General features: G+C 42.2%; 8 protein-coding genes and 1 long non-coding RNA gene across 12 annotated transcripts; 4 read left to right on the top strand and 5 right to left on the bottom strand.

Annotated features, from left to right (window-relative positions):
- The first annotated feature begins 83,025 nt into the window (after window positions 1-83,025).
- LOC146524288 (uncharacterized) lies at window positions 83,026-88,847 on the top strand. The gene is made up of 3 exons (XR_014869630.1): window positions 83,026-83,854; window positions 85,897-85,979; window positions 86,481-88,847. It is a non-coding gene; the product is annotated as an uncharacterized LOC146524288 (long non-coding RNA).
- Window positions 88,848-118,085: 29,238 nt separating this feature from the next.
- Window positions 118,086-329,072, top strand: tenm1 (teneurin transmembrane protein 1). 2 transcript variants are annotated; one of them, XM_085134297.1, is made up of 38 exons: window positions 118,086-118,672; window positions 134,134-134,406; window positions 138,054-138,386; window positions 186,798-187,041; window positions 194,249-194,487; window positions 215,880-216,053; window positions 227,497-227,699; window positions 229,456-229,663; window positions 233,740-233,841; window positions 236,461-236,655; window positions 239,016-239,216; window positions 241,053-241,238; window positions 241,414-241,443; window positions 241,555-241,701; window positions 247,245-247,479; window positions 248,748-248,867; window positions 248,957-249,218; window positions 251,401-251,686; window positions 260,987-261,130; window positions 261,843-262,095; window positions 262,871-262,891; window positions 271,875-272,107; window positions 292,501-292,748; window positions 295,571-295,654; window positions 296,140-296,334; window positions 301,292-301,379; window positions 302,945-303,141; window positions 304,112-304,425; window positions 305,072-305,244; window positions 306,865-307,109; window positions 307,804-308,097; window positions 309,320-309,564; window positions 310,131-310,273; window positions 311,965-312,176; window positions 312,521-312,822; window positions 313,767-314,473; window positions 315,153-315,295; window positions 320,824-329,072. In XM_085134297.1, the coding sequence occupies exons 2-38, from the start codon at window positions 134,190-134,192 to the stop codon at window positions 321,577-321,579; spliced, it is 8,379 nt and encodes a 2,792-aa protein (XP_084990423.1). In that variant the 5' UTR covers window positions 118,086-118,672; window positions 134,134-134,189; the 3' UTR covers window positions 321,580-329,072. The 2 variants fall into 2 exon arrangements, with proteins under 2 accessions (XP_084990423.1, XP_084990431.1); XM_085134305.1 differs by having other exon boundaries at window positions 118,088-118,672; window positions 292,594-292,748.
- On the bottom strand, window positions 320,455-326,371 carry LOC146524287 (SH2 domain-containing protein 1A-like). The gene is made up of 3 exons (XM_085134382.1): window positions 326,235-326,371; window positions 325,869-325,932; window positions 320,455-324,189 (listed from the first exon to the last, which is right to left on the bottom strand). Exons 1-3 carry the CDS (start codon window positions 326,369-326,371, stop codon window positions 323,926-323,928), a joined length of 465 nt encoding a protein of 154 aa, XP_084990508.1. The 3' UTR covers window positions 320,455-323,925.
- A 574-nt stretch (window positions 329,073-329,646) lies between the features above and the next one.
- On the bottom strand, window positions 329,647-332,912 carry LOC146524285 (type-2 angiotensin II receptor-like). The gene is made up of 2 exons (XM_085134333.1): window positions 332,536-332,912; window positions 329,647-332,038 (listed from the first exon to the last, which is right to left on the bottom strand). Exon 2 carries the CDS (start codon window positions 331,973-331,975, stop codon window positions 330,638-330,640), a length of 1,338 nt encoding a protein of 445 aa, XP_084990459.1. The 5' UTR covers window positions 331,976-332,038; window positions 332,536-332,912; the 3' UTR covers window positions 329,647-330,637.
- Window positions 332,913-340,006: 7,094 nt separating this feature from the next.
- On the bottom strand, window positions 340,007-349,265 carry apool (apolipoprotein O-like). 3 transcript variants are annotated; one of them, XM_085134338.1, is made up of 10 exons: window positions 347,631-349,265; window positions 346,878-346,976; window positions 346,673-346,798; window positions 346,051-346,105; window positions 344,953-345,051; window positions 343,475-343,566; window positions 343,265-343,375; window positions 342,672-342,894; window positions 342,317-342,532; window positions 340,007-340,669 (listed from the first exon to the last, which is right to left on the bottom strand). In XM_085134338.1, exons 1-10 carry the CDS (start codon window positions 347,640-347,642, stop codon window positions 340,581-340,583), a joined length of 1,122 nt encoding a protein of 373 aa, XP_084990464.1. In that variant the 5' UTR covers window positions 347,643-349,265; the 3' UTR covers window positions 340,007-340,580. The 3 variants fall into 3 exon arrangements, with proteins under 3 accessions (XP_084990464.1, XP_084990474.1, XP_084990484.1); XM_085134348.1 differs by having other exon boundaries at window positions 342,317-342,529; XM_085134358.1 differs by having other exon boundaries at window positions 342,317-342,523.
- Window positions 349,266-349,387: 122 nt separating this feature from the next.
- LOC146524283 (connector enhancer of kinase suppressor of ras 2) lies at window positions 349,388-425,503 on the bottom strand. Its single transcript, XM_085134393.1, is given in 27 exon segments — window positions 349,388-351,945; window positions 353,361-353,623; window positions 356,555-357,308; window positions 357,844-357,944; window positions 358,054-358,124; window positions 360,133-360,204; window positions 360,341-360,414; window positions 365,750-365,922; window positions 366,239-366,287; window positions 369,302-369,344; window positions 369,453-369,490; window positions 374,535-374,614; window positions 374,617-374,662; window positions 374,664-374,746; window positions 375,553-375,609; window positions 375,612-375,639; window positions 377,614-377,839; window positions 377,957-378,084; window positions 389,225-389,371; window positions 395,204-395,272; window positions 395,406-395,465; window positions 397,531-397,650; window positions 402,181-402,222; window positions 403,307-403,394; window positions 403,613-403,815; window positions 410,839-411,002; window positions 425,024-425,503. Coding segments are annotated over 27 exon segments (3,453 nt in total). The 5' UTR covers window positions 425,088-425,503; the 3' UTR covers window positions 349,388-351,735.
- Window positions 425,504-426,801: 1,298 nt separating this feature from the next.
- Window positions 426,802-434,857, top strand: hdx (highly divergent homeobox). Its single transcript, XM_085134316.1, has 11 exons — window positions 426,802-427,264; window positions 429,741-429,902; window positions 430,028-430,174; window positions 430,442-431,599; window positions 431,678-431,734; window positions 431,842-431,988; window positions 432,637-432,835; window positions 432,925-433,004; window positions 433,921-434,013; window positions 434,178-434,300; window positions 434,383-434,857. Exons 2-11 carry the CDS (start codon window positions 429,837-429,839, stop codon window positions 434,635-434,637), a joined length of 2,325 nt encoding a protein of 774 aa, XP_084990442.1. The 5' UTR covers window positions 426,802-427,264; window positions 429,741-429,836; the 3' UTR covers window positions 434,638-434,857.
- Window positions 434,858-436,133: 1,276 nt separating this feature from the next.
- LOC146524281 (ribosomal protein S6 kinase alpha-6) lies at window positions 436,134-458,390 on the top strand. The gene is made up of 22 exons (XM_085134326.1): window positions 436,134-436,420; window positions 439,261-439,320; window positions 439,424-439,540; window positions 439,627-439,708; window positions 439,819-439,899; window positions 442,297-442,376; window positions 443,100-443,206; window positions 444,325-444,362; window positions 445,104-445,246; window positions 445,375-445,445; window positions 445,563-445,651; window positions 445,820-445,884; window positions 446,318-446,420; window positions 446,581-446,705; window positions 447,504-447,626; window positions 448,369-448,458; window positions 448,543-448,701; window positions 448,780-448,941; window positions 449,029-449,105; window positions 449,217-449,334; window positions 449,595-449,735; window positions 458,127-458,390. Exons 1-22 carry the CDS (start codon window positions 436,394-436,396, stop codon window positions 458,250-458,252), a joined length of 2,184 nt encoding a protein of 727 aa, XP_084990452.1. The 5' UTR covers window positions 436,134-436,393; the 3' UTR covers window positions 458,253-458,390.
- Window positions 454,352-468,362, bottom strand: LOC146524280 (POU domain, class 3, transcription factor 4-like). Its single transcript, XM_085134371.1, has one exon. It carries the CDS (start codon window positions 468,181-468,183, stop codon window positions 467,098-467,100), a length of 1,086 nt encoding a protein of 361 aa, XP_084990497.1. The 5' UTR covers window positions 468,184-468,362; the 3' UTR covers window positions 454,352-467,097.
- Between the last annotated feature and the right edge of the window lie 35,738 nt (window positions 468,363-504,100).

The following is a 504,100-nucleotide window of genomic DNA, read 5'->3' as shown; positions in this document are numbered from 1 at the left end:
GCTCTATAATGAGGCCTATCATTTATCTCCCTTTCTTCTCCCTGTGTCCTCTCAGCTTTCTGTGAACTGTCTCCTGGCAAAGGGAAATACATGGAAGTGATCTTCCAATCATCAAATACTCTGTTTAAAGGAAGGTGGTAAAAGGATGGCTCTATAAGTAGCATAACAAAATTATTCTTTTGTAATCCCACAAAACTCATTCAAAAACAAATGCTGCTTATCTGGTAGTCACTTACTAAGTATTGTCTGGAATTCTAACACCCGCCCTACTTCTTTAAACTAAAAATTGTATTTTTATTCACTTAGTTGCAGTTTTTATGTCTATGGGCCAACCCAGCTCTGTGTGCTATTTCTATAACCACAGCAGACCCTTAGATTGCAATAGCAGAACATGGTTCAGCTCTTGGCGCTGAGAAGAGTGCATAAATGTGCAAATGCCAACATACCAGTATTTACAATATATAGAAAATGGACAGACATTGTATATTCTGGACTTTGCATGTACTTGTGTACACTCAGTGCCATCTGAACAACTGTCCCCCCCTAGATCCTCACTGTTTGGGATTGTGTGATTTCCCAAATATGCAAATACACTTGGGTAAAGAGAGACATCTGGAGGAACCAACTGAAACTGTCCTCTTTTTACACCAGGGGCATGAGGGATGTTTTTTTCTTCTTCTACTAAATCAAGTCTCTAAACAGAAAAAACACAGTTTCAAAAAACAATAACTTAGGTCACTGAAATATGCTGTCACTCCTGTAAATACTTGTAATAGTGTAACAGTTTTATATAATGCAGTCCACACAGCACCCTGCAGTTAAATATGTCCTCCACATGATGGCACTCTGGTTCTTTTAAAGCATGGCGCTTCATCTTGTGAGTTGCTTTGGATTACAAGACAATCCTTTATTATTAAAAATCAGATATACAATGCATTTGAGAATATTGTCTATTTCAGGAGTAATACCACACAGGCAAATCCAGTTTTCAGGGGAATCAGAATGATAAAGTGAAACTGGAGGAATGGATCTAAAATGATGAAATGAAATGAACCAAATTTCCAATGAGGATTTTAATTAACTACCAGAGTTCCAAGGTTTATTTCACTCTCTCATCGGATTATTGGCAATTGTTGGAGGTTCAATAAGAAACTGCTACCAAACCTGATAAAGGGGTTGTGATTGTGTTCAGCACTAGTCTGCACCTGAATCTAGGCTCGCTATAAATGAAAAAAAGTTGTCGTAAGGCTTTGGGCACCGTACTCTGTAATAAATATCTCGTTACATGTGCAGTAATTCCACAGAAACAGACACACTGTTTCACACATACTGTATGTGCTTTACAAGGAATCCTCTCCAGTGGGATTCAGCCTTTAGCCGTGTGTCAATCAATGGATCATGGCCGTACTGTTCAAGCTGTGACCACAGATACATTTTTTTTTCAGAAAATGTGCCCTGGGCTAAAAAGTAATTTGGTGTGAAAGTAAAGCATTAGACCTCGGAGATGTGGCTAGCATTAAACTTAGATGTGATTAAAGCCACAGGCATCGATTGGATCTCTGTTACAAGGTACCGAGCCTCGGGATGTTCTTCAAAACAGTGGAATCCGTCCATTCAATATCATGATTTTCCCATGTAACACTGTGAAATCATTTTATTTGCTTTGCACGTTTGCAAAAATGTTGAGAAAAATAACAGTAACATGATCTGCCACTTTTTTCCTGGCCAGTTTCATAGAATCCAAGGATGCCTAATTGATGCAAGTTAGGTAATGGCTTGGTTTAAATTAAAAACTACAAGTCAAGTGGAACTTTCTCGTTTATAATTCAGTGAAGCACATCGTCCTTGCTTAAAGGCTTTAAGAAGCAAGATAAGAGGCTTTTTAATCTGTATATGGGGAGACATACCTCTGTTTCAGCTCTCAGTTCCAATCAGCCAAGACGGAGCAAAACCAGTAGAGATGGTTCTCACATGTGTGTTTGTGTGTCCTGTATGTATTACCTGGGTTCCACATTCATCTTTTCATGCATTCTTATTGAGGTTATGTGAGAGGAAAGAGATATCCTGGTTATTAGGGGGGAAACTGTTGAAGAGGTTATAGAGCCCAGCACTCCAAGCTGAAGCCACTTTTGCTTTCATGTTAGCAGCTGTCCAAGTCCAAAATGGCCAATTACCATCATTTTTTGCTGCTGGTGGTAATGTTAGTGAGATTCAGAGAGAGAGAGAGAGAAAGAGGCAGAGACGGGTGTGAGATGCTGAGAGAACAGGGAGCAGATGAGGTAGAGGCAGTCGAGATAAGCCGGGAAATAAAACCATATTTCCACCAGCATGGAAATGTGACAACATCCACCATGACAGAAGGTGAATCCATCATCTGCAAAGGAAATAGATTCGATTAGATAGGTCCCTCTGGTGTGTGAATATACACAGAGATTGTTTTTATGGTAATAATGAATGTAATTGCAATGTTTATATATATATATATATATATATATATATATATATATATATATATATATATATATATATATAAAAATATATCTCGATATACACGTGCATGCGTGTGTGTGTGTGTGTGTGTGTGTGTGTGTGTGTGTGTGTAAGAGACCCTAAAAGAAGAAAGAAAGTGATATCTTTGCATTCTCGACTCTGTAACCATGGATGTTATTATCATTGGGAGCAGGAGGAAGACTTACTTTTCCCCAGAGACTCCTCCACTGATCTGTGTCTCAGGCTCTCAGCCTGATCTTTGCTTGAAGGTAAATGCTGCTAAAGCTCGCGTGTGCATTATTTCATATGGGAAATATATGATATTCACTTAGAAAAGGCATTATGTTTTATGTCACAGTGTGCTCAGCCCAAGCCAATCAAAGGTATGTAGCATGAATTTAAAAAAAAAAGAAGAAGCAAATACCACTTGATCATTTTCAACTCTGTTAATTTGAATAATCCCTCAAGGAAACACATATCTTTTCAGCGGACGATCAGTAAACAGAAATAACAAACAAACTTCAGCACAGGCAAGGTCCCGCTGAAAGAGATGACATTTCCCAGGTGAGATGAAAGATTGCCTCGTGTCTTTTCATCAGGATTGATAATGCAGCGCACAGTATTACATGTGGGTGGCTTTGGTTGCTACTGAAAAGGAATACAGAGTCTGTCTTCTGACCTTTCATTCGACTGGCTAGACCTTACCAATGGATTGACATCAATATGAGACGGACTTGTCTGACAGAAATAAAAGAGCGAGAGAAAAAAACAACTCGCACCCTTTTTGTGACACAGTAGGATTGTGGAATTAAAGCAAACAGTGGTAGAGCTCTAAAAAAAACAGGAGAAAGGAGAAAAGAGCCAATTAGTCATTAGTAATTTAATTTATAACAATACTTGCATTAAATAATCTGGGGTGATTTATATAATCTATAGGGTTGAATGGTTTTACACACACCTGTTTAAATCTTGGGAATGTTTAATGTTACCATTACAGGCGTCTCTGCTTTGACAAACAGGTAGCAGTCTTCTAGCTTTCATCTAGGCTCACTGAATGAACTGAAATGGACCTCTTCACCATGTTTGTGTTGCTAGTGATGATGCATCATTTTTAAGGCGATAATCAAGCAAGTAATATGGCTCGTTTGGTTAATTAACACCCCGTCTAATAAGCCTGCTCCACCGTTTATGAGTCAAATTCTAGTATTTCAATAATATATTATTTAGCGGTAATTAGAAGATCTCTTGCTGTGTGATACATCCTTGCAGCCTGTGAATGTGTCATGCTAGCTTAACTGCAACTTTGTATCCACCCTCTCATCCAAATCTCCTTTTTCTTTCGGCTCTTTCGGCATCTCACCCTATCTCTGGCATCCTCTTCTGTCACACCAACCGTATGCATGTCCTCCTTCATCACATCCATGTGTCTGCCCTGGGGTCATCCTGGCAGCTCTATCATCAACATCCGTTGGCCACCATGTCACAGCCATCCCCACCTTGCCTCTCTAAGGGTCTCCAAAACGCTCAACGTGATGTCTCCCTTTGATATTCTCATCCACAATCAACCATCACCTGCCCGTCTGCATTTTTCTCCTTAACTCCACACCTACCCAACACCTCATCATCTCTGGTCCCTTTACCTACACATCCATTGACGTCCACTCCAATCACCACTCCTGGCCTTGCTTCCCTTCCACAAGGTCTCCTGAGCAGGCAATATATCTATCTTCCTTCTTTCTCTCTGTCTTATCAGGCAGCTCTCTCCCTTTACTAGTCAAAGCACTTCTTCCTTTCCTTCTTTCTTGCTGCCTCTGGACATGCCTTCCCCCTGTCCTCCTCCTTTGTCTTCAGCCAACAGTCTCCACTGCCACCCTGTTGGCCAACAGCACTGGAGGCAGTCGTTGTTAACCCAGGCCCTAACCGACCTGGTATGGAAATCTCATTCTTGATGATCCGCATGTTTGATTTGGCAAAGGTTTTATGCTGGATGCGCTTTTTGAACACAACCCTGCCCATTTATCTGGTGGTTTGGGCACTAGAAGGACTGGCTTGTGGCCCCTCCATGGCTGGGTTCTCCCTCTCATCCAAATACATCCCTTATTCTGACTCCAAAATACCGAGGTGGTGACAGCTGTACAGGCTATCTTGTATTGACACATACGGTCAAATATACAGCAGTAGCAAAAAAAACTATTATTTGTGAATACTCTACTCTCTCTGCATCTTAACTGTAATAACTTTGATCTTTTAATTCTCATTTTAGGTCCTTGCATGATAAGTAATGAAGCCCTCCTCATGCTGAGTTTATTTTTGTTTAATTAATTCTAATGCAGCTTTGCCCAGTCTGTGATAACAATGAGGGTTGTATGTCTCACTGCCTCCATCTGTCCTACTAGAACATGTCTGGGAACATAACATCACCAGAACAACAGAACGGTTAATCTGCCTTATTTACTTCGCCCAATATGGCTGCTTTGTCGCACACATCATTTGTCCTCCAGGATAAATATTTCTCCAGCGTTGCTGCACACTAAATGTTGATTTATCCTCAGCCTGTTAAACTGGCCAATCTGCATATGGTGTGTTTGTGTTTTGTCAGGATGCATCCACTGTGACAATATATACTATAATTATCATCTAAGTGTGGCAGCAGAGCTGGAGTCCATTCCCTGGTCTGCAGAGACCTGCGTTCGTGTGAACTTGGTTTTCATTTTGTGAATTATGTACTGAAAATATCTCGTCTGATAAAGGGCTGATTTAATAGGCGAACAATTTAATGTTGTCTGATTTGATTGTAACGAACAAGATTTTGACTCATTTTGTTCTCCTCAAAGGGAGCGAAAGTGGGGAGTGGGAGAGAGAGAATGAGAAAAAGATGAAGATCTGATTTGTCGTCGAGCTATTTATGTTGCTGAGACAAAGAGAATTTGGAGCAGGCCATTTAACTTAATGCTCTCTCGTCTTTGCTAACGGTCTGATGATAATTAGTATTACTAATCAAGACACTTGTGTCTCCTCTCCCCTGTTGTGTCACCATCCCCCTGGGCCATTGTAAACTGTCTATTGTTATGAAGGGCACTCAGTTGTTCCTTTTATGTTTCCATTGGATATACAGGAGCACAATCTAATGTATTTCCCATCTGCACTGTCTGTTGACGCGGCATTAATGGTCTTGGTTTTTTTTTTTTCGTGTCAGCCGACAAATAGCAACTGAAACACCTAAATCATCACTTCATTTTCCTTGTTTGAACACTGCAAACAAACTTAATTTGCTGGATGTGAGTTGGATAGAATCGAGTGTTTCATGAAAACCAGGTGTTCTTGTGAGTGATGAGCTGCCACTAGTTCAGTAACTCGCTGAATAAATAATGGGTGAATAAATAAGTTAAATCAGACGATTGTTCAGAATTTAAATACTTAAGTGAAATACAGAAGATTCATTGACTGTCTGTATGCTGTTTTCTCTTGAGTAGCTAGTGAAAAACGAATAACTATTTTCAATTGATGGGTGAAACGCCTGTTAATTGACTGATTATTTAGAGAATTTCTGCCTGTGGCGGAGGTGTGGTCCCGGGCGCGGCTGCAGGGGAGGAGTGGTGCGGTGAGCTCAACGGGGCGGTGCTGGAGACGCAGGTGAGAACAGCTGATGGCGTTTTGGACTGATGATGGTTTCCTTCCCCTTTATAGTGAGTCGGGAGAGGAGCGGAGGAGGGCTGGAGATCAGCTGAGACCGACAGCTGTCAGACTGTGGTTGGTCATAACAAACAACAATAAATAAACTTGGCATCGGAAGACAAAGACCTAGGCGTGTGTGTGCCTGTGTGTAGTGCATTTCACACTGCCAGTCCACAATGAAGCTGCTTCATGTCTTGTTTGGTCCACAAAACACTGTCCCTGAGGAGAGTCTCACAATTTTAGAAGCTTGGACCAAACACTGTGTGACATTTTTCAGAAATTTCCAATAAAGCTAAAAGTTTGAGGCTTGGTAAGCTTGCCTGAAAATGAGAGACTGAGCCCTCTCCTGGAGCAGGTAAGCATTTGGTGGCCGAGCCTGAGTTCATGGGGCTGTGGCAGATGCATTAGCGCATTAGCGCCCTGTGGAGCCACTAACCACAGGGAACGGTTGGAGGTGTTGGGAGGGAGCCACAGAATAATTATGACTAATGGAGACAAACTTCAAGCAAATAGATGGAAGTGACTACGAGTGCATGATTGATGCAGGATACTGTTGATTGAGTCTGGAACTAGCTTTAGCTTAGCATGCTAGCATGCTAATTTTGCTAATTTATCTGTAGCAGATTTCACAGCAATCCATCAAATAGAAGTCTGAACTCAGAGAAAACTACAACAACAAATCACCATGTGAATCAGAACAGGGGTGTTGTTATTGAGAGGCAACACTGATATCCCCTGAGCCACTGAAGAAAAAGCAAAAATACACAACGCAGCAAAGCTATATACATAAAAGATGAGCAACATTCAACAAGATGAATTACCAAGCACATTTAACTGAAGAGGGCAGGAAGCCGACTGTATATTTGCTGGTTTCTCCAGAATCTGCATCTTTGTTGTAGCACGGTTTCCTTGCAGATTATACTTTACTCAAGGTGTGGATATTGGCAGAGTGGAGAAGAATCACTGTGTGTGACTTCATCTCAATAAAATACAGCCTGTCATGGATTACAGATTAATTAGTTTGTCTTTACCTGAGAGCAGTGAGTGGAATCCAGTGAAGAAAAGACCAATTTTACACATCTCTGATTAAATAGTGTAAAATTACTTTTTAGAAATATGAGCCAATAGGAAATTGTGGATTTTTACTTACTGGGGTGCATCATTAAGTCTGACTTGGAAAGCAGTTCTGCGTAATGTGAATTAATAACATGAATTAGACTTAAAATGAAAGGAAAATACCATTTGTGCTGACAAACTTTTCTTCCAAGATATGTCACTGGTGGGAGAAACTTGTCTTCAAGGCTTCCTGCCAGAAAGCCTTCAGGAAGTCAGGTGAGCTAGTAGAAAAAGTGTACCAGAGGCAGAAGGGCCGCAGAGGCAGCAGGCTGCACAGGATGACTGGGTTAAACACAGGATTTACACCCAGGATATGGATTCTAGTTCAGAAGTGATTATGAAGTTATTATTATTATGAACATATGAAGTTTCTTTTAATTATGGTTAATTTAGACAACAAAACAAAATGGTTCGATTCTGACTGGGGGGAAAATGCTTTTGATTAAAACACACCCTACAGTAACTTTTAATGTGCTCTAGACCCCTCTCGGCAGAAAGCCCTCGTGACCAAATACATGAATGCGGGAGAATGTGTACCATACATAACAAGAATCCTTTCAATATGTTTGGATGCAGTCTTGCTCCTGCCTGATTGTGACTGATGTGCCAAGAATGAAGCCATATAAAGGTTTCTTTTACTGAGAAACTGCAGTAGAAGTAGTGCACGTACCTCTGCCACAATACAAGTCATTGACAAATCAATGGCTTTATAGGAAGAGATATGCCATTTAAAAAACACCCAGGACAAGCCATGAGCGTTTGTCTCTTTCGACATCACAAATCCCATACACTATACTTTCTGAACTCTTAGTCAGCACATAAAACCAGCAGGCAAAATGCCCCCTGCCAGAACAACCCCTGGGGATGCTACAATGTAGCTGAAGTTTGTTTCAATATTTCTGACAAATGCATATTATAAATATTGCTTATGTTGGGGAATGGAACATCCTGAGAGCTTTTATTATATTTATATAGTTATTTAAAAAGGATGAACTCGGAGATTCAATTTGGATGTGATGAGTGGATTTGATACTGAATTTGGAATTTATGAAATGCCATCAAACCCCAACCCACAGTGCATTCATCCAATTTTCAGCCAGTGGTTTTTAGCCTCTATATTGTTATTGTTGTGGTATGAACACACATTACCATATTCTTTAGTGTCTCCCGCAAGCCTTGTGTCAGGCGGTATTTCATCAACTCTTATATATCTTTTCTGATTTGCAGTTCTCTGTTGTTTTTCAGTAAGATGTAGCTGCTAGCTAGGACAATCATTTTACACTCAAGAGCTAAAAACTAATCAGGGTCACAGAACTCAGTCATTCGCTGATAATGACAACAAAAACACCACAAGACAATTCAATGCTGTGCAAAAGTTTCGAGTCAGTCAGGAAAAGGTGCAATGATTTACTGAAATGTGTGCAAACATACATGGAAATACAGAATATGAGGTAAAAACAGAGTTTACACAATTCTAATGAGCTTGAAAGTCAATATTTGTCCACCTTTATTCTTCAACACTGTCTAAACTCTCTTATACAAGCTTTCTTGTCATTTCTTTAAGTAGTCTTCAGGAATAGATCTCTTGGCTTCGTGAAGGACGTTCGAAGCTCTTCTCTTTGTTCTGTTCTCTATCAAGATGATCCCACACCGCTTCTCTATCACTGTGGCCCAGGGTTTGTGAAACCAATCCATAAATTATTGTGTGTGCATTGTGTGTTTTTCTATCTAGGTATGCTTTTACTGCATTGGCAGTGTGTTTGGGACCATTGTCATGCTTAAAAGTTAAGTCATTACCAGACAGTTTTTAGATTGCATGGTGGATCAAAATCTGATGATAAATTTCTGCATTCACAATTCCATCAAGGTTTGACAAGATCTCCAACACAGGTTTTTGCCCCAGCAAAAGACGTCAGGTCTTTGCTGGATTTTTTCTTAAGAACAAGACTTTCGGATACTCTTCACGTGCTAAAGGTAATTTTTCACACCTGCCACTTGTTCTTTTGTCCTCCACTTGTCCAGTTTCCTCAGCTCTTTTAAGAACACGTTGCACACATACCAAGCTTTATGCCAAGCTTTCAGCTAATAGCTCGCTGGGAATCACCTTGTTGGTGAACAAACATTGTACTTTTACTTTACTGTTTTTACTGTGTTATCTCAGCTCATTCTCACTCTCGAGGTGTAATATAGTGATGATTTGTCAAGTCTCGAGGGTTTCCTGAGGAACGCGAAAGGTGACCTTCCGCGTTCTTATGCTACGCGGCGGGTTATGGATGAAATCCAGTAGAATGACGCTCCTGCGGTAATACACCTTCCACCCATTTATTCCATCCCAAACCATAACCTTATCCCTAACCTTAACCAGCACTTTAATGACGTTAGAGTTACTGTTTTCCAAAAGAATTTAAGTAAATGAATGTACAGTGGGGCAAAAAAGCATTTAGTCAGCCACCGATTGTGCAAGTTCCCCCACTTAAAATAATGACAGAGGTCAGTAATTTGCACCAGAGGTACACTTCAACTGTGAGAGACAGAATGTGAAAAAAAAAATCCATGAATTCACATGGTAGGATTTGTAAAGAATTTATTCGTAAATCAGGGTGGAAAATAAGTATTTGGTCAATAACAAAAATACAACTCAATACTTTGTAACATAACCTTTGTTGGCAATAACAGAGGTCAAACGTTTACTATAGGTCTTTACCAGGTTTGCACACACAGTAGCTGGTATTTTGGCCCATTCCTCCATGCAGATCTTCTCAAGAGCAGTGATGTTTTGGGGCTGTCGCCGAGCAACAATTTTCTATGGGGTTGAGGTCTGGAGACTGGCTAGGCCACTCCAGGACTTTCAAATGCTTCTTACGGAGCCACTCCTTTGTTGCCCGGGCGGTGTGTTTTGGATCATTGTCATGTTGGAAGACCCAGCCTCGTTTCATCTTCAAAGTTCTCACTGATGGAAGGAGGTTTTGGCTCAAAATCTCACGATACTTGGCCCCATTCATTCTGTCCTTAACACGGATCAGTCGTCCTGTCCCCTTGGCAGAAAAACAGCCCCATAGCATGATGTTTCCACCCCCATGCTTCACAGTAGGTATGGTGTTCTTGGGATGCAACTCAGTATTCTTCTTCCTCCAAACACGACGAGTTGAGTTTATACCAAAAAGTTATACTTTGGTTTCATCTGACCACATGACATTCTCCCAATCCTCTACTGTATCATCCATGTGCTCTCTGGCAAACTTCAGACGGGCCTGGACATGCACTGGCTTCAGCAGCGGAACACGTCTGGCACTGCGGGATTTGATTCCCTGCCGTTGTAGTGTGTTACTGATGGTGACCTTTGTTACTTTGGTCCCAGCTCTCTGCAGGTCATTCACCAGGTCCCCCCGTGTGGTTCTGGGATCTTTGCTCACCGTTCTCATGATCATTTTGACCCCACGGGATGAGATCTTGCGTGGAGCCCCAGATCGAGGGAGATTATCAGTGGTCTTGTATGTCTTCCATTTTCTGATGATTGCTCCCACAGTTGATTTTTTCACACCAAGCTGCTTGCCTATTGTAGATTCACTCTTCCCAGTCTGGTGCAGGTCTACAATTCTTTTCCTGGTGTCCTTCGAAAGCTCTTTGGTCTTGGCCATGGCGGAGTTTGGAGTCTGACTGGTTGAGGCTGTGGACAGGTGTCTTTTATACAGATGATGAGGTCAAACAGGTACCATTCATACAGGTAACGAGTGGGGGACAGAAAAGCTTCTTACAGAAGACGTTACAGGTCTGTGAGAGCCAGGGATTTTCCTTGTTTGAGGTGACCAAATACTTATTTTCCACCCTGATTTACAAATAAATTCTTTACAAATCCTACCATGTGAATTCATGGATTTTTTTTTCACATTCTGTCTCTCACAGTTGAAGTGTACCTCTGGTGCAAATTACTGACCTCTGTCATCATTTTAAGTGGGGGAACTTGCACAATCGGTGGCTGACTAAATACTTTTTTGCCCCACTGTACATGTGTAGATTCATTCCAAATGGTTCTCATGTTTCCTCATTTTTTTCAATCTTGTAATACAGGGACGTGTTGGGTGCCCGGAAGCGTAATATACAGATGATTTGTCACCTAGCATAAAATGTTACGCTTTGGGAGTGAGAACGTGTTGGTTATCTTGGCACTTCTCGTAGATCCCTTGAGCTAGGCTACATCCACACAAGCCCGGATAGATTTGAAAACAGCATTTTCGTCTGAAAACGCTCCACCTCCACACTATCGTTTTCAGTCGTTTTCACAGAGTTGTGCGTCCACATTGAAACGGCCAAAAATGCTTACATTCCAGTCCTGCGCATGCATGAAACGTAAGACGATTCAACCTGCCTCATTTCTATCTGCAGTTTATTTACTTTCCAGCTCTTTGAAATGTCGCAACAAAATGTGGAGGAAAAGCACCGAGTTTTTTAAATGGACTATTAATGAGGTGGAGTTGTTGCTGCGAGTAACACAAAAGTACAAAGTTGCAAAAGCAAGTGAGAATTAAAGAATTTGAAGAACAGCTGTTTGGAGCATGTACAGACTGATATTAATCTTTAATCTCACAATTGAGAGCAAACAAAACAACTGCTGTATAACGCCCTCCGCTATCTTAGTTTAATTGGTCACTTGACTGTATCACATGACTAAAATGTGTCATCGTTTTTAAAAAGTCTCAGTTTTCGCTGTTCACATTGCGACGCGAAAGCACCATTTTCAAATGTATGCGTTTTCAAGAGCGTTTTCCTCGAGAGGAAACGCCATCTCAGTGTGGACTGGAGGCCAAAACGGAGAGAAAACGATCCATAAGTCATAGCAAAAAATAAAAATGTTCGTCAGAAAATGGTCAAGCGCAAGAACTGGAATTAAACTGAGTGGAAAAACAGCCAGTGGCCAAAGACAAACTTTGAAATATGTTCAGAAATTCTTGGCAACTATTGCTCAAGAAGTCTGGCTCCTTGGAAGCAAAACACAAAGAAATGAGAGGTGGCTAAAGACTTTTGCACTGCACTTTATTATGGCTCTGTCTACTTTCTTTTCTACTATTCTGCTCTCCAATGGCTAATAATATATGACTCCACATGCTGTCATCTTACACCGTGTGAATACTTTCTGTGCTTACAATTTGTTGTGTGCATTCCAGAGTGGCTGGAAATCATTTTAAAAGCAACAGCTGTTTCCTTTCTGGCAATTTGCTGAAAAAATTGGAGATGTGTCAATGCTGTATTTATTCAGAGTGTTGTTATTGACATCATGCCAAAGAATTAATTTACCCCACTTGAAAACATATTATTATTCATGAGTCACCTTTAACAGCAAAAATCAGCGATCGTCCAAAAAGCTAAGCCTGGATCAAAACACAACAAGACAGTGAGAATGAGTGCGATTTACCATCCCTGGAGAGAACACAACCTTGATGGGCTTCAGAAACTGCTTGTGTCTGACAGGGTTGTTTGGTCTCTCCCTAGTGACCTTATTTATGAAACTGTCCTTAAAAAAAACAAAAAAGCAAGTAAAATCAGTGCTCTGTGTGCTTGATAATAGAACATTTAAAAAGAAAACAAGTTTGCTGTTTATTGTCAGATACATGCACAGTACGTGACAGCTGAAGAGCCAGCATGGATGTTATTTGAAATGGAGAAGGGGGGGGGGGGGGGGTGGGGGGTGCTAATTTGAAATCTCATGCATATTCACATGTTAAGGTAGGGCAGCCTGACTCTTGAAGATGTTTCAAAGTGTTCCAGCTTTACTCATCTGTCACACACTTTGTACTGTGCAAAGCTCTACTGGGAGAAGGTTCGTATGTTTTGCAAAAGACTCCTTTCAACATGTGCTTTTGGCAAGCCATCAGCCCCCTAGCCAGCTCGGCTGTGATATGCGTGTTCGAACTAGTGCATAATAAGAAAGTAGTGTTAAGCCTGAAAAAAAAATACCATTATTTCTCATTTAGCTGTTCTAAACTCATCAGTGCAAGCTCTACCACTGAGGATGGGGTGCTCGTGCAGCTGCAGCTGTGATAATGTGCAATATGCACTCATTGTGTGTGACTGTGTATGAATTATTCAGCTGCACATGTGTTTCTGTGCTTACATTTGTATGGGCACCGTGTGGGTGTGTGTCCCTCTGAGACAGGATTAAGTGTAGATAGAGTTTTCAGAGTAGAACCGATCTCTCTGAGACACGGGGGTCTCTGGGCTCTCAGTGCTGAGCCCCAGTTCTCCTCCTCGGCATTTCCCTCCCACTCCTTTCAGCACCATGCTTAAACACTGTTGGGCCTTGGGATGAAACCTGGATACAGTACTGTAGGCTCAAGGTTATGGTTTCCATTTGAAATCAGCCTGAATCTTTGTCTTTATATATATTTTTTTTTCTAAGAGCAGTGAAGGGGAGAGGAATCTGCTAATGGATAGCTAGAAGCATAGATAATATGTGCTCCCCACTCTTTCTGATCACGAGCTTTGTGGGTGTCAGGCTTTGGAAAAAGGAAAAGAAAAAAGCTAAGTAAAACTCAAGTTTTGTGAACTGCAACCTCTGAGTATGCGAAGGATGAACAGAAAGAAGGTCGCTGTCATATTTGAGGCCAAGAAGCAACAGTGAATACCCACGGTGTTTGTGTTTTTCATCTCCTGATGTCTGTGGGAGAGTGAAGGAACATTTTTTTTTTACCTTTTGCGCACAGAGCAAAATTGAAGAGACAAGCGGACATTACCTTGCAAAGTCAAGACCCAACATTTGCAATGTGTATTGACATATTGATTTTCCTTGGCAGCTATTGGCAGAAGGAGTGAGGAGGATGGGGCCGTGTGTGCAGGTCCACAGGACCTCGGTGAGATCCAGGCAGCATTATGCACACCAAGAGAATGAGGCTTAGCATATATTGAGTGTTTATGCTGCAGAATAGAAAGTGTGGAGCACCTTTGCTTAAACTCACTGACTGTTAAATTGGGCTTAACTAAAAATCCCTCTTACACAAACAGAAAGTGAGCCAGGCCCTTTCTCCTCCTTCTTCACCCTTTTTAAAAAAATAAAATCTTTTTCATGTGAGCATGCTCTTTTTGGGTTCTGCTGTACATGCAGATATACAGATGCAGGTGTACATGAAAAGGATCAAGAATGAGTAGATGAAGGATAATGTGTTGAAAGAGGTGATTTGGAGAAGAGTGAAAGATATCCATTGTTTGTCTTCTTAAGGGCAGGGCACACATGGGGGACAGAGCAGGAGTGTATCTGGATTAGAGCGAGGCTCCTTCCTGAATATATAACCAGCCCAAGGTCTCCTCTGCTCTCCTCTCCTCTCCTTCTGCACAATTGCCATTACAGAGTTGTGTGACTGTAAAATATTAACATCTTTTTTCTTTTTTTTTTGAAATTCTTACTGGACACCTTTTTGATGTCAACTAGATAATGAGAATAGCACATGACAAGCACGCAAGCTTGTGCAGTTCACTCACGTCGCTTTCCTGATGTAAAATGGGTCAAAAGTAGAAATCATGGTTAGGGATGCATTTTTTATGACTTGCTTATAAGCATGGATGGGAAAGAGCAGTGTATGTTAAGACACATTTTGATACAAGATATAAAATGCTCCAAATAAAAAGGCAGAAAATGAGGTAAATGTGCACCATAACGTGAAAACAAAATCCTTTATTTTATTTATTTATTTATTTTCTTCTGTATGAAACTACGATAAAGTACATTTCCCCCCGGAACACTGCAACACTGTTTCACTAAACTGAACTTTATACGAGTGAAATATCAAACGGACTGACTGATCAAACAGCAACAAATATTAAATGCGTAAGCGATCATTCATGTAGCTGCCTCACATTGCTCCCCAAGCTGAGGTTAGGTTCTATTGTTATCCGTCATAGTGTGAAATTCATTTCATAAAATGTATACCATCTCCCTGTGGCAGCATCAGTCTCTTAAACACCTGAAGTATTTCTGTGGCATGCATTTCAATCTGCATGGTCCTCCTATCTGACAGCAATTAGGGGCTAAATACAGTAAATGTATGTGTTGCCTGTGTAGAGCACGCAGATACATGAGTAATAAGGAACATGGCCAGTCATGTCAGATTCTTCTCTTGTAAATTGGCCTAATGTCCAGCAGCTATAACGAAAGCATTGTTTGTGCAATATAAAAAGAGTCAGCATGTTCCCTCCTGCTAACCTCTCGCTGATATGTGTGAGGAAATGATTGTGTTCAATTTGCAGCATGCTGGCTTCAAAAATATTTAGGCTTGATGACAAAAGTTACTGGACACAGATAAAATGTGTTTCTAGCAGGGTTATTCTCGGTTTCTTATCGGGTGAGTCAGACTGCTAATCAAAGGCACACAAACAAGAGAGATAAAATTCAACATTATGTGGATTTCACATGTATATCTTTTTGTTTTGTTTGTTCTTTTTGTTTTACCTTAGCTTAGTATGAAGACTGAAGATGTGGTAAAGAACTAGCTTAACTCAATTCAGACACTGCTAGGGCTTTTTATACAACAAGATTTAGCTGGGTTGCTTTTTACTGATCTTTTTTCACCTTTGGATAGAGACAAGCAGGCTGGGTGTTTCCCTCTGTTTCCAGTGTTTATCCTGAGTTAGTTGACTTTTGGCTGTAGCTTCGTATTTACCACCAAGTATATCTGAGCGGTATTGACCTTTTCAAGGGAACACGTGCATTTTCCAGAATGTCGAAATATTGCCGGAATCACAATTTACCATTGCCTCTTCACTCACACTTCCCCACAGTGAAAAAGGATGCTTGTCTTAGCATGCAAGACTAATACAGTACAGCACTGAGGCTATTTTGGAACACCCCCCCCCCCCCCCCCCCCCCCTCTCCGGCTTGGCTCCTGTCAGATGAGATGCCATGAATTTAAGCAGAGATGTGGCAAGTGAAACTGCATGAATCTATAACTATAACCTCAGTGCCTTTCACATGTGATATCTGGAAACACGTACGTATATATTTGGACACAAGCTGAGACGCCGACTCCCACACATGCACATGTAACGCAATTATGTTTCAGCTGATGCTGGAAGGCTGACGGTAAGACACAGCTTACCCCCAGCTGAGCAGGCATGACTTAGCCCGAGTTTTACAACTAGCCTTATTGATTTCCTCATTATCTTCTTCACAGGCGATCCCCCTGTAGGGGATCAACGGCCAGCACTCTACTCGCTTCTATTCAGCTCTATTGTGCTGCAAATGGGATGTGATATCACGACACTCCCTGAACAGATAAAGCTTAAAGCGTCAGTTCACCAACAGTATGAATATTCCAAGCGTCGGTGGGATGCAGGCTATTTTGGTTTTACTCAAAAAAAAAAAAAAAGGGGGGGGGGGGGGGAGAGAGAGAGAGAAATTCAACAATGAGAACCACTTTGCACCAGTGAAATATTCTCAATAGAAAAAGCTGACGCCAAGCTTTGTCGATTACTCAGATGAACCTGAAAGACCAAGCTTCCTAATGACATTTTTCAGATCTTTGAGAACGCACAGGAAAGGCAGCTAATGGACCATGAGGTGACATTGACTTGGCTGGAAATTGTTCACTAATCCTTTTGAGTGTCCAGACTCTGAGTATGTGCAGTTATCCACTGAAAAGTTCACTCAAAAAATTCGACAATGGCTAGAAAAATGCCGTGTCCACAGTATGTACTTTTTGTCAACAATCCTACATCGTGATGTGCTACATTTACTGATGCCAAACTGGCTTTTTAGGACCGGACAGCTGGTGGCGTTGACGTAAAATGACAATAATTAACCGTCTGAAATCTCTATCCTGTTCTCACTGTTGACTGAATTGCTGCTAGTGTTACAAAAGGCACAGTTACGAGTGACAGATTTCTATTCTTTCTTTAAAGCAGATAACCTCTGGCTATCTTTTCACGTTCTACATTATATGACTGTTGATGCATACACTGACAGACAAAGCTTCAGAATCAACATAATATTCTTTTGTTTAGGCTGATGGTATTAACAGTCAGCACAAATCACATCAGGAAGGAACTGTGTCATTGTGCTGTAATTGGAATTATGCAAATAGTTGCAAGGCAGGACTCTGTAATAACCACACTTATTCAGAAATTTCCTTTTTTATTATTAGTTCACTCTGAGGCATGGACTTTTTATCATTTATGTGGCATTCATTATTTCCTGTCGCCACCTTATGTTGCTTTTCTTGTATCAACTTGTAAACAGAAGGACATGAAAAAAACAAGTGCATCCTATTGAACGACGAGCAGGCAAACAAAGTTAACAGTCAAAGAAGCTTTTCATGCATAAGTGTTGATTTCTCTGGGGAGGATCAGCAGGCACTTTTTCTCTCTTTCCCAATTCGATCCGCTCCTGTGCTGCTGTAAAGTTAGGCTCTGAGGAGACGAAAGAGAAATCCATACGTGTCTCCGTCTGGCCATTGATATTCTCCTTACTCCCTTCTTTTTCTCCACATCTCCATCACCCCATCTTTCTCTCTCTCTCTCTTCATGCTTTCTCAGATGGTCCGTGGTGGCCAATCCATCCTCACGCCCTCCACTGGCCAGGTCAGGACATCCAATATCCCATGGATTCACACTTTCGCTCCCTCCCCAGTCGCCTGCACTCGAGAAACTTACCCAGCAACCCACCCACTCCTCCACTCAGTCTTTCCTCTCCTTCAGCCTCACATCAGTCTTAGAATACTCAGTCTATCCTTTCACCTTTTTTACCCTTTCTCTCAATCTGCTGTGAAATGTTTGTCGTGCATTTCGTTTTGTGCCCTTTTGCATTTCTACATCGCTGTTCCCTTTTCTCCTCTAAACGCATGAGGAATACTTACCTGCTGGCAGAGGATCACATAATGAATCTCCCACCCACTTCCATTTGTGACCTCCACTTCGTCTGAATAATCAGAAGAGCTTTGTTTTCCATCATTTTCTGTCACATATATAGCTTTTGCTTCAAAAAAGATTTTTTTAAAAAAAACTATACTTATCTGAAGCATAGATGCAGTTTTGCAGCTTTTAGCACTCACACAATACATCTGTGTTACAGCAATGTGACTCTTTTTAGTTATTATTATTGTTATTATTATGCATGGATTCGTTCATTCAGTCATTCTTTATAACCACAATATAAAACAACAGGGTTAGTTCAGGATATTCGATGTAGGGATAGTATCAGTTTGTCGGTCCACTACATGTTAACTTGGCACCGACACTTGACTAGTTAAGGTAGAGTAATCCACCAACTTATATCTTGCTACATTTTTATGTTTCTGGCAATAATTTTGAGTAAAATGTAACTAAAATATATAGAATGACATTTTTATTTATTCAAATACTTAACCATTAAGAAAACTAAGCATGGGATAAACAGAATCTATATCAGCGTCAATTTCATTTAACCAGATTCCATTAAATGTAACATTTTCCATTGTACTAAATAAAATTTACATGTATTCAAATAATTTAAAGTCAGCATCTTGTACATAATTTTTGTTTTATGTCTATGACGTTGGCAATAACACCCTGGCCTTTGTCTCATAGCAGCATAAGGGTACATGGTAAAATTTATAAACTAAAAGTGGCAAAGTGTGAATTAACTGCTGGAGATGCAGAATGGGTGAGTCCCACGTTAAACTTTTCTCAATTTCTAAGAGGAAAATTAAAGCAACTACTGATGAGAGCAAAGATTAACACTGATTGACTTACTCTACAATAAGGTAGTGTGACGGTCCTGGGTCGGTGACCTAGTGTTTTGAGTTTGTACTTTTGTTCTCTTAGGATGGTTGTGTTTTGAGTTTCAGTTTGTACTTCTAGCTCTCATGTTCTTCTTGGTTTGAGATTTCTGGTACTTCGGTTTTGGTCCCTGTGCCCCATGTTCACTGTAGGTTTACTTCTGTCCTCATTCCCCAGTCAGTGGTGTCTCATGTCGCTCCTGTCTCCGTACTCAGTGTTCCTTCTGTTCAGCGTCTAGTCTGGGGCTGTGTCCCAATTCAGAGACCGCACGCTTTTTTTTTTTTAATATTAAACTTTATTAAGAAATAGTATACAGAACATGTATACAACCAGAACAAAATTAACATATGCCAGGGGGTGTAATACAAAGAATTACAAACATTCAAATAATTTGTAATTACTACAAATAGTAATAGTTTTCATAGCCTTTTTGTTAAGTGATCCACTAATCAATTTTATGTAATGTAAAACATCATTAAGTAATGTTTAAAATTAGGCTTTTTGTTACTGTATTTGCATTTGTGAAAATAAAATTTAGCTAAGATAACTAACAAGTTTATTACAAAGTAAACAACATTTTTTTGCCTTCAAAAGAAACAAAATACAACATTTTCCATTTCACAGTAAACAGAGACCGCACGCTTGAAGTACGCATTTTGAGTGTGATTACGTCACCGCCGCACGACGACGGCTGTCCCAATTCGAAGTGTACTTCAAATGCATACTCCAAATGCGCCGTCGATTTCCCCAAATATCAAGCGCGGTCCGTGTCGCTACCCGATCCGTACCGGAAACCCAATCGGTACCCCGCATGCGCGAATCTTACGTCACTTCCTCTCTTTGCCAACATTGCGACATTCAACCCGGTTGTTAAGTGATGACGTCACGAATCCTACTTCCGGGCCTAAAGTAGTCTGCGTTTAACATGGCTTTTGTGTTGTTAACATGTATAATGTTTTGTATTTTCTTCTATTTAATCTCAAAAAGCTCCTAAAACAGTCAGTGATCACTGTTGACCTCCCTCGGCTTTTATTACCGCTAATCATTTATTTAAGCTCAGTTTTTAAAACCTTAGGATGTAACTACAGCCCAGCCCATGCAGCAGTATATGAATGACTAACCTCATATTGTGGATGGATTATCTCAGTTGTTCTCCTGGCTGAAGTTTGGTCCTTTTACAGTATCCTGCCATGCGATTACGTTTGTTCCTGACCACCGAGAACACTCACGTTAACTTTTATCGAGTGGAAAAAAAGTTAGCTTGTTTATATTATGCTAACATAACTGTGTCGCTAGCCGTCACGTAGCACATCATTATATACCAGCTAGCCAAACTTCAGTAACCCTACAATCACTGCTGTTTAGTTTTCTGTCTTCATTTATGCTGGAAGTGATAACAGAGCTGTACATTTTAATTTGTTTCCAAAACCCCGCAGTCAGGACATGCTATATTGTATTTAGTTAGAAGCTAGCGAGCTAACTTCCTGCTAACTTCTAACTCATTAAATGTCATAAATTCCGTTTTCATGGATGCCTGGATGTTAAACTCAATTGTTACACCTGGTAGAGCAGAACACTGATTATTTTATTAAAGATGAAAGACTTTAGACAGTTTTTCAACTCTCAGTAATACCATTGTGATCGTTTGATATATGGACCTGCAGCGGCGTTTAGGCCCAGACACGGCTAGTGACGTCAGACTGAACGACCGGATACATTTGAATGATACGGTTAGCCCCAGTTAGCTCCTAGCATTTCTCAACAGCTCTGCCTCCTTTTCGACTGCCCGGGACATTTAAACAATGGATAATCCGTATACAAACAAATTCATGCTTTTCTCCTCAACAGAGAGCGTTCCCCGTATTGAACAACAGCGCCGTAAAATAAGAAGAATGGCGCCTAATTACAGACTTAATAATATTGACTTAGCAATGTGTCACGTGAAGATTCATCAGCCAGATTAATGTTTACTGACAATTTACAGTGATAGCGGACATCATCATCACTATACTAATCAATCCTCTCCACACAGAAAAGCGTAAACACACTCGACTATCACTAAATCAAATTTAACACATGTTTGTAATGACGCCAATTCAGTTTACAATAGGGTTCATTCGCTCGGTCAGCAGGTGGCAGTATGCTCGTACACTGGGGAGTAAACTGCCATTAAACGAACAGAAGAAGAAGAAAACCCCTGCACATGCTCGGTACGGATCGGGTAGACCCGATTTGTACGGTCCGACTTTGCACATGCGCAGTAAGGATCGGGGAGTCCCGATTCGTAACTATCTTTTTATTTTTCGTTTTTGTCTACATTGTATTGAAATGCTTCATTATTGCAAACATTTTAAGATTTACTCATTATTCTTAACATTTTAACAGATACTCTGACCCATAACTATCGTAAAACGCTACGACCGGAAGTAGACACCTTTCGCACATGCGGGGTACCGATCGGGTTTCCGGTACGGATCGGGTAGTGACACCCCGCATGCGCAAAGTCTGTATTATTAACTCTGTAATTAGGCGCCATTCTTCTTATTTTACGGCGCTGTTGTTCAATCGGGGGGCGCTCTCTGTTGAGGAGAAAAGCATGAATTTGTTTGTATACGGATTATGTCCCGTATACAAACCCGATCGGTACCCCGCATGCGCAAAACTACTGAAAAGGAGGCAGAGCTGTTGAGAAATGCTAGGAGCTAACTGGGCGCTAACCGTATCATTCAAATATATTGAATGTCGCAATGTTGGCAAAGAGAGGAAGTGACGTAAGATTTGCGCATGCAGGGTACCGATCGGGTTTCCGGTACGGATCGGGTAGTGACAGCGCATGCAGGGTACGGATCGGGTTTCCGGTACGGATCGTTTTTTAAAAAAAAAAAAACTTTTACAAACAACAGTATAACATACAAGGCACCATCATATATGTAACATATATGTAACATATATGTAACATCCTCGGTTGAGCATTATAGCAAAATAAATAAATAAATAAACACAAAGCTAAAAGAGTTAGTACAAAAAGAAGGAACAGTCATTGAAGGATTTGAACCAAAGGCAAAAAATACCATGAGCAAAAAAGGGCAGTCATGATTATAAAATAGGGAGGTTTCTTTTTTTTTTTTTTTAACATAGATTAAACTCGTTAAATAAAACAACAAGTTTATGATCTTTCTTGTTATTCACAAGTTTCAGCGATTGAGCCCAGAGTTTAGCTTTAAAGTATCTGCATTTGTGAATAAAAAATTTTACCATTAAGAAAAATGTCCTAATCAACAGGTCAAAATCTGCATTCTCAGCAAGTATTCCAAATTTTATTACTGTTACCGTCAAATGTGGTAACTGAATTCTCCTGGACTGTAGCCAGCTCCACATGTCAGTCCAGAAGGAGTGCACTGATTCACAGTAGAAAAACAAGTGATCCAGACTTTCAATATCATTTTCACAAAATGTGCAGGCGTTCACATCCAAGTTAAATTTCCAAATTTTTTTGGCTGGATAAACCTCTTTTACTTTAGGGGAAAGAGAAAGTGAAATATACTTTTTTCTTATCGCCTTAACCTCCATGGTCTCAAATTCTTTAAGGATATAATTTCTTTTAACCGGAGTAGGGCAAATTTCATTTATCAAAATATTCCTGATCACTTTGTTTGTAAACCTGCTGTCACCAAATTCAACTCCAGCTATGCAGAGCTTCCTCAGTCCAGGAGAAATTTTAGAGTGCACAATATCTTCTTTTATCATTGATCTCAAAGGGACTGGGATGGCTTTCACTAGGGATTTATACCTCTTAGCAGTACATCTTACATCAAATTTCTCACAAAATGTCTCATGTTTTAATAAGACCCCATTCTCATCCATAAAATGAGCTACAGCCCAAATCCCTTTAGATCTCCATTCATCCATGTACACAGATTTCCTACACAAACGGATATACCTGTTGTTCCATATAGGGGTACTGTGAGGAGTAAAGTTATGTTTATAGATTAATTTCCAGTAGAGAAGGACCTGCTGATGGAAAGCAGAGAGTTTAACAGGTAACGAACTGCTATCAAAGTCACAACGTAACAAAAAGTCTATTCCACCCATTTTGCCAAAAATCACATTGGGAATAATGTTCCAAAAGGAATTTTTGTTCCTAATGAAAGATCTTAACCATTTCAATTTTAGTACACCATTCATAACATCAAAGTCAATGGCATTAGCCCCACCCTCTCCATAATTCTTAATCATAACATTTTTCTTTATATAATGACATTTGTTCCTCCATATGAACCTAAAATTAAGATTAATTAATTAATTATAGATTTAATTAGTTTTTGGAGATATGGGCAGAGAAAAGGGCATGGATAGATTAGTCTGGACAGACTGTCCATTTTGGTTAGCAAGATTCTCCCAAACAGAGTTATGTCCCTTTGTAGCCACCTGTTTAAAATTGACTTACACTTTTCTATATTGGTACAGATATTCTTTTTTTCTGTTGATGTCTTATCCTTGCAAATTACAATGCCCAGATACTTCACCTCTTTTTTTTTTTATCTGTATATTATTTATTGCTTGCAGGGGACACTCATGCAGAGCTAGAATTTCGCATTTATTAATATTCAGCTGTAGGCCAGAAGCTTTGGAGAAGTGGTTGATCACTTGTAAGGCTAAAGGAATCTGGTCCTCATTTTTTAAAAACAGGGTGGTATCATCTGCCAGCTGACTGATTATTATCTGTTCACCCATCACAGTTAAACCTTCAATGTGACTGTTTTTAATCAAAATAGACAACAGCTCAGCAACCATGATGAACAGAAGTGGTGAGCTGCTACATCCCTGCCTTATCCCTCTATTAACCTCAAACCTTGAACATGTACCATGTTCTAGCAAAACAGAGCTGTTAATGTCATTATATAGCATCTCTATAACATTGATAAATTCCTCTCCAAAACCAAAAGACTGCAGAGTTTTAATATGAAACTGTATGTTCAACTGAGTCAAATGCTTTGTAAAAATCCAAGAACAGGATGTACCCTCTCTTGGATTATTTCAATGTACTCAAGGAGGTCCAAAACCAGCCTAATATTATTATGAATTAGTCTTCCTTTCAAAAAACCTGATTGTCTTTCACTGATAATGTTTGAGATGCCTTTCTTTAGCCTCTCAGCTACAGCTCCAGACAGGATCTTATAGTCAGTGTTTAGTAAGGTGATGGGTCTTAAATTGTCTAAAATTCTTTTATCCTTACCCGATTTAGGGATCAGAGTTATCAACCCTTGTTTCATGTTCGGCATCAGTTCTTTTTTCTCTATCGATTCCTTTAATGCATCAAACAATAAAGTTCTTAGGTCCTTCCAGAAGAATTGATAAAAATTAGTAGTGAGTCCATCTGTCCCTGGGGACTTGTTTAATGCCATTTTCATAACCACCAAATCCAGTTCCTCAATTTTAAACTCTGAATCACACATATCTTTGAACGGCTTGTCAATACATGGGATGAGATTATGAATCTTATCAAAGAAACTATCAGAATCAGCGGCTGAATATTCTGAGGAGTACAATTTGGAATAAAAAGTGAAGACTTCCTTTTCAATCTTTCTGAAATCTTTACATTCAGTCCCATTTATCAACAAGCTTGAGATTAGATTTCTCTGCTGTCTACACTTTTCCAGCTTACTAAAATATGATGAGTTCTTTTCACCTTTTTGCCTCAATCCATTTGGCTCTCGATCTTATAAAGGCACCCTGGGCTTTCTCTAGGTAAAGATCGTCTAATTTAGTTTGTAACTCCATCAATTTATTCTTCTCTTGCACGTTTCGTTTTTCTTTACTACAGCACTGAGTTATTTCACGAAGTAAATTACTTTCATATTCCCGTTTTTCCCTGTTCAGTTCTTTGCAGAATTTTATAGTGAATTCTCTGATTTTGAATTTAACAAATTCCCATTTCTGTATATTACCCACTACTGAGTCATCATTATTTATATCTGTAATTATATGTCTAATTTTATCACAATACTTGTCCTTATTTAAAAGGCTGGCATTAAATTTCCAATATCCCCTGCTATTACGTTTCATCCTTGTTGGTTCTAAGACAAGATCAATGAAACAGTGATCAGTTAGGGGTGCTTTGGAGATTTTAGATTGTGAAGTACACCTCATAATGTCATCGCTCACTAACCAATAATCAATTCTTGACCTGCTTTCTCCATTAGGTTTAAACCATGAATAATTCTTAACTCCAGGATTCAAACTTCTCCAAATGTCTGTGAAATTATTATCACTAGAAAAGTTCTCAATAATGTTATTCTGTTGCCTCCTTCCTAAGCGAGGAGGCCATCTGTCCAGCCATTCATCTGGTGTCATGTTCCAGTCTCCTCCTAATAGGATGTAATCTGTGGGGTACATAACTTTAAACTCTGAAATAACATTTGTTAGATTTTCCAATAGACTTTTTTGACCCTCATTATTATGTCCATAAAGATTTGTAACAATTAGAAATATACCTTCGCTCTTCAAAACTGCAGTTAACCAATGACCCTCACTATCAGCTTTATATGTTATAATCTCCCTGGGAACTTATTAAAACAAATCGCCACACCTCCAGATCTGTTAGATCCATGACTGAAAAGAATCTTGTCTCCCCACCGATTAGCCCAAAAGGTAACATCGCCATCCACAGAGTGAGTTTCTTGTAAAAACAGACAGTGACATTTTTGCCCCTTGCAAAATAAAAAAAGTGCCTTTCTCTTAACAATTTCCTTCAAACCCAGAACGTTTAATGAACCAAAATAAATTTTTGAGTGAACCATGACAAGAATATGCTAAGAAAATAACTAATAATATTTTTTTAGGGTTAGGGTTAGAAAAAAAAGAAAAGAAAATATATAAATATGAGTTTAAATTGTGTCACCAACTCAGTGACTAATAATCTTTAACTTTAAGTAGAACTCTTTTGTCCCATTGATAATATTCCACTGTACAGTCTTACATCAAGTCTTTCATTCAACGTCACCGATCCTCCATCCTTCATGTATCCATGAGGACCCCGGAAAAAGGCCCGTTTCCCAGCCCGTCTGGCTTGTTCAATTTGCGGCCACAGCCGCCTCCTCTCTTCCCAGTCCTCCCGCGGCAGTACCTCAGCGAAGTGGAAACCCCCGTTCTTACAGACAGCCGAATCTTTGGTGCGACGCCAAATCTCCTCTTTCACATGTCTCAGAGCAAACAGAATGATGATATGTCGGACCTTATTCTCAATCTTCTTCCCAACTCTATGCACCACATCCACAGATTCTTCAAGCTTTGATATCATATCAGGTGCGATCTTGCCAAGAATTCCAATAACCAGCGATCTGACATCTTCATCTTTTTTCTCTTCTAATCCTTTAATCCGGAGGCACCACCTCATTTTGTACCTTTCTTGCTCTCTCACTCTCTCCTTGAGATCGTAGTTATCTTTGGTCAACTGCTCGTTTCGTCTCTCCAACTCTTTAACCTTTTGTTTACATTCTTTCACCTCCTCCGAGTTGAACTGAACCGCTTTGGCTAGACTGGCTAGCACCATACTAGCTTGCTTGCATTGCACACTCAGGTCAGCTAGCTGCTCGTCCACTCTTTTTTCAAGGTTTAGAATCGCTTTCAATATAGTAGCATTGGAGACTTCGTCACTTTCGCTTATCTCTGCTGACTTAGCTTTCTTTTCTGCAGGCTTCTTACTAGGTGTAGATGGAACCAAATCGTTGCCCGTTCCCTTTTGCTCATCACTGCTACATCCATTGCTACGTAGTCATGATCCGTTCCTTCTCTGCTGTCTTCCTTTTCATCACATGGCGATGTTGTTTCTTGTTTTTTGAGATCGAGTTTGAATTTAGCAGGTTTAACTATACTTGGGGCAGTCATTTTACTACTTTTGAGTGGAAACGATAACGAACACAAAGTAAATTCTGGGACAAGTTTAACGAGCTCCTAATTCGTGCGACTGCTCAACACGCCATCTTGCGCCACCCCTCTGTCCCAATTCGAAGTGTACTTCAAATGCATACTCCAAATGCGCTGTCGATTTCCCCAAATATCAAGCGTGGTCCGGTGCACGCTTCGTGGTCCCATATATCCCACAATCCATAGCGCGGCGGTGGGTGTGGATAATTTTGCCGCAAAATACGGCAGAAGGGAGCGGCCGAAGAGTGAACTGTCAAAAGTAAGTACTGAATATGATGTCACTTATTTATGTGCGAACGTTTAATAATGAAGAACATTAAAACATTACTGTTGGCCACATGTCGGCAAAGTTGTGTGACATTAGTGATGTTTGTACTTTCAGCGTTAACTTGGTTTTAAAGCCTCTACTTCAATATATATATATAGTCGACCTTAATCATGGTTGCTAGACAACCTGAACAGCGCGACGAAGGCTAGACCGTCCCATTTCACAAGCCTCTCACTTCCGCACTTCTCATACTTATAGTACACACGTACGTAGTACGCGTAGTGCACGTACTTCAAGCGTGCAGTTTCTTAATTGGGACACCGCATGGGTCTCTGTGTCTGTTGTGTACTTCCTGTTTTATTTTGACAGTCCTGCTCTATGTTCAGCCTCTCTTCCCCATCTCCTCTGTGTAATTAGTACCAGCTGTGTTTCCCTTCTGTCTCCTGTTTCCTGATTACTCCGTCATGTATTTTAGTCCCCTGTCGTCCCTTGTCCAGTGTTGTGTCGTACCATCATACCACTCTCTGTGTGCGGGCCTGCCTGCCTGTTTAGTTTATTTGTATTTGTATTTTCAGTTTTGTTATATGTTGCAGTACAAACTGCTTTACTGCACTTCAAACTGCAGTAAAGCAGTTTGAAGTGCACTTTTTGCCTCCAAGTCCTGCTTTTGGCTCCATCCCTGCCTGCACACAGCCATGACAGGTAGTAAATATATTAAACTGAGATTATATACCAGTCCCAGGAAGTGACTTGTACAAAAAGACAAGGAGAGACAATTAGTGATGGGCAGATGAAGCTTCATGAAACACTGAAGCTTTTCATCCAATTGGTTCACCCCAGCACAAAGCGTCTTGAAGCTTCATTTGCTCTAGTAGGACACCTACTGGACGTAAAAATATTAGTTGGCATGAATTTGAAGAGTGTGGCCTTTTGCACAAAGCCCGTAAATGTCAACAACAAAAGGAGTGTGTAAAACATCTATATTGTAGTGATGGCAGTATAGTGTGTATATTTATACTGGCAGTATGGAAAATGATCATTTGGAAATGCTTAAAATGGAAATGATCATTTACTGTGAGGTGTGGTTGGGGTGTGGACAGTGGTTGTGCTTTTGTAACGTTGAGGTATGGACAGCTACACACTGAGGCTTTGAGCCTCAGTCCTGCCCACATTTTATTCTGTAAAAACTAAATTTTCACTGCTTTTATGACCTTTTTAGTGGGAAGAACATAGCTAGGATTTAATGATTTAACAAATCTTTTAAATTCTTTGTCCTCCACAATGCTAAATGGCTGGGAGTCCTCAATCACCATGCTAACCAGGTCTTCATCAATTTGAGATTGTTCTCCTCAGGAAAGACAACAAAAACAAAGCACAAATATAAATATCACACACGTAACTTATAACAGCTGTATAACATTGTTATATCTTTTAGTTACATTACTGCATGCTATATTATCATGGCATTTGATGGCTCACCTGGTCTTGCTCCACAATCGGTGTTCCCCTTATTCTCATGCAAAGCTCTGTAGTGCCTAAGCATGGATGAAGTGTTGTTGTTATATCCCAGCTCCCTGGCACATACCAAACACTTCACCTTGTACAAAAGTAAAGACAGCTTAACATAAATTGCATTGCACCATCAGTATTATGAAAATACATCTTCTGTAGAAATTTACATATCTTTTTGGGAGGAATAAAATCAAAATGTTCCCATACAGGGGAGGACATCCTCCTCTTAGCTGGCTCCATTCTCTCCTGACTTTCTCTCCTCACTCTCATAAACCTCCAAACTGTCTCCAAACTCTCACTAACCGCAACTCTCCATCAAACACCCACATTTTTGAATGAAGTCTGAGGGGTATATATCTCTGTCATAGCTCGCGGCAAAGTTCGAACCGCGTCATGAACCAGTCACGTGGTACAGCCGGGCAGCGAGGCTTCGGACGTCATCATTTTCAGCTCCTCCCATAAATGAAACAAGCCTCGATACGCGCATCGCGGAAACGCCCCCTCAATTACTCGACACAAGCTTCGAAGCCTCGATACAGAACGTCACATCACTAGAGACAATGATCACAGGTTTACAATCAGATAATGGTGCTGGCCTCAGCAGCTGGACAAGCTTTTATCAATGAGACACACACACATCTCCAAATTGGACAGACAGAAGTAGACTGCATTGGATTTTAGTCAAGCAGAGTTATGCCTGCTTCCAGAGACAACAGCCAACTGTGGCCTCAAGATGGCAGTAATTTAAAGGAACTTTAAACAAAAAAACCCCCAAATACTTTTAAAATTATTTTAACGCCTAAACTTGTAAATTTATTAAGGCTGTGGCCACTTTTGGTGAAAGGTGTATGTTGTTTTGTCTTGTTCAGGTTGTATGAAAAGGTAGCCACCAAATTTCCAATTTTAAAATCATAGTGAATTACAAGCACCTGTTTAAGCTAGCTAACCAGTGCTAGCTGATAAAGCTCTGAATAAACCTTTGTGTCCAAATACAGTCACACCCAGTTTTAAAATGCCAATCTGAGAACAATATATGTTTCAAAATGAGTGCCTTTGAGTATCTTTTATGTTCAGTTAGCAGCTTGGTGCTGTGTAAAACATATTGTCTCATTGTCTCTGCGTGTTATAAAACATGTCAAATTACTACTATAAATATAATGAGCAACTGATTTACTCATGCACTACTCATCAGACACATGCCGCTGGATAGGAAGTTAGTGGTGTACAAAGGAAATCGAAACAGAGAGTAATCACGATGGGGTGTGTAGTATAGTACTGCATATACAATTTTAGGCTGGCTGATAATCACAGCTTATTATGGAAGATGGAAACAGCATGTCTTTGAGGTCGAAGAAGAGAAGCTAGCGCTGGACTGTGTTAAAAGCACTTGAAAAATCAAATCAACACCCTGACAGAGCTATCTGCATTTTTTAAGTGTTCATACTTGAAGCATGAAAAGAATGGCATCCTCAACGCTAATTCTGCCCTTGTAAGCAAATTGCACTCAGTTTACATTTCTGCCTGCCAAAAAACTCCAAAATACTCTAAATTGAAACAGTCCTCTCCAAAGTTTTCATTACGTGTGAAGTGAGGAAAACTTTGTAGAGTTTTTTTTTTGTGCAAAAAGAATTGCCTGTCAGATGTAAGCAACTAATACTCTTCTGTGACAGCATCTGGTTCTTGGCTTTTCAGTCGCTGGTGTTTTACTGTAGTCACCCTTTTAGTCATGTTTCGCCTAACCTCATTCTGTCACAACAGCACCCTAGTGGAAGCATAGGAAGGTGATAAAAATCAGAATTAATATCCAATTTATTGTATACATAAACTCACACCTGGACTAGCTGGTAGGGATACTGTAGCTGGAAGGCTGCTACTATAACTGTGGACTAAGTGTGTGAAGGATTAAAGGAAACACCTGGATACTTGGACCATACAGGGTGAGGGGTGCTGTGGGGAAAATTTTGCAGCCTTGATTTGTGTTTACTTGCCCTTCCAGATGTAAGAGTCACTGCAAATCAATCAACTGTTCTCACAAATCGCCATTACCTAATGATCAAATATCATCTTGTTGTGTGTGTTTCCTTCAAGATAGTGTGAGTAGTCAATGAATTGTTTAATTACTATAAAAGTTGTGAATCATGTGTTATGGCATATCTGCGGTCACACCAAATAAGACATTGGAGATTATGGGACTGAATGCCAAATTGCATTGAAGCTGTTCAGGCGGCACATAGTGGATCTAAAACGTGACTGGGAGACTTTATGTTGGTTTTGCTTTTTTGTCCCCCCAACTGCAGGTTGCTTTAATGCAGCCACTTTCTCTTTTCCTGACATGGAGAGGAAATTAGACTGTTACACACTGTCACACAAAATTTTGGCCAAGTTCCAGTGAAAGAATTAGGAAATTAGAAAAAAAAGAACTTCTGTAAGTAAAATTATAGAACTCAGAACTGACTTGGACACTACATTTATTGTGTCGGTTGGCCACTTAGATTAGAAATATTCAAATTAGCCGCACTTTTTTTCTTCCTCTTGCTTTTTCTTACATGTAATTAGCCATTCTGAAAGGTGATAACATTCAAATGCAGAACCTTTTGAGAGAATGGGTCAAATTATCCCCCATAGAGTGGATATTAAAATTCTGCACAGCATTACTGAAGCTTTTTATTTTAAAAGCACTGTGAAAACTTCACTCACCTCCCTCAAAAAAGGGGTGCATCACTTAATTACTGACATAGAGCCAATTTGCGTCGAGCATGTCTCTCAGCAGATAATGATAATCATTATAATTGCTTGAAGCGTTTGTTTCATGCAGCAAAAGCAATAATGTTCACTCAGATCTTGTATAATAAAGGCTTTGGCTCAGCACTTGGCTTCCTCCAAGCTGTTATACAGTGACTGGACGTGCATAATCATTAGTGAAATTGAAATGCAGGGGTAAATACATGGCTGTGTCTGTCCTCTCCTCTGTACTGGCTGTCTCTTTTTCTTGGTCCCCGGGTACAGCGCCAGAGACTGATCAAAGACTGGGTCTGATTCACTCTGAATGATCAAGGAGTAGAGACAGGGAGCTCTGTGATTACTGAACATTGACATTGCATCAATTTCAATCATTCTACAATACGTGGCTGTCACACACAGGGTGTATTATGCACTGTGTCTGATCACCTGGGATCCAGTGGTACAGGCTTTTATTGATCATAAGGGACATTCTTGCATTTTTCATGAGGGAGAAGAAATTTTGTGATCAAAAGTGCCACTGGCTCAAATCCACTGATTGCCTGGAAGATTAGGGTTTGAAAAGTGAAAAAGGCATGCTCGTTTGCTCACTCACAACAGCTTCAGCCACAGTGGTTTGTTGGAGTTTTTTTGCTCAAAGTTTTGTGATACCACAATAAGACTGACATTTACAGTGTGTATGAGGCTACATTTAGCTTTTCTGAAACTCATTAGGTAGAGCTTTAGACACTTGTTCCGAAAGATACAAGTATAAGATAGCACACCAGGAGATAAACATCTTGCATGTCTAACAAAAAGAAACCGAAAGTAAACAGTTATTTTTGAAAGAGCTGTGTAATTGTAAACAGACAGACCCTCTGAATAACTCTTTCAAGCCAACAACAACATAGTAGAGTAGTTTAGGGTTAAGGTTAGGATTGTTTGTCTTGTATACTTACTTACATTTGGATTAGATAAAAATATGGAAGGTTTTGGGTTTTTCCTTTTTTGCCATTCTGTAGTTTCACAAATGCAAAGAAAAGAAAAAAAGAAGTACATTAAAATGCTTGGTTACTAGTGTAACCCTGGTTCTCTGTTATCAACATGCTATGAATGGCAGTTTTTTTTCTTTAAGTGGTTTATTTATTCTATTTATTTATTTATTTATGAAAGCGTAAATAAACCTACAGAAAAATTAACTGGTGGACTATAGAAAACATGTCCTCCACCCCCTGGAAACATGGGATTACAGAGCCTGTAGAAAAAGTATAAAATGAGTCTAAGTTTGACATTGAAAATATGTCCATTACGACCACACTTGAACTACAAATACATTGTACACTGAGGTCCTACAAACGTCAACAGTAGAGGTTCAGTAGATGTCGAAAAAAAGATGTTGCTTGGCATTACAAAACAACCCCTTGAGTGGACTAAAACTGAAAATCCAAAAATGACACATAAAAGACATCAATCCAACGTCACTTTGAGTTACTTTGTGCAGTATGAATAGCCATATGGGAGGTTTTTATCAGCAGGAAAAGCTGTAAAACTTATGAAATTACATTTAAAAGTCCAAAATTTCTGCTTGTACTTGTTTGTGGTGAGCTGCAGATCAAACAAGTTAAGAATTATAAATTGCCTCAAGTGCACATTCAGGCCTGTGAGGCTCATTTAGACACTCAGACATTGAGCCATGGGTTTGTGGTTCATGCAGATATTTCTGCATCTCTGCCATTCAAAGACACTTTGTATACAGTTTATGTAATATTCATTACTGAACTGTAAATTTAGTCTTTTTCAAGGAAGCAAGTTTTCATAAAAGTCTTATTTTTATGCATTTACTACTACTATGGAGAACACACATGAGTTTTAAGACCTTGACAAGTTTGAAACCTTTTGTCCTCCACAACGGAAAATACCTGAGAATATAAATGGGTATCACTTTAGCCAGCTGCTAATTTTATACATTCTGCACTCAGCTTTGCAGTTTCCAATATCATTCAGATGCAGCCATACTGTTTATTTTACGTTGTCACTCATTTCTTTACTTTTCCTGACACTTTTGCATTTAAATGCAAAGCTCCCTGTCTCTCTGTGTATTTGGCTTGTACCGCTGCACTTGCTTTCTTAGGAACATCTGCGTAGCATCCTTCGGTATGATCCCAGTCTGTCTTTGCATGTGATTGGCTGCATAGTGTGCCCATCAAAATAAAGTCCCACCCCTGCCTGCAAGGATTCTCAGCAGGGCTGAAGATCTGGCTACCACATACCAACAGGCCATTAATAATTGATCTATGAAATTATCTCACGGGCCAGATACAATTGCATTGCAGGCTGGATGTGGCCCTTGGGCCATAAGTTTGACACCCCTGGAGTACACTTATTGAAATAAGTAAAAAAGCATCAAATTTATAGTGCAATGGAGAACAAAACAAACAAACAAAAAACTTTATGGACTGAAGGGATCCAGAGGACATGTTTATGGATTTTGTTTTTTCTTAGCATTTGTCCACTAGCAATATCACCCTTGACTCCACCTCAGTGTCTCCACATGCCTCTAATTGCATGTCTGGCCGAGGCCTGCTTCTCCATTCTTATCCCAATCCATCTATTACTCTGTTTCTTCCTCTGTGCATATAAAGCTCTCATAAAAGAGGTTAACCTATCAGAGGTCTATTTGTAGTAAAGCAAATGACTGGAGTTCAGTTACTGTCGCTTTTGTGAGTGTGGATGGCAACATGTTTCAAGTGTGGGGTGCTGTGAGGATGACCCTATATGAGTTGGATAGCATGCTTAGCACTCATATAGACAAAGAATGTATAAATGATATGTGCTATAAAGTGAATGCTTGTTATGCATGATTTCCTGTATTATTGTGACTTTTAAGAAAATCTGCAAATAATGTTGGTTTCTAAAAGAGCAGGCATATATAAAAATATACAAAAAATACAACCTAGCTACAACTCCAGTAATTCACCAGTCAAAGAAAAGTCTGCTGTAAATAATACGATGATAATAACATCACAACTGACTCTAATTTACTATCAAAGCTAACCACAATAACAAAGACCGATAGGATTATACAAAAATCATTTTATAAGCATTCTGAAAAAAATGCACTGATCAATTAAAAATGTTCAGTGTTTCATGCTTAGAGTAGACAAAATTTATTCAAAGAGACCCTGCTCCATATTCATAGCTTTACATGATTTCAAGTTCAGCATAATGCTTATTTTTCATATACTGGGCCTTGATCTATTTTAGCTTCCTTGTTCCTCACTTTAAGCCATCTTTCTTCTGATTGGCTGCCTGTTGCAAACAAAACACTTGAACAAAAGGTGCTTGGGATTCTGTGCTCACAGCCAGACCTGTGTACCTTGAATCAGCATATACATCTCTACCAAAAGTGGAAAAAGTGTCTGAAATAACATGTTTAAAACAAGTGTTGGTCAAGTTACTTGAAAAAAGTTATCAGTAACTAATTACTGATTACTTCCACCAAAAGGTAATCCCGTTACTTTACTGATCACTTATTTTCCAAAGTAATTAATTACTTAATTACTTAGTTACTTAGTTACTTTTTAAAAACACGATTTACAACCTGAATAGGTAATAAAGCAATAGATCTTTCAGCCCAATTCTACTTTTTCTGCATAATCCATCATAAAAGATGTAATCAAATGGAAAGGTCTCTTTTTAAAACTTGTTTTATTAGTTTTAATCTTTTAACTTTATACATCAAGCAAAAATTAAATTATATGCAACAACCACACATTTACATGGTAATGGCCCTTTTCTGCAGTGTGCATGAAGCGTTTAATTGGTCTCTGGCCCTTTAAACTCAGAGGGGCTGTAACTTTGGTTTCTTTTGGTCAATTTGCATGATTGACACCGCTTTTTAATCGTTTTAGCCAATAGAATCAAAGTAATGATGCCACGTTCATGGCACTTTAACCAATCAGACGTTGCAATGCCACAATCCACGTGGGCCCAAATTTTCTGCATGTGCCGTCTGTCCAGTCACGTGTCTGTAGGTGGGTCTAAAATGGAGGTTGTTGACGGAAAATGGCTCTGATGCGGCTAGGTAGGCATGGTAACTTCTGATAATCATGTGGCTACCAGCTACTGGCTACCGGTGAAAATATCAGAGGAAATCAGGACGGTAAGCCAATTTCTGTCTTAGCGCATTTGCGCTGCTATGTGTTTTTGTGATCTTCTTTTGCAGCGCATTCAGTGAATTTTGGTCTGATCGTGGTGAAACTTGGTGTGTGGAGTCAGTGTTCTGGTAATCCATCCTACCTGACCAATCTACCTGTTGTTTCTATGGTTTTCTGGTTTGGTTTTGTTTGTTTAGTGGTCTTTGGCGCATTTACATAACTGCTCGTTTAATCACGGCTTGTTTTCGGTGAGTTTGGTGCTTGTAGAAATGGTTTATATGACATTTTAGCTGAGATTCAGAGGTTTCTGTGGATACCACACATGTCTGGACTTATATTTCTCACCCCGTGTTATAACCCATTAAACGTTATCTCATCCTTAAGTGGTTAAAAAAAGAAGAAGAAGAAAGCATATTAGGCCCTCTTTTTAAACCCAAAGTGGAAAAAAAGCTAAGAAAAAACATCGAGGTTGTGTAATGTTCTACAAGCCTCTGTTTTCGTATGCTGTATGTTTGATATGCTAAGTTAAGCTAACCAATCTCTATGCTAGCAGCTAGCTGAAAAACAGTACGTTTGTTGGGGGGAGATGTAAAAATAGCCTAAAAACTCCTAGCCTAGCTGCCACCCTCTGAAGAGAACCATGCTTGATATTTTATGTTATGCCACATTTACATAATTCATACAAAAACCCTTGTAAAAACAAAAAGTGGTTTTGTAGCAGACAATTTCTTGGCTGGTAGTCTCTTGTTTTTAATTTTATGCTAAGCTGAGCTAAATGGTACTGGGTGGGTGCAGCTATATGAGTGCTGTGATTATTTATATCTATTCTCGGTGAGACAGCAAATGAACAAAAAAAAAAGAGAAATAGATTTAAATACAATGAGTTGCTTAGAAACAACAGACTAGCATGGCTATTTTTGGGGACGTGTCAGTGGTGTAATTATCCTTGCTTGACATCTTCCAAGAAATAAGAATATATTTTTAGTCAAACAGAGGGGTTGATGTGCATAAGCATATCTTTTTGCAACCAGAGAAATGGATTCAGTTGTCCCAGTGTGGTTGTTTCATAGTATGAACATCTAAACACCCCTGCAACAGAGACATGAAGTGTCTTATTTCAACAGGGAAAGTGGTTCTCCTGAGGTAACTGAGGCGTTTTGTTTTGGTTGCGGTTTAGCGGTTTACTGTGTTCTACAGGTGTCATGAATAAAACATTCAGACGTGTTCGAAGAGGCGCCTTGGATAGAGGGTCAGCCGTCCAACAGCCGCAGGAGAATAGAGGAGCACCCCATCAGGAGAAGTGCGCCAAATCGCTGCCGTTTGATGGAAAAAGCTGCAGGGGCAAGATAGGGAGAGATTGGGTGCAGATTAAAGTCCCCCGATGCATATCTGCTAGAGGGTAATACCCATTGTGGATTACATCAATATTGGAGCTAAACATGTAATCGTACACTAAGGCCACACTCCGGATCCACGTGGATGACCTACAGTCCCATCAGAACAAATTGCTTTAGCGGGAAAGGAGCTTCTTGGAATAATTCATAGGGTAAGCTGATGAGCATCAGAAAACATTTGAATTTAATCTCAACACACATGACGCAGGGTGACATTTTTCAAACACAGCACTCATTGTGCTTCTAAAAGCTTTCCCTGGGACGGCATAAAGACACACAGGATCAAGACAATGCGGTGTAAAAACAGCACTCTGTGGAACTCTTATATGCCATGACAAGCTTAATCACTAAACCTGAGAATCAACAGAGTCTATTTAGAGCTCTCATCGTAGGCATGAAGTAAGCCAAATGGATTCAAGATACAATCCTGTAACTTTCGCTGTCACTTAATTGGAAAACTACTCCTTTGATTAACTCTGTCTCTCCCCCCCCCCCCCCCCCCCCCCCCCCTTCTCTGTGTCCCTCAGGGATGTAAAGGGGGGGCATAAGACATGATTGACACCTTATAGTTTATCAACAGCTGCCCAAGGCTTTTTTGTACCATAGCAGATGTTCTCCTAAGGATTAGATCTGCCTTTAGAACTAAGTGTAATATTAGATCTTGGCTGCTCTCAATCAGTGCACTTTTCTGTGTAAAAGAACACTGTTAGCTAAAAGTACATTTCTTTCAGTTGCTTTTGCTTGGAATATTTGCTAAGTTAGATGGCTGGAAGATAGGAACTATTCAACATAGTGTATAGGTGCTGTTCACCTCTAACCGTGTCACCTTCTAGTAGGGGCAGTCAGACAGCTTTTGCAGAATCTCTGCAGGAGGTATGGATACCTTGACATGCACACCCCACATTCTCTGCCTTGCATTCTCTACCCATTCTCTAAAAATATTTATGGTGTTCCTTAACCAGAAGGTGATGCTGCCACTACTGTCAAAATAATTATATTCAAGGGAGAGTCCATTCTAAGACTAGATATGCTTATGGTTAAAAATAAATCTAAATGCCCAAATCTAACCCTCAGGGCTTAGCAGAAAAACAGCAGCAGCTTTGGTGCTCTATGTGGGTCTACACAAGAGGCGCTCAGGCAGTGCATTGAGTTTTAGGTCACCTGTGTTTTGGAAGCACTCAGAGCCCAGCACACAATTACTGTGCACTGTGTAAAATGCAGGAAAATAGACTTGAAATTCAAAGGCTACGCTTCCACTCACACATATATCACAGGTAAAAAGCAAGCCTTTGCGACAGCTGGATTGAATATCTGAGACGGACTACTTAAAAAACATGCCTGAAACACTTCTGTGTAGCAAGTCCAGCATGTCAGCGAAGCAGCAGTAGTCCAACATCAAGACAAAGACAGGTACGAGTTTTGCCTACAAAGGTGCTGCAATGACTGAGGCAATTTTGCCAGTGCAATTTAAATGCATAATGGTAAACCATATCAAATTGCAATGGCATATATGAATGTTTCAGAGGGGTAAGCTGTATTACTGGATTAATATTATTTATTCAGTGTACCACAAATAATTTGAAGGGACCTTTCAGTGGTTTATTATTCCAATTTCAAGCTGGAAGCAAAGGTGGTTAACTTTTAATGTAACCAGGATTAATAGGATTAACTAACACATAATCAGCGTATAGCTGCAGGAAAAAGTTTGTGAACCTGTTGGAAATTTTTCTGCATTGGCTCAGATTTATACAGAGGCCCTATAGAGAAAGAGAACCAAATGTAACTTACAAAGCAAAGAAACTATTAGATTTACTTATCGAGGGACATGACACATTTTTCCATACAGTATCTGAGGAAGTCTGAGGAATACCAGTATGCCCTGTCCATGTAGATATATAGAAACATTTCAGAGTATAGAAATGTTCCTGGCAACAACCCTCTTTGATGTTTGCATTTTGATAGTTTACAATAAATTCTATTTATTTGAGTTACCTTCTCATGTGGACTTCCACCTTTGAGCTAGCTTGTGACAAATAGGGGCTCATCCGGGATATTAAAAAAAAAATAAAATCAAGGAATTAAATTTTGGAATTCACCATTGTGACAAAGATGCTTGAGAGCTCTGCAAAAGATGTTGTTTTGTTTGTACTGGGTATTTTAATAACTTTAGTTGAGTTAATTTTGGTTAGTGTTGGAGGAAGGCAGCACCAGTCGCTATTTTGTTTGGCTTTCAAACCAAAGAATTTAATTTTAAGATTTTACATGTTATTTTGGGTTAAATATAGCCATATTTCAACTTCCATGAGCCATGCATCTCTTTAGTGGTTGATCATATATGGGCAAGTTTGTGGCTGAAGATAATGTCTTGGGAGCATTTCCCTGGTTTACAGATGGTTCCCAGTTTTTGGTGCCAGTGGAATCAGTGCGTAAGTACCCAGCACACGTATCTGTCCAAAGACTAGGGTTGAGATTAATTTTGAATGCATTGGCAAGAACTAGGGAGCTTGGGATTTCTGGCTGTTACTGCAACACTGCATTTGTTCTGGTACATGTGTTTCTGGGTTTGCCGTATAATTTAAAGACAAAATATATGGCCAATAAAGTGGTCCCTTGTTTATCATGGGAGTTACGTTCTACAAATAACCCACAATAAGGGAAACTTTATTTTTTAGATAGATGTTTTAAGGCTGTAAAACCCCTCACTACACACTTTATACACTGTTCTCAGACAGGCATGAACGTTTTCAAAGTTCAAACCTTCGTAGAAAAATAAGTCCAGTATTAAAGAATGAAACCCTGTTTTCAGAGTATAATATAATATAAGGGTATAATCCAAAAAATACGGTAACTTCTACCTTCCTTTAGCATGTCCAGATGTCCAACTTTTTGTGCGATGGTTAGCATCTTCCTCTGCCTTTTGGGTGCTTTTGGCGGTGCAAAACGTTTCGTCGACATTGTTGTGTTTATTGGGGAGAAACTTACAAATATACAGTACAGCACTTCAGCATCAAACTGCTAGCGATCGAAGATTTATGTGTATTTGACAAGCTGAACACATTCTGTACTGTACAGGAGACATGGCACGGAGGAGATTGATTGACAGTGGTTTACAGGCAATCAGGATGCAGATCACAATCTGCTGTAAAAACCCCCCACAAAAAAGCATGCAAAAATGCACAAAAAATTTGCAAAAGGTGAACCGTGTTATAGCGAGGGACCACTGTGTATCCAAAATGCTTATGATATTTGGCTAACATGGCTCAGTATGGTATAACTAATAAGTCTATGAAGATTAAGTGACCTTAATGTTAAATGGTGTTGTGATATCTGTAACTTAGAAGCTTGGCCTGGTAGCTTTGGTGTACACAACTAATTGTGCTTTGAGTTGGTTTAAGCTTTGTCGTTGCTTGGTTAACTGTTGGTGTCTTGGGAAGTTTGGGCTTGTCAGAGAGCCTTTGTTTGGAGGAGCCTTTGGCTATGCTAATTTTGCTCGTGCTCACACTTCAATTCCAGTTTTTTGTTTAGTTGCTGGAACTTTAGCAGCTTCAATTAATTTAGCTCCACTCCACCTGGCATCAGCCCTCTTTGATGTTTGCATTTTGTTAGTTTATTTGCAGTAAATTATTTCTAGTGGATCAAAGTAAGTGACTCCCTTCTTCTTACAAACCTTGAGCCAATTTTCGGCACAGGGTAGCAATATAACACAATATTAGTTACTAGTCAATAAATCCTGCTGAGATAACTTGTTTGATATAGAAAAGCTATAGGGAAAACACTATTCTTCATCTAACCAGAATGTATTCAGCATTGTACAGCTGGTGATGATGAGTCACAAGCAGAGACTTTGAGTTTCAGTCTCACTGTCTTAAACTGATAATATCCCAGAGATAAAACCAAGAAGGTGGACCATGTGGAGAAAATGTAAATGTATTGTCTTGGTATTCTGTAGCAGTTTTAAGGTAGGCGGAAGTCAAGTCAACTTCAGATAATTTCACATTATGATTAATTTTATGTTAATATTACAGTCATTTAAATGCCAAAATGTAAAATACTCACAGGAGAAAAACTGAATACATTTTTGCCCCGGGTACTATGCTGTATTTTGCAGCAACAGCAGAAAATCACACCTCTAACTTTTTAATCACCCCCTTGAGAAGCACAGTTGACCTGTGCAGTGATGTCTGCCTCTCTGAGCATGACTTCCCCAGGCCAACCTCGGGTCATCCTCTCTGCCCTGCACCCCAGAGATCTTCTTCTCAATGAGGCCCGGAGTGCTGATGGAGTCTAGAGGTGTGACCCATGAAGTGGTCTAGCCTTCCTCTCTTCAGAAACAGAGCACCTACTCTTTCTCTAATTTAGTCCTCAGAGCTTTCAGATTCAGGTGTATACAGACACACACGAACACATGCACGCACAACACACATATACACACGCATGTGTGCATGCAGTAGGAACTTTCTTCAAATCTTTTTGTGGCATTAAATGAACTATTTTCTTGCAATTTAGATTCAAGATGAATTTGGCAGCTTTTTAAATGTTCCTTTTATTTCCAAAAACTCAAATATCTCCATAACTGAAAAGGTTCCCTGTAGTTAGTTGTATAATCATGTCTCATGAATGTAATAGCTGTGTGAACGTGGAGGATGTGCTGCAGAAGAAGAAAAACAGGCTGTTTTCTCTTAGCATCTTGCTCTTGTCAGTATTCATCTCCTGCAGATGATAATGGGGTTGACTGATGTACAATATGCAGACTCACACTGGTGTTTGTGTGAGTGAACGCGCGCATCTGCGGCTGTGCTCATGCATCGCCATTACGTTTGTATCTGTAGATAAAACCAGACACACGGCTTTGTTTATTCGTATCATTTCATGCATGTGGCTGTATGTTTACTTACCAGACCGAGCCCATTTGCATCCGCCTTTTACTGCCATTCAAATAATTTATTCACCTCCCGGCCTACAGCGTGGCTTCTGGCCTGCAGCTTTGTTGGTTGCACAGCCTTCCCCAGGCTTCCCCCCGCCATCACTGGCTTTTTAACATGCACGGCACACCGCTGGACTACTGCAGGCACAAAGCACTTCATCACCACAGCCTGCAGAGAGAAGCAGAGACAGACTAGAAGATAGGCTTAGGGTTCAAGAAGTCCCCTATTTGGATGGGATATCCCATAGATTACAAGCTGCATATTTCTTGTCTCGGTTTTAAACATAATTCAAGGGGTTACGGGGTAAAAAAAGATGTCCTCGTGTTTTTAGATTGCTTGCAAATTATTCGGCGATGAGGTTAGGAATCCACATTATTTTAATTCAGTTGAACCAGCAGGCGTTTCTGCCCTTAAACTCCAGCCTGAGGGGATATCTTCAGCTAACAGCCTTGTGTAGTGGTTACAGTGCTGAATTCTGTCAGAGGACATCTCCACTGAGAGAAAATGTTGAGTTGAAACAGAGGGGAGCGCAGGAGGGAGACTGTTTCCTGGTGTCAGCTCTAACTGGGCTGGGAGTATTCTAGCTTCTCTCAGGTACAATGATATCATCCCTGACTGCATGCTGTGGAAAGAAACAGTTGCACCGAGGTGTCAGCTTTAAGTGGGTAGGGGAGTTTTGTCACCCATCAGCTATCAGCATTTCACAGTGACTCCTCACTGAGGTGTTTGTCTGAGCCCTCTGAATGTGGATCCTTTCCTTTCCTTCCTTCCTTTCCTTTCCTTTTGATTTCTCTTCCTTTAATCTTTATCTACTCTGCTCAGTATTTCCTTTTCTCTCCTCTCTCAGGAGAGTGAATAATCTCTTTCACTATCATGGATAATGGCTGTTCTCTATAACAGTGCTGTCTCTCCAATTCATCAGGTCTGACCTTCAGGATGCATCGTGATCAGAGCCGAAGGTAATGACACCACTCTACTCCCCGGCTCCCGTAGAGGAAAAATACCCACAGTGGTGAAAAGACCATAACCAAATCAAGTTTGCATCTGATGTGATTGTTTGATCTGATCTGATTCTTACTGCGATGATACAGACTGACAAAGTATTGGCTTTTTATTATCATTATTATTAAGAGTTATGCTTCAGTGCTACATACTCTTGAGTCTCTCATTTCATTTTCCCAAAATAATCTTTTCTGAATCTGATGCTAGTCCTTGGGAGAGGTTTGATATTCAACAAAGCGAAGGAAATTGATTTGTCCGGGTTTTGAAACTGTATTTTAAAGGGTTATACAGTGTCCCTGCAGGCACCGGGACTTGGGGAGGGAAAAAAAAGAAGTGGTGGCCGTGTAGCGGTGCAGGCTGATCTCCATTGAGACTTCTCTATTGTCTGTCTGCACGTCTGTTCTGCTCCCTGCCAAATCGCCGCCAAGACATAGAAGCCCGAGCAGAGTCGCTGCTTCATAAAGGACATTTTCTATCCGCTCCTGGCTCTGGGCTGCTGTTCAACCGTAGGCAGACTGCATCCTGCATGTGTGGGTAGAACAACTCTATATCATCTGTTGGTTTGAATAGACAGCTCTTTGTGGAGCAGCTTAGTGTGTGTTTGTCACAGCCCCAGCCAACACATGTTTGACAGTGATCAAATGTTTGTGGTATGTGTGGAACCTCCTACTCAAAGCAGTGAAGGGCAGCTCCGACAAATCAATAGATATCAGTTTAAAGGGATGAAAATGATGATAAATGGGTTAGGGGGGGATCAATGAGCAATGGCCTCTCGTCTCCTGGCTGCGTGCAACTTTCCTCTCGGACTGCGCACACAGGTACATTTTAGCATCTCAACTAAATCCTGATTAGCAGGAGTGCTAATTACACAGACAGGATTATCTGGATCTGTAAGCAGCTGGGATTAACTGTGAGTAACTGAGTAGTTTGTCACTATGTTAGTGCACATGTCCATCTCCAGCCGTGAAGAATAATTTCTTCCCCTAGAATGATCGCTGATGCCACAGACAGGAGTCTTCTATCTCTGAGTTAATGAAACCATCCTGACACATCATTCTCCCAACACTAACTTTTATCTCCCGTCCTCCTGCAGACTGCAGTAAAATGACCATTATTCTTTCTATGAGCGCGTCTGCGTGCGTGTGTTTGTGTGTGTTTATGCCTATTGCCTATGTATGCGTGAACAGCCTTCTCTATTCATCAAAATGTCACCTGTAATGGCTGCTAAATTAACCATGTGTTTCGGGAGCAAAGCTGGCTTGATAAATCTCTCCGTGGCAGGAGGTGTGTGTGGTCCACTCCCATCCACCTCTAGACTGACCTTCCTCTAGTGGGGGGGTGGGGGGAATCCTCCACTGAGGTTAGTCACAGTTAATCCAACATGTCCATAGAAGATTGGACATAAAGTCACCCAACTTTCCAGCATCTAAAATCTGTTTCTATCTATTCAGGCACCGAGAGTTCAACTTTTTTTATTAAATTAAATTAATGTCTTTGAAGTACACAAATGAATTCAGCTTTTGACTGTCCAGTTTTTGGAAAAGGGTCCTATTCATAGTGATGATTATGAATAACTTAGTTAATGGTTTAGTTCTATGTCGCATAACTTTAATGTTTGCTCTAGTCCACCCCGAGCAACCTCATTTAAGGCAAAACGTTCAGATAAAAAACCTCAAACAGCAGGTACACAAAGCAACTTAGTCTGACAGTGTTGTGGATTTCACTTTTAGCTCCTAAAGAGCTGGATATTTCTCTCAGGAGGTGGTGAAGACCATAGCAAAGAAGATCAAGGAAACAAAACATAAGTAGGCTGTGAGCTTTAATTAACTTCAGTAAACTTATTCTTGCAACTCTTGGCAAGCGTAGATTGCTTTTTTGTATGTACTTTGGCATTTACTATTTCAAACTTTGTCCTTCTGACTGATTTCGCTTTTGTGCTTGCAATCCAATTAGATCCAAGAACACTAATCTAAGATTAGATCTAAGAGATCTGTATGAAAAGATGCATAAAAACTACATTAATCTAACTGTTTTTTATTTTGGAAAAAAAAATTAGATGGTCCAATCAACTGACTTTCAGATTCTGAAAAATGAAACTAAATATCGTTGAAATGCCAATCAAAACATAATTATGCTGTGTTAATAAATATAGGAAAATGTTACATCAGAAAGTCCTTGCTGGTAGTCAGGCCTTATATGCGTCCCTTGTACTGCTGAAATCCTCCACATTAGTCTGATTTGCAAATTGAAATAACACAAGCGTTTCTTCTAATTGTGTCCACAGCTTTAAATCCGTAGAGTCTCTAGTTGCAAAGTAGTACACGCTGCAAGACAGTACAAAAACTGAGCGAGCATCCATTGATTGCTGTACACTTGGGCCATGCTATGCCTTGAATTTGGGGCCATGTCATGATAGCACCATTGTCAAATTTTCTATGATTCTCTCTGATGGAGAACTCGTTAAATTATCAGAAAATATATTCCTCAAACTGAGATATTACGCTATAACAATTTTGTCTCCTCGCATGATGTGTCCCTAAATGTCCCTCCTGTTACGAGACAATATCTAATAAGTGTTTTGAATGTACAGTCACTTACACATTCGCATTTTCTAAGAGCTAAAATGTCCCTGTCTTTACTTTGCAAATATATTTTAAGAGGGTGTTAATAAACAAGTATCACACCAACCTCTTTGGTATCTTTTTGAAGTAGAATTTGTTGAATTCTTTTATTGAATTTATTTATTATGAAATTTTGTCAGTTTTTTAAATTATTAAATTTTGTTAATTTATTACCTTTAATTAACCACTAAAACTACATATAATTACTGATTTCTTTAATTTAGTTAATTTTTGGAAAGCAAAACAAAGAAAAAACAACAACAACAGTTAACAGGATGGGGCTGGCCTCACACCAGTGAAAGCTTGCCTCACGCTATAATAAACCAGTGGGAACATGCAATTTTGACTTGATTTCACAGCTAGGGCTTAGCAAAAAAAGTTTAATTTACATTCATTAGATGAAACGCCCCTTCTTCAACCTCATTCCCAATCATCCTTATTTCACCCTGTTAAGAAAATCATAATCCTACGAAGGTTTAAAACTCTCTAACACCTATTAAATGAAAACAATAACCATAATAATAAGTCACATTAAGTAGTAATAACGATTTTAGGGATTTAATTTATAATCCTTGCTTTTAATAAGACGTTTAATAATTTCTTGCAACAGGACCACCTTACTTGTACTATTATTTTCAATTTAAGCAGACTTTTACATTTTTAAGCCATAAGGACTCCATGATGTGGTCCTTATGCCTGGATGATGAAATATGAAATAGGAGGAAACATCTTTTTCACTATTATTACTTTTTAAATTAATCATAACAAGTCTCAAAATGATTTCTATAAGAGTAATGGGGGACATGTAATTCAGGGGAATTATTTCAAAAATATGTAAATAGAAAAAAAAAAATTGGTGCCAAATATTATAAGTAAGGCTGTGCAGCAGTAATAAAACATGTCAAATCGGTTGAATTATTATAACTTCTATAAGTAAATGAATGTTTGGAGGCATTTTAAACCACTTGTGCTAAAGAAAAAATCTGTGATTGTTTTAAAAATAAAAACTTTTGGATACATGCAATTGTTTTCTATGGTTGGGGGAGGGGTGTTAATTAATAGTGTAAATAAGTAATGGCCCATTTTTATACATATGGACCTGGTTCTCTCACGTGGACTCAAATAGCACTAGATAGTTATTACAGTGTAATAAAGCTGTGGTGTGCAGAAATTAAACAAAAGTGGAGAAATACTAATTTAACCATAAAACATTAAGAATTGAATTAAAAATTGGCAATTTTCTTTAGTTTATCCATAATAATCCAAAATCCCAAGCTATTACCAAAATATACATCTTACGGTTCGATCGTGGCTCAAGAGGTTGGCAGTTCGGTCTTGTAATCGGAAGGTTGCTGGTTCGAGCCCCGGCTCCGACAGTCTCGGTCGTTGTGTCCTTGGGCAAGACACTTCACCCGTTGCCTACTGGTGGTGGTCAGAGGGCCCGGTGGCACCAGTGTCTGGCAGCCTCGCCTCTATCAGTGTGCCCCAGGGTGGCTGTGGCTACAATGTAGCTTGCCATCACCAGTGTGTGAATGTGTGTGTGAATGGGTGGATGACTGAATGTAGTGTAAAGCGCTTTGGGTCCATATGGACTAAGTAAAGTGCTATACAAATACAGTCCATTTACGAATAATATGGGTGAACAATAAGAAACTTACCAAACTACTTTTTGCTCCACGTTGTTATAGATTTTCCAGCACATAACAGCTGAAATTCAAGGTGTTTTGCTCAGTAATTCCCAGCTGAGGAACAGAAATGAAATGCTGAAATGGGAGTCATTAAGCCTTACATTTTTAAGGCTTAATGACTCTTTATCTTTGTAATTGCTGTTTATTTCAGGATAATTGCGAATTTCAGATTTTGCACTGCATGCTTCCCTTTCTAGTAAAACTTAATTTGAACTAAATAAGCAAAAAATAAACTCAAATTCTAACTGTTTGAAAACAACTGCTGAAAGTATGACTTACCTTCTGCCAATCTTACTCTGGCCCATGCACTGCCGGGGCTTTTTAGGCTGATGTTGATAGCACTTATTCCGGACGGGATAACCCTGTTCCGACTTTGCCTATTCAGTTCCAAGCTGATGCAAACTCTTTCGGTCTCCTCTGTGTGTTACATCTGTGGCTAATAGCAAGTATTAGCTTTATTAGACTTCCATCCTGACCCCTCAATCTACCAAACTAAAGAACCTATAGTCATTTATCTTGTACAATAAACCACAGGAATACCTCTGAAGTGGCAGATGAAAGAGAACCCTAAAATGACAGAATTGCACCGCATTACAGACCGCTATGTGGCAACATCCACCGGTATAAACTAGAATCAAAAATCAGAACAAAAATACAATTCAAATTCTGTAAATGACAGTGAGGAGGAAGAAAGGATTGAAGGTATCGCACTTTAATGATTTTTTGGCACCGCTTCAGAAAAAATGGGAGGATTAAAAGGAGAAAGAGACATAAAAGTACAGGGGCCTGTAACAGAGAGGAGAAACACAACAAAAGGAGTAGTATCCCGGCGGTGCAGATTGATTCCTATCAGCTGGTACATAGACAGTGACCTGCAGGGAGAGCTTATCTTGGCTCATGCCTCTGTCTCTCTACATTTTGAGCTGACTGCTGCAGGGTGTGGGACTGGTTAGGAGGAACAGAAGAAGAATGTAGTTAGCTGTCTGAATGGACGGACGGATCTGAATGATGAAGAAATGTTTTATGAATATACTGATCGGGAAAGAAGGCGATGAATAAAGTCGGGAAGTAAGGTTGAGGAATGGAAAGAATATTCCGAGGGGGGGCTGACAGATGGAGCGAGATGTGTGTAGAGAAAGTCTTGATGGATAGGGGACAGAGTGTGGGGAACATCCGGGAGAAGGCGGTTTGACGGGGAAGAGCCTACCTCTGCAGAATAATCAGGGCATGATCAGCAGATGGGAGGGCAGGGGGAGAGGGAACTGAAAGGGACAGCTGGAGAGATGGAGAAGATAATAATGCAGAGAAAGGAAAGAGGAGGGAGAGATGTAGAACAGAAGCATGGAGACTGGCCAGCATTTAAAAAAAAAAAAAAGGAGAAGAAGATGAAAAAGGCAAAGCACAGAAGCAGAGAAACAAAGCGAGTGGAAGAGCAGACCCTGACAGAGAAGAGGATGATAAAGTGTTCACTTAAACAGGCTAACACGCTCACCGCAGGGTGGAGGGACAGGCAGTCACATATATGCACACGATCAGTCAAATGGACAGAAGATGAGAGGATAAAAGGAAGACACAGAGCTGGTGCTACTACCAACTCACTGAAACTCCTGTTTTCCCCTTTGTACGATTGTATGATTACAGCGTGGACTAATACAGCGCAATAAACTTGGAGACGAGCACGTTATGAGGCTATTTTTTCTCATTCTTTATAGTCGACTTGGATTTTCCTTTATATTAATTAGTGAAATCAGTGCTGATTCACTGAACCTGACCTTCCCTCCTAGCTCATTACTCCTTCACAAGTAGATAGAGTTCACCGTCAATTAACCAACTTTTAATGAAGAGAAGGGCTGTTGAGCAAGACCTACAACTGTTCCAGTGCTAATGTAACACGCCACTACCTTTACTGCTTTTAATGACAACCTGTGAAGCTATCATCACACAGGAATATAGTTTGGAGAAGCGAGGAATATTAGTGATGAAGGGCGGTCTTGTCACAGTTTCAGGAAAGTATCATGAGAGAAAAAGCTCCGCCTTACAAGCGATAACAAATGTGCGCCCTTATATCTCAAATAGCCACATACTTGCGTAATGTTAAATGGCTGCTAAATATAGCTTACACTCTGCATTACAAATGCAATGCTATGATTTTTAAGCACTTTGTGGCCCCATAAAATAGTCTGCTAAAATGCTCATTAATTGATTCCTTGATTCATTCACATATGCACTCATAGATGGTTGCATTTGTCCTCTAATGCCAGAAGACCTTCATCCTTAAGCAATAATACACACTCACCTGACATGTTATTACCGGATTGGGCAGTCTTTTGCTGTCAGAACTGCCTTAATTCTTCATGGCACAGATTCAAAAAGAGATTTTGTCGAGATTTTGGCCCATAATGACATGATAGCATCAGACAGTTGCTGCAGATTTGTCAGATCCTGTTCCACCGCATCCCAAAGGCTCTCTATTGGATTGAGATCTGGTGACTGCGAAGGCCGTTTGACTACACTGGCAGTGTTCTGACTGGCATGTTGAAGAAATCAGTTTGAGATGATTTGAGCTTTGTGACATGGCGTGTTATCCTGCTGTAAGCATCTATCAGGTAATGATTATACTGGTCATAACAAGATGGACATGGTGGGCAATAATCCCCAGACTGTGGCATTTCCCTGCCATCCAAATGTCATAGCAGATATTGAGACTCATTAGACCAGGCAAGAATTTTCCAGTCTTTGTTCGATTTTGGGGAGCCCTTTCAAACTCTGTCTCAGTTTCATGTTCTTAGCTGACACCCGGCGTGATCGTCTGGTGCTGGAACCCATCTGTGTGTTGTGCATTCAGCTTTTTTGGATACTTTGCTTGTAATGAGTGACCATTTGAATTACTGTTGCTTCCTATCAGCTCAAAGCAATCTGGGCATTCTTCTCTAACCTCTTGTATTAAAATTGTATTTTTGCCCAGAGAACTGCCGCTTATTGGATATTTTCCGTTTCACTGACCATTCTCTGTAAACCACAGAGATGGTTGTAAGTGAAAACCCCTGTAGATCAGCAATTTCTGAAATATTCAGACCAGCCTGTCTAACACCAACAACCACGTCATGTTCAAAGTCACTTAAATCTCAGTTTTTCCTTTTCTGATGCTCAGTTTGAGCTTCAGCACACAGTCTTAATCTTGTCTACATGCCTAAATACACTGAGATGCTGTCATGTGATTGGATGATTGGATATTTGCATGAGCAGATGAACCAGTGTACATACTAATGTGGCTGGTGAGTTGACATGTTACAGTAGACTTCAGGTAGATTTTAAATATAGTTCTGTCATTACTTGAAATCTATAAAACTTGTAATCTATAGTGCAAAAAGATACATATTTACCTGATATTTATATATGTGACATTTGATATGCTTTTTTTTATATGCTTTTAAATGCAAATTATGGAATTATTGGTGCTCAAATTTTATTAAAAGGTGATGATAGTTCTAAAACTTGTGGTTCCGTAAATCGTGATTTACATTTGACAACGGAAATAAACAAGAACGATTCAAATACCATAACATGACAAAAATATACCCTGCTCGGTGCAAACTCCACTTTTAATGAGAAAAACACTAGTAGGCTACTTTATTTGCACAGTACTTAGCACAGATGAGCAGCTATCGGTATCTGTATATTGCACATACATTCTGTGGGTCGACTTTGCTAACCAAGCTTGCTAGTCTAAACTGATGACTTCACCCTCATTTCAGATTTCAACACTTCTGGCTCCAAGAAACAATCCTGGCGAGAACAATAACACTAAAGCTCGGGCTTCCAAATGGAAGCTGCAAACAAATGGGTGATGTCACTGTGGCTACCCCCATCTTTCTTTTTACTCTCTATGCATGAGCATGTTGACATTAGCATTTGGCTCAAAGCACTGCTGCATCTGCAGCTGCACTCAGCAGCTAGTATGGCTTTCAGATTCATTTTTAGAAGATTTGTCCAAGTTTTAAAACTTGGATAAAAACTGAGCAGCAGTCTCTAAGTAGAAAATTAAAGTTTTCTGCACTTCTGCACCTTTAGCAGTTACTCTTACCTTTTGTGCACAATAGCTGGTTTGACCTTACTTGTCATGAAGCTTCTGCTAGAAAGTCTCAGTTCTTTAGGTGGCGTGATTTCCACAGAGTCAATTCATATGTGACCTTGTGGGTTCCTTTCATCAGTGCATCATAGCAGAAGTACTGACATGTGCCCTTCCCATGATAGCAAATAAAAGGATATCTGTGATGTGCTGACAAAAATATAAGCCTCTGTCCATGCTGGGGAGAAAGTAAAGGCCATCACCTCTTCACCCTGGAATAATAAAATCGAATAAAAGCTATGGTAATGTAAAGATTTCTGTTGTGCGATTACAAAGCACGTCTCATGGCTGTTATTTGTGCACTGCTCTCCAAAGACCCCGCACCGCCTTTATGAGCACTCACCTTCTCATCAAGGGCAGACTGTTTCTTTCAGTTTTGTGCAACACAGTCGAAAGCTTGTCTGGAAATTTTCAAGGTGGCTGTGTGGGAACAGTGTTATATATTAGGAGCATTTTAAAATCTACAGACTATGCTCTGATGGCAGTGAAGTGGATAGAACCGTGGCCTTACAGAAGGAACTATCTTGGTTTTAAACATGCACTGTCCTGTGGCTATTTTGTCCAAAGTTCGCATTTTCCTTTCTCTACCTGTGTGGGTGTTTAGTCATTGGTGTGCATTTATATATTTTTGATGTAATGTTTTTAATGCAGGTGTTATGCTCCTTTCTGCATGCTGGACATGCTGCTTATACCGTACAGATCAATGGAGCCTCTCACGCTGACATAAACACCAAATCCATTGCTGGTTTATTCAAATAAAGGTTAATCTAACAAGACAGGAGTGTCCACAAAATTGCAAAAAGAGATAAAGATATATTTCCTTGCGGCTTTTCAGTGGAATTCTACTATGAATGTAAACTAAGTGAGGGGAAAAGCAATTGGGTTTAAAATAAAAATGTGCAGCCCCAGATGGCTTGAAGATGGAGGCAATGGTAATTCTGTCCTTCAGTGAAGTTCACCTTTATATGCCAACACAATCAAGACTTCAGTTATAGCTGTAGTAGTTTTTAATATTATCTAAGTAATCTTTTACAAGATCACTACATTTCTTTTGACAGCAGCCATGTCCAAAAATTAAACCACAGAGATACCAACCTAGAAATCTGATCATCTAAAAACCTGATTGGTTAACCCTCTCGAACTGAACCTCAAGTAACACACTGGCTGCTTATGTAAAAAATAAATCAATAAACACAGCTAGGCTAGTAGTTTCAGTAAGATATTTACACTTGTAGAAAAAGCATTCCCACTGTTTTTCTCACAGCAATTATGTGCAACAATGACATTTAGTATTTTCACTACTTATTGTTGTTACTTATTGTACTTACATGTTCTACATGAAATCGCTCAAGCTGAGAGCTTGGTGGAGAATTTTCAGTGCTCTTTGTTTGTTTATCTGCCTGTTTTCAAGGTTATCTAAAAGCTACCAAGCCCATTTAATTACAGATCAGTGTCCTACATCCTACTTCTAGTTTTGGCAAAAAGTTTGTAAGAAATATTGATAGATTTAGACAGAAATAGTGCTTCCATCCATTTTCTTCTTCAGGTCCAGGTTGGCAAGTTAACTAAGAGACATAATCTCTGTAGTGTCTTGTGTCTGCCTCAGTCAGAGACACGTTTCCAAACAAGCTAATTTCCACCATTTGCAGAGATCTGACTTTTTCGGTCACTGCTCACAGTATGTGGCCACTGGTGACGGTAGAAACATAGGTCAACCGTTAAATCTACAGCTTGGCTTTCACAGTCAGCCCCCATATCAGACGAGTACAGCCTCTATATTACTGCTGTTTCAATCCACCTGTCAGGCTCTTCCTACCTTCTTCTTTAACTCATGAACAAAATCCTTGAACTGGGGGCCCAACTTCTCAACCCATAGTGGGCACGCCACACTTTTCACTTGGCAGAAAACCAACCCAGTGCTAGCTGGAGGGTAGAACTGACAGAATCATATCATCTGCAAAAAGCAGAGACGAGATCCCAAGACCAACAAAGCCTCCAGCACCTTTCCATAAAACGTAGGACTTGTTATTAGGAAGGGACAAGGTGTCTAAAATGTTCCTGTCTACTGAAAGATCTTTGGTCAAGTATTTGGATTTTACCTTTATTTTAGAAAATAAGATTTTGGAGCATCACTGCATTTAACCTTTACATATCAACAAAGCATGACCATGTGTTGGCACATTGCTAGCTAAACTTACCAGAAACGCACTGCACTTTCACAACAATCAAGAACCAAAAATAACATGAGTAAGACTGAACAAGAACACTAATAATCCATTGAGTGTTTGCTTTCTCAAGTGCAAAACTGTCCATAGTGTGAGAGACCACCCTTGAACTCCTCAGTTTGTTTCGTTATTGCTGTCTTATGAAAGAGGATGGTTGAAATGCTGTTTCATGATTTTTGGCCGACAGTTATTTCTGTAACAATAACTGACACAAAACTGGATTTTTAAACCACAATACAGTGACAGTTTGAGCTTTAGCCTTAAGCTTCTGGCTTCAGTGGTTTAGGCTGTAATGCATTTTCATTTTCCAAAGGTTGGGAGTTTGAGACACTTTCTTGGCCTCACCACACAACTGGCTTGCTCAGTAGACTTTATATAAAACATGGGCATAGCCTCAAACCAATGTAGAAGTGCTTCAAACTTATATTCTTTCTAATCTGGTTTAAATAAACCAAGATGGTAATGAACAAAAAGCTGAATTTGAGGCTCCACAATATAAGAAAACAACACCACAGCAGTAAAGCTCATCTTTTGAAGACAATCTATTGGAGTACTAAAAAAAGATTATTACAGTTTATCAGTTGAATTCAATTTATTTATATAGAACCAAATAACAACAACGGTCACATCAATGCACTTTATATTGTAAGGCAAAGACTATACAATAATGAATGAAAACCCCAACAATCAGATGACCCAAACACTTGGTGACAACGGGATGGAAAAACTCCCTTTTAAGAGGGAGTTTTTTCTTTCTTTTATCCTGTCTTCCTTGCATGTCTTTTATCCTGTCCTTCTTCTCTCACCCCAACCGGTCGCAGCAGATGGCCCCGCCCCTCCCTGAGCCTGGTTCTGGCGGAGGTTTCTTCCTGTTAAAAGGGAGTTTTTCCTTCCCACTGTCACCAAAGTGCTTGCTCATAGGGGGTTATATGATAGTTGGGTTTTTCTCTGTATGCATTATTGCAGGGTCTACATTACAATATAAAGCGTCTTGAGGCTATTGTTGTGATTTGGTCCTAAAGAAATAAAATTGAATTGAATTGAATGGAAAAAGGAGGAAACCTCAGGAGGGGCTGCAACCAGTTGGGGCCGAGGTGAAGTAGGCAGGACAAATGAAACATCTTGAAAGTGAGCTGGAAATTAATAATATAAATTATAAACAGAAACCTAGTAGGAGAAAAGCATTTGGTCCAGACTTCTTTATCACTGACTTCAGGTTTTTTGAGTACTTTTGTCCAAACAGTGTAATGTCCTAGTAAATTTGTATGTATGGTTACAAATTATATATTTATTTGTATGAACATTACAGATAGGTTAAACAAGGAAAAGTACACTTTTGTTTAGGTTAAAATCCCTAAGTATTTTTAGTGACTTATTTCCAACATATATAAGTTAAGTTATGTTATCCAGCTTGATCTTTTCATACTTCACTCACCGCTTCAGCTGTTGTCATGGAGATGGTGGATGTACTCAAATTTTGACTGGTTGACTGGTTTTGGCAAGTATTTTGTTCAAAATCCAGAGTGGAGTGGTGGAGGCAGACAAGTAGAACAAGAGCAGGAGGGAAGGATGAGTGAGTCACTCAAGTACCCAAGGCATTTGCCTAGTTAAAATGTGCTCAGCTGTTTGTGGCAAAACGCATAATCTGACAGAAGTGCTAACACACATTTCATTTAATGGACACTTATCCCAAAATTCAATATGAATGCAAGCATTTATAGCATGTCGGTCCCACTGGGACACAAACCCTTGCCTTCTCACTGAACTATACAACACCAAAAGCTATGTACTTAGTGAGTGCAAGTTGACCTCCCAGCTTTGAGAAGAAGCTCTTAAGGGTTTGTTGATTTGTTTTTGCTTTTTACACCAGAACTGAAGATGCTGTCAGAACATTTTAGAGAAAAAAAATTGCTCTAAAAGTGACACACGCTTTTCACTCGTAAATTACAAGGTTCATTAGAGGCTCGGCAGTACCATGTGTTTGTTTGTTTCAAAACATCAAGAATATACTTACAACAACCATCTGTTGGTGGTTAAAGATGAAATTTATACTGGTATTCTTTTTAATCTCATTGAAAAGTGTGAAGCACAGTTTCTTAGAGCTTAATCCCCCCCCCCCCCCCGATAATGTTTTTATGTGATGCAATTCATTCTTTTGGCAAAATAGCACACAATACATAAATGATCTAAGTTATCCCCATGCAGAGCAGATGGCAGCCAGGAGGCTGTTTCTAGGTTGCGTCAGGAAACTTATCAATTTAGGTTAATTTTTAATAGGCTGCTATATATGTGTGTGTGTGTGTGTGTGTGCTTATTCCGTTTCTAGAATAAATACTTTATCGAATAAGATTTGGGGTATGATGGCGTTCTCTGCCCTGCACCTGTTACACATGCGTTTTGTGTGCTCACGAAACAGAGAGCCTTACACAATCAGCTCTGCTTGAAGGGTTAGTGGAGGGCAAACTTCATCAGCATGCACGGTGGAAAAATCCGGGCGCCAAAAATTCGCTTTCTGCCTTCATTACACTCCTAACCTTGACCTTAACTCTCCATATTTGTTTTAACAATTTCCAAACTTTTGAAGCTTTGACCTTTGTAAATATTCATATGAAGAAAAAAATATATATATCTGAAAGCTAGTGAGAGTTACCGCAGAGGTTGGGTTGGTGGCAAGTTTGGGGGCAGAGCGCTGAAAGGCAAGGTTGTGCTGCTCCACGTTTGTTAAACTCTCCGCCTTGGTTTAAGTGTGCGCCTCCATGTGAAGACTTTTTGCCTTGAGTTTGTGTTGCTGCTGTATTATCTCTGCATGTTGGGTGGGAGAGGTCACAGCTGGAGGCTAAGCTCTGCTATTCCATGTGAAGAGGCTGCTTGTTGTGGACCCCAGCTTGCTGCTCTAATGAACTCTCTCACCTGCTACAGCCTTCGCTCCGTTGTCAGAAGCTGAGGGCCAAGCTAGACCAGAACAGCATGATGTAGTGTGAAACTGCATTAAGCGAGTAATCAGCTACAGAGGCGGCAGAAGGAGGACTGTTTTTCTCTGAAGTATTTTTTGTTGCATGTTGTAAACCGCTGAAAAGAGATGTGCTATTTTTTTTTCATCCACAGCCACTGTCCTCACCAGAAAAACAATGAAATTTCTTGTTCAAACCTTTGAAAAAAAGTCTGTTTATGTTTCCCACAGACAAGCGGCCCCTTGCTGTTTCGTGAATAAGATTGTCCTCTCGTAGCAAAGGCGGACATTGTGTGATATTGTTTTAAAACTACAAAAGCTTTTCAGGAGGAGGTCACGCTTTTTGGGGGGGCACAAAGTGTGCGGCTTCACCCCATAGGAAAATGTGATTCTTTTTATCTTCGGTAACTTTAACTGTCACCATGACCTTTCTCTAACAAAGCCATTTTACTTTCCTAAACTTCTGTTCTGTTCCATTCTTCTCATATATAAAAAAATAATCCTCTGTGTTTTCTTTCTTACTTTTCTCTAAGGCACAATGTTTCTATCCACCCAGGTCTGGACCAGGAGTGAAAGCGCAGATATTCAGACATCCAGTACAGACAAAACAGTGTGAGGTCAGATAATGTGTGAAACTTAAAATGCGTTGTGATCACTGAACTGTAGGGGGGTATTAGGTGGTCAGCGGTTTTGTCTCATTAAGAAGAGAAAGAGGAAGAAAGAAAAAGATTCAGCTAACATCCTGTAGTGACCAGAGGACGGTGCTTTGGCCATGGGCAGAGCAAAGACTCATGGGACTGTTAAAACTCTTTCTCCACATCATAAGTTAGCATTACTGCTATTGCTTCTGCTGCTATGTTGTATTTAATGTTATTTCTGTCCTTTTTGAGGTTTAGAAAATAGTTAAGCTTAGAAGCTTACTTAGCAGGAGGCCACTGTGGCTGAGGCTGAACACGTGATTTACCGACAGTATATTTAAAACAGTAATCCTATAGCTGCACGGTGTATGAAACACTGTAGATTTGTAACTGTGAGTCAAGATTTTTTTTCTTCTTGTTATTTCTGTTGCACACTTAGATTAAAAGGATATGAAATCAGTGTGGCTTTGTGAGTCTGCCTTTACTGTATATTCTGCAATCATTACATATTTGTGTCACTCAGCTCATTAGGCGCACTGCGTTACCCTGAGTGGTCTGGGCTGACTCAAACTCAAAACACCAATACTTCTTACAGTACAATAAATGAAATAAACATAAACAGCCAGGTACAGGTGTAAATCCACCACAGCGCCACAAGGTTTCCACACCTAGCGAATTAGCTCAAGCTACTAATCGTTAGCTTCATGGCTAATCTATATTCCTACCAATAAACGTACACTAAACACAAGTAAAGGTAATTGACGGCCAGCTTTCTCACATTCTCTGCAACCCTGTGGACTTATTCTTATTCTCAAGTTATTTACTATTTTGTGTCTGCTTTCCTACAAATATATATATATAGACTTTACTCCCACTCGAGCTGCTCATTTTAGGAGATACTCCCTCTTGTGGTGTAACGGAGGAATAGCTACTCTTCCTGTACTGTCTCATCGGTGACTCGGGCACACATTATTTTAAAACAACTGAAGAAAATAACATATTTGAACAAACATATCATTTTAACCAAATACACTATTGTAAATAAAAAATGCGGCATTTCTTGTCTTTACATTTTCCCATGTTGTGTCAGTTTACAATAAAATTATTTTAGATGAAAATGACCAAACTTGTGATTAATAGAATAGGCTACCCTATTTTATGATTACTTGTTTTTTTTAACCTTATGCCTTTTACTGGATTATGATGGATGAACCAGGGACAGTGGTGATGCCTGACCTAGAAATAATGTGGGACAAGGGGCTTTAAGTGGGAAGGCCAATGGCCCTTTTGCCCCTACTTACAGATAGCCACAGTGTAGTGTAGAATATTTATAGCACTGCATATTGTACTAGTATGCGTAATTAACTAAACTTAATTCAAGAGACTCTGTATCATCTAAATAATAAACTAGGCATGCAGTGCAATCGTCTAACTCATTTATGTGTTTTTAGTGGTTTTGGACGATATTGTTCCATGTTCCATGGCCCTGAGGAATGAGTCTTTAGTATACACATAGAAAATTGTTGGCAGAACTCAGAGTTACTTACATTTTCGTTTTTTTTTATTATTTCATTTTGAAAAATGTTTCCTTTTAGTTTGGTTTTTATTAGTTTCAGTCTTAGTTCAGTGTTGTAGGGACAAAATATTTGAAATTTCAGAACAGGTAGACATCCAGAGTCAAACTAAGATGCCTCCTTTTCTTAACTGTATTGTCAGATTTGACAGAATTCAGATGAAAGTCTTTTAGTTGGTATATTGATTTATTTTATTTAGTTTTGTGAGTAAACACAGTTTTTTTCAGTTAGTTTAAAAATATATTTTTTTTTATTTAATATAGCAAATATGCAGTTAGTCGGGTTAGGTTACTTATTCTGCCCATAGGTATGAATGTGAGTGCAAATGGTTCAGTCAGTCTCTATGTGTTAGCCCTGCGACAGATTGACGACCTGTCCGGGGTGTATCCCACCCTGAAACAAATGTGGGCTTGACACTGAGACAAAAAGGTAAACAAACAGAGACGGGGACAAGAGTGAGCCACACAGGGAACCACAGAGAGCCTGAAAATACACAACCTAACAACTAAAATAGCTAAGGCACAGATAACTGACTAAAAAGGGTCAGGAAAAGCAAAACAACCACTATAAACAGAACGGCAAACAATTACACAGAATATCAAGATTGACCAAAACTGCAAAACTAGAGAAACCTAAGAATCCCAAAACTAAAGAAAAATTAAATACTCGCACTATTAACATCACTGTTTGATGAACACTTATTTACAGACCCCAAAGTGCCACTGCACTGAAAATTGTTAACATACATATAAACAATGTACACAGACACATATACATATATAGTGTGTTTCCTTCCAATTGATCAATATCCATATGATAATAATTATTATTATATTATTATGATATATATATGTGTGTGTGTGTGTATATATATATTAGGGGTGCAACGATACTCGTATCGATATTGAACCGTTCGATACAGTGCTTTCGGTTCGGTACATATATGTATCGAACAATACAAAAGTTTTTATTTATTTTATCAACTTTTCTTCTGATGATGCTGTCTGTGTTGAGCGCTCAGTGGATCTGCATTCGACTACTCTGCCTAGGCTGCACTGTCGAGTGCAGATCCACTGAGTACAGCGCAAGCTAGCAAGACAGAAGCTAAGCTCGTTGCAACATGGCAACTACCTCAGCGCTACCCGAAAATGAACCTCCCCCACCCTCATTCAGATCTGGTGTTTGGAACTATCTTGGTTTTCATGTGAAGCATGACCCTGATGGTAAGTGTGTCATGGACACCCCCAAATTACTATCCAAAATATACAGAATGCTTTCTAAAACAGATGAATCAATATCACTTCCTATTGCAAAATGGGAAGCGGATTTATCAGTTAACTTAGACCAAAACTTCTGGTCTCAGATTTGCTTAAAAACCTTTCATCTAATTAGAAATCCCAGTCTTCAATTAATTCAATACAAAATACTACATAGAGTGCACTATACAGGTCATCGGATGTTCAAGATGGGCTTTACGTCTACCAACAACTGCTCACACTGTCAAACCAATACACTGGACAATTATAACCACGCTCTTTGGTTCTGTCCACCAGTTCAGAAGTTTTGGCGCGAGATATGTGAAGACTTATCAAAGTGTCTGAAATGTAACATTCCAACTTCCCCTTTAGTGTGTTTGTTGGGCAGCTTAGATAATGTCACTACAGATAAGAATATAGCCCATATGGTTTTCACTGCCCTATGCATAGCCAAGAAAACAGTCCTCATGAACTGGAAAAATAAAAATAATCTTAATTCTAACCAATATAGAAATTATCTATTAGATTGCATTAGTCTCGATACAGCCTCTGCCACCACATCAGATCAATTGCTCTGGGCTCCTTTGATTAGCTCGATCACCTAGTGGTGGTGGCGGGTCATAGTTTGGTCCCACCTTCGCTGTTGTGATTGGTGTGGGGGTAGGGACAGGCTTAGGGCGTCGGGGGGTTCCCCAGGAGCATCTTCCTTGGGGGGCTCAACCCGGGGTAGTGGTCATGGCCTATTAGGGGCTCTGTTGGCTCTTAGGTGATGGTTTCTTTGTGGCTGCGTGCAGCGGGGCTAGGGGAGGGTCTGTGCTGACAGACGTGGGTTACTGACCTGGTAGCCTGGCTGCCCCTGGGTGGGTCCGGGACAGGCGTGAGGTTCTGGGGGCGCTCCGTCTCTGGGCTGGGGCCCTGGCTGGGCCTCGGGGGCTTGGGTCCTGGTTGGTATGTTGCTGGGGTTGTGGGCGGGTGGGTGTATGGGGGCCCAGCCCTGGCGCAGGGTGCCGCCAGTGCATCGAGCCACCTGGGGGGGCTCTTCAACTGGTGGGGGAGGTTGTTACACCTTGCAGGAGCTCTCCTTTCTTCAGGAACTCACTCTGCAGGAGGGGGAGATACAGGAGAGGTGGAGGAAGATCTCAGCCTGGGTGTCTATTGTCTTGTGTAGTCTGGAAGATGAGTGGATGACCGGGTGGGTGCAGTTTTCTCTGTGGTGGGGTCAGGTGGGCTGTCCCGGGCTCTGTGGGGCCGGGCGGCGCTGCTGTTCTGGGCCCCGGTCTGGATGGGCCTGGGCCCCCTTTCCCTGGCAGGTTGCGGAGTATGGGGTGCCTACTGGGTCAGCGGGGGAGCTGGCCCCAGGGAGGAGTCACTTGCCCCTCCCTTCCTTCCCTCCCCATCTCCAGCTGCCTCCCTCTTCCCGCTCCACCACAATCACCCACACATGCAGGGCCCTGGGGTAAAGGTGTCACCAGGGTGCAGGGGAGGCATCCCCCCCTCTGTCCCCTTCTGGCTTCTTGTGCCTCAATTTTATCTCACAACTTAGACATTCACATTACTCACACTCTCATAACACATACATATAGGATCTTGGGGGTGGGCACGCTACACGGACCTCCAAAAGACCATCAGGGTGTACACCTCACCCCTGGCGTCATTGCCCACCTCTCAATTTTAAATACACGTAGACATTGAGGGCTATCAGGAGGGGCTATGTGCTTACCTGCTGCTCTCTGGCAGGTAGCTCCATGCCCTCCTGGGTTTTAAATGCACCTTAGAACACACATGCATTAACACTACATATGAGCGGGCGGAGGGAGGTTTTGGAGTCTTCTCACACCCCCGTTCTCTGTGTCCTGCTGGAGCGGGGGGCCAGGAGGAGGAGTTGGCCGTCCAACTGGGGTCTGGAGTGTGGGGCCTCCCTGCTGCTGCGGAGTCGGGGCGGTCTGCTTCTCCCCACCGCAGGGAAAAGGGTAACACCACCTGGGTCTTGGTGCAGTTTCCCCCTCCAGGGGCAAAGGTACCTAGACCCGGTTCTTAGAGTACGCTTGGGGAGTGTGATTGTGTGTACAGTGTCTCTCTATGTCTGTCTCCACGTTGGTTGAGTGTTGAGTAATTGCATATGAGAGCATGAGGGTGGGAATGGATGTTTGTATCTGTGTGTGCCTGTATGTCTGTGTCTATATGTCAGGTTGGGTATCAGACGCCACCTCTCTGGGGACATCTCAGGCCCTCTAAGGTATGGAGGCCTATCTCCCCCCACCACTTCCCCTGCCAGTGGCAGACGCCCTTAGACATTGGTGCGTTGGTTGTTCTTTGTGTCCGGGGATGGGCGCCCAGGTACACACCGGCTCACTCCTTGGTGGCTGCTTATCAGGGCCTGGAGCCTGGGGCTCGCTCGGGCCACTTCGGGGGTGGGGTGTCCTCGGCCTGGGGCTCGGTCACTCTGGCGCAGCTGGCTGCCGGCGGAGCTCACGGGCACGTCACTGCAACTCCCCCTGGCTTCTGCTCCGCGGCTGCTGAGTGACCCCTCATCTGGGACTCTCCTCAGCTCTTTCTGGGATAGTGGCGCAGCTGCCCCTCTGTTGGTCTTCCTTGGTCTCTTGTGTTCTGAGGGCCTCTGGATGTCTGGAGTTTTGATCTCCTCCATACCTGCTTCATGCCCTGGTGGACGGGGCTGTGGCTCCCCACACCCTCTAGCAGATCATTACATGAAGGAACCTTTTAAAAACAAGCGCGTCCATGCTCACAGGTGTACACACGGGTGCTCACACACACAAACTACACCCCTTTTGGCTCCTACCTCAAAGCACAGTGTGCGCTGTCGATATTACATGCTGCACAATAATGTTTAATATTTAGTATTTACTGTTATATTCCCATATATCATCGTGATGTTGTTTATTATATTGCTCTCGTTTTCTTCTGCTTGTTTTCTTTTTTCTTTCTCAACAGGTGATCCAGGTGATTGATATATGTATTTTTTTGTCTGCTTATTTAGTTGGTTTTTGTTTTTTTGCCCTTTATCCCCGTCCCTCTTCTCTGCTGTTTTTCCCCCTCTTCTTTTCTCCCTTTTCTTTTCCTCATTCAAGTCTGTCCCGTATCTAGCAAGTGAAAATAAAAAAATGAATAAAATAAACAATAAAAGGTGAATCAAATAGACCATTACGGCAAGGCTGGGATGGTCAATTTGGTAAAGTAAATCCGTTGGGCATTTTTCCTCGCCTTTAGACAATAATTCTGTTGGCAAAAGAACCAAACGGGACAGGCAAAAAAAAAAAAAAAAAAGTGTGTCATGGACAAAAGTAAAACAGTATGTCGGATGTGCCACGCAATGCTCAATTTGTGGGAACTAGTGCATTAGCGCAGTTAGCTTGTTAACGTGTTGACGCCGTCCAGCCCCACGCTCGGGGTGATCCGTGGTAACTGGCGTTAATGTCATTTTAACGAGAATCGTGCTGAAAGCACTAGTGGGAACACAATGAATTTGACTGCACATTTACGCCGACATCATCCTAGTGCAAAGACAAGTGGAAGCAGACAAAAACAACAAGCACGCATGCTACAAACTTTACCCGAGTCATTTAGACAGCACATGATCCTCCTTATGGGGACCGGATATGTTTAATATGCTGCCGAGAATATAGCCCAGAAGAAGCGTATAGTGTATATATATACACTATATATGTATGTATATATATGTGTGTGTGTGTCCGCGTCAGGTGTTGAGGAACCAGGGCACCCTGACGAGAAGTGGGCTACTGGAACAAGAAGGCATCGGTGGGCAAGAGACGAAAACAGGGCGTTGTTGGAATACTACTACGCAAGTAACCCCGGCGGAAGGGGCTACATGAATAGGATGAGGGACCTATGGATTCTTCGATACCCAACATCCACAATGACGGCGAAACAACTAGTAGCTCAGTGTTCCAACATTCGAAAGAAGGGACTGCTCTCACAGCTAGAGATTGACGAGGTACAACATAAATGCTACGGCAAGGAGGAGTCAGGACGCCAGGTCAGGGGGGAGATTTCATCACCCCCACCCGAGATTGGGTACATAGCCCCAAGTGTGACAGGAGAAGGATCGTTGAGTGCGAGAGGAACTGACCTGAAAGATAGGATCATGGCCAAGCTTGAAACCTGGACCCCCCATTGCCGGTTACCAAGATTAGGTGAAGTACCCTCAGAAGGTCTGCTAGATGATGTTAATGCAGCACTACGGACGATACCTACAGCCACGATTACCGACACTAACAAGCTGATCTACAATACGGCAGCAGTGATCAGTGAGATGCTTGGCTACAAGTTGAACAGCCACAAGGGGCAGTACCCTCCATGGAGAAGGAGGCTAGAGGGCAAGATCAAAGTAGCACGGAGGGAGGTTAGCCAACTAACGGAGTTGCAGAAAGGCGCGACAAAGAAGGTGCATAAGAAATACAGCAAGCTGTCCATACCTGAGGCCTTGGAAACTGCCAAGCAAAGACTCACAGCCTTGGCCAGCCGCTAGAGGAGGTACACCAGAGAAATAGAAGGCAGGAGAATAAACCAGCTGTTCTCCACAGAACCAGCAAAGGTGTACTCTCAGTGGCAAGGGAACAATAATAAGAGAACAGCACCACCAAGGCTGGAGACGGAGCAATACTGGAAGAGCATATGGGAGAAGGACGCAACCCATAACGGCAATGCTCAGTGGCTAGTGGATCTGAGGGCAGACCATAGCGACCTCCCTGAACAGGGTCCAGTAACCATCACAGCGACAGATATCCAAGAAAGGGTCTCCAGTATGAAGAGTTGGACAGCACCAGGGCCCGACATGGTTCACGCCTACTGGCTAAAGAAGCTGACTGCACTCCACGAGCGTCTGGCAGCACAAATGAACCAGCTGCTAGTTAACGAGGGACACCCGGAATGGCTAACCGAAGGTCGGACGGTCCTGATCCCCAAGGAGCGGGGCACAGAAAGGAATTGGCAAGAATACCAGAGGTGCAAAACACCAGCTACTGGTAGACAGAACAGTCAGCCGAGACTGCAAGACCAGACTAACCAACCTGTGCACTGCCTGGATTGATTACAAGAAGGCCTATGACTCAATGCCCCACAGCTGGATACTGGAATGCCTAGAATTGTACAAGATCAATGGGACCCTAAGAGCCTTCATCAGGAACTCAATGGGGATGTGGCGTACAACACTAGAGGCCAACTCCAAGCCCATAGCACAAGTCACCATCAAGTGTGGGATCTACCAAGGAGATGCTCTGTCCCCACTGCTGTTCTGCATAGGCCTGAACCCCCTCAGTGAGATCATTAACAAGACTGGCTACGGATACCGACTACGGAACGGAGCAGTTGTCAGCCACCTCCTGTACATGGATGACATCAAGCTGTATGCCAAGAGTGAACGAGACATCGATTCACTGATCCACACTACCAGGCTATACAGCAATGACATTGGAATGTCGTTCGGGCTGGAGAAGTGTAGTCGTATGGTAACAAAGAGAGGGAAGGTAGTCAGAACTGAGGGGATTGAACTACCAGAGGGCAACATTGCAGACGTAGAGGACAGTTACAAGTACCTGGGGATCCCGCAGGCGAATGGGAACCATGAAGAGGCCGCTAGGAAAGCTGCAACCACCAAGTACCTGCAGAGGGTCAGGCAAGTCCTGAGGAGTCAGTTGAACGGTAAGAACAAGATCCGGGCCATCAACACGTACGCCCTGCCCGTGATCAGGTACCCTGCTGGGGTAATAGGCTGGCCAAAGGAGGAGATAGAAGCCACTGACATAAAGACAAGAAAGCTCCTTACCATGCATGGAGGGTTTCACCCCAAGTCCAGCACCCTGAGGCTGTACGCTAAGCGGAAGGAAGGGGGTCGGGGACTGGTGAGTGTCAGCACCACAGTCCAGGATGAGACAACAAACATCCAAGAATACATCACGAAGATGGCCCCAACTGACAGCGTGCTCAGTGAATACCTCAGGCAGCAGAAACCCAAGAAAGAGGAGGGAGACGAGGAACCATCATGGAAGGACAGGCCCCTGCACGGTATGTACCACCGGCAGATAGAGGAGGTGGCTGATATCCAGAAATCCTACCAGTGGCTGGACAAAGCTGGACTGAAAGATAGCACAGAGGCACTAATCATGGCAGCACAAGAACAAGCTCTGAGTACAAGATCCATAGAGGCTGGGGTCTATCACACCAGGCAAGACCCCAGGTGCAGGCTGTGTAAAGATGCCCCAGAGACAATCCAGCACATAACAGCAGGGTGCAAGATGCTAGCAGGCAAGGCATACATGGAACGCCATAACCAAGTGGCCGGCATAGTGTACAGGAACATCTGTGCCGAGTATAACCTGGAAGTCCCGAGGTCAAAATGGGAAATGCCCCCAAGGGTGGTGGAGAATGACCGAGCTAAGATCCTGTGGGACTTCCAGATACAGACGGACAAAATGGTGGTGGCAAACCAACCGGACATAGTGGTAGTAGACAAACAGAAGAAGACGGCCGTAGTGATCGATGTAGCGGTTCCGAATGAAAGCAATATCAGGAAGAAGGAACACGAGAAGCTGGAGAAATACCAAGGGCTCAGAGAAGAGCTCGAGAGGATGTGGAGGGTGACGGTATTGGTGGTCCCCATGGTAATCGGAGCACTAGGTGCGGTGACTCCCAAGCTAGGCGAGTGGCTCCAGCAGATCCCAGGAATAACATCGGAGATCTCTGTCCAGAAGAGCGCAGTCCTGGAAACAGTTAAGATACTGCACAGGACCCTCAAGCTCCCAGGACCCGAGCTTGAAGGATAAACCGCCCGCAGGGGCGTGCTGGGTGTTTTATATATGTGTATATATATATATATATATATATATATATGTGTGTGTATATATGTATATATATATATATATGTATATGTATATATATGTGTATATATATATATATATGTATATGTGTATATGTGTGTATATATATATATATATATGTATATGTGTATATATATACAGTGGGGCAAAAAAGTATTTAGTCAGCCACCGATTGTGCAAGTTCCCCCACTTAAAATGATGACAGAGGTCAGTAATTTGCACCAGAGGTACACTTCAACTGTGAGAGACAGAATGTGAAAAAAAAATCCATGAATTCACATGGTAGGATTTGTAAAGAATTTATTCGTAAATCAGGGTGGAAAATAAGTATTTGGTCACCTCAAACAAGGAAAATCCCTGGCTCTCACAGACCTGTAACGTCTTCTGTAAGAAGCTTTTCTGTCCCCCACTCGTTACCTGTATGAATGGCACCTGTTTGACCTCATCATCTGTATAAAAGACACCTGTCCACAGCCTCAACCAGTCAGACTCCAAACTCCGCCATGGCCAAGACCAAAGAGCTTTCGAAGGACACCAGGAAAAGAATTGTAGACCTGCACCAGACTGGGAAGAGTGAATCTACAATAAGCAAGCAGCTTGGTGTGAAAAAATCAACCGTGGGAGCAATCATCAGAAAATGGAAGACATACAAGACCACTGATAATCTCCCTCGATCTGGGGCTCCACGCAAGATCTCATCCCGTGGGGTCAAAATGATCATGAGAACGGTGAGCAAAGATCCCAGAACCACACGGGGGGACCTGGTGAATGACCTGCAGAGAGCTGGGACCAAAGTAACAAAGGTCACCATCAGTAACACACTACAACGGCAGGGAATCAAATCCCGCAGTGCCAGACGTGTTCCGCTGCTGAAGCCAGTGCATGTCCAGGCCCGTCTGAAGTTTGCCAGAGAGCACATGGATGATACAGCAGAGGATTGGGAGAATGTCATGTGGTCAGATGAAACCAAAGTAGAACTTTTTGGTATAAACTCAACTCGTCGTGTTTGGAGGAAGAAGAATACTGAGTTGCATCCCAAGAACACCATACCTACTGTGAAGCATGGGGGTGGAAACATCATGCTATGGGGCTGTTTTTCTGCCAAGGGGACAGGACGACTAATCCGTGTTAAGGACAGAATGAATGGGGCCAAGTATCGTGAGATTTTGACCCAAAACCTCCTTCCATCAGTGAGAACATTGAAGATGAAACGAGGCTGGGTCTTCCAACATGACAATGATCCAAAACACACCGCCCGGGCAACAAAGGAGTGGCTCCGTAAGAAGCATTTGAAAGTCCTGGAGTGGCCTAGCCAGTCTCCAGACCTCAACCCCATAGAAAATCTGTGGCGGGAGTTGAAAGTCCGTGTTGCTCGGCGACAGCCCCAAAACATCACTGCTCTTGAGAAGATCTGCATGGAGGAATGGGCCAAAATACCAGCTACTGTGTGTGCAAACCTGGTAAAGACCTATAGTAAACGTTTGACCTCTGTTATTGCCAACAAAGGTTATGTTACAAAGTATTGAGTTGTATTTTTGTTATTGACCAAATACTTATTTTCCACCCTGATTTACGAATAAATTCTTTACAAATCCTACCATGTGAATTCATGGATTTTTTTTTCACATTCTGTCTCTCACAGTTGAAGTGTACCTCTGGTGCAAATTACTGACCTCTGTCATCATTTTAAGTGGGGGAACTTGCACAATCGGTGGCTGACTAAATACTTTTTTGCCCCACTGTGTATATATATATATATATATATATATATATATATATATATATATATATATATATATATGTATATGTATGTGTGTGTATATATATATATATATGTGTATATGTATATGTATATACAGTGTTGGGGAGTAAAGGAATACATGTACCGCCGTTATGTATTTAAAATACAAAATATGAGTAACTGTATTCCGTTACAGTTACCATTTAAAAAGGTGGTATTTAGAATACAGTTACTTTGTTGAAATAAATGGATTACACGGTGGTACTTCCCTGTTTCATATTGTGGCGGGTCAGGACTGTTTGGGTTTTGTTTGAATTCAATTCAATTTTATTTATATAGCGCCAAATCACAACAAAAGTCGCCTCAAGGCGCTTCATAGATACAGAGAAAAACCCAACAATCATATGACCCCCTATGAGCAAGCACTTTGGCGACAGTGGGAAGGAAAAACTCCCTTTTAACAGGAAGAAACCTCCGGCAGAACCAAGCTCAGGGAGGGGCGGCCATCTGCTGCGACCGGTTGGGGTGAGAGAAGGAAGACAGGATAAAAGACATGCTGTGGAAGAGAGACAGAGGTTAATAACAGACATGATTCAATACAGAGAGGTCTGTTAATACATAGTGAGCGAGAAAGGTGACTGGAAAGGAAAAACTCAATGCATCATGGGAATCCCCCGACAGCTACGTTCTGTTGTTCCAGGTGGCAGCGTTACGGTTGCCATGGTTATGGTTACAGGGTGACGCTCTCTCTCTCTGCGTGTTTCCTGGGTGAGAGAGGCCTTTTTGTTGTTGTTGTGCTAAGCTAATAGGCAGAATGCTACCGGAATCTAAAGAATGTAGCATCATAGGCAGTGTCGTCCGTGCTGCAGGGAGAATGGACTGCCATACACGTTATGTGTCTGTGAGCGAGGGAGGAAGAAAAGTACGAGCTGTCATCGAGCAAAAACGGGAGCTGGAAGCATGTAAATATAATAATAACCACTGCAGTCAAGAAGAGAGCCTGACGAGCCCAGTTGTAAGTAAGCTATTAAGACTCGACTGTACACCGTGTTCGTGTTTTCCTCCAAAAACAATAAGTTCCGTTGGAGCAGCCTTTCAATGCTTCTCTCTGTCTCTCGCTAGCAAAGTTGACCCAGACAACAAAGTAAAGCTAGTTTTCGGCTACGAGCCCGACACAGAACCCACCGTATTAGCCAGAGGTCCCTTTACTACGGCTCGGAGCCGCGGACCTTCAGTAACAGTAATAAATCACAGCAATAGCACATTCATGTAGTTGTAAACAGCATGATAATATATTAAGTAATCCAAAGTATTCAGAATACGTTACTCTCATTGAGTAACGTAACGGAATACGTTACGTTACTCAATACATATACATATACATATATATGTATATGTATATGTATATATACACTAGCGTGTATACATATATATGTATACATATATATATAAAAGTGGTGGTAGACAAACATGAGAAGACGGCCGTAATGATCGATGTAGCGGTTCCGAATGACAGCAACATCAGGAAGAAGGAACACGAGAAGCTCGAGAAATACCGAAGGCTCAGAGAAGAGCTCGAGAAGATGTGGAGGGTGAAGGTGACGGTGGTCCTAGTGGTAATCGGAGCACTAGGGGCAGTGACTCCCAAGCTAGGCGAGTGGCTCCAGCAGATCCCGGGAACAACAGCGGAGATCTCTGTCCAGAAGAGTGCAGTCCTAGGAACAGCTAAGATACTGCGCAGGACCCTCAAGCTCCCAGGCCTCTGGTAGAGGACCCAAGCTTGGAAGGATTGACCGCCCACAGGGGCGAGTGGGGAATTATTATAAAATATAATCTTCCCCACATAGTTTCCAATGAACAACGACATTAGTAGAATTAAATTGGGTGCTCTATTATTGTAATGTGCCAGCGGCTAAAAAACTGAATATGTTGTGCAAACAGGTGAGAGATAACACTGATGATTCTAACAGTAATGTTTTGTCACTGAATTCATTTTTGTGATCTTGTGTAATTGATTTTTACATAGTTTTTATTATATATTTTATTTGTGTTATTACGCTTTAGAATAAAAGTCTGTTTTTACTCAGGCTACAAGACAAGCGTCTGTTAGGAACTAGATATCATTGGTGGAAGAAATTGGAAACAAATACTTTTAAGGACCTGTTGAGCAATGCATAAAAATCAGAAATGGCTGACCTATTGTGGCTGATCACCCCTACAAAGTCATCTCCTTCTGTATCTTTAGACAGGAGGTGGGCTGATTAATCCAAATATCAATAGTATTGACACCAATGCTGGTATTGGTCCTGTCTTTATAGGTTATAGGTCATTATTGGTATCATCAATACTCGCCCTGTATTTTCTTGGTATTGGATCATGGCATTGTACAGCACTACTTCAGACCTCTGTCTGCTAAATTAAGAGGCCTCCTTGAAAATCTCATTCTTCCCGAATACCTGATTTCAACATGGACCTTAAACTTGGGCACAGAGCAACTTCTGTGTCAAAGTGACCCAGCTTTACTTGTAGAGGATCTTCACTGGTAATGAGAACTGGCTCTCTGGCTATGACCCAGGGACCAAAAAGCATGTCAATGTGCCATTCAGATTTTTGGCCACGCGTAGACAATCTTAGCTTACCGCCAGCCCTGCTCGCCACAGTTGGCTCCCTGTGACTTAGTCCTCTTTCATAAAAATGAAATTGAAGTTAAACCGGTGCTGTTTTGACATGCTGGATTAGATCAGATCCACTGCTCATTGCAGATAAAAACACAAGCGGTCATACAGGGACTTCTAGGAAGCATTTAAGAACTAGCAGCAGTAGTAGAGGTATGTTTTTGTTTTTTTAATAGGCATAAACTTATAATGGTAAATGGCCTGTATTTGTATAGCGCTTTACTAGTCCCTAAGGACCCCAAAGCGCTCTACACATCCAGTCATCCACCCATTCACACACTGGTGATGGCAAGCTACATTGTAGCCACAGCCACCCTGGGGTGCACTGACAGAGGTACATCCAGATAATCTGGATCCTGGATGTAGTTGCACTTGTTCTTACTCATTGTATAATCTCAATTATAGTAGAAGAGTAATGCCATCTTCACCATTACCACGTATCACCAACATTTTCCATTATTTGAAAATGGGTGTTGGTGAAGCGAAGACCTTCATCAGTACACTACACATGAGAAGTCAGTCCCAGTCAATAGGTGTCAATGAGGGGGCCAAAACTCAACCGAACCTCTCGACTATCGCGCTTGTCTTTCACATATCAATAGGTGTTTGCAGCTCTGCATCAACTTTAATGAAGTCTGTCCCATTCTCTGCTCACACCTTTTAATCTTGTATTGACGTTTCTTGCCAGCCTTGTGATAATAGCTTATAAGTCACCTTTATGGAGGCAGCAAATAAAGTGGTAACTACAGCTATTGAAAGGGCGTCAGAGGCAACAGAGCCAGTAAAAGTAAGAAATATGTAATAGGATTCTCTTTATTTCTGATAGAGGAGAACTGCTTTGCAGACAACGATTGAGAGAAAATTGAGGTGAGATTGAAAGTGTTTTTGATGTCTTACTTTCCCTTCTTTGATGGGGGAGGTTTTTTGTTTTTTTTTACTTGGATCATTGTGAGTACATTCAGTCTGGCTGCTTTTTGATGGTTGGCAAGCAGGAGCTGGGGTGGAAATGCAGGTGCAGCACAATGTAGAACATCTGCATCTACGTCTCGGTGGAGAGAGAGAGAAAAATAGGAAACAGGCATTAAAATCGAAAAGCCAAAGCAAAATGGAACGGCATCTGTCCTCTGTGTTTAATGCGGGCCGACCCCTCCATTGTGATGCAGATATGCGTCACCCCAGCAGCACCTCAGGTGATTAGCTGCACTGTATTTGTGAAAGATTGTATAAACAAACAGGTGTCCTCCACTCCCTCTGCAGCTCATTATGCCTCCGCTCATTTTGTTTTGCTTTATTTTATTGCATCTTTATCAACCGAACAGTGACTATTTTGAAGGAACAGCAGGCTTCCTGAGTGAATAACTGTGTAAATGTGTGTGTGGATGTGAGGCAAGAGAGCGAGGGTGCATATGTTCTGCACAGAGTGTCCTAGACATATTGGGGGCTATTTCCTAGTCTCTAATGGGGTGTGTAGAGAACAGTCTCCCTTGTGTAAAATGTGACTCAGGCAGACAGATCATGTTGCCTAATGGCAGGTGAGAGATGGAAATGCTTCACAAAAGAGGACAAAAGCAGGACATTCTGGTATGCTAATGTTAGCTTTTAACATACACGGAACAAAAAAAAAACATAAAAAGAGGGCTGAGACTGAGGGAAATGATGCAGAAGACCAAACAAGGTGATGTCTAATGCAACCCAGAGTGAGCGAAGGTAGAATAGTATTGTTAGGCGAGCAGAGCGGGGTGTTAACGGGAGATGTGGCAGATGCATTTATGAGTTTGTGTGCATTGTGTGCGCGCAAGCTCGCCTCTGAGCTTTTGTGCGAGTCATAGAGTGGGTGGCTTTGCAGCATGCCTCGAAACCTCTGCATCAGCATCTTCTCTCTAGCGACCAATTAGCTTAGACATTCAGAAAAAAAAATGCAAAATAACTTTTCTCCATTTGCATCTTTTTCATTTGCTTATCTCTCATTCAACCGGCAGCGCTCTCTCTGCCTCCTAGACTTTCTTCAGCTTCAGTGATGTCACACCTGCAAGATAATTGGATAAACTCAATTCAAAGCGAAAGCTCACGGAAACCAAGACAGTGAGGCACCATTTAACAGCTGCAGAAATGGGGCATTGCTGAATATATTCAGGAAGGAAACGCAAACACTTACCTGATACCCGATACCTCTGTGGCGTTTCACCCATCCTCGTTATTTTATTTAATAATGCAAGTCATCCTGACGTTAACGTATGGGGACATGTACATCTTGTTACAACGCCCGTATAGTTCCGCTTTTTGTGCGTGTTTCTTTTTGGGTTGGCGCGTACACATGTAGATGTAAAGAAAAGGGTATAGTTGCACGTCTACAGCACGTGCGTTAAGGAGAAAATCTCCAACCCTGCTGTCTGCGAAGACTCTGCCAGCTTTATGGATCAATTCCCTCTGATTCTGGATGAATTATTAATGCTCACATTCTGGTTTTTACTGATGGGCAAATCATTTGGGATGGATTTTTCTTGAGCTCCGAATGAATTCATCAGTTGTTTAAGGTGTCAATATTATTTCCTGATTTTGATTCTGCAGAAAGAAGCGCTGATCCCGATCCCTACCACGGGGACGTTGATGCTCTGACCTTGAGCAGAATGCTTACAGGGATCACACCTGCCACGCGCCACCAAGAAGCCGCGTGTACACAGCACGCTCATCTGTGGTCTGTTACATTGCTTAGCATAAATTAGCAGCTGCCAGTGTATCATCATGCATTTTTTTTTTACATGCAGGCAGTGTTGCTTCAATATGATAATTCAGGTCTGAATCCTTTAAACGGCTGTTGTGAGCACAAGTAGAGCTTAACAAGGGTTATGCAGACGGCAGTTCAAGTTTCATTACTGCTTAATTAAACTTTAAATTTAATTCTGCATCTTTAGAAGCAAAATGCGAGTGCGTTCTTCCACAATTGCCCCCAAATAAGTATGCGGCAGAGTAACTTAAGAGACAAATGATATTGTTAGCTTTATGTCAAGGGTGGTGCCAATGCTGCTTTGAGACGGTGACTGACGGCTCTGTTTGTGCGAGAGCTCAGCCAGAACAGGATGAATAGAGCACAGTTAGCGTTGCCAGCTGAGATCAATAGGCTACAGTCTCAGGTAAGCACCGCGGCTCACCCTATGGGTATTTCCTGAAACAATGATAAATGCGAGATGTTACCTGCTTTGAAATGTGATATTTTTCATTTGTCGTGTTATATCACGTCATATCAGTGATTATACAGGGAAAGAAATGAGGAGCGGAGGCTAGCGTGAGACATTATTCCATTATCTCATAGAGTAATGTTTTGCACAGCCTCAGTGGACCTCGATAACAGCGAGGCAATAACAACACCAGGATATTAGAAATCCATGTTTAAAGTTTTTGCACTTCAGTTCTTGTGATGAAATATCAAAGGGAACCAGCGCTCGGGCAGTGCTAGCAGCAGCTTCAAAATTGTCCCAAATGATTTAATGTGTTCTTTGCAGACTTTATAAGATGCCACTGTCAGACACGCAGATGTGAGAAAGAGGGAAAACAGGAGAAATCTCCCTGCAACATGACCGCCTGTGGTAGCAGTAAGACAACCACGCCGGATCCCAAGGGACCTATCAGCGTCTGCGGCAAGAACAAATGGCTTCGCTGGCTGGTACTGTACAGCGACCGCAGAGTGAGAGGGGCTCTGGGAATGACCTGTAAACCAAACACATCACCACATTTAGTCTGTTGCCTTATTAATCTAATCAACAGCTCATTCAGTGCTCCTCAGAGACGGCCATCAAAGCTAGGCCAAGAAACCAAAAGAGACAATGACAGTCTGGTCTGTGAAACCTGCTCGGCAGATGAGTTTATTTTCTGATTCCAGTCTGAAACGGTCAACTTTGTTTCAGTGGAACCATGAAGGTGAATGCTGAAGTTATCCTTTGTTTGCCAATATCCCATCATGCTTGCATTTACAGTATGTTGACAGAAGCAATTCAGCGCTAAGACCTTGGAAAACCTCTCTCTGTTTAGTCCAAAAGGGAAGCTGATAAATACCCCCTCACACTGCAGTGCTTCTCTTACAGGGTGCTGCCCTAAGGATGAAAGCTACAGTCAGAATACTCAGTAAGCGGTAAAGGATCCTAGACCCTTATATAATAATAATTGTTATTTCATCAGATTCACTCTGTCAAGTGTGTCGTTACAGTATGAGGTAGTTAATAGCAGGTTTCACAATCTCCACAAAAAATAATGTAAAAAATTAAGAAAAATTTGATTGTATATCCTTATTACATTATCATAAAATCATTTTTTATGAATATCTGCTCGATTTTCTGCATTACTTAATATTAAGAACCGGGATTATAACTGAGAAACAGTTATTATTACAACATTGACTAATCTGATCAACTACTTCCTTTCAATGTATTTGTTTTTGTGTATGACTCATAACATTTGGACCACCAGTCTAATATTGCCAAAACAGCTCTGACCCATTGAGGCACGGACTCCTCTAGACCTCTGAAGGTGTGCCGTGGTATCTGGCACCAAGATGTTAGCAACAGATCCTTTCAGTCGAGTAAGTTGTGAGGTGTGATCTCCATGGATCAGATGTGTTTGTCCCACAGATGCTCGACTGGATTGAAATCTGGGGAATTTGGAGGCCAAGTCAACACCTCAAGCTTGTTGTTGTGCTCCTCAACCCATTCCTGAAACTTTTTACTTTGTGGCCGGCTGTTTTATCCTGCTGAAAGAGGCCACAGCCTTTAGGGAATAGTTTCCACGAAAGGGTGTTTATTATCTGCAATAATGCTCAGGTAGGTGGTACGTGTTAAAGTAACATCCACATAGATGGCAGGACCCAAGGTTTCCCAGGAGAACTTTACTCAAACCATCACACTGCCTCCACTGGGTTGCCTTTTTGCCATAGTGCACCTATCCCCAGGGTAAGCCATGCACGCACACCTGGCCACAGTTCTGAGGCTCACATGCTCATTGCTGGTGCTTTTGATGGACAGAGGTCAGCATGGGCACCTTGACTGGTCTGCAGCCCCATACTCAACAAACTGTGATACTCTCTGTATTCTGACACCTTTCTCTCATAACCTGCTGGGCAGACGAGGTTTGAGCTTGTCTGTTTGATCGAATTACAGGAACTGCTTCCAACCTTCACTCACCACATGCATCTGTTTCTTCCTTGGACCACTTTTTATAGATACTGACCACTGCAGACCAGGAACACCCCCCAAGAGCTGGAGTTTTGGAAAGCTTTAGTTTACCTATTTTTCCTGCTTCTAACAGAAACTTTGAAGAAGAAATGTTCACTTGCTCCCTAATATAACGCACCCACTAGCAGATGCCATGACGAAGAGATAAAAGTGTTATGTGCTACACCTGCCAGTGGTCATAAAGTTGTGCTTGATTGGTGTATACACACAAAAAATGTTAATAAATATATACACGAGTCACTGAAGTCCAAATAAACAGTTTATAAGCATTACATTTACCCTGTTAAGCCAACAATTTAGTCTTCAAAATGATAGTGAACAAAACATGAATCTCAAATTGCTTTTTGGTTTTCAACCAACAGTCCAAAGGCCAAAGAAATTCAACCTAGTGACAGACAAATAGATTGTTCTCATCTTAGAATTAAAAAGAAAGGATGTTTTTAACAACATTAATGTCTCCAGTATAGGTGCAAGTGTGAGAAAATCAAATCTCTGAGCATTCGAATGCAGTTCCATCAGTTGAGCCTCCAACTTGTGTTTAAACTCAAATAAGATCGAACACTCACTGATCAGATTTGCAGACAGAATATTTCTAAAATTTTCGTACGGATGAACTGATTTATCATCTCTATCTGCGACTGGAGCAGAGCAAACAGTAATGGCATTTCCAAAAAGTCTCACCTCAAATGCACCATTAAGCAGAGGCAGAATAACAAAATTATCAGCTATGAATAAATAGACAATGAAGCGAGGGAGCTTGAATTCTTGAAAAATACATGATTTTAACTGATTCTTCTTTAACTGAGTCTGATTCTTATTTGGGATGCATTTTTATTTCTCCTCACTATTTGTGATTAGTTGGACCTGTTATAAGTATGGTAAATGGTCTGCATTTGTATAGCGCTTTACTTAGTCCCCAAGGACCCCAAAGCGCTTTACGCTACATTCAGTCATCCACCCATTCACACACACATTCACACACTGGTGATGGCAAGCTACATTGTAGCCACAGCTGCCCTGGGCCGCACTGACAGAGGCGAGGCTGCCGGACACTGGTGCCACCGGGCCCTCTGACCACCACCAGTAGGCAAACATGGGGTTAGTATCCTGACCAAGGATATTTGGCATGCAGCCAGGAGACAGCCTGGGAATCGAAACACAGACCTTCTGATTAGTGGCTGACCTGCCCTGCCACCTGAGCTACAGCCACCCCACTTATATACCCCAAGTATATAAGTTTACCAAGTTTGCAGCAGAACACGATAAAGCCTGTGGCCATCAGAAGTCTGTGTGAGCTGCTGTGTTTCTGTCTAGGGGCAAAACACTAAACAAAGTAAAAAAAACACTGCTGAGCAGAATGACAAAAAAGCAGCAGAAAAGCCAAAATCATTTCCACATATGAGGATGTGAACTCTCAGAAGAATTATTTTAAATCAGTCCTCATATTCAGAGGTTCAAAACCAGTCGGACAGTTGACTGACAGATAGTTTCATGGTGAAGTGAGGCCTGTTCCCTTGATATTCCATGACAAATCAAGCCGATTAATTATTTGGATTTCATCACAATTTTTAAAATTGTATTTGGTAGCATTTCACTGGAACCTTCAGTATGAGGTTCGGAGCAAGTGAGAGCAACTATCATTACACTAAGAAACCAAAACAATCCTATCAGAGAGAACAAGAACTCAAAAGTTTGGTATATTCTTAAAAACAATAAACACACTGACTAGTTCAGTAGCACTAAAAGGCCTGAAAGACCACAGAAGAAAACTAAAGTGGATAATTGCAGTGTTATTTCCTTGGATAGGCAGAAAAAACTTCTTCACAGTAACTAACCAAGTCAAACACATTCTTGAGTAGGTCAACGCCAAGATCTACAGTCAAGTGATGGCTGTTTATGACAAGGTGCAAACCACCAGTTACACTCAAGAGTAAGAAGGCTTTGCCTCAAAAGTTGGGAAAACATCTTTGGACAGATTGAATGGAAGAGAAAAGTACAGCGAGGGAGAGAAACGGCTCGGGAAGATAGCACATCATCCGTGAAACATGGCCGAGGTAATGTTATGGCCTGGTCATGTATGGCTGCCAGTGATAGCAGCTCACTAATGTTTATTGACTGGTGATAGAAGCAGCTATGAACTATGTAATCTGTACTCTCTGCTCAGATTCAGCCAGATGCTGTAAAACTGGTCATACAGGGCTTCTTAGTGCAAATACATAATAACCCAAAGCATACTGCAAAAGATATCCTTCAACGGCCAAATCAGTCACCTGATCTCAACCCAATACAGCATGTTTTTTTATTTTGGGGCTATGTCAGGAAGGGCATCCGGTATAAAAACTGCCAAATCAAACATGCTGAGCTACCCGCTGTGGTGACCCCTTGTGACAAGGGAACAGCCAAAAGTAGCTAAATACAAAACTGAAGGCAGAAAGACCAACAAATAAGCAGCAGCTGAAGGCAGCTGCTGTGAAGGCCTGGCAGGGTATCTCCAGGGAGGAAACACAACATTTGTTCACGTCCATGGGTTCTAGACTTCAGACAGTTATTGACTGCAAAGGATTTTCATCCAATGAATAAGAAACAATTCTTGTATTTAAGAATATGTTTGTTTGTCTAGTTACTTTTGTGCCTCTTAATATAGGGACTGTGTACAAAAATGACTGTAATTCCTGAACAGTTAAGCAACACTTTGGTTTAAAGTCTTGACTCAAAGCTGAAAGTCTGCACTTCAATCAACATGTGATAAATTTAAAATCCACTGGGTTAGTGTACAGAGAGATCATGCGGGAGGGAGCACGGTAAGATGTAAAACATATGCAAAAACTAAAACTGAAAATCAGGTTTCTTGAGGAGAGTTTGCAACATACACATTTACCCTGAAAATGCATTTGTTCTTTCAATCACAAGGCAATGTTATATTTACTGACAATGCTGTGCCATTGCTTTTGCCATTTCAATCGGTACACTTTATAATCACATATTAAAAAGAGGACACTACCTTTCTGTCGACTTGCTCTAGTGTTTGGTAAATCCTCAAATTCACCAGCTGCTTTCACGGTTTTATCCCACAACTAAATAATAGCTCTGGCTCAGGCTGTATTTACAGGGTAATGAATGGGTGCAGCTTTCGCATGCTCATACACCAAAACAGCCAGCAGTCACTTCCAGGCCATGCTCAGACACACATACTCGCACACACATACTTGCAATCATAAACACACACCTGTGAAAGCAATGATGGGAGTTTGTCTGTTTGCGCTCGCAGGGTCATGTTTGCCTCATTTAGGCACTATTGTTGCGATGATAGAAACTGTATGCAAACTCATTTGAGAGCGGGACATACAGTCAGTTTGGATTAGGTATCTGAGCTCTCAGCGTTTGAAATTAAATTACAAAGTGACAACAGATTAAATGTTAATTTGTTGCTGAGAGACACTGCTGGAATTTGGTTGCTCCAACGTTGTAACTGTGCTTAGCTTTAAGTAATGAACTAGTTTGTTTACTGAAAAGTGAAGCAAAATTTCCATCGTTCAACTGGAACGGAAGTGCATATCTGAAATTAGGCTAGACAGAAGGACAGACAGATAGACAGATTTTGCAAGCAGGGATTGTTCAGTAAATGAGCTAAAAGACAATGAAGGGAAACTGAGGTGGACTTTATCTACTTTGAACAGCAAGTGGCTGATAGCATAGAGTCATAAGCGACTGCAGCTCACCTGGGCCTTCCTCTATAAAAGCTGCTCCATGCCTTCATTTGCTCTCTCTCTCTCCTCCATCCACCTGACACCATCCCTCTTTGGTGTCTGTGGTTTTCTTTTTATTAAATTCTATTTTTATTTAAGTAATTATCTTGTGTGGACTCCCCACTCGGCACTTACATAGAGCCATTGTGTGACCGTAAAGATATAGAAGTACTGATGTCGGAAACATTATAGGTACTACAGAAGTTCATATAACCTGTAAACATAATAAATGCATTAAAAAAAGAACTAAGCATGAACTTATTACACAGTAAGGCAAAACAGAATGTGAGCAAAGACGTGTAATAAATGACTCAGCGATTTCTTACTCATACATACAGTATTGCACAAACGTCTTGAGCCAACCCACATTTCTTTATATTTTAAGAAATACGTGCAAAGATTTATTTAAATATGCAACCATACGTACGGCATATGAGGAACCAATATGCTAAGAATTGCGCTGGGAGACACTTACAAGAAGTGGAGATTCTATCGGTTTTATGAGGAAAGAAAAGATGAGAGGTAAGTGTGTTAGCCTAACTATTAGCCTAAAATCCATCATCAGTATTATATGAATCATGAGATTAAAACACACTTACCTAGCATGTTTTGGTTCCTGCAACTGGTCCGTCGGGTTATTTTCTCCCCAGAAACATTTCCCTTGTGCTTTTTGGAAATCTGTTTTTTCCTATTTCCGTTGTGTTTTGTGTGCTTTTGCAGTGTTTTTCTTATTGCTGTTGTTTTTTTAAGTTGCAGCCCGTTTGGCCTCTCAGGGCCGCTGTAAAAAACGGAGTTTGTGCATAACAAGCTTGAAAGTCAATGTTACAGCTCAAACTTACGCAAGCTTTCTTTTAATTTCTTTCAGTAGACTCCAGGCTTCATGAAGGACATTTTCTGCTTGTTTCATTGCTCTGTCTCATTGTGTGTTTTTCTATTCAGGTATGATTTTACTACATGGGATCATTGTCATCCTGAAAAATGGAGCCGACTCCCTCCAGATGATATTATACTGTGGATCAAAATCTAAATGTGGTTTTGACATAGGCTGTGTCGTGTTTTACAGAAGGCTGCAGACATTTACTGTTGTACTGCTGCCCTGACTTCCTCTGCACATATTGATAAATGTCAAATTTGGTCTCATCACTTCATACAACCTGTGGCCACTGATTTTCAGTTCAGTTCTTGTGATATTTGGCATACTTCAGCCTTTTCGTCCTGTTTCCGTTCATTAAAAATGGCTTCTTGGCAGCCGTTTTTCTGATGAGGCTTCGCCGAGCAGTAGATCGATCAATTGAAGCACCAGCTGCATCTCTCACTTCCTGTGTCAGGTCTTTGCGTGGATTTTTTCCTGTTACTTCAGAATAAGACTTTCAGATATTGTTCATCTGCTGAAGAAGTTTTTTTAGTCCTGCCACTTCTTTTGTCCTTTTTGTTTCTTCACATTCTGTAAGGACACTGTGCGCACCATGCTGAGATATGCGAAGGTTTCAGGTAATAGTCATTTTTGGACTCACTTTGTTGGTGCCAAAAGACTATTTTGTGTCTGCATACTGTGTTATGTTTGGCATTTTCATAGGCTCATCTAAAGAAATGGGAACAAATAATGTGTTTTTATTACAAGCTGCTAGTAACAAAGTGACTGAATTTAAAATTGGTCCTTTGCTGTCTGTAATGTGTAGACACAGCATTGGTTCATCCCATACCTTGTTTATGCATAAATGATTCATAGGTCAGTGTTAAGTGGCTTAACCAACAAAAGCATTCCTGTGAAAATGGTCAGGTAAAATCACTGGACTGAAAATCAGTGAAAAAGCAGCCAATTTCCAAAGAAAAACTTTAAAAGACCTTCAGAAATTTTAGACAAGTATTGCTCAAGAACAAAAAAAAATTGAAAAATAACTAGAAAGCATGGCTCCTTCAAAACAAAAATATAAAAAATTAGGGTTGCAGTGTTGCGGACTTTATACTGGTCCGTCATGGTGAAAAGAGAGCTGAGTGGAAAAGCGAAGCTCTCAACTTACCAGTCGAGCTACGTCCCTACCCTGACCTGTGGCTACGAGTTCTGGGTAATGACCGAAACATCAATGAGCTTTCTCTGAAGCGTTGTTGGCCTCTCCCTTAGAGTTAGGGTGAGGAGCTCAGCCGTTCAAGAGGGGTTTAGAGTACAGCTGCTATTCCTCCACATCGAAAGGAGCCGGTTGAGGTGGTTTCGGGCATCAAACAAGGATGAGAAAGGCATGTCCCTCTGGGAGGAGGCCCTGGGGCAGACCCAAGACATGCTGGAGAGATTATATCTCTTTGCTGGTCTGGGAACACATTGGTGCACGCCTGGATAACCCTGCGACCCCGGATGAGTGGAAGAAAATGGATGGATGGGTGGATGGATGGATGGGTGACACAGTACTGTACATTATTTCTACTTTACAGTAAACAAATCACATTTAAAGACCAAAGCAACTATTTTTCTAACAACTATTGCTGCTAGAGCCTAAAGTCTAATATCATCTAAACTATATTAAATGACAATACACAGCCACATGTTGCTCGATCAATCCACACACTAGTGTTGTGCTGTAAATATTTACTGCTGGTTTGTGCATTTATCCCCAGCTGCACAAAATGCACTATTTACTCTGAAGTAAATATAATTTCCTAAAGAAACTGCAGAGCCTACCCATACGAAACCAAGCTGAGGATAAGTTTCTCTGATGGTATTATTTCTGACTGAGGAAAACAACTGCAATTGCATATTTCTCGATACTAAAAGGAAGGGGGGGGGGGAATTATGGGGGCAAGTTATTACGCAGCCATTTTACTGGTCACACTGGGCTGTATGTGGCAAAATGGAGTTGTGTCCTACTTTAGGAGGAACAACTGAGCTTGGGGCTGCGAGAATAGCGAGCTCTGAGTGAGAAGTGAGATAGGCTAACAGATTGCTTAGGTCTTGCCGTGGGATTTATGGAAATTCTATAAAACATAAAACATGGAAGAACACCTAGAGGAAACATTTGTTTCTATGACAGTCTGCACTTTGTGTGGCTTCTGCACATTTCCGATGACAGAGATGAACAAAGGGTCAGCGATGTGACCCAGGGTCATAGTGCTGTCCAAAAGGCCAATAATGTCTGTGACAAATGTCAGAGAATCTGGTGTTACTGTGAACCTGCATGGATTTATTGATTCCCTCTCTTTTTGTTTCTGTTCACAAAAGCTCTGTTTTATGCCCACTGCAAGCCATAAACATTTCCCAGAGTCAACAACATCCCTCCATTTTTTACACAGTCTCCCACCTCTTCCCTTTGTGTGATCGGCCTCTTCATTTGAGTGGATTTGTTTTGTTCCTCTTGTTTAGGCCTGGGCTAATCTCCCTCATCGGCACAGCTTTGGCCTGCTCTTTCACCCGCTCTCCCTCGGAAAGACTGTTTGTAGTAAAGATTGTAATCTAACGGCTAATCTTTACGGCTTTCTCCAGGGCAGGGGCACCGAGCCTGGCCGAATGATTTGCCAGAGATGCAGAAACTTCTTTGTGAGCTGGGATTGAAGGAAAGAGATTCTACACATATTCAGATGTGCCAGCTGTCACTGCTGGAGTTGTCAAATAGTGAGCCAGAAGGTGTGTCAGGTTGTATTTGTTTTATGATAACGCTCATTACTTATAGATTCTCATACAGTTCAGTTTTCCTTACCGTATACAGAGCCAATTATTCAAAAAAAGAAGATATGTGTCTGAAGTGTTCCCTACTACTCTTCCTCTCTTTGCTAGTAAAGCCACATATGTCTGTCATAGTGAGGCACAAGCAGTATCACCAAGCTGCCTCTCGTCACTAACACAACACAAAGAGATTTACTAATGCAGACTGTTAACACAGCCAGTTTTAAACACAGCCTGGGTTTTATACAGCACTACAGCAAGCAGTCCCTGGACGGCATGCATTATACACATCTAATTAAGTCTTCACATGTCTATAATAAACCACATTATGCCTTTGGGGGCTAGAGGGCAGGTCAGTAGCTGGCGTCGAGCTTGTGTGAGACAGCCAGTTGTCAGCATGCATGTGTGCATGCACGTGCATGTCCGAGTTTGTGTTTTTTCAGAATCATGCCTATGATAGCTATTTAACTTTCACTAATTAACCCAGAATAAATCAGGACAGCACAGTAAATATTTGTAGCCAGGGGAGTAGAGCGACGGAGATGCTCCTCTGTGGCGCTATCACGCCACTGGATGATGAGAAAGGACTGTGGCGGGGGTTGAGTGAAAGATGCACAGAGAAAGGGACAAACTGAGACAGAGAGACAGAGATGGAAAGAGAGCATGGCTGAGGAGGGCAGCTGGCCAGCTGTTAGCATAGTTTGATTGGCCTGTGGAGAGCTGCCTCTGTCTTTTCATGGCACCAGTAAAGTGCAGTGCTCCCAGTAGCAGGTGGCCGCTGCCCATCGCCTACCTCCCCCTGGGACAGCAGGGACAAAGATCATCAGTTGCTCCCTTGTTTTTTATTAAACATCTTCATGGTCTGCGGCTCCATAGCTACTGAGAAGGAAACAGAAAGGCTCTTTTTTCACACAGAATAATTAATCAGCACATTAAAGTCAGGAAAACTATTTTTAATGGCACAGCTACACTGCACTCGCTACACCCCCCCCCCCCCCCTTTCTCTGACATCAAAGTCTCGGAAGACCTGATGCTACAAATCAGAGGCGCTTCAAACAGCCCACACAGATTTACACAGGTTGCTTCAAACATGGCATAAAAGTGTGGAGTAGTCGTCCTTTCCTTCACGAAGCCGGGTTTGGCAGTTGGAGGGATAAGGCTACGGTAAACCGAGGGAAAAGAACAGCCTCTGTAAGTGCTGAGTGCTTTCACCCCCCTCTTCCTCCCCACCCAAGCAGCTTGACAGCCAGGTCTCGGTGACCGTGTTTGTGACAATCAGGCTACCTCACATCATCACTTGGTTTAGCTGTTGCCATAGCAACGCATGGTACAGTAACACCGCCAGCCTCGGCTCGATTGTGAGTTGATACTCCTGGTGTTTGCTCTTTTCAGTGCCAGAAAACTGTATTTCTACATTGTTAGCCACACAACGCAAAGCAAACTCCAATTTCGCTCAGTGTCTCCATTTTTTTCCGTCTCTGTCTCTTGCCCCCCCCCCCACGCTCTCCTCTCTCCACTCCGTCTCTCCAGAGGGGTGTAATTCAATTCTCTGAATACACTTCAGAGAGGAGTGTGAAGACTCATTTAAGCCTCTCTAACACTTGTGAGTTTTTGTACCAAATGTTACTTATTTTCACTGGCTTTGGATCCTGGAAGGCCGCGCGTTTGTTTTTTCTGGCTTCGTCCAGTAATTCAACTATTCTAAGGATTATTTTTCCTGGAATCTGAGATGAAATTCAACCAAACTGCAAAATCAGTTTGGTTTCAAACTTTGCAAAATTACTCCTATTTTTTGCTGAAACAATTTTGTCTAATTTCTCATATTTTTCGGGGGTGATAAACGGTCCTTTTTTTTAAAATAGCAGCACCGACCAGGATTCACTAGCGTTTATTGTAGAAAAAAGCCTAACAAATGAATGATACCACATATTAGGCTGCGCGGCTATTATCCGAGGAAAATGAATGTGAGGTTCATTCGTTAACTGCTCCTCTTTGTTATTCAGATTCACTCCATTGTACAACCTCAGCACCGTGAAGGCAGAGCAAAGAATCAGAAGTTGTCTGGCGACAAAGGTGTTACTCAAAGGTGAGACAGACTGATGGGACAAAAGCTTTGAGAGGCATATTGTAACACTGCTCCTCCTTGGAGTGGTTATCTTCCTCCACTGTCCTTGAGCTTTTTTGAGCAAGTCAGCAGACATTCTGCCAAGCAAAGTCCATTTCTTTGGAGGTACACGTTTATATAAAAGCAAGGAAGCAATCTCTTACCGAACGGTTGTCTGTGTGTAATTAGGATTACAGTCACATTTAAATGGAGTGCTTACTTGGCTCTGTGTCGTGAGCTGTGGCAGCGAGAGCTTTTCTGCTTTTGGATATGAGCTGGCAAGAAGGTCAGGTTGTGGGCTGGCAAGAAGGGCACCGTGTCACTCCCGACCTCTCGGAGGGGCTTTGCTGCGAGGGGTGGGGTGCGAAGGGGGACGATGACATGTGTCTCGCTCTGCCAAGTCCTGCTCCAGCACTGTAATAATACCCAATTATAACCTGGACTAATTGGAATGGCGTTTTGTTTTTCTTTCTGTTATTTCAGAAAGCTGACAGCAACAACTCACGGAAGGATCGATGGCGGATTACGAGGCTCATGGAGCTGCATAGAGAGGAGGGCTCAGACTGAGGCAGCAGCTCTCATTAAAGCCCGGCCTGATCTCAGCCAAGCCCTGGGAAAGGAGGGTGAAAAAGGCAGGAAAAAACAGAGGAGGGAGGAAGAAAAGGGAAAGCTGCAGGAAGAAAAAAACACAGAGAAAAGTTTACTGTCCCCTTTGGACATGGCCTCTGTTGGACTCTTATAAATGGGTATTGTTCCCCATGAAGCGCACAGCGACTGTTTACAGTTTCCCATAAAGGAGGGCTTTATTCCTGCTCAGGGATGCATTGTGACAAGATAATTTGAATAGCTGAGGTCTTACCACAAAGCTATAAACATTTACGGGCAGTTGACACTGAGAATAAAGAATGAGCCACGTAACCTCTGCAAGATGCCGGCCTGACTCCTGATGACACAGCCAAAGCTCAGTCGACTACTTCCAAACTCTGCCGCCGTCCTCAACACACTGGCAGACGGGGCGAGGAGGAGACAAACGCAGAGAGGAAAATGCAAACAAGCACATAAACAGGAGCAAAAGAAAGACAGATAACTAAAGAGAGGCGATGCAGGTCTCCGACGTCCCCTTTGACTCGTTCCACAATGAAATGGCGGTGTCTTGTTTTTATGTTTTATCACAGAAGTCGACCGCGAGAGCAGACCCACGGGAGCAGCCAGACATGAGGCTGAATTCGATTAGACGGTAATCGGAGATGGACAGGCAGTGGTGCAGTCAGCGCCCGCGAGCCGAGGGGACTCCATAAGCAAACTATCCCCATGACTTTCTAGTTTAGCGATCCGTCGCCGTGGCCTTTATGAGTGTTTATAATCCACGACTTAGCTTGGTTTCGAGCTTTGTTTTAACTCTCAAAACCATCCTCTGGAGTGCGTGCAGTAATAATATCAGGAGTCAGATCCATTAATGAATTGCCAACCTCATCTCACTGCTGCTGCCATCTCCACGGGCTTAAGTAGGGAAACTGAGGTCTTGGGGAATTAGTCACATTGGATTACATTTTCTTTGAGACTTTCCCATCTACACACAATCTTCCACCTCTCTGTCTATCTTTCCCACTCTCACTGCTACAAAGTTGTGTTTCCTTTTTCCCTTTTTTCTCCTTGTGCCTTACTTGGCATTCTGTTCATTCTCCAAGATGTTTCCAGCGTAACCAATGATTAACAATTATGCCAGTGCATCTAATTAATGCCGGCTAATTACGAGGTTGAGATGCTGACGGGGAATGGGGGGTAGGACTAGGAGATTGCAGCATCAGAAATAATCAGGAGAGAAGAAGAGGCTGTAGCAAAAAGCCAAAAAAAAAACAAAAACAGAAGAAGATGAAGAGAGGGAGAAGATGGGAAACTAGTGTCTTAATTGGCGTGCTCAGTTTTTGTCTCAGGACCCTGAGCTTATTACATTAAAAAAAATGGAAAAGTTGTGCATAAAATTGTTATACTCACTCATCTAATTTATTAGCCATGTGCATCACATTAAAGAAAAAATAAAAGGGATACACAGGATGTCTATTTTCCCACTTCTGAACTGAATGGGAATTAAGTTTAAACCACGTGAGGTCCCTGGAGTGGCGGGGAAACTCAAGCCATAATTACGTCCATAAAATGCCCACAGACAACTAATTTGCTGTTCATTTGTCAAGAGCTGGTAAACCGAAATAGCCAACGCATGCACGAAACACGCACACACACTTCGACCTTTAATATATATATAAATCAAACCAACTAACGATCGCTCTCTCTTCATTTACCCTATTTCTTTTTTTTCCCTTCTTTTACAATCCACACACCATAGACCTCTGCCCATTTCCCCACCTCAAGCAATACTTCATTGGGAAAATAGCCAAGAAAAACGAGCTCTCTCCACGGCTCATAATGAGGCTGCACGGAGCGTTCATTAGCATAGTCAGTGTCTACGGTCCTACAGTATATCGGGGCGTTATGTTCAGTGACGTTTTTATTCCTACAACTATTGTGTAAGGGCTCCATAATACTGTCCAAGAAAGAAAACACATCATATATTAAAGGGACATGATTCCTGCTTCCTATTCAAATGAGCACATCTGAAGAGAGCAAAGATGGAAGAGGGGGGGAAAAGGAAAGGGGGGGCGTGGTTGGGGATTTACCCGGAGAATAGTAATTATATTCAGAGGAACCAATTTAGAGTGCATGTTTGTTGTTTTTTATCTTTCGGCTCAGAGAAGAAGTAGGAGGCTGCGAAGCTCGGAGCGGTGACACGGGTCCTTCTCAGTCTTCCGAAGTGCATTAAACTAAATGATTGACAGTGATTGAAACCACATGGAGCCCGAGGCAAATTACCGGGGGGAGACTTCATTGTGCAGATCTGCTGCCGAGCTGCTTTCACAATTCATGTTTAGAGTGGGGTGGGGAGCTTTCTGCAAAAATGGATATTTGTTAGTCATACAAATGTAACATAAAGTTCAAGAGGAGGATAAAGAAACGTTTCCGCATCCTGTAAGACAGGATGTAGCTCTCAGTGGGTTGTGAGAGGCTGAGCTAACACTGCGGCCTGCTCAAACACAATCAGAACAACAGCAGGTGAAGTCAGGGCCAACAAGCTCGACTCCAGGGATGTTTGTCATTGGGTGTTGAACAGGGCGGGTGGCGGTGGTGGGGGAGTGGAGGGTTATGTTTAGCGCTGTCAAAGCGAGCTATTTGTGTTTGAGATGCTGCATTGAATAGCGCTTCCACCTGGCAGAACTCAGCCTGAGTGGATTTCCATCTATTTTCCAAGTCCTCACCCTTTTAGTGTCAAGGTAGGAAGCGTTAAGTTCGATGGGAATCTTAAATAGTAAATCAATAGTGCGGCATTTATTTATTTATTTTCATTCAGGAAGTTGCATCTTAGTCAATATCCTGCATCATTCATCCTCACCTCCATCTTCCTCGCAGCATCGTCGAGCCTCGCGTGCACATCTGACCTCGTTAAGTTCAAATGAAAATGTGCAAAATAATCAGCGGCTCCCATCAAAAGCAAACAAAAAAGAGCAAGAGAGAGAAATGGGAAATTTTAGGAGTGTTTCAAGACCACCCGTGAAAAATAAACATTAAAATTCAAGGATTGCGTGCAGTCTTTTTTTGTGTAAAGCCTTCTCTTTACTTAAAAGTCCATTAAGTTGTAGCAAGCTGTGAATGGTGCGCATTTAAATGTGAGCAGAGACGCATATTAAACCCTTGCTTTTCATAAGTGACATTTTTGTTAACGGCAGCTTAAGACTGATTTCTTTTTGAGTTCGGAGAAGCTGAACTTTGGGCATTTAGTCGCTGGCTCTCGACAGAAGTAAATGTCCAGTTAATTAGTTTCCAGGGTCTATGGGGCATTTGCAAGCAGGAAGAAGAAAAGGGGAAAAAAGCAACCGTCAGCTGAGTGTGCTTTTCAAATTCGTGTAGCAAATGCCTTGGGGTAGGGTGGCAGGAGCCAGATGTAGTTGTCTGAGGACAATAGATGAAAAATTCGTCTAATATCATTCCTTTTTGGAACCATTACATTACAGCGGCATAGGCATGGGGGCTCTGGCAGTTCTGCTTCCAGTGAGACAAACATTTTTATCTTGCAATATCTCCTATCATGTAGGTACAGTGCCGTCTAATTTATTGTCTATGATGTAATAGCCAGATCCAGTGTAGTAAACATTAGAAGGGAATAGCTCACTGAATACTGTTGTGAAAGTCAATAGGGCTACAATAACATAAATCAATGGCAGACAACAGCCCAAAGCTTATGCAATGTTCTACTAAATTAGGCATGTAACAATTAGAGCGGTGCATTTCTTTCCCCTCCCTCTCTCTGGTGTGACCTTTGATTAAGGTTCTGTCAGTACGGGGGTGTGAGGCCAAAGGGGTGTTGGGGGGAGTGTGTCATGCATTGCCCCGTGTGATTACTTTAGATGGTGCAAGGTGAGAAATTTAAGAGGCAACTTGTGTGTGACGTTCCTGTGTGCGCGTGCACGCATTTTGAGAGAGGTGGTGAGAAGAGGGTGGATTAGTGATGTGTCGCCCGGTGTCATTAAGACGGGGGGCGGGGGCTATACAAATAATTTCATGGGTGTTTGCTGTTTACAATCCTCTGCTCTGGACGCACTTAAACTGCAGTGCCAGCTGCAGACACAGCTCCTAGTCTCTCTCAAATGTTGCTTGAGGGGGAAGCTGCTATTCTTCTCCGAAGCCTTAAATAACATGGTCTATAACATTTTTCATGTAGTGACCCTTTGTTCAAGTCACACGCTAAGATGTTAAACCTTTTTACAGCACTCTCCCTGCTTATTTTTATTCCCCAGCTCTGGCCAAAAATAATAAAAATAAATAAATAAAAATCACAAAACAGTAGTATCAAAACAAGCGATGAGCTCTTTGATCCCTCCGCCTGGCGTTTACAGGGGTCGTTATGGTCACTTTTTGAAGACTGTATGAAAAATGATGAGGCGGGTAAAGCACCTTCTGAGGGGAACCCTTGGTAATTGACCTTGCTGTCTTGAGCCTAGTCAGCAAGCAATAAAGAACGGTTAAATGTTAAGGCAGAAACTAAAGTGCTTGAAGGGCTACACGTTCTCTGCATTAATGAAATAATAGCCCGGCTTATTTCATATTCTATGCGAAACCAAGGTCACCATTACGTGTTGTTTAATAGGCCATGTGAGGGTGAAAAGCTCTGATTTGAGTGAGCGCATCTCTGTGTATGTTTGTGTTAGCGAGAGAGGAAAAGCGAGCGCGTGCGTGTGCGCGCGCGTGTGCTCATGTGTACATATCTAAGTATCTGGGAGGCTTTTTTCATGCCAGGGAGAAAATGAATATTGGAATGATTACCACTTGATTAACGATCCGGCTTAACAGGTATATGAAGTTTCTGATTTAACAATGCAGATATATCAGCTCGCTGATTAAAACTAAAATTAGAAATGCAATGACAGGGCACCTGAATGATTTAAATGAAAGTCTCTCTTGCCGGTTGGTGTCACATGCAGAGATTAATTTTTTCTTCCTCCCTCTCTTGGCCTACACTAGTTTTTTTAAACATGTTTAAATACATGCACTTAGAGTTTCAGTTTATTTGCAATCGCCTCATTTTAAAGCCTCCCTCCAGACGTAAATAAACGGGACCACCTATAGACGGGATGAATGGGAGCGTGCTGCAGCCAGCCACTTACAAAGCCGGTATATTTAACCTGTGACATCAGGGATCACTTTTATATTTATATAGGCTTCAAATCAAAATGTTTCTAATGGAGCAATTTGAGCTCTTAGCATCCAGCTGTCAAAACTCCTCAGAGCGTTCCTTGGGCCAGCCGTGACAGAAACAGAGCATGTGATTGGCCTAATTGAGATGACATTTCCCTGTCTCTATGGAGAAGGTCACCTCAGAGTCAGAGTGAGTAGGTGCTTATGTCGCTGTCTCTTTTCCTCGTCCTGCTGTACAGACAGACACATCCATCTGAAGCTATTAAAATCGTGTTGATGTGCCCTCCTACGTCCTGCTGTGATTATCATCTATTAAAGCCCAGCACCACTGAGACAGCATTCACCGTGGTGGCAGCTGGCTGACGGGCTTAACTGGGGCTCGCCATAGGTTACACCTGCGAGTGTTAATGTGGTCAGCGGCCGCGGAGCAGAGATGAGAAAGGCAGGCAGGATCCCTGAAGGAGAACACGCAGAAGCCTGCACTGACTCTGCGACGTGTTGTGCTTTATGTTTGCAGCAGTCTCACTGGACTCCCAACAAGGAAAGCACAGATTATGAGGCTGGAATGAGTAAACACAGATTTAAATACACCTATCAAGGAGGAAGAAACACGCGGTGCATGCAAATAGTTTGGGTTTTGGCTTATTAAAGTTGAAGATAAAATCAGCAAAACATCTGACATGCCTCTGCCATGACCCTAATTACAAGGAGGTGAATAAATTAAATTTGATAAAATCACGACATGTTTAAGACTACAAATTAGCAACAGTAATAACAAATGCACAGTTATTGGGGAGCTGGAAGGAAACCTTGTTTTTAGGAACATTTTCACACTGTATTTCGTTTACTCTGTTCCAAATCAGTTTATGAATTTTGAGTGAGGGTGCTGTGTTCTGGACTAGTGGAAACATGGAGAATTTGCAGTTACATGTTATGCATAGTAGCTCTGGTGTCTCATCCCAGAATTCAAAGCCGAACAAGCAAAGTCCTCAGTCACACAGTCGATGATGATATCTTCGATGTAAATTATGGGACACTCCAGCAACCCACTAGCTAAGAAAGCAATCACAAGAAGATTTTCCGTGTAACCTGTTTGCAACCAACTTCATGCTAGCAAGTGGACAGGGAATACACATTTTTTCCACTTTCTTTGCAATCTGGTCTTTAAGTCCGAGTCATTAGTCGTTTCCGGATCCACAGTCCGCTTCAGGTCCCAAAGTCAAACGAACACTGCAGCATCACTGAAAGCTACAAACTTTCTTTCTTTCATCTTTAATAAAATGATCAGCATTCCTGCTCTTCCAGGTGTAACAATTAAGTTTAACATCCAGGCATCAATGAAAACAGAATTTATGAGTTAGAAGTTAGCAGGGAGTTAGCTTGGTAGTTTCCAGCTAAACATGATATAGCATGTTCTGACAGAGGGATTTCTGAAAAAATTAAAACGTACAGCTCTGCCACCACTTCCAACATAAATGAAGACAGAAAACTAAACAGCAGTGACGTTTGTAGGGTTACTGAAGTTGGACTAGCTGGTATATAATTATGTGCTACATGGTGGCAAGCTACATGGCTATGGTTAGCATAATATAAACACAGTGAAGCAAGAAGATGAACGCTAACTTTTTTCCATTTGATAAAAGTTAACGTGAGGGTTCCCAATGGTTAGGGACAAATGTTATTGCATGGCAGGATGTTGTAAACGGACAAACTTCAGTCAGGAGAACAACTGAGATAATCCATCCACAATACGAGGTTAGTCATTAATATACTGCTAATAACTAATATACTTATCCCTGTATATACTGTTGTCTACCCCAACCGTAAACCCTCAATGACTACAGACCCATCGCAGTGGACTGCATTACCAGCTCTAGATGTCTTTCCAGAGCCAGGGCAATTATAAAAGACCACCTCCATCCTAACCACCATCAATTCAACATCCTGCCATCTGGAAAAAGGCTCAGATCCATCAGGTACAAAACCAACAGACTAAAGAACAGCTCCATCCTGTGGACTGTCAGAGCTTTTAATGCAAATTCAGAGTTTGAGCAGTTGTCTTCCATACAATCATATTAGTATTCTGTTGCTGCTATTTGGTATTTATTATGTTGATGTCTTTTTTTGTGCAATATTTTGGCAGATGTGCAATTTCCATAGCCCTTCCACCCTTATTTATGATTTAATATATTCTAGTGTACATGGTGTTCTTGGTATACATAGTGTTCTGTATATTGTCTTTTACTTTCACACCTTGTGGTCTTGTTACACAATTTCATTGTGCAAGCAACTGTAAAATAACAAAAAGTTCTAAGTCTAAGTCTGTAGTTACATTGTAAGGTTTTAAAAACCGAGCTTTAAAATAAACAGTGGTAATAAAAACAGAGAGAGGCCGACAGTGATCACTGACTGCTTTTAGGGGCTTGTTCAGATTAAATACAACAAGATACAAAGCATTAAAACGTGTTAAAAACACAACAGCCTTAATAAACGCAGAGTAGTTTGGACCCGGAAACAGGGTTCACATGTCATCATTTAAAGACCGGATTGATGAGACAGGGACTGTCAGTAGCCTCCATCAAGCTCCAACATTACAGTATAAACCACCGTGAGGCAACTGTTGTTGTGATTTGGTGCTATATAAATAAAAGTGAATTGAACCACTCACCAACGAGCCAGGAATACACACTTTTCCTTAGTGACTGGTAAGTGCCAGATGGTTGCAACTAGTATGAGGCCTTAACCCTAACCCCGGGGAAGGTGTCTACCTCAGACTTGCAGCATATTACCTAGTAGCCAGGTTTATCCTAAGACTTAAAAAGAACATTTTTTAAGGTTCCTTGTTTTAAATCTAAGTGGCCAGCTTAAGTGGTCACAGGGGGGACTTGTAGACCTCCGGAAACCATGAGGCCTTACACAAATAAAACTTTTTTAATGCAAAGAAAGTACGATTGGGATTTCTTTGTCACACCTTGAGATTTTTTTATTTGCAGTAGTGCAAATAGTGCAGCCATGCTGCAAGGTGAACATCGCCACTGAAAAGGTAAAGCAACATGTTGCTCTTGTTAATATAGCTTTTGTCAGTCATAATGTTATTTTTATTGCTTTGATCACATAGCTATAAAAGTGTCAGCTGCGAGTGTCAGACCTAAAAGACCTTGAAATCCCATTTGGATGGGCTACGCTATTGAGCAGTTTTGCAGTGTTTTACATACAAATGGTTGTCTTTCTGGTTTTGTCTTTGCCTTTCTGCACATGTACAAGTAGCGCAACACTGAAATAAATGAAAGAGTACTGCTAAACTTTCAATAACAGTTAATGTTGCGTCAACACTTGATAGGAACACCCCATCACACCGATGAGGCTAGGAGATCAATTTCAGCAGCTAAAATCTAAATAAATAACAAACAAGGTTCTCGTAATCTAACTTGGATTCACAGATATCCTCAGGATTTACTTTAGTTTTCAGAGGGTTTAAAAGCCAAGCACAACAAAAACTATTTCCTGACAACATCTCTAGCTCTTTTCTTTTTAACACGCGTGACAAAACAAAAATCTTCCACTCTCCACTTGTAATTTTCCAGAGCTCACAGTCAACATTTCTTCGGCTGCTTTGGGTCAAGCGAATTTGAAAACAAAGTTAATTTGAGCACAAAGTGAAATATTGACTTCAAAGGCCAGATATGGCATTTACTACCCACGAGGAGTTCACAAAAGTTTCGGAAGAAAATTCGTACTGCCTTTTTCCTCAGGCGGTATCTTTTCATCTAGACTGTTTATTGAGGGGAAATTAGTTTCAGTGAAAACTGCTCATTGCCAGGATTGTGGATTGTCTGCAGTGAAATGGAAAATTGTTCTAGAAGCAGATGTTGCAGCTCTTTTTTTTCATAAAAAACAAAACAAAAAACTAATTTTTCTAATTTCAGTGCCATGATTGCACACAAATTTGTTTTGGAGTGATGACAAAATCAAAATTTACAAAGCTGAAATGTTCCCCAGGATTGAAACCCCTGTGATTTCGTTTTGTTTTGATTTTTGGGGGGGAATGAGGTGTTCCTCTGATCCCAGCTCTGCTTTTTCAGAGTTCCAACAATGCCCCTTCTGGTGTCCATCTTACCAGTGAAAAAGAAACATGTGAATGACTTGACAAATAATACGTTTCTAGGATGTCTTGTCACCTCGTGAGAGCCCTAATTGTTTTGTTTTTTCCCCGCCTGTCAGACGCACCCCATGTTTGACACAGCGCTTGTCTCGGTAGTTTTCCGTCGCCTTTGTTCCATGCCTCATTGATATGTTGTGATCAATAGAAGACAGTTCAATTTTCAAGTCTGTCACTTGGAAAAATCATTTTAAAAAAACATAATTAATTTTAAAAATATATTGCGTCAAAGTGATTGTTTAGTTTGTCCAATTATACGTGACTCCCTACCTGTAGCAGCGTCTGCTCGTTCCCTTTTATTTAACGAACACGCATCAACACACCCAAACACACTGGTTCCACTACAATATGGCACTTGATTCATTATTTCACAAGCAAGGCAGCCAGTGAGACCATCAGCCAGTGTCATGTTAGAGGGATATCAGTGCGAAAGAGAAAATTACAGCGACGTGTTCAGGTGTCCCCTCAGCCATGCGTTCAAAGCACTTCTGGGGGCTGAGGGAGAGGCAAAGTGGATGTGACAGGCTTAGATTAAATGCCAGAGATAGGGCGTTTCTCATACACGCTGTAGCCTCCTGGACAGCAGCCTAATTAGGCACTTCCATGCTCTGCCATCAGATCTTCCAAAAGAAGAAGAAGAAGGGGAAAAAAAGCCCTCTCCAGAAACACATTTGTTAATGTAACGAATATAATTTTGCAATGAAGTGCTACTCTGATGAGGAGAGATTTGTGAAAATGAATCGCTGATTCATTTTAATCCACAGCTGTGGAACTGAACAACTTACTGAAGTTCATATTTGACCATCACTTTGGGGAAGAAAGGTGATTTTAAGTGACTTTGAACATAGTGTGTGCGTTTTTGTTTTTTTTTTTAGCCCAGCGGGCTGCTCTGAGTATTCCAGAATCTGCTGGGATTTATCCACACAACCATCTCTAGCATTTACAGGGAATGCCAAAAAATATCCAGCGAGCGGCAGTTCTACTGGCAAAAGTGTTGATGTCAGAGGTCCCAGGATGGCCAGACTGCTGTGATACGAAGCCACTCCGTACAACCAAGGTATGCAGAAGAGCATCTCATGCACAACACATCAAAATTTGAAGCAGATGAGTTACAGCAGCAGAAGGCACAATTTACAAAGGATCACCAAACATTGCTTTTTATGAGTCTTGATTGCTGCTGTAACGTTTGGAGTCAGAATTTGTCATAAACAACATGAAAGCAGGATCCATCCTGCCTTGGATCGACAGTTCAGGCTGTTGAGACTGAAAATGGCGAGTTTTCCTGGAATGGGAGACTCACAGCCAAATGATCTGCAGCAGCTGTCTGATGCTATCATGTCAATATGAACCAGAATCTCTGAGGAATGTTTCCAGCACCTTCTTGGATTTATGCCATGATGAATTAAGGCAGCTCTGAAGGTCCAACTGGTGCTAGAAGATGCACCAAATGAAGCGTCCAGAGAGTAGTTACCTCTGCCAAGGAAGTGTGTGAGTGTCTGTCTGTAAACACAGTAACTCAAAATGTTTTGCATGGATTCTGGTAAGACTTAAAAAAACGTAAAAGACTTATAAACTTGGTGTAAAGTGAGGTCATGTTCATGATCAATTAAAATTTTGTTTTTGTCTACCAAAGTGTTCAAGGTCAACTGAATGATTTATTGTTGAAAATTAAAATTAAAAAAGTCTTAGAAACTATTGTGTGTGGTGTGTTGTCAAGATATAGAAAGTTTCATGGTCCTGGGTCATTTTTACCCATCGGTTTGAGTTTCCTGTGTTTTTTGTCATTTTTTGCATTATGCTAAGGATTATAATAGGTTTCCTACGTTATTCTGTTCAGTATTATTTATTAGATTTCCCTGTGTTGTTGCTCTCTGTGTCTCCCCCTGGGTGTCTGTGTTTATATTGTTGTGTGAGTTCTTGTGCCTTGTTTTCCCTTTCTGTTTTTTCCCCATCTTGTTTTCCCAGCCTGTCATGTCTGCCCTCTTTCCCTCGTGCCCCTGCGTGTTCTCTCTCTCCCTCTCCAGTCCACGTCTGTGTACTTCCTGTTTTACTTTGATAGTCTCCGTCGGTGTCTGTCAAGTTGTGTTTGGTCTTCCCCTGTTATGGTTATCTGTGTCATTTGTGCTCCTCATGTGACCTCACGTCCCTCTTATCCCTATGTAGGTCAGCGTCTCTCTCAGTTCGGTGTTGCATCGTCCCTTACTGTTGTGTGCGTTTCCCCGTGTTTTCCTTGTGTGTTTAGAGCTTCCTAGTTTAGTTTTGTACCATTTCCTTTGTGTCAGGAAATAAAGCTGCATTTTGAGTTCATCCACATGTGTAGTGAGTCCTGCATTTTGGGTCCAATCTCCCGCCTGCCACACAGCGATTCATGACAGAAAGTACCATATAAAGATTTCAAATACCACGTCACATTTGACCTCTGACCTCTCTTTCAAGGTGAAAAAAGATTTATCTCAAGGTCAAAGTGCTAATAATTTTATTCAGTGCTATTTAAAACTAATTTTTCTTACTGCATTTGTTTGAATTGACAATATATAGGAATATAGGGAATGATATTCTAAATATCACGTAACCTTGGACCTCTGACCTCTGACCTCTTCTTCAAACAAATTCAAAATCAAATTTTCAGAAAATATCTTTTATATTTAAAACTGCTTCAAATCTCACTGCCTTTGTTTGCATTGGCATCATTAGGAAATGATACTGGTCTATCAGGATTCTAAAAAACGCTTATCATTTGCATCCAAATACTATGTCTCATTTGACCTCTGACCTCAAATTTTTATTTCCCACCTGCCTCTCTTTCAAGTTGACCCCAAAATGTATCTTCAAAGAAAGCTTTGTCGAGATAAAGAATGAATCCACATAAATACAAAAATTAATTATACTTATATTATATATTCTGTTACGTAACAGTAGTATTAAAAAGCCTGCACTTTGCACCCATTTTTACTGCAGTATAAACTTCTCAAAGCAAGTTTCAAGAGGGCAAAGAAAATAAAATGAATATATACAAAATACCTTACTATTCCCTTTAAAGGAAATGATGAGTAGAGAGGGAGCTGGCCCTGAGTGAGCGCTCTCGGAGGGCTTCTTCTTTATTTCTGATTGTTTTCAGGTATTTCTCACTGATTTTGCAGATGAAGTTGCTGCAAGTGTTTCAAGGCTTCAAGTACTGGTTGATCCTCATTTCTTTGCTCCCACTCCAGTCAAGAGATGCTTAGAGAACTGAGGTGCTTACCTAATCAAGATGAAAATAATAGTTAGTCAGACATTAAGGTTTTATACATTTACTCAAGTCCACCTTTATTTTATCAGTATTTTTCATGTGTCAGAATAAGTTATTATTTCACTGGGTCGTTTTCTTTTTATTTAATAACATAGCAGTTTTGATCATCCATGTCATTACTAAAAGTATTCACTTGACCGCCCTTACATATTAACTTGTGTGACATTCCAGTCTTAATCCGTTGAATTTAACATGATGTCAGACCTCCCTGTGCAGCTCTAACAGCTTCTGGGAAGGCTTTCCACAAAGGTTGGAGTGTTTATGGAATTTTTGACCAGTCTTACCAGACAATGATGTTGGACGAGAAGACCTGTTTTGAAATTGTTATGAAATTGTCCAAAATATTTTGGTATGCTGAAGCTTTAAGAGTTCCTTTCACTAGAACTAAGGGGCAGAGCCCAACTCCTCAAAAGGAGCCCCACACCATCCCCCGTCCATCAAACTTTCCACTTGGTACAATGTAGTCAGACAAGTATCGTTCTCATGGCAACCGCCAAACCCAGACTCATCCATCAGATTGCCAGACAGAGATGTGTGATTCATCACTCCAGAGAATACAGCTCCACCGTCCAGTGGCGGTGTTGTTTACACCATTGAATGCAACGCTTTCCAGCACAATTGCGCTTGGTGACACAAGGCTTGGATGCAGCTGCTCAGCGATGGAAACTCAGAAATACTTGAACAATGTGTTTTCTGCACACTGTTCTTGAGCTAATCTGAAAGCCACATGAAGTTTGGGAGTCTGCAGAAAGTTGGTGACCTCTGTGCACTCCGCACCTCAGGATCTGCTGACCTCGCTCTGTGATTTTATGTGGGCTACTACCTCGTAGCTGCGTTGCTCATGTTATAATACCACTATCAGTTGACTGCGGAATATTTAGTAGTTAGAAAATTTCATGACTGAACTTGTTGAGCAGGTGGCATCTTATCACAGTGCCACGCTGGAATTCACTGAGCTCCTGAGAGCTCCCTTTCTTTCACAAGTGTTTGTCGCAGCAGTCTGCATGCCTAGGTGCAGCATTCTGTACACCTGTGACCATGAAAGTGAATGGAACACCTGAATTTAGTGATCTGAATAAAGCATAGGTCTCTAAGTAAGCAGATGAACAGGTGGTCTGTGACACTCCACAAGATCAAATGGCCTCCTTTGCTATCAGTTCCTATATTTCTATGAGAACTTGTCCGTCCATATCAGAGGTCAGGTGTTTTTCCTCAGACACAACAAACACAGATACCGTCTCCTTCTCCGATAGAGTGTTCTTCATGGATATTATCCCGTCAAGTATAGGGCAGAATTCTCTCGTTTATATCTGCTCTCATATCTGTTCATAGGCCTCTGCGCAGACATGCTGGACAGGAAATAAATCTGATTATGGAGTGCGTGGGGTAATGTTCAATAATAAAAAGTATTATTTGCCAAGATCAATGTGTGTCGCCACAGCGATAAAGTACAATGAATGGAAAGTGCTGGAAGCCTGCAGTAAATTTTGATGCGTTGTGATATTGAACACATTGTGACAACATACTGCTCGCCTGGGCTGTAAAACATCTTCCAACAGGCTGTTGAACATCCGCCCGCTACAATCTTACACACCACAACTGCCATACATCAAGCCCCGGCCACAGCATGCAAAAGGCTAAGTATGTGAGGGATTACGTGGCAGCAGAAAGGAAAACAGGACAGCTATACGTATTCATTAGGAGAGAGTGGATCACATTGTGTGTGAAAATTAATGGTATGCCGCCTCCACGTGTACAAGTGTTTGTGCAGGATGGAGGGAAAGTTCAATCAATCAATCAAGTGAAGCTGGACGTGACAGTGACAGGAATCGTCTCACGTCCCGAGGCTTTGAGCTCACACTGGCTTGGTGACATTCACACCAATGATCAACAAACCGCAATCACATCGAGTGCGACCGACATGCGCTCAAAAACTTTTAGCAGCACCTCCGTCTGCCTCCCGTGGCCCTGGACTATGCAAGCCACGCTTCCCTCAAAGCTTTCACTGTTGGGCGGCTCGGGGTATTTAAGAATGTTATCTCTAATGCACAGATGTCTTAAAGGTCCCAGTGGAATAGGCCAGCAATTTTCCCTCCTAATTAAAAATTAATTAAATCGGCTGTGGCTCTAGCCAGGCATAAAGCTGAAGGCCGCAGCAACCGCCACTGGAAACGCAATCATTTATTTAACTCAATTACAGGGAACCACAGCAGGCTCCGCCGCCGCTCCTATCACCTGGAGATTCGGGGCAGCTTTACTGACCCGACTGTCCTCTCGCACGCTCTGCGGCGGTCCAGTGCTATTTTCCCTGCTCGCCTGAGAATTCAGTGAGGCATCTGCAGCCAGATGCTGCTTGCGATTGCACCCGCATCTCTTTCCCCCCTCCACCCCACACCCCTGCTGTGATTAATATGTACATAGTCATAGAGATATCCTTTGTCACCTGTTTTACCTCCCTCATCCCCAGGGGCTGATTTGGGGTGATTGATCAGAGATTCAGACATGGGATCAATAAGGCTTTCACCTCTCTCTTGGCAAGAGCAAGGGGGCTCAGCGATGGCCCACTACGCTGTCCAATTATTCAGTAATGGAATACTGGAACCTGCCCAAGACTATTAACACAGTGGACACAGGGGATAGCAAGTAGGACTGCTAATTGTTGGGTTACATTGTAAACTGTGACAACAATGCAGTGTCCTAATTCCCCTCTTTTGTTTTTCAGCACTAACACAGAAGTGCTGGAAAAAGCACTTCTGTGTTACACCTAAATAATCCTTGGACTGCAGATATAGTTATTGCATTGTAACAGCAGCTGCTGTGACCCTTGCACTCCTTACATACTTTGTCATCTGCAGTATTGACAGTCAGTCATTTAAGCTCACAATGGGCTTACACTAACTGTCATCTGTTCCTGACGTGAACGTGCCTAAAATGTGAATTGATCCTGGTTTAAACTGTTCATTAATTAAAGTCAACACGCCTCGTCCATGGGTAGATTCGGTTTAAGCTTCGTCCCTTTATCGAGACCTCTGAATAAAATCAACACAGATGGGAAATGTCTGGCGTTTGACCTGGCAAAGCCAAATTTGCAAATGTCATTACCAAAGGAAACAGAAGGAGTTGAAAGCATTTTTTTTTTTTTGATGGGCCCCGTTTGAACAGGGATAAAGATCCTGCTCCTTAGCGTAATCTTTTCCTCGCCTTTCTTTCTCACAAATGTTTGCATCCCTGCAGATAAAAGACTTTGAGTCTGCCACAGCCTGGTGTGAATATGAAAGGGGGGAGAAAAAAGCATCACATTTCTACAGATGAAGACATGTACGGCACAGCTTCTGGGTATATTGACGGCGCTTTATTGTGATCTTAAGACACCTAGCATAGTCGGACGCATCTTCTAGGTATTTCTCTGCTCGTTGGTTTGTTTGATTATTAATTAGCCTGAAGCAAATTCATGTTTTTTTTAGACATACATTTGTATGTATGAATTAGTTCTGCTACATCGGTACTCAGTGAGACGTCAGTAATCACAGCTCTAAGTGTGATGTGCTACACCCCTCCTCATTATGAGCAAATCACATTATTCTGTTCTGGTGATTAACACTGTTTACAGATTCACCTCCCCCCCCCCCCCCCCCCCCCCCCCCCGCATTCTCAATCAGGGTGCATTGCATGAAGACGACCTCGGAGCCCAAAAACAACTAAACACCACCTTCTACTACATTTGGCAGATTTCAACTTATCCAACTTACCTTTGAGGTTCAACACAAAACCTCCAGCAGATACAGTACTGTTTCAAATTCTCACTACTGTAATGCAATATGTTCGGGCTTTGTAGACGAGAAAGCGATGCTCCGCTGGGAATGTCGACATTTGGATGTTTCAGTACCCGGTGTTACAGAGCTCATGATGATGTACACCAGCTCCAGACAGATAGGAGCGTGTGATGTAGCTGCCTGCAGATATGCCTTTGGTTCCCTGCAAAGCAGTCTCTGGGGTTCAGGGACCTCTGGTGCACTGTGCTCCATGAGCTTTCAGCTACATATCATCATATCATCAGGGCAGCCCTTCCAAACTGAATAGACTGCTACAATGAATCTCATATGCAAACACTGGGGACATGTGTTTGTGCTATTCTGTGTGTATTTCTTCAAAAACAGGCATTCACAGTTTTAGATTTACTGTATTTATGCTATGTACTATTTGTATATATCAATGTGTGTGTTCATCTTGTAAACACGGTTCCAACAAATCAGTGAACACAAGCAAAAATAACTCAGTTTGTCACAAAATATGCATTACAACACGGCTGAAGCTGCCATGAATCAGTTCAATTCATTCTCTTACTTTTATCCTGTTATTTTTTTCCCCTCCTCTCATGCCTACAGAAACAACAGGGGAAAAAATAGTCATGCCACACAGCTGGGATGTGCTATTTTCGTGGCTTTGCCAAATGATTCAGTGTGTTTCATAACCTGTTATTTTGAATGTAGCTACACACACAGATAATGCGCAGTGTTGTGGCATTGTTAATAACCAGCAACACAGAATCACTTCTAGCTTTGAATCAGCGATGCCGCCACGAGCCTCAGACACTCAGACTAGTGTGTTGTCCAGGTCTTATTTTTGGATGTCCTCAAGTTACATCTCAATTGTTAACTGGAAGTGCATGAATATGATCAGTGCTTCTCTTTTTATTGGGACTGTTGTCTCAGTCTTCAATGAGGCAATGCAAACAGGTGACAGTTAAAAAAATAGCCACGTTATTGTGAAGTGTCTCAGTCTTCAATGAGGCAATGCAAACAGGTGACAGTTAAAAAAATAGCCACGTTATTGTGAAGTGTCTCAGTCTGGTGTTTGGTCATAAACCAGTGGTGTTGCTTTGGATCACTGGTGTCTAATAATCACAATTTGTCTCCAGTTACTTTTGCAGAAGTGGAAACCGTTGCTTACGTTTGCTTAGCACAATGGTTGGCTTATAATGAGCAATGTACTTACAGGTGAAACTACCACATAAAGTCCATCTTTAGCGACAATGTAAAAACACTGCCTATTTGTTAAAGCAGCGCTCTAAACCCAGCGAGTCGTTTGGTGCCGGGCCGCGAGAGTTGAGGCTCGAGTGTGAAATTTATGGTTTTAGGTTTTTTAGCGTTAACTCTGTTTCCCTGGGTCTTTTCCTGTGTTGTAGTTGTGTGTCTTATTTTGAAAGAAATATTTATGCGTTACCATAGGAACCAGAGAACATTAAGGGGCAGAAAGGGGGATGTTACTCTCAGTGTTGTTGGCACATTTCAGGAGGACGCTGCTAATAAAGTTACACAATTACACAGTGAATTGGCGTTTATTATTATATTTACAAAATACCACAGTTTTTGTCTCGGTCATATCATTTGATTTTCTTGTATTTATCCGCGACACCTTAAAGGCTGGTCCCTGAAAATATTGTCTGACACTAAACCGGTCCGTGGCGCAAAAAAGGTTGGGGACCGCTGGTTAAAGTATCAGTCGGTAATCTTTTAGCTCTATGAGTCTGACGTGACAGCCCTGCACAGAAGTCCATTTTATTTCCAGTGAGGGCTGTTACTTTTTCATTTGCATTTAAACCTTTACTTGTGGAAATAATTAAATGTTTGAACTGGACTAACCTGTTTGCATTAAGTGTGGCATTTAAAAGAACAAAAGAGCTTTTGAAGTTGTTTTTCCTTGTTTTCTCAAAGTTGAAGGTTTGCTGTTTGACCTGTTGCTTGCCTTGCCTTGCTATCATTAGCCTAAGCTAGTGGATAAAAGAAAAACACGAAAGCATCTGAGAACCAGCGAGGACTTTGAAATGTACAGAGGGAGGAACTGGCAGTTAAACTCACAGCAAATTGGTGGACTCAGCTGTGAGATTGCCACCTAAGTGGGCTGTGGAGGCGCCAGAAACACATGAAGTAACATTAGCTGCGCAAACTAACATAATTATATCTTCCTGTCATATTCATCCCCCAGGAGGAGAGATAGTAAAAGTCCCATCATCTCATCATATGGAAGGATATGCAAAAGGTAAATTGTAAATAATTCAAATCTGCAACACTTAAAAAAAGCAGAATGTAGCTTAAAAAAACATATCCAAACAGTATAAAAGTTAAGGAAATTTGCGTTTGGGTGATTATGTCTTTATTGCATCAGTGCTTCTTGGGAATAAATTTTATACCACTGGAAAGCCTGTTTATTCTCTTTAAATATTGCCAAATTTCTTAGAAAAAGGCATTTATAGGTTGAGCAGCAGAGTTTAGTGTGTGGGTTGTGCTCATAAAAAACTTGCCAAATCTTTTCTTGCAAAGCCAAACAGCTTATTCTGCTACTGACTCTTATTTGGTGTCATTTATTGGATTGGATGAGGTCTGAAGAAACAAGACATATTAGCAATTTGTAATTAATAAAATGTGATGTAATTCAGTTGCTTTCAACAGTACAAGATTTATTGCCAAGAAACATTGCTACAACAAAAGAATAATCAACCAAACACAAATGTTCTTACTTTTTGTGCTAAGACGAGCAAAGATAAACCTCTGTGACAGGGCTGTGCAAGTAGAAAATCTGTGGTTGGAAAACCAAAGCAAATAGCTGAAAGGGTTCTCACCCCATCAGCTCTATCCTGAAAGACAAGATGCCAAAGAAGTGGATAACTCTACAGTGTTACTTTTAATTATAAGAAAAGCACAGGTGTTACTAATTACATTAATGATAGCTGTGTTGTGTTTAAGTGCCACAGTAAGACATGGCTGTGAGCCAGCGTACACATTAATAGCCTTCAGAACTCTGAAACGGAAGCAGCTGAAAGGAATTAGGCTATCATCATCACTATTATTATTATTATTTTTTAAATTTAATTCGCATGTGTGCTTTTCTTAGACTGACATACCACTTTGAGAGCCTTATAACTGAAGCACCTCTGCTTAGCGATTTGGCAAAGTAAAAATATGTAATGCTGAATCTTTCTCTAGCTTTTGGTTAAATGCAAAAACCAAAAAAAAAATCAGATTTTAATGCTTAATTATGGGGATCGTATTACCAGAAATCACAGCTCTAAGGCTTTCAAATTCAGCTTTAAAACACACCAATTTTAAGTTTTTACCTGCAGTCAAAGATGACTAATTTTATGGATTTAAACAAATAGAGCGTCAGATAAAAATAGTAATGTTTCTGCTCGTGGGATAAGCTGTGCAAATGTTGGCTCAACTGCACCTGATAACAAACTGTCATTTCATGACTTTTTGCCGAAGGGAAAGTCACACGATTAACTAGAGAGTGGGATCCCAGCAGCATTGTTTGTCATCATTGCCCTTTGAGTTTCATTGGTTCATAACTTTATTGCTGAAAGCCCTATATTGTGTAACGCGGTGGCTTTTTTAGACAAAATCAATGAATAATTTTGTTGGCTTAATATTACAGGCTGTGAGTTCTTCGAGCTGAGCTGTACAAGTGGGAAATTGGTTTTGGAAATTACTCTTTTTTTTTTTTGTATTTATGTAAATGTCAGATTTCTCCTATTTAAAGTTTCGACCTTTTCTGAGAAGTAATATTCAAACAAAATGCTGTTTTTATATCTCGCACAATAGCTTTGTTACAGACCTCCTTCATACCATATACAGAAAATGTCTGCCTTGTATGTGTGACTTGCCTTGATATGTCACTCCACGCAGTCACCAGTCACTCCACTGGGATTTAGTGTCATGGAAGGACACAGAAACAAAACGGAAAACTCCACACGCTGAGAGTGGAGATGTTAACAGCCGAATTCAAAGCGCTCTCCATTTTCTCCGAAAGCTTTGGGGTGTGATACCGTAATTGCGAAGGTATCAGGTGTTAGCTTGAATCCAGAGGAAAGGTCAGATAGTGAATTAATAAAAAACACGCCACAGTCACTCTTGGCTTTAATAATGTCACTGTCTTAATTAACTCGCCTATCAGATGTCAGGCGGAAAATCCATCTCCACTCAGAAAAATATCTGTGAAACAGCTTAACAAGGTTAAATCAAAGTGGAGGGAAGAGTTTAAAGTATTTGCGCATGTCTGCCTGTAGGCTTTTATTACACTGACAAGCTGCGTGTGAAAGTGTTAACGGAGGAGCGTTTAACGCCTTGCCAACTGATGCTCCATCACAGATCAACAACACTGTACTCTCTCACGCCTGCAGAATCATCGATGCCTTTTGGATCAGCCCCACGGTGCCTGTACAACTTTCAAATCCGGTCCTCAACATTACCTATCGATGTCTTCAAGTTCCCATCCACTGCCACACACACACACACACACACACACACACACACACACACTACTTAAATGCAACCCAATACCCCAGACTTGCAGGTCTGACTTACCCCTTCACTTCTCCTTCCCATCAAACTTGGCATGAGGCCGCAGGGTATCCTGCACTGTACCTCACATCTTTTGGTAGCTAGAATACAGAATGTTCCATAAATATAACGGTGCTCCTTGTTTAATATGACACCCACAAACCTTAGTGACACGCAGAAAGTGGAGTGAGACTGTCTTCAGTTTTCATGTGAAAGTTCACATTCAGATTGGTATCCATCACAGAGCCATCAGGGAGTCATCTAAGTCGTGCCAAATTCCTTGTTCAGCATGAGACAATGAAGCATGCAGTCAGAGACATGAAGAACTGTCATCTGTGGCAGGAAGGAACAGTGAGGACCTCGATATGAAGCTTTAATATTTCATATTTATGTAAACAGCAATTACAGAGGAAGTCCAGGAAAGGGGGATTCTTTTTGAAAAGATGTCAGGGCTATGCAGGTGTGTTTTCATATGACTTGAATGACACACAATAGGCAGCATTAGAGACTGCATGTAGTTTGTGAAGTTGTGTTTTGAAGCCTCAGTTTAGCATTTTGTGTCTTTGTGGAGGGAGAAATATTTGAATGAAAGTGTGTAATGCTAAGTTGGCAGTTAATAGTAGCTTTGCCTGCAGCGACAGTTGCCTCAGTGGGATTTATATTGTGAGGTAAAGACCCTACAATAATACAGACAAAACCCCAACAATCAGACAACCACTTTGAGCAATGGGAAGTGAGAGTGGGGGAGCAGTGGGAATGAAAACCTCCCTTTTAACGGGAAAAACCAGGCTCGGGGAGGAGAAGCCATCTGCCACAACTGGTTGGATGTGAGGGGAAGGAGACAGGACAAAAGAGAGACATGTATTAATAACAATGATTAAATGCAGAGTTGTGTGTAAACATGTGGAGAGTGAAGAAGAAACATTCATGAGACGCTCCCAGTAGCCTAGACCTACTAACTAAGGGAGGGTTTGAGGTCACCTGATACAGCCCTAACTAAATAATTACATTTCTAAATCAGCTAAATTGGAGCACAGTTCTTTGTCATATAACTGCATTAAAAATATTTCAAAAAGCACCAACACTACGACAAGTTTAAGAGGTCAGATTAGCTCAGCTAAAGCCTAACAAGCTGCTAAACTCATTTTTGACAGGCACTACCTCTGTCTCACCCTTAAGCACAAGATGTCTTCGTGGACCTTTTTTTCAACAGCATTTGGACCCTTGTGTTTGCATTATTTTCTCCTTTTTTCCCCACTGACTCATGTGTTTAATTGTCAGTTTTTGCTTGGACTGGGTTAGGTTCCCTCACTGAAAACTGATTAGTCATTGGTCAAAAAAAAAGTAGAGTTATTTAAAATGTGCCACTTAAAAATAGCAACCCCGCACGCTGTAAAATGATGAGGTGGGGATGACTGATGCCATAACCCTGTGTGTCATGTAACGCTGCCAAATGACACCTTATGTGTAACTGAGACATGTCGGCAGCTTTGACAAAACGGTATAATTTGATGCCCGGGGAATGAGATGTGGCTGGACAGCTTTTGAGTGCAGCCACGTGCCTGAGTAATCACCAAGGGCCAACCTGTGGAGCTGTAAAATGAAGCCAGTGTGGAAGTGGCAAAAATTGCAGTTCCTCTAGGAGTCGATCCCCACAGACGCAAAAACATTACTGCGTTTAACAGCATGCTTAAAGCCTGGTGCAAAAGAAGATTGTTTTTGCCATTATGAATAGTTTTATCTTTATAACAACTCAAAGCTCATCTACTTGGACGATTGAGTTAGGGGGTACGACTCACCCTGGCCCTCCAGCCAGTCATGGTAGATGACCGCCCCATCCTGAGAGGGTTCTGCTGGAGGTTTCTTCCTGTTAAAAGGGAGTTTTTCTTTCCCACCCTCCACCTGCTTAATCACTTTGCATTTAATCATCATTATTAATCTCTGGATCTCTTTTATTATTATATTAATCTCTGGATCTCTTTTATCTTGTCTCCCTCCTCTTACACCCAAACAGTTGTGACAAATGCCGAATGTAATGTCCCCTTACCCCCAAACAGTTGTGACAAATGCCTAATCCTGGTTCTGCCTGCTTCTTCCTGTTAAAAGGGAGTTTTTCCTTCCCACTGTTGCCAAGTGCTTCCTCATAGGGGATTTTCTCTGTATTATTGAAAGGTCTTTACCTTACAATATAAAGTATCTTAGAGTGACTGTTCTTGTACTTTGTTGCTATATAAACACAACTGAGCTGGATCCCTGCACTGTATTTGTGCTGTTGGTGCCTTTTGGAGCATTTACAGTGGATTACAAATCACAACAACAGTCACCTCAAGGCACTTTATATTGTAAGGTAGACCCTACAATAATACATACAGAGAAAAAAAACCCAACAATCATATGACCCCCTATGAGCAAGCACTTTGGCGACAGTGGGAAGGAAAAACTCCCTTTTAACAGGAAGAAACCTCCGGCAGAACCAGGCTCAGGGAGCCCCCCTATCTTCCTTCTCTTGGGGTGAGAGAAGGAAGACAGGCTAAAGACATGCTGTGGACGAGAGACAGAGATTAATAACAAGTATGATTCAGTGCAGAGAGGTCTATTAATACATATTGAGTGAGAAAAGTGACTGAAGAAGAAAAACTCAATGCATCATGGGAGTCCCTTAGCAGCCTACGTCTATTGCAGCATAACTAAGGGAGGATTCAGGGTCACCTGAAAACTGAAGGCTCTCCCTCCCATTTTACTTTTAAATATTCTAGGAGCAACAAGTAAGCCTGCAGCGTGAGAGCAAAGTGCTCTAATGGGGTGATATGGTACTATAAGGTCATTAAGATAAGATGGAGCCTGATTATTTAAGACCTTGTATGTGAGGAGCAGGATTCTAGTATTTTACTAACTCACTCCTTAGCACTAATTAGCCAATATATGTGTTTACCAAAAATGTATGGTTTATGAACAGAGCTTGATAAGATAGCTGATAAAAGAAGGTTCCACCCTTTCATCCATATAAGGCTTAATAAAAGCAAACAACATGCAAAGCACGAGTCCACTGTTTATGATATCCACCTGTCAGAAAAAGAAGCCACACCCCGAGTCATGCAAACTTTCTCCTTACCGTGTTTCTATAGCTGTAAAACCATTTTTTTTTTGTACCAGGCTGTGAACAGACATGTTTACGTTGTAAAGGTGGACGTCTCAACATGAGCGTCCATTAATGTGGGTTGATTCAGCAAACAACAGTAACCTAAACCCTACCTCAGAGCTTCCTGCACAGCGTCTCACACCTTTTCAAGGACACATTTATTTCTGTCCGAAAACTGCAGCGCAGCGATGCAGTCTGTTTTCCGTCTGAGCACAGGCTTGTTATCAAAGTCTGATTCAAACCAGAGATCAGAGCACAAACAACAACAACAACAAAACAAACACTGAAATCTCCCAATTTAAAATAGTTGTTCAGACTGTCAGAAAATAATATGCTTACAGACTCCATCACTAAAAAGTTGCCAGAGAAAGCATGCTTTGAGGGCATTTCGGTTCTGTAAACTGTTTTGTCTCATAGCTACCTTTGTGAGGAGGGATGAAAACATTTAAATACACCCAAGCTATTTTTGTTGTTTATCTTTAATATAACAGCGCAAGAGAAAAAGAGAAAGCAACCATCCTTGGTCGTGATGAGCGTCGTGATGAGTGTCGTGATGAGCGTCGTAAGGAGCGGAAACATGATCATTCAAAGCTGGATTGATAAGTCACTCTATTGTTGTTCACTAACCCATCCACGTACCACAGTCTGCCTGAGAGTAATTTGGAGCCAAGGGCAGTCACAGCTGAATTCTCATTGTGATCCACTGAAATACAAAAAGGGTGCAAAACAAGTTATTGGGAGTCTGGTGATATTTGTGAGTTTAAAGCTTAAAGAACACAGGCGTAAAATGCTGAGTTTTTGGTCAATATGTTATTAATCTGTCTGCAAAATGTTGATCCGTGAGCAAATTTTGTTTCTTAACTCATGCTACTCTGATAGCAATCACAATTACAGAGCTTTTTTTTTTTTCAAGGCTTCTCCTTTAATTCTGCTCTAATCACATATAGCACAGAGCAGAAATTATTAGGCATTTTTAATTATTCATTTTAATATTCTGAATGTGCTATGCCTCACCCAGATAACATTTGCTGTTTCAGAGCTGGCCCTCTCCAGAGCACCACACATGTAAGCGTGTGGGTCTGTCCTCGGTAAACGTAAAGATGATTTACTGTGTTGTTAGAGTTTTGCCGCGATGAGATTAGATTCTCTACCACCTCTATTATCTGTAGTAACTGAATGTATGCTCATAGCAATTGTTTTATCTCCTAGCAGAAATGCATTGACACTGGGACACTGTGTACTATATATATATATATATATATATATATATATATATATATATATATATATATATATATATATATATTCCTTTTGCTTCAGTGAGTACACAACTAATTAATCTAACTTTTGACGGCTCTGTCTTCTAAAATAGAAGGAAATAATACAGGATTTGTGCTGACATGTGAAGTCAGAAGGCTATTTTTCTCTGTTGTTCACAGCTGGGTGTTAGAAGCTGAGGAAATGCTATCAATCTTCCCCTCTAAATCTCTGCAAGAAAGTGTGTTTTCTTTGAATATCAAATTATTCTCTTCCACAAAGAGAAATCTAAATGTTTGTTTTCCGAGATATTCCTTAAGCAGTCTCACTGCCGTACACAATTTGCTTTATTTTATTTTTTTCGTCCCCAGCTGCGAAGAGCTCTTCTGCAGCATTGTGGGATAATAACCTCCATCAACAGCGCACTTGAATACAAGTGAATTTAGTATGCATACTGTTATCTTTGAGTATGCTTAATTTCAGCACTTTTCCAGAATGAACGCTATGCATACTGAGTATTGCTTACAATTAGCATGTCACTTATAAAGTTGGATACAGCATATGTCTTGATTTTAGCTGCTGTATTTCAGCACCATGGACAGAGCCGCTTCTGTGGGATGCTGTGTGGCCTGTAGGGTAAAATTCTGCTCTACAAGCCTCTGCAGGGAGCACAGGTTAACAACAGAACAGCGCCCCTAGAGCAGGTGGGGATTAAGTCAAAAAAAAAAAAAAAAAATGCTCAAGGACACTTAAGCAAAGTAAATGCTTCCTGTCACCGGGGTTTGAGCATAAGCCCACTGGTTGAAAGATGGGAAAGACATGCTGACGACTTCATTGGCTCGAGCAGAAACAGGAAGAAACCGGAGAGGGAAATTACAGTGTTTTCTGCAGATTTAAATCAACAGCATTGTCAGAACATGCTTAAAATGTTTCTCCAGGAAACCCCAAGGACAGCACCCCTCTGACCAGTATTACCATTAATATGTTTTATCTTCGGCACCCTCTTGTGTAATTACCACTCCCCCTGAAGGCAAAAACCTCCCTCCTTGGCACTACCCTTCCTTGTTTCTCTTGCCTTAATTCAGACGCACACAGCCACGCACACGCACAAATAAAGACCCCTTTTAACAGCTGGGATGCTGCCAGCCTGTGTTTGTGTTGCTGCTGATAATGTGCCACCACTATATTTGTCACCACCACCCCACTCACTCAAACACACCCAAATAGCTATGCCAGCATATGCACAATCTACCCATGGGTACCACGCGCACACATGTGCAGTATGCAAGCACTGGCAACCTTGTGGTGCAACAATTCACACCATGTGAATGCTTAAATATAAATCATGAGAAATACACACAATCCATTGTGTGCACACTCTGGGGCCAACCGGTGTGAAGCAATAAAACAGAGAAAAGAGTAAATATATCGCGTGCAGCTGGAATACACTGGTCACGCTCTATCTCCTGCTCCCACATACCGGGCCTAATTTCACATTCAGACTTTACATTCATGTCTAATTAGGAATAGCTCTTTCTCTCTACTCATTATCGCTGTTTGACCTTTTGCTTGGGCTGTTTGAGAAACTGAGCAGTAGTCAATGGGTGGTCAGTGATAATGGCTTGTCATTTAGCTCAACACATGCTGATTAAATAAGATAGGCCCATGCGTATATACCAGCCTGTTGTTCCCAAATGGGCTCGGCTAATACGGGGCACCTCCTGTAGTCATAAAGATGCTTGGACAACAATATAGCTTCAACAAGCTGCACAAGAACAAGAAGACGCAGCGAGATCAAACAGTCCATTTGCTTACTGGGACTTTCCCCCCGTTCAGATTATGCCCAGTCTCCCTTATGCAGTGTCTCATTGGCATGAATTAATAATACCACTTCAAACAGATGCAAATTCATTGTACTGTGTCCTCTCCTGTTTTGACAAATGCTAAGGTATGTAGGCAGACTCCATCTGAATCCGCTGCTGTGATGAATTCTCCCGAGAATGTGGTGCCTATGCCAAAACTAGACTCCCGTGGCCTTTTGGACCTCTAAGTTTTATAGACACAGCATCCGCACAATGTATATTGATCCCTGAGACACTGCAAAGAGAGTGCTGCGCAATGTGTTCTTGCATTTAAATACAAGAACATCATTTAAGTGCATCTTAATTTAGCATATAAAAACAAGCAGCACACAAATATACGTGAGCGCAGACGGAGACACGCACGACACTCACACAAATGTTGGCAGCGAAGTAGGCTCGGTATGTCTTTCATAAGCTGTGTCTGTGTGTGGGCTGCTGTGGCATGCATAAAATATTATTTTCTCAACAACTCGAGGTTGTGGAGGAGTTAGTTCAGGAAGGGGTGGGAGGGAAGGCCAGGGGATATACAGTATTTGGGCAGCTGACAGCTGCGTGCGCGTACGTCTGCGTGGGAGTCTTGGAAATGGGAGTGGGAGTCACTGGCGTTTGAAATGCAATGAGGTGCTTTTGAAAGGAGCGCCTGTCACAGGTAAGCAGGGTAGCGAGTGCAAGAAGTGTACAGTGATAAAAGGAGGAGAGGAGAAGTGGCCGTGCTTTAGGGTGGCGTTCGGTATCTGAGGGCTTTTTGCACAGTCTGAGGAAAGCACTCAACGCCACACACACTTAAATACAAAAGCTGCTGAAATATACATATACACTTTGATCCTTTTGGGAACAATCCTCAGATTTTAGGGGACCAAAGTAAAAAGCTTTTTTTTTTTAGCCTTGGTTTTGGGACCAAAGAGTGTGTGTGTTGAAGCTTTGTTAAGCCCAGAACAAAGACTTGATTCCATTGCTCAAGGTGATTGAGAGATGCTCTTGATGTTCTCTTCACTTTCATGCATACTGTAAGGATAAAGATATGCCTTATAAATCAATAATTCCTGCATCACGTGCTCGGAGCCCGTCTTTGGTGCAGTGATGTCCTCCCCCCTGTATCATTCTGCGTCCTCTGTAGTGCAATCTCCTCCTCGCTCTTCACTAGCTATTGAATGTCAGAGCAGTGCTGCTTAAAAATATAGCTTTCTTTTAAATCCTGCTCAGTTTATACATGTGGATTTTGAAGTGGAATTTATTAATGTCATGCCCTTTCAGGGATATGACTAATTATGAGAGAAAGGTTTGAAGGAGAATGTGTCGCCTGGGTGAGGTTATATAGCTGTTTCATCTGTCAACACTTTGAAACTGGTTCACCGTGCTCACACATTAGGGCTCTTACTGTTGTTGGTTAATCAATAGCTACCTCTCCATGCTCACTTCTTTTCTTCCCCTTTCCTTTTCTCGATGGGAAGCAGATGACAGGCTTAGGAAAGGACAGGCTTTGAAGATGCTGTCAAAATGTGTGTGTTTTTCAGGACAGATTATACCACCCCCTTTTTTTCAAGAGTGCTGAAGTGCTATCGAAAAGTTTTTTTTTTTTGTCTTTAGAAGAAAAAAAAAAGAAGTAATAATTGAAGATGAAAATACTGGATTCTTGCCTGTAGGTTGAAGGCTGTGGAGGTGTTAATTTGGTTGTGAATGCTTGGAGGAAATGTAAAATGAAATCTGCGAGAATTTATGGTCGTGAAGCGTATGCATCGGGAAAGGTCACAGCTCTGTCATTTAAAAGAGGAGAAAAAAAAGATTTCAATAAATGGTTGGCTCTGTCTCCGGTGAGATACTCGAGCTGCGTATGGCTGACTGGGTGATGCTGGAGCACTGGTGGAGAACAGAGGGGAGAGAGAGTGATGGAGCACATCCCTAACACCCTTCCGGAGAAAGAATACCCGAGTTAACTCTTAACGTCCCCCGAGATCAGGCCATCCACTGCAAGGGCAGAATAATACTGTATCTCTACTGCAGCTGGTGAGCATTGTTGACAGCACTGATCCAAGATCCCTTATTAGAGAATGAGAGAAACCCCTTCAGCAACATCACCCTGGAGAGAGGATGGTGCTAGGCAGGGGGATTGAGAGAGGGAGAGATGGGGGTGAAATAAAGCAGAAAAATAAGAGAAATTGTAGAAAATGGAAGGAATATTTTTAGAAGACTGCACAGGAAGAGGCAACCACACTGAGGGGGAAATAAAGGAGATAATCAACAGAGAGAATTACAAACTATTGAGAGAATAATTGTTAGTTTCTAGTTGCAACGTGCAACGGCTGCCTTTTTTGGTTTCCGTGGTGGAAAGATTGATCACCGGCCAATCGAACGCAGCCCACAAGGAGCAAAGAGTTCCGAGAAGTAGAAGCTGTGTTGGCTTTGCAGTTTGCATGTATGAGACTAAGTAATGCTCAAGGAAACTGCCTCCAGCTGTGAAGTAAAGTAGTGCAGGGATACTTGGAATCCAATATCAGTGCTAAGGCTTGAAGTAGCTTTAAGGCAAGGCTGCATTATAGATCTAGCCCTTGTTTCATGACAGCATGTGAAGTGCAACGTACCCCGAGCGCGCAGGTTTTAATAGATGTGTCATAGGGGATGAGCATGCTCGTAATCAAGGGGAGAGGACGGGTGGCAGGACTGCGGACAACTTCCCATTAAAGTGATTCCTGCCAGACTACCATCTTAGCATTCACACCAGTAGCGGTTGCTTTCTCTTTAGACTCTCACATCGTCTTTTATGAACCTCTAAATCCACCTCTGTGCTCGCTGTTCCTCCCTGTACACCCCAGCTGAGCTTCCATGTTTTCCAAATAGGGCAGGAATAATTAGATGAGCAAACATGGTCTTATGGAGAACAAGCTCATCTTTTTTGTTTCGACCAACTGCATTTATTTATTTATTTATAGCCTGATGAGATACTGTTTAATTAGGTTGTGTCACTTTAACTATAATGCGGTGACACCAGATTCAATGCAACTGACATTAAGTCTGAAATGCACTCTAACCAGCACCATACAGCTTCTGCGGCTCTAATGAGGCTTATTATCAAATAAAATGTTGTCTGACTTTGCTCCATAAACTTTCCCCAGCATGAAGTGTATTAGATACACTGTATCATAGCTGTACGCCAGGGCTAGTTATAAAACATTACTTTCATTTTCTTTGTGTTTCTTTCTTTGTGTCATCGTGTCCTTAATAAGTCTCTCCTGTATAGCAAGGCCAGTCCCCCCCACCCAACCACCCCCTCTCCACATCTATTATCTCTCTCCTCCACAGACAATAATGTTCAAAAAGAATCACAGTAAAACACTGTGACATTTCAAATCTCTGCAATGAGCTGGTTGTCAAGGAGATGTCTCAGTGAGATGTGTCAGGCAAAAAGAGGAAGTGCTCTTTTAAAAGAGCGTTTACCCAGCCACTGGAGGTGTAATGTGCCTGCCATTAGGACTCTGCTGGCAAATAAGGGAGTCAGAGAGACGCACTGTTCTCCACGGTGTAAGAAAGCACCTTTAGAGATCCGGGGGGAGTCCTTCTGAATCCTGATCAAAATCCATTAGAGTCTTGTGCAATTAAAGGGAGCATGGTTCTGTAGTGACCAGGCAGCTGCATATTGACACTGACACACACTGGTCATTTCTGCATCAGCCAGGCACAGCTAACATCAAACGGACAAGGACCTGGAGATCTTTTCCCCTCACTGAGGTCTCCTCTTGGATAACCTCATCCCCTGCCGGGGGGGGACTGTTTAGAGCGGACTAGCCGATGAAACTGACGAAAAGTGCCAAAACCTATTGTTGATAAAAGATGCATACTGCTGTGTTGTGTTGGGGGATATAGCAAGACAGGCTGAAAGGCGGGTAGACTGAAGCAGCTGTCAAAATGGTTGTTTGTAGCCCCGCGCGTACAGCGCTTTGGGGAAATAATAAACTGCATCATTAGAACCCCTGTCATTCACAAGTTGTTTGTAGCAGGCTGGCTGTAAATACCCACTCCAATGCATCGCACATAGAGCACAGGTCAGAATCATTAGGTGGCTAATTTAGCAAAGAAAAACACATCTTATGAGTTGGTGTGCAGGTGTAAACACACCAGGCCCACTGCAGCCATAAATTAATGCCATATTCTATCTTCTGCTTAAAAGTAATTGAAGTGAATGCTGTTGTTTTTTTAAGATTTTCTTTGGGTCCTATATATTTCCTCGCAACAACATGGAGTTTATTTATTTTGTATAATTTTTATATTGGGGGGGGGGGGGGGTGAAATTGCACCTCTGCAGCTCTCGGGCCTGTTGCACCGTGGGACCGGATGAAAAAGCGAAACTTTTCCTCGTCTTAATGAGTCAGCATTCCAGCGCAGGACCACGGTGTGCAGCCATATGGCACCACCTGAACGAGTCTGACTAGTGATCCAGACGACCTCCTGACGCCTGCAAGTGTTTGTGTCTGTGGCCGGTCTGTGCCACACCCCCTTCTCCTCGGTGCGGTGGTATGATCCAGGGATACTGTTATAGCAGCACCGAGCCTCACCAGCAACAGCATCATCGGGTTCAACTGCGGCTAAACGCACCGCGCCGGGATCCCTGTCACACCGCACAGCGGAGCTGGCCCCGTGCGAGGAGATCCCTTCCTCCCCGCGCAAAATCGTCTCGTCGTCCTCCATCGGCATTTCAGAGCGAGCATCATCAGCATCATCAGCACCGCCGCCTCGAAACCAGACCGCGGAGAGAGGGTGTCTCGTCCACATTTTTTAACCGGAGCTCAAGTCACATTTCTGCCGGTGGTGGAGAGGGGGTATAGCACACACTTCGGCTTTTGCAGGCTGCTTATAGCACGGAATCGGACTAAAGGGATGGCTTTACGTCGGGAAGGTAAGCGGCACGTTCAGTTCTGGCCTTTTTAGTGGGCTCATTAAGCGGGGGAGGGAGATCGGGCTACGGTGCTGCTTGGCTAAACGAGGCTCGGGTGCCGAGACAACGTGAGTTTCACGGGAATGGTGATTATCAGCTGTTCTGATGCGCCGTGCAGTGCTATGACCTGTGCGTGTCTGTGCGCGCGTGTGTGTGCAGTGTATGACAGAGTGAGGCAGACACGCAGAGAGGGGGAGAGTATATAAACGTGCGTGTGTGTGTGTATGTGTGTGCGTGTGTATGTGAGTGTGTTTGTGTACGTGTGTGTGGTTGGGCTTTTATGAAAACCAGTGCACCTCGTTTGAAGTGTGGGGATGCAGACTTTGTGCCTGTGTGTGACAACCTGTCTAAATGATGACGATCCGAGTACAGTGCGCGGAGCAGCAGGCTGCCAGCTTTGTATGTGTCGTAGCCGTTTTGCTTCGGAACACTCACAGCCTTGAGTTGTTGGGGTTTTTTGTTGTTGTGTTTTGCTCCACTTCTGACTCGTCCGCTTCATCTCCATCAGCAATCAGATCCAGGGGGTGTACGCGCCTGACGCGCCTACCCGGGCCCGGGCTAGACATTACCACCAGTATAGGTCCAACAGGCACCGTGACCCACTGTGTTTCTCTGTTATTTTTACATCTCTCATGTCAACTCCTAGCCCTTCTGGATGGCTGGTGAGGCAATTTCTGGCCTAAATTATTGAGCTGCGTGATATCTATTTTCCACGTTGGCGCAGTTTAAAAATGTGTGAGGGTAAATAATTAACAGGCGGCAAATGCATTTTGATAAATCATAATTATTGTGAAGGCAGCGCAAATTGCACCGAGATGGATAGGCTCTGAGAGACTTAAATTAGACCTCCTCACTTCTCCCCTTCACAGCAGATTAGAAATAATTGCTTGGAGTAAACCACTCAAGGCACATTTTCAATAAATAAATAAGTCATAGATACGACAACAACAAATAAGGAAAACAAATATATGAATAATGCAGATTTCTGAGGAATTCTCCAGATATATTATTCCATTAGCTTTGAACTCTCAGAAGCATTCCACATCTTTTCCGATGGTATTAAATCTGGCTTTGTTTGATTGAGGGGAGGCAAAAGCATTTTAATCATAAGCTATAATTCATCAGCATCTCTAATACATGCATCTAATGCACCACCCGCTACAGCCACTGTACACATCTCTCAGAGAGCTGCATTAGTGTTTGGACTGTTTCACCCATCTGGCATACCTGATTCCTGCATTATTATTTTGGAGTGTTCAAAAAAAAGAAAACAACAAAAGCAAACCAACCCGGTGTGGCTTCTGCTGCAAGCTTTGAACTGTGGGGATTTTTGTCACAAGGTGTAACCCTCCCGTCTCACTGCCCTACCTGGCTTTGCTCACAACGAAGCTGTAGCTGTGCTTTATTCTTCTTCGGGCTTGCACGTTATTGATAGTCATGATAAAAATCAGGCACTTTGTCTCAGCTCCATGTGATTAATAGAGTGCATCTTGTACAGGAGGCTTGATAACACACATACACACATGTTCTCTTCTTCACCATATGGATGCACACTCTTTTAGTCACATGTGCACTGAGTAGGGAGATGATGTGCATGCACTGGACCAGCAGAGGTTGATGGTTGGTGCTCTGGTGTAGATTGGCTTCGCCTCATGGTGGCGGCCTTCTTGTCATCCGCATACATGCAGATGACTTTCAGTCCTTCCGCGATGATCAACAGTGATTAAGTGCATAGTTTTTTTAAATCGCACACCCATAATGGCAACACCTTAACACCTACAGGACAGGCCTTTGAATTGAAATGTCACTTCAGCAATTAAATGCTGCACACACACCACTGATAAGGCCTTCTTGTCAGTCAACCAACTCACCACACCACCCTTCAATCACTTGGATATTCCAGATTGTACATTTAAACTCGAGCTAGCACACACACACGTACACACACGTACACACACTCACACACTCTCCGGCTTCACTCTCAGCAGCAGTTAGCAGTTGTCGCTGTGCTAATTATCTCCCTCAGTTGTTGCACTTTTTAATTTTCACAATTGTTGTTCTTAAGCGGGCGGTGCATTTGGTGTTTTGGAAATCCAAAATAGCTGCTTAGCTTCTTGGCTTGGAGTCACATCATTATTTCAGTGCAACTTCCTGACAATTTGGGCCCCGAGTGCCGATTGTTAGGATGCTGGCATTTTGCTTCGGCTGTCAGCAGATCCCATTGTCCTGTGTCAAGAAACCAGTAACAAAAAAGAAACAAAAAAACTGTTCGCTTACTTCCAATAATTTGTGTTTTTCTGAGATTTGAGTGATATTGCATGGCCTTTGGATAGTGCAGTGCTGTGCGAGACAGCGGGGGAGTTCTTTTTGTTATCCAGCTCTGCATTATTTATGAATTTTCATTCCAGGAATGCAGTAGCCCCTGGCACTGTAATGCTCCCCTCTCCCATGGAATCGCTCACACTCTTCCCTTCTGACCCACAAGTTTGTCCACAAAACTAATTTTCCTTAATAAAATTGGGGTCATGAATTAGAGAGAGGACAATGTGAAATGCATCAGAGGTTGTTTATTATATAGAGTACAACACTCAGTACTGCAGCCAGGCAAAATGTGGCCCGGTGGGAGTTTTTATCCCTCTCTCTCCTCTTCTTACTCTCTCTCTCTCTGCATGTCCATCATATAGTAAGAATGTAATTGCTGGAAAAGCATAAAATGCGTTTGCGTTCGCCACCTGGCTGATAATTTCAAAGTAAAAGCGCTCACGCCAGCCAGCTAATCAGAGTGCTAGACCCCTAGACTTGCAGACACAAACACACATATACACACACACACATACGCAGCGTAGAGATGTAACCACTGTACAACTTCAAATATTTACCTTCTTGCTGCAATGCTGCTCCATCCTCAAGAGGAATTGTTTAACAAATCCTGCAGTGCTAATTAGCGTTTCCTCTATTCATTCGCCTGTGGTTGGCCTCTGCAGCAAGGAAATTGCCAGCCTGTGATTTTTTTTTCTTTTTTTTGAAAAAAGGAAATACAAAAGCAATACAGTGCTACAAAATTACCCTATAAAAACCTCACATAGTGAGCCCATCATTTAGACTTGACAATTCAGGCACTTGGAATAAGAAAGCAGGGTTGGTACCAAAGTGATTACTGCTAAAAAAAAGCAGTGAATATGAAAATGGTTCAGTTGATGGCTTTGCAGACTCATTAACAGCTAATTATAAAAACAAGATTCATCAAAACAGTTGAACTCTTAGATATTTGGTTGCCATTTATTGATAAATATCACAAAATGTTACTTCAGTAAGTATCATGTATTGTATTTTTCTAGTAACTGACCATTATTAAGAATTCAGTAGTTACATATTAAGCTTTGAAGATTTTTTTTACTAGTGAGTGAGTGTGTGTCTAAACCAAAACCTGGACCGACAGCAACAGAAAAGCAGATAGAAATAGTAACCAAAATCACCTTCTTTGCTAATGCTACACACATACACACACACTTACAGACGCATAGATACAGTATATGCCCGAGGCACTCTTCTTTAAAGTACTCTGCTAAGTCTCAACTGGCATCTCCAGCCCTCTGTTCTCTCTTGTCGTCTTCCATTGGGCTATGGGCAACAGTCAGGAACTATGTACAGTTCAATAACTACTCAGGTGTTATGTGAGATTTGTATGGCAAATATGCAATCACAGTCCCCCTTCACACTCCTGCACTTTCATCCTGGTCCCCCTCCTTTCAGATTTCTAGTCTGCACACAGAAGGATCAGAACCACGAGAGGTTGGCTGGTCAAGCCCACTCTACCTCTCTTTAAAATATGAGATTAATTTGTCAAGAGGTGTGTGTGTGAAGACCAGCGCTGATGACACACACCTAGACAGAAATTTGAGATAGAGAAGCTGTCAGAATATTTTTAATTTGAGGACCTAATTTGCGTATTTATGTTGAATTATATTACACACAGGGATACAGCAGACAATCTTTTTCATTGCTGATTAATACATTTTCTTGCTTTTTTTTAAAAAAAAATTATGGTTCTTAGAATTTGTAGTGATGCCTTTAAATGTCAGCCCAAGAGCCCCAAGCGCAAATATACAAAAACAACAAGTTAATGTTAGAAGGAGCCATAACCTCGCAATATGGAATATTTTTGCTTGAGTAAATACTTGTAACCCTAGCAGATAAATGTTATTTCAGTCAATCGCTGAGCTATTTCGGTGTAATTCTTTCTTTCATGACAGTATTTTATTTTCTGATATTGCTGTACTGCAACTATCATAAAAAATGACAATGCAGTATCTAATGACACACATAGAAAGCACTTCTACATGGACACGCATCCCACTGTAAAATCTTTTATTAATCCAGTCAGCAGACAACTTTAGCAGAAGAAAAATCAATTTTTGTTTCTTTCCCAATTTATTACCACATAAATTGTCCTTCACCTCCAGGTCCACGTCTTGGAATTAGTGTCAAAATAATTAAGTTTAAACCAATTATATCATATCCTGCATTTGTTCACACAGAGGACAAAGGGGCAGCTGGCACTGGCTAGCTTATCGCCTGCAGACACGGGAGCCATCAGGAGAGGGTACCGACTGAAATTGGATGCGTCAGATATGCCGAAAAACTGCGCACGATCCACCTTGAGGGTGAACCAAACAGCCATGGTTTTAGCCAAGTTACTAACTGGACACTAAGTCGCCTTCACATCTGCTCCATATTAGCGCACAATGAAGCTCAACAGCACATCACACACCTACAGTTGCACCTCAAGACCGTGATTAATAACTCAATATGAATGAGTTGCATCAGTAGCTTTGTTGCATGCCCATGAAATGATTTATTTAGCACTATAAAACACAGTGATATTACACTGTAGATCTCTCCGCTAAACGAGTTCATCTATTTCCTGCTGACTGGTAAATAGCCTCATGTGTATCATCAGTAATATTCATAGCTCTACTTTCTAGATGATCATGAATTATTAACTCATAGAAAAGATGAATAGCGCCAAAATGGTGCTTGATGCATCTCTGCTGGAAGCCACATTTTGCACAATGCAATGTACAGTAGGGTACAGTACGGTTGGGTTGGGTGTGTTTTTCACTGCCTTGCGAGGAGGTGAGTTGTTTTCATTGTTCAGGTTTAATTTCAGGGAGGAGACTTGATCCACCGTGAACTCAGAGATGTATTTCAAGCGCGTGCATCATCGCACCAAATTGACTTCTGTCTGTAGAGACACATATTGTTCGCTGATTGCAAGCCAGGATGTCAAGCCAAACTGCACTTAGCAAAGTGATGTGAAAAAAAGGAAGACCAAAAAAAACAAGGCAATATGTACTCCAAGAAAACTAGAGAACAGCAGAGCTGCACAGCCATTTTTCATGCGAACCAGACTTTGTACATCGCGTTTCTGGACGTAACAATCCCGAAATCTGAAATTTTACCAGATGCGCTTGCGTGTCATCCCCACCTTGGTCTCAAAAAGGAATTGTTTGGGGAAAAAAATCCTTATTTTGTTCTCGTTGATGTGCTCGGATGACACAGTGATTCATTTGACAGGAACCAAAATGAGAAATGCAAATTGGTGAGGAATGTGCCCACTGCAGATTTTGCCTAACAAATTTTGAGGAAGGAGGGAAAAAAAAGGACTGCAGTGGAAAATAAGATGCAGGATAAATGAAAAAGCAAGGCGGAGGTTTGAGATATCGAAGGAAAAAGTGCTTCAAATGTCTCTCTGCCACTTCCTAACTGTAAATACATTTTACAGTATGTGTGCTATTGATTTCAAATTTATGTGATTTGTTTATCTGGAAATCTGCAACTCTTCTCTTTCGCTGTTACATCTCACCATGGCCTGTCTGTGCGTCTCACATATATATTATAGCCTTTAGGGCTGAATACACATTTCTAAAAATCCTGCATTCATTCTTGGTGAAAGCTCAAAATTTTTATGTCTGTCTCAGAGCATGGTTAAACAGACTGTCTGCCATAACCTTGAGGCAGATTTATATGTTTATATAAATTGAACAGACGTATAGGTGGGATGTATTCAGCCCATCGCTTCTGTCTCGTCAGCTCACAAAAGAACATTGCGAGAACGTCGGCTTGTTCCCGACTGAGTCCCGTGGTCTTTGAATAGCTGCTCCTCTCTTTGTTGAGAAGTATTTTCCTGTGTGAGGCTGCTGAATGCCATCCGTGGCCTCAGTCTCTGAGCCGCCAGGAGAATCAGAGTGAAGGTGAGGGCTGAGAAGAGATCTGAGGAGCTGCAGGAGCCCTCTGGACTTTTGCATTGGGAGTGCCGCAAAAAAAAGAAAGAAAGAAAGAAAAAGATCTCCTCTTACACGCTCCTTGGTTTTCAGAGGCTGAGAAGCATCAAATTGTAACAGCGCAGACGGAAGATTAGCCCACTTAGCATTCAGAAATCAATCTGCTGGGCTGCTCAACAGCTACTAGTACATCGTTTCGGCTGCTCCTCTGGAGGACTAATGCTCTTTACTCACTCATTTCTCCGTAATCAACAACTTCATGAGTGAGGACGCACAGGAAATACTGTCTAAATCGCAAGTCACCGAATCCAATTTCAGGAATCAATGGCATTGATTTATCAATTAATTTTGCATCCCTAATGCTGCCACTTTGCTTGGCTTTGGGTGTTGGGAGGGTTTTAGCGGTCAAATGCATTATTGAAAGAGGCTTTTTTCCAAGCAGTGGCTGATGCAGAGAGCTTAGGAGGTTGTCACTCATGATGTAAAGCTTTATTTGCAAAGCGAGTTAGTGCGAACAGCCTTTTAGTCCGCCGAGGAGGACAGTGACATGTATTTATCTTGCGAGAGAGGAGGAATATCAAATGTGTTGAATAAGGCTTTGCCTTGTCAGGAATATTGATTAAGTGGTTTTGGGTGGTGTCTCTTGCTCCGTGTGTGTGCGTATTTGCGGTCAAATCCCCGTGTGCCCCCTCAAGTGGATGTGAATACAGTACATGTGTGCTGTTGCATACTTGCATCATATTTTGTGTTTTCTTGTTTGCTCTCCGGCCTTCTAGGGAATCAGCAGAGGGCTTTAGATCAGAGAGGAGCAGGAGCGGAGCGTGAATAGAAAGAAGCAGTGGGGGAGACAAAAAAGACTATGGGCTACCTTAGTCGAGATCTGAAAGGAAGAAAAAAGTCATAACTGTAGTCAAGATATAAAAGAAAGCTTTGAAAAGCTAAAGCTTAGCTACTCCCTCGCTCTAGGCCACATTCAGAGAGCATGAATAGTGTAGGACCTTATGGATTTCTCCACACTGCTCAGGCATGAAGCACTGATGTGGGATTTGAGCCATGTCCACTATAAATAGTCAAATGGCCCAGGTTGGTCCTGACAGCTCCTGACAGCTCCTGACAAGGGCCGATCTGCTCCGTGAGCGGACGCACGCAGACTTTATTTCCTGCTTCTTGGTCATGCTCTCATTCTAACACGGGTGGGAAATACAACAAGGATTTGCAGGGCTACACGTGTCACCTATACGACTTGCTTTGCACATGCAGCAGATGCATTAACCTTGGGTTATACGGTGTGCAGAATAATGAGGGCGTACGGTGAACCGGAGGCTGAATGGTGAAAGACACTGCGACGACAACACAGGAACAGCAAGCGGGGTTTGCACAATGCTGCCTTTGCTGAGAAGGCCAGTGAAGACTGTTGAGCCTCTGTGGCATGTGGGTGTTCAAGTGTGCTGTTTGTCAGCTAGCGTGAAATGCTATAAGAACTTGTGGGCACAAGGGCACTGAGTGTGTGTGTGTGTGTGTGTGTCCGTCTGTGGATGATTGTCAGTGTGTGTTTCATCTTCAAACCCAGGAGCTAATAAAGTCTGTATGCTAAGGTTTATGTGTCCGAGCATGCGTATGTATATATATATATATATTTATATGTGTGTGTGTGTACTTGTGTGCTACAGTATGTGTTCTGCTGGTAAATTCGGCATTAGCAGCAAGAGATTTCAGGCTTGGTCAGCTATGAAAGCACAACTACGTGACAAGAGTGCTGCTGCCGCCCACAGATAGCTAGCCCTTATCCACTAATTAAAACCCTCTATCACTCCATGTCTCACTTGGCAATCTCTCTATCCTTCAATGCTCCCCATTTTCATAGTGAAATCTCTCCATCTCTTATTATCTACCCATCACTCCCCTTACCCTTGTTCGCCGTTCATCCCTCCCTCCCTCTTCTCAGCGGGAGCCGAGGGCTCCCAGTGGGTGGTGCACTCTTTTGTTGTGTTGTGGGTGGTTTAGGTATAACAGGGTCCTGTGGGTCCTTCAGGGCCGCTCGTCATCGTCATCCCTGTCATATGCCTGAGGAACCGTGGTGGTGCTAACAAATGGAGAAGATAGCTTTTTAAGCCCTATCCCCCCCACACGCACACACACGCACACACCTCCTCCTCCCATCTCTCCATGCAAACAGCCACAAACACACACAGGAGGCACACACATAGAGACACATACACCCTCGCTTTAGGAGAAGCGCTCTCTCTCTGACAGCTCACTGTTTACTCCCGTAGGACCTGTAGCCTGGATCTGCATTTGCAGCTACAGATTGTGCCTCGATTGCTTCTGATGATTAAGCCATTGTAATGGTAGACAAAATGAAAACCTGCAAACAGCGACAGGATTGTCATAACTTCACTTTGGAGCATCTGGGGCGATAAGTCTATGCTGTGGCATGAATATATTTTCTCAAGGTTCCTCATCGTCATTCCTGCGACTCGCCGGGCCTGTTTAGCGAGCAGAATTAGCTTGTCTCTGTGCAAACAAGCTTCAAGGAAACGTATAAAGGCGAGAGCTAACAAAGAAACTAGCTTCCTACTCACATGGGGTCTCCGGCCTGTTATGAAAATAAGAGCCTTCTCTGCATGTAATCCTGGAACGATACTGTATCAATAATATGAGGACTAATATGGTTGGATGCCACTCTGCTCTCCCCGTCCTCCTTGTTTATTTACCAGTTTGAAACTCAATTTCACTGCCTCTGCCTGGCCCCAATCCTCTTGCTGCCTCATTCTCTTTTTCCATTTTGCATGCTCTCTCTTCTTTTTGCTTCATGACTTCAGCACATTCATTTGAGATTGGGAAGCGTAAATCGGTTTTGACTTGTCCTCATGGTCCTTGCCTTTTCACATGACAATCTCAGCCGTGCTGTTTGTGTTATCGTCACTGCTGTTGGACATCTGAGGGACTCCGCCCCTCCAGAGGAGACTCGGAGCGTAAATCCTGTTTAAAAGCAAGTTGTGTATGTGAGCCTCGATCACTTCTCTAAGCAGATTTTGTCCATGGCTGCACTGTTTGAATGAATAGATAGATAGGACGGAGGATCAAGTGGGTGAAGGGTCCCATTAGATATTATTGCATTTGTGTAGCCATGGATTATCACTCCCGTGTGTGTGTGTGTGTGTGTGTGTGTGTGTGTGTGTGTGTGTGTGTGTGTGTGTGTGTGTGTGTGTGTGAAAGAGGGATTGATAAGAAATAGAAAAAATGGCTAGTGGCAGTGGATAAGCACTGGAAGGGGATAACAAAGCAACATGATGCTTGTGTTGTACTCAGTGTTTTCACTTTGTATTAGTTTGGTAAATAAGGAGGATGTAGTCCCCACATACTGAATCAACACTGATGCTACCTATGAATTCTCTGATTTGTACCACGCTGCTCAAATAAAAATGATAGGTGCACTTTGAAAACGTCAAATTTCAATAGGAAAAAGTCGTGCTGGACATCTATACTGATATGGATGAGTAATGTGTTAGGAATGAAAGGATGACACGTTGTTTGATGGAAATTAAAATTATCCACCTATAGAGGGCTGAATTCAGAGAAACCCCCAAAATCAAAGTGAAAGGCTAGTCCATTTTCTTAAAATTTCATTGTAACAACTCAAAATGGTCCTCGGCAGTTTGTATGGCTCTCACATGCATCCTTGATAATGTGAGAACTCCTAATGAAATGATGGATGTTGTCCTGGGGGATCTCCTCCCAGATCTGGACCAGAGCCTCACTGAGCTTCTGGACAGTTTGAAGTGCAACCTGGCAGCATCCGTGGACCAAAACAAAATTTCCCAGAAGGGTTCTACTGGATTTGCTCAGGTGAGCATGGGGGCTAGATCATTTTGATCATTTCCTTCATCCTTCAGGAATTATCTCCAGACTTTCACCACATGAGGCAGAGCACTGTCATCCACCAGGGTGAACCCAGGACCCATTGGACTGATGTAGGGTGTGATAATGAATCCAAGGATTTCATCATGATACTTAATGGCACTCATGGTGTCATTGACTAGCCTGTCTGCGTGCCCCACCATGGATATGCCTCTCCAGACCTTCACCGACCACCAAACCAGTTATCCTGAATGATGTTACAGGCAGTATAAAATTCTCCAAGGCTTCTCCAGACCCTTTCATATCTGTCACATGTCCTCAGGGTGAACCTGTTCTCATCTGTGAATGGCACAGGGTGCCAGTGGTGGACCTGCCAATTTTGGTATTCTATGGCTAATGCCAGTCAGGCTCCACAGCACTAGAGAGTGAGCACAGGGCCCACAAGAGGACAAGTTCCTCAGGCCACTCTCATGAAGTCTGTGTCAGATTGCCTGGTCAGAGACATTCACACCAGTGATCTGCTGGAGGTTATTTTGTAGTCGGCAGCGCTCATCCTACTCCTCGTTGCACAAAGGAGCAGATACCAGTCCTGCTGATGGGTAAAGGACCCTCTACGGCCCAGTCCAGCTCTCCTATAGTAACTGTCTGTTTCCTGGAATCTCCTCCAGGCTCATGAGACTGTGCCACCCTGGAGGAATTGGACTATCTTTGCAACCTTTGTAGGGTCCAGATATCACCTCATGCTACCAGTAGTGACACTGACACTAACACTATCAAAACTAGTGAAAAAACAGAAAAGATTAGGATAAAAAAATGTCAGTGTCCTCCACCTTTAAAACCATTCCTGTATAAAACAGGGGTCGGCAACCTGCGGCTCCAGAGCCGCATGCGGCTCTTTAGTCCTTTTAGTGCGGCTCCGTGTGGTTTGGGAAAATAAATTATTATTTTTAAGCAATTAGCTGAAGTGTATTTTATTTATGTTAGTTCTTTTGTAACTTGTAGTTCTAAACTAGAAGATTATTGTAATATTAAAATATAAAAATAAAATTATATTCTATTATTTTTTTGATCGCTCAAAATAAGCGTCACACTTACGGAAGCCGGTATACCCGCCGAAACGCCGTGCATTTATCGAGACTTTCAACCCCAGGTAAGACAATTCTGGATCTTTGGATCCACATTATGTCAGCAGCTCCAGCGTGAACTATGTTAAAAACAAACACTGCTCACGCCTCACAGATGACAGCTTACAGTCCTGCGTAAAGATGAAAGTGACTTCGTACAGCCCCGATTTGCAGACGCTGTGCGCAGAGGTTCAGGAGCAGAAGTCCCATTGTAAACATATCACGGCAGGCCCCACGATGTTTCCATGAACATGCTTTTCAGCATCTCTTTATTGACCACTTTTCACACATGGTTGCTGTACGCATACAGCCGGTGTTAAAGCGCACAGCCCGACACATATTAACACAACAGCATAGAGAGCCTCCCCTGCAGCAGCGCTGCAGACCACGCCACGCCACACACATTAACTAGGTAAAATACATATTTTGGCAGAATATTGCAAATATCTATTTTTCAGCAGCATAGTGCTTTTGTTTTCCCAATTATTTTTTTAAAAGACAGGTCAATGCTCCAAAAGCCCAAAGGCGATATAAGGCTGGTGGCTCTCAACAGTTTTTGTTTGCTACATGGATGATTTTAGTTCAGCTGGGTGTCTTTCCTTTTGTTATATTTCTTTAAGAGTTCAAAATGTGTTAATTACATAAATAAAATGTAATTTTCTCTGTAGCACTTCATGGATTTAAGCAACACACCTTAGTTGTTTACACAAAGCATAAAGGTAAAAAACAATATATACAGTGTTATCTTCATTTTAGATGTCAAAAAGTATTTGCGGCTCCCAGTGTTTTCTTTTGCGTGGAAATCGCATCCAAATGGCTCTTTGGGTGTTAAAGGTTGCAGACCCCTGGTATAAAAGATGGTAGTAGTCAACAACATACCTAACGTGAAGTCTCCAACATAGCTGGTGCAATCTTGATTGACCATAATTATACAAATTATACCATCAGTGCTAAGTAAAACACATATAAAATACTTGTACCTATCAAAACTGGAACACAAAGTTTGTGGATGAGCTGTACTACATGAAACATCCAGATGTCTGTCAAAGAGGCCACGCCCCTAACTTTAAAACCTAATAAAAAAAAGAAAACATAATCCTTGATAGCTGTAGAGATGCAAAAAAATTATCTATGGGAACAAAAAAATGATTTTTGTTCCAGACTGTAATCCTAATAATTTCCTCTTTAAAGTTCAGCATTTTTAACATTGAAGACTACGGAGATTGACTCACTTTTGGAGCCTGCTTCAAGTGAACTGTGAATTTTGGCATCTCTGCTTTGGCTTCCTTTTTCAGCCTCCAGGGTTGCTGTTTGTAAAATAAAGACAGTGATTGTGGCTGCTTTTGACACACTGAAGAAGCTCAGTGTTCATTTCAAACAGATATTGATAATGTACCTCCAGGGTCAAGGCCTATAATCTCCTTACCGATGAAAACATTAACAACCATGAAGAATGCAAAAATGAGATATTTCTGGCTGCCAGAACAGCTAAAACTAAATTCAAAGTTATACTAAATACATAGCTCCTCCTCCTAAGATGCAGGCTGCTTGATCACCTTAGCAACAGCCCATATGTTTCCCATATTGTTTGTGTCTATCTAACAAGTGAGAATAGATTTTCTATTTCTATTTTATCACTGCTTTCCATTCATAGCAGAAACACGTTTATTATGCTATTCACAGACAAATAAGAGATTCGAGCGATATGCACATTGTCAGTGCATAAAAATATTCACCCATAATCGATTTGCGACACATATCTTATAGCTTATACGTTTTTTTACGGTCTACCAGTCAGTCTGTCTTTGCATTTGCAATCAGACTATGATCATTTTTAGTAACTGGCAGTATGGTGATACAATGAAGCACTTAGCTTAACAAATGCACCGTGTAGTCCCGTGTTCTACAAGTGTATAAATAAATGATGAGAGATGATACAAACCTTGTAAGGAAGGTCTGAAAGAATCCTATATTAAAAATTTACTCTAGCATGGAGCTAATTATAACAACATCTTTGGACCTTTTCAGAGCAATTGTGCTTGTTCTCTTGGAAGAGTTGCCAGTAGCTGAGCCAATGTGCCCACTCTGCCCCAAGGTGGTTATTCCTCAGCTGTGAATCTAGCCTGGTGTTGAGCTCAGGTGGCACATGCTGACTTGTCCTAGAGAACGCCCCTGTGTCTTGTTTGAAGCGAGCTTGGCTCTAGGAAACAATCTCCAGGTTTCAACATCAAAACCGAGAATCAACCCCCCTAATGGGCACCCTACTGTGGGCTAGAATTAGCAGGAATAACCCCTGCTAGCAGGCTTACTTCTCTAAACGCAAGAGCCTCGAAGGACGAGGTGGAGGGCGGAGAGCGCGCGAGGCAGGGGAAGAGTGGGGAGGAGGGAAAGCAGAGGTGGAACGGTACAAGAAGAGGGAATTATACATGTCACATACAAGCACAACTACATTTATTAAGAGCAATGTTCGCTGCACCGTCTGTGCGAGTTCAAACGCGCGGCGGAGGAACAAGATGATGCCCCTTTGTGCCGCGTTGCAGTCTTTCATTTTTCTGTGTAAATGTAAGACAGACATAAAACGGGACAGAGAGCCTCTGTAGAGACAGACAGCAGTCAGTGCCTGAAGCGAGCTCGGAGCTCACAGGGTAATGTATACTCGCTCCTCACCGTACCAGAGAGAAGGTGACACCAGTCAATCCCGTTCTGACAGGGCAGCTGAGATAATAGCGGGCTTTGATTCCTTGCAATAACTTCTGCCAATCAAAATGAAAGGCATCGTGATTGCAGAGAGAACCACAAGCATGCGTGCGTGCGAGTGAGTCCGGAGAAGCTTACTGTACGCTACTGTACGGACTGAGAAGTGAGATAATTGCACAGAAAATGCTCTTGTGCACTTTAAAAGGCCCTGTTGTGCTTAAAGGGGGAAAGATGGATGCAAGCAAAGGCTAGTTGTGAGCTTTTAGGGTGGGGGTGTGTGCAAGATGAATGCGCGAGTGACTTGGCCCATTTTTTGACTGTTTGCTGTCAGAGGTCAGTGGGTGGTCTGCATGTGTGTGTGTGTGTGTGTGCATGCGTGGAGGGGATGAGGAGGGTGAGTGCAAGGCCAGGCTAGGGAGGCTTTCAGGTGGAATAAAAGCGTTATTGCAGTGGTAGAAAGGTCAGCTGTAAACCTGTATCAGGCGGGTGGTGATCACCCTATGCCGCAGATCTCTGAGGTATTGAGCAGGCACGCTCTAATGGCTTTGATATATGGACTACAGGACTCCCTGAAGAGGTCAATACCATAGCACTTTGTCTCTATGAGCAATGACCCTCTCAAGCTCCATTTAGAAGCTTTATAACTGCAGGAAATAGGCTGGAAAGGCCTCGAGCAGGGCACGATGAAAGAGAACTAATATGAATGAAGTATTTTCTAATCACTTCTTCTGTGCTCTAATCGTCGTCCCAATCAATCATTAGTTTGGCGGTATAAGTATATAGCGATGGACGTTATCGGAAGCAGATTTTGATGTGGTTGAAAGAAGAACAAGAGAATTGGAGCTGAATAGAGCCAAAAGAGCTGATTTATCATTACTCCATTCGGGAGGGCAATGACACTGTAAAGACTGGCTTCTAATAGCATTTCATCATTACTTCAGAATCTGGTGAGTCACAACGTTTAATGAGAGTGAGAGACACGGCTCTCAGCGACAAATTTGTAGATTTATTCGTAGTTTGTCAATGCTCGTCTGTAAAAGAGAGATAAAGCTTAAAGTAGCGAGAGGAAAAATAGAAACCGCAACTGACAGAACACTAAGCTTTGCTTTATTTGGGCCAATTTTTTTTTTAAACACGTGCGGACATAATGGCTACCATCGCGGTCCCTTCTGAGCGTATTGATTTGGAGCTAACCTTTGGTGTGAAATATGAAAGAAGCCAAATGCTGTTTATGAATGTCTGCTGTAATTGGAATGAACAGATGTTGCAATACTGTTCCACTGTGTTCAATAATAGACTTTTGCGCTATTTTTCTCCTCTGCCCCTGTCCGTTTTATCCCCTGTTTCTTTTCATTTTCCACCGCTGGCCCATTCTTCTTTCTCCCTGCTGCCCTTTTCCCTTCCTCACTGTTTCTACCCCATTGCCCTGCGTCTCACCCGCCTCGTCTTCTTCCAGACTCTGTGCTCTGTGCTGTGGCTGTGCTGAGTGACTAAAGTGGAGCCCTGCGAGCCATGGAGGATATGGACAGCAAACCCTACCAGCCGTTGTCTAAGGGGCGCCATGAAATGGAGATGTCCTACACCAGCTCATCCGACGAGAGTGAGGATGGGCGCACCCATCACCGCTCCTACACATCACGCGAGACCCTGCCTGACTACACACACGAGCTTCGCCTCACCCTCGGTTCACATCGGGAAAGGCAGAGCAACTACAGCCAACCCCAACAAGGTACAAGGTCACGCTTATCATGCTATCAGGGCATGCTTAGGCTGGATATAGTTACCTTGAAATATACGTCTGCGGTTGCAAAGATACTGTATGTGTACTCAAATGGATACTGGCACCAACAGATAGGCAGACACACACACACACACACACACACACACACACACACACACAGAGGTCTTTAAAAAGACCTCTGTGAATTACCTATTACAGTCCACAATGAGCCAGAAGGACAGTCGGAGGCAGCCAATTACCTCTTCTCCACGGAGGTGATATTTCTCTCCCACAGCTAAACTAGGTCAACCCCAAACCTCTCTGGCCTCACCTGGGGTGGAACACCACCCTTCATTACACACACACACACACACACAGATACTGACACGGGCAGACAGAGGCACGCATACATGCACACACGCTTGCATATACGCGCGTGCACACACCCCGACACGTACACACCGAAAAATGTCTTCCCTGTTGGTGACAGGAGGAGAAATGGGCCAGCATGCGCTGTGATGGATGGCCTTTATGCAGGTCATGTGTGGTGTTAAAAGAGAAGCAGCGCCTCATCGGGAGCACGCCACTGTGCAGGGTTCATGGTGATCAATAGATACTCTTTCCACTACCTCAACCTTGTGCTCCTCTGCAAGACCTACCCACCATGCTAACAAGCAACATTAGCCATTCATAACGGTTACAACTCCTGACAAGCGGCCCGCTCCAGGGATTTCATGGTTTGAATGCCACCTGCTATGGATTTCGTCGTCCTGTTCGTCCATACGGCAACCTGTCAATGGCCATTAGTCATAATGATGCTGCCTCAATATATTCCACGACACTGCGGTGTCAAAAGAGCACTTGCACTTGCCTTTTTCAGCAGTTACTCGCCTTTCTGTTTCCATAACAAACAACATCCCCTGCCATCAGTGTCATATGGTAAGGTGCACGAGACCCCCCCAAAGCAGCCTTTCAAATGTCAATGGCAGCCGGTTCTGCAAAGCACATCTGTTCATCTTTGGGCCACAGAGTTATATATAGTATACCCTACCAAAGTAACCAACTGTTAAGGGGGGACATTGCCTCCAGTGACATTTTTAATGGATTACGGTGTTCGTGACAAAGATCAGCCAGTTCGTTTCTCATTTAATTCCCCACCCATGTTCTTCATTTTTTCCTTCATCTTTTAAGCCTCCCCATCTTGCCCTCTCCTTCCGTTCCTTCCGGTTCCTATCCTTCCTTTTCTTTTTCCCACATGTTTCACTATCCACTAATATTACAAATTCCTCTCTCTTTCCATTTAATCCCACATCACCTCCTTTCTGCGCTGCACCTGTCTGTGCTAAGCCTGTTTACTTTGGACCGATACTGTTGATAGATGGCCGGATAGACAGCCAGGTCCCCAGCGACGTGACCATTTTACAGAGCTGAAAAACGAATGACCAAAATAATTACATTTTTTTCCCCTACTAATGGATGCTAATTAATTCGTGCTTTTTCAGCATGCTGTTTAGAAAGCCAGAAATGCATCACAGTTTAAATATTTGAATTAAGTAAGAATCTGATTATTTATGAACCTTTTTCCAACTAATTCATTTCACATTCTTGCAAAATACCTTCTGATGACACCAAACACCAGAGGTTCTCTGTAAACTGCTCTGTTATTAACATACATATACATAAACATACAAGGCTCCTGCCAACTCTTATACTAAAAAGAGCAAAAAAATAAACAAATAAATAAAAGCGCTGCGCATGATCCCAGCCGATCACACAGAGGGGCAGTGTACGTGCCCCGAGTTCATTAGGTTTACAAAGATTATTGCTAAGCGTGCACAATAACAATTAAAAGTGTCTCAGAGGGGTTCTCGGAGTTTCTCTCCTTTTAGAGAGACTTCAGTTAGTTAATCAAACCTAATCTGTAATTAAGAATAGATTTTAAAAAGCGAGTGGCCGTTTAGAATCCTCAATTAACCTAACCCCAATAAATGCACGTCTTTGGACTGTGGGAGGAAGCCGGAGAACCCAGAGAGAACCCACGCAAACACGGGGAGAAAATGCAAAGTCCACACAGAAAGACTCCGGCCACACGGCGGAGTCAAACTCAGGACCTTCTTTCTGTGAGGCAACAGTGCTACAGTCCCAACGTGGACTCTATATATGACCCCAAGTTTAATTACATATTTGATTGAAAGCGTTAGAAATACTTAAATACTTAATACTATAAATGTGTAAGCTCTTAACTCAAACAGAGAAAGAAACACAAAGCTAAGATTTGGGATCCAATTCAGGGATTTTTTACATTATATTCAGACTACTTTCTTGTGATTGTTTTTACCCAGACTGCTTGGCAAATAATGATTTTTGCTCATGACAGGTACTTACGAGATTGGAAGAAAGCACAGTAATATAAAACAGTCACATAAATAGTCCGGAGGCCTGAGCGGGTGACTGTAATGGCAGGAAATGGGAAGTTCTTCAAAGAAAAATATTGTCGCTCTAATCACTTCCACCCCCAGCCTCTTGTTTTATCATAAATACGTTTCAAAACAAAGCGGTTAGACAACTTTTCAGTTTGCAGTCAATCCGTGTTTGTTGCTACTGGGAAAAGGCCAATTTGCTTCCAAATTGCCCTCTTGCAGCCAATTTGAGCTAAACAGTAGTGTGTAGTGGTGACCAATCTTTGGCTGCTTTAATTCCAGCAGAACAGTATGTGAGCCAGACTTGGTCTTGACCCCATCAAACAGGCACAGCAGGACACATCGCTGGTCAATGGAGTGGTCAACAGGACTGCGGCTTTTATTGAAACGCTGCGGTTCATGTTCAGAGGACCTGACCTAACACGCGTATTAGCTGCGCTAAGTGAGAAGGAAGGGAAGTGTTTCTTTCCTGTGTTCTCAGAGGGGCCTGTGGTACCAGGCTGCTATCTGTATGGATTTCAATTGATGCCCTCATTTCTTCACAATTACATCAGTTCCTTCACTTCCACTTATACATTCTAAACAGAAAACTCATGTGGTGAGAAAGGAAATTTACTCAACTGCCTCTACAGGAAAAAAAAAAGTAGCACTCAATTGAATTGAATTGAATTGCAGTGTAACCAGAGGACTAACACAGTATATCTGATGTTCTCAGATAACAGGTTGATGCTTGGGATTGGAGGGCGTTCTAATACCTGAAAGCATATGAGGCTCAATTTTTCCCTCAGTCTGAGTCAATATTAATAAGGTTTGATCTTTATCTGATCTCTTCACCCCACCAAGGAGAATATAGATGAGATCAGTGCTCTGTTTGAGCAGCAGTTCAATACATCTCGAGCTCAATAACACACATCAGGCAGCCCGAACAGGATATAGCCTCACTGCAAATTGTTAAGAAAAATTGAGGCTGGCATTTTGATTTGGACCTCTGCTAAAAAAGAAGAAGAAAAAAAACGAAAGAAAAAAAAACTTTTAATAAATGCTTGCTCAAATAACAGCCTGCCTGTTGGAATAATTTGGGAGGTGTGCGCTGTTTGGCTTGTAAATGCCTGTCTCTAGCAAACACCTGGTCAGCTTAGTCGCTGAAGCAAATAAAAAACACACGCCAGTATTAGAGGCTTTGCAGTTCTTTGGCTGTGCGAGCTCATTTTGCATGTCTCCCCTCCCTCCCTCTAGATTTAGACTTCTGTAAGGCCGGGCAGTTGAGAAGCCCAGACTTTCACATCCACCAACAGCAGCAGCAGCAGCAGCATCAGCAGCATCAGGAGGAGGAAGAGGAAGTGTTGTGCTCTGGACCGACCGGGCACGTTCACAGCCACGGCTACTCCCTCGGCGTGGGTTCGGACGTGGACACGGAGCCGGAGGTGGACCCGTCTCCTGCTCACGGCCTGCAGCACATGTGGATGCGCGGCCTCAAGTCTGAGCAGAGCTCCTGCCTCACGAGCCGCGCCAACTCCGCCCTCTCTCTCACTGACACCGAGCACGACAGGAAGTCTGAGCCTGACAATGGTGAGTGGAGAAAAAAATCCTCTCTTCTTACTCGTTAATGGGATTGTCCATCAGCAGTGGAGATCGGCTTGGCAGATAATTTAGTAGCACACCTTCGATGATTTTCTTTTCTACAAGCAAGGAGAATGCAGCATGTGGTGAAGTGAGATGGTGTTTCACATCCTACACTTATAGCCTCATTATAGAAAAGAGTAGAAAAAAACCTGTCTCATCAATAAACACAAAAGAAAAACAACACCTAACATTCTTCTTTTTTTTTTTTGAGATTTAAGTTACACCCCTGGGCAATTGCGTGATTGAAACTCTCAGTGTTTGAACTAAAGCTAATGCCTAAGTTCCTCTTTCTTTGAAGGCTATTTGATCTGACTAAATAGAGTAAATGTACTATTGGTTATTTAGTCTCTGAAGTGAGCTCTCATTGAAGGTGAAGCTGGGGTTGACTCTGAGCTCAAGGAAAGTCCAGTGATGAACATCCACAGAATATGAGTTGGAGAAAGGATTGGAGATTTTGGATTAAAGGAATTGTAGCGGTCCCATGTCTACAGTGCCTGACTGGCTGCCTGAGGGCAGCTGACAACCGCCTCTGTGGGAAGACTCTAGCCTAGAAGGAAGGAGAAGTTGAGAGGCAGGCGAGGTGGGGAGGGGGTGAAGATATTGGGCCAACTAGAGAAGAGCCTGGGATGGTGCCAGCTATCTGTCTTGCGCTGCTGGGCTTGGCTGGGCTCCCTGCAGATGGAGAGTTAGTTAGAGGTGCACGCAAACAAAGACAGAGCTCTCCAACCCGTCCCCAAGGGCACTGTCTGTTTATGTGCCGCAAAAAAGGTGGAACGTATTCAGTGGCTGAGAAAAGGAAGGGCGATGGAGAAAAAGAGAGAGGGGAGAAGGAGAAGGGGCAAGCAAAAAATGCAAATGAGAGAATAGAAATGGTAATGTAATGGTATAATTAGAATGAGAATAAAAGGGAATGAGTGGTTGAGGGTAAAACAGGTGAAGGAGACGCTAGTTTCAAGTGAGTGCTAGACAAAGATGGTGAAAGACTGGGAAGACAGAGGATAGAGCGAAAAAGGAGCTAGAAAGGTTTTGGGATGCTTGGGAATAGCTGGTGCACTGGACAGGAAGTCAGCGTCACTGAAAATGAGGGTGAGAGAGAGTGGGAATGCTTGCAGCAGTACACAGTAATCAATTTGTGATGGCTACATGCATATGGTCCAAAGATATTACCATTTCAGATGAGGGACTCTGTCTTTATCCGGGGTCAGAATTAAAACTGCAAAAAAAAAAAAAGAAAAAAAAAAAGGTGGAGGCAGCTTTGAATGCAGCAGACAGCAGGGAATAAGGATGGATGAAGTCACAGACGTAAGAGGGGAGGATTAAAATGTTCAAAGTGTTGGGCTTTGCTGCTACAGTGCGCCAGGAAAGCCGGTTTATGTGTGGATTTCATGTGTCACATGATGATGTAATGCATGTCCTGTGGCTCTCTCTCCAAACTTTTCTCAAGAACACGCTCTCCCCCCTTTTCACTCACACCTATGCTCCTCTGCTGCGTCCGTATCCTTTTTACTCGGCAACCTTATTCCCTCTCCACCACCGGCAGCAGCCCATTTATTCTTATCCTCTTCCTGTCCATCTCTCTCTGAGACATGGCCAGGTGTGTCCATGCGTGGCATCCTCTAATAGGAAATGTATTATGGATGTCACATTTCTCTCCATCAGCACAACAAAGTCTCACACGCCCCTCTGTTCCCGGCGATAATGAAAGTTAGAGGCACTCGCAAAAAGATGTTGGCGTGAAGGGGCTGAAATCAAAAAGCTAACGTCCCTGCCAAAATGAAAGTGCATTTTAAGTCGGCCCGACCTTGCACTCCCTTTGTCTTCAGAGCTCACCCCCCCCCCCCCCAAACCTATTAATGATGTCAGCTTCAAACTGGCAGGAATCCTTTTGTTCCTGGTCTGATTGAAGCTGACAAGTCAATTTAGTCCCCGTGTGTGTGTGTGTGTGTGTGTGTGTGTGTGTGTGTGTGTGTGTGTGTGTGTGTGTAGGTGTGAGAAAATAGAGAGAGGGCTCGACAGATTAAGAAAGAGTAAAAGAAAAGGAGATTCAGCTTGTGTGTGAAGCCACATTTGTACAGACGTCTGTCTTTATTCTCTTTCATGTTTGTGTGTGTGTGTGGGAGGCTGTGTGGTGGGGTGTGTGTGTCCACCTGTGACACCTCCCTTGAGGAAGGCTGCAGGCATTTTCGAGTGCCAGTCAGACCTGCTGACAAACTCAGGGAAACATCAACACCCCGAATTGACGACAGTTCATCGCAAGAACAGAGGAGATTGGCAGTAGAAAGAAAGTGTAGTTCAGCTGGAGTTTACTGCTGGGAGATGCACACACACGTACACGACATGGACAAAAGAATGTGGACAACCAGGTGTCAGTCTAAAATGCAGTATACCTTTATCTGGGAAAGCATTACATAAGACTTGGAAACCTGGAGTGGTAGTGAACACTGATTCTAAAGTAGTTCATCCCAAAAGAAGTTGGCTGGGAATGCTCCGGAGTGAGTGACCTGAAGGTGTACCAACTACAGGTTAGTGAGAAAACATATGTGTTATGATAACAAATCATCAGAAAGACGATAGTTGTATTGCAGAATAAATGGATTGGACAGTAAAACTGACTGAAGGAGTTCAGGCCTCGGGTGGCCAGCATGCAATAAATCTTTTGACTTGAGCTTGTAAACTGTGTAAGTCTGAGTGTGACAGCTCGTGTAAGTGTAACAAAGCTAAGAAATCCATTTGATTGTTTATGTTTTTAGGTGTATATATGAATAATTTAAAATGCCATCCTTGTTGTGCTGCATGCATAAATGTGCACAAAACAAATCTGGCTTTGGTGATGCACGTATCAGTCCTCCCTCTGTAGCTGCAGGGATTTATAATATTAATAAACCTAGAGGGAAGACTCCCACATTCAGCTGTAAGCAACAGACTAAGTCCAGTCATGCTCACTAGTTCTATTTTGTGGACTTGAAATCAAAGTGAATCAGGCAGAACTGTGGTCAAATGAAACACACACACACCTCCTTAGTCTCAGGGGCTCTGTAATTTTTATAGACTAGATTCTGCAGCTTTAGTCCCGTGTGCGGGAGAAATCCTGTTTAACCTATTACAAATATATTTTTCCCCAAAAAGCAGAGGCTTGAGACAGATATTACGTATCGGTATCGGTCCAATACTGATGTAAATTACGGGATTGGATATCGGAGAGAAATAAAAAATGTAATCTGATCCATTAAATATCAAAAAAAGCACCTCACAAAACTTGCAACACTGCGTAACTCTGCTCATAACCGTAGCACATCGGAGCTGTATGCGTCACGTGATAGAGCGGCTATGTGTATTTGTAGCCTGGCTACCAAACTCAGAGGAAGTTATCCCAGAGAGAAGTAAAGCAAGTGTGTAAGTTCATCTCTGATTGTTTGTAAAGCATTCCCACGGTAAGCTTAACAACCGATATATGGAGCGACTGCCTCTTCTCTCTCCCTCTCCTGGTGGTACTTCAATCATGAAACTGATTAATGATCAGCTGATCGGCTTTTCTGTCGCGAGTCTGTCTCTCTTGTTTGTTTTTGGCCCACTTCGCGCCAGAAAAAGGAAACCAGCGGCTGAATAACAGCAGCACGTTTAACCTTGATAAGTTGTTGTTAGAATTTATTTAATATTACTTTCTACTCCAGGATCTTTTTCCGTCCAGCTGACGGCTGGTAACTGTGCAGGGGCGGATCTAGCAAAGTTTAGGGCATGAACAGGGAAAAGGGGGCACAAAGACATACTTTTCTTTCTTATTCTCATTTAAAATGTCTAGCTTTTAATAAATAATTATCTGAATCTTACACCCAAAGTTTTAATCTTATGTAAAATATATAGAAGTCCATTACTGTATATAGTAACTGTTAAGTCTAATATACCCTAGTAAGCTATAGTACTTTTTCCTTTGGGAAGATACCATATCTGCAGTCTGCAATTCTGTTGAAGAAAGATGTTGAATCTATTTAATTATTCTTGAAATTTTTTTTTATTTCTGTGCATTTTTTTTCCACACTGCATCAAATTAAAGTTGATTATGTCGATTAAGCATCATGAGGTGGAGGGTGGGGGGTGGTTCCCTATTTTTTTTTTGCTGGGAGTTTGCAACCCTATTAGTTAGGTTGCTTAATATTTCTGCTAAGTACTCTTTAAAATACCAGAATAGGGAGGATGGAGTAGGTTTAAGTTTATTAGATTGATCAGTATTGCTGAACTATGGAATATTTTGGGTGCAGTGTATTTTTTACATACAGGTATAAAAGAATAGCTTTAGTGTTGTTGTTTATTTAAACTTGAGTATGAACTTATACAAAATGCAGCAATATATTAAAAAAACAGTTTTATTGATTAAAAAACACATTATATCGGATTCATATCGGTATCGGCAGATATCCAAATTTATGATATCGGTATCGGACATAAAAAAGTGGTATCGTGCCATCTCTAGTTCAAACCTGCCATTAACTATGAACCTTAAGCTGGAAACCCATTAGTTGATTTCTTTGAAGAGTAGAGAAACACAGAAAGAAGCTAGTCTCACCACCCAGTTGCGCTTTTGTGTTTAATCCATATAAAAACAGGGATGTAAAAATATCAGTTTATTGAGAAAGATACATAGTATTTGTTTAACTGTTATTTTATGTGTAATACTACAGTCACAAAACTGTGTTGGAGACGGCAGCGCAAACTAAATTATTGCAACCGTGTTCAATGACCTCTTGATCTTGTTGGCTTTTGAAATGGTTATTTTGTGCACATAGATGACAATAAAAGGGCAAACACAGTCAGTCTGCCATCTGTCTGCAACTGAATGGGGTTAAGGTAGCAAGTACATGCAATCTGTTTGTGGTAATACGTGATTATCTGTGGTAAACTGTCAAACAATTGCAGGTTTGTTGCTGTCTGCAAACACATAAATTCACATAAAGTATTCAGATTCAGAGTCCTGGCAGAACCTCAAAGATTTGAAATAGAAATTCCTCCAAACACAGTGAAATTGTCGCTGCAGGACAGTGATTTAATGTGAAAATGATACAAGGTGCTCAGCAACTTTGCTGTTTTACAGGATTATAACCAAATAAAACCAGTTAGCAAACAGTTAACAGTTCACTGCAATTGTTTGGAGACAGGTTGCCTCCCGCCAGGCAACGTTGCAATTTTTTTTTTACAAATCACCAGCAGGTTACCGCCCTTTTTTTCTTCTATTGAGACTGAACCATGAAAGGTTGCTCCTCTATTCTGTACATATGAGTAACATCTCTACTTTTTGGCAACCCTGCTGTGCTGAAACTACTTCAGAAAGTCACTGTTGCCTTTTACACTGCTGCTTGCATATAAATTAAGTAAAAAAGACCGGGTTAATAAATAGGTTTATGATGGCGAGGGTCATTGACTCTGGTGTTCAGTTACTTTGTGACGGTCAGAGGCCTATAGTAAATGCTGAGACACAGACGAGAGAGGGCTGATGAGAGAGAGGTGTCAGTCTTCTGAATTACTGCAGCGTGGAATAATAATCATAAAAACAAACATTAGCTATATAATCTGAGTTACAGCGCTGTCATATAATGAGATGCTAATTACTTGACTTGTTTTTCATCAGTTGAACAGTTTTACTGGTCACCCTCTTCTTTAGGCTTATCTTTCTCCCCGCTACTTTTGAGATTGACACATTGACGTGTATCAGACAGCCTCCTGTTTTTATATCACTGCGCGTTTCATCCATCGTCCATGAGCAGAACGGGTTCCAAGGCGTCCGCAAACAGGAGTCCAGCGAAAGGCCCTATCGCTCTTTATACTAGATAACTTTCTGTGCTAAATGCAAATATCTGTGTAATTACCCGGACCTGAGTAAGCACTTGATCCCGATTGGCCGCAGGATGTCCATTACTTTTTAAAAACTTGACAACTCCCTTAAAACTGTCTGATCGCAGCGCTAAATTAATACTCTAGAAAGGTCTGAATGTTCCCTTTCCGCCATACTCTGCAGATAATGGTTTGAAGAAAATGGGTTTTCAAATTGCCTCAAACATTTACAGTCTCCGAGTTACCAATCAGGCTTAATGAAAGCAGTGCTCTGAAAACACGGCTCAGTGTGGATGTCGTTCCCACGGGTCGAGGTAGGTTGTCCCAGATTTGCCGATCTGACCCGTCGCCGACGTTGTAAACACATTAAGACAAAAAGCCAAGCGATCACAAGATGACTTTAATGTGTAATTGATTGTTAATTAATTGAACATTTGTATTCAGTGTTGGGTGTTATCTTTTGTCACTGCTTAGCAGCCTGGTATTAGATGAAATTTTCAAAGGAATCGTGTCAATAAATGAATATTAAAAGCCTTTGATCATGTGATCTAACGCCCAAACATAATCTGAACAGAAAAATGCAAGGCCCCTCCTCGTTCAGTCTCACCAGACATGAATTTATTTACACTTGACAGCTTGCGGGTCTTGGATTCAATTTGCCCACACTCATTTCTCAGACAAATTTTCCCTCAAGTACTAATTTCTTTGTTGATGTGTTTAAAATACGTTTCAATTTTTTTTTTTCAAACAAGGAACTGTCCAAGATGGATTGCAGAATGCCATCAATTTAATCATTTTTCCATCTCAAAAATTAGAATTTGATCCCTTTTTTAAAACAAAAAAAAATCTTTGTAAATGGAAAACATTTGGGACGTGTGTCGTCGGTTAGACTAACCAATCTTTTTGGAGACTTTACAAACAGGCGTTGAAAGTCAGTTTTTTGTGACTATGAAAAGATTAATTGCTTAAGTTTGAGGCTTTTTCACGAGTGGAAAAATATTTGGCAATTGTAGCAGTAAAGCAGTTAAAAAAAACAAACCACGAGACGACAGCAGTTTCACTCACACGTCTATGTGAGAATTCAGGCATGATTTCAATGCGGTGCTTTCCATCTGCATTACAAACTTACCGCTAATTCAAAGTGCACTATAATTACTGGAGAAAGGCTCTAGAAGGCAATCCTCACTAATTGTCATTATGCTCTTTTTTTCAGTAAATGAACGATAAGCAGTATTAATGTTCTCTGCCTTGAATTAGAGTGTGGAAGTTACCCTGTAACAGAGTAGATGCTGCAGGTTTTATACTTACCAACACTAAATGAGGCATATTGCCCCAAAATAGATTGCTCCTTTTTAGACCTTCAAATAAAGTCATTTAAAATATATATTTTTTTCATAGTGTGGCTGTTGTCCTTGCCTTGAAATAAGACAAGCATGAATGTTACCTTAAACATAAATGTTACAAGCCGACTATAAACTAGGTTGCTCGAGGGCCTAGGGGACTGCGCAATGTCATAGAGGAGCCTCATATCCTTTGTAAACACGGTCCATTATTTTTATAATGATGTGCCAAAGTTTTTTCAGTCAAGTTTGACCAAGCTGTGTTCAAGTAAGAAATTGCGGAAGGTTAGCGAGGGCATGGAAGGCGTCTGGTGAGAGAGCGGAGTACAAAAACTGACCACACGGTTTAATGAGAGTGTGAACGGCTCGGGGAAAGACAAAGCAGGGGAGCAGAGAGTGGAGAGAGAGCCGGAGAGGCTCGCTAAGATCCATCATTAAAAAAGGCACTGGTGAGTTTTTTTTTTCTTTGACAGTAGTCATTTGATGCGCGTTAAAGCTATGTTTGAAATACCATTCCTTACCATTTCTATGCGCTGATGGAACTCAGTGAAACAGCAACAGGTGTTAGATTTCAGATGGGATTCTGATCCGTGTGATGCAATTCTGACAATTATTAGGCAATCTGGACTTTTAATTAGATAGTGAGGGAATTACACATGGCTCGTGTAAGCTCTCTTATCCAGGGGTATCAGATAGGAGCGTTTAAGCAATGTGAACGAAATGGATTTTGTGTGTTTTCCCCCCTTCTGATGTTGCAAGACACAAATCTCCTCTTGGCAGCTCCGCGACCTCGATAACCTCCTGGGAATCCAGAAATGACAATGCCCTCGGAAATTGAGATGTCTGCAGATGTGCCGGTGAAACCGCACATGTGGACACGCACGAGACACACAAGCCCCATCCCGCTCTCTCCTCCGACCTCTTTGGTGTGTTTTGTGTGCGAGTGCAAGCGCAGGTTTAAGTGGACACATCAGGCAAACAGCCACGTACTTTAACACCCTTCTTGCCTTCCAGAGGCCCAAGGGGTTTTGCAGGAATGGATTTGTCTATTAGCTCGTAAAGAACATTGCTCAGTGCCATATCGATCATCGGAGCTGTAACGTTTAGGGTCTTTAAGTTGTAGAGTTGATCTAGAGGTACATAGGCTCCCCTGGCTATTTTACCAGAGTGAGAGATGATCAACTTAACCCTGATGTTGCGCTTGGCCAGAGGAAACGCTATAAACACATCCGCTGGAGCCAGAAAGCGTTTTTATTGAACTGCTCGTTCAGCCATCCGGGAGAGGCTGAAGAGTTACCATGAATCCGCCAGGTGCCTTGTTGTAGCAGCAGTGCAGTTGTATGGTTTTCCTCTTCTTTAATGGTGGTCTCATCACGCAGTTAGCCATGCAGGCCTCTGTTCTTGACAAGCTGTCAGGATGTCGGACCCCACCCTGTTGTCCTAATGATGGACTCGTACAGCTCACTGATCCAGTGAAGGACCTGCTGGACTGTAGAGCTGGTTGATGCGGGGTTAGGGATGTGTGTTTGTGAGTGAGAGAAAATGAGACGAAGAGAAAGAAAAAGTGAGATGCGGTGGGAGAGAGAGAGAGATAATTTTCTGTTCTTTCTCCCTCACCCCCTCCTCCATCATCATCCCGCTGCCATGGCAACAGTCATCAAATCAGAACATCAGCCGTAGCTTTCATCTCAAGCTGTCCACTGGTTGCCTACAGGCTGTATACATAAAAACACTGCAATGGAAAAATCAGAGTCCAGCCATTTTAATAGGCGGCTAAATTGTACAGAATCCTGCAGTCACCTACAGAGCAGAGGAGGTGAGAGGCAGACATATTTTATTTCTCTTTTTTTTTTAACATAAACAGTCAAATAAGCAGTCTTAAAGCCTGTTTTTAGCTCGCAGCGCTGTTGGTATTAAAATGAGAGGCGAGCACAGTGAGTGGCACATGAATAAGCTCGCAGCAGAAAGGAACAATAGCCCCGAGAGTGTACCGAGAGATTAGTGCAAATCAGAGTGTTCTGCACTAGGGAAGAGAGGCTGAGAGGGGGTGGAGGACACAAAGGTGCCTGTACGGACACGCACACATGCACACTCGGATGCCCACACACGCTCCTGCTGTTTTTTGCACTCTGTGTGTGTGAGGGGGTCAGTCGGCTATGTATTTTGGAGGTGTGGTAGAAAGCATGAACTGTAGTGACAAGGCAGTGGTTGGATGGGAGGATGAAACAGAAAAAAAATGAAAAGAAAAAACAGAAATCAAATAGGATTCGCTTATGTCTCAAACGCTTGTATGAGCACAGACGCCCGTGTGAATGGTTAGCTCGAAAGCCTAAATGAACAATGACTGAGAAAGAGGGAGAACAAGTGAACGGGGACTTTTACGTCCTGCACAATGCCATCCTCGGTGTTGATGGTGTCTCCTGTAATAAAAAGAAAAAAGCTTGTCTGAATAATGAACGCACAGATTCATTGTTAGTCTGACGATCAGAATCGCTATCTGAGCCTGCACGGGGATTCAAATGCCAGTCACAGCAATAACGGCGTGCCGGTTTTCCCACCATTACCAGTTGCTGCCATTTTAGTTTAACCACTTGTAGTAATGGCTGCTCCTCTGTCGCATCAGTCCTCAAACTGCCAGGGATTCTTCTGCCATAGCTGCGTCAGCGCCAGCGTTAAAGGCTGCCATCCCAGTCATGGTGCCAGTAGTGAAGGCTGTTGTTACGTGGCACGATGCCCTGAGCCTGTCAGACCTCCAGGGTTTGTGCACCACCTGTCATTATCAGCGCTCGGCCCTGGCAGCTTTGGACAACTAATGGTCCGCTGGGTCTTACCCAACAATCTGCTGACCAATAGGAGTGTTGAATGGTCGGACATGCACACGCATGCCAGGGAACACAGTGACATGAAAACACAACCTGTCTACATCTGAGGAAAAATTACTTTTATTTGTTTTCTTTCTTTCTTTTTTTTTTTAAAGTAAGGTGCGAGTTGAAGCTTAAGCCACACTGAGAAAAGTAGTGATGTATGAGTCTATTTCACTCATTCACTTCAGCCCTGGGATGGAGGAGAATTGTCTGTATGATTTATAGGATTGGATTGCAACCTTTTTCACAGACAGCTTTTAATTGAAAAAAGCCACAATAGGACTTTGGAAAGCCATTAATTGTTACGGTTAATTAAGGTAAACATTAAATGAAGAGATTTTTAATTGGTTTGCTCTTGATGAGGGAAGGGATCTAGGGTGACCAGAATCTGCATATGTAAATAACTGAAAACTCCTCCAGGCCTTGGCTTATTACTCGCTCCCTCGCCTTTTTTTTCTGTTGCTGTTTGTTTTCCCGTCTGTTTCTGACACTGTACCTCTTTCTGTCTGTGCACACAGTGTATGTGTGCAAACACACACACACACACACACCTTGAGGCCCGACAAAGCTGTCAGAAACACAAATGGGGCGCTTTCGTCTCGTGGCATTGATGTGATGTATGTACATGCTTAATGCTAAACTGGCGGTCCCTGAAGAGATACATTTGCTATGATGAGACATGACAGATTGGCAGAAGACGTCACCTTCATATTTACGACACATGGGATTACCCCCAGGCTTTCAACATGCAAAGGAGGCTGTTTTATTTATATATATATATCTGTGTTTTTAAAAAGTAACTCCTTTAGAGATGTGCGTGCCACCACAGAATGCTAGATTGACCACCAAATCAAATTTGCCACACTGTGGCAAAGATTGTACGTTTGAAAACTTTCACATATACGTCAAGAATTCGTCTGTTTTTTTGGTGGGGCGAGGCTTCTCATTTGCTTCTCCTCTAAACAGCTGCCACCTGTGCTGGGGGAGCGGGCGGTAATAGCACACCCAGTCGCCTAGCTTGATAGATCGCTCTAACACCAGATAGATAATCATGCTGTTAAATAAATCGCTTCTTAAAATGTTTTGGAATGCTTCTAAAAGCTAAAAGCATGAGCATTTTATGGGTGAAAAAGAGACTGTTGGTGTCAGGGGAGGAGATGGGACTGAATTTGCATTGCGTAGTCTGCAGGTGACGGTGTGTGCGCATGTGTGTGTGTGTGGAATGAAGCAGGCAGACAATTGGATGGCTGCTTGGTCACCCGGTCACCCTGCTGCAGTAGGAAAAGCTTCTCGTGGCCAATGCAGAGCTCTTGCCAGTGTTTTGCAAAACCTGAATGTGCTAGCGCTGTCCAAACAGATGCACAATGTCATTTCCAGATAGGGTTTGTATGAGTGTATATGTGTGCGTATGTGGCGGGGTGAGCATGTGCTTGTCTGCGCGTGCTTCCAAGGGAGTGTTCACTTTGTATTCGTGTCTGTGTGTAAGTGTATTTTGCTCCAAACAGATGTTTTTTGTTTTTTTGTTGTTTTTCAATGTGTGTGTACGAGCAGAATCAGATCAACACCAGCCGGTGCAGTGAGTCTGGCCAATGTGGATAATATTCAGTAATTGCTATGGCCAGTATTACACACGTACACACAACACTGAAGAGACGAGGTAAAATGAGATATGGAAAGAGCACATGCAAGCAAGCTTTTACATGAAATGTACTGTGAGATTTTATGCTTTGGCTGACTCTGTGCAAACAGCACATTAACTCAACATGAATCATCATCATTATAAGTAGCTTTGCTATTGCAGGAAATAGCACACAATCAATTGTATACCCCCCACCCCCCACCCCCAACTGAGTACTCAAGTGTGAATGACCACTTTTAGACTTGTGTGCTTCACAACATACATACAATAGGCTTATTGTTTTTACAGCCTATGACTTTACTAGACCTAAAAGATCTCCATCTCCATTACATTTATGTATCTATTTCCAAATCATAATAACAATTAACCTTATAGTATAAGATAAAGACCCTACAATAATATGAGAAATATGGACAACCCCCTATGTGCAAGCACAATGGCAACAGTTGAAAGGAAAAACTCCCCTTTAACAGGAAGAAACCTCTGGCAGAACCAGGCTTAGGGAGCATCAGCCATTTGCTGGTGACCGATTGGGCATCAGAGGAGGAAGACGTGACAAAATACATGCTGTGGAAGAGAGCCAGAGATTAATAATAACTACCGATCAAATGCAGAGTGGTGTATAAACACATTATGAGTGAAGAGGAAACACTCATTGAAAGGCCCCACCAACCTTGACCTATTGCAGTGGAACTAAGGGAGGCTTCAGGGTCACCTAAACCAAACCTAACTCTAAGCTTTATGAAAAAAGAAATGTTTTAAGCCAAATCCAAGCTGGGAGCTGATTCCACAGAAAAGGGGCCTGAAAGCTGAAAACTCAGCAACCCATTGTACTTTTAGAAACCTTAGGAACCACAAGTAAACCTGCAATACATCCATCCATACACCTTTCCCTATACATCCGCTTTTTGTGTTGGTATAATGCTGTTGCTTAACATTATATTTGTTGCATCATTTCCTTCTGGAGATCTCCTGCTAGGTTTGTAGCAGTGATCGTTGTAATTGGGGCAGATGGAGACAGGTGGTTCATTGATCTTATGTATTTATGTCAGCTGAAGTACTTGACATTTGTTCCCTGGGTTTGTTCTGCTCCACAAATGGTGCACTTTTACCTGGTTGGTGATGTTTCCATTACTTGTAGCCAGCACCTACGTCATGACTGTGTTAGGCATGACAGTTCATGCTCACATTATAACAGTGGAGAGCGTCCGAAACGCTCCACTTTTTTGTCTGATGTTCTCACAAAAAAAGGAAAACAAATACTGAATACATCCAAGAAATTAACAAACAACCATCTGTAAACACTGATGTCTAAAGAAACACATTCTATACCTTGTTGGATCCTAACGGGATGCCTCCAGGTGGAAAAATGCATACTTTCGCTACAAAAAATGGATATTATAACACTGAATAATTGCACATATGCAACCATAGATCGCACACATCTCTCCTTTTATAGGATTTCTGTTCACATTTATCTCCCAACGAGAAACATTTGTCAATCAGAACACAAGAACATAACAAATCCCTAACTCCCTAATTCTAGAAATAAAGTACACCCAGTGAATTAATGAAAAACTGTGGGCACTGTTTGGAACTTGTGCTCAGTTTTGTCATGGCGACACTTGGTCTCCATGTGGTCTCCCTTGGCTTCACATTTTAAAACACAATGTTCCCTTTAGCGTAATTTTCCAACATCAAACACAACTGCTGTCATTTCCTAAGCCCAGTTTTTGTCCCTGAATTGAAGATGGAACGAAAAAGATAATGGCACTGATAAAGCTCCCACACAGGACACACGCTCAGTGGTCACGATATTTATATCACCTCTACACCTCCGGCTTCCTTAAAGCAAGAAAAAAAGAAAGATGCATGTGTTTGGTGTCCAACGTTCTTTGGGCACCATGTCAAGGCACAAACATGAATTAAATTAAACTCAATGTTGTCTGTTGCCCAAAGGGTGGCGTTGTACTTATAGTCTTTGAGACACCCAGAAGCAGCCATGCCAAATGGTAAACAGACTAGTGCTTTTCTAAGATACTTGGCAGGCGGATTGGAGAAGCCAGGACCACGGCACTTCCAACAGGTAGACTTGCTCGACCTCCAGAGCTACACCCACCGCACAAGTGGTTCCAAGGATTTGAACGTAATCCCCATCTTTATGTTGCCCAGTAAGAGACTCTTCATAAAAGACTAAAAGCAAAAAAATCTGTACATTTAAAAAAAAGAAAAGAAAAGGGAGCAACATGATTGACAGCAGCATTAATCTGCGAGGTATATGCAAGGATACATGCTGTGACTATTTTTAGTAAAGGCAGCTTTAAATGCCGAGGTACATGGTGCACACCTGTGCAAGCAATCATTAGGAAAATGAAGGCAGAAAACAAAGTAGCAATCAAATTCAAGAAAATGAGGAGGAGGAAGTGGCTGTATAGGCATATCATGAATGAGTGGACTTCATGCTAGGCTTCTGTTTGTGTACTGCAACTCTTTTTCTATGCACTTTATAATCCTGCGCTAGCAAGAGGGGTTCGTTTACTTTTTCCCTGCCAGCACTACCCGTGTTTGGATACAGTATCCCGCATTTACACGAACAACTCAAGTTACAGCAGTAGATTGTATTTGTTCATAATTGCAAACGAGACGAGGATCTGACAGTATTTCAGAGGTAATCCTTGTTGTAGATTGTAAGCCATCTGGATATGTTAATGCAGTGGTTCCTAAACTTTTTTCGCTGGGCCCCCCTTTGTTTTACAGAAAAATGTTCGCGCCCCCCCACCCCCACCCCTTGCACGCGCGCACACACGCACGCACTAACACATCCTCCAACCACACACACCCACATTTTGCTCAATTGCGGTTTATTTCACACCTCAAACATTTAGTAAACAATTAAGCAAAAACAAGTAATCTAAGAAAATAAACTGCTAACTAATTTACACTACGTCCACACCTACATGGGTATTTTTGAAAACGCAGCTGTTTCGTCCACACATAAACGGCGAAAATGGAGATTTTTTAAAACTAATTTTTTGCGTTTACGTGTGGACGAGGAATAGAGTTCATGTGCCTTTTTTCACGTCAGCTGTGCGCCACGTTATTGTTTACATGAGAGGAATTGCAGAATGGCAGTTAGTCAGATTAACAGTATTTTGTCTCTATCTTCAGGTTTTACACGCTTACATATAAACACGCAGTTACTGTCTATTTAGAAAGGCAGAGGCGTCACGGTGTGATTATTTTACATGTAGTTGTTTTTTTCCTGTGTAATAATATTCAACATTGCTATCAATACATTTTTCAAAAAAAAAAATGCCTCTCTGTGCAAAATGGGTTTAAAAACATGAACAACTGTGGGATACTGTTTGTCCGTGATTTAGACAGGCGGAACAAATCGTGGCAGGATCAGCCTGATGTTATTTGTATCCCACAGTAACTTTACTGTATAAAGAGCAAACATCTCCAACATGTCAGGAGTAGTTAGTCATTACAACAAGTGTTTGTGAACTAAAAATCAAGAATGTGGGATACTGTTTGTCCGTGATTTGAACACCCCAGCGCTGCTCCCGACAAAGGGAAAACCAATTCTGCAGGGAGACCTACCTCGGCACTTGTGCAGGTGAAACCAAAGGGAAGATATGCTTCGCTATATTTTCTAGTCTTTGGCTTAGAATGAAGTTGGTTTGGAAACATATTCAGCGATGCTTCATCTCCTGCTTTGCGTTTGTGTAGGCGCCCCATGCTAGCAGCATTGTTTTTTTGGGTTTTTTTCCCTTATCATGCCGCGCCCCCCCCCCTTGCAATGGCTCTGCGCCCCCCCCTAGGGGGCGGGCCCCACACTTTGGGAACGTCTGTGTTAATGTTTGAGGCACATTTGAGGACAGATAACAATGTATAATTCATTCACTAAAGACGTTTGCACTTGTATTTTGGTTTTAGGAGATTAAAAGACATTGCATCAAGTCTCTTTGAATATCAGTCCTAATAAAGACTTGCTACTCCAAAAGCTTCAAAGTGCCTAAATTATGATTGGACGGCTGCTGTTTGGGGGAGGGGTTTGATTTAATTTGTTAATTGGAGGAAAATGATGAGAAGGATATAAAATGAAGCATGCAGGTGAGTATCATAAGCCACTTTCCTTTTTGTACATCTCTGTCTTTTTTGGGTGTTTTTTTTAAGACAGAGTAGATATTCTCCTCTTAAGGTCTCTTTCCGTCCCTCGAGGGTCTGGTGTTACATCCGAGGTACATTCATCTATTGTTTTTCTGTCTGTGGTGGAGTAAAAAAGGGAAAGACTGCAGCCCGGCTGGGCTGGATGCACGTACAGTTTGAGAACGAGCAAAAAATGAGTCCGGTCTGTGAGATGTGTTGAGAGATGATCACCTCGGGGGAAGCGTGAGCTGAGCCCCCTCGTAGTGAGAAAGAGAGTGAGAGAGAGAGATAATGGGCTGTGCAGCCGACAATAGGTGGACACAGGCTTTTCTTCTTTTTCCTTTTTGGGTCAGCACCAGAGACAGGTCGGCACATAGGCAGAGTGAGGGAAATAGATGGGAGCAGGAATGAACGAGTGCTAAATCTCGCCCCCTGGTTGCCCTCAGTCAAATCCTCGCCATTATGCTCTCTTGGCTGATTTATGTGATGCGGGTGGTGCCGCGGTATCTTTTCTTCCTCCTTTGCGAAACAGGAAACAGAGATGGCAACCATCATAAAACCAGATTTGGAACCGTATGCTTGACCTGTGCCACACAAAGGCTCCAACCCCCCCCCAAAAAAAGCAACTAAATATAAATCTTAGTTTAGTCTGAATGCAATTTCTCGTTCTCAAAGCCCTCTTTTTTGTTCCTGGTGTGATCTCGATTAGGAAGGACTTACGCAAGAGCTGTTTACATGTGGACCATCTCGGCTGAATGGATCTCCCCTGACAGCTCAGCCGAGGGGATGTAAAGAAAAAGGTGAGGGAGGAAAGTGGGTGAGACGCGCAGTTGTGTGCTACATTAACGGAATGAATGTAGGATGGTACACAATCACTTCTAATGTTTGGCTAGAGGCGTAGAAGGAAGATGTGAGAGAGAAAAATCTACGGATTAATGTTCTCATGACCACTGCACGGCGAATGAGAGGCAGCTCAGTATGGTTTTGTTTTTTTTCACAGATGAAGGTCGTGATTGCGTGGATGTAACACAGGCTATAATTGCCGCTGGAATAAATATGGCTGGTTGGTGGTGCTGCAATCATCGGTTAATACGTTAATGAAGACACGATGGCTCAGAGATCAAAACGTCTCCAGCTGAGATAGCTGCTCCCGCTAATTTTACTTAAACAAGCACAGAGTAGCTCTACACTCCGGCATGTTGAGCTAAAGTATTTCTTTTGTAAAGTGGGTTCTTTCATGCCACAGTATACACTTTGTAGTTTTGGAGCAACATAAAATAAAAGCCAGGGAGTCGCAGTTGAAGTTAGACTAGATGTGTTTTGTTTTGCCAACAGATGACATCCGGGGATCAACCTGCACATGGTGTTCGTTCATTTGTCAAGCCTCTTTCTCTGTCTCTTCCTCCTCTCTCCCTCCGTTTCTCAACACCTCTCAGTATCATCAGCCACAGACTCTAACCACCCGCGGCGAATTTGAATTAACAGACGGCATGCTGCTAGCAGCACCTTGCTTGCCACTGAAACAGATTCATCACACAGACCTAGATTCTGCCTCCCCCCACTAATACACACATACAAGCATAAACACACTTTCACCCTAGAATAGCGCCTCGCATATCATGCATCCATGGTGTAACACTCTTCGCACTTCCACACTGTACTTTGTGGTCAGGAGAACAAAAATATCGGTAACAGATTCTTCTCTGTGGCTTCCTTCAGGATGATGCAAAGCCTTTTAGCTCGCTGTGGTTGCAGGTTAGCAGCAGATGAAATGCTCCCCTGTATTTTCTGATCTGCTCAAAGCCTGGTCTACACTTTAAATACATCCCCTCTCATTTCTCCTCAATTGACACATTTATATGAGTGGGAGTTGCTTGAAAATCAATCTCCATCGGAAGTTGAAAGGGAGAGCGAGGCAGGTTTGCCCACAGGTCAGAGGTGCATTGTGGGATATTGACTAGTCCTTGGTGCTGCAGTAGGCGCAGTGAGAAAACACATCTACACGGATATTATTGACAAAGGCAGCACAACCCTGCACCTCTGTAAAGATGACAGGAACTTTATTATCCTCTGAGAGGAAATTCGCTTTCGCAGTCGATACATGAAAACACGAAACGCACTCAAATGGAGGCGTACAGGAGGGGTTCGTCTTTGCACTGAAAAGCATATTTCTTTACCACAAAAAGCACTCACGACACTCATCCGCCATAAACAAGTTTCTGATGGTTAAAGATCGAAATGTGGTTCCAGGTTGGTTTAAAGTAAGAGCAGCATTTTCCAATATATATATCGCATGATGTATACGAGTCATACAATTATTAATGAGTACTCTGTAGTTTGACAGCGGTTTAAAAGCACTGTCTGTGCTTTGTCGGTGTCTGTCAGCTGTGGACCTTGAAAGCACTTGCCCAAAGACATCCCAGCATTGCTTCTGGCTTGGCTGAACATGCCATCAAGCATAACTGACAGTGTTTGTGGGTGGGAAGCCAGTGCGGGATCATGTTCTTGTCAGCAACAACAACCGCCCCGTGGGGTCACCTGTATGATGGCAATGGGTTCTAAAGCAAGAAAAACTCCTTACAAAAGAGAAGCAAATAGTTTGTCTACTCCCTCCCAAGGTCAGCAGTTGCAGGGACTGTAACGTAGGGGGGGGTAAGTGTCCGTTGAAAAGGGCTATCATGTAGATTTTTTACATTTTTAGCTAGCGTGATGTTTATGGTGGCCCTGAGGGGTCAAATGCACCGTGACTAAAAAATGCTGCCAAAGGAGACACAACAGAATCAAAGCTGAATAAGGCACAACGGAAGTACAATAAAATGAAACCTCACAACAACATAAAGGAAGTGTCTTTGGGGAGATATTAATGTGACAGAACAGCTGCGGAAGTCAAACCAAACCATACAAAGGACTGAAACACACTTAAAGGAAGTGGGGGAGTCATTGGTGCAGGGCAATGTGTTGTAGTCACATGATTCACATAATACTGTAGATAAAGGTTAGCTGTTTACGGTTAGCTTGTCACTTTGCGGTTAGCTTGTCACCTAAAAACACTTCTGTTGTGTTTTGTGAGTTTTATCGGTCTTTCGTTGTGTTTTGTGTGCTTTTACAATATTTTTCTATTTCCTGGTGTTTTCTTATGTTCCAGTGCGTTTGACCTTTCAGGGCAAACGTAGATATTTTTTTCTTAAAGGTCTTTGCAATCACCTGGCTCCACAATTGTACCTTTGAAGTTAAAAATGGTTCTGTCCAAGGTAGCTTCTCTTGGACTCAACTTTTCTGATTGTGGAGAACAGGCACTAGAAAATGTGACAAAAAACAACAAGGTATGTGTGAATGTTGGCCAAAATCCACTCAAGGAAAAAAATACTGGCGCATTATTAAACCAGAAGACATAAACTTTCTTCTTTTGCTTGGTAAAGAATGATTTGTTCTGCTTAGCTTATCTTGAGGTATTAATTATATTCCAGTGAGAACAAAAGTGAATAGAATAGAGACCATGACATAAAGGGCATCTAAAGTTCAGCCAAATCAAGCATTAATAAAAAGCTTCATTGGCTTAATTATTTATTTGTTAGTACTGCTATAAATCCTGAAAATTTAATGTAGGTTCTTTTTTGCTCGTGCATATCAGAAACAGAGTACAGCTACAGCCTCAGAAGCATTATCTATTTCTTTGCAAGTACTAGATGATATTGAGACAATCATCAAGTCTTTGTGAATATCAAATTCGTTATTTCTTCTTATTTTGACATCAAATGATCATTTAAAAAGTTGATGGTGTTCAAGAAAACTCGATTTTGCGCAGCTGAGCAAAGTCGAGGTGGACATTAAAAAAAACAGAGCATTTTATTTCTTCTTTGTAATTTTCTCTTGTGTAGGATCTGAAACTAAGATTGATAGAACTACGTAGCTTACATAGGCAGGATTAATAGAATGATTAATCCTATCAGGACTTCAAGGCCACAATGCACAGATATGTAATTGCTTGTGAAAGGGCACAAAGCTTCTGATAGCTTCTGCATATGTGCAGTCTATCAGGAGGTGGGTGAAACACTGGTTGAGGGGGTGTTCGAGTTCTTTGGAATAATATAAATTACAGTAGAGCTAGTCCGCTAGTTCTACATCCCCCTGGAAATACTGACGTTTTAGGTTTGTTAGGCTTCTGAAAGAAGCTTGTCATTTCACATTAAAGTAGCCCAACATTGCTGCTTTTATGGATCTCCTCCTCACCGAGGAGAAATAATATATTTATGTAAAGATTTAAGATGGAAGGAAGACAAGGTTGTCTACTCTTACCACATTACCTTCCGTGTGTGTGTCTATTTAAATACTTGTGTGCTCTTGTGAGTGTGTGTTTCCATTATAAGGCATATGCCATCCTGCGTTATGGTGGGAAGAGATGCTGGCTCTTACTGTGACTGTCACATCTATAGAGGAGAAGGGAAGGGGATATTTCCTGTTTAGATGCCACCAATTTCCTCTTCATGCATGGCGCGCACGCACATGCAACGCACACACGCACACAACTGATAGATTTATTATAGCGTGTCAGGAAAGTGCAGGCTTCACATTTCAGCAAAATGGACCCATTTGGCGGGCGAACTGCTGCATACACCCCTCTCCCCCCCGAACCCTCCGTTACCTCCCCCCCCCCCCCCCCCAGCTCCTCTCAACTCCCCACTTTCTCCAACCTCACCCCCACCCAGCCGGCGTGCCAGCCCGCTCAGCCGAATCCATAACGGCACCGAATACATGTTTCTGTCACAAGCTTCGCATCAGCTTTTTCTTTTTTCTTTTTAACACGAGCAGGAGAAATGGGGGAAGAACGGGTCATTCTGACAGTAGGAATCACTCTGTGTGGATCTTAAATGTTTTACCGCCTTAATGGGACTCCAGAAATAGATGCAGCGCTAATGTCCTCTGACGCTAGGAAAAAAGAAGGGGAAGAATGTGTCTATGCTAACTGTGTGTGCTGGGAAGTTTGTGTGCATGTCCATGTGTGTCTGCAGAGGCCGGTCTGCACAATTCAAATGGGCTCAAGTGAGGGATTCACGCATGCAAATGAAGCCACTTAAATCTGGGTCCTTTCCCCTCTATCTCAAAGGACACCCTTTTCTCTATTTAGAGCACCACTTTGACATCAGCCCTACGGAGGCAAGGCCCTTATGGGGCTTTGGTCTTAAGTGGTGCACTATAGAATATAAGGAATCATCCAGATTTGCCTTATATAATCTCTCATCCTTGGAGATATCCACAGCAAATCTTCAACAAGCACCTTGCTTGATGCAGACACTCAGCGTAACTTATCGCCCAGCTTGAGCATTAAGCATTACCTTTTGAAGACGTGTTCAATATCGTGGGATTCCTGGCATTCGTTGCTTCCAGACAGCAGTTGCTGCTTTAGAACAGTTAACCATCTCCCAGCATGGTTCCTCCTCTCCAGACAGACTCTGACTTAGAATATTGATCTCTCTCCTAGCTGTATCCTTACCCCCTCAGACGATCCATACTAAATGTATTAGCTGTGGAGAGAGCTACAATGTCCTCTGCAGCTAATCATATTTAGAGAGCGGTATCTTTAAAGAAGCAGCCCGTTTTTGTGGGGCCAGAGTGAAATGTTCAAACCAGAGGATTCTGCTGCAATGTGCAACATCAAAAGATGGGCTTCAAGGCTGGTGTATTAGAAGACCACTTAGATTCATCACGAGCGATTAAGGCGTGGGCTGACACATGCTAATGCACATATGTTCGTGCATTATGGGGGGGGGGGCATTTTGACTTGTTCGCGATTTATCGTAATTTCTCGCCTCTCTCACCAGTCGCACGCGCCCTCTCGCACACGCACACACTGTTCATTTCGCACCACGGCAGGCATCATACGGGAGAGCAGCGCTGATTGTTGAGTGGGGCAATCAAAGGCTTTGATGCTAATCAGAGCTCTCTGTCCTGCCAGTTTGGAATGACGCTGGAAATATACAATAAAGAAAGGCTTTTATAGCAGATGCCCGACGCCTAGCTGATGTGATTGCTCTCTACCTCATTCACTGGGTAGCAGGAGATAGAAATCAGACTTGAGCTGAGGGATAGAGCTGTATACTGGCTCGTGTGAGCTCCTAATGCAGTGCCACATGTAATGAGCTTTGGATTTGGGCCCCCATCATGCATAGAGTTTTTCCACCTAATCTGCTAAATACTTTGTGAACCGTTCATTACATTTGTTTGGGTTGATTTCCATGCTGCTACTTGTGCAGAGATGACAGTAGTACTTTGTTTGGCGGGATCTCCTGTAAAGCGCTCTGATAACACCTGTGCTGCTTGATGCAGCGACTGTATTCCTGGCACTCATCTCCTCTCTCGGTGGGGGGGCTGCCGGTGATGTGTGTTTTTCTAACTGCCGATTTCTCTGTACGTGCTCGGAGCGCTTCCGTGTTCATCTCTTGCCTGTCTCAGCTCTTGCCAGAACCTTTTTGGACATATGTGCTTTAGCTTTTCAATTTTTTCTTCTTTTTCCCTGTGTGCCTGCGTGTGCGACTGCTTGTGTGCATGTGTTTAAGAGAGAAAGAGAGACAGAGAGAGCAAGTAAAAGAGGGAGTTTTGACAGTCCGTCTCCATTATGGGGTTTGGGGGTTTTTTTTTTGTTTTTTTGTTTGTTTTTTTTGCTTTGTTTTTTTCTTTTTTGGGAGTCTCTGTATGTACTTGCGAGTGTGCGTGTAACCTCTCCTTGTTGGTTGACAGACTGTTGTTCAGCCTTCTGACAGACAGTTCCATTAAATCATGCTGCAGTAGTAACCTGCAGTGACAGGACACCATTGCCTCCCTGGAATTCCTCCATCAGGGTCCCTCATGCGCTTAACGAGGAAGTAAACATGCTAAATTGTCTGCTGGAAGATGAAGTGGAGAGGCTGTCTCAATCCCGGATGTCACATGCGACACCCACGCACGTTACTTACCTTCCTTAAATCACACAAGGTTTCTGATCACTCCTGCCTTAACATTAGCTTATGCGAACACAGGTAACTAATGTTAAATTCTGTATGCTGCCACAACAGTAGGAGTCTGTGTGGGCCTGCAGAGTGATGGACCTGCAAACACTTGTGAAAGACGTAATTGTGGTCACAATGGTTAAAAAGAATAATAATGAAAAAAAAAAGCATGGTGAGGCATAATGCTGCAAAATACTGTCCGCCTACAGTTTTGCAATAAAAATAGACGAGCAGTAATATTTTGCATTGGTCTAGCAAACAGACAAATGTCTGTTTGTTAAACCACAGCTGCTCTGACAGCATTAAAGAAACAGTGTTGTGGTTTTTGTGGCCAATGGTTGTGCAGTCAATTATTTTCAAGTGCACAGTAGGAGTAGCTGTGCCGTAGTTCCTGGAAGGTCATGCAATAATAAATGCAGCTGCCTTTGATGACTTGTCTAATAAACGAGCGCAGTATTTGGAGATGCTGTTTGTTGTTGCGACTCTTCCTGCAGATTGAGGCAGAGGCTGCCCGCGAGCTGCCTGGTGAGAAAACGCTGAGTGGATTTTGAAGAGGTGTTGAGTGCAGGGGATGATGGCTCCGCTTGTTCCTTTTAAGGTTATTTTAAGCTGCAGACCTGCAGGGTGTGTGTGTGTGTGTGGATGCAATGTGTGTCAGGGTTGTGTTTTAATTAGAGAGACAGGAGTGTGTCCTTGGGCTGCCGCAGAGGGTCAGGAGAACCTGGTAGTCTGGGAGAGCGGTGGCTGGGACAAGTCTGGCAGGCCTGCTAAACACCCATTACCCGGCCGTGTAGACGTGCTCGAGAGTGCACGCTCGCGCCCACACCTGTATACACGGGTGCACAGGCAGACACGCATCTTGGCGCCATTCCTCTTGGCCAGCGATACCATGGTAACTGAGCAGCCCGTGCCTCCATGTGTTCCGCGGCCTTCTCGTGTCTCTGAAAGCAAAATTACCGCTGGCACTGCTCTCAGGAGATGGAGGGAGGCGGGCGGATCGAGAAGGGCCACAGGAGGTGGAGTGGAAGGAGCAGGGGGAAGGTTGAAAAGGTGCTGAGGGTATTTGAAATAGGAAAAGGTTGAGAGGGGAGTGGAAGGATGCATCTGACATTTATGTTCCCGACCGACAAAAAATGCCACTTGAGGCTGGCATCTCTCTTTCATTCTCTGTTGCTCTCTATAGCCTCCCTCTGACTCTTGCCTATACCTTGGCTATTCCTCCCACCTCCCATCGGTCACCTCTCCTCTCAGTTCCCTGCATCAACCTCTTCTCACTTTAATATCTGTACTATATGACCCCTGGCTTTTATCCAGGCATTTCTTCATCTCCCTCCAGTCATTTCCATATTACAGGCCCCCACCTACGCCACATCACGCCCATCTTTCGTCAGCCTCCCTTTTTTGCTTTTGAATCTTTAGCCTGCCCTCTTTCCCCTCCCATACCTTTATTTGCATCTCCTCCTTTTCTCTCTTTTTCTCCATAGCTAATCCCCCCACATCCTTCCCCACACACCTCCGGTGTTCGTAGCCTGGGTTCCAGGCGATGATGGGGCTCATACAGCCTCCCAGATGAGGCAATAGCTAATGGCTGTTGAATAATGCATGGCAGGCAGGATTTAGAGAGCCCAGTCTATTAGCCTGACCAAATACTCTGGGCTTTTATTAAAGACCAACACTTACAATTACAAACTACATTAAGGCCCAGGTCCTGTCTGAGCTCAGCCTCTCCCATTCGTCGCTGTCTTCGGAGTCACAGCTAAGGCAGAATATTATCTTTGCTTTTTAAGATTTTTATTGCCTCGGAGCACCTGACCCTTTTAGAAGGGATCACAGACTGTTCTTTTCTGGATGCTGTCTTTTTGTGCATTATTGTGTCATAGGTTAGTGGCCCTTTTAGTCACAGCTGTGGACAGGAAAAGAGATGGGCGAGACGAAGGGTACAAGTGTCGCATTTTCACTGCTTGTGCCTGGTACAATCACGGCAGGCTGAATCATACATGTACGTTTTTTTTATGTTTCTCCCACTGTTTGATTTTATGGCTGTGTTGTTTCCCGGAGTTGGTGATAGTTGTTGTGGGTTTGTGTATGTATACATGCGTGAAATATGTTGCCATTTATGCGTTTTGTAAACCTGCATTGTGCCCCTGTGCTCCACCGCTGGCTGCACAAGTGTCGCCAGAATTTAGTTTTCCCTGTGTTTTCTGTGGTGACTGCAGATGAGGCTCCCTTGCATATCATTCCACATGATTATACATGAATGATAATGGCTGCTAATAGCGCTAAGTGTCTGGAAGTGTGTGTCCTGTAAGTGGTTTCTGAATAGTCATAAAGTGCAGTTAGCTAATGGCTATGTAAACATCCTTCTAACTGGAGAAGTGTAAGTGCATACGTAGCTGTCTCGCCGTAATAGTGTATTGACTTATCTTTTAATTTTCAGACTGCTATGCATGGTTTCATCTTGCATTTGCATTCTACGCACTGACACGTCTGCATATTTTTGACGGGTTTGCAGAGCCAGGTGCTTGGGTGTCATAGTTTGTTGAGATATTTTCACCATGTGACCGTAGTCAGAGGACCAGTGGTCACTGGGCTACTGCCGTCTTTTATGCTCGAGGGCTTGTGTTTTTTTAATACACTGACAGGTCTTTAATCATTTTATTCTGGAAACCAGGGACTATTCAGGCTATGACAGATACCAGAGTAGATAACATGAGGGATGATGGATTGATGTCAATCAGTTCATCCCTGAAAGTCAGCCGCAAACCCTTGATCCGTCCACACATCTTCCTCCGCTGTCCCTCGTCTGTCACATGTCTGGAGAGCTAAGTGATTACATGTGTGACCAAGGATCACATAAAAAGCTTGTATTTAATTGGTGTTCAACAAAAAAAATCGACCACTTGAGCTACCTCTTCTCTTCTGTGTGTGTTTGTCTCTCTCTCTCACTTGCTGATGTTTATTTAATCTGATCTCCTGGCTGACCCTGCAACCAGCGAGTGCACTATATAATAGATGCCCTAAATGTCACCGGCTTTAAAGCATGCTCCTCGAGTAAAAAGCACAAGCTCATGAGGGTTTTTTTTCACATGTGCATTTTCGATTCATTCGTACATTTATGTATGAATATGTGATAATGAACTAATTAATTCAATATTGAGCCATAATATATATCCATCCATTTTATATTCCTCTTTTACACTTCAGGGTTGTGGGGGCTGCAGCCTATCCCAGCTGTCATAGGGCGAGAGGCTTATTAAACCCTGGACAGGTAGCCAGTCTATCGCAGGGCTAACATGAGAGAAAATGTATAATTTTTGCAGTAGGCATCAACTCATCTCAAAAAGGTTGGGTTGGGGTGCCATATTTCAGAAATGCTGCTGTTTTCTGTGGGCAAAAGATCCTTCAAAATACATTGAGGCAAACTGGAAAACTGTTCTGTGGTGAGCTGAACTGACATTTTACATGATATTTCTGAAAATATTCAAAAGCCTGCATCTTTGTTGTCATCAGTGAGGGTACATCAATGCCTATGGAACTAGCAGCTTGTGCATCTGGAAAGGCACCATCAGGCACCATCATCACCCATCCAGATGATTTATTTTACAGGGAAGGCCTTGCATATGTCTCCCAGACAGTGCATCTATTACAGCAACATGGCTTTTTAGTAAAAAGGTCTGGGTCCTGAGCTGACCTGCCTCTAGTCAGGACCTTTTTCCAACTGAAATTATTTGATGAAATAAAAGATAAAATAAAGAGCCACAACTGTTGATCAGGCAGAATGCTATACCTGACAGAAATGGGACAACATTTCTCTCAAAAGTCCAGCGGGTGGTCTCTTCAGTTCCCAGATGTTTACAGACTGCAGTTAAAAAGAGAAGGGATGCACAGATGTGTTGCTGCCATCAAATTTAAAATAACCTTATTTTGTTTTCTGGACACGGTAGATTTAAACATTTTCTGTCTGCTGTTACGTTCTATTGTGACTGCATATTGTTTACACACTCAACTTTTTGGGGTTGGGCATATAAAGTATATCAGCAACAGTTAGCTCTAGCGCCATCTCCACTAGAGTATATTTGATTAGATTAGCCTTTACAGTGGTCCCTCGCTATAATGCGGTTCACCTTTTGCGGCCTTGCTGTTTTGCAGATTTTTTTAGGTGCAGTTTTGCATGCTTTTTTTCCCCTTGCAGCTCATTGTGTTCTGCGTCCTGATTGGCTGTAGACCATTGTCAATCGATCTCGTGCAGTGTCCTGTCCTGTAGAGTACAGAATTTGTTCAGCTTGTCAAATTTACATAAATCTTTGATTGCTAGCAGTGTGACTCTAAAGTGCTGTACTGTATGTTTGTAAGTTTTTCCCCAACAAACACAACAATGCTGACGAAACGTCGTCACCTGCAGGTGCCTTTGGTTTCATTATGTAATACTGGGCTTATTTTTCTACGAAGGTTTGAACTGTAAGCATTTAAACAAGCGAGACAAGCGTGAAAATGTCCATGCTTGTGTGAGAAAAGTCTATAAAGTGTGTTTTGAGAGGTTTTACAGGCTTAAAACATAATAATTGTAAAAAATAAAGTTGGCTACTTTGCGGATTTCACCTATCGCGGATTATTTTTAGAACGTAACTCCCGCGATAAACAAGGGACCGCTGTATTGTCTCTCTTATGAAAAATTTATCTTGGAAAAATGAGAGAACACATCATCACATCATGCTTTACTACTGCCATATATGAGCTACTGTTTAGAGGTCTGGGGAAACACATACAAAAGTAACACACAAACAATAACTGTAATACAGAAAAGGGCCATTAGATTAATAAATAATGTGGGGTACAGGGACCATACAAATGCACTCTTTGTCAAAATGCAAGCTATTAAATTCCAAGACTTGGTGAAGCTTAAAACAGCGCAAATAATGTGTAAAGTACGAAATAAATTGCTTCCAAAAGAAATCTGTAAATTGTTCATAGAAAGAGAAGGTGGGTATAACTTAAGAGGGAAATGGAATTTAAAAATACAAAGTGCTAGAACAACTTTAAGAACGATGTCTATCTCAATTGCAGGAGTTAAATTATGGAACAGTCTAACAGAAGAAATAAAAGAAAGTAAAAACATAAAACAGTTTAAAGTAAAATATAAAAACCTGATTTTAAATAAGTATAACAATGAAGAAAACGGGGTTAACCCAGGACGGTAATGTTGCTGGTAATGGTGTTGTGGTTCTTTTTTTTTTTTTTTTTTTTTTTTTTTTTTTTTGTTTTGGTTGTGTGTTTTTCCATAATTTGTGTATCTGCAAATATACACCTTCTGTATTTTTCATATGCTGTGGTGGGGCTTGCTAATTTCTTGTTTTTGATTTATGTATGTTTTGTTTTGTTTTGCTTTACTTTTGTTTCATATGTTGTTTGTTTAATTTAAGACTAAAAAAAAAAATTTAAATGAATGAGAGGTAAAACTTGAGGGGGTAGGGACAAATAAGTAAATACTTCTACCTACTCCTTTTCAAACAAATAATGGAATAATATATTGTAATGATTGTGAAGGCTCATGTTTGAAATGTTTGAAATAAAAATGAACTGAACTGAACAGTCCATCCATCATATTCCTCTTATACCTATCTGAGTTACAGTCTGGTATAAACTGTACCTTCTTCCTGAGGGCATCAACTCATTCTCTAATCTGAGTCATGTCTTTGTGCCTTTTGGAGTATTTTCAATTAAACAGTCTGACCTGCTGTGAGGTACAGCCTGTCCAAGAAGTTTGGGCTCCAGTTTTGTCAAATGAAAATCTAGTAGTTATATATAAGTTACAAGCCTGAATTAATATTTATCTGTGTCTTTACATTGCACTCATGAGGTTTATGTATGCACTTGTTAAATAAGCTTTCTGACATTATCTGGTAATTGATGCACTTTGCTGCCCTTAAAACTGGTCACTTCTTGGTCCAAAAGACCAATATGGCAGCAGCCCAAACACTATGACTGAGATTCACTTTAAAAAGCACGGCGGTAAAGCCTGTATGTTCATCTTTTATATACAGTCCTTGCTCAGTATACAGCTAAATGGCGTGCATTTGTATAGCGCTTTTCTAGTCCTTAAGGACCCCAAAGCGCTTTACACTACATTCAGTCATTCACCCATTCACACTCACATTCACACACTGGCGATGGCAAGCTACATTGTAGCCACAGCTGCCCTGGGGCGCACTGACAGAGGCGAGGCTGCCGGACACAGGCGCCACCGGGCCCTCTGACCACCACCAGTAGGCAAACATGGGGTTAGTATCTTGCCCAAGGATATTTGGCATGCAGCCAGGAGGCAGCCTGGGATCGAACCACCGACCTTCTGATTAGTGGCTGACCTGCTCTGCCACCTGAGCTACAGCCACCCAAAAGACCCTAAAGATGCAGCAATAGATATACTCCTAGCATAACAACAACAAAAACAGGCTACATAGTTAAACTGAACTGCAGCCTGTATTATCATAAATATATCACGATCATTTTGTAACTGAGAGAGATGCACAGCCCTTTACCTTAAAGAGAAAAATTGAAGCTTTCAACAAAGAAGTGTTTTTATTTTCCGCCTCGGTTGAATGTCTGGGTACAAGAGGGTCACTAAATATCTTGTTTTCCTCTTCACCTATCAAAGAAGCTCCTTGAGTTCAACCAGTGAGTAGGGGGCGACAGCAGCCAGAATAAAAAGGAGTCACGTCCCCAGAAGAAAGAAAGCATAAGGGAGGATCGCTTAGAAGTGTTTACAGCAAAAGAGCGAGATGTGATTGGGAGGTGGGCATGAAGAAGGTATTACAAATATTCTGGTTGTATCTCTTAAGCTTTATATTAATATAGACATTAACAAACGACTCAGAAGTGTGTGCGTGTGTGCGTGTGTTCTCCGTGGGCATCTGTTAAGACAGCAGAGGACTGCGGGGTCTTATCTTCGTTAACGGTATCCCTCTGTCTCTCTGGAGGCATACAGGGAGCAGAGGGCAACTGCAGTCTGATGTGGGGCATCTGTTCCCACATTTGTTAAGTTTCTCCTGGTGTGTGCGTGTGTGTGTGTGCGTGCGTGCACAAGTGTGTGTGAGAGAACGATTTCAAAAGAGAGGTAGACAGATAGAAAGTGGTGGAAGAACGTGAAAGCGTATGCATGTGCATGCGCTGTGATTGGTGTGATAGGTGCGGTCGGTGGAGCGGAACGGTAAGATGTTGCTGCAATAGAGGGCAAGTGCTGACTTGTCATTGGTCTGTGTTAATCCTGACCCGGGGCGTCGGCCGCTCTCACCTCATTGACCGCAAGATGGCCACCAGTCGAGTCTGCAGGTGGTGCTGAAGACACGTCTCTTTCCTCTTATTCTGTCTGTCTCTCATCTGCTCTCCCGTTGTATCTGTATCTCACTCCACCATCTATTACACCGTCTAGTCGGAATACCAAGCAGCCCCTGGTTCCATCTGCTCCTGTTCCTCTTCCTATATTCAAACAGACCTGTCCTCTTGTGCAGAGTGCACATATGCGTGGACCTCTCTCTGTGCTTTCCATACTTTAATCTCAGTGGGGACATTACATGCATAATCTACTCTATAATAAGACTCTAGTTGGCCCTGGATGTCTGGTTAAGATAGAAAGGGAGATGTGTTAATTAGGCTCATTTACTGCACTGGTTAGTAAAGAGCAGGACCCCTTCACAGACGACCTGCTTCTCCTTGAGAGAAGCTGCAGAGTTACTGATCAAAGTTTCACATGGCAAACCGCTGGGAATCTGCAGGTGAGCTACGCTGGTACTGGTGGGCATCTCTAAGTCAAGAGCAACGCTGGTGGATGTTTTGGGAATAGGAATTATTGACTGGAGCAGCATGGCATGGAAATAGTGTCTCTGGTGTGCCATCATAGAGATGGAAAGCTTATAGTGCCCTGATTTATGACTGCTGTGGAGAATTGAGTGCTTCATAAAGATTTGCCGCTGGCTGAGATGGAGTAATCAGTGAAGTGATCTGACTTTGGTGCATTACAATCCCAACGAGTTGTAAAGTCGGTGACAATGCCCGACTTTGTCTGTCGCACAATGCATGTGGAAGGAGTTACGGTCTAGCTGTGGCCCTCTGTCAAGGTCATATGGATTAGAAATGATTGGGTTTCCAATACTCTACTGGGGAGTTCTGCATGATGAATCATCACTCTGTTCCAAATCGACACCAATTAAGAAGGGTTTGTTTATTCCGCTGTGGGACATGCAGGGGATGTTCGCTTGGAACGCACAATTTCACTTTCTCTTTTCATAAGCAACACTGTGCTGTTTGTAGGGATTAGTATAATGTGTGCGCTTGCCTGTGTTGCGTATGTGGATTCGTATCTGTGTGTGCTTCCCCACGCACTGTGGGGTTCATATTTGTTTCATGCCTGCGGATTCGCATTTTATTTACACACCCGTGCACGTCTGTTTCTGCGTGCGGACACGTTGGCACGTGCATGTCCACAGTCGTGTCACTCAGTGTTTACCATGCAGCCTGCCTCTGTTTGTGCCAGTAACTTCATGTCTGTAAGGCGTGCTATATGAAAAGTGAGGTTGTGGAGCCCATTGCTGGAGCCAGTGAATTCATTTGCATTCATTCCACTGCCTGTCTCTCCTCAGAGCCCATTCTAATTACCAGCAGCTCAGGTCTACTACAACACTGCACATACTCTCTCACTCTCTCAGTAAAAAAATGGATTGCTGGTGGTGCATTCCTGTAGCTTTGATACCACTCTCTCTTTCGCCTGCCAGGAATCTCTTAATGTTGGTGTGTTTGCTGTTAAGCCCAGGCACCTTCTCCTGTTTTACTGTCAGAGGAAATACAGTGTATGCATGTGTGTGCAGGTGAAACTCCTCCTCTATGTACACGCTGTGTGCATGCTGTGATTGTTTTGGGGTTGAGGGAGATGCTGTGCGTGTCGATGTATAGAAGAGAGGGTGAGGGGGATGGAGCGAGACAATGGTAAGGCTTGTAAAAGATTAATGAACTCACTAATCACCGTAATGGCCGCTGTGAGTCTCAAACACCTTTGCCACACCCTTTTCTTGCTGGTGCAAATTTCTACCAAGACTTAGAACTCACATGACATCATGCAGCCGAGCACGCTCCAAATCTCTGTCAGACTCTAATGTGCATGCTTGCGACGGATTTAGACATAACGTAGAAGGCCAACGCTGTTACCAACAGTCATGCTTTTGCATGCTGTTTAATGTGTTAATTACCATTTGTCGTGTCCTAATGTGTTATATGCAGTACCATCCACGATAGAAACAAATAAATGCTGGAACATTTTTCTGTCGTCTTTTTTTTTTGTTCATAGGTTAATTTTTTTCAAATAGTTGGAAATGCATGGTTACGGCATAGTTTTTGGTGTACGTTACGGTGTAGGTTTTGGTATAGTCTCTGTGTAGGTTAGCGTATATGCTATGGCATAGTTTGTGGGGCAGGTTACTGTGTACGTAGGCTATGGTGTAGTTTACAGTGTAGGTTATGATTAGGTTGTGGCTTTGTTTGCTGTGTAGTTATTTGTGGCTGAGTGGTTATGGTATAGTTTATGTTATGATAGATATTATGGCATAGGTTACAATGTAGGCTACATTGTAGGTTACGGTGCAGATTATGGCGCAGTTTATGGTGTAGGTTATGGTATAGTTTACAGTGCACAGTAGCCTATAGTGTAGCTTATGCTACAGTTTTCGGTGTAGGTTTTATGGGGTTTATAATGATGACATGGTTATGTTATGGTGTAAGCTATGGTATATGTTATGGCATAGTTTACTATGTAGATTTTGGCAGAGTTATGGAATCGTTTTGGCCCATAACACAGGTTACTTTGTAAGTTACCATGTAGGTTATGGTATATGTCACTGGGGTATTTTATGGTATAGGTCAGGGGTCAGCGACCTTTAACACCCAAAGAGCCATTTGGATGCAATTTCCACGCAAAAGAAAACACTGGAAGCCGCAAATACTTTTTGACATCTAAAATGAAGATAACACTGTATATTGTATATATATATATATATATATATATATATATATATATATATATATATATATATATATATATACATATATATATATACAGTGTTATCTGTATACAGTGTTATCATAAAGGTAAAAAGGTTTTTTTTACCTTTATGCTTTGTGTAAACAACTAAGGCGTGTTGCTTAAATCCATGAAGTGCTACAGAGAAAATTACATTTTATTTATGTAATTAACACATTTTGAACTCTTAAAGAAATATAACAAAAGGAAAGACACCCAGCTGAACTAAAATCATCCATGTAGCAAACAAAAACTGTTGAGAGCTGCCAGCCTTATATTGCCTTTGGACTTTTGGAGCATTGACCTGACTTTTAAAAAGATAATTGGGGGAAAAAAAGCACTATGCTGCTGAAAAATGAAAAATAGATATTTGCAATATTCTGCCCAAATATGTATTTTACCTAGTTAATGTGTGCGGCGGGGTGTGGTCTGCAGGGGAGGCGGACGCACCTGAGCGGCACCCGCAATCGCGCCTCGCCGCCTTAACGTCTGTGCTCTCTATGGTGTTGTGTTAATATGTGTCGGGCTGTGCGCTTTAACACCGGCTGTATGCGTACAGCAACCGTGTGTGAAAAGTGGTCAATAGAGAGATGCTGAAAAGCATGTTCATGGAAACATCGTCGGTTCTATGTTATATGTTTACAATGGGACTTCTGTTCCTGAACCTCTGCGCACAGCGTCTGCAAATCGGGGCTGTACGAAGTCACTTTCATCTTTACGCAGGACTGTAAGCTGTCATCTGTGAGGCGTGAGCGGTGTTTGTTTTTAACATAGTTCACGCTGGAGCTGCTGACATAATGTGGATCCGAAGATCCAGAATTGTCTTACCTGGGGTTGAAAGTCTTGATAAATGCATGGCGTTTCGGCGGGTATACCGGCTTCTGTAAGTGTGATGCTTATATTGAGCGATGAAAGAAATAATAGAATATAATTTTATTTTTATATTTTCATATCACATTAATCTTCCAATTTAAAACTACAAGTTAAAAAAGAAATAACATAAATAAAATACACTTCAGCTAATTACTTAAAAATAATAATTTATTTTCCCAAACCACGCGGAGCCGCACTAAAAGGAGCCGCAGGTTGCCGACCCCTGGTATAGGTTATGGTATAATTTACTGTGTAGTTTACTGTGTAGGTGTAGGTGTAGGCTATGGCATGGTTATGGTGTAGGTTATGGTATATTCTACAGTTTAGGTTATGATATATGTTATGGCATAGGTTACACTGTAGGTTGTGGCATAGTTTATGGTGTAGGGTGCAGCTTTATGGGGTTTATAGTGATGATATGGTTATGTTATGGAGTCATTTATGGTGTAAGCTATGGTATATGTTATGGCATAGTTTTGGTGCAGATTACTGTGTACGTAGGTTTTGGCATAGTTTACATTGCAGGTCACTTTGTAAGTTATCATGTAGGTTATGGTATATGTTACTGGGGTAGTTTATGGTATAGGTTATGGTGTAATTTACTGTGTGGGTTTCGGTGTAGGTTATTGCATACAGTATGTTATGGTGTAGTTTATGGTTTTAAGAGGTTTCAGAGGGGTATAAAGTGACAACATACACATGGTGCAGATTTAACACAGAAGAATGAATCCCCTATCATGAGTGTATAGATGGATGAATGGCATGACACACACACACACACACACACACACACACACAGAAATACCTGTACTGCTTAATGGCAGTGGTGATACTGACTGGGCACCCTGCAGCAGTCACAAGGTCAGGAAGGATCAGGACACTGCTGTGCTCTCTGGACAGATGAGCTGAGCTCAGCTAGCTTTTTCTTTTTCTTGTTTTTTTTTTCACTATAAGCCACTTTCAGAGAAACCTGCTCTGGCCTCTTTTGCCTCTTCTGGCAAAACAGCCAACATTGATTAAGATCAAAAAAAGTTTGGTCGGGCAACTCCTGTCTGCAAAACATCAGCTGATTAATTAGGACTTTTAAGCAAATCATTTAAATTGGAGCTCAGTCTACTGAAACTGTAATTTGAGCGCAGGCCCCTGCAGTGAAGTGTTTGAGTGATGGTAAGCCTCTTGCTGTAGCACCGAGGAGCTCGACTCAGGAGGTTTCATGCCTTCTCTTGGGAAACGCTACTTTCAGAATCACCTGCAGCCTAAACACGAGTTTGTGCCGGAGTTGTTTTTGGAGATGGGGGTACAAATAAGCAATTACACAGCTATGCATATCCACTTCTGCATGCATGCATCCACGCACCTCCCAGCTCCTACGCACACAGAGTTCTCTGATATGAAAAAGTCAGATGATGCATTGCTGCTAATTATCAGCCTCTGTATGAGAATCGACTGGGTTCCATAAGAAAGGGGAAAGCTCTTAGAGCACTCTGCTTCTTCATTTGTATTTTCTTGCTTTAATTGGACAACATGATTGTGTCACTTTGTTAAATGGAAATCCCACCGTTTATCCCTGCGTCTGCAGAGATGAATCAATGGCTGTTTTTATTCTAATTGCTGTCTCCGAGCCCACTGTCATCAATGTAATTATCAGTGTTTCTGCTGCCATCGCTGCTGTTTTCATCATCATTGTTATCACTGTTATTACTGATGCTATCAGCATTATCTTTGTTATTTCCATCGCCACCAGCGCCGCTATCGGTAACATCATTTTCTTCAACATCATCATCGTCCTCATGATCATTAGCAATATTAGTCCCCGTTGTCAAACGTTCGCTATCATTGTTATTGATATTGTGATCCCTCTTGCCAACTTTGTCAGCATCTGGCTGATGAAAGGAGTTATTGGAACTTATAATGTCTGATGAGATAATGCGTTATCTGCGGTCAGAAGACAGAGACAAGTTATTGCAGCGAGTCCGATGGTCAGTTAGGGCAAGATCCTTTCTCATTATTGCAAAAAAAGAAGAACAAGAACCAGTTAGTTCTAATTTCAGTTGTCTGACCTTTTTATAGGGTTAATTATTTATTTCATTGAAGCACAGCAGCGGAATAAACTTTGTGGCAATTTAATGCAAGTCAATTAAGAAGGAAGATAGATGAAAAGCTATCCTGGGGGAAATTATTAATCTGTTATTTTTAGAGTGGGGTGGGTGATGTGTGTTTTTTTTGTTTTTTTGCTGGGCCTGGTGTTAAATGTTCTCTAAAAACAGTCACATTCCTCTGTTTGTCAGGCAGGCTAGGTATTGTTGAGGTCAGGCTCTATGGATTTTATATTGCTTCCCTGGAATAAGTGAAATTAAGTCTATGCTAGAGGGCTAGACACAATAATGAAGAGAAGGGGGAGTGAGAGCAAACATGGGGAATGAAGAAGAGGAGAAAACCTCCTGAAATTTAGGCTTCAATATTTTTGCGGCTCCTGTTTTTCTGGTCTGCTTCACATCAAATGTGGTGTGGTCTCTTTTTATTAAAGGAGCTATATGTTTTGGATTTTCTGCTTCCACACTTGACTGTATGGAAATTAGTGGAGTGGGGAAGGTCTGAAAACCTATATTCAATTTTGTAAAAAGTAAACAAGGTGATTAATTATTTTTTGTTTGAACCTCTACTCTGACTTTGAAAGAAATTGCAGCCCACCCCTAATACACCAAACACTGAGCTACACAATTTTAATAAGTACTGCTAGAAAACGGAGCATAATTACAGTGACTGAATGACTGAATGGAAGAGCGTGCGTACTCGTACTGTGGCGAGGCGTTCCTCATCCATCTACAAGTGCTACACTGTTGGGTTTTTTATGGACACTTTTCCATTTTCCTCTTAGATTAGTGAAACCTGCACACAGTACAATAACATGAGTCAGATGAGCCACATTCACATTCCTTCATCAGATTATCACACAAGCCCTAAAACTAGAAAAAGAGAAGCTAGTTTGAGACATTTGAGAAAATACCATTAAAATTTGTCACTTTCAGATATTGCACATCTGTTAGGGCTGTTATGGGCACCTTTGCTTTTGTAATAACGGCAGCTAAATGTTTCCAGCACCTGTTGATCAGTCCTGTGGAAAATTTATCTTATTCCTCTGTAGAGAAGAGCTTCAACTGTGGGATTTTATTGGTTTTCCTCACATGCATTATTTGCTTCAGGCCATTCCACGATATATCTGATGGATCAGGATCAGGAGTGAGTTGCGGATTTTTGGTTTTTTTTATTCTTTTGTAACCGTTCTTTTGCAAAACAACTTGCGTGTTTTGGTTATTTGCCCACTGTCCTCCGAGGTTCAGGTCACAGGCAGACATCGGTACATGTTGCTGGTATGACTGGAGCTTAATTGCTCCATTAACGATGACTGTCTTGGCTCAGATGGGATAAGATCCGTCCAATATGCTTATAGGGTTGTTCAAATAAATCAATACTAAGATCCTGCAGATTACTATTGGATTAGTAATTTCCAACAGTATTAGGGTCTTCTAATATGTTGAACATCACATCACATGGACACAGGCTTCACCTTAGCAGCAGAAGTAGCTAAAGTTCACAAAACGTAACAGTTTCCTGTCAGTAACACTAAACGGTTACCATAAATGTTAACCTGCCCTGCTCACAAGTTAACGTTAGCTGATGACTGCATTAGCCATCTGCTAAATCATCATTAAGGTAGTGGCTAGCTGCTAATGATAAAACGCTAATGTTAATGTGGAAGCTATAGTAAACATTAGCGGTGCCCATCTGTAACATTAATAGGCAATATTCATTTAACGGGACAAAACACAATTATGTGTCTAAACTGTGTCATGTTTCTCTTAAAGGTCCACAGTGAAGCTGGGGACAGTGTAACAGTAGCAGCCTACCTCACTATGTTTGATCTGCAAATACATAAATAAAATAAAATACTTACTGTAAGATCTACATGTAAGATCGACATTTTAAGATTCTTTTAGGTAGCAGTACTCGTACTGGTTACTGCTATAGATCTTACAGTTACTGTATTTCAACAACCTTGAAAACAGAGTCGTTATTGTTTGTATTTTTCTATTCTTTATTTTTAAAAAAGCCTTTTGTCTTTTTTTCCCCAGCAGTACTGAAAATGGTATTGAGTATTTTCCTGGGTATCAGTATCACGTTTGAAATTCTAGTGTCGTGACAGCCCTGCGTGCTTATGCTTTGTCCATGTAATCCTTAGCAAACTGCAGATGGGCAGCAGTGTTATTTTTGGAGAGCAGCGCTTTCTCCCTGCAGTGCTGCCATCCACACTATTGTACTCCAGCGTTCTCCTGAAGGGGGACTCATGAACATTAACATTAACCAGTGAGAGAACGGCCTTGAGTTTCTATCTGGGCTCCTTTGTGACTTCTCAGACCGTTGCATGCCTCCCGTTTTTGGTTAACCGCTGCTGCGAAGGGTAACATTGGTCACGAATTGCCTTCATTTGCAAACAATCTGTCTCTTTAGAGATGGCTCGCTAACCTTTTCCAACCCATTATAAATAGCAGTGATGCTTTTTCAGATCTCCTCAGAAATCGCCAATTTTTATCCAATGATTCATTTTCTCAAAAGTGTTGTGAAGATCAGTCTTTCATAGATAAAAACGTCATGTCATTGACTGAAATTACCTGACTCCAATTTCACCTTGAGATCAGTCCCTAATGGCAAATTACAGACTTTGCCACAGAAGTGAGTAAAACTCTAAAAGGATTCACAAACACTCGAGCAGTGCTGCAAAGCCCTGATACGTAATCTTGAACTGTTGCTCACTCCACGCAGCCAAAGAAACCCCCTTTTCATGCCGCGTCTTTTTATTGTTTAGCTTTTCCTCTGCCCATTACGACGACAGTTCCATGTACTGTTAGCGCTGAACATCTTTCAGGCTAATCAAGAAAGAACGTAGATAATCTTAATGAGCATAACAAGCCTTCATTTACAAGATTATTTTGCTCAAGTTATTCATTTCTGCACTCAGTTAAACAGTTTTATGCCCACTTGTTAATATCCCTTCAAGAGAGAATTGTGCCATCATGACAGCTAGCTCATTACGCACCGGTGCTATTACTCAGTGTATACATGCTTGAGTCATGTTTTACTATGTTCTCCTCTCATTTCCTTAGTAGGACTTGGCTTTAAATGCCCAAATTATCATAAATACTTAATTACCGTGCTATTTTGGGTTCATCTCACCTCCAGTAATGCATTTTTAATACCTGGCCCCAATACCTGTTACATATCCCAGTAAATCCCCCCAGATCTGCCTTCTACTTGCTATAAAACGCTTTTTCCTCATATCTCGCTTATGTAACCAAAAGCTTATGATTCCAGGAAAATATCTCATAAGCGACTTTCTAAAAGTATCTTTTCTGGAGGCCTAAGTCCCAGAGGAACCCCGGGGCAGAGGATGTTCTACACTGTCATGAATGTCATCGAGAGCCTCGGTCTGCTCCCCGCAGACTTGATTTGATGTTTCTGAACTCCTGGCCAAATATTACACGGCCTCTGCCCTACATTTCCAGACCTATTTGGGTTGCTTTTACTTCTTAACAAAATATCACAGCTTGCGTGTTTGATGTGACTTTGTTTGAATGAAGGAGAGAGGAGGACTCTTTTCCTGCCATTTGCTTGATTGTGTGAGGAAAAGTTTTCGGATCTTTGGAAGCGCAGACCCAAAGCTGCCTTTACTAAGCCTTCTAAAGCACCATCTGGCAGCCAGGGCCCCTGTGTCACCCTACTCACCAAGATTACATTCTCCTCTGGCCCTCTATCCCTGTCCTCTCTCCTCCTCTCCTGTCCACTTTATATTCTTTTCCTCTTTCCTTTGACAGAAAACACAAATGTAGCGGATGAGGGTTTTTTGTGTGTGACTGCAAAGCCTGCGCTGTTGTAGCCTAGGTTTTCTAAAATGAATAATGCACTGGCAATCAGTTGAGACTTAACAAGCAGAAATAATTTGCATGCATTATTTTAGTTTCAATATAATTGTGACCCATTTGGGCTGAAAAGAATTTCTCATTAAATTTCTTCCTAATATAAAAAACACTTGCCTGCTTGAATCCAAAGATTGTTGGCAGCCCACTGTGGTACAAATATATTAATGGCTTCACCTGTTTGAATTTATATGCATTGTTTAATTTGTGGTGTCATATTTGCAGAAAATCACTGCAACGCAGATTCTGATATTCAATTCAATTCAATTCAATTCAATTTTATTTATATAGCGCCAAATCACAACAAATGTCGCCTCAAGGCGCTTCATAGATACAGAGAAAAGCCCAACAATCATATGACCCCCTATGAGCAAGCACTTTGGCAACAGTGGGAAGGAAAAACTCCCTTTTAACAGGAAGAAACCTCCGGCAGAACCAGGCTCAGGGAGGGGCGGCCATCTGCTGCGACCGGTTGGGGTGAGAGAAGGAAGACAGGATAAAGACATGCTGTGGAAGAGAGACAGAGATTAATAACAGATACGATTCAATACAGAGAGGTCTGTTAATACATAGTGAGTGAGAAAGGTGACTGGAAAGGAAAAACTCAATGCATCATGGGAATCCCCCGGCAGCCTACATCTATTGCAGCATAACTAAGGGAGGATTCAGGGTCACCTGGTCCAGCCCTAACTATATGCTTTAGCAAAAAGGAAGGTTTTAAGCCTAATCTTAAAAGTAGAGATAGTGTCTGTCTCCTGAATCCAAACTGGAAGCTGGTTCCACAGAAGAGGGGCCTGAAAACTGAAGGCTCTCCCTCCCATTCTACTTTTAAATACTCTAGGAACAACAAGTAGGCCTGCAGAGCGGGAGCGAAGTGCTCTAATAGGGTGATATGGTACTACAAGGTCATTAAGATAAGATGGGGCCTGATTATTTAAGACCTTGTATGTGAGGAGCAGGATTTTGAATTCAATTCTGGATTTAACAGGAAGCCAATGAAGGGAAGCCAAAACAGGAGAAATATGCTCTCTCCTTCTAGTCCCTGTCAGTACTCTTGCTGCAGCATTTTGGATTAACTGAAGGCTTTTCAGTGAGTTTTTTGGACATCCTGATAATAATGAATTGCAGTAGTCCAGCCTGGAAGTAATAAATGCATGAACTAGTTTTTCAGCGTCACTCTGAGACAGGATATTTCTAATTTTAGAGATGTTGCGCAAATGGAAGAACGCAGTCTTACATATTTGTTTAATATGTGCGTTGAAGGACATATCCTGGTCAAAAATGACTCCAAGGTTCCTCACAGTGTTACTGGAGGCCAAGGTAATGCCATCCAGAGTAAGAATCTGGTTAGATACCATATTTCTAAGCTTTTCAGCGCCGAGTACAATGACCTCAGTTTTATCTGAGTTAAGAAGCAGAAAGTTAGTGGCCATCCAAGTCTTTATGTCTTTAAGACATTCCTGCAGTTTAACTAATTGGTGTGTGTTATCTGGCTTCATGGACAGATAGAGCTGGGTGTCATCTGCATAGCAGTGAAAATGTATGCTATGTCTTCTAATGATGCTGCCTAGGGGAAGCATGTATAATGTAAACAGAATTGGTCCTAGCACCGAACCCTGTGGAACTCCATAATTAACCTCAGTGTGTGAAGAGGACTCTCCATTTACATGCACAAATTGGAGTCTATTAGATAGATATGATACAAACCACTGCAGTGCAATACCTGTAATACCTACAGCATGTTCTAATCGCTCTAATAGAATATTATGGTCAACAGTATCGAATGCTGCACTAAGGTCAAGAAGGACAAGCACAGAGATGAGTCCACTGTCAGAGGCCATAAGAAGATCATTTGTAACCTTCAATAAAGCTGTTTCTGTGCTGTGATGAACTCTGAAACCTGACTGAAACTCTTCAAATAAACCATTCCTCTGCAGATGATCTGTTAGCTGTTTGACAACTACTCTTTCAAGGATTTTTGATATGAAAGGAAGGTTGGAGATTGGCCTATAATTAGCTAAGACTGCTGGGTCTAGAGATGGCTTTTTGAGTAAAGGTTTAACTGCAGCCACCTTGAAGGCCTGTGGTACATAGCCGATTATTAGAGATAGGTTGATCATATATAAGATCGAAGAATTAATCAATGGCAGGACTTCTTTGAGCAGTTTTGTAGGAATGGGGTCTAAAAGACACGTTGATGGTTTGGAGGAAGTAATTATTGAAGTTAACTCAGAAAGATCGATTGGAAAAAAAGAGTCTAACTTAACATCAATGGAACTAAGAGTAGCTGTAGATAATATTACATCTGTGGGATGATTATTGGTAATTTTTTCTCTAATGATAAAAATTTTATTTGTGAAGAAGTTCATGAAGTCATCACTAGTTAACGTTAAAGGGATGGTTGGCTCAACAGAGCTCTGACTTTTTGTCAGCCTGGCTACAGTGCTGAAGAGAAACCTGGGGTTGTTCTTATTTTCTTCAATCAGTGATGAGTAGTAAGCTGTTCTGGCTTTGCGGAGGGCTTTCTTATAAAGCAACAAACTATTTCTCCAGGCTAAATGATGATCCTCTAAATTTGTGACACGCCATTTCCTCTCCAGATTACGAGTCATCTGCTTTAGGGTACGTGTTTGAGAATTATACCACGGGGTCAGGTACTTCTGATTAGAGACCTTAGTTTTCACTGGAGCTACAGTATCCAGAGTCGTACGTAGTGAGGAGGTGAAATTATTAACAAGATAATCGACCTCTGTTGGGGTAGCGTTCAGATAGCTGCTCTGCTCTGTGTTGGTACAGGGCATTGACGATGATAACAGTGGCTGGATTATATTCTTAAACTTAGTTACAGCGCTTTCAGAAAGACATCTACTTTGATAAAGTCCACTCTCCACTGCTGCGTAATCAATTATTGTAAATGTAAATGTTATCAAGAAATGATCAGACAGGAGAGGGTTTTCAGGAAACACTGTTAAATGTTCAGTTTCTATGCCATATGTTAAAACAAGATCTAGAGTGTGATTAAAGTGGTGGGTGGGTTCTTTTACATTTTGAGAGAAACCAATTGAGTCTAACAACAGATTAAATGCCATGTTGAGGCTGTCATTTTTAGCATCTACATGGATGTTAAAATCACCCACAATAATTATTTTATCTGAGCTCAGAACTAAATTAGATATAAAGTCTGAGAAATCAGACAGAAACTCTGTGTAAGGCCCAGGTGGACGATAGATGATAACAAGTAAGACTGGTTTCTGAGTTTCACAGCTGGGGTGGACAATGCTAAGCATCAGGCTTTCAAATGAATTAAAAGTCTGTCTTGGTCTATCATTAATTAATAGACTGGTGTGAAAAATTGCTGCCACACCGCCCCCTCGACCTGTGCTTCGAGATTTCTGGTAGTTAGAATGACTCGGGGGTGTTGATTCATTTAAACTAACATAATCATCCTGCTGCAACCAGGTTTCTGTAAGGCAGAGTAAATCAATTTGTTGATCAATTATTAAGTCATGTACTAACAGAGACTTGGAGGAGAGAGACCTAATATTTAATAATCCACATTTCACTGTTTTACTCTTTGGTTCAGATGTGGATACTGTATTGTTCTTTCTTTGTGATTGTTTAAGTTGTTTGTTTTTTGTCTTTTTGGAAGCAGACACAGTCTCTATGGAGATGGGTTTTTGGGGGGGTAGCAGGAGGAGAGAAGCTGCAGAGAGGCGTGTAAGACTGCAACTCTGCTTCCTGGTCCCAACTCTGGATAGTCATGTTTTGAGGGGTTTAATAAATTTATCGATATTTCTAGAAATGAGAGCTGCTCCATCCAAAGTGGGATGGATGCCATCTCTCCTAACAAGACCAGGTTTCCTCCAGAAGGTTTGCCAATTATCTATGAAGCCCACATCGTTTCTGGGACACCACTCAGACAGCCAGCAATTTAAGGAGAACATGCGGCTAAACATGTCACTCCTGGTCTGATTGGGGAGGGGACCAGAGAAAACTACAGAGTCCGACATTGTTTTGGCAAAGTTACACACCGATTCAATATTGATTTTAGTGACCTCCGATTGGCGTAACCGGGTGTCATTACTGCCGACGTGAATTATGATTTTATTGAATTTACGTTTACCCTTAGCCAGCAGTTTTAAATTTCCTTCAATGTCGCCTGCTCTGGCCCCTGGAAGACAATTGACTATGGTTGCCGGTGTCTCTAGCTTCACATGTCTGAGAACAGAGTCACCAATTACCAGAGTTTGACCCCCGGCGGGTGTGTCACCGAGTGGGGAAAAACGGTTAGACACATGAACGGGTTGGTGGTGTACCTGGGGCTTCTGTTTAGGACTACGCTTCCTTCTCACCGTTACCCAGCCTTTCCCCAGCTGCTTGGGGTCTGCCGGGGAACAGCTAGCGGGGCCTACGCTATCTTCGGCTGCACCAGCTACAGGGGCCTGGCTAGCTAAGGGTGAGAGCAGGGTGCAAAGCCGAGTCTCCAATTCAGTAATCCTGGCCTCCAGAGCTGCAAATATGCTACATTTGTTACAGATATCATTACTGCTAAAGGAGGCCAAGGAGTAACTAAACATCTGACACAATGAGCAAGAAAGTGCAGAAGGGACAGGTGAAGTAGCCATGGTGCTAACGGGTCGGCTACGAGCTAAGCTAGCGAAACAGTACAGAGACAGTGAGTGAATACTATAAATTAGGTAGTGAGTACACAGAAAGTGTGCTTCGGATGAAGCACGTGAAGATTATACTGTGAAAAAAGAATGTATTTAAAAGTTGTTAATTAAACTGCTAAGCAAATAAGCTACTCAGAAACACCACTGTGTTTGAGCAGGAACAGGAAGCGATACTATACCACAGAGCGAGCGAGCGAACACCAAGTGACAGCGCCCTCATAATGATGTCGCACATAGAAATGAGTACATGGCATCATCACATTGTGATGAAGAACTAAAGCTGTTAACATCCAGCATAAATGTGATGTGATGTGCGAAAATCTTGAGCCACCCCTTATTTCTTTATATTAGGAGAAGACTTTCTCATTAATATTTAAAAAAATGATCTTGAGCAGTAGTTCGCCAGGCTTTCTGGAGATCTTTCTCCAGCTGCTTTTGTTTGCTCATTTTCAGTCCAGTCCTTGTATGAAATTAAAAATTATTATAATTAAGGCACTGTTGCAAAAACAAGCACATCATTTGTTCCCAAATCTTAAGCTGACTCTATGAAAAATGCCAAAGATAACAAAGTTTGGCAGGCATAAAATACTGTTTTTCATCAACAAGGTAATTCCCAGAGAGCTATCAGCTGAAAACGTGGACTATGTTGGACAACTGGAAGCTAAAAAAAGTGTTAGGTCTGAAAAAATCTACAGCAAATGAACAACTTTCTTAAGAAACTGGAGGGGGGGAAATCCATGAAAGACCTGACGCAGAACCCGTGAGATGCATCTGACCCTTCAGTTTGCCACATCCTTATCAGAAGTTGTCTCAGTGGAGGGGTGGCTGTTAAGAAGCCATTCTTAAGGAAGAGAAACAGGGAGAAAAGGCCGAGGCATGGCAAATTACACAAGAGCTGGGCTGAAAATCAGTGGCCCAGACTTGAGCATTGTTGAAGCAGTGTGGGATCATCTTGACAGAGAACCAGTCAATATCCAAAATATTGAATGGAATGTCCTTCAAAAAGTCTGGAAAACTATTCCTGAAGAGTACCTGAAACTTGAACACATCACAAGAAAGTGATGTGTTGAAGAATAAAGGTGTCCATTCCAACTACTGACTTTCATACTTGTTAGAATTACACAAACTCTGTTGTTGCCTTATATACATGTGTGTTTGCACGTTTCAATACATTTCCTGGCATAAGACTTTTTCACAGTATTGTATAGTGTGTTCTTAGACATCTAACTGACCAGCAGTTAGTTATTATTGTGTATTATTTAATAAATAACATTTGCTTTAGTCAACTGAATTAAAAAAGAACTGCATCTTTTGTAATTCAGTATCACTTTTATCTGGCATTTGTCATGTGAAGCAGAATGAGTCACCTTTGAAGAGAAGTGTTCAAATTTTCTTCACAATTTCTCAATGCCTCGTCGTGTCCTTGGGTGCCACATTCTCAATGAAGTTGACAAAGTCCCACTTAAGTTTGAAGTCTTAAGCTAATTCACAACCCTAAGTGCGATTTGAGTACATGTTGCCAACTCAAGTGCCCAGTGCTGGCTGGGAATGCACTTCATGTGGGGTTTTTTTTCCTCTTTTTTCCTTTAAACATTTAAAAATATCACAACTGCTAAAAACATCTACCTTCAGTATTTAGAGCTGTGAAAGCAGGGGAATCTGGCAGGACTCAAAGGAATCTAACTTACTGATGAATCAGATCCTGCTAAAAACCGAAGCGCCACTTTAAAAATCCTGCAGCATTACAGCGGCGCACTACAGTGGAGCCCTCACTTTTCCCTAAGCGTGTAATTTTTAATACTCAGGGGTGGTACAGTCAAAAATAACTTCCATTTTCCACATGCATTAGTTTAGACTAAACAGCACCTTCAGGTGATGGCACAAATGCATTTCCTGTCATTTTACTGGGCCCTACATTGTCAGATTGAGCACAGCCTGGCTGTCTGATGAGATCATCGAGTGATGTATTATAGTAATACCAAGCAGATGTATATGCTACAATGTCCTATTGTCTCAGGAGGCAAATTAATTCTCTGGCTTCGCACAAAAACAGTTTGAAATGTGGAAGAAGTCTAAATCTCTCGCATCCAGTTAATGCACATTTTCAGCTGCTGCCATGAACTGCATAAGATGTGAAAAAAATCACATCTTTTAATGTGTTAGTATAAAATGCAAAGCCCAATAAAGAGAAATGCCACATAAGGGAATAGAGTCGAGCGTCCTTAATTGTCTCAGTGAAACGGTAAAAGGAACGTGTTGCGTGAGAAACGGCACTTCGTGAAAATCAAGAGCAAATTTTATTATTCAGAAACACATGCTAACTATTACATGCTCTGCATTTGTGCTGTGACAGTTCAGGCATTTTGGGAGATCAATAACCAGCAATGTGTCACAGATGATGAAAAACCTGTCACGTCTTCAAAGAGCGATTCGACAGCACTCACACACTTATTATGGCGATATTTTTGTCAGATATGTATATATATCTGACAAAAACATGTGCATGCCCACATCCAAACAGTGGTTGCTACTACAAATAAAAATCTTGAAAAATGCCGTTAGAGCTGGACAGATGGCACTGTGGCAATATTTTAAGGAAATGATTACAGGAGCTGTTTTTGTCTCGCCATTATCATTGTTACATTTCTGCCGCGACGTACATATATCTTATAAATATGAAACTTTCAAACGTACGAGTAATAATGTGATGTTTCAGTGGATATGACATAGCTTACTGGCTCACATATCTGCACAGAAGGCAGCAGTAATTTTGAGGAGATCAAAACACCAACGTGATATCGGTGCCTGTGCACACATTTTTCTTATTCTGAAAATATTAACAATAAACCATTGCTCTATGTAACGCTGTGAGATGTTTTTCAGGTGGAACGGTAACAGAGCTGCATATTTCCGGAAACATGCCGGTGATAGAAAGCACAAAAAAAAAGATTAATATTTTACTTTTCTCAGTGTTCATCTGCCAAGAGTCAATAAAATGTATTTTGCGGTATTATCTGTGTAATACTTACACTTATAAGGGAGGGCTGAGGTAATCTCCCAGGTGGACTACACTTCCAGATACTAAATTATTGCTGACATTTTGGCAGCAAATACAATTGAGGTCCGAGAATTCTGGCGGGCAAACTCTTTACCCTCTGGTTTGAGGCTAATGTTACATTCATTGTCAATACAGCTGGACAGAGTCGGTCTTTTGGGACGGAGGATTTGCCTCGTTCGTGGAACCATGCTGCAACCGTATGGCACGAGCTGTCCCCCCTAAACAGTGCTAGTTGTCGTCCCAGCTGATACACATTCATGAATTCACGCAGCCTGTTACACACGCATGGGCGCATACATGTATGGAAATGCATGCAAAGCAGCTTTATCTGAAGCCATACCCATACGTTAAGCTGACATGTGCATGCGCATTGCATTTAATAAAACTGTAATTAGCCTGCTCAGTTATAGAAGACAGGCAGGAATGTGAAAGAAAGCAGCAGGGAGGAAGAGATGGGGAGAGGGAGAGTTATAGTGAAAGAGAATGATAAATGATGGATTGAGAGCGCTCTCCCTAGACCCCGGGGTTAGCAGTGTGAGGGAGTTACAGCTGGCTAGCTCATTCCGTCCAGCCGCAGATCTCATAATAAACATCACATGGGTAGTTTGGGCTGGCGGGTGCAGATTAAGCCGGAGCTGTTAGCTCTTTAAAGACTGCTCAATGTTGCAGCCAGCCAAGAACCTATTTATAGGGCAGCTGGAAGTGTATCAAAGCAGGTAGGCAGGAAGGCGCAGGACAGAGATGGTTTTCAAGCTGATTTATGGCTCTCAATCAGTGTAATAACAATAAACTGTCAGCTAACACGCCACTTTTATTTGTAATTTATGGTACTGTGCTCCTAATAAACCTCTGTTTATTTCTCCCCTGTCCATCCCTCCCCCTCGTCCCGGGCCTTCTGTTGTGTCTATCCTACGCAGAGCTTCCCAGCAGTCCGGGCGGCCAGTTCACGTTCCGTCCGCTGCCCCCACCTCCGCCGCCGCCCCACTCCTGCACTTGCGCCCGCCCGGCACCTTACACTCAAGTCAGCCTACAGAGGAAGACCATGCCAACTCGGTGCCAAGCCAGCCAGGGCAGCCAGGGGGCAGACACCAGCTCGAGCGCAGACCAGGCCCAGCTTCACAACAGCTGGGTGCTCAACAGCAACATCCCCCTAGAGACCAGGTAAGGGAATGCTTTTGTTTTTGGAGTTATTTTTAGCACGGGCAAACACAGGGCTGCGCTCCAAAAAGCTTTCAGTCCAGACTGGATGTCATTTTGTAATGAAATTCTTCAAGTGAAAATATCTTCAAGGCAAACCGCCCTCCCTCAGCATAATGTCACTTGATTAAAGACATTTCTTTAATCTCACAAATGAGGTTCATTAGATTAAAGAAAATTCTTTCATCAGGACTGTGACTTGGCAGACTTTCACAAAATTTCTTCGAAAAAAATCAGAGTATAATGATTAAGAATGAATGCTGGACTAAAGGATTTGTTAGGATGGGCATGTTTTGCACATGTTTGGAGGAATAAGTGGAACACCACGCAGGCCTCTGGGGTATTATTAAAGGATTTCCATCAAAGTAATCATGAAGCTCGTTTTTTTTCTGGTTATTTGGAATTTTTTTTGTTCTCCTACCACACACACCACCGCATTTACTAGGGGACCTGCATTTGTGTAAAAACAATCCAAAATGAAAGCAGAAATCCTCTTTTCAGGAACACATTGTAATTTCACTTTCAGCTTTAGTACCCCGAGAAATTTTTTTTCTGCCAAAATGCTCGGAGACAAGCCACTGGAAGTTGGTCCCATCAAACAGAATTAAGCATACGCTTACCGCATAGGTATTAATTGATCAGAGAATTATTTAGGAGATCCTCATTTGTGCGGCTGCTTTCGAGAAGAAGGAGAAGCAAGGTGGAAAAGAATATGTTTGCATGTGTAATGAGTGGCTGGGCATGGGATTCTGGTATATTATGCGCGAGGATGAGATTGGCAGGCTGCCACACCAGAAGAAGGGATTTTAATAAGTTATGCATTAGGCCATAATTAGATCTTACCTCATTTAAAGGGAAGGAAGAATAAAATTAGATTCAGTGACAATTTAAATTAATCATTGGCTAGCTAGACATGAGTATCAATGTAAAGGCTTGTCAGGAGTGCATTGTAATTACATTACTTATCGGTGAGCATGTGAGCGCGCGTTAAATGAAAACTCACCACAAACAAAAAAATTCGGATTGTTCAAACAATATTTGATGAGCTCAAAGAACTTTTCTCCCAAAGTGAGATGTGATTATAAAAACACAATTATTGGATGGTGACTTTTTTCTTTTTTTTTTGTAAGAATACATTTTGAGCGTTTGGGACTTTCTAGTCAAATATGTTTTATTTGATAGTGCGCTATTAGTTCTGAACCATAGAATGTAATCATATTCATAGTCAATAGAATAGCGTCCCTGCGTAACATAATTCAGATAATATTGGCTCTTTTCTATCTAGTTTTTGAAGAGAGAGCCCACAAAAAAAGATCCAACTCTTCACTGCTTAACTGTTTTGAGTTTGGATTTAATATTCAAGCGCCCTCTCTCCTCTCTCACATTCTCAGATACACTGCTAATCTAATGATTTCATATTTCTGCTTTTACCCTGGCAGCGCTATCGGCTCGATCTCCAGATTAAAGATTAATCAAGTATTTACAAACTTGACACGGGGGCTTATGCTGACAGAATTCTAAGTGATGCTGTGACCTTAATAAAAATGGCAAAACATGGATAACATCTCTTGTTGTCAAGTGTGCTTCCATTTTCCTCGACTTGTGCACTTGATGAATCAGTATTCAAATGTATTGACATTGCGTCAGCTGAGATTAAGATTGTTTGAAGTGTGCATAGATTTTCCTTTTCAGCTGCGCATCCGTTATGTTTCTGGAGAGGCCAGCTTGTGTAAGTGGAGGCTTGCGGGTATGGATATTCAATCTATCTGACTGGCTCTCGCTGTGGGTGTGTTAAGGGGTACAAATGTTGGGACTGTAATAAATTGACTTGTGCCCCGCCTTCTCTCCTTCCTCTTATTGATAGGACGTGCGTGTACGTAAGTCACACGCTGTGGGTGTGCACCAACACTGTGAAATCAGCTTCTGCATCGCACACCGCACATTGCCATGCACCTGTGAAAAAAGTCCTCCACCTACACACGCAGACACACACACAAAGACACACACTTATCCAGGTAGAGACAGCCCCTGGGCCTAGACTCCGACCTCCTGGAGAGCGGGAACTCTCATTTTCTTCCTGTCTCGGGGGAAATCTGCCCTCTGATATGAATTCAGAGCTTCCTGGGCGTCGCCCCTAGATATTGTCTGAGAAGATCAAAGGCGGAGGAGCCAGGAAGAACAGTGAAGCATTTTAAAAGCACTGAACAAGAAGAATAGAGTTCCACTTGCGTTGACAAATGCAATTTCTTCAGCCGGATTCTGATCCCTTTCGCTCTAATCCACCTTCGGCGGAGCAATAAAAGTGCTGCGGTCTTCTCGACCTGTGCATTGGCCTCGAAAGTGTGAAAATGCTGTATTTGACATCTTTTTTGTGCATGTTTGTCTTGCGCGCCATTCTTCGAGTCGAGCTATGTGTCTCTCTCTATTTGTGTGGCTGTGTGTTTCTCGGGTTTATCTCTGGCCTTTCAGAGTTGAACTGCCATTGACCCGTAGGTGTGTAGCTGCTCTGTGCACAGTCTCCTGTGTCCTCAATCTAGCTCACAGCCTTCAGCAGATGCTGGATGAGAAAGGAAAGGAGGCAGACAGTGAAGGATGGATGTCATCTGTCAGGCACTGGGCCGCGTTAGAGACACACAGAGAGAGAAACACAAAACAGGCATGGGTTTAAGATGACTGAGGCAATGATTCATCACATGCAGCACAAAAACCATAAATAACATAAGTTTACTGACAATATAATTATAAAAACAATATATAAATAACATTTATTGACATGTGTTTGTGTGACACGTGTTTCGTATTTAATAGTTATCCCGCTGTTTTTCCCATGTTGGTGAGGATTAACTTTGCAACTGACCAATCACTTGTTGTGATGTCATAGCTTTGCAATGTGGAGGAAAAAAACAATATGTAAAACTGTCTTCTGGAATATGGTAGTTTAAGTATTTTTAATTAAGTATTTTCTTTATGTAGTTATACAATTATACAAGTTATACAAGTAATAAATATATTATCACGTTAGGTTTACAAATTTGGCTTTCTCTTGATAGTTGAGCCATATTCCTGGCTAATTCTATTAAATACTTAGCTAATTAGCTACAAATTTAGCATTACCCATATTCTTTGCTAATGCTAACGGCTCAGTTAGCATTAGCAAAGAATAGGGCTAAACTATTAAGACACAGCACACATTTTCCATAAAATTGGATGTTTGGACTGAACATTATTAGTTATTTACAGACTATTTTGGTATGTATATGTAATATACATACACAAATATATGTATATGTAATAAACAAATTTCCCACATTTGGGACTAATAAAGGTTATCTGTTATCTTATATCGATAGATACCTGAGGGTTGTAAATATACTCATCTAAAGCAGTAGAATATCATATTAGTTATTTACATATAATAAAATGTACATCAGAAGCAATGATCCAAGGAGTAATACGTGGAATTAGGCAATAAATCAATAACAGGAGAATACAAACATTAATTGAACTTGGAAAAAAATGCAATCTAAGGCCAATGTAAGTCCAAGAGAAAAATCCATTAGAAATCTTGCACTGGGGCTCCACTTGTCCTTTTTCTTGACTGCTTTGATGCTGCAACAGCTGTGGCCACAGACTTGACGTTTGGCCGGTAGTATGTCCTCCCATCTGCCCCTTTGTTATGAACACAATATCTATTGGAGGTACTCAAGAATTTTTTTGAGTCTGGTACAAATGCTCACCAAGTACTCAAGGCTGAACTGACTGTGTTTTGAGAGATCGAAAGTCAAGGTCACCATCAACTCACATCCAGCGTGAATGCGAACACCTGGAAGACATATGTTGTTCTCCTGTTTTACTTTTCAATAAAGCTTATAGTTCTCAGTTGAAATTCAAAGTCCTTCATGGAGAAGTCCACTGTCGCCCCAGCTTTCTTGTTTTTAAGTAAAATGCGCCTGCAGGGCAGGATAACAGTTAAATGGATAAAGGAGATGGATGTAGTTTAGCCATGTGTGAGGACAGCGCTAGAGTCTGGAGTCCAGCGATGTTGTCAGTCTGCTGTCTGGCACCACTTTAATGGCCTGTCTTGTGAGGTCCCTTTAGAGACTGGTGTCCTGCCGGCAGCCTGTGACCTCGCACCTTTTACTGCATGGACAGAATAACACTCTAACACAGAATAACTGCACATATCCCCCAACATATCGCACCAACAGCCAATATTAACCCCTAGAGAGCACACAGTAATCTGGAGCAATAATGCTGTCTGTGAATTGCTGGAGCTCAGAGATATTTTCTTGTTGTTTTCTTTGTTTGCTTGGAAAAACACACACACACAGTGCAGAGAATAAGACAATGACTCATACGCTGGTTTCTCTTTCTGATGCTGTCTCATAGCCATCCTTTGTTTCCCACCACCAGCAGTCTTTATTCATTTTTTTTGATGGGATCCGGTACGGCCAGATCAAGCTGGAATCGCTTATAATTGCTTTACCCAGATCTACTTTTCCACGTTGCATAATTTCCATTCCCTGCTTCTCATCTGACACCATCCAACCTTCGCCCCCCATTATCCAAACACAATATAGATGAAATGCTACTTAGATTAATTGCCCCGCAGCTTAGTTTCCTATCGTCAGTGGCAATCTAACACACTCTTTTTCATAATGAGAATAAACCTCATCGTCATTTAACGAATACAGCCGTATAACGAATACAGCCATATAACTTAAGTAGTCGCTTTGATGACTCAAAAAAGGAATAGGTAAGTCATTGATCCTTGGCTGCCAGGGCTGTTTCATTCTCTTTCATATCAGTGCTGCTCTGCATTACAGTAGTGGCTCATAATGTTGCACCAGAGAGAGATACTTGGTCATATATGCCCTTTTTCAGCCTGTCAGCCTATACTTTATCTATAATGTGCTACAGGTGTATTACATAGCTGTTTCTTGCATGCAGTACATCCCAATATTGTCCGTTGTCTGATTGTTATGATGCAGTAACTTTGAATAATGTATGTGGTATACATTTGCAACAAAAATTGCCTGCTTTCCAGAACACATTATAAATTACAAGTAGAATCCTAGCGCTTAGGGACTTCCTCAGACTACTCTTCTTCCTTGGATTTGGTTCCTGTATTAATTTTTGATGATGCTTTTCTTGGAAGTTTAACAGATTGCTTAAATTACAGGCACACAAATGGAGGCAAAAACGTAAGATATTAACAGTTTAGCTGAATTTCTTTTGCACAGCACTAAGTGCTTATTCTGGACAGGTTCAAAAAAGGACTGAGGAGTGTTCATGCATTGGCAAAGTGGAACAGTCTGTCCTCTCTGTGATATGTGAAACCCGAGTCTGTATTCATCATTCAAAAAATAGTGGGAGAGGGGTTTTCTTCTAAAGTCCCCCACCTTGGGGGCTCTTTAAATGAGCTTCAGTCAGGCGTGCATCAGCGTGAGACTGAAATCCACCGAGTACAGATTTGCATGAATAGAATCAGAATATGATACTAGATACCTGAGAAAATGATGTCTGCGCTGTGCTAATTGGTGAAGCGTTGAAGCACTGTCCTAGATAGGCCTGCATGGTTACTGTGATTGTTTCCAGCTGTGTACTGTAATCTGCTTTAGAAAAGCACCAACAGTGGTCCCAGAGGTAGGAGTTACTTTGCAGAGCACCGAATGCAGAACAGCTCCTCGCTTGTAAGATTAGGGCAGCAATTAATAGGCCGCTTGCTTAACCTGTCGCCTTGAAGAGCAACGGTCCAGTCATAGCTTAACCGTAGCTCTGCTTAACAGAACTTTCAAGCTTTCTCCACTTGAATAGGTGATGTGTGAGGTACTGTAATTGGGGTGAAAAATACAGTATTTAAAAGCTACATGTTATAATAGTTTCATTCAGAATGTGTCTTAAAGTTTCAACTGAGAAAAATCCAGATTTTCTTTTCTTTTACTATCAGTATGCTGTAGATATCTGGCTTTACCCCATTCAAAACAGGCTGTTTGAGTTTCTGTAGCTTTAAATGCACTGCACTCTTCATTCAATGGCAGAGAGGAGCAGCAGAGCGTATATAGGTGTCCACATGACAGATCAGCAAGTCTTGTTTCAAATTATACAAGATCAGGATTTTAACAGGGGACTGGCAATGGTTTGGAAGTGACTGCTGGGTAACATCTAGGCTTAGCTTCTTCCGTCATCTGATAACAGAAAAATATATAACTGAAAAAAGCCTTACTGGAAAACTAGCTTTATTAATAGATTATATTTGAAATCAGAGGGTGGGAGAAATGCAAAGAGATGGATGGTCTGAAATGAGCCTGTAGCTAGCACAAAAAGATAATTACAGTTTGTGTAAATACAGTTTTCAGATTGGTATTACATGGTAATGTCAGCCATATTAGACACAACATGTAAATGGTAAATGGCCTGTATTTGTATAGCGCTTTACTTAGTCCCTAAGGACCCCAAAGCGCTTTACGCTACATTCAGTCATTCACCCATTCACACACTGGTGATGGCAAGCTACATTGTAGCCACAGCTGCCCTGGGGCGCACTGACAGAGGCGAGCTCTAAACATGTATGTTTGTTTGATGTTGTTGGATGTTGTCATTGTAAATAAAAAGAAATGATGATCCTTTAGTTCTGTATGTAAGAATCCATCCTGGCTTCTTAATCTGGCTCAGCTATTTGCGATAAAATAAATGGTCATTTGGTTTCACTAGTTTTGGCATTTTGTGTCATTTTCAGTAATTATCAAATTGTTGTACTTTATCAAATGCAAAAAACAAAATCCTCTGATAAAAAAGATCCCAAAAACCAAACTTGTCAAAAAAACTTTTTTTTAACAAGTAAAATATTCTGGTTTTGAACCAACTGCCAGAGCCAATGTTAGCTTAATTAGCTGGCTACAGTTGATTAAAATGAGTAATAGCTGTCAGGTCAACTGCCATAATTAGCAATTCCTGGCGAAAAATAAAAAGCATGATTTGTTTGCTTCTGGCTGGATCCTAAAAGCCATTTTTCCATGAAAAAAAAAAATAGAATTTAGAGTAGTAATGTCCCGCTGTTATAACTGAAAATTGCACATGAGACCGCGAGAAAGCATAGCAACAGTAACTGAGGAAGGTAACGGTAAACGGCATTTTGCAATAACACCTTTTATGTATGTTTCTCCTGCAGACACTTCCTGTTCAAGCAGGGGTCTGGTTCGTCAGCTCTGCTGTCAGGGGCGGGGCAGGGATACCCCCTGACCTCTGGGACCGTGTACTCCCCTCCACCTCGGCCTCTGCCGCGCAGCAGCGTGACCAGACCACTGTTTACCTTCAACAAGCCTCACCGCTGCTGCAACTGGAAGTGCACAGCCTTGTCTGCGTCACTCCTCACTCTCACCCTGGCCCTGCTGCTCACTTACGTCATCGGTGAGTTGCCGTCACGCACCGAGCCCGTGTCATGAATGAGAAGCACGAGGAGTTTTGCCTTCATTTGTTTTGAGTTTAGTGGAAAATTTACATTTTCAAAAGGGATTGTTAGAGGAGTTGGAAAATTGTGGGACTTGCCAAGAGAGTGCCTAATTAATTCATAAAAGGAAGCAATAAAAATACAGAAGCAAACTGTAGCCTTCTAACAGGGAACCTTACGCATGCACAATGTTTCTGTATTCAAAGGCTAATATAAATATAGGAACTTAAATAAAAGGAAAGAAAAAAAGAAAGGGCGATCAATATGGGATCAAAGCAGGCCTGCTGAAATTTTTGCTCTTACTTTGAAGCAGTATTGCATTGTCTTCACTCCAAAGGATATTCTAAATTGTAAATTAGCTGTTCTGGACCAAAGCTCACAAAACTAATATTTGAGGAATCCACACATGCAGTGACTTATTTGATGTTTTTCACACAGTCTCTTTCCCACACTCACACATACACACAGCTACACAGAGTTGCACAACCTTATTAAACTTCTCCCTTGGTGATTTTATTATATTAATCAATCCAGGTTTGTCTAAGCTTAGCACCTAATTGCCTGCACCTTTTCTTCTTTTTTTTACTGTTTACATATTTGTTGATTTTTTTTCCCCTTTAATGATTGATTAATTTGATTTTTCATTCACTAAAAGCAAAGACTTCCTATTTAACACCCACATTTTATTTCAGATTAATCACAACTTTGTAAATGTCATTACTGCACTTTGTTTTGGTTATTTTTCATCCTTTTTGTTTTGTATAGTTTTCACTAATAAACCAAGATAACCTAAAATTAATAAGCTCAACACCAGCTGCAGAACTATTGCCTGCATTTAAGTACGCTGCACAAAGTACTAGTTCACAGATTTAACATATAAACTGTGCCTATATGTCCCGTCGAAACCATTAAGGTCTGCTCCTCAATCACTCCTGATCATCCTGCGGTTGAAGCTTATTTCAAAAGGAGCTTGTGTCTTTGATGCTGTTGCATCAAAACTCCCCAATGACCTCAGACATGAACATGAACTGTGACTGTTTTTAAGTCTAAGCTGAAGGCTTAGATAAGCTTTTCTGTCAAGCTTATGGAAACTGTTGATTGGTTGCTGTTGGACTGTTTCATGTAAACATTGTGAATGTGTCTAGCATACATTTTTTGGGAATCTGTTTATTCAGTTTTAGTTTTAGTGTAAAAGTGCAACTTTTTGGTTTTAAATGTGCTACAAAAATAACATTTACTTACTTACACATGAAATACTAAATACGGTGTACTATTATAGATTAAACTAGACAACAGCAAGAGTTAAGCTATAAGTAGCAATAAGCAACAACCTATTTGAAATAACTATTAATATAAAAGTTCTTACATTTTGTCTTCTTGCATTAAATTTTATATTTTAGTCTCATCTTAAATTAGTTAAATTACATAAATTGTATTATTGTTTAGCACCCAAAAACATGGCTGATTGCATTTCATCAAGTCTTCAGTTAGTTACGGAGGAAATAATGCGACTCTACTCTGCACTACCTTGTGAAAATTAATGTTTGCCAAATAAAAGTTCAACAGTAATTGCATCTGTGTGACGCTAAATGGAAATACGGGATCAGACTCAGTTCTGGAGAGGAATAAAAGTTGGAGAATTTAATAAATCAACTTATACGGGAAGATGTAAAAATAGTGAAGTTAATAATTGAATTGTATTGTCACCGCAGGGCGTTTATTGGTCATACCTTTAATTGTAACTGTTAAACTGCAGTTTTGTTAATTTTCCTAGTGCAAAGGATCTAAATGTTCTCATGAAAGCAGATCAAGTTCAGTTTTTATGACTGAAGCTATCTTTGCAGTAATTAGAGTCTTAAAAACTGGAAAGTTGTTGAGTAGGTCTGTGGTCTGGAAGATCATTAGCAGAGTTTGTCAAAGTCAAACACCAAATTTAATCATCGATCCCCTCCAATTGCTTCATCTCCCTGCTTAGCCTCAACCTTGGCCGGGCCCTCGACCGCAGCACATCGGCTCCCCTCCGCTGCCCCAAGTGCAGATATCCCAACCCTCCACCCAGCTAGTTCATTTCCCTCCTGTGGTGGTGCTCAAGGTCACGCTGGAGCAGGGCGGGGGGTTTGCATTAATCACACACACACACACACACACACACACACACACACACACACACACACACACACACACACACACACACACACACACACACACACACACAGATCACAGACAGACATCACACATACACAAGCGAATCCATGCAGATTAATCCCCAGGCTGAACCATGCTATTCCATTAATGTCCCAGCCCCAGTAATTAGTGCATTAGTGAGGAGTGTGAGTGATGACTCGGAGACGACATCACCTTTTAATTGGTGTCATGCTCCGCTCCTGTTTGGCAGTGATTGATCTCCGTGTTGACGTCACCATGGCAACCGCACCAAGACGTATGGGATGTAAGCACAGATGATATGTTAGCCTGTAAATCAAAGGCATTCAAATTGCAAGATTAAAGTGGTCATGGACTTAATGTCTTTGTCTAGGGGGAGAGGTTGAGACACAGGCCACAGGATGATTAGGTTCTCTCATTACATAATGATTCAGTAATTTTAATGAATTAATTAACAGCCACTGACAGGAAGAGGGGAAGAAAAAAAATGTCCCAGTGCACTTTCTCATCTTCATCGAAATACTCGCCGTGCTGACTTTTGCCCGTTTATTGATTTCAAATCACTTCTTCTCATTATCATAATATAATCCAGAATGAAATGAGTTCACTCTGCTTTGAAAATGTTTGTCTTTAGTTTAGCTTTTCACAATATGATCAGTGCCTGCCGTATCCAGTATCCAGTTATCAGACTTATATTATATCTATTTATTAGTTTTACATGTTGAACATGTTTTTCAGCCAAATTATTTTTACCTTTTTCACCCACTAAATGCAGAAACTATCTCTGACAGCCAACAGAAACAATGTGGATAATTGATGAGTCATTTAGGTGAATTGAAGTCAAGCGAGATGTCAAACATACTGACAGTCTTTGCTTTTCTTCCGGTTTTATGTAGGTTGACTTGAAAAACTAACATTTGCTTATTTTGCTTTATTTTTCCAATTCATTCCTTTACTTGTTTTGGCTCTTCAAACCTTTTGCGGATTAATAAGCAGGTAGATTCATGGATGCCCCACATACTTTTTCTTTTCCTTATTCTGCAATAGGTAAAATGTTGTGTGTATATCTTCTGCAGTTTTATTCCGCAGACACTGCTGATTATTTGCAGGATATGAACATGACATATTCCTTTACAGGCGTGCCAAGCTGGAGCCTAACATTTCAGAGCGTTGGAGATGGTTCCTCCCCTCGGTGGAAATCTTTTTAACGCAGCTGTCAGTTTTGGCTCAATCTTCGTCTTTTTTTCATGACTCTCGGCCAAACCTTACACTGCTTTCCACAGTGCTTCGGCGTGTAACTAAGCTTGTAACTAAGCTTGTAACTAAGCTTGTAACTAAGCTTGTAACTGATCCCGCGTGCTCTGTGAGGACGTGGAGTGGACGAGCGGTTTAGCGGTCAGCGCCGTCCTGCCAGCGGTTTCTTAACAGCTGGGAAGCCGTTCCTAACACCCTTCGAAAACCATCGTCTTTATTGTCTCTAAAGCTCTGTGTGTAAGTTATGTGACTTTGTTTATTAATTTGAAGCAAAGTAACCCACCAAATAATGAAGCAATAATATTGTATTTCAAATTAAGAATTCCAATTAGCACAACAATAGGACGATGCATGATTGCGGAGATAATGCTGTGCCTAAGTGATTGCGGTGTGTGCCCCCTGTTGTGATTAGCTAAGGCAGCCATCCTCTCTTCCTTTACTGCCCTCTCTCCTCTCCTCCCATACCCCCTGGTGTTGCAGGGGCTGCGAATAGCTTTGTTAATTTGTTTATCCCCCAATGCGCCCCTCCCTCCCCAAGTCATAGCTTGTTATTAAGCACAACACGGCCATCAGATATGAGAGGCAGGCATTATGATAGTGAAAGGGGCATTTAAGGAGAGATAGAGGACAGATTAAGATTGCATCTGTAATCTTGAAGAATATTGCTACTGACAACACTACCCGTAACTCATTTTTCTATTTTGAGCCTCATTTAAGCATGCGTTAAAAAAGAAGAAGAAGAAGAAAAAAAACTACTTACCATTGCTTTATCATGCTGTCAGAAAAAGCTAATTAGAGTATTTTCTGCATTAATGAATGTCTTGCTGTTTTAAATGGTTACAATCCTCAGTTGCTCAATCAAATATGAGAGAGGGTGGGATGTTTCACTTGTGAATGATAATCATCTCTATGGCAACAGGGAGAAGCTTCTGATTCAGGTGAAATGAGCAAGTCAGCAGCACCCTGCAATCAAATAATCACCTTCAAATCACATTTGGTCCCACAGACACACACACACACACGCATGCATGCACAAAGACACAGCATGCACTTTCAGCTATGATCGTCTTTGTGGTTCTGCTGTACAGTATGTGTTGCTTTGGGGGGGCTTTTGGTTCCATAAAGAGCCAAATGACTTGTTAGTGGCTTTAAGTTTATTACATTCATGTCTTTTTTTCCTTTGCACAAATCTACTTTCACAGTTTGATGGCAAATCCAAGCATCTGCCCTTAAACGTTGCATATTAATCAGAGAGGTCAAACACAGTGCAGTTTCCAACTGTGCTTAAAAGAAAAAACATGTGTTTATTAGAGCTAATGATTATTTCCATTAAGATAAAGCCACAGATTATTGTCTTAATTTGATTTTCCAGAGCCTAGGGTGATGCCTTTCAGTGAATGGCTTCTTCTAAATCTCCAAATATATTCTGCTCAAAGGAATAAAAGGCAAAGTAGCACACCAGTCTCAGAGGCTGGAACAAGCAAATGTTTGGCAGCTGTGCTTGAAAAATTCTCATGATTAATCAGTTCTCCGTTGTCAGCTCCAATGTTTATGTACACGGTGCTGAAATTGTTTTTCACTTCAGTTAAAGTTGACAACAAAATGAACTGATAACGTTTTTTTTTTATTTGTAAAGATGAATGAAATTCATGTTTTGGTTTCGTATTCCTAAATGTGATAAATTGGTGATTTAAATCATTTTTCTGTTGCACAAAACAAGCAATTTCACACTCTAGACACTCTGATAAATCAATTGCTATCAGAAAATCAACAGATACATTTATAATTTTTTTTAAAAAGTATCTTAATTTTATGTATAATATAACACATGGTATGTTTGACAGCTTCAAACTGAGGCAGGGATTTTAGGTTCTTCACTCTCAATGTGGATTTCTCCTCTAAATGTCCTAGCAGGCCTGTCTGTCTCAAAGCTCCGAGCTGATTACAGCTTATCATAAATGAAGTGCTTGTTCTAGTCTATGTTGTTGACCTCCCTGGCTTCCAAGTTGGGCAACTGCAAATGTGATTTGAGGAGAACATTATGCAACAAAAACAGTGGAGGAAATTGACTTGATGTACAGTCCTGTGCAAAAGTCTCAAGCCACTCCTCATTTCTTTACCTGCCCATTTTCAATGGCAATGTTGTTTTTTTGGTTTTTGTTATGCTTTGCGAACACTGACCCACGAATCATTAAAGCATAAAAAACTAAATCAAGGGATGAACCACTGCTGTGTCTACATTTAACAGACAGACAGACTTTGTTAGGAGCAGACTGACATAAAATCCCATTTTTTCCCCCAGGATAACACATTGGTGCAGGCATAAAACAATTTTTTTGCACCAACAAGTTGATTCCCAGTGAGCTATTAGATGAAAACTTTGGCATGGTGTGCAGTGCGTCCTTAAAAAACTGAGGAAACCGGACAAGTGGAGGACAAAAGACAACGTGGCAGACCTAAAGGGCTATCTTGAGCAAAGGAACAGTATGTGAAAGTCATGTCCTTAAGAAACAGGGGGGAAAAATCCAGCAAAGACCTGACAGAGGAGCTGAAAGATGCATCTGGCCCTTCAGTTGATCCATCTACTGTTCAGTGAAGCCACATCAGTAATGGTCTCAGTGGCAGGGTTGTTGTGAAGAAGCTGTTCTTGAGGAAGGGAAACAGCGAGAAAAGGCTGTTGTAGCCAAATTACACAAGAACTGGACTGAAAATCTGTGTCTGATGGAGTCATGAATCGAGATTTTACTTTATTTAGTTGTCAATTTGTATGGAAAAGGTCAGGAGAGAGGAACAGCAGCGAGTGTCTACAGCCATCTGTAAAACACAGTGGAGGCTGTGTCATTATTTGGGGCTGAATTTCAGTCAGTTGTGTTGAGGTTTGAGTTATGAACACAGAAACTACAGTCAGATGATCCATCACACAATGCCATCTGGTAATGGGAATGCTATCAGTGATGGATTGGCCTCCCCAGATCCCAGACCTCAACAGTATTAAAGCAGTGTGACAGAGAATGTAGCAAAATGCAGCTGACATCCAAAAAAGAGCTTTGAATATTATTCAGTAAGCCTCCATTTATCAATATTATCATTTTCTTGGCTGTTTCCTGTCAAAAACCTTTTAAAAACAGATAAAAGACACAAATCTGCATTCGTATTATTCTAATTCTTTGTTTATAGCAATTATCTCCAAATTGTAGATATATGCAGATCAGAGTTCATTAACTGAAATGAAATAAAAGCTAGAATTAGTCAAAAAAGTCTAATGTGTTGTCTGCTGCTGTTTTTATATACAATGCCTAAAAATGTAGCAGCTGATGTTACAATCAAGGCGAAATAATTTTTACTCTTTAAGCTGCTTCATCTGCTTTCACAGTGTGACAGAAGACGTTAGGGTATAGACACTGCAGCCGACTGCTGTCACGATTGCTGAGCTAATGTTAGCCAAACAAAGAGCATCTACTGGCTATGAATGAATTACAAATCATGTCTGAGATCATTAACCAATAATCTAATATCTAGCTTATCTAGGAAGACTAAGAAAAACCTTCATACAAAACAAACAAATCTCCATTACAGTTTCCACCCTATCTGATACAAGCCCCACACACCTACCAGTGGGGCTTGTTATATATTTTTTTAAAACACATAAATCCATATCGATGTTTAACCCCAGAAAAGTGAAACGTTTGACAAACACAGATTTGTTTGTATCAAAATGACTCATTTAGTACAAATGTTGTAACAGACATTTAAAAGAAGTGACTATTAATTATAAATCATTCATAATTTTTAATGAACATTCATCAGTTCTGTATTCCAGTAGCACATTGTGTTACGTGAAGTAATGTTTTTATAATTAGAAAACCAAAAAAATCCCAATTATGCAAAAAACTGTTGCACTGATTAAGGAAGCAATAAATTTGGTTATTTGAGTGTGTGTAGCAACAGCCTCTGTGGGTTTGATTATAGCCTGAAAATGGCCATAAAAAAGAAAACAACAGAAAAACAACAACAACTTTGTTTCGAAACTCGTCAGAATAATCGTTCTGTAAAAAAACGAGGGCTATGCCTTGTGGGAAAAATGCCATAAAAAACATTAGGTTGTAGGCTGCTACCTTCACAGAACAACACCAGCTGGTCTTAAAATGAATAAAAGAAATGTGAGCAAGAGGACAAGTACATAAGGGTCTGTAGTTTCAGAAGGGGTAACCGCACATAGGAGCTGGCAACTGCATTAAATGGCACCAGTCTCAAAATGACCAGTTAGGAGGCAACTCCAGCATGCTTACCTTTGAGGCAGAGATGTTGTACATGGGACTGACCACTGAATGGAAACTATTAGGATGGGTGAAAGAGAACCAGTGTTGGATATAAGAACGTAGAGGGAGGTGTTCAGATTAAAAAGAAGAACATTTGTAGGATCAAGTAAGATGTTGGAGGAGTGCTCATTAGGGTTGTTTGGGTGGTGCTAAGCGGGAGTGTTCTGGAAGATAACTGAGAAGTTGAACCAAGAAGGCTACCACTCTATTTTCCAACCCCGTGCCATGACCTGTGGACGTCTATCAGTCACAGCCAGTTCCCTCGTAAACAGGTCAATGACCTCTCAACCGCATCCCAACTACAAAAACATCAACCACAATTAATGCGTACACAGTAATAAACATGATGCAGAGTAGAAACGAACACAATCTCATTTGCCTTTAGAACCTGATTGATCCCGTCTCTGTGTAGGGAATAATTAATAGTTGTGAATAATGATGATGTTACCTCTGTTGTACAGACTATGTAAATGCGCATGACTCTCTCGCTTTGAAGACGCTCGTGGATGGATCCTGCTGCCGTCTGACGCCGCAGCTATTAAATAAACTCCGCAGACGGGCACAGCTCTAAGCAACAAACACAACTTCAGCTCTTGATAATGTTTTATCAAAGCACTTTTATTATACTTTCTAGACATGCGAGCGAGTCTCTCACCACTCACTGGTATGACTTTTTTACGGACATTTCAGTTTGTAATAGATGTGGAATTGCGGAGCAAAGTGAATGAGGCAAGAAATGTGGAAAAAGCCTGCTGTTCAGACCTGGAAGAAAAAAAATAATGTTAAATTTTACAACAGTTTTTTTTTTTTGTCGTAAAGGCTTTCTTATTTAGCATGAGATTAGTTTAGGCAGTATGAAAGCGCGACACAGACATTGAAAGAGTTTGGCGCCTACCAGAAGCATGAGAATTGGCCATTGTGCAAAAATGCAAGGTTGATTTTTTTTCTCCTCTTGGTGAATTTTATTCTCCCCACCTAAAGCCATTTGGACCCTTTACATCGTCAGACCCCACAGCTTGAGCCCCAGTAAGCCTGTGCTTTAAAACAGTGGTGGCTCCGTACTTTCTAAGAGCTGATCAGAAACAAAGTCAGGTGGTCTCTGCCTGTGATGGAGTGGCCAGCACAATCTCTCTAACCCTCAACCCTGTTGAGCTGTTTGGGGAGACAGCATGACCGTGTGATATGTGAGAAGTGTCCAACTGCCTGTCAAACCAGTTCGTGGGAAGCACTTCAGGAAACATTTGGTGAATACCAAAGATTTTCAAAGTTCTATCTGCTGACACGTGACTTCGTTTTATAACAAAAACACATTTTTAAGGACAAAATTTTTATTTTATTTTATGTTATTCCAACCTTGTCATCGTGTTCAGTATAATTCTTTGTCACCTTGCATAAAAGTTAGATTTTTCAAATAAAAACATTTTGAGTGACTTCAAACCTACATAAAGGATTTTTTGTAATGTCCCAGACATTGGTGACAGACTAAAAGTGGCTGTTATAGGAGCTAGAGCACTTGCAGTGCTTTAATAACTTACCTTATGTCTGGTCAAAAAGTTCCTGTGGTGTTTTTAAAATGTAGAAAAGTAACAAAGCTAGTGACAAAGTACATAACAGAAATAGAGTCAGAATCTTTATTTTCATTGCACAAAAGGTACAGCGAAAATGAATGCAGCCCCATTCAGAGTGCATGAATAACATTGTGTGTGCTTTTATCGTTACTGATTGCACAGTTATTCAGAAGTATAGAGTTGGAGGTAGATCTAGGCTGAATATACAGAAACTATATAATGTTATCAATATGTAAAAGTTAGACTGAATGGATGTGCATGTTACCTTTAGGCTTCTCCTACCTGTCCATCCATTTTCTTCTACTTATTGAATCACAAGGGGTCACAAGGGGTGGCTATCCCAGCTGTCACAGGACACGAGGCAGAGTACTGTCTGGACAGGCCATCGATCAGGACTAACACATAGAGACAAACCACCACTCCCACTCAAAGTCACACCTATGGCCAGTTTCTGATCACCAACCCCAAGCATCTCTTTGGAATCTGGGAGGAAGATGGTTTACCAGAAAATACTCACATAAATACTAGGGGTGCAACGATACTCGTATCGATGTTGAACCTTTCGGTTCGGTATGCATATGTATCGAACAATACAACATTTTTAATTTATTTTATCAACTTTCCTTCTGACGGTGCTGTCTGTGTTGAGCGCTCAGTGGATCTGCGCTCGACAGTGCAGCCTAGGCGGAGTAGTCGAACACAGATTCACTGAGCGCAGGGCAAGCTAGCGAGACAGAGGGCCTTTCTCAATATGCGTACTTGTGCATACTTGCGTTCTCGTGTACTCGTGATACGTCATCAGTCGGAGACCAAGTACTGTTCCAATTTGAAGTACGCATCAAGCCGAGAACGTGAAAAAGTCCCTGAAAAAAAGTCCGCCCGTTTTATCGAGCATGCATCGGTGGTGACTTGTGTGGACTTGGTACAGCTAAATATCCCAGAATGCATTTCGTCCAAAACTCAAACGCAGCAATGGCGGATGAGCGGGGCTAAAAACTTTTAAATATTACTCTTTCTGGGTCACAAAATAAACTTTTAAGTTCTTTTCAAGTGAGAATGTAGCTGTGTAAACTTCAAATATCTGCTCGATTTATCAAGATATCATATATTTCCAAACGAGCTCCGACGTTTTCGGAGACGTCTGTGACCCGCCAGCTCCATAGCAGACAGCGAGGTCGAGGATTATTACAGCCGGCGAGAACAGCAGACTCCCGGCACATTGTTTTCAACCCCCCCGCGGTCTTTTTGCTACTCAGGTTAAACAAACCCCAAACCCCAGTAGCTGTCTATTGTATTGAGTGTCCACTAAAATAAAAATAAAAGCATTCTAACAGCTCACCTGCTTGTTTTTATTAAGGTATGTACACGTATGTACATGTACACTATTTTTATTAATAGAGATTTCACTACTGAGGTTAAACATCATATATAAGTCACTTAGATCACTTCTAAATGTTAATGTTTGGTTTATTTCAGTGTTTTATTTGTTCCTGAGTAAACCGGTTTGGCTGTGATTAAAGTTAAGCTTCATAACATATTACTCACAGTTAAATTAAGAGGGGACGGCAGTAAAAGCTCCGGACCTGTGACATCATCAAGTACGCTGGTGTTCCAGTTGTACAAATCGCGAGTCCGTGCTCGCGTTCTCGGCGAGTACGTACTCCCGTGCGTTCTCGGCGAGTACGTACTCGCCGAGAACGCGAGTACGTACTCGCATACTTGAGAATTGAGAAAGGGCCACAACTTAAGCTCTCCTTGCAACATGGCAAATTGAACCTCCCCCACCCTCAGTCAGATCTGGCGTTTGGAACTATTTTGGTTTTCATGTGACGTATGACCCTGACGGTAAGCGCGTCATGGACTAAAGTAAAACAGTATGTTGGATGTGCCAGCAATGCTCAATTACATGGGTGGGAACTAGTGTGTTAGCGCAGTTAGCTCGTTAACGTGTTGGCCATCCAGCCCCACACGAGGGGCAATCCGCGGTAGCTCGTTAACGGAGATTTGCTGTGTTGTGGCGTTAACCTCATTTCAGATTAACGCTGACAGCACTAGTGGGAACACAACGAATATGACTGCACATTTATGCTGACATCATCCTAGTGCAAAGACAAGTGGAAGCAGACAAAAACAACAAGCACGCATGCTACAAACTTTACCCGAGTCATTTAGACAGCCGTTAGCACATGATTCTCCTTATGGGGACCTGATATGTTTAATATGCTGCTGAGAATATAGCCCAGAAGAAGCGTATAGTATAGCTTTTATTTAAATCGCTAGCCCGACGTCCCGGGGCTAGCGATTTTTCCAGTCGGGCTGCCCTGCCCTACCCGTCGGCCTATCGTAGGAAGGAAAAATATATGTCAATGCTTTTGCATTCTTTCGGAAATGTAGCTGGGTAATTATGTCATTGGCATCGGTGAGCCACTGTCAATATGTGACATATTGAAATCGCGTTTGAATTTGCGCTTGTTTTTTGCTTTCACTTTGCAATCGCTCGAACTGTGTATAGAGAGCGACAGCACTGATTGGTGAGTGATGATAATTTGCACACCAATTCCTCTGACATTGTCTTATCAATCGTTAGCTTACTATGCAAACATGACAAGTAAAATCTCCCGCAGCAAGCTTAAACATGTGAGAGGTTGATCGCGCAGAGAATCGCTGAGCGTTATGTGAGTGCCTGTGTAAAAGCAGCAGGATATATGTTTTAGTTCTGCTGAGCCAAATAAGACAGGCCAGGGTGAAGAAGTGATAGCCAAAGAAAAGCTTACCACAAAACTGAAGAGTTATAACAAATCAGACTATAAAGCAAAAAGAAAGTGCAGCTTTATGGTTTCATGGACAAAAGAATTTCTGTGGCTGCAATATGACGAGCTAAATAACCAGGGCTGCACCTCTGTCTCTCTTCCACAGCATGTCTTTTATCCTGTCTTCCTTCTCTCATCCCAACCGGTCGCAGCAGATGGCCGCCCCTCCCTGAGCCTGGTTCTGCCGGAGGTTTCTTTCTGTTAAAAGGGAGTTTTTCCTTCCCACTGTCGCCAAAGTGCTTGCTCATAGGGGGTCATATGATTGTTGGGTTTTTCTCTGTATCTATGAAGCGCCTTGAGGCGACTTTTGTTGTGATTTGGCGCTATATAAATAAAATTGAATTGAATTGAATAAGTGGTCCGCAGGTGCGCATTCGCTGTCAAAATAAAAACCGCGCACAAGATAAGAAGTTGCAACGCGTGTTTGCATACATACGATTTTCTGGAGGAGGACAGACATTTGTTTAGAACTCTTAATGTCGAAGAAGCAATCTCCTTTAAGCAATTACTTTGGTGTTCCTCCACCTCCAAAGAAATGTCAGGAGTCCGAACCACAAAAGAAGCGCGTATTCTCAGAAAAGTGGTTGCAGGAGGTGAGCTGGCTTCAAACAAATGATGAACGCACAGAGATGTGGTGCAGAATGTGCCGTGAAAATTTAATAAATGACAAATTAATAAAAAGGCATGAACATTTTTTTTGTATCGAAAAAATATCGAACCGTGACACCAAAGTATCGAACCGAACCGTGAATTTTGTGTATCGTTGCACCCCTAATAAATACATTCAACCTAAACCTTCTTGCTGTTAAGTAACGGTGCTGACCAGCACACCACTTGTGATTCCTGAAAGTTGAATATTATTTGGAAGTGTTTAGACATGGTAGTTCCTATCACAGACACGGTTTCTCAGAGACTGAAAAGAGAAAGGCTTTCCCAGCTTGGACACAATGCTTGGTAGCTTTGTTCTTTTTCAACACTAGTGCTCTGGGCTCTCGTTTAACTTGTCACAGTTTAATAGCGAACATAGCAAACAGAGAAACGTGAACAAAGGACCTCACTTTGATATGGAGCTGAGAAAACATGAAAACTGGTATTGCTAGTGAAAAAAAATATTTAGTATTCCTTGCTTTACCTAAGATATTTTCTCCTGTTGTGACAACAAGGCCCTCTTCTTCCTACCAACAGCCAAACACAGGGCCTGCATGTTGCACAGTTAACTGGTATGAACGGTAATAGAAGTGAACTTATTAAGAAATGTTTCATTTTACTAGTTAATACTAAAATATTAAACTTTTAAATGTGTCACAAACTATGGAAAAAAACACTATATTGCTACATGTTTTATTAAAACAAAATTCTCAATGTAAATATGTTTCCAGTTCAATTAGAACAGTAATTACTGTGAATGAGAGTGAAAAGTCCATGGCCTGATTTTCAGCGTACATATAGAAAGGACAAAGAAGCAAAGACTTTGAATAAATCCATCTACAAGACATAAATAAAAGGATGGTCCAAGTCTAAATGGGAAGAGCTCAACTGTGCTGATTCACTCGGCTGAGGATCTCGTACTTTTATTCCATCTGAACTGAACCCTATATGCAATCAGACAGCACAGTCTTCCAGCCACTGCGCAGCATGCTGTGCTAAGCAGTCAGTGCAAAAATGCTTCATGGATTTTGAACCTTCAGTGACACGAGCTACTGAAATAATCGGCAGATGGACAAAAGCTGGGGAAAAAAACACTGCAAGACTGTGGAGGCAGTACTAATGAGGTCTTTTTAAAAATACTGCATTGCAATGCATTCGTTAGCTTACAGAAACTGGTGTGTAGCAGTAATGACCTCAATAGAGTGAGCAGTTTGCACGAAGAGGTTTGCAGTCTGTTCTGATAGCAGGTGGTGGGCAGTAGGCCAGAGATTGTGTATAGAGGTAATGTTAGAGGGTCAGCTCAGTCTGGTGATGGCTGTCGGGAAGAAGCCGTTGAGGTGCTGAGTTGGCGTAGCTCTAATGAAATGTTCCCTTCCCCCGAAGGAAAGCTTCTGAACAGGTGGTTGCGTGTTTGTCTGAGATCAGCGGCGATGCTCTTCATTGTGTGGCTCTGTCATGGAGGGCAACTGGCAACCAATTATCTACTCAGCAATGCTGAGTGGGTAAGATTGGCTGCTACAGCTTGTTTCCAGTAGTGCCGGGAAAGTAGAATCCTTTCTATTCGGAGTGTTCTGGCTGAGAGCGGTTAAGTTGGACACAAAAAACGCTGTCACACACAGAGCGACTCAATCACAGTACAGCAGCTAACGCAGAGGTGCTCTGTGCTGATGTTGGCTTTATCCTTTTTGTCCCGACAGATGTTTTCAAGCATATTTATCTCATATTTACAGGACAGTCACTTTACTGTATATGCTGTGAGCTAATGACTCATTAGTTAATTAAAACATATGTATTTATTCAGATTTTGAAGAGTAAAAACATTATTTTTTTTAGCACAAATACATGTATTCATACAATTTGTTGTATTTTAGCCATGCATTTCAGTTATTTATTTATTTCTAGGCATACAGAACGATGCATAATGGTGTGTAACTGGCAGCACATTTGTAGATCCTTCTCATTTCTCTCTTTGCTTTGCAATTAATGGAACCAAAGTCTGCTTGCTTACTACAGTCTGTCGTGCTCGGTGTTCTTTTGTGTGAATGGAGACCAATTCAGGCTGAATACTGGTTTAAACTGTATTATTGCCTAAATAATGATCCTTAAATACTCGTCCTTGACGAGTCCAAACGTGTGTGTGTGTGTGTTTGTATGTGCAAAACGGTGCATGTGTGACTTTGTGATTGGATTCTGTGTGTTTCCGTGCATGTGAGCACGCGCCTCACCTCCAGCTTCTTTCACCCAGCTGCTTCATGCCTCATTGGGGTTTGTATTGATTGTTCCAGTTTCTCTTTGTTTTCAGTCCTCTATTTTGGTCGTCTGATGCAGCTCTAAGAAACCCGCTGGCCTTTGCTAAAACTGCCCTAACAGCTACAGGAGCCTTTGGTAAAATTGCTTTAAATGGGTAGACAGACTGTGGTCAGAAAGCTCTGAATGGTGAGAGAGCCCTTTGGTAAAATGTCTCCAGAAGGTCAGAGAAGCTGCAATAAAATAGCCTCAATAGCTCCAACGGTACACTGGGCGAGTTCACACACGTGCACGGTAGGCACCGCGCGGCAACTCACACACACGCATTTCCTTATCTTCCCAATCCTCTCTATCACACACACAAATGTAGGCATGCACCCACGCTCCAAACCAGCAGAGATGGAGCTCGTATGTGACCGGCGGTGCTGCGTCGCTGTTTGTCTGCAGCATTTCAGCTCGCAGCGGTTGTAGATGGTGGCTGCCAGAGGGAAATGTAACATGGCGGCAATCCCCTGCTCATTGAGTAATATCCTGCCCGCCGTAACATTACTCAGCTTTCAGTAAGAGACCAGATCAGTGAGACAGCTAGTGGGAGACAGATGGAGAGAGATGGGGGGACTCTGACAGAAAGAGAGAGGAGGCGTGATGGGAAATGAAAGAACAACAGAGAAATGCGTGAAGAAGAAAGCTGTGATCTGTTGGACTTGGTGTACTGTCGCAACCGTGACTAACTAGATAAGTGTGACAGCGAGTTTTACTGGTAAATAAACACCGGCGTGTACAGCAAATCTCATCATTGAAGACGCGTGAAGTGTGTCACCACCTCCGCTCTTCCTTTATCCTTCTCTCCGTCATTTCATCCCTTTATCCGAGTGAGACGTCCCATTTCAGATTAGCAAGGTCAAACCAATGATGAGTCCTGAGGTTTATACCGGTTAAGAAATTGCGGCAATGAGCCTCTGCTCATGCTCTCTCACACACACACGAAAGACAGTCCGTCATGCATGCAAAAAGCACACAGTTAAACAGTCTTGACAGTGGCATTAGTAGCTTTCAAGGAGTTTGTGGAGGGGAGTAAGAAAAACACTTTAGCACCTCTCGTCTGTCAGAGTGAAGCGAGGGTCGACAGGCGAAAATGCGGACCCCCCGCTCTTAGTCTCTACTCTAACGTTGACTTAGACACAGATTTGTTTTATTGGCTCTGAAGTCCCTCTCCTTCACTCTCCTTCACACTTGTTTTTTCCCCATTTGTCTCTCCTCTTTTTTACTCCCCCCCCCCCCCCCGCCTCTCTTTCTCCCATCCCTCAGAAGTTTTGGCTTAGCTAGAGGCTGACACAGCCATGCAGAACTTGGATGAGCAATTGCCTTTACTGTACATGCTAAACTACACACTAAATCGAATGACTGATGTGCTTGAAAGTGTTTGCTGCTGGGCAAAGCCAGCTGTAGTCTTTGGTTGTCAGACAGAATATAGTCGGCGGTTAGCCATGTCTACGAGCGAAAAAGGACTTGGCAATCAGGCCTGGATGTGTTTCCACTTGTGTGAGGGTATTGATAAATCATTTTTAACTGACTGCAGTGCTACCTTGGCTGTAATGCTTATCGATAAGGCAGTATATTCACAGTCAATCACCCCCATTGTGCCCCACAGCTCTGCCCAGGACTGATACAAATACTTGATAACGACATCTGGTTTACTTCAGAGGAATGAACACATGCATGCTCACACGCACATCTCCCACTTTCTCCTACCACAAGTGTGAAATCTAATCGTCATCGGAGCACGCAATCATTTTTTATCTAATCTGGAGACACATACATGCCTGACAGCAAAAGCGAATGCTGCATGCTAGCATTGTCGCCATGTCGACCACCTCAAATGGTTTGTCTCCTATGTAATCTGTACATCTTTGCGTTTTAGCCACTAATGTGAGAAAGCTTATGATGCTGCTGCTATCTCAGCAAGCCTCACTTTGCTACTAAATTTCCACCAGCTTGAATTCTTCTCTGTTCTCTCATTTCTCTCCACGGTAGTTTAAGAAAACCTGAAAAAAGCCACATCAAGTACCTCCTTCTTTTAATAGTGAACTGTCTGTTTCTCGCTCCCTCCACCCCACGCTCTTCTCTTCAGCTTTTCTCATCCTCCGCACACATCTCGGCGGGGAAGCCGACAGCAAGGGTACAGCACAGAACCCCCCTCACAGCGGTACCGTCCTATTACCTCTGGCAGTCATCTCACTGTCACACTGATCAATGATTCATGTGTGCGCGCGCCTCAGCCTGCTAGCTCACTGCACTGCTGCTCATCGCTGCCACTGTGCTGCTGCCGACGCCACCGCTCCTTCACCAGTTATAATGACTGGACTAACTCAGAGTCCTCTCACTAACGTGTGCCTTTGCCAAAGCACAAGAGAGAAAGATGGACGCTGAGAGGGATGGATAGACAGGCAGGAGGAAAAGAGAGCGAGAATGAAGGGTCAGGCTGAGCACATGCTGCTCGCATAACTGGCTGCACACTGTGTGGAAGTGTGAGTCTGTGAGAGCGTCTCTGTATTTTAAATGGAAAGAGGTGCCGGTGTCTCTCTAGATTAAATTCTTGCCACTCAGTAGCCATCTTTGAAATGTCTCCAGGCAGTTATGTGGACTAACAAGTTCAGGGGGGGGTTTCTATTATGTAAATACTTTTACAACAGTGGATGAGTATGTTACACATGGCCAGAGTCTGAAATCATGAGGTCAGTATGTCTGTACATGTATTCCTCATGATTTGAAAGCACAGGCTTTGGCTCTCTGTTTAGTTTTTTTTCTACTCTTGGCCCTACATAGTTTAAACTCCAGTGCATTTCCTAAATATGCTACAGACACTGCTCTGCTGCATATTAGCTCAGCAGCACTTCCCACCCTTTTGTTTCTAAGAGGCAGGAAATCGGAAGAAACTCAGTCAAAGGGAGAATCTGCACAAAGGGAAAGGAGTTAAACAGGCAGTGAATTAATAGATTGGACTGAGGCCTTGTTTAAAACAAATAAGAAATGTATGGGGCTAAGCTAAGCTAAGCTAATTAGCAGCTAGCTGTACCTGCATATTTACTGTACATATTGCCCTGCCAAGAAAGCAAGCTTATTTTCTAAAACATCAAGTGAAGGTTTAAACGTTCTACATGGTTTTGTGGGAAAAATTATTTTCTATTGGGTTATTTCTCCTTTTGATCTAATAAAGAAATGCGAACAGTCAAAATATCAAGGTGTCACAAAGGACCTATATTAAACACTCCGTTACTAGTTTATCCAACATTGTTTGAGGGGGTTGTAGTTGACTTTCATTCTTATATTTCCTCAGGAGACTGCATGTCCTTTTATCATCACAGATAAGAACTAACACCACAGTTCATTTGACGATATAATCCAGATTCTCCAAGGTCTCTGTGATTTTCTAGAGTGTAGGATAGCGTAACTCAGGACGACAGGACATCTCTATGACGACTGTGCCAGTATCGTTTGTGTGTCCAAAAACGATATTAATTTGTCTGTGACTCAGGGGTCTGTCAGAATAAAGGTTAAGGTCAAGAAAAAACCTTCATGCTCAGCAGTTGCTCATCTTTTTTCATGTCTCTTTGGCACTGAATAACCTGCAGCAATTGAAACCTTGTAATCTCTACATGCCTGAAAGATAGACATATATTAAACTCCCATTCCTGTCCACATTATGGGCTCTATGAGTGCTCAGTTTTAAATGAGCACTCATAGATATTTGTTGGTTTGTCACTTCATTTGCTTAAGTGACAAACCAACAAATATGTCCTCACTGGTATTAATATTACTGTTTTAACATTAGATCCTGAAAAGTACAAGAGCATATGCTCAAACGCTCACTCTTCCATCATCTCCTCATCGTCCTTGTTCCCTTCTTGCTCCGGTGTGTGTTTGTGTGTGCATGCATGCTGTGCAACTCTAGATGCTAAGTGTTCAAGCAAAAGGTCAACAGCCATAAAGTAAGAGAGTGAGAGAGACAGAGAATGGGGGGAGGGCTGATGAGGAGGAGCAGGAGAAGTGGGGTCTGAGGGTGTTTTGAGGAGAGATGGAGTGGTGACGAGGAGAAGGTAGGAGAGCCGGTGAGGACTGTCGCTGCAGAGTCATAACTGGAGTGGGTAATACTTGGCCAGCAGAGGTGTGGGGGACACCAGACAAACATGGAGAGCAAGAAAAGCAATTCAGATGAGAGGAAGCGAGGAGAGAATGGAGTCTGAGAGACTTAATGGTGGAAATGCCAAATGTATCAGTTTGGGAATAACTTGTCATCCCTCACTGAGCACTCTTACAGACTAATTTATGAAACTATGATAAGTTGTTCCACTCCACTGCCAAATATAATGCCGTACAAACTGTGACGAGGAATACAAACCTACATTTTTAGGTGTGGTATGATATTTTATGGTGTATTTTAAGAGAAAGATAATTGCCGTGGTCGAAAGGAAATTTCAGCGGCGTTCTCGCTAATTCTGTCAGTGTCAAATAAGTGTGATTTTGACCACTGTCACTGTGTGTGTGCTTTTTTCTACCAGTTTCTTTCTACCTGCTTGCGTTCTCCTCCCACCTGTCTGCTAAGGATGCAGTACGGGCAGTACCAGACAACCGAAAGGATTTTGCTGGAAGCTAAATCCATGAAATTAAATGTACAAGGAAGATCATTTGGGTTACTGTTTGACATCCTTTTTTTCCCAGCATCAAAATGAATCATCACAGGTACTTTCACAGCAAAGTGTTTATGCGAAAAATCACCCACGTTGCCTTTTTTTAAAAAAGAAAAAGAAAACAAGAGATGTTTAAAAATGACTGACTCGTACTCACACTGACGTGAGGAGCTTGTGCGTGTCCATGTCTGGTCTCGTCACAGACTGACAGTTCAATTAGTTTGAGCTAAATGATGCATGACGTCTCCCTCATGGCCCTGGTAATCGTCAGTGTTCTGCTTTGAAGAGCTCATATTGTGCATGAGTAGATAGCTAAACCAATAGTGGCTAGTGCTAGTCAAAAGTAGAAATGTATGATTTGCTGATCCCCGTAGATGCCAGAGTGAGGCATGGGACCCTGTTGGCTTCAACTCTCAGAGCTCATCATAGATTTGCTGGTATTTTTCAGAGAAAACAGTTTTATTTCCCCGCCTCGCAACCCTCTCCTCTGTGCTTCTGCAAAGGAAAGTAGCAGCAAATGGCTTTGAACTATTTGGAGTTTTAATTAGGTATTCTTCGTCAGGAGGGGGTGGAGTGTGGGCGACTGTGGAGGCGTGTGCATGCATGCATGTATGCACAGATGAGAAAAGTGCGAGCCTGCGCCGTACCTGTGTGATTGTGTTGGTTGCGCCGTATAATTGTGGATTTGTTTTTCTAAGCAGCCATTTTACGCGAGCGTTATCAAGCTCGTGTCAAGTGCTTTTTCTGGGTGTCGGCAATCAGCAGACAGAGGACAGACAGTGAAGATGTTTGAAGTCCTTAGAAGTTCCCTACCTTGATCTGCATGCAGCAGCCATCCTCTGACTGCCACCAGCACAGAGTAACTTTTTGATTTAAGTCTTTGCTTTTGTTTGATGTTCCAAATGTGTCAGAGGAGGGGAGAAAAAAAACTGCAATGATTTATTTCATTTGCTTTGTTCTTCCTATCAGCAAGGGGACATTACCTTTTTAGATTATTTTAAAGAAATAAAAAAAACTAAATTAAAACACTGCTCAAGTATAAGCCTGAATGAATGGAACCTCGTGATTGGTCAGAACATAGCTGAATGTTTTACTCAACACTTTACTGACAACACTCGCAAAAAACTAATTTATTTCCTTAATGGGCGTGTGTTAGTTGTTTTTATTTAACAGCATGTTGGTTTCCCGTCCTAGTAAACAATTTTATGAGTGGGAGGGGGGAATCCAGTATCCTCTCTCATACCCTTTGTTGTTTAAAAGGCCCATATGGATTGTGAATCGGCAGCAGCTTTCAAAGCATCATTAGTCATGCATAAAAGCCTGTGTTAGCGCTTTAATACTAGCCCTGGGCTCAGACACACAAGATCTGCCTTAATTGCCCACCACTGCCACGTTCTGTGTTGGTGTGCACATGTGCCATGTGCGCAGGCATGCACGCATGTGTGCGTGACAGTTTGTCTTCTCTGCGTGTTTTCTAATTGTCCTTTGCTTTGCTGGACACTAATAAGCACATAAAGAGAGTGAGTGCTCTAAGATGGGCATTAAAAAAAGGATTCAGACACACCCCTCTTGCATGTTTTGAATAATGATCTCCTCTGTCTGTTTTCTTTTCTTTACCCTTGGCTGCCAATCTGTGTGTGTGTGTGTGTGTGTAGCGGTCCACCTGTTAGGTTTGACCTGGCATCTGCGTCACGGTGAGAGCCAGCTGTATGAGAATGGCCTGAGCTCAGCAGACCATCAACAAGAGGACCGCAGCAAAACCAGACCGACAAGCTCCGTCCACCTGCTGGACACGCTCAACCCTGAAAACACACACAGTGGTGACAGAGGTGAGCTGACACGCACACAGTGTACACTGTAATAACAGATGTTCTGCACTCAGCCACTGACAGGATCTACCCGTTAGTAACAACAAAACAAATGTAATACAGCAGCCTGAAAAATTTGTATTAAATGTATTGACTAAAAACATAAGTGATGACTTCGAGTGCTTCACTTCATTTTTCTTTATCTGTGCCTGGCTGTTTTCTTTTTCTTTCTATCGACATTTTTGCAAGCAAAAAGGCAAGGAAAGCATTTTTGACTATTTCATTAAGCATGCCCAATAAGGGCGTATTTTGACAAATCTGAATTATTTTCGGGGCCTTCATATTTCAGGTTTCCATGGAAAACCACCCCTTCAGAGTTGCTCTGGACTTACCTTCATGTCAGTCTTTAACCAGACTTATGCGATGTTAGTCAGCTGGGACTTTTCATTTTAACAATGTTTTTAAAAACTGTCTGCGTTGTAGCTTCGAAGTTCTGCAGACTTTTGCAGAGAGCTCCTCATCTTTGCTTTAGGTTGTCAGCTCAAGGCTACAAGCCTTTACAGGTGTAACACACCCGACTCATCAAATGGATTATGAGTAATGTACATGCCAAATTTTGAGACAGGAGAGGAATGTGTTAAAAAATTTTGGACATGAAGTTGTCTTTGGATAACTGTTGAATCTTTGCCTAAATCCTGGAGAGCGCTCTTGATGGGCTGCAGAGACATAAATGAGTTTTTCTTCTTCATGCTGTTTGCCATTTTTTACTTTTGCTGGGTGCACCTGGTTTTCTGGAAGGAGGCCAGCTGTTGGTTTTGATGGTACCTGTGATAGTGCTCTGATAGATTTGTGCTTTTGTGTGAGTCCTGGTATTATGTCCTTCATTTGCATGGCTCCACTCTACTCCTCATATTATCACCTCTGCATAAATGGCAACTTTCAGTCAACTTTCAGCCACATGGCAGCTCTTTTAGGCATGAATTATTGATCAAAAAAATGAGACACATCTGCCCACTTAGTGTCCCGGTTACTTTTGGACCACGGCAAATTGTGCACCATAGCTTAAGAAGATTCTAGTTGTTTCTCTTTAATGATGCTGTGAACCACAGCTGAGACTTCAATTTAGGATCCATTAACTTCTGCAAACTAAACATATAGAACAATGACATGTAATGTTTTAATCACATTTTTACAAACACCATACACATAAGCCAAAGATTAAGCCTGTCGTGTTGTGTTGCTGCAGAGGCTAAAACAAGTACAAAGAGTTGCTGAAGAGTGAAAACTGAAGATGCACCAAACACATGCGCTTATATTCAGATCTTCAGGTACAGGTCTACAAATTTCAATCAGCTTCTAGTGCATTAAGTCCCTGGCTTCGTAAATAACACTCTTCCCACAACTAATGATCCAATACAATAGAGAGACATTAGTCCAGAGATAAGCCTGACTCTGATTACTCATTTTTTAGAAAGGCTAGGAAACTGGTTAATCGCGTTTTCTTTTTCCTGGACTGGAATTGACTGGAATTGTTTTTCTCCACTCTGCCTTCTCCCAACTAGCCAGAGGAATTACTAACACCAGTTTAACCCCACGATATGGGACATTAATTGTGAGCGTCTCAGGTCATGAAGTCAGACAGGACAGAGCAACCTTCATGGTTGGTGTGATTCTGATGGATATTACATCGGAGGCTGTCGGAGCCCACGTTCAGCGCTTACACAGAGAACGCGCGAAGCAAAACTGCAACTCGCTGCAATTTAGGCAACCTGGGACATCCCTGAAGCAACTATTCTTGATGAATCCTCACATTCAGAGGATTAACGCTCTCATCAGTATCTAAATCCTCCAATAGAGCACGCAGGGGTCGTGGAATTCACTTCTGAGTGTTGCGTCACAACAATCTATTGTTTCAGCTCTTATTGCTTTATATGCGCTGTGAAAGCTGGGAAATCAAAATGGGCAAAGCTAAGCTGTTGATGCAGGGGGCTCAGATTAATAAAATTGGCACGGTGGAGGTGGTCCCCAGGCAGAGGAGGGCCAGGGAGATTAGAGATTAGGCTGTAATCCAGTGTGGCAGATTATCACGCTCATCCTGCTGCACCCATCACCTCTCACACCAAGAGACCACACAATCCCCTAGATTACACCGCGAACGATGGCGAGGGAAGGAATGGAAAGGATAGAGAGAGATAAGGGGGCAAGGGACGGATACACGACGAAGCTAAAAAAGAATTGCTGTCATTAAAGTAGCAAATTCCTTAAACGTCTTAGAAGAAGCTTTCACGACTTGTCTGCAAACCACCAAAAAAAAAGAAACCCAAAGAACAACAAGATGCAAAATGTTCAGTTTTTTAAATTCGGAATAAATTGTCTTAGCCTAACGCACTGCTATAAACACAAGGAACACAAGTAACAGTGGGAGCATGGAGATAGCTGAGGCGGCTGATTGGAGGATAGTCATCAGTTTCTGCTTGTTTTGATATAAACTGATGACACAGTAGGGAGAGATGAAACGAGCTTGGCGGAATGATTGGAAGGTAGTAATCTTCTTGTATTGTCGTTCATGTATTTTTAGTGTTGTTGTTTTTCTGTCAACTTCAATGCCATAAAGATGATTTGTTGGCTCCACTCTGAAATCAGAATCCGGAGCCGCAAGACTTCTAATCCACCTTATGAGGCGGCCCGCGCCACTGTGCTTGATGCTAATTGACATGTTGTGTCATGCGCGTATGGCTAGTGTCTCGTCAAGCCGCGCGTGCTGTTTTATATTCTTCACGCTATCTCTCCTGCAGTTTCCAGAGATCACCAGCAGCCCCTCTAAGCCGACCACACATAAAAGCTTCTCTAATTAGTATTACAGTAATTGCCACTCGCCCCATGATACCCAACCTCACGTTGATGTGCATGCATGAATGTGTGCTCACAAACACACCGCCTTTCCCTTATCTCTTCTCTGTTTTTATATCAAACAAGCGAGGGTAAGGGCATTTAGAGATGGCCATCTCACACACACACACACTAATGGAAACTCTTCTGGCTTACATGAAAGCAGATGTGCCCAGAACAGATTTTTTTTGTCGGTGGAATCCCTTCCTTAATGAAGTACATCAGAGTTTGAGAGTAATATTTCACTCAATGTGCAACGTCGGATGTATTAACGATATGAAATGATACAAAGTGACATACAGTAGAGCGGCGCGTTGCCTCATTATAATGTGGAGATGATGAAATGTGGAGCTTGTGGAATGCCATCTGAGCCTATGTGATGATTGTATAAACTCCTGAGTTAGTGCCGAATTGTTTTCACTCTGCCTGATGGTGTGGTTGGAAAATTGTGTGCAGATGGATGAAATGTGACAGAGACAGAGAGAAGGGCTCTTAAAGAGCACATCAATATTCTAGACTGCGTGCAGAGAGAGTGGAAGGGAGTGAGGCCGAGCAGTCCGCATGTGTGCACAAGAGTAAGAAAGTGTGTTGATGTTGCGCGCGGGTGCGAGCAGAGCGAATGTGTGTGGCGCAGAGGTGAGCGCGTGCGCGTGTGTGCAAATGCTTATGGACTGGTCCCTGTTACACTGGTCTCATTGATTTTCTCACGCTGGGATACAGTCTCAGGATGTAACACATGCGCACACGCCCGCGTTCACACAGACACACACGCAGAGAGAGTATGGATCACTTAGTGAACCCCCTGCTTGAGCGCCTCAAGTTGAGAAAGCCTAACAGCAGCAGCATGTCTGTCTGTTAGGCGGCCGGCATTCAAAACATCTCATCCAGAAATATCGGAGGAAATGAAACATAATTTCAAACTACAGCCAGTGTTTACAGTGTACATGTCACGTTTTGTCAAGAGCAGGAACTTTTGACATTTGAGTAGTATGTGCCACAGGCTCTGACATCAATTGTAAAATAAACAATAAAATAAACTCAAAGCTGGTCAAAAGGTGGTCAAACAAGAACTTTATTCAACTGTTTCCATTTGATACTGGTGCACTGTACAAAAGTATTGAGCCACCCATCAAGTCATTATATTTTGATTTTTAAATTTTTGTTTGCTATTGCTCAAGGCGTCTAGAGGAATAGTTCTCCATGCTTTCTGAAGGTCTTTTTAAAGCTTTTCTTTGGACATTGGCTGCTTTTTTACTTATTTTCAGTTCAGTTTTGTTTGTTAAGCTACTTTGTTACTGGCAGCCTATTGCAAAAACAACACATTTCCTTATTTTTCTATGAAAACTGACAGAATAAAAAAGTTTGGCATACAATAGTGTGCAGTGTGCCCTTAAAAATGAGGAAACTTGGCAACTGGAGGACAAACGAATAAAAGAAATGATAGTGTAAAAAAAACATCTGTAGCAGATGAACGGTATGTGAAATCGATGTCCTTAATAAATAGAAAAAATCCAGCAAAGACCTAATACAGGACCCGAGAGATCTGGCACTTCAGTTAATACTACTGTTCACTAAAGCCTCATCAGAAATGGTCCCAGTAGAAGGGTGGCTGTCAAGAAGCCTTTCTTCAGGATGAGAAACAGGGAGAGAAGTATGCCAAATTACACAGGAACTGGACTGAATCAGTGCCAACAGGTCTGATGGAGTCATGAATCCAGAGTAGTTTTGGTTTAAATAATCATCAGTATGGAGGAGGTCAGATGTCATGTGGTGGAGGCTCTGTCATGGTTTGGGGCTGTGTTTTAGCCAGTGGTGTTGGGGATATTTAAAAATTGATGGAAATATGAATGTTGAAAAGTACTGTCGCCATGATACAGCATGCGGTACAGTGGAAAGTTTTATTTTTCAGTGTGACGCCAAAAACCCTGCCAATGCAGCAAAAGCATATCTGAAAAATACAATCAGTCATGGATTGGCCTCCCCAGAGCTCAGACTTAAACATTATTGAAGCAGTGTGGGATCATCTTTATAGAGAACAAAATGCAGCCAACATCCAAAGAAGAGCTTTGAATGTCCTTCAAGAAGCCTGAAGAACTATTCCTTAAGACTGCTTAAAGAAATAACAAGACAGCTGCCTAAGAGAGTTTATTATGAATTAAGCAATCTCTGTATGTATGCACCTATTTCCCACCATCCCAGCAAAATATAAAGAAATTAGGGGTGGCTTGAGACTTTTGCACAGTCCTGTTAATGCAGTTATTAATGCGTTTGTGGCGAGAATAAGGCACGGCGGGACCACGGAGTGTCATTCAGAGCCATCTTTATTGACATCTCACCACAAACCCTGAGTCCCCGTGTTTTTAACTAGGCGGGCGTGATTAAGGATGCCATGCAGGTGCATCCGCCCTCCCTGCACGGCACCGCAGACCACCCCCCGCCACATACCCCCATCGCCCGATTGAGGCCGGGGAGCCATCCGGCCGAACCTACTCCCCCACCGCGAGTGGGAGAGGGAATCAGCCCAGACAGCTGGCGCCCCCAGGCCCCGGCCAAGCGATGGCGAGGTGCGAGTTCAAGTGGCCGCCCGCGAATCCAGCGGCGCAGGCCAAGCTGGTTCGGAAGTCGGACGCGTGGCAGGTGCACCCGGCGCGGCCAGCCCAGTCGTGAGCCCCAGCTCACAGGTGGCTGGGCAGAGGTGTGGCGTGTACTGGCCTCTGGTGGTGGTGAGGCCGGTCTGGCGAGCACGGCGATCTCAAGTGTGGCGCACGCCTCGCTCGCCAGTTCCAATCGAGCAGGCTCCCCTGGCACGGGGACCTCCAGCTCCTTGCGCGACTCCTCCGTCACTACTACTCCCTCCGCCGCCACTCCCGGCTCGAGCAGCCCCTCGCGTGGCTCCTCTTCCTCCAGCCGGCGCAGACCCTCGCGCACCTCGTCTGCCGCCTCCGGTTGGAGCGGCTCATCTACCACTCCCGACAGGAGCAGCCCTTCACCCGGCTGTTCCCCCTCCTCCGGCAGGCGCAGATCCCCGTGCGCCTCGTCTGCCACCTCCGGCTGCTGAGGTGCCTCATGCGTCTCCACTGTTCTCGGGACACACCTGTGGGGGTGGCGCCCAGGCCCAAAGCAGCGCCGCCAGCTCCCCAATCCTTTGCAGGTGGTGCTCGGACTGGTCCTGCAGCTCTTCCTGCTGGCGACGCACCTCCGCCGCCTGCTCCCGCTGGGCGGCCGCCATTTCGGCCGCGGGACCACGGGTCATTCAGAGCCATCTTTATTGACAGCTCACCACAACACACCACAAACCCTGAGTCCCCATGTTTTTAACTAGGCGGGCGTGATTAAGGATGCCGTGCAGGTGCGTCCGCCCTCCCTGCACGGCACCGCAGACCACGCCCCGCCACAGCGTTTAATTAGCAGCTTCCTTACAGATTAAAATTACATTACATGCCACATGCCACAGTGAATTGTTAAACCAACCAACAATATCATATTCCTGACTCAGAATGTGCCTTTGGGGAACGGCTCCTCACACAAACATGATGAGTCTGCTTTCACTGAAGTGAATGAGTCTTGTACCTTAGTTGACAGAAACATGAGTATTTTCCTGTTGTTTCTGACCACTTTTTGATTATGCTTGTCAGTTAAATCCCTAACAACAAAACTGGTTTAAAAATAGATCATTTGAGCACAGTGCTGGAGTTTTGTTTCTTTTTTTTCTTTGGCTTTTGTTGGAACAAACCTTCGAGTTCCTCTGCGAAGGAAAAACTGGGAAGATACAATTTTTAAAAAAGCAGTTAAAGTAGCCTTACCTTGATTTGTTCCTACATTCAAACACTATTTACATATGCATCAGCATTAACAATCTAATAGCATAGCATGACATAAGCACATTTGTTAAGGAAATATATATTTTTATTAAGCAGGTAAAAATATCTCTTCACATATCTTTATTAGTAGTTTTTAACATTTTGGAAAACATATTAGATACAGATATTTCATAAAAATGACAAAGTGATGTACCAAAGTACTACAGAGAAGGAAGCCTGTTTTGTTACACAAAGTTGCATCGACCTTGTGTTCTACTTTTTTGGACATAAATATCCAAGAGGGGTAATTTAAGATACTTACAAGTAATTTTCAAAATGCATCACAGTAGTTAAGCCTCTAGACCTGCACCCAGACTACACAGGTAAAGCTTGAAGAAAAATAATCTGTAGGTACTTTATCCACCTTCCAATTGACACAACACATATTACATGTGTAACAATGCATGTGTCGTGCAATGAATGCATTTGCTAAGGGCCAGATGTGTCTGTCACACACGTAGCCTGGGGTTTGATGGTAGGAGGTGAGGAAGAGAGAGCGTAATGGAAGGGCCTAAGGCCAAGAGCATTATCTTCTCCTGACTCTGACTGACACTCATTAGGCTGCACAGTGGAGAGAGGCGGCTGAAAACTTATTAAGCCACCTGCTCAAAAGGCCCTTAATTGAATCCAAGTAATTATAGAGACCTTGCCCATTGTGATATTTTTATTCATCCTGCGGCAAACTCAATCTCTCTTGCATTTGGAACGCTATTAATGTTGTCTGCACCAATATGTGTGAGATTCAGACACAGTATTGACGTGCGCACACACACACACAGTTCCAGTCCCCTCAGACGTGTCCCGTCACCAAGACTCTGGCTGCACTTTTTAGTCTGTTCTCTGCTTCATTAGAATCTGAGGGATAATAAAATTAATTGCAAAGACAGTTTAGTTCCTTTGAAAATAGATTACAGGTGTAATTGTTTTACCTGAATAACCCGTAGGCAAGAGAAATTAATTAGACCTTGTGTCCCAAGTCCTAATGTAGTTCCGTTCCTTCATTGGCCTGGTGCACCCACACACCCACACTCAGAGACACACAGCACATTCAGATGGATGGGCAGGCAAACTCACACTAACTTTTGGAAGCACGTGCTTTGCAAAGATGGGGGTGAAGGAGGACAATGTGGAGGTGTTAGCGAGTCATTAGAAATGGGAGAGGTTAAGAGTTCAATTGTAAAGCCGTCCTGATCCAGATGTCCCGCGGCCTGGGAACATTTTCAAGGGCTAATTTAGCAGAAAATATTGCAGTGTGTACATGTGTTTGCATATTGCGTGCGACTAGTGTCAGTGGGGGCATAGGAGCACTATGTGTACAACCAGTATAATTGGCTGAGGCAGCATCATCATTATTATAATGCTCCCTATGTTGGTTATATCAGACTGACCCACTACCAATTCATCATTCCCATCAAGGCCATGTTGATGGTAGACATGAATGAGCAATGCAACGCTTTTATCTGCCCTTTAAACAGGCTCAACATTTTCAAATATTCCAATTTTTTTTCTTCCCCTGCCAACTAATGATAAAAGGAGGCTTATGCGATGCTGTTGTATTTTTACTCTTACTCCAAGCCGCCAATAGCAAGTGTGAATTTCAAGCTGCTTTTCTCTTATTAAAGCCACGAGATAGCAAGGTGCGAAGGAATTTTTGCCTCCCAGTTTGCATATCATCTTGTTTAAGCTTGTATTCTTTATGTCTGCCAGATAGGAATAAACACAGATTTGCTGTTTTGAAAGATCTTTTCAAAGAGTGGGCTCAGGTTTTGTGCTGAGACACACGGCTGGAACACATTGATTGACAGAAGTAATCTGAGCGGCTCTAGGAGCCCCCGGTCACCATGTGAGCCGTCTGGTTTCTGTGGGACTCCCAAAAATGCCTCGATCCTCTCCCCTGGTTTTACTGGAGCTGCAGTATTATTCTCTACGTGCTGAGACAGACGGAGAGAGAGGGAGGGAGGGAGAGAGAGAGATGCAAGGAGGGTTTTTCTTCTTTCTTGCATCAGCAGTTGTAACTCGACACAGCCAACTCCTCAATGAGCATGGTCCTCTCATATGTGCTCCCCCCTCCCTCCCTTTTACATCTCCCCCGCTTCCCCCATCTCCCTACCACCCTTCCTTGTGGCTGACCTGAGTGCCGCTTTCTGTCCCCTTGTTGCATCACACTTGGAGAAGCACTGTACAGTAATTAGCGTCAGTCCTGCTCATCTGCCCGCCAGCCTGCCAGTCAGCCTGCTTGTGCGCCTGTCTGCCTGCCAGTGTTCCGCCAACTGCCATGCCCTATTCATGTCCTATTCATCTAGTGCTGAATAAAAGACTGCTTTCCTCGGGACATCCATCCCTCTGCTGGCCTTTATATTTTTGTGGCGAGGCGCAGAAGTGAGGATTAGCATTAAAATGAATAGACTGCTGAGGTAGACTCGGTAGGAATACATGAATGCATACTTTAGTTCGGCCAAGCTGCTTTTGTTCGGTTTGGTAGAGATTTTAGTGCGGGAACAAATTATGCCTCATACAGACACCTGTCTGTAGGTGTGTGTGTGGGTTGTTGTTGTTTTTTTTGCTTTTACTTTCAATCAAAAATCTTTTTCTGTTTTTGTTCTCGTCCCAATCTCATCGTTTTGTCCCTTTTTTTCTCCTCTCGTTGCACTAGTTAAGCGCGTTACCGAATTAATCACTTTATTATTTCTTTTCAAGTGTTGCCTAAATGAGATAGAAGGGTAGAAAGAGATGATGTATGATCTTTTGGCATTCATTTGCACAATTTTTAAAATTCACTGAAATTCAAGTATTCACTGTGTGTGATTTGACGAGTGAGCTGCGAATGTCTTTTAGTCTTGGCTCTAAGATATTTGTCTCGCGTTAAGGTTCAAAGCTGACCCTTTCCACAATCTCGCTGCTACAGATGGCCTGCCAAAGTGTTGGCATCGTCACGTCCACTAACCAACCAGATAGGAATGCAGTATTAGATAATCACACATTGATCAACTTTGACACTGGCACAAATTGTAAAGGAGAAAAAAAAACACCAAAAGAAATGGAATGAATGGAGGTAAAACGTGGAAAATGAAGTGTTTGGAATTCCAGCAATGAAGAAAATCTAACTGAGTCGTGGCGGCAGAAGCCACGTTTGTATGATGTGTCTGCAGCTGTTATTATGACTACGTCAAGCATGGAAAGAAACAGCTGGGGAATTATGACTGTTCATTGTGGCCTAAGATTCTGTAAGTTTCATCAATTGTGCGGTCCGCATAACACAACTTGATGTCGTACCTAAGTTTATTTGATCTATGTTGGCTTGACATTGCTGAAATCTCCCAGTCTGCAGGTGCCACAGCTATACTAGAGATGCATGCATGGTAGTGCTTTGAGCAAGAAATGCATTGCTTAGGTATTTTCAACATCCTGCAAACTTGTTGTCTTTGATGACCCTTAGTAGGAGATGGATGGATGGATGCACCTTTTGTCTAACATTTGTGTGCAGATATCCTGCTGTGTAGTTGGAGCAGGGTAGCATGTTTGCTGATTAACCCAAGACGATCTGACCTGGTGACGAGACTAGAGAAGAAAAGTCGATGTGACATTTCAAGCAAAACCACAAATGTCAGCTTCATGGCGTGGCAAGCTGGAAAGACAAAACAATCATCAGACCCAGAATTTTTCTCCGATCATCATGAATATCTGTGTAAAACTTAACAGTTGTAGTTACTGAGAGGTCTGCAATAAAGAGCTGGAATGACCAATGGACTAATAAATATTCCCATCGCTTTAGCTTCTGCTAGCATAGCAAGATGAGTACCTCACATTCCTGCACTCTCCGCCTCCCTCGCTCTGACAGTACGTGTGATATATGTCGGCTGGCCTGCGGGCATGTATGGTGTCGCCATAATGGAGTGGTAAAGCAGCAGGCATTATGGATTGAGAGCGAGCCGGCTCGTCCATGAATCTGCCCCTAACTGTTCTTCTGCCTTTGTGGCCGTAACGATCGGCTGGCTCCCCTCTGTCACCATATTTCCTCCATCTTAGTTTAGAAGCAGAGATATATCTCTACATAAAGGCTGACACAAAGAGGGCTGGAGAGCCTTGCCTGCTCCCCAACACAAAAGACTCAGGCCTGGTGGTTGATAAAGGCTTATGGTGAGAAGAGGAGCTGATGGCCAGGGGACTGTTGGAAAGACTATTCTCTTCACAGACAAAGACACACTCTCACTCAAGACACTATCTGTGTGACGCTGTTTGTGAATGCGTACATGTGCCCTCCTCACTTTTTCTCATCCTTTGCTTTCTCTCGTTCTCTCTCTCCTTTCACACTAACACACACACACACACACACACACACACACACACACACAGACTTTCTTTCTTGTTAGAAGATGCTAATATAGCACACGACAAAGCCCCAGTAGACAGCTCTCAGACAAAACACTTCCTTTTTAAAGCAGTTCATCTTTATGCAGAGCCTATCCAAAGGCCTGCCAAAGCATGGTCTCTTGAAAAGCAGGATTTTCACCACCGCTCAGTCATTCCTGACATCTATTCAGTCTCACTTCATTAGTGCAGCGGCTGATCACGCTGATGTTTGAGGACATCAGGTTGGTTATTAATTGCTCCCTCTGATACTGAATACGACAGCCTGTCCGCTTTGATAAATCTGCAGCGTGTGTCTTTAGCGGCCTCACCTGTCTGATTTTTTTAAATTTATTTTTTGCCTACAGAAAAGTGGGTGCGAGGCCGGGCCATCGACCGTGGCGAGGTCGACATCGGGACTCAGCAGAGCCAGGCAATCCCGCCGGGACTTTTTTGGAGGTTTCATATAACTGTGCACCATCCGACCTACATCAAGTTCAATCTTTCTCTTTCACACAACGCACTGCTGGGGGTCTATGGGCGCAGGAACATACCGCCTACACACACTCAGGTAAAGAAGGCCCCATGTCGTAGCGTGCTGTTCACCAGATGGGCATGTTTGCTTCAGCTGCTACAGATCCCATCCACGCTAATGCACCTATTTCTCTCCACTTTTTCCTTGCATCTACACTGAGGTGATATTCAGCGGTGGGGAGTGTTAAGCACTTATTTGAACACGATTACATTATATTCTTTGATCCAGAACTCCTGATACTCCAGGATGCTCTAGACACACACGACACACAATGCTTTTTTATATTTAATCATGAGAAATTATTTTAGTTTGAAAGTCTTTTTAAAAAACTCTATTGTGATACACTGGCTGTCTTTTTTGTGCATTTCCTCCACATCTCTTTATTTATCAACATCTTTGTTCTTTCCAATCTCAAACTTTGTCAGTGTGCTCATTCAGCCAGACAGAGCATTACAGCAAGCACATTTTCATCCAATCTGACAGCTGGAATAGGTTTTTGGTTTTTTTGGTTTTTGATTTGCTGTTACTTTGTCTCCATTTTGATGTCTCTGGATTTCTTGTCCTAAAAGAGGTGGAAGTTGCATTTTGTTCTTTTCAGTACAAACGCTGATTTGTGTGGAGACAGATGTCCATAAACTGCTTTTATTCATGTTTTGTGAGGCAAATGTGTTAGAACAAACAAAAACAGTTAAATCGATAACTGACTGCAGCAGAGAATGAATTTGCTGTCTGCCTGTTTAACAGGTAGCATTCATGAACCATGAACCAAAAAAAATCACTGCTTTAAACTTGTTCTGACAACACAAAGGGAAAAAAATGTAAATCAGATCAATTAAATTGTGAGTTCAGCTGTATTGAAACACAGTGTTAGAGTTGTTGATGAAAAACTGATGTTTTTTTCTTCTCTAGAGTCGTGCGTGTTTTTCTCATACTGAATATGATGCTAATTTTCCAGCTAAGAAAACAAACAAAACATGAGGACAAAGCAATTGTCCCCACATGGACACGTGTCTTTCTAAAATGGCGCACGGGCTCCCTAAAAAGTGCGGACGCGCTCGGTTTTTCGTGAAGAAAACGCTGATGTTAGCGTCTCGTATCGTGCAAAGTGTAGAACAGCATTGTGCCATTCAAGACGCACAGATACAGACAAAAATACAACACACACTGAGTCATCTGCTTTTTAACATCAGTGCGCCCCTGCTCTCGCCTGCATGAAGAGGTCTAATTAGCTGTTTTTGACACTAGTGTGACACACAGCCCTCAGGGGAAATAAGACTCAGCGAGTGCTTGCTAGTTCAAGGAGGTTTGAGGATGGATAGGAGGGGAGGGAGAGAGGGGAGATGAGAGTGGTGGGGGAAAGTTAAAGAGGGAGAGAAAGAAGCACGAAAAGGTTAAGACAGATGAAATAATAGTCTGCTCCACTGAAAACCTGGGTGGTAAAGTGTGCCCGTGCTATTAGCAGCATGTCAAGTTTTTGAGCCAGCTGCTGTGGAACACGTCTGGTAGAAAAGGGAGATGCGGCGGAAAAAAAGCATCCCTCCTTTCCTTTGGCCTCTGGATTCACATTTGATATGCGCATCATGAATTCTAGTCCCCAATTTCTTGTATCCACCCAGTTTTCTAATAGCATTCACGCAGCTAGCCCAACAACAGCCACACGCCACTGCACAAGGTTTGCCTCGCTCATTTCTGTTGCCTTTATGTAGACTTTGCGAATTCCCATGTTGTTTTTGTTGCTGTTGTTTCCTTCAGACTGGTTGATAATGCTGTTTTCTGGTTGTGTTGTATTCAGTTTGACTTTGTAAAACTGCTGGATGGGAAGGCCCTGCCCAGGTCCTTGACTGATCCCGTCTCAGCTGCCAAAGCTCCCAAAGGCCTGCTACTGAGCGGCCTCCAAGAAACAGGCTTCATCGAGTACATGGACCCCGGCACCTGGCACCTGGCTCTCTACAACGACGGCCGCAACCTGGAGCAGGTGTTACTCCACAGCACTCCCATAGGTGAGGAGGATTAGCTTTTTTTCTTCTGTATTTGTCTTGCTTTACATGTGTTCCTCTGATAATGTCTCAGGGCTGCTTCACTCTCTCGTTCTGTCTTCCTTTTTATCTGCGGATATGCAGACACGTAAGGACATGGTCAAGAGTGGTGTGAAACTCATTGACATTTGAAGGGAACTTTTCCTATTATGCGAGTGAGTTTGGCATGGCAGAGACAGCCGTTAGAAAGGGGAGGACAGCTCCTGTAGTAATGACAGGGCTTGCTAACTGCAGCTCATTGCTATGACACACACGGATGGCAGTGTAAATTGAAGGATGTGAATAATGCAAGAGTATGTGGCTGAATATAGACAAGTGGATAATTACCAGGGCAGTTTCTTCACTCCCACTTTGCCCAGTAGTCCTTAAGAGAATACAGTGTTGAAATAACCAAAAAAAAAAAAAAGTGTTGGGAAATGTAGTAGCACAGTAATGCCATGGAGCAACTTGGTAATTTCCATGTTAATACACTCACACGCATATCGTGAGCGACCCTCCATGAAAAAAAAAGTCTATATTTTGGGATGTTTTTCCTCGCGCGTCTCTTATGACGAGGTTTTCCTATTATTCAGGAAATGATCAGGAACATTATGCGCGGCTGACGTGATGCTTTTAGGCTAAATATGTATCAACAACCCCTTCAAAACCCAAGTTGCAAGCCAATCAGTAAACAGCTCCACAGAGGCAAAACATTGTACTGAAGACATCTTTCATCGTCATATTGACAGAGTCTTTTTTACAATGACTGACAGCGTGCGACAGCTAAACACAGATTTTATTTCAGAGCTGTCTAACATTTGTTGACACGTGTGCTGTCTGTAAAGTCTGGAATAGACCAGACTTTCTGTTTTTTCCCCAGTCACATATTTCGTGCTAAACAGGAACCAGGAAGAATTTTTGTTGCCTCTCTTTAATAATCAAAAACAAACAGAGGAACAACAGATGGCCTTAGTCTACCGGCCTTTAGTTTGCCGAGGTTGTTCAAAACAATTAATCGAGCGATACAGCTTGAAAGGCAAAAATAATATTAATGGATTGAGGTCAAAGATCATTTTGCTGTCTATTTACACATCTGAAAGAAGTTACGGCAGGACACCGCTTTCTTTCAGAGGCAGAAGATGAAAGCCGCCCAGCCACTGTGCGGTAAATCCTAATAAGGGACACAATATAGTGTAGCCCGAGAGTTGAACCTTGATGATGAGGAGAGGAGGGAGAATTGAGATGATCTCTGTCGGGAAACTGAGCTTTTCCGCAGCCAGTAGTAACTGGATACATCGAAGAAACGAGAGAGAATAAATAAGCGAAAAGCGACCGTGAAAATAAATAAATAAAGTAAGATGAAATCAATAGAGTGTGGAGTATGACAAGAAGTTGATAGGATGATAGACAGGATGATAGGACAATACCTGAAATGGGGCTGATTGCAGTTTTTGAAAAAAAAATTGCTTGTTGCTTTGGGATGTAAAACATGATTGCAAGAGTAATGAGGCATGAGGCTACCTGAGAGAGAGAAAACCCTGTCATGGATGTTCACAGTAGTCATTATCTTGGGGGGGAAACAAAAGATGAAAAGAAGAAAGAATTGAGTTGGGCTAGATCGTTTAAAATCACATGTGTTGTCAGCGGATAACTGACCTTTGTTGTTCAGAAGATATTTTGTTCTGTCATCCTTTCACAGGCCATCTCACACACACACATGTGCAAAAGCAGAACACAGTCATATCGTACTTGCTTGCAGCTAAAAATTGTCTGCATAAATTCTGATATAGATACTGTAATGCATGTCGATGTGTGCGTACAGTATCGTGGTGAGTCTATGGTATATAAATGGATGAGATAAAGAAAAGACTGAAAAGGTACACGCTGATTTCAAAATAGATGCCATTATGAGAGTCAGATTGCATTTTCAAACATATTCTCTGCTGTAAAAAATGCCGGCAGATGCGGATAAAGCTCCTTTTTTCCTGTTCCGCTGATACCGACGTTTACATGTAGGCCACTTTGCCAGCACCGTCTTCTTTTTAAATCTGCTTAGGGAGAGAGTGCTGCTCCCTGCAGGGTTGTTAATTATACATAATTGCTTATTCACCTGCCATCACACGTGTGCTTGAATATTACCTCTTTAAAACAATGGCCATAAGAAAAAGGAAAAAAAATCTGGGAAAGTTTCCTTCATAACTCTTAATAAAAAAGAGGATAAACAAAACTGGTGGTTGGCTAGAGGCTGGATACTTCTAGTTAGCTGAGCAGCCATTTCATCTTTTTTTTTTTCATAAATTCATAGAGCCCAAGGGTCATAAAGCATGGCTGAATCTTTACGGGCTCATAAAGTACAATTGGAATGCTTATTTGACCAATCAGATCACTTGGCTGGAAGCACCCATTTTATAATAGCATTTAACTTCAATAACTTATGGCATGAGTGATTTCTAACTGGCCAGGGTTTAGTCAGTGGAAAGAAGAGAGTGGGCGTCTCACGAATGCCCGCACACGTGCACACTCACACACATACACGCTGTAACAAATAGAGGCATGGCTTTCTTATGCATTACCTCTTAATTGCCCGGAGAGTTTTATGTTTGAGACATTGACCTGAAAAGATACAGAGCTTATATCACTGCTGCAACCCTGCAGCCTTGTGAGAGATCTGACGGATCGCTCGCCTGCGCCCGATTCAAAAGCAACTCGGTGACCTTGCAGATGAGTTTTTGTTCATTACATGTGTCAGGTGCCACAGTCAATATTGGAATTTGTGCATAGGAGGCTCTTTTTTTTCTTCCCCAGAGCGTGAGAAAGAGAAACATTTGTGATTTCTCCCGACTGTGTGGGAGAGAAGATGATTGCCACTCCTTCTCTCCATCAGTGTGACGATGACAGGTGATGGAGGTGAAAATGACTTTGGTTTCTGAAGTGATGCGCTGCTGTGGAGGATAACGCTGCGCTGCCGGCTACTGGCAGGGCCTGTCTCATTAGCATGTGTCACACGCGCCTCAAGGCGGGTGTCACATAATAACTTTGTGTGCATGTGTTTGTAAGCGTGTGTGTGCGTGTGTGTGTGAGCCGTGCCACTGAAGGATTTGTCATCCATGCTCCCTGAGCAGAGCGAGCCAGGGGACTGCAGCGGTTTGACTCTGGAGTCGATCCCCATTCAGAGGAGAGCAAGCAGGACGGCGCAGGGTCAAATAAAGGATGACATCCTCGACACTCGTTTTAATTACTTTATCTAGCTTAGATGGAGCTCGCCTGCCACGAGACAACCGGCAGCATGGTTCAAATCCCCAGCTCTGCCAGCTGCTGATTCTTCTTCACCAGAAACTTGTGTCTTGAGCAGAGCTGAGAGCGAGGCTCCTGTAATGCTCTAAAATCATGAAAGCGCGCTCCGTTTTTATCTCCCCTATCTGCTCAGGCCCGGAGAATGAGCTCTGACATGATGGACGTATCAATAAGAGAAAAAGGGAGAAGAGTAAAAAAGAAGTTCTTCCTTTTGAAGTCTGATTGAGGATTACGATGAAATGCACATAGCCTACAGAGGGATAGGATGAAACGCACACATCCAGATGAGACAATGCTCTAGTAGAAACAAGCATCACATTGATCTTTTGCAATGCCCAGAGTGCATCTACTGTAGCGACGCGCGATTGTATATTCTCCACTTACTCGTGCACTCACAATGTCAGATTTTATGTTGTTTCAGTCTCGTTCCAAAATGCGGGCCGTGTAAACAGTTTGTTGATTAAGCCTTGATGTTTGTAAATTTGCGTACCGCGTGTTTCCAACCTGTAATGCAGTATAATGTGCTTAGTGCTACTGAGTGTAAGTGAGTGCTTGGCCGTTCCCCAGAGAGTGATAGCAGCTGGATCAGACTAATCTAATATAGCCCCTGTGTCTGGGGAGCCATCCATTGCTTATCAGATCTCTCATTCAATAACAGTGAGCCATGTCAGCTTATGGAGTTACATGCAGAATATTTTCAAGTTCTTGTATTATTTTATATTTCTCTGTTCTGATGTGTGTGTTTGTTTGTATGTGTGGGTATGCAGACTCAATGGACGGCTGCTCCACAGACTGTAACGGAAATGGAGAGTGTGTCGCTGGACACTGCCACTGCTTTGCTGGATTCTTGGGTCCTGACTGTGCCAAAGGTAAGAAATATCTATCTGTCTGTCTGTCTGTCTAATTTCAGTAAAAGAACAAGTTTAAAATAAATGCGTCTTTCATATTTTCCAGCCTCCCAACACGGTCTGGAGGGACTTTTTGTAGCCCTGAGCCTGTTCACTTCTGCTGAAAATGTTTCTAAAAGTTGTCACAAATGTGTAATTCATTTATATATATATATATATATATATATATATATATATATATATATATATATATATATATATATATATATATATATATATTTATATATATATATATATATATATATATATATATATATATATATATGTATAAAGATTTAGTGATGTCCCAAAACAGCTACAAAGTCATTTTTGCTTTGCAAACTTTGCAAGTCCTGACATTTTTGCACGGTACTATTTCATCATGCGGATGAATACACACATATATGCAGGGTTTTTCCAAGCACAAAATGGGCTTTTGCTGTTCTCATGCTGTCTTCACATATGAGTGTGTGATATCTTACTAAACAATGCTGTTTCCAGTCTGTGGAGTTTTCTGTGATTTTATGGCCAACAACCACACATTTGTGTAAAAGTCTTCTGTAGATTTTATATTATTATATTATTTCTGTATATTTTGCTTTTAAGGGGGAAGACTTTCTGAAGGTTTTTCATAGTTTTTAGACATCGGCTGCTTTTTCATTCATTTTCAGTCCTGTCCTTGTACCTGACCATTTTGTTAAGCTACTTAACAATGACCGACAAGTCATTCAAGCATAAAACTGCCCCCGAACTCAAGGGATGAACCAGTGTTGTGTCTCCACAGAAGACACAGTATCTGTCTGTTTGTTATTAGTGAAAACACATGATTTGGTTCATTTTCTGTAGTTGGATCTCTAAAAATGCCAAAGATAACACAATGTGACAGGGAAAAAAACGCCATTTTTGCACCAACAAGGTGATTCTCGGGGATTTATTAGCTGGAGGCTTGACATGGTGCGGTTTATAAACTGTAAACTGGACAATTTTCCTCAACAAAGCACAGAAAAAGAAGTGTCAGACCAAAGAACATATCAGATGAACAACATCTGAAAGTCTTGTCTTTAAGTAATAGAAAAAGAATTCAGCAAAGACCAGGACTGAGAGCTGTATCTGACCCTTCATGGGGTTTTTTTTTTCAGCCAGTGGTGTTGGACAGCTTGTCAAGTTTATGTAATTATGAATGCAGAAAAGTACAGTTAGTTTTTGATCCACGATGCAGTGCCGTCTGAAAAAAGCTTGCAGTGGCAGAATGCTGCTGTAGCTTTTATTCTGATATATAATTAATAATTAATACTAGTATAATATATTTCAACGCTTTTTTCTTTTTGAAGCAGGAGTAAAGTAAATAATTGTTTTAGTTACTTCAGTAAGAGCTACCTTGTCAGTGGCTACTGGGTGAATTAGAGTACAATAGGGTAGATGGGGAGTGAACATGCTCCGGTTTGCACAGATTTGCTCTAAACCTCCACATTTCCTCCAACGTTGTTTCTCAATAAACACCTTCCCGTAGCTCAGTGAGCACCACCCTTAATTTCTGATAAACTGCGAAATGTCTGCATGAAGTCGTACATCGTATCAAGTTGGTGAAGACATCAGCAGCTGAACTCTTTTGGCTAGTCTTCATTACTGACTGGATCTTGTTTGCTCCCATTTGCTCTACCTCCCTCCCTCTGCATCTCCACGGACAGACGCTCTATTTCCTCTCCCTCTCTCTCCCTCTTCTGCATTCTCCCCGAGAGTCAGTCTTTGTAAAAATTATTGTAGTTGAATCTGTCTCATTGTGTCGAAACAGGTGATATGATATCACTTCCTATGATTTATTTACGCTCATCATTTATTCATACGCTCCTGCCGTCTTTGCTCATTTGCTCGTGCTGTAATATCCTCCGCTCGAAAAAGTTAGACAGCAAGTTTTAGCACGAGCCGTAAAATGTGAAGTGTGATTTTATTACCGTGTGGCACAGAGCGTTCGATTTTACAACGGATCAAACAAACACGGGACACACAAGGCCCTCATTGCAAATTATTCGAGAGAAAAAATGGGCAATGGCTATGGATCATCTTTTTAATGCATTTGAACTTCCCGAGCTCTGACTGCGAGTGTGACGCGTGACACTCGCTGACTTCTATTCTACCTGTCATTACATTAGCCACACAGCTCTCCATCTCTGCATGGAGATAGCGCTGCCTCATTCTTTAAATCCCTAATGCTCTCTTTCCTAATCTTCGTTTTCACGATTGTTTTCACGGCCCGTTCAGAATGACTGAGGTGACGTTGGGAGGATTTTCTACAATTCCTGGGTTGCCGTGGTAGCCAGGCTCAGGTGGTGCTTGAGTAAATTGAAACAGCGTGAGGGATAAGCTGGAGTGTGTGCGTGTGTACAGGTGTGTGTGTGTGCGTGAGGGAGAGAGAGGAAAAGACAGGGAGACAGAGGCTGCTTGAGGATTTGCTGAATCTGCGCACTACTGAGATAAGAGAGCGTAGCCCCACTCACGGTAGGTTACCGCGGTCTTCCAGCTAATATACTGCAGCACTGTGTGTGTTTGTGCATAGGTGTACTACAGAATATGTGAGTGTAATCTGTGTTTGTCCTGTTGCAGATTCATGCCCCGTGTTGTGCAGCGGTAACGGCATGTATGAGAAAGGAAGGTGCGTGTGCTTGGAAGGGTGGAAGGGGGCAGAGTGCAACGTGGAGGAAGGTCAGTGCATCGATCCCACCTGCTCCAACCACGGCACCTGCATCCAGGGCATCTGCATATGCAGTCCGGCCTACAAGGGTGTTAATTGTGAACAAGGTAAGAACTGTTGTTTACACTGCTAAAAAGAAGAAGAAGAAAGGGCCCCACTTGCACACAAATGACTTTGCTCTTTTTATTAAAAGCAAGAATTGAATTTAACACCACCCTAATCAATATTTTTATATTGAGCAAGAATCAAATGACTTTGTGTGATACTAAAGGGATCCCACAGACTGACGGACCATGAGAGTCTCTGCAGAGCATTTTACCCTCGTCAGTTTTCACTTTTACATCCCCAAATTGCAAATTTCCTTTCCCGGATGAACTTCATACAGCCTTTGTCCTCGCCCACACTGCAGCTGGAGCAGCCAGCTGTTTTTTACCTGCTGCACCACATGGCAGGCAGACAAAGTTAGAAACATTATAGTGAACTTAATTTTGTTGCGTGCCCTGCCCTGACCCCATCGGGCTGCAGCAGAAGGATGCCCCTCACTGGTTCTTCCTGTTATGAGTTTTTCTTCTCACTGTCACCGAGCTTGCTCGTAGCAGGTCATCCGATTGTTGGGGCTTACTCTATATAATTGCAAGGTCCTTAACTTTCACTATAAAACACCTTGAGGTGACGGTTGTTGTGATTTAGCACAATATAATAATTTTATAAATGGCTCACATCTTTTAAAAATCAACATTTTTGTAACCTGAAGTCAAACCTGAACTGTGAATTAGTGACTATTTTGTTTCCATCTTCATCTTCTGAACATTTTTTCCCAGTTGGGAAAATCACATTGAAAAATACTTATTCTTCTTTTATCCTTTCTTTTCCTTTTTTTTCAACAAACCAAAGTAAGAATCTCGTGAAATGTAAGCAAATGTCAACAATGTTATTGAGAGATCAAACTGTAAAGCACGATGAGAATTCTAGCTTTAGAACTTCAAAACACGTTCATGCAGCTCGGAAAGACCAAGAAAAAAGAAATGTTGTTCAACAGTAACTATTTGTGACACTAGCAAAGTAAATAATGTCTTAGACATTCAAATACTGACTGAGAGTATCTCATTCACAAAGAGACAGTCTGAACAAAAGCTGATGGAGACGTAAACACCTTTACTAATGCTACAACTACTGCTCTGCTAATAATATTTATGTTAATAAGGAAAATTGCAGACATTTAATTCTAAACATGTAGACTAAAGCTTTAGCTGTTTTGACATAATATATTTTAATAAGTGACCTTTTCACTTTTCAAACCAGAAGACAAAACAAGTTTCAAACATTATAGAATCGTAATCACATTTCACTTTTTAATGTTTCACATAATAAACCCACATTCAAGAAGAACTGTAGCAGCAGACAGGTCCGATGGTCCTTGTCATACAGGCATCTTTCAGGACAGACTGCTCAGGCCTTGCTTTTTCTCCTTCTTTTTTTCTCTTTTGAAACAATCATCACACCTCCAGGCTAAATGTGTTTTTCTCATGAAGAGAAATGGGGGGGTGTGGCAGTAAACAGATTGAAGATACTCAGCATGCAAATGTCAGTTTAGCATCATTGTTATTCCGTGTATAATATACGCAGAGTGGCAAGAAAGAATTTGGCCTGTGCGTGTGTTTCATGGAGAGGGTACAAACATCTATTCAGACTGACTTAAGCAAGAAAAAACGGTCACTAAACCTTCGTTATCAATTAGGCTTTCCTGGAAGCAACAAATGGCATTCTCGGCATAGCAGGAAAAAGACCTGTAAGCAAAGGAAGTAAAAAACAATGACAGTACAATTGATTCGAGTCTCAGGTTGTTAAGGCAGCTTGCAGCTGTGGAGTAAAACAAGCCTTGGGCGTTTGCCACATCCCCTTCATTGTAAAACCATCCAATAAATTACCAAAAAACAAACAAAGCTGCAATATTTGAAAACAATTATGACGTTACACCTGACAGAAACACCGATGGCACAGCTGTCCTAAAGACCTCCGCTGCTGCCTTCTCTGTCTCGGCCTGCAGAGACTGAATCACGTGTTTGACCTTGAGCGGCGGAGCTGAGCTGAGCCGAGTTTAGCCAAACTGTGCTGAGCTTTGGCTCGGTGCTCAGGGCTGTAATTACACACACTAACACAGCGTAGCATGGACCACCGTGACACACATACACACACACACACACAGCCGCACACCAACCAACCCATTTCACCCCTTATCAAAGCCTCGGCTCTAAGTGTCCTATGAAGTGTAATGTTGTGGAACAGATACAGGGATTGTATCTGGGGTGGTTAACTCCTGGATGGGATGCAAAGAACACTGCTTTCATACTCGGTGAACTGATAATTATAATGAGACAGGCTCTCGCCGCCCCCCCTCCCCCTCGCTCCTTCCTTTCACCTCTGACTCAGCCGTGCTTTTATATTCCACCCTCCCCTCCGTCCGCAGTGGACTGTGTAGACCCTCAGTGCGGCGGGCACGGCGTGTGCGTGCGTGGGGAGTGCGTGTGCTCGGCGGGCTGGGCGGGAGTGAGCTGCGATGACCCGCTGCCAGCCTGTCAGGAGCAGTGTTCGGGACATGGCACCTATCTCCCAGAGTCAGACACCTGCACCTGCCAGCCCAACTGGACGGGACCAGACTGCTACACCGGTAAGACCTGAGGATTATTGTTCACACACAGGAGAAAAGAAAACAACCAAAACAAAAAAACCACTGAAAATTGAAAGTGCACATCGCTAGGTTGCCAGTGTTCTGGTAGCACGCATGGTCTTGCCAGATACTATTTTCTGGGGATTTGATAGACATGAGAGAAATATGGATTGGAGCCACACTGTGAGCTGTGTGTATGTGCCTCTACATGCGTGTGTGTTCGCATGGGCGTTTTGTGCGCTCACTCGTCATTCTAGTCGTAAATGAGATTTCCTCTCATGAATCTTTGAGGGCAGCAGCTATGCCGCAACACACACACATGCTCATGCGCGTACAAATACGCAGGCACTCGGACGCTCGCATTCCCTTTTAGCTAAATGAGGAAAGAAAATTACAGTGAGAAAATTTTTTTTTTAAAAGACTTCGTTTCTCATTTTTGCTGCAAGGCCTGTCAGAGATCGCAACTCTGAGGAGCATTCAGCTTGGCATTTAAAAGCTCGCCAACATTTATAACATACCTGAGCACAACATGTTAGTTAGTGAGTGTTTGTTAAATATAAAAAGCCTTGATAGATATGAAAGGACTTTTATTCTGCTTGCTTGCAAAGACAGCAGTTCATCACCGATTATGAAGGAAAAAGACTAGAACAAGGCGAGCCAAGCAAGTCTACTGCGGTGTCTAAACATAGGTTACAGCGTGGCGTGGAACACAGTGGGGGAAAAAAAGAAGTTTCCTTGTCCTTGCAGTGTGAGCTGACAGAGAGGAAAATAGCCATTTTAAGGTTGGCTTTTCTCTGGTTCCACCAGACTAACTTAATGCTGGCGTTGGGAAGAATCCTCCTTGCCATGCACACCGATGATTTGCAGGCAATTGGCATTAGCACCTGCTTTCAGGTGTGCGCATGCCTTATTATAGTGATATAGCCCATGATAATGATAGACCGTGGCTGAATATCTGAGATATGAGCGGCCTCCCTCTACCTGCCGGGCTTTTAATCAAAAGGACCCAGCATTTCTATGTCCTGGTCTTGTTGAGGCATAGCTAAGTTAATGTAATTCTAATAGAGAGCCTAAAAAAACCTCTCCGACTTTAATCCACTTTTTCCTCCCTCTCCATGCTATGTATATTTAAATTGAAATAACTTTTTACTGCAGCTGGATAAGTAGTCTTTGTGTGCCTCCAGCACTTTGCTCTCTTTACTGATGGATGAGGCTTTGCCTCTGCAGAGGGAGAGAGCGAGGGAGAGCTGGATGCAGAGACGAAGTACAGAGAAAAGGAAATAGACAAAAACAGGAGGAAAGAATTTTAAATGCATGTTGCAAGACAGAGGGGAAGAAAGTTACGGAGAAAAGAGAAAGTTAACAGAGAAGATGATGGAAAATGAAGAAAGAGAAAAAAGAGGTATTAACATACCCAACATATCTGATCAAAATGTCAGAAAAGAATAATAGAGCCGAATTGAAATCCCTGTAGTTTAAATATGCGGTGCAAATACGAATCATTTGGCTGTTATGAGTGTATTCACTCTTCTCCTCCTTCAGGGAGCTCAGCTATTAGAGGTGGGAAGATTGTGTATTGTGAGAACGTAGACTCTTTAGTCTCTGAGGTTATCTTTTTCTATCGCTTGTTAGTTTTTTTCTCACCTGTATCCAATGGCTCACCCCCAACTCTTTGAAACTTCTTTCTGCTCTCTGCGTCCCCGGTGCCTCTTTTACATTTTCCCCCTCTTCCACCGCTCAATTCCTCCATCTGTTCCACTCCCTCTCATTCCCTTCCCCTCTCACACTTAAATGCTTTTTTTTTCTCACGCATATCTCCACCCACCTGTTCGGCAGAGCTGTGCCCGGTGCCATGTGGCAGCCACGGCGTTTGCTCAGAAGGCCAGTGCCAGTGCGAGGAGGGTTGGATTGGCGCTGCGTGCGACCAGAGAGCATGCCATCCTCGCTGCGAAGAGCACGGCCAGTGCCACGATGGGACCTGCGTGTGCCAACCTGGCTGGGAGGGAGAGCACTGTAACATTGGTGAGCGGTGCCCGAGTCCACGTGGGAGTGTTCGGTTGTCTTGTGATATTTTGATGAGTATGATTAATGCATTTACAAAAAAAAAGAAAAAAAGAGGTGTTGTTGTTGTTCTTTGGATGTTTTCCATTTACAATCATTCTGGTTTTACGCAATTCTCACTTATTTGTCCCCGTAGTTACTCATGATTTGGATGTCGTAGTGAAAGGTAATTTATTTTTACTCAGGTGATAAATTTCACATTGTGCTCCTCCAGCGTCCTCACAAGCGCTAAAACTCTGTGTCTGTGTGCACGAACACGTGGGACACACCTTTTCAGATGGCTGCCCGGGGTTGTGCAGCGGGCACGGGCGCTGTACCCTGGAGCAGAGCGGCTGGCGTTGCGTCTGCCAGGCTGGATGGAGTGGGCCTGGATGCAGCGTTGTCATGGAAACTGACTGCAGTGATGGAACAGACAACGACGGAGGTGAAATTCTACCATCTTCTGTCATTTTCCATCTCTTTTCCTCTTTCTTTTCTGTCTTTCAGGCAGATTGTCCCTTCTATCCTGTTAGTTCTTGTTCAGTTTCCATCTAAACAAAAAAAAGAAAAACTCAGCCTCATTGTTCCTCCCCTTCATCGCACTGTGCTGTCCCAGTCCTGCTGAGACTCCCGAAGAGTCCTGCTGGTCATTATTATACTGAATACGTATTTGTGTGTGTATGCCTCTTCATTTTGTGCGAGTGTGTTTGTCTGCTTTTCCTCTTATCACAGCTAAATGTCTAATATGCATACCACCTGCTAGGATAAAAAGCACTCAGAGAAAATTTCCCAAGTCCAAATACAGCAAACCATGCATAATAGATTTCTGCTTCTTTTTTGCTTATGGTTGTCAGGTGTCTGGTGGCAGGTGAGAGGTTTGTGTCTCAAGGCCATGTAGTTGTGTTTTCCTAGCTGAAGAAAGGAACATTTCAGCGGTGGCAGGATCTCTACTCATTACAATCATTCCGTCGCCATTTCGGTCCCATCTGCAGCTCTTTTACAAAATAAAAAAGGTAGTTGTAAGGATGTAGTGCAATATTGCATTGCTTTCAACTGTGCCCATCCACTTTGAAACTCTATCAAATATCCATTATGGGCATGGCTGTTAAGCCGGGGATGTAATCCATCATTGCAAACAAGGTGGTGTTGCTTTTGTTTGGAGGAAAACCCTTTTTCCCTTTTTTTTGTTTGTGGCTCCAAGTTTTTTGATGAGAGTTGTTTGAATCAGCCACAGGAAACCACAAACACATACATATTTTCTCTGGTTTCTGGTTGCACAGGGTTTTTTTTTAGGTAGCTACAAAGCAACTCTTTTTTTTCCCGTCTGCACATTGTTTACACAAACTGCATGATTGACTCAGCGACACTTCACAAAATCGGCGCTGATGGCTGTTCAGCACATGAATTACAGGTCCTTATTTTGGATTATAACGTCAGAGCCCGGGCAATAAAAAATGTTTTGTAGACTGTAAAATAAGGGCTGAATAGAGGAAAAGAGTCCTAGCAGGACTGTGTCTTGGCAGCGGTGTGGTTATGCTTCGGTATTGTATCGATGGATTATGTCTTTTTGTTCGGTCTATTTTTGTGTGTGCGTGTGTTCATTTGTGTTTTTTTAAGGAATAAAGGACTGTTGTAGTGATGAATAGCATTAACTGTTTATTCAGTCACACATTTCTTCATTTAACGGTGCACTTTCACCATTTTTTTACATAAATGTCAGCATAGTGCTTAAGGGAATACTATCCACCCTGGGAAAAATACAGTGTCTTCTGTGGTACTGAGGGAGTTTTGTCAGATATGTAAGAAATGATGACATCAGGAGTTATCTCAGCTAGCTACAAAGTTAGATAAAACAAAGTATTAGAATTTGAATACATAAGATTAATTTATCGAGCTAGTCTTGGAGTTTTTCCCGGCTTAAGTTAGGGTAGGCACTGAGTGCATTGGCAGGCCATCACAGGGCTATATGTTAAGGTTGAAACAATTAAGTATCTGCTGTTATAAGGAGATCTGACATCCTGGATTCTTGTTGTCTGACACTCTGACAGCCTCGTGTCTGGTTTTCTGGCATGATGCTGGAAGGAGCCAGCCAGCAAACACTCCAGGAAGCCACTGCCCTGCCAAGAAATAGTTTGACCCACAACCTGCCCTGCCATTCCCATAAAACTGCAAACTGTTGTTATGGTTTTTGTTTGGATGAGGAAAAAAATATGATTTTTAATTTGTAATCTTTAAAGCTGCTTATTGGTTTTAATACCTTTGAACAAAGCCAGCTCGACTGTTTTCCGCATTCATCCACTTTTAGGCCAATCGGTTGCTGACAGTAAACATATTCTGAACAGAGTGGTATCGATTTTCTCATCTGACTCTCAGCGAGAAATTACATTTTCTAAAATTTCAAACTGTTCCTGTAAAACCAGGGTTTTAAACATAAGGCCTGTGGCCTGGAATCAACCCTGCAAAGACTCCAATCCAACACGCTTTGGGAAACTCGAAGGACATTTGGTACCTACTGCGTTCTCATAAGTTTTACAACTACACCAAAATTATTAAATAACAGATGAGCAATCACATGTCAGAAAAGTTTCAGGTTTTTTCTCTATCTGCACATATTTCTGTCAGGTTCACAGTAAAGAAAAAGAAAAATAGGACATTTTCTATTAATTAATTAAAAAAACTTCTGTTTTATACTGTAATTACAGGACATTCTGGGCAGTGAGCTACCAGAACTTCTCTGTAATTTTACACATTTAATTTTTAAAATTTAAGCCCAAAGAATTGTACTGACAGATTTCTTTAATTTACTACTGCAGAATTACTTAATGCTAACATAGAAAAACTTAGATGTATTATTAATTTGCACTTCATTTTCTTATATTGAGATCTCAGGGATTAAATGTGCAGTTAAACTTCTTTGCACCCACAGAAAAGGGAGTTTCACTGGTCCGGCCCACTGTAAAAGACACTGTTCCCAGCACTTCACTTGTTTCACCTTGTGTCAGGTTACAGCTTTAGTCCAGAATGGATTCAATTAATTTTTCAGCTGTAAATCTTTTTCTTTGAGATTCTTGTAAATTTATAAAAACAAAAAACAAAAATATGACATGTACATAAGTACTCACAGCCTTTGCTCCCTACTTCGGTGAAGCACCTTCAGCAGCACCTTATACCCTCAAGTCTTTTTAAGTCTGATGCCGCAAGCTTGGCATACCTATTTTTGGGCAGTTTCACTCATTCTTCTTTGCAAAACCTCTCAAGCTCCATCAGTCTGGATGGAGAGCGACACTCCAGGAGATTCACAGAGCGGTCCCAAAGCTGGTTCTTTGTTATCTTGGCTGTGTACTCCAGAGCACTCTGGGGCAGATTATCATCAGGGATGTCTCTGTATGTTGCTGCATTCATCTTTCACTCGACGCTGACTAGACTAACAGTTCCTGCTGCCCCACAGCATAATGCTGCCACCACCGTGCTTCCCTATAGGGATGGCATTGTCCATATGACAAGCGGTGCCTGGGTTCCTCCAGACATGATGTCTTGCATTCAGGTCAAAGAGTTCAATTTTTGTTTTATTAGAGCAGAAAATTTTATTTCTCATTGTCTGGGAGTCCTTCAGGTGACTTCTGGTAAACTCCAGGTGGGCTGTCATGAGCCTTTTACTGAGTGGCTTTCCTCTGGCCACTCTATCATGCAGGCCTGATTGTTAAAGTGCTGCAGAAAAGGTTGGCTTCCCGTCTCCATAGATCAACACTGACGTTCTGTCAGAGCGACCATTGGATCACTTTCTCAGTCACTTATGTTTGCCGGCCAGGTCTACAAGAAGTCCTGGTGGTTCCCAGTATTTTCCATTTACAGCTGAGGATTTATGAAGTCCACTGTGCTCATTGGGACCTTCAATACTGCAGGAGTTTTTCTGTACCTTCCCCAGATCTGTGCCTCAATACTGTTCTATCTCAGAGGTCTGTAGACAGTTTCTTGGACTTCATGGCTTGGTTTGAGTTTAGCACAGGTGGACCGAGTGATCGGTCAAGTGGTCAAAACATCTGACAGATGATTGGTGGAAACAAGATGCACCTGAGCTCAATTTTCAATGTAACGGAAAAGACTGAATATTTATGCACATGTTAAATTTTAATTTGTTTTTATTTTGAATGAATTTTAAGCTGAAATTTAGCTGTTGCTAAGTTGGCTCTTTTTTCTTTGGGGGTGCGGGCAGGTAACCATATCATAATGGCAACGAGTTGTGATGAGGTATCAGCTAGCAGCTAATTAGCACTAAGTAACACACCAAAATATCAAATTTTCCCTGAGCAAACTTCTTGGTCTGTTAGTACAATTATTAGCACATTTTTGTAGAAGGCTGTAAACATGCTTTTTTCTGCTTTGAAGTCGGACATTTTAACAAGGGAGACTATTTGCTTTTGGAGCGAGCCTCAATTTGAGGGACTGCAGATTTTGGCACGTTCGTGTCGCCTTCATTTTCCAGCTCCTTGGGGTGCAGTTTGAGCTCTTCCCACATGAGACTAAAAGACAGGATTTGATTTAATATATTTGTTTCTTTGTGAAAGAGTAGGTTAAGTAGAGGTTGATGTAGCGAGCAGATGGAAGCCAGACAAAAAAAGATGCAATGAATACACTCTATGGCAGTATATGCAAAATGGGATCACTGTAAACATACTGCATTAAAATACCATATGAATATTAATCTTCAAATGTCTAAATGTCTGTACTGAAGGTGTGAAAGTGTTCACTTTACTTGTGCTTATGCCAAAGAAGTGCTTGATGACAACGCCCTATGCAGTCGGTTCCTACTTCTCTTACCTTGCAGTACTTCCACTTCTCTGCGCAGCTTTTCAAATGCCATAATTTCCAGCTGCACAATTCAGCCATCGCTCTTAATTGGCATATATATGGTAGGCTCTCATAGCCTTCTCTCGATGCAATCTTTTTGTCTCTGAAGATAGACAGAGATGGAATGATGCTATCACAAGTAATCAGAGAATAAAGAAGAACGTTGAAGAGAGAGTTTCAATTATTCTGCCTGGATGGGAGCGAAGAAAAAAATGTATTGTGCTTTCTGTTGAAGAAAAAAATAGAAAAAGAGCATTTTTTCTGCACATGTGAGCAGTAAAATCACATGCACATACATATTTATATGTATTACACGTGTTCCAAATTTCCATTTTTACTGCTCGTCTTTGTGCGCAGCGTTTAAGAGCCGCGCCTCCCTAATAAGCTACAAACTTGTCTGTTCCTTGAATGATATTTCAAATTCAATTAATAATGTGCTTTCAAGTTCAGATAGTGAATCTTATGGAACTCAGCCATTGTACTGAGTTATCTTTGCAGGGGGAGGTTATAATAGAATATTGTTGGCCTTTAGCTCCCTGCTCTGTGGTCAGATGCATTTAAATGTCAGCACTGTTTCCTGCCTTTTCAGAAACAGGCTTGAAATAGGAAACACAAATGCCAGCCTGGGTCCTATTACCTGCCGCCCTGCTTTGTATCCGTGGCTCATTGTTTATGCCAGCCTTTTATGGATCACATTCAAATAATGCTGGCGATTCAAGTCTGATTTATAGCAATAGATGCTATAATTGTACTCTGATGGCCCCTAATAAATTTCATTTGATTGATTCTTGTGATAACGATGATGCATGCATAGTTCGTTATTGCAGATCGCATTACTCCGAAAGAGTTTCTCACTGGCCGGCACTGCAAGAATCATTTATTTGATATTATGTCTGAGGTTTTATTGGGTCTGCTTCTAATCTTTTACTGAAGGTGCATAGAGTACCTTGGCCTTGGTCCTCTTAACCTTATAGCCACTTACAAATATTAAAGCCTGTGTTAATTATGCATTCTAAGGTGAAGTAGTAAATTTAATTCCCCTCTAAACCACCTCTTCTGTGGTGCTTGTTTGAAAATGCGTGCCTTTTTGCAACTGTTTCTCTTCTCTTTTGTACAATTTTAAACTCCTGTGCGTTTCAGATGGCCTGTTGGACTGCGTAGATCCCGATTGCTGCGAGCAGTTGAGCTGTGGCTCTGACCCCCTGTGCCAGGGTTCGGCCGACCCGTTGGCCCTGCTGCAGCAGGGCTCGCTTCCCCTCACCACACCCCATTCTCCCACCAGCACGCACACTCACAGCTTCTACCACCGCATCCGCTTCCTTCTTGGCAAGGCGGCCACACACACTCTCCCTGGAGACGTGCCCTTTGATACCAGGTATGCGCTTATTTACTCTTTGTGCCGTGTTCTTATATGTAGTCTAGTATTTGTGTTTGCGCATCCATGTCCTCGAGTTGTTCGACTGCACGGTGCGCTGAAAGACCTCAGGAGTAGACGATGGACAAATACATCCATTTTAATGACTTGCAACGTCCACTGGATGTCATTTGTTTAATGAGGATTTGTGTTTGCATGTGAATGGGGCATGTCGTGTGTTCAAGCGCCTGCACGTACATCTGTTACCCCGAAGATCGGCAGTCACACGACAGCACATTGTTCCTTCTTCCAGGATCCGTGTCAGAATCCAGCTACAGAGTGTTTGTTTGGTACATATTAATGCTTTATGTGTCATTCAGTTACACCAGTCGTAAAGGTGTCACCATAAATTTTTCAGCACCCTCTGACTGCCGTCTAAGAGCGCAAATCCATCTCAGCGACATTATGATGACCTAGAAAATTTGGTTTGGAAAACAAAAGGGGATACCACTCTAAAAAATGGCAAAGTGCTTCTTTTTTTCCTCGACCCGTTGGTTCACTTGTAGAATAAACAAATAAATTAATTATGTGGCATTTTTTTCTGAGGGGAAATCGATTGCAGCTTTCAGGACAGGAGTAACAAACGGGGCTACGCAGTCACCTGGAGAACAGGCTCACCATCCTTCATTTATCCTTTTTTCCGGAGTAACAGATTGACTCCATTGTGAATGTGTGCGTATGTCTGTGCGTGTGCAACGCATGTGTCGGCCTAAATCTGTCTTTATTGCACCGGGGCAGCTGTTAGTCCAGGTTCAAGCAGTGTAATCCATTCTTTACCTGCAAATATCAAGATGAATATTTTCAAATGGGAGAGATGCTTCTCATCATTTAGGGCCTTTTTAAAGAACAACCTGGCCTGCTTTGTTTTTTTCTTTTTGCTGCAGGTAGCGCTGTCACTGTAATATAAAAATGATGTGGAAGTTTTGGTCTCTTTATGACAAGGTGTTGAAAGGTTTTACTGTGGGTGAAGCTATATTTGTGATCCTTGTATCCTGGCAGTCTCTGGCAGACTTTTTTCTGTGCTGAAGAATGGAATTGTACTGAGAAGAATAAACTCAGCTGCTTTTTTATTCGCACAAGGTCATCTGGCAAGTGCATCACAATGTGCCTCTCTCTTCAAACAGTGATTATGTTCTCCATCACTGTAAACCTGTCATCTCTCCCTCTCTTTGTTTATCTCCATCTCTTTTTTTCCTCTCCCTCTCTCTCTCTTGTCTTTGTTTTGGCAGTCGGGTAGCTGTGATCCGAGGTAGCGTTGTGCTGCAGGATGGCTCTCCTCTCGTTGGAGTCAACATCTCTTTTCCGCAGCACCCCGAGTATGGTTACACCATAAGTAGGCAGGATGGAAGGTACAAATTTAGGCACAAGAGACACACAAAAAAGTACATTTCTAATTCCTTTTCTCCTCCAAACTTAGTTGCTCCTCATTTCTCTCCAGCTTTGACCTGGTGACCTTGGGCGCCATGTCTATGACCTTGATGTTCCAGCGTCCACCCTTCCTCCCTCAAACACGAACCATCTGGTCCCCAAATAACAACTTCCTGGTTCTAGATCAGGTGACAATGTCCAGGGAGGAACCTCAAGCTCCTAAATGTGACATCAGGAGCGTTCTGAGTCCCTATCCTCTCGTCCTGCCCTACCCACTTTCCAGATACACCGCAGCGTGTGCAGAGAAGGGGCCAGCCATACCTGAGCTACAGGTAAAATCCCTGTTGACAGACGTAATCCCTGTTCTCAAACACAAGCCCACGACTATGGTAGCTATGTGATGGTGCTGATTTCCTGATATCTTTTCTCACCTAATTAACTGAACATAATTGCCTGGATTTAGTCATAAAGAAATAAAAATAGCAAGAGCAACGAAGCATTTAATGTGTGCGTGTGAGTGTCAGCGAGAATGAAGCTTACATAAACTTTGTAACAGCTCAGCAACAAACCAACCTGGCCTCACAGGATTGAGACAAACAGGATTGTGCAAATTTAGCTCGGTTCATATTTGCATCATGCAAACACTAAATGAACAAAATGTAAATGTGTGCTACATCCATACACTTCCCCACCACAAAAGCAAATTAAGTACCTGAAAATCAGATGTGAAGGTCATTCAGGTGGTTACATATTTACTTCACAATGTAGCGCCAAAGATTGGGGTTTTTTGTTGTTCACAGAGAACAGGACCTCACCCTGTGACTTTTTTTCTCTCTCATTACATTTGTTTTTTTGTGTTTTTTTGGTAGATTAAAAGCACAAAGCACATTATCCCTTTTCGCTCTCGCTTGAAAATATCGTCATTCATGACCACAGACACACTATCTGCACTTTGTATCAACAGAACATCAGAACGAATGAAGGGACATTTTTTATCTTAGCTTAGCTCACACAAGCATCGGGTAAATAAATGGAAAGAACAGCACTGACAGTTCGTACATGTAGCATGTTCATTGACTATAGTGAACACAGGCAGCTGGTTAAATGAAAAACTTTATGAATAGAGTAAGACAGTACATACAGGATATACAGTGCTGTGCAAAAGTCTTGGGTCGCCCCTCATTTCTTTATATCTTACTAGGAAAACCGGAAATGCATCCAGCAACTTACTGAAACATGTGCAAACATACTTGTCAGTGTATGTTTGTATTATTTTTGACGTTTGCTTCCAAGAAGCCAGGCTTTCAAGAAGTCATTCTTACAGAAAGGGTAAAGAATGCTGAAATACACAAGAACTGGACTAAAGATTGGCCTACAGGCTCTATCATGGTGGCTGTGGGGCTGCATTTTAGCCAGTGGTGTTGGAGATATTTAAAAATTGATGGGATTATCAACAGAAAACGACCTTCAGATTTTCATTCGCCGTGGAATACCCTATAGAAGATGTCTGAGCTTCATTTTTCAGCACGAGAACGATCCCGAACACACTAGCAGTGCAGTAAAAGCATATCTAGGTAGAAAACACCTACATAATGGAACACTATCCATCATGGATTGGCCTCCCCAGAGCCCAGATAACAATATTATTGACACAGTGTGGGATCACCTTGACAGAAAACAGCTCAAAAGTCAGCCAGCATCCAAAGATGAATGTTTTTTGTTTGTTTATTAAGTCACTGAACTATAAAACACTGAGGCACAGACAGCACAACCAATTTTAAATGGTAGCTTTTAGTCCTTTGTTACTGTCATGTGAAAACTGATGGAATTATGAACACGGAAAAGTGCCATCAGATTTTTATCCACCATCTGGCAAGCATCAGATGGTACGGATCAACGTGACAGTGATGCCAAACACACTTCCAGTGCAGTAAAACCATATTCGGATGGAAAAACACAACATCAGTCATGGATTGGCCTCCCCTGGGCCCAGATCTCAGTATTATTGACACAGCGTAGGATCGTCTTGACAGAGAACAGAACAAAAGGCAGCAACATCCAGAGAAGAGCTTTAAATGTCCTTCAGGAAGCCTGGAGAAGAAATGACAAGAAAGCATCAGTTTTTGCCTTATATACTATATTTAATATATTTAATGCATATTTGCATGTTTCAATAAATCACTGCACTTACTTCCCATTTTCTGTCCATGACTCAAGACTTTAATACTTTTTCTATTTTCTACAGATATCATTGTGGTGCAGACTTCATTTCATTTATTAAAAAAGATAAGAAAACATTGACACGTACTCTGTGTACTTACTGCACCCTACTGTTGCAGCTATTTTCTTCTGTACCTGCCAATAACACTTATTACTCTAGCTCATTATACAAATACAAAGTCATGATAAAACACCTTTCTTTCCTATATTACTCTGTCACTCTCTTTCATTTCTCATTTATGCTCTCACCATCACCTGTATTTCTCACTCTCCTCCTCTGCTTATTCTCCCTAGGCAGTGCAGGAAGACGTTTCAATCCCAGGAGCCTTTGTGAAGCTGAGCTACTTGAGCACTCGTGCTGCTGGCTACCTCTCTCTCCTGCGAATCCTCCTCACTCCTCCCTCCCCATCATCCCCTGTCTCCCCGCTGGGCGGTCTGTCCAAGGTTCATGTTCGCGCCTCTGTCCAAGGGAGGTTGTACCAGCGGTGGTATCCTGCCGGGCCTGGTCTGGTCCACAGGCTGGTCTGGAACAAGACGGATGTTTATGGTCAGGAGGTCTGGGGTCTCACTTATGCAACTGGTAGGTAAAATATGAAATTATTCATGAATGTCTTCTTTCTTTTTTCACATTTGGCAACCAACATTTAACTTTCATGCCAAATACCACAAAAGAAAGAAGGTAAGATAACTTGTGGATCAAAAACAGGACTACAAACTATTGATTTGTTCTTAGCCATGGGAGAGTCTGTTAAAAGCACAGGTAAAAATCCAACTGATCCCAGATAAATTAAAACCAGCAGCAGTCCTGAGTGCCATGCGAAACGCGTCTACCTGGGGAAACATAATAACAAAATGAATGATAATATTATGATAGGCCTCCTGCATAGTAAACATAATGATGCCATCAGTCCATAATAATTTTCGCATTCAAAAATAATCATAATCATCTCTCAGTGTGTGTGTGTGTGTGTGTGTGAAAGAGCGAGAGCAGGAGATTAAAAAAGCCTATTTTTCAGCCCATTAAAGTTTTAAGTGTTGAGTTTGATCTCCTATGATTGGGTTTGGTGAACTTGTTGAAATGAACGTTTCAGCACTTTACTTATTTGCGCTCTTTCATAGCTTCATGATACGATCATACCATCTCATGTTCATAAGGCAGGGCCAGACTATTTTTTAACTCATAGACTTGTTTCCACTAAACATTAAATGCACTAATAAATAGCGGGGTTAATGCAGCAGCCTTGAGAGCTTGAATAAAAGGACCTCTGGATTGCCATAAATGCATGGCACAATGGCACAACACTGAGCTGTAAATGTGCACCTAAAATACAAACGACACTCTTTCAAGAATGATGATGCTCACATTTTGGACAGGGAAGACAGATGGTTTGAGAGAGGACTGAAGGAGGTCATCTATGTGAACAACAGTCATTGAACAGAGGGGATGCTCCACAACACCAAAAGACCCTGCAATAACAGAAAAAAAACCCCAAACAATCAGATGACCCCCTATGAGGGAGCACTTGGCATCAGTGAGAAGGAAAATCTGAGTTTTAACAACTTTAAATCTCGGCAGAACCAAGATCAGGGAGTGTATTAACTCATAAAGAATGAAAAAAGATGAGTGAAGAAGAAACACACATGATCAGTAGTAGGTCAACGTCTCCCAGGACCCCCTCCAAAGGGAACAACCCCCACTAGGGGGTAAATGGATGGGACTCTCCACCTTTAATTTTAGAACTGAAGATGCCTCTTGGATGAGAGTCTTCACAAACTTGAAGAAGTCCAGTGGGTTTCTATTTTTTTTCAAGCTCTGAAGACGATCACGACCTTGATGAATGCGAGCCTACACAGATGGTTAAACCAGTTTGTGGTTTGGGAGTTGCTTTTTATTACTTTTTATTAATAAAAGTATTGGCAGTTTAACTTTTCCCATCCACTTTATATTTCTAGCCACACTTTAACAGTGCGCTTTATTCTGTCTACCTTGGAGCTTTATCTGAAACACACAGTCACACACCGATGGGTGCTTTTGGGATATTTTTGGTTTTAGCATTTTGTCGAAGGACACTTTAGCATGCAGACCTTCCACTTACCTTCCAAGCCCTAGCCGCAAAGTAATTACAAATAAGACTGTTTTTCACCAAGAAAAGAAAATGTAGCGGAACACAACTTCTCCAAAAAAAAAAAAACACAGTTTGTTGCTTGGTTTTACAGCTTTGTTTAAGCTAAACCACATTAATTAGTGAGCTTTGGAGGCATATTTTTAGGCAAGCTTTGTGAACATTGGACGGAGCCAGGGTAGCTCTTTCCCCTTGTGTTCCCCTCGCTCCAGTTAATTCACAGATATGAGAGGGCTATCAATCTTTTTTCGTCCAACTCTGGACAAGGAAACAAACAAGCCTGCCCACAGAGATATTTAACTATTTCTTCAAGCAAAGCTCCCGTTAGCTTAGTATAAATCAAATCTGAGGGACTCAGAGAAATGTTTTTTTTCCTCTTTCAGACAGGATGCAGGCCAGATGAATAAAACCCTTTGAAAGACAGAAAAACAGATTTTCTTTTATCATCGTCCCTATTAACTCTTAGGTCTGCAAGGGAGCGTTTTAGCACTGCGGTTTGCACAAAAGCCTGATTGGAAGTCATTGTGTAAATGATTGACCATTCAGTGGGTAATCACCCAACTGTTAATAGACAATGTCCTGCTACGAAATTACAGATGGGAGATTTCAGTGTTTGATTTAAACTTTTTAACAGTAGTTCAACAACTGCCGATTCACTGCAGCACACCAAAGGGTTTCGTATAAGTGAAATATCATTATGAAATTAAGAACATATTGTGAATGCGGTGAGAAGGGAAACATTTTCTTCTTTTTCCCTGTCCTGTCTGACAGCGTAGCAATCGGAATTGTTGACTGAAAGGCAAAAAAATGCCAAAATTTATTAGAATTATTTTTTTATTTTGGGTTATTACAACCAAAGTAAGTGGAGTTGGGAAGAAAGTTAAGAGAAGAAGAGGAAGCGAGAGAGAGAAACGCTGAGAATCTGCTTCAACACCTGTTGCGGTAAAGAAAACAGCAGAGAAACCACAGCAACTAATAACATATGCATAAATAACAGTGTTACTGAACAGCACTTAGCTTGACTCTGTCCAAGGTCCCTGAAACCTGAAATGGCACTGACAGCAAAGAAGAGTAGAGATGTAAGGAGAGGGAGGAGCGGAAAGACAGAAGGCTACAAATACTCTGCAGAGATATCGTCAGCTATGACAGGGAGATAGCCCCTTTGGACGCGTTTGACGGCGCTGGTTCTGTGGGATAAAATTTTAAAAAAAAAGCAAAAAGCACATAAATACAAATCTGTGTGCTGAAGGTTTTTATTACCGCGGCCTTCTGTCTCCTTTTCCCCAGTGTCTTCTCTCACCTGTGTGAAAAACAGATTTACAGGATGTGAAACTGTTACTGTTATTGCACTCTAGGTTCATTATGGCAAAAAACAGCCCTTTGTAAGATGCCATCAAGGCTTAAACCATTGAACTTTCTGCTATCTGTGTCCGTGGCTTCCTCTTTGTGGAAGAGTGTGCGTAAACAGTGCAGCAGCAAGATAGAGCTTTCCATAAGCACTGAGATCAGGCTTACCAGTCCACCAGAGTGTAGGGCCTCATACCAAGATTGCATCTTTCTGTCCCCAGGCCTTCTTTTCCCCTCATGATCCCTCCCCCTCCTCTTATCTGTTCGAGCGGCATTTCATCTGCTCCGGCTCCCTCGTGATCTTTCACCTCTTCACGGCTCACATGATCCCTGTTTTTATTTACCCTGCTTTGCTAAACCACTTCACCCTTCTTGCCCCCTTTCCCTCGCCTCCCTCTTCCTCTACCCAGGCGGGTGATTTCCTGTGTTTCCTGTCCTGTCCTGATCTCTCTTTGCTTTTCTTCCCTCCTTGTTATTTCCTCCATTCTCTGTGATCTCCCCGGTTACCTCGCTCCTGTTTTCCTCTGCCCTTCATTGTTTTTGTCTTTTCTACCCATGTTCTCCCCTGATCCTCCCCTCTCTATAGTTCCTCGTGCTATGTTGGTGCAAAGACACAGACGAGCACGGTCTCTCGCGCACACACACGCATCCTGCGGTACGTCTGCATGCACACACACCCATGCGCCACAGAGAGCAAGAGAAAGGGAGATCATGCTCTGTTTGCTGAGGTGAACACATTGCCTGAGGCTTCAGCAGTGGGGAATGAAAGCTTTCACCTGTGAGATATTGAGTGTGCATTTATGGACTATAGTGTGCATGCGTATTGTTTGCGAGCGAGTGTGTGTTCTCGTGCTGAGGCTTGTGTCGTTTCTTGTAATATAGCTAGAGTAATATTCGGTTGTGAAGCAGTTCTCCAAACACTGACACTTTCCCTTTGAGATTGCTTCGCCTGTTTTGTCCTGGAAAAAGCTTTGTTCTTCATATTAAGTCAGTTTTATTGTAGGTTTGGTTTTTTTTAAAGAAAACAGAAAAATGTTCCTATTTACAGAAATGTATTCATGGCAACTTTTAATACATTTTACAAAGGCTGGAATGCTTTCCAGGTTGTCAAACAGGCTTTTGAAGAGGAAATGCAATGTACCTTCAAGGGTCAAAACACGCACAATGCAAATATGTGTGCTTTGGGGTTTTTAAGAAAGGTTTTTTTTGTGAAGAATATATGTAGCTTTGCATTTTCCGATCCCTCTCACTTCTCTTTCTGTCCTTTAAGCCTGACCTTAAACCTAAGATTAAAAGCCTAACTGAGCTTAAGGCAGATAAAATTGAAACAAATGGACTTTTTAAATGAAAACCAAAGCGAGAGTTCCTTGGCTTTAAGAACTTTTGTCCTGCACTATAAGGTTTCTTTTTCTCTTCCATGATCCCCAGTGCCCCAAATTACAGATTATTTTCTCTCCCCAATCACCTTATCGATCGTTCCCTCCGACTCTGAGATTTAAGTCAGCCCCGTGTGTCTGCTGAGAGTTTCTCTCCGCGTTAATGGGAATCTCCTGAGTTTCTGCATAATGCGAGCGCCCCTACTTACGTATTCCGGAATCTCATCTGATCTTTATGCTGACTTTGCCGCATGGTTTCCCTTGAGCGCCCGTCAGTTCACAGGCATGTTGGTCTACAGTGAAGTTAAAAGAGATCAGTGCCAACAGTGATTGACAGCGACAACTGTTCTTCTCCAGCTTTTGTGTTGATGTGTCAACCTAACCTTACTCTACAGTATATCATTATATTCATTTAAGAACACTGTATCATCTTAAAAAGTGCTCTGTACTGAACCCCTGCAGCTTTAAAGCATCTTGTGGTTAAGTAAGGAAGATGGAACGGCCTTTTCTTTTGTGTTTGCTTGGCTACAGCAGCGAGGTACCTAATACAGTAATGCCCATCAGAGCAGTTTAACACTGAATATGATATTCTTGTATGATTTACCATAATCATACTGATAATAGGGGATTATCAACTAATGCTAGCACTGGCTATCAGGCACGTCCATAATTCAATGTGATTTTAATTTGACTGCTTATTTTGGCTAATAGAATAAAGGTGTGCTAATACATCTGTGCTGCATCCATGCAACGTCATGAAATGTGTAAGACAACCAAACACTAAACAAAATTAAAAGGAATCCAACTGCCATTTAGATAGTTACCTATAGTGTAATAGAGTGGCATTTATGTAATGCTGTTTCAGTCTTACTCACCTCTCAAGCTAAATTTAACCATGCATTCATACAGCACTAGGGATGCAACGATACCAATTTTTTCAAACCGATACGATACCGATACTTGGATCTGAGTACTTGCCGATACAGAGTACAAAAAACGATACTTCTACCACACACACACACACACAAATGCAATGAATTGGAAGACAGGTTTTATTATATTCCCTGCCGATAAAAAATAAAATCTTAATAAAAATGACCACAAAAAAATTTCAAGTGAAAAATAAGCACTTCTGTTAAATTATTGCAGAGTCTCCACATTGTAATTTTACAAAATATCACTGAACTATTGGCACTGTCTCGAGCTTTCAGAATAATAAATAAACACTTCTGTTTGGAATAAAATAAATACAAATTAGGTTTGCGAATAAATTAAACTTTTAAATTATTGCAGAGTGTCCATATTGTAAACAAACAAACAAAATAATTATTATAAAATAAATAATAAATAAAATAATAATTGCCCCCCTAGTGGCCAATCTAAAAAACTACAACAGAAATGACAAGCCACCCTCTGATTAATGAAATAAGTTGGTATCGGTTCATGGTATCGGTTAACTTTTACGAGTATGAGTACACACACATTTTACAGTATCGGTCCCGATACCAGTATCGGTATCGGTGCATCCCTATACAGCGCTATACACTTCTCATATCCATGACCAATTTAGAATCACCAGTTAGCCAAACATGCTAATGTTTGGACTGTGGGAGGAAGCCAGAGCGCTCAGATGAAACACATGCAGGCACAGAGAGAGCATGCAAGCTCCACAGCCGGAGTTCAAACCTGGATCCTTCTTACTGTCTGACAACAGTGCAAACCGAAGCTCAATCCTGCCTTAATACAGTTAAAATAGGTAAATATGCATTTAAAATCAAATGCATTTAGCTGTGAAAGCCAGATATTTAGTAATGAAAGGGACAGTGAGTGTTACTTAGACTTAGAATGACCAGCTGGATGGAAACATGATTACTAATGAATTATAAAATAGCTGTTTCTGCTGGATGGTAACTCAAAAATATTTACCATCATAGTTTTATTAGTTGATAATTTGCCCATCCCAGTGTGTTTGCATTTTGTTCTAAATCATTTTCACCAAATTTCACCTTTTCCTATGCCGTGTTCTATATAGTGTTATTGTACAGAACATTGCACATTATCATGGCACGGTGGCATAATGGTTAGCCCACATTTACCTCAGTTACCTAGCAGACCTTCTCTGCGTGTATAGGCCCAAGAGATCACTCAGATCCTCTAACCAACTGCCCTTTGTGCAACAAAGGCCCAAACTCTGGAATAATCTTCCACTCGATGTTCGCATGTCAGATTCCATTCAGTCGTTTAAATCATGCTTAAAAACTCACCTGTTCCATCTAGTTTTTGAAGCAAATCAGTTTGGACTTCCATCTGGTCTGCATTTGTGCTATGTAACTGTAAATGTCACTGTAACTGTAACTATAATTGTTTTTAATTGTTTTTAACTGTTTTTGTTGCCTTTTGTTGTAATCTGCTTTGCTGCCTTGTGTGAAGCACTTTGATGGACACTGTCCTTTTTAAATGTGCTTTAGAAGTAAAATATTGATTGATTGACAGTCTCACAGAAACAAGGTTCCAAATTAGAGCCCGCGCTGTGGGGTTTGCATGCTCTCTCTGCACATGTGTGGATTTATTCAGGGTACTTTGAGATGCATGTTAGGTTAATTGGTGTTTCTAAATTGACACTGTACTCTGTGTCAGACTCAAAGCGTGCTACATAATGCTACAGTCACACTACGTAAAACAGTGCTGCATCCAAAACTTCAAGAAGACAGAGTCGGTCTGCCATCAGTCTGGGTCACGTTGGCAATAACATACGATTAGTTTGTCATATTAGTGAAACTAATTGCGATAAATCAGGGAAAATCACAAACCTCTTGCCATCTGCATCAGAGGTGTAGAGCTAAACTTGTCTGCCAGCGGTAGAGTGGCCACTTGGAAAGACTAGGATATTTCTCATTGGGTCCTTCTGGCTGGACACAGCAAAATCCACACATAAGGCATGACTCTCTGAGCCACAGACTCAGCCAGGCTTACAAAAAAGGGAAAACTTACAATTTACACATGTATAAACATACAAAAACACACAGCTTGGTCATTTTAGTAATGACCAACGTTTTACAAAGGGCAGTGCAAATTTGTGGCTTAAAAATCACAGTGTAAGCACAGGTTTTACACACATGTTTCTCTCTTAAAACATTTTGGCAGTTCAGATAAATGAGAGGAGGCTGGCGGAGAATCGATATGTTTACGATATATGAGGATGAACTCTTTCTGACAGACATTGCTGGGGACTGCGTGTGGACCTGAGGACTGAAACACAAGTAGAGTCCAGGATTAATCCAGAGAAAACTATTGCTCCATAGAAACCGGAAATCCGTGTGTAACAACTGATATGCACCATGTGCAGAAGAACAAAAAAAAACAACATTATTTCCCATCTGATCCCGAGCTGTCTCTGTGAAGATACTGTTACTAAGCCAGGTGTGTAAATGTGCACATCCCTCTGGGTGTTTCTGCAGGCTGTGTGAATCTGTAGGTCCTTATTAAAGCCAGTGTTATGTACAGGCATGTGGTATTATATACCAGAAGATTATATGACATTATGTGATGAAGGGAAGTTAAAGAAAGAAAACAGACTTGGTCTGTGTGTGCACTGCTGAGATGCAGACATGCAGAGAGTTGTTTTCATTGTGTACTGATCATGGTGTAGAAATGCCGCTAAAAGCCTGGAAACATTATTTCCTTAGGGATTAATAAAGTATTTTGATTCTGATTGTGCAATACAAAGATGTATGTTTGTATGCATCTTGCATTAGAATTGTACTTCCTCCTCCTCCAGCTTCAGTAATTATTTCTGAGCAGGAATATGTGGGGCTCGGTTGTAAACACTCAGAGCGAGGACTGAGTGAAGAGTGCCAGGACAGTGCCAAAGTTTTGGCGCTGCACTCAGAGGTTTGAGCCATCCACTCCACACTCCTTCTGATAACATCTCCCCCTCTAATTCCAAGTAAATGAGCACTCCTCTCAGCAAGGTGCAAAGTAAGACATGTGCAGCTTGCAGTAAATTGCCTGCCACAAGTCTTAATAACTCACATATGTGTGATTTATTATGTTGTGTCCTCACTCAGAGAAATAAATGGTGGAGCAAAAGAACTTCACTGATTACGTGCTGGCAATCTGCATTTACAGATTGAACGGTGAGAATTTGCAAACATTCTGCAATCTGTCTGAGAGCGACTGCAGTCAGCACGGTAGTCGCAAGGATTTTGTCGTCCTATTTTTGCTGTAGTGTGAGCCATGCTTAAATAAAAGGGCACATTAAATTGATTATGAGAGAACCATTTTACAGTTTCTGATTCAGCAACCGCATATTTCTGCAAATACTTTTACTTTTACCTCACAGAAAAGGCAGCAGATAGTTGCCATTAAAATTGTAATGAAGCACTTGCTTAATTAGGTAAATGTATTGCTTGTGTGTTTATTTTTTCCACCTCTAATGACTCATGTGCATGGGCTTCTTTCCTTCGGTGTGTGCAAGCGCGCCTGATTACACACTGCAGAATGACATGTATGTAAGTATGTTTGCGTGTTTACTTTGAAAGCTCCTGCAGCTTGGTCACCTGCTGCCTTTAAACATATTCCAAGTGGCAAATTAGTGCCCAAACACATTTAATCCTGCCAAGCCAAAAAAGAAAAAACAAAATCTGTTGATAGTTGTTAGTTGTAGTGGGAAGCTGCACAGCGTATCATTACAACTAAGAGGCCAAGCAGCTAATTCTAGGGCTCCTTCATGAAGCCGTACTCCTCCTGATTACGCCCCCACTCCTCACTGATGTCTCTCAAACACAAACACTGATGAGGTCTCCCTACAGGCCTTTTATCTATCTCACCACTCGATACAATATAGCTTTGAAAAAGATATGGGGAAACTTGTGTGTGCTTTGCCTTGTTTTCAGGTTCTGTTCAGATACAAGCGCGTGCAGTCATTCTGCGTCACGTGGTGCAGCGTTAAGCACAGCTGGTCTGCAGCACATAGGAATTGCACGCTACTGCTTAATGTTAAGCTCTCGATGTGTGCACGTGTTTCTGTTCCAGTGGCAGTCGGCTATGAGTATGAGGTGTGTCCCGGTGTTATCCACTGGGAAAGAAGGACCGCTCTAATGCAGGGATTTGAACTGGTCCCCTCTGACCTTGGAGGATGGTCTCTGGACAAACACCATGCCCTTAACATTCGTAGCGGTGAGTTTATCTGCTTATTTTTGGTGCTTGAAGGCTGGCTGCGTTTTTAAAGCCACAAAATGAATTGGAGAAACTTGAATTCAATTCCAATTAGTTTTTTCTTTTATGAAAGAAAAAATTGATGTTTTTTGCTTTCTTTCTTTGACATTGAAATAAATAAGAACCACTGTGTGACTTCTTTTAAGTTATGTGTTGATAGTCTAGACAGACTACATGAAATGATACAGAGCTTAGAAGTCCAAGATGTCCTTGAAGTAAGGACATCAAAACGCTGTAGTCTGGGTGACTCAGCTACAATGTGCCGTTATTGCCATTAAAGCTGCTCAGAAAGTGGTTTGAGATGTATCAAATTTGAATTTTCTCACACAAAAAATCTTAATTTGTTACTTGTTAAGAGTTAGGCACGCAGAAGAGGTTGGTCCAGATTTAAACCAGTCCAAAAAGTCAGACTGACAAAATTTTGGTCAGTGCAACAGAGTGAAAAACATCACCCTGTTCCAAAACTCTTTTACTCCCTTAAATCTGGCGTGATGAGTTCAAAGGAAAACAAAAACGACAGACCCCAAGTCTGACATGTGAAAGAACTGAAACCATTCCTACTTTGGAAAATCGTTGCATTCATAAATGATTTCAGCAACATTAGCATGCACCCACTGATGGGAAGTACACTTAAAGGGCCTTTCATGTCACTTTTGCATTCCTCTCTCCCCAGGAATCCTTCACAAAGGGAATGGAGAAAACGTCTTCCTGTCCCAGCAGCCCCCTGTTATTGGCACCGTGATGGGGAACGGCTTCTATCGGAGCGTCCCGTGTGGCCCGAGCTGCAGCGGCGCAGCTCGGGACATGATGCTGTTTGCCCCCGTGGCGCTGGCTAGCGGCCCCGACGGCTCTCTCTACGTGGGGGACTTTAACTTCATTCGCAGGGTCCACCCAGACGGATACACCAGAACCATACTGGAACTCAAGTGAGAGCAATGATCTTGCTGGGTGTGCTCGTGATAAGACCGCTTTTGGTAGGGATCTCTCGCAGTAGGAAGCAGTGGGATTTGGCGCATCGGATTCACTCGAGCACAATGTGAAATAAAAAATTAGCTCAGCTGATACGGGTTAGCATGGCATTAGCTGCGGATGGGATCTGCAGCTGCAATCTATTTGATCTCGGTGGAATTCTTTCTGAAGTTCGTCTTCATGCAGAAGGAGGAGCATGTGAGGTTTAGAGATCACAGACTCTAATCTACCTCTTTAGGATGCGAGAGAAGCTGAAAGTCTCTGCTGAGAGACAAAGATACGTTTTATTCCGTCGTCTCCTTTTTTTTTTCTCCTCTGGATTATGACGATGATATCTCCTACTGTGCTGCAGGCATTACATTCTCTCATTTCTGTATTTTTTCAAGTGTTGAATCTCAATGGGATTGCACAGTCATTTGTCCTGTAGAGTGTTCTGCTTATGTATCTTTACTCTCATTCACTGTTTTTATTCTATGTCTGACTAATATTTCTGGTTCAGGCAGAGGTTTCCTCTGGGAGGAAACACCCCCAACCCACCAAAAACGGCTTCTAGTTTAGGTTAATATTAAATGTGAAACAATACAACTGTCTAAAGCAACCCCAATTTCACTTTATGGGGAGAAAATTTAGCAGCCTATGAAATTCTGAGGGCCTCTCGTTAGCCTCATAAATAATTGTTTTTACTTTCTCTTCTCTCCCCTTTTGAAATGCTCCTTTATGGCTTGTTATCAGGAACCGGGATACCAGACACAGGTGAGAAGTGGTGATTTACACCTCCTTTATATACCTGCACAAATGTGTGTTGAGGGAATAGACAGTTGCAAAACGCCCCGCAGAGCTTTAACATTGTTTGTTTGCCTCCTTTTAAATTGCATTGACCCACCTTCACCTGGAACACGCGTGCGGGTTCTGCACACGCTACGAATGCAGTTAGATCTATGAATGTCTCATTTAAATTTCACTTGGTGATATTAAAATTTGCACAATGGACCGCAGCCAAAATGTCAAGGATTTCATTTTTTTTAGAGGATTACTGAAAGTCTGTTTGGTGGATGCCTCGGTTTATTCATTTCCCGAGCCAGACCAAAAGACCTGAGGCCGGGAGTGGCCTCAACGTTGCCCCGGTCTCAAGCCTCTGTGATGCTGTGAGCGCTGTACGCTGTTTGACAGAAGATTAGACAGATGTTATAGGGTTTCTGTGCATGCACGTGTGTTGTGATGTTTGCATCTGTGCGTGCACCGCTATCGTGGGTCGTATCGAGCCGATTGTGTGTGCGTGTGCGTGTTTGTACTTGTGGGTGTTTGTGGAAGAGCAAGAGAGGGTTCATCCAATTTCAAAAACCCTGACTATTTTTCACGATACTGTGCCAAAATCTGAAACCGTGCAGAACTGATAATATGATTGTGATGTACTTTGTGGGTGGGTAGGAACAAATGTCAAAAAATATATAAATATGCAAACCGTTGGTAATTTTCTACTGTAAAGCCATGTAGCCAGTGCTTCCCATCTGGAGCTGCTTTACCTCAGTGGGGTACTTCTGCGTTTGGCATGTGGAGAGATTGTTGAGTAACTCCAGAAATTTCAATAATAAGAAACAGGAGAAGCAGACAAGCTGACACAAGTGAGGTAGAGAAGGAAAGGAGGCGGTGGAGGTGTGTTGCCTTGAGATCGGCCAATCTGCTGGGATTGTAGCTGAACTCGACTTTGTGACCCACCTGAATTTACAGTATGCTCTGTTAAGCTGAAATACATGCCAAAAAATTAATAAATAGCTGTCTTTGTTAGGCATTTAGCCATAAGTAGCTGAATTTCAGACTGCTTATAATAATAAAAATAATAGCTGAAGAAGAAAGCTTAATGTGTAATTGATAAACGGTCTTAGATGCATAAAGTACTTGGGCTATTGTTGTAGTATAAATGCAGATTTTTCAAAAAAAAAAAATCAACTAAAACTTTGCTTGAAAGAATCCACTAATATATATTATTAACAGAAAATTTGGTCCCAGCCAGAAATAAATTCAAATGAACGCATTTACAAGATCATGGGTTGTGTTAGTGAAGGAGTATTTGAGTAAATCTGGCTAGCGTGTCAGATAAAACGCAATAACAAGATTTGGAGCCTATACTGCATGAGCTGGATTCTTCTGAAGGCACTTCGGGTGGTGTTTCCTTACCCTGGAGGCTTCTCTTTTAGCTTCTGCTCCCTTCTTTTCCTCCACAGCAGTCTTTTACTGTTAGCAGCATGTTAGAGTTTCTCCTTTATTCTGTGCTATTGTTCTCCTAAGTCAAATACATTAATTATTCATCCATATTCAGCTTTCAAAGCTTTTCACTATGCATTCTTCCCAGCAAAGTGCCGATCAGCCAAAAGGGCTTCAAAACAAGGTGCTCTCTGAGGAGAAGACGGTATGGGAAGTGCTCAACATGAAACCACCGTCTATTCTTCCCCCCCCCTTTAAGAGTTGGAGCGAGGAGTTAAGCAAATAGGGGAGGAAGTCCTCGACAGTATTATCTGAGAGCCCAGACGGTCGATTTAGAGAGACAGTCAGGAACAGCTAGATCACTGTGTCTATCAACTCTGATCACTGTTTTGTTATTCCGTGCGGTGGGAACGAGCAAGGCTGGAGTGGGATTGTTTGTGCTCCGGTTGTTATTGTTGTTCATTTTCCTTCCACTGGAGGAAAGCATTTGGAGCTATGAGCATCTAATTGAGGAAAAGACAGGTGAAGCGATTTGTAATCAGTTATATACAGCGTGCGATGCTCACGCTAGCTTCAAGAGGCTCGGCAAATACGATGCACCGTACGCCGAGCAGTGGCACATTTTGAAACTCGGTGAATATAACTCTCTTAGGATCGAGTTTAAATTATGTATGTGCAGTTCAGCGCTGAGCTCTGTAAACAGTTATGCACTTAATGGACTAGATGACTGACAGCAAGCCTGCCGATGTTGCTGTTTTTGTTTTTTTCTCTCTTCTGGGCATTGAGAAGGTTCAGTAAGTAAGTATTCTTCTTTAAAAGAAAAGAATATTTAGGGTACAAAGGCTGTCCAAAGCAAACTGGAAATCATAAGGACACGCTGGCTACAAAAAAAAGAAGAAATGAAAAGGTTTGGAGCCCCGTAAAAATATTTTAATTGAGCACGAGCGTGACAACAGAAACATTTGTTTTGACATTGTAATTTTCCTCACAGGACTTTTTTCTTTTATTGAATAGCTGCTGAAGAAAGGAGGAAAAAAGAAACCTTTAACAGGGTGTCTTCAAGTTTAATTGGCAGGAAGCCTTTGACCAGACCCTGCTGACATTGGATTTCACGCTAAAAAAGTAATTGCCCGGAACTCAGTTAGTTACAGTGTTCAAAGTGCAAAATTTAAATTCCCTCTCACTTTTTTGATCACTGTGTTCAAGTCTTAATAATAATGCAACACAATACAACACAATAGCATGACAGTATCAAAGGTTTTATGTAATTAATGAACTGTGGACTATATGTGCAGAAACAAGTCACATCTTGCCTGCACAGCTGCTTGCCCACACTGTTGGAATTCATCCGACACAAAGGACAGTATGCAGCTTGCAGGAAGCGTAAGGGCGAATAAAGTCAGTTGTGCAAATGTTTGGCTCAGGCTTTGAGGAGAAAAGGACAATTTCTTATAAGCAGTAGGACATGTACATGACGCCGCACGGAGGTATTTCTTCCTGTGCAACACGCTGTCTATTTGAGCCTCTCAGTGAATCAGTTCCAAGGCTTTTGTCCACTTTTCATCAAGCAACAATAACAACAACAATAACAACGGGCAGTTGTTTGTCCCCATGACTCATTCAGCTGAGGTCAGATTTGCCTGGGTTTAATTTTGGACCTTTGTTGCACTCCTTGTTATTGTTCCCTCTTATTTTCTGTTGGGTCAGAGCTTTTTTTTGATGCCGTACTGCGGTCCATTGAAAGGCCATGAACTTTACAGAAAAGATGATCCTGTATATACTTCTAAAAAAATTGAAAGAGGACCGCTTTTTGATCAGAGTAGCTTTAAGTTGATTAGGCTTCTGGGATATTGATCTGGTCAGTTTAGTAGCAGAGGGGGTTGTTAATCAGTTTCAGCTGCTGTGGTTGATGAAATTAACAACAGGTGCACTACTGGTACCACTGGTACCACTGGTAGCATGAGGTGATACCTGGACACTACAGATGTTGCGCAGGTAGTCCAACTCCACCAGGATGGCACAAAGGTTTGCTGTGTCTCCCTTCAGGGCCGTAGAAGGTCCTTTACCCACTGGTTTTCCCAAGTGGGAACAGGATGAGCACCCCCAGAGCTACAAACTCACCTCCAGTGAGCGAGTCTGGCTAAACAATCAGAAAAAGACTTCATGAGGGTGGAATGAGGGACCAACGCCCTCTAGTGGGCCCTGTGCTTACTGGTTGGCACTGCTCAATTGAAATTTGCCATAGAATACCAGAATTGGTAGATCCACCACTGGTGCTCTGTGCTGCCCCCAGGTTCACCCTGAGTGTGTGTGACAGACATAAAAGGGTCTGGAGAAGCAGTGGAGACATTATGCTGCCTATAACATAGTTTAGCATGATGGTGGGGGGTCAGTGATGGTCTGGGGAGGCATATCCATGCAGAGACACACAGACTTCTGTAGGCTAGTCAATGATGCCATTAGCTATCAGGAAGAACTCCTTTGACTTATTGTCAGATTCTACACTGGTTCAGTGGGTCCTGGCTTCTTCCTGGTGCACAATGATGGCCGGTCTCATGTGGTGAGAGTATGCAGGCCATTCCTGGAGGATGAAGGAATTGACTACCCCCATGCTCGCGTGACCTAAATCTAATAGAACACCTCTGTTTCAGTCCATCTGAAGCTGTCAGGAGCTTGGTGATGCCCTGGTCCAGATCTTGGAGGAGATCCCCCCCTGACACGATCCATCTCATCTCATCTCAATAAGAGCATGTCTCTGTGTTGTCAGGCTTGAATTACAAGCACCTGGCACCCATGCAAACTACTGAGTACCATTTTGAGTTGCTGCAATGAAATTTCATCAAAATGAACTATTTATTAAATAGCACAACAACAGTCGCCTCGAAGCCTCGCCACATCATTTTTTCACTTCGCTTTTTGGGCTGTCTTTGAATTGAGCCCTCTGTAGGTTGATGATTTTCATTCCCATCAAACAATGTGACATCCATCCATTCCTACCACATTACCCAGTTCATATCAGTTTTTCCCCCATTGAGCTCTGATGTGTTTTCAAAGTGTTCCTTTAATTGTTTTAAGCAGTCTGTTTGACATCGGGTGAAATCAAAAGCAAAGATACATACAGGCATAAAATTACAGCTGACGAGTCATTTTCACATCATTGTTTTTGTAACCAAAGTGTCTCAAGTCAAAAATATCATACATTGACGCAGCTGTTGGAAAGATTTCCACATGCAAGGATTATGCTGTTCTCCTCCTTATGCAGCCTGCGCATACATTTAAACATAAGGCTTCTTATCGCTGCCTGACATGTGGATACAATTCTGCTGACAAATATATATATGTGACACTATAAAATGTTAGCAAAAACATCCTTGTGGCTTTATTGGAGGCAGTTGTAGGTTTGCTGTTTTTATACTTTGTATTATACAGGCGTGCCATTGAAAACAGGAAAAACTGGCACTGACATCGGCTTTTCTTTACTTCCTTATCAATGAAAGCCAGTTTAAGTTAGCGTAACTGGTGTGGCCCAGAGCATGTCCTTTCACCTCAGTGAAGGAAGAATTAATACATTTCATACTGGAGTTGTTGCTAAAGGTTTTTTTTAAAATGGCCTGTGCAAAGTTATTGTAAATTATTGTTAAGTCATTAAAATAAGTATATTTTTTATTTGCTGTCATAAATTTTTATTACAAGTGTCTGTCCATCCACTCATTGGATGGCTCAGTGGTTGTCTTTTAGGCCAGCACACCCTCTTTACTGAATCCAAATCCCTAAAATAGAGACTAATTAACATCCCTGAATGTTAATAGTGGGACTACCTAATAGTGTGACTACTACTTATTTATTATAAATTCATTATATTTTCATTATTCAGTTATTTTTATTAGTAATGTTAACATTGTTTGATATCCTGGGGACAAAAAGCAATTTTATTGCCAAATAACTGATTTAATTTAGCTGGAATATTGTTTGACATATATAAAGAAATTATTTCAACAGTTAGAAATTTTACATTCAAATTTTAATTACATCCTGTTATTGATCACGAGCAGCAGCATAACCAACCATGCCAAACAAGAAGCATTTAATTGTTCCAGATCACCGAAGCAAGGGAAAAAAGTCAGAAGCAACAACAACAAACAAAAAAAGAACCCCAGGATTTAAGCTTAACTTTCAAAGCAAATAAGTTAAATTGCTTTAAAGTTGGCGTGAGCCCTGTGCCTGGTGGTTCTTTGCCAGCTTTTTTCTTCTTTTTTTTTCACTGCGGGTTGCAGAGAAGTTAGTTTTATCCATAGTGTGCCTGAGGCCATCGAGTCCAAGCGATTGCTGTACTTGGACTGCATGTAGAGGAGCTGGCCGAATCTCTGCTCAACAAGATATGTTGTTTGGACAGCAAGAAGAAACAGGCCAGTCGTCTTCCAAAGAGCTGCATAACACAGGGCATGCTGACCTTATAGTTCCTTTTATTCACACATTCAAAGGATTTTAGCAAGAACTTTCAGACTGAGCAGCAGTGCAAGTTTGCCAGGCTCAACTGGAACTACGGCAGGCTGCTGACCGAGCTTGTCAGGGGTCTTAGTTTTGGTTTTAGACCAGTGCTATCAGTTTTGTTTTGGGTTGTTTTGTATTTGTAAATCAGGATCCTGCATCACAGGATGGTGGGAGGAAGCAAGTGAAAACCCACACAGTCACAGGAAGAAGCCAAAAGCGAGCCACGAGTGCGAGCCACTCCACCGCTGTGCTGCCCCATCGTGGGTTTCTTCATTCTTATAAGCAGTTCAACCGGGTTTTATATGAGGAAAGTACTTTGGTGCTGTTATTGTACTGAACACAGACGTGCAAGTTGTCTGAGAGGATAAGCCAGACGCTCCTGTGACCACAGCTGCTAGTGTTATTAGAAGTTGATTCGTGGGGCTGTAGGCAACCTCCCTGTGTGAGGCTGCAAGAGGAATGCCCAAATTGACCAGAAGAAAAGTTTCACTGATTTAAAAATCAGTGAAACTTCAAAACAGAGACAAATTCCAAGCGCTTTCTAAATGATTGTAAGCTCTATTGAAGAAGGCAAAGGGAGGTCCAGCTTTTGGAAGTCAAACATAAAAAAGCCAAACTGGTGTTTAGTTAACTCTGTGAGGTCGACTTTACTCTAGCCCTATTTTTTATTTTGGGAGGATGGGGGATGTTCGGTTGCTCTTCTGAGTTTCCTATTCTTCTCTTTTAAAAAAATAAAAATAAAAAAATAGGCATAGCATTAGAGCACAGCATTAGAGCTAGGGTCGATTAGACCTCAGATAACAGCAAAAAGGGATTCTTATACACGAAGCAATAATTATAAGTATAATCAAAGGTTTATTAACCAAATTCCAAGAGCTTTCTAAATGATTGTAACGTTAAATGTAACATTTTACATGACACTTTTGTTACAAAATTACAAGTATTTAAGTCCATAATGTAATTATACGAATGTATTTACATGAAATTAAATGGTACTGGTTACATGGTTACATACATGTAATCAGATTACTTAAAATCAACATTTTGAGCATGATTTTTTTTTTTTTTTTTTGAGTGCAGGGTTGTAAAATTAAAAAGTGCTGGGAGACTCGCTGTAATGCTACGAGAACGTCCTTTGAACACATCAAACTAATTCCGAGCTTTTTGATACGGTGCGCAAGTTCAGTGTTCTGAAGAAAAAAACGCCACCGGAAGACACAAACCCCTTCTCACACGTTTAAGATGTACTCACACTAGGTATGGCTGCTGTAGCATGATTGTTGTGCGTGTATGTCCCCAAAAACCCCTGCTAATCGACTCTCGTATTACTCTTTCCCTCTCTCGCTCTTTCTTTTCGATCACACATGCTTTCAAATCGTGCTCCTTTAACTGACATTTTAGTCATTCTGTGACTCAATTAGGGAAGGGGTGACACGTTGTCCTCGCACTAGCTTGTTAATTACTTAAGAAAATGTTCACAAAGACATCTGTTGTTGAGAAAGCGTTAGAAATCCATGCGCAGTGTGCACAAGTCCAAATGAGCTGCACCCAGGTCCAATTCTTCAAGCGAGCCGGGGAACAGTTTGCTTAATCGCTAATCAGACAAACTGGACTTAGGGGACAAAGGAGCCTGTGCGACGCCTCCTGTAGCTGTGTTTTAGAATCAGCCTGCTTTGCTGCGCCTGGCAGAGGGTCGAATCTGTGCTTATCAAAGGCATTTTAGAGCGAGACGTGCTGCCTGGTGTCAGAGACCTGCGTTTCAGTCGCAGGTCGCGGCTCCTCCGACAGGATGAGACCCCAAAACACACGCTTAAAAGCACCCAAGAAACACGGGGCCATTTGAAGTGGTCAGCTGTGTAATCTTAATCCAACTGAATATTTATGGAAAGAACTGAGACGCACTGTTGGGATAAAAGCAGCCATAAACCTGAAGGAAGTGCAGTCGTTTTTAGTGAAGTTTTAGTGAACTCAGAGAAGGGCATTTGTTCTACAAACAATAAAAATCATGTCGGGTGAAAGGAAAATATCAGTTTTATTTTTAAGCAAACAAGGTCTCTGATTAGGATGTAAGAGTCATGTAAGTTCAGTTTTACATCATCAGTGTTTTTACGCCTTGTTATTGTTTCTGTGGACAGATCAGCACTAAAAGGAGGAATTACTTATCTCGATGCAGTGTTACGTCTCCGCGAATTTAGTCTGCAGTCTGTTCATTACAAGGATAATGTGTAGCTCGTTACAAAAGAGAATTATCTCTGGATACAGTGGTGCCACTTTCCTTTTAAACAGGATTTCTGTCCTTATAAAAAAGGGTTTACAGTAGCTCAGGAGGAATTTGTACTGTTTTTCTCAACAGTCTAACTAAACCCACTGGTTGTTTGTTCTTACGCTCTGAAAGGACCCATGTAAATGCTTTTGAAACAAGAGTAAGGAGTGGTTCCATCTGTTCAGCTTTCACTTCATTTTAGGTAAGCTGTGGCATCTTTACTGCTAGCTTACAGCAGGGAAAACATCATGATTTGGGTTAAAATCAACTTTCTACAATAATAAATGCATATGTGAAAGCACCACTCTGGCCCCAAATGTAAAGAAAAAAAGAAAGCATACTGTGCAACATGTTGACATTTTGAATTCATAACCATATTAAGAATGTCCCTAACATACACAATGCTAAAAATAAGATTATCACTCAGGACTACTCTTCAGCTGCAGTGGCTGTGGCCATCTGTACTATGTAAATTAGGAGGTATTAATCTTGTTGCTTCGGCACAGTCGCAAATTTACTCCAGGAGTCTCACGATAATGCTATTCAATGGGATGACCTAATTGCCTCTAAATACCTATCCTTCAAGTGACGGTGTTGTCTAGGCAGGAGTATCGAGGTGCAGTATAATTTTGCAAAACTAGGCTAGTGTCTCAGTCAGTGTCACTTTGAACTGCAGTGTAATAAATACAACACCGGGCAAGCAAGAAACAAAAGAAAGTAGCATGTACAGTTTCACTGTATAACCTGTTTCAACTAACTTTGTCCACCTTGTCTCACTAGCACCAGCCCTGCCCACAAGTACTATCTGGCCATGGACCCGAGGGGGGAAGTTCTGTATGTGTCTGACACCAGCAGTCGCAGAGTTTACAGGGTGAGGAACCTCGGGCAGCCAAAAGATCCATCTCGCAATCTGGAGGTAGTTGCTGGGACGGGGGAGCAGTGTCTACCTTTTGACCAGAGCCACTGTGGAGAGGGCAGGAAGGCCACGGAAGCTGCACTCAATAACCCTCGAGGTAGGACAGCCTTCAGCCCTCCAGGTGAATATTTACAGATCTGTTGGTCAGTACACACGGATCAGTTTGGCAATATGTGGTGCATTTAGCTGGAGTTGTTGCCTTTGGTTAGAAAAACAGCCGTAAATATCAGGATTTTAATATTGGTGCGGCTTGTTACGCACCCATATTTTATGCAGACTGATTGTGCTTTAGCACATCTCACCCTTCAATTTCATTCCAGTGTGTTAACTATCAGGATTGAGATCATTATAGGACACAAAGCTTCTATGACAATCTCAAAACGCCACACTGATAACATTGGAACAGTGATACTCTGTGTGCTTTAAACATCTTTGGTTTAATATCCATGTGAGAGAGTGATAGCATCTTTTTAAAATCATAATATTGATAAAAAGGCCTTAGACACTTTATCATGCTTTCATTACTATACTGATAAATCCATTTCAGTCGGATGCTTTTTCACAATATATTGAGTTATTGATTATTTAGATATTATATATTAAGTATGAGTGATGCTGCAGAGCTAAAAAATAAACTAAAAAAAAAGCATGTATGCTTAAGAAGAGAGCGTGGTGAGCTCTTGTTATGGAAAGTAAGTGACTCTCAAATCATTGTACCAGCAGGAAGCTGCAGCCACAGTGAAGTGCATGCAAACGGGGCTGATTAACTCGCTGAAAACAGCCACAGAACGTTGAAAATTCAGTGTAACAATGATCCCAATGTTGTGCACCGCTGCCTCGGAAAAAGGTCATAAAGACCCGGTTCATGCTATGTTATTATGGTTTCTTTCTGCCTTTCCTCATCACTGTAGAGCTGGCCAGGACAGTAAAGGCTAATTACAAGCTACGAGCACTGCTGGAGTAAAGACAGTGCGGCTATGGGAAGATAATCTCTGCACACATGTAGTCACTGCTACATGTGTGCAGAGAGAGATAGCCCTTTACAAATCTTTACAAAAGAATGCAAGCTGCACAGCCAGTGTTAAACATATTCAGTATTATGGACATGGCCATTTGGTTATTGTTTTCTTTATAAATTATTTTTCCCTGCATTTTGTGTACAGGATACATTTTTGGATTTAAGGTCCACAGTGAGCTCATGTTCTGTTTGTCAGACGAAGGATAATTATAGTGCAAAGTGATTAACGTGACTCTTTAAATTATCCCGCCGACTTCAGAACACGTTTCAGTCGGGTGTATACTTATTATAATGAAGCGAAAATTAGCCGTGCACCTATTGCAGGAATGACTCATGTTATGTTTTGACCAAAGTGACATTTAAAGCTTTGTTTCTCATATGATTTGTTGAATTAGCACGTGCACCATATGCCCTCAAATATTTAGATAATCCCATGGCATTAAAATTATGTTTAATTGGTTCAAAGCTCCAACTGTTCACTGCCACAAAACACCCCATCACAGTCTCACCAGCAGCCCAGCTACACGGATAGATTGATGGATTCATGCTGGTTGTGCTTTTTTGCCACCCTGCTGTCATTATTTTTTATTTTTTTGATGTAAATTGATTTAACCAGGCACCACTATTATATAATACAATCGTTATATAGCTCCTGCCATTCATTTGTACGGTGCTAAAACTTGAAAGTTGCCTTTTAAAGTCTTTACCTAATTTACCCTAAAAAATAACAGTAATACTGTTATTTTGCAGACTGTCTGCCAGGGTACAGCTAGACCTTTTCCACAGCAGACACTTTGCCATGGCACAGTAGGACCAGCACAGGTGTGACTAATAAACTAATAATCATGGCTGGAGCCCATTGAGGTGCTCTAGTTTCAGGCTCTGGTATTATGTATGCTGACTCACTGTCAGGGCTTACACTTCAATGGAATAAGGCCATTGTTAATGCTGTTCGTTGCACCTGTGCTTTTCTTGCTTTAACAACTCCAAATGTCTCTGTGGAAAAAAGTAGAAAAAGGTCTGTTTTTGGCTCTGTGGTTCAAAACACCCCACAATGTAATGACTGGAAATGGAAAAGGGGAAAAAAATCTATTTTTCGTTCCACGGACTTGTCCACAAAGCCTAATTTAGAAGAATTACCAGAAAATATGTCATGAGGATGTGACTTAGAGCTTGCTTTCCATCATTGTTTTTGTGCTGACTGCTCACGGTAACACAGTGCACCCTCGAAGCTGCAGTCGGCACACAAACACATGTACTTACTTAGGTTTCAGGTCGGGTTGCGTTCATGGACATTTAGTTTGTGTAAGCACCAGTTTTTCACCTTTTCTTTTTAAAAAGAAACCATTAAGTTGATAAATTAAGCATAGCCTACGTAAACTTAAACGTAAACCCAAATTACTACCACACCTGCAAACAAGTTGAAAAAAAAATCAGGTGTAGGGATACAAAAATGTGTGAGAAGTGTTCAGCATTGTGTAAAAATCTTGAGCCAACCCTCGTTTCTTTATATTTTGCTTGTGATGAGCCAGAGATAGCAAACTTACAGGGTGACTCAAGACTTTTGCACAGTACTGTAAACTTGTATATGTTTAGTTTGAGTGCAAATGTGTGGCAGTATTATGATGAATCAATCAAACATTGATAAGTTTGAATGATGAATTCATTAGAAAGTAAAAAATAAAAGTTTCCAACCTTGAAACGCCAAGTTTATCGTATTTGATACATGGGTTTTTAAGACCTCTACATCATCAGGGGGATTTTTATTTTTCATAAACAACCTCATGTTTACAATCAGACACATGCTGTGCTCATACATGCAAATTTATATTATCAGAAGCTTGAATAAACACCTTTTACAAGGTTAGATTATTAACTATAATAACAGAAAGTTACAAAATTGTAACAATTTTTAGCATTCAATAGATTGTTTATGTGCATTAAATTAAGCAACTTACGAAATGATTAACTTATCTGCGTTTGATTCTCGGCTTTTAGGGAGAATGTTGGCAGTTGTGTCCTTGTATTTCACACAATATGTGTTTCAGATGGTCTCCTTTTGAATATACTTCAGATATTCTCTGCAGAAAATTATTATAATTATAAACTATAAACTATAAATTATAAACTGAAAGCCTAAATTTACCTATCTCCAAATTGTCCTGGTCTAGTCCCTAAAATATTCAGTTTCAAAATCTTATCTTTATGCACACTGTGGCTGTGGTAACAGTCATAAATTCCTGTGACGCAGCAGCGCTGTACTCTTCTGTCTCTTCTGTAGATTGATTAAATCGCCAAGTTATTTTGCTAATTTCTGGCTACAAGAGAAATATTTTTATCTTGTTCCTAAGGCAAGGGAAGTTTGATCTTTGTTAAAATGACAATAATAGTTCAACTAATAGGGTAAGCATAGCTTCCCCTGGCTTACAGGGGGAGAAAGCACTTGTAGGCATAAACTTAAACCAGAATATGCCTGTCATATTAAGCGTTTCTAATGCACAGAAGTCTGCAGATTTAGTTCTTGATTCCCTCCTAGCTTTAGCCGGGTTCAAGCAATTTAAATTAATGCACATACATTTCAGACATTAAGCCCGGGGTGTTGATTTGAATTGGTTAATCGTTCTGCCCTCACTTATTAGCTGACAGGAGTGGATTCCAGCTTTTCCTGCTATTGTCTGCCATTGCACTACTACATTTTAATTCCTTTTGTTCTGGCCTGGCTGTGAGCTGTAGCAAATTTAACTGGTCTTGTCTGACTTTTGTCATCAACCCACAGGATACCTGGGGTTAGGGATTTTTTTTTCTTTTTCTTTTGGTCCCTTACACTCATAGCAGTTTGGACAATAGTGGTGAGAGAAACAGTCTTCGTCTATAAAGCGGTGCTGAATGTGTTTATTGTATATAGTGCTGCGAAATGTGTTCCAAAAGAAGAACGACAACAGATGGTGTGACCTCCGCAGGCTGATATAACCTCAATATCATAGCGACAGAAGCCTAAATCTGCAGAGAAACTGCAGCAAGTTCTCAGAGATTCTCACGACAGCTTATCTGTGTGTGTGAGAATCTGTGCTGTTTTAAAAACACAGAGAAGCAAACACAGACTACTGATTTCATTTATTTTTCTGTTAATGTTCATCTGCGTCTTCACATTGCAGAGATCCATATTTTTGCAAGTGTATGTTGACAATTCATCTCAATTTAGCCGTCCTTCACACCCACACGTTATATCGTTTATTCTGTGATGTACTGTGCACCGTGACTGTATGCACAGACAAAGGGTGATGCAAATATAACTGCACAAGTACAGCTCCAGGTTGCCTACTGACTAATGCAGTAAAGCTCGAGTGCTCGTATACAGAAAAAGCTGCAGTTCACTTTATTTGGTCAGTGACTCTGAACTCACCGCGGATTAAAATCAAATGTCATATGCTACATCAGTTGTCCTCCAGGATGTCACACTACAAAGGTTAAAATGGCAGATTTTTTGTTCCTGCCTTCCAGCGTTCGGTCTCCAGGTGTCACGGGAGATTTTTTAGCCACAGGCCTGTCACTCAGGCTACACCCACAGTCCTGCAAGGCCTGTTCTGTCAGTCATACTCAGCGTGCGCCTGCGATGCCGTCCGACGTTGGAGGCAGACAGCCGGTCGATACAGAGCGCAATAAATAAACGTAGCGTGCCTCCGTTCTTTAAATGTCACTAAACACAGGGAAGCTCCAGGTTTGATGGGGGATGTTTGATTTTAATTTCCTCCATCTTCTTGAGTTCATTCAGATATATAAAGGGACAAGAGGAGGAAAAAAGAGAAACAAGAAGATGATGAGCGAAAAAGATCGCGGTTGACTCGTACTACCATTTGACACATGATCTGTGGCCTATTGTTCTGTGTATACGCGCTACTTACACCTTAGAACATGCCGTATCTCTGCCTTCGTGCAGTAATAGAATATTCTGTCCCAAGACTCCTCTTGTTCACTCAGGGTGCGGTAATTTATACTGACTCATTGGAGTTCACAGAGTCTCTTCTGTGGCTATTGTGCTCCTACTAACCAGCTCTTATAAAGGATCTAGAGATTTCTGCCTGGAGCCCCTCGGTTCGCTGTCATCTATCTGCCACAGCCCACACTCCCCCCCTCCCATCACCCTCTCTCCAATGGTAATGAGTGGTAGACTTCACAGAGAAATAGCTGTCCCCTTCTTTTTTGAAGTTGTGTCTCTGTGATTCTCCAGCATTGATCTCGCCTCTCGTCCTCTGGTGAGCTCCTCGCTCCAAATTAGCACCTTCCTCTTTTTTCCTTACTTCTTCCATCTGTTTTTCTCCCCCCTCCACCAATCGCGTCGATGAATCACCCCCGTGCCCCGGTGTTCAAATAGCAGCGGTAGGCCTGCTGCGACGCATAATATTGTTGCAGCACGGCAAAACAGTTGTTAAACAGTAATCCATAATTTTAATTTAGCTGACAGCGTTGCGATGTTGCACAGCGTTCTCGCTTATAGTCCCCCCTCACTCCGCCCCACAATAACCTAAGCTACAGGGATTATCGTGTGTCCTTCAAACATTCACTCATGAATACAAGATCTGGGGCATTGTTTGGAGCTGGCTGCACATTTGCTTCTGCAGTCAATTAGCTTGGTAAATAAAAGGCCTTGCTCCATTTAGGATGGATCCCATGTCTGACATGAAAGAGGCGTCAATCCCTCAGGAACAGGAACAGCCTTGGCTCACATTTTAGACTAATTCCGTTCACAGCGTAAAGGGATCCCTTTTTTTGTTTGTTTGTTTTTTTAAGCAATCGTCCAATAAAAGACACACATATGTAAAAATAGCAGAGTGCTCTGTTTCTTTCATGTGTTGGTTTGGACAGAGGACTTCAGAGGGAGCCCGGTGATTGAAGGTTTAGTTGTTGGCGGCTGCAGTGTGCAGGTCTTATCTTTAATTTGTTGACTAGTCCCAGGCAGCAGAGCTGACATCCACAGAGAGAGGTGTGCGCGTCTATGGGCGTGCACGTGGTGGTGGGAGCACTTGCATTGTCAGTCTCTCTTTCTGACCCACAGGGGGCAGACTAATGCCCTTATCAGAAGCTGACATGCTGCCACCACATTTCTCCCTTTGCCCTGTCGGCCCGCTCTCTCTCCCCTCCCCTTTTTTCTTTTCTCTTCTCCACTGCTTTCATTCAGTCGCTTTCTTTGCAACTCTCTCTGTCTCTCTCTCCCCCTCACACTGACAGACACATTTGTCCCCCATCTCACTCGGCAACACAGCTGCGAGGCACGCCATCGGTGATGAGATAGCGGGGCCTGGTTGCCGAATGAAGCTGTGGGGTTTAAACTGGTTGCGGTTATTTGCATGTTGAACAGCCTGGGCGTGTTTAAAAAAAAAAAAGCGTCAGAGCCAGGGGTGAATACGCTTCACGTGGCACAGAGACCACGACAGCCAGGCTTTCATGCTGTACAGTAGCTGTCTTGGCTGGTGGTTGACATATAAGCAGCTTAGGTGAATGAATATCTTCACACACTGGGTGCTGGTCTCATTAACAGAAATAGCTGGAAACGCAGCAGCGCGCGCAGGATCACTTCCCAGTTTGTTTCAGCAGCGGTGAATCAAACGGTGCTTTGCTGTCAGCCAGGCCGCACTCAAACCATTAACTCAGCAAACACTGGTCCCCTGCCTCTGCTCAGGCAGTGATGCCTTATGAGTGGTACTGTCCTTTAACTGCACCGCTCTAATCGCTGCGGCCCGCGTTCCACTTTTCTTAAATCTGCTACTTCCCAAAACTGTGTGTCCTTAGCGAAAGGCAGTGAGGGAAGTTCTGAGGTCTCCTACGGCTGCGAGGCTGGTCTGTGCCAGCTGCTCTGCGTTATAGCACCGGAATGAAAATGCCATTGTTATTCTACCAAGTAAATACAGGCCCAGTAAATGGTAAATGGCCTGTATTTGTATAGCGGTTTTACTAGTCCCCCCTAGGGACCCCAAAGCGCTTTACACACCCAGTCATCCACCCATTCACACACTGGTGGAGGCAAGCTACAGTTGTAGCCACAGCTGCCCTGGGGCAGACTGACAGAAGCGAGGCTGCCATATCGTGCCATCGGCCCTTCTGGCCAACACCAGTAGGCGGTAGGTGAAGTGTCTTGCCCAAGGACACAACGACCGAGACTGTCTGAGTCGGGGCTCAAACCGGCAACCTTCCGATTACAAGGCGAACTTCCAACTCTTGAGCCACGATTGCCACCCTCGACAGTACTGCCGATACCAACGCTGAAACTAATAACATGTCACAGTAACAGTGTGTTGTGATTTATGAGATGAATAATAATCAATTAGCAAATTCTAAACACATTTTAATGACCATTAAAATACTGTAATTGTTACTTTCCTTATTAATTAGTTAATGCAACAAAAACACAACTTTCAGCTTTTCATGTATTATGAAACTGTTTTTTTGTCCGTCTCTAAAACACTTTGGGTCGACTTCTGTTGTTCTAACAGGCTATAAACAAAACAGACCTCACAATCAACACGAAAAGGTTCTGACATTTTTCATAGTTCATGTTTAGGGATATTGTTTCTTTTCTAACAAAATAACTTATTTAACATGGCTATAGACGGGCTCAGATTATATTCAATTAAAATAATACATTCTGTTATTTGAATGTCTGAATATAGTCTATAGGTACTCAAGTCTGCTAAAGTAACAGCTATGATGACCAACAGCACTTAATGATAAAGAGACGGCACACCAGAGTAGGGAGGAGGGGGTAGAGTAAAGTGTAGCTGCACAAGATGAGCAGTGTTTGTGGAGACACGTCTCCTGTTCTGCTGAACTTAGAGGATGAAAACAAACTAAAGTATTGATCCGGTTATGCTAATGTCCATCCAAACACCAATACCAGCACTGCATTGATACTATAAATTAGATTGATCCACTGCTACTGCTACAGAAGTAGATAGATTGAAATATTATTATTGTTGGTATTGGTATCGGATCAATGCTAGCATGATAGGAACGATACTTTAGTATGTTTCCAACCTCAAAGTTCAGCATGTAGGACACTGAATCGTGTTAAATAAATAATTTTTGTGGGAAAGAAAAAAATATACCTCAAACATGCACTGTGAAAAATGTCTGAACCTTTTTCTGCTGGCTGTCATGTCTGTTTTATTTATAGCCTACAGCACATTTAAACAACAGAAGCCGACCCAAGTGCTTCAGAGACAGGCGCATTTACCTTCCAGGTCTCCAAAAAAGCCCAGTTTCAAATACACAAAAAGTTTGTGTTAACTAATTATTGTGAGAAGCAAAATTCACAGCGATTTCATAAAAATGTGTTTAGAATTTTCAAATTAATGATGATTCACCTGGTGTTGGTATGGACCTGCGTTTACTTGGTGTAATTACTGGGTACTGGACTGATACCAAAATTTGCCGTATCACACAGCACTAAAGTGAAGTCCTACGGCTGGGTAGCTGATCTGTGCCAGCTGCTCCGTGTTATGACACCGGAATGAAAATGCCATTGTTATTCTACCTCTGGCTCCCATAGCATTTAGTGACAGTTGCACCTCGCAAAACAGGAGAGCGGATTAAATTGATAGAGAAACAGAGGGAGCTCAGGACCGAGGGAGGAGGAGAGTTAAAGATAAAGCGAGCGCAGCCGAGAATGAAAAATAATATGACATTAATAGAGAAAAATAGAAAATGGAGAGAACCAGAGAATGCATGAAATGGATGAGGAGAGAAATAGAGCGAGAGTGGACTGAGTGTTTCGCATCCAAATCCTGCAGCATGCAGCAGTCCCACTCCTCATCTGCATATTAAACTGGCCCTGTGGCTGCTTTCCCGCTCAGTGGGTCAGCTATCATTGTTTTTGTTGGTTTAAACAGAGCGCTGTTTCACAAAAACAAGGGCATATGATAAGTCACACTGCGTTTTTTGAACTCAAAGATTCGGTTCGTGTGTGAGCACGTGCACGTGCGCGCACAGCCTGCCCCCGTGTTTCCTTTCGCATTGACCGAGCTTTTGTCTTTGCCCCTGGACATTCCTGCATTAATGATACACACATGAATTAATCACACAGCAAGGCAAACAGCAGCATACTCTATGATAATGCAAAATAGAGGAGACGCCATTGGGCCATGCTAGTTCTACCGCAGCTCGTTTTCACACTGCAGCATCCATGATAATTAGGAGAGCGGCGGCGGTTTTGTCGAGGCAGAAATCCATCGTTGAGCAGCCACAATATGAAGCTGTGCCAGAGACTCATTTTCTCTCAGAAATAATGCTAAGAATATAGCTGCCAGTGGCAAATCTGGAGGGCCAAGCAAAAGAGCGTGAGGCAAGGCACATAGCAACACAGGTACATCAGGACTTTTTCAGCAGGTGAGCCAAGTTTGACATAGCTGGGGAAAGAATTGCAGACACATGGCCTGTGTCATGTCTGCATTTTTACTGCTGACTTTGTCACTGTATGAAACAGTGACAGGCCCTGCTCGACTGCATCACATTAAAAGATAACTCTGAGTAAATAATGCATGCAGCCTCACTTTATGCCGCATGTTTTTCTGAAAATTTCCAGCTGACCCACTGCCACAAGTCACACTAGTCTCTTTCCAGATGGTCTAATGAAACACTTGACAATTAAAAAACACTAGATCTCTGATGCTGAATGTTCTTTCAGTCACAGCTAAACAGCTTGGATTTTTATAAACATATACACAGAGAGAGAGAGTCAGTTTTTTAGTTTTCTGTCAGTGCTTTTCAAATAGGCTTTAACTGCTGATCTGGTGATACTGGTGACCAACACGTTGTCATCAGTTTAAGTGGGAATCAGTTTTGCACCAGTTATAAGAGCTGAAGTGCTTTGGACTGTACTGGACTGCTAATAATACACAACTGTTAATAATGTAATCTAGAAACTGTAAAACTGCCACTTTCAGAAACTGTAAGTTCTGTTTGTCTGTGGTCAAGAGTTGCTTGCAGAGCTGGGAGAACGCTGCTGCTCTGCACTGTCAAACAAATGTCAAACTGTTCTGTTTGGGTTTGTCTTTCTGGGACTCAAGTCCCACAAGGGGCATCCTGGCTTTGTGACAAGGTCACGCTACTTTGGCATTGTCATTATTTATGAGAGGTAAAGAGGTTGCTTGTCAGGAATTGTTGACATATGTCATTTAAGCATCTGAGCAATGTTTTCATGCTTTTGCACTGGTGACAGCTGTGGCCAGAACTGCTGCATTTAAGGCCTTGTCTGTCTGCTCTCATGAAAGTGATATTTTTGGTGCGTCTTTAGGGAATTTAAGTGAGTTTTTCTAATATGGTAGAAGTATTTACGTGTAAAAAAGCCACCCTGACCTGAGAAAAAGTACATAGTTGACAATAACTGTTAGCTAATCACGACAGGATTTTACACAAATGTCAGATGGCATGAAAGATGAAGTGATGTTCAGATTTCAAAGGTGAAAGGTCAAATTCACTCTGTAGCGTTTGGAGAAAAGACACTCTTCTGGCCCTTCCTCACGAACATCACTCAGAAACACATAGTGTGATCATATTTCACTTTGTCAGATACTGGACTGATGTTAGTAATCTTAGGGGTTCCCCGCAAAACCTGTACTGTAGATAAAAGCATTTATGTTTTAGAAGCTGCAGAAATCCAGCTTTTGTTGGTTCAACATTGTGTTTTGTTCAGAATTAGCCTTATGTGTAAAACTTACGGGGATGTTAACTCCAGCCTGACTGGCTGGCTGAGGCTTGCAACCAGTCCTAGACTTTCTGGTGAAGAATGCTTTGAGTTTGATTAGACAGCTACTTTCAGCTCCTTTCAGACAGAATGAGGACTTAGCTGTCAGTCAACAAAAGTAAGTTCAACAAAACTCCAAACTGTGATTTTTTCAGTTTATTATATTTGCTAAAGTACATTCGCCTGGACCTCTGCTGGCCTTCTGTACAGTCCTAAAGAGAACGCTTTTCAATAGATTCATGCTACGGCATCCACAATGTGTTATTCTGCATGAGTAATAGCAAGTAATGTGAAATGAGTCAAAGTCATTTACTGAAACAGCTTACTTTGCTGCCTTACAATAAATGCCAATGGATTTTGTATGTAAAGTGACCATGGGTTTCTTGACAGGTGCTAATTCTGATTTAATATTCAGATTTTTATTATAAACCCTTTGGAAGATTTTTTAATTTTTCAGTCAGGTACTTTAATTCATAGTGTGCCAAAAACATTTTGGAGCTTCAGAAATCCCTTACAGGGGAGAATATATTCAAAACACCTCATAATCCCAACAAAAATACGCTATTCACTCCTCTGTCGTCACACACATAAGGACTTGAATGGGATCCCATTCTTAATCTATAGGGTTTAGTATAATGTTGGCCCACCCTTTGCATCTATAACAGCTTCTGCTCTTCTGGGAAGACTTTATGCAAGTTTTAGGAGTATTTATGAGATTTGTTTGACCATTTTCCCAGAAGCTCATTTGTCAGGCACTGATGTTGGAAGAGATGCCCTGGCTCGCAGTTGTCACTCTAATTCATCCCAAAGGTGTTGTGTCAGGCTGAGGTCAGGACTCTGTGCAGGCCAGTCAAGTTCTTCTACACCAAACTCACTCATCTATGTTTGTATTGATCTTGCTTTGTGCACTAGTGAGCAATCATGTTGGAACAGGAAGGGACCATCCCCAAACTGTTCCCACAAAGTTGGGAGCATGATGCTTGGAGCATGATGATGTTGCAGCTGCTCGGCCATGGAAACCTATTCCATGAAGCTCACTGATCTTGAGCTAATCTGAAGGTATCGTGAAGTTTGAAGGGCTATAGTGACTGACTCTGCAGAAAGTTTTCGACTTCTGAGCACTATGAGCCTCAGCATCTGCTGACCCCACTCTGTGATTTATGTGGCCTAGATGAGTTGCTGTTGTTCCTAGTTACTCCCACTATGTTATAATACCATTAACAGTTGACTGTGGAATATTTAGTAGTGAGGAAATTTCATGCCTGGTGCACAGGTGGTATCCTATCTTGGAAGCACCCTGGAATTCACTCAGCTCCTGAGAGCGACCCGTTCGTTCACAAATGTTTCTAGAAGCTCTCTGCATGACTAGGTGCTGGATTTTATACACCTGTGACCATGGAAGTGGTTGTGATTTTGGATGGGTGGGTGAATACTTTTGGCAGTTTGGTGTAAAATCGGTTGGATTTAGTTGTTGACTAACACATAGAATAGAGCATTCCACACAATATATTTAATTTATTACCATAAATGGTCCCCGACAGTGACACATTACACCTTTAACATTTCTAGCAAACTTTTTGCTGACCCATTGACTCAGGGTTTCAGAGACCTGGTAGTCCTCAGACTCAGATCTAAGAGCCACACCTTTCTATTAAAACATGAGATGGAATTCATCTAATGGTAGTAGAGGGATGGTCAGTTGAACTTTATTTTTTAGCTGAATCAGATAGATGAATCAGGCTTATATGGGATTACTTGAAAGAACAGGGACTGCATTCAAAAATTATTCGTGCTACGTCCTGATAAGGTCAGGGTCAGCGGAAAACTGATATTCTGAGAGGAACTTGTCTGCTGTCAAGGTATACACAGGACAGAAGAAAGTACGATTATATACTAACAACAAGGCTCTGCCTTTACAATGCCTCCTATTCAAGCAATAAATAGGTGGTACGCTATAGAGACTGACAGCTACCTTGTTTGTAGTCGGAGTGTGTAGAGTAGCTTCGGAGAGATTACTGAAGCTCACTGTGTGTGTAATGAAGCGCAAAGTCAATAAGACATGCAGGCTCAAGGCCAAGGGCTGAGCCTTTGCGCCAAAGGTGCAACATGTGTGCCAGTCAGCAAACTTGTATATGCTCGTTTTTGATTGACAGGCCGCTGGTCGCCGGACCGTCTGTGTTTCCGATTCTGAAGGGACAGGCAGTTAGTTATGGAAGCCTCATTAAAGGTATGTCAGGCTGACAACGTCAGCGTGATCATGGGAAATGTGACACGCGTGTCCCTTTAACTGGTCGGGATGGCTACTGCTGGCAGCTGGCCTGTCAACCTCCACTGGGAGCTTGGCACACTGACAGGAGGAGTGGAGCTTTGCTACCGCGGAGGAATAAATTGCATTTACTCGAGGTGAAAGCCCAAAATACGAGCGATACACACAGATGGACGCATTTGTCTCGGTCACGGGGGTGGAGGGAGTTCTGATGAGAGGGGAGAGATAGTAAACTCGTGCTTGCTGTTAGCCAGTCAGTTCTTTAGACGTACTGGGCAGAAAGATGAAAAAGCGGAGCGATGGTAGCGGACATACCTGCACATAGCAGTTTAGCTGAATCTCCCTGTGTGAGAGTGGGGGTCAGCAGCTGTTAAAGGGGTGGAAAAACAGAGCCAGTAATTGTTCACACGTGGGCACTATTATCACCCGCAGCTCTCCAAGAGTCCATTTGTCACATCTCAACCCGAGGATGTGCTCACACAGTTGTTTGGGAAAACGATGAGGCAAAATCTTAGATGGCTGTGATAGAGACTACACTGGTGCTGCCTCTGGCTCGGACACTGGGATGTCTTTGTACGTGGGATACTTTGTTTGGGTGGAAGCTGCATAGATTTGCACTCTATAGTAGTTTTCTGCCGCTCTTCCGTTTCCTTTTTTTTCAGATGTCAGAACATTTGTTCCTCCCATCTGATCCCACTTCCTTTTTTTGTTGCTGTTTTTTTCTTTTTTGTTGTTGCCATTTTTATGGCATCGTGCAATATTGCCACGATGGCGTGTTTGGTAAAAGAGCGCCTATTGATAGACCTTCTTGTGTTTTGTTTGATGTTCTAAACAGTGCGACATAATCTGCAAGACACTCGCACAGATCCCAAACCCCTCAGCCTTTCATGGAGCTTTCTAGTCCAAAGCATTTCAATTGCTTTTTATAATTGAGTTTGTCTGCCACTTCTGTGAATGCTTTGGATCTCTCTTTTGCTATCAAACAAGGCAATTACCACCGAATCGCATATTTTTCTGAAAAAGAAAAGGGAAAAAATGTTTATTTGCATGAATATTAGCATGCAACTAATTCAAAATCTCCTTTCTGTTCTCTGCGTGCGAGAATTCCTCGCCTCGCCATACATGTGTAGTTGGGAACTATACCAGCTCAAAATAAATGAGAACGCTATCAATAATTAATTAATGCGGGTTAATATGTTAACAAACTTATAGTGGTTGGTAATTAGATGAGCCACAGTGTCTGATTCAGACTTAATTACTAAGCCACTGTCTGTTCTGTGGGGCTTCAATGAATAATTAATTACAAGAAGCATGAATTATTTCTGCTTACCAAAGATCCACAAGAAATACACGCCTCTGCTATTTGGTATTGATCGATAGAACGTGTTTGATTGGGGAAATAGGAGCAACTATAGCACAGCAGTTAGGAGATGAGCATGTCATAGATTATAGAGCCGTTTGCTGCAGAAAGTGCAGGATCGGGGACTGATTGCAGCACTAGCAAAATGTGTACAGCACGACTTTTTCTTCTTTGCACAGGTGTGCAATCAAACATTGTGTGAAATGAACACATTTGGCCTCACACCTATACCACAGAGTGCACAGAGGCGTTTCACAATTCTGAAATTGAATGAGGCGGTTTATTTTCCCTCCTTTAGTGCACATGGGCGACCCTAGTGTCTTGATGAAAGTTGTGCGTGCGTGTGTGTATCTGCAGACGCTCTGATTTACCCGCTCTATATTTGCATATGCACAATGTGATTAACTGCCAAGCCTTATCTTTTCCGCCTAGCTTCTTCATTGCATGCATTGCGCGCACACAAACACTCACACACCCACAAGCTGCTGCGAACATGTGCACACATTCACACTTTTACGTACCGGCAGCGTTGTGTGTTTTCAAGGAGAAATGGTGAAGGTGAGGTGCAAACCACACAGCAAGCTAAAGACTCTGAGACAGTGTGTTATTCAGCTTCACTCACAATTGGACTGCAGCAGTTAGTGAACCCTGCAGGCTTTCCCCAGCTAATGTGGTTGACTTTATTTATGGCCAGTGTGCCTCGCTTGGGCCAGTCGTGCAGGTGAAACTGTCTATCGCTCTGCATTCAGTTGTCAGTCACATACAGTTACTTTGTACAGAAATGCCACGGGCCATAATCAGCTCCAGCTCGCATCATTTACTGTAGATGTTGTAATAATATGTCAGTCCATGTCATTAACACTCACTGGGCCTGGGGGATACGGGAGGGCAGATTGAATGGCTTACACCTCGGGCTGCTGGCACCCTGTGTGGGTGTGTGTGTGTGTGTGTGTGTGTGTGTGTGTGTGTGTGTTCCTCTCCCCCGTGTGTTGTGCTGTGATTGTGTGGGTGCGTCAGAGTTTTCATATATAAACGAAACTGTGCAAATTATGCTTTCTTCTCCTGTTTACCACATCCCTTTACATTGTGTTTCTTCTGTACACGTACGTGCTGGTTAACTGACTGACAGACACTGATGTGTGCGATTTTATGTTTCTTTTCTCTTTCGTCTATAGCAGCACCTCTTTTGGCAGCTTTGCTGTCAATGTTTGAAAGGTGAAAGTACTGTTAAGGAAAACTTGAATAGTACCATAAGGCTGACTTCCTGTGCTCTCGAGTGCTCAGGTCTTAGCAGTCACTGTGCACCACATACTTACACAAACACACACACACACACCACATCCTGATGTTACTGTAAGCCTGTAGTGTTGTCTCCTAGTGCTACTAAATAAGATATATAATCCACAACTTGTGTTCTAATGACTGTATTACACATTATCTTCTTTCTCACCTTACACCTTTCCTCACCTCTCCCTCCCTCTTTGCTCAGAGAACTCCTGGTGGCATCCTCTCTTCAAATAGCTGTAATCAACACTGATGTTCTCTAAGACCCCTCTCTTCAAGGCATTAATCAGATTGGATTGTACTGCAGTGCCACAGGGGGCCGTTAGAACTGATATTCTTTTGACAAGGACACAGAACAAAGAGATTCTTTGATTGAGAGTGATTGGACTGTAATGGTTAATTGGAGCAATTCCTCATCACGACCTCTGTCTTATTACCACCCTTCTTCTCTTTCCCACCTCTTTTGGCACTGTCTGTCTTTTTCCCCCCTCTTTGGCTGCATTTTTGCCTTAAATCTGAGCTGCATGTGAATAGCGTCACTGTATCATCCTCCCCTTCCCTCCGCTCCCTCTTCCCTCTGTTTTTTCCAAGGTCACTGCAACTCAGTCTAATTCACTTTTCTTTGATGATAAAATCCTGTCCCAACTTTAGCCAAATGTCCGTTTCCCCGTGGAGTTGAGATTTATCTCAATTACTTCTCCACCGGTGTGTCTGCCAGCTTCTAAACATGAGTATCAGAGTGCCAGGTTCACCCAGGGAGAAACAGTAAATCTTTTGATGTCTTCTGAGTATCCATTGGCTATACGGCGGGGCTGTAAATTCCCTTAAAGCAGCACACAGCTTTATAAAAGACAGCAGGAAATCCAGTCCCTGACAAGGAGAATGTGGACTAATCTACCACCTTTTCAATAAATACCTCAAAATGCTTTTAAATAACACATAAACTGGTGTAAATCCTGTCACCAATGTCGAGCAATAACAGCAACGTTTCTTTATTTTCGTACTTGTGTGTGAATGAATAAGACTTTGTTTACTGTTAATGGTAGTTTGGCATCTATTTAGAACCTGTTTGTATAAATATGTGATATGCCGATCCCGAGTATGCGTAATAAGGATGTCATAATACAGGGAAAAAAACTAGTGGAAAGTGGGAATTTAGGCTGGAAGTCTGTGAGACCAAGGCAGGCAAAGAAAGAACAATATCCAGGGACAGAAGGAGAGAACAGAAATCAGTATTGAGAGAGAGTCCTGGCTGACTCGTCATGTCCTTGTGCAGGATTTATGAGCTCTAAGATCAGGGACAGGTTTAGCGAGAAAGTGCTAGGAGGAGGAATGGATGGGAAAGTGAAAGGAAAGTAGGAGGAATACGAGGATGGTGTTACAGCAGGGAGAAAGTGCCAAATTTCAGGCCTAAGTGGGCTCAGACTGCACTGTGGGTTGAGACGTCCCTCTTGCATAATAGCAGGTGACAGGAGGAAGAATGGCAAGGCCAAGAGGAAGAGATGGAAGAATAAAAAATGGGCTGAATAGAGAGAAGATGAAAGAAAAACAGAGCCTAAACATTATCCAAGTGCCAGAGGTCAGTGATTTGATTAACACCTGCGAGATACAGGGCAAGACACAGAGAGCACGACAGCAAACAGAAAGCAAAGGACAAGAAAAAAGCAAAGAGAGGAGGGGGGAAAGAGAGAGTGGAGGAAGATCAGGTTAGGGAGGATGGAGAGCTGGGGAAATGCAAGACGAGGAGTGGAAAGGTGTTGCCGAGGAGGGCTGAGGCTGTGTGGGTGCTGTAATCTGTCTGTGTCAGAGAAATGATGAAGGGGCCAGGAGGGAGAGCTCTGCAGTTCACCTTCTGGCCCCTGGAGGAAACACACTGACCCTGGCCCTCCCCCTTTGCCCACCTCCCTTTTCCAGCACCACTCCACCTGCGCGATTTATGACTCACCGGGTCGGTCCAGGGTTGCTCGGTCTGAGGACATTTGTGAATCTAGTTGCGGCGGCAGTGCATCACTTTTTTTAGTGCGCGTCTACGTGCGTGTGCGCGCGTTGAACACAAAGCATGTGTAAAGAAAGCTATTGTATGTCAAGGAGGATGAGACATTAGAGCTACCCGGGGAAAGGGCAGTAATGATTTTTATCCTGGGCTCTCAGAGCGAACAGAGGCACATCTCGAAATAATCCAGCGTGACAGAGTTTGGAAGGAGAAAGACTGACAGAACTAGAAAAGATGACTGAATGATGGGGGAGTAGTTGTACTGCATACTGATGATTTCACTCCACTACCCAATTTAATCACGATAAGCTGAATGTCTCAGTGAGCCCATTAAATCTTAAAAACAAAACAACGACAAAAAAACAACTTGAAACAATTATCTTCTGTTCCAGGAAATTTCCACTGTGTTCTGACATTTTAAAGCTGAACTAATCAATATTCTTTAGATATGAAAGAAATGATTCAGTGACTCTGTGTTCCTGTCAAAGGGGTCACTTTTAGTAAGGAAGCCACACATAACTATTACTGCTCCACTCTTCCCCTCAGCTCCACAGTGTGTTTTAGCATATTTTGTTTATCTTATGACTTTGCAACTTTTTAATGTTTTGGTTCACAAAACTACACTCATCATTTCTGGTTCGAACAGGCAATGGATAGAGCTCTGAGAAGTCGTTATGTACAACATGCTGCTTTACCTTCATATTCAGGGGTTACCATCTTAGCAAGAAGGTCCAATTATCAGTCATCAGATGAAGAATATGTGATGCCAGTGCTAGCTAATTAGCTTACAGCAGCATTTTTTGTGGCCTTGATGTCACACTACAGTCATAGCAGGTAAAACAGTGGTTGGAGACCTCAGCACAAACAGAATTGTTGTGAACTTTGTTTTTCCCTTTAAGGACACGGACGAGGCTTGTGACCATTCACAGTCAGTGGCTGTCTTCAAACCAACTCTGATGCATCAAGACGCTGATAAAACAACAATCAGGCAGAATCAGTCTGCCATCAGTCTCCTATTAGTTTGCAAATGAATGGGGACATGTTGGTCATGACTGTTTGTGATAATATGCTGATTAACTGTGAAAACACTATTGCAAAAATGTCATCTGCATACACAGAAATTCACATGAACTACTTACTTTCAGAGTCCAGCCAGAACATCAAACAGAAAATCAGAAACGTATCCATAAATAGTGACATAGTTGCAGCAGAGATTTAACTACAAAATGGCATAGCTAGCTTTCATATGGGAATATAATCAGAATACAACCAGTTGGCGATTACCTGAGTCAGTTCCCCTATTCGAAGGAGATGCGTCACAGACATTTAGAAATTGACATCCTGAGTCAGGCTGCAACCAGGTCATGCGTTCAAAAGTGTCGCCCAGAGGTTGAGGGTGTTGCACACTCGCAGTCGGTTGCCGAACACAAAAACAGTCCTGTTTTTAGTGTGTCTGGGTCATTTCATGTGTTGTGCCGTTATTTGGCATTTATTAATGTTAAAATGTCATCTTCACTATTTCATAATAAATATGTTGTCAGAGGATAAAGTTTTGCTGCACTCAGTTCCATTAAGTGCAGAATTTGCCGTGTTAGATTGGTCACAACAGTGTCGAAATTACAGCACGCTGCTAGTAATTACTCGTTCTTTTACCTAGTAAAATTACTCAGTAGTTACATAGTGTACTTCATGGAAATATACTAGTGGTAATATTCAAAGTGAGACAGCAATGAAGGACAAAGTTAGCAACTAGGAGGTTTAAACATAACATTTATCTGCTAAAAAGTCAGATATTTCCCTTATGGAGAAAAAAGAGAGCTGAGTCAACTATGAACTTGGATTCAACCAATGACTCCATTTTTTCTATACCCTTATGTGGTTAAAGAGATGAAATGTTAAAGACAAAATTAAGGAACAGAATCTGCTTATAAGAGTCTATGTTGTCATGCTATTTAATGCTTTCTACTGTTTTATAGTCTACTATATTTAAACCATTTAGTTCTGTCATTGATTGGAAATGCAATAAGTAGGTTTTGTCTCCATGAAGTCCTTGGAGGCCAGTGTGAGATGAAATTATATACACAGCGCATAAACATGTTGTGACTTAATGATGCAGAATAAAAAATAAAAATCATTCATAAATGGCACACATGCGCTGGAGATGGCAGGTAGAAATGCTAAAAAAAATGGCTTATTGTCACAGATGCTAAGTGAAAGCAATCGAGTGAGATTGGTGTAGTAAGAGGTGAGGGCTGAGTAGTGGAGTATTATTGAATCAAAGGCCTATTCTCATTATGAAGATGAGGCGGGAATGAAGGTTGCTCCTCATCCATAACAGATGATTCATAGGTTGCCCTGACCTTTAATACCTGGACTTACCTCTTTTCCTTTCTCTGCTGCAGACTCCACTGCAAGGAGAGTTCAAGTATATGCTGTTAATAGCAAACGGCGCTGGCAAAGCCTGTGTCCCAAAGCACTCTGCAAATACAAGTGCGCATGTATGCACATGCGGGCATGCGCACATGTGTTTGAAGTGTGGATGCTCATTTATAAAGCACATTTGCAGAAGCATCAAATGTCAAAAGTTCACTGTGGCACCCTGCTCACATCTAATGTGACAAATAACTTCTTCCTCCAGTTGCATTGTTCTAATCCCTTTAGTGGGCTCTGGAATGGAAATATAATTACATTTCTGTGGTGCAGTGCCTTTGATAAGACAGCCACTTGCTGAGCTGAATGTCTAACTGAGTTGGATGCCTTTCCCAAGCCCTCTCCTCTCTCCACTCTACTTCTCTCCCCTTACTCATCTCCCCTCTTCCTTTCTGTCCTTTAGGTTTTCTCGTTTTCCCTTTTCATTCTCTCACCCCCCACTCGCTTCTCTCTGTCATCTCCAAAAGCTCATTCTGTCTCTCTCTCACCCGCCTAGGTATTGCTGTGGATAAAAGAGGAGTTGTCTACTTCGTTGATGGCACCACCATTCAGAAGATTAATGAGAGGGGTTTGCTCTCCACTGTGATTGGTTCAAACGGACTGATGTCGACGCAGCCGCTAAGCTGCGATTCACGCATGGACATCGGCCAGGTGAGTTAATAATGCGGCAGAGTTTCGATGACCAGCGGAAAGCAGATTTGCTGTGAATGCTGTTGTTTTAATGATCTGTAGAAAAATAAGCCTGCTTATTAAACAGCAGTGTACACTGCAAAGCTTCTTCTACTGAGAACCTTTATCATTTCTTCAAGGTATGTGTGCTTGTGTGTGTGAAAGAGAGACCAAAGACTGCATAGGTTTGATCTGGCAGCCTTCAGATCACACTGCTAACTTATATCAGGCCTATTAGAGCAAAGGATGAATTATAGATGAGCTACTGGCTCTATAGAGGGATCTCTGCCCACACATAGGGATGTGAGCGCCTGTGTATGTGTGTGTGAATATCAATGTTCAAGCCAGGTGAATTCCCAGAGGGGATATTATGTGTCGTTAAAGGGGCCCGTGCTGCCTCCTGGCTCTTCTCGTTGTTTGTTAGTCATTGTTCAGATCATGTCAAATTCATTCTTCGTTGAATTAAAAAACAAAACAAAAAAAACAATGTGTGACCTCAATGTGTCATCTTTGCTCATCATCTCTTGGCTGTTGTAGCAGTTTGTCTACATTCAACTTAGCTTTCTCCTGAAAGTACAAGCTACCAAGCTAGGCTATAATTTCTGAACTTCTCAGTTTGATAGTTTAGCTCACTAAATCTGCAAGGATACAGATTATTAATACTGGAAATGATTGCTCTTCCTTGTCCTTTATGTTAATGCTATTCCAGCACTGCAGAGTCATCTGCCACTCACCTACACAACTGTGCCTCGCTAATGGGTTTTATTGTGTTGATTACAAAAAACGGGAAGGGGATGAGTACACAGAGCTACGTCACTGTGTGTTTTAAACCAAAAAGAACTGCTGAACTCCTTGATGGTGTCAAATAAGGCCTAACAATGTTATCTCTCCAGCTGGTTTCAGGTATAGTCAAATACTCCAAAGTGCAGTTTTGACATCCTCAAGGGTGTCTCCCGCTTTAGCCCTGTGACACCTGCTTTCAGGCTCTGCCTCACACTGTCACGCTGCTCACAGTAATGTCAGGCCAAATAAGAGAAAGCCTCAAAGCCTCTCTTTTCTGAAAAAAAAAGGCGTAAACAGGCTTTCTCTGCACACAGGACAACATCTGAATATGAGGCTTTTTTTGTATTTCAGCCACAAGCACAAAAGACAGTTTTCAGTGTAGTTCTGTGTAGTTCAGTAGTTTCAAAATAACATAATTCAATAAATAATTGAAAAGGAAGGGGAGGCGTTGAAAATCTTTATCTCAAATATTTTCAGAGAATCAGGAGAAATAGAAATGGGACAAAATCAAAAACTGAGTGGCCGTGATCTTTGGGTTTCCAGGCAGTACGCTAAAAAACACAAATGTGATTTGGGAGAAGAATTCACAGCTCAGGAACAGTTTTTGTTGCTGCCTCCATGATTCGACATCCACTGATGTGACCAATCAGAAACTGAACTTCTAAAGCAGCGAGGGTTCCTCCAATGATTATCATTGTACAGACCAGTGCACATAACATAGGGGCAGCAGGTTTTGAAGCAATGTATGCTGTCATAGTAATGACATTACAACAACAGTGCATTAAAGAAATCCAGGTGCTAGACTAGAGTGCCTGCAGTGTCAAATCCAACACCCAAGTGGAAATATGTGGAGTATTCTAAGGCCACAGACTGTTCAGCAAGTGAAATCCTATATTCAGCAAGAACAGGTAAACACTTTGCTTTCAAAACTGCAGCAACTGATCTCCAAACAGAGAGAGGTGATGCAACACAGTGGGAAGCATGTCTCTACTGCTGTATCTACTGATATGTTAAACAATGTTACACTTTACAACATCTCCCAATGTTCTTAGCAACTGGATACTCTAAAATAAATACAAAATGAGTGCATTTTTGTACCTTTTACCTTTTTTTGATGCAGTCCTGCAGTACTCGTCTCTCATCAGTACGTATGGTGAGCAGTGTATCATAGCAACACTCTAAATCAATCTCCTACCATTGGTGCTTATAAGCAGAGATACTGCACTGCTCAAATCTCTGGTAATAATATTGGCTTTCTGTTTAAGAGATGTGGAAATGCAAGCTGAAGCTCTCTTAATATATACAAATGAAAAACACAAAGAACTTTAAAAATAAATTTGGATTTCAGCTCTGTGTGCAGGTCAGCTTCTCGAAGCAGTCGCCTGCCCTCACAGCAAAGTTCAATATCGTGTGTAGCAGGGATTTGATGCATGGGACACCGTGAGTCCTGCTTGATGAATCTCTCTATCTTTAAAAATGGAATTTCAGAGTCAACCTTCTAGTCTTTCATTTGACAGGGCCTATAATTGGACATGTCAGTGGCAATTTAACATGATCCATTTATTTACCAATCCGTCCTCGGAGTCATCAATCACCTCATCCTTCAGACGCACCGCGTCGTCTCTGCAGCGGTCGCGGGCGCCTGCGTGCGAGTGAGATGGACAGTCATGTGGGTGGCTGTGCGCTGGTGTAGGTTTGCCTGCCTTTGACCCCCACAGTGTTAGCGGACAGGGTGTGCTATTTGAGCAGGCAGCGATCACGGTTATTGGATGACATTTGGAACAGTGCCGAAGCGAGCCAGTGTGAGTCTTGAATAAACACAGGGAAGGCTCCCTGCCCGCTACTGACCTTTGCATGAGCAGGGAGGGTCAGGAGGCCTAATACTATGTTATTAAGGAGATGTTATTTGTATCACCTGTAACTGACTCTTGTGGGCAGCTGCCACCAAGGACTTCTTTGCTCTTTTGTTCTCGCTTTTTTTTCTTCACAGAAATATACAATAAGTGTTTGTCATTCCTCAGGTGCGGCTGGAGTGGCCAACAGACCTGGCCATTAACCCACTGGACAACTCCCTGTACATCCTCGACAACAACATCGTCCTGCAGGTAGAGAAATACGCACGACACAAAGCAGAGGCTTGCAAGAGAGGGAAATATACGCCTGCTTCTCATTCATTCATCTGCTTTCTTATGAGACATTGGGAGTATATGTAGCAGTGGAAGAGAGGGTAATAAAATATTTTTCACAAATTGCAGTGCTGTCACTTTAGGTGAATTTAGAGTGAGTGAGGCTGCTAACATAAAAGAAAGCAAAAAAAGCACCTTGTTAAAAAAATAACATGCTATCACAGGTCTCTGCAGGAGTTGTTTTTAAGAAAATGTCACTCAGCTTTTTTCTCCAAAATTAATGAATTGCCTGTTTGAGCATGTTCAACAGTAATGAGTCAGGAGATGAGGCAGGAGATGTTTGATACACCGGATCAAAACCAAAGTAATTCAACAGAGTGGCTGACTCTGTTGAATTGATGTAAGTGTCTGTATTGTGCCTCTCTCTTTTATAACAGATAATACGTTGTGGTGTATTTCCTTAGGTGTCAGAAAGTCTGCAGGTGCGGATTGTAGCAGGACGTCCCATCCACTGCCAGGTTCCAGGTATTGACCATCACTTGGTGAGCCGGGCGGCTGTACGCGCCACCCTGGAGGCAGCTAAAGCCATCGCCCTGTCCCACCTGGGCACGCTGTACATTGCTGAAACTGATGAGAGGCGAATCAACCGCATCCAGCAGGTCACTAAAAATACTTTTGAGGGCACCTGTTAATGATGCATTTATCGCAGTTCTCATGTTGCAAATTTATACTGAAGTTGCAAAAGACCATACTTATCCAGAGTGTTAATATACTGCTCAAAAACATGAAAGAAATACTTTGTAATCAGAGTAGAGCATCAAGCTGATTAAACTTCTGGGACATTGATCTGGTCAGATAAGTAGCCGAGGGGGTTGCTAATCAGTTTCAGCTGCTTTAGTGTTGATAAAATTAACAACAGGTGCACTAGAGGAGCAACAATGAGACAACCTCCAAATCAGAAATACTTTTAGAGGTGGAGGCCACTGACATTTTTTCCCTTCTCATCTTTTCTGGCTTTTTTTCACTATGTTTGTATTTGGCTAGTGTCAGTGTCGCTGCTCATATTCCTCCAGGATGACACATCAATAGGTGTACTGTGGCTCCCAGCATAGCATCAAGACCATAGAGGAGATTTCAGGAGAGCTGGTCAGAGCTGTAGAAGGTCCTCAACATGTCAGCAAGACCCGAATCTGCTTCTTTGTGCAAAGAGGAACAGGATGAAAAATTACCTCCAGAAGGCCACTGGTGTGAATGTCTCTGACCAAAACATCAGAAACAGACAAAGTCCTTTAGTGAGCCCTGTGCTCACAGTCCAGCACCTTGGACCCTGACTGGCATTTGCCATTGAGTACCAGGATTGGCTGGTCCACCACTGGTGGTCTGTGCTTTTCACAGATGAGAACAGCTTCACCCTGCCAGACATGTAAGGGTCTCTACAGACCTCTACAGGCTAGGCATTGGCATCCTCACTGCCATTAGGTGTCAGAATGAAATCCTAGGACCTACTATCAGACCCTGCACTGGTGCAGTGAATCTTGCGATCCTCCTGGTGCACAACAATGGCCTCGTGTGGCAAGAGTATTCAGGCAGTTCCTGGAGGCTGAAGGAATTGATACCATTGAATGACCCCCTTGCTCACCTGACCTAAATCGAGTAGAGCACCTCTGGGATATTATGTTTTAGTCCATCTGACACGGCACCTCAGACTGTCGAGGAGCTCGGTGATGCCCTGGCCCAGATCTGAGACGAGATCCCCCAGGACACCATCCATCGTTTCATTAGGTGCCCTGATGTTGTCAGGCATGCATACAAGCACGTGGGGTCATACAAGCTACAAACTAGAACCATTTGAAATGTAAGCAAAATGGACTAGCCTGCAGCATCATTTTTTCACTTTGATTTTCACGTGTCTTTGAATTCAGCCCCTCTGTAGGTTGAGCATTTTCATTTCCATCAAAGGATGTAACATCTTTTCATTCCTAACACATTAACCAGTCCATATTAGTGTAGATCCAGGCTTTTTCCCCATTGATATCTCATGTTTTTGAGCAGTGTATATTCCTCCATATTACCCTGACATTGCAATGCATGGCTCTTGTCTCTTCGCATGAACGTTTTCCACGTCTCTGATGAAAATAACAACAGGAAAAAAGAAACAGCTCAGCTAGAGCTGACACTGGCAATCCATCTGGCCTTGTGACACTAATTTACCTTCACACTTGTTGCATCATGAGTCCCACTGTGAACAGGTTGTTTGCCTAACAGATGCTACGCAGCAAGGTAGTGCGTCGAGTCTGTGTCTAGGACGTAGATGCTCAAAATCAGAGGCATTCAAAAAATAATCATGAAATACGGTTTCAGTTTTAGAGAAAAAATAAGTATATATAGTATATTACTTTTTTTCTGTCCATTTGCTCCATTAGGTAGCAGCATGTTGCCACAGCACTGCAGCATTTTGGAACCAACAGCACAAAGGTAGTGCCTGCTGGACTCAATCAATAGCACCTTTGTGGTGTGCAGCAACACGCTGGGTCCATGTGGAGGCAGACAGGAACATATAATACCTCAAATGCCTTTTTATTGGGTACCGACCAGCCATGTTGCAAAGGGCAATGAAAAGACCTTTTTCTTTTTTCACTGCGTTTGTCACACCTATTTTATGTTTGGCATTTTTAGGCTCCTATTTATCAAGCGTCTCAGTTGGACTCAGACAGGAATGGATCCATCCATGTTTGTTAAGGTTTCCACGCTTATTCAGCAACAGGTGCCAGACTGACAGTGAATGACACCGCTTTGTGACAACGAGCCGTAAAGTAAAATTAATGATGATTTGTTTAGATGTGTGTGATGACAAGTTGGGATTATCTCAGCAGTTTGTGATGTGCAATCAATCAGTGCATTAAAAAACAAAGAACAGCCAGGCAAATACAATGTGATGCAGGAGAAACGAAATACAGAACACTTCAGGTAAATTTGCTGCACACAGATACACCTGACATGATGTTTTAAACTGATTTTAAAAATGATGCGTGAATTAAGTGCTCGTTTTCACTTTCAGTGGTTCGCACCAGCTTGTACTGTTTAGCCAGCAAGTCTTTTTTCAGTGTAATAAGCTCTATTAAATGTGAACGTGCCTTGGCCTTCATACTAAGTATTTAGGCGATGACTTGGCACCGCCTGCGGTCTGCGCTCATGGTCCAGGCACGTCTTCCCATCACATAGACTCAGAACATTTGGCCAGGACATCAAGGACCACACATGCATAACCAATATGTGCTTTTTAAATTTTTATCTTGCATAAGTTGCTGTGTTATTCGTTATATCACACTGGAGCATTACAATCAAACTCATTACATGCCACATTTGCTCCGTTGTGCCCGTTTTTATCTGCTTTAAATTAAGGGCAATTTGCAACAACTTTTTATTTTCTGTTTATTGGGCACATGTTTAAAGATGAAGCATTTGATGTACTGTGAAGAGGAAACAAGCTGTTTTTTCCCTGTGTGATTAGAACAGTTTGCATGGCGAAACGAATTACACCTTACATATCAGAACATAATAAGCACGACATAAAACATAATCTTGTTCTGAGAAGGCTGAGATGAAGAACAGCACATGATCTGTTTCACCATGTCACTGTTTGTTTACCGAAAGTCAAAATGCAGAAGCAGTGTGTGAAAAACCTAAACACACCCCGTGATTCAGTACCCTGTAAAACCGCCTGTGGCAGTAATAAATGGAGTTAACCGTTTTCTCGATGACCTTATCAGTCTCTCGCTTCGTTGTGGAGGAATTTTGGCTCTCGCGTCTTTACAGCGTCGCTTCAGTTCATTGAGGTTTGTGGTTCATTTGTGCACAGCTCTCTTAAGAGCCTGCCACAGCATTTCAGTCAGTTTGAGGTGTAGACTTTGACTGGGCCAAGGCAACGCTTTGGTTCTTTTCTTTGTCAGTGTTTCTGTTGTGCTTTTGATCATCGTTCTGATGCTTTACCTAATTACTGCCAGGCTTTAGGTGTCAGACAGATGGCTTCTAGAATATGTTGGCACTCTACTTGGGGCTCAACGATTGCAAGGTGCAAGACGAGCTCAAATCATCACCCCTCCACCACCATGCTTGACGGTTGATATGAGGTGTTTGTGCTTATATGTTGAGTTCGGTTTTTGCTAAATGTGTGCTGTGCATCATGGACAAACAGCTCCACTTTGTTCTTTATTATCCAAAGGACATTGTTTCAGAAGTCTTGCGGTTCGTTCAGATGCAGCTTTTCAAATATGAATCATGCTGCCATCTTATTTTTAGAGAGAAGAGGGTCTCCCCTGACATCCTTCCATACTTTTTCAGTCTATTTCTAATTGTGCTGTCATGAACTTTAACATTTAGCTTGCTGATTTAGGTCTGTGGACTCTAAGATGTAGGTTTTGGGTGTTTTTATGGTTTCTCTGAGCAATGCATAGACTGACCTTAGGGTGAATTTGCTGGGACTTCCACTCTTGTGAAGATTAGCACCTGTCTTGAATGTTTTCCCTTTGTGACTCTTTCTATCTGATTGATGGGAAGCAATGGGTTGTTCTTCCTCCAGACCAGCAAACTGCCAGAGCTTCTGCTTTCATAGAGGTGCTCACACTTGCTGATGATAAATGAACAAAGTGAATTTGATTAGCAGCACATGGCTGCTACTTACCCTCTAATTCTTATTGAAGCTGTGCGTAAATGTGTACTGTTTCCTCACTCACTGCTTCTATATTTGGCTTAAATTAACACTGACATAATATATTGTGTTGTTATTCATCTGTGGTTGTATCTACCTGCTTTTATTATGTCCTGATCCGTAAAACCTTAGATTCAAGTATTTTATAGGTCAAGGTGATGAAATTCTGCTTCTAAACCTAAAATTAGGAGTAAGGTTTTCTCTACTCTCAGATGATGGATGAATGGAGATTTTGGAAAGTAGTTTTGCGGGAATTGTGCTTATTTACTTGTTTTTTTCCCCAGACACTGGAAACATGGGGTTTTCTGGGTTTGGCAATGCAAACAAACGAGCTGCAGTAGGGAACGGCTTCATAATAAACACCTCAGATAAACTTTCCCCGTGGAATCATAAAGTTGATAAAAGCAAGTCTTCATCAAACATATCATCTTCGACAATTATCTTCCAACAATGCATGGTCCTCTCGGGCTAGTTAAGCAGCATCGGCCTCCCAAGATTAATCAAAATCAAGCTGTTGTTGCAACAGTTTTCACCTCCATTTGCAGCTCGCCTCCCCATTAGGACAATCAGCTTAATTTGTTTGGAGAGTGAGACTTAATGTTCCAAAGATCTGTCAATCAGTCAGCAAGGGAATAGTGTCATACATCGAAGATGCATAATGCCTTTGTTTGTCTAAACTTCACGGAGAGGCATCAAAGATATCATCTGTGATGTTTTTGGCTAAAGGAACAGCGGATACACGCAAAGCGATATTGTAACTCAGCGCAGGTTTTTATATGAAATGCCATCATTATCTTATTTGCCAGAGAGATGAGACATCACAAAGGCTGTTGTGGAACATTACCTTTCTGTTTAACAGTGGCCTCCTGCAGCACGTTGTGACATGTCGCTTTTTGAAAACTCCACAGGTGTCAACCAACGGCGAGATATCGATTATCTCCGGAGCCCCCACGGACTGCGATTGCAAGATAGACCCCAACTGCGACTGCTTCTCTGGTGGGTCACCAGGCACACATACGCACACTTGTTATGTGAGGAGTGCAGGATTAAGTAATGTGAACGTATTAGATTATGCTTAATAGGATTAGAGCGCTACAAAACATGCAAAAGCATTTGAGAATTAATTCTGGTGGCATCATACTCGGCCTGCTTTAGAAGTATTTTTAGAGGAAACAAAAACTGGAGCATTGTGAAGCTCGGAGGATTTGATTTAGTCTGTATATCTTGATATTGAGTGGGTAAATCTGGCTGCCCCGTGCGTCCCTGCTGGACAATAATTTGATTAGCACTTTCCCTCCCCGACTTATTAAAGTCAGCTGGAATCTTAGTGTCTAGGAAGAGCCGCTTCGACTCTCCTTGAAAAACAATAAAAAATATGACAATGACTTTTATAGAAATGATGACAATACCCAGGAAAGAAAAGACTGCCTATAACATCAGGCTGGAGAATTAAGAGAACGACTTGACTGTGAGCATTTGTGTGTTGGCTAAACAGAAAGTGGATGCTTGTGTGTGTGTGGGTCGATGTATTTATATTTGTATTCATAGAAAGGCTTCTTCTTTGTGGAGACCTCCAGCTAAATTCAGTAGCAACCAGCTCAGGAGAAACCTTTCAAATCCATTCAAATTACAGCTGTTGAAAGAAAATGCTCACTTCCACACGCCGAATGTTTTAACTGGTTGCTGTATCATGGTTGGGCACCTGAAATGCAATAAAAGGAAGAGGAAAAGGACCCAACAAATAAGCAGATGTTCTTTTGACAGTTAGGCCGTGCTTTCATTGTAAGTGTCAGCGGATGTGATTTTATCATTTAATTCTGCTCATAAAAATCAGTCTCTTTTCTATTCAAAATGGAGGGAAGTGTCTCTCCCATGCCACAAGCCAATGGGCTGTAACCATCCCTATTCCTTGAGTTGTACTTTGCATATTTTCAATCATGTCTCGCTGTTAACAGATGATTACTCTCTTCAGAGGCTTTCCGTTTCCATCCCTTCGCCGTAAACACTCACACAGTGTCTTTGAACGCGGACATGTATGCAAGCGCACACCCGCCGATACTAACGGATGCGAGCCCGTGCGCGATCGCCCACAAAAGCATACACACATAATGCGCATGCTGTCACGAGATAAACTGCCACCCTGCTGTCTGCACAGACCCATCAGAGGCCCCAGGCCTACTGCTGACAACATCTAAAGGGCTTCACCCAGCTGTTATCCTGCTGTGCAACCAAAGACATCTGGGTGCATTCAGTCGCCTACTACCACCGTCTGATAAGACAGAGGTCACTATCAAGGTGGTCATATCCACTCCACTGGGAAGTTACCATATCCCAATAGGTCCACGTCCTGAGCCAAACTGATAACCGCTTAAGCGGCACCATGGGATCCTCGTATTTTGCCAACCTGCGTGTGGACTGGTTGTGACTTCTCGCTTTCGCTGGAGAACGAATTGTATTTCTCAGTGTGGTTAGAACTGATGCTGCTTTGAATTATGCTATTTTGTTGATAAAGAGCTTTTCCTGCCCTTACCGAAATGACGAGTTCCCGTTTTTCCTATCAGGAGATGGAGGCTACGCCCGTGACGCTCGTCTCAAAGCCCCGTCCTCTCTGGCAGTGGCTCCCAATGGCACCCTGTATATTGCTGATCTGGGCAATATCCGGATCAGAGCTGTAAGCCCCAACCAGCCCCAGCCCAGCCCAGCCGGACTGGTGGAAATCAGCTCACCTCTGGACCAGGAGCTCTATCTCTTTAGCCAGGTTCTTATCACAATGCCTAATGTGTGTGTTTGCATGTAAAATATTTGGATACCAGCAAATTGTCTTTTTAATTCATAATTTATTAGCAAATTTAACAGACTGACTAACTCAAGTGTTTACTTGGATTTGCACATTGCTAAATTAAAACGGATTAAGCCACGCAAGCTCATTTGTACACACAAATTAGTCTGAGATAATTAGTTATTAATAATTGACACACAGTAACTGCTAGTTGGGCCTGTTAGGAAGGTAGCTAACTGAACCAGCTAACAAAGCTAGCATTAGCTTTCTAATATGACCCATTTAGAGAAAAATAAAGAATAAATGCTAAAAAACTGGCTAAACTTTAATAACTTGGGATGATTTTGGATTGCATTTCACAAAAATAATATTCCTCACTTCCAAGTCTCGTTCTAATAGCTTTGAATGATTGAATGATCAAATAATGTCAGCTAGGTTAGCCTAATCCAATCAGGGTGTTTACTGGCTCAGAGTGGGCTTTTGTGGGTGACTAAGCACGACAGTAAGCATGATCGATGCACACAAGATAGTGAGCCTATTGCCTTATGTTGCAGAAATCTGGCCTTTCCTGTTATTTCTGATCATTTAATAAACAAAACGGTTCATTCTGCCTGAGAAAATGAAACTCTTATTTCAAAAAATGATTTTAAAGTTTCATACAGACAACAGTTATTCATTACATATTCTAAGCTCTAAAATGAACATGTTTCTTCATCTTTAAATATATAATTTAAAGAAATAAACCCCATAATTTACAATAGTTATGGTTAATGTGTGTGTACCTTTCTGTTTATATATACAGAAAGGTACATCATTTTGCTTTATTGATGCAACAAAATTAGCAAATCACTAGTCTGAGAGTACAGAGTACCTAATAGTTTCTAAATTTACAGGTTTTGTCATTTGCAGAAGCTGAACCCTCAACAGTGTCTTTCTCTCCCTCTGATAGAATGGTTCCCACCTGTACACCAAACACCTGATCACAGGTCACTACCTGTACAACTTCTCTTACGGCACAGACGGCCAGTTGTCGGGGGTGATGAGCCGCGACGGCCGCAGCCTCCAGGTGAGGAGGGACGCTCACGGAGTGCCTCTCTGGCTGGCTCTACCTGGCGGACAGGTGTACTGGCTGTCCCTTAGCAACAGTGGAACGCTGAGGAAGGTGTCCGCCCAAGGCCACGACATCGCCCACATCACTTACCATGGCAACACAGGTCTCCTAGCAACCAAAAGTGATGAGAACAGTTGGACCACTGTGTATGAGTGAGTTTGCGGTTTATTTATAAAGCTTATCTGCTTATTGCGATCTTCTTTCTGTCTGTCCCCGCTCTTTCTCTCTTCTCCTTCCTTCCTGTTCTCGCTTTGTTGCTTGACTCTGAATGTTTGAGCTAACACTGCATTGCATGAATGTGTATTCATATGACAAGGTTTACGTTAGGGGTATGAAATATGAGTGCCATCTGGTGGTCACTTCTGCATCAACAAAGCTGGAGAAGGCCTGGGGTGGGATTGGGCGGTGTGACTTTTTTTTCTTTCTTCTTTTTAGTCTTTGCTTAAAGTGACTGATTAGCTGAAGGACGTCTGCTGCAACTCTTTGAACACATGCGTGTTTAGTATTGCACATATAGTACAGGCAGAAAAACACATCTGTCTGAATTATTCACCACTGCCTAGCCGGTCTCTGTCTCACATTCCACAGCTGGATAATTACACATATAAATCATAGTTGACACTCACTGCGAGCTCATGCTAGCACACGGGAGCATGCATATGTGTGCCTGCGTGCTTTTTGCGGGCTTGGCTGTGTTCATTTGCCTGCGAGCGATGGATTTCTGCGCGTGTTTGTGCATGTGTGTGCGCGCGTCTGTGTGTATTTGTTTGCTTATTGCCTTTGTGTTTATTCTCCAAGGTACAACAGCGAGGGTCGAGTGACCAACATCACCTTACCGACGGCGGAGGTGAGCGGTTTCCATGGCAACCTGGAGCGCTGGTCTCGAGTGGAGGTTGAAGCGTCCAACCGTGAGAACTTTGTCACCAGCACAAACTTGTCTGCCAGCGACACCATCTACATGTTCAGACAAGGTACAGCATCACAATGAGTTCTGCGCTTTTGCCTTTTAAATTTCTCACAGCTCATTATTCAGACTGTTTATGCATCGCAGCCACAGGTGTATTGGTTTTATGTATTTACTGGTTGATACAGAGAAAAGATTACAGCTTCCGAACCGTGCATCTATCCTCAGCTTCTATAACCAGCAACTAGCCACAAGGCTATTTATGAGTCATGTGAAGAGGCACTAAACCATACACCACATACTCTGTAGAGGGCAAGGTGTAAGGTTACAGCGATGTTTAAACATTTATGCCGGCAAACGTGGCTGTTATTCTGGTTTAAGTCAGAAACTCTGACCTGCGTTTCTCTCATTCTTCATCGCTGGAGATTCACAGCTTTAAGTAAGCATTTATCCGCTTCTATAAATAATTTCACATACAGATCTGATGCGACCTCTTTACATAACCGGATGAATGGGCAGCGGGGGGGAGAAAAAGTGCTTTATTTACACAAAACATGCTACATTTGACTGACTCGTGAAATGCCTTAACAACTGCTGGGGCAAAGCAGGAAAAAAATGGAAAAGAGGGCAGAGATGAGAAGAGGAGAAAATGAGTGTGGAGTGAAGAAGCCACTCATGGGAGCAGTTTCTTCTCATGTCATCCCTTTAATTGCTTTCTTGCAGTTGTCACACTGACAGGACTGCAGGGAGGGAAAATCTGCGCCAACTTGCACGCGCTCAGTCACACACGCGCGCGCACAAACACATGCATGTACGCCACGGTGTGACAGAGCTGCCAGGGAAAAAAGTTGAAATGACCCACTATTTTTCGAGCACCACCTCTTTCTCCGCCGCCCACAATTTCACCGTGTCCTCGCCTGCCTCTGAGGCAACAATAACCATATGTACAGAATAGTTTTTTTTACGGCGGCGGATGGAATAGAAGTTACTATCCGGTTTATTAGCCGCGTTAAATTTTATGGTTAAAATATCGTTTTATGGTTATTTTCACCCCTCTTTTTCTAAATTTTTGTATTAATTGTGTTTTAAACATGAGACAAAGCCATCTTGGCATGTGTGAAAGTGTGTGGAAGCCTAACTCTGAGCAGGGCAGAAATGAAAGAGCAGTTTCTGAGAATGCTTTGCAATGTGTGAAAAGCTGCTATACCCCACCTTCCTCTCCTTCTTTCTCTCTCTGTCCTCTCTTTCTCCTTTCATTGCCCCCCCTCTCTCTCACTCTCTCATTATCTGTCTCCTGCGTTCCTCCTTTCTAAAGATGTAATAGCTGATGCAGTACAATGCTAATGTTGCAGAGAGCTTAAAAAAAAACACTCAGCACAGTGATTTAAGCAATTAATTCAAATAAAACGCACAGACAAAGAGCCAGACATGGCATTCATGCAGCCCGCTTCTCACGGATTTCCTCTCAAGGATGATTTTTTTTCTTCTTTTTGACATACACTGACTGATGTTTTCTTCACACTTCTTTTTTCTCATCTGTTGTTGCATATTTGCATCTCTGTGCACTTGTGGTTTTTTTGTGTGTGTGTCTGACCCACCCACGACAAACGGTCGACCCTCGACACCCACCCTCCCCCCCTTCCACATCCCCACAATTCACACTTACGCTCGCACTTTCCCACTCCAGATCACTCTCAGAGCTCGTACAGAGTCAGCGCCGACGGGTCGTTTCTGGTGACGCTGGCCAGCGGGATGGAGCTGTCGCTAAGCACCGAGCCCCTCCTCCCGGGGGGCGTCGGGGGTGGAGTCAGTCCCACGGCCAGCCGCTGCAACATCAGCTTGCCTGGAGACCACGCCCCGAGCCTGATAGAGTGGAGGCAGAGGAAGGAGCAGAGCAAGACTAACTACAGCACTTACGAACGCAGGCTCAGGGTAAAACACTAAATCATCAGCCTGTTATTACGCCAACTGTGATAGTATATAAAACACAATCCTGCGGCATCAGTGCTGCACAAAGGCATTGGGAATTAACAGGAGGATGCATACAACTAGCCGAATATCCCAGAATCCCATATGAATGGATCAAATAAGCAGCCCGGCAACATTTTAGGAGCACGCGGGGTTAAGCTGTGCAATTTGACATTTAACCAGGGGGACAAAAAGTGTCACTTTTAAGTGCTAAGTGTTGTGCAATCCGGTAGATTTTGAGCGATTGATGATGTCAGCGGAGGTGATAATAGGTCAAATGACTCGTAACCTGTTAGCTGTACTTTCCACACACACAGGCTGCAACACCTCTGCAGTGGCGATGAAAGCGCAAACAGGAGATTTCCTGAGAAAAGGGCATTTATGTTACGTGCAGCAATTAATTAGCATTCCCCGGGAAACAGTTCTCTCACTTGTTCGCCAGGCAGCTTATTGTTTATAAATGCAGACCAGGGTTTGCTGGAAATGTCACAATTAATTCATCTGGACTAATGAAATCTTTGCTGCTCTCAGACATGCCACTTCATTCCTATATTTGCATGTCTGCGGCTTCAATCACCATTTATGATGATTTTAATGCTGTTAAAAGCTTCTGTTTGTGTCTTGCCACTAGCTGACATTTAACTGCTTTGCTTTCCAGGCACATAACAGGAACCTGCTGTCCATAGACTTTGATCAAAGCACCAGAGTTGGGAAGATATACGATGACCACAGGAAGTTCACCCTCCACATTCAGTATGACCAGCTGGGCCGGCCTGTCGTGTGGTCACCCAGCAGCAAATACACTGAAGTAAACATCAGTTATTCAGGTGGAGGACTGCTTTCAGCCATCCACCGCGGAGAATGGTCCGAGCGGCTGGAGTACGAGAGTGACAGGGTGACGTCCAGAACCTGGGTCAACGGCAAGATCTGGAGCTACACATACGCAGACAGAGTGAGTAGAAAGTTTGAAACGAACGTGACAGACAGTTTGTGATGAGGTCCTGCTGAGATTTGTTTTCAGGGCTCCTGTCGCCGTTTTATTCTTGCCTTTGCTGCTTGCAGAAGTCTAACACATCTTCTCCACTTACGTTTCCTTCTTGGTGCAGCTATCCGAAACCGGCGCTGAGATTAAAGGCAAACCAAAAAAAAGCGCCTCAGTTGTGGGAAACGAAAGTAAAGAAGTGAAAGCATATTAAAATCAGTAACAGGTGCTATATTACCAAGCATCTTTTTAATGTGTTTCCCTCAGTTTGAGGGGCTTTCCATTTAGGTTATGAACATCAGTTTGCAGAGCGAATATTAGATCTGCCATAAGTTTAATGGTTGGGCAGACCTTTTAAACTTGGCCTTGTGTCTTCATGACTGCAACAGCGCGCACAGTCGAGAGATATAAAGGCAGACGGTGTGTTCTTTCTGATCGATTGCATAACTCGAGCATGTTTCAAGGTTCGGCAAATAGATTTTCTCAAAAGAAAACAGCAGTAAAGTCTTTGCAGTAAACACTTGTCGTCCTCTGGCAGATGTTATATTCGCTATAAGGAAATTTTCTTGTCAAAGACGGTGTGTGTGACTAAGCTGAGAGCTACCAGAAGGTATAATTTCCGCCCTTGAAATTAATTGAAATATTTAATGACATGATATTCAGTCTGAAATATATTTAGTGTCAAGGATTTTGGTCTAAGACAAAATTAGAGTGAAAATGAGCTTATATTACAGAACCATCTAGAAATTAATACCACCTTCATGTATTATTAACACATTAATATCATACCTTACAGTTGAATAAAGACATTAAAGAGAACATTGTTTTAGTGCAGCTGAAACTGTGTGAATAGCTACGGAGATTTTTAAGGGGGGGGGGGGGGGGGGAGCAGCGGTAAACAAAAACGCTGCTGTCTGAAAACCAATTATGGTTTTTCTTTTTTCTCGTTTTGTTTTTTCGACGCGTACGTCTGATAATTAAATAGCTTTCAGTGAATAACCGAAGCAGTCTCAAACTAAAACCAAGGTTGTTTTTGAAGAGCCGATTTTTTTTTTTATTAAGGAGAAAGTTTTAATCCAGTGACATTGGAATTTAAAAAAAGAGAGTGCAAAAGACAAAAAACAAGAAAGCCATGAAACCACAGAGCTGCAGTGTGTTGGAACTGTCTGTGAATATCTCTGTGTTCTTACAGTCCATCATGCTGCTCCTGCACAGCCAGCGGCGCTACGTCTTTGAATACGACCAAACGGATCGTCTGGTCGCGGTGACCATGCCCAGCATGGTGAAGCACACCCTGCAGTCGCTGCTGTCCATTGGCTACTACAGGAACATATACGCCCCACCCGACAGCCAAGCCTCCTTCATCCAGGACTACACCCTGGACGGGCGCCTGATGAGGACTCAGTACTTGGGAACTGGGCGCAGAGTCATCTACAGGTGTGGCACATTGCTGTTTTAGCTCCGTACAAAGACATAACACTGATCGTCTTGATGAAGGTGATATAATTAAAGCGCAATCTTAAAATTTAAAAGCCCAATTACGCCAACTAAAGCGGACACTAGAATGTGCGGCACACATCCATCCATCCTTGCAAAATCACACTGATTGGACCGATTAAAGGTCACACCTTTTTTTATCGTCGCACTTTGTCAGACAAACTGATCTGATTTTGATGAAAGTCGGAGGACTGATTCAGTCAGCGTTCTGGCATTTAACATTTTTAATACTCGTTGCCTGGATGAGGATACTGTAATAAATGGTCCCATTTTCAAGATTTGAAAGGCTGTAAGTGCCGCAGCAGCTGGTCTGTTTCCAATGAAATGTTGAAGGATGGTGCAACTTAGCGACCCAAAGGGATCCGTGTATTATTAATGTGGCATAGCATGTTTACTTACATTGAAGATTAAATGCATCCTAGTGTGCTTTAAAAAGAACGTACTTTTATTTTAACATAACCTACTTATCGATCATCTATTCAACAATGCGTTTTTTCCCCCGTCAGGTATACAGCTGCGGCTCGCCTCTCGGAGGTGGTTTATGACTCCACCCTGGTGACCTTCACTTATGACGAGGCCTCTGGAACAGTAAAGACCATTCATCTCACCCACAATGGCTTCATAAGCTCCATACGATACAGGCAGACAGGTACGTACAGTACACACATGTGCTAAAAGCAGCCAACAGAAACACATTTTAGATATTCACAACGTGCAAAAGGATCATAAATCAATCCTGTGAGCAAAATTTTAAAGTCTATATAAGTGATTGTGCACGGCGTGCCAGATTTGAGGAGTGATGTCAAATTCAGTAGTCTGGCTTTGAGTCAGACGTCGTGCTATTTCATCTGTGACTGACGCAGCCACAGTTAGAAGTTTCAGTAGGGCAAGGCATGTTCAAGTGGAAGAGATTGTGGTCTACCACAGCTGTAAATTCAAGACCACCCCCCGGGCTCTTACCCATGTCGTCTCTTCCCCACCTCCGCAAAAAGGCTTCCTGATCAAAGCAAACAAATGAATGTTTGAATGCAAAATTATATGCGGTGAGCTAGGTGTGGACATACTGCATTTGTTGTTGCATGCCTGAACACTAAAAGTAGCACTTTACTGGGTTCATATTCGCTCTCATAGAGAAGGCAGGAAATCAAAAAACCATAGCTGAACTTAATATAACTAAACAATGCTTTCAGTGCTGAAGGAGAAAATGAGTGAGACAAGGCGTTTTCTAAAAGGCGGCGCTATCGACGATGGCACGCCATTGCTGCAGCTGCAGATATAGCATGTTAGGATACGGCCATTGTTAATACAGTTGAGCAATCCCCTTAAGTTCCATAGTCGGTCCAGGGTCATGGAAAGTGCTTTCATCTCTGCTGCCGGTTCACTTCCCATAGCTTTGTGATTGGCTTGCCACCATCAGTTGTCACTAATCTGCGCGGCGCAGCTGTGTGTGAGTGTGTGTGTGTGTGTTTATCGCTTTGCCCTCACTGTGAATAGACTCTCACCTTCCTTTAACTGATCTCATTTCAGCAGAACAAACGCAGCCTTGGAGAGAGGAGAGATAGTGGTAATTGTCCCTTGAGAGGAGACAAGGAAAAGTGTGGCACCAGAAAAAGAAAGATGGGGATATAGAGTGGTGGGCGAGGGAAGGGAAAAGGAACAGAAAGGGAGAAGGGGGAACGATGACAGCTGGGGGAAAATGACAGCTAGAAGAGCGAGACGAACAGACTGCGAGTTCCCCAGGGCTGCGGAAAAGCCTCCACCTCGCTTTCAGTACTTCTGCCATTTTCCCATTAGCGAAGGTTTAGAATCAACATTCCACAGAAAATAAAAATAGAAAGATGTAACACTGATCCAGCTCTCTACAGTCTCCAAAGCTAGGCACTTAGTCATTTTAACTGCAATCAGAGTCATCTCAAATCGCAGCGTAATGGTGTTTCATTAGCAGTCCCTTTTTTTCCAAACAGAGGCCTGGCTGCAGAAGCTCGGAGCAGATGTGATGAATGGTGTTGTTAAAGTTGATGCTCTGACATTAAGCAGCACATTGGCCCATCATGGCTATTGTCTTTAGATTTCATTATCTCTCCATATTAAAGGTCACCACAGGAAATACCATAGAGGTGTGGGGATAGTTAAGATGGAATGGATTGCGCAGTGTGTGTCTCTGTTAATGATGGCGAATTAGGCCTTGATTTGAATTAATTAGGCAGGGTTATGCGGGCGGTGTGACATCCACTTGTAAGGGCTGTATGTGTGCTGTGTGTACACTTCATGTGCCTGTATATTTCTGTAAACGCTGTTAAGGGGGTTCTAATGTAAATCTGCTCCGGATCCTCTGCGTAGGTCCCCTGACAAGTCGGCAGATTTTCCGCTTCAGCGAAGAAGGCTTGGTCAATGCCAGATTTGACTACAGCTACAACAACTTTCGAGTCACTAGCATGCAGGCCGTCATCAATGAGACCCCTCTGCCCATTGACCTGTACCGCTATGTTGATGTGTCGGGGCGGGTCGAGCAGTTTGGCAAGTTCAGCGTCATCTTCTACGATCTCAACCAGGTAGGAAGTCACACCAGTGTTTTAGCGTCTTTCAGCTCATTGTTTTGGCCTGCGTTTTAGTCGATTTAGTTTCCGGTCAGTCAGCTGGTTTTACTTGTGGGTCTATCAAATCTAGCCCTGACAACACTGGCAGGCTTATGAATGTAGCATGTAGCAGCTAAAGAGTCAGATATTTCACATGGGTGTCTGTGAACATCCAAACAGACCCAAAGGAGAGTGAAATAATCAAACTTGTGCAATTTGTTGCAATTTTGTTTCCAGAGCGTGCTGCATGTGTAAACAAGCAACTTTTTAGCCCACGAGTTTGGTGTGACACTTTCATGACAAAATATGTGTTTGTCTAGGTGATCACCACCCATCTGATGAAGCACACCAAGGTATTCAACTCCTACGGCCAGGTGGTGGAGGTCCAATATGAAATCCTCAAGTCCATCGCCTACTGGATGACCATTCAGTACGACTCGTCCGGACGTACAACCACCTGCGACATCAGAGTGGGCGTGGACAGCAATGTGACCCGTTACACTTACGAGTATGATGCAGACAGCCAGCTGCAAAGCGCCTCAGTCAACGAGCGGCCTCAGTGGCGTTATAGTTACGACCTGAATGGGAACATTAATCTACTTAGCCACGGAACCAGTGCAAGGTATGTTGGCACACAAACCAACTTACTGTACAGAAAGCATTGAATATAAAAGAAATTGCCTGTTTGTTATTAATAAATCGATAATTCAGATCAGCTCAGAAATCGTTATTATCCATTGCAAAGCAGTGGATAAATATCTTAAGCATGGCTCTCAGAGGAAACCAATAAAATAGCAAAATAAGACATTGTTTATTTATAAACACACACGTGTAAATAATTGTCATATAGCAGTATTAACAGTATTGGCTCTGGCTGCAGGGACATTATAGCAGTGGTCTGATAGGAGGAGTTGGAATGAGTGGGTGTGAGAGGCGTGCATGATAGTGCTGACTTTACATTTAACGGCCTTGGTGTGGAGATCTATCACAGTCGACAGTGACGGTGATGTTGTTTAACCGTTTAATGACTCATAACAGTTTTGATTTGTTTTAAGCAGAAGGAAAGGTGTTTGAGGATGTGATGTCTGTAGGTGAGAACCGAGTCAATGAGAGACTTACAGGCAATTTTTTGTTTACATTAAACGATAGTTATGGAACTGGAAACTGTTTTTCAGCCCATCAACTGTAACCTTTGTTATGTCACCTTTGTTACGCTGTCTAATCGGGGATATCTGTTGTCATTAACACCTTCTTTGTTATGCACTGAGATCTTGCTGGTGCTTCCCCGCTGCCTCCAGTTTTTCACATTTGCTCATGAGTTTGCAGAAAGGCCACAGAACAGAACCTGAACGGCAGATGAGACTGAGCGCAGACAGACCGGGTGAACTATTAAACGGCTGAGACAAACTTTTGCACAGATTTGGCACCAGAATCCTGGTTACATTGTGGTTACATTTGTTGCATACTAATATGATTTTTTGAGCAGTTGCCAACAAAACTGATGCACAGTTGTAGTTGTATACTGCATGCGGTAAATATCACTCAGGGTCTGATGTTTGTTTTCAGGCTCACGCCGCTGCGCTACGACCAGAGCGACCGCATCACGCATCTCGGCGAGCTGCAGTACGGCGTGGACGACGACGGCTTCCTCCGCCAGCGAGCAAACGACCTGTTTGACTACAATTCCAACGGCCTGCTGACCCGCGTCTTCAACCGCGTGACCGAGCGCACCGTGTGGTACCGCTACGACGGACTGGGCCGCCGCGTGGCCACCAAGAGCAGCCAGGGCGAGCAGCTGCAGTTCTTTTATGCCGATCTGTCACACCCTACCAGGGTCAGCCACTTGTACAACCACAGCAGCAATCTGATCACGTCGCTGTACTATGACCTCCAGGGTCACCTTATCGCCATGGAGCTGAGCAGCGGAGAGGAGTACTATGTAGCCTGCGACAGCGTGGGGAGCCCGAGGGCGGTTTTCTCTAGCAAGGGGCGGCTCGTCAAAGAGATTCTCTACACCCCCTACGGAGAGGTTTACCAGGACACCAACCCAGACTTCCAGCTTGTCATCGGCTTCCACGGAGGCTTGTACGATCCTTTCACGAGACTCGTCCACCTGGGAAGGCGGGACTATGACACACTAGCGGGCCGATGGACTTCACCGAATCACGAACTGTGGGGGGAGCTGAGCAAGGAGCCGAAGCCTTTTAACCTGTACGCGTTCAAAAACAACTGCCCGGTCGGGAGGGTGGAGGAGGTGACGCAGTTAACAACAGGTGAGCGTCACACATGCGCAGACACACTCACGCACACTGCTGCCAAGTCAAAAGCAAATCACTGACTGACTGACAGAAACTAAGTGATACAGAAAGATAGATCACTCAGTGACACCTACTCGTATACGCGCATCTACAGGGGAAACATCTGCCATAAAGAATGAGTGAATGGGCCACATAGCTAACCACAGGTGTGCTGGGTGTCAGAGACGTGAAGCTGTGACAGACAGGATTTACTGGCAACAGAAAGGACAGCCATGCCTCTGATCACATTGTTCTTTAACACAGCCGGTTGTGTTTTCTTCCCTCTGCCTGTCAAGAACATACTGTTTCCCCGAGAGAGAAAATAGAAACTGAAACGAGGGAAAGAGATGGGATAGGAGAGTAGAAGATGAATACAGGATGTCAGCAGGGGCGTCTGTCCTTCTGCTTAATAGAACATTCATTTGGCCTGTCACGTTTCCCTGCAGCGGGATTGTTTGTTACACAAGGAGTGTGTTTGTGGGACACGCGCGCACACCAGCAGACCCGTCTCTGCCGCACGCTGCGCTCATGCATTGTGTGGTTTCCCATACGAGGTGTTGTTTTCCCTGCCCTCATGACTGTCTGTTTGCTTTGCAGTATACACATTCAATTCTAAACTTTCTCCCTCCGTGCAATTTTCTCTCTTCCTGTCCAGACATCGGTAGCTGGCTGCAGCTGTTTGGCTTTCAACTTCATAACGTGGTCCCCGGTTTCCCAAAGCCTGAGGTGGGAAGAATGGAACAAACATACGAACTGATGAAGGCGCCGACCAAGATGCAGGACTGGGACTCCAGCAAGGTGAGCATCACACCGCTGCTAGATTCTTTCATATCTAACACTGTGTGCCTGTGGTAATGCTTTGTATATTTAAACTATATGTATAACATTTTTTCAAATGTACTAGGGTCTTTAATGTGACTGTGAAACAATATTTTTCATAAAGATATGTCACATATATATATATATATATATATATATATATATATATATATATATATAATGTCAGTGCTTGTGATTAACACTTTGATAATTACTCATTTATCTCATTCGTTTAACACTTTGGGTCTTCGTGTGAGATCAGACTGAGAGTCCTCCGCAGAAGCATGAAAACTCAAATTACCTGCTAATTATCTGCCATTTTTATGACCTTAGTGATTCTTCGTAATCGGCTATATGGATGAAAATCAACACTGAGTTGATTATTATGAGAATATTCTCCAGAATGAGTACGAGTAATGAAATGATTAGTTGATTTACTAATTAGTTCATAGACTGATTGTCGTTAAGGTAAATTGGCACGAGCGTTTGAGGGTCCCAGTGTCTCTGTCTTATAGTGTTGTGCACAGCGTGGTAAGGCCACAGCCACCCTGCAGCAACAAGCTGCAGGGTACTGTATTCAATACTTGCGGGTTTAAAGCTGGGCCACCTTCTTCCTGTTCATGCATGTCTTTACTTCTGCAGTCCAAACACACGCATGTTGTGTTAACTGTTGGGTTTTAAGCTGGTTGATGTAAATAGGCGTTTTGTCTTCCTGTCAGAGACACATTAAAATTTTTCTTACATCCACCGTGGACTTCAAGGTCAACTTAATGAGAAAATCCTTATAAGATAGAAACTATTATTCTTAAAAATGTAAGAATAATGGTGTGATGGGTATTCTCAACATATAGAAAGTACCTTGTAAGGTTATATTCAATTCAATTCAATTCAATTCAATTTTATTTATATAGCGCCAAATCACAACAAATGTCGCCTCAAGGCGCTTCATAGATACAGAGAAAAGCCCAACAATCATATGACCCCCTATGAGCAAGCACTTTGGCGACAGTGGGAAGGAAAAACTCCCTTTTAACAGGAAGAAACCTCCGGCAGAACCAGGCTCAGGGAGGGGCGGCCATCTGCTGCGACCGGTTGGGGTGAGAGAAGGAAGACAGGATAAAGACATGCTGTGGAAGAGAGACAGAGATTAATAACAGATACGATTCAATACAGAGAGGTCTGTTAATACATAGTGAGTGAGAAAGGTGACTGGAAAGGAAAAACTCAATGCATCATGGGAATCCCCCGGCAGCCTACATCTATTGCAGCATAACTAAGGGAGGATTCAGGGTCACCTGGTCCAGCCCTAACTATATGCTTTAGCAAAAAGGAAGGTTTTAAGCCTAATCTTAAAAGTAGAGATAGTGTCTGTCTCCTGAATCCAAACTGGAAGCTGGTTCCACAGAAGAGGGGCCTGAAAACTGAAGGCTCTCCCTCCCATTCTACTTTTAAATACTCTAGGAACAACAAGTAGGCCTGCAGAGCGGGAGCGAAGTGCTCTAATAGGGTGATATGGTACTACAAGGTCATTAAGATAAGATGGGGCCTGATTATTTAAGACCTTGTATGTGAGGAGCAGGATTTTGAATTCAATTCTGGATTTAACAGGAAGCCAATGAAGGGAAGCCAAAACAGGAGAAATATGCTCTCTCCTTCTAGTCCCTGTCAGTACTCTTGCTGCAGCATTTTGGATTAACTGAAGGCTTTTCAGTGAGTTTTTTGGACATCCTGATAATAATGAATTGCAGTAGTCCAGCCTGGAAGTAATAAATGCATGAACTAGTTTTTCAGCGTCACTCTGAGACAGGATATTTCTAATTTTAGAGATGTTGCGCAAATGGAAGAACGCAGTCTTACATATTTGTTTAATATGTGCGTTGAAGGACATATCCTGGTCAAAAATGACTCCAAGGTTCCTCACAGTGTTACTGGAGGCCAAGGTAATGCCATCCAGAGTAAGAATCTGGTTAGATACCATATTTCTAAGCTTTTCAGCGCCGAGTACAATGACCTCAGTTTTATCTGAGTTAAGAAGCAGAAAGTTAGTGGCCATCCAAGTCTTTATGTCTTTAAGACATTCCTGCAGTTTAACTAATTGGTGTGTGTTATCTGGCTTCATGGACAGATAGAACTGGGTGTCATCTGCATAGCAGTGAAAATGTATGCTATGTCTTCTAATGATGCTGCCTAGGGGAAGCATGTATAATATAAACAGAATTGGTCCTAGCACCGAACCCTGTGGAACTCCATAATTAACCTCAGTGTGTGAAGAGGACTCTCCATTTACATGCACAAATTGGAGTCTATTAGATAGATATGATACAAACCACTGCAGTGCAATACCTGTAATACCTACAGCATGTTCTAATCGCTCTAATAGAATATTATGGTCAACAGTATCGAATGCTGCACTAAGGTCAAGAAGGACAAGCACAGAGATGAGTCCACTGTCAGAGGCCATAAGAAGATCATTTGTAACCTTCAATAAAGCTGTTTCTGTGCTGTGATGAACTCTGAAACCTGACTGAAACTCTTCAAATAAACCATTCCTCTGCAGATGATCTGTTAGCTGTTTGACAACTACTCTTTCAAGGATTTTTGATATGAAAGGAAGGTTGGAGATTGGCCTATAATTAGCTAAGACTGCTGGGTCTAGAGATGGCTTTTTGAGTAAAGGTTTAACTGCAGCCACCTTGAAGGCCTGTGGTACATAGCCGATTATTAGAGATAGGTTGATCATATATAAGATCGAAGAATTAATCAATGGCAGGACTTCTTTGAGCAGTTTTGTAGGAATGGGGTCTAAAAGACACGTTGATGGTTTGGAGGAAGTAATTATTGAAGTTAACTCAGAAAGATCGATTGGAAAAAAAGAGTCTAACTTAACATCAATGGAACTAAGAGTAGCTGTAGATAATATTACATCTGTGGGATGATTATTGGTAATTTTTTCTCTAATGATAAAAATTTTATTTGTGAAGAAGTTCATGAAGTCATCACTAGTTAACGTTAAAGGGATGGTTGGCTCAACAGAGCTCTGACTTTTTGTCAGCCTGGCTACAGTGCTGAAGAGAAACCTGGGGTTGTTCTTATTTTCTTCAATCAGTGATGAGTAGTAAGCTGTTCTGGCTTCGCGGAGGGCTTTCTTATAAAGCAACAAACTATTTCTCCAGGCTAAATGATGATCCTCTAAATTTGTGACACGCCATTTCCTCTCCAGATTACGAGTCATCTGCTTTAGGGTACGTGTTTGAGAATTATACCACGGGGTCAGGTACTTCTGATTAGAGACCTTAGTTTTCACTGGAGCTACAGTATCCAGAGTCGTACGTAGTGAGGAGGTGAAATTATTAACAAGATAATCGACCTCTGTTGGGGTAGCGTTCAGATAGCTGCTCTGCTCTGTGTTGGTACAGGGCATTGACGATGATAACAGTGGCTGGATTATATTCTTAAACTTAGTTACAGCGCTTTCAGAAAGACATCTACTTTGATAAAGTCCACTCTCCACTGCTGCGTAATCAATTATTGTAAATGTAAATGTTATCAAGAAATGATCAGACAGGAGAGGGTTTTCAGGAAACACTGTTAAATGTTCAGTTTCTATGCCATATGTTAAAACAAGATCTAGAGTGTGATTAAAGTGGTGGGTGGGTTCTTTTACATTTTGAGAGAAACCAATTGAGTCTAACAACAGATTAAATGCCATGTTGAGGCTGTCATTTTTAGCATCTACATGGATGTTAAAATCACCCACAATAATTATTTTATCTGAGCTCAGAACTAAATTAGATATAAAGTCTGAGAAATCAGACAGAAACTCTGTGTAAGGCCCAGGTGGACGATAGATGATAACAAGTAAGACTGGTTTCTGAGTTTCACAGCTGGGGTGGACAATGCTAAGCATCAGGCTTTCAAATGAATTAAAAGTCTGTCTTGGTCTATCATTAATTAATAGACTGGTGTGAAAAATTGCTGCCACACCGCCCCCTCGACCTGTGCTTCGAGATTTCTGGTAGTTAGAATGACTCGGGGGTGTTGATTCATTTAAACTAACATAATCATCCTGCTGCAACCAGGTTTCTGTAAGGCAGAGTAAATCAATTTGTTGATCAATTATTAAGTCATGTACTAACAGAGACTTGGAGGAGAGAGACCTAATATTTAATAATCCACATTTCACTGTTTTACTCTTTGGTTCAGATGTGGATACTGTATTATTCTTTCTTTGTGATTGTTTAAGTTGTTTGTTTTTTGTCTTTTTGGAAGCAGACACAGTCTCTATGGAGATGGGTTTTTGGGGGGGTAGCAGGTATTTGACCTCCAAATTGATCTGAAGGTCAAACATAACTATGCTATATAGCTTTTTATGTTAGCTATTTAATAAAACTATGTTTCCTACTGCCGTTGTTTTTATTGACACCATATCGTCATATAAGAAAAGATATGTGGGGATTTTAAATATCACCGACCTTTTCTTCAAGATCAGATAAGGTCAAACTTTGATAAAAGGTCTTATCTTCAAAACTGGGACTAAAATATTGGCTTTGGTTGTATTGGCAACAGTAAGGAAATTATATTAATTATGGGTAGATTCTAAATATAATGTTAATTAATTATTTAATTCATTACTCACCTCACTTTTAAGTTTCACATCTGCTTTTCTTTCATGTTGACACCAATATGTGTTACAAAAATATTTTTAGAATTATATTATATTATGAGTTCAGCTTATTCATGTCCAGTTATTTACATTAGTACTTTAGTATCCATGACCTCCTCCTACATAATGTTAGTGTAATCCGAGTAGCCTTATCTGATTTTCTTTGCTGATGTCTAATAGACATTATCAGTAGTGTTAAAGGCACTCTAGTGCTCGGGCAGCTAGCCAGTATGAAGCTACTGCCTATAGCACCATCTGTCACATGTTGTCAGTGTGATGACACATCAGTGCACATTTCTTTAAAATTGTAAATTTCTGTAAAATGACGATACATTTTCACTCTGACCAGAACATGATGTCATACTTTTTGAGAATAGTTTGTTAATTTTGTCCTGTACATTACAGCAACAATCCATAACCCTTTATTAAATTTTTTAGTTTATTTTTTTAATAAATGTGTGATCAAAAAAAAAAATTTCATTACTAAATATTAAAAAGGAATTTACTGAACAATAAAATGTAATAAAAAATAATAAATATACTCCAAAGTATGTGAAGTATATTAAAATGGTTTTCAACACAATGGATAAAATAAAAAGCACTTTGCACTTGTTTTTACTGCATTTCCAAACTTCCTAAAGTCGGTTTAAAAGGAGCCACGCAAACTGCAAATAAAATATGATGCTATTTTTTAAAAGTTGCCCAGACAGTGATGTGTCTTGGTGGAGGTTTGCCTCTCAAAGTGCTTCATGTTTTCTACGTGTCTAAATATCTAGTGTGGATCGTGTGTTTCTGTACGTCATGCAGAACGCTGTAATAAATGAGTCCGTCTGTTTTTCTCTAGTTGGTTTTGGGAATCCAGTGCGAGCTGCGGCGCCAGCTGAGGAGTTTCATCTCCCTGGAGAGGTTACCTCTGGTCTCTGAGCCCGTGGGCTCCACCTGCCACCGACCGGCGCACCCCCCTCCCTTTGGCTCCCGGCCCTCCATCCTCGGCCCCAGCATCCGCTTTGCAGTCTCTCACGGCCGAGTGAGCGCGGAGGTCATCGGAGTGGCCAGCGAGGACAGCCGCCGAGTCGCGGCCATCTTGAACGGCGCCATCCACCTCACTGGGATGAGCTTCACCGTGCACGGCTGCGACACCCACCACTTCCTCCAGTCGCGGCCGATCGAGGAAGACCTCGCCCTGGGGCTGGGAGTCGGGGGCCGCGTCCTGGAGAGCGGCGTGAACGTGAGCGTGTCTCAAATGAGCGCGACGGTGAATGGCAGGACTCGGCGTTTTGCCGACATCACTCTCCAGCAGGGGTCTCTGTGCCTGTGCGTGCGGTACGGCGGGAGCGAGGAGGAGGAGAGGGCGCGGGTGAGGGAGGAGGCGAGGAAGAGGGCAGTGGAGGGAGCTTGGGAGAAGGAGAGAAGGAGGGTGGAAGCGGGAGACGCCGGGAGCAGGGCGTGGAGCGAGGTTGAGAAGCAGCAGCTGCTGTCCGGGGGACGCGTTCAGGGTTACGACGGCTACTACTCCCTGCCTATAGAGCAGCAGCCGGAGCTGTCTGACTGCCCCTCCAACATCCACTTTATGACACTGAGCGAGGTGGGGGGCAGGTAACAGAGACACACGAGCGGCCCCCCACCCCACCAAAGACTGCCTGTTTCTACTCTACTCTGATTTGTTCTACTGTTTCTATACTGTATCGGGGGGGAAAAAAAAAGAAGACGACATCAGAGAAGAAGAAGAAGAGCGAATGTGTGGGGAAAAAAAACAAAAAACTTCCAAATGCCTTTAATTGTGACAAAATGATGGTATTTTATTATTATCGTCCAGTTTCTCCAATTTCTAACAGTGGCACAAGCAGTGTGGTTTGGCTGTGGCTTTGCTTTTTTGTATCTCTGATCAACCCGACCGACTCGCCGACCGACCGACTCGCCGACCGACCGACTGCCATTCGCTGTTTCAACACTGTTCATCATTTTCTGGACTCTGCTCAACATCACGGCACTGTAGGGAAGAAGACTTTTAGGATCTTGCCAGTGAATAATCCTCTTTGTGACTCGAATCGAGAGCTCTTCGGTTTGCCATTTGAGTTCCTACATGGTTTACCTCGGATATACTATCGTTTACATATTGTGTAAGAGAGGCCTTGTCAACTCTGACACTTCCCCCCTTTAGAGAAGGAAAGCTCTTGTGGTTTTCCGCCTCTGGTGTGCTCCAACAGTAGTTTGTATGAGTGTGTATACTTAAAAATCAAGAATGTATATAGCCAGTGCTTTCTCACACTGAAAAAAAGAAGTGCTCAACTGGAAGTTCTGTTGTTCATAAGTGTCAGTATTGTTAATCAATAGAAAAACAGTTACATTTTTGCAAAGAATTATACATGGCTATAGTAAATATTCTCGCTGAAAAATCTGACTTTATTGGGTTACAAAGCTGATTAAAGTTATTATGTGTGAATTACCAAAATCGCTGGCTGGGATTTCATAGACGTTGTTACTTATTATTTCTGCCCCTCTCCTCCGCTCGCTCTCGTTCACGTCGTCTCCGCGCCTCCCCGCCACACATTTGTTGTGCTCTCTTTGTTCTTGTTTCTGGGAGTTTGTAACTTTTCAAATCTGTGCTGTCATTATCACCCATCATTATGGCTCGAACTGAGATATGCACGAGAAAACCTGCGTCATCTGTCAGAGGAGAGGGAGCAGAAGAAGAAGAAGAAAGGGGAGGTGGGGAGAAAGAGGGAAAGAAAAAAAGAAAAGCACAGAGGAAAGGGAAAAAGAAATGTGACAGCTGAGGCTCAGCGAGTGGGTGGTGAGTGCAGAAGGGGCAGGACCTGGAGTTGGCTGTGCTGTTCTCTCCAGCTTGTCTCCTCTCATTAGGAAATGCCAATCAGACTACATGTGAACCACTTCCAAGCCTCTCCCCACAAAAAAAAGTTTAAAAAAGAAAGTAAAGAACTTTTTTTTTTCTTTAAATGTTGCTAATCCACCTCCCTGTCCGTCTGCCTCCCCCATCGCCTCCCCCACACACACACACTCGCCTCCCGCCGTTGCTCCACCATCTGCCCACCATTAATTGTTTGTGTTTCCTCTCCCGGGCCGCGGATGACAGACATACACACACACACAATTCATATGTTCTGACTGCGAGCAGGTGATATACATTCCCGACTAGCACTCTGCCGATCGGCCGCGATGCACCTTCCCTTCGAAACCATATGCTCCGTTAGATACTGTCCAACCTCATCTCCGCGGTGAAAAGATGGAGAGTCCGGTTGCTAGGAGACCGCTGCACTGAAGAATTGTCTGCGCTGAATGGATGCTCTCCTCTTTCAGCTCCTCTTTCTCTCTCATTTTTTTTTTCATCATGTAATGCCAATCAGACGAGTGAATGATGGACCCACACACACGCATTCACACACACCAGTAGTCAGCATTCTCTCTGTGGAAATCAGCACTCCAATATTTCAAATTGAATTTTTTTCTCCCCCCCCCTTTCCCCTCAGCATTATGTCAAACGCAGGCTCGGGTGTGTACGGCTGTGTGTGCATGACCTTATTTAAAAGAGTTTATTTCAGCCAATATCATTTATTTTCTTTGCCGCTCACACAACTCTATTGCATTAAGAAAACAGAGCACAATATTTGTTGTCAGCTTATGTATGCGGTAATGGATATTAATGGTCCTGCAGCTGAATCTTTTACATCCCAGAAAGTTAAGAGGGGAGGAGAGAGGGGAGGGGGGGGTTGCACTTTCTGTGCTGCATATGCAAAAAAAAAAAAGAAGTAGAAGGAGGCTGAGATCTGAGTCACTGCTGGAGCCTAAATGAGCTCAATGTAGCAAATGGAGGGGGGGATGACATTTACTTGATGCACATTATGCAAAAAACGCAAACAGCAGGAATGGTGCCCTGGCAGTATTTCTGCTTAGAAATGAGGTCAGTGGTGCAGCTTAGGGTTCGCCCCTAACCAAAAGCTTGTTGCACCTCCTTCTTGTTCCTGTTTTTCTGTCCCTGTGCAGCATGTGGCATCCGCTGCTGGAAGTAAGGGTTCGGGCTGCTCTCCGTCGTCGACGGGCTATTACCGGACTCCTCTGTGTGTGTCTGCGCCCGTCTCTGAGCGGTGACAGGGTAGAGCAGAGGCATGGCAATTCCTTGTCCAGGCTTCTGGAAAGCTGCTATCAAATTCTTGATTTGCCGGAAATATCGTTTCTGCACACCAGGAGTGGTCTGAAACATGAGAGAGAGAGAGAGAAAAGAAGTAGAAGTGCAGAGAATTCAGAGCGTTTCCCCATCTCCACATCAAAACCCCAGTGGGGGGATGAAGAGGACGGGACAGAGCCGCCTTGAAATGAGCTCTCGCAGATTTTACCTTATAAAAAGACATCAGATATGCTGCCAGTGGAGGCAGTAATACAAGTGCGTCGTGGGGATGGACTGGGGATGGTGTCAATTATACATTTTTTGCATATCTGGATTCAGTAATCCAAAGTAAAAGGACAGATGAATAAATAAGACGAGGCAGAAGAGATAAAATATATATAAGAGCTGTAAAAAAAACACCACGTGCTGTGGAAGGGAGGGAAACATACTGATGATTTACTCAAGGAGTTTAAAAGCTACACTGGGAATATACGGGATGCAATTACCTATGAAAACATCCTCTCCTGTGGGTATTTTAGATAGTTTTTAAGTCAATAAGAAGCATTATTTTAGGATTAATGCACCACAAGATGCTTTAACAGTCCAGTAATCTCAAGAGCCTTATTTGTAACAGAGAAGCACTAAAATAAAACTTAGAAAACACACACAAATATCTTTTAAAGAAATGATGATAGCTTAGTAAAGTCATTTTTCTCTCTCACAGGGAGCTTTGCATTATTTCTAATTGAAAACGCTCTCATCTTTCTCTTTTTCTTTTCTTTCCACCCCCTCCCTGCACTTGTTTGTTTGCCCACAGCTGTCACTCCAGCGTTTAATATTCCTAAACCACTACAGCGCTATAATTTTGTCAAGTAAGGCCTTTAAAAAAAAAATACATTATGTGTTTTCATTCGGCCCCATCAATCAAACTGCAAATAAATAAATAAATAAATAAGTACAACGGTGAAAACGGTTTTCTTTTTATATGTTTTTTTTTTAAAGAAAAAAAACATCATTTAATCAAATGTGGGGAGCTCTCCCGCCCAGCACAGCACTTCGGATGTTTCCTGTCTCCGGCCACAAGTGTTACCTTTGCTCCCGAGAATATTTCATTAGAGTGATTGATATTGCGCATGAATAATGGAAACTGTTATCGAGCTTGTAGAGAAATTCTTGTAATTCAAGCCTCCACACCGAAACCCAAACATGCACACACACGCACACCGCTCTTCTTCAATCCCTCAATCCATCCCCATCTGCTCGCCTGACGGCATCAGTGAGAATGAGCGAGGTTAAAATGTCGCTACGAGAGTGTTGCGCTCAGTCGGAGATAGACGCGGCCTTCAGATGTCTCTATACATTCCCAATCCCGGGGTGTTCGCCAGCCCTCGGCGCTCAATTACACATCCCATCAGAAATGCTGTCAAATGCAATTCTGCACCCCCGTCTCTGGAGTATATGCTGATGCTGTGGCATCTTCAAAATTTGAGGTGGGGGTTGGTAGGAGATGAATTTCACTGGGTGTTATTGCTAAAGCAGAAGCGTACCCATTTCTCAGTGCTGTCACTCCTCAAAAAAACTAAACACATGTTTGTGCCTCCGCAGCTTGTTGAATTACAACCAGCACCAAAACTACTTCTAAACCAATAAGCGAGGCAGTTGTGTGCAGCTGCTTCTGTGAACTTTTCTGGGGAGGGGAGGGAGTGAAAAGAGGCACAGCACAGACGCAGGATGAAAAAAGAAATCTTAATAGTAAAATGTCCTACCTCTGCTGCCCATGAGCCTGCATCATCTCTGTGGATTCTATATGTGTAGACGTATCCTTGGCATCTGCATACAAACACACACAAACAGAAACATGGGTTTGTATTTCAGTGTTTCTTCTTACTGTCACTATCACTTCTCCTTTTGGGAATCTTTATTTGATGCTTATTAAGAGACCACAGTTACTTATTACTCAGCCGGTTGCCGTATTGCCTTTGCGCTTGCATTTCTCTCTAAACGTGAGGGGATCGATAATCTCTATAACAGCACAAAATAGGATTTTGTATGTGTTGATGTGATTATGAGGTCTCAGCCTAGAGAAGTAGAACAAAAGCAGATGTTGCACTTTTTTCTTTGATTGTACTCACAGCACACACAGGCAGTAGACACCCTCCACGGTGTCACTGTTGCGGACTAGGTAGCACCCGTCTCGGCCGTCCTGGCCCAGCCGCCTTTCTCCCTCGTCCTTGCCGATGGGTCCGTGATAGACGGGCAGGTTTTCCATCACAGTTATTCCCCCAGATGCTCTTTTTCTTCTGCTCCCAAAGTGTCTCTTTCCCCACTTTACCTTTCCCCCCCTCTTTACTACAGGAAAGCTTTTTCTTGCCTTTGCTGCATATGCTCTGGACTGGGAGCACAGGTAAGGCAAGCTGTCTAGCCTCTCCTTCGATCCCCGCTTCTCACCAGTTCAAATATCTGCTCAGGGAGCCTGAGCTTTGGCGTACGAGCTCTCTGATTTCTCTACACTTGTTTACCTACAGTGATAGCAGCTCTCTCACTAACCTCTAACCTTTCTGGGTTGGCTCTTACAGTCTTCCTCTTTCTTTATACCACGCACACATGTGAGCACGCACACACACGCACAAGTAAAGTGTGGGTTTGTCTATCTCTCAGGAAATGATACTATTTTTTCTTTCTTTTTTGACAGGAAATAACATAAAAGATTCTAACAGAACATTTCCACAACAGAAGAAAGCACAACAGAGGGATAAAGTGAAGCAATCTCGCCCTTTTTCACATAGGAAAAACGTATGCTGTGATGATGCACTAACGTGCACTGTTTCCAGCCTCAATTTGGTTTCTTGTCAGCAGAAGTTTGCTCAGACTCTATGGCTCTGAAACAACTTCTATGAATTGTGTGGTACAATATGTAGGCAGTCATGGAAGATGTGCTCAGATCCTTAATTATACATGCTTGTTAAAAAAAACATGTAGAATATATCAGAATGATTTAAAATTCCTAATTAAATAAAAAATAATAAATGCAATAAATAATACGCAACAAAATTGATTTAACAAATGAAAATAACACAGCTGTTCTTTTAAAAGTTTCAAGCTTGTTTTTGCACATTTAGACGATTTATTAAAAATGGAAACAACTATTTTAATTTCTCAAATCTTTTCTGTTTTTAGTGTAATTGTGAAATTTGTTGGCATGTCAGATAAATTTGTCAACATAACTAATTTGGCATAAACAACACGACGCAAAGACTCCATCCTGCCTTGTATCAGTGGTTTAGGCTGCTGGTGGTGTAATGTTGTGGGAAGTATTTTCTTTGGCACACTTTGGCCCCCTCAGTACCACCTGAGCATCATTTCAACACCTCAGCCGACTTCAGTGTTGTTGCTGACCATGTCCATCTGCACCACAGTGCACCCAAGCAGGATAACATCTCACAAAAATTAAAGCTTTCTTGATTATGACAGTGAGCTCAGATCTGCATCACAGCAGTCCACCAACAAATCTCCAGTAACTGTGTGATGTCAAGCCAATATGGACCAAAATCTCTGAGAAATGTTTCCAGCACCTCGTTGAATTAAGGCAGTTTTAAAGGAAAAAGTGGTCCAACGTGGTACTAACAAAGGATACCTAATAAAGAGGCCAGTGACTATATTACTGCAAAAAGTGGAACTATAAAGTAGTTCAAAATAATAACTACATACAGCTCACAGCAGTGCACTGCAGCTATTCTCACTTATTTTCACTAGTTTGTTTTAGAAAGGTTTTTAAATGCATATCCAAGTTTCCTGATACCAGGAGCTGTAACCTCCTCAGAATATTTCTTTTTAACTGCCACCTCAACATGCTCAAGATTCAAATGACAATATTTCAAGATTAGATTCGCTGAGGTTTTTTTCCAACAAGCCTTCCACCTACAAGTTTATGTGACATGATGTGTTAAAACTTTTTAAAGTTTTAATAAAGGGGCAGATTCGTCCTATCTTCCCACCACTGGCCTGCCTCCCTTTGATACGTGGCAAAAAAAAAATCTCAGCAATTCTTATTATTTCTCTACTTTAACTTGTAATGGAACACATAAAGAGAAGACAAGAAAAGAAAGAAAAGTCTAATTTGCACTTGGGTGTTCAGCTGAATTAAACTGATATGTCAGAGGAAGACATTTTAAAGCAGATAAAGGAAGGGAGAAAAAAAACCCCGAAGCAATGTGCTTCTCGGTATTTCTCAGCATGCATTTTCTCATCACATGTCCACACATCTCCTCAGCCACATATCTCTTAGTCTGTCTTCTGCTTAAACGTGTGTTCAAAGACACTCCCACCTGCTCTGTAGAAGAGCGAGGAATCAGCTAATGAAGCTGCGCGTACAACAAACTCATCCAGCAATCTGTCCCATCAGTAGGAAAGTTCTGTCGTGTCAAATTAAGAGTCTGGTGATTAAAATATTCAATGTTTACTGCGGTGGCATTACCACAGGAAACGTCAATTTGCTGATAGCACGGCGTCTGGTACCCTGAGCTCATCTGTCATGTTCAGATGTAGGCTTTTTTATTTGCAGGACTGAATGCTGTTCTTGACCGCATGGTGTCCTTCACATCACCAAAAAGCTTCTGCAAGAAAAAAACCTTCAGAAAGGTTACCCATGTGACTCTGCCATTCAGCGTATTCTCCAAGCGGGTGGCTCTCTTTAATGCGGCTTTTGTCGCGGGTGTCTGTTTTTATACATTCAGAAGTGTAGCCTACATGAGTCATCAGTCTGTGTCAGAGCCATTTTTCCCTCGGCTCAGAAAGATCATGAGCAGTGGGACTTTGGGCCTTTGACTGGGTTAGCAGCCAATGGCATCTCTTTCAATGATTCTGCAGCATTTTAGCGCCACCCAGTGGCAAAAAAACGGAAATATTCATGTATTTCAAGTAGAATGAAGAAGTTTTCCTCACTTTATTTATTAGCAGCCCCCCCCCCCCCCCCCCCCAAAAAAAAAAAACAAAAACAAAAAACATTCAAGGTAGAAAAGAAGAATTTACCATTTATTCATAATAAAGCCTTTCAGTGATTATTAATTTAGCTTTCCTGCTTGTAAAAATTCCTAGCAACCACCAGTCCGGAACAAAATTACACCATGTTGTATTGGCTCTCAGCTCACAGAGAGACAGCCCAGGGTCAATGCAGAATGCAGCAAATCTATACTGGACACAAATAGCAGGCAGAGATATATCATTGATCAGCTGCAGGCTCCCTCAACCAACACAAGCGGCTGGGCTGGAATGCATCATAAGGATATTAGTATGAGATTATGATATCTGGCCTTGATATGTGCGGAATTCGTGTAAGGCTTTCTGGAAGGGGAGACTGGATGTCCATCTGCCAGGCTGACAGTAATCTCAGCTCTCATTTTCCCAGGTGGGGAAAGCTCGGAGTCACAGCTGTTAGAGGGTAAGACAGGGGAAAGGAACATTTGAAATCTCTAGTAAATTGATCGGGTTTCACAAAACGGAAGGCATAGTCATTTTGGAGAACTGTATCAAGCAAAGGAAGTGGCATATGGAAAGTGGTTTTTGCTTTATTTCTTTTCCCAAGTCTTTACAGAATACATACAGATAAATGTCAAGTACACATATGATACTTTGGTCCCCCAAAAAGAGGAAAAGTAGACCCTTTTGTGAAATTAATGTATTTGTTTTTAGCTTGTTTTCCTTTAAAAAAACAAAAAAAACAATTTAATATAAAATATTATTATACAATGAGAAATGAGAAAAATGTAGGATATAACATTTGTATAAGAACAAACCACACTTAAAAAGCATACTATTAAATTAATGCTAGCTAGTGAGATGTCTAGAGCTAGCCTAGGCTAATGCTAAATTATCAACTAGACTTTTTAAATAATGTGGTCTGATTACCCAACATAGAAACACAGCAACACAATGTAGTTTCTTATATTTCATAGTAATTTGGGCTAGAGGAACATAAAAACTAAAGCAATGCTTAAGAATCTTAAATTAGCATAGATGTAGCTTGCGCTGCTTATAGCTAACAGATTTTTTTTTATTCTGCGAGGCTATAAAACAAGCTGTGAATAAATCATCTTTATATACAGCAGCTATGGACAGAGATATGATCATTTGTTTAGATTTGTGTTTATATCCAGATGGTGAATTCATATGCAGTATTTGTTATGTTTTAGCTTTGTTTGTAGTTTCTAGCAACTCCAGGGGGAATATCTTCTTCATTAGCTGCTAATTGCGCCACTCTGTTCAGTTGCTAGGCACAAACTATGTCTGTCAGCTGTTTGGTTCTTATCAGGTACTGTACATTAAGTTTTGACAATGTTGTTTTTCCAAAATGATTCCTGCTGCAGCCAGAAATGACATCATGTGAGTGACTCACAAGAGATGCTTGATGACTGTCCAAATCAAGTGTGGAAAAAATGTTTTATCTACAGTTATTTTTTGTAAAGCAGAAATGACCTCTGCTAGAATTTGACTTAGTTTTAGTAACAACTCTGTCTCACACAGCCGCGCTCATTGCTGTTCAGCAGTTATCACTGAGGGGATGAGAAAGTCTCCTTGCTGCAGTCAGGGCTGGGAATTGGGGCAGGTACGCAGAGCCAGAGGGCTCCACAGTCGCCAAGTCTTTGAGGTCACTGAGTTTTCGAGAGAAGGAGCTCAGCCTGGTGCTGAAGGAGCCCCTCTTCTGGCTGTGTTCTTCCCCTCGGGCCTTTAAACAAGCACACAGGCCCTTGCATAAGCCTCCTAGACGGCCACGGAAATGGTTCCCAATGAAGCAGTAGAGCACAGGGTTGATGGCCGAGTTGGAGAAACCCAGGCAGAGTGTGAGAGGGGTGAGGTTTTGGATGCTCCACCTTACCCAGCAGCTGTCCAACCAGCCTTCACTATGGAGCACATCCAAAAAGGTCACGCAGTGGAAGGGGAACCAGCAGAGGAAAAATGCCAGAACCACTGCAGCTACTGTCCACAATACCCTTTCAAGCCCCCTACCCTCCAGGGGTCTGGCCCCACTTGAGCTGGGATTCACAGAAGGGGTGGGGGGTCTCTCCGGTTTACTATAGCCCTCATGGGACTGTAGTGATTTAAAGGATGACATGCTGTGTGGGTGAGACAGATTCTGCATTCTTACCAACCCCGTATCAACCAACAAATGTCTACCAATAGCACAGTAGCAACAAGAGATGACAAAGAGTGGTAGAAGAAAGGCCAGAACAATCTTTATCCAGACCAGGGTCCGATACCAGGTATGATCAGGATATAAAATTGCACAGGCCTCCACACCAAGCGCATCCAGGTAGTAGGTCTCCCTCAGAGCTAAGGTAGGGCCTGAGCAAGCACATGCCAGAACCCACACAAGGATGCAGGTGAACCGGGCGCGCTTGGCGTCTCGTGCACTTTGGGAACGGAGTGGATGCACAATGGCCAGGTAGCGGTCTATGCTCATGCATGTGATAAAGAAGATAGACGCGTAGAGGTTGAGGTTGTGGAGAGCGCCGCAGATTTTGCAGGCTACTCGACCGAAGGGCCAGTTGTAGCCCTGGGAGTAGTAGATGGCCCAAAGCGGGAGCGACAACAGGAACAGCAGGTCGGACACGCAGAGGTTCAGCATGAAGGTGTTAGCTACTGTTCTCCTTGAGGCACTACCATGTGCCAGGACACACACTGCCAAGGTGTTGGCTATGGTTCCCAGCACACAGATCACACTGTAGACGGTGGGGATGACTGTGGTCATGGGCACAGGAGGCCAGTCCGAGCAGAGGGGAGCAGAGGGAGTTGGGGAGGTGTTCACAAAAAGCTCCGCCGTCGAATAGAGGGAAGAGGTGGAGTTGAAAAGGGAGAGGTCATGTGGGATTGCCATCATGGAACTGGATGTACCGTTGCCTCACACAGTTTAACTTCCCTCCTTTGAGTTTTCCAAAGTCAGCTGGAAATAATGCAAAACAAGAGCGCATTTAAAATTCAGCTGCCTTTTATGGACAAAGTTTCTCTACACAGGCATCTTTATTTGGTGCGAGCCTTTATTAGGTGTCTCACTTGATATCTAATCAAAGCAAAAATACATTACGCCATACTTGATACACTGTAATCCAGTGGCTGTAATCCAGTTTTATTGGAATACTGTAAAAAACATCTTTCTTCAATTAAAGATTACATTTTTGAAACAATCATGAATTCATTTGAAAAAGTTTTAAAAGTGTTAAAAAGACTAAAAACTAATCTCGCAATAGTGTACAAGTGAAATCACTACTAACTGCATAAAAAATTAAATTCACAGCAAGCCATCATTCGTACATGGAAAATAATCTCATCGACTACGCTGATTCCAATAAAAAGTGATTCTGACGGTTGAAGTTGTGATAGAAAACAGAAAACAGAAAACTCTCGCTCTTAGACTAGAAAAGCCATTTATGATTTCTTTACCTGATGTAATTGAGCGTCCAGTCCAAACAATCTAGCTCTTTTTCAAAGCTTCTTTTGGCTAAACTCCATGTCTTGACAATTTCTCCTCGACCCCTTTAAAAGAAATCTGCACAGCTGAAGACCCCGGACTGTATCATGCTCATGAGTTGGACCGCCTGTGTGTGTGTGGAGAAAACAACCTCCAGACTCTGAGAAACCAGATGACGTTGGGGGTCTTATAGGCCCCGGGAGTCTCTTGACGATTGCACAACAGGGAAGTTGCTGTACGTCACACACCTTCATCACTACCAAGGGGCTGGACTGTACCTGGACGTAAGCCAGCCTTCACAGAAGGAGAAGAACAGAAAGAAATAAACTTGCTCTGTTTCTTTTTTTCCCCTGTATCCTTTCTTTATCCCTCCCCGCCCTCCCTCCAGGAACTTCCACCAGAAACTAACAAAATCAAATCAAGATGTATGTTGTAGTAAAACTTTGTCTCCAGTGACTGCAGCCACACAGCGGCGTGTCATACCTGACCGTAATAAATGGGACGCTGGCGTGTTCTGTATTTCAAAGTTACAGCTCTAACTGCCCCCGATGGGGCCTCTGACCCCAGAAAGAGAGGCTCTGTTAATTAGCAGAGCCTCGCACTTTGTGTCATATTGGTCCTGCTGGCGGTCAGATAAGCCATGGGAAATATTTACTCTATTTGAGCGGAAGTCAAACCAGCTCCTGGGCCAGAGAGAAAAAAGGGAGGGGGGAGAGAGAGCACAGTATGGAAAATGGATGTGGAAGAAGATGAGCAGGAACTGCGGGGAGTGAAGAAGAAGATGCGGCGGCAGAAGGGAGAGAAAGACGAGGGAAAGGAAGGAGAGAAAGCGGAGATTCCCTCCAGTGGTTTTTCATTAAGGCCTCTGGTGAAAGTTAATGAGGGATGCGTGCAAAAGCTCCGACACTGATTACATCACAGCTCCTTTGATCAGCACGAATCTCTCCCCGCCCGTGCACGTTTGCACCTATGCTGCACTACGTGTAGATGCGGGTGCACTCAGCCCGGCGTGCGTTCATCGACGCCAGCGCACTTGGATCTGTTTACATGTGCGCGCACTCTGCTCCATTGAGCATCTATCAGGACGTGATGTGTTCTAATGGCCGTGGGAAAGCTGACAGTGAAGATGAAGGATGAAGGCGAGACAGAAAGCAGAAGATTTTGAAGGCCGCAAAATGAGGAGGTTTGCCGTGGCGTGCTTGCAGGATATGAGAAACTGGGAACGTGCTGCAAAGCGCAAAATTATTAAAATGCGATAGCTTTTGCTTCTCCAGAACGGAAACTTTGTCATGTACTGGCATGCTGGGTATGCACAGTTGTTCTCATACTCAGACACGTCATATTTTCATGAGGATTTTTGCAGATAATAACACATTCCTCAGCTCCATAAGATGAACCTTAAAAACCATGTTTTACATGACATACGACCCTTTAAGGCATTCTGTCCTAAAGGTCACTAAAGCTTTAAATCAACAGTCCTCTCAGAGACAGGAATGCAAACACACACACACACAGATCGACAGAAGCCAAGCCTTAGTCATGACATGCAACAACTAAAAACAGAAATTTATGCTTTCACGCTGGCCAACAGAAATACCAGATGACAGAGAAAGCAGAGCTATGTCTGTGCCTCACCAGTTCCACCATAACAGAGTGATGAAACTCTCCTTACGTCTCATCAGAAGATATTGTTCTTTTTACTCTACTAGACTTAGTTTTAGCTAAAATAAATACACAGAAATGCAATAACCAAATTACTTTTTGCCACATGTATGCAGAGTTTCATTGATAGGTGCTCTTACTAAACAGTGACAGCCAATATCCTTAATGTGGTCGTCTCAAACCATAGCTGTGGCTGTGGTCACAGGAACCCCACCCACCTGCTTTTCAAACCTAATATTTGTGACATGCAAAGAAGGGTGGTGTCAAAGGGGGAGGATGCAATTGCACTTTAATGTAAGCTTAAATATGGCTATATAAAATGGCTCCAGACTCAGGACATAATTCCCCTGTAATTACATGGAATTTCAATTATTTTAGTTATAATTACAAAGTCATTTACATATAAACACACTAGACTAAGGCGACAAGTTAGGCTTATAGAGGAAACAAAGTCACTACTATACAGTTAGTACTGATTAACTTCCTGGTAATTTAGGGGAAAAACAATCTTGCACTGTGTGCTGTGTTTTTGTTGTGCAGGCTGTAGTACGGAGCGACTTAACCATCTTTATTTTTTCACATCATTATTTAACATTTATTACACCGATGGGCATGCTATACTTAAAATTACTTACAATAAAATGGGTGTCTAGGCCCAGAAGTACAGCATACCTAAGATAAGATAAGAAGAACTTTATTTATCCCGAGGGAAATTCTTTTGTCATACACATGCTCAGTGCAGCAAGAGAGAATAAGATATACAATATATACAATAAGAATATTAGTATACAGTAATATACAGTAGGATAGTGCAAAATATGATATCCAATAACTGTAATGAAGTAACAATATAACTATTTCCTGAAAATAAATAGCTTAGCTATCAGTGCAGGTGATTATATAAGATGGAAAAATATTGTTTCTTTTACCACTAAATTACCAGGATTACACAGTATTTACAAGTATTTCCACACTACTTAAATTTACTGCAAGTATAATTAATTTATCTTAACATCAAAGGAACAGAAAACAGCTGTTTTACAGTAAGCCATGTCATCGCACGTCCATCCATCCATTCACTTCCACGTATCCTTTTCAGGGTCGCCAGCACCCCGCTATCCCAGCTGGCGAGAGGCGGGGTTCACCCTGAACAGGTCGCCAGTCTGTCGCAGGGCTAAGACATAGACAGAGACAACCATTCTAATCTAACCAATCTAATTTAGTCTGGTGCATTTTAACGTTCTGCTATTAGGCCTCCGCGGCCAGTGTGATTATACTGTTACAGCTTTATAAACACAAATAAGCTTAAAAAGTTATTTGAACCTTCACAGTTATAAAGATAATTGCATTTTGTACAATTATTATGACGGACTTGGTTTGATCTCTGTTGTGCTTTTGCGCTAAACAGATTGAAAACACTGTGAGGCTGTAAGTAGGTTAAGAGGAATTTCAATTTTAATTCTGGTAAAAGGCCTGTGCGGCGGATTGTGAGCAAGACGACGAGATGGAGGATGATGGAAGTGAAGCGAGAGGAAAAGGAAGGTCGCCCTGAAGGTAACAGGAAGGACAGAGGGTGCTCGACAAGTGCTACAAAACTGACAGTGGAGCTTTTTTATGTCACTGGAATCATAAATATTTAAATAAAAATGAGGAAAATTGTCTTAAGCTTTATACTCCAAGCAGACTGCAGAATGTTGGGAAATGAGTTTAAATATGAGATTTCAAACAATAAACAATCCATTACTGGCTAATACCTCTGTAGATAGTTGTGTGCGGTTGTTTGCTCAATTAATTGCCAAAAAAATATTTAAAAATCAGAAGATATGTGAGAAATATGGCTCAAGAAGTGATGGTGGCTCACAGACACTGATTAGTTCTGTGCTTCACCCCTGACCGCTACACCGCTGAAAAATGTTCAAAAATCAAAATAATTGTCTTGCTCAATCACACACACACACACACACACACACACACACACACACACACACACACACACAGAATGTTTTCTTTGACCTTTGTCAACAATTGGAAAGGCAATCGACAACATCCTATCTGCAGACAATCAATTAAAGCGGCTCACGGTGAATTCACTCTTCAAGGCGGTGATTGCACGTTAAAACGAGGTAGCGTCTGCCGCACGCTCAAAAATCCCCAAATGACGCATTCACTCGGGCTGAGTGAGACCGAGCATGTGTGGGAGAGCGGGAGGCTGTGTGTGTGTGTCTGCACAGTCAGGCACCAGATAAGGAGAGCAACGGAGCAGAGGGCATCAAACCTCGGCTCACCTCGCAAACTATTGCTGGACATCACTCTCTCAGCTAATTATTTTCTTTCACAGTTTATTTTAGCCTGGATTAAAAGCACGACATTTAATTCATTATTATTATCATCATTATTATTCCACTAGCGTAGTTTGCCAGGTTTTTCTGCTTTCTGTTTCCTTGGCGCTCATTAAATAAAATGCTATTAACAGCTGTAAGGAAAACTACAGCTGATATCAGCAGCCTGAAAAACGTGCCAAACTCTGCTAAAACCAGTTTGTTGCTCTTCAGCGGGCTAAATTGCTACCATCTGATTTAATCCCACACTTGCAGGAAAAACATGTACTGCGAACACATGCTGGCTTGCATAATCAGAAGAGGAAGTTGTGCTTCAGTAAACATGCACAGCTTCCATGACTCTTGTGTTTATGGTTTTTTGCTGATAAATGTGATATGTGTTTATTTGCTGGTGGTGGAGGTGGTGGGGAGGTGTCCCTTGCTGAACAGACCCTGAGAAGATAACCACCACAAACCATAACCCCCATAAAGTCCTCTGTGGAAAATCCAGCTCATGGGGGTGAAAGGTGAGAGGTCAGGGTTGTAGTCCCCCCCCCATTTCCTCTCTGCTGGTCAAAAAATCAGATCTGAGTGCACTCTGGCCTACATGCCAGAGTCCAGTCTTCTTATTAATTCTCAGGACATGGCTGTAGCCGCTGTTCGTGTGGGATGCTGTGAGGAAAGGGGACTCTATATGTGAAGGGGACCCTTGAGGGAAGCCAGATGAAGCTATACTTAGTCACATCTGTGTGTGTGTTGGGGGGCACAGCTTATGGCAACAAGATGTCCATCCTTCCCTAACAAGCTGTGAGAAGAATAGATTTCTCTGATTTCCACGATTCCCAACTCTTTCTGGTCACTTCTATTTTGAACTGAATCAATATGTTCCATATGGGTTTTTTATTATTATTGATGCTGCTGGTCGCTACAGTTGTTCCTGGAGGAACTGTCAGACTTATTTTATTTATATATTTTAAAAAAAAATACAGACTCCCTCCAGTCAGTAAGTCTCTTGCTCCCGTGACTCAAAGCAGCAGCACAGGCTGTTGCTTTGATGCCACACGAAGCCAGGTTCCCGTATGAGCGCCCTTCTCCATATATTCCAGAAAGAATACGTGCAAGTACGGACATCTTGTGACTCGCACTACATACACACAGGCACACAGGATCCCAAGGGTCGTGACTCTGGACAGACTCGTGCAGAGTTTATGAGGTCCGGGGGTCCAGCTCCAGTTCCTCTAAGGGGCCATAAAGAGCCTATAAAGATGTGAACAGATACCTCAGCCCCTCTTTACAAATACAGAAATAAGCAAAAACATGTGGCACTGGGAATGCTGTTTTTTTTGTGTATGTGTGTGTAAACGTGACACAGGTGATTTAGAGCAGCCTACAACAGCCGGTGTGGCTTATCTGCTGCAACTGCAGTTACTGGATTTCTAACAAAGGGAGGAAAGGAAAAGGGGGCAACAAAAAAGCTGTATCTCAGCCGGACAAGCAAAACCATCCACTAATGGAGAACTGGGAGTATTCTGCCTGGGAGTAAATGTAACATAAGATTAAACATAAAAATGTGCACCAACAAAAGATATCATCTCCAACAATACCAAGACTGGAGGAAACAACTGTTTGCTGGACTGGAAATGAAGAGACAGGGTTAAACCTAAATCTGTTAAATCAGGGCTTAAATGATCGATAATAGCAAATGTAAATAATAAATAAATGTAAATGACCACTGAAATATCCAAAAGTAGAATAATAACATGAAAAAAAGAGAGATCTTATGACTTTGCAGTGGTAGATTGGCCTTAGTTATCCACCTCTTTCCAGCTTTTTCTAATTACAGTAAAGCCTATGGCAGACCAAATAAATCAATAATTAAAAACATACAGTACCTCAGGGTGCTTCAGTGCCCGAACAATAAAAACACTAAAGTGCATATAAAACAGTTAATGGTGAAAACAAACACACAGGGAGAGCACACAAAGCATCGTGATCGGAGCGCAGGGGGGTCAGCCTGCAGTCTGCACAGCTGCTAGCCAGGAGCCTATTTATTCATTTGTGATTTCGCACCTTATTGGCTGCTGGCTCCTGCTCGGCTGTTAATATTCTCAAGCTAAACACACACACGCAAGCACACAAACAAAAATCACTTTTCAGAGAACACAAGGCATTAATGCACGCTTGCTCTTCAAACTGCTCAGCATAATCATCCCCATGAATAATAATTGCTCGGGTGCTGTGCTTACATTATGATTTTATTGCAACTTTGAAAACACCATTGAAACTTTTGGTTTCTGCAAAGCATCGATCAGTAGGGATTGGCTTTTAGATTATATGACCCAATGTCTGACTTGTTACAAGTTACAACACACAGGTCTGTTACTGTAAATCATAGCACACGTAAACACCATAACATTAAAAATGTAAACGTGGTTCTGGAGGAAAAGTCAGGGCTCATTATCTCTTCTTAGTGGGTGTGAAAGAATTGAAGTACATTTCATGCATGTCAACGTGCTGATTGTTATCAGGAACCCAAATAACTTGCGTGATATTTACACATCATGTGGAAAATGTGAAGGTGTGATGACAGTTTTGTTCTAGTCAAAACATGTTTACTCTGCTGAACGAGCAGAAGTGTTAGTCAAAACCGCCCCCTCTCACCCAACCCGTCGCAGCACATGGCCGTCCCTCCCTGAGCCTGGTGCTGCTGGAGGTCTCTCCTGTTTAATGGGAGTTTTTCCTTCCCACTGTCACCAAGTGCTTGCTTATGGGGAGTCATCTGATTGTTGGGGTTTTCTATTATTGTAGGGCAGGGGTGGGGGAACTCTAGGCCTCAGGGGCCGGTGTCCTGCAGGTTTTACATGTGTCCTTGATCCAACACAGCTGATCTAAATGGCTAAATAACCTCCTCAACATGTCTTGAAGTTCTCCAGAGGCCTGCTAATGAACTAATCATCAGATTCAGGTGTGTTGACCCTGGGTGAGATCTAAAACCTGCAGGACATCGGCCCTTGAGGCCTGAAGTTCCTCACCGCTGACTTTTAAATATAAATCTAAGAGTACTCAATCTTCATAATGTTTTTGATATATGGATAATAATTAATGTCTACAAACTGTAACAAAGCTTATTATGGAAAATCCGTTGATACGGGATTTGCACGTACTAAATGTGCCCTTCAATGTAAGATACTTTGAACAGAGCTGCGAGTGTGCACCATATGGGTTTTTGCACAAGTTGTTGTTTCTCATGGACTAATTGCAGCATGAAGACTCACTATGTGGAGCGTCTTCCTATGGAAAGGGGCCACTTTAATGGTCTCCCTTCAAAGATAACTCTGGCTCATGCAGCTCAGATGATTCCTCATGTTTAGCTGCTCATTATATGACAACTCGGGGTTTGAGTGAAATTCTGTTGATGCGACATGCTGGAAGTGCTGTAATCAGTAGCAGACATGACCAAACATGAATTCATGAAAAATATAGATTTATTTGAGTTCCATAATTAACAAGTGAGGACAATTTCCTGCGTTAGCGAGTGAAACAGTACTAGTCCATCTTGTAATCACCACGAGCACATGTGCAGATTTTTCAGTTCACCAACACACTGGGCTAAATTACAATAAATAAAAGCACGCTGCATTCATGACTGAAAGTTGGAGCACAAAAAGCCAGTATTTGTTAAATGACACAGAAAATTTCACAATCTGCCATTTGGGGTATAAAAGCTTGTAAATAGCAGTGGGTGTTTGTTTTTTATTCCAGTTTTCTATCCCACGCAAACTGATTCAGTTATGTGTGCCCAGATTCACGGCCTCGCTGCTGCAATGCAAATGTACTGGGATGTTTTCTGTGGAAACAGCTGATGTGGGCAGACGAAATGAGAATGGAAATGTTGATTAAAGTCTTTCTAACTGCGATTGCTTGCAAAATGGCCTATTTACAAAGCATAATGATACAGAGCGTTTGTCAATTAGAGTGAGATATGAGATGGCAGTGTGTGTGGGAATGAGGCTTCTCCTGTGGCTGGCTGCAGTCTCTCAGCTTCTCGTGCTGTACAGGTCTTCATCCTCAGGGCTGGACTGGCCGAAATCCATGAGAGAAGGGTCGGGCTTGAAACTGGAGCCCTCTGCAGGGCAGCAAGAGAAATGCAAAGCACATCAATAGAGTTAGATTTGTAGAATGAACTTTTATTAACGAAAACATTAAAAGTTGCCGGGTGAAAGTCGCAGGTTTCTGTCGATCTTTATGTTCAGCGCAACAACCAAACGTGCAGAAAAACGTGATGTTTCTTCCTAAAATCGCCTGAATTCCAAGTGATTTGGATGCGTTGGTTCTTAAAAAGTACAAATAAATCAAAACTCTGTGTTTAGTCATTTGGTTTACATAGTAATCCTTTGAGCACTGCGGTACAAAGATTTGGAAAATCTTATTAACAAACTGAGTGTTTAACAAAATCAAACAGCTAGAGTGACTTTGCACTTTTTCCGCACTTGGTTCATGGAAAGAACCTCTGACCTCTGGAATAAAAGGGATGGTGTCGACATAAACTGCTACTTTTACCAGCTAAATGGAAACATTGAGTTAAAATCTAGCAGAAATACTGAAAAGTATAATGTGGTATAGTTTGGCACAGCCTGTGTTACTATGAGCAACTCATGTTAAAGAATTTATACGCAGAGACAAAGCAGAGATCGCTGCGTGCATACATTTTGTCAGTTTTAGAGCAGTTTCACCCACATGTCAGCTCCCAGTCAACCTACTGGGACGGCAACCTCCTTTAAACATTTACAAGGAGCTCCGGTTGCTGTCTTGGCAAAGAAGATCTGCAGCAACATGGAACGGGAAATGTATTTTCTTGAAGGAAAAAACATCCCAAACACATCCTCCTACTGTGATTTCACTGGAGAAAACTGTATTATGCAATATGATATCACTTCTTTGTAAAACTATCTTTCAGTTCAACTTAAAGCCAGGCTGAGCAGACTGTAACTAAAGCCCTGCGATTCTTTTTAAAATGCATATTCCACACACCGAGTGCTGTGAGATGTTACATCACATTCCTCTCTTTTCTTTCACATCACACAGTTTGTGCAGAGTGAGTCAATCCTCAGTATGTCAAACTGCTAAACAGATGTACCGAAAGGATAAGTAAGCTGTGCTGAAGGATGAGATGTGAAGAGTTAAACTGAAAACTAATAGAGATTTATATCATTTTAGAAAGTAAACCTGAACGTACTACAGCGACAACAGAATCCAAGTCCCAGGTAGCAGTGATAATCATAATAATAACAACAACTATGTAGAACACAAGACCCACAACGTTTAGGTCCCCACATTTAGGTAACCACAACTTTCTTAGAAGAGGTCGAATGTGCGAGCAACAGGAAGTGAAGGCTCACTATGTTTGTCTGCGGGCTTAAAAAGAAAAAATACATTTGTTTGTGCTGGTCTACTGTAAACACCCAAACAAGAGCAAAGGTACATGTGCAGAAAGTGTTAAAGTACAACCAGTAACGGTTTTGTGTTGGATAGGTGTTGGTGTGAGTGTGGCGACTGGTGTCTCATTAAACGCAGCAACTCCTCCATGCTATCTGACTCGACTAATTGACATTTCAGGGTAGAGGAAATGTAAAAGATTAGCAGCACACATTAAGTGTAGAGTAAGAGCAGCGGAGTGATGATTAAAGCATGGGTCCTCTGTTTAGGTTATCATTTCTTCTTATTTTATTTACTTATCAACCTTTCGCTCTTTGACATGAACTATTTTTGGTACCTGTGGCCTCACTGGAAGCCTCTGGAGTAGATGTTTCTTCAGAAGAAGATGCCGACTCGACTGGAACGGCCTTTATTGTTTCCGGTCCTGAGCTTGCAGGCTCGGATGGGCTCGTGTCCGTGGATACGTCCCCGGAGGCTTGTTTTCTATCCGAGGCTTCTTCGCTTTCAACAGGGGCCAGCAGCTCCTCTGAGGGAGGCGCGGACACTTTTTCTACTGGCGGAGAATTTGCCAACAGAGCCGGAAAGAATGGGAATTAAACCACCACTGTCGATATAAGTCTCTGTGTGATTGTGTGTGAAATGAAGAGACGGAGACAGAGAAACAAGACGACAGGGATCGATACTGATAATACCTGTGCTGGTCTCTGTGGGGGCCTGGTTGGGGGATATTTCTGTGGCTGTTACGGATGACTCTTCCTCTGTTATGACAGCAACAATGGGCTCATCAGTGATAGGATCAGCCGATTTCACCTCTGTGTCTGAGATTGTAGAGCTCTGGGCTGAGGTGTCTGTAGTGGAGCTGGGCTGTGAGGTTTCTTCAGCAGCTGGAGGCTCTAGATTTGCCGCTATAGCTGACTAAAAAAACAATAAAAAATCCTCTTTAATGGTGCATAATTAAAATGTACAATTTTCTTGAATATTTAAGTAATAAAATTTTAGATTTAAACCTCTCACAAAATATGCCTGAATCACATGTGAGGCACAAAGAGTAAAACTCCACTAACAGTTATGAAAGGCAATGTGTAGGAAAGGAAATGGAATATAACCTATTTACCACACAAAAGGGATTTTTTCTCTATCAGTAAGCAACACATGTAGACAAGGTAAAGGCACCGAATGGAAAGCAAGTTACACGAGCTGAACTGCTGTTTAGGTTTTAGTCACACAGTAAAACAGCTTTTTAAGTCTTTCTGCTTAAAAACAGTTCGCTTAAAAGTCTGTTAACCTGTGGCTGTGAAGCAGCAGTCTCTTTGGCAACCGGCTCCGCGGAGGCGAGCAGTGAAGACGCTGCAGCATGGCTCCACTGCCCTGCAGCGTAAACCTTCTTTCCCGTCACCTTGGGAGGACAAAAGACAACGCTCGAATTAAACTAGGAAAATATTAACATTTATACTGCGAATTAACGAGATATCCGTGCTTGAGGAAGCAGCGTTACCTTTAACACTGCCACTGCTTGTGCAGGGTAGCACACTGATGCTCCTGCGCTCATCAGGCCCAGCGGGACCGCTAACCTCTTGAAACGAGAGCCTGAAATAAAACATTTTGCAAAGCAGGGCAGCGATCAATACAAGTGGGCAGAGGTTAAGTCCTGGAGGCCAGCTACTGAACTGCTATATCCAGAAAGGTCATGCTCACATAGTGTGTTGCAGCACATTTTGGCCAACACAATGCCCAGGTTAACTTAAAGACATTAACATTTTCATGCACTTTAAATGACTCTTTGGTGATAGGAAGAAAGAGTGAGGAAGACAATGTACTGAGAAAAGTGAAACTTCCTCAGAAACTTCTTGTTTCTTGTGGTAAACTTTGGGCAATCGATGATGAGATGATGAGGGGTACTTCAGCCTCACTGGCTGTGGTGTCTAAATCCTGATAATCACAGTGTTATCTCATACATGAAAAGGTCACAATAAGATTAAATACACATAAATAAATCTGGAGTGTATGTGCATTTTAAAACACAAAACAAAAAGGGGGTAAAACAGATGTTCTTGTTAACAAACAATGCATATCTCTGTGCAAGTTCACATGCATTGTGAGAAGTGTAGAAAATATCTAAAATGTTCATCCCATGAATACATTAAGCAGAAGTTGTAATACTTTATTTCCTGTGTGGCTGAAATGAAACTTTCTTCTGAGACAGTCTGAGAGCGTAAAACTAATTTGTGTCTTTCTGAAATGACTTTATATGTTTATATGTTCTGCAAAACAAAGAAAAATATTAAATGGTCTAAGAAAGAACGTAAAGTGCTGTGATCCTCACAAGCAGAGCTGGTGTCGCATCTTAACAAACTGGGACTGTTAAAACACACAGGTCAGAGGTCAGAGCCTGCCAAAGTGTCAAGCCCACTGGACGATAAGTGTAAGAAGTGTCCTTAATAAATGCAGTTCGTAGAACAAATACACTGTTGTTGTGACGCAGCGACAGAACAGGAGTCGTGTTTTGCTGATGAGTTTCAAAACATTGTATGTGACCATTTAGTGGCACACTGATGTGTCAGCAGCAATGCATGTTTATTGAGACATATTCAACAAATTGCACTTGTTTTTCAGGGTTTTCATCTTTAATTTTTCTAGGCTGATTTCTAAAAAAGGGAATTGTTTTGATGTCTTGTGAGTTACTTATTCATCAATGTATATTTAAGCTTACTAAACTTGCACTGTGTGCAGTTCTTGCGTATGCTACGTTTGTTATAGTCGTATGCAATGCTTTTACTGGGTCACATGGGGCTGGAGCCTATCCCACCTGTAATATGGCACAATGGAAAGGTCACCTGTCTATTGCAGGGCTAACACAGAGAGACAACCGTTCACACTTAGACCAACACTCTTTCAAACATTTTCCTTTATTTAATATGAGAAACTGATTAAAATGTTTCTTGCAGGCCTAAATTGTTTGTCAGGTCGAGTTACCTTTCCGCGCCAAGAACATGCCAAGCAGGCCAGCCACAGTGATGGTGCCAAATCTGGGCAGAAAACCAGGAGGAGGGTCCTTCAGGTAATAGTATAAATCTGAAGAGCAGATAACAGAAATCAAAATGCTGACAAAAATACATTCAGCTTCCTTTAAAGAAAAGGTGTGAACTGTATCACTAATATTGGGACTACCATTAAACTGTAACTAAAAAAATAACTTTTAAATAGATCACTCTCTTCCTCTAATGTCTTACTGTGGGTAAGACTGAAGTACTGAATACATCACAAATTAAATGTTTCTGAAGGTGCTATTTACATGAAAGTCTGACCAGATGTGTGAAATAACCCATCCAATCCACAAATGCCAAAATATCAAACCAAAGATGCCCATAAATTAAGTTATGTGTAATAATGAGAAATCACACAGGGAGAAAGTATTGTACACACAGTATCAAACTTCACTGTTGGTATGGTGTTTTGGGGGTGATATGCAGCGCCTCTAGTGCTGCTTGATTCTCAGATAACTCTTCTGATAATTCTTTTCACTCCTCTGTCTGAAATCTTGCAGGAGGCATCTGGTCATGGTCGGTTTATGGTAACATGATGTTCTTTCCACTTTGTTCACTGGAACCTTCACTAGTTTAGAAATTCTTTGGTATGTTTTGCAACGGCCTTGAGAGAGCTCATTGGTTTTACACCTTAGTAATGAGACCCCTTCTTATAGGCCATCAGTTGGTGAAGAACCAGCTAATATTAATTTGCACTTTGCACAAGTGGCAGGACTGATTTAAGCTACTGTCATGACTTTCCATGACTTTTTGCACCTCCCTTTTCATGCGTTTGATACTTTTCCCTGTGTCATTTCTCGCTATTACACATAATTTATGGACATCTGTGGTTTGATTTCTTTGCATGTGTGAAATGGATGGTTTGTTACAGACACCTGGTGAAAATTTCCCATCAATAGCACCCCTTGAAATATATTTACGTAGTAAATGTGTGACGTGTTGAAAACTTTAAATGTCTTATTATTATTGAAATTTTAAATTTAGGTGCAATGTAACTAAGACTGTTGTTTGCCTGTTGTTTACTCACCTTCTCCAGCATGATAAAGATCAATACTTCCCCTTTTCACAGAGATACAGGCACCCTGCAGGGAACAGAAGACTAAACTGAAACCACTACAAAAGTTCATCAAGAACAAGCCTGTTTAAGCAACACTGAAACAGATACATGTGAGTCAGTGCTAACTGCTCACCCCCACCCAACAACCCGTGTTTCACAGAATCAAACTGTCAAATCTTCTTGCAGCAAACTTCATGCAGTTTAACTGAAGTTAAACTGCATGAAGTTTCCTGTCTAACTCCTAAACCTGCAAGAATCCTTCCTGCACCGAGCACTTGCAGCATGTGGGATCGTGCTCTGTAAACCACAATGAGCAGCAAAAAGATAGTGGTGTCAACTAAATTCGCAGGTGCAAGATAAGAGTTCTCTGGTGCATTTTAGCTGTCATATGTTTAAATATAAACACGTTTCCACCACCTGCTCGTGTTAAAAGTGCAGAAGAGGATGTGAAAGCATGAGCTACATCAGTACTTGACGGTGAATGTGAATGAGATTTTTTCCTACATGCAGCTTTACATGTACACAAAGGGGGGGGGGGGGGGGGGGGGGGGGGGGGGGGGGGGGGGGGGGGGGGGGGGGACGACGTGAATACCTTTACAGCGTGCACAAATGGTAGTACTGTCTCTCTGGCTGTAGTCACTCCACCCTCGATGACCCCCAGACTCTCTGGGACAAACTTACTCTGAGCAGACTGCAACACTGGGTTGTAGATGTTGAGCTGGGGAAAGGGAGGTAGAGAGTTGGTGTGTTATTATGGCTATGAATGGCAATATCCCATAAATATCATGAATACACACCTTTTCTCGAGTAACCAGCCCATCAGCGGGCGCTTCATTCACAGAGTACACACGGAGGGAGGCTATTCCCAGCACAGTGGGGACGGCCACCATTACCACCTGGCAGGAGGGGGAACGTACACTGTAGTTTTAGTCAGTGTGTCAACACCACATCACTATCACAGCTTACTTCGTGGACTTTCAGTGGAAGAATTATATATATATATATATATATATATATTATATTATATTATTAATTACAACAATACCACCATATATTTCAAAGCATCGCTTTTCCAGTCTTTCAAATATTTATTTATACTTCATTAATGAACTTCTAAGTATACATCCTGAGCTTATTCCCTTTGTTTTGTGTGTACAAACTGTTTCGAACTAGTTAAGCTAACTGGCATTAAGCGTTACTCTTACCGACAGTGTTTGTGTTGTAGCTTAATGCGGCTCTAGAAAGCTAACAAAGGCAGGGCTGACAGCTATTAAGGCTAAACAGCTGTTACACACTTTTAAAGATGCAACCTCTGCTAAAATCTTCCTCCGTGTATTCATTTTAGGAGTCATTCAGCGAAGCTAGCACAGCACACATAGCTAGCAAAGCTTTTTCGTGCAGCGTAACAACGCCTGAGATGTGACAACCACAACAAATAAACATTAGCAGCTGCGGGGCACTTGACGCCAACACACAGTCTACACTTTCATTGAAAAGTCATTGTAATAAAAGCTAAAAACTTTACTGAAGACAAAATGACATGCATTCACCTTGGCCGCCATGACAGCGCTCTCCCCCTTCTTCTGTTGGCTACAGCTTCGTTCTAGCCCAAAAAACCCCGCGGTCGGCTACTGCCACCTAATGGGCTGAAGTGGGTATTGCAGCTCGGCTGTGCTATCCTACTCGTCAAGTAAGTCCACATGTTGCTCACCCACTGAGCGGACAGTTGACCTTTGCTTTTGTACATTTGCATGCGTGTAATCAAAATAAAAATAAACTCCTACTCGCAGTTTCACATGTAAATGAGTTGTTATCTATGTTACTGAGACATTGCCAGCATCGACCCTGAGGGGGCCACATGTTCCAGCACCACAGGATTTCTCCACATTTAGTTTTGTTTTAATGAAGTGAATATGTATAAGAAAATTTACAGTACTACTTAACTTTGTGATTTAAGATGTGTTCAGTCAGAAATCAACCTACACACACAAAGTTCTGCACCAGAACAGCACAGGTGCACATGTTGCACTGGATTTGATGAAACAGTATCAGTCTAGGAATGAATTTTTGGGTTGCCAGTGAAGCCACTAGATACCTGAGTTAAGGTTTGCAACATTGTTTACAAATGGAAATACATCAAGAATAGCTGCTGATTATGTCTTGCATTTCAACAGCATCCTTCTTTTGCTCTCCACCTGGACTATTTACCTGCAGGCAACCAAAGCCTGCTCAAACCTGTTTTGTTAGTACTGAGAGTACAAGCAGACTACTAATGGAAGCTTCCAGTATCAATAAACCTTCTCTATATTTATATGCCGAATCTGTTTAGGCAATTGTGCACATACTCATTCCAATAGTAAGGCCCCAACAAATGGTAAATGGCCTGTATTTGTATAGCTTTTTACTAGTCCCTAAGGACCCCAAAGCGCTTTACACATCCAGTCATCCACCCATTCGCACACTGGTGATGGCAAGCTACATTGTAGCCACAGCCACCCTGGGGCACACTGACAGAGGTGAGGCTGCCGGACACTGGTAGATAACGGATGAAGTGTCTTGCCCAAGGACACAATGATCGAGACTGTCCAAGCCGGGGCTCGAACCGGCAACCTTCCGATTACAAGGCGAACTCCCAACTCTTGAGCCACAATCGCCCGGCAAGGCTATAGATCCCCAAGAGATGAATCCAGAATAAAGATTGTCTTTAAAAGAGTGCAGAGAGTGAAGCCAAGTGACAGCCTGGAAACAAAGCTTTTGCCCACCGCATTGTAAACTGAAAAAGATATGATGGATAGATGGATGGCACGGGTTGCACAGCATGCTATAGGGCTTCCTGCCCTTAACTTGAAACTGTTATTAACTAGAAGACACAGCAAAACTCTTCCAATAAATCAGAGGAAAGGCACACATTAACCGGCCATAGTGCAGAGGATTCAGTTTATTGAAGTCAAAGTTTAACAACTTAGGTTTACAATCTGTATTTTCTGTAATATATATATTCATATATATGAAACCAAAAAAGGCTACTTTAGGAAGAATAAATGTAATTTTCTTTCTTTTTTAATATCGTCTTTAGTCATTTTAATGTACAGAATAACAGTAAGCTAATATTATCCTTGAAAAAGAGCAATATGTTCCTTTTTTTTAATGTCGCAGTGCAACTTACATCTTACACACCTGTGCAATGTACCATGAGGTGTACACCCCTGAAAGAACACACAGTGGAATCTCCCTTTTCGGCCTGTTTCTGCAGGTTTACACACACAAAAAGATTTGGGAGGAATAACACAGTCGGTGCCTACAAATGAAAACTCTCAGAACTCCTTTAATCTACAGTATGTCAGAGCAGCGGTTGGAGAAAGAAGACCAACACTACAGATGACAAACAGAGAGAGGTCTGCAGACTAAAACTGTATTGTAACTCTTCTACAGCTGCGCGTGTGTGTCTGTGTGTGTGTGTGCGTGCCTGTGTGTGGAAATAGTCAGTCCTTTTGTTGCCAAAGAGAGGATTGGGAGGCACAGGGAAAGTGCTTGCATCATTGAGTTTCTTTGTGTTACTCTCAAATTAATCATTAAAAAACTAACTAGCAAAAAAAACAAAAATAAAGAAACAACAGGCAAATAACATGAGCTATATCTCTGGGGCACGTTTGATATTTCACTACAGTGTGACATGATGAAAACTCATGAAGAAGAACAACAGTAAAATATGAAGACTAAGTACAGACAGTGCTGGATGCAGCAGGTGCTACACGTGTCTCTCGGAGTCCTCGACACTGGGGGGCACCGTTGAGTCCTTGGCCTGATATTGCAGATGAAATGATTCATCCCGGTTTCACAGACATTACAGACCGTTTAGTGCAGAGGTTATGACTGCCCAGTATCAACCATATGCTTAGAGGGAATGTCAAATTAGCTTTCACTTTGGAAGCAACTGCAGTGATGTCACTTGGAGTGAGGTGTCAGAAGCTTCTTTAGGATGCAGGTCGGTCTTCTATGTAAGCCAAACATCAAATTATAACCTGCTGCTTGGATGCTAAAGGAGAAGGAAAAACCTCCCTTAACTCTCATGGTACAGTACGTGTCTCTAAACACTGCAGAATGAAAAACAAAGACTTGAAAGCTACGAGCACATAAAGAAAAAGTCATCCTTCAACAGTACTTTTGCATCTATCATGCGCTACGAGTCTAATTACCTTGCAATTGTGAGAAGGAACAAAAAAAGGAACACAAATGATCCACAGTATTTTACCCTGTCCATTCAAATCAGTCCCAGGCCTTTGTCTCATGCAACGCACCACCCAGAGAATGGTCAGCCGTGATGTAAACCAGTAAAGACCATCAGCGACGGCTGTCGGTCGCATCCTATTTGTTCGACTGCTAAACACCCTGCATCTACAGAGTGAAGAGGGGGACACTGCAGAACCTTGGCATAGAATACATCATACTTTACATTATTTCTATGACACAAAACGTAAATAGATTTTATATAGTCTTCTATGTTTAAATATATTTGTAGACTGTACACAAATCTTTAGAAAATGAGACGGCAAATGCTTTTACCTGATATTTGAACAGCAATGGTAACGAGGCCGATGACACGTAGACCCTGTGATGCAGCCGATGAGATATAGAGATATAGAAAGTGCATTCGTTGTAGTGAGTGACTGAAAAAGAACTCTCTAAGCTCTTGCATTCATGGTTTAAGGAAAAAAAACTATGAAAGAAACCAAAAGAAAGTAATAATAAACTTGTTTTGCACCCGCACAAATACATACTCTCTGTCTTCCCTCCGCTACCTCTAGAAGCCTATCACAGTGGTAGTGGAACGCAAACATTTACATCAGTATACACAGCAGTATACACATATACACAAGTCTTTGAGGACTAGAGAAAGAAGTCGCTAAGAAAAGAGAAGGTGATGGAGAGAAACGAGAGGAAGAGAAGATGCAAACAGAACTGCACTCGTTCAGAGGAGCCTCCTTCAGCACATGAATCCGTCCAGCGCAAAGGGGTTCTCGCTGATAAACCGACATTGCTGGCTACCTCTCACAGTCTCACACTTTACTTTCCCCGCACTGTCCCGTGAGATCAGCCTGAAATAACAGTGAGGTCCCTGTAACTCAAAAAGATACGCAAGAGGAAAAAAACACAGAGAGAAAGGGGGAGAACTGGTGGCTCTGGGTGCAAAGTTCATCAGTACAAAAGTACAGTGCTGTGGTGAAAAGGGTTTTCCTCTGTATTGCTGCTACATAGCTCCCCCTTACCCCTAAAATAAAGCAGAAAAAAAGCAAAAGCAAAACCTAGAGAATATAAAAGAAAACATTTGTGTTAAAAAGTCTGTTTTTTTCCCCCCGTTTTGCTTGACAAGCGTGTGGCGTTTATGCTGAGATCCATAGACAAAGGAAGATTAATGCTTTCTGTTCAGGCATGCAATTGGCACCCTGTGGGGTCCTTGGGATTATCAAAAGTTCATACACGCAGGTCTCAGACTGTTCCCTCTATGATATTTACACATCTTACAATGTGTGTGTGTGTGTGTGCATGCTCAGAGTCGTGACCAGGACAGAGGGTTAGCTAATGTAAAGCTCCGTGTTACTGCGCTCGTGTGTGTGTGTTTGCGTGTCAGTTCAGCCTTTGCTTCTCGTCTCTTTCTCACACGTGGGTCTCGATGAAGGAGTGCGTGTGGGTCATGAGAGGTGCGGCCAGCGGGGAGAGGTCATCCTGGCCGTTGGTGCCGGGGCTGAGCTGGCAGATGTCTGAGTAGAGCTCGCTGTGCCACTGCTTCCATTCTCTGAAGGTTTGGGAGCACAGGCCAGGGTCCTCCAGGAGGGAACAGATCACTTCTAGCTCCGACTCTTTGGCCTGTAGGAGAAAAGCGTTACCGCATTAAATCCTCACGTTGTTTTTTGTGTAAAAAAACCGAACAACAACCTGGTAACGCTTATAATACACCCTGTGATAAAGGATGTAGTTCCCCTGTAATTAAATGGAAATTCAATGTATTTCAGTTGAAACTATAATGTAATTGTTGTATATTTATCTGTAAATACGGACACTAGAATAAAGGGGTAACATGTCAGCGGAGTAAATTGTACTTACACTGTAATTTTAAGTATTGTGTAAGTATGTAATTCTATGGTAATTTTACAGAAAAACATTATTTCCCCATCTTGCATCGTAAGTATGCTGTACTTTTCGGAGTATGGGCCGTATTATGAAGTGGGGAAATCTTGCTTTTTTACATCTTTTTTTTTCCAATTTAATTCAATTCAGTTTTATTCACATAGCACGAAGCATAGAAGCTTCTTCAGTTCTAGGGTCAAATGGTGGAAAGTCCCAGATTTAAGCCCTGTGGGAGTGTCCCCCCCAAGAGGGACAATGGACGCCCTAATGATCCTTTACCTAATCACATGAGCCAAGGTGTGAAAACTGATGTAGGTCACAAGCAACCAGGGTTTCGGGTGAGCTCAGTGTGAAACCTAGCCCCACCCTATCATGTGATTTCCTGAGGTCAGAAGGCCCAGGATGTGAGTGGGCGTTAAGGCGTCTGGGAAGGGATCTCAGAACTGGATTATAGATGTCAGACAGGTGGTGTCGTAAACCACTGCCTCTGTTCAAAGATGGTCGCTCACAGTGGACATAAATGGATTCTTTCAGTCCCTTTTTCAAACCATCTGTCCTCTCTGTCCAAAATGTGAACATTGGCATCCTTGAAAAGAGTGACTTTTGTCCTTTAGATGCAGATGCATGAGTCTTGTCCCGTGGGGGTCCATTGTCCCTCTTTGAGGGACACTCCCACAGGGCTTAAATCTGGGACTCTCCTCTATTTGACCCTAGAACTGAAGAAGCTTCTCGGATGAGAGAAACTTAAACTTACAAGCAACTTAAAGAAGTCCAGACGCTTTTCTTTCCAAGCTCCTTAGACTACGACGACCTGGATGACTGAGAACCTTCACAGACTTTTAACAGGCACCATCTTATTTTGGGTCCATCTTTATTTAAAATTCATCAAGTTGTTGTGCATCAATTAATAAATAAAGACGTTAAAAAATAACGATGTGAAAAGGCAAGATTAATCCATTCCATAATACGCCAGGAAAGGTACAGCATATTTATGATGTAAGGAGGGGAAGTATTGTTTGTTTTTCAGCAACATTTCCATGAAATGACACACTAAGGGGTCACGTGACTAAGGGAGTTATGGGTTTACGTGTATTAGAAAGTTTTAAAACATGTCAAATCTTTGTTGCGTTTGTGACAGAAGTTGTTAATGATACCTTCAAGGTGCTACGGAGGGCTCGGACCCGGTGCAGCCTGTCGTTGAGCAGGGGGTCCCTGGCTCTCTGGATGAAACAGCGTCGAAGCTCCTGCCTGCTACATGGTCTAGGGTCTCCTAAAGCTGTCACGTTGGCTTGCTCCAGGGCCCGATAGAGCTGCTCTAGCCCATCCAACGGCTCGGGCTCGCGGCACTCTGAAACTCGCCGCTCCCGTCCCTCCGACACCCTCCTCTCTCTGCTCTCCACTCTCAGCTCCCGCAGATCTAACAAGACGAGCGGTGAGAGTCAGACCGATCATGTACAACTGACAGTTAGCAAACAAAGTCGCATGTCATCCCACGCTCCTCAGAGATATTCTCGTTTTCTTTGGGGGGGTTCAGAAGTTAACTGAAATGTTTTTGTCCCATGTCTAGATTTGGATACCTTTATACTAATGTGACACTGTTTTGTCTTTACAAAATAAATAAATAAACTGTGAAGTAAAGAGAATTAGTTCACTCTGATCACTGGCACAAGTAATACTAAGAGCAGTATAAATAGTTTCACATGTGTCACACAGCAGGAAAGAGTCTATTTAGATGCATTCATAAAACTGGGAATTCTCAGTGGTTTAGGCAAGAGCTGCCTGGATACAATGAGCAGATTGCCGCACATGTGACGCCCACCTGCTAGCACGTACTGGAATATTAGCTGTGTTATTCGCATATTGGTGCAAAAGGTATTCGTATGAGGGAATTCATGCAAAATTTCAAGACTGCAGTGCATCTGCAAAAACAGCTTAAGGAGAAACTATTACTTTCAGCTGCTCCCTTATTCATGAGGGGTCACAACAGCTGGTAGCTGCATGTGTCTGATTTAGCAGATTTTTACACCAGATGCCCTCCTGATACAACCCCAAAGGGATTTGTGTCTCCTTTTGGGATCAAACTGGGAATTTTCACTGTTATGGAAGATCTTTTGTTAGCTCTACCTCCTTAATACAAATAAAACTTATAGTTGTACCCTTTTTGGAGAGTGAACCTTTTGTTTGGTTACAGTGGATTTATGCATTCATGTTAAACCTTCGCTGTAGGCATCTGTATGTCATTGCTGCAAACCCTTTTAAATAACCTAACATGCACCTTCCTAACTACACATGGCATCGCCACAGGCCGCACTGGTATGAATACTGACAACAGAGTGGAAGGCTTGTGTACAGTTTGGGCCACAAGTTTACAAACACTCATCATGGGCATGAATACCGTGGTCATTTTGGGCTTTAAATGATTTCTTTGTACTGTTTTATTTTCCAGTGTGGAACTATTATACAGCATCCATCTTTGATGACTAGAAAAAAAACAAGAACTCGTGCACGAGTTTGAATTCATTTAGGATTTTCTCTGATCCACACAGGCTCAAGCTTACACATACAATCATTTAAATGTCTCAATAAATGCGTTTCAACTCGATATCACAGCAAAATGTGAAAGACGCGCCAGTCCACCGTTTTCATTTCACATTTTCGTCTCCAAAATGTGAAATGTACGTGCATGCAGAAGTTGAAGTAAGTTGCAAAAGTTTTATGTTTAGATGAAACAAATATTTAACTAATTGCCAACAATGACATGAGGCATGTTGAAGGTGAGGCTTTTAAACATAAGAACATTGTACCAGCTGTCAAGCATGGTGGTGGTAGCATCATGCTCTGCTTCTGATACAATGCATAAAGTGGATGGAATAAAGAAGGAGGAAGTCTACCTCGAACTTCTCTAACTTCACTTTAAACCAGTTGGTATATGGCTGAAAAGAAACGAAACAATGATCCTGAAAACACTTTAAAACTGCTTTGGAATAGATAAAGCAGATCAACATTTAGCGTCTGAAACGGTCTTCCCCGAACTCAACACTATTGAAAATTTGTGGAGAATGCGTCAATGCCAAGTCCGTGCCTGGAAACCAACCAATTTAAATGAACCTAGTGCCAAAGAGAGGGGTCAACTATCCATCCAGCATTATGCCAGAAGCTCGTCGATGGCTCCCAAAACATCTGCAACTCGGTGAGGGACATTTACCCAAATATTAGTGAAGGGTGTACCCTACATGTATACTTTTGACTTTCTGTGGATTAGAAAATACACTCAAACTTGTTCCCAGTTCTTGTTTTTTAGAACTTTTTAAAGAGGTTGCTGTACAATCATTTGATCCTGGAAAAAGAAGAGTTTAAAGAAATCTTTTAAAGCCCAAAACCATGAGATTCATGCCCATGATAGGTGTATATACACTTAGAACCACTGCAGACTGTTCTGGGCTCTACATAGATTCAAAGCAGAAGTTTAAATTAAGTTTTAAAGTTTAAAAGATTTTTTGTTTGTTTAGTAGAAATGGGAATATTAGAGAAATATTATATATAATATTTATAGAATTTTTTTACATTTTTGTATCTGACAATGATCACATCATCATCATCATCATCATCATCATCATTTATTTATATAGCACTTTAAAAACACACCTGGTAGACCAAAGTGCTGTACAATACTAATATGCACATAGTAATAAAACCAGACATAGCAATAAAATAAAAACAAACAAACAAAAAAAAAGATACATGACAGCTTATATTCATTTCATAGTTGACTGTATTGAACACTGTTAGAAAACTGGGCTTTTTTAAAGCCTGAAAAGTCAGTGATTGGATACTAATCATTAAATTAATCCGAGCCAGACATATTAATTTCCCTCTGGGATCAATAAAGTTATTCTTATTCTTCTTATTGTTAATGACTGAGCTGACAATTACTACATATTTTGACCTATGTAAATATGGGTGGGAGGATAAAAACAAACACAGGACTAAGATTAATAGTTATATACAAAACAACACTGTAAACTTGATCAATTTTACATCATTTTGTGTCTCAATTCCTATAAAATACTCAGAGGTTATGCACTACTTAAAGTTCCTTACAATATAGTTATTTCTTTATCATCATTACTTCTTTATTTCCTGTGAATAGTTGCTATAAATAGCTGAATTGTTACCCGATTACTTTAGATAAATATAACTGTATTATTCAGAAAACATAAATTGAAATTACATTTAATTCTAGTCTTAGTCGTGGGCTGTGTTATAAAGAGCTTCTTTTTACTTTAACTTAAATACATGACATTAATATTTTGTCTAACTCATACAACACTAGGAAAAACTTTCTTACCCTCCTCACCCTCAAGCATATCTGCAGCCTGCTCTTCTGCCTCCTCGTCTTCACTCCTCTCCTCCATGTGAGCAGAGGTGTGCAGCAGCTTTCCTGGCATCGGGTCCCTGTTCCTGGGGAGACTCTGGCTCCGCTGCTTGTGGGAGCGCCTGTGTGTGTGGCTGTGTGTGTACGGCCCCCGCTCCAGAGGGAAGGGCCCGTCCCGTTCTCTGTCCCTCTCTGCGGCGTGGTGTCTCCGTACGGGCAGCGTGGCCTGCCTGCGTCTCTCTGGGGACATGCCCTGTCTGCCCAGTCCTCCGTAGAACCCCATTTCTCCAGCCATGCTCCCCATTAAGCCGCCATACTCACTCTCCCCCGGTGCTGTCTGGAGGAAGTGCAGCCCTGCGCTGGTCAGAGGGGTCTCAATGAGGTCCTGCCAGGAGCGTCGTTCACGATGGGAAGAGCGGCAGCCGGATGAGTGGGTACTGGTGCTGCCTGTGCCAGTGCCCATGCCCATGCCGTCTCCACGCTGGTCCTCGGCAGAGGAGTGGGAGTGTGTGGACTCGCTGGAGAAATGCCGACCATGCTTAGGCTCCGGGAAGGGGCTAGAAGAATTAACCTGTGGAGGGAGAGGGGAGGTGGAAGAGACCATCTGTGGAGGAATGGGGGAGGTGGAGGCACTCATCGGTGGGGGGAGTGGGGATGGAGTGGAGCGCATGAGGCTCATGGAGCTCACTGAGCGGGGCAACTGGTCATAACTGTGGAGGAGGTTAGCCTGAACGGATGAAGAGTAAGAGAAGTGAGCAAGGATAGATAAAAGGGGTGAAGAGTGAAAGGTGAGCACAGATACAAGGAAACAGTGACCCACAAGACGAGGAGGAGGAGGAGGTGTGCAAGGGTGGAGAGAGGACAGGAGAAGGACAGAAAGAGAGCAAAAGATGAGAATAAAAAAGCAATGAGATGGTTGAAGAGTAATCCAAGAATGACTGACATGAGCATTGTGTGGCTCAGCTGAGATATTAATGACACCAGTGCCACTGGATTTTAATTCTCTGAGTAACATCAGAGCAGAGATGTAATGAGCATGTGCATGTCGCCACCTAGAGGTCAGACTAAGTACAAGTTCTGGCAGCAGAACACAGAGAAGTGATGGTCTTGGCTGCTTACAGAAGCCGTTAGGCTCACACTCTGATGTTTTATTAATGCCGAGCTCTGGTCTACGCAGATCTGAAAACTGTGGGGCTTTTAAGAATCAAATATTCTATCAGAATGAAACATTGCAAAGGAGTGTAGTTGAGTGTGTTACTTACCGATGGTGTGCGATGGTAAGTATCACAGAGGGATGAGGGTCCCTCCTGTTTGAGTGTCATCGAGCCATCGACGTCGTCTTGATCGCTCTCACTCCAATAGTCTGATGTGACGATAAATACACATGCACATACAAAATTGTGCTAGTTATACACACACACACACACACAAAGTTTGAGGGAATCCTTTCTTGTCTAGCCCATCCACCTCACCTTCATCAGGGCGAGGCACCTTATCATCTGGTGTGTATCCAATAGCAGCTAGACCCAGCCGGTTCATCCACCTACAGGAAACAAGTGAAGCAAGGCATCAAAGGATAGATGAGAATACGTGTAGACAAGATGATGAGAAGGAAGGATGGGTTATACTTGGTAAATGGTAGGTGATGAATAAAAAAACTTTCACTCTAAATAATTAAAGTTGTTTCTCTTAACAGCTGATGTCTGTCTAACTGACTCTATCCCCCTCAAAGAGAGGAGAAAGGCTTTGAGATAATTAATGAGATGGAGGCAGAAATAGAGAAAGACAAGAGAGAAAAACAGCCATTCTCTCTGAAGAGTGAGTCTCCGATGCTGTCTGCCTCCACGCTCCTGTCTGTCTCCAAACAGATCCCACCTTGTCCCGTGTCTCTCTACAGTCACCTAATAATAAAGTTGTGACTAAGAATAGTCTCCGACTTTGACAGGTTTCCTGTTCTTGCAAACTACAGTAAGTAGGGCCTCCAACAGGAAATGACACATGCATTACATTTTTAAATTAAAAACAAAAAACCTCATGAACAAAAAAAGCAGCAACCCCTGCAGTTACTGGAGTGGCCACTTGGGGCATACTTCAAAGGTAAATAAATATCCATACACTTTTATTTTCAATATTTACAGAAAAAATGCGTTAAAGTTGTTGATATTTTTGCTGCTAGGTGTCACTGTAGCAAGGTCACTGAACTGGACCTGTGCTTTTTAATTTTCTGATAAATAATGGCTTTATACATGGCTAACTGTGCTAATAGCATGTTCAATCTCCATTTTTAAAAAAAAGTTGTTTTTGTGTGTATAAATGAAATCCTAGTTTATTTGTTTTTATAGCACAGTTGTACAGTTTGTTAGCACTGATTAGCAAGTATCTGTCGGAGCAAAGCACCCATTCAGTCTGCAGATGCTAACCGACTCGCTAGCGTTAGCTGATAGCTTAATGCTCTCATGTAAATGTGGTGATTTCTATCTAAATTAAAAATAAAAATAGACCAAAACACAAGGTATCACCAGCAAAAATGCTAAACTTTAAAACATTTTAAACAAGCCTTCTTTAACCAGTTGTTGAAGTCATGTTAATTATGCTTTTATGTTTTTTTTCTGCTAATAGCTCATATAGCTATTACTTACACCTACCGCATATTAATCCTTATATAAAAATAGTTTATCCAATATTTTCCTCTTCTTTGATAAAAAAAATGTAGCTCCAAGCTTTATTCAGCCCTTTTTAATAACACATTTGCCACCAACCATTTGTTATATGCACTATGTTCAAAGCTTTGGAATAAGTTTCACAAAACATTCAGATATTATTGAGGAACAATGTCTCTATTGATGTGATTTTATCTTGGCTAGTTTTCGGTGTTTAATCCCGAGTAGGTGTGGATACTGGAATGAATGGTTGTCTGCCACTGGGTTAGCCCTGTGATAGACTGGCCTCTCATCCAGCAACCCTGAATTAGATTTGCGGTTAAGACGGATACATGGATGCATTCCACAGGGAAACAGAAACCTTTTAGGACTTTGTAAACCACCACGAAGAATCAGGATCTAAATTTAGCTTCACTGTAAGTGCTGAAAAACGCTAACACCCACCTTTTCACACATAATGCCCAAGAAAATGCGTGAAACAACACTTTCACACAGGAACACTCCAGATGAAGTATGGAAGTCAAATATAGCTGATTAATTACTCTCTTCCAATTATCTCCCCATGTCATTGAGGAGAGGTGTGGATAATTAGAGCCCATCAGATAGCACTCCTGCAAATATATCTCTACAATCTATCTCTTGCAAGCACACACGACACACACACACACAAACAAGAGCATTTAACAAAGGAGGGCTATGTTCATGCCTTATTCATGCTTAGAGTTGTGTTGGTGAGTTGTTCCCTGTGTAAACTTGATTTACTCCATTAAAATATTCATTAAAGGACACGTGATGTCCCCTGTCTCTGACGTTGGTCCATATTTAAAGAAACAAACCCAAAACACCACCCCACACACGTTTAGAAACTTGTATATATTCACAGTAACTCACCTGTTCATTTCCTCAAGACAATCTGTGGCGAAGAAGAAGCTCTTGATTTTTGGATGACAGGCTTTGAAGGCACTGCAGTCAGTCAGGGAGAAGAAGGACTGATTAGTGTTTTTGCGTGTGCGCAGTGGGTTTGTGCACGCTCACGTTGTGTGGGTGAGTGCACATGTGCTTGATTAGTAATTTTTGGCGACATGTGAGAGACACTCACAATTTCCGTCTGCACTCTATGGCTCGGTCTATTCTGAACTCAGGGAGGCTGATGAAGCCCTCAGCCTTCTCATCCTGCAGGCAGAGACAGATGGAGAGTGGTGGTACAGCATCAACACACAGAACAAAATGTCATGCATACCAATTTTATTTGGGATACTAAGACTCTAGTCAAGCATATGAAAACAACATATGTTGTTTACATTGGCTGGGATAAAGTCCTTTTCCTACTTAACATTAAAAAGACAAGCTATGACTATCATAGCCAGAACATGGAGATAAAATCTTCTGCATAAACAAACTCATCCACTGTTAATTTCGTCTCGATGAGATTTTGGTTTCAAAATATTTCACATATACACTAACTGGTCAATTTATTAGGTACACAGCCACATTGCAGCAACTCTGTTCATTTAGGCATGTAGGCATGGTCAAGACAGCCTGCTGAAGTTCATTTAAGTGACTCATTTAAACTGATTTAGGTGACTTTGACCATGGCATGGTCGTTGGTGCAAAACCGCTAATCCACTGGGATTTTCCCCTTACAGCTGTCTTTAGGGTTTAAGGACAAATGTCTGAAAAAGAGAAAACATGTCAAAGGTGGAAGACTAGCCAGACTACTTCGAGCTGATAGGAAGGCAACAGTAAGCAGCAGAAGACCAGACCAGGCGCCACTCCTGTTAGCTAACAACAGGTAAATGAGGCTGCAATTCACACAGGCTAATCAAATTGGACAACAGACGATTGGAAAGAATTTGCCTGGTCTCCTGAGTCTCGATTTCTGCTGCTACAGATAACAGTGTCAGAATTTGGCATAAACATCATGAAAGCATGGATCCATCCTGCCTCGTCTCATCTGCTGGTAGTGGTGTAGAGGAGGATTTCTTGGTACACTTTGGGCCCCTTCGTACCAAGAGAGCATTGTTTAAACACCACAGCCTACCCGGGTATTGTTCATGTCCATCCCTTTATAACCACAATGTCCCCATCTTCTGATGGATAATGAGATCAACCGAACGATCTTAAACTGGTTTCTTAAACGTGACTATCAAATGGCCTCCGCATTCACCAGATATCGTTCACAGACAACTGTGTGTTGCTGTCATGTCAATACGGACCAAGATCAGCGAGAAATGTTTTCAGTACTTTGCTGTAAAACATTAAATGAATTTTTGTTGACATTTTTTTTGTAATGAAATTTTTCAATTGAAAAAAGTATTATTTTATTTTAATTGACTAAATTATGCATTTCCTAGTTGCAGTCCAATTATAAGACACGCTGGCAGAGATGTAGAAATGATATTAGCCTTTTTTTCTTGATTTTATGAGAAGATTTCATTACAGGAACAGTATGAGGTTCCATTTGTATTAAAATTATGGTCACATACACACTTTCTATGTCAGATGAAAAGGTTCATGTCAACTCTGAACTGTACTCCAGCACGGACAGGCAGACCGTCAACATCTGTCACCTCACAAATCACCCGACAAGTCATCTTTGTGTCGGTGTACTTCTGGTTCTGCATGTTGTCCTTATGTGTTACCTGGCTTCTTGTTTTTTACTAGTATCCTCATTATTACTTTGGCTAGTTCTATAGCCAAAACTACACAACACAGCCAAATGAAAGGAAGTAAGATGATGTTTTGTCAAATTTTTGTCTGAAACAGACAGACGAGATGTAAACCTGATTTCAGCAGAAACAGAACCTCATAAAGAAGAAAGAAAAGCCTCAAAATTGAAGAGAAAATCCATCCATCCATCCATCAATCTTCATCCGCTTTATCCGGGGCCAGGTCGTGGGGGCAGCAGCCTAAGCAAAGAGGCCCAGACCTCCCTCTCCCCAGCCACCTCCTCCAGCTCGTCCGGGGGAACACCAAGGCGTTCCCAGGCCAGCCGAGAGATATAATCTCTCCAGCGTGTCCTGGGTCTGCCCCGGGACCTAATCCCGGTGGGACATGCCTGGAACACCTCACCCAGGAGGCGCCCAGGGGGCATCCTTGTCAGATGCCCAAACCACCTCAGCTGGCTCCTTTCGATGTGGAGCAGCAGCGGCTCTACTCTGAGCCCCTCCCGGATGGCCGAACTTCTCACCCTATCTCTAAGGGAGAGGCCAGCCACCCTTCGGAGGAAGCTCATTTCCGCCGCTTGTATCCGCGATCTCGTCCTTTCGGTCACTACCCACAGCTCGTGGCCATAGGTGAGGGTAGGGACGTAGATCGACCGGTAAATTGAGAGCTTCGCTTTTACACTCAGCTCCCTCTTCACCACGACGGACCGGTGCAGCGTCTGCATTACTGCAGCTGCAGCCCCAATCCGTCTGTCGATCTCCGGCTCCCTTCTCCCATCACTCGCGAACAAGACCCCGAGATACTTGAACTCCTCCACTTGGGGCAGGAACTCATCCCCGACCCGGAGTGGGCACTCCACCCTTTTCCGGCTGAGAACCATGGCCTCAGATTTGGAGGTGCTGATCCTCATTCCCGCTGCTTCACACTCGGCTGCGAACCGCTCCAGTGCGATCTGGAGGCCCTCACCCGATGAAGCCAACAGAACCACATCATCCGCAAAGATCAGAGATGAGATTCTGAGGCCACCAAAGCGAAAGCCCTCCGCCACTTGGCTGCGCCTAGAAATCCTGTCCATAAAAATTATGAACAGAACCGGTGACAAAGGGCAGCCCTGGCGGAGCCCGTCACCCACCGGGAACGAGTCCGACTTATTGCCGGCAATGCGAACCAAGCTCTTGCAACGGTTGTATAGGGATCGACTGGCCCGTAGCAATGGGCCAGACACCCCATACTCCCGCAACACCTCCCACAGGACACCCCGAGGGACACGGTCGAATGCCTTCTCCAAGTCCACAAAACACATGTAGACTGGTTGGGCAAACTCCCATGCACCCTCAAGTATCCTCGAGAGGATAAAGAGCTAGTCCAGTGTTCCGCGACCAGGACGAAAACCGCATTGTTCCTCCTGCATCCGAGGTTCGACTAGCGGACGAACTCTCCTTTCCAGCACCCTGGCATAGACTTTCCCGGGGAGGCTGAGGAGTGTGATCCCCCTGTAGTTGGAACACACCCTCCGGTCCCCCTTCTTAAAGATAGGGACCACCATCCCGGTCTGCCAATCCACGGGTACTGCCCCTGATCTCCACGCAACATTGCAGAGGCGTGTCAACCAGGACAGCCCTACAACGTCCAGAGCCTTCAGGAACTCGGGGCGGACCTCATCAACACCAGGGGCTCTGCCACCAAGGAGTTGTTTAACTGCCTCAGTGACCTCGCCCCCGGAAATTGGCGGGTCATTCCCCTCATCCCCAGACTCTGCTTCCTCCTCGGAAGACGCGTCAGTGAGATTAAGGAGGTCCTCGAAGTATTCCTTCCACTGCCTGACAATTTTCTCAGTCGACGTCAGCAGCGCTCCGCCAGCACTATACACAGTGCAGGTAGAGCACCGCTTTCCCCTCCTGAGATGCCTGACGGTTTGCCAGAACCTCTTCGAAGCAGTCCGAAAGTCTTTTTCCATGGCCTCTCCGAACTCCTCCAACACCCGAGTTTTTGCTTCAGCCACTGCCCGAGCCGCATTCCGCTTGGCCTGTCGATACCTGTCGGCTGCCTTCGGAGTCCCACAGGCTAACCAAGCCCGATAGGACTCCTTCTTCAGCCTGGTGGCTCCCTTCACCTCTGGTGTCCACCATTTGGTTCGGGGATTACCACCACGGCAGGCACCAACCACCTTGCGGCCGCAGCTCAATGCAGCAGCTTCGGCAATGGAGGCGCTGAACATGGTCCATTCGGACTCAATGTCCCCCGCCTCCCTCGGAATGCTGTTGAAGCTCTGCCGGAGGTGTGCGTTGAAGATCTCGCGGACTGGGGCCTCTGCTAGTCGTTCCCAGCACACCCTCACTGCGCGTTTAGGTGCACCAGGTCTGTCCAGCATCCTCCCCCGCCACCTGATCCAACTCACCACCAGGTGGTGATCAGTTGACAGCTCAGCCCCTCTCTTTACCCGAGTGTCCAGAACATATGGTCGCAGGTCTGGTGATACGATTACAAAATCGATCATCGACCTACGGCCTAGAGCGTCCTGGTGCCACGTGCACTTATGGACACTCTTATGTTCGAACAAGGTGTTCGTTATGGCCAAACTGTGATTAGCACAGAAGTCCAATAACAAAGCACCGCTCGGGTTCAGATCAGGGAGGCCGTTCCTCCCAATCATGCCCCTCCAGGTCTCGCTGTCGTTACCCACATGAGCACTGAAGTCTCCCAGCAGGACAACAGAGTCTCCAGGTGGGGCACCTTCCAGCACCCCCCCCCCCCCCCCAGGGACTCTAAGAAGGCTGGGTACTCCGAACTGCCACTCGGCGCATAAGCGCAGATGACAGTCAGGACCCGTTCCCCGACCCTAAGGCGCAGGGAACAAACCTTCTCGTCCACCGGGAAAAACCCCAACGTACTGGCAGCAAGCCGAGGGGATATTAGAATACCCACCCCAGCCCGCCGCCTCTCACCAGGGGCAACTCCAGACTGAGACAGAGTCCAGCCCCTCTCCAGGAGACTGGTTCCAGAGCCCAAGCCATGCGTAGAGGTGAGCCCGACTATATCTAGCCGCTACCTCTCAACCTCACGCACTAACTCAGGCTCCTTCCCCACCAGAGAGGTGACATTCCATGTCCCTATTGCCAGTCTTGGCAGCCGGGGGTCAGTCCGCCAGGGCCTCCGCTCCTGGCCGCCACCCGGCACACAATGCACCCGACCCCTATGGTGCCTCCTGCAGGTGGTGGGCCTGCGGGAGGATGGGCCCATGTCTCCTCTTCGGGCTGTGCCCGGCCGGGCCCCATGGACTAAGGCCCGGCCACCAGACGCTCGCCCTCGGGCACCCTCCCCGGGCCTGGCTCCAGGGCGGGGCCCCGGTAACCCTATCCCGGGCAGGGTAAACTGTTCCCTCTGTGTTTTTTTTTCATAAGGGTCTTCTGAATCACTCTTTGTCTGGTCCCTCACCCAGGACCAATTTGCCATGGGAGGCCCTACCAGGGGGCAAAAGCCCCCAGACAACATAGCCCCTGGGATCCCTGGGACACACAAACCCCTCCACCACGATAAGGTTGCGATTCACGGAGGAATCATTAATATTAATATCCTGTAGCACTCATTGCTATATGCTATTAATAATGCCTCATATGGTGTTTTTGTTTTTTATTCAAAAATCTAATTTGGTCTCTAATTTGAAAGACAGCCATTATAGTCATTTGAAATATAATAATGTATCTGTATTAGACACTGTATTACACTTCATATGTGGACTGGTGAAGTTTTGTGTTGAAACTGTGACAACTAGCTGGTGTTCATTAGTTCTGGCAACAATAAGCACGGCAAAATTGCTGTGTTTTTGAATGTAATGCCTTACGTTTTGGTTGGTGTACCAGTAGAGACAAGACTCTTTGAGGATAAACCAGTACTTCCTCCATTTTTGGGTGAAGTAGCCTTTAGCGTCCTTCTTTTTCCATAGCCAGCCTTCACAGTCACCATGGCCGAGATCCTTACAAGAGATTCTCCTTCGACTGGCACTAGTGAGGGAACCTAGCGAGGGAGAGAAGAAAGACCAAGAATCCTGAAGGTCTGACAGTGAAAATAAGTACTCTGTGTGTGCTAACATGTAATCAGTATTTGAAGTTGCTAATGCTAACAAATGAAATCCAAATGTTAGGAGTCTATTCTTTATCTCTGGGAGAATTTTAATCCCTGTCATTATCTCACAGTGATGAGTGATCATGTCTGGAGTTTAGACTCATTTTCAGGGTAAATCACGGGGGCCTCAAGTGCTCCCATACATGCAGCACTGCAGTGGGTTACTGTGAAGATCCTACACTGGAAAATTAAAGAGAAAAGTACCTACCTTTACTTCTCTTTTTGGTTTTCGTTCTTAGGGAGGTGTAATGGAACGACTAGATGGGGGAGAAAAGAAAGATATTAGAGAGAAAGTCTGTGGTTGTTTAATGGATGTACCACACAGCTAAGCGGCTAGCTCACACCGCAATGTTTAGCTGATTTTTTCAAAATTTCATCAGGCACACTCCAAAGAGGATTACAGGCACAGGGCACAAGGCTAAACCTACCAGAGAGCAGGAAGTGACCTACAATCAGTAATAACCTGTGTGCCAAAGAGGTCAGGACTGCTCTTCTTTTAGACTTTTAGTAATTTAATAAAATACAAGTCTAACTCCAAAAAAGTTGGGATCTTGTATAAAATGTAAAAGCAGATTGGAGTGATTTGCAAGTCTGATAAACGTATGTTTTAATCACCACAGAACATAGGAAACATATCAAATGTTTAAATTGAGCTATTTTGCTATCTAATGAAAAGTCTAAGGAGCTTGGAAAGAAAAGCGTCTGGACTTCTTTAAGTCGCTTAAAGACGTTTCACCTCTCATCCAAGAAGCTTCTTCAGTTCTAGGGTCAAATGGTGGAAAGTCCCAGATTTAAGCCCTGTGGGAGTGTCCCCCCCTCAAGAGGGACAATGGACGCCCTAATGATCCTCTACCTAATCACATGAGCCAAGGTGTGAAAACAGGTGTAGGTCACAATCAGCCAAGGTTTCGGGTGAGCTCATTGTGAAACCTAACCCCACCCTATCATGTGGTATCCTGAGGTCAGATGGCCCAGGATGTGAGTGGGCGTTAAGGCGTCTGGGGAAGGATCTCAGAACTGGATTATAGATGGCAGACAGTTGGTGTCGTAAACCACCGCCTCTGTTCAAAGATGGTCGCTCACAGTGGACATAAATGGATTCTTTCAGTCCCTTTTTCAAACCATCTGTCTTCTCTGTCCCAAATGTGAACATTGGCATCCTCAAAAGAGTGTCCTTTGTCCTTAAGATGCAGATGGACCGCAGAATCTTGTCCCGTGGAGGTGGCTCTTCTATGTTGTGCCATTTGTTTGTGAAGTTGCTGTTTGGTCTCTCCAATGTAACATTCCTCGCTACACTGTACATATGCCTGCATGGACTTCCAAAAATCAGTGTCTACAAACAAAGTTAGAAGTCTGTATAGGAAGAAACTGTTTGTGAACATGATACTGTGTTCTCTGAGCTGAAGAGACGGGACCATCCGGCTTGGTATCAGCGTTCAGTTCAAAAGCCTGCATCTCTGGTGGTATGGGGTAAGTGCTTATGGAATTGGCAGCTTGAACATCGAGCAAGGCACCATCAATGCTGAGAAGCATATACAGCAACATGCATGTTTCAGCACGCAAGGCCTTCCCTGATGTCTTTTCCAGGGAAGGCCTTGCATATTTCAGCAAGATGATGCTAAGCTGCTTACTGGATTTCTTACAACAGCGTAGCTTCCCAGAAGAAGAATCTGAACTGGCCTGCCTGCAAACCAGACCTGAACTAACTGAAAATAAAAAAAAATATGACAAAGGAGACCAAGGACTGTGGAGCAGCTAGAATCCTACATCACACCAGAGAACATTTCTTTGCCAAAAGGAATGTTTTTCTAATATGGTACATTTTCTCCTTTTAAACATTTTGTATGTTTTCAGTTTTCTATTGTGAATAAAAGATGAGTTTATGACAATTTCAAATCTCTAAATTATGTTTTTATTTTACACTGCACCACAGCTTTTTTTTTCTCTTTAAATTGGGGTTGTACAACAACAGTAGATATTTTTCATACTTTATTGAAATGTATACCAGATAGAAACAACCCTCTGTTTTTCCTGTGTTGACAGTAATGTGTGTACTCTTGTAAATGAAGTTGCTAGCATGACATTTACTGAACAATAGCACCTGTGACCAGTGTCACAGGTGCTAAAGTCATTACTTTAGTAAAGTCATTACTAAAGTCATTTAGTAATATGTCATACACAGCAATATCGAAAACCAGCTGACAAAAGCTTCCAGACTTAAGGCTATATGGGATAAAACAACTACTGAACTGTGTGTATTTAAGGGAGCCCCTTATAGCTTAATATTGTAACTTTTTATATGCGAGTACAAAAGTGTTTTATTTCTTCTTAGTGACTTAGATTGAGAAAACTTTAATGTCATCCAAGAGGCAATAAAAGTGCACAAACCAGACAGAAACAGCAGCAATCCAAAGCTATTATACCAGTCTAGTGGATGTCAGTAGCTGTAAACCATGATTTGCATAGAGTAAAATGCAATTGTTTTATATATCTGTGCATTCCATCACCCGAGTCCAAGTATGACACCAGTGGCTAGACTACCGCCTTGAGAATAAATGAGTTTTTTGCTCTTTTGGTTTTGATCCTTGGATGTTTGTACAGCTGGCCAGAAGGCTGTGGCCCAAACTCTGAAGCTCAGAAGAGTTGGACTTTATCCATGCAGACCTTTGGCTGCACTCTCAGTCAGACTCAGTCAGGTATAGGTGTTTAAGGTCAGCCTGCTGCACCCAAATGATTTTCCCACAAGAGTTTTCTACATGAAAAAAAAAAACTGTAGATCAAAGAAGCTAATGCGTGTTTAGGTGATAGCATTAGTACTAACACAAATGAACAAGCCTAGCAGCTATTTGTTTGTCTGTTTACAGTCAAACAAGGTTAGTCACTGTACACGACAACTCATGTTGCTTTAGAGAAAAGACTGGGGCTACTGACTAAAGCAGCTCCCTGTGCCACAGTAGCCTAAAAATGGAAACCAATTCAACTTACCCGACTGTTATCTTTTTATTCAATTATAGAAGTGCTAAATTGATTTAATCTCAGAAATCTCTCCTGCTCGTGTCTGGCTGTATGTTCAGCGATTAAGACATAATCGATCTCCATGTAACAGCGAGATGTGGTTGCTAGGAGATTGTTAATGTAACTGTTGCTTCATTAAAATGGTGCCAGAGTCAGAATCAGTATACTGAAGGCAGTGCTGCTTGAAAAATCCCATCATAATAAAGCATGTTAAGAAATATAAAGCCAGTCCCCTTAGCACTGTTTTCCCCCTCACCTTCCTCATGGAGGCAGCTCCCGAGCTTCCTGAGCCCGAGTACCTGCAAGAAGGCACAGAGCTGAAAGTCAGCACAAACGACTCTCACAACCTCTTCCACCAATCACAAGCAAGCGGTGAAACCGCCGAACAACCACGGACACAAACTCACCTGTCTGTTGTGTCTGCCCTCAGTGTGTCCGCACCTCTCTGAAAAAGAAATAAAAATCATTAAATAACCTCTGAAACCTTCCATAATTCTGCACACATATTTACACTGCACTGTATAAATGAATGAATAACAGCTAAAATGAAAACACCACAGTTACTAGACTCTATAACGTGAGGATCACAGCAAAGCTGAGGATCAAGACTCATCAGCACTGCACTGCCTTTTTTTACTGAATTGTTTTATGTTGCAGTCGAGTCTGCAGGCAAACTATTTGTGGCTAACTGCAGTGTTATGAGAATTGCTCCCAATTATAACACCACAAACATAATGACCTGAAGGGGGAGAGTGTTCCAGTAATATAATAGATATATGCTCCTGAAAAGTGACATTTTGCATTATAAACCACTTTGTTGTAACCACTTTAAATATGTTTTGATCCTAAAAATTTTATACTCCCAGGCCACTAAAGTAGGATTTTGATTTTTTTACTTAAGCAATGGGTTGGGTTCATAAGTATTTGGACAGTAATGCTAATTTTGTAATTTTGCTTCATGCACCACTGCAGAGGATTTTTAATGAAAATACCAAACAATTATTAAAGTGCAGACTTTGCTAGGCCTTTACTGCAATTGTAGCCACTTTTCTCTTCGGCTGTCATTGATTGACTTCATTGAAGGATGTCATATTTCTTTACCTTGTGAATCTCTTGGCTTTGCAGCACCATCGCTATTTGCACCATGAAGTGCTGCCTGATCAGTTTTGCAGCACTCGACTGAATATGAGGAGAGAGTGCAGCCCTGCGCACTTCACAATTCACCCCGTTGTTTCTATGAGACGTCACATCATCAATAAACACTAGTCCGGGTCACTGGTGTCCATACATGCCCATGCCATAATATTGCCTCCACCATGTTAGACGGAGGATGTGGTCAAACTCTTTTAGGTGTTCTCTTTGATGTGTAATCAGTGGTTTGCACCTTGGTGTTAAACCCTCCGTATTTCTATTCATGAATGCATCTCTTGATTGAAGACTTTGGCAATGACACACCTTCTTCCTCAAGAGGCTTCTTGACTTGGTTAGAGGTTGTGAAGCCAACCAAGTAAAGAAATCTCCAGTCTTTAGTTGTCTCCTGTGGTCTTTCTTGCTGAGTTTTCCAATGCATTCCTTATATTAAAGAATAACCAGATTGTACTAGAAGCTTTTTCCCCATCTTCCTAAATAGTTTTTTTCAGCCCAATAAGGATCTCCTTCATGTGCATTAACATCTCTTTGTACCTCATATTAAGAGTTCAGGGAAAAGCTACCAAATACCCCTTGAACACATAAGATCAATACTAATCTATAATTTGGCTAATTGTTTATGGAATAATGAAGAAAGATCATCTGGCAGCAAAACCCCTTGTCAGTGAATTACCAAAATACTTTTAAGCCTCTGAAAATGCAGGTCTGCGTGGAAAAATGTCTGTAATTTCTGAACAGTTAATACAGTACTTTTGTAAAAAAAAAAACTTGAAATAAAGTTGAAGGATACACTTCAACCACATTTAGCCTGTTGGATTTAAAATTCACAGAGGTGGTGTAGAGAGGCAAAATTACAAAAATTGTGACAATGTCAAACATGTATGGACCTAACTATAAAAATCTAGTTGCAGCTCAGTGAATTCACTTGTGGTGTCCTTTAAAAACATCTATTTTTAAAAAAATCCATTATCACAAAATATTCTTCTTAAACAAATGGGACTACTTGTGCAGCTTTCTGTGCTCAAGGGATCCTCAGATCCTGAGCCACAGTGCGACGAGATCATTAGGAGCATTTGTTGCTGGAGAGCAGGGGCTCAGTCGGGGTTTCATTAAAGATCTCATAATCTTTGCAGTCTTCCAGGAGATTTTGCAACGCAAGTACCGTTGCACGTTCTTTTGCTAGCCTTATACACTGCACATCTTACAGTACATGATATTAAGAATAGTTCACCTGTATGGGCAATCTAATGGCATGCACTGTAAAAAATGTGCAAAAACTAAAAAACAAAACAAAACAAAAAATCTTCTAAATGTCTCGCCGTTCAGTTTGTGTGACATTGCCAAACTGTTGCTATGATAGAAACGAATCAGACAGAGGAAATGAGACAGACAAAACCCACTGGTCCATTTAGGTTAGCATATGCTTGTGTAGTGCAGGATGGTTATACTTCATGTCCCACCAAACAGGTATGACTCACCACCGTGCGAACACGCAGCCGAGAGGGTTAGAGAGGGCCCGGTTGTGAGCTAAGCTGTTTAGATTGCCGTGTTGTGGTGTGTGCGTGTTGTGTTTGCGTGCGTAGTTTTAAGCACAGTCTGTCAGTTGTGCTTGTAATTGGTCTAGCTGATGCTGAGTCATACACCTACTCACAGGGATACGTGCTCCTGTGTGTGCGCACGGGAGCGTGTGTGTTTATTCAGAATAAACTCCTATTTAGACCCAGGCGTGTCTGAGGAGATGGGGGATATTAGGATGAGTTAGGATGAGTCGTGAGATGGCTACCCTGCATACAAATGGCCCTCCTTGTATGCTCGTTTGTTTTGCGCGTAGCCGCGTGCACGTGAGCTTGTTGCGCACAGGAGAAACATATGAGCTATGGAGGGGAGTGCTTCGGTGTCACTGTCTTTCTCGTCATGGGCGATGCTGACGGCCGTGCAATAACACTTATCATTGTCGCTCTCCTCTGTGTCCTCTACCTGACAAATGCACACAAACACAACCGACAGCATGTCAGAAGGTTGCGAACAACCGCGATCTGTCCTACAGCCACCGGCAGGTCCCTTCTCAGAGGCCCAGATGCCTCTGATGATAAGAACAACCAATTGTAGTTATGACTTAATGATTTTGCTCAGCTTTGTGACGTGTTATTCACTAATAATAAAGCTTCGCTACACTCAGTGGTTCCTCTGAAGATTTTTCATTTACATCTTTGATTTTGATTGTTATTAATCTTATTTATTTTCTGCTTCCACTTCTGAAACTCTTTTCTGTTTCTCCAAACTCTTGTTGCTTGTTGCTTATTTTCTGATCATTTTAGCACTGATACTTAATTTCCAGACATATCTGATGTTTTGATAATAAGGGGAAAGGTTTGGCTAGAAATACACAGGCATTAAAGTTAACGAAAATGAAGGTAACACGTCGGTGTTTGTTTCAGTGCGTTTCTTAACCCTGTCTTAGAAAAACCTAGTCCTAAGACCAGTAAATCCTAACGATGGTGTAAACCAGGGTGGGGGAACTCCAGGCCTCGAGGGCCGGTGTCCTGCAGGTTTTAGATGTGCCCTTGATCCAACACAGCTGATTTAAATGGCTAAGTTACCTCCTCAACATGTCTTGAAGTTCTCCAGAGGCTGGTAATGAACTAATCATTTGATTCAGGTGTGTTGACCCAGAGTGAGATCTAAAACCTGCAGGACACCGGCCCTGGTTGTAAACTTTAAATTGTGTCTATCAGTAGTTAGTGTTTAAAAATGGCTCAATAATCTTAAACAGTTGAGCACTGTAGTCTGAAAAAGTTAGTAAAACAAAGTACATATAACAGATTTATTAGGAAATGTTCAAACTTGAATAATACACTGATCAGGCATAACATTCTGACCACCTGCCTAATAATGTGTTGGTCGAGTCATGGACTCCACTAGACCCCTGAAACGGTGCTGTGGTGTCTGGCACCGTTGTTGTTAGCAACAGACTGTAAAAATCCTGTAGGGGCTTCGTGGATCATGAAGGGTGGACCCACAGATGCTCGATTTGATTCAGATCGGTGGAATTTGGAGGCCAAGTCAACTCCTCAAACTCGTTGTGCTCCTCAAACCATTCCTGAACTATTCCTGCTTTGTGGCAGGGTCCCCTATCTTGCTGAAAGAGGCCACAGCCTTTAGGGAATACAGTTTCCATGAAAGGGTGTTTATGGTCTGCAACAATGCTCAGGTAGGTGGTACAGATCAAAGTAACATCCACATGGATGGGAGGACCCAAGGTTTCCCAGCAGAGCATTACTCCAAGCATCATCCTGCCTCCGCCGGCTCGTCTTCTTCCCACAGTGCATCCTGGTGCCAGGTGATCCTCAGGTAAGAGACGCACATGCACCTGGCCATCCACGTAATATAAAAGAAAACACGATTCATCATGCTTTTTCCATTTCTCTGTGGTCCAGTTCTGATGCTCACGTGCTCTCACGTGTTGTTGTCTGTTGGTGTTGGACAACAACAAACTGTGATGCTTTGTGTGCACCTTTCTATCAGTACCAGGCCTTTCTCTTCCATGGTTAATGTTATCAAATACATCTGGAAATTAATTATCAGGAAACAGAAAATCAAGAATCAAGTCAGAAATATAATTGCTTGTTACTTTTTGAACAATAATTGCTACTTTTGTCGATGATAGAGCAACGCTGGTTAGCAGTGGAGCAATGGAAGGCCTTGGGTTCGAATCCACTGGCCGGCTCGGGCCTGAGTTTCCTCCCCCAGTCCACAGATAAGTGGTGATTGTAACGTGGCCCTAGGTGTACATGTGAGGATGAATGGTTTTCCACCTCTGTGTGCCTCTTGCTCCTTGCCAGCTTCGATAGGCTCCAGCACCATTTAATTTAGTTTTGAAAAGTTTATGTTTTCTTGAATGCAGGTTACTTTAACCCTGAAGCTCTTTGTGTTTTGAGCATGCTGATTTAAGATGTGTAAATGTGTTTTGGTTTCCTCTTCTTCAACTGACATTATCTGGATGACAGCACGTGTTGCTCCAAAAATTCTGTATACGTTCAGGATTAATGGTGCCTTCACAGATGTCATGCATTCATTAATGCCTACAAATGCCATCAGATGCTGGCTTTTGAATTTTGTGCTGACAGCAAAGTGACTCCCCCTCTCTTGGCTCCTTTATATGTTCTCCATATGACTACAAGGGCTCTATCAAGAATGTCAGTCTAAATTGGTTTGACCATGGGACAGTTGTTTCACTTGGACTCAGTCTGTTTTAAAAATAGCTTGTGTCCTGATGGAAGGTGGATATAACTACTCGCCCTGTATTTAAAGGCAACAATAAATGTTCAAAACTAATGTACTTACAGGCAAGCTTCAGGTGGCTGGTCTAGGCGCAGGGTGGAGGACAGCATGGAAGGGCTGATGGGAAAACTAGGGCTGCTGGATTACGGCTCTTACGCCGAGAGCGTCTGGTGGAATCCCGGCGGCTTTTCTCTGCTCGGACCCTCGGGTTCTTCCTCGATCACCAGAATCTTGTCATCACTAAGGTAGCGCAGGAGGGAGTTGTCTGAATCTGTATGGAAGAGGAGGGGGATTGAAGGGACATGGACATTAGATGATGGACAGGATCGATAGATGGATGACAGTAAGAGGAAAACCACAGAGGGGGAGATAAGCATATAAGAGTCAAAGGAGAAGCCCTGAGCAGAGCGGAAACAGACAAGACTGAATAGACCCTTGCAGATAAAAATGCAACAGAAAAGGATAAAAGTGCCTCAGAGCTGTTGCATCTGATATGGCACCACAGCTGGGGACATACATCTAATCTGTCTGCAGTGATTATGTTGATTTGGGAGGCACCACAACAACTAAATCTTGTTGGTAACAGAAAGTTTTATACTGCTTTGGCTCCAGATAGACAATGCATCTTACCTAATTTGCTTCTTATCCGAACACTTAAATATTAGAAAACGAAAAAGTTACAGAGAGAACGAGAAGGAGAGGGAGAAGGGCAGAACCCCAACATTTGTATTGTGCTTTAATATTATTCATAGACTCTCTGATGGCAGAGTTGTGGATCCCCAGCTGAATACAAATCGAGTCTTGCCGCAAAAAAAGGTGAAGCTGGGTAAAATTGGGAACATTGAAATATCCACATTTCCAGGGCAGCTGTATAAATGCAGTCGCTTTGCATTTATGTTCGTTTTTCACCCTGTCAGATACATACCTGGTAGATATGTATCCTCACACAACCACACCACCATGGATAACCAGAAGATGAGCTGAAATGTGTTGAGCTGAGTATGAAGCAAAGCACCAGTCTGAACAGTGTGTGTGAGGGCTGTGCTTTAGCATGTATAGGTGTTTGTGTGTGTGTACCTCGGCTCCCTCTCTTGCCCATGCTGGGTTCCTTGGCCTCGGCCATCCAGTTATATTCGGAGGCATGGAAACGGGTCTGAGGTTCACCTGGAAGTACCAATCATCAATCAGATAGTCTGCTAGGGGGAGGAACTGGGGGTGGGGTGTTTTGCAGGACGCAGCGACTGAGAGACAGAGTGGGACACAGCTGGTGGGGCAGACAGGTGGGAGCGAAGGTGTGTGCAGGTAGGGGGTTAGGCAGACTCTCGGGGGACTTACACAGCTTGCAAGGCGAGTGTCGAATAAGGCCCCGTAATTAGGCTGAATTTATATTTTGTTGTCACTTAATTTCATTGTATTTCATCAAAGCTTGACGGTGTCTTGAGTCACTCATTTCTTTATATTTTGCTTCCAAGGAGTCCGATTTTTTTTGTGCAATTTTTTAAAGTGGTCTTGAGCAATAGTTCTCCAGCCTTTCTTGAGGTCTATCAAAGTTTTTCTTAGGACTTTGGCTGCTTTGTCAATCATTTGCAGTCCCAGTACTAATACCTGAAACCATGCCAGATCCTTCCTGCCGATGCCAAACAATGTTGGCCACAAATATTCTGTAAACAACACAACCCTGCTGGGTGACTCACGATGCCATCTCACAGCAGTGTGGGGCCAAGCTGGTGGCCATCATGAGGAGGAGGTCTCAGGTGTTTGTGCCTGTGTTTGGTTTATCCACAGCTACTGAGGCCCCCCTTTGTTAAACGAATAAACTGTTAAATTGCCACTATCTCAGACTTTAATCAACCAATCCAAGAAACGACACCAAACAAGAATCAGTAGCAAGAATAAACTGTTTCCCCGTTTAAGGGGTAATAACACATGTTACATAATGGTATAAGATTTATTGTCACTCCACTGAAAAACCGTAGAAAACTCAGTTATATTCAGTCGGCAGGTATTCCAGGATGTGGCAGTAGAAAGCTGGGTTTATAGCTTACATGTCACTTTGCCACAACCTGTGCATAACAAGGCAAAAAACCACGAGGGATGCTCCTGGTTGTGCTTGAAATCTTGGACCCTAACTGAACACAGCTAACAGTATCACAGGTCACTTTCTTTCACCAGTGATGACAGCTCAGTTTGAAGCAAAAATTTGATGTTTCCTTCCTACAAAAATCGAGGTCCACGGTGAGATCACAAAGTGCACAGTGCAGAAGAGACAAAACAACCAGCGATCTAATAATAGCAGCTGCACTGGAAGTGGCCCAGAGGTGCACGAGAAGATGACTTTGAAAGGGAAACTGATTAAATTCAAATCAGGCATGTTGTCTGTTCATAATGCCATGGTCCTGCAACTTCATTTAGCAATCCCCTTTCTTTGCCTTTCGAGGTATAGAAAATGCTAGCATATTCCACTATAGTATAGATATCCATGCTAGCATGTTAGCTGCTATTGATATTGCTAAAGTATATACTGTTGCACTCATGTCTGACATTACTTGACATGACAGGTATTTTTTTAACCCATCATTTCTTTCTCAGCCACCATCCTGGTAAAAATTTGCCATGCTGTTTTGCCTGGCACAAAACGACACATGAAACATACGAGGACAATCATTCTTGCATATGTAATCGCTAATATTAGTTTCATTTTGCCACTATGCTCTCAGACTGCCTCGCTAAAGAGATGATAAAGAAATGTTGCCTTCTGACTCAGTTTCAATGACCCTCATCCTGCATGCCATATAGCTGTGCCTGAATAAACTCAGAGGAAGGGTGCATTACAGGATGCTTTGGAAGTGATCTGGAACGAGGGTGGACACAGGTGGTGGGGCAGACAGGGAGCTGGAGACAGTTTATTTGGATTGACTGTTTGGCGTGTGATTTTGCTTTTGGCACATGTGTCCGCTGGAAAATGACACAAAGGAGCAGAGCCATGAAGCGGGTGATGAACAAACATATAAGGAGGAGCTCTGAGAGCATGGTGAAAAGAAAAGGTGAGAGAACTTGTGGGAGAAAGCATGATTTTTTTTTTCCCATTACAAATACAGACCCAGAGCCATTCCTGCTCCATCCAAGCCGCCTGGTCACGCTCGACCTCTTACCGTGGGTAGGGGTCTTATCTCGCCGACGAACCCCCGTATTGCGACCCCTGTCATAGTCAGGTCCCGGCGGTCCATCTCCTTCCAGCAAGGAGAAGTACTGACCGCTGTCCTGGTCCAGGTAGTAACTGACCGCCTCTGAACCTTTAGAGCCCGACTGGGAGCTAACGCTGTAGCGGCTGATGTCGTCACATGACATCAGACCCATCTCCTCCCTGGGGAGAGACAGCACAGCTTGTCATCACCGCTGTCATGAGTGTACTCATCATCGTCGTATCATAATAATCAATGTAATGGTCATCATCAGGCATCTGCCTGTGTGTGAGGCTGACCTGGTGCTATAGAGTCCGGAAACAGGAGAGAGGATATAGACGTCCTGCATGCTGGGGGCATCCATTTTGGACATGCCCAAAGTTCCACCGGGTGTAGGTGAGGTGCTGGTGGGGCTGGTCGGGACCGGCTGAAGAGAGAGAACAGAGAGAAAGGACGAGTCTTTAATGGGAGGATGGTGAGGGATCTCAGAGCACAACCTGCAGTAAGTGAGCATTAGATCTTTCCCTGCTTCACAGAAAAACAAACAAGCACACAGTTTATGGTCCTACAAGGGAATGGAGCCTTTTATTTGTGATATCCTGCTCACACTGCACCTGGCATTTGTTTTAAGAGCGAATCACAAACAAGAGAGTTATCTCCACACCGCTGTCATGTCGCCTATGTTGTTTTTCCCTTTTTTAAATACCTGCCTATCCCAAGTTCAGTCACCCTGTCATTTTGTCTCAAGCCTCTTCGTTCACACAGGCCTCTCCACGTCTGTTCCCATGACAACCCCTCCTTCTCCCGTGCTCTCTTTGCTCTTCATCGGTTCTCACCCCTCTGTAAATCCCTCCCTGCATCCCGTGCCACAAGAAAAAGCGGGGACAGAGGGAAAGTAGTGTAGCCTTCTACCTATGCTTGAATCAAGGACACCCATTTGTCATGGGGTCCTCCATGAGGACAGGATGCCTCACCTCTGATGTCACTGCGACTCAGTCCAAGTTTTTAAACAAATTATATTAATTCTCAGACAAAACAGTCGGGGGTGGCAAATGCTTAGCTCGTGCCGCCACCCCTCCACCCCTGAGGAAGAGGCTTACAGATTTAGAAAAATGAAGTGTTTTACTGTCGGAGGAGTACGCTCCATTTTAGACGGAGACGACACAAGTGAAGACAGAATGGATAAACAGATACGAAGCCTGAGCAACGGCAAAGTGGGCAGTGCTCCCATTACGAAAGCCCGTGGTTTCATCATTTCATCAGCAGCGCATTAATCAAATTCATTTCATATTCCAAACTTTCCATCCTCTCCTCTCCCCTCCCTCTCCCTCGCCTCTATCACCCAGGCTGCCTCTGTCTTCCTCTTCTCTCTCCCGCACAGCCCTCCACTCATAAAGGCAGCTTACAGTAAGACGGCTTCACGATAAATAATGAAGGCGAGCTGGGAAGAGAACGACATGAGAGAGCAAATGAAATAGGACAAAGAGAGAAAGGGAAAGAGTGCTAGAGAGTGAGAGAGAGCAAGAGAGACAAAGAGGGAAAGAGGTGGGGGAGCTGTGCAGTTTGGTGACTCGAACTGAGTCTGAAAACAGTAATTTAGTGATTACAGCCCACTGCTCCCTGCATGGGAAAGGGATTGGGGGTAGAAGTAGGGAGAGATGGGAGTAACACAGCAGTAGAAATTCTAGTCTGTTAAAACAACACTTAAAGCATTTGACCCCCGCTGTGTCCACTCTAGACTACCTAAGAATCTACCACTAAAACCTTTCCCAGACCAATTTTCCTCAGCCCACACACACACACACACACACACACTTGACAAATTAAAGGCCTTAAACGCTTAAGAATGTTTCAAAAAAGGGGAGTTATTAAATTGAATGTTTTACCATTCCTTGGATTCTTTTACTGAGTTAAGTTCAGTGAGCCTGTAATTTTCAAGTCACAATAGGCCTTATCCACTGCAGACAATTTGGTGTGTTAGAGTATAAAAAGCGTCCATGTTTCACAGGAAGCCATGCCGTTTATCGTTCATCCAGGATGTCAAACACTGCTGCTCTGCCTGATATGTCAGAGTGTCGTTTCCTGCCTGTTCCTTGGTTGTAGACAAGTTTTTTTTTTTTAAAAGTGCTAATATAGTAAAATGCGACACCAAGCAGTCCTTTACAGTGAGACTGTGGAACTGGCCCAAAACAGGTGACGCCCACACTGGCACAAAAAGACACCTTGTGTGTAATTTCTGATATTACACACTTTAATGAAATGGCAGTATTTGACACGGCTGAAATATCAGGAAAGTCACCTTTGGTGTACCAAAATAACATAATGCCATTGAATAAAGCTATGTAACGCCATATTCAACTCAATTCAGTTTTATTTATATAGATGCTTCATATTGTGGGGTAAAGATCCCTCAATAATAAATGGGCTGTATTTGTATAGCGCTTTACTAGTCCCTAAGGACCCCAAAGCGCTTTACACATCCAGTCATTCACACATTCACACACTGGTGATGGCAAGCTATGTTGTAGCCACAGCCACCCTGGGGCGCACTGACAGAGGCAAGGCTGCCGGACACTGGTGGCCCTCTAACCACCACCAGTAGGCAACGGGTGAAGTGTCTTGCCCTCGGACACAACGACCGAGACTATCCAAGCTGGGGCTCGAACCGGCAACGTTCTGATTACAAGGCAAACTCCTAACTCTTGAGCCACGATCGCCCCAGAGAGAAAACCCTAACAATCATATGACCCCCCCATGAGCAAACACTTGGCAACGTGGGAAGGAAAACCTCCCTTTTAACAGGAAGAAACCTCCAGCAGAACCAGGCTCAGGGAGAGAGGACAGTTTAGATCTGCACCAACATTTCTGTTCGATCGGTACAATAAACATGTTTTGACTAGAACTAAACTGTCATCACACCGTCACATTTTCCACATGATGTGTAAAATATCACACAAGTAATTTGTGTTCTTGATAACAATCAGTATGTTGACATACGTGAAATGTGCTGCAATTCTTTCACACCCGATAAAAGTTAACATGAGGGTTCCCGATGGTTAGGGACAAATGCAATCGCATGGTAAGATGCTGTAAACGGACCAAACTTCAGTCACGAGAACAACTGAGCAACAACATGGGAATAGAGCAGCTGCAAGAGAATTGAACATTAATGAATCAATGATAGGGAAGTGGAGGAAGCAAGAAGAATGAGTTGAGTAAAGTTTGACTTATCTGACTGTTGTGTTTTGCTTAACGTGCCTTATAATCCGGTGCGCCTTATGGTCTGAAAAATACAGTACTAAGCTAAACTTAAACTCAGCTATAACATTTACAAATCTAGCCCCCCAAAAATGTGCTAAAATAATAAACATTCAATCATAAGCACAGAAGTTATAAGCTACAGTGACTGATAAATAATGATAAATAAGCCATACTGTGACCCAGAGGGACACTCATGTCCACTTCATTAGATAAGCCTGTTCAGCTGGTTGTTAATGCAAAAATCTATCTATCAGCCAATCACATGGCAGCAACTCAATGCATTTAGGAATGTAGGCATGATCAAGATGCCCTGCTGAAGTTCAAATCAAGCATTAGAATGGGAAAGAAAAGTGATTTAAGTGACTTTGGACCTGGCATGGCTGTTTATGCTACTCAAATAATCTCTTGTATACAACCAAGGTATAAAGCAGAGCATCTCTGAACGCACAACATGTTGAACATTGAAGCAGATGCCACTCTTTCAGCTAAGAACAAGCTATTGAGACTACAAATCGCACAGGCTCCCCAAACCTGGATAATAGAAGTTTGGAAAAATGCAGCCTGGTCTCATGAGTCTTGATTTCTGCTGCAACACTCGGAGTGGCAGGGACAGAATTTGGTGTGAAACAATGAGAAAACATGGATCCATCCTGCCTTGCATCAATGGTTCAGGCAGCTCATGGTTTAATAATATGAGAGATATTCTCCTGGCCCCTAACTATCAACTGAGCATTGTTTAAATGTCACAGCCCTATTTGAGGATTCTTGCTGACCATCTCTATCCCTTTGTGACGACAGTGTACCCATCTCCTGATGGCTGGATAACCCACCGTGTCAAAAAGCTCAAATGGATCCGTTTTTTGGGGGGATGCGGTGGACAGGATGTGCAAGAATCTGCTGCAAATGTTTTAAGCTACCATGTCAGTATGGCCCAATATCCCCCCAGTATTATCAAAGTGTACATAATGAAGTGGCCAGTGACTATATTTAAAGCAAAGCAGTGGAAAAAATAGAAATGGCATATACCGATGTGTCAAATTAACAGTGTGACATTTGGGGAAATGTAATTATTTGCTTTAATGCCTCTAGTTAGATGAAGAGATTGATACCACTCATATGACTGCACTGAGTATGAAACTAGGAGCTGAAAACACCACACAGCACAATAACAGACCAAAAGAACAACCTGTGATTATTAAAAAAATAATAAAAATCAATAACCTCCCTCACACTCAGCTAGCCAATCAATTAAGAGCTTCACTGCCAATACATGTTGCTCAAAATAGCAGGTTTTTATCAAGAGTAATGATTTATATGTCTGAGCATGTAACAGGTTTGTGAAAGCAGGGTTACAGACAACGTGTGGCGCATGTGTGACCTGTGTCGTGGACGCTCTCAGTAACACATACATGTTGCAGCAGCCCAGAAGACATTCATGCAAGAATGCACGCATGCGGTATGCATCATCACGGTAATCCTCGTGTTCTCTTTTAAAACTCTTTCACATGTAATGACAGTGAATCATCAAATTGCTTTTACTCCTTCCTGCTGCTCACAAACCGGCACACACATAGAAAGAACAAGAGAGAGAGCAAAGGAGAGAGATATGTCATTATTTAGTAGAATAAAAGACGTTGCCATGGAAGGATTTCGGGAGCTTGGAATCACATGATAACATGCCGAGATAAATTGTTTCCTTTGTGGATTCAGTTATAATCCAGCTGTACATTTGCCACATTTCAGCTAAACTTCGCAGCCCTTACAATTCATCCTCCAAAATTGAGCTCAGAGGTGCGAGTGCGCATATCTTCTCTATGTGTGTTTGATTTGGAAGCGTGCATGTACAGTAATGCATCCAAAAATCAGCGCTTACAGAGTGCAGTGACCCAGTTCCCTCGCCTCTCAAAGGAGCAACGGGTCCGATGACGGGGAATCATCTCTCCGCATGCGTGCACAAACATGTACAGTAACACACTTGCTCCGACACCCAGATGGACAAGCGTGCATGTGGCCAAGGTCAGCAATGTGCGCACACTCACCTCTCTCCACCGCACACACACACATGCTCACACACAAACAGGCTGTTTAGCAAGATATTTTGGATTCAGTGAATTATCTCCAGTATTTGCTGAGTAGCAGCTCTTGTTTCAGAGCCAGTGGAGCTGCCTGTAGTTGCTTATGAATAATTAAGAGATCCGGTCTTTCTGAGAGAGAACAAAACTAAAACACTCCTTTCTTCTCTTCTCCAGCAGATATCTCTGCGCTCTGATCTGGGCCCCTCATGGCACGTTTATGTCTAGGCAGTCCATCAGAGTAGAATTCCCACAATCCCCTGCTATTGCATAAATATAACAATAGGCTCCTGATGACAACTCGGGGGCTGTGATAACAAGGCAGCAACCTGGAAACGAGAAGAGTCTTTTACCTTGTTATGATCTTTCACCTTGTGGTGATGAAGTTGAGCGCTATTGCACATCGCTACCCAGAAGCTGCAAGTTCTGCATAAATATACACTTGCATGCATGCCACCTAATAATGCAGTTATATGCTCACAGAAAGCACAGAATAAAAAAGGAGCATACGAAAAATAAAAACAAACAAAAAAAACCCTCAAAAAGCTAAAGAGCAGCTGAACAGAGATCAAAGCATACATGTAGCATGTAAATGAATTAGCCTGATGCTGAGATAAAAATAGCAGCCGTGCAACACAGGATCTTGACAAAACATTTGGCGCTTCAGAGAGCACTCAGGCAGCATCAGACTAGCCCTCGCCTCACCCCTCCGTCCGTCTCGGCACAGCTCGTTCTTTCTGTGTGCCTAAATTGTGGGGGTGGGTTTTTATAATCGATTTATCGATTAAAATCGATTCTGGCTTGGATAACGTAAAATCGATTCATTAAAATCCTGAATCGATTTTTTAATATAAATTTATTTTGCCCGAAATGCCAGAATCTCTGGTGAAATCTCACAAAATTTCAACAACCACCAAACAGCTAAGACAGTAAATGAGAGCAGGAACACGGATTCTGCACAAAGACTTAAACACACAGCGCAACCCGCGGATCAGAATCAGTGATATGTCGCCTTTCTCACCTGACCGCACGGACACGGTCGGGGCTGAAAGCCGACAGCTCGCTGATTCTGATCTGTCGGTGGGTCCGCGCTTTGTGTTCACGCCCTTTATGCGCTGATTCTAAAGCTGTTAGTTTTATCTCCCTCCAAACAATATTGACCGAACCAGCAGCAAAAGAAGATCCAAACTACACTTCACATAAACATCGTCATGTATTCACTCTTACTTTTACTGTTTTGCTTCAACCACGATGCACAGCTCTCTCTCGCTCTCCCCCTCTCTCTCTGTACTGTTTTCTGCATTATTCGCTTGCTTGTTACGCACAAGTCTACCGTTGTTTACAGCGCTGTCGGCCAATGGTTTTTTTTCGTTTTATATACTTCCGAAAAGAAAACCTAATTTCTGCCGTTCAATACTGAACAAATTTAAACTTTTTAGAATTATGCAAAATGCAAAACGCTTAGCCGTGTCTCTAATAAAACCGCTGTAACTTCAGAGGTAATGTTCATGTGTTGATTATTGGTTTTCTTTCGTTTTTGATGTACTGCAGAATATTTTTATAAAATCCCAGGCCAGGAAAATCGCCTTCATGTTTTTCTATGTTTTATCCTCAACTACTTTGACACAAAGGCATCTGCTGTGACGCTCACACCTTTGATGAAGTCTTGCGTGTGTCAGCTTCCTTTTTATAGATACAAAAATATGTAACTGTACTGATCTGAATTATAATATTTCTGACTGTCAAAATTTCCCAGATTCAAATCGAAGTGAATCGAATCGAATCGAATTAAATCGAATCGTGGATCGAATCGATTCGGGACCTTGTGAATCGGAATTGAATCGATTCTAGAAATCAGTGACGATACCCAGCCCTACTAAATTGCTCAGTGATATTTCTGGGCGGCGAGTGACAGATTAACAAAGTATTTGCCCTTAAGTGAAAAGTGTACACCCACTACGAGCTGCGAGACTTCAAACAGGCGTTCCACCTTTAAGATCTACAGTACATTAAAAATTTACTCGTCTTTGACAACGAGACGATCTCTGGGGCAAAGGTTGAATGAATCGGGACTAAAGTCTCAATAAATCTGAATGTGATCAGGAGGGGAGTGGGATGGGGCCCCCTCGGATGACCTTTTGTTGCCTAAACTCTTTCAGCATAAAACTTTAGGCCACGTTGCGCTATTTACATCCTTCACACAAGATCGAAATAAAGTGCAGATTTAACCCTCTGGCCTTGTTAAAAATCACTACCCTTTCAGCTTGTTCGTGGCCAAAAATGGCCACCCCTTGTTTACGTTTACAAAATGCTATAAAATTCATATATATTAAGAAAAATTCCCACTTTTTTTGACATGATTTTTTAGATTAGTACCAGTGCTGTTCATGAAAATCAAAATTTCATTCAAATTCATAATTTTAACCCTTTAAATACCAGTTAGATCACATAATCCTAGGAACTCATAAATGGAAAAAATCACAAAACCCCAATTTTTTTCCAAATAAAACATGCCATCTGATTTACTTTCTAACCATGATGGAGGTTAGATGCATAGCAATAATTAACAGTATCAATGACTTTTATACATCTTTGTTTTTTTGTGCAGTGACAGAAAAACATAAAAACTTCCTCTCAGCTTGTTCGTGGCCAAAAATGGCCACCCCTTGTTTACGTTTACAAAATGCTATAAAATTCATATATATTAAGAAAAATTCCCACTTTTTTTGACATGATTTTTTAGATTAGTACCAGTGCTGTTCATGAAAATCAAAATTTCATTCAAATTCATAATTTTAACCCTTTAAATACCAGTTAGATCACATAATCCTAGGAACTCATAAATGGAAAAAATCACAAAACCCCAATTTTTTTCCAAATAAAACATGCCATCTGATTTCCTTTCTAACCATGATGGAGGTTAGATGCATAGCAATAATTAACAGTATCAATGACTTTTATACATCTTTGTTTTTTTGTGCAGTGACAGAAAAACATAAAAACTTCCTCTCAGCTTGTTCGTGGCCAAAAATGGCCACCCCCTGTTTACATTTACAAAATGCTATAAAATTCATATATATTAAGAAAAATTTCCACTTTTTTTGACATGATTTTTTAGATTAGTACCAGTGCTGTTCATCAAGACCAAAATTTCATTCAAATTCATAATTTTAACCCTTTAAATACCAGTTAAATCAAATAATCCTAGGAACTCATAAATGGAAAAAAATCACAAAACCCCAATTTTTTTCCAAATAAAACATGCCATCTGATTTACTTTCTAACCATGGTGGAGGTTAGATGTATAACAATAATTAAAAGTATCAATGAGTTTTATGCATCTTTGTTTTTTTGTGCAGTGACAGAAAAACATAAAAACTTCCAAAAATGGCCACCCCCTGTTTACATTTACAAAATGCTATAAAATTCATATATATTAAGAAAAAGTTCCCCTTTTTTTGACATGATTTTTTTAGATTAGTATCAGCGCTGTTCATCAAGACCAAAATTTAATTCAAATCCTGACTTTTAACCCTTTAAATCACAGTTAAATTACATAATTTTAATGATTTACAAAGGGATAAAAGCATAAAATCCCCATTTTTTTCCTAAATAATACATGCAAACTGATTTATTTTCTAACCATGATGGAGGTTAGATGCATAGCAATAATTAAAAGTATCAATGAGTTTTATGTATCTTTGGTTTTTTGTGCAGTGACAGAAAAAAAAAAAAAAAAATCCCTCTAATTTTGTTCGTGGCCAAAAATGGCCACCCATGTTTACGTTTTCAAAATACTATAAAATTCATATATATTAAAACATTTTTCTACTTTCATTGACTTGATGTTTTAGATTAGTATCAGTGCTGTTCATCAAGACCAAAATTTAATTCAAATCCAGACTTTTAACCCTTTAAATACCAGTTAAATTACATAATTTTAATGATTTACAAAGGGATAAAGGGATAAAGGGATAAAAGCATAAAATCCCCATTTTTTTCCTAAATAATACATGCAAACTGATTTATTTTCTAACCATGATGGAGGTTAGATGCATAGCAATAATTAAAAGTATCAATGAGTTTTATGTATCTTTGGTTTTTTGTGCTGTGACAGAAAAACAAAAAATCCCTCTCATTTTGTTCGTGGCCAAAAATGGCCACCCATGTTTACGTTTTCAAAATACTATAAAATTCATATATATTAAAACATTTTTCTACTTTCATTGACTTGATGTTTTAGATTAGTATCAGTGCTGTTCATCAAGACCAAAATTTAATTCAAATCCAGACTTTTAACCCTTTAAATACCAGTTAAATTACATAATTTTAATGATTTACAAAGGGATAAAGGGATAAAGGGATAAAAGCATAAAATCCCCATTTTTTTCCTAAATAATACATGCAAACTGATTTATTTTCTAACCATGATGGAGGTTAGATGCATAGCAATAATTAAAAGTATCAATGAGTTTTATGTATCTTTGGTTTTTTGTGCTGTGACAGAAAAACAAAAAATCCCTCTCATTTTGTTCGTGGCCAAAAATGGCCACCCATGTTTACGTTTTCAAAATACTATAAAATTCATATATATTAAAACATTTTTCTACTTTCATTGACTTGATTTTTTAAATTAGCACCAGTCCTAGTCATGAAAACCAAAATATAATTCAAATTTAGATATTATACGCTTTGAACTGGGTGTGGTTCCCAATCAGCCAGAGTTCACACCCAGTTTCACACCTTGGCTCAGGCGATTAGAGGATCATCAGGGGGTCCCTTTGTCCCTCTTGGGGTGGGGGGGACACTCCCACCTTCTTGCCATATTGCCAGAATAAATGGTCTGGAAGCTGTTAGGTTGACTTACAGCAGTAGCAACGTCTGCACCTGCATAAACTCCAGGACACGTTTACAAACAGTGTTTGTTGTTGTTTGCGCTGCAGCTGCAGGTTTGAACTGTGCAAAATGTCCTGTGATTGGGTTTTTTTTTGTTTTTGTTTTTGTTTCTAGAGTTAATATTTTGGGTATGGTCTCTTTTTATGAAAAATACAAGAGTAAAAGTGCTTTTCACATGTGCTTCAAAGCTAAGTTTGACTGGGAACCTCAAAGCTCAATATCCTGCATCCACAGGAATTCACTGCAGCCTATGTAATGTTTGATGCGTCATTATTTATTCCAGTCTATCTTGCAAATACATGTTTGTGCTGCAATGTCATGCACAAACACAAACTATCAGATCCTTAAGACCAAACCTATGTCAAAAATTGTTTCATTATATTGGTCCATTGGAGTGTGGTAACCCATCAACCCCACCTAGTGGAAACCAAGAATATTACATGAAATTGCTTGCTTGGCAGAAAATGGGCCAAGGATGTCATGTGGTAGAAAAAATGAAAAACTACAATTTTCATGTGTTGAGTTTAGAATGAAAGCAATTTTACCTAAATTGCATGCTATAGTACTGCCAGTAACAAGGAATCAAAAAAGGTGGTTATAATGGGTTTCAATTGGCCAAAAATGGCCACGATCAGTAAAACAGGAACAAATTGGTGTATAGTGAATATTATTGACATTATTAAGTTGAAATGTTGAAAATTAAAAATTTTTTAAAAAATGCACACCTTTGGAAAGTTTCATTCCATTTGCATTAACAGAACAAAAATGGTTGAAAACCGAATAAAGAAAGTGGCCAAAAATGGCCAGATAGAGACCAGAGGGTTAATTAGGTAGTTTACTCTCCACTGCTATGATTTTTTAGCATTATTGCTGTTTAATACAAAAAGCAAGCCTTCTGTATGCCTAAATTCTCTTCAGGTTGAGCATTAGCTGCCTACGCATTTGTGAATGGCTTTGAATGGTGCCAGCAGTGTGGCAAATGGTAAAAAAGATTTCTTAAATGCTCAACGGAAGGACTGATACAAGGTCAATCAGGGAATAAGTTTCTTTTAAAACAATATTCGTTTAAAATGCCAGGAGCAGAATGCAGAGTGTGGGCAGTAAAAGCAAGAGTGAGAGTGAGTCAAAGATGGAAGTACTACACAGGTTACTACATGTGAATTTACACTGTAGCTATCGAGTGTGCTGATAAGGATGCATGAGACTAAACAGAAGGGGAGTAATACAAGTTTCTGACATCTCACATTTTAGTCACAGTAATTCTTCAAACTGAGTCTAACCGTTTGTCCGGTCAGCATGCGAGACATTAATGCGTCTGTGAGTTGTGCTGGTGTTTACCTGCAGGCCAAGTGGTTTCCAGCGGACGTTCCTGAGCAGAGCTGGCGTAGAGCTCAGGGTGTTCTGGGGCCTTTTCTTCAGCGTGAGGATGACTCCACATGGGTCCTCTCTTAAAGCATTCACCAGGTTCTTCAGTTGCCAGCCCACCTGAGAAGCACACATACCAGGCTCCCGAAACGACTGCTGCAAACTGCTACACAATGAATCAGGCTTATCTGAATCTGCTGTGGAAAACCACCACGCACAGCAGCAGATATATGACTGACTGCTGCTGCAAACCACCACACACATGCTTCTGATACTGCTTGTCCAAAACAGTGTATGTTTCTAGGACATATTATACTTTTTTTTCCCAGACAGAGAGTAATAATAGTATGAAAGAAATTATTAGAAAAGCCACTGGTGCAGCTCTAGTATACAGCTTAGACAAACCAGCATCCTATGAGGAACTTCTGTTTTAAATGTCCAATAGATAGATATCATCACTGCCAGCCAGTTCCATTCATGTTATACACAAATATTCCCTACAAAGATAGGATTATCTAACATGCTAACTTCATACCTACCTAAACAGTACCTGCTTTCACTCTCTGGTATGTCTGTCTTGTAAGATTTGTTAATGTGATTGGTCAAAATTGGCTAGTTGACACACAGTGATGGACAGCTAAGTTTATTTTTCACTAGTGCCTGCCCTTATCCGAAAACTTTCCAAGCATGATTTCCAGCCAAGTTGACTTTCAGTCCGTTTTCTTCTGCACTCAGTGTCACAGGGTTGCTGGAGCCTATGCCAGCTGTCATAAGGCAAAAGGCAGGGTTGCCAGTTTGTGGCAGGGCTAACAAATTGAGACAGAAAACATTTTACAGTCACATTCACACCTATGGCCAATTTAGAATCCCCAATTAAACCAATATGCATTTTTACTGTGGGAGCAAGTCAGATTACCCGGAAAGAACCCACAGGTGTGCATGTAATACCATCTATAATAAACCTCTAATTTGCAATTTCTGAAACTAGTTACCAAATTAGTTTAGAGTTTGCTATTTAACTCAAAGCTAAAATTCGATGTAGTCTAATACAAGCACGTCTAACCTAAAAGGGAAAAATGTTCCGATTTTATAGTTGCAAACATACAAGCTGCAACACAGAGTGTTTGGATGCTAAACTTTGTAGCCTTAAGTAAAGCAAAAAACTGACCACAGTGGCCCCACTGGTCTAAAAGAAGTGTCATATTTAAGTAGAGGGTTGCTTAGTCAGTATAGTTAGGCCTAAGGAATGCAGAGAAGAGAGAGAGAAAGGAGTGCTGACTGCAGCAATTCTGGCCGGCCTGTCTCCAGAGCTCGAAGTAGTCGTCAGACCATTGATTGGCTACACTGGTCTCAGCCACTGTAAATGTCCGCAGAGGTCACATACACTCGCATGCACACTCAGCCACACACAGAGACAGAGCTGCTCTGACCTTATTCCTGACATAATGATGGCCTGTGTCAGCCTGTAGCGTCCACTTTCCCCCCTCTCCAGTTCAGAGCTCTGAGTTCAGTCAGTGTTCAAATGCAGGAAGAGCCTGGGTCAAAGTGAGTTACTGCTGTCTGTTCTCTCCTGCCACTTAAACCAAAAAGGGGTTATTCCTGGACACACTAAAACTGGTGCCATTCATCTGTGCTGTAATTTACCAATGTGAACTGTTGAGCTCAAGCTCAAATCCTTGTGCTAGGGGTAAGGACATTTATCAAACAGAAGTGTGGAAATAAATAGTTCCTGTCATCTAAACACCTTCAAGCATCGAAAGCTAGCTTTGAATCTCTGGTCAGATTTTAAATCTTGTTTACGATACATTAATCAGCTCCTGATTTGAAATAAAAGTCGACTCATTTTAGACAAAGCTTTAAACAGCTGTGTACGCTCACAGAACATTTACCATTTAAGCATTTTGGCCTCTTTTATAGTAGGAAAACTTCAACATGTTGGGACATTCTTGTCGTGCTTGGCTGCTGAGCTGATTGCTAGCAAACTGTTTAGCATGAAGTGATAACCACACAACAATTAGCCAAGCTTAGTGTAATCACTTGGGAAATGTTGGAAACAGGTAGCTCAAATCTGACAAAATGTAGAAAAAAACAAAACAAAACAAAAACTTTGTATCAGTGCTTCTGAAGTTTAACAATTAGTGCAGTATCTTGTTTGTTGAAGCAAACACTGCCCCCACCTAGGGTTGCCAACTCCCTGAGAAATAAATAAGGGACACCTCGTGGCCAGGGCCGGGCGACCCAGTTGTCTTCACCCTTCCCAGTGTGGTGAATTTTTTAGCTCTTTTTTTGTGTGTGAAATTATTTTTTTTAACCATTTGACTTGAATTTGATTTAAGTAGATGCGTATTCTTTGTGATATCAACACATGGGAAACAAAAATCATTTAGCCATTTATTTTTAGCTCAAAATGACAACATTAACACAATAAAACAGGTCTCTTTCTTAAACAGAAGCCTGTCATGCTTAACTTTTGATAATAAAAGTAAATCTTTCTTTAAAAGAACTCTGTCCTGCTTAACTTAAAATTATATAAATTAATAGAAAGCAATAGAAAGAAAAATATTCTTGTAACAGTGCACATTTAGTGCATTTAGTGCAATTGGCTTCAGCAGAGGCATTATTTCAGCTTTTGCTCCCGTTTGTAAACCCACTTGTTCCCATGATTACGCATCATAACTCATCATCATTATTCATCTATGTATTACTTTTATGTATTACTCATCTATTTGTTGTAATCATCTATCCTTGCAGTTGTTTATTACACAAAATAAATTATATTATCACACTTCTGGCCACATAGCGCTGCACATGCCCATTTTAACCTTAACCAGAGGGTTTAAAAACAAACAAACCAGTGTTTACCATATCTGGTTCTGCCGTGGCCTGGTAGACAAAAATTGGTTAAGGGTTCCCCGAGCTTTCACGCCCCTCATGTTCTTCATGTGCCCACCATTAGAAGCATGCCTATGGAAAAAGTGCGCCGGCACACAGTGCAGTGCGCTTTATAGGTGTTATCGTGAACTTTTCCAGCCAGGTGTTTTCCTTTTCCCATTCTTCCCTGCACTTTTGCAGCCTTTTTTTCTTTCTCTGAGAGGCACAAACATTGCTGGTCTAATGCCTGGCTCACACTGTGCGATTTTTGGCCCATTTTGAGCCGATTTTTGAGTCGTGATCGGCCCGATTTTGGCCTTCATCGTGCATAGTGTAGTATACGTGGGGTAACGAGAAGCGATTAACACCTCACGACCAGCTCCCGATCATCAATCGCTCGTGAGGGTGTCACCGCAGCCGCTCACACTGCTCACGCGCAAACACGTAAACGTCGGTGAAAAAGACGGAGCAGCACGGCTGTGCAGCGTGTGATCTGGACACAAGCGATGGAGGCACAACTTGTAGAACTTTGGAAAGCTCATCCGAGCCTTTTCGATGTGGCAACACCAAATTATCACGACCACAACAACCGTGAAAATAGTTGGATTTACATTGCTGCTCAATCACAGCTGCCTGATCATGTTTGTCATTAGTAATTTAGCAATGTTGATGGCGGTGTGTGTCTGTGTGAGTGAAAGACAGAGAGGGAGAGCGAGCGACAGATTTTCTGTTATAACCTTCATTTTATGGAGGCACAGTGTGACTCAGGTCGCATCAGAGCATCGGGCGGTATAGTGTGAGACCCTGCATCGTGACCTACGAACTTATAACCCATGCGAGCCAATCGTGCAGTTTGAAAATCGCACAGTGTTTGCCCAGCTTCAGGTGTACTGTCGTCTGAGACTTGCACCGCAGTGTCGGCGTTTATTTCCCTGTTGGCCATGCTTTTTGTTGTGGTCATCTGTTGTCTTCCGGTATTTTCTCCGCAAGCGACCTTTCCTCAACCAATGAGATGAGCGGTAATCTGAATTGTCATACTCGAATTGTCATAAGTGTGCTGTCAGCTCATTGGTCACAAAGCAGGGGCGTGGCTGGGAATTATGGTTTCAAACAAAGCGTTAATTACATTACAACTTATAGACTACTTTTGATTCTCACTGTATTACGGGACAAAGTGCGTCCCTTATTAGCTCAATACGGGACGTGTACTTTTGTTTCTAAATACGGGACGATTCCGTTTTTTAAGGGACGGTTGGCAACCCTACCCCCACCTGACTTAGCTGTGCTAAGCTAATCCTGTTGTGTCTGTAGTTTTGAAGCTACATGAGTTGATAAGACTGTGGTTCAATTTCCTTTCCTTGATTTTTATGCAGCTAAACTGCGAGTGAGCTGAACTCGACTTTTATCAAGCTAAACTTTTGTTTCTTCCATGACTTTAAGCTCCACAGCAACATAGTGCATTGTAAACTACAAGGGCTCACACAGCTACTGGTAACCAGCCCAGTTTAGGTCTCCTCTCTTATCCAAATACACAGATAGCAAAGGGAAGCAGGGAGAGACCTACCAAAAATAACAGAGCATAAACTGCTGCTGGAAAGCTTTTTTCAAATCCCAGGGGTCTTCATTATTTTCCCAGATGCTATTACCTCCACATAATTATGCTGCCTCTTCAAACAATCAGTTTTTTATTTGAGCAAATTCCACATTTTCCCTCAGAAAACGAGCTGAGCTAAAAAAAAAAAAAAAAAAAAACTCCCTGTTTTGAAGTGAGTCTCCAAAAACCCTCATTCACAGACACGAAGGCAGCGTTTTTGCTTAATAGGCCTACATGATGATTCCATAATGTAACGGAATTTGTACGATCCATATTCACACTAATGTAATTTTAACTGAAGGCTGGTAAGATGAACTTATCAATTGCTGTTGACAGTTACAGTTTACTGGTGGTGTGTATCCGTCTTTACTCTTTAGCAGCTCAATTTGGGATTGAACGAAGAGCTGTGTTGACTGGAGACTTCCCTCTGCTGTCTCCCCCCCCCCTTCTCTTTTTCTTTTATCCCCTTACTCTTCTCCCCAAGTCCCTCTTTACTTCCTCCTCCCTCCCACCAACTCTCCCAGCTCTGCCTCAGCATCTCAGCCTCCCCCAAATGCTTCAGCCCCCCCCCCCCCCCCCCCCCCCCCCCCCCCCCCCCACCGTACACGCACACACACCTCTGTTTCCCCACTGCTTATCTCCTACCCCAGAGTGAGATATCAGAGTGGTGAGGGTCTAGCTGAGGGAGTAATGAAGGGTTGGAGCTGAGAGCCTGGCAGGGTGCGATCTGCACCGTCACCCCGAGGAGAGAGAGACAGAGATAACACCTACCTCCCTCACATGTCAATCAGAACCGCTCCCAAGCCCCTGCATGCATGCTTTCGCATGAGCAACATCTATCGAGATGCACAAGGAAATTCATACGGGAAAAAAAGCAGACAAAAGATGTCTTCTTACAGACACAACACTCCCACCTCCCCCCTTCAGAAAACTCATATAAACACTGGAACAAATTGTTTGTGCCCGAGCTGACAGCACAGGCAATAGATAGGCACGTTCAATCACATGCCCTCACAAGCCATCGTTCCATTTAAAATGGCTGCCCATTTCTCTGCTTTTCTGTGATGTGATGAGTTATAGGCAGAATACAGCTTTTCACACATGAAAGTGGAACATGGACTCTCATTTCAAATGAGAGCCCATGTTCCTTCATTCCTTCAGGGTTTTTTTTTTCTGACAATAGGAAGAAATTCCAGAAAGAGTGAGCAGATAATCACACTGGTCTGAATAAAGGTCTTCTAACAATTGCCCTATAATCTGCTCCTGCCTCTAGCCTAATTAGCCTATATAGCAACACAGGCACAGGACAGGAAGCACCATGGTGGCAGCAGTGGTGGTGCCGGCAGACATTATGTACCTTGGCACCTCCTTAACATAGCACATAATAGGAACAAAAGAGTGCAGTCACGGTGGAAACAAATGAAAAGGACCTTTTCTGTGATTTTTTTTATGCCTTCAGTGTTGTGTTTGGCAGGTCTTTAGCTCACCACTGTCTGGTGGTTGACTTGGATCACCTCATCCCCTGGATGGATCTTCTTACACTGATCTGCTGGAGACTGCAGAGGCAAAAAATGGAGGACAAAAACAGACAATGGAAACAAATCTAGGCAAATACTGAGGTAACAAAATCGGTGTTAAATTGGGGTTGGTGGAGCATCAACCTTTCAAATGAGTGAAACAAAAACTCACATTCTCTGTGGTTCCGGTGATAACATGGAGTCCATCATATGTTGATTTTATATACATCCCCTGAAGCGCAAGCAAACACAGGTAGGCAGGCTGGATTTAGTATAAGAGTACACAGGGAAATACATCATATGTACAGTACTGTGCAAAAGTCTTGAGCTGCCGCTCGTGTTTTTATATTTTGCATGTTTTTATATTTCCCTAAATGGGAAATAGGTGCACCAGTTTATGAGCGGTCTACACAGTAATATAAGGGAAAAACAGAGTTTACATAATACTGACAAACTTGATTGTTTAATACAGCATGAACTCTCTTAGCCAAGCTTTATTCTAATTTCTACAAGTAGTCTTCAGGAATAGTTCTCCAGGCTTGCTGAAGGACATTCAAAGCTCTTCTTTGCATGTTGACTGCCCTTTGCTTTGTTCTCTGTAAAGATGATCCCACAGTGCGCTAATAATATTGAGGTCCAGGCTCTGTAGAGGCCAATCCATGACTGATAGAGGTCCATTGTGTGATTTTCTACACAGGTATGCTGTTACTGTACTGGAGGTTTGTTGGGGATCATTGCCACGCTGAAAAATGAAGCTGTTGCCAATCAGACACCTTATAGACAAGACACTGGAAGCGAACCAATATTTCCATCCCGACCACAATCCGCCTTTTCTGGACACTGATCCTGCCGATTCTACTCTATGGACCCGAAACGTGGACGGTGCTCAAAGTGGACCTCAACAAACTCGAAGTTTTCCAGATGTGTTGCCTTCGGCAGACATTGCGAGTATCACTTCGAGACCGCCTTCAAAATGAGGACATCTGATGGATGTGCGACAACCAACCGCCAATCGAGGAGCAAATTCAAAAACGCAGATCGCGATGGTTTGGCCATGTGTGTCGAATGGACGTGAGCCGACTACCACACCAACTCTTCTGCTGTAAACAACCCACCCAGTGGAGAATCCAACAAATAGCACCAAAGAAAACATGGCTAAGACGTCAGAGATTGCAGAATAAATCTCGACAAGGCCAGGACAATCGCCAACGATCGTCATGCATGGAAACGAGTTGTGAAGGAAATTCCACAACCATTGGCACCCACCATTGGCACCCACCATTGGCGTATTGGCTTAGGAGCCGATCGAGGTCTAACGCCAGCTAGGGATCAAAGAAGAAGAAGATAGATAGATAAGACACCACCAATGGCTTTAAATGCAGCCTAAACCAAGACAGAGCCTCCACCGTGTACATACATGTTGAAAATTACTTGAACAGAAATTTCCAGTTTGGATTCATCACTCCATCAGACCTGTTGCCACATATTTTCAGTCCAGTTCTTGTGTAATTTGCTATCAGTTTCTCTCTGTTTTACTTCCTTCCTTGACAGTCACCCTACCACATAGGTCATTTCTGATGAGGCTTCAGTGAGCAGTTGGTGGATCAGCTGAAGGACCAGATACATTTCTCAGGTCTTCTGTCAGGTCTTTGCTGGAGGTTTTCCTATTTCTTAAGGACATGACTTCTCGTCTGCTGTAGATAGTTTTTTAGGCCTGCCAGTTCGACTTTTGTGCACGCAATGCCAGGATACAAGTTTTTTATCTAGAACTTCTTTGGCATTTTCAAGACCTCTGCACAGTGCTGCATATTTATCCTTTGACCTGAAAAGTGAGAACTTCAGACGTAGTTAGGAAATATTTGCTGTGAGACTTCAACTGTACAGATGGATCATTTTAAAAGAAACGCTAACACAAAGTTTCCGGTTAGCCAAGAACCACCAAAACACTCAAACCGCCAGTCCAAATTCTGCACTCATACTTGACTGGGCTTTGTATGAGGCTACAGTTTTACGATCGTCAAACCATTTAGTGACCGTCTGTACCTGAAACATCCAGCTCTCATGACCTTAACCTGCAAAAAATAAACCAAGACCTGGAGCCTAGAAAATGTAAATTAAGAGCTGTATAAGTGCTTCCTGGAAGACTTTTAGGTTAGAAGATGCTATGCAACTACAGGTTGCCTTTCACAGTACAAATATGATTTAATCGATTGTCGAAATAAAATACTTGTTGATACATGCAGTTTTAAAATAGCCTTAGTTTGTTTGATTGTGTGCATCTTCAAAGAGGTCCTCACCAGGCCTTCGTTTGGCATGATGCTGGTAAGGTGGACCACCTCCAGATGGGCAGACTGAGAGACCAGAGAGTCTGACGACAGAGAGATGATGTGATCGCATATCCCTGCTAAGGTCTTACACTGAAGATGGAGGCAAAGAGAGCAGGGAAAATGACAGGAAGAAAGAAAAAGGCAGAAAAAGAGGAAGACAGAAAGTTATTGAGATTGGTTTTGGGCCGCAAGGGATGCTGTGACCTAGCTGGAGGAGGTGAAACAGACATTATTTCATCAGATTGTTCCATGTCGCTACTTCCATCAATCCAGCGCACAAACTGTTTCCTGTCACAGTCCGTCCGCAGGCATGCCCACAAGACACCGTCGCAGACAGAACAACACATCAGCCGTACTAGCCAGCCTGAGGTGTTCAGTTGACATTTTCTAACGTCTAAATTACAGAGCACAGTTTCCATTTGTTTTTTTTATCAGTAACATTTGCCTGGATATCAATATAACAACCAAAAAAGAAAAATTGTAAAACTGCTGTATTTTTTCCCCACACTGCACTTAAAGCCTATTCCTAATACATACAACATTACCCAATCCAAGCAGCACTCACAAAAAGCATTGCCTCACCTGCCTTTGTTCTAAATAAACCTTGACTATATTTCAGGCTGTTTGTGTGCTCGGTCACGCATGCAAGTTCATTTATCTTTGCCTTCTAATCTTAGTTGATTGACTGCAGGTGGTTTACAGACACTGTTACCCTGCTTATCCTCCTTCATAGCATCTCTTTGTAGTGCATACACACATGCTAGCACACATGCACACACGCTGAAATGTAACAGGCATACATGGAAGACAGACTACAGCTACAGTATGTTTGTGAGTACCATGGCAGTGATGAACCCTGTATAAAATAATCTTCTGATCTACGTCCTAATGAGCAATTACCAGATTACTGTTACGAAACGAACAGAGGAGATCTTCAGTATACACACATGTGATACACACACACCATAGCTCACAGCCTATGATTCATTCAGTGTGAAAGAAAAAGGTGGAGAATCTTCGGCGAGCTGGCTATGTAATGCTGTCTCTCACACACATACATCCACACACACCTGCATCTTTTTTTCTGAGTCACTTATTTAAAGATCACCTTGTCTGCTTAGTATTATGTTTATACAGTAATATTATGTTCTAGCCAGCGTGTTCATGTTACGTAATGGCATACCCAGCTCAGGCACCAAACAGCATTTTAAGTTTTAGTGAGGGTGGGTGTAAAGGTTGGTTAGGGGTAGAAACAATGAGAAAAGGTGCATTTATAATCCCGTGTATAGAGCCATGCCAAGCTGAAGCTCAAGTGACAATATTGGAGCTGTACTTGTACTTGCTGTACTTGTGCTCCTCTTTGATCATTAGACTAATAGTCCTAACCCGGGATTAATGCCGAGCAGAGAGACAAAAAGGCCACCGGTGCGGCTACTCTCAGCTCCTCTAGCTCTGACACCCTGGACCTTGATCTGACACGCCTCCCCAGCACCAGAGCACAGATTATAGGGAGGTTAACTTATGTGGCTGGCTGGCGTGAGATTTAAAAGCAGTCAAACAGAAAGCCAGACATAGTACACTGCCAAATGGATTAAGCTCTGGCGGAATCCCCCTCCTTCAACAGCACCACCACCACATTTCTTATTCCCATTCTCTCCCGTGCTTTCATCCTCATCGACTCGCGCCTTCTATCTCATGCACATGTACACACCGAGCACGGTTGCATAATGCATCCTCTGCACATGCATGGTCTCTCACATACTCTCACACACACTGCAGCAAGTATCAACCAAGACAGAGCGAAAGATGGAGACGCGGAGAAGGGAAGAGGAAGAGAGAGAAAGAAGCAGAAAGGCAGGGAGGTGGGAGCGGGAGTCCGGGAGGAAAGGGGAAGAAAACAAGAGAAAGGGAAAACACACAACTAGGACAGTCTTATGTAATTCCTCTCATCCTTATGCATGCATGCACAAAAAACACTCACTCATACACACTTCATGCTCCATCAGACACAGACTCACACATATTCATATCTTATAGCTCTTCTTTTCTATCTCCCTCTCTCTCTCTCTCTCTCTCTCTCTCCCTCTCTCTCTCTCTCTCACACACACACACACACACACACACACACACACACACACACATGCACACTATCCTTGTCCATCTGATTGCTGCAGGCCGTGCTCTAAAAGAGAACAGAGTAGCAGTGAGTTTTGCATTATTGAGCAGAAGCTGAGATAGGTACAACTATCACTACAGTAAACAGTCTGTAATCCCCATGCTGGCTATACACTGGAGACTCTTAGATACAGTATGTCTGTCTGAATCAAACTGCATACAATAGAATACTTGAGTGAAACTGTAAACCCAGTTATGTGAAATGACTGCATTGTAAGTAAGACTTCAGACCGAAATGAGAGCAGAATTTGAAGAATCACTCCCTTTAAAGCATTTCCTTTTAGAATAATCATATATTTATAGAGATTGTTACGATAGGCTCTAGTATCCCAGTGTCCTACAGTTATGGTATGTTTAGGTGGTGTTGCTGTAGACATTTGCTCCACTGTTTTGGAGCTCTGGATGAAAAAGAGCCAGCTGGAAATGTAATTAATCATCCAGTGTCACTCACGGGTGTGTTTAACTCTTGTTTTCTATCAGAGAGCCCAGTCTAAATCTTCAATTATAAATATGATCAAATGACTAAAAGCTTACTTAATTTACTTATTTTTTTATTGCTTTACTTGTTTTTTTTTTTAAAGCTTTGTGCAATGTTGGCTGTAACATGTTACAAAGCAGCAGTACTCAGATTACATTTGCATTGAAATGAGCAACATGATGTTTCCAGTCAATCTGTTACTGTCCCCATTGTTGCGTCAAAAGACAAAAAAAGAGAAAAAAAAAGTCTTGCTTGGGGTGATGATAAGTCTGTTAGCTGCTGTCAGCCGCTAACATGCTCTACTTCAAAATTTGAAGAAGCACCTGTGAGTTAAGTGCACCTTGCTGAAGAAGGGTGAGGCTGAAGAGGCAAACATCATTACTGCATCTGAGAAACAGGTAGCTTTTAGTAGAAGCTGTAACAAACAGACATGAACCAGCTTGTTGCTGGTTATGTGGTGGAGAAGATGCTACTTATATCCACCTGCTATACCTGAAGGTCAAATCTAAACAATCTGAGATAAATAGTAAATAGTCTGGTTTTTATAAAGTGCTTTGAGTGCTCTAGTAGAGTAGAAAAGCACTTTAATGTAGCAAGTTACCATCTATACTGAATCACATCTGGCTGCTGTTATTTTGAAGTAAATAATCTTTAATTTCAGGGGTCACTAGGATTCAAATGTTAGAAATATGCTGTTTTCTTCCCTCTAATTCAGTTTCCAGCTATAATAAAATTCCATCGAGTCAACATAACACATTGGCTAGAACTAACCTATTTTTTTTTACCTAGCAGTGCAATAGAAAAACTTTTTTGGGGACAAGTCCGCTTGTCTAAGTCCAAATATAAGTGCCATTCTGTTTCAAAAACAGGGGATAAGATTGAATATTTGTGTTTGTTGTGTGTGCCTGCATGGTTTACCTCACCTTCACTTCATCTTTGTGGAAAACTCACAGTAAATAAGAGCCTGCGAGGAAGCTGGATCTAAAAACAAACAGCTCCTCCTCTCTCTCGTCTTCATGCTGTTTCCCTCTTTCACACATAAACCTCCCGCACATAACAGACTTAATCATGTGCGGCCCTTTGTCGGGCACTGATGGCTGTGAGCATGTAACTGCGTGTGCAATGGAGCGCTTTAAATATTTGAATTTGGCTGATGTCATTGTCCTGTGTCATTATTGGGGCTGTAACAGCAGAGGTAAATGACAGCTCAACCAAAGAGCTTATGGATTACAGAGTATCTAATGTGCATGTGCAAAAATATGCATTCCTTGAGCGTTTTTTTTGCCAAAACATGCGTCAACAATTTTTTCTGTGAGCTCCCCCAGCTAACATTTCATTTGGTTTCCTCCACCTGACCTTGAATGGCAGCAGGAAGTGTCCTAAACCAACTGTCAACCCAAATCAGACACTGGCTGCTCAGTCTGTTTCACACGTGGATGCAGACAGTTCTCCGTCATGGATGCACACATTTGCGCGCATGCACACACACACATACTGAAGCTTTCAGAAGGCCTCGGGCTCATTTGCACTTTAACATGCACAAATTTGTGCCACACACTCGACCAAAAACAAACAGTACGCTGAAGTGCACGCACGCACATGCCCACACACGCCCACACACAAGCACAAATGTCTAACTGAAGCGCACTCAAATGCACCAGTTTAGCTAATACTTTCTGTTTCACACACAGATTTTCTCTAAATGCTTTTATTTCTCAAAACCGGTGCAGAAGTCTGCCGGTAGATGTGAAATTCTGTTCTTGCAAATACTAGATGGCAGGTTTGTGCAATGAGCCAGCTGCTTGGAAATATGCAGATTACCACGCGCTGCAGTTTCATGTGTGCTGTAACCACATGTGTGACAGTGCAACAATGAAGTAAAGCTAGTTGAGCATGAAAGTTCATTGTTGACCCCAAAAACTGACCGACAACTTTGAATGGTCGCTGATATTATAAGAAAAACTTACCACGTGAAGAATTTTATTCTCTGTCTCATAGACAGTGCAGTCCTGTAGAAAAGAACAAAGAGGAACACATTAAGAAAACATCGATGTGAACATCCGCACTCCAGCTCAAGTGTCTTTCTCTAGTCCAAATATAACATTGAGGAAAGAAGGAAATGAGATAAATGAGATGCCAAACAGGAAGAAATGGAAGGCATGTGGACCTGAGCAGTTGGCTATTTTGTTACAACCCCTCTGCATTATGTTTGACAGTAGAGTGACGAGTTTTAGATCTACTCTGGGGTCTGGAGCATCAAATTCATATCTGGATTTATAAAATGACTTTATTTGAAGCTTGACGGAGTGTTATTCACCGACAGCTGATAGGTAATGCATTTCTGAGAAGCCAGCCCACTGAATCCACCAGATGTGCACGGTAGCAGCTAATTAATCTGTCTGATGCCACCTTTGTCTGTCTCGCTGCACCCTGGCAGCCACATGTTCATTTGGCCCATTGTGGACCTGCGGTGGTCTCTTTCTCCTCGCTCTTCTTTGGCCCTTGTAACAGGGGATGGGTGTTATCTGCTCAGCTCCAGGACTCACTCTGGGCACAAGTACAAACACACTCTCACACACACTCTAAGCAGGCTCTTACTGGGAGGATATGAATGGAGTCCAAGAGAGGAGACATAGTTTCTGTCCAAACAATGAGATGGCTAAAGTACCAGAGTGAGTATGCTGGATGTGTGTGTGTGTGATTGTGTGTGTGTGCAATGTGGTGCAGAGGGGAAGCAGAAGGAGGACAGGGAATTATAGGGATGAGAGACCTCCGGTTCACTGTTCAACAGAGCCTAAGTTAGGCAAGGGATGAGGTCTAACAGTGAGTCGATGAGAATGTTGCTTAAGGCTTTTATTGAGAGCCACTCGTCCCATCAGCCATGCTGCAAACAGCCTGTGGCAATGCATGTAAGTTGCACACGTGCTCAAATCTATAGAAACCAGCTGTAGGCAACAAAAGCTCTATACATATTGATGTCTCCAATCCAATCCTGCTCTAGTGTTGACCCTTAAATTCAAATCATGACCTTTATTGTAATGGATATGGAAATGGTGGATTGTGTGATGTTTGCAGGAATGTGTGTGAAAGCACCTGTTGTACAATGGTGGTTAATTCTAGGCAGAGCTGCACAATGTTGTTCTTCAGTAATGAATACTCTGTCACACTGGCAAACGGAGACCTAAGAAAATAAAGAATAATAGAGATCATAACCTGAGAAATGTTTCTGCTGTGTAAAAACAAAACATCCAACAGTTTTAGAGAAAAATGTTTGCCTGAACAATTTTTGAGATATATTGGCATTTGGTGGGTTTTTTTTTTAATATTTGCAATTTCATTTATTCATTAACACTGTAATTAAAAAAAAAAACAATCTAATCTCCATATGTTATCCCCCACCTGTCAAGCCAAGCTAGCAAGTTCTTGGCTGCACCAATTAGATCCACCACTGAAGTGAGAAAATCATTTGGTAGCCTTCGGGAAGCTCGCCCATCATAATGGCCGCCCCTCCGTCTGCCGAGGATGAAATTTTGGAGGTTCTTTGCTGAAGCGTTGAGTTTGTGGGATAGAGTCCGGAGGTTCTCTGTCTCTAGTCCGTAGTTCTGCAGGACAAACAGACAAACTGAGTTCAGAAAATATGTTTATCCTGAGAAGTTGGATAAAAACCTCACGACCTTCTGTGGAGTGAGGAGCTTTGCCAAGGAGCAATTAGCTTAACTTAAGTTAGCTAACGTAGGGATAAGAAGACATACATATATACAAAAACCTAAATATATATATATATTTCAAAAGGTCTGGAAAGAGAAAATATATATATAGGGTTTTATGTTGCTGATTTTTAAAAAACTCTGGATAAAATCATGCTAGCTTTCTCCTAAGTTAAGCTAACCTGACTAGCTAGAGGCACTGACATGCATATTTTTGTTTTGTTTAAGAATAGTGAGGCTAGCTATCACCTTCTGCTAGTCTGTATTTTACTCCAATATACTTTATCTGTATAACAGACATGATATACAGTCAGTGAATAACTGTATCATCTGATATCTCTGAATGAATACTTTATCAGTTTCTCACATCATTGTGGACGATTGACCCTCTCTTTATCACAACCTTGTTTCACTTCGTTCATTTATTTATCTTAAGGTCCAGCCAGAGCATTTCACTCAGGTTGAGGTCTGGATTTTGAAATGCTTTTATTTATTTTTTAATCTATATTTTAATTCTATTGTAGATTTACTGCTGCATATCAATTTTCTGTTGCATAACCCACGATTAGCTAACATTTTACTGTCAGACAAATGCTATCACATTCTAGAGTCACACCTGACTCTAGAATTCTTTGATGAGCTCATGGTCAGATTTCAGTCAGGTGCCCAGATGCTGTCACTGCAGACCAAGCTGAAATCATCACCCTCCACCGCCATGCTCGACAGTTGGTATGAGCTGTTTTGCCAAATGTGGCACTGTGCAACACATCCCATCTTTATTCCCCCACTCCCATGTAGAAAATGTATATGAAAGAAAAGGCTTTGTACTGTCATTAGCTTTTACACTCAGCACGCTAACTGAGGCCTGTAGAGTCTGAGATGTTTCTCAAAGTGTATTTAGTTTTTCACTGGGTTGCAGAGATGTCTGTGAAAAGTCTTTTTACATGTCTGTAGCTAGTGATAGATAAGCCTAATTTACTCAAAGACTAAGTGTTTGAAAAATATTTGTATATTTTGTAAGAGCATTTATTTTTTAAATACTTTTTTATACTTATTCTTTAAAGCTATGATCTTTACACAAGTCTTAGCTGACCATGTGCAAAGATCATATTTAAGAAACATGAGTTAAATAAAAACTTATTCCGGGTCAAATTACATGAAATTTAAAAATGTAATCTGGGAATTACTAATAATCATTCAAACAGCCACTAACTGCACTAATAGAAAAACACTGAGCTGGCTGAGTGGCCCATTACTGCACTGGGACCCTTTTAAATAAACAAACACACATCCACACATCCACTAATCCACACTGTGCTCAGCATCCCAAGGCACCTCAAGTCATGTCCTGTATGACGGAGCCTGATTCCTGCTGACATAAAGGCCACACACACACACACACACACACACACACACACACACACACACACACACACACACACACACAAGCGCCTCCTTGAGTAGTCAGATCCACAGGCTGAGCTAGACGTATCTATTCCTCCTCTGCCTCTAGATCTATTCTACACAGTCACGACCACGGTGACTACAAAGGATGGAGGGTTTCACAGTGGCAGCAGAGAGAGAGAAAGAGAGAGATGAGGCAACTAAAGGAGTAAAGAGGCAGAAGACAAGAGGGAGGGAGGCGAGACGAACAGAGACCGTACCCAGCTATGCATCTTGCTGAAACTGGGTCATGCATACACTGTGTTCTGGATAATCTCCTGTGCGAATGCAGATGCATGCATGTACATAGAGTGAATGTGTTTGCACAGCTGTAATTAGGCTGTCATATGATTCAGTCTAGAGCTGTGTGCTGCTCTTTGCAGGCTACAGAGCGCTTGAGATGAAGCGGGGGAATAAAAGCGCATGAATGACTTTGAATTTGGAGAAAGAGAGAAGTAATTTTAGCAATGCTTGTGTGTGTGTGTGTGTGTGTGTGTGTGTGTGTGTGTGTGTGTGTGTGTGTGTGTGTGTGTGTGTGCGTGTGCATGATGGAGAGAGTGTGCCAGATCAATACAGTAAGAGAGCGATGCCATTAGAGTACCACCCATCCACCCCACCCCCTGCCATTCATGTCAATGTGGTTACCATAGCAGCCATGTTTGGAGTGGCCTCTTTGCTATGCTGGTATTTCTGCTATTGTTCATACACTGAGTCACAATCACACATCATTTATGACATGTTTGGGTAAAAGAGGGACTTAACTATAAAACCCTGTTGAAAAGTAAAGTATTGCTCAGCTGCAGATTCCAAAGCTTTTGCGCTATGCTTGCACCAAAATGTAGAATATCTATCAATCATAGAAAGAATATATCCATCGTGTCCATGTTGCTTTCTGCAAAAAGATTTGGCCTCAATGCTCAAATCAGGCAAATAGATTCTGTGCAACCAAGGAATTTTATATTTTTACTGCAGGCTTTTTGCATCTCTTCAAAATAAGTCCTGCTGTAATTTTTGTGACTGTTGAGCACTGCATTTAATATAACGGTGATTTTTTTTTAACCTTGATTGTCAGGGACATCTATTTACAGTTCAGTGAGTTAAATAAATGTTTAAAAACAGAGCTACATATAGTTTGATTTGTTCGTAATGGCCCCTTTTGTGAGTCTATTCCAAACTACTTGGTAAACAGTTAAAAGACCAAGTAATACACCAAGCATGAGCTGGTAAGCATGGCAAGAAATAAATGTTGCAACTAACTTTGCTTCGGAGTCACAAGATAGCACTGAGAAGGACCCACAAACGAAAGAGGTGCAGGGAGAGATGAAAGTAGAATAAAGGAAATGAGAAAAAGCAGATTTGGAGAGTTAGAAACAAAAAGAAAAAATATTTATTATCAGTGAAGATTATGACAAGACAACTTTAATTGTTAAGTTACGAAAAGCTAATCACAATCAATCTCATAAACTAACCCAAAGTGTCAAAGTGAGAATCTTTCATGGCTGCCGCTGTTTCAATACACAGATACGTGCTCAGTCCGAAACTTATCTCATGTTACAGTGAGACAGAAATTCCTTAATGAAGAGCAAAAGTGATTGATGATTGTGATAAAAGCTCTCACTGACATGTTTGTTTTCCAGTGGACAGTTTCTCAGCCTTTAGTTCACACAAATCTTTCAAACCACAGACACATTCAGTAAATAGTCACTCTTGCTTCTGTCATTTGCTCTACAATTTCACATTTATAACAAACTGAAAAAAAAGTCTCCAACAAGTCGGAGTGACATGACTCACCAGACGGCCTAATGAATTCAGACAGAAAAATTTACAGGAGCTAAGGTTTGATTTGTTGCTTAAAGCTGTTTGTGGAAGTCTTTCCTCTGAGTTTATGAAGTAGCTGTAGCACCAGACAGCACCAGGATCCTCCCACAGGTGTCTCCAAATGAAGAGAGGTAGTTACACACACTTACTCGTGTAATTAAATAGCTTTAATTATTAATTATTCCCCACCCACAAAATTAGAGAGAGTTAGGTCAGAACCTAAAGGCTAATTATACTATGCACTTTTTAACATTTTAGACAGGTGAATTGTCACGCAGATAGCCAGAGTGCATCGCTGTCCTTGGGATAAATCCTGAGCTAACATCACACCTATATAAGGCTGATGGTTTAGATCTGATGGATGTTTTTTTTTTACAGGATACAAAGGGCAAACGTTAGGTAGTGCAGGATAAAGCATGTGCAGGGTAGTACTTAGGTAGCATCTAAGTAGCACCCTTGTATAGTCTTGAGACCAGTTTTCCAGTGCTTTTCTCGTGTACGTTTATTTGAAGAGGAAAAAACTTCCACGGGACACCGATGAGAAAAGATACAAACAAAAATTTATTCCACAGCTTGTAAATCTTCTTACAGGAGTAATCAGGTCTAAGTTATCCTCAACAACAAACATACTACGGTAGAAAAACCGTGTGGCTCCCTCCTGGGATTTTAACTACAAACCAAGCCTTTAAGGCACACGTATTCACAGTTTTACTTAACCAAGCCAACACGAATGCAAGAAAATAATTTTAGTTCAATTATAACTGTGAATTTACATATTAAATTATTAATTACACAAAACAAGTTTAACAACAAATATAAATACTGAAGTATATGAGCTATATTAACCTGGCTCCCACAACCCTGTTCACATAAATGACCACCTTAGCTTCTTAGGTAGCACCCTGCTACCTCAGTAGCCTGACTGTTAAAGTTGATTTAATTAATCAGTTGAAGCAGAACACATAATGTATACTGCAGTACAACCCTCACTATTAAATATAGTTTTTTTTTTTGTTTTTTTTTACAAGTTTGTATTTTTTTCCTGTAACTTTAATGGCACCAATATCTTTGTCTTTCATGTTAGGACGGAGCAGTAATTTTGTTTTTTAAGTTATTTCCAAGCACAGCTTACTGAAAATTCACTACCCACATATTCTACTTAGTATACACGCTGGGGGCAAAATTTGATTGCACAGGCATAAAAGAAGGAGCTTTTCTACAATTACAGCAAGACTGAAAGCACAGTCAGTTCTTGAAACCTGCATTGATCAAGATCAACAGACAGACCAGAGAGGGATCCCAGCTGAACCATGGGAGCCAACTTCATCTCTTCTTTATGACCAGACATTTCATTTCCTTTTATCGTCCAAATATTCAGCGTCTACATGAACCACAGAGCTGTGGTGCTCAAGTTTTTCCTCACTAAATATGTTTGTTTTTTTAAGATTTGGATTTATTGGGTTTAATATGGGTTAATTTATTCTTTTTTTATTAGCCAAAATAATTGGAAGCAAACGACGTCCCTGCAAGAGAGACTGGGCAAGGAATGAGCAGTGGCATGATCAGACAAGCTGTACACCTGCCAACAGATTAGCCAGATTTTCTAAACATACCAAAAAATGTTGGTACTAATCCCTCTGAACATAAAAAAAACTGTGTGTGCACAATGCAGCCTGTTTGTAGTCTTAGCATTACAATTGTCAGTTTGGATAATATTTCTGTGCTGTTTTTAAGTACACTATAAAAACGGGTAAATGTGGGCTATATTTAAACATGCCTGACTGTGTGTGCTTTCCCATCAAATGCTGATCCATTCCTCGGTCTCACTAATTATCAGTGCAACTGATCAGAATGACGCCAAACAAATAAAAAGTAAAAGTACTCACAGTGGTAGCTTCAGTGGCTCATTTTGTCTGATACTCAGAATTTATGTCCGTGAGCAATTTCCGGACATATGGTGATCGCTACTGCTGGTCTCTCATTCCCATACTGGAACATTTGAATGAGAAGAGGTGCTGATTAGCACACACACACACGACCATGTATGCACACACACACACACACTGACACACACATTCAAACAGCCCTAACTAATCCACCCATGTGTGCCTGGGAGATAAGGTGCATCCTGCATACTCTTTCTACATTCTCTCTCTCTCTCTCCCTCTCACCCTCGTTTTCTCTCTCTGGGAGAGTAGCACCTAATTCCCCCTAATTCTCTAATCCCGGGCAGGGCCGCTGCACATACAGTCAGCAATGACCGAGGAAGTACACACAAAGTGAGGCCTGAATGATTTTCTTTTTTTTTTCAGTCATTTCTTAAGCCAATATCAATAACTGGTGGAGGAAAATAAACAAAAAACAACATATATACCTTTGAACCTGTGAGTATTTCTGTGAGTTATAAAAGAAGAAAACTCATAGTCACATCTTAAAGTAACTGGGAAAAAGGAGCAAATATCTTCTTGTAAAACCTATTTACACATAATGTACCTTTTAAAAATCAGCTTCAACACTAGAACCAGCTATAGTTTAAAACCTTTGACAGGATACAATAACTTTATCCTAACAAAAAACAGCAGTTTACTTGATATCTCATATATCTAGAGAATGTATTATTTTATATATCTAAACAAAACCAGAAGAAACTATAATACATTGTGGTATCCAAACAGGTGCAGTAGTTCATAGTGCTCCCTGACTTTTTCAAATCCATCTACATGTCGTTACAGGAGGGTTGTTGACATGGTGGCTATTCAATGAACCCGATACCTTTAAATGAGTTGATTTTAACAGATTTTCCATATGTTTTATGGACTAGACAATGATTGTTGAATGTTCCCCTGTCATATATGATATACACATACATACACTCACCAGTCACCTTATTAGGTACACCAGACTGAAACCACTTCTGCCTGCAGAACTGCCTTAACTCCGAGACACAAATTCAACAAGGTGCTGGAGACATTCCTCAGAGATTTTGGTCAATATTAACATGACAGCATCACACAGTTGGTTCACATTAGTTGGCTTCACATCCATAAAGTCAAACTCCCATTCCACCACATCCCAAAGATGCTCTACCAGATTGAGATCTTCTGACTCAATGACATGTTCAAGAAACCAGCTTGAGATGATCTGAGCTTTGTGACATGACAAAGCAGCCATCACTGTAGTCACACTGTGGATGCTGTGGTCACAAAGGGATGCACATGGGATGGCTCAGTCGGTGCTAAGGAAATATTCCCCACACTGTCTGTGTAGGTTCTCCGTCATCCCGGTAATGGTAGTCTAAGGAGCTTGGAAAGAAAGCGCCTGGACTTTTTACAGTTTAATCAAGAAACTTAAAGAAGTCCAGTGGCTTTCTTTCCCAGCTCCTTGGATATTCCCCACACCATTACACCACCGCCAGCCTGAACCTTTGATACAAGGCAGGACGGAGCCATGTTTTCATCTTTATATGTAGATGTTTTCCTTAAAGAGCAGTTGAACATGTGTGCCTGAAAAAATGACTAATGAGTGTATTTTTAAGCTTATTTTATCTCAGCACTAACTATAACTAACTAATAGCTATAAAAGAAGATAACAAGCATATCTAGGAGCTTGTTGACCATCACTCCATCCAGTACTGTGCATTTAAAATCATAGGCTGACCAGGGCGCAGAGGAGGTCCACGGCTTCCAGGATGAGCTCCTGGTGTCCTATCCTGGTGACACCCAGCTCCTCCAGCTCCTGATGGGTGATGTGAAGCAGCTGCTCTCCCCCCATCTGCTCCCGCTCGAAACTCTTGATGTACTGCTGGAGACAGTCATCCAGACCTAAGGAGAGTGGAGACAGACACAGATTAGGATGTGTTGATCGTATCTGTCGTCTATCACTTTGCGCAGCTGTATATAGAAAAATATTTATATTGGCTTCAATCAGTGATTTAGAAGGCTTTCTGCTCCGAGACAAAGATGGAAAACACGATTAGGAAATATTGTCCCAGACATGACTGACTGACACAAGAATGAGCTCCTTTCCCGAGACCGAATCCTGGCTTACTTTGATGCAACACTGTAGTCAGGCATAAAAACATGCAAATTGTGGCTGCCAAATAGAAAGTAAAGATAAACAGCAGCCTCAAGGCAGGAGCTCTGACTGATCTATGAGCAACTTACTGACAGCTAGAAAACACATCTGTTGGTACACCTTTTCTGTACGGGATGATAAGCTTGATGAGGGAAAAAAAGTATTTTCTTACCACTGCTTTTAACATTCAAGAGGCAATAAAAGAGAATTTAGAGCGAAAAGAATCTATTTCACACATATTTTGCATAATTAAAGAGCCATTCGAAAGATAATGAGGAAGATGCAAGCAATAAATCGACGTATGACTTGCTGCTGTTACGCTGCGGCTGCCTGCTTTGCACAGAGCCAATCAGCTGCACATAGGCGTGGTGGATACAATTGATCGGTAAGAGCCTCTGGCTTTGAGTCAAATATAGTCAGCAAAAAAGGCGCATCTCCCCACAGACCTAATGAACAAGCTCGCTCCAAAACGAGCAAACACAGAGCAAAAAAGTTGCACGAGAGTAAGCAAATCCATGTGCACACACATGCACAGAACCACAGTTAAACACATAAGGTACACTCTGTCCCCGTACGAGCATGGACTTCAAACACAATGCAATTACAGCTAGTGTTGCTCTTCAGGGTCTTGACACCTCTGTAGATGCCCGTTGTTAAAGCCTAGCAGAGCTGTGAGGAAAACACTGATGCCCGAGGGATGCAAAGCTTAAGAGCAGACAGTGCGGTAGCACCTCAACAAAGTCACCACACATGCGTATATAGAGTACACACACTCGAGCGAGATATCTCTTGGTCTTCGTGTGCCATGGGAGATACCAGAACGGGGGGGAAAAGCCTGCTGTTGCTCTGAGTGACATGCAGACAAAGTGTTGTTACATATAGCACAGCAGAGCCATTTCAAAAGCAACACATCAGTGACACCGGTAGCAACACAAGTGGAAACTGTTTAATAGAATAAGTTCCCCGTGGAAAAGCCCTAATGGCCCACATGTAAGCATGTGTTTCACAGGTAATGATACAGTGTTGCAACGTGGAAGGCTTGTGTGATAACTTAGTCTGCACATGAATTAGGTGCATATGAGGACTTGTTTTCATATAGGCAATATTAGTATACATCAATGCCGTTATTCAAGTACTATATTAGAATTATTATGTTTCAACAATACAAAATTGAGGTACTGGTGCTTCTACCAGTTGTGTATTCCTGTTTTAAACAATTCATGCTTTCAAATTCAACCGAACAACTACTACTGTTATAACTTATTATTTTTCTCATTTTATATATACATGAACTTATTGGAAGTTACCCGTTTACTTTTTAATGCACAGGTACAATGCATAATCTGTACTTTTTACTAAATATTCTATTTAAACGTCTTCCAGTAGCCTGATCTGTCTGCACACTACAACCTGGGTTTGCCACTTTTATCTGTACTTTAATCATAATAACTGTATAGTACTCTGTTTTTGTAACTATTGTCCATCATGTAAATATTTTTTTCTGTAAAAATTGTGTGTGTTTGTTTTCTGTGTCCTGTTCTGTTTGTATATGTGCTTTTCTTTTGCTGCTGTGGGACAATTAAAGGATTATTCTATCCTAAATAAAAAAATTATTTATGTTTTTTTTTTTTTTTTTAAATCTTAAGAAATTATAACATTAAATGCAAAACATTTGATACACCTTTAAGATATAAGACATGGCCAGGTTAGACATATTAGATGGTGTGTAAACTGTTTTGAACTATTTCTCTCCATTTTGCTAGGAATATAGGAAATTAAAATAATTAAAATACAGGATATGTAAGGTAAAAAAAAAAAAACAACCCAGTTTGTATGGGTCAATATTTGATTTAACAACCTTTACTCTTCATCACAGACTGAACTCTCCCAGACAAACTTTCTTGTCATTTCTTTAAGTCGTCTTCAGGAATAGTTCTCCAGGCTTCTTGAGGAACATTCAAAGCTTTTCTTTGGCTGTTGGCTGTGTTGTGTTCTGTTCTCTATAAAGATGATCCCACACTGCTTCAATAATGTTGAGGTCAGAGCTCTGGGCTGGTGAATCCATGATTGATAGTGTCATGGATTGGTGTGTTTTTCTTTCCAGTAATGCTTTTACTGCATCGTTAGTGTGTTTGGGATCATTGCCGTGCTGAAAAGTGAAGCCGTTGCCAGTGAGATTCATTGATTCATTCATTTCTGCACTCATAATTTCATCAATTCTGACAAGATCTCCAACACCACTGACTGAAATGCATCCCAAACCATGACAGAGCCTCCACCCTGTTTTTTATAGATGGCTGCAAACACTCACTGTCGAGCCTCTACCTTGACCATACATACATGATGATTTGAACCAAAAATTTTTCTTTTGGATTCATCAATATATCAGACCTGTTGCCACTTATTTTCAGTGGTGTTCTTGTGTAATCTGGCATGCCTCAGCCTGTTTCTCCCTCCTCCTCCACAGAGACCATTTCTGGTCAGTACAACAGTAAATGGAACAACTGAAGGGCCAGATGCATCTTTTGGTCCTCTGTCAGGTCTTCACTGGATTTTTTCTTGTTTCTTAAGAACATGCACGAATTTCAGATACTGTTCAACTGATGCACATTTTTTTTTGGCCTGCTGCTTTTTCGACTTCTCCACTTTCCTGAAAATTTTTTTCACACTGCACAAGAATATTCCAAACATGACAAGTTTTAGTTCTTTGGGAATCACGGTGTTGGTGCAAAAATACTATTTCCTGCGTTTGGCAGTTTTTAAAGATTCAGCTAAAGAAATTGTATGTCTTTGCATTAGGCTACAGGTAACAAAGAGATACAGCAGGGGTGTCAAACTCAAATACACAGTGGGCCAAAATTCAAAACTGGAACAAGGTCGCGGGCTAACATTAATATTTACTGAAAAAAAAAAATCTTCCTCCAGATTTAAGAATGAATCTCTTCTTATGGACTCAAACAAGTTTTGCTGAAAAACTGAATATGGAACAAGCAAAGCTTAATACGAAACAATATATATATTAGCTGTATAATACCAGTAGGCCAGCTCTAATAGTAATTTGGTATGGCTTCGCGGGCCAAATGTAATTAGGCTGCGGGCCAAATTTGGCCCACGGGCCAGAGTTTGACACCTATGAGATACAGTTTAACACTTTGCTAAGTTGTCTGCTGTGTTTAGATGCAGTGCTGGTTTGCCCTTTGAGTTGTTTCTTTTTATCCTCGAATGATTCATTGGTCACTGTTATGTGGCTTAACAAACAAACTGAAAAAAACATCCCTCTGAAAATGGTCAGCTATAAGAACTGGAGTTTAAATGAGTGAAAAAGCAGCCAATGTCTAAAGAAAAACCTTGAAAAGAGCTTCAGAACAGCTGGAGAACTATTACTAAAGGCCACTTAAAAAAATTACAAGAAACTCCATTTGTTTTACAAGACTGCTCTTGTTGACAAATGCTTGAGTAAGGCCAAGTGCAGTGCTATATTCTAGTATTATATTCAAATGAGCTTGTTTTTCTTTGAATACACCCTGTTCATTGCTGTGGTAAGACAGTCTGGTACAGTCTCATAAATCATCACCAGAGCTGGCAGAGACACGCACAAGTGGACTCGTTCTGCAGTCTCCTTTAGCCGGCCGCCAGCTTTAGAAGTAGAGACCATGGAGATAAAGCAGAAAGACAGCCTGCAGCTAATAAATAGGGTGCCTGAATATTTTACTCCTGACCCTCACTGTGAGAGGCAAGGGAAGAAAAAACTGTGCTGGCTATCTCACAGATGGAAGTCTTTATGTCCACAAGAAAGGTGAGCCTTCCTCTCCAACTAATACCTCTCTATCATTTCTTTTTCTGCCACTCCCTCCGTGCCCTTGTCCTTCCCCATTTCTCCTTCCGGCACAAGGGAAACACATTTTAATAGGGACCACGTGATGCAATCGGGCCCCTTTATAGCTTATTCCATCACGACGCGAATGAGATTTCTGGTGACAGTGTAATATCTTCATTGCACATTTAAGATCGTTTGAGGGTGGAAGAAAGAGTTTTAGGCACTTAAGATTATCTCTGTCCGGGATTACACGAAGAAGGAGAAGACACCAAGACAGCCTAAATCCACACAAGACGCTTGGACACTCTCCCTGCCAAGTATCCCAAAAATAATTTGGAATAATTGGAATAATTGCGTAAATCAATTTTTGATTATATTTGTTTTTTTATTCTGGACTAATTGATAAATAAAAAATATTAAAACCAACTCATTGTGCTTGAAGTGCATAAGGATTATAATCACAGTACTGTAAATTATATGGAGATACAGTATATGGAGAGGTCCAGGCTGACTAAGAGCGCCTCTGGGGAAAAACCACCTACTATACCATAGCTATAGTATTTCCCACCTCTGCAACACACACACATTTAGATGCAAAGAGATTATGCACACACATTGTAAGGGGATTTTTTTTTTCAAATATATGCACTTACACACGCTCGCACTCGCATATGCATTAAAACGCACGCATACATCCACAGAGTGACACACAGCTGCTAGCCAATCAGATGAGTCAGAATGCCTCCCCCCCCCCCCCCCCCCCCCAGAGGACAAACAGCTGATCCGGGTTCATCTGCCGAGTTCATGTGCCAGCTGGAAATAGCACATGGCGCACAAACGCTGCCACAAACCAGCGCTATAAGAGACGAGCTTTCTCAGCACCATAACCTCACCAGATCGTTAATGATATTAAAATGTTGTATACTCAGATGACACAACTGCGCCACAGCGAGTGTGTGAGATGCAGTCACTGCATCCTCGCATCAGACAGTTTGCAGTGTTCAGAAAATATGAAAACTGACCTCACTCTCCTGTGCAGGACAAACAAGCCCAACCGAAATACACAAAAAGCAATTTTGAATGTGAAATGTCTTTCATAGTCATAAGCTTGTTCTCCTACCCTCTGGGAAATATTCTAAGGAATAAGATGTTTTATCATAGCTTATTTGTAATTATTCTCCAGTGGGCTCAGGCCACTCAGTGTCTTTCCAGTAACTGTTGTTTATTTTCCCGACACAGTTCAGGAACTGTAGTTGCTGAGTCTCAGCATCGCTCGTAACGTCTCTGATTTCTGCACCTCAGACGACATCTGGTAACAGAAATGTGTCAACTGTCAACAGTGTGACTTCTCAGACAGTTTTGATCGATAGTATTTTTTTCTTTTCAAATCAAGGCTACTGCCTGCAGCCTGACATGAAATGACATCCCGAGTATTCACAACAGCATAAATTCTCCCGTGAAAGGTTGTGAACTAGAGTCTGAGCAGCGCTTTTCACTTCTGGATGATCAGACTTAGAAGGTTTTTTTTAAATGAATTATTACTGAACTACAAGAGGAAACAGGACAGGAAATATTGGTAGTATTACAGTAGTTTTGCATGTATGCTATTCATGTATATTACTAGCACTGGACTCTCTGTAACCATTAAAACCCTGAGGTGTGGCATTCTTCAGAGCAGAAAATCAGCACCTTTATGGCACCTTTTATTTAATCCACTGCTCTCTGTCATGGTCTTGCTAAAATCTTTATCCACTTTTCAGCACAAATTGCTGATTGCTGTCAGTTCCAGCAGGGTTTTCTTGGATATGTTGCCTGGATTAAATCCCCCGACAACATTTCAGCAGGATTCTATTGTTCCCTTTGACTCTTTATCAGTTAATAGCGTCCATTTGTTGTTTTTGAGCCATTCTTAGGTGGATGTGTCCATGTTTTAAAAACTGTTATCCTAAAAAATCCTGCCAAACACATCTACTGTTAAAGAGGCCAACCATCTTTGATTTGCCTTTACAAAGCACATACAGATGCCTGCTCTTTGCCTGTTTGTTCACAACAATATGCAAAATATGGGTTTGGTTCCTGACCCAACTGCTAACCTTCACATTGACACAGGAGTCAGGAGAGCAAGCTGCACATCCTGTGGTGAAATTTGCATTAAAAGGGTCGCTCCTTGGAAGCTCCCAAATTCGCAGTTGCTTTAAACGACTTTCCTTAAAGTGTAATTATTTCAAATACTTCCGAGATTTTTTTTAAATCCTTTCCCAGACTCATAAGCATCCACAGCTTTTTCTCCAAAGACTTTGGAAAGCTTCTTGGCATGATGACACGGCACAGACATCAATAGCAAAGAGAAGACCAAACCCAAGATCTCAGGGCTAATTAAGACAGGTTCCAGCGGTCACTCAAAATGCTAATTTTCTGTTATGTTTGAGTATATTACCATTATCAGCAGACACTGCTTCAAAAGGTGTCTGCTTGTCTGCTTGTGTAAATATTTTTCTCTGTACTTGTTTTTTTTTTATGCTGTGTTGCCTGCAAGGCCATTTTCTCTCTTCTCTCTTTTAGACGTGCAGTACTCAAAACATTCAGCTGGAAAAGAATATGCAGTTCGACAGGGAGAGATATAGATTTTAGTAATATGACTGTAGGTTCTGAATGGTAGATCTTTTAATTTTTTTAAATTTTTATTCTTAAAATTACTGTCAGATTAACCGATTGACACATTTGTCTATTGTTTTTAAAATATGAATGTAGCAAGTGCAGTTATGTTTTTATAACCTCAAGTCAAAGGCCCTGTGTTGTTTGTGCGTTAAATAGATCCCTATAGGAAACACTAAGGCAGTTAAATGGCTAAATTAGCTCCTAACGGCTGTATCCCAATTCAGGGTCTGCCGCCTTAAAAGCCGCATTTTAAGGCCGATTACGTCACAGCGACGCGACGAAGGCTGTCCCAATTCGAAGGCTGCTCGAAATGCGGCCCTCAAATGCGTCCTTCATTTCCCTGAATTTTAAGGACGTGGTGGTGTAGACTTCGTGGCCCAACATATCCCAGAATGCATAGCACAGCGGTGGGCGTGGATAATTTTGCCGAAAAAAACGGGGATGAGGGGCACAAGAAGAGTAACTTAGTAAACTAAGTACTGAATATTATGTCACTTATTTATGTGCAAATGTTTAATAACGAAGAACATTAAAACATTACTGTTGGCCACATGTCGGCAAAGTTATGTGACATTAGTGACGTTTGTACTAACTTGGTTTTAAAGCCTTTACTTTAAAATATACGCCGTTCAATAGCTGACCTTAATCAGAGAATGATCAAAGCTCATGTAGAAACAAACAAACAAACAAACAAAAGATTTTCTCCTTCATTTCTGTCAAACAAAGCTGTATGAAACGTTTCCAGCTGTTAGTATCATGGTTGCTAGGCAACCTGGGCAGCACAACGGAGGCTAGCCTCACACTTCCGGCCTTAGCGGTCTTTAAGTAGGCGGCCCTTGAGAATCGTTGAGGCTGCGTACTTTAAGGCTGCAGACCCTGAATTGGGATACAGCCAACATGTCCTAAAGTTCTCCAGAGGCCTGGTAACGAACTAATCATGTGATTCAGGTGTGTTGACCGAAGGTGAGATCTAAAACCTGCAGGACACCGGCCCTCAGGGCCTGGAATTGCCCACCCCTGCACTAAGGGATCCCTTGATCCTGACCATCCCTGAATCCCAGAGTGCTAAGCCTTGAGCAAGCATCTCATGTTGACAGCTTCATCCACATTTCATGCGGTTCCCTCCAATCTTTTCCTCTTTCCTGGGCAAAATAAACCCCTCCTGTTCGGAAACACAAGGGTTGCCAGGCAACCAAAGAGAGAGGTAGGCCTCTGAGCAGAAGTGAGCGATCAGCAGTTGCTTCCCCTCAAGACCTTGCACTGATACTAAGCTAAGGATCGCGCACACACACTAAGCACACAAATACTAACACTCTACATGCCTTCCACTATGGCTGAAAGCTTGTTCAAGAGTTCTTGTTCTTAGAGTTGAGTTTGTCTCAAATTGGAAAAAAACGAACAACTTGCGGGAAACAGGCTTCACTGCCTGGCTGTTAATGTCAGCTGAAATCAGTCAAACCTTCGTCCTTCTTTGAGACAATGTTTGGGTCAGTTTGTGGCCTGGGCTAAGAGTGGTGACAAGCACCAAAGACTCCTGTCCTGTTGCCTTACCCTCCAACTGTGAGATCCGAGCCAGAGTAAGTGCATCGGCGAGCGCAAGAAAAAGACACAGCTCTCACTAAAAATATTCCTACTGTGAAATATTCATCACATCATGCCAGAATATTCTTATGACTGTGGCATTTTAGCTCCCCTGTACACTTCAAGTGCACCACGGCATCTTCTCTGAGATCCAGCGTGCAGGGAGGTGCCAAGAGGCAATCTCACAGAACAGGGTCAACCAGAAAACTGTGAGGAGTTCACGGGCAGAGCTTTACTCTGAGGATCTGACCTACCTGAGAGAATGTGAAGTGACTACAGTAAGGCTGGAATAGAAAGACTGATAATATGTTAACATAAGCTTTAGTTTTACCTCACGAGCCCCAACTGTCTCTGTTCTAACCCATTTAATCCAGTTGTTGCTGTAACTGGAGATGAAGAAGAGCTACAAACTTGCACATCTTTTGAAACACGTTTACATTTGAGCTGCAACTTTACACAAAATTTACTGTCAGCAAAGGACCTCTGGGTGCTCGGGGGAGGCAATCACAGCAGGTAATAATTTTGAGCTGATTAAAAAGGTGTATGTTAAAAATCTAACTCTACACGGCCACACAGTTAGCAGCAAGAGCAGGGGAACGAGCCATTTAGCTGCTAGCAAGAAGCTGGTGGAGAACAAAACAGAGCTAAAATAACAGTCGCTGTTTGACATTTATTTTAGTGCCCGGATACTTTCTAACTTTATGATCATAGACTCCAATCCAGTCCACCAGACAGCTTTAGAAGATGTGAATTAGAGATCAAACTTTTAACTGTATTTTAACAGGTTTTACAGCTTTTCCTACAGATAAAGACCTCCACCTCTATTCCCAGTCATACTACACCAAAGTACAAGGATATTTTCTCTCAGTTAATGAAAACTTTATATTCTAAATTTACCATTACGGGACAGTCTGAGCAATAAACTACCAGAGCATTTTCTGTAACTGTACAAGTTTATGTACTTTCATTGGTGTAGCCAACTTCACATCAAAGTGGGCTGCATATGGCACATGATGTGAAATGAGTTTGACATTTCTGGTCTAGCCTGTTACATTACAACAGCATCCTGGCTGGCTTTCTAAATTATCGGATTCAAGCATTTATATTCCAATGAGTCTGTGATTGCCAAAGAAACCTACAACTTTATACTGTAAAAACTGTAACTGCGGTTAACATTTTTTTTTTTTTTTTACCTCACAGGCATTAACAGCAGTCAAATGGTTTTTGCACAAAGAATGAACAAAACTGAATGTAGTTTCACAGCAAGCTGTTAGTGTACCCCATAAGAGGATTTTATAGTGCACATTTGCTGGCTTAATTAGATATTTCAAGTGATCCAAATGATCCCGTTTCTATATTATAAGACCTCATCTGAAGTCTTGGGTTGAAAAACTTCATTTGATCCTAACATGTTTGGCCGTAAAACTGCAGCCCCGGAACAACAGGTGCAAAAACAATCCAGTAACGGACATGTGAACACACACACACACACACACACACACACACACACACACACACACACACACACACAGGCCCCTCTGTCCGAGCAGCCGGATAGACCGGGTGCTTTGATATGATGCCCACTGCATCCCCTATTCTACACCCCGCTCTGCCACCGCCTCTCCCTTTCGCCATCATGCCCAGCATTCCCTTTTCACGCACCCTCATTTCCTCCCCCATCTTAGGCTCCTCAGCCTTTCTTTCATTTCGCTTTGCGCCTCCCGATCTCTGAATTCATGTCCCCGCGGTCTCTTCTCTCTATCTGTCTCTAACTCGAGGCAATGAAGCAGGCGGAGGGGAAACGTGTGAATATGCGGCATGGGTCTAAACGAGTCTGGATGTGCGCTGGGCATCTGCGTGTGCGTGTTGCTGCTTTCCCATCATATGACATGTGCCGTGACTCCCAACATTATCAGATCTGGTTTCCATGACTACGGATGCCCCACTTTAACGCTGCTGCTCCAGAGTTTTTGTATCTATGCTCGTGTCAGCGTGCGCGCATTCCTATCCTATGCTTCGCAGCATCGGTGCCCATACGTGACGCTTGCACCTCAGCATTCTTTTGTGAATAATAGAGGACACGAGGAGTTTCCGCGTGTGTGCCCCCCCCCCCCCCCCGCCCCATAATAACGCACACTCTTCAATCTTTAATGCAGCTGAAACTACGACAAGCACACAGTCAGAGCCGGGGGGAAGTGTTCTGCAACACAGACTTCCTTACCATAGCAGCGGGAGACGCAATCAGAAGGCACAGTATGGAATGATGCTAAACATGGTCCTTAACACTCCAGGAGACTTAATGTACCACATAACATTGAGAGGAGCTCTTTAATAAGATCACACTACTACACATTAGTGAGCTGGAATCTTCCCTCCATCTGAACACAAACTACAGTCTATAGTCATCCACAGCAACCTCGCGCTGAATCAAATGTGACACCCCACCATTTACATCGAGATCGTTCCAATACATTAGCGCACGCGGAGAGGTAAGAGGGATTACTGCAGGAAAAGTGAGCTGCCTTATTCATTCATTTTCCTGTCAATGTATGCATCAGCAAGCTGCCGATACCGTGTGGCTGAAAGAGGACTCAGAAACAAGCCCAGATTGGAGCGCGCCACGCTTAACGCATCCACTGCGTCTGCACACACCCTTGGAGATGCATCATGCGCTCACACGCGCACATACATAGAGGAAAGTCCTCCGGTGTGGGTGTTTAAAATCAAAACAAATGCTGATGAGTCATCTTTCTGTGAGGCTCGCCAGTGTTCTGCCGCTGGAGTAGTCCTTCTACAGCAGCGGGAGATACAGTATGGTCTGCTATAGCTGTGTCAGGTTTTCTGGCTGGGGCTGCAGAATATCGTGTTTCCGTTCATATAAAAGGAAAGGGCTGTGGAGGAAAAAGAAAAGAAGAAGAAGACATGCCGTCCCACACAGAAGAGCAGAGCTTGTGTGGTTGTTGTTGTGCTGGTAAGGGATGGATTCACAAAAATGTAGACGGGTATCCGCTGATTGATGCCCAAATCATCACCTACGCTCACGGATCACTTAAATGGCTCATTTTGTTCCAAGAGCTACAGCTTCTGGCTGCTTTTTGCACACTCACACAACCGACAAAATATTCGAAGTTATGGATATTATTCTTTTGTTTTTTTTTTTACTGACTTTTCTTTCAATAGTTTTCAGACTTTTGCTCGATTCTTGCACTGGTTCACAACATGTATGAATGTGTTTGTTATTTCTCTCTTTCATCAAATGACAGTAAACACATTTTATAGGCACAACATTTACACCATGAAAAAACGAGATAATTTTGGCTTCTTCATGCGGGGAAAATATCAGTTTATCTTAATGTTTGTTGTCGGCACCCACGTGTTTGCTAAGTGTTTGCAAAAGCAAGGGGGGCTTGCTGAAGTAATTCTTCTTAAGAGAAGGTCTCAGAGTCACTGCTCTGCTAAAATGGTACAAGAGTACTTAGATATGCGTGAGAGAGACGGGGCGCTCCCCAGCAAAGAGGCCAAATTGGAACCTACATAAGCGGACAGATTAGCACTAGCTTTTCATATTTTGCTTTGTTCACGCGAAAATAAGATGCCTTCCACTGAGGGTCTGTTATAAATCCCTGCAGGGGAAAAAAACAAGGGGGAAGGAGCTTCACAAGAACAGGGATGACACTGTGAGATGCTGGCAAACATCTATGAAAACGAGCCTCCGAGCGGCCGGCTTCATGTGAAAGAGGCCGGGATGTGGCTTGTTTTATGTGACCAAGATGAAACAGTTCTCCTTCAAAAGGTTGGATGCAAATGTGGACATATTTCTTTGCTTGTCTTTCACTGAACATAAAGTTTTTTGTTTTTTTTATAAACAGTGCTTTAAGTCGTCTAGGATTTGCATGTAACAAAACGTGAAAAATCGTGAAGCATGATCATTTGTACTCATTATCCAGCAGGTGGGTTTGAATCGTGGCACTTAGTTTCTTTCCTCGTTTCTTTCTTTTCCACACTGAGAGATTTTAAACTGCAGTGGGATGCGATGGCTTAATGACGATCACAACATGACAGTGGAAATTAGACCCACCAGCTCAACAGTTATGTTCTGTTTTTCAGGGTTTTTTCTTGCTGATCAAATGGAACCTGGGCTACATGTGGAGAGAGGGTTTGTTTACACTGGAGAAACTGCAAATAACTTTCACAAGGTGGACATCACTTTTTTGTTGGCATTGGCTCTGTAAAAGGGGGTAAAAGCTCTGATCACTTGCTTCTCGACATCTTGCGAGCAAATGTTTCTTTTTCTTTTGTGTTCTGTTTCTGTTCTCCAAGTTGCGATCTCTATTCACGATTTGGCCATGTAATGTAAAAACATTAAAATAAATCCGCTCAGCCTCTCTTAATATGCAGTGCCGAATGAGCACCCCACGGATCAGAGCATGAAGCTGGAGCTCCACTGGCTGAGGCCGAGGAGAGAGAGAGAGGTAGAGGGGAGCATAAAAACCTGGAACAACGTCGTAATCGCTTTAATGTAACGCATCCCAAAATAATCCCTCTCCGCGTACTCAGATGGTGTGTCGGCTATACCTTGACTCTCCAACCCAAGAGATCACCGCTTAGCCGTCACACGAGGAAAGTAGTGGTCCCAAAAAGTCACACAGGGACTCGGGGATCGAGCACATCTCTACATTAAATACCGAACCTGGCCACTGCATATATAATTCAAACACACACTCGCAAAGTATCTGTTACACTCCTGTAACAGTCTGAGTCATCAAACAAGGAGCGATTAAGTCATCCTCTTAAGTAAGGGGTTGCGGACACCCTCCCTTTCCATTTCTATTGTCTGTCAATAGGCCTACCACAGTACTCACAGCTTCTGTAGATGACCATGTGTGTGAGAACACCACCTACCACCGCCACCAAACACACACACACACACACACACACACACACACACACACACACACACACACACACACATACGCACACATGCACGCACGATTAGGGATTACTCATTCATACTGTCGCTTTGAAGGGACTTAACTCGTGCCAGCAAAGCGAGCAGCAGAGGGAAAAAAGCAAAAAAAAAAAAAAAAAAGCGAGTGTGATCGCTGCGTTTGCCTTATATGGCAGGCGGCATTGCGCTGTCCACGGTGCTGAAACGGGCTGGCGTGAGCCACTGGAGGGGGGCGGGGGGGGGGGTGCATGCAGCTAACTACATTAATCACACACGCACGGTTGGCACGCGCACACATGCACGGCGAGAGGTGACATGGGTTTGATAAGGGCATGTGCCAGTGAGCGAAGATGACATATCTTCAGCATTCATTGATGAGAGAGATGCCGCCGCCGCTGCCATATATGGCCGGGCTTGCAGGAGATGCGCTCTCAAGCAAGCCAGATGACAGAAGCCTGAAGTCCCCGCTTCTTAATGGGGGAGGGGGGGATCCATGCTCGAACGCATTTCGGTCCACTTTAGTGACTTTAATCAGTCTCCGAGTGGTCAGGCGCAGGGTACAGGTTTGGACAAGGAGAACACACATGCACAGAGTGTGGCCCTCTGCTGCTCATCACCACCACCACCATCATCACCATCCTCATCATCATTATCGTCGGTCTAACCACAAGCAGCGTGAAAACGTTAGAGCATGGTGCAACAGCGAGAAAAAAAGAAAGAGAAAAGGGGGATGGGGGTGATGGTGGTGGGGTATCCAACATTACCTTTCATCCAGTCCAGCACCTGCTTTGGTGTCCATTTACTTATAGGTTCCATAACCAAAGCCATGGTGTCACAGTCTATCCGAGATGAACGGCGCACAGCTCAATGCGGGCGACATAAAACGACTTGTCAGTCACATCTGGAAACACGGAGCGGAGTGGCTAAATCTGAGGGGAAACCAGACGTGGTCGGGTTTATTCTCTCCATCGGAGCATGGCCGCCTGCAGAAAACGGTGAACTGGATGCGGTGGTGCAATCCACACGCGCACACACGGACACGCACACACACGCTTTTCTCCTCTTCTCTCTTTGCTTCTCCCTCTCCCTCCCTCCTCTCGTTCCCTCACTCTCTCACTCTCTCGCTCTCTTTCTCGTGCCTTCCCGCCAGCCAGCAGCCCCGCGCTCTGTGAGAAGTGGATTCGGTGGGCGCACAGGGGATGGAGCGACCCCTCCCCTCCCTTCCTTCTCCTCTCCTCTTTTTTCCCCCTCCAGCCCGCCTCGCTGCAGCATCACTAGGGCCACCACTCATAATACAGACCAGGGAATGGTGCAACGCACACCATATAGGGAGGATCTCTCTCGGTCTCCCTCCCTCCTTGCCTTACATACACATGTACATATACACAACGTGGGAGGGGTGTCTTGGGGTTGGGGTAATGCAAACAGTAAATAAACAGCAGACTATGTAGCAGCAACACCCTAATAAATAATATATGAAATGCAGTAGGTTCTACTGAATACAAGAGACACGGTATAGGTAGGGCACTTGTGGAAATTTTCAGAAATGATTATTAATTATGTTTTTTTTTTTTCTTCCCAGCAAAGAAAGAATTCGGCAGCGCGGCTTTGCAATACCACGTCTGCGCGTCAGCAGCTCGTGCCGCATCACATGGCAAGCAGGTGTAAGATTTTTCTTCTTCTCCTCCTCCTTTTTTTAAAGTTCAGTCTGTGAGGAAATCAGCATCAACTTTGTCAGGCGTTGCTGCTCGCTGTGTGGACCCTAGCTGAGAGGAACAGCGCCCCCTGCTGCGTACCTGGGAACCAGGTGACGTCATGGATTACAGCAGCACCCGCTTCCACACACATCCACACCACCAACTTCCACTCACGATAGATACCGTTTCAGGTCATCGTTTAGGAATGAGAGACATCTTTATTGATTCGGGAGAATTAAAAAAAATAGTAACAGTACAAACTGCTTACGTGACCCTTCTTAGTGGCAGTTTATATTAATAATGACTCTAGAAGTCATCTAATTTAAAACGAGATTCAATTATTGTTTTATAATATTTGCAATTGACAGGCAAGTCTTTGTTTCATTGCCATAGATTCAAAGTAAAACAAACATCAAATATCAGTTTCTCATACAGAAAAATCTCTATTATAGAGGTATCTTACAATAAAAGCACCTTGAGGTGACTGCTGCTGTGATTCGTTTATGTCCAAAAATGGTAATTGAATAGAAATCAGCACCTATTTTGTTTATAGCACAGAGTCTCCGTGTTGATTGTTAGTGTTGCCTATAAACTCCTTGGCTGTAACAGGTACTGAAAATCAGCTACGTTGTGGACCTTGCTAAGAGTGCATCCAAACTTATGTTAGATGAGGTGCTTAAACTTTATTATTATAAACAGTAATTCAGTTCACATATATATGTTTTGTATCTTCATTATCATAACAAATTCATATAATGAAAACATATGTGCATATTTACACCATCTTAAAGTTTTATAAGTGTAAATTTTACATCTCCAAAAGTAAATTCTAATATTCAGTGAAACGTATAATAACTGATGAAGACCTTAGCCAGAACTCTAAACACATCTGCAATCAAACAAAGTGTGCGTGGGGGGGTTGTTGTGTTGTTGTTTTTTTACAGCCTGTAGTGAAACAGTTCCTCCTTGTGCAGTGTTTTAGAGGCAGCTTAAGTAAGAGATATCCAGGTGAAGAGAAAACGAGGCATTCCCCACCCAAACTTTCCACTGCTTCCATGTCTGTGACCTCCTCCTTCCAGCAGTAACTGTGAACAAAGTCAATGGTGGGCGGGACTACGGTGCTCAGTTTTCAGCCTGTTCCGAACGTGACAGCAATGATCTCGAGCTCCCATTGGCTCCTGTCTGCAAATACGTCACAATCATGATTAGAATTGATGATCGGACGTTCTGATTTCATTGTCTAGCAAAGGGGACTGGTGAAGAAATCTGCTGAATTTGAGCGTTCGTCTGATTTTAACATCAAAAATGGTATGTAGGGACGTGATTTTTCCTTTTTGCTTCAGGGTACCCCAGAACGCTTTGTAGCCTGGTATCCACTCGAAGCCAGGGTCAGTGAGAATGATCCTGCCGCGGTCGGGAAATCACAGATTTGAAGGAAAAGTTTAGCTGCAGCTATCCATTGGGAGAGCTATGCTAATGCTAGCTACCGTTGGCTGGCTCAGACATGGCCGCTCGGGCCTGCAAGCTAACGTAGGCTGTCTGTGTTGCCATTGTGACAAAGCGGTTCTTGCCCGGTCAGTTTACTGTGCGGGTTTTCGACCGTAAAGTTATGGCACGAGCCTCCCGTGCGGTAAATCCGCGCCGGAGTCCGCCGTTTCCTGACGTGCCCACAATTTGTTTGCTAATTCTCTCCTTAATGTTTCCATATTGACTGTAGCCATGCGCAGTCAGCCTTTCAAAATAAACCTGCCGCCTGCTTATTGGTCGCACAACATTCCCGTATGTGACTTTTGTTTCAAACAAAACATTTCCCAGCTCTGCTTTAAAACTTGTCCGCCTTTGTTTTTCCAGCGCTGTGAAAGTCCGCGTGGGGTTTTTTTTACGCTAATTTGGCTACCGCTGTTTTCTTCTTCACGACCCCGTCCTAACGCAGGACAGCTCTGCTACGAAACTTGCACACATTTAAAAGTCTCACATTTAACTCAGCCATGTTAATAAATCAGTTTGTAACAAATGGAAATAGTTACCTGTGTGCCACTTCATTACTCATGACGGTGTGTACAATTAAATTGAAGACTGAATGGCTCTAACAATTACCAGGAGTTTCAACAGGACCATTTGTTTTGTTTTTGCCAAAAGTCAGGCATAACGTTATAATTTATAAGTATGTAATTATGACTTTTGGATTTATTAAAGTACTCTTAGTGGTTTTCATTTGATAAAACAAGTACTTGTTTTGATTAGTATTTTGAGTATTTTAACTGCACTAAAATTACTCAGCTGCTCAAATGACTGAGTACTGTTATGCTATTATAGTACTGGACTATTCTAACATTTATGCCCTGTGCCCTCTTTCCTTTGCATTCTGCTTTCAAGGAGCCAGACTGTCTTTTAATTTTGCAGTTATCCGAGAAATAGTTCTGCAAGATTTTCAAAGTTTTTCTTTTGAAATTGTTTCTTTTTTTCACTCTTTTCCAATCCAGTTGGTGCACCTGAGCATTTTCAGAGGGATGCTGTTTTTGTTTGTTTGTTTGTTTGTTTGTTTAAACCACTTGACTATGACTCATTCAAGCATAAAAAAGGTTCTTAACTCAATGGATGAACTGTTTTTAAATTGTTAAAATGTTATTTGTTACTAGCAGTCTGTTGCAGAATCACATAATTTGTTGTCATTTCTTTAATTTAATTCACAAAAAATCCCAAACATAACAGAGTTTGACAGGTGATTCCTAACGAGAGGTTAGTTGACAACTTGGCATATCTTGGTGTGGTGTGCAGTGTATCCAAAAAACAAAAACAAATGTGAAGAAATTGGACAAATAGAGGTTGAAAGAAATGATGAAAAAGCCTAACACAGGACCTGAGAAATGCATCTGACCTTCAGCTGAATCATCTGTTGTTCAGTGAAGCCTCATTAGAAATGGTCTCAGTTGTAGGAAAGGAAGGAAAACAAGGAGAAAGAGTAAGAACTGGACTGAAAATCAGTGGCAACAGGTCTGATGGAGTGCCGAATCCAAATTTGAAATTTCTGGTTCAGTTATGAGAGAGAGGTATGACAGCGAGGGTTTACAGCCATCTGTAAAAGACAATGGAGGCTCTGTCATGGTTTGGTGCTGCATTTCAGTTGGTGGTGTTGTCATGCATGGAAGATGTCTGACTGTCAACAGCTTCATTTTTCAGTATGGCAATGATCCCAAAACAAACTGCCAAATGCAATAAAAGCATATCTGGATAGAAAAACACTATCAGTCATGGATTGTCCTCCCCAGAGCCCAGACCTCAACATTATTAGAGCACTGTGGGATGAATTTGACAGAACAGAACAAAAAGCAGCCAACAAGCAAAGAAAAGGTTTGAATGCGCTTCAGGAAGCCTGGAAAACTATTCCTTAAGACTACCTGAAGAAATGACAAGAAAGTTTGGCTCAGGGAGTCCAGGCTGTGCTGAATAATGAAGGTGGTTGCACCAAATATTGGCTTTAAAGCTGTACCTCTGTTTTTGCCTTATATACTGTATTTATATATTTATATAAGGTGAACCATATGTGCATGTTTCAGTTAATCACTGCACTTATTTCTTATTTTCCTAGCAAAATATAAAGAAACGAGTGGTGGCTCAAGACTTTTTTGTTACGTGTGTGTGTGATAAAAGTGATTTAATTTCTGTTTTTTTTTTTCAATCCACATTGCTAAACGGAGTAATGTTTTTTTTCCTTTTCTTTTACCATTTATACTCTTTGTTTACACTTTGCAAGAAGGTGTTGTCTGCTTTGCTTTCTCCTCAGCCACACTACCCAGCGGCATGTCGGGTACACTGAGACAAAATGGGTACAAGCAAAATAGTGCAAATGTAGAAATACTGAGGTTTCGCTTTGATCTGCATGGCTGCCCCATTCCCCTCCAGCAGTAGAATGGATGCGTGGCCACAAAGGCGTGGCCTGCAGACGGTGAGTACATCAAGAGTTTCTGTTGGTTTTAGCCAAAGAAAGAAAAGAAAATTCCATAATTAAATAATTAAAATTTCAGCGAGCTGGGACTTAGTAGTAGTAATTATCTTTCCTTTTCCCCTAAGATGAACCTGCGGTCAGTATTTACGGCTGAGCAGCAGAGGATCCTGGAACGTTACTATGAGAATGGGATGACCAATCAGAGCAAGTCTTGCTTCCAGCTAATACTGCAGTGTGCTCAGGAGGCCAAATTGGACTTCAGTGTTGTCCGGGTAGGCCCATAAAATGTGCTTGTGCGTGTGAACGAGCAGTAGGGAACCCTTTGCTATGATTTATGCTCTGTTTCGTTTTTATTAAGGAATGTTCATGTAATGCCGCAGCAGGTAATCAAGGCAGTGAGTCAGATCTATACCATGCAAGCTCTTCGTCTAGTGTAGAGTTATAAGTTATTGCCATCACTTAGCAGAATTAGTTCCCCTAATGTTTTGCAGAATGCTTTTTTAAGTGATGTTACTGAGCTGATTGCTCTTTCCCTGCAGACATGGGTTGGCAACAAAAGGCGTAAGCTCGCCTCCAAGGTTCCCCAGAATGGAGGGGTGTCTCATTCCTTATCTAGTCATGGACTAGCTGGGGGAATGCTCTCCAATCACACATTGGCCGGAGGTGCTTTGTCCAATCACAGCCTAGCAGTAGGAGCGCTGCTTCCTGCTGACATGACTGCAGCGCGGAGCATCCAGCACCGCGTGCACCTTCTCCCTCCATCCTCGTCCTTCCCTTCTGTCTCGTCGACACCTTCCCCGCCCTCATCTTCCTCACCCCTAAGCAGTGGAAGCAACAACAACAATGATGTAATACTAACAGGGATCTACTCTCTGAACTCTGGCCCTCAGTCCCGACCGAGAGCCGCGGCCCCACCGCCTCAGTCAGACTCTGACCTCTCTGCGCACACATCCTCATCTCTGATGAACCAGGTGCTGCAGATCAGGAACAGTTCCTCCTCCTCCTCACCCGTCCACTCCAAGTTAGTGTCACTTTCTCAGAATCTCCCATCCCTCACTTCTGCCTCAGGGCCTTTAGTCTACACTGCAGTCAGAAAAGGCGCTTTATCCCTTGGGGAGGGGGGGGTAAGCGCAGGAGCAGGGGTAGTACCTCACAGCTGGACTAGACAATACGGTACAGCGCAAATTCGCCCTTGGTCGTCTTCCTCACAATCCCAGACTCAGCTTCAGCCCAGACCTCACTCCAACCCACAACCTCAGCCGCCTGCTCCGCAGAAAACTCGGGTCTCCTTGCCAGTTCACAACGCCGGCCCCTCCTCTGATCAGACACCTCGTATTCAGCAGGTTTTCACCTTGTCAGAAAAGGGCGACAGGGACCGCCTCAGACCTGGACCAACATCAGCTCATAAAAGCCAGGAAACCCACAGGCCAGCACCTCTGGACACCAGTCATAACTTCTCCATTGCCATGGAAACTGGAGATGAAGAAGATGAGTGGCAAAGGGAAGAGGAGTTGGCAAATATGGCCGCTCAAACACACATCCACAGGGAGCAGACGTCAGCCAGCCCAATCGGGGCCGAAGTGTCTGTCGTGCGAGGAAACCGCACACCTCCGATGACGAGCTCCAGACCCGCATTGCTTCAGGGCAGCTACTCCCTCACAGCACAAACCTCACTTACAGGGGAATCCAGCTCACAAGTAGGAGCGGTTTAATTGCTGGTACATTCGTCCCTTTAAGTGAGTTGACAGATTTAACCTGCGTGTCTTTGTGTGCAGACTGCAGTTGGTGTGTCTGCTGCCCCCTGGGTTATTAGCAACTCTAGAAAGAGAACAGTAAGCGCTCTAAAGCACCACATTTATGCACGCATGTAGCATGCTGGAAATAAGTAATACAATTATAGATGCGAGACATGTAGTCAGACAGGTGTTTGTGTTTTCAGCTGCAGGATCGGACCCAGTTCAGTGATGGGGATCTTATCCAGCTAAAGCGCTACTGGGACCGAGGCATGACCAGCCTGGGCTCAGTGTGCAGGGAGAAGATCAGCGCTGCAGCAAACCAACTCAATGTAGACACTGAAATAGTCAAGGTAGCCAACTCAACAGGAAAGAAATAGCTTAATGTATTCTAGGTTTAGAAGAATCAAAAATGAGACCTGGCATTGCATACGCTACAAAACAAATGGTAAAGCTTTGGGTCTTCAGTTGTTCACTTATTTATGACATTTAGTCGAAACAGGACTATTTAACTTGTCTAAGCTCTTGAGGGCTGTTAGAAAGGAGAAAAGAACAACTTTTCTGGGTCAGGTTTTCTAACTTACTTGCACAATATTGTGTAAAAGTCATGCTGTTATATATCAGGGCCACAGCAGGAATGCTGGTAGACTAAATATAGTCTCTAAGTCCTGACACACACACATGACCCTGTGCCATCTCACTTACAAGGATATTCATTGCAAGGAATAAAACGTTTGTCTTCAGAGACGGTTACAGTAAATTAGGATAATCTTCAGATCACTGCAAAATAATTTCCTTGCTGCGGCTGGTGCAGTTCACCATCTGACCTTGCCTTCTGACTTTGGTGATTGGATGAATCAGTGTTAGAGAATCTTGTTACAGATCAAAGAGGCAGTCCATTTGTTTAATAAGCACACTCATAGAAAATCCAGGTATGGAAGTACACCGGACACCTGCTGATACTTATCCTGGTCCCCCATTTGTTCTCACATGATTTACAGACATGGATCAGTAACAGACGGAGGAAGTACCGTCTGATGGGTATTGAAATCCCTCCACCTAAAGGTGGGCCTGCTGTATTCACAACCTCATCGCCAGGAAACCAATCGCCAGTGTCCCTCAGCCCTAACGAGGAGCGTCTCAGAACCCCTGAAATTGGAGATGACATGAACGATGGCGGCTCTGTGTGCCTGTCTGAGGGTGAGGCCGCTGATGCCGTCCGCACATTAACACATCCTGTGTACAAACCGTGCATCTCGGCATTTACGCAGTATCTATCTCAAACCTAGATGGCACCATCGATTCACAACACAGGGATGGAGAGGATGGAAACGATCTGTCCAATGCTGCTCCAATGGCCAATAATGTGGTACTTTATGAGTTCTTCTTTATATTAGAGCCTCATTAGCTTTTGTGATTTGTAGAATTCATATTAACATGTAATGATATGAGTTTAGCAATTAGGCTGAGATTTGTCTGCTAAAACTTAAGCTAGTTTGGTTGACAGCAAGTATAATTCACTGCAGTATTAAAGGGGATGCTTGGAGTGCAGTCTGTTTACCAGAAAGACTAAACCGCTAACTCCTTATAATGTCTTTCAGTACAAGCTTTAAAAATGTTGGAGATTTTAACATGCAAGTCTGTGGATGTCAACTCACTTTTAGAAACAACCTTGGGTCTCCATTAAAGGAACTGTACATAGCAGTGGCTACATTTTGCTGAGTCTTCAAGGTTGCCACCCGGTGACTCACAAACTTACATCACAATGTGCAATGTGCTTAGTCAGCCTTTTTTCAAAGTGGACTTTTCAACATTATAGTAGAGCTAATATTATGTTCATGCATTAAGCTTTAGAGGATTTTAATTAGTACCCAGGAGAAATGTAGCAGTGTATAAAATCAAAAGCAACCTAGTGACAAATACAATGCTTACAAATACATTTCTTGACCAATCGCAGGCACATTTTTTATCTTAGCTTGTTGTGATTAAAGGGTCACCATGTAGCCAATAATTGTATTTATTTTTCTCTGCCTCAGCTCATTTTTCTAAATAATAGTTCTAGAGCACTGATTAAGATAACTGTTGGGTTATTAGGTTTTAAATGAATTAGTTTTAAATAATTGTAAAAGCCTTTTCATTCTCATTCTCTGGATTATTTATTGACGAGGATGATGGTGATGTATTGTTTACTTAATTGAGGAGACGCTTCATGTAATGTGTATAAGGGTATAATTATTGCTCGTTTCCAGAGTTTAAAGTGATTTGATGTCTGTGTTTTTTAACAGAAGATCGAAGTGATCGATGAGGACGAGGAAGCCGATGAGGATGAATTAGTGGCTTCGGACCTTGAGCAAATGCAGAACCTGCTGGAATTCAAGGTGAAAACACCCACACAGACTGTGACACATTCACAAAGCATTGCTCACGGTGCTGTAAAAGCGGCAAGGATAAAATGCATGATGGTAAATGTGCTGTAACCTGAATTAGCATGATTTTAAATTCTGAATGGATTCTTTGCCTTGTTTGGATCCTTCTGTTTCAGCATGAGGAAGTCCAGTTCTTGGAGAATGAGCTAGAGAACCAAAAACAAAAGTACCAGGATCTTGCAAGCTTCACAAAAAGCCTGCTCAGTGCTGTGAGGAACAATGACCTGGAGAGGCAGCAGGTATGTTCACAGTCTTGTTTATATGTTAAATGAGAAAAGCTTATTATCAGTGTCTAAGCTGAGTTGTGCCGTGCATGTTTAGGAACTTATGGCCAGTCTACCTCAGCCTTCAGACCAGGAATGGGACATGACCGTGGACAGAGGAGCCCAGTCTCCTGCTGAGTCAGTAGATGAATCCTCCAACCACAGTAACCCCCAGGCAGCCGGCGCGAGCTCCAGAGACCCTCAGCTGGCCCAGGCAAATGAAGTCCCGCTGGTCACCATGATCAAAGATGATACTGATGTTACCGAGCCCTCTGCATCAGAGGAGCAAATGCAGGAAGCAGAACCAGAGTGACACAGACACACACACACACACTTATAGAGATGTTTCCTCACTCCAAAAAGAGGCTTATTTCAAACTATAGAGACTGTAGTGTCTAACAATTACAAAAACACTCTTGGAAAAGTCACACTCCACGCCCAGTGCCTGTGGATTGACACTTCACTTATGACTGTTGGGCTTTTTTACTGCATATCATTCGCCTTGAGAGAACAATAAATGACCTCTAACTTAACTTTGTCTCGTGTTTTGTTTTTCTCATGTGAGTATGAGTAGGAAATTACTTAGGAATTTAAGCTGTAAAAATACAACTTCTTAAAAACATTAACAAACTTGTAATTGCAACGATCGCAGCTGCATACACACACTGCTACTGGAGCGCCATCAGTATGAGTTCAGTTAATCAACTTCAGTGGATCCAGAATGCTGCAGTGAAAGTACTGACAGGGACTCCAAGCATACAGGCTTGAATAATCAGGCCCCATATATCTTCATCTTATCTCACCCCAGTAGAGCACTTTGCTCTCAGGCATTTGGCTTACTACTGGTTTCTAGGGTATTTAAAAGTAGAATGGGAGCTTCAGCTTTTAGGCCCATTTTCTGTGGATGTAACTCACAGTTTGGAATCGGGACACAGACATCCTCTCTAATTTCAAGATTAGGCTTAAAACTTGATTAAGCTTATAGTTATGGTTGAATCAGGTGACCTCAAACCCTTCCTTAGTTACACTGCTGTAATAGTTGCAGGCTGCTCAGAGTTGGGTTGAGCCTGGTTCTGCCAGATATTTCTTCCTGTTAAAATGGAGATTTTCCTTACCACTGTCGCCAAGTGCTTCCTCATAGGTTTGATTGTTAAAATACTGTTAGTCTTATTGCAAATACTGGTATTTATTAACAGATTAGCACGTAAGTTTTGACCTAATGTATCTTGACTTGTACAAGGAAGTATTAATGGCCAAATATGTACACGAATATATATTTAAATAATTAAGCGGTATTGTTTAGACTGAAGAAATGCGTGTGCCAAATCAAATAGACAATTCCACGCATGTAGTCGTTCACTACACAAACACGGAGCATTTGTGGGTGGGAGAAAGCTGCAGAGAAAGCGGAGAGCGTTAAGCCTCTTATATGCACTTAAACCAGGGATGGAAAGGCTTATGAAACAGTGGTTTTAAAACGTACAGCTCGCACTGTTAAGATCACTAACTTACAAATCGTTTTGCGCTTTAATTTCATCTTGCGTCAACAGCAAGAAAAAAGCAAAAAATAACTCCCTGCCTGCCACAGTCACGGTGACTAACTATTTCGGTCGCTAGCAAATAGTCCATCAACCGGATGTGTGCATGTCACACACAGCATCAGGTCCCCGCGCCACCACGTCCACTCTCCCTCCTCTCTATCTCGAGACCTGCTGCTTTGGTTTGGACGGGGGAAATCCTTAACTGAATTGCGTCATAAATACGTCAATAAAGTCCCATTCACTGACGATCAGGTACCACGGTAGCCGCCATATTCGCATCTATGGCAGGGTAGCGGTGCTTTCGGCGAGCGTGTGATCCAGTCATCAACATCGACTGTTCCCTGCGCCGACCCTCCAAACCTTTCCTCGGAGCGGCCCGCGGTTCCACAGCCTGCATCGGAGCATCGAGGCAGAAGAAAGCCGGACTTCCACAGAGGGTGGTTGGAGGGGGGGGAAAGACATGCAACGTGGAGCGGGGGTCTAGGTGGACTACGATGCCTTAGACTTGGAGAGGAATCCTGGTACAAGATGGAGGTAAACAGCGTTAGTAGTGAGGTGAGTTGACAAATGCGTGTTTTGCATGTTAATCTCGCCGCGTTGCTTCTGGTTTGTGGTGTCCCGTTAAGTTATCTCGCCCTGCTCGTCTCGGCAGAGCTTAAATTCGCATCACGACCTGCAGCGCACCGTGATGCATGCTAACGCACTAGCTAATGCTAACAGCTGGTTAGATGTTTGTTTTTATTGCTCTGCCCTGATTTTTTTTCTTATTAGTTTAACACTTACCCGTCCCGTCTTTTACCACGGCTCATCATTCCACACCGACACTGGTGTTTTTACCCAATGACAGGTGCCCGTCGCGCATCTTTTCCTTGTTATTTACACTTCTCAGGAGGAGTTTACCTCCTAGCTAGCTTAGCGCTTGTAGCATTAGCAGCAGCTAGCTTGATAGCTGACCTCTTGCAGGCTTGAAAACTTGAGAGCCAAGTTGTTATCCAACCTCTACTGCTTAAGTAATAAAAGGTTGCTAAAGTACTTTAGTCTGTGTGTGTAGTAGTTAGGCAGCGCATGAATCCAGCCACTGCAGTTTTTTGTTTTTTGTTAAAGTTTATCATTAGCTGCGCTAAATCGGTCAGTCGTGTTTACTGCTGAAGGTTGGCTTGTCAGCAGTACTTGTGAATTAGTGATGCTGTTAATAACTTTGAACAAAAACTGTCTTTGCGCAGCTTTATAAGTTATAATTTGACCAAAAAAGTGCACAACGCGTTTAACAATGGACTAACAGCGGCAATAAAGTGACGCTGTGACTGAAAATTGCTGTACTGTTTATCACCGTTAGTACAAACCAGTGATACCTTTTTGCAAAGACATCCAGCAACAGTCTTGTGATAGCTGTGGGAAGGATTCAGTTTGCTTTTGCACGGGCTCGGTAATAAGGTTTTCCCTTTGCAGCAAAGCCAACTTGACATCCTAAACCTCATTTCTGGGATTCTTTACACTCCTTTCACATTTATACACTGAAAAAGTCCGTCTGGCAGACTTCTGTGACTTTCGTAAAGTCAACAGAAAGTTACTGAAACATCCCGGCGTTGTTTGAACTGACTCTTCCATTTTTATTGAGGTTTCTCTTGGAAACTTCTAAAGCTTTTTGTTAATCTTTCATATAATACCTTTTATAATAACTTAATCAGCTTCATGGCCCAAATATGCTTTTAATAATAATAATAATAATAATAATAATAATAATGAATTGTATTTTTATATAGCGTTTTTTCTCACCCCTCAAAGCGCTTTACAATACCACTATTCATTCACTCTCACATTCACACACTGGTGGAGGCAAGCTACAGTTGTAGCCACAGCTGCCCTGGGGCAGACTGACAGAGGCGAGGCTGCCATATCGCGCCATCGGCCACTCTGGCCATCACCAGTAGGCGGTAGGTGAAGTGTCTTGCCCAAGGACACAACGACCAAGACTATCCGAGCCGGGGCTCAAACCGGCAACCTTCCGATTACAAGACGAACACCCAACTCTTGAGCCACGATCGGCACTTTTAAAAAGTTTTACTGCAGACAAACACTTGAATTTGCTGTTTACTGTAAGCTGCAGCTTTGAAGACTGTGAGATTACAGAAGTAAATATCAGCTGAGCTACCTAAACCAGAGCAGTGGTGATGCTGGCTGTTTAATCAACACTGTATCAGTTCTCACATAAAGCACTTCTTTTTTCTCAGGCCAAACCCTTGTATGCCAGTATAAGTGTATGCAAAATGATATTATGTAGGATTGTCAGACATCAGATGGCTGCAAAAGGCTGGCCTGGTTGCGCTGAGTGTAGGCTGCACTCCCATTACAAGCTGTGATGAGCCACAGCAAAGGTGGGAGTGAAAAAAATCTATGTGTGAATTATGACACAAGCTCTGCCCTGGCTTCGGCCAAGCTTGGATGTTTCCCTTCACAGATGCACCGAGGCGTTTGCTTTCAGCTTTATTCTGCGTTGTTTCGGCCTTTGCGGTGTCTATCTTGTCAGATTTTTTTTTTCTTTTAAATATGTTTTTCTTGCCAGTGTTGCTCTGCTGCAGCAGCAGTAGCAAGATATTGGAAAGTGGTTTTGCTGGCCTCCGTTGTGTGGATGTACACGAGTGTATGTTGGTGGCTCCACCCACTGAGTGGGTTTGCGTAGTGCTATGACTCATACCCCTCTTCAGAGGCTTGATGGAATTCAACACACACAAACACAGTGGACTGAATACGTAATGCAGGCTGCGCTTCAGCCCATATCTGAAATATTCAGACCTAGATAATGTTGTTGTGGTCAGTCGTTTGATTCGCAGATGCCAAGATATCTGACATTCCTCCTCTGACAATATCATTACAGCGTGCGTGGCTGTTACAGTAAACAAAGAGGGTGGTGGTGGGGGGGCTTCTTAAACGTGGTCTGCGGTCATTTAAAGTATGCATTTACCAGCATCATCAGCTAGAAGCTCTAAAAGAAACAGGCCCTATTATGTTTTGAATGCTGACTGTAGCTCCAGCAAATATCTGACTCTTGGAGCTTGTCAGACGTGTTTTTTTTTTTTCTCTCACTGGGGATTAAGCTAGAATGCTAATAATGGGGGGGCTTTATAGGGACAGGATAAGGGCTGGACGGGATTAAAGTATGGACTCCATACTGTTTGACAACACGCAGAGAACTACAGTTGGAAAAGGGACAGTGCCGTATTATTGCATGTGTGACTCATCGAATTCATCTGTTGAATCTTCCATCATACATGTGGGCGTGCAGCTGCTGCTGCAGTCATAGTCCTGCTCAGCTAAAAACAAGGATGAATAAGCTTTGTGAAAGTACTTACTGCTGTTGACGACAACTCTGATCAGATTTGTTGCTTTGGCTGCAGGTCAATGGGCATCAGATCATGGATGAGCCCATGGAGGAGGGAGAGTCTTTCTCACACTGTGTAAGTAAGGCTGCGCTTTTAAGTCTTCATGTCTGTGTGCATAAAGCGGTGACCTAACCCCACCGCCTCGTGTTTCTGTCTCATTCTGCTAATGTTTGTGTAGGATGATGGGACATATAAGGAGATTCCTATCACCCACCATGTAAAAGAGGGCTGCGAGAAAGCCGATCCGTCTCAGTTCGAACTGCTAAAAGTCCTCGGCCAGGGCTCTTTTGGCAAGGTGAGGGAACTCTGGAGACGAGTCGAGTGGTTTGTTTGTGCCGGTGCTTGTATCTGTCTAAAATTCTCTCATTCTCCTTCTGTCAGGTGTTTCTTGTCAGGAAGATCGTGGGTCCAGATGCTGGTCAGTTATATGCAATGAAAGTTCTAAAAAAGGCATCTTTGAAAGGTAATGCCACTGTTGTTTTTGGCCATCTCAGCATAAAACAGCACCAGTATTGTCTGTCCACAGTGCTGGATTTCTTTCTGAATGCCTCCATCTGTCTCCTTTGTCTCCAGTCAGGGACAGAGTTCGCACTAAGATGGAAAGAGACATTTTAGTGGAAGTCAATCATCCCTTCATAGTGAAATTGCACTACGGTAAGACAAACACTGTTTATTTATTTATTTTTTTATTTTTAATACACATAGCATGGCTGTTACACAGTTTTGAACATTTAGATGCACTCATCATGAACTAAAACGTCATGGAAACATCGGAATTTCATTTATTTCTTTTTCTGGGATGGAAACTTTTACATCAAGTAAAAATAAAAATTAAAAAATAAGTGAAATATACTGCACACATTTTAAATCATTTTTTTTTAAAAACACAATGGTGTCCAGAATTTTACATAAACAAGCTTTTGGTGTAATTCTGGTAATTATTCATTTGTTTTGGCAGAATTGGTAGAGTTCAATAAAGTTTGTTGTCCTGGCATGGAACTGGCTTTAAAGCCGAGTCAACAGATTTCAGTAGTGTTGAAGCTTTAGAGAAGCTTAATATTAGGCAATTTATCTGTTCCCCGACCAGCTTTCCTCTCTTTAAGGGCGTGACTGTCCTGTTGGAAATCTAGTTGTTTTTAAGTTTCAAGAGTCTAGCTAATAGCTTGAGGTTGCGCTGAAGTTCCGCAGCCTGTCAGTGTGTGGTGATGTGAAACATGATTGGTGGTAGACTGACTTAGTATCAGAGTGTTTTATGTGGTGATAATGTATCAATAGAGAAACACCAAATATGTGTATTTTATGAAGTGTATAAAATGTTCTGGCTCATCTCATGCACCACCATCCACCACAGCAGTAAAAATGGAAAAAGAACCTCTTTGCAAAAAATCTGTGGCAGTCTGATGATTTTCTTTCATATTCTCTGACCGACTGCAACTTATTGTGACTAAATGGCTGCCTCGAGCTTGAGGCTGTCGCACACTCACGACCACTTTTGATCGCAATGTGATTGCGCAGGCTGGTTGATCAGCGGCAACCCTGCAGAACGGTGGTATTCCTGAAGAACAGGAAGTTTGCTGAGTGCAGTGGTAATAGTTAAATATGCATTTCGTCCAAATGTGAATTTCTTTCTATGTAGCAAGCAACAGATTTTCAATGATTGATCACAGTTAAAAAGATTGCTTGCAATAGCCAACTTGACCCCATTCAATTGCAGACTGATGGCAGGCTAACTCCCATCTTATGGCAACATTTATGGCAGGTTTTAGTGACAGTGCTGGTGTGTTTGGCTCATTTTACAGCAAGAAAAACTTGAAGTGCGATAACTTTGTCTTATTGGATTAAACAGGCACTGTTAAAGTTAATCTTTGAGGACATAATTTGCAGTTGGAAAAGGTAATAAATTACAATATATGTTGCAATACTCTGCACATTGCAAAATGTTAGAAATGGCAGTAATATTCTATTCATGGGGTGTCTGCTCATTCCCACTTCTGCCTTCTAGCCGCTTCTACTTCAATGCAGACCTGTGCTTTGGTGATTTCTGGATAATTTCTCCAACTTCCTGTCAGCTGAGCCAAATGTTCTTGTCGTTTTTAACGTGTAAACGTCGGACAATTTCAGAAAAAACGGTCAGGATATTTTCCACAGTTGTCCTTTCTCCTTAGCACAAAGAATGAAAGGTTGTACTTCAGGTGTTTTTAACACAACTGGAACTACTCAGTGTTGTTTAAACGAGGGTGCTGCTTTGATGGAGCACGCTGAAAGCGGTAAACATGATGCCCACTCAGTAGGGGAACGCACCTGACAGATAGCTGCGCTGCTCACACATCTGCATAATTCGACATCGCAGACTTTATAGTAGGGAGCTATCAGGTTAAAGACGGGCTAATGTTCAGCATGACTGCATTTGCGTTCCCCCGTGCACGTCTGTTGGGTGATATCTGGAGGAGTTCAGGGCTGTAGTGTACGCATCAAAGCTTTTTGAGTCCTTTTCAGACTCTGACAAAGTGGCTGCACTTCATTTAAACTGATAATCTTAGACTATAAAAGTCTTTAGAAATGGCTTCAAGAGATGTCCCTGACTTGTGCAAAATCTGTCATCGTCTTTCCCAGACGTGCTCTGAGCTCCTTGGACTTGCTGGTGAGTCTAGTCATTCACCAGCATTTGGAACTTGCAGCAGCGCTGAATTAATACGCGGATGTAAAGTTTTGACCCTCTACATGAAATCAGAACCATGTGTTCATTTCAGGTTTTTTTGCTTTCTGCTCCAGAAAAAAACAGTTTGCAGAACCGATTGAAATCAGATGTTGCTGTAATGTCTCATGTGCGTGTAACTGTATGATCATACAGAATGTATTCAGGGTGGGTTTAACATGGTGTAAGCTGTTTATCCGCATCGTGTTTCAGTCAGAAATGCCTTTAACCTCATTTATCAAAATATTTTTGAATGCTTTAGTTATTTAACAGGATTTGACATTTCATCTCGACATCTCTGTTAAATCACAATACTGTTGGCTTGTGGATAAATTGTCAGTTTCCTGTCTCCGCAGCCTTTCAGACAGAAGGGAAACTGTATTTAATACTGGACTTTCTCAGGGGAGGGGATGTATTCACTCGCTTATCCAAAGAGGTAAGCTGGCATTCTGTTGTCTTACATGTTGTTATGCCTTCAAGCTTATTTTTGCCTTTATTCTGTTTATTTTGTACTTTTGTTAAAAAAAAAATATTCTGAGATGTTCTTAAAAATAAAAATCCTATTAGTGCCCATGTTTGTGAAACTCAGAGCTACAGATGCCAGAATGTTAATTTATAAACCCTAAGGAAATGTAAATATGACGGCAACTAATGGAGCAGGTGCAATTTTAGTATGCGATGATGCGAGTATGAGTATTTTAAAAGCGCATAAATGTGCCAAGTCATTTGTCTCTGATATCTTCTGTTTATTTTTTTATTCAAATTCCGACTTGAATTCCTCATGAGTGCAAGTGCTTTTTCTTGGAATCTTTATTCCCCCTTTTTCATCATCAGCTGCTTGTCAGTCAGATTCCCGGCTCAGCTCTTCTCAGATGCTTTCAGGGCACTCAGACAATGTGCGATTGTTTTCTGGATAGACCTATTGTTGAAAGCATGTCTCAGAACCAAAGCGATGGCTGCCAGCGGCGTCAGATCAACAGCTTGCCGAATCCTGAAACGTATTTGAAATGTTGATGTTATTGTGACAATAACGATAATACACTTTTTCTCTGTTTTGGTAACTGAAGCTTAATATTCAAGTTTTGTTTTTTTTGTTTCCTTTGCTGCTGCTGAATTTCTCTTCAGAGTTCAAAGAGTAAATTTGTCCAGTTCTTATCAGGTTATGTTTACAGAGGAAGATGTGAAATTCTACCTTGCAGAGCTGGCCCTGGCCCTCGACCATCTGCACAACCTGGGCATAGTTTACAGAGATCTCAAGCCAGAGAAGTAAGAATCACAGACCTCATCTTCCCCTTTCAGCCTGTCGTAGCATAGCCCCGCGCAATGGCACAGAACGGAGTACAGAAGGGAACTGCAAAAGCCGATTGCTTTTGGTTTCATTGCAAACATTTTCAAGTACAAAACCACTTTGATCTTTCACCTATATTGCTGCAAACTTGTGTGTGTGTGTGTGTGTGTAGCTAGTTGTTAGCAGCTAATACAATTAACATATAGTCTGAATTAAAACAATAGCTGTAAAAACAATTGATTACACAGCCACGTAAAATAAAATGTGACTAATCAATATATATGTATGCATAAATTCAAATAGTTAAAGATTTATTTTTTTAAAATCTGACTTTAAAAAAAAAAAAGAAGAAACATCTCAGCTCAGTTTGAGTCTGCGTTAGTTTCCCCACTGTGTGCGGCCCTCACACACACGGAGTGGAGCAGAGTAAAGCTGACAACATGCCAGGTCACTGTAAATGCAAGGCAGCGTTTGACGCCTGTTGGGAGGCTAACATAACAGTTGGAATGGAGAAAGAAGCTGTCTGAGGCTCTGTTATTGTGGCTCACTCAGCCAAAACCAGTCGCAAAAAAAACCTGCTGAACTACTGTGAAACAAACAAGTTATTGGTGAGAGAGGGTGAGATACCTCCAGACAGCACCTTTCTTTGCGGTCATGCACTTTAAAAAAAGAAAACATAATTATCAGTATTGGATCACGGTTCATTACAAATACAAAATTGCTCCATCTCTAATATGATTTCATTTCTGTAAATGAAAATTTAACATAAATACATACCATAAATCTAGTAAAATTTCTCCATATCACAAGGCGATGCGTAGAAAATGATTTAAAACAAATAAAACATTTATTTTTCAAGAAAATCAGTTGAAGGGTTATTTTTGTTTTCTAACTTACCTGCTGTATGAAAAGTAATTTTGGTTTAGTTTTTCTGGCTTTTGCTCCGTTTTTCATAAAATGTCTGCAGCATACGGATTGAACGTTTTATACAAACCTCTCAGAACTCACTCGCTTTAGTCAGTGCTTTATGCAGAAATCACAAAACACGAGATGCTTTAATGCTCACCTCTGTGTGAAATCTCTTCTTGTCTTTCAGCATCTTACTTGATGAAGCTGGACACATAAAGTTAACAGGTATGAGCTACCTTCTGACTTTTTTTGACTATGAAGAATCAGGAAAGAGTCTAATGTAGTTAACCTGTTAAATATGACCATGCTTAAAGTGATAGATGTGCCACTACTGTTGAGTATTGAGTCCTACTAGTTTTGCTGTTTGTCAAATATCTTACTCGTGTGCTCCTCACACACGACGGAGTTTCACTGCCAGAGACGCCCGATGTTGCTGTCAGAAATCAAACTAACAGTCGGAAATGTCCTCCTGCTTTCTCTCATTTGATGATGATGGATCAGTGTAGCTGCGTTTCAGTTTAAAAGCACGCAGCATGAAACGATAGCGGGATAACGGGAGTTTCATAGTAATGATATTGATTAGATGCATTAACAAAACATTAAAAATTTTAAGATCAGTTTTTAATGCAAAGGTAAAATTATGCCTTAAACATAAGCAAATCTGTGATCACTGAAATGGGTTAACTATTTCTATTTATTTCCTGTTTGTTGTGGTTGCTGTTGCTGTTTTCTAACTGTTTGATTTATATTTGTGTTGCTATACTGCATCTTAAAAGCCTAACCAGGAAAAGATCTGCAAGTTAGCTTGGTTAGAAGTCGTACGTGTATTGCATTGGTTACATTTTTATTTAAATGCAGCAATGTTAATATGCATGGTCTGTGTTTTGTATAAATAAGTAAAATCCAAATGCGAACATTTGCAGTAAATCTGTAACTTCTTACCTAAAACTTTACTATGTTACACAGACTTTGGTTTGAGTAAAGAGTCGGTAGATGCTGATAAGAAGGCATATTCCTTCTGTGGTACGGTGGAGTATATGGCCCCTGAGGTGGTCAACAGGAGAGGACACACGCAGAGTGCAGACTGGTGGTCTCTGGGAGTACTTATGGTACGCAACCTCACAAACCTCACACAAACTTGATTTAAATAGGAAGAAAAGACATGGGACATATGTATTCATAGGAATTTTATACATTAAAGTAAAAGGAAAAAAGATGACCTATGGTGTGTTTGCAGTTTGAAATGCTCACAGGGACGTTACCATTCCAAGGGAAAGACCGCAATGAGACTATGAACATGATTCTCAAGTGAGTCATTATGCATGACATCATTAAGGCATGTCAGACAAGTTTTGATATGTAGATGATAACAGTGACCCCCCCCCCCCACATGTTCATCTGTCACTCTGTTGTCTCTCCCTGCAGAGCTAAGTTGGGAATGCCCCAGTTCCTTAGTTTGGAAGCCCAGAGTTTGCTGAGAATGCTGTTTAAACGTAACCCTGCTAACAGGCTAGGTAAGGAAACGTGATCGTCAAGTCACGCTGTTCACTAAGCCTAAGGTTGGTTAACATTTTGGCATCCGCTTCTACCTCGAAATCGGCCAAGAGGTTAATAATGTGCGGATGAGTCGATGAAAAGCAATAACGCTGGGTTAACTGAACCAGAACCATCTGTGTCTTTAGGGGCCGGGCCCGACGGCGTGGAAGAGATCAAACGCCATGCATTCTTTTCCACCATCGACTGGAATGTGAGTGCACACACCAACACGCACTTCTCACACTCTTTTTCTTTTTTTCCTCCTCTCTCCCACACACCCACACACATAAACACACACAACTCCCCAGCTTCTGCTGAGGATTCACACCTAACAAATGCTTGGCGTGGTGACTACTGGCCATCAGTCTTGGCCACGGGATCTGTGTTTGTGTGTGTGTGCGTATGTGTGTGTGCATGAGTCTGGGCAGAGGTCCAATTCTCACTGTGTGTGCACTAATAGCCCTGCATGAGCGTTTAAGAGCCGGCAGGATGCTATTGGCCGGACCAAGCGGTGGTGGGATTTCAGGGGGTTAATCTGGGAGGGGTCTTGGCCTCTCCTGCACATATGTTCACACGCTCCAGACGGCCTGTGATAGTTTGATTCCTCACACGTTTACGTGTCTCCTGCGTTTTTGTACCTGCAGAAACTGTACAGGAGAGAGCTCCAGCCCCCGTTCAAGCCCGCAGCAGGTAAACCAGATGACACGTTCTGCTTTGACCCAGAGTTCACCGCTAAAACGCCGAAAGGTACACCTACACACACACAAGCATGCACGCACGTTCTGCTCACATGTTTTTAAGCTTACAAGCAACAGCTAGTCCTGCAGCCATGGAAACAGCAACTGCAAAATGTTAGTGGGTGTTTATGTTAGTCTGTTTATATTCTGAATTATCTTGGTTTATTTAGACTCCCCAGGTATCCCGCCCAGTGCTAATGCACACCAGCTCTTCAAAGGCTTCAGTTTTGTTGCGCCGACCCCCATGGATGAGAACAAGAGCTCCCCGCTGCTCAGCATCCTCCCCATAGTTCAGGTGAAGATGCATTATCGTAACCTTGTATTCGCTCACTCTTTACACGAGGTACTTAATGGTACTTGAAGTATTGTCTTGCATGCACGAAGCTCACACAGACTTTTTTTCTCTCTCTTTTCATGAAGCAGCGTTCATGAGAAACTATTGTAATCGCTAGAAATTCAGCAGTTTCTCCTCCTGTTTTGGAGCCATGCATAAATTTCATGATGCAGTTGCAGCTCTGTGCAGAACACAGTAAGACAGATCGGTCACTGAAACATTGTAACTAATACCTGAGTGCTGCTGACACGGTTTCTTTCTGTTGTCTACTGATTATAATTACAGTGGAATAGTTTGGATTGGTGGCAGAGGTCTAGGATCCCAATTAAATGATCTTGTAATGCAAACAGGCACATTACAAAGTCGATGGCAGGTTTGCTGCGGAGCACCTGTGTAAATGTGCAGCAATAGTTTCACTCTGGACAGTTTGGTGCAGATGTCCACCTGAACGTTAGGTTGACCTGCTAAACATTTGGTGGTTAAAGGTCAAACTATTAGATAAAATGATGAAGTACTCAGTCTTTTTATTTATTTTCTCCAAAGGTCAACTTCACTGACATTATGTTCTTTGTTGTGGGACTCAAATTACCAGGATGCTCTAACATTTGATACACGTTGTTGACTTGCAACAAGCTGAAGTGTTACTTGCATCCTTCAGTGTCGCTCGTGAAGGACACGAGGTGATGCTGTGCTGGAACTTTTTTTTTTTGTAATGTCACAGGATGCTGTATAAATGTTTATGATTCCTGCCCTTTCCAGCTGCACGGAGGCTCAGCCAAGTTCTCTGACATGTACGAGCTGCAGGAGGACATCGGGGTCGGCTCCTACTCTATTTGTAAACGCTGTGTACACCGAGTCTCTGCCATGGACTATGCTGTGAAGGTAACCGGCTGTTTCCTTGTGACCTCTGAACATGTTAAAGAATCTATACCAGAGGACAGAAGTGTGTTTTGTTTTTGTTTTTTTAGATGGCTTGTTTTCTCATAACTGCATCTCGATCATGTTGGGAAATTTCATTACGTTTATGTAAATTACATTACAGCACAAATGTGCACTCGGAGTCAGACGTGAGCTGTTTAGAATTTGGGTTCTTTCAAAATCACTGCATCTTCACTGCCGGTCCTCAAGAACTGACACTGATTATAGCAAAATTTCATAAAAATGTCTAAAAGTAGAAGTTCTTTAAAAACATACGTGAATGTCAGACCTTGAATTGGTGACACAAATCTGTGGAGCCTGCTTTATTCCTCCAAAGCCTTTCCTGTGTGCGTTCTCATGCTTGGACAGGCATGGATGTAAACTGTAGCTTCTTTAGTTTGCAGTGTCGTGCAGCTGCGGGTTAATAGATCGCTAAGTGGCATGACTGGTTTGTTTTATTACACATGCTTTGCACCTCTCGGTAGGGCCAATGAAAGTACAGTTGATGTGTGTAGAATAAGAGTTTGTGGACATCAGCGTCTTTAACTATCGATACATTTAAAACAGAGCGACTCAAATGGAATTTGGTTATTCATAGAGCACCAGCAGATGGCAGCACAGCTTCAGAGTTTGCTTTTAGTGTCTCAAGTCTCTGATAGAAGTTAGAGTTGTTTGATCACCAATACTGTGTTTTTGTTTTACTCAGATTATAGACAAAAGTAAGAGGGACCCCTCTGAAGAGATCGAAATCCTGATGCGATATGGACAGCACCCCAACATCATCACTCTGAAAGACGTCAGTGACATTTATGTGTGAGCTTTCCGACACAGTCGGCTTTTGGCGGGTATATTCTGACGGGTTGTGTTGTCTCTGTGTCAGGTGTATGACGAGGGCAGGTATGTATACCTGGTGACGGAGCTGATGAAGGGAGGGGAGTTGCTGGATCGAATCCTCAGGCAGAAGTTTTTCTCCGAGAGAGAAGCAAGTGCTGTTCTTTACACCATTACAAAGACTGTTGACTACCTCCACTGCCAAGGGGTGAGGAAACGCTTACACGCGCGTGCACAGCAGAGTTAATTTGGACACGTTTTCTGAATATCTTCTCCTTCTCCTCAGGTAGTACACCGAGACCTGAAGCCCAGCAACATCCTGTACATGGATGACTCGGGGAATCCCGACTCCATCAGGATCTGTGATTTTGGATTCGCTAAGCAGCTCCGGGGAGGCAACGGCCTCCTTCTAACCCCCTGTTACACCGCCAACTTTGTGGCACCAGAGGTGAGCAGGAAGCAAGGCAAAAAATGAGAATCCAAGATTTGCTTTGTTTATGAGTCTGATGGCTTGTGGTGTTCTTTGTTTCCGTAGGTACTAATGCGACAAGGTTATGATGCAGCCTGTGATATATGGAGCCTTGGAGTCTTGCTGTATACCATGTTAGCAGGGTAAGACTGCACACAGGAGAACTCTCAGGAGTCGTTTGGATGATTAATAGCAAACTGCATGTGATACGATTCTGCATTTCATAATCTGCGCTTTGTTTTCATTGCTGTCAGGTACACACCATTCGCTAATGGGCCAAACGACACACCGGAAGAAATTCTTCTCCGGATAGGATCTGGGAAGTTCTCTTTGACGGGTGGCAACTGGGATACTGTGTCAGACAGCTCGAAGGTACACACACTGACACATTGTTCTAAATCCTTTTGTTTGGGCTTCCTTTTAAGCAGCTGTGATGTTTCCTTTTGTAAACCTAGCGTTGTAAAGTTTAATGAAGACGACCCGTGTCGTGTCCCATGTACTTAAAAGTTTGATACAAATTATGCCATTGACTTAAAATTGGCCAGAATTAAACCTTTATACCCGTATGAATTCATAGTGGCTTTTTAAAATGTATGCTTTAATCTTTAGAAATCTGTATTTGTGTATTCCAGGACTTGCTGTCCCATATGCTCCATGTGGACCCTCACCAGCGATACACAGCAGAGCAGGTTCTAAAGCATTCCTGGATCACGTGCAGAGATACGCTACCGCACTTCCAGCTCACACGCCATGATGCACCGCACCTCGTCAAGGTGAGTAGATCCAAACCTATCCCGCTAACAAAGACCTCAATTTACAGGAACAATTATTATTATCTACTACAGTTAAATGATTAGTAACACCTCAACATGTGTGCTGGACTTAAGACCTGTAAGAGTTTTCTCATTTACGTCAGAAGATTTGTGCCCTGTGTGCACAGATGGACAGTGATAACGTTGTATTTAGAAGGAAGTTGTTGTTTTTTTTTTTTTATTTATGGAGTGATGTGCGGTGGAAACGAGCAGATTTGTGAGCAGATGAGGAGGCTGAGGAAGAGTAAACGGTTTAATGGAGGCTATTTGTGGAGCCACTGCTAGTACTTGTGTACGGAGGCGCGTGTGGGTGCAAAGTTGGAGCTAAAAGTGTTCGGATTGTGATGTCGGTGGCTTCAGTGAAACAGATTTCCTCCAAAACTTCAGGATTTTGAGGACTTTTTTTGTCCACTGCTGCCAAATGAAAGGGCCAGTTTGGGGATGTAATTCTTCAGCAGATGCTTTAAAACAAACCACAGACTGAGAAGATCTTGTATACTGCAGAAGGTTGTTTCAAAGTTTAGGCGTCACAAATTGAAAAGCACAATAATGCCTGTATTTAAGACTGGAGCCAGGAATGGGTCTAAGGCAAATGAGTGGAGAGGTCAATCATTTCTGCCCTCACTCTGCTGGAATACGGACGCCCTAATGTGGCTGGACACACGGGGGCCAGGTCAGGTTGTCTGGGTATCATTTGTGCTAAGCACTCGACCCAGCTGAGCTGACCTCTCTCTTAATCTCAGAGAGCAGCAGCTGTATAAAAGGCCAGAGTCATGCACAGGATTTTGCTTCCGACTTTTTACACTTCCTGATCTGGTGATAATGTCGCCATTAAAGGTAGGACCAGATTAACAGCAGGTTTCAGTCCTAAAAATCCAAGAATTCTTTGTTAATCCTTATGTCTCCAGACTGCTCAGTTAACATTAGGTAGCCTGGAATAGAGCAGGGCGATATGACCAAAAATATTTATCACGATATACATTTGATACATTGAAATATAACTGATGATATAATTGACACTAGACAAAATACTTTACAACTCCACAACTTTATTAGTGCAAAAAAAAAAAACCCCCATCAATGTATTTTCACTTAAACAAGCAGCTGTTTTTTATGTGCATTAAAGTTATATAAAAAATTTAACAGTGCAAATGCAAATTCCTTGCTGACAGTTTAACCAAAAGGCATTTCCAGTGGAAATTGGCCGACATATCCTCAGCATAACTATGTGTAATATCCACAAAACTTAGAAAGAGGTTATACACACACAATACGGTAATATTATGTTGAAGTACAGTACGTATCACTCCGTGAGGCTCCTGCCTACGATAGCTGTAATGCTCCGACAATCCATCAAGCTGTGCGGCTTCGTAGCTTAGCAAAGTCGTACTCTGGGCTCCTTTGATTAGCTCCATCACCTAGTGGGGGTGGGGGGTCATAGTTTGGTCCCACCTTCGCTGTTGTGATTGGTGTGGGGGTAGGGACAGGCTTAGGTCGTCGGGGGGTTCCCCAGGAGCATCTTCCTTGGGGGGCTCAACCCGGGGTAGCAGTCATGGCCTATTAGGGGCTCTGTTGGCTCTTAGGTGACTGTTTCCTTGTGGCTGTGTGCAGCGGGGCTATGGGAGGGTCTGTGCTGACAGACGTGGGTTACTGACCTGGTAGCCTGGCTGCCCCTGGGTGGGTCCGGGACGGGCGTGAGGTTCTGGGGGCACTCCGTCTCCGGGCTGGGGCCCTGGCCGGGCCTCGGGGGCTTGGGTCCTGGTTGGTATGTTGCTGGGGTTGTGGGTGTATGGGAGCCCGGCCCTGGCGCAGGGTGCCGCCAGTGCATCGAGCCACCTGGGGGGGCTCTTCAACTGGTGGGGGAGGTTGTTACACCTTGCAGGAGCTCTCCTCTCTTCAGGAACTCACTCTGCAGGAGGGGGAGATACAGGAGAGGTGGAGGAAGATCTCAGCCTGGGCGTCTATTGTCTTGTGTAGTCTGGAAGATGAGTGGATGACGGGGTGGGTGCAGTTTTCTCTGTGGTGGGGTCAGGTGGGCTGTCCCGGGCTCTGTGGGGCCGGGCGGCGCTGCTGTTCTGGGCCCCGGTCCGGATGGGCCTGGGCCCCCTTTCCCTGGCGGGTTGCGGAGTATGGGGGTGCCTACTAGGGTCAGCGGGGGAGCTGGCCCCAGGGAGGGGTCACTCGGCCCTCCCTTCCTTCCCTCCCTCCCCATCTCCAGCTGCCTCCCTCTTCCCGCTCCACCACAATCACCCACACATGCAGGGCCTTGGGGTAAAGGTGTGTCACCAGGGTGCAGGGGAGGCATCAACACTACATATGAGCGGGCGGAGGGAGGTTTTGGAGTCTTCTCACACCCCCGTTCTCTGCGTCCTGCTGGAGCGGGGGGCCAGGAGGAGGGGTTGACCGTCCGACTGGGGTCTGGAGTGTGGGGCCTCCCTGCTGCTGCGAGTCGGGGCGGTCTGCTTCTCCCCACCACAGGGAAAAGGGTAACACCACCTGGGTCTGGGTGCAGTTTCCTCCTCCAGGGGCAAAGGTACCTAGACCCGGTTCTTAGAGTACGCTTGGGGAGTGTGATTGTGTGTACAGTGTCTCTCTATGTCTGTCTCCACGTTGGTTGAGTGTTGAGTAATTGCATATGAGAGCATGAGGGTGGGAATGGATGTTTGTATCTGTGTGTGCCTGTATGTCTGTGTCTATATGTCAGGTTGGGTATCAGACGCCACCTCTCTGGGGACATCTCAGGCCCTCTAAGGTATGGAGGCCTATCTCCCCCCACCACTTCCCCTGCCAGTGGCAGACGCCCTCAGACATTGGCGCGTTGGTTGTTCTTTGTGTCCGGGGATAGGCGCCCAGGTACACACCGGCTCACTCCTTGGTGGCTGCTTATCGGGGCCTGGAGCCTGGGGCTCGCTCGGTCCACTTCGGGGGTGGGGTGCCGTCGGCCTCTTGGCCTGAGGCTCGGTCACTCTGGCGCAGCTAGCTGCCGGCGGAGCTCACGGGCACGTCACTGCACAGGCACGTCCCCCTGGCTTCTGCTCCGCGGCTGCTGAGTGACCCCTCATCTGGGACTCTCCTCAGCTCCTTCTGGGATAGTGGCGCAGCTGCCCCTCTGTTGGTCTTCCTTGGTCTCTTGTGTTCTGGGGGCCTCTGGATGTCTGGAGTTTTGATCTCCTCCATACCTGCTTCATGCCCTGGTGGACGGGGCTGTGGCTCCCCACACCCTCTATCAGATGATTACATGAAGGAACCTTTTAAAAACAAGTGCGTCCATGCTCACAGGTGTACACACGGGTGCTCACACACACAAACTACACCCTTTTTGGCTCCTACCTCAAAGCACACTGTGCGCTGTCGATATTACGTGCTGCACAATAATGTTTAATATTTAGTATTTACTGTTATATTCAGTGTTGGGGAGTAACGGAATACATGTACCGCCGTTACGTATTTAAAATACAAAATATGAGTAACTGTATTCCGTTACAGTTACCGTTTAAAAAGGTGGTATTTAGAATACAGTTACTTTGTTGAAATAAATGGATTACACGGCGGTACTTCCCTGTTTCATATTGTGGCGGGTCAGGCCTGTTTGGGTTTTGTTTGACAGCTACGTTCTGTTGTTCCAGGTGGCAGCGTCACGGTTGCCATGGTTACAGGGTGACGCTCTCTCTCTGCGTGTTTCCTGGGTGAGAGAGGCCTTTGTTGTTGTTGTGCTAAGCTAATAGGCAGAATGCTACCGGTATAGCTCTAAAGAATGTAGCATCATAGGCAGTGTAGTCCGTGCTGCAGGGAGAATGGACTGCCATACCCCTTATGTGTCTGTGAGCGAGGGAGGGAGAAAAAGGAAAAGTACGAGCTGTCATCGAACAAAAACGGGAGCTGGAAGCATGTAAATATAATAATAACCACTGCAGCCAAGAAGAGTGCCTGACGAGCCCAGTTGTAAGTAAGTTATTAAGACTCGACTGTACACCGTGTTCGTGTTTTCCTCCAAAAACAATAAGTTCCGTTGGAGCAGCCTTTCAACGCCTCTCTCTGTCTCTCGCTAGCAAAGTTGACCCAGACAACAAAGTAAAGCTAGTTTGCGGCTACGAGCCCGACACAGAACCCACCGTATTAGCCAGAGGTCCCTTTACTACGGTTCGGAGCCGCGGACCTTCAGTAACAGTAATAAATCACAGCAATAGTACATTCATGTAGTTGTAAACAGCATGATAATATATTAAGTAATCCAAGGTATTCAGAATACGTTACTCTCATTGAGTAACGTAACGGAATACGTTACAGAATACATTTTGGGACATGTATTCTGTAATGGAATACATTTTAAAAGTAACCTTCCCAACACTGGTTATATTCCCATATATCATTGCGATGTTGTTTATTGTATTGCTCTAGTTTTCTTCTGCTTGTTTTCTTTTTTCTTTCTCAACAGGTGATCCAGGTGATTGATATATGTATTTTTTTTTGTCTGCTTATTTAGTTGGTTTTTGTTTTTTTTTTGCCCTTTATCCTGTCCCTCTTCTCCACTGTTTTTTTTTTTTTTTTTTTTTTTTTTCCCCCTCTTCCTTTCTCCCTTTTCTTTTCCTCATTCAAGTCTGTCCCATATCTAGCAAGTGAAAATAAAAAAATAAATAAAATAAACAATAAAAGGTGAATCAAATAGACCATTACGGCAAGGCTGGGATGGTCAATTTGGTAAAGTAAATCCGTTGGGCATCTTTCTTCGCCTTTAGACAATAATTCTGATGGCAAAAGAGCCAAACGGGACAGGCAAAAAAAAAAAAAAAAGTCGTACTAAAACATTTGACAGATTTTTGAGCACCGTGTACATAAAATTGTTTCGAGGTCCGTAAACACAACCAGAATTCATACATAAGGCACACGGGATTATAAGGGGCACTGTTGATTTTCAGAAAAATCAAAGGATTGATTTTAAGTGTGCCATATTTTCCAAACAACACGGTAATAACGACGGCCTGCTAGCATGCGCTACCAAAAATAGTGCTTTGTTGAGTATCTGATGGACGAAAGCTAAACCAGTTCCACACCACTGAATTTGCAGCATTTTTACAAACGAGTTCTGGTTCATCCATTTTATTGAATGATCCACTTTTGCTCTTCTCATTCTCCGTCGCCGCCATGCTTTTTCCTCCATGTGTGTATGAAAACAAAGGCACTGCGCATGCCCGTTTTACCCAAATTCTATTGCAATATTTCATTTTCTTATCATTGCCCAACATTATACCAGTATTACCGTGAACGGTATGATATGGCCCAGCCCTAGCCTGGACTGCACCGTAACCTCTGCTGGTCATGTCAGAATTCTGCCTAATGTCTACTTTCAATAATTAACTGTATCCACACAGAAAAGCTCATTAAACTGTAAACCGCGGAAACATTAGATGCCTAATCAAGGACTCTTAGACTGTGCGGGAGAGTAGCTGCTTGTCATGTTTTAATTTTCTTACTCGGGGCGGGGGGGAAAACAATTCGATGTGGATCACAGAGGATTGCTAAAAGAGGAGGAAGTTACCCAAAGACATTTTCAAATCACCTTTCAGCCTTGGTTGTCAGTATATTGGCCCCTACCTGTCACTCAAATGTATCATATCCATTATAACAGCGGTCTCCGTAGTTTTTTGCGCCTCGGACTGATTTAATGTCAGACAGTATTTTCACGGACCGGCCTTTAAGGTGTCGCGGATAAATACAACAAAATAAAATGATACGGCCGAGACAACAACTGTGGTATTTTGTAAATATAATAATAAATGTGAATTCACTGTGTAATTGTGTAACTTTATTAGCAGCGTCCTCCTGAAATGCGTCAACAACATTGAGAGTAACATCCTCCTCTCTGCCCCTTAGTGCTCTGGTCGCTATGGTAACGCGTAAATATTTCTTTCAAAATAAGACTCACAACTACAACACGGGGAAAGACCCAAAGAAACAGAGTTAACGATAAAAAAACTTGAAAACCACAAATTTTACACCCGAGCCTCAACTCTCGCGGCCCGGTACCAAACGACTCACGGACCGGTGAGCCATTAAACAAAAAAATAGTTTAGATATTTTTATTTTTACTGTAAAGTTAGATTTTCAAACTTTTTGGGAGTCATAAACAGCCATTTGAGGAACTGCAGTTGGTTGGACAAAACATGTGACCATCTCATTTACCAAATCTGGGAAAATATGACAATTTACAGTGGCTTGCAAAAGTATTCGGCCCCCCTCAAACTTTTCCACATTTTGTCACATTACAGCCACAAACATGAATCAATTTTATTGGAATTCCACGTGAAAGACCAACACAAAGTGGTGTACACGTGAGAAGTGGAACGAAAATCATACATGATTCCAAACATTTTTCACAAATAAATAACTGAAAAGTTGGGTGTGTGTAATTATTCAGCCCCCTGAGTCAATACTTTGTAGAACCACCTTTTGCTGCAATTACAGCTGCCAGTCTTTTAGGGTATGTCTCTACCAGCTTTGCACATCTAGAGACTGAAATCCTTGCCCATTCTTCTTTGCAAAACAGCTACAGCTCAGATTAGATAGACAGCGTTTGTGAACAGCATTTTTCAGATCTTGCCACAGATTATCGATTGGATTTAGACACCAGACAGGTCAGGGATAAAGTTATTGAAAAATTTAAAGCAGGCTTAGGCTACAAAATGATTTCCCAAGCCTTGAACATCCCACGGAGCACTGTTCAAGCGATCATTCAGAAATGGAAGGAGTATGGCACAACTGTAAACCTACCAAGACAAGGCCGTCCACCTAAACTCACAGGCCGAACAATGAGCGCGCTGATCAGAAATGCAGCCAAGAGGCCCATGGTGACTGTGGACGAGCTGCAGAGATCTACAGCTCAGGTGGGGGAATCTGTCCATTTTTGGCCAAAATGCAAAACGCTATGTGTGGCGGAAAACTAACACTGCACATCACTCTGAACACACCATCCCCACTGTCAAATATGGTGGTGGCAGCATCATGCTCTGGGGGTGCTTCTCTTCAGCAGGGACAGGGAAGCTGGTCGGAGTTGATGGGAAGATGGATGCAGCCAAATACAGGGCAGTCTTGGAAGAAAACCTCTTGGAGTCTGCAAAAGACTTGAGACTGGGGCGGAGGTTCACCTTCCAGCAGGACAACGACCCTAAACATAAAGCCAGGGCAACAATGGATTGGTTTAAAACAAAACATATCCATGTGTTAGAACGGCCCAGTCAAAGTCCAGATCTAAATCCAATCGAGAATCTGTGGCAAGATCTGAAAACTGCTGTTCACAAACGCTGTCCATCTAATCTGACTGAGCTGCTGTCCATCTACACCAAGCGGTGCAAGACCAAAGCTAGGAAGATTATGAAGGGCCTCTCCCATCCCAACAATGGACTCTTCTCACTGTTGAGGTCTGGGAAGCGCTTCCGCTCCCTTAAGGCCCAAACAGAGAGAATGAGGAGGAGCTTCTTCCCCCAGGCTATTCGGGCCCTGAACCAGGTGTAAGACTGGACTCTCACACACATCACATCACCACACGCACTCTGGTTTTTCTTTTTCTTTATGCACACTTCCTATAATTTATAATCTTTATAATATCTTTCTGCTATTTGCACATTTTTTTACTGTAAATTTCTAAGTTAAATTGTAAATTTTTGTAGTAACCTGTAAATTGTAAATACTGTAAAACTTTTTTTCTGTCATTTAATGGTCGGGCATTGCATTGCACAGCTACAAGCATTTCACCCCATGTCATACTGTGTATGGTTGTGTGTGTGTGACAAATAGAATTTGAATTTGAATTTAATCTGACTGAGCTGTAGCTGTTTTGCAAAGAAGAATGGGCAAGGATTTCAGTCTCTAGATGTGCAAAGCTGGTAGAGACATACCCTAAAAGACTGGCAGCTGTAATTGCAGCAAAAGGTGGTTCTACAAAGTACTGACTCAGGGAGCTGAATAATTACACACACCCCACTTTTCAGTTATTTATTTGTGAAAAATGTTTGGAATCATGTATGATTTTTGTTCCACTTCTCACGTGTACACCACTTTGTGCTGGTCTTTCACATGGAATTCCAATAAAACTGATTCATGTTTGTGGCTGTAATGTGACAAAATGTGGAAAAGTTTGAGGGGGGCCGAATACTTTTGCAAGCCACTGTATATGCAAAACATTCATTCGTTACTAAAACACTGTAACTTTAACAATATTTCGTCAGCTTCTGTTACATTATTGAAACTACTATCTTTTTCCCAGCCAGTAAGAAACAATTTAATTATATAGTTATACAGTAGCAGTGGCGGTGAGGCCAGCTGAAACATTAAAGCCACGTGTCTTTGTTTCATCAGGGAGCGATGGCTGCCACCTATTCAGCTCTGAGCCAGAAGACGAGTCAGCCGGTGTTGGAGCCTGTGGCAGCATCCAGTTTAGCCCAGAGACGCAGCATGAAGAAACTCACCTCAACGGACATGTAGACCCATGTTTCTCACCCACCAGTTTTGATCTCACTCTGTCAGACTCATACGCAAACAAGAAAAAGCAAAAAGTACACGCACACCCACAGCCCCAAGTCTTGGCCAGTCAAAACTACTGTCTCCCAGGTTTTCTTTTTTTTTTTTAAATCTATTTATTTGAAACACCGGAACATCTGCACGCGCACACACACACACACACACACACACACACACACACACACACACTGGACGAGGTTGCGTTGCAGAAGTCAGCCGAAGACGAACAGAGGAACCTCGTATCTGTTACTGCTGGGGAGACAGACTTGTATTTATTTCCACAGCTTCTCATATGCACTTACCCTCCTCGCCTTTCATTCTTTCTTCCTTTTTATGTGAGGAAGAAACGCACCAGCTGATGTTTTCCTTCACTGTGATTGGCTGATTAAAAAGCTGCTTTGGTTAAACTGTGCTCCCCCCCCCACACACACTGCTCTTCATCTTCGCGCCGCCATCCTCCTCTCCCCTCATTTGCTTTTACTCTAACTTTTTTTGTTTTTGTTTTTCAACGTGAAGTAATGATTTATGTGTGAGAGTGCTGGCAAGTTGGTATTGACTGAGGTACTTTGCAAGACTGTTTCCTTTCTGAGACAAAAAATATATATAAATGTATTAAAAAAAAAATCAGATACTGCTTGAAACGGGTTTAAAGGTTCTTCAGAACCAAAATCACTTCCCAGCACTTTTGGTAACATAAACGCATGTGTGGACAGATCCTGTATTGCTTTTCCCTTAAAACTCAGTCGGATTTGTTTTACTTGTGTATCAAAAGACGTAAACATGCTGCAGACGGACAAAAGATACTGTCTCGGTACTGAAGGTGAAACTATGTGGTAACAAGAAATTGTTTGCAAAAATGATAACTATATAGAACATAATGAAGATGAAGAGCATGTGGGGGGAGCTGTCGGGATTTCTCTGGGGGGGATGGGACGCACCCTGTCGAACCAGAGAGGCTGAATTTAAAAGAATAAATAAATGAATAACAAAAAAACATTTCCATGGAAATCTCTTCAAAAGACATTGTGGAAATTGTATGATACTGTATTTATTTCATTTGATTTTTAAGATTCTATTTTTCTTTCAAGTTCTGTATATATTGACATTAAAGATCATTATTGACATGCATCCACTGTGGTCTGCGCTGCTTTGTTACATAGCGCTGAGGCAGATTTAACACATGAGTGTGACAGAGCCAGCGTTCATGTGAAGAGGTAACTTCAGTTTTAGTGATCCTTCTGATTTACTTGGTTAGAATACCTGAAGAGCAGAAACAACAGGTACTGTTGAACCCACTTTTGTACTAGCTAATAATTCTTTGTAGCACAGATTCAACAAAGTGCTGGAAACACTCCTGAGATTTTGTTCAATGTTGATATGATGCAATCGCACAGTTACCTGCACATCCATGGTGTGAATCTCCTGTTCCGCCACATCCCAAAGGTGCTCTACTATATTGAACTGGTGACTGTGGAGGACATTTGAGTACACCGATCTCATGTTTGAAATGATCTAAACTATATGACATGGTGTAGCAGTCTGCAGGAAAAACAGTCATCAGATGATGAGTACACTCTGGTCATTAAATGACGGTCAACGGCAATAGTTTAATAGTTTAGGGTTTAAATTCTCACCATACAAAATGTTGCAGCGGAAATCGACTCATCAGACCAGATGATGTTGTTTTCAATCTTCTATTGTCTAGTTTTGGTGAACCCTAGTAAATTGTTGGCTGTTTTCTATTCTTAGCTGACAGAAATGGCACCCATCATGGTCTTCTGCTACTTTAGCCTAGCTGCTTCTAGGTTAGACATTCAGAGATGCTCTTCTGCACATCTTGGTTGTATCAACTGGTTGTTTGAATTGCTGTTACCTTCCTATCAGCTCAACGCAGTCTGTTTTATCTTCTATCACCTGATTGTGTGGGAAAATCTCAGCAGATGAGCAGTTTCTGAAACACTCAGGCCAGCCTGAGTCTGCACCAGCAATCATGCCACAATCAAAGTCACTCAATCACCTTCCCCACTGATGTTCAATTTGAACTTCAGCACGTGGTCTTAAACTCACATGTATTAAGTCGCTGCCATGTGACTGGCTGTGTAGATATTGATGTTAATAAGCAGTTGAACCATTGTGATACTCACCCTGAGTGTAATTCTAGTGGAAAACAAACAGAAAAAGAGTTGAGGAAGGAAAAATGTCAATCGCCTCCACCTGTGAAAGCATCCCTGTTTTGGAGGTTGTCTCATTGTTGCCCCTCTACTACACCTGTTGTTAATTTTATTGACACCAAAGTAATTGAAACTGATTAACAACATCCTCTGCTACACTACCAGTCAAAAAGTTTGGACACACCTTCTCATTTGATGGTTTTTCTTTATTTTCATGACTACTTACGTTGTAGATTCTCACTGAAGGCATCAAAACTATGATGCAATGTAGTAAACAAAAAAGTCTGAAATAACTCCAAACATGTTTTAGATTCTTTAAAATAGCCACCCTTTGCTTTGATTACTGCTTTGCACACTCTTCATCGCCTGCAATGGTTTCCAACACTCTTGAAGGCGTTCCCAGAGATGCTGAGCACTTGTTGGCTCTTTTGTCGGTTCATTTCATCCCAAACCATCTCGACTGGGTTTAGGTCAGGTGACCGTGGAGGCACTCCATCACTCTCCCTCTTGGTCAAATAGCCCTTCACAGCCTGGAGGTGTGTTTGGGGTCATTGTCCTGTTGAAAACTAAATGATGTTCCAACTAAAATAGCTTTAACAGTTGTGTCAGAAAAAAAAGTTTTTCGTTTGGGAACTTGAGTGAACCGGTTCTTTCCAAAATACCTGCGCATCTCGAGCCGCTTCTCCTTCCCTTTGTTCCCCTGCCTCCCCCAACAAACATCAATGACCTGCAGCGGGTTCTAGCTACCACTAGGTGGTATTACCTTCCAGTACATGCCAACTTCCACAAGCGTTGAACACGCAGCGTCCCAGGTTGGATCCGTGTCCTCCTACCCTGATGTAAATCATCAGTCTCGCCTGCTTCCATTTTGTCTGCCCACCCCACCAGCACCACCTCCCCACCCCGCTCCCCTGAGGATATGAGCTCCTCTAAGCAGTGGCGTGTTAAAGGAGAAGCGCGCTTCTGCGTGTCGGAGCTGTCACGAGCAGACAGCAGAGGATGGAGGGTCTAGGCAGGAAAGCAGATGGATTGAGGCACGAGGACTGCTCCCATCACAATGCACACACACACACTTTACACTTTGGCCCAGGGACCAGCTGTTGTCCTTTTCCTGAAACTGTCTGAGCTGACTCCCTCCTTCTCTCTCTGTCCTGGATTAGATGCATTTTGCAGTCATCGTGGGAGCTGAGAGGTAAACAGTGGGGCTAATTGCTTTGACATACTGCTCTTTGTTTTGGCCTCGACCACTCGGCTAATAAGTCTGCCTGGCAATGAAAACACCACCGCGCTTAGGCAGGGAGGAAGAAGGAGAGCGGGACAGGTCTCTTCTCCGCTCACTCAAACCGATGCAGTCGTATCTGCAGCCCACACTCGCGTCTCTTCCACGGCTCCCACAGTGCTGCTGTGGCTGGGTAGCGCCCCGCTCAGGTGTGAATCTATTTATCCTCATTAACGAGCGTCTCCCAAAAGTCAGCCAATTAACACGCTGCTCCTAATGAAGCCATTAGCTGTCAGATGAGGTAGAGGCAGTGGCTGTCATCGGTCCACTGTGCGCGTGTTCGCGCGCGCTCCTGCAGCTAATAAAAGCGGGAGAATTAATGGAGTGAGCGCGTGTGATAATGAGTTAATGTGGAACAAGCAGGACGAGCGGTGATCAGCCCCCTGTCTCAAATGAAGATATCAGACACAGTGATTTACTCACTGCGCCACAAACAGGCCTTTCTTCTCTCTGTGTGTTTCCACGTTCGTGGGTTCCCCTATAAACCTGGCACTTTGTACAGCTTAATCGTGGGCCACGTGTGACCACCCTAACGTCACATTAACGAAAAAGTGCAGCCTGGAAAATGTCAAGCTGTACTGTATCGCTTTGTGTTCACATGTTGCTTAATTGATGGATCACACTGCACAGCGGTAATATAGCTTTAATTGACTGCAAAGGCATGAATGACACAGCCTAGACAGAGAGGAGCAACCGGATGTCAGAAGCAGCTGTTCCACTGACACGATTTTTATTATTAATTACTGACCCGGTGTGAGGGGGGGGGGGGGCACACTAGTGATTCTGGGATTTTAAAGGGCTTCATCAGTGGCTCCACTCATGTGAGAAACCTGGAAAACTCACACGTACAAAAACTAAATTTATGCTTTTGCCAGGAGAGATGGAGCAATCCTTTCTGGAAGAGTCAAACCCACCCAACCTAACAGTTTGCCGACCCTGGTGTCACAATACCAGAGCTGAGGTGGTGAAACTGATTTCAGCTTACACCTGTTTGCAGATGCGCCTCCTCCTCATCCTCACCCTGCTTGCTTTTCTTCTGTCTCTCCAGTTGGAAGGTATACAGAGCTGACTGTCCTGCAGTCCATCAGCACCAGCAGCGATAAAGCAGCTGTGAAGTTTGCTCTCTCTCACTGAGACTTTGTGCTCCTGCAGGACCAGGAGGTTATAATCCTACAAGCAGAGGCTGAAAAATGCTGTGGTGTACATTATAATCGCCCTGCAACAAGTGTGAAACGTGCTGCTAACAAATAGGAACGTAAAGACAAGACTCCAAAACAACTAAATCAATTTCCATGAGAGGAAGTTAACTTTTTTTCTTTATGCTCTGAATCTAGAGCTTATTTATGAAGAATGAATCAAATCTTTCCCTCTTTTCTTCCTCTAGCTTCACCTGAGGCCTCTCAGACTGAACCACTCGGTCCTAACAGATTCTTATTAGGATGTAAGGTGTGTTTTATTGAAGAGTTTTCTTGTGTCCTTGGAAATCTTTGGATTGTTTTCCATAAACATCCACTATAATAATAACTATTTGCTTTACTTCTTTTTATTCCTTTATCAAACATTGTCATTTTTTACATTTCTTTAGTCTGCGTAATTGTGGTCATGTTTACTGAACTTTATTTTAAAGTTTTGGTTGGAATATATGTTTTTCATACAAATCCTGCCAGGTTTTAGGCAGTTCGGATCAAGCAAAAGTAAAAAAAAGAGAAATAAAAATGAGGGGCTGAACTGGTCACATGTGGTCAAATACAGCAGGTGTCTAGTTCTAAGCAGATAGGACGCAGTACGACAGGTAACGCAGCAGACACAGCAAACATCAGGAGAGCGGATCATTTTATACACTTTAAGTTAAAGGAAGAGACAGGACTGGTGTCCAAAAGTGAAAGAACCACGTGGCAGACGAGCAGCCGACATTCATTACTCCCATCCTCTCATTTCTTGCTACAACTTGTTTGGCTGCTGTTTGGCTCTTCTCTGTGCTCTTGCTATGTCAGATAGACTGCAGCCCTGTCTAATTAAAGAGAAATGTGATGTTGAGTGTCCTTGCTTTAACCTCCAACGTTTTACTGCAAACAGTATATCAGCCCCTTCTGCTCTTTCCTGCCTTCCCCAGAATCTTTGCACCACCTGAAGTTACTTTAATCACAAAGTGTTTCAATCGCTTCACTGAGCTTGACAGGTTGTATTAATATTATTATGATTATGGGCAAAAATAACAGTATTAAAAATACAGGAAAACCCCTTTAACTTTCAGACAGATTCTTTGAAAGAGAGAATAGATTAAAAGAGAACAAAAGGTTAGAGAAGAGATGTAATTCTGAAAAAAAGAAAAGGTGTGAGTCAGCTGCTCCCATTATAACCTGCAAGTAAACAACTCTGCTCATCCTCCAAAACTGCTACTGCACAACTTCACCACTCCTGCCTCTCTATTGTCACTCAGTCACTCAGGATCTGATTCAGAAGCTCAATTATCTGCCAGAGCGCTGAGCCGAGCCAACCTGAAGCGTTTTTTTCTCCTTTTTTTTTTGAAAAATAATTACCTGAAGTTCATCATTCAATACCTCTGAAGTATGCTTTCATCTTGCACCTGTTATCTTTTTTCCCTTCTTCTTCTTTACTCAATATCCTTTACACAAACTCCCCATCATTTTTAAAACTGGTAAGTTATTCACGCCGAGGCGTCGGTTACTCTTTAAAAACATATTTGGATGGGTTTGCATGGGGAAGGAGAGGTGGAAGAGGCTCAAGGATACCGCAGCACCGCCGTGGACCTTGGCTTGCTTTGCTTTATTTGCTCGGCTTCTGGGTTCTTCCTTCCTTCCAGGGTCATTTTCTTCCTCCCAGAAGCCGGGGATTATTTCAGACTAAAATAGATGGATAGAATCAATCAGCCATGGTTTTACTTTTCTCTTCTTCTACATTACCCCCCTCCTCCTCCTCTTCACCTCCACCCTCACACCCTTTTCTCTCCCCTTCTCCTCCCTCTCCTCTCTCCTCTCTCTCTCTCTGTCTCCCCCACCCCCCTCTCAGGGCTGCAGACTGAGGAGATGCATAAATTCAGACACATTAGTATTCCAGTCAGGCTCCCTATTTCAAGGCAAGGCCTAGCACCCTTCCGCCTCTCCTCTCCTCCCTCTCCCTCTTTCACTTTCCCTCTCCAGATCTATTTTTGAATCATTTAAGCAGTACTGAATGTATCTACTTATTTCCAAAACCATCCCTAAATTATTTTGGGGCATTATGATGTTTTTCTTTCGTTTTTCTAAAGGGGGAGTACAGCTTTATTTTGTCCTGGCACGGCCAATTATACACAGCCATAGCCTTTGAAATGAGATTCATCTGCTTCTGATTGTGTGTGTGTGTCTGAGTATATGTGTGTCATTGTGTTTTGCTGTCAGGCCCAGCGGCCCAGGCGATAAATCACGCATGTCTGATTGAGAAGGGCAGAGGGCCCGGACAATAACATTTCAGTGGAACTGCAGGAGAAAGCGTCTCAGTTTGCAGTGCAGGGTCTCTGTGAACCACTGGATATTTTACAGCTGTTAGTTGTAGGGATTTATTTATTTATTTATTTGTTATTTATTTGGCAAAAGATGCCTCTTGACATGACATTGAGGCCAAGTGAAGGTTACGCCGCCTAACAATATAATTCCCCTGAATATAAGAGTTTGAATGCAGCATTAAGGGACTGAACTGGTGACTTTGCAGAATTAATCACAAGCTCAGCTCGAACCATTTCCCACACAGAATGCTCCACATTATATACAAGCTTTTAAAAGCAATATTTTTTTTTTAAAGTGCTGTGATTAATTTAAATTATTGCTTTATTTCCATAACAATAAGAGGAAGCTGTGATTTAAAAAAAACAACTTCTGAATAGTCTTTACTTTTCTAAAACAAAACAAAAATAAGAAGCTGACTTCTGCTTCAGACAGTGAGCAGTTGTAGCAAGAAATGTTTTATTACAACATACATAGTTTATTTCAAAAACATAATACAAGCTTTATACTGAAAATAAATAATTACTTGAGCTGTCATTGAAATTTGGAATAAAACCGCCGAAACAGTTCATTCAGTCTTATTGAAAATAATTTTTTCCTTTGTTTTTTGTTTTTTTTTAATTTTTCGCGTGTTTGTTTGCTTTTTTCTTTCTTTTAAAACACTGCTAATCAAGTGCGTGAATAACTAAGATCATTTATTTAAATTAATGACTTCAAAAGGGTAATATATAAAACTGTACAATATTCGAAAAAATACTTAAGAAATAAACCAAATAACAGGAGTATTTAAGATTATAAAATTTCGATAGTGAACGTACATTAAAATTATAGGCAGGTGTATAGCGTTGCTTTCTAGACTCTCGGCTCTTTCTTGTCCTTTTTCAGAGTCCGCACAGTTTAAATGGTCGAAGATGATCGAAATGAAAAAAGAAGTAAATGAATAAATAGAGCTGCAACTGCGCGTGGCTTCGTACAACCCTCGTAAGCTACAGGCCAAAAGTAAAAGAAAGCAAAACAGTCCTCCAAGAGTCATGTAGAGTGGGTGTACAGCTGGAATGAGGGCCTAAGGTTGCAAATGCACACACACACAAAAAAAATACAGATCTTCTACGTTACAAAGTAAATGACTGTAAATATGAGGAGAACTAAAGCGTTGGAAAAGCCCGAGGGGGAAGCGTGAGGTGGAGTGTAAAAAATGGCCTCTGGTGCTGGTACAAATCAATTAAGAACAGTAACATTATTATTATTATTATTATTATTATTATTATTATTATTATTATTGTTGTTATTGTTGTTGTTGTTGTTGTTGTTGTTGCTATTATTACTGGTTCCACGCCGCCGATCGTGGGTACAACGGGAGCACGGCGTGTGTGAGGAAAGCCACGAAAACAACAATAAAAACAAAACCATCAGTCCCATCTTATCGTTATTACCAAGCTGATGTTAAAAACGGTGACACACACACACACACACACACACACACACACACAAACCAAAGGCGCTGGCAGGTTATTAGGCACATTTTCTGTATGTATATCCGTGATGGAGAGAAAACAAAAAAAGTGGCGGGCTCTCCCAAAAAAGAAAATAGAAAAAGAAAGGTGATCTGGAATGTGATGTTTGATATGCCGCTATAGGATAATGCCCTCGTGGCAGGAAAAACAATGACGAAGGCTGAACAGGTATCTCTGTTATTGTTTCAGTGCTGGAGGCATCCGGGCGAGTCTGTACCGGGACAGGTGCGAAGGACTACAAGGTGCCACCGCGCGTCCGAGCGCTCGAGAGTCTGTACCGGGTGGAAGTGGAGGTGTGTGTCGGAGGGGGTGGGGGCGTGGGGGGGATTCCTCCAGGTGCTTCGGTCAGAGATCATGGCACGAGGAGGCGTCTCCCGCGCTCCCGCTGTGAGAATAGGGTCCCTCGTGGGGCGGCTGCTCTCCGGGCGGCGTCATGCGCTTCTCCTTCTGCCTCCGGTTGCAGAACCACACGCGCACCACCTCCTTCTCCAGCTGAAGCGAGTCCGCCAGCGACGAGATCTCCTGCGCGGAAGGCTTGGGACACTTGAGAAAGTGCGTCTCGAGAACACCCTTCACGCTCACTTCGATGGACGTCCTCTTCTTCCTCTTTCTCCCCTGAGCTGCTATCTTGTCTATACTGCTGGAGCTGCCCGTGGACGAGTCCGCCTCCTCCAGCCACTTGTTCAGCAGCGGCTTTAGTTTGCACATGTTTTTAAAGCTCAGCTGCAAAGCCTCGAACCTGCAGATAGTAGTTTGGGAAAAGACGTTACCGTACAGCGTGCCCAGAGCCAAACCCACGTCCGCCTGCGTAAAGCCCAGTTTGATTCTCCTCTGTTTGAACTGCTTGGCAAAGTGCTCCAGCTCGTCCGAAGTCGGCGTCTCCTCGTCGGAGTGGTCGTGGCAGTGGTGTCCGCCGAGGTCGCTGTGCTCGGGGCTAAGTGTGTCCCTGAGGCCCGGGTGCATGCCTTGGCCCTGCGGGTTGGGTGGAGGTGTGAGCCCCCCGTGGTCCAGCATGCCGTTGACAGTGAAGCCCGTCTGGGAGTAGATGTTGATCTGCTGCCCGCTGGTGATCGAGGAGTTGTGGGACACCGGAGTCCCCCAGGCTCCCGGGTGGTTGCCATGGTTGTTGTGATGAGGAGAGTGATGCGCTACGTGCGGAGAGCGGTGATGGATGATGCCGAGCTGGAGGTCTTCTCGGCCCGGTTTCACGTCCTGCTGCTCCATGGAGGCCGACCAGGGGCTCCCCTCCGACAGGTTGCTTGCCCACTGGTGCCCGAGGGAGTGCCCGTTCTGGACGCTTTGCAGGTAGTCACTCTGGAGCAGTTTCTGATGTCCTCTGTAGGGGCTAGCAGGCTGCATGGCCTGGCTCTCCGGGTGGATCATGGGACTGGAACTGAGCAGGGTGTAGGGGCTAGAGGCAGCTGTGGCCATGCTGGCTGCTCAACCCCACTAATGCTACTGAAGAGAGGGAGCAGCTCAGCCTCTGACATCTCCCTCTCTCCGGAGGCTCAGCAGCAGCCTGGGAGTGACTGACAGCCTCCACCACCACTCACAGTCCGACCGAGACGCGGTGACGACACGTCTCCGCCAATGACGGCGCACACCCGAAACCTCCGCCTCCGGCAGCAGAGCTGCGGGTAGGAAAAGGTTTACAGGCTGTCGAACCGGAAGTGTGTCGGAGTGCTGGTCCAGTGGGTCTGGCTGTGGAATGATGTGAGCGTAGAGCGCAGTTCCTGTTTATTAATTAAAGTTTCCAACTGATTTACGCACGAGTTTATTGCTGCTCCTGTCACCCTTGAGCGCACGCGAAGAAGGAGATTAAAGCGCAATGGCATTTCTTAGACGTGCCAGCACTTAATTTAAAAGGATACAATTAAACTAAGAGCAGTTCTCACTGCTAATTATTAACTTGGAGAATATTTCCTCAGGTGTTTGTAGAATGACACGTCTGGAGAGAGTGTTTCAGGCAAAATTGCTTTACGCACGGGCTATCCATAATCCCGAGCTATTTTGCTTGTGAAAATATAACACACATGTTTGACTTTACTCTTGTCGTCTTTCTCTCCAAAACTGGAATATTTATAAAACACATAGAGATATGAAATTATATTTCTACAAGAGCCCAAAATCCACATCTGCTCACCTGACACATTTTCCCAGAAGGAAAACGTCTCCATGTTACACACGTTCAAAGAGATAAACGCGAGCACAGCCAGTAGACACTTATCACTCCCAGTATTTAAGAATCTCATCAGGTCTTCTCAGAGTTGGGGGGAAAAAAGATCTGCAAATCAGCGAGCTAACTTAGCGGCGTAATTATATTTGCCATTAGAAGACTGCGTCGCAATCCCCTTATTGGTCTGAAATTCCATTAAATATATCGCTCGAGCTCCCAGGTTAAGCTTGATTTAAATTTGCATATATTTTCATACATTTAGAAGAAATAAAAGAAGGCTGCAGCACCAGAAAGTCATTAAAGAGCGCCGAGTATAGCCGAGCTACACGCTGTTGGTGGAAGACAGAGGAGGAGGCCGGAGCAAGGTGAGCTGACCGCGGGCTATAGAACTTCGGACAGGGATGTGCTGGAGGGTGGACGGGGCCTCGGCAACCGTGGTGGGGTGGGGGGTGGGGGTGACAGAAGGGCAGTTAGCAGTGAGGATGGCAGGATGTTTGCGCTCCTAACTCTTACATGGTGCAGTAGATTCGCCTGTGGATGGAAGGATAATTAATCAGATACGTTTTGTCGTGTCTTTATTCTCATTCTGCTGCGGCCTTACGTGTAAATTCCTTATGTGTCTGCGTCTGTGGAAGTTGGGTGAAAGTGGCTGAATATTTGATGTGAATGGCAGTGTTGTTCCAGTGGCCTAGTTTGCTGAATTGGGTTGCTTCGTTTGGAGCTGTTATGGGACTGGAGGTGGAGGGGGAGAGAGAATTAAATGCAAAATATAAAGTTATTGCGCAGCGTTAGCAGCGGCTTTCAATAGCAGACTCCCGCAGTTTCATACGTGTCATATTAAATGACACGCACCGTGAATTGATTTTGGAGGACGGGGGTCTCCATTTCAAAAGAAATAAAAAAGAAAAAAAAAACAATTAATTAATTATATGTAAGACGAAAAATTGAACAAAATTTAAGATTTTAAATTCAGATTTACTCGAACTAAATTTGAATTTAAAAAACATTTTTTTCTCTTTCTTTTTCATTTTTTGGTCTTTACAAAGATGAAGTCTGCGGGTTTTTTTGTGGTGCATAAAGCAGACAGGAGAGGGACTTTGAGAGGGGGCTGTATTGCTCTCGATAGTCTAAGTTTCTAAGTGTAACAGATGCTTCTCTAGAAACGGCTCCTTGTGCCGATTCCTTTTATTCGCGTCAACATTTTTCTGCCGTCGAGCGCGTTTCCATAGCGAGGCGAATAAAAGGCAAATCCCCGCTCCGCGCCTCCAATAAAGAGCCCATTCACAGATAACCCGAGCCAGCCCTGCTACACTTACACCACGCACTAACACTGCAGACTCTATCTTAAACCAGTGCGCACTAGTGCTAAATAACTCCAACTAACTGACTTATCATTTCTTCATTTTATTTTTATTTTATGTGTGTGTCTTTGTGTGTTAGTGTTGCTTCGTGGTGCGTTTGTTCAGCGGCTTGTTTGTGTTTGCCTGGCGGCTGTAAGCGAGTCTTAACCAGTGATTATCTTCTGACTCGGGCTGTTTACTGTATAAGCAGAGAAGGAAATAAATAGATTTGTTTCACGAGTTCATTTAGGCAGACTAAAATAAAATTATAAGGTAAACAAGAAAACAAGAATGGATTCAGTTTTCAGGAAAAAGGAAAAGAAAAGCAGTGCCCCTCCTTCCTCGCGTGGCACGCGTGGGCCTGTAAATAAATGCTTCTATTTACACTAAAAAAAAGAAACAGATTCACTCAAAACCGAATGCGAGTAGAGTGTCATATCCACCATCATGTTTATTAAGGTCTCTATTGATTGCAAGTTTGAAACATGCGCTCGTAAGCGCAACATTTGTGTTCAGCACTGCTGATTAATATCTCATGTGAGGTCACTTTAATTATATATATGCCGCAGAACAGAGCAGAGAGAGACAACATGACAGGTTTCCTTTGGAGAGTCTGAGTCATGGCTCTATGATGTTTCTAACTTTAAGGGCATTGTTACATTTTTTCCTCTTATAATAATTAACAAGTGCTTCAGTTTTATTGTTATTGTTTGGAAGCTTTTCCCCAAAAAAAATATTATTCAAAAAATGACAGTGGAGTTGCGTTTCATATGCAAGGTTAGAACTGCAGCTGATAGTCGTGAAGTATTTTATATTGTTTTATTTTATTTTATTTTTGCCTCGATCTTGGCCGTTCAGGTTACAACATTAATGCTGTAGCTTTTCTATAAATCAGACTCAGTCTGCTGTGGAGACAGCTCTGGGCCTCGAGGCGGGACCTGCCACTTGGTGTCGTGACCTTTGCAAACTTTCCCCACGAAGCTTAAATCTCTGCTCCTCGGTGTTAGAAGCGTGCATGACATAAACGTTATTTCCCGGCTTGTTTCCTATCAAAATAAGAAGGGGGATTAAAACACTTTTATTAATTTGTATTTATGAGGTTCTTGTAGTTTATTTTTCATAAGCATATTTATTATTATTATTATTATTATTATTATTATTATTATTATTGTTGTTGTTGTTGTTGTAGTTTCTTTGGTTTGGCTTCTTTTAAAGGAATCTCGATCCATCCATGTCACCTCTGAATCTAAACTTGTGCTTGTGCTCTCATCCCTGACACCCGCCGCGCACACTTTACAAGCTCCCGGACAGTAAAATCGATATCCCCATTAACCCGTGACGTCGCTAATAAAGGATAGTGACACCGGAGGGGAGTGTGTGTGTGTGTTTGTGAGAGGGGGGGGGGGGGTCTTTTCCAGAAACACACCCGAAACTAAAACGTCTTTTAAAAAATATTTTTCAGTTTTTTTTTAAAGCGCTGGTTTTGACACGGAGCTGTCAGTCACAGACTCCACTGTTGCCTCTGTGTTTGTGTCCAGCAGAGGTTTTACACACACACACACACACACACACACACACACACACACACACACACACACACACACACACACACACACACACACACACACACATCGGACACGCCAGTGAGTGAGTGTAGCCGACGTGGAGCTAAAACTCATCCCCATGAGAGCACGCCGGTGTAAATGTACATTCATAATGCATGAGGCCCGGTGCGTTTGTTTGGTCTGCACTGTTCAAGAGGCAGTTTGTCTTACTGTGTGTGTGTGTGTGGGTAGGTGGGTGAGAGAGTCAGACATCTGCGCATCATGGCATAGAGAAGGTCTTCAACAGGTTTAGAATGAAGTCTGTCGAGACTTTTGTGGAAGCAAATCTATCTGAAGGTTATCCCATTTTCAGATTTTCCACCGGAAAAGTCCATTATGTTATTTATGGGGTATGGGCGGTAGATAACGTCTAACATGGGAAATGGTGATCAGAGCTTTAGCACTGGAGCAACACAAAACGTGTCATTCATTAAAAACAAATTTTTACATAATTTTACTTTTATTTTGAAAATTTCCCCCCTCAAACAGAGATTAACAAGACCTTTCCTGCTTCCTGTGACCTCTAACATTTATTTAATCTGTGAAGGAAAATTGTAGTGAACAGATTTGGGGAGGCAGATCTTAATTTAAATTTAAAAAGCAGTGGAAAATTTCATGCAGATAGGTTCAATTAATCTATTTAGCAGTCTCAGGCTATGGGGATCAGGTTAATAGTTATTTTGTCTGTTTTTCTTGTTGTTATTATTATTATTTATATTGTTTTTCCCACATAAACAGATGTCCTAAAAATACAAAATGAAAAAGAATCAATACACAATTAATCAAGACTATATCATAGTAATAGGTAAAGTAAAATACAGAAATATGCAATCAAAATAATGTTTAAATTGCAGAAGTCCCTCTAAAATGAAGTCATTTAATTTTCCTGGAGAATTCAGAAGGACACAGAGTCCAGCAAAGACTTTGAATAAAATGTCTAAGGTGTGGATATTAGTATTCCGACTATGATGCGAATCCCAGCGTAAAATTGTTTTTGGGTTTGTAGTTAATTAGAAAATGAATTCAGTCAAAACAACACACACAGGCCCGGGGTCAGAGAGTCTTTCAGCTCCCCGAAACGTCTTCAGTCTTTACACTCGGAGAACAAACACTCTCTGCAAAAGCAACTGTTGGAATATTATTATTATTGTTATTATTATTTTTTTTTTCTCTATCTGCAAGGATTTGAAACACCCGAACAAAATGGAAACTGTTTGTCCCTCTTGCCTTCTGTCAAACAAAGGCAATGTTTGTCAAAGAGATTATTCACTGCTCTGTGTGTATGTCTGTGTGTGTGTGTGTTACAGGTGCTGTTTGCAGAAGAGGCTAGAATATTGTTCCTGGGTCAGTGAAGGCACCACAGCTGGTTAAAAAAAAGAGAGAAAAAGATCTACATAACATTAGCATATGTTAAACTTCAAACTGTTCACACAGACACACACGTGAACATAAACACAGAATATCTTTAAAAGAGACCCATGAAGAAGAGTAAGAGTCTATAGAAATGTGATGTATGCTCTTCAGACCCTCTCCAGCTCCTCGTCCACATGCCCTTCTTCTGCTCCTCTTCTGCATTGAGAGCCGAGAGCTTGGGGAGGAGGAGTTGGGGGTGTTTCTGAGGCCTTTGATGGCACCAACGAGCAGAAGAAAAGGACTCCGGAGCAGAAGAGAAGGGTGAGAACTTATCCACTAAAGATCTACCTTTCCTCTTGCAGAGTTTTCCTTCAAATCACCCTCAAAAGTCAAACGCAGTCTGCGTTTAATGAATGGCCCTGCTGAATTTTATGTAGAATATGAGCAAGTTCTCTGCCACAGCTAAACAACCAGCCATCAAAACATACTTTCCCCTGTGGCCTACAAAGCCACACACACACACACACACACACACGCACACACACACACACACACACACACACACACACAGGTCCCTCTGAAGGAGCAGGCGGAGCCGGCAGTTGCACATCTGCATTTCAAACACAGACTCTCTGGGATTCATTATTAATTAGCCTGCTGAGCCCTGGAGGACTGGTGATGCTGCCATCACACACACACACACACACACACACACACACACACACACACACACACACACACGCACGCACCTCATGACCTCTTTGCCCCCTCTACGTGAGCGTTGCTTTCCTCCCTCAGATCCCGTCACCTCCCCCTGATTTCCCAGCTCAGTGTAACGGTAAGGATGATGAATTACAGCGGTAGATGGTCTTATTAAGCAAAGCACAGTGTATGCTGTGTTTAAACCATCATAATCAATCCAGTTGTTTATCACAGCAGAATGCTAAATGACACACAAGCCCGGAGAGCTGTCCTGGTACTTACATCACCTCAATAAACGACGCAAAACTCCCCTCTGCCTCTGTTCACCTCGTTCTTCGCCGTTCGTCGGAAATGCAAAGTTGTGCTTTTTGGGGTTTTTTTTGCTCGTCTCTAATTCGGGAGTGTGTTTTCTGCATGTGCAGCTCTGCGCATTAACCTCCACCAGCGGCACACAGAGGCACATCAGAAAGACGCATACGGTGATTATGCATGAGCAACGGTGTCTCCAGGGCCTATGCGAGTGAGACAGAGAGAGAGCAAGAGAGACATCAAACACATCGAAGCAAGAACACTCTGTCAACAACACACGTCCCGAGTTTGGGGCAACGCAGTTTGCGAAAATAAACACGTTGGGGAGAAACAAACACGTTGTCTTTTTGGGTTTATAGATTTCTCTGCTATTGTGTGTCCCTGCTTTGGCCCACGGTTGAATTAGCATGCACGAGGCCGACGCTGGAGATCGTTCAAGAGCATCAGATTGCGCAGGATGGGCTGCTGACTGCTAATATCCGAACATGGAACACATCTTTCTTTTATTAATTGAAAGGCTTTCTCGCAGCTACTGAAAATTGAAGAAGATGGCGCAACATGTGTGTCCATCCATCAGTCCATCATTACAGCTCAGATACTATTACCATTGCCACAGGGGCCATAAAGTGGGCAGACTGTGATCTCCCACTCCACATCATCACCTCTCCTACTGGCTCGCCCAAGGCTATAACCTGGGCTCTGATAGGGCAAGAGGCTCTGGCAGTAATCTGAACATAATAATTGAACAGGACTCGGTGATCAGCTCCTGCATCTAAAGTCTTACATTTAGGCCTCGCAGTGGCTGAAGCTGCTGCTCGGCTGTCACCTCCTATCGCTGCTCAAACTGCATGAGAGTAAATTATACCCACATACTGCAGCATCCCTGCGAGGGTCAGCGCCTCTTGAACCAATTTGATCTGATTCAGAGCCAGCAGTGGACCTCCACGGAGCACACACACACACACACACACACACACACACACACACACACACACACACACACACACTTCCTGGATTTGTAGAGACGGCCGTGTAGCAGTGCAGCATGAGTTTGAAAGGGGAAAAGACCACTTGTGGACAACACAGCGGAGCCTTTGTTAGATGTGTAACGAAGAATGTGGGGCAATCGAAAAATCTGCACAAATGTTGTTACAAGTTCTTACTCCGAAAGGGAATTCTCGATCCCGGTTCCGAGCATTCCCCCTCGGCACCAGCGCTTTCCTTCAAAGGAATGTACATATGATTTTTGGTTTCATACCAGTTCCACCTGGAGTCTCGAAGGGAAGAATAACAAATATGGGAAACATTTAATCCAGAATAATATGTTTATCCAGAGACCTGTGGACTCGGGGAGGAATGGACCCCCTCTGATGTGGTTTGCTGCCAGTGTGTGTGTGTTTGAGTTGGATGTGTAAGACCGGTGTAGAGACCCTCCACCCCCTGGGGCCAGGAACTTTGGGTGAGGAGGAAGAGAAGCCTAACACACTCTCAGATTTCGAAAGTGTGTTTGTGTGTGAGGTTTGTTAGTGTGCATGGGATACAGGATGTGACCAAGTCGGGCAGCAAGTAAGGAGCTGGACAGAACCGCAGTAAAAACCAGAAGCGGCTCAGTGATGCTGTTGATAATGAAAACATAAATTTAAACTTGCTAACCTCTCTCTGTATTTCTGCAAGTGGGGTTAAGTGTAGAGAAAATACTCAAAACTTGAAGAAAAATCCAGCTTGATTGCAGCTGTTTTGTTTTTTTGTTTGTTTTTTGGCACCATTTTTGGAGAGATTTGTGAATTTTGTAACAAAGTCACACAATGTTGGAGGGTTAGGGTTAACCCAAAGGAGACTAAAGCTTTTTCCTAATTCATGCTACCCTGACCTTTAACCTATGACCTTGAAGCATCGCATACTAAAATGGTATATTTATCATCTTATTTACACATGATTGGAGAAGAATTGGCTGAAATCTTTGGCTTCTAAAAGCTATAAAAACTTGAGGTTTTAAGATATATTCATGCAGTGTGTGAGTTTGTGAAGTTATGGCATCACTGTGACATTCTAATGAATCATACTGAAAAAAAGTGTGTTGTGCAGCACTCTCCGTGCCCTTTCATATTTGGTTTCTTGAAATTTTCTTTCAAGGTTAACTTTGACTTTGGACGCTAACAATGAAGGTCAAGGTCAAATGTTTTTCCAACCTAGGTACACATGTTCCACAAGGCCTAGTTTATTGTTGTGAAGTTTGCAGGCCATCCGTAAGAAATTATGGGATTTCTAAGAAAATTAAATCAGCTTGAGCTGATTTTGGTATCTACCATCAGACAAAATTTAAAAATGATATCTTGAAAACTGTGAATGCTAAACTGCTAAGAAATACACAGACAAAAAAAGGAACTGATTACATACTCTATCCCTTCTGGGGAATAATAATAATAATAATATTTTATTCTATCCATTGAATAGAGTTACTTTGCATAATTCCCAGTTCAAAAACAGTGACACAGTTCAGCCTCTGTCTTTAACTGTTAGCACACTTTTCTCTTTAAAGCTCCAGTCAGCCATTTTTTTTTAGGTTATTTAATAGAAAAAAAAAGTTGTAATCATAAATATACATAGTTTAGAATGTCACTGCGTATTCCAACAAATTTATGTTGATGTTCATAAACTTAGAATCAATCCATTAAAAAAACATAGGAGTGGTAACGGTAGATAGCAGAGGTTAACAACAGCTAGCAGAGGCTATTAGCAGCTAACAAAAACAGGAGCGCTTACTGAGAGAAAAGTTCAGGATATCCTCAATGACTCACCTCAGTATCACTGTCACCGGACACAAGTGAACTTCACAGACTTATCAACGTGTTCCTTTCACAAAGAATAAACAGACATGGACACCATCTGAGGTAAACATCAGACTGACAGCCTACCCTCACTACAAATAAATATAGCCGGAGTTGTTAAGATTATACACTTGATGTGGGCGAAGTAAGAAACCAGAATTTAGTTGACTGCAATCTGCAATTTAATCATGTCCAATGGTTTTACATGCTGTATCTTTAAACCAGCTTTCTTCTGATTGGAAACCCCCCAAAACACTTTTGCACTTTTCGTGCTCAGATAGAAAGTGCTAGACGCTGTAAGCTGGCTCCTAACACATGCAACAACTCTGGGTGTGTTTGCATGGCAGGTGAGCCTCGAAATGATCACACTGTTCCTATCCTCCTTCTCTGTAAGTGTAAAGGCCCTTCGATCAGAATCAAAATGTTTTGCCCAACCAGAAACTTGTGACGATTTAGCATCTAGCTGTGACTTACAGCCAAACTCTACTGCAGATTATTTTATGGTCATGCAGGTCATAGCTTTGACCAATGAATGATTGAATGGCAGCACAGATTTGACCATCAATCACAAGTCACATCACAACTGTGTTTCCGCCCATGATGATCGCACTGTCATAAAAAGCCACAGCAAACTCTTTGTCAACATTTACAATACACTGTGATGGCATTTGGGATATGTAACCCAACAGCCATTTTTTACCAGCTTATGAACACTGTCTTGAGTGACCTTCCATCCTGCAATTTGTACCTGGATATATCTATTGCCACTCTAGCAACTGTGCTTATTTTTGTAGCTCTTTCACCTCAAACTTGGCAAAGTGTGAGTTTGGGAAGGCTTTTGTGACAGATCTAGGTAAACAGATTGGATGTGGGCAAGTGTGTCCCTAACAGCAGTGGCGGCTGCCATCTTGGCCTACCCTATACCCACCACAAGTCACTTTGGCAGTTTCTAGGTTTAGTTGGGTATTACAAGCTTTTATGCCATCACTTCTCAGCAGTAGTCTGGAAAAACATAAAAATTCTGTATCCTATGTATCATAAAGGCTCTGGAAGTTTGCTAATCTTTCCTTTGTGCTTCCGGCCCAGTTGGATCTCTCTGGTTGATGTGGATGAGTTGGGGAAAGGTAGAAATGGTGGTTTTAAACTCACGTAGTAGGAAGAGACTGCTAGTTAATGTGAATGCTGATGAAACGTGAGAATTTGCCTTTTACAAAAACAAACCCAACGTGGCATCACCTCTGCATACTATAAACATATCAGTATGCCAAAAGTACTAAATCCGACTCTTGCTCTTTCCTTGCTGACGCTTGCTGACGGCTCCTTCCCTCTGAATGAAGGTCTTATTGTGGCAATGTCAGCTGTCTCAAGGGCATCCAGAACAAAGAAGCTTTTCAGCCCTCTGCATATCCTCCACTCATCCTTTACTCTCTCACTTCTCTCTCTTTTCGCTCAGTCTCACCCTGTTCAGTCTGACTCCCGTATCATGCAAACGTCTCATTTGTTTGCACGTTTTCGTCTTTTTTCCCCTCCTTACAGCGTTCTCCCCTCTGCGTTTTCCTGTGACAGGGATCGTTGCTGGTGAGCACGCGTGCAGGAGTGGGTTAATGTATATAAAATTATAAAATATTAAAGGATTAATCCCTTGGCAGGTTTTGTGATTTTTAGATCCCAGATGCAGACTGGGCTTCCACTGTTGTGTGAGCGCGCGTGTCTTTCGGTGCTCGCGTAAATGTCCTGCATGTATCTGTGCCTGGCAGAGTGTGGAGGCAGGAGGAGAGGGATGCACGGAGGCAGCAGCAGCTGGTGGAGATACACAGTGTCAAGAGAGCTCGCAGATACACAGAGAGAGAGGACAACAGAGGATGCCTCCTTGGCCGACTGCGTGGAAGGGGGGGACAGTGGAGCATAACAAACAGGATCCACCTTTCTGCTTGGCTAATTTTCCCCATTAAAACAGCCCAGCAGGGGCCTCAGCAGTCCACCAGCTGGAACAGAGGTTATTTTAGTGCCTGTCTTTCACCAGGGTGTGTGTGTGTGTGTGTCACTTGCATCTATTCTGGCATATGAATCTGCGGATTGGGGAAGCATAAAGATCTTCCATAGGAACAGTTTCAATACACCAATATTAATTTCCTTCCCTGCAGTCGTGCATAAACAAATAAAATCTTCACAGTTGTCTGCTGGATGTTTTTTTCTCTCTCCCTGCTGGGTGTAGCTATAATATGTTCACTGCTGATATTGATGCACATGCTCATATTTGCCCAGTCATCTCTTTATGTGGCTAAAGTCATCAGCCCTCCTTTTCCTATGTCTCAGTCAGATCCTAAACTAATCCCCAACCCTGCTACTCTGACAAGAAAATCCTCTGTTTTAATGCATGCACACACACACACGCCGTCTTCCTCTTTCACCTCCCTGCCCTCACCCCCCCCCCCCCCCCCCCCCATCATTCAAACGCACACACACGCCACACACTTTCAGGTTTATCCCTCTGTGTACCTGTGCACAGCATCTCTCTATACGTTTTTGTGATTTGCACACATATTAGCATTTCTAATACCTGTTATGCTAATATCTTCACAGTGTGGTGGCAGTTTTGCAAATTCATACGGTGATGAAATTTCTCCTTTTGTTCACACAAAGTAGAGTTTGGCTGCACCCTATCATTATGGAAGAGACTGTCGGGAAATGTTATCCAAATTCTGCTACGGTCCATTGAATGTCGGCAAATATAATCACATAAGAGACATTTCAGATTTAGGGAAAATATGTGTTGTTACTAAAACAAAGCATTAGAAATGCTAAATGTGCTTGAAAAGGATCGTAATGGTTCTAGATGAGCGGGACTGTGTTTTATAAAATGATCTAATAAAATTAGGAAAAACATGGTTTGTGCACGCATGCTGACAATTTTGCTTTGGATTGCATTTGTGAAATACGAAGGAGAAATACTGACTCAATTACAAAAAAATGTAACTCACCAAGGCTTGGATACATTTTTTTCTTCACAGTCTAGATTCCCCTCTGTCCTCTCTCTCTTCTTCTTTTTTGGAGTTATTAGCCTTCATTAAATTTGCATCCATGACCCTGACTCCTACTGGCTGGGGCTATACTCCTCCAGCCAATCAAAATTCTGTTGATATGAATAACTTTGCTATGCTGTAGTGACATTCATGGCTTCAGCTGTAAGTGAAGCTGTACAGGCTAGTGGTCTTTTAACCAGAGTTTCTAGAACTGGAAGGGAAAAACCTGTCCTTGCCAGCTTGATCTCTGAAATGACCACAAACTCTTACAAATGCATTATGCGGTGGTGAGGCTCCAGCTATTCCAGAAACCAGAGAGCCTCTATTTAAAAGTGGAGGGAAGATTTGTACTGGCTTTACTGAAAGATGGCTCTCAGTAAGGAGACTCGAGTTTGCCTTCTCTTTTTAGATTTTAGGAAAGCACTTTTTTTTACCTTTTTCATGCTTTGGTTTGGTTTAAGCACCAGAGCCACTTGGTTAGGATTACGAAGGCATGGTCATTATGTATAAATGAATAAACACATGTAAGATCTCCAACATGTTAACAAATGTGGTGGACGTTGAATTGAGTAGGACGGATCTCCCTGAGATTTTGTTGGACAGTCAAAGTTAGTGTGAAGACATCATAGCCATTTCATATTTGGGTGAGACTGGACTTTCTGTTGCACTGCTGAGAACTGATCAGGAGTTAGAGCATTAGCTAACTAATTAAAACGTTTTCTTTTATATTCTAACCATGTAACTTGAGTTGGCTAGCTTCGTTATAGTACCACACAGAATATTTCCTAACCTTAGGTGTTAGCCTGCGTACGCTAGTTGCTAAACATAATGAGTGTCTGTATCTCAGTGGAGACAGAAATACACCATTAATTTGTGTAACAGCTGAAGAGGTTTATGAACAAATAAACACGGAAATGACTATTATTGTGATTTTGTATTTGATTTCTTATATAAATTTACTAAACCATACACAAGAGCCAATGCTTATATAGTAGAACAGTAAGACTTTTTCTCTGCTAAGCTAGCTACCTCTAGCGGGGCTTAAGCTATATTTGTGGTGAATCAGTATTTAGTTTGCTGAATTACTGTTACAGTTACAGTTATGTTGTTACTTGTATTACAAGGTTCTACAAACGGTGAACAAACAAAGGGGGAAAAAAAGCAAACAGACATGTTTTTTTCTACCTGGACACTCAAGCTACAATAATTTCAGTTTGTGTACCAGGGAAAGAAAATGATGGCGCAATTTTATTATTTTTGCAACAACAAGCATAATGGTGAAATGCAAACGGCATCCAGGAAAGAAACAACTGCATTTATTGCTAACACAATTTGGCTCTTTGCAAGTATCTGCACTAACACCATGCTAACACTAAGCTAGCCAAAAACCCAGAATGACGTTAAAACTGAGTGAATCCTGACCACAGCCTCACAGCCAGAATCTGAACTTTAACAAGTAACAAATGGACTGATGAGCAGTCAGACTTGTAGCCTCTGTTTCTATTTGTACATGTTTCTTATATTACATCACTTTGAAGTAGCTTTGGGCTGGTTTTCAACTTTGCTTTGTGCTTTAGTTTTGGGTTTATTCATAAAAACTAAAAGAATGTCCTTATCAGGATTTCTGTTGGTGTGTGGAACTGTAGGGGCATTTTAATGGGGTAATGTGAAAGTAATAGTAATAGTGTAACTTTCTTTGGTGAGCAAGTAGCGTACTGCTTTACCTTTAAGAACAGTAACAACTAATGTGTAATACATCTTTTTTTGCGACCCCACTACTGATCATTATTAGACTTTACACCTGCTCAATCCAATTGATTTATAAAGCACATTTTAATAAATACAAGTCTGACAAGGCTCCAAAACACCACACAACAACAGTAAAAGGTAATAATAATAAGTAGAAGGTAAGAAGACACGACTCTCTGTCTTAAAAACAAAACAAAACAAATAAAAATCCACGAGTAGCTTTAGCTTGTACATTACAAGAGCAGCTCTCATGCATTAGCTGCCTACGTGGCTAATTCTCATATAAGAGAAATGATCATTAATTATCATGATTACATTGTTATCATTGTTATATTTACTATAACAATCCATATATTGACATATAGATAATCCATATGTCTATCTATCCATCTCTCTCTGTCTCTCTCTCTCTCTCTATATAGAGAGAGAGAGACAGAGAGAGAGAGACAGAGAGAGAGAGACAGAGAGAGAGAGAGAGAGAAAGATATAAAGAACATTTAGGTGGCAAAACATTTTGTACATTGTATACATAAACAAAAATAAAAATAAAATATGACTCCTTGGACATTCACAGAATTTGCAGCAAAGGGTTAATTTATGACCTCGTTGCCCTGTCTGGAGGTTTATGCCGACTCAACTCGGCCCATTTGTATTTCCAACTGTTGTTTCTAGGCAATAAAACCTTTCACTTCTAATCTTTGTATATTACAGCATATTAACCCTCATAATAAAAAAAAATACTATCAAGCCTTATTTATATTTCTTTGCAATAAATTCAAACTAAATTCCTGTCCAGATGACCTTTTACTGCTTAGCAGCCTGCACCTGTAGATATATGGCGCATAAGCGATGCATAAATATAACTTCCTAGATTTTTGTGAGCAAAAGGAAGGAATACATTTCATCTGTGGAATACCCGCTTTACATTTAACAAGTAAAAAGGGTTATCTGCATTTACCAGCCAGCAGCGCTCAGGTGCAGCAGACCCTATCATGTGTGAGAACAACACATGCACACACAAACACACACACATATACACACCATGCAGGGCAAAACTGACAAATGGCAGTGCAGCAGCTCAGTTAGGTGTTAAATGTGTGTTTAAGGAATGCAGTGTCGCTTGCACGCACAACACTTAGTGGCCGGTCAATGACATAAGATTGATTTGGTTCTCTCTCTTTTACACATGCACACACACACACACACACACACACGTAAAGGAATATGAGTGATGTGATTCAGCGCACCTCTCGGCAACCACTCTGCTTTCCATCCTAACGCCTGAGCAGAATACTAATCACTGGATCACATTACAGAAAGAGAGAAAGGAAAAGGGATGGAGAGACAGGGCGAGAGAGTGAATAGGACGAAGAAGAGAAAGAGGAAAGAAAGGAAAGAGAAGGAGAAGAAAAGGCAGACGGAGAATGGCAAGGTTTATATCAGATAACTGAAATATAAAGGTGGGCTCCACAAGACGCGGTGTAGTTCTACATCTACACCTTCCTGTGAGCAGCATGCAAATACTGCAGGGTTAGTGATGAAAAAGTAATGTCATGCGCAGGTGAGAGCAAAGCTAAACAGCAGGGTGGGAAACAGAGATGAGATCAGAGAAAGCCAAAGATTTTCTATCCTTCTGACCAAAGTCACCCACAGAAGGAGCTGGAAATATAAAGAAATATCACAAGACATCGTAAACCCGAGTACATCACAGTGTGCTGTCACTTTAAAAATGAATCTAGCTCCTGCACAGTTTCTGTACATGCAATTACTTTACAATAACATAATTAAATAATTGTACTGCATTTTATTACATTAAGGATATATTTAAGGAATCATATATTCAGTGGAGTTTATTCAGCCTTTCTTAATATTTGTTTTTTAAATACCCATCAGATCAAATGCTCTCACAAAATAAGAAAACCAACACAATTATGTGAAGATTCGGTTTCATTCAGAATTCTGAATAACTGCACACTTCATTCCTGTTATATACACTGTAAAATATTTTATTCTCTGTTCTTATTATTATCTGTGATCATAATTGCGACTGCATTTGGGAATTGTAGTTTTGTTTTCAAACAAGAAGCACTCCAAAAGTACAAACCTCCACCACGGTGCTCACCCTCTGGGCAGTAGTTACTTTTAAGCATATATTCATAATTCTTTTCTTTGTTCTTTTTAAAATACTTTAAGAGTGGATTAAAAATCAAATACAGTTGGCATAACAGATGTTTGACTGAACAAACATTATTAAAGATGCAACACATTTTAGGGTCAACTTGAAAGAAAGATGTGAAATGTAAAACGAGGTCAAAGGTGAAATGTGCTTCGAGATTTGGATTCAAACTATGATTAGAACTATTTAGAAATCATATATATCAGCATAATTTCCTTTGTTTTGCCAATACAAACACATTTTAAGCAAAGTTTCAAAGGAAAAAAAGACATTTTATGAAAATTTGACCTTATTTGACCTTGAAGAAGACATCCAAGGTGAGGTAATATTTGAATCCCCACATATCATTCGCTGTATATGTTGTCAGTACAAACAAAGGCAGTAAGAAGTATAGTTTCAAATACCTCTGTACCATCTATCTGTTGACCTTGAAGGAGAGGTCAGAGGTCAAATATAACATTAATTTGAAATCTTTATATTATACTCACACAAGTTTTAAGGCCTTTTGTTCCTTTTCACCAATAAATCATTAAGTTGGCCTTGAAGACCTTGGTGGATGTCAGCTAAATTTTAATGGATTGACCCCACTCTGCACTCCTACAAAGTTTTATCAGAATGCATGTAAAACTTTCTGAGCTATTACAGACATAATAACCGCACGCACACAACGCTAACAAAGTAAAAAGTAAACCTCGAGCAGCACAGTGGTGCAGTGGTTAAATCCATCTCCTCACAGCAAGGAGTAGTTTCTGGGTCTGAGCAGCTGGGGCCTTTCTATGTGAAGTTTATGTCTTCAGTGTGCAGAGTTGGGTGTTCTCCAGGTGCTCCTGCTTCCACCCCCAGTCCTGAGACACGCATGCCAGGTTCACTGTTCATTTCAAAATGAACATGAATGTTTGCCTGTTTCTGTGCCCTACCTCTCGTTTCTTAGAATTTCGGATAGGCTCCCAAAAAATACAGATTTAACATCTAACACAGATTAAAATTCCCCCCAAAATACTTGAAATTAGCTGCACTATTATCACTTTGCACACACGTCATAAGTGTGCATCAAGAATGAAGATCCAGTAGCACAAAACGACATTATGGCCTCACAAAGCTGTTCTAAAGCATGAAGGTTACATCTGCCTTTTAAGGTGAAGACTTGAAAACTTGTTAACAAGAACAATTAAATGTGACAAACCCACATAGAATTGTTTTTTCTTCTCCTTTTAGCTTTAGATGAATTAGCAGCTAAACAGATGGATTTTTCCCCTCGGGAACTGGTGGAGAAAAAGTTGACCTAAAGCGACTGTTGCTGAAACGAATTAGTCGCATCAGCTTCTGACTGCATTTTACAAAAGTGTCGCCTTCACGGCACGCTGCTTTGCTCCCGAGTGAGTTTAAATGCAGTTTACTGATTATAATTATATGCCGGCCTGCTGTGCGGTTTGCCACTTTAAGTACAGAAATGTATTAAGACATCAAACAGGAGAAGTTGTGTCTACCTGAACGGGACTCGAGGAAAAAACGGTAACAAAGACATTCAATTTTGTTGCGGGAAATAATTGTTGGAGGCAATTTTCAGGAGCGATGACTCAAATTAAAGTTCATTTTAGACTAATCTCGATCATAACATGTCCGTTCAGGCAGTGCGCCATCCATTATTCTTAGCTTTTGCACTTGCTTCTGTGGCTCATGCAAATACAAACACTCCGACTAAATCTCATACCTCCCCCCCCTCCCCGACACACCCTTCCTTCCCCTCTCCTCCCCTCCCAGCCCCATGCTGAAGCAATTATGTCCAGTGTGTGAGTCTTCTGCAGGCAGTGTGAGAGTGATTGATGATGCTGTCAGCGCAGGGAACATGTTTTAACGTCAGAATAATCTCCCTGCTAATATATTACATCCACTGGATAGGGTTCAATCATTACTAATAGCGCCACTAAGTTGGTGAGAAGGGAGCTGGTGCTGAGAGCACGTGCCTTTGAGTGTGTGTATGACTTTGTGTGCGTGTCTCTCATTAATCAGAGAAGAAATAGAGGCAGGGAAGTGTAGTAAGGCCAACCAATAAACAAGTATGCCAGTGCAAGGTGGGGAGAAGGGAATAAAAAGCAGCCAGTGAGATGTGTTTACTTCTTACATAATTACTCACTCATATCCTATAGTCGATGAATCAACTGAGACGCTGTTATTGTGAGTGTGAGCGTCTTACCACCACTTGATATAATATCGTCTTATGAAATGAAAGGCTCGGGAAGAATGGAGCACAAAGGCATCCGATGCTTTAAAAAGGAGGCAGCCTTGTGGTGTCTAATCCGCGCTGTCTAATCTCTCAAATTGCTGTGACGTTTGATGAAGGGGATCGGGGCCGGTGCGAGGAGAGAAACAGACCCAGTGACAGAGCGAGTGGGAGTGCGAGTGTGTGTTTGTGTGTGTTTTCTCTTCTTTTGCTGATGTGTACAGTACAGATCCAGCTGTGCCCTCCGCTCCTGAACAAATCCTCCTTTAAATACAAGCTGTGTTGTTTACAGCACTCCTCTGCCTCCAGACACCAGCCGCTCTTTGCCTACGCTGCCTCTGTTCATTTGACACTGTCTCCTCTCTTATCTGCTCTACGTACTGCTGATCAGATGCACCCCCCGCCCGGTCTTTCCATAGCCTGGCAGAAAATGCATACAGCCGCATGTTGCGTACACTGACATGCAAGCATGTACATGTGGGAAAACCAGGGGAGAAAGAAAAGGAACGAGAAAGCAAAAAAAAGGAAAAGAAGGCGTGTACGAGAGAGTCTGCGGGGATTGGTGTTATATTCTGCTGGTGTCAGCTGGCTCGTGGCCCTGCAGATTAATGTGTGTGTATGTGTGTGTGAGTGTGTGTGCGTGTGTAGTGTGTGTCTGTGTATGTGCATAGCACAAACAAAGGGACTCTCACAAACACCCATACACAGATTAGCTCGTCTGCTGAGAAACAAAGGGTTAAGAGAGAATGCAGATTTCACAGGGAATGGGAGGGAGTTCGAGGCCGTGCCTAGTTTTTGGGGTGCTCCGTGTGTGTGTATAAACATATACATGTGTGTGTGTGAGTGTGAGAGAGAGAGAGAGAGAGAGAGAGAGAGAGAGAGAGAGCGGGGCCAGTGCGGCGGTGGAGTGTCGTGATCCCTCTCCCTAATGCTGTGTGGAGAATCTCCTGGCCGGGCTCAGCTGCCAATTCTCTCCACTGTAACAGTTCCATTCTCCTCCTCAGCCAGTGAGACAATGCTGCCGTGCTTTCTGTGCATCTCCACACAAAGAGCCCGGCGCTGAGACAGACGCTCACAGTGAACTGAGACACAGCACTGGGACAATAGACTAAGAACGGTTTTGTTCGGCATTGTGTTGCGTGTTTGTGAAGACAAACAATAAAGAAAGTTCCGAGGGATAGGCAACTTCTTCCTCATTGTTGAAACTTTAAGAGGATGTTGCAGTTTACAGAAGCAGGAGCTGAGAATTTGTTTCTTCACACAATCTTTTGGTTGAAGCTGTTCGGATCACATGTGCGTGTATGCAACTCTACTTAGGGGGAAAAATACTTTTTATCGCAGCTTGAACTATGAAATATGATCCAGGCCTACGTTTCCATGGAAAAAACTGCACATCATAAACATTAAAATATAATTTAAAATATATATATGTGTGTGTGTGTGTGTGTGTGTGTGTGTGTGTGTGTGTGTGTGAGATTTTATGTGTTTTTATAAGCAGCATAAAAAACAGGCTGTATATTATATTGGCATACTGGAAGTTCTCCCTCTACTGGTGGCGGCAAATGCTGAGATGTACTGCCCCAGAGGACCACCTCCCAGGAACCTTGAGCCAATCACAACAGCTGAAACAAGCCCTTTATCTACAGGGGCTTATTAAGCTAATTGAATTAGCATGTTGTGGTTTCTGAACCCAAATACGATTAGCCTGTTATTACCGTGTTATCAGGGTCCCTTGTTACAGTAACAGCAGGTTACTTTTGGCTGCTACATTGCCTCTTTCTCTCTCTCTCTCTGTGTTTCACCGTCTGCCTAACATATTCCATTTTTGAACATATTCATAAATCGGCTCCTAATCTGTTAAAGACCTGGCACAGTTAACAGCATCCTGAAATTCACAGCTATTGTGAGGCTCGTAGCTGTAATGCTTATGTGAAAATAAAGTTTATTCAACTCAGTCTGTGAGTGCAGTGTATTAAAAGATGATCCCTATTTTGTTTTGACAATAGAAAAATGTATATGTTGTGAGATGTGTCGAGTGTTTTAGTGTCTTGGTTTCAGCTCCCTTTCGTGGTATCATGGCCCACAGATACTGCTGTGATTCAGTCCCATCAGTGTTTAGGAGAGGGGGCTCTTTTCCGCCAAAGCGCTCTTATAAACCTAAAGTACACTACCCACACAGAGCCAAAGGGCAGACAGACAACGTTAGCAACTAACTGGTGAACACAGAGCTCCATTTTGGATCTTTTTAGGGGAGGTGGCACTAAATGAAGTTATAGATGCAGAAGCCTGTTGCTCACAGGGTCATCAGGGATTGGCCAACTAGCTGTGCCATCTACTCTCAGCAGGAACACAGATTGTATAAAAGAGCTTGATGTCCCTCGTTTTTTTTTTTTTAAATTTATTGCTTATTTGTATTTGGACAAGCATTAAATATGAACCACACACAGCATTTACTGCCTGTCATTATTTGCATTGTCAGTTTCTGTGGGTCTTAAAAATGCCCTAAAACTACTGAATGAACAAGGCTAAGAAAGAAACAGTCAAAAAATGAAGATATTATTTAAGAAGCAACACAGAAAAAGACAAAAAGCACAATACGAGGCACAAGTGCCAAAAGTTAAGACTTTTCATGACTGTGGGACTGATCTTTCTGAAAAGTATCAGTTTAAATTCAAAATGATCCCAGTCAGGATCCAGCTTGAGTTTTGCAAGTAAGAAAGTTGACTTCCCTAAAGGAAAAAGCTGTCTATCTCAATGATGATTTATATGACAAAAAAATGTTCCCACTAGACACAAAATCACAAGTGGATGGAATCTAAAGGTCCACTGGGCAGTTTGTAGAGAGTGAAGTTGATCAGATAAGTTCACACGGTCACTAGACTGGTCACACAGGTCATGAAGAAAATCTCCTAGCAACCATCAGTCTCTGGGGAAATGTGTGAATATTGGAGCTAGTTGCAGGAGATTACTGGCAGTCACTAGTCACCGTTCTGCTGCGCCAAAGACCTCTTTGTAAATGCTTTGGTTGTCTGCACTTTGCATGGAAGACTTGTCTGCAAACACTCGCAAATTTCCCGTCAAGCAGTAGTGAAACTGAAATGTGGAATGAAAAACAGAAACAGAGTGTTGTGCTTTTTCAAGTTTCACTACAGCTTGGAGAGTTAATTGCAGAAACCACTCACCAACTATTTGATTTTTGCCCTTCGAATGGAGTTGCCAAATGGTTGCCCACTAGTCTCTGTGAGACTGAGACTAGCGCAGAATGCTAGTTTTAGCAAAGGAAAAAAACAAATATATATACAGTATATATATTTTAATGATTACAGTGGAACCACCTTTGCCCTGCATAAACACATCCTCCAACCACACACACCCATATTTTGCTCCATTGCGGTTTATTTCACACCTCAAACATTTAGTAAACAATTAAGCAAATGCAAGTAATCGGCAGGTAGTAAGAAAATAAACTACTAACTCTTTTACGCTGCATCCACACATAAACGGCGTTTGGAATCACTGAAAACTGAGATTTTTTAAAGCTCCTTTTTTGGGTTTACGTGTGGACGAGGAATACAGATTTCGTCACGCAACGTCAAAGGTATGTGCCTTTTTTCACGTCAGCTGAAAAATAACGTCAGCTAAACGTTATTGTTTACATGAGATGAATTGCAGAATGGCAGATAGAGACAAAATACTGTTAATCTGACTATCTTCAGGTTTTACACACTTACAGTACATACACACGCAGTTACTGTCCCTCTGTTTACAAAGGCAAAGGTGTCACGGTGTGATTATTTTACATGTAGTTGTTTTTTTTCCTGTGTAATAATATTCAACATTGCTATCAATACATTTTTCAAAAAATGCCTTTCTGTGCAAAATGGGTTTAAAAACATAAACAGCTGTGGGATACTGTTTGTCCGTGATTTAGACAGGGGGAACAAATCGTGGCAGGATCAGCCTGATATTATTTGTATCCCACTGTAACTTCACTGTATAAAGAGCTAACATCTCCAAAATGTCAGGAGTAGTTATTTATTACAACAAGTGTTTGTGAACTAAAAATCAAGAATGTGCACAGCAAATTCAAAAGTGTTAAATGTTTTGGTGTTAGTAGTCTTAGAGTTAATTTTACTCTAAGTAGAGTCACATTCTTTTAATGTAACTCTGAGGTGTAAAATGATAGTAGTTAAAATCGAGTGTTAAAAATGAGTGTTTCTATTTCAAATCTGGAGGTGTTACAATGGAAACATTAACTCTTGACCTCTTAACTCTGAACTCCTACAGGGGCTACATAGAGTAAATTCACAGACTCCGCCCCCTGCACAGCACCAATCGAAGCTGAAGTGAAGCACATTTTGCAGAACATTCAGAACATTTTGCTCTACATATTTGAGTTGTTTGCCATGCTTGGTAAGTCATTTTTTTCAAAGATTGTTTCAATTATTATTATTAGCTTTTACTTCTGTGGCTCTTTGGAGTTGAGACAAAGCTGTGTGAAAGGCATTAGCCATGTTGCTCGGTGATAGCATAATATTCTGTTTTAGCTAGCTGAAAGGTATTGTTTGCGGGCAAATACCACAGCCTTGAAAAAAAGCTTGCATGTGAATTTTCAGTTACATTTTTTGGTCAAATACACCTAAAACAATGTCTAGAATGTGAAATGTTGGTATAATGGTGCTACTTGAAGCCTGAAAACGATCTCCCATAAAAAACGAGCAAACAGCAGTAGCAGATGTCCCGACTGAGTTCTACGTTAGCACTTAGATCCCTCCAGAGTTTTGTGCACACGGTTTAGGTAAAAATGAAAAAGGTTGAGGTTTTACATTTAGTTCAGTATTACCTGTTGCCTGTGTCCTTGTCTTTTGGGAAAATACTTTACACAAGTAATGTCTCAAAAAGGATTCCTTTTTTTTTTTTTTTTTTTACTGTGCTGCAATTGATTTGTGCCATTAATTAGTGTCAACTAATTTTTCTTCAATCTCCACATAGGATATGCTTGTGAAGATGGAATATGGGGGAGAGCAGAAGTGCGTTGAAGTTCCACAAAGTGATGAATGAAGGACATGCATATTGTATTTTGTATTTATTGAAATAAGTGATGAGAATGCTGTTATTTGCATTTACCAGCTCACCTATGTCAGACCTTTTGATAAACAAAATTGAAAGTGAGAACATGTACACTGTTACATCTTTCAGAAAATGTTTTGAAATTGTGGTGCACAGTTCAGAATAAATGTTTTTCAAAAACCATTGCATCTTTTTAGTAAATGTTTATTTCCAAAAGAAATTTCTAGAAGTTCAGAACAGTAAAATTCCCACTTTTTAGAATTATTTAGAAGATAACTCTTACGTAGTTAAACTAAAATACTCTTTGAGAGTTAATATATAAACTCTTAACACCAAGTGTTAAATTATCAACTCCAGACAGATTTGGTGTTTAACACTAAATCAGAGTTAATGTACCAACTCTCCAAAAAGAGTTAAATTAACACTCTCTGGTGTGGACCCATATAGACACTTTAATAGTGTTGAAATCAAATCTGACAGTGTTAATTTGGACATGCTGGATTTGCTGTGTGGGATCCTGTTTGTAAGTGATTTGAAGAGCCCAGCGCTGCTCTCGACGCAGGGAAAACCAATTCTGCAGGGAGACCTACCTCGGCACTTGTGCAGGTGAAGCCAAAGGGAAGACATGCTTCACCATATTTTCAAGTCTTTGGCTTAGAATGAAGTTGGTTTGGAAACATATTCAGCGATGCTTCATCTCCTGCTTTGCGTTTGTGTAGGCGCCCCGTGCTAGCAGTGTCAAAATATTTAAATGGCAGCAACAAAAGATCCTAAAATAACAACTAGTGGACTAAGACAAAAATCAAATATATCAAAAATATTAATAATGTTTACTTTGGACCCAAAGTAAAGAAACCCCATTGAACCTGTGTGACCACAGTGTTTCTTGTGTGTTGAAGCTCCTTTTACCAGCTGGCCAGGGAGTCAAAGAGGCTGACTTCAGCTGAGAGGAGGAGGTGGGCCGAGTGGGTGGAAGGAGGCAGGGGAAGGGGCAAGGGTGCTGCGTGAGGAGACTGAAGCAGGATTTATAGTCTGTCTGAGCTACACGTCAGATGATCTAATAGCATCACAACCCCCCACAGCATCCTGACATTGGAAAGGGGGTCTCTGTGCACCACACAAGAGACCAGGTTGGGGAGTCAGCTGGTCTCACTGAGCCTGTGATTAATACACTAGGGCTGCTCTGTACCACCTCCACACCACACTGTCCTCACCTCCAATTAGCATGCTAATGAACCTGCACATGTGTGTGTGTGTGTGTGGGGCACCTGAGGGCTCTTTCTCACTGTGCAGTGTAAACAGAAACAGGCTGGCATTCAGAGGAATGGCTGCTGCTCTGCTAATTGAGACTGTGTGTGTGTGTGTGTGTGTGTGTGTGGACTCTGACCCTGGTTATACTCGCTGCTGTTATAGTAACCGGTTGAATAGGAATGTTTTGTCTGTCTAGACCTGTCCTGCTGACCTTCGTTCTCAGTGATTGCTTAGAGGTGGCCAGTCACAGCTTGCTCTCTATAGATAACATGATTTATATTTGTGCCATAGACAAGAGACAGATGGACATATCCACATTGCTGTAAACACACAAAACACATTCAACAAATAATCAATATATGTTTTTATTTTAAAAAAATGTTTAAAGCTTAACAATATTTTGTTTATTTTTCTGTTGTTGTGCCATTTTTACTTATTGTGTGCTGTACAAACTATAAAGTAAAATTGATGTAACTGATACCAGTTTGCTGGAAATTTTGGCCACTACATTGATTTTCCTAACCAATAATCCAACAATAATCATAGGGGGTCAATCACTGCAGAATTTATACAAAAGAAAATACACCAACGATAAATTGTAACAAGATTAAGCCAGAGACACAGTTATTGCTTTAGCTTATTGGAGGAAACCTTCCCATGCAGAGGAAACCCATACACGCAAACGCCAAGCAGAAAGTCCCTCGACAAGTTCAAAGCGTGAGCCTTCTCCCTGAGAAAAAACAGTGCTAACCCCTGTGCCGCTGTGCAGTCTGTTTTTGCTGCTCTTCCACTCAGTTTTTTTGAGCATGGTTGTATCATAGTGGTGTATAGTATGCAGGATGTGGGAGTCATTAAATATCTGACTAAAAGCAAGCTTTATTAGCTGAAAACCAAGTTAACAGGTAAATAAACCCAAAAGGCACAAGGCAGAGCTCACAGAGAAAACAAAAACAGACAACACAACCTAGGCAAAGAGGAGGACGGGACTATTTATACACTCGGGACTAAGTGGAGTTACTTCACCTGGGGCCAGAACAGGAATAATACAATGAAACAGGAATCCAGAACCTCACCTGCCATCTAAATCTTCATTAACATTAACTATGAATTCAAAACCTCATTAACAAGAGTCATGCATGTACTGAGTTTAGCTTTTTGGTAAAACACCAATCTGGACTTTAAGCCATTCCCGAGTGCAATGTCAGTGCGTACAGCATTATTATGTTAATCATGTTGTTATAGGTCATTGGTCTGACATAATATCTGTTTATATGATATTATATGATTTATATGGCTTTAAAATCGAATCAGTGAATTTGAGCTGAAAGCAGTGAAACTCAAACTATAGCATCAACATGCTTCAGAGTTGTTATAAGGGTTCTTCTCAAAAGCCATCTATTGTCTTTTCCAAACATGTCTGCTTTAATTCACACATTTAATTCATGTGTCCAGAGCACATTAAAAGTCCAGTTCTTTGCTCATATGGTCACTGGCAAAGCTTTGTTTGGTGCGTCTACTTTGCAGGTTGGATTTATACAACCAATTTCTAATTGTAGACTCATCCACATCGATGAACTTCTACTTAATGTAATATTGTAGTTTCCTATAAGTTCCTAATTTGTAGAGTTCATTTTGTTAGACTTTGTTAGACTATTTGCCAGGGGCGATTCTAGGATCAGAGCTTTGGGGGTGCTGAGCACCCAGAGAGCTGCCCATCCAGGCAAGGTAAACTTTACTCATCACAGTGAGACTTCTTCCCCGTCTCTGTCAGTCCCTGCATCCCTAAATGCCTCCAGTTGTCCCGAGTTCTCTCTGACTGCCTCCTTGGTGCATTTAAACCCCTGCATCCTCCCTGTCCTCATCGTCTGTTGTCTTCATCTCCATTATCAGTGATCATAATTTTACCCTCTCTGTGCAAGTCTGCAAATTTCTTTATTAAATCATAAGTTTCTTAAATTCATCAAGTCTCTCTGTGCCTGGGTCCTCGTCACAAAACATGACATCACTGTTTTGTACATTTTAACACAATTTAATCCCCACATTTTTTGAAAGAATAGCAAAACACTTTTTTGAAAAGTCTGTAACAAAACCATCAAATCTGATCAAGGTTATTAAAATGCTGTCAAAGAAGAATGGATTGGAATAAAAATTAAAAAAAAACATATCCTAACCTTAATTACTGGGGGAAAATGATGAATGATGCTCATAGTGAGTAAAAAGTAAACTGTGTGCATTTTTTGGACAGAGATTCACTTCTAAAGTGTATGTATAATACAATACAGATACATAAAAAATACACTCCAAAAATAGAAGAGTCCTTGAAATATACAAAATATTATTAGAAAATGGAGACACTTGGCCTTTGGTACAATGTATACAATGTATGAAAATATCTTTACTGCAGATACTACTATGGCTCTGCAGATTTTTTCTTTTCTTTTAACCTATGTCGCCTCACCTTGAGGTTGGTAAATCTGTCTATCACATTTTGGTGGTCAAGTCTCTCAAGCATCTCTTTCTCAACTGACATCACAGCCAGGTGCTGGAGTCTGCTTTGACCCATGGTCCTTCTCAGCCAGGTATGGAGCTGACTCAAGACACTAAAAGACCTTTCACAGCTACAGCTGCTAACTGGGTTTGTTAGGGCAACCTGAATAACAGTTTTCAGTGTGGGGAAGATCTGATTATCCAGAAGATTGTACAATGTTAACATATCTGAAATGGCACCAGCCTCACTCTTGAGCTTTATAAAGTCTTTGGCAACCGTGACTTCCTCTGACTGAAGCTCAATATGGTAATGCAGTGCCAGGGCTGACAACCCAGTTTGTTTTGCAGATTCTGTATAGCAGCTTTAATATAGGGAGAACACAACTTCCAGATTGTATGAGTTGTTTGTATTAGTTGTTTGTCTTTCTTTTTCTTTGCCAGTTTAACAGTTCCTGTTTTGCCTGTTAGTACTCCCTGTCTGTTTTCTTACCTGGTACTTCCTGATCTTGTACTTTGTCCTCATGTTCCCCTGTTTCCTCTCTCCCTCTTTGGACTGACAATCTGTACACACACACACACACAACAGGAGTTATAAGGTTAATGGGCATCCAGTCAGTTAGCTAGTTAGTACCTTGGGTTCAATATCGGCACATGCACATATGGCAAAATAACCAGTTTCTCTCATTACATTTCAAACAGGACAGTGGTAACAACAGCAGGCTACGGACAATGTTAAGTTTTAGATTTTAAATAGGCTGTATACATTTCAATGAGATCAACAGGGCAGTCAAATATCGCTAATTTTACTACAGAGCAAACATCGTCGGAAAACACGTTTTCAACTAGGGCTGCCACAAACGATTATTTTGATAGTCGACTAGTCACCGATTATTTTTGCAATTAGTCGACTAATCAGATCATGCATCCATTGGATGTACAGCGTACAGCTTATTGCACCAGCATGCATCTGCTCTCATATAACTATCATTAGCTTCCAGCTCTAAGTGTTTAAGGTATGTGCTAACTAAAAATAAAGACACGATGATAGTTTATTAAATTTGAATGAAATTTGCAGATTGTTTCGGTGAAGTTTAATAAACTCATTGTTATCTAAAATATAACGGGACACCGGAGTATATTCTCGAGCATCTCACACTTCTGATAATCAGCTGTCTGCTTGACGTTTATTCAGCTGTGTAAAAACTATAACTTTAATCTCAGCCAAACCGATTTACTCAGGAACAAATAAAATACTAAAAAAAAAGGTGGTCTCAGCCACCATCGCTCTGGCAGCAACAGCGCTAGAGTGAGTAGGAGAGAGCAGAGCTGGAACAAACCATTTTGGGAGGGGTTATCTATACTTTTGTTGTTAAAATGTTCCATCTCAATTAAGTACTGTATGCTTTTTATACTTTTAGTAGTGTGTCCCACAAACAGCAAATATTTTCAAAAAAAGTAAGACATCTTTGGGGGTGCTTTGATTCATTTTGGGGGTGCTGAAGCACCTCCAAAACTGGGCTAAAATCGCCCCTGCTATTTGCATAAATTGTGATGTTGTTTCCATTCTGATAGTATTGCACATTATTGAATGGAGGAAAATATTTAGCATTGATAGAAATTAAATTTTAATGTTTTTAGAATGTTTAATGGATATTTGTGGTCCTTCCTTGGATCTAATTGTTATTGATGAAATAAATGTTAAAAAATATTTTTTTGGTTCCAGATATCTGACCGACAGCAAACCTGTGATGTCCCTAATAGTTAGTATTTCCTGATTGGTTGATTGCATTCTGCTTTGTGGATGGGAGTGATGGAGTAGATACTATTGTATATAAGTGACTGTGTGAACATTGTTTCATTGTACCTGATAAAGGTCACTTTTATGAAACCTATTAAAAAAATGGTGAGACATAATCTCTCTCTAGACACATTTTAAAAATTGTTTCCTCCTAAGCACCTGTCATTGATTCAGATGTGCCAACCCAGGATCACAGCAAAACGTGTAATAGACACGCAACAACTTGCTAGTCAGCAAAAAAACATAAGAAGTACATTCCAGGGTCTCTAAGCTAGGTGGCTAAGCTGTACATTATATACATGTAAATGTGTTAATAATACCTGTTTAAACATTTTCACGTAATTATTAGTATTATCTCCGTCTGCTGTTACTGCAACTTACTGCAACTTCTACATGTGTGCACATATTAAGTTATAGAGAATCAAAGCAAGAAATGGATGCACTGGACCGGTGTGGCTGCTGCACACTTTGCCGCGATATGGGGTTGGGTGTGCAGAGCTCTCTAAGTTACTCATGCATGTGGCACAAGAATTATATGCAGATACTCTAATTAATTTGAAACTTGTTTGCATGAAACTTTAGGTGTTTGAGTGGTTATTAGCTGGACACTTTTAGTAAGTAAGTAAAGTTTATTTATATAGTGCTTGACAAGAAGGTAAGAAACCACAATACAGTCATAAATACATCATAAAAACTAGGGCTGCTCAATTAATCGAATTTTAATCACGATTACGATCTGGGCTTTCAACGATCATTAAAAATGACTGAGCCGATTATTAGTCCCTCCCTCGTGCTTTACTCTTGCGCTGCTCCGTGTGGCAAATCGAGCGCACCTCTCTGCATTTCGAACACGTGTCACAACAATTAAGAGGACCTAGGGAAGCTCGGAAAGCTAAGCAGAAGTTATTTGGAGAGGAGAGTGACTGCTGTTGGTTGAAAAGAGAGGTAAAAAAAAAACTTCAGTGGTGTGGAAACATTATGGGTTCGCAGAGTCAGACGTGGAACAAGTAGATGTAACGCAATCTGTACTTACGCCAAACCCTTAATGCGTGGAAATCAGGACTGTTGACCTTGGGCAGTTCACTAGGTGTCGGTGTCATCAATTTCAACCCGAAGTCTAACCCAAAACCACAGTTTCTCTAGAAATAGGTTACAAGAAATCAAATGTCTCCCAAATACCTGTATCCCATCAGAGACTAGTTTCGTAAAGGAGATTGGTAGTAGCTGCTCCACCACAGGAACAATAAGGCTTCCAGCACACAATGGACACCACACTCACTTAACATAAACACATTTATTAGACACAATTTTGAATAATAAACCTTTTTTGTAGTGTCTTTCCACTCAGTGTTCCAAAAAAATAAAATAAATAAATAACTCAAATATGTATCCTTCAAGGTCCTTTGGCCAAAAGAAAATCACCTGAGCTCAGGGAAAAGTAAAGTGCATCGTTGGGGCCCTTTGAATTGTTCCTACCGCTCTGTTGGAACGGTGTAGCATCCAATAATAGCATCCAGCAAGCAGAAACATCCACACGCAGCAACGACCATCTACGGTTCAGCAGAGTCATCGGATGAAGACTTCCACAAGGCAGTTCATCCAGTCGGATCCAGGGCACACAAACCAGCCTACACACAAGTGTGCAGAAGAATTAACTAAAATGTTCATAAGTATCAGTACCACTGACTCAGTGTCCATGTCACTAATGGCTTATTTAACAGTCTTACCATTATAATAATACAGGTTTGTCAAAATAAAAATATAACAGAACATAAATGCTGTTAACAATGCTTATTAATGCTGTTCTCTTAGGCATAACATAATAACACTGTAACTGACCTCGTGTCGGCCGCCATTTTAGGCCATTAGCCAGGCTCACTTAACGGCTAGCTTGCTAACAGTCAGCTAATAACACACATTATACAATATTTAGCCTCTTTCTTAACAAACATGACAGTGGTAGATTTGATACCTCGCTGCAACATAATAAGGCACAAAATATTTCATACAAACATGCGCTGCAAACTAACTCACCAGAGGGGTTCACATAATGGCGAATGGCTGTTGGATTCAGCTCAGCTTCACGTTCGTAACCGCTACAAGACTCCTTCTTCTAACAACATATTAAAACATTAGCTTCACATATAAACGTTTTTAAAACTATTCACAGCAACTCAAAGGTCTACTGTACCCGAATTTCTAGCTCGTAGAGGGCACAAGAGCAGCATGCGCCTCATCGGACGAACGGAAGGAAAAATACTCTGTAGCTGGACTAGAGAGTGGCTATGCGCACGGCACAGTGGTGCGTTCAGTGACTGCAAATAATCAGAAATCCCATACTCAAATAATGATCTGGGTTACACTCTCCCCCTCTAAAGTGCATGAGTCTCTGCATGCACACTTGACTTAACAGGTGTGTGAAGGAAAGTGCTCTGAGAGAATACAATTGCGAAACTCTGACAAAAAGGAACTGAGAGCTAAAATTAAGGGCTCACCTAACTCATCATAAGTTAGTTTACGAGGTTGGCGTCTCTCTCTCCCAGAACGCCGCAACTCTACTGTCTCTGGCTCTGAACTCTGCTCAGCAGTGTCGCTGCTCTCTTGATTCATTTCAACAGGTTCTGTCTGCTCAGGAATGTCAATAACAACCCAACCTGGACCTTCATCAGATGGAATGGGAGATGTGGTCACCTCATTGCTGTCTGAGTGTAACAAAGGTCCAGGTTCAGAAACATGACTGGGTGTTTCTTGTGCGTATGACTCGTCTTGTGGCTCTGCACGGGGCAAGCTAGAATGCACATCCCCAGTGGACAGCTGAGGTATGATAACCTGCCTTTCAGTCTGGATAAAAGGACCTCTGGTTATTATTTCTGGAACCACAAAAGCTGGATACATTTCGTCCTCATCACTGTATATCTCATCTTCCTGACCATCAGAAGATTGTACTTCTATTTCGGCTTTGTTTCTCAGTTTCTTCCCTTTAGAGGGCCCATGAGATCTGCTCCCTGCTATTTCTTCCACAGGTAAGAACCCACACGGTAGCAGGAGATCCCTGTGTAAGGTGCGCTTTGGCCCGTCTCCCAACTCGGGTTCCACAACATACAGGGCCATCATTGATTCGTTTAACCACAACATGTACTTTCTGTTCCCACCTGTCTGAGATTTTGTGTTTACCTCTGATACTCATGTTCCTAACCAAAACCCTGTCACCTGCACAGAGCTCGGCCACTCTAATCCTCTTGTCAAACCTAGCTTTATTCCTTTCTCCGATCCTCTGGGAGTTTTTTGCAGCTAGGGTGTAGCTCTCCTCCAGACGTTGACGAAGATTGTTCACATACTCTGAATGAGACTTATGGTTGGCATCTTCAGGTTGGATACCTAAGACCAGATCAATGGGTAGTCGGGGTTGTCTGCCAAACATCAGTTCATATGGAGAAAAACCAGTCGTGTCGTTTCTCGTGCAGTTATACGCATGAACTAAGGGTTTAACAAAGTCCCTCCAGTGAGATTTGTCTTCCTCTTCCAACGTACCCAACATATCAAGAAGCGTCCGGTTAAACCTTTCCACCGGGTTTCCGCGAGGATGATAAGGTGTAGTGCGGATTTTGTCTGCTCCTATCAACGCACATAGCTCTTTGATTGTGTGAGATTCAAAGTCTCTACCCTGATCACTGAGTAGACGACTGGGAAACCCATAATGAACTATGAAGTTCTCCCATAGAGCTTTTGCAATAGTCCTGGACTTCTGATCTTTAGTTGGCACTGCCACAGCAAACTTTGTAAAATGGTCAGTGATAACTAATATGTTCCGGGTGTCTCTGTTGTCTGGCTCAACTGACAAATAGTCCATACAAACGAGTTCAAGCGGGTAAGTTGCTATAATATTTTCAAGAGGCGCTGCCTTCTGAGGCACTGCTTTCCTCCTGACACAGCGTGGACACTGTCTGCACTTCTCCTCTACAGACTTTGTCATCATTGGCCAATAGAATCTGGAACGGGCAAGATGCAGTGCTCGTTCAAAACCAAGATGACCAATTTCATCATGCACTCCACGCAACGCTTTTCCTCTGAACTGTTCAGGTAGGACTAACTGCCATACAATGTTGTCTCTATTTGTCCATTTCCTGTACAATACTCCATCTCTCATTTCAAGCCTTCTCCACTCCTTGAGAAGGAGCCTAACATCAGGAGCTTCAAGGTTTGTTTCTCTGAAACTAGGCTTTTGAGCTCTTTCAACGAAGGTAATGACACGTGAGACAACCGGGTCATCCCTCTGAGCTTTATACCAGTCAGAGCTTGTCATAGATGGTAATGTGTCTTCTCCAAATACATCTGCAACTGTTGAGGGATCAACAGCAAGAGACTCTACAGCCAAAGGTTGTTCTAGATTTGAACAGTGCTCAATCTTTGACACCACAAGATGGCGCTGACATAAGGCAGATACCACCTCGTGACTCATCTCGTTGCTCACCTCTAGAAGACGTTTTTTCATGTCATCAACTCTCTCCCTTTCTTTGATGAAATCCTCATCTTCAAAAGGAGGAGCTTGTGGTCGTCGGGACAGCCCGTCTGCATCGCGATTGGCATGACCGGCCCTGTACTTAACGGTGAATTGATAAGTAGACAGCGCGGCTAACCAGCGATGACCAGCAGCATCTAACTTCGCAGATGCCAGTACATACGTGAGAGGATTGTTATCCGTCACAATGGTGAAGTTAGCGCCATAAAGGTAGCTGTTAAGCTTCTCACAAACTGCCCACTTCAAAGCTAGAAATTCAAGCTTGTGAGTGGGATAGTTTCTCTCACTTTTGGAAAGTCCCCTGCTTGCATAAGCCACAGCTCTCAGCTTCCCATCCTGCTCTTGGTAGAGCGCTGCACCCAAGCCTTCACGACTGGCATCAGTGTGCAGGACATATGGTAGCTGTGGATTGGCAAAAGCAAGGACAGGTGCAGATGTCAGTCTCTCAATCAAAGTCTTAAACGCATTTTCGCATTCAGGTGTCCACCCCTCTCCAAAAGGTAAGTTAATGTTTGATGGTTGTCTGAAACGTTCTCCAAGATACACTTTACCCCTCCTTTTGGGTGAGTAGTAACCGGCCGTGAGACTATTTAAAGGCTTTGCAATCTTTGAGTATCCATCAATGAATCTCCGGTAATAACCGGCAAAGCCTAGAAAACATTTTAGCTCTCTCTTGTTTGTAGGACGAGGCCACGTTTTCAAAGCTGAGATCTTATCAGAATCTGTGTGAACTCCTTGGGCATCAACCACATGGCCAAGGTACTTCACCGAGGGCCTAAAGAAATGACATTTTTCTGGGGACAGCTTCAACCCAAAGTCCCTCAACCAGTTCAGCACCCTCATGAGTCTTACCTCATGTTCCTCCAGGGTGTCTGAAAACACAATCAGATCATCCAAGAACACAAGTACCTCACTCAAGTTCAAATCCCCAACACACTTCTCCATCAGTCGTTGAAACGTACTTGGGGCATTTGTAACACCCTGAGGCAGGCGATTAAACTCGTAAAACCCAAAAGGACAGACAAAAGCAGTTTTAGCTTTATCTTCCTCGGCCATCTCAACCTGATAATAGCCTGATTTGAGGTCCATGACCGAGAACCACTTGGCACCGCTAAGGGCCGTGAAGGTCTCCTCAATGTTCGGGAGGGCATAAGCATCCCTAATGGTTCGTGCGTTCAACTTCCGGTAATCAACGCACAACCTGATTGAACCGTCCTTTTTACGCACGACTACTATTGGAGATGCGTAGGGGCTCTCTGACTCCCTAATAACCCCTGCATTAAGCAGTTCTTTGAGGTGTTGCTTGACAGCTTCTCTGTCATTCGGGTGGATGGGCCTCGACCGTTCCTTAAACGGCGTATCGTCGTTCAGCCGAATGTGGTGTTTTACCACAGTGGTATGACCATAAGACAGGTCATCAACCGCAAACACTTCTGAAATAGACTTAAGCTTGGTGGTAATGCGCTCTTTCCATTCTTCAGAGATGGGTGACTCGTCAAGATTAAACTTTAGCTTCTCTCGATCAAACTTGTCATGAGAAGAAGCATTTGAAATAGGAGCCAGGGGTGAAATGTGCTGGGCTACACATACCTGGGCAAGTGTACTTCCTGGTTGCAATACAATACTGTGCCCACTCAAGTTCTGCAAGACGACTGGAACCTTACTCTTCGCTTTGTAAGGGATGTCTATCAAAGCAGTTTCAAGAAATAAACCACCAGGTAACTTGTCGTGTTCATTTGGTTCAAGGACAAAACTTACGTTACGAGTGTTCTTTCTCAGCCTAACATCGCCCATTAAACAGCACTTGTGGTTGGCAGGGATGGTGACTGGTACTTTCCCGTGCAACCTCACTGGGTGTATGTGGCAATCATCCATTTGTTTAGCCAAGTGCTGGAGAACCAGTGCTACATCTCTGGAACACAGTCTGTGAAGGAAATCTGGACCGTCACGTTCCGATAACTTATCATGGAGTCTTAACAGTGCATTGGTACCAATCAAAACTGGTATTCTGCTGTTAAAATGGCACTCAGGCACAACAAGAGCCAAAACAACCAACTCTTCCTCTTTGCCTGCAATATTTTGAGGAAAAGTGACATGGGTCTCAACATAACCAAGGTAGGGAACGTGCTGTCCACCTGCACCCTCAATCTCAAGCAATGCTTGAATGGGTTGAATAGGGAGATGTGCCAGTTTATCCTTGTGAAATGATTCAGAGATTGTAGTGACTTGTGAACCACTATCCATGATAGAGTTGCACTGCACACCTTCAACCAAAACAGAAGCTGAACAACGAGGACCTATCAGACCGGGTGGCAAGCGGGATTGGGAACCGAAATCTTGAACCATTGTCTGGGTCATTTATTTTGCTCTGAACACCAATTCTTTGGTCACTTGAGGCGGGACTAATGCTGGTCTCAGCTCCTGGACGTCCCACAGCAGGAGCCGCTACAAGTTTAAAGCAAAAGGCTCAGTAACCTGTTGGGCTTGGAACCTTCCTTGCTTTTCCTTTAATTCAGCATTCTTCTGACGGACTAGTGCCTGGTTGGGTTCATTTGGGCATCGAGTGGCAATGTGGTTGTCTTCACCACATCTAAAGCAGAACCATGCTTTTGGCATAGAGGGAACCTTAACTGGTCTCCTGTCACTGCTATTTCTTGCCGTAAGGAAGTCTTTGCCATCACTATTATTCTCTTTAGGACATTTTTGGTTCTGAGTGAGCTCTCTGAGTTGTTTAGACAACTC

The sequence above is a fragment of the Neolamprologus multifasciatus genome, chromosome 2 (assembly GCF_963576455.1).
Source record: "Neolamprologus multifasciatus chromosome 2, fNeoMul1.2, whole genome shotgun sequence".
NCBI lineage: Eukaryota > Metazoa > Chordata > Actinopteri > Cichliformes > Cichlidae > Neolamprologus > Neolamprologus multifasciatus.
This window is presented reverse-complemented; position numbering and strand designations above follow the sequence as displayed.

Excerpts from the sequence above, each read along its gene's own strand:
- tenm1 (XM_085134297.1), top strand. The coding sequence starts at position 134,190 with ATGGAGGATATGGACAGCAAACCCTACCAGCCGTTGTCTAAGGGGCGC. Across the intron at positions 229,664-233,739 it reads ACTCCACAGCACTCCCATAG|ACTCAATGGACGGCTGCTCC; the intron begins GTGAGGAGGATT and ends GTGGGTATGCAG. Across the intron at positions 309,565-310,130 it reads GGGCGCAGAGTCATCTACAG|GTATACAGCTGCGGCTCGCC; the intron begins GTGTGGCACATT and ends TTCCCCCGTCAG.
- LOC146524287 (XM_085134382.1), bottom strand. The coding sequence starts at position 326,371 with ATGGAAAACCTGCCCGTCTATCACGGACCCATCGGCAAGGACGAGGGA. Across the intron at positions 325,933-326,234 it reads GTCTACTGCCTGTGTGTGCT|ATGCCAAGGATACGTCTACA; the intron begins GTGAGTACAATC and ends GTTTGTATGCAG. Across the intron at positions 324,190-325,868 it reads CAGGCTCATGGGCAGCAGAG|ACCACTCCTGGTGTGCAGAA; the intron begins GTAGGACATTTT and ends CTCATGTTTCAG.
- LOC146524285 (XM_085134333.1), bottom strand. The coding sequence starts at position 331,975 with ATGATGGCAATCCCACATGACCTCTCCCTTTTCAACTCCACCTCTTCC.
- apool (XM_085134338.1), bottom strand. Across the intron at positions 346,799-346,877 it reads GGCTGGTTACTCGAGAAAAG|CTCAACATCTACAACCCAGT; the intron begins GTGTGTATTCAT and ends CCCTTTCCCCAG. Across the intron at positions 343,567-344,952 it reads CATGTTCTTGGCGCGGAAAG|GCTCTCGTTTCAAGAGGTTA; the intron begins GTAACTCGACCT and ends GTTTTATTTCAG.
- hdx (XM_085134316.1), top strand. The coding sequence starts at position 429,837 with ATGGCTGCCCCATTCCCCTCCAGCAGTAGAATGGATGCGTGGCCACAA. Across the intron at positions 431,989-432,636 it reads TAGACACTGAAATAGTCAAG|ACATGGATCAGTAACAGACG; the intron begins GTAGCCAACTCA and ends CATGATTTACAG. Across the intron at positions 432,836-432,924 it reads CTCTGTGTGCCTGTCTGAGG|ATGGCACCATCGATTCACAA; the intron begins GTGAGGCCGCTG and ends TCTCAAACCTAG.
- LOC146524281 (XM_085134326.1), top strand. The coding sequence starts at position 436,394 with ATGGAGGTAAACAGCGTTAGTAGTGAG. Across the intron at positions 448,942-449,028 it reads CCAACTTTGTGGCACCAGAG|GTACTAATGCGACAAGGTTA; the intron begins GTGAGCAGGAAG and ends TTGTTTCCGTAG. Across the intron at positions 449,106-449,216 it reads CTGTATACCATGTTAGCAGG|GTACACACCATTCGCTAATG; the intron begins GTAAGACTGCAC and ends CATTGCTGTCAG.
- LOC146524280 (XM_085134371.1), bottom strand. The coding sequence starts at position 468,183 with ATGGCCACAGCTGCCTCTAGCCCCTACACCCTGCTCAGTTCCAGTCCC.